This window comes from Sceloporus occidentalis, unplaced genomic scaffold (genome assembly GCF_023333645.1).
Source record: "Sceloporus occidentalis isolate IW3139 unplaced genomic scaffold, rSceOcc1.0.p SCAF_5, whole genome shotgun sequence".
Lineage (NCBI taxonomy): Eukaryota > Metazoa > Chordata > Lepidosauria > Squamata > Phrynosomatidae > Sceloporus > Sceloporus occidentalis.
This window is the reverse complement of record NW_028316985.1, coordinates 27380150-27878768: the sequence shown is the minus strand read 5'-3', so window position 1 is coordinate 27878768 and position 498619 is coordinate 27380150. Positions and strand designations below refer to the sequence as shown.

Genomic DNA, 498619 nt, shown 5'->3' with positions numbered 1-498619 from the left:
GGACCTACAAAGGGCTACACAATTGTTTTCTCTAGTAATCTCTAGATCATCCAGCACAACTCTATGGTCAATTTCCAGCAGAGTTGCACTGGAGGATCTAGAGATTCCTAGAGAGAACATTTTAATCAAAACTGCAAATAATCAAATCCAGCAAAGACAAAGCCACAAATGTGGAGGGCCAGCTGTATATCATATCTAAATATCCAAAGGGATGTTGTATAGATGATGGAATGAGCTTGTTTTCTGCTGTTCTAGAGACTAGAGCACAACACAATAGATTCAAATGTCAAGAAAAGAGATTCCACATAAACATTAGGAAGAACATGTGCAAGAACTGTTGGATAGTAGGAAAGACTGCCAGGGAGGGGAAGGATTTCTTTCTTGGGTGTCTTTTAAACAGAAGTTAAATATATGAGCATCTTTCAGAAATCTCACAGTTATGTATTCCTGCTTGGCAAGGGGTTGGATCAGATAGACCTTGCTGCTTCTTCCAGTTCGAAGATTCTATTATGTTAGTTAAGTTCTTAGCTGTCAGTTGGACAACCTTCAAGGCTAGTCTTTCATTCATAAGTAGATCTAATTTCCCTTTTTCACCCTTGATATAAAAGTTTATGTATAAAGGGAGTGGGGAGGAGACAATCGGATGACAGCTGATGCTGCAGTCCTATGCACAGTGCACACTCACCAGTAAACCCTGTTTGAACTCAGTGGCCTTACTTCTGAGCGGATATGCAGAGGACTACTCACTTCTGCTGTGATATCCTCACCAGTGATACTTTCTGCCTGGGTTCAGGTTCCTGATAAATTCTTTCCTCCCTAATTGATGACACATATTCTAACAAATTAATCCTTTCAAAGAGGATTACTTTAAAGTAAAGCTCTTGGAAATTAATCTTCCCTCTGTCAACAAAATACTTTAAGAACAGACTCTGCAGATGCAAGACCTAACATGTTTACGATTAAACAGGAAAGAATGCAGAAAAATACTAACTTTGTAACACTATACGTACTGTCATGATGGACACTTGGAACAAAATCAAGATAGTTTGATGTTTAGATGTTCTGAAATTTTTTGCTTCTCGCTCCCCACCCTCCCCACCTTGCTGCAACGCACTGACCAAGTGTCATCTGCATCTTTTTCCAGTGGTTTACATTGTCTTCAGATATGGAACAAACATGGTTACAGCAGGCAATTGTGCAAGGAAAGGACAGCAGGAAAGATTTCTTCATGATGCCCATTTCAACAGAGGCTCATTTAGCAATGTGGACAGTATGTTAGAATAGGAGATCTAATATGAACTCAATACACACATCTCTCTCTCTCTCTCTCTCTCTCTCTCTCTCTCTGACACACACACACACAGACACTCTGTTTGCCAATCTCTGACATAGTTCATTTCTTTCTTGGTTTATGTACTACTCCATTTTGCCTGGTTTCCGTTGCGATTTGCCAGTCCAGGACACCTTTTACAGTTTTACATGGTTGGAATCCGGCTAACTGAAATACAGTTTTTATAGAGAAGTTAGGGCAGCTGCTTTGAATACTATTCCAACTATGCCAAGTCTAACCTGCTTGCACAATTAATTGAATTCAGTCTTATGGCATGGTATTTCATGGGTAAATTCTTCCTTCAGGCGAAGAGAGAGGCTGTTCCAATAGTGACATGTTAACCCCTACTCCCATATTTTCCACATCATCAGCCAGTGCTTACTATTCTCATCTCATGGCATGACAGAGGAAAGAAATAAGAATTTTGGCAGACACCAAACTCCCAACAGGATAATATCTAGCCAGACAAAATGTCCAACGTGGTGCCATTACAGATTTCCCCACAAATATCAGCCAGTGAATGCCTGTACTAGGGTGGGCACTGTCCTCCAGATGTTGTTGGACTACAATTTCCAGCAGCCCTAACCAACATAGCCAACAGTTAAAAGAGATGTATAGTTCAACAACATCTTTAGGGCTGCATGACTTCCCTCCTTTGTTTTGTACACAATGCTCTTCAACAAAAAGGTAGTGGCATCCTATTTTTAAATATTCTCCCCCAAGATGCTTACTTGGTGCTTACTTCAGTATCACCAAGTGAAGCCATTTAAATTTCATACAGTTTTTCAACTAACTTTGATCTCTTTCATGAGTGCTAGGTTTTGTTATCCTTCAGTTATCTTAATGGGCTTTGTGAGTTTTACATAGATTTATGTTTTCCATTTTTCATTTGTGTTCATGTGTTTTGAACATTTGGAAGCCACTCTGGCAAATGCTTTGGAGCACAGGCTAAGAATCATGATGTTAACAAGAGCAACATTATTGCCATCACATTCATTATCAGTATGAAATGGAGCTCAGAAATCATGCAGCATTATTATTATGTCACATCATGCATTCCACGAATAGGTTAGTGACTTCTGTGCATGTAACCAGTGTGCAAAAGGAGTTATTCAGTACCTCCTTGCACAACATTCCTCTCTCAAGGCAGCTCCTAAACTCCCAGAGCATGTTGCCATGACAGTTGACTGGATAGAGGAACATGAGACAACTATGTTTTTACTTCCACTTTCACTGGCCCAGAAAATGGCTATGGCAGCACACTTCAGATGATTAGAAGCAATGCCATCACTAAGGTTGGCGTCACCTGGTGCAGTAACTCATGGTGTCCTCCTCCCATACCACACCATATAGAATCCTTAGCAATGGGTTTCTTTGGTACTAAAGTTACTGACTCATAAATCATAATTCCCATATATCAGTGAATGTAATGGTAGCAGTTGTGACATAAACAACTAGCAAAATTAAAATTATACCTTTAAATCACGATATAGTAAGCATAGCTTGAATGTATTTACATGTGCGTAGTTTCATGTGGTTAAACTGAAAATTTGGTAAGATGCAAGGTTTTGAAAGAAAATTTTAAAAGAATTTAAAGAAATAATTTTTTAAAATTAAAATCTTCATTTAATTTTTTTAAAATGAGACTTCTTCTTTCTCCTCCCATTGAGCCTTGGTCCTATCACAGCAAGAGATGTTCAGTGCTTTAAAGGGGCACAGATGAATACCATAGCCTGCTTCCGCCAAAAGGCAGATATTTTGGAGCAATGGTGTCACCTCCCTTAGGGGTCACCTGGTGTGGTCCACACACCCTGCACACCACTACTGATGCTCCTGATCAGAAGTTGCCCTCCAGGGTGGGAAGGAGGTGGAAGTGCATAAGGAGAGACACCCTACTCACATGAGGTAGGATGCCAGCCTATATCACCAGAAGCTACCAGAAAGAAAGAAGAAAGAGGAGCAGACACCATGTTGCAAGTTTTGAAGACAGCAGTATGCCTGATGTAATGTCTAGTTCTGGCCCCAGAATGCAAACCCTACAATGTATTAATTACCACACACACACACACATATATATAAACACTGCCATTTATGATTCATACAGCACTTCCATTTGCAAATGGCTCTACAGTTTTTAATATCTTCTCCCTTCCAAGAAAAAGTTGGAAGGACTTTGGCCCCCAACCAAAGGTCATATTTTCATGAATGCGGAAGTAGAAGTTCGGAAATACAAGTAACAAAGTCACTTTCTGCACCTAATTATATGCAGCTTTCTCCCTTCTCCCCCATCTACTGAATAAAATATGCAACTTTTCACTTTTAAGTAAGACTAGGTGATATTTCAAGCAAAAGGAAGAGTAATGATGAATCACATGAAGCTCCCATGAGACAATGCAAACCCACATTTCTGTAATGAATTTCAGAATCATTTCACACATTGCATCCAGTCAGAAGGACTGCAAAATATTATTCATTAACATGGTGAGTTATATAACCCCTGAGATGGTTCTGGAAATTCTCACATGAGGTTTTTCTTATGAATGGAATCTTCGTTTCTTAATCATGAGCAGAACCAACCCAAGACATTTTGCCGCCTGAGGCAAACTAATAAATGGCTTCCCCATTTCAACAAGTCATAGCACAAAGTACCAAACATCTGCCAAGTTACTTTGTCACATTCTGTGACAAAAGCACCTGTCCACATCTCTAGCAATAAAAAAAAATCAAGATTAATAAACTAATTAATTATCACTTTGCTGCCTTTTCATGAAACCCAAATTATACTGTCGCCTAATCCATGGGTGGTCAACTAAGCCATGGAAAGAGGTCAGTTTTTAATCTCCCACACATTACTCAGTGACTAGTACTGCTACATTTACCTGGAACCAAAAGTGATGGTTCACTTGCTATTTTGGTTCTGACTGGTTTGAGGTTAGTTCAGTGATACAGCAGGATTATGGGATGAGAAGAGTAAAGCCATCAAAGTTTCAGACAGGTGGTTGGTTGGTTGGTTGGTTGGTTGGTTGGTTGGTTGGTTGGTTGGTTGGTTTTTGCAGCTTGGGGCAGTTTTGGAAGAAAAAAATTCTCCATATTAAGTTGAGATGGTGCTCTGTAATTTGGAAAAACAACACAATAAGGCAAACAGATGGAGCCAATGACCCCACAGAGAATAAGGTCCCAGGTTTAGGTGTTATAAAGTCCTCTTCCAGTAGTGTAGGATGTTAGTCTTGAACCATTTAATTTTGTATTCTACAAAACAGTAATGAGCAAAGACTACTGTGTGATCTATGAGTTCATCTAATAATAGTATTTACTTAACATTGCTTTGGACATTTTCTCATAGCCATCATGGATACTATTGCTTTTTGTGGGGTTTTGAGGAGTGTTATTATTTCCTATAAACTGTCTACATGGAACCATCCCTGTGAGATCACAGCATCAAGCCCTGGAGTGCCCAACAGGCAAAATCAATTCAGTCCTAACCAGAAAAAAATGGAAAACAAGCTCAGATTTACTAGCAGTAGCTTTTGCAAGTGGAGGGGCCCAAATTCAAAATCTCTCATCCCCAGTTTAAAGCATGCAGCAGAGTTGTACTTGGGTTCAGCTTTAAATAAATATCTCCTTACTTCCAGGTACCAGCTTCCACTTCTGAGGTCATCAAGGGGAGAAAAAAGAGGACTCAGTTGTATGTAATCCAGCTCTATGACCAGCTGGAACAGCTGTAATTGAGGCTTTGGTGCCCAGGTTTGCTTTTCTCCCTCCTCCTCCCAAAGTCTTTTCCTTGTCTTTACCAGACCCTCCAAATCTACAGTGCTAGATAAATAAAGTTTAATAATAATAATAATAATAATAATAATAATAATAATAATAATAGCAACTGTTCCAATTTGGCATGGATGACCCTGATTAATTCTCTGTTGTCCCATTTTCTCAGCTGCTTTTAAAATGTCCCAGTTTATCTCTCCTCCTTGCCTTTTCCCCATCCTCAGTTTACTTTAAGTGTTACAATCTACATTCAAAGTATTCTGATACAAACTAAGTTCAGAGTCAGTGTGGCATAGTGGTTTGAATGTTGGACTATGGCGGGATACAGACCGCCCAAAAAGGGCGGTCTTCCGGCGCCCTGGTTTGCTCCGTGGGGAAGCCGCAGCCTCCAGACTTGTGGCGTCACAATGACGCTGGGACATGCGGACGCTAGGTGTCCATCATGTCAAAATGGCAGTGCCCACGTGTACAGGGTGCTGCCATTTTGACACCCTCATCACGTGAGGGGCAAGAGGCATCTGAAAGCGCCGCCCCTTGCATGTCACCATGGCGCCTCATAGTGCCCGTCTGGAATGAGCCTATGACTCTGGAGACCAGGGTTTGATTCCCAGCTCAACCATGAAACCCACTGGGTGATCTTAGGTAAGTCACACTCTCTCAGCCTCAGGGAAAAGCAATGGCAAACCTCTTCTGAACAAATGGTTCCAAGAAAACACATGGTAGTGGGGCCTTAGGGTCACCATAAGTCAGAAACAACTTGAAGGCACACAACAACAAGCTCACAGAACAGATGTAGACTGTATTCCATTAACCCAACACAAGAAAGAGAGGAGAAAGGGGGACAGAGTCTTGCCCTTCCTAAACTCAGTAGGAAGTACCTAAATTCCACAGTTTCTTTGCTTTAAATAGGAATTTTGTGGCTTCTTCCTCATTAATAACTTTTGTTTCTTGTAGCCTGGTCACACCCTTTTGACCAGACTCTGCCACATCGCAGAATTAAAGCAGTTTGACACCACTTTAAGTGCCACAACTCTGTCCTACAGAACCCTGGGATTTGTAGTTTGGTGTTCAAAGTGCAAAAGAATTTTGCATTCAATTAACACAACAGGGAGAAAAGATTGGTGGGGGAAGAAGCTTGCCCTTCCCAATAGACCCAGAAAAAAAGCACACTGCTGCAGCCTTTCCTAACTTGTGTGTTTTCCCTCATTCATCACTTTTGCCATCTTGATCACATTGTGTTGTTGCTTGGACACATGTGTCCCAGTTTTTATCTGTCAGATGTCAGAGGGAATGTAAGAGAAGGCAATACTGGGCTAAATGGGCAAAAGTCCTGATCTGGTGCAAGGCAATTTCCCAGATCAATCAAATCTCAGCAAAACATGGCAAAGCAAATGTAACAAGGTGGACAAACCCAGCCTGTTATCTTGCTAAGGAGGGTAAACAGGTTGTCGATCTTTCCTCTGACAGGGCTGTGCCTTTGAGATACTGGTGATTTACAACTCCACTGTAAACATTGAGCTGTGAAAATGATAACAGCGGGTGTTGAATACATTTCTATATGAATAAATAATCAAATACTGCTTTCTAAGAATGAAAGGAAGAAAATAGAAAGAAAACAGCTTTCACTTCAGGGGATGAATCTTCCTCTTCAGATAAAATCAATGCAGGTTGTATGTAGATACACACACACTCAGGTCCTGTGGCTAATCGGCAAAAAGTGATACAGACAAGACTCAAATTTCTGCAGTTCAGCCTCCTCCTGTCTGGATGCCTTTCTACCAATAAAACCTACTATGTAGGATCTCTCTGCCATGAAAGAAATGCATTCTGTACCTGTTCATGTGCTGTTCATACCATGTACAATGGGGACACACAAGCACACTGAAATAAAACAACTTTCCTTGACAAAGGTAAATTTGGGCTGACATAGGTTCTGTTCTCTATTCCAGGATTTCTCAAACAAGGTTCCCTGGAAACCTAGGGGTCCACAAAAGGTCACTAAGAGATCAATATTTTTTGAGCTGTAGAGATAATAAATTTTATGCAGGGGTTTTTTGAGATCCACAAAATTATTTCAAGGGCTCCTCCAGGATAAAAAGGTTGAGCAAGGATGTCTATTCAGTTCCTGAATCCCATTCACACTACACAATTATAGCATTATTGCAGGGTTTTCAGTCTGGTGAAACGCTGGAGTGCTCCAGGTGAGAATTCAGAATGCCCCTCAATGCACTGCCAATCCCGAGATTTTATGGGGTGGAACCATGGCAATTAAAGTGGAATAATAGTGCTATAAATCTGTAGTGTGAATGGACCCCAGAATTCCCTGAGTGTAGCTATGGGGAAGTCAAAATGTGGGTGTTAGCCCCCAAAATAAATTTTTTACCTTGCCAATGAAATTTTCCTTTGGTTCCCAAACTATAATAACACAAGCTGCTTTTTCTATCGAATCCGGCATACTTATAGATCCACTGTTTCTTGCTGTTGTTCATTATTTTTACCTTTTTCTTATTTTAATTCATATTAAACCAATTGTATGTTTCTGCTGTAACATGAACCTTTTATCTAAATATCTCTTTAATAAAGGTTCAGGCTGGAGGGAAACTGCAGTTGAGCATTTAATAATACAATTTAGACATCCAAAGAAAAGGGGGTAGGCAAAATGACCAAGGAAATGTGAACATAGCAAATAGAAGAGTTCTAGGTGTGGACAATTTTCAATGTCTCACTACCTGAAATACATAAAATTTGGGGACTTACAAAAATTTCATAGGGAACACAATTCTTATTTGGGGAGCAATGCCTTCATTTTGACTCCATCCTTTTACATACACCCCTGAGGATTCAATTCTGCAATGCTAGGAATTATTTATTTTGAGGCAGAGACAGAAAAAACTCAAAGCCACACACTAGTTCTTAGTTACAGAAAGAAAAATAATTAAAAAACACAATCCAGCTCTTTTCTGAGATAGAAATTGTATAATGCAACTAACTAATGCCAGATTCCTTTATCTAGAATTAAAATACACTTCCAGAAATAAGAGTCATTGCAGTAGTCTGAGGTTAACGATTCACAGAATTAAAGTCATAAATTTTTTTTCAAAGCTTTGGAACTCTTCCTTTAATGCTTAGGGTTTTCTCCTGCATGTTCAAAGTTGAAAGACAACAGTACCTTTATACCTGAGCAGTTGGCTTCTTAGATAGTTTTGCATCTGACAGAAATCCTAGGAAGTTTTCTTAAGTTGCAACAAGAATGCATGTAGTATAGTTGTTAGTGTGTTAGGAGAGGACTGGGAGACACAGGTCAAATTTCCTTTCTGCCATGAGGTTAACTAGGAGACTTTAGGCCAGATATTCCCTCTCAGCTCCAGCTACCTCTCAAAAGTTGTTGTGAATATAAAGACAGAGAGAACCATTTACCCTAGCCCAAATTTCCTGGACAAAGGAAAGGACATAAATGTATTGAGTCAATCCAGGAGATGCCTTCTGTGAAGAGAACTCCACTTAGCGGAAGTGTTTTTTCACAAGTCTCCTCTACCCTACTTCACAAACTACCCTTTTATAAGGATCCACTCACTCTGTGTAGCATTTTTAAGAAGCTGAAGAAGCTGCCTTGGGGAAGGACAGGCAGGGAAGTCCCATTACCTGGCTAATTTTGAATCCATCCCCATACAACAGATATGGGATTTAGTCCATTACACCAGGGATAGCAAAATGCAACCTTCCAGATGTTATTGTGCTATGACTCCCAGCAGCTCTTGCAAACACAGCTAATGGTGAGGGCTACTAGGTCTAATAACATCTAGAGGATTTCATAATTCCTATCCCTGCCATACACAAATATATGAGGGCAACTCCTATTGAATTTATCAGGGTGAGCTTTGGAGTAAGCAGGATTGCAACTTCAGCCTACTAGAATTTATATACTTTGTTTTAATGTATAAGCCACCTTAAGTACTGGTTTAGAGAGAGAACTTGGGATCTAAATATTAACACTAATAATTCAAGCCTAACTTTCTGTTCTAATATTGGCCAACCCCATTCCTGTCAGAAGCTTACAAGCAAGACATGAGGCCAATAGCAATATCTCACTTTGGTTTCCCAACTGGTATTGAGAGCCATACTGATGAATGTGTATGTATGTATTTTATTGCTTGCTAACTTTATTTATTTATTTATTTCATTTTTATGCTGCCTTTCTCCCAGAAAGGGACCCAAGGTGGCTCACATGACTTATGGCAACCCCATTAATTTAATAGGTTTTCTTAGGTAAGGAATACTCAATGGTTTTGCCAGTTCCTTCCTCTGAAATATAGCCTACAGCACCTGGTATGTATTCATTGGCTGTCTCTCATCCATGTACTAACCTGGGCTGACCCTACATACCTTCCAAGATCAGATGGGATCTGGTGCCTTTAGGCTATTTAGGCACAGTGCCACTGATACTAGGGGAAATATCATGGCTAACAGCCCTTCAAGCCAATTCCTCCATGAAGTTTTCTATTCCCTTTGTAAAGTTATCCATCCCTACATTTCATGATAGTGAATTCTTTAATTTAACTATGCAGGGGGTCCTTCCTTTTCTTCTCAATCAAATTGGACCTTTATCCTGTGGAGACTGGTGGTTCCAATGTCAATGGGATGGTGAATCTCTGGATTTTAATCTGAGCTGTGCTATCCAAGGTACTGAAACATATCTCCAAATAGTTTAGTACCTTGGATAGCTCCTTCAAAATTCAGATTAAACCTGGAGTGATTCAACCTCAACCCCCAATACTTGATCATCCTTCATTGCTATGGGGTGGAGCTGAAGCAGGAGAAGTGGAAGGAAAACCAGATAGGAGAAGTCTTATGGATAGCCAAAAGTAGAGAGGAGAGATGAAAAGAGTATGGCTTACATGTTTATAATTTTTTGACATTTGTTATTATTGTGTGCCTTTTATTGTTGTCTGCCTGTGGTGAGCCTATCACAGAATTTTCTTGACAAGATTCGTTTAGAGGGGATTTGCCTTGATCTTCCTCTGCAACCGAGAGAGTGTGACTTGCCCAGGGTCACCCACTGAGTTTCCATGGCTGAGCAGTCTTCAGTGTCTTAGTTTAATTTATATTCTAGGAGATCCTGCATGATGTATTGGTTTGAACCTCAGGCTACAACCCTGGAGAATTTGAATCTCCACATGGCCATGGAAACCCACATGGCCAAGTCACACTCTCTCAGCTTCAGAGGAAGGCAAAATTAACTAAACAAATCATGCTAAGAAAACCCTGTGATAGGTTTGCCTTAGGCTTGCCATAATTCAGAAACAATTTGAAGACACAGAACAACAATAGTTTCACCTTGTGCACACAATCCTATTCATAATAATTACCAATTTTAAACTAAAATTCAACTGCTCTTCTGGTCAACTTCTGTAGGTGGAATCCTCTGCTTCCAGCAGGATAATATCTCAGATTGGTGCTGAACTGAGGTGGGATCTCCCTGCATCTTCTTGCTTTCTTCTTGGTATTGTATCCGGACCCAGACAAGGAAGAATTCTAAGTTTTAAAAATGCAATGTCACAGTGTTTTTATTTCCTCAGGTTGTGGCTATGTTTCTTTCAGAGACCAGATGACAATTCTCTCTTTTTCTCTCTCTTCCACACAATCCAGACTTCCTGGGGAGATGAGATAACAGACTGCCTCAGGTAGTCATTGTGAGTGACATTTGCTATAATGGTAGGAACAATATGGGTGATTTTTGTGGTAATCTCTGCATCCTGCAAAGGCCAACTCAAGACATATTTTTGCTTCATTCAAAGATGCCAGTTTTATCCAGACAGCTGGGCTGTGTGGATGTTTTAAAGACCTCTCCTACCATTTGAGTGGATATTTTGTTATATTGTCCCCTTTGCTTATTTTTTTCTACATTTTTTCTTTTATTCTCTAAAGCACATTCTTCAGAGAATCTAATATTAGTTGTAGTAATTATGTATAAGTCTGTCTCAAGGTATAAATCAGATCTTGGAAAAAAACATTTTTGGCTTACAGCTCCCAGAATCTCCCAAACAGCATTGCGATTGACTGGCTCTTGAGGGGGTGAATTATGGAAGATGAGTTCAATCTGTAGTGAGTCCCAAGGTGGAAAATTGTCTGCCAGATCCTCCAAGTCATGATGTTGTTGTGTGCCTTCAAGTCACTTCCAAGTTATGGCGACCCTAAGACAAACCAATTATTATTATTATTATTATTATTATTATTATTATTATTATTATTATTATTTATATTCTACTTTTTCACAGAGGAATCAACCTGGATTAAAACGGTCTAACAATAAAAACATCATACAGTTTTTCTTGGCAAGTTTCTTCAGAAGGGGTTTGCCACTGCCATCCTCTGAGGTGAGAAAATGTGACTTGCCCAAGGGCACCTAGTGAGTTCCATGACTGAGCGGGATTTTGAACCCTGGTCTCCAGAGTTGTAGTCCAACCCTCAAACCAGTACACCACACTGGCTAACTTCATACTATATACTAATTGTGCAAAGGTTGCACTTACTCATGCACTGGTTATAACATTTAAATCCCATTGAAAACATGACTGAGCACCATATAAACATCACTAAATGCACTTGGATTTACTTCTTAGTGCAGGATTTCCATGGAAGTTAATGAAATATAATGTAGTGGAATTTGGTCATAACTAGATTTATCTGGATTGTGTTTGTGGTCCATACTGAATTAGGGTGGATACTACCTCTCATTTTCCTAATTAATGGGGATGGTAGTGTGTCATAAAGATTAGTTGTGTCTGGCCTTGCAAGACACAATGTATTGATTATATTCCTTGCATTATCTACTAACGCACAGCCAATAGAGATTCACTTGTCTGCTTTTGTGTTGCCTCTGTGCATGATGATGAACTGCAACTAGCATACATTTAGAGCGCCACCTAATGGAGGCATATGCAATGTACATGCAATAGGAAGATACCAGCTGCAGATGCAGGTGAAACATCAGGAATAAATTATTCCAGGACATGTCACATAGCCCCAAAAACTAACAAAAAAACTATGGATGATGGCTGTGAAAACCTTTGACTTCACAAGTTATATTCTGTTTACATCAGTGTGACGTAGTGGTTTGAGTAATGGACTACAACTCTGGAGACCAAGGTTCGATTCCTAGCTTGGCCACAAAACACAGTGGGTGATCTAGTTTAATTATCTTCAATACTGTTTACAGAACAGCATCTTTCACCACACTTGAAGGCAGAGGGCTAACTTTCAAAGAGCATTAAAGGTCACATAGCACATGAAGAAGAACAGCTGGAGAGCTGCAGCCACCCAGTATCCACTGCCTGAGGCAGTGTGCTCTTCACACTCTGTTTAATGGTCAGGCTGTCTTGTATAGATGAGTATAAGGGACTAGGAGAAAAAGAACACCAAGGGATCATTCAGATGTTGTTATTTAGTGGAACGATGCAAATAATCTAATTCACCCATTCTGGGTTTGTTATTCACACTGTTGAAGTGCATCTTTGTGAGTCTGGTTGCTCACACATGCCAGCACTCAAATAAACATGCAGTCGACAATGTGAATGTATTTGAAACATATTCAAGGCACACAGAATTTAATCCCAGATCTATTCACATCAGTTATTCACACCACCAAAGATGAAAATATTTTTTTAAAACTCAGGAAAAAATGGTATTGATTATCCCAGGTTACATGGGGGTTCTGACAGCCCCTGTCCCCCAAAAAACTTAATCAGCTGCATTTGAGGTATATGTGATCAATGCAGATTCAACCTGGATTATTTTCACCATCTGAATAACTCCCAGGATACAAGCAAAATGCACATCCCAAATCACTCCCAAAAACCAAAGGACAAGTACTAAAAAAAAATAAGAGACAAAGCTGGCATCCTGTATTGCAATTACAGATTTGTTAGCTAGAATTATGGATCCATCACCACTCAATATTCACTAATACTATGCATTCACAATAGTGTCACAATTGTAAATGGCCCCCAAAACCTACCCTAACAGCCACACCAAGCAATCAACATCTGTTCTACTGGTGATCAGGATGCAGCAAGATGACATTTCCAGCCCTCTTTCATCAACAAGGTAAGCTGTGGGGAGGAATTGCAATGGGGCCCTGCTTTGTTCCACAACCCCATTTGCTGCTGGGAAGAGGTGGAAACATCATCCTGTTGCACTTTAGTCACCCGCAGAATTAGACCTTCATCATTTGGTGTAGCTGTTAAAGCAGGTTTTGGAGGTTAGGCCAGGAGACATTACTTACAGTAGTTATGCATTTGTAATTAAGTAAGTGATGTAGAATCTCAGCCAATGACTTTAATAAGTTGAGCCAGTTGGAGAATATTTGAACTTTTTCTAAAGGAACTAGAAGATTATTGCATCGTGTGACAAAGAGATATAAACTGCCTCCCACTCAGATGTGGTGGGGAGGTTTACATCTAATTGTCAAGCAGCATCTGAAATCCAGGCAGAAAGATAGGCTTTTGGAAAACTTCTCTATATTATACTGTGTGGCCAACATGAAAGTGTCTGTTTTGCAGAATCAGGAAACAACGTAGCCAGAAGATTTCAAATCCAGATACAACAGTTATATCACTTAGCTTTATGGTTAGTTTCTGGGAGAAAAGATTTGGAAGGATAACCCATAGTATATCTACACATGTAATCAGCACCAAACAGTCCTCAGGGTTCATATGCACAAAGAACTGATGTTGTTTGTCTGTCCTACGTTCTTCTGCACAATAGAAGAGACCCTTAAAAAGCATTATTAAAGCATGCATTATTGATGTTGTCGTGTGCCTTCAAGCCATTGTTTTACTTACAGTGGTTTTCTTAGCAAGATTTTTTTCAGTATTCCCTTGCCTTCCCCTGAGGTTGAGAGAGTGTGACTTGCCCCAAGTTACCCAGTGAGTTTCATGGCCAAGCTGGGAATCAAACCCTGGTCTTCAGAGTTGTAATCCAATACTCAAAACACTGTCATGTGCTAGCTCTCATGCATTATACACTCAGCTAAGGTAAAGCTTTGAGTGAAATGGGGAAAGCAGCTACTGTTTTCAAGATGCTCAGGTGGCATCTTGAGAAAAAAAAGGTCATAAATTAATATCTTCACCATTGAGAAATTTACATTTTGCTCTCCCCAGAATTTTATTCTACTCAGAATCAAAAGAAAATTGAAATCAACAAAATTTATGAAGTTCAGGGCATTAGCAAATCATACTCCGGAGCCCCAGATATGTCAGATACAGTAAAGGCTGCTGCCACACTGCAGAATGAACACAGTTTGACACCATTTTAACTGCCATGGCTCCACACTATGAAAATTTTCACTGCCATGGCTCCATACTAGTTTGTTGTGGCACTAGAGCTCTCTGACAGAATGGCTAAATGCCTCACAAAACTACAGATCCCAAAATTCAATAGTGTTGTCAAATTATATTAATTCTGCAATGTAGATGCAGCCAAAGATACCATGCTGGAGTCAAAGGCTTTCATGGCTGGCATTCATAGTTTTTTGTGGGGTTTTCAGGCTATGTGGCCATGTTCTAGAAGAGTTTCTTCCTGACATTTCACCTGCATCTGTGTAGCCATGCTGGGTATAATACTTTACAACCACTCCAATTATTCCTCATCTAAACAGCAGAAGAGTTACTGTTTTAGACTATAGCTCCCAGAATCATTGGCTTATAGATATGTTGACCAGGGGATTCTATGAGCAAAGCAAAGCAACTTTTTCAAGCTCTGTCTTCATTATCACAGAACTTCTGATATGGTTCCTTGTTGACCAAAAATTAGAAAGAGGAATTCAGAGCAGTTAAAAGAGACGTTGCATGAACTTCTGAAGCTAAAATAAGAACTCAGGCCAGAATGGTCTGCTTCTGTTAATCCTTTGGAGTCCCAGAAAGGGTAAATTATATATTGAAGGTATCTAGTAAGGCCTTTGGCATTTGAATTAAAATCCAAGCTTGTACAGCATCCCTGCAAAAAAACAAAAAAACAAAAAAATCCCCTGTCAATTGCAATACCAACTGAGGACTTGGGAAATCACAGTAGGTGCCAGAATCGGTATATCTATGACTAGAGAGAATCCTCAGGGGAAACTGACCTAAATACAGGACTGACTGGAATATTAACTTTTCCTAAGATAATGATCAGGGTAACAGATATTGAATGGGTTCTCAAGACATTTGAGCCAGAACCGCAAGACGAGAGATGCCAGAAAGAAATCTCCCATATCTGTCAATGGCACAACAAAATAAGTTAATACTGCTGAAAAATACAGAACACAAGCAATACAATTTGCTAGGTTTTTTACAAGTCCTTTTTCCAGAAGTCTTGCAAAAGTGTAAATCCTGCAGAGACACCATCACTGGATGATTAAGAACAGAAAGTGTAGTCTACCACTGGGATTTCCTGCTGAAGATAATGTTGAAAGACAACACTACATATGTAGTCATGTCACACAGAGAAGCAAAATCAATGCTGACTTTACTCAGATTAAACCCCAGCATTGGAAACAATCTGCTAGGTGATGAGGGGGGCTTCAAAAGGGGAAGAAAATGAAGAAACATGTACAAGTGGTCTAGACTGCTGAAAAACAGCTAAAGGAACAGCTATTTCTTTTAAATGTATGGGGCAGGTTGCCCATGTTTAACTCTGATAAAATAGATTAACGATATTTCTAGTGGGGTGCCCTAATGACATTATTGATTATGCATTATTCAAACTATTAGGCTTTAGTTTGTCCTTAGCACTGTGTCTCTTCCACATTAGTTTTAAGCCTTTTACTCAATGACTCTCAACTTTTGTTTCTCTTATATCTAACATAGGTGATCTTACCTTTCTTCCTCAGTCCACAAATTTGTAACAGTAGAAAAATCAAGACAATGACCTGAACTGAGTTGCATCATTGGTCTGTTGTTCCCACTACTGAGCATTTGGACTGGTTTCTTTTATCATAAAGACATAAGATCATTAGAATAGCCTCTTCTGGACTAAACCAAAGGCCCATCTGGTCCAGGGCTCTGCCTCTCCAGTAGCCTACCAGATTCTTAAGAGAAGCCCACAAGCTCAACATGTATGAAACTGCACCTTCTCACTTTTGATCCCCAGCAGCTGGTGCTGAGATGCATACTGACACCAAGACACAGTGTATATGTTGTAGCTTTATGAATCCATAGCTACATTGCAGAAACACAATTAAAACCCTGTTAGTGAATTGCAAAGATGCATATCCAGGCAAGAGTTTGATGTGCATGAGGAGCTTCTATTATGCTCCAGCACTTCTAGCCAGTGGTCTGATACACATCAAGGAGCATCCCCAATGCACATTGGTGCCTGTTACACATCAGTGTCAGTTGCACATAAGTCCCTCCATTGGCTGCCATTGTGTAATGGACCTCTGTATGTAGTAACATCACAGCCACCCCTGGGTGAACACTGAATACAGACATTACAAAACTATTCAATTCTATTTCCTGCACACACAAGTCAACTTACAAAGACATAAATCCCATACTGAATTCCAACATTTTCTGGATTGCCATGATTGGCTTATTATTTCTGTGTTACCCTATTTCTTTTCTGAATTACATTCTTCCCCTTTCTGGAGACACAGAGATGACCACTACAGTCATCAGAGGCAGCACTACGGCACATGTGTTGCTTGGGGCTTGGAAAAATGGTGCTGGAGACAAAAATCCCTTTGAAAGCTTTTGTGTGGAATGGAATCAGGGGGAAAGGGCTGGCCCTGATTGCATTACCGATAAAGCCTTCCAACACGGAATGCTGCACAGACTCCATTCTGATGTTTGTTTTGTCTTTCTCATATGCCTTAATATTTGTAGAACAGTGAAAAGGCATTATAAACCAATTAGAAAGAAGTCATGGGTGTTAGATGCCTCGTGAGAGACAAAGCAGTTGCATAAATACGTATTTTCCCCCTATCTGTTAATTCCTCCACTAGAGAGTCTTCTCAATAAATACCATGTAAGTGATTACATTGCACAGGGAAGTAGGGAATAGAGTGCCGTAATTGCATAATGCGCTGTCAATAAATTCATGCATAAAAATTAATAAATCTCTCTGGCTTCCGTTATGAAGTAGCTTGGGGAGGTAATAATGTAATAAGGTAACAGATTTGTCTTGTGGCTCTTAGGACAAAACACAAAGGACCCAAATTTGGCTTGTCTGGGAATTGCTTTATTCACTTTCTTCCCAACCAACTGTGCTGTTTGTTTTTTAAATCCAGATATGTTTAATCAGAAAATGTGCACCATTTTGAAAAAGAAAAAACAAATAACTGAAAGTACAGTACTCAGAAATTTCAACTGGCTCAAAGTGCTGCAGTCAGGTTGATAACTGGCATGGCTATAGGAAGCAGATAGCTCTCTTGTCGCAACAGCTCCACTGGCTGCTGGGCACAATTCAGTGCTAGTGATGGCCTATAAAGTACTATATGGCATGGGTCTAGGCTATTTAAAGGATGCTGCTTCCATTTCTGACCCCATTAGAGCACTAAGATCTTCTGGAGAGGCCCTTCTCCCTGTCCCACTACCTTCCCAGGCTCTTTTGGTGAGAACAAGGAAGAAGCTCTTCTCAGTACCTGCTCCCAGACTTTAGAACGTCCTTACAGAGGCCAAGATGGCACTATCTTTGCTTTCCTTCTGCCAACAGATTTAAATATTCTTATGCCACTAGGCTTTCAGAAATCGACTGGGGTGTGCTTTTAATGGTGTGCTGTTCTATTTTATGGTGTGTGTAGTCTTTTATTATTTTTAATGTTTTAACTTCAGAAATTGTTTAACTGCCTTTTTAAAAAGCTTTTACTCGTAGTTTTACTTTTACTGAAATGTTTGCATACTTTCTGTACTCATGGTGATAGAATTCAAAGACATAGCCACGTTAGTCTAGAAAATCAGCATGCAAAGGGATCTTGTAGCACCTTTGAGACTAAATGAAAGAAAGAAGTTTGTAGCATGAGCTTTTAAAGGTCCAAAACATGCATGATTCAATGCAATGGAATTCTGGGAATTGTAGTTTTGTGAAACATTTAGACTTCCCTGTCAGAGAGCTCTGGTGCCACAACAAACTACATTTCCCTGAATTCCATAGCATTAAACCATGACAGTTAATGTGGTGTCACACTGGGTTATTTCTGCAGTGTGGATGCAGCCAGAGATCCAAAACACACTGCAGAAATAATCCAGTTTGAGACCGTTTTAAATGCCCTGGCTCAATGCTAGGGAATCCTGGGGATTGCAGTTTATTTGTGGCAGCAGAGCTCTCTGACAGAGAAGGCTAAGTGTCTCACAAAATTACAGTTCCCACAATTCCCCAGCATTGAGCCAGGGCAGTTAAAGCGGTCACAAACTGGATCATTTCTGTACTGTATTTTGGACTGTAGACTTGAGCCTACTTCCTCAGATGCATGCTATCTGAGGAGGTAGGCTCACATCTATGAAAGGTCATGCTACCAACTTCTCTCTTTCAGTTAGTCTGAAAGGTGTCACAAGATCTTTTTGTATATACTCATGTGAGAGCCAGCATGGTGTAGTCATTTGAGTGTTGGACTACAACTCTGGAGATCATGTTTTGATTCCCTACTTGAGCATAAAAAACCCAAACAAACACTGGGTGACCTTTGGCAAGTCACACTCTCTCAGCCTCAGAGGATGGCAATGGCAAACCCGATCTGAAGAATCCTGCCAAGAAAACCTTATGATAGGGTGGCCTTAGGGTCACCACAAGTTAAAAATTACTTGGAGGCATTCAACAACAATATACTTAGGAGCTACTAGCCATAGCTGCTCTATGGCAGTATGCCTTTGAAGACCAATTGTTGAGGAATAACAGGAGAGGACTTTTGCCTTCACACCTAGCTTGCTGACTTTCCAGAAGCATCTATGATGGACTCTCATGAAGTGTAACTGGTAGTTTATATGAACATATAGTCTGATTCAGCATAGCTTCTCATATGTCCTCCCACTGAGAACCATTCATGCTTCCTGACTCTGATTTTCCCAGAATGAACAAATACCACCACTGGGAAGGGGAGCAGGGAGAGAAATGTGGCAAATATTATATGTGCATCGGCAAAATGCCAAGAACAGGGTCTGCCTCCAGGTATGCCCCATGTGCTCTTTCAAATGGCTAATTGATTTAAATCCTTTTCTTTTTAAACCCAAGAGTGAAAGAATTTATGGAAAGCAGTTTGGTTCGTGGCGTACTTGGGTTGGTGTCCTTGGCTTACAACCAGTCCTTCCCTATGTATAGGGCAAGTATTCAACATGACGAAACAAATTACCTTCTTTAGAAACAAAAATCAATTTCTAGTCACTTGCATCTATATCTAGGGATATGTATGAACGTGTATGCCTTAAAAATAAATAAATACCAGAACACAGAACATCACTTATTGCCCTCATTTGCAAAACACATTTTTTGCTTGACTGGAAAATATACAATCCCAGAACAAAACCGCTGAGCAATTAACTACAGGCTGACAATGTGTCACACACCCTGGATTCTTATAGTCAAAATTAAAACACAAGGGGCAGCCTGGTTTCAACTTTGGATTCCTAATTAGCATATCAGAACACCCATTCTTTATATGTAGCTGTCAGCAGCTATCTGACTAGGAACAGAATTTTTCTCTATGAATAACAACACAGTATTACTTTTTAAAAAAGATTTTGAATACTAATAGGATTTTTTCCCCTTACTGACATTTTGTAAGTCTATGTGTGCCTTCAAAGTTGCCTGTCAACTTATGGTGACCCCATGGATTTTATAGGATTTTTGTAGATAAGGAATCCTCACAGATAGTTTTGCCAATTGCTCCCTCTCAAACAGAGCCAACAGGACCTGGTATTCATTGGCAGTCTCCTACCCAAGTACTAATCAGAGCTAACCCTTCTTAGCATCTATGATCAGAGGGGATCTGATGCCTTTTAAGGTTATTTCACCTTGTTACTTAAAATCAGCTTCCCACAATCTAATATTTTGGACTGCAATACCCATCAATCCTAGCCAATATGGCTAATGGTCAGGGTTGGTGGACTTTTTAGTCCAGCACATCTGGATGAACCCAGATTAGGAAAGGCTCCTTTAAATATATGTCTACCTATAACTGCACTGACCTCCATTGAGGTTTATATTAACTCATTAGTTTCATTTCTTTACTTGATGTACTTAATTTCAGAGCTGATTTGAGTGCTGGACTAGGACTCCTGGAGACCAGGGTTCATGTCCCTGCTTGGCCATGTAAACATACTGGTTGGCAATAAATAAACCACACTCTCTCAACCTTAGAAGAATGCAAAGGCAAATCCCCACTGAGTAAGGAAACAAAGAAAACTCCATGATAGCTTTGCCTTAAGGTTTTTGGAGACAAGTTGAAGGTTTGCAACACCCCATGATAGGTTTGCTTTAAGGTTTTTGGAGACAAGTTGAAGGCTTGCAACAATAAAAACTTAGATATGTTGGTAACGCATCCCATCACAAGGGTTCATCCCATCCCATCACAAGTAATTAACATTTAAAACCAGGCAAATAAAACCAGCATCATTAAAAATATGAAATACTATATGAAAAATTAGGAATATGTCAGTTAACAAAACTGATGCATTTCTGGGCATTACTTTCTTAACAGAAATGTTGGTACCAAAGGTAGAAATAACTTGCAAAGAAAGAATAGGAATCAGTTTTTACAAAGAATTCTTTGTAAGCACAAAACGAAGAGCAGTAACAGTACATACATGTGACATGAAATGAACATGTCAGTTGGGCCTTGCCCAGGTAAACAAAAACCCTTTGAACCTTCTAGAGACCACTTGAAAGCTTCTTCCAAAAGGTATTCAGGAATTGCACAGGCCTGCTAAACTGAGGGTCATCAAAACTTTTTTTAAAAATGTAAGCTGGTTTTAAAGGAATTTGGAATTCTAAATCCAAAAATGACCTCAGGTTTGCTTCATTATGTACAGTTTCTTCACAAGTTCCTTTGACTTGTTTTGTTGTAATATGTGACTGGGTGAAATGATCCTGCAAAGAATGATCTGGCAAAGGGTAAGAAATGGGTTGAAATCTTCTAATAGACTGAAAACGCTGCAATTTGTTGATAAGAAACACAAAAATCTGTCCAAAAGCACTAAGAGAAATCACACTGGAACATCAGCATCCACATTTAATCAAAGCTGTGTAGCAAATGAATGGATAAAAATGATGAATTTGTCAAAGAACTGCATATGATACAATATTTTTATTGTGATTTTTTTAAACTCACCACCAAAAATACATCAAAAACAGCTAGAATATTGAAAAAAGTTTTTTTCATTGCAGATCTGTGTTATTTTTTCTTTCATGAACTTCTCCTTTTGTTATGATTTCCATTTTGTTGTATAGACTTACTGTTCTGTGATTTTTTTTTGACATGGTGGGAATAGCTGGTGAAGCATATTTACGTGCTTTCCCTTTTTCTCTCTGTTTAGCTGTTCATACATTCTTAATAAGGCATTCAGGAGCCAGCTGCTCTTTACTTTGCCTGTTATAAGTAGGCAGCTACAGTAGGATCAACTAGAATAGAAGCCTATTTTTTTCCTAATTCAAACTTTATTGGATTGTTTATTTCAGATACACTGCTACAAACTGGAACTGAAAGTCTGTGGTTCTCCAGCTCTCCTTCACTGTTTTCTCGATGCCACTAAAAAACCTTTTGGCTAGATAGAGGGCAAGGATGAAAAGAGGGGTTGAGTGGGCATAAATAGACTTTATAAAAAGGAGCTTCACTGTCAGAGTTCAGTGTTTGTTAACCAATGTATGTTTAAAGATTTTTAGAAACCTGTGACTGCTTAACTGTGAGTAAATTGAATGTCAGTCCAGGTGTTGACAATAATTCTTAGCATATGTAGGCATTTCACAACTAGGCCTAAGTGCTGATAAGACAAATCATCTTGCAAATTGTACAACAGATATTCTTCAGTATGAATGTTAGTTTGGGATTTAATTAGTATGCTTGTAAAAAGTAAGCAATATAGCAAGAGAGACAAGCCTGTGGTATATGGTCAGTGCCAAGTTGGCTTGTAAATGTTCTGGGAGTTGCCTCTCTGCAAAGTTAGGCTGATTACAAAAAGATCAGGACAGAACTTCTGTACCTTGTACAGAAGAGGGAATTTCAGCAGGTCTGTAGTTTAGGTCTAATATGCACTGCAGAATTAATGCAGTTTCACATCGCTTTAACTGCCATGGTTCAATGCTGTGAAATTTGTAGTTTTTGGAGATATTTAGCCTTCTCTGACAGAGAGCTTTGGTGCCACAGCAAACTACAAATCCCAGAATTCTAGGCATTGAACCATGGCAGTTAAAGCAGTCTGAAACTGCATTATTTCTGCAGTGCAGATAAGACTTCAGTTACAGCTGCTGAAATTCCTTCTTCCACCTAACCATTAAAGGTACAGCATACCCTCCAACTTTTCACAGATATAAAGTTAGACATGTGTGATCAAGGAACATCAGAGTACAGCATCCCCACCAACAAACTATTATGAAATGCATTTCATGAAGTGAGGAGGAATCTATGAAAGTTTATGCCAAAGAATACTGGTTAATCTCTAAAGTACCCTCCAAAAGTGCCACAAGTTTTTTTATTTTTACATTTTTGTAAGCATTTGACAAAACGTAAACTCAGTGAAATCCTAGATGTATCTACACAGAGGTAAACCCTGCCAATTTGTTTAAAAACGTGCAGGTTTTATGCTCCAGTTCACCACCCCACCCCACAATTCAATTCTCCTTGGATGTCTGAAATCAAATGATTTGATCACAGGCACCAATGAGTTGATCCCACATCAAAATGACGTGGCTGCTTTCCATTGACGCATTGTATTTTTATAGCCATCACACTACAGGCTGATGCAACCACCAGTTTTGGGATTCTACTCTTTGGGCAAATTAACCTTATACAGTACATGACAGGGTTCCTGTTATATATCCTTTTCCAGTTTGGCAGGGACCGTACGAGTGAATCCACAGTTGTCCCACCTTTTCAGCTTCTTTTAAAGTGTCCCAGGGGCTGTGCAGACAGCCCCTAAGGCACGGCTGCCAGCCGCCCCTTTTACAGCCAGATCAGGACTGCAGCAACCGCATGCCACAGCCCCAATCTGGCCTTTGCAAGGTGCAAAAAGGAGCCAGAAAAAGCAGCTTCTTTTTGCACCCTGCTAAGGGTGCAATAGCAGCAGTGCCGTGGCTTTATGGTGTTCCTTCAGCACTGTGTTGTGCGTGTCGTGATGCCACATGCCATGTGATGTGGTGCACAGTGTCACGCCAGCCTGGGGGCAGAACCAGGGTGTGCATCAACTCCACCCCCAGTCTGCACAGCCTCCCAGTTTCTCTCTTCTCCTCCCACTTTTGTCCTTTATTCTCAGCTTTCTTCAATTGCTATAAACTGAGAGAGCAGTACAAAAGTTCCCTGGAAAACACCACAAAATGATATGAAATTTAACTGGGGAAAATGATATTTTACCTTCTGGCTTATTCTACCTCCATGCAATATTAATGGCCCTCTCTATCCACAGATTCCTAATCCACAGATTCAACTATCCACAGTTTGGAAATATATATATATCCCCTTAATGTTGCCATTTTGTATAAGGAACACTATTTTACTTCACCATTGTATTTAATGGGATTTGAGCACCCATGGATTTTGGTATCCGGGGGGGGGGGGGGGGGTTCCTGGAACCAAACCCCAGTGGGTTAATGTAGTTCACAAATAATGCAGCAGGGAGGAGCAGAGAGGAGGGAGAGGAATCTTACTATTCACAGTGCTGGTGGTTGTATGCCTTCAAGTCATTTCCAACTTATGGTGACTCAATCATGGAATTTTCTTGGCAAATTTCTTCAGAGTCGGTTTGCCATGGTCATCCTCTGAGGCTGTGTGGCTTGCCCAAGATCACCCAGTGGGTTTCATGGCTCACTGACAGTTCAAACTCTGGTCTCCAGAGTCATAGTCCAACACTGAGACCACTATACCATGCTGGTTCTTACCATTCTCAGTGGCCTTGAGCAAAAGCAAACTCTGCTAGTGTCTCCTAGCTTTTCTGTACTTTCTCCTTAATAATTTTTGCCATCTTGACCACACACTTTGGCAAGATTGCATGTAGGATTGCACTGCAATGTATCATTTCACCGAATGGTTAGAATATTATAAAATAAAAAGGAGACTTGTGGTACCTTTGGAGGGTACTTTAGAGACTAACAAGCATTCTTTGGCATAAGTTTTCATAAATTTCTTCCCATTTAGTGAGATATACCTTATAATTCTTTGTGGGCTGGAGTCTACAAAATCTTATGCCAAATAAAATGTATTAGTCTTTAGTATTCTTTGTTGTTTTTGCTGCAGCAGACTAACACAGCTACCCAGCTTGAATATTTTAGGTGCCATACTATTATTCTGATCATTAGAGAAAGAATAACAAACAGAAGCACATTTAACACCCCCATTTTTGTGCCAAAGATTACATATTGCTCAAGTCCCCACTCTATATAGCAAGTCTGCTATTTGCTGCATTAATTTATTCAGCAATAGCTGGTCTGAATCTGGTTTTAAAAGTATTTGTTCTATAGCTGATGGTAATATAAATCCCAATGAGTCCAACTTCAAACCAGGACCACCGTATTTATTTTCATTATATTAAAATTGCATGGGGGTAAAATAAGCCAGAAGGTAAAATATTATTTTTTCTAAATTAAATTTCATATCATTTTTGGTGTTTTGCAGGGAACAATATCACTACCATCATCACATATCCTTCAAGTGTCCCAGTTTGGCAGGGACATTCCCAATTAATCATGTCATTCCACTTTTTCAGCTGCTTTTAAAATGTCCCAGTTTCCTTCCTCCTCCTCTTTGTCCTTACTTGACTCCAGTTGCTGCAGGCTGAGTTCAAAGTACAGATTACTCAACTAAAGGAGAGGTGGAACTGAATCTTGACCTTCCCAGTAGGCTCAGGCAAAAGCAAACTGCTGCAGCCTCTCCTAGCTTCTGTGTTCTTCCTTATTAATAATTTCCGCCATCTTCACTACACTCTGATGTTGTTTGGCCACATGTGAAATAGTTTTCCCCTGTGAAATGTTGGAGGGTATGTATGTTATTGTCATGATGTACATCCTGCCTCCCCCTCTTCGAAATTTAAAGCACCTTGGAAATGTAAACTAGATGAGAAGTAGCATTTTCATTTGCTCCAGTGCCCTCTCCTTGCCAGAAGGATAGAAGCTGGGGTGTGCTTGTCTTGTGGTGCAGAGACTGTGTAGGAAACTGAAAATGAGAGAGCAAGGGTATAGGGGACACATAAGAGAAGGGGGAAGAGAGGAGGGAAAGCATGTAAAGAAAGACTAGAGAGAATCACATAATAATAATAATAATAAGCTTACTTGCTGTTCACCGCTATGATCTTTGGAATAGCGGTATATAAATAAAACAAATTATTATTATTTATATCCCACCTTCCTTCCAGAACAGGGACTCAAGGAGACATAAGACTAGAGGCACACAGTTAGGTGGAGAGGGTGGGCAGAATAGGGGGAACACAAAACAGAGTGACATGATAAAAAGACATAATAAGATGTTCGATACTGGCTGCATCTGCATAACAGAATTAATTCAGTTTGACACTGCTTTAACTGCCATGGCTCAGTGCTATGGAATTCTGAGATCTGTTGCCAGGATAAATCAATTAAGATTGGAATTTGCATAATCCCTTCACTGATAGCTATGATGGTGAGTGATAAACCTTGGGCTTACACAATATCTTCCTTGACACCTCAGCATTGCTGGATCCACAGGCAGCTGCTGAGCCATTTCACTTCACAGAACCCATTGGCTGAAACCTCTGCTTCTAGAACTGGTAAAGTGTTCCCTTTTACAACCCTAAAAAAATCATTATCTGCCAACACCTTTTAAACTGCTAGTTCTTGTGTATATGTGCGTGTTTGTTTTTGTGTGAAAGTTGATTTCTCCTTTTGTTGTTATCAATAAAACTACATTTGGAACTTGTATTCTGGAAATTGCTTTTTAGAGCCTTTATCGACTGACCCTGGCTTTTTAGTTACCCAAAGCCCTCTTGCATCCTTCATTTGAGCTAACTAAATGTCTCTATTTGAATATGACACAGTACCAAAAGAGTGCATTAAAGCCACAGCTATCACGCCCTTTACAGGGTGCAAAAAGGAGCCACTTTTTGCTGCTCCTTTTTGCACCCTGGAAAAGCAAGATCAAGGTTGCGGCTCTGGTGTAGCTGGAGGCGCTGCAGGCTGCCCTTAGAGGTGGTCTGCACAGCCTCTCAGTCATCCCCAGAATGTGAAGTTTCCTTATATTGAGTCAAACCAGTATCTACAGCCCTGCATGACTTGCTCTAAATGGAAGCATCATTTTGAGGACACAGGTCCCTATCTGTCAAAACAGAAGTGTGGGTAAGCAACATCTATGGCTATGACATTTGCTTGAAGGCCATTTATGGCTGAACACAAAGACCTTTGACTATAATGGCAAATTTGGACATGCAGTCATTCGTGAGGATGGTTCTCGCAGCCATGCCCACCAAGAATGCAGGAGGTTGTGTTATCTCCATCAATAAACCACTTCTAGCAGTTTTGATCTCCACCCAGGAGCAGGGTTTTTGTAAAGTCAATAGGTCTTAATTGTTTATTTGAACAACCCGAAAGGGATAGCTCCAAACACTAGTTTGCTGCTGGGATAATTAATTCTTTACCCTCAGCTACTGTGAGCATCATAGCTAACCTCAGTGGGAGCTGTGGAGCTGAGGAGAGTGGAAGATGGTGACAACCTTCCTGCTAATAAAATAAATCCCAGCGCCTCAACATTGCAGGTCTTGCTTCCAGTACATGACCAGTTTTGGCCTTCACAGATCCCTCCCCTTTTTTAGGTAGTCTCTAGATAGCTTAATAAATTCTGAATGGGAAACAACAAGATCTAGGATGCATGCAATAAATGGCAAAATGCAAGGACATCATTAGGGGTGTGCAGTAAGGACTGCCTGCACTGAGTGATACCTTGGGGGGAGGGTGCTACTGGTTCCCAAATGTTTGCCTTTTGGCAGAAATTGGCTGTGACATTCACCCATGTCCCTTTAAAACTCTGGAGCTCACGAGAAGAGAAGGCATGAGTAGGGCAAGTCTCAGTGGTCAGAGAAAGAAGAGGCCTCTGTGTTTTTTTAAACTACCATTTTAAAATTTTCTTTTTAAGAACATCACAGCTTATCAAATTTTTACTTTTTTCATAAAGTTTCACTTTAATGACATGAAAGTATGCAAATGTAAATATATTTAGGCTGTACTTATGATATTGCAATTTAAAGGTATAGTTTTAATTTTCTAGTTATGTCACAACTGTTGCCATTACATTTAGTTACAATCTATGGGTACATTTGTATAAAAACCCCATTACTAAGGATTCTGTAAAGTGTGATATGAGAAGCGGTAAGGGGGTATGACAGCATGTGTTACTGCACCAAATGACGCCAACCCTAGTGACACCACTGGCAGTCTGTGAATGGGTGGATCATGTAAAAGTGGAGAACAAATAGTCCCAACTTCAAGCATTAGCGAAGGCACACACTGCACAAAAAGCAGTAAGTACACTGAATAATGTATCTATTTGTAAGAGGCTATGTGAATGCTGACATATTAGAGATGACAGTCTTACCTAGTTGCCATTGCAAGTTTCAGATTGCAAAATGGAAAGTCACTGAGTATTTTGATAAAAAAAGAGGAGGGAAGTATGTATCAGGAGCAACAAATCACATTTTAAATAAAGGGAACTGAGTGACCCTAAGAGGTTGTCCTTAGAATAGCACATTATGAATGTGCTTAAAACTAATCTTTCAAAATGTGGCTTTCAGCAGATACCGACAAAGGCTCCCAATTAACACAGAGAGTTTGCTAAAATTGCTGATTCTCTGTAAATGTGGCATGAAATATCTTTGGAAGAATTTGGCTCGCACTTATTGACACTTTTTTTTAAAGAGACATTTAATATCTAATAAAGCCAAGAGCATAGCATGAGATGAATACAGGCTCTAATTTATTGCATTTGATTTGCTATCAAGCCTTTCAGTTGGCAGGCAATAAAACATTGTAAGCTATGTTTATGGAGGACATGCCTTAGCTCACAACATGCATGTGCAGCGGTTCTGAAACAAACCCTGAGGAAAAATCATCTGAAAGTTCCAAATATTTCACTTCTGCTATTTTTTAATGCCAAACTAATATGTTCTGAAAGTATCAGTAGTGGTTTAAAGTTTTTAGTGGAATAAATGTTGAAAATCCACCCAAGTTGTTCTTGCAGTAATAGGCCACAAATAAACTACAAATAGACATAAGGTCAATTCATACAATTGCCATCTACAGGAACTTGTAGTTTTCATAGGGTGAATAAGGCAGAGGAGAACAGGAGTTAGGGTTATTTAATAGACGAGGAGAGTTTAAACAGTACCTTTTATGCGGTAGCTGAAAAATTCACCCAGAAATTACTTTTTGTACATATAAGAACAGTTCTGCTAGGTTAAACTAAGATCTGAAAACCAAAATCTGTGGGATGCTATGGGTTGTAATCCAGAAGATGACATTTCCAAGTTCCCCCCATGATCACACTAAAGACCTATTTGGTTCAGCATCCTTCCTGCTTTCCACATTGTCAACTGGATCCTTATGGGAAACTCAGAAGGACAGAAGTGTTGTGAAGTGTATGTAAGCACTACTATAACGCTTGTAGTAGGGGAAATTGTTTGGTAAACAGATATGGTATGAAACCATTCCTAGAACACAAAGTTTGTTTGAATAGAGATAGGTTTTAGCTGGGCCTTCATAAAGTATAACAGCTCCTGCATATAGAGCTCCTGCAATTCAGCATTGATCACTTCAGTACTAGTTTCAACCTGATAATGCTAGATTTCATTGCATCCCTATTATACTTTATGAAGGCCCAGCTAAAACTTATCTCTATTCAAACAAACTTTGTGTTCTAGGAATGGTTTCATACCATATCTGTTTACCAAACGATTTGCAATGTTGCTCAATATGATCATTTCAGAGTGCATTTAAGGTACTGGAATGATGGAGGTAGGCTTTTTCAGCACATAGCATGGCACCTGTGTCGGAACTGTGCCCAAAGATGGGTTTTGTTTGGTAAGCATACAACTCCAGACACATCCAACAAATTGTTAATTTCAAGTATTTTGAAGCAGAAACTGGAAAAAATACATTTGGGGATGACATCTCCCAGAATTTTCAAGTCAGCCTGATCAGTTCCACTCACTAGCTTTGAGGAGTGTAGCCTTGAGGCACTGTTAATGTGACTCATACCTATCTCATATGGGCTCACCTTCACTGAAGTCTACAGTATGGAGCACCAGTTCCCCCTGTTATCACCACTCCTCTTGCATCAGGGTGTTATCTACTTTTAGCCTCCATTATCACTTTTTTTGCCCCTTCAATTGTGATGGTTCAAGAGACCCTCTTCTATGCATCCACAAAAATAACCCTGCCTGCCCCTTTTCACTGATGATGGACACTATACCTGATGGGTGAGATATCAGAGGACCAAAGAAACATCTATAGACAAACTCTCTTCTTGTCTAGACTAACACATGGCAAAGCAGTCATGTAAGGGAGGAATCTGTGGAGGAAAAATCTCCAAAGCCCTGGCCATAGCAACATCAGTTCTGGATAGACAAGCCCATTTCTTCAGCTGCAGACAACCAGTACATTTGCCAATAAGAGCATAGTTACAAATCTGCCACCGCCTTGTCATGAATCCACATTTTGGAATCCTGGGATCTGTTGTTTGGAGTGGTTCTTAGAATTCCCTTTGAGAGAACACTAAAGCAAAGAAAAGAGAAACATCCTTGCTTGAAGACTGCTTGAAGACCCAGGTATTCTTAGCCATGTTTTCCCTTTTACTCTATTGTTTTCTCAGTGCTACTTCTTATGTTCCATTTTTAGTACTAGGCCTGCCAAGCCTGTGACTCAGCCAGACCAAGCTATTACTGGAAGAAGAAAAAAACTGTTGGGAGTTTCTCAGAATAAAACTGACCCCAATCAACAGTTGTTAAATTGGTTAGGATCTCTATGTAATTAGTAATTTATATGTCTAGGCTTTGTGGCAGCAACTGATAAGCTAACCCTCTTGAAATAGGAAGTTAAGGTTTTGCTTCCTAAAACGGAAAGAGGCATATGTGAGTTTCATGGACTGTGAAACACTGAGCTTACTTCAGGGAGTTTTTAACAGCAATACCTATTATAAAAACACCCAGTTTGTTACCCTAGTCCAGCTACTCATGAGTTTGTCTTTGATCATGTATCAATCACAACACTCTTGAGAGCAGACAGGAGGAAGCAAGAGAAACTAGATCTAGCTGATGAGCTGATTAGCACTATCGCCCAGTTTCCAACTGGGGCTTTGCAGGGCCATGGACTGGAGTTAGTGCCACACAAGAATCCTTTTGCATTCACAAGTCTTCATTCAACTAAGGCAACGGTGTGTGTTGTATGCCTTCAGTTCATTTCTGACATACGGCAACCCTAAGGTGAAGCTACTAGGGTTTTCTTGGCAAGGTCTGTTCAGAGGTTTGCCATTGCCTTGTCTACTGGTGCACAGGAATCTGCCCCCTTCCTTTAGAATTCTACTTCTCTTCAACTCATTCTCTTGGTCACTGTCTTGACTTAGTTCTTGCTGCAAACTGCGCCATTTCTGACTACCTGGCACTTGACTTTCCACTATCTGATCATCATTTAATCTCCTTTGCTCTTACTTATACTCCTCCTCCTCGCCATACTATTCAACGCCATTTTCGTGATCTTCAATCTGTTGACTCTAACCATCTTGGTCTGACCCTGGTTTCATCTCTCTCTTTCCTAAATCTCAGGGATTCTGCTGATTCAGCTATGTCTTTATTTAACTCCACTCTTTCCTCAACTCTTGACCATTTTGCCCCTGTCTCTGTACGCACTTCTTCTTCTAAGACTAAGCCTCAGCCCTGGCTTACCCCCATCATTAAGTTTCTCCGGTCCTGCTCTAGAGCGGCCGAATGTCTTTGGAGAAAGTCCAAAGAGTGGGCTGATTTTATCCATTTCAAATTTGTTCTTTCTTCCTTCTCACGTGCCCTCTCTATGGCAAAACAGAATTATTACAAATCATTGATCTCCGCCAATGAGAGGCACCCGCAGCCTTTGTTCTCCACCTTCAACACTTTGCTTAAACCTCCCTCTCCTCCTGTCTCTTCATCATTCTCTCCTAATGACTTTGCTAATTATTTCATCTCTAAGATTTCCACTATTCGCTCTGAGATAGTCCCCCCCGATTCTTCTTCTGCTCTTAATCTTCTATCGCCCTCGCCTAACAAATTTTCTGTGTTTCCTCCTGCCTCTTTGGATGAACTCTCTACACTTCTGAACTCTTCCAAACCTGCAACCTGTTCTCTTGATCCAATTCCTACTCGTCTTCTAATCTCTATAGCTCCCTCCTTTCTGCCCTCGCTTTTCCATATCTTCAATCTCTCTCTCTCTCTACAGGCTCCTTCCCTTCGGACTTCAAACATGCTCTCATTTCCCCAATTCTGAAGAAACCTTCTCTTGACCCTCCTCTTTGTCTAGCTATCGTCCGATTTCTCTTCTTCCCTTTATTTCTAAGGTTTTGGAATGGGTTGTTTATTCGCGCTGTCTTGAGTTTCTTGAAGCCAACTCCATCCTTGATCCCTTTCAGTCTGGTTTCCGCCCAAGGCATTCTACTGAGACAGCTCTCACAAAGATCTTGAATGACCTTTTACAGGCCAAGGCTAATGGCCTTTACTCTGTACTCATCCTTCTTGATTTGTCTGCTGCCTTTGACACTGTTGATCACTGTCTTCTAGTTGATAAACTTTCTGACCTTGGGTTCTCAGACTCTGTTCTCGACTGGTTTAGATCTTACTTGTTTGGCAGATCTTTTGCAGTAGTTGCAGGGGGCCAGACTTCTTCTCCTGCTCCCTTATCTGTTGGAGTTCCCCAGGGCTCTGTTCTGGGTCCCCTTCTTTTTTCTCTCTACACACTGTCTTTAGGAAAACTCATTAGCTCTCTTGGCTTTTCCTACCATCTGTACACCGATGACACCCAGTTGTATCTTTCCGCCCCTGACCTTTCTCCAAGGCTTGAACAGCAAGTTTCGTCTTGCCTCACAGCTGTCTCACAGTGGATGCACCATCGGCGTTTGAAGCTCAACATGTCCAAGACGGAGCTTCTTGTCTTTCCTCCTAAGCCCACCCTTCAACTCTCCTTTTCTGTCTCTGTGGACAACATTTCTATTCAACCAGTCCAGCAAGCCCGCAGTCTTGGTTTTATCTTTGACTCTTCTCTGTTGTGTATCCCTCAGATCCAGACCACAGCCAAGGCTTGTAGATTATTTTTGTACAATATTGCCAAAATCTGACCATATCTCTCCGCCTCTACTGCCAAGATCCTGGTCCATGCCCTAGTGGTCTCACGACTTGATTACTGTAATGTCCTCCTGGCTGGGCTTCCTCTTTCTCACCTCCGTCCTTTAATCTCTGTTCAGCGTTCAGCTGCATGCATTATCACATCCGCCCACCACTCTGACCACATCTCTCCTGTGTTGGCATCCCTTCACTGGCTCCCCCTCCCTTTCCGCATTCAGTATAAGCTCCTGCTGTCGACATTTAAAGCCCTCCATGGACTGGCCCCTCCTTACTTATCAGACCTTCTTTCTCCTCACCTTCCCACCAGGGCCCTCCGTTCTGGTAGTCAAGGTCTACTGTCTCAGCCCAGGATTTCTTCTGCCCCATCCCGGATTCGCCCCTTTTCACTTGCTGCCCCTCACTCCTGGAACCTTCTTCCCCCACAAGCAAGAGCCATCACTTCTTTAACCAGCTTCAAAACGGAGTTGAAAACCATCCTGTTCAGAGAAGCTTTCCCAGGCATTGCATAATTGTCGCTTACTACTTGATGTTATTTTGGTGCCTGTTTATCAAACCATTTCCTGTATTGCTATGTACTGTATATGCATTATCCTGCTTGAGAGTATGTATTTTCCCTGGAAAATGATTAACCATCCATTATGAAGCCAAGCCCTCCCTCCAGTCCATCTGCCTTGGTCCAGGCCTTGGAGGTAGAGAGGAACTTCTGGACTTCTTACCCTTTCCCTCCACCACTCCCTTCTCCTTCTGTGTCATGTCTTTTTAGATTGTAAGCCCGAGGGCAGGGAACCGTCTAACCAAAAAGATTGCATGTACAGCGCTGTGTAAATTTACAGCGCTTCATAAATAAAGGATGATGATGATGATGATGATGATGATGATGATGATGATGATGATGATGATGATGACAGAAAGACTCAACACCTGGAAGGGAAATGTGAATGCTATTCGGGACAGTAAATCAACTGAGCTGCCATTAAATTAGCTCAGGATGGGGAACCTTCAGGCCCTCCAAAAGTGGAAGAACTACTCCTCCCATCGTCCCATCACATGAGCTGAAGTACCTAGGGCTGATGGAAATTGGAGCTCTCAACATTTGGAGAACCACAGGTATCTTGGCTCAGTTTTAAACTGAACTCACTCCAGCCAAATAGTGTGAGTGCACAAGTCTCTTCCTGTCTTAACAACATAGGTTTTTTTTTTCTTTTTAAGAGGTAGGTAGGCATCTGCTTTTCTCTCCAATTATATTTCTAAATCCCTCTAAGCAACAACAGCAGAAAGCTCTTCCAGGAGTGTGAAATATTATTACCCCCAGATGGTAGCCTATTATGAGGGCTGAACACTGGCGCTTGGTAGGACCAATGTCAAAAGTAAGGCCACCCCTTCATTTTTTGCCAGCCTTTTATTTAATTTAGAGTATTTATACCCCAACCTCAAAAGGCTCCCAGATCCACTTAGGAATCATTACTTTGACAGTACCCTGGCCTCAGACTTACACGCTAATTAAGACAAGACACATAAGGAAAAGAGGATGGCAGTGGGGAGGGGATTAAGTCTAGCATATGCTAGCTGCTCTTCTCTCCTTGAGAGGCTAGAATAATGGCAATTGAAATGATCTCTCCCCAGCTTTTGGGGCTGAGGCACGATGGAGTTGTGCCTGGCTGCCTTTCACTTCCTCAGAGACCAAAGCAATGGCAGTTGGAGTATAAAGGGAGGGCCTCCCAATAGCTGCCAGGCCAAGACATGGAGTAATTGTAATAGGCTATCTTTCTCTCCCTTAGAGGTCAAGGCAAAGGCAGTTGGAACATGGAAGGAGGACCTCTCACCAAGGAGCTGTGCCTACCTGCTCTTCACTCTCTGAGACTAGAGCAATGACAGTTGGAACAAGGAAGGACCACCTCTCAGCAGGTGATGTGCCAACCAAGGCACGATAGAGCTGTTTGGTAACTCTTCTCCACCTCGGGGCCATAACAATGGCTGTTGGAATGGAGTGAGGGATGTTTCCCATTTCTTTTTCTCTTCCTACTCTTATGTTTCTAGGGCGGGATACAGACGGGCAGGGGAAGACATCTTGGAGGTGTATTCTGCTGAATACGGAGCCTCCAGACCGCCCACCCCGGGGGCGTGGCTCAGGAGATGGGGCTTCCACATGGGGGGCAGTGAAGACGCCTCACCTGGGGCCGTTTCTGACCCGCAGTTTCCAAACCGCCGCCTCGGAGGACGCTGCAAAGAGAGAGGCAGCTTCTGCACGGGCGGCCAAAAACGGGGCTTTTTTTTTCCTTTGCCGGCTGGCGGATGCGCAGCTGCGCAGCTGCAGCGCTAAGCAGCGGTGGCAGAAAGCCTATGGGCACATTTAAAGTGCCCAAGCCCCTTTAAAACTTTTCCCCCCGCTCTGCCCAAGAACAATGGTGGTCTCCTGCCAGCTGGTGATCAGCTGGTGTTGGCATCCTTGTCCACTTGCACTTTGCCAGTGTCACCAGCATCATGGATGCCTCCTCTCCTTTGGTCCCCGCGCTCCTGCTGAATCTGCAATGCACAGCCACAGCTGTCGCCGCTGCCACCGCTGTCCCCCTGCCATCCCCCATCACCTACCTTGTACATATGTAAATATTTACAGTTTTAGCGGTGTTTATTGTTAGGTGAAAATGGCACAGGAATGTGTGTAGGGGTTCACTTTAAATTCCAAACTTTCCAAGCAGCACATGCGTACATGTTGCTCTAGGGTTAGGGTTAGGGTTAGGAGTCTTAAAATGCACTGCAGCTGTGCTGCAGCTTCCACACCTGCATGGCAGCTGACGCTGCAATTAAAGCCTGACTGCAAACTGCGCATGTTCCAGGACCCCGACTCATTATGCGATGCAGCAGACACGGAGCTTTTAAATGGGCAACTTAAATTAGCAGCGTAGCAATTCTGGCGTACTGGTGCAGCAGCTTACAGACGGAGCTGCGCAGCTGCGCATCAAACGGAAAAGAAGCGGAGAAAAGCAGCACCTTTTTAATGCCGCTTCTTCCCGCTTGGGGCGTGCGGGGGGCGTGTTCATGGCGGCATTCAGGTAAGGCCCGTCTGAAGGCTCTACCTTCATGACGTCATGAATACACCCCTTTTTGCCCGTCTGTATCCCACCTAGGTTTCCTAAGTTTCTAACCAAGGATTAATCTAAACTGAGTGCTTATGACAAGAATCAAATCAAAATGTTCGAAAGGTATGGCTGCCTGTTTAGGCAACCTGATGTGGGTGGAAATGTGGTGTAATAAATTATAAGAAATTTTACTGAAATAAAAAAGGGAAGAAAGGTTTTACCTGTTTTTATTCAACAGACAATATATACAAAGATGGACTGTATTCAGATAAATGTTTATATAATATTTCAAAATATATATGTAACAATATATATTTTAGCATCTGTTATATAAATAATTCACACAGGGTTACATATAATCAAAGGTGAGGAAGACATTTCACTAGGGGAATGACTCAATGTAGTTAACATCACAGCTGTATGACACCGTTTTAAAAGTGAGCATGGGATATTTGTTCTTTGATTTTTGTGTAGTCTGGGAAGCCACACTGTTAAATTGTTCTGTGTAAAATAAGGAAATTATATGAAAGAGTGTTGTTTCTTGGAACTATCTTAAAAGAACACAAGCACTCCTTCACAAGCTTAGTTGTTTGATTTGGTACAAGATTGAAGATGATATGTAGCTTTTCCCATCAAGGATGTCTTGCCGGTGTTCCATAACAACAAACTGAAAAAGTGAAGACATAATGAAGTGTGAAGAACATCTTCATTCTGAGAGGAGAAAAGGGTGAAGTCTCAAGCTGTGCCAGCAATCCTTCCATCACTGCCTACCAGAAAGTACTGGTTTTAGACTGTGACTTCATGGAAGCATCTTGAAGAATGCCTTGCCAAGCATCATCTTGATATGGGCTTGTCCCGCTGTCGTGCCAGTTGCCATTCCATTGTCACCTGTTAGCTTTCCAGTTCCCAACAATCTGTTTACTTTACTGATGGGGAGGACTTATATTGAACAGAATGGAAATCCACAGATGATATTGCTGTTTCTTGTTTCCTAAGCTGTTTCTCCTCTGACTTTTGGGAGCCAGCCAGCAGTGGTGATGAAAGCTAGTCTCTGGCAAAAGGCAGACAACAGCGGGTGGGCTTAACCTCAGCATCCACTCTGAAGGATATTTGCCCTTGACCGCTTTGTCACAGACAATGTGGTGAATATCTAAAAAAGGAAAGTGGGAAGAGAAGGAGAGAGAACAAAACAACATTAAGATAAAGTCAGGGAGGATTTGTTTAAATGGACAAACCTCAAGATTACTTACTTATACAGCCATCCCACTTTGCTGTACAGGCTAGCTCTGTTGGCTTTTAGTTTACTAGTTGAGAAAAAGGCCTATGTGGGCCTAAGACAGCCAAGGGAGGCTTTACAAATTGTGAAATTAGACCCCCATAGTTGCTAGGGATGTCAGGAAGTCTTTTTAGTGGAAAAAAAAATCCAAGAGTACCAGGATATAATGAGCAAAAGCTTATTAGCAGACAGTCTAGAACAGTGGTTCTCAGCCTTGGGTACTCCAGGCATTTTAGACTTCAGTTCCCAGAATCTCTGATCACTTGGGCAAGCTGGCTGGGATTTCTGGGAGTTAAAATCCAAAACATTAGGAGAGCCAAAGGTTGAGAACCTCTGGTCTAGAAGAAGAGGACTCTCATACAAGGAAATCTTAGGGATAGCTATGGAACTACAAGATCTTCCTGACCTGGAGGTTTTTGAACAGATGCTGGATGGTGGGTTCCTTCTTGGCAGGTGGTTGAACTAGAAGTGCTTTCCAACTCAATGATTCTAATTTTATTAAAAGGGGTAAAAAATGGGATGGGTGATGGGAGACCCTTCAAGATCATATGAGAGGTCAACATGCCCCCTAAACCTCAGAAGTTGCCTACCTCTGTTCTATTTTGCTACGGTCCTGCAGAACCAAAACCATCTGTGATTTTATTTCAAGACCATTTCCAAATGACTATGACAGACCTGTGATTCCAAGAGGATAATCCTCTAGGTTTTATTACGAAGACCAAGGGTGGCGTGGAGAGAGAAAAAAGATAGACCCCCTGCACCCAGCTATTCCTTCACTGTCATCACTGAAAGTACTGTTAAACACATACTAAACACTCTCAAGATGCAGAAAATCCTGCTATCTTGCCTTTTTTTCAGGGTTTCTGATCCAACAAAGGGAAATAATATGGGAAAAATTGTTGCTTTCAAATTTAAGTACTTCTTATCTATAAGCACTATTCCATGAAGGTAGGTGTGCAGGTATGTGGGGATCTGAACATTCACTGTATAACATGCAAGAATTAATGAGCAGCTATTGGTATGTGGATCAGGGATTATTTCCTCCAAGGAAAAATGAAGATTTACCTGAAACAAATGTGAAAAGAAAAGAAGACTTTCTATCTCAGATTCCACTGGAATTAACATGAGCTGTGCCAAGATGACCAGTATGTAGATCAAAGTGAACAATTGTTAGATGCTAGATGGATTTCCCCCCACTGCAAATAAATAAATATGGGGTGTGGGGACAGTTTTCAGACCTCCCCCCCCCCCAGGAATGGCCATTTTTACAATAGAATTTTTTACATTAAGGGTTCTCCTGGTCCTAAAATGGTCTAGGAGGCAAAATGATTCCATGCTACTTAGAGAGAATTTGGCCCCAACAGATCTTTAACCTGTGGAGGGACATTGGGCACCAAAAAACAAAACAAAAACAAAACCCTGGGAGCAGCATGTAGGCTGCATTTTGTCCACCCGAGCACAGACCATCATGTGGGGCCACTGCATACATGTGGGGAATCAGTACCAGCAGTGTTGGGAAGTTTCCACTAGCAGTTAATGGAATAACCACATGTCCAGTGATCATACATGACTAGCTACATGCAGACTGTTAGTTCCTACATGCAAGGGCATTCCAGAGAAAGGCTTACTGCCATGTCTTGGTTTGGCTTTATTGTGGAACTCACCATCCATGGGCTGTCCATCCACAGATCTGGACATCCATGGATGGCAGGTCCCATTGTCCTCAATGGCAGTATATGCACGACTGCATTGTACTTCTGGGCTAAGGGCTATAGTGGGCCCTCCACACTTGCAGATCTACTGTAAAAATTATTTGCTACAGGTGGCCACTTCAGCACATGGTAAGAACAGTATTTTCGTCATTCATACTCTCCATGCCTCTTAAAAATGTTAGAAGCCCTGATGGTCCAATTGTACCTTTGGGCTGAGGGCCCTCTACAATTGCTGGGGTTAGGGGTGCTGGATACCCATGAAAGTTGAAAAACCACAAGTTAAAAAAAATCAATAATTTTGTAACCTATAGGAACACCTCTCCAGAATTCTCTAGGTCTAGGTCTTCCAGTGCAACTCTGGTCAACATCTGCAGGAAGATGACCATACAGTCATGCTGGAGGACCTACAGTTTCCTAGAAAAAACATTTCTCTAGGCATTTTTGGTCTGGCAGAGTTACAGTGGAGGATCTAGAGAGAACATATTATGTAATCAAATCCTGAAAAGTCAATGCCACAAATGTGGAGGTCCAACTGCATTCAGTATCTGCAAAAGCTGACGTGTCTTCAGACGGTAATTTTCCAAGTAGTGAACTGAAAGTATACCCCACCCAGCACAAATGGAAGGCAGCAATTGTTGATCTTGGGAACCTTGGTGGTAAAAAGGCACCATAAGTTGAAGGAATGAATAATATAAATAAATCTTTCTATAGGGCAGCATCAGGCAGGATTAAATTATCTTTACAGGTTTTACCTTTTTACTAGACCCATGACAGCCACGTCTATCTATTATTTCAGTACTTTTATCTTTCACATTCTTCATGTACCGGCTCAATCTCATTTTCCCCACAGGGGCAGGGCAAGAGAAATTTCTGCAGTGTCAGAATTAGAAAGTGTAGTTTCCCCCTGTAACTTCCCACTTGAGTTACTAGAAAAAAGAGTTAAAATAACTGAATGGTAGCAGATTGTCTGTATGCTTTCACAGGGTCACACAAGGTGGGACCCATGAGGTTTACACAACATGAGATGGAGGAGAAATCATCCGGTCCTTTGTCTCAAGTAGCAAAATGTCTTGGGCCAGTCATGGTCTTCCCCTAGCAAAAAGAACCCTAAACCACCAACTATTTATAAAAAACAAAACCTGTTTCTCATATCATTTTAATTGCACTGCTCTCTGCCTCCTTCAATTCTGCTATACACTTTGAAAGACAAGATGCAGGTTGTAAGAATTATACTGTGATTACAGCAAAACCATAGTGGGATATGAACAGGTCATTCAAGAGTGGGATTTAATTTATATGCCAGCAACATCCAAGTCTGAGCTCAGGAGGGAACTGCAAAGAAAACAGCTAGTCTCCACATGACAGTCAGTTGGACTGGGTCAAGTGACGATATCATCATCATCGTAATTTATTATTATTATATTTATATCACATATTTCACCAAAAACTGGGATTCAAAGTTACTCAGAATGTAAAAGAACAATACAATTTAAAACATACAAAAAGTGAGCAGGGATCAATAACCTCTGATTCCTAGAAAACAAGGGTGCGCAAAGCATGACCATTCAGATATTGGGCTGAAATTCCACCAGCTGTAGCCAAGCCAGTACAGCTTGTGATGAGGAACTGCTGGGAACTGTAGTCCAACAACATCTGGAGAGCCACACTTTGTCCATCTCTGTTATAAATAATTGCTCCTGAGTCAGACTGGCTTCACAATTTAAGCAACAATGGCTTTTCTGGCTGGAAATGACCTTCACGGGTGCTGTGTAAGACTTTTGTCCTTGGGGTGCTTTCCAGTTCTAAGCTGAGAGAGCAAATGAAAGAGCAAATTACAGGAAATGTGGGAAGTTGCTTTAGTTAAGGTTTATTGGACAACTGCTAGATTTGTTTTGCAGACATATGAGTATAGGTAGGAGGATTACAGGAAATCAAATCCACTTCAGTCTAAATGGTTCAAAGCTACAGTAATTAGCTGGCATCAAAGTCATCTCTAAGGGAGAATAAATTGAGAGCAGAAAAGAGCATCTGCACATGTTAGCCATGCAAATAAGCCTGAAGCTCATACAGAAAGCAAAGATCTGAACATTTAATAGAGCACATCTTCTCCATATGCAAAAAGCACCATGACTGTATATCCATGTTAAATATTAAAACTCCAGTCACAATCAATTTTTATTTATTTATTTTCTTTAAACTGCAAAATAGAAAGTTTATCCTTTGCAAACTTTTGTCTTTTAAGTTTTGACCTGTTTACTACATTACATTCACATAAAGCTATCTTGGATTTTTTTTTTTTAAAAGCTTCCTAGCAATTTAGATGGATTCAACTTTGTATTTAAGGAAAGATGAATTGCTACGGTCAAGGAAAGATATCAACAATTAATCTCACCTCCTACATCTTTTAAAACATAGATTTGGATTTATATAGGGTGTTACTCACATAAATACTTCTCAAAAATCATGACTAAGCTTTGCCTTCCAAGGTTATGGTAATACAAGTATAGATGGTTTTATTTACCATACATGTAAATATTTCAGAGCCTAATGCCTGCTTGATCTTCTTCAAAGGAAATTAGAATTCTGTACTATGGAATCTGCCAGGATTCTGTGCTATAGAATTTTGGGATTTATAATTTGATGAGATACTTAGAATTCTCTGTTGCACCTCCTGAATGACAGCACTAGAGCACACATTACGTAGAACCTAAAATATTATTTTGAATTTTAACATTTAAAAATAATACAATAATGTTTCTCTGAAAGAAAAGTGCTTGCTGCCATGAGTTACTATTGCTATTTGGAAAGTAACGTCTCATCCATTACCAATAATATAATGCACTGCTGGCAGATTGCTTTTGAAAAAAGAAATCAACTGAAAATACAACAATGGCCAAAACTCCCTCCCCAAAAGTATTGTTTTGAAGTAATGAGTACCATTTATAAAGAAAACTGGAATAAGGACACTGTTGATGCTAAAAAAAAAATAGAAGTAATATCACTTGGCATTTTTGCCTGTCCATACATACAAAATAATAACTAATGAAGTTACTTTTAACAAAGAGGACTCATTGCCTGCTAAGCATGTGGGAAAGCAGTGCTTTGATGGAAATAGAAACCTTGCCCATCCTGCAACAATTGATGCTAATATTATAGTTCTTCTACTGGTACTTCCGGGAAAATAGCATAAGCCCGAGGAACAATGTTCCTCCCTCCTCACAACCTAGCTGATCAGCCAGCTACAGAGAAAAGCCAAGGGGGGCAGTGTCAGCTTTCACATCAATACAGTGGAGAAGCTGCTCCAGGATCTGAACTTTAAAGGATCTATTTAAGGGACTGAAGCTATTTTGGTGACAAGGTTCAATACCTTGGATAGCGCCTTTAACCCTGGAATGGGAACTTGGTGCCTCACTGACATAATAAATAATAGATAATAAATTGTTCATTTATTAACCACTTTTCCAACGATCAAAGCGGTGTACAGAAATTGTTAAAAACAGACAATAAGAACAGTAAAAACCACATCTTAAAAGTAGATAATTAAAATAGATTAAATGCAAGCAAAATTTTAAAACACCCAATGACATTGTTAAAATCAAAAATCATAAATACTATACATCAATAGGGGAATATATTCTTAAACGGAATTAGGAGGGAAGGCTTGAAGGAAGAGATGAGTTTTTAAAGCCTTTTTAAAGGCTTCCACTGATCCACTAAGACGGATCCCTTCAGGTAAGGCATTCCATAGAGAGGGCGCCACGGCCGAAAAGGCCCTTTGTTGAGTGGACGCCAACCTCACCTTAGGTTGGTTAAGAAAGTGTTTTCCAGAAATTCTGAGTGTGCGGGGAGGATTATGCAGGGAGAGGCGTTCCCTCAAGTAACCCGGGCTCAAGCCATTTAGGGCTTTAAAGGTAATAACCAACACTTTGTACTGGGACTGGAAACAAATTGGGAGCCAGTGTAGAGATTTTAAAATAGGTGTTATATGATCAAATCTCGTTGTGCCCGTAATTAGCCTGGCTGCTGCATTTTGGATCAGTTGAAGTTTCTGAACCTGATACAAAGGTAGCCCCATGTAGAGCACATTGCAGAAATCCAAACGAGAGGTTACCAGTGCATGTACTACTTTTTCTAGGTCCCCCTGGTCCAGACAGGGGCGCAGCTGGCGTATCAGCCGAAGCTGATACCAGGTACTCCTGGCCATTGCAATTGCCACTGGGAGAAAGGAGAGCTACCAGCTTTAGGGGTACAGAAAGAGCAGCCAGGCTTATGCATCTGTGGACTCAGACTGCAGACAAACAAAAAGTAAAAGGAGAAATATACTTAATACAATAGGCCCTCCATATCTACGGATTCTTTATCCATGGATGGAATCATCCAAGGCTTGAAAATATTCTGAATAAAATATAAATTCCAAAAAACAAACCTTGATTTTGCCATTTTATATATGGGACAGCAATTTACTATGCCACTGTATTTACTGCGATTTCAGCATCCACATATTTTGGCATCTCTGGGAGTGGGGGGGGGGGGGAGAGTGTTGTGGAACCAAATTCTCAGCTGATACCAAGGGCCTACTGTACTTAATATGCCTCCACTTACTAGATCTATTTTTAACAGCAGGGCTGGAACATGTGAATCAATACACAGAGTATGGATACCTTGGAAACAACTACTCCAGTTTTAGAACACTAGAAATTAAATTGATAAGAACTAGACAACATTTTGCAAACTCATGTCTCATACATACCTCTGCACAGACTGGATGGATTCCTATTGTACTGTCTAATACTTTTTTTGTCACTCCGCATTTTATGGCTGCTGCAAAACCTTGAGTGATTTCTCCAGCATTTGGAGCAAGCACGTGGAAGCCAATAACACGCTCCTAAAGAAGAACAACAAACAAGAACAGCCCTATTCAGACAGTCTGAAATAATTATTTTCTTCAGATTATCTAAGGATTACTTAGTCTTAAAAGAACTGTCACTGATCTCTTTCCAGTCCAATTTTTCTAATTGGATATCTGCACAAGGGACATGTTTTAATTCGACTGGGATAAATTCCAAGGACTGAATGTACAACAAAGAATTGCAAAAGAATAGGCATTTCTTGCCCTAAATACAGAATTTATACGTTAACATTTACATTGTTCTTGTTTTAATTTTACACCTAACAGAATAAAATGGAAATTAAATCAAGTCTGATTAAAAAAAATAACAAAATTATTAAAAATTAGCACATTTAGTTAACCATTCCCTCTGTTATTAAGAAGTACTGTATATACTCAACTATAAATCAACCTCATGTATAAGTCGAGGTCAGTTTTTGAGGCCAAAATTATGGATTTTGCCATGACCCCTGGATAGATTGAGGGTAAAACTTGGAGACTCCTTCAGTGTGTATATGTTGTGCTTATGGCAAGAGAGACTCTCACTGAATCTTTTAGCTTCATCATTTCAGATTTCGTTTCAGCCAGATGGGTGGGAAGGAGATGGACTCTTAAACAAACAGCAATATCAATCAATTACCCAGGACTCTTTCTGCGTGGCTCCAGAGAGAAATAAAGTCCTCTCCCAACCACATGGGGAAATCTGAAAGAGCTGCTATCACATTTCCATAGTGACACGTAAATAAGTCGACCTGGTATTTTGGGGTCAATTTTGGGGCATAAATTTTTAGATTTATAGATGAGTACATACGGTATTCCACACATAAAAATTCTGGTTTCCAAAATTAACTTTGAGGTGTTTTAGGTATAATACCAAACCCTAACTTGCTTCAAATTTTGTCCACAACTTGGACAAAAGTTCTTCCATCAAATGAAGAAAGGTGGGGGGGGGGGGGGGGGCGACTGCTATGCATGAGAGGACCAGGAGAACAGAATATGTGGACCCAGGTTTAAGACCCATAAAGCTAAACTATGGTCTAAAGTTATACTGTCACCACAAAGCCCATCACTGAGATTGAAGTCACTTTGCTTAATACTGTTTTGTGCTTATGGCGCAAAACTATGCTTTTTGTGTAAATAAGCTTCAGAGAGTTAAATGGAACTAGCATATAGAATGTTATTGTATGCAACACTCATAGCATGCTTTCTTGTTTAGTCACTGTAAGATCATTTTACTTAAAACAAAAACACAAGATACTAGGCCAGCTTCACTATTAGGCAGAATGAGGTGTCTGCCCAAGGTACCAAAATAATTTGACCTACTTGCCCTGCACCTTGAAATGAGCTGGGTTGTGTACACATTCTGTTGTTTTGCCTTATTAACGCTAATGGGCATAAACTCTACATCATGGAGCAGAGTCACTCATTTAGGAAACATTCTAATATAATCCAAGTCTCATGCTCACCATCTGCCTCTTTGATGTGATGACCTGTTTCTTGCCCATACACTTCTGACTGCTAATAGGGGCATAAAAGGGTGAATACTCTTCTACATAAAGTATTTTCCTCACACAGAAAATTAATGTTAAAGAGAAAGGATGTAGCCTAGCCTTGTTTTTGGGTATGGCAGGTAGAGAGTTTGGAAAAGTTACTCACCATGTTGACTGGGGATTCAGGGAATATCCAAAACAGTAATTTTTCCAAGCTCTGGCCAGGACCCCCCAATCTCAGATGGTGCTGTTTAGAAACTCGCTGCCTTAGAACTGCCTCTTTTTAGGGTGAATGACTTTGAACAGCAGAGCTGTTTTGAAGCAAAAGGACTACTAGAATTCATCTGTATAGCAGGGAGGATCCAACCACACCCACACAAACTTCCATGTCCCAAGTGTATGGACATTATATTTAGCATAATGTCAATGAGAAAGCAACAGACTAATTCCCCAATGTTGGGAATGCAGATTAAAATGCATGTTCAAATGCTTCCCAAATGTTTACAACCTTATTATTATGGGCTCATGACTCCTATTGTTAACCATTTATACAGTCTAATTCTATAGGAAAGGTTCCTGAGAAAACCTGTAATGCCAAGTTCATTTTAACAGACCTGTGCACATTAATATTACTTAAGCATTTGGCCTTCTGTGTTTAATAACACAGTCTGAAAACAGCCCCTAGGCATAGGACAATGGGCACAGACTAAAGAAACTATTTGTATGGTTCACCACAGCCCATGCTTCTTAGGTATTCAGATTTTGTATAGTTGCATATCCCAGAAGCCAATACTCCCAATTCAGGGGTCTAGATTTGAGACAAATGGTTAAAGAAGGCAATAGCTAATCAAATTTTAATTAAGAAAATAAGCAACATGGAAGCCCTAAACATGATCCAAAGAGATTAAAAAGGGATACTTTACTTTTTCTCTTTAAGCGTTAGATTCTTGTGTCCTGTTTCAAACTGCTGTTGTGAGGCTTCTGGATTTCAAAAACAGTCTGAAATGGGCACAAGTCTGAAATGGGTCTGTCTTTTCCCATAAATTCCAGGCATTATTAGGACATGAAAATGATGGCATCAGTGCCTAGTAAACAGATATTATCTTCATGGAAGTTAAAAGAGAATGCTACTTAAGGACTGTGAAGTCTAGCTAAGGTATTATTATACAGTTGCAAAGACAATGTAATTGAGAATTGAGTTTGTGGGCGGTTTCTAGCTAATATTTCCAAGGTAACATTTGTATCCATTAAAGGAAGAACCTTTATCTAAAATCAAAGTGAAGTTTTACATTGTCATTATCAATTAGATATCTCAAGGTGACACAGCACCCCAGATATTTGAATATATATGCAATGCACCACCCAATACACACACACGGTGTGCATGTGTGGGTGTGTGTACATATGCACACACACACAAAATATATAATCAGTTGGTGTACACAAAATGAAGAACAAAAATATTCTCAAAGATGGGGATGATGCTGGGAAAAACTATATTCAATTCTGGATGCATGTCATAATTACCTTCTCTGGAATAGAGCAGATGATCTTTGCATAGCATTTGTTGTTGTCCCGGGATGGGACAGTCCATTCTAATGGCCAGAAGTAACTGTGGTAAACCTAGGAATGCAATAATGACATGTATCACTACAAAGTGAAGTATCTCAGCTCCTAAAATATATATTTTTTCCACTTTTTAAAAAACCACCCACCAACCAGAGTTTTCTAGCTGGAGTACAGTCTGTCAAAAATACAAACGACAGCTTAGGTTTGATGGTTTGTTTGTTTTTTAGATAATCTCTATTAAAAAGAGAAAATTAAATGAAAATACTAAAGATGCAAACAAGGAAGTAACGAATGTTAGATGAATGGTATAATTCTATGGTTGTTTTGTCTTATTGGTTTATTGGTTTAATGTTTAATTGAGGTCACTAGGGGTGAGGGGGGGCTTATGTGGAGATGTCTTATTGTGAGGATGTGGATTGCACATTGTGGGCTTGATAACGGAGTGCAATCTGGTAAAGAGGTTGCATAATATGTATGGGGGGTTGTGTGTGTGTGTGTGTCCTTTTTGTGTTTTCTTGTGCCTCAATAGAAGTGTGTTATGTATGCTATGTATATTATGTGTCTATCCATTTTATAATTTTTGGAATAAAAATATAATAAAAATGCAAACTCCAATACAATAATGTTGTAAAAAGTAAAATCCTAACTATAAAGTGAGGGAAAGATGCCAAAACTATTCATGAGTTGCACAAACTAGTCCTGAACACTAAAGGACAAGATTTAAAATTAAGTACCACTTTTAACTTTAATTTAGGAACAACGGCAGAGAAGGACTTCTCAGCAGAAGATAGGAACACTTATACCTATTTTATTACATTTCACTTCCAGTTTTCTTTTATAAAAGAACTCAAGGGGGCATTACACAGATCCCCAAGTATTTTCTCATCCAGGTATTCCATAAACCTAAATCTCTTGAGTATCAGCAAGGCTACTGCATCATATACCATAATCCCCACACTCAGGGAAGACATTTAAGATCATCCAGAATAGGCCACTATTCTTATTGAGATGAGATGGTTACCAAGAGGTGGGGATGCATAAAGAATACATCAATGTTTCTCTCAGTCCTGAATTATTGTTTCAAGTTCTTCGGAAAGTACTATAATTTGTTATGTACCTTAGTGAAAAGCAACACATTACCATTAATGACATAAAATCTTGTTTTACTTACTTCTGTAACCCATTTCTTTTTTTATACTCTTATAAAAATAATACATTTTATAAAAAGAAAGAAAGTGCCTTCAAAGTTGAAAAAATATATCCTCAAAATATCCCCAAATATTTTTTTGGAGGGGGGGGGGAACTCACAGAAATGCTGTAAGTAAAAGTAATGGGTAAATGTAACCCACTGAATAAATAGACCACCATGCCGCCTATAATTATGATTTTTGCAAAATAAACTGTTATTCCCTCATTACCACACAACAAAATGTGCTACAGTTAATGCCATTAGCTGTAACATGCTACTTCCAAGCTCTGGATTTTGTTATGTGTTAGAGCAATATTACCAACTGTCTAAGTCTATATAGCAACGTTCAGTCTTAATCACTAAACCAAATATAGTGGTCCAGGGTGCACTGTTTCCTAAGTGCTACAGCACTGGCCAAAGATACAGCTGGCAGTTTAGTTCAACAGAGCTTTATTATTATATTTAGCAAGTATATTATACCTACCCACAATTACACTGATGCCTTCAGCAAACACATAAAGTTTGAATTTCTCTCACTCTCACTCTCACTCTCTCTCTCTCTCTCTCTCACACACACACACACACACACACACTTCTTTTTAGGACTTTCCACCATGTGGCTCTGCAAATCAGGCAGACATGTTTACTGGGAAATATGACAATCATGTGCCCTGTGACTGCAAAACAACCTTTAGTGCAGACTAGGTAGCATTCCTTCCTTTTCCCCCCACCATGGAACTGGAATCTATGATCAAAAATATGAGGCTCTGATAAAGTACCATAAGCCATATTTTGAAAGGAATGCTTTTTAAAAAAAACAAACACCGAAGTACCTCAATATTTTTCTCTCCAAATTTCTCTATTGCTTTTTCTTCAGAATAACCACAAGCACCATATTCCATAGGTGTGAATACTGTGGTGGGAACATTCACATAATCACACTGTCAAGAAAAAAAAAATATAATAATAGTATCAAGCTGACATTTCACAAAAGCTTCTATACAAGAAATTCTTATCCCTTATATACAGGATTCTAAGGTTCTAAATAGCAAGGAAATCCAACAAGAGTAGAGAAAGTTATTGGCTACAGACTGCTGTCCTCCATCTCTTGTGTTCCACTGAGACAAGAATAAGTAGTGATAGTGATAGTAATAGTAATGACAGCAGAGCTGAACATGTTTAATCCATATTCTACACAGGAATACAAAAATACAAGAGAAGCTCTCATAGTCTCAGGTATCCATGGTGTAAACAAGAGTGTGTGGGCTGGAGTGTGGAAGCACTTTACATTATTTTGACTGGGTGGAGATAGTTGGTGTTCTGCCATTAGATCCAACTAAAACTGATTAGAGGATGGGAGTTTGTAAGTTTCCCACCCACTGTTCACTCTGCCTTAGGGAAAGTCCTTTCAGTGCAGCAAGTATCAGAAGCAGGTGCTCTTTCAAATTTAGGGGCCATGACAGCATTTGGTGATAACTATTATTTGGTATTTAATTAACAAAATGGCTGGATAAGATACAACTTTCACTAAAAAAAAACACCCTGTTCCTTTCAATTAATAGGGCAACTATTTTTATGGAAAATACCATATATTTAGTACATTTTGTAATACCTATAAGCAATATAGAGGCAAGCACTAACTCTCTTTCCATATATACTCCTAAGGCAGAGGTGGGTTCAAAATTCAACACAACTACCCCCAACCTCCAGGGGATTATACATAGGTGGGTGTAGAAGGGTGTAAAGCATCTACCGTATATACTCGTGTACAAGTCAACTTCATGTATAAGTTGAAGGGCCAAAACGATGGATTTTGATATGACTCATGGATAAGTCAAGGGTAGAATTTAGGAGACAGAATGTTTTAAGATCACTTTGCAAGTAGAGGGGAAAAGGGGCGTTTGGTGGTCATAAGAAATGTGAGGAGGGGGAGGAGGAGAAGCAAAGGCTTTAAATTCGGATTGAGAAGAGCATCACCACACACGCACACACACTCCTACCTTGCAGCTCTGTTAGCAATCACTGCTGAGGCATGGAGAATGGGACATGGGGACTGCTTTTTTTATAAGCAGTATCACTGTTGTTTTGTTGTTGTTGTTAACTGCCATCCAGTTCAACCCATGGCGACTGTATTGACCCTATATAAGTCAACCCCAGATTTAGGATCAATTTTTGGGCATAAATTCCTCAACTTATAGTTGAGTATATATGGAATATAGCCCTCTACCCCACAATTATTAATCATCCCCTGGGCTAAATCCAGCTTTTCCAACCTGGATCCTTCCAGATATTTCAGGCAACTCCTGTCATCCCTGACCACTGACCACATTGCCGGGGACTGATGGCTAGTTGTAGACCAAAGCACCAGAAGTGACCCAGGTTGGGGAAGAAAGGTCTAAGATAACATTTGTTGCAACACACAAGTGCCTCAACTTAAAACCAGAGCTTAGAAATATTCCATTTTTGGATGACAACTCCCAGAAACCCCCAAACAACATGACTACTTTTTGCGAGTTATAATGCAAACACTGTTTTAAACAAAGTTTGGAGAAGCTAATGATTTTTAATCATTATTATTTTTAGCTTCAGAAGCACTGGTTTAACTGCTGTACAAATATGATTTATCAATTAGCATCCATTAACCAGCAGAAACAATCCCAATGATTATAGCTTCCTTACCTTTGTCTTTCCTCCACCATAAAGTCTCTGTACTAACAGCCTACCCGCTTGAATCGCCACTGGTGTGAGCTCTAGTTTGTCTTCCAACACATCGCCAATGGCATAAATATATGGCACATTAGTTTGTTCCTCATCATTGACAGGGATTTTTCCTGTTCTACAAATTTGCATAACAGAGGTGAAGAGAGAGAGAGAGAGAGAGAGAGATGATATCATATGAATTATAGGTTATGAATTGAAAATATCAAAATATTGTTAAAAATCTGGGGAAGAAACTATGTAATTCCTGTATACACTAGGCTTTGCAATTTAAACTAAGTGAACTATTTGCAGGTTCCTGTAACCTTCTCCTGTTTGCTCCTCTTGCACTTCAGTTTTTGGGTGGGTTTTTGTTTTTGTTTTGTGTGTGTGTGTGTGTGTGTGTGTGTGTGTTTTGTTTTGGGGTTTTTTTTTGGTCATATCAAAAGATAAGGGAGAAATGCACTGGCAGCCTCAATGGCTTGGGAGTGTCTTTCACTGATATACCAATTATGACTCTATCTGGACAAAGACAGTCTTACAGCTCCATTCATGCTTTGATGATCTCCCATTTGGATTATTATAGTGATATCATAGGTACATAGTCTGGACTTTTGCAATGTGTTGTGCATTGGACTACCTCTACACCTAGTTCAGAAACTTCAATTAGTTCAAAACAGGACAGCCAGATTAATTGCTAGTACATATAGGGGTGATCATTATCACACCAACATTAAAATCATTCTGCTGGCTGCCAATCAGCTTCTGGGCAAGGTACAAAGTGTTGGTTATTTCCTTTAAAGCCTCACATGGTCTGGGTCCAAATTACCTACAGGCTCACCTCCTCCCATATATTCCACCCTGTACACTCAGGTCCTCTGGGGGACATTCAAACAGGACTCAGCTGGCAACTGTCACCCAGAGGACTTTTTCTTCAGCCACCACTAGACTGTTGAATGACTTGCTGGGTGACATTTGACAGCTGAACACACTGTTTGAATTTTTAAAAAATAACATTAAAGACTAGTATTTTCCAGCAGGTCAATCCAGATGTTTTTTTTTTAATTGTGAATTTAAATTTAAAAATTAAATATTGATGACTTGTTTAAATATGCATTTATCTTATTTGTTATTTTAATTTGATGTGTGTTGTAACAGATGTTGTGTATTTGTAACTGATGTATGTTGTATATAATTATTATTATTATTTCCCACTTTTTTAAAAGTTGGAATTCAAAGCAGCTTGCAATTAAAAAAATACAACAAACAAAAGTGAACATTAAAACAGAATTAAGCTGATACAGTATTAAAATATATTACTCATTAAAAGAATAAAATGCAGTTGAAACATAAAAGCGCTTAAAAACAATACAGTTCAAACAGTACAAAATCTCCAGCCAGTTCTTTAAAGATTTTATATTAAAAGCTTGTCTATTAATCTGCTGTTGGTCCCCACCTCAATCCACATGGAGATGCAGGCAAGAAATAAATTTATTATTATTATTATTATTATTATTATTATTAGTACTCCTTTTGAAAATAGTCTGGATACTTCAGTCGGTCTAAATATTTATCTGGGTGGGTTATTCAACATACGTTCTGGTCAGAGCTGCATATGGCATGTGCGGGGGGGGGGCGCAGCCTAAAGTAAAGGCTTGGTTTCTGCGCATACTTTCTATGTTTGGCCTATGGGTTTAGGAATACATTTTTGTCACTAATGACCTTGAGTTCTCAAGTTTTGAGCAGTTTTTAATTAAGGCAAAATCCAGGTTTTGAGCTAGGATCACTGCTCTTAGTGGAAGAAAAAACTGCTTATTTTTACCCATTTCGGGCTCAGGTTTGCTTTGAAATCACCCTTGGTAACCCCTGATGGTTGCTTTCATTCAGAAGAGGAACCAAGAGAGTCCCACCCTGTTTCTCTTAGGGCCCGAACAGACAGGCCAAAATAAAGCTGCTTCGGGTCACTTTGGAGGTATGTTTTTTAAACTATGCATGTGTCCTAGGAGGTCGGAAGCCACGCCAAAGCCACATTCCAGTCCTAAGGGGCCCTTACTCTCTTAGTGGTTTTTGATACTATTGACCGTAGTGTCTCCCTGGATCATCTGCATGAGCTGGGTGTTGAAAATCCCATTTTACAATGCTTGCACTCGTATTTGCATCACTTGCAGAGAAGAGAACTGGATTACTATGTGATGGGACCTAAGCAATTCTCCTGCAGAATGCTTCAGACATTACTTTGTCCCTTACATTATTTAACATCCATACAAAGATGCTGGGTTAAAGTCATTAGGATATCTGAGGCATAGTACCACCAGTATACTGATCATTATTTTTTCTCTGTTAAATGTGAGTCAAGAAAGGCTGTGCACAAGCAAAACCAGGACCTTGATGCAGTGGTAGACTCAATGAAAAATAATAATACATTAACAATGAAACCTGGAAAGTCCAAGATATCATTAAGTGAATAGTTCCAGGCCTACAGTTTGGGAACTTTTACTTGTCTTCCTCCTGAAGGAAAACGTATACAAAGTGTGAGTGCTCTTGGAATCATCACTGTCCATGGAGGCCCAAGTTACTTCTCTAGCTAGAAGTGCCCATTATCTTGCATATTTAGCATGTAAGCCAACAGTGGACTTTGCTGGACAAAGATAGTTTCACCACTATGAATTATGTGCCCTGCTGTAACAGGGCTCTATGGAGTTTCCTTTGAAGTTAATCTGGAAGTAGCAGCTGGTATAAAATGCACTAACCCTGGTTGTCACTAGGCACATTATTGAGTGCATAGTATTCTGATCCTGACTAAATTGCATGGACTGTTTATAAGCTACTGAACATTTTCATGATCTTGTTATTAATTCTAGACCAGGTTATCTGAAAGGCCATCTGTCCCTTCCTAAACCTATATGAGCATTAAGATCTTGGGAAATCTTGTTTGTGGTTGTATGGTCAATTGACTATCATCCCACTGTCACTCAAAATTAGTTTCATGTTTCTATCACAGAAACTACATTTTAGAATATCCTCCCTATTGTTTTATAGCCATATGACCACAGGAGCAATCTTCAGACAACGCTGGACCTTTGGCTTAGTAACAGAGATGAGTACCACCCCCTACAGTTGATTACGACTAGACATTCATGTCAGCAGAAACCTTTCCCTTTCCCTTTAGCGTATATTAAAGTTTTAGATCCTTTTTGAAGACATGCATCTTTGATCAGGCTTTTTCATCTTTCTGGGTTTTAAACTTTCTAGATGCCATTTTGTCATTAAGTCTACTTTTGTACAGCACTAAATGTTTTCTGATAGCACTGGAAGGTTTTTGTTTTGTTTTGTTTTCTAAACACATTCATTTATTTGCAAATCAGTCAAGCAGAACTTTGTCTGTCAGGGCACTAGTCCACAAAAGTAAAGTACATATAAAGGGAAGTGCTTATTAGCTTCAGTATGGCAGGATTTCTTTGCCTTTAACAGATGGGTAGAAGGGAGAAGTCTCCAAAGCTTCATCTCTGCAGTGCTATGACAAAAGAAGCCATGTCTTTCCAATTTTCCTCTTTATGTAATTGCTAAACAGATAGGGACCCTCTCCTTCATTAAAACTGGCAAAAGAATGGAACTCAAAGGTTGTTTTTTTTCACAGTAGCAACTAAAGATTTTTTTTCATGCAACAGGCCCAATTAAATAATGCAGACACTTTGAGGGCCAGAATGTTAATCATTACCATTTCAATTATGGCAGAGTTTGCCCTTTTGCCATGTTCAGTAATGGGAAGCTATATATTAAGGCATTCCTCCTTACTACAACAGAAATGTGTTTGAAAGAAAATTTATGCCTCCCTGGCAAATTAAATCTTTTAAGTCTATGAGATTGATGTTGCAAAAAACACAAACCACACAGAAGCAGTAATTAGACAGTCAAGAGATTTAGCCTTACTTTTCATTGATCTTCACTCCAACTTTCTCCAAGCCAATTTTTCTCGTGCAAGCATCCCTTCCTATAGCTAACAACACCTGCAGAACATCAGTATTTTGTGTTAGTCATTTTTCACCTTGGAAATTATAAGGATGCTTTTTGTTTACTTATGATGTTTTGTCAAAATGTTAATTACTTTGCATTGAGATAATTTCAAATAAATCCATCCGAATCCAGAATTCACTGAACTAATTGCTATGTGAAGAGTATATGGGGCAGGTTCACACAGCTTTGACCTAGAGAACTAACCATGTCTGTACACCATGGTGGAAACTGTGTGTTCCACAGGCAATATGCAGGCTATTTTGCAATAATCCTATGAATAAAGATACTGCCCAATTCATGGTGGCCACATATTCTCCACATATCACAAGTGTGTGTGTAGAGAGAGAGAAGATGACAATTTATGTCTCTATAAAGGAAAACTGAGCATGTAAAGTCCTCTGAATCATTGATGCAATTTAACTGAAATAAAAAGGATCAACACAAATTATTTACCGTGTTATATTCCCCTTTAAATACCCCAGAGTCTTCTGTCGAATGAGCTGTGACTCTTAGTAATCCAGGAGTTCCTTGCTTGATCTGTTCAATCTGCAATTTTTTTTAAAAAAAAATGTGAGCATTACTTTCATGTAGGAGAAACAACTACATTTCGTCACATCATCAAAACAGAAGTGTATATTCACTCTTGTGTCACTTAAAATAAAAGCACCTTGATGCAGAACCCTTAAAATCCTCCAAAAGGCATGAAGTTCAGACTCGGGCTCCATCTGCACTGCAGAAATACTGCCATTTGACACAGATTTAACTGCCACGGCTCAATGCTGTAGAACTCTGAGGTGTGAGATAGTCATCTTCTCTGTTAAGAGTGTTCTGGTACCACAACAAACTATAAATCCCAGGATTTAACAGCATTGAGCCATGGCAGTTAAAGTAGTGTCAAGCTGCATTATTTCTGTAGTATAGATGTAGCCTACTCTGGTGGTACAGTGGTTAAATGCCTGTACTGCAGTCACTCACTCACAAACCACAAAGTTGTGAATTCAATACCAGCCAGGGGCTCAGGGTCGACTCAGCCTGGCATCCTTCTGAGGTCATTAAAATGAGTATTCAGCTTGTTGAAAGCAACTAGTTTCCATATTGTAAACTGCTTAGGGAGTGCTTAAGTGCACTGATGAGCGGTATAGAAATGTACTTGCTATTGCTATTCCTGGAATTATAGCAAAGGGTGAAAACACAACAGTTTAAATATGGAGGAAACAAGTGTTCAAGTTATTCATGTTTGGGATCAATACTGATGGTGATCAATGCTGATCCAGTACCATAATAACTATTTACTTGTTTACTAAGTTACCAAATTATCCACTTGAAACCTAAGGAATTGCTCATATGGTCCCCATTTTCAGCACATGGCTATTAAGAACTACACCAGACATGATGGGGGCAACCATGTTCATTGTTAATATGCCTTCCCCAGCTGTGTACAAAGTAGAGTTTGAGGTAGGAGGTATAATATCAACATAAAAATGAATACGGTAGGTTAAAGAAGGCAAATTCTTCTCCACTTTATCTTCCCACAGAGCCAGGCATATAGGCCCAGCTCAAGACATTTTACTGGTGGAGGCAAAGAAGAAAATGGGGCCACTCTCTCATGCAAGTGAGGCAAAATTATTTTTATTACCTTCTAAAGAAAAATCCCCAAATCTGTAGTAGTAAAAACACAATAAAGAAACATCAATTAGATGCCTTTTTACAATGCCCTAAATGTGCTGCCTGAGGTTTGCAACATCACTCTAAAAACAGGGATGCTATAATGAGATACAAACATACCCGCTAAATTTTCAAGGTTTCTTCACCATCCACTTTCTATGTGAATTAGTGAAGCAGACTTTTGATGAAATAAACATGGATGCCCCCAATCATGCTTAGTTTGACCATGATGTCAGTGTGGAATGACTATAAAGGGAAAAGACAAGCCTGCCATGCACCCAGAAGATTTGAACAAAAAGCCCTAAATTGACACCACATGCTTCAATACAATCTCAATGGAAAAATAATAATGAATACATGTGACTTGAGAGATAGAAGGTTCTTCTCTGAGCCAGGAGCAGTTAAACATTCCTCAGTGTTAACTTAATACAGTGTGTGGAAAAGCTTGCTGTTGACAAATCAATAAATCATTTTTATGACAGCTCTATGACAGTACTTCTAGAACATTACTGTGCAAGAAATGAATATAATAAAGTAAGATTGCTACCTCCTCCATCGATTTATACTACAGTATCCAAATTCAAATGCACAGACCAACAGAAAGCAAGAGAAGCCAAGTGTTCAGAAAAATAAGAACATTAAAAATGAAAATACCACTTTAAGAGTACAAACTAGTGTACCTACTGTAATAAAAGGCCTGCAAATTCCACAAAATGCCAAGCCTTAGCCTAAAGAAACGCTTGTATCTTTGTAGGAAAAAAAAGCTTTGGCAAGTATAATTTCTGCTATCATTAAGTTCAGTTAAAGCGTCCTTCCTGGCTGGTATGTCACCCAGCCGTTGCTCCTGCTGACTCCATTTTACAGGGCAGCAATTGCTTTACTTAAACCAACACTGACTGTCTGAAAAAAATCTAACTATAGGTTAAAATCTCCATAAACCCATGGTAAGCCACTGATAAACTTTAAACAGTTCTATTTTACGTGACTTTACTACATGGAGCAGCATTGTGGAAAAGTAGTTGTTCAGCTTTTTGCAGGATAAAGATCACAATATGATCAAGATATACCCAACTCAGCAAAGTCTGTATACATGCTGGTTTGATTATGAGAGACCTCGGCATGGGCTTAATTAGTACCTCAGCTAACAACTACTCTGGACCACAGGGACTGCAAGGGAGAGAAACTCTCTTTCAGCCTTCCTGCTGTAGTGTCCTGTGGAATTAAAGAACTTCCCCCTTTCCCCTCTCTTTCCACTATTAAAATAAAAATTCTCAAGGCAGCTTACAACAGACATTAAAAACAATTAACAAAAGAGATCTTACAATGATTAACGCCAAAAGGAGTAGAACAATGCAAAATCCAGCATTACTGGATAAATATAATTAACAATTGATGCTCAGAGGAGAATGAAAAAAGCTTGGCTTGGTTTGTCCATAATAGTGAAAGCAGTAGAATGGGGGTGGGGGGGTGGGGGACTGTAGTTCTTCATATGTTCTTGAGCTCTAATTCCTATAAAGACTGACCATTGTCCATGCTGGCAACTGGGGCAGGAGTCAAACAACATCTAGATAGCCATGTGTTTCTCATTCCCTAATCTAGTACCTCCATTAATATTATGCACCAACTGAACCATCTTGGAAGAATTCTAAAGTAGCCTCTCCTTGGTTGCCACCTGCAACCACGATCCAGTGAATATGTGAACAGTTCTAGACATCACTTTCCCAAAAAAACATGCAGCACTGATACAGATGGGAATAAGACTGCTAGATTGAAAACAGAAGAAAGTTCCCATATCTTTCATGGCTATGTAGAAGAGGAAATTTCAGCAACTGTTTGTTATGCAGGTTACAAGCAATGCCTGCTGAAATACCCCTCTTCTAAAAAAATAAAAATAAAAATAAAAAATAAAAACATTGTCAATCTGGCAACCTTAGATAAGAAAGTCTAAATTCAGGTCTCCACAACTGAATTCCACCATGCTGGTACATTTGCTAAGCATATTGCATGTTTCAAATCCTATCCCAAATAAGAACTCAAAGGTGTTAATTCTTCGACTACAGGTTCTGGATCCTCCAGAGACTAATGGCTATGCTGGGGAGTCTGGGTAATGTAGTCCAAAAATACCTCTGCCAGTTTTTGAGAATGGTCATGCATATTGGTTATTACATTATCTCATTCCTTCCTTCACCTTCAGCATCAGAGAAAATCCATTCCATTATATCAGACTGTGAAGTCTCTCATGGTATTTTTGAAGCTAGCAGCACATTCCTCCCAAATTTCTGAATATTTTTTTCAAAAATAGTTTTTGGTGCAAAATGCCCCCCATGGCCTTGTGGTGTGGGGAAAATTCCCCCACGTTTTTTGTTCCCCTCCAGTATATACAAGAGTATGTATGTTTCTCCAAAAATAAGATACTTACTTATTTTTCCTCAAGAAGACACACTATGGCTTATTTTCAGGGGATGTCTTATTTTTATTAAGTACGGTATAACAATCTTTCCGCTCCCTTCCCACCCCATTCCATTCTGCACCAGTCCTATCACTATGTCTCATTTTCGGGATATGGCGTATATTGTGCAAATGCTTAGAAATCCTGCTACAGCTTATTTTATGAGTATGCCTTATTTTCAGGGAAGCAGGGTAACAAGAAGTCAACCACAAGTTCACTTCTAGTAGTCTTCCTGTTTAAAATAAGGCCTCTCATGGATAGGGTTGCCATAAGTCAGGACCTCCAAACCGGGACAAATGTAGGACAACATTTTCAAATGTAGGACACATTTTTTATAAAAAAATGGAGGACACACGAAAAAATTTGATGATTTTTTAAAAAAATGTTAACATAAATGCATGTTTCTTAGGCATGATCAAAATGGAGGACATTTGGGCATTATTTCTAGACAGATGGCAGAAATGCACTTCCCTTTCTGGCCAAACACCCCCAACCTGCATTCCAAAACACACACAACAGCACATTTGGGCATTTCACATGGCTTTACTTAACGTGGCCTCTTGCATATTTCAGAGGCTTATTCCATAACCAAACCCCTTGGCTATGCATATTGAACATGTCAAGGTGGTTTCACAGTTCTTGCACCAAGTGTACTTCTCAGAAGTGTGTACTTGGTCAAGGGACTTTGGTTTTTCTTCACTGTGCATGAGTTTGTAAAAATCACAGCAATTTACATTGGCCATGCCTCAGAGGCTTGCTGATATCAATATCACTATTAAAGAACCAAAAACACACAGAAAAGGCACTTTGGAAAGTCACACTCTCTTGGCTTAAGAAACAGTGCCTGCATGCCTCTCAAGCTGACTCATAGCATCATCATCACCACCACCACCACCACCACCATCACACTATCACTGTCAAAACAAGGGAGACTTATTAGCATTAAAAGCACTCAAAACACACTTTGGAAGGTGACACTCTCTCGGCTTCTGAAGCAGTGCCTGCATGCCTCTCAAACTGACTCATATCATCATCATCACCACCACCACCACCACCACCACCACCACTACCACCACCACACTATCACTGTCAAAACAAGGGAGACTTGTTAGCATTAAAAGCACCCCCCCCTAAAAAAACCACCTTGAGGCCTCTGGCCACTCACTCACCACCTCCTTCTCCTCCTTCTTCTCCTCCCCCTCCTCCTTTTCCTCCCATTCCTCCTCCTCCTCCACCTCCTCCTTTTCCTCCTCCTCCTTTTCCCCCTCCTCCATTCACCACGTAGCCTGGGGCGGAAGGGGCAGAGGTGGGTGGCGCAATCGCGCATAAGGTGGGGAGGGTGGCACAGCCACGTGCAGGAGTTGCACCGCCTCCTCCACGCGGCCTGGAACAGAGGGGGCAGAGGAGGAGGTGGGTGGTGCAGGCACACGGGGAGGCGGTGAGGGTGGCGCACCCGCACGCAGGAGGCGCGGCCTCCACCTTTGCCTCTTCCACGTGGCCTGGGACAGAGGGGGTGGAGGAGGAGGTGGGTGGCGCGCCTGCATGGGGAGGGTGGCGTGGGCGCGCGGGGAGGTGCTGCCTCCACCTTCGCCTTCGCCTCTCAAGGAGGTGGAATAACATTTTGGATCCCAGGCCTCGCTGCCCTCCTCTTCCTCCTCGCCTCCCCAAGGAGGAGGAGGGCAGCGAGGCCCCGCGGGCAGCAGCAACCCGGCTGCAACCAGGGTTGTCCTGGTTTTTGGCGGCACCCAGGACGGGAGGGGCCCGAGGCCGCCAAAACCGGGGAAATCCCGGTTGCAGCCGGGTTATAGCAACCCTACTCCTGGGCCTAAAACAAAGTAGAGGGCCCCAAAACACAGTAAAATTGTCCCTCTCAAGGAGGTGGAATAACATTTTGGATCCAATTTATTTCGACAAAAGGAAAAAAAATGGGTGGGCCCTGGAGGATGCAACCCTCCAAGGTCTCCTCAGCCATGGAAGTTTCCTATCCTTTGCACTACAGCAGGTGTTTTCAATCTGTGGTGCCTGCAAGACAGAATTTCAGGGAATGCAATAAAATATGGTTTATATTTTTTTCTGAATACAATGGAATATACTCAATTTAGATGTGCATTTTATGTACTGAGTTAAAAGCTTATTTTTTAAAGTTCAGTTTGTTCACTTGCACTATTGCATATGGTTCAAAAATAAGAAAATACTACTTCATCTTCAAATGTGATAGTACTTTTGTAGGGGGTGCAAATATTAATTAAACATTTTCTGGGGACATGGGGCATTAAAAAAGGTTGGGAACCACTGCACTACAGGAATATACTGCACTTCAGGGAACAAATATAATAAAAGAGCTTCTCTATGCACTCCTTAAATGTAGCTTGATTAAAGAAAGAAATGTTTTCCTCTATCTTTAATTTAGCAATGGATATAATTTATGCAAAGAAAAAGCATGACGTTCTGTGATTTGTATATTGCACCATTCTAATAAATTTTAAATTATTTATTAAGGGAAGGCTCAGCAATGGATAGTTAGACACGCTGAAGGGGCCCTGTCCCCCCACTGCTTGATGTGCTAAGAAAAAGCACAGAAGGAATCTACTTTATTTAATGTTCCGCTCTGTGAATAGCTGAAAATCTATAATGCACCAGCTTAATGCCTCATCAAAACTGAAAAACTATTATCTTTTACTGGAAAATAATTATGTATTAATCATTACATGAAATGCTTCTCCTCCCTCTATGGCGCGCACGCACACACACACACACACATTCTTCCTCTCTCAGGAGGAAACTCCCTACCATTAGCAATGGTCCATGTAAGTGACAAGCGATACAGAAAAGTGGCACCATTTTTTCTTTTAAAAACTACTTTATTATTTATGTGATTTCAATTCGACTGTATGTTGCAAGCTGCCTTTGGGTGCGTAAAAAACAGAAACAGGATAGAAGGTGAAAGAAGTTCTATGTCTTTTGAATTCAGGACAATCAGAATTACGTGTCATTTTCTAGGACTGAGAAAAAACAAATAGACACTCAAAATTCACCACCATGTTAGAAGATGAAGAGCGGAAAGGCGGAGGGGGCATTTTGTCTGTTTTTCCAGGGAAAATGCTGAAAAATGTCTAAAGACTTTTGGGGACTTACCAAAGCAGCTATACCTTTTCAATTGTTTTCCTGCTGGTGGTCACACTGGATTTTTTTAAAATATTTTTTTTATTTTGGTAACAGAAACATCTGTAGTGTAACTGATGTTTCAACTCTAGCCCCATGCAGAATAAAATGACACAACTGCACACTTGTTTAAAAAGAGAGGTGAAGGGGAAGCTGAACAGCAGAATGACTGTCTCTTATCACCATACTAAACTCTCCAGCTTCCTCTTAAAATGTTGTTAGGTGCTCCAAAAATCAAACTGGAATCATTTTATGAGACCTCCTTTTCTGGCAACTCCTTCCTTCAACATGATGGAGAAAAATCAACCCATGGCAGCAATGAAACAGACATGTGATTCATAGGTTATAAATTCTCACATGGTCCAAAGCATGTGATTTATGTTTACTAGTAGAATTCATACTCTGCTGGGATATACAGAGTCTGAATGGCTGCATGATTTCCACTGCATGGTTAGATGCACTGATAATCTGACATAATGTAAGGCCAGTTTCTCATCACTGTCAAGAAGTACTAAACTATGCCTTCTATATGCCTAACCCAGGAGCTTTTTTTGTAAAGATACAGTGAAAGAAGCAAGCATGTTTTCAAAGCCCCAAGGCAACCTCCATTCCTTTAAACATATTTTTGCAAAGGATACAATTAAAAATTATATGTTCATTGGATGCTTACCTTGCTGGGCACGTATTTTCTAATGAACTTGATGCCATGTTCTTCCATGTACTCCCCTACTTTGTTTGCCATATCCTGATCAAAGCCCCTCAGGAGGATGGAGCGCACCATGACTGTCACATCTAAGCCAAGACCTGCAAGAAATCCTGCACACTCAAGAGCCACATAGGAAGCTCCAACCACCAGTGTCTTCCCTGGGCAGTAGGGAAGGGAGAAGAGATCATCACTGAAAAATAAGATATATAAATGAGACTCTGTGGCAAAAATGCAAGAGAAGGAAAAATGTACATTTATGAAATCACTCGTATAACGTATAACACATCACTCTGAGAAGCAAAACAAATCACTTATCAAGGATACCAGATAGCATCATCCACAACTCATTGTAGCTGGCAGACACCATTCACTTTCCTACAATTCCCAGCATGTTTTCATGAACAAGTTATATCCACCATCAAAATTTTAGAGAACTGAAAATGGATTCTGTGCCCAATGTGAAAAGGTGGTAAGTACTGTATTTTATGTGAGGAGCAATTTTACCATGGAAATGGTTTTCAGCAAGAAACACTCAGGCAAAACAGACTGCTCCAAAACAGTCAATATTAGAAGCAGCCCTGTTTATTTCACTCATAACCTCTGGCACATGCTGGGAGTGATAGCAGGCATTCAGAGCCATCGTCGCACTTTCTCTTACCTGGTGATGCAGTATTCTTTGTCTCCAGGGATGCCCAGGTAACGAGGCCTTTCTCCAGTGGCAATCAGAAACCTTTCTGCTATGTAAAATTTCACTTCTCCTTTATTATTTGTTGCCTAAAAATAAAACAAAAAGGAAAAGTACACTTCTGTTTTAACTTTAGTACAGGAACTAATTAGCCTTTACAACACTCCCAATTCTCATTCTGTTTATATATCATAGAAGTTTCAAAGCAAAGTACAGTCACCCCTCCTAATGTCTCAGATCCGCCTTCTTGAATATGCATGGACGGGCGACCTCTGCCAACTGCAATGGTGCCTGCGCTTGGTGCGCACTCTCGTGCTGTGCACCTATGGGGCTTGAATAAGCGCAAGCTCCTGGTTTTGTGGGGGAGTCTGGAACTGATCCCCCACAAGAACGGAGGGCCAACTGTATTTCAATAAAATTTAAAACACACACATATACAAAAACACAGAATACAAATTCTTTCTGAAGTACAAGAAACAGAAGTATGCTTTTAAAATATGTCAAAAACTGAGCACAGTTGGAGCATGCTGAAATTCTGATGGAAGAGCACACAATACAGTGGCCCCACACAGTAGGGACCACTGTACTGAAGCCCCTGCTTCTAATGACTGCCAAGTGGACACTAGGAGCATGTGGCACTGACTGGAGTGCTTCACAGACTAAAGCTTACGAAGAAGAAAATCTCCTAGGCAAACTTTTGTCAAGGGTGGGCATAGGCTAACATCTTGTGCACCTCCAGATGCTGCTGGATTACAAATACAATTATCCCGTACCACTATGGAAGATAGGATTTGTTGTCTAACAAAATTACCACAGAGTCACATGTTCACCACTTTTGCTGTGGGCCCAATATGGTGTTAGGAGGCTGGCTTCAATTATTAAAGCCTAACTTGTAGGATAAAGCCAGTGGGATGCAATGGTTTGAGCGTTGGATTATGACTCTGGAGATCAGGGTTTGATTCTCTGCTGGAGCATAAAAACCCACTGGATTACCTTAGGCAAGTCACACTCTCCCAGCCTCAGAGGATGGCAATGGCAAACCTCCTCTGAGAAAATTTGCCAAGAAAACCCTATGATAGGTTCACCTTAGTGTCACCATAACTCAAAAATGACTTGTAAGCAGAAAACAACAATCTGTAGGTATGAAATGACAGCTGTCCAATGGATACTTCAACAATATTGTTTTCTTATATATTGGGAGTAGAGGGAGAACCTACCACCAATAAAACTAATCTGGCTCAGAAAGGATCCAGGTCCCTCTGTGCTCTCCTGAAACTCAGGGAGAGAAGTGTCCATTAACTCCAATCACTGAACAAAAAAAAGGGAATCCGACTATCCCTGACATTAGCTTCTCCTTCTAGGGCATGGCTGAGAGCCAGCTGAAACATGGTTGGCTCTTGAAAGCACTGTCTCAGAGTGTGTGGGGAAGTAACTGGAATCAAGTCAGTTTCCTAGCCAAAGCAGCAAGTGGAAAAACTTCATCTGACACTTTAGATGGGATCCAAAAACATAAAGGGAGATGGACTTTCCCAGCTGTTTGCAGTGAGCAAACCCACTTTGTTGTTGTTGTTGTGTGCCTTCAACTTGTTTCTGATGGTGAGAGACAACAGAAACTGCACTTCACAAACATCTGAAGGGCCAGATGTTCCCTATTCCTGACCTAGAATGACTTGTTGGGGGCTGATTGCCAAACCTATATATAAATATATGTGGTTTAATTAAATTTTTAATTTTTGTATATTTATGTAATTTTATACTGTTTTTAGCAAATTGACTTTGTTTATTTTTATTTTTAAATTTTTAAATAATTTTATTTGTAAGCTGCCTTGGGTCCCTTTCTGAGAGAAAGGTGGCACAGAAATGAAATGAAATTAAATAAATAAATCTAAGCCATATCTTCTAATTTTCAGTTGATAGGTCTACAACCTCCCAGAAAAAGGAAGTGCAAAAGATGCGACAGAGAAGAGATTCAGTACCTTAATTTTGTGCGGCCCCACAAACTCTGCGTAAGCATTTTCATATGTGACACTATTCTCCCGGAGAGATACCCTATATCCCCAATTCAGAGAGCCGATATAATTCTGAACCGCTTCCGTCATGGTATCCCAGCTGTGCTTTATGGCTGAGCATTAAGAGAGAGAGAGAGAGAGAGAGAGAGAGAGAGAGAATTTAGCAATTTAGCTTTCATCTGTGTCTTCAGTTTCCCAAAGCATTCAGTTTCCATTAGTAGTTGCTTAATAACACACATACACACCTTATGGCTATGACCCTCCCCTTTGTGAAAATTAATTAAAATTCCTCTGAGTTTGTGGAAGTTTGCTGACATGGTGCAAGGATAATGATGTGGAAGAACAAGGTCCAGAGTATTTTGAATACTGTTGTGTCAGCATGTTTTGAAATATCCATGCCAACACTTCCCTTTAAAAAAAAAGAAGATATTGCATATGACAAGTTCATATTAGCTTTGGCCCAGTACAGTTGGGCCTTTTAACACGTACTGAGTACATGCTAGGGTTGCCTGGGAGCGTCCTTTACAGACACTCCCTAACCCTAGCACATACTCCGTACATCAAAATGGTGGTGCCCTGTCTACATGGGCGCTGCCATTTTGACATGACGGTCGTGTGGTGTCCAAATGCTGTGGTGCGGCCATTACATGCTGGCGCTGCTACAGGGCACTTGTGGTGCCCTTTCAGCGGTGCTGAAAGGAGCTCCAAACTGGAGCTCCTTTCGTGGCACGTATTGCTGGTGCAGCCTTTACACAGCTGCGCCAGCAATACAGAAGAGAACCCCTTTCTCTCTTTTCCCGCTGAAGCCCCAAGGACACCCCTTTCCAGACCGTGGGGAAGCTGCATTTTGCCACTTCCCCAAGGCCTGGAAAAAGAGGCAGATTGGGACCTCCAGGCCTGTCGCTGTGGCAGCTCAGGTCCCGATCTGTCAGGGAAAGGGGCAGGTGCAGGCCGCCCGGGGTGGTCTGTATCCCGCCTTTGATACCATTAGAGTTTTGTGTCAATCTCTTTGCTACAGACAAGTATGTTTCATCATGTAATGGCAGTATTCTGATCTCTGGTTATTACAAGGCATTTTAAAAGTAACAATAATAATTTCTTTCTGAATACACACACTTTTTGTACTTTACATTGGAATATCTACAAGCAGGCCTTGAAAGTGCTAAGTCCCACTGACCTTCCTTGTCTCTTTTAACCCCCCTTTTCTCTGGTTTAGCCCTCCAAACAGGAACTATACAATAAATGCATTCTATTCCTCACCTTTCTCATTCAAGTTCCAACCAAACTTGGGTGCATCTCTTATGGCTTGTCCAAGCAAAGCTGTCTGGTGCATTAGCTTTTTAGGTATGCAGCCTACATTCACACAAGTTCCTCCAAGCCCTGAAAAAAAAAAAGGCAACCTATTCAGTTTCATATAAGAACATAAGCCAGGATTACGTAGCTGTTAAACACAAGAAACAAGGACACAATCAGTAGAAACGCTGCTCAGTCCATCTTTGGTAGTAGCTTTCTTCACCAAGATATTTAGCAAGGGAGATGTCTCAAGCTTCCTGCCGAAAGGATGGAAAACATAATTATCTGTACATCAAGAGTAGGAAACCTGTAGTACTCCAGATGTAATTGCACTGCAATGCTCATCAATCTTATTAGCTTAATCTATTAATTTGCTGAGACTGCTATAAATAAACCAGAATCCCAATTTTCCAAAAACAAAAGATATTGTTCTGGGCCTCATCTCTAATATACAGAGAATGAAAGCAACAACCCAAGGCAGCCACAACAAAACCGGAATATTTTAGGCCTGTGTTTGTACAATGAAAGACAGAAAAGCAGTGCATGAATTTTAAAGAAGACATTAGAAGGATGGCATATGGATATGCATACGGATATATCCTTCAAAGTGCTTGGAAATGCTAGTTGAGGGACTCAGGGAGTTGTAATCCAAAAAAGGAACTTTTCCAAGCTCTGATTCTTCATTATGACAAGTGAAAGAAGGGCACTCAAGAATTTCACATAAGAACTGGGGGCTCCTTACCTTACTTTCACCCTGTAGCAATAGCTGAGGTGCTGCAGAATAAAAACATCCAAAAACTGAAGGAAGAGCCATTGCACAAAAGCAGGCCCTAAACTACAAAGTCTCTCCACAAACCATCCATTAAAAAAAAGAAGAAGAAGAAGACAAGTCCAGAGGATGGGGAGCCTTTGACTACAAGATGTTTTAAACTACAACTCCCACCATTCCTTACTGGCTCTGATGAGTGAAGCTAGTAGGAACTAAAGTTCAAAACATCTAGTGGGCCAAAAGTTCACCAAGTCCTGCCAGTTGCTGCACTAAATCCAAAAGCCTCTCCCCCAGTACAGCTCAGTTGCGCTTTGCACTCATCTGTACATCTCTTAATAAGAGTCCTGTGAGACCAGACCAAAGATCCATATGCTGCAGTGTTCTGGTCAACTTGGTGCCTCCAGAAAATACACAAAAAGGGCATGAAATCAATAGTTGTTTTCCTCTGTTGTCAATTTTATAGGAATCTTGTGGCAGTGAATTATGCATTTTACAGAGCACTGTTTCGTATTTTCAGTCCTAAAGGTTGCAAAGGAAGGTCAGACAAGCAGACAAGAGGAAAAAATGAAACATTAAGCAACACAAACCACTGTCTCTAAAGGTAGCAAGAAATTCCATACCTAAGCAGGAGACAGCTTCCCAGAACAACAAGCACTGAGAACCAAATACTTACCCCATTTTGTCCCCAAGGGAGTCGGGACCACAAAATCCAGAACCATGACCTTCTTGCCAAGTTTGGCAGCTTCCTGGAGATGAAATAAAGACAAACTTTTGAAAAGCAGAAGATACCCCAACAGTGGGGATTGAAAATATCAGTCACTGTTGAAAATTTACATTATAGGCAATAAGAGACCTGCAAGAAAATGCAGTCCAGGGCATCTTCTAGTTTAGTCCATCCCGTTTCCCGTTTCCATTAGCTTTCCATTCTCTTCCATTGTCAGTCAGCATTCCATATCTACTGAGTCCACTATGTTGTCACTGAGCTGTTTCATATGCTTTTGTTGTCCCCATAGGAATTTTTTGCCTTAAAGATTGTATCACTACATGCCTTTGGGTTCCCCAAACTTTCCTGTATGGATAGTGCCAACATTTTGATTATTTCCCTCACTGTTCATATATATATGTTGATGGGTGAGTTATAGAAAACAATTGCTTCATTAAATATTTCTGAGATTTATTTCTGTCCTCAGTAAGATGTATCTGTGTGTATTTCTGTGTGTGTACACCTCTAGACTGGCTTAGACAACCTACAGTTTCTGGTCATGTCACAAAACAAAAGTTCATCTGAGCAAATAATAATGCATCGCTTCTTCTCCTAAAGCAGAAATAGAGAACTGTCCCCCCCCCCCTTCGAGGTTCACATTTTTGTAGTAATGATTCTGTCAATGACACAGTGCATGAACAACCCACTATTTCTTTCTCTCTGTCTCCACTCCCTTTCTCTGAAAGCAGTCTGTTGTAGGGGAGAAGCAGACTGCTCATTCTAGAGGTCTAAAGTGAGTGCAAGTGTCAAGAACTCCCTCACACACACAGTTCAGAGAACCAGCCATCTATATTTCAAGCAGCAAAAATGTTATTCCAGTAACCACAGGTGTTAGCAGGAAGGTGTTTGTAGAGAGAACTGCCATCATCCACAAGCACTGGGATAAAATTAACAATGTCCCACCCTAACATTTCACAGACTTCACTCGACTTTGATTCTTTTACCAATTTAAGCAAACCTGCCCTTTCTAAACCTATCTGCCAAGTCTGCCCAATTCCTCATAACTTTCAGTCTTTTCCCTGAGAAAGTTCTGATCAAAGAAAGCCTCTAAATATCTGCACATTCCAGTACCAGGCAACAATCTACCCTCTCCACCACTACTAAGTGTCTAAACCAGCACAATGCCTCCCATCTTTCCCCAACAACAAAAGTGAAACACACACAAAAGCTTCCAAACTACTACACTAACTATTATAACAAATTAACACATACAACTGTATGGCAGATTATGCCAGATTCTGACAGCAAGCAAAAAGTTTTTGAAATTGGACTGAGGGTGTATGCAGTCCTAGGATCAGTGGTTGTCTATGTCCACTTAGGAACTGCAATGGTCCATATCCTTGCTCAGAGGTAAGCCTTATAACACCAGAAAGGTGTGCCATGAACAAGTGAAGATTGCAAACAAATACAGGAATTATTTCCAGAAGAATGGCAGCATGTGTGCGCTGCAGAAAAAATAATCTTGGGTCACCTCAAAAGCTAACACATTCATTACAAATATACTGAGGTAAGTGAATCATTAGGGTTCAGATCTTGGGAGAGCCTGCGGTTCTGCAGCTCTAGACCGTGAAGAAATAATACATTATAATATAAATGCTGGTATCACTACAGCTCAGAGAGTAAATATAATATTTACTGCTAAATTTAGGGAGTGGAAAGCATTCATGCATTTTGCCGTGGGCCCAATGTCAGGTCTCAGCAGCCATGATTACAGTCTAAACTTTCATAGATGATGTCCACCTCATCAGCTACCTTAGGTACCAACACCAAGTTGGCAAATTCATCTCAAGTTGATATACCTCAAATATATATGTATTCTGTTATATACCGTATATAAATCTCCTAACTTGAGGCTAATAAATCATGCACCTGATGAAGTATACATTGTCCACAAAAGCTTATGCCATCATAAACCTGGCCATCTTTAAGGTGCCACAAGATTGTTGTTGCTGTTCCTAGGAAGTAGATGCTGAGCTACTCTTGTTGATGTCAAAGGTTGCTGCCAGAAATCTAAATAGGCAACTGGCCTACTGGTGGTCAGTGAACATGAATCAGGAAGAGAGGGGAAATAGATAGCACACATCACCCACAACAACGTTGATAATTACAGATGTAACACAATGACCCACTCATTACCTAAGTTGGGCAACAACTCATTATCACATAGCAAACAGAACAATAGCAGACAACTGCATTCCAAAAGGCTGTGGTAGCAGCTTAGTAGAGTTCACAGCCAGATCTCATTCCAAATCACTGAAGTACTCTTCTTCCTTTCTATGTTCAGACCAATAAGCTTAGCTTCCCCTTAACCTTCCCATACCAAATAATAGATTATAACTTCCACTGTTCTCAGCTGTATGATAGTTGCTACTATCACAGCACAACTATAGTGCCTCACGAAGAGGATGTTTAGAAGCTGATGTGTGCCTTCAGGTTATTTCTGACTTATGGATAGCCTTAGGTAAACCAGTCATGGGGTTTGCTGGGCAAGATCTGTTTAGAGGGGCCTGCCATTGCTTTCCTCTGAGACTGAGAAAAAGTGACTTGCCCAAGGTCACCCAGTCAGTTTCCACACTCAAGCAAGGATTGAAACCCTGGTCTCCCAAATCCTCATACAACACTCAAACCACTACAGCATGCTGGCTGTCTCCATCTAGAAGACAAAATGTAAACCATGGTCCATATAATGAAAACCATTCCTGCAAAGGTCTGTGATTCAAGAAATGAGAACTCAACTCTTAGTACATATAGGATTAACTAGCCCAGATCAGAGTCAGTGTATCCTATTTAACATAGGTACCAATTTATTCCCTACAAAAGGGCGAGGATGGAATTCTAGGCCAATCCAGTTTTAAACTGAATGACCAGCAGCTGATCAAGTACTGACTGGGAAGGTCAGTCCAAAATGGAAACCCTAGTCACCAGTGTTTCTAAAACAGTATACAAGCTGCATTACAACACATGTAATTCCCCATAATTACTGTCATTATACCTATATTATCCTAAACACCCATGCAGCTGATTTTACAAACTAAAGGATTTTATTTGCGCATAGGTAACCAGACATCACAAAAGGCAATTCTTCCCCCAAGCAGCTTACTAACTGGCATGACAGTCAATTATTGGGAAAACACAGTGTCAAGATGGATCTGTCATTTTGACTTTGCCTGAAGTGTGCATGGAGGTGGGGGGTTGAGGTGAAGAAATCTCAGAGAAATTTCATTCAATTCCCTGTGTCATTTTCTCTTTCAATGAAAAGACAAGATTGGATTTTCATGGCAATTACTTTAATAATGAAATAAAAGCAACAATTAGGTGAATGCCTGGTGGGGGGAAATAAACTGAAACAACATGAACTTAATTAAATGCTGAACGATCGTTTGGTCTCCTGAATTAACCACAAGGTGGTCAAATGATGGGTGTATTCATTACATGAATGGCCCTTAAGACTTTTGGATCATGCGGTATTTATACTTCAAAACACCTTTCTATATTAACTTTATTCTGAGACACAAAGTGATGCACATGGACTCAGTCTTAGCCCCCAAGTCATGGCCTGTATTTTAAGCATTCCAAGAAACATCATTACAAATAAATATACCTCATGCAAGGATAAGTATACAGGTCTCAACTGGCCCTAACTCAGATCAGAGAAACAAGCTACATATTACACTAGTCATACTTTTTAAAAGTGGCACTTAAATGTACCATTTCTTTTGAAGAAAAGACAGCCACAGGAGTTGATACAACAAACAAACAAGTCTCACCCCACATCTATTTTTATTTGCTTCTGGAGGTTCTGTCTTTAAAAAAAGGGTAACTTCAGAAGCAAATAAGAAACACAAGAAGAAAATACTGGCTAAAATCTAAAGTGGTCCTTTGTCTAGATTTGAACCAAAATGCTGATCAAGGCTACATAGCTTTTTGTTGTTAACTGCCCTCGAATAAACCCCGACTCATGGAGATCCTTTGGATGAGACATCTCCAAGACCCCTTGTCCTCTACTGCCTTAGGTGAAGGAAAAATAGGCAGGCTAGGCAAGTTAAGCACATCCCCATTCCAAGCATAAATAATAGGATGTCTGGTTTCCTACCAAAATTGAAAATATCAGAATGTAATGGGGAGGAGTCACTTAAAAAAATTGCCACTCCTGACTTGCAAGTGTTCCCTCAGCATGTGGCATTCCCAGAGACATGTTAGACCACCAGCACCCGTTAGGTCCCAATAGAAGGACCTTTGTTAAATCTTAAAAGAAATGGCCCTCCATGCTAGATAGCTCAGTATGTCCAGCTGCTACCTTCCATTTTGATTTCCCACTGTGGCCCTTGACAAAGAACAACTGAGCAATGAAGATGGCACTGATATCAGCACCACAATACAAAGTATGCCCTCAGTGCAGGATGGCAAAGCAACCTACAAACCTGCTCACTTCCCAATTATGGCTGCTGTAGGCACAGGCCAAGTGTGACAATAAGAGAATGGTAACTTTCAGATATTTCATTTGCCAGAACAGCAGCCATGATAGGTGATACAGCAGAACACAACAGTTTCTGGACAAAGGCTAACAAATGTATCACAGCACAAGATTCTGAGGGCCAGAGCCCACTCAACATGCATTAGCTGTTATCCTCAGTTGATAGTGCATGTGTACATGTGTTTATAAATCCCACATCCAGAGAGGCTTGTACAGCAGCAGCAAATATGGGGGGAATATTATTACAAAGTTAAATCAGGAGGCCCAACAATGCAAGAGACAGGTGTGTCATTTCACCCTGAAATATACAAACACATGAGCCAAGGAATTAAAGATCCAATTATAATGGGTGTGCAACCCATTTCCAGCTGCTAATGAATTGACAAAGGAAAAACAGAGTATATATGAACACCTAAATAGAGACAGTTAATTTTAGGTGTGAGTTGCTCAAGACCAGACTAAGTCTATTGAGCTCAATCATAACTGTTAAATTTGCTTTGCATGTTTGACACTAACTCAGAAGCTTCATGCTGAAGTCCCTTTAAAAGTGTACTCTCCCTGAAATTTAGAAACTTCCAAATGTTGGAGGGGGAAGGACAGTGAAGAGCTTAGATGACTGCTTTTCAAATTTACTGTTCCTAGGATAAACCCATTTTTCTTAATATAATATAGCATTTTAAACATGGGACATTTTACTTTGCCATTATTAAAAAAATAACTGGTTATTTTAAAGGAACATTAGAATGCTACAAGCCATTGGTATGTCATACAAAACACACCTAAGTATTGAAGCTGTATGTTCTACTCTAACTATAAAGGTAACTAGAACAATTACACCATAAAATTGTACTTGTATTGTAAATTCCTTCGTTGTTGGCAAAAAGGGAACTACTGGTAATTACAAGGAACCCATCATCTGCCATGTTAGATGAAAGGTTCTGGGAAAGATAATACTAAAAACATCTGCAGGCCCTGTTCTGGATCAGATACCCGTGATAGTTTTGTGCTGTTTGCATTCATGGACAGCTCTATCCTAGGCTCATCTCTCATCTATTTTGCCAGGGATTATTCACTATCTAAACCACAAAGAGTTTGCATATGTAAAATAAATGCAGGAAATGAGTCCTTCACTCTCCATATACCTGGTCCACTGCTTTCATATACTGCCACTTTCTGGTCCATCAAAAGCCACCTGTCATCTTAATTGCTCAGTTGTGCTGTCAGGTGCCACAGTAGGAATTCAAAATGGCAGCTGTATATATCCTGCCATCTGGCACAGAAGGCCCAGCTCTGGTGTTAATGGTGGACCCATCAAAAAGACCAAGGCTTTAATATCATTTACTTATTTGCAGGGCACAGCCCTTTGGCCACCTTCTTCTGTATCTTCTGTACTTCCTTTATAAAGCTGCTGCTATATGTTAAATCCAGTTTATTTGTCCTTGGAATATCCAGGACTAGTACCCTGTTCTAGAGGCAAATCTGTATTAACGGTACAGATTCAGAGAAATTCCCATCTGTCCAAGCAAAATTAACTGGGTGCATCCTCTGAAAAAGCAGCAAGTCCATACTTAAAAGCAATTATATATCTGACTGTCATAACAAAACACATGCTGTGGGAAAAGCCAATTAAATCTCAGCAGAAGCTATCGAGAAGTGAAATAATTAGTAACAAAATTACCCTGGGGTATTAGATGGAGTATAATAAAAACTTTACCAAGTACCCACACAGCTAAGGGCAAAAACCATTTTTCTCACCTCATCAGTTGAATTTTCAAGCTGATAAAATTGTACACCACAGACAAGAAGATGACCATGTGCTTTGCATCGAATCAATCCCAAATCCAATCAATTTCATCCCCAGGTAAGAGTGGAATAGACTCCTTGAAACTCTGGAAAGTCATGCAGTTCTCCAGAGCTCATGCAACTGTAACTCCTAGAAACCCCAGTCAGCTTAAGCCAATGCCAGATGAGGCAATTCCACAACATTTGGAGGGCCACATGGAATTCCACCCCAGATACAGACAATGCTAAGGTCTGGCTCCTATGGCAGGCTTATGGTTCTATACAACTACCATTGGCCAAGCCAGCTGGATAAATGGGAGCTGCAGTCCAAACCATGTCACAAGCACCAGGTTCCCTAAATCAATAGCCTTTTAGTCTAACTTGCAAAAGTGAACTTTTTTAAAAAAAATGCACCCTACCTACAGTACTTTACTGATACAGAGTATTTCAACTGCCTGAAAGAAAACACATCTTTCAGGCAGTTGAAATACTCTGTATCAGTAAAGTAGGTAGGGTGCATTTTAAAAAAAAAAGTTCACTTTTGCAAGCTAGACTGCCTGAAAGATGTGTTTTCTTTCAGGCAGATAGTGTTTATTAATCCCCTATTTCTATTTTCCCCAACAGCATTCATCAGCACATTTTGCATTTGTGCTCCTTTGAAGCTATTAAAAATCTCTCTCGCTCGCTCGCTCTCATTTTATTTAACAATAAAAGGGCTAAATGGAAAATATGAAAAACAAAGAAGCCTGCATATTTCAGACCCAAAGTTAAAACTTCAGAGAATTATTTATCAGTTGCTTTGTTTTGAATTCTAAAACTAATTTGAGTTTTTTCACTAAAAGTCTTATTAGTAGAGATTCACTTTGTACCATGGCAAGGTTAGGGAAGATGTGGCCCCCTCTAGATGTAGTCGGACTGCAAACCCTATCATCTATTCAGACTAGGCCTCATGGGAGCTGAAATCCTACCATATCTGGAAGCCCATGCACACCCTGTCTGCATATTATGATCCCCATTTCTCAGGAACAGATGCTACAAATAACTGAACGTATCATAATATCAGGACAGAATTTCAAAGTTAATACAAGCAGTTTGAAGTTCAGCATCTCTCTAGGTATTTGAGATGCATTCACTGCTCAGTTAAGGGCAAAGAAGAGGATTTTGTTGGGCCAAACTGGTTTACAGCAGCCTTTAATTGGGCTTTTGTTGGGCCAAAATGGTTTCCAGCAGTCAAAGACACTGCAGTGGTTGTGGGATGCATGGAGGAGAGGGCACACACATACACAGAGAGAAATTTTGGTTGAGTGACTGTTGTAGGCTCTTAGGTCAGTGGAGACAGCAAATCCACTCTGGGTCCTTGTCTGAATATTAAAAAAGCTATTCAAGGTGCTGCAACCTAACCCCATAATAGGTTGGCTCCACACCCTTGGATACTGGCTTGAAAGCTCAGAATAAACCGAGAGTAGATTCATCACCAGCTGTTGTTTTGATGTGTGAGTAAACTTCTATTCAAATGGTTTTGCCTTGTCTGTGCAAGGTCTCTTCATGTGTCCCCTTGATGGATTGCAAAAAACTATCCAGGATGTCCTAGGCCACTACAAAGTTTGCCCAAAGGGGATTCATTAAAGGATCTAAGAAGCACCAGAGCAAAAACCAAGATTCCCACAGGAGTGTTTTCATTAATCCTACCTTGGAAGCTGCAAGCCCACCAGAACCCCCTCCAATGACTATCAGATCATAAGATGGTCCCTCTGCTTGGCCAGTCACTTCAAGCATCTTGTGAAGTGTTCCCTCACGGTGTGCCTAAAGAAAGCAAATCCAGAAAACTGTTAAATAAAGGTGTCCAGCATAGCTGACAGTAGTAGAACAAATATAAGATGAAAGAGAGACATTAGTATAGTAAGAAAACAACTCCATTTTAAGAGGTGAGAATCATACAGCCCTGCAGCTGTCAGTGGACTGCAGCTCCCAGCATTCCATGCTGTTGGCTATGCTGGCTAGAACTGCTGGGATTTGCAGTCCAACAGCATCTGAAGGAATAATAACTATTACCAAGATAATTCTACAAGATTCTAGAACACACTATGCACAAGATTACCCATTTTATGGGTCACAGAGACCATGAAGAATGTAAAATTGTCACATTATAAAGGATTTTTGACTTAACACTCTTGCCAGAATCTTTGCTTTGAACCCAATGAAGCACACATAACAGATCAGAAGTTATAATTTTAATTAGTATTTTTGCTGTCCCCTCTGGCTCCATAACCAATGTTACACTATTCCTCATAAATATCCAAACCTTCAATTAAATAAAAACCTGACTTGCCAGTTTACTTGCTTCAGATTTGTATTTGCAACAAACTTTTCCCAACAGTCACAGATTGATGAGCTCTACATATTACAAGAGTAGCAGGAACATGGATTGCTTAGGACCCCCTATTATTATTATTATTATTATTATTATTATTAATCCCAGAATCCCTCCAGGCAGCCTGTCTATTGATCCAGCCAGCTGGAAGATTCTAGGTGGAGTTCTAGCCCCCCAAAAAACTTGGGTTCTGTTAAGGCACAGAGACCACATAACTACAACAACTCAGATGTGATCTCATGAAAGCCCATTATGGAAGCCCATACTGGAAGAGGTGAGAAGAATATGGCCGGACTCCAAGATGCCTGTTGCAGAGGCAATAATTATATGGAATCAGGTGCCACCAGCTAACAAAGGGGATCATTTTCTGTGGCTTTACAGGAACATTTGCATAAGTAACCATGCAAAAGACTACCCTTTTATAAGCATTCATCTCATTTGCTTGAGTTTTGGCATGTAAGCACAAAATGATGATGGTGCCATACTGTACCACAGGAGAATTTGGCTCATGATCCATGCTTGTAGACTTGCTGCCATTATTTGGGTTTAATGACTGAATTTCACAAATGAATTTTGACAGCTGGGGTCTGGAAAGCGCATCCATTAATCTCCATATTCTGTCAGCTGAAATTTAGTCACTATGTTTGCGTTTAACAAATGCCTGGGCTCATGTACCTGTTTGCCTCCAGGGAAATGACTCTGACACCAGACATAGTAATAGAAGATGGAAACACAAGCAAAGATAAAATGTCAATTAGAGCATATACAGAAGGCCTGAGCTTTTGGCAGTGAGGGTGTTTTGTTTATCTGGATGCAGGGTAGCCATTTTGCCCATGAGACAAATTCTGTAGTCCATATTGTGACCTTTATTAGGCCAACCAAGATGGCATAAAATTAATTTTACTAGCTTTGAAAGCTAGAGCAATGAATGTTGTGCCTTTGGTGTTGGCTTAATAAAGGTAACACCATAATACAGTATATACTTTAACATTAGTTGACCTGGGACACACAGAGAGCTTGGAAAAGTTACTTCTAATCCCAGATAAATACAAAAATCCATCAGTGATACCTTTATTGGCCAACTGAAATGCATAATATACCTGTTGCAAGCTTTCGAATCTCATGGGCTTCTTCATCAGGCAAGATGTTACAAACCAAATAGGAGAGGGGGGGAAATCAATTGGAGATGTTAGCCAAATGCCTGCATGTTGTTTCAGTCATTAGTAAAGATGTTATGATGGAGAGGACATCTTTTGGCGGCCAATCATAACATCTTTACTAAGGACTGAAACAACATGCAGGCATCTGACTAACATCTCCAATTGTTTAGTTTTTTCTCCTGTTTGGTTTGTAACATCTTGCCTGATGAAGAAGGCCATGGCTTGCAACAGGTATATTGTGCATTTCAGTTGGCCAATAAAGGTATCACTGATGGATTTTTGTTTGTATTTGTTAAATGTCCAACACAGCTACCTCTGCATGTTTTCTAATCCCAGAGTCCATGAACCAACCATCATTGGTCTTGCTGAATACAAGAATATAGAAGTTGTATAACTTTTCCAAACTGTGTATAATATGGATCCCAGTACAGTTTACAATGTAAAAACTAGTAGAACACAACACACAAATATGAGAAGTACTAAAAATACTTTAAAACAACAAAAAGAATTTGCTATGGATCTCCAAGTGTTTCTGGTTTCTTGTGATTTGACAACCAACTACTGTACAGCTGGGCCATTTCTTCCTGCCTAAAGCAGGTTGTAATAATGGAAGTGAACCTCAGAGGCTACCAAGGGCCCATTGTACATCCCATTATTTTAACTTAACTTTAAAGTATATTATTTTAATATATTTTAAATATGTACAGATTATATATTTATCTTTGCAAGCTACCAATATACAGGCAATTCCCAAAGCTTTGGAATGAAAATACATTACATATATAAAGGAAGTGATGCTGCAACTGAAGAAATGTCCTTGGCGCTTTGGGAGTCTCTTGCACAACAACAGCAACTCCACATGACATATGTATTGCAACATATGGGCTTTCCAGACTCTTAGTGTGAAAAAAGTCCATAACTGCCTGGACTCAATGCAACTGCGTTCATGCGCAGGAATTAAGAACTGCACCTGCATAGCCCTGACTGAATGAGGATTTTAGACAGAGGTTGGATGGCCATCTGCTTCGGGATGCTTTGATTGTGTATCCCTGCATGGAAGGGGGCTAGACTGGTACCTTCCACCTCTATGAGTCTACTCAATGGATATAACTAGATGTGCTATACTTTTAATTCCTAATGTGCTTTTAATCTGGTTCTTGAGAGCCAGCATGGTGTAGTGGTTTGCGTGTTGGACTAGGACTCTGGAGACCAGGGTTCAAATCCCTGCTCAGACATGGAAGCCCATTAGGTGACATTGAACAAGTCCCACTCTCTCAACCTCAGCAAAAAGCAAAAGTAAACCCTCTCTGAAAAAATCCTGCCAAGAAAACCCCATTTATAGGTTCGCGTTAGGGTTGCCATAATTCGGAAACGACTTGAAGGCCCACACCAGCAACAAATTTGGTTCTTGTTTTATATGAAGCTGCTTGCGTTTCACTGTTGTAACTTTCGTGTTTTTCCATAACTGTGCTGTGACCTGCCTTGGGTTCTTCTACTGATGGAAAGGCTGCTGGATAGTTTATATTCGTGAAAGCCAGTGTGGTGCTTTGAGCGCTGGGCTATGACTCTGGAGACCAGGGTTCGAATTCCATTCAGCCACGAAAAACCACTGGCTGACTTTGGGCAAGTCACACCCTCTCAGCCTCAGAGGATGGCAATGGGGGGAAATCCCTCTGAAGGAACCTGGCCAAGAAAACCCCATTATAGGTTTGCCTTAAGGTTGCCATAAGTTGGAAATGACTTGAAGGCACACAACAACAACAACAACAACAACAACAAGAGTAGCCATTAAGTTTGGCCATGGAACTCCACTGGGGTTAACTTTGGTCAAGTCACACTCTCTCAACCTCAGAGGGAGCCAATGGCAAAAACAACAACTGCACCCTCTCAACAAAACTTACCCAGAAAACGCCAGGATATGGCAAACCCAGCCACTTTGGGGTTGCCATAACTCAGAAACCTCTTGAAGACACACAACCACAACCAGGCGTTGTATTATTTTAAGGGTGCTGTATTTAGTGCTTTTTTTTTTAAACTGTATCCCATTTTGAAACAAATGGTCTCTTTTAACACCGTAAGAGTCTGATGCCATTTTAATGATCACTTTGGTAAGTTTTTAACTGTACAGTATTTTGCTGGTCCAAAACACACTGCAGAAATAATCCAGTTTGACGCCGCTTTTAAGTGCGCTGGCTCAGTGCTAGGGAATTCTGGGAACTCAGTCCTACAGTCTCAGCTCCCCAAAACGCATTGTTTCTTGCAGTGGGGGGGTAGACCTGAGAGACTGTAAGCCGCCTGGAGTCCCATTTTGGGCGGGAAGGCGGGGTACAGAATAACTATTATAACTAAATCTTGTAAGCTAACATGTATCTCTCTCCCTACCTGGGCCGTCTTCTCATAGCCTCCGACCGGGTGCCGTCGGACGAAGACGACGGGCGGCGAGGGCTCCATGGTCAGCTCCCTCAGCGCCTCCTTCAGCTCCTTTTCATTCGCTGAGGAAAAAGAGAGGGAAACGGGGAAAGAGACAGGGAGGGAGGGCCTCCATTTTATGGAGATGGAGGAGGCAGAAACCTCCCCTTCTTCCTCCTCCTCCTCCATCCCTCCAACCTCCGCCCTGTAAGCATGACTTGGCTCTTTTTTTCACACACATACACGCCTTCTTCCCCTGCCTTGGGGCATCTACACTGGAGGAATAAAGCGGTTTGATACCGCTTTGAGCCCTCTGACAAAAAGAGTCCTTGGGTGTGTAGTTTGGCAAGGTTTTATACACATACACAAAAACACACTCATCCCCAAGAGGGATGGGGCCTGGCCAAACTACACATCCCTGGGGTCGGTGTGTGTGAAAACACACACACACACACACATATATGTGTACACACACACATATATCCTGAATATGCATACACACATATATATTCACACACACATACCTATACTGAATATATACACACGCATATACACAGACATACAGATATACATACTGATTTTTTTACACACACATACACAGAGACATATATATATACTGAATACACACACATATATAAACACACATATATACACAGAGATGCACATATATATAAACTGAATATACACATATATACTGAATATACACATACATATATATACACATACACAGATATAAATATATATACATACATAGAGACACACACACACATATATATGCAGTGAATATATAAACATATTCACACATGTATATATACTGAATACACACACACACATATATATATTCACACATATACAGACATACCTCTCTGTTTCTCTCTCTGTACACACACACACACACACATATATATACATCCCACTGTGGGGAAAAAGCAGAATATAAATCCTTGAAATAAATAAAATAAAATTGAATAGACACACATACATACACACAAAATATATACTGTACATACACATGTGTGTGTATATACACACACACGTGTGTGTGTGTACATGCATATGTGTATACTGTACATGCAAACCTAACACCTAGCTAAAGGTGGGTCCACACTGCAGAAATAAAGCAGGTTGACACCACTTTAATGCTGTGCAGCTCCATTCACTGGAATCCTGTAGTCAGGAGTGGGTAGGTTTGCAAGGTTTTTAAACCCTCCTCTGTCCAGGAAGGATGCAGCCTTGGCAAACTACACATCCCAGGATATGGTAGGATGGAGCCGTGGGAGTTAAAGTGGGGTGAAGTGGCATTATTTCTACAAAAGGAAGGCAAAAAGGACACACACGCCCCCCCCCCCCAAAGCCTCCAGGTTGGGTTTAAAAACAACGCACTGAGATCCTTTATTTTATATCTGGACGTGTGTGTGGACGTGCGTGTGTCTGTGTGTAAACCTAACCCATATTGTATATCTCCAAACCCAACTAATGGTGCATCCACACAGCAGAAATAAAACAGGTTGACACCGCTTTAATGCTCTCTAGCTCCATTCTCTGGAATCCTGGGATGTGTAGTTCTGCAAGGTTTTTAACCCCTTCTGCCCAAGAGGGTTGGCGCCTCACCAAACTACACACCCCAGTATTCTGTAGGATGGAGCTGTGGCGGTTGAAATAGTGTCAAAAGTGCGTTATTTCTACAGTGTCATTGCAAAACCCAGCCACCCTTCTCTCTTAGGGTTTATCTATGCTGCAGAACTAATGCAGTTTGACGCCACTTTAAGTGTTTTAGTGCCATCCAGTGGAATATTGGGATTTGTAGTTTTGCAAGACCTTCCCGGCTGGAGAGGTCTAATATCTCATCCAACTACACAGCCCAGGATTTGGTAGGATGGAGCCGTGACATTTAAAGTGGTGTCAAGATGTGTTATTTCTACAAGGAGGGATGAAAAGCCTTCAGGTTTGGGTTTAACAACACACTGAGAACCTACACACACACACACACACACAAACCTAATATATACATCTCTAAGTCCAACTAAGGGTGTAGCCACACTACAGAAATAAAGGCATTTTGATACCACTTTAACTGCCCTGACTTTGTCCTATATAATCCTGGGATTGGTAGTTTGGTGAGGCACCAGAGCTCTCTGACAAACCAAGCTGAAAATACACCAAACTACAAATCCCAGGATTCTACAGGATGGAGTCACAAAAGTTAAAGCAGCGTCAAAATGCTTTATTTCTGCAGCGTGGAAGACTGCTAAATGCAGTGGAATTATACAAGATAATCATGTTTATTACCTGTTTTAGTCAGAAATAAGTCCCACTGAATTCAGTGGAACTTGTTCTTGGATGAAAGAACAAAAAAACATTGCCTCTGTGCAGAATAAAAATGCCTCAGATCGGGTGTGTTTTGGTCAACGTTAAAAGCCATTGTTGACTGAGAAAAACAAGCTTAAATTCATTTCTAAAAGCTAGTATTTCCTGACATGTTTTATATTATCTTTTGCAGAATAAAAAAAGGAAGAAGAAAGGGGAAGTGAAAAAAAAGAAAGAAAAAGAAATGTGGCAGCCCCATTAAGACTTAACTGGTTTTTAATTCTGCACAAACTTTCATGCACACAAAAACCCTCTGGCGACCAAGGTTCAAATTCCACTCAGCCATGAAAACTCACTGAGCGGCCTTGGGCAAGTCACACTGTCTCAGCCTCAGAGGATGGACATGGCAAAAACCCCTCTGAAGAAACATGCCAAGAAAACCCCATTATAGGTTTGCCTTAGGGTCGCAATAAGCTGGAAACTACTTGAAAGCACACAACAACAACAACAACAACAACAACAACAACACCTAAAGATGCAAAAATAAAAACCAGTTGGTTTTAAAGGCACTGACACATTTCTCTTCTCAAAAAGGTTCCTGATTAATCATTCAGCCCTCCAGTTGTTGGACTACAACTCCCATCAGCCCTATCCATCAAAGCCAATGAGGAGGAGAGCTGGAAGTTGCAGTCAACAAAATGTGGAAGGCTATTTAATTCCTGCCTCAGTGAATCTCACCCTTCCCTCTAGAAGGGAATATTAAGGCTATAGTCCTATATACAAAGAGAGCCAGCATGGTTTGAGCATTCACTCTGGAGCTCAGGCCATATAAACACACTGGGTGACCCTGGGCAAGTCACACTCTCTCAGCTTCAGAGGATGGCAATGGCAAACCCCCTGTGAAGAAGCTTAACCCAATGTTAGGTTTACCATAAGTCAAAAATGACTTGGAAGCACACAACAACAACCACCTACATGCAAAACACACCTAGGAGTAGCTTCACAGCACTCAGCGGGACTTACTTCTGAATAGACTTGTACAAGCCTTGCATTATAAGGAATGCAATTATGGTGACACCCCTAGAAGGGAATTTCTGCTTGGCCTCTGCATCTCCCTGCAGGAGAAACGGTAACCTAGATCCTACATCAACCCTTTTCTACTTCATTCAGTATGACAATGGGACATTCTTCATATTTTACCCCAGGTGCATTCCAGATCTCTGGACTCACCCTTGTTCCTGAGAAAGATGTCTGCATCATTAAAAACTCACTTCCCCTATAATAACTCTGGGCAGCTGCTTAGGAAATTATTTTTGGAACACTGACTCCTTCCTTTCCAGCAAACTGCCTCAGGGCAAGGAGGGCTAAGAGATTAATAGGTCAGGCTTCAATTCTCTGCTTCCTCAGAAGGGTCAGGTATTCTTCCTTCCTTGCAACTTGGGGTGCATCATCATCATCATCATATTTATATTTATTTATATCCTGCTTTTTGCCCCCAGAACTGGGACTCCAAGAAGCTTACTATTTAAAAGCACAGTACAATTAAAACATATTAATTAAAATAATACTGTTTTTTAAATTTAATTATACATTTTATTAGTACAAAAACCAAAAACACAAACTTACACATGGACAACACATTCAATAGCCAAGATGATTAAAATCGCAAAAACAAATTAACACTTAAACATGAACAACCTCCCTCAGTATAAACATATATAAATAGTATTAAAATATACTGTTTTAATGATATGATTTTATCTGTGTTAAAATTCTTACTATAAGTTTTTAAAACATTTTTATCTTGTGAGCCAACTCAGGTCCCGTTCTGGGAGAAAGGCGACATAAAAATGAAATAAATAATTAAATACAGAAGTGACCATTAAAATACAATTAAACTGTTACGACATTAAAATAGATCACTTGTTAAACAGAATACACTTTTTTAAAAGATAAAGCACTTACATCTAAACTGTAGAAATAAATGCTATTTGACACTACTTTAACTGGCATGGCTCCAACCTACATAATTCTGGGATTTGCAGCTTGTTGAGGCAACAGCATTCTTAGGCAAAGGCTAAAGACCATATAAAACTACAAATCCCAGGGTTCTAGAGGATGGAGCTACAGCACTTTAAAGTGGTGTCAAACTGCATTATTTCTGCACTGTAGATGGAGCCTTGATCTGTTCAGAGGTAAGACTACGACAAATTGTGGTGTGACGTGGGAGACTGTGGCTATTAATGCCCAGCAAACCTGGTTGAGAGACAGCATGGTGTACTGACTGAGCGTTGGACTATGATTCTGGAGACCAGGGTTTGAATCCCTGCTCCGCTATGGAAACTCACTGAGTAACCTAGGGTACATCACATACTCTCAGCCTGAGAGGAATGCAAAGGCAAACCCCCTCTGAACAAATCTTAACAATAAGACCCCTTAGCAGAGTTGCCTTAGGGTTGCCATAAGTTGAACACACACAACAAGGACATCTTATTGTCTGTGAGATGCTTCAACAGACATCAACTCTGAGGCTTGGTTTAAAAGGCCAAAGAAACAGAAGAGTTTACAGCAAAGGAATCTCATTGGAGCTTAAATAGACAGATTTGTTGGACTACACATTTTGCAGAGAATCTGGAGCTCACTTCACTAGATATATGTATTATTTTAAGTTGGCAAGTACTCTGGAGATCACACTTCGAATCCCGGCTTGGCCATGTAAGCTCACTGGTTGGCCTTGGACAAGTGACACTCTCTCAGCTTCAGAGGATGGCAATGGCAAACTTCCTTTGAACAAATCTTGCCAAGAAAACCCCATGATAGAGTTGCCTTAGGGTCACCATAAATCACTTGAAGGCACACAACAACAACAGCAACAACAACAAGGTACACAATCACACACGTGGCTACAGAGGTGAAAATTGTAAACAGTATGGCCAAAAGTACACTGATAACTTTCATAGTAAGGTAAAATACATACAAAATAAACAATGATCACAGCAGGAGTAACTGGTAGTAACACAATCATACAATCAGCTTTGTTATGCTAACTGAACATCTGCAGTGAAAGTGAGGGAAATTAGCTTATACTCAATTCTAAGTAAATGAAATCAAGCGTGATAAAGTCTGGTTTGATAATATCCTGCTTACATCTTTTTCTTAAAGTCTTTGTTGATAAACAGTGATGCGCAAGCCTGCGACAACATATTCTGTGAGACAGCAATGCTCTCCCACTGGTTTTTGAGGGTTGCAATTTTTGATAGCAAATTTTGATTCATTTAAGTTCCAGAGCGCAAACAAATATACAAACCACAGCACATGTTCCCTCCTTCCTTCCTTGATTTCTCTAGAGGGAGGTTTGTCAAGTGTAGAATGAAAGTTGACTTGTCTTATAGGATTTCTCCTAAGACATTTTAGCTGCCTGTAAGAGGATTTTTCTTAAAGCTCATCTGTTCTCCCTGGCTTTTAAATTAAATATTTTTGTGGTGTTCACTACTGATGGATAATTTAAAATTGTATTTTATTGTAACTCATTTTATTTACAGTTGTCTGTGTAAACAGGTTTATATTTGTTTTGAATTGTACAGATTTTAGGCTGTAGGCTCTCTGGGGAAACCATGGTCTTTAAAGACAGCTATGGAACTGAAAACAAAAAAGAGAAGGAAAAGGAAGAAGACAAGAACAGCCAACAGGGATATCTTCCTGAGAAGACAATGTTCTTCCTGAGAAGAATGTTGCATCAACATTGCAATTTGCCTGGCGCTATGTAACAACATTTTTTGCTTACCTAGGTATTTGGATTTGTTTCAACTGATTTTATCTATTCTAATTATTGTTACTGTATTCTTCTTGTGATGCCCTGAAAGAGGACAAATACTGGTTTTAACAATGTTTCTAATAAACTACTCGGACCACAGTGGATCAATCTTGAATAAGACATACCAGTTATTTGTACTGTGCTATAACTAGTATAGGGCCTAAATACCCTAAAGGCCCTAGATCTCATTTGATCTTGAAAACTAAGCTGGGTCATCTCAGGTTAGTATTTGGATGAGAGACCATCAGGGAACACCAGATGCTATATTCTATATGTCAGAGAAAGGAATTGGCAAACCCACCTCTGAGTATCGGCTTGCCTAGGAAAATCCTATGAACATACTGGGTTGTGAGAAGGTGACAGGTGGCTTGAAGGCACATACACAACTAGTGATCTTAACATTATACTCACTCATTTTCAAGTTTGTGCATAGCCAGTGAAAGGACCAGTGGCTTTCCCTTAACACTTGTGTTTGTGGATCAGTTAATGTGATATCTAAAGTGTCAGTGAAATCCACCTTCTGTTTATTTTGGATCTAGCTAGCTTCACTGAGATAAAAGGGATTATGGTTCAAAACAGACTGCAGAAATAATCCAGACACCACTTTAACTGCCCTGGCTCAATGCTAGGAAATTCTGGTAGCTGTACAAGTTTTGTGAGACATTTAGCCTTCTCTGTCAGAGAGCTCTGGTGCCACAATAAACTACAATTCCCAGGGTTCTCTAAAACTGAGTGTGTTTTGGACCTTACTTTCAAATAACAGTTTAGATCAGGATAAAGGTGATATACTTCATCCATATCTTCCACTGAAGGCCTTATGCTTCTGCGAAAGATCCAGATAAAACACAGCACCTTTATCCTGAATACTTTTCAATATTGTCAAAAATAATAGCCTTATGTAAAGACAATAACCATATAATTTTAAAAAGTGTATAAATGGCTTCTGAAGATGGGCCTGTAAAAGAGTACATGATAAGGTCAGCTCAAACTTAAGGCATAATGACCATATGGATGTATGGGGGGAAAGGTAGTTCAAACATATAAAATTTACTTTGTGCAATAATTTAAAAGAAAACCTATATAAGATGATGCAAAGATGGAATCTAACCCTAACCAAAGTGTTGCAAATGGCCCATAATGTTTCAAATGAATGTTGGGGATGCCAAGATAAAGAGGGCTTCATTTTTCATATGTGGTGGACTTGTAAGAAGGTGAAAAGTTACTGAACTAAGATTTATATGTTAATCCAAAAAAATTTAAAGCTAGATTTTGTAATGTTACCAGAAATGTTTTTGTTGGGCATTATTCATAATAATATGGATCACATCTTTATAGATATATAAGAACAGCAGCAAGAATATTGTTTGGAAACTTGGAAAAGGACTGAAACACTAGCAATGGAAGAATGAACTGTTAAGGTTTCTGAGTTGGCCCAAATGACCAAATTAATGTGGATTCTAAAAGATAAGCAGTTTGAAGACTAAGATATTGGAAACTATTTATAGATTTTTTTTAAAAAAAAGAAATCTAACAATGTAAGAAATGGTGGCTATGGTTATTAGTAATGTTAGTAGAATTATCTGGTTGGCTCTGTAATGGTTTTTCCCTCTGTTTTATTATGGTCAGAATTGAGGGATCAGAAGAACCCTACTAATATTAGTTGTATGACTTTGTCTCCCTTTCTCACACTTTCCTTCCTCCTTCTTTTATTTCCTTTTTCTGCTCTTCTCCCCCTCCAGTTTATCTTTGATTGTATATGTGTTCATTGTAAATTGGATTGTTTGTGTTAAAAATAATTAAAACTTAATCTTTAAAAAAAAGTCTTGAAGTACTTTGTTTTAAATAAACACTTCCATCGTCTGCCACCTCCATCCCAGAAACCACAGGGTACAGTAAGTGCAGACACAAGGAAGGAGTAAAAGACTGTGAAGAGCTGCTTTTAAAGGGCCACTCCCTTTTGTTGTGGGCAAACTGCCAGTCCCAACAGCATGATGAAGCAGAAGAAAAAAGGCTTTGTTCAATATCAAGGTAAAGATCAAAAGAAGTGGGGACTTTCTCTCATGCTGAATGCCTGGTTAGAGGAACCCTTCTATCAGACCAGGAATTTTTTGTACAATTTTTGGACCGCAGCTTCCAGACCCCCTCCCTAACCAGCCAACATGCCACTTGGGGCTTCAGTCAGCCCTCTGTATCCATAGATTCAAACATCCACAGCTTGAAAATATTTTAAGAATATAGTAATTACACAAAGCAAACCATGATTTTGCCATTTTATATAAGGGACACCATTTTCCTATGCCACTGTACTTAATGAGACTTGAGCATCCACATATTTTTTTATGCATAGGAGCAGGGTGACCAGATGTCCTAACCACAAAAGATGGGAAGGCACCACAAAATGTAGGCCATTCAAGAAAAGAGTAGGACATTATCAAATAAAAGCTACAAACACCTAATATAAATGAATTAAAAGATATAGTCGTGATAGTCTGTAGAATCAGCATGTAGAAAGATCTTGTAGAACCTTTGAGACTAACTGAAAGATGTTGGCAGCATGAGCTTTCATAGACTTAAGTCTACTTCCTCAGATGCATTTGGACTAATATAAATGTTCATGCTTCTTGGTCATGCTTAAAGTGGAGGACATTTTGAAATTCCTCCTGGACAGAAGGTTGAAATGTAGGACACATCCTGGAAAAGGAAGATCTTGGATGCTGCTGCATGGGAGGTCCTGGAACCAAACCCCACCAGATATCAAAGGCCCACTGTAGTCCAAAATGGAAACTCTTCCCTGCAGTACTTTGCAGACAGTTTTTAAAAAAATTATGTTCCTCTTTCTCCCTTTGCACATCATCTCATTAGCTCTTAATACAAGTACAGGGTACCTATCTCTAGGCTGGCCAATACTACCTGGTTTGGTTTCTGTTGACTTATTAGTTAGCAAACCAGTCAAAATTAATCTCAAACCTTTGTACTATGAGGGCCATCAGGGATTTCTGCTTTCTTCCCTACAAGTACGTAACATGTTTGAATTATGGATACAGATGGAAGCAATCAACTGCTGGTTTTTATATGTTCAAAGAGAGAGAATTTTGCTTGTCTTTCTTTATGGTCTCATTGGCGTAACTTGATAATCTTTTTAGATTTAGAAGTCTGAGTACCCCTTCTTCAGTTCCATTTAAAGACTAGCACAAAGCCTAGGTTCAAGCTGTCTTGAATGCCCAAAATTCATTCATTTTAAGTACCAGAACTGAACAATGGTCACAGTCCCGCCACACAAAAGTCCACCCCTAGTTTAGGCTCCTCCAGGCGTTCTTCATTTCTGCCTTGCAATTAAAAGTTGAAAAATAATGGGTTTGTTGCCGTGATTATTAAATAATTGGGAATCAAAAATCCTTCTCAGTCTACTGCAAATCACCCAGAGATCTACCATTAAAACCAGACCTGTTTTTCCTTCTTTAGATAACCATGACAACAACATGCTTCCAGCTTGCTGAAGGCTGTGATTAAACAAATTCAAAAAATAAAACTCAAAAAGGAGGAAGATATCTATAAAGCAAGTCTTAGCACGTCATTGGCATCAGTGGACATCAATTTCCCACTATGATTTTATTGTGCAGTATCTTGCCACACCCTGCACCATGTTATAACATTCAGTAAGAAGAAGGAGGAGTGGAAGATATTTGCTGCCACCATCCCAGATGTTTTGGACTTCAAGTCCCAGAGGCCTCAACCACCATGGCCAATGGCCAAGGGAAGTGGAAACTGTAGTCCAAAACATGAGGAGGATTAAAGGTTCCCTATCCCAACTGAAAGCATTTATAACTCATTTTTCCCCATTCACCATGGCTTCCATTGCATAACTAACACTGAAATACAGTATAGACCAGACTGTATTAAAATGTTGCCTAAAAGTAGTTTACACTAACAATGTTGGCAGGCATAGATGACATTGGACTATTCAAACATTATTCTGTGCAAATACAGTGGAATGGAATATGCCATGTCCCTATGCATATTTGGCACAAAGGCAAATGTGTTAAGAATCATACAGGAGAAAATATATATATATAATGCTGATGTTAAATATATTTTCTCAAGCTGTCATTGGTGTACTTCTGAGGCATATCTATGCAAGTTGGTCCCCCCTCCATGTGGCACTGCCACTGTTGGTGAGTATGAAGTACAGAACAGGTTATACAGGAACCCTGGAAGCTTAAACTGAATCAGATCTTCTAGCCAAGTATTCTCAACTGTCTCTGATACAGGCTTTCCAACATTTTGGGCAGAATTCTTTCTGAATTGTAACAAGAGATCTCTAGTAATCTCTGGTTGTTCCCCATACCAAATAGTAACCAGAACCTGCTCTGTTTCCTTCTAAAATGAGGCAACATTGAAAGTGTTCTAGGTGCTATGTTAATGTCACATATAAAGCCATATTAATTCCTCACTCATCAGTATTTTCTGGTTGAGGCTGCTGCCTCACTCTGCGTAATGGCAGATATGGTCCCTGGCCCAACATCTGTTGTAAAGAAGTTTAAACAGTGGCCAGCAGAAGCAGTACTTGCTGGTTAGAACATTTCCCCCCATGAGCAACATCTTTACCCACCAGACACTCCAAAAATAAAATGTTGCCACTGCTCTTGATTATAACCAGGGAAGACTGCATCATCAAAAAGCCAATTCAGGTGGTTCTGAGGTCCCTGCAGCTACACACACACACCATTTCACCTTAAAAATGAGAGACAAATAATGCCGCTATCCATACAGTTGGCCATTCATGAATGACCTTTCCTAAGGGGTCCTTCCATGTTGTTGGACAGGATACCCTGGAAGATTACCTGCGATGTGTTTCAGAACCAGCTATTTGGAGTCTTGGTAGCTCTGGAGAACCAAGGCAGCTGCTTACTGACTTTCTGCATTAAGAGAGCAGTTAACATAGCAGTTGGGGCTCTTTTGGGGAATTAGGGATACAGTTCAATATCCCTCATGGTCCACTGCCTGAGATAGTTTTCTCACTATGCCTAATGAGAACGCCAATCCTATACGTTAGCACAGATGGCCTTCTGGTCTGTTTCAGCAAATGTCCTCCTCAATTGTTAACCGTGGCTATTCTCTTGGGAGGGAATGGAGGGATTAAAAGCTTCAACTGTGTTCTAAGCAGCAAACTGCAGTGAATTCAGTGGGGAAAGATCCAGTAAATCTGCATAGAAAGGAGTTCAGGGCTCCCTGGGGGACCCATTTCAGAGGACAGGAAGAAAAGGAGCAAGGACGGGGGAGAACTCCTATGAAGTTTAGACAGCTGGTTGTGTAAGTTCTCTAAATGCTGCAGGAGAAAATAAACTACCACTTAAATATGAAAATGCCATGGTTAGTAATCTACTTCACCTTGCAACATACAGATCTAAGATTAAAATACGTGTTCTCTCTGAATTACATGGTAATAAGCAGAAGTACCTGTAAACAGCAACATGCATAAGTTATTCTACCAGAGCTTTGGGGAGTTTCTAAGGACAACACAGTTTTTATCTTTGATCAGTTCTAGTCCATGAGAAATAACTAGGATAGTCACTGACTTAAAAAATCTTGACATTTAGAAGTTGAATGTTCCTGCTTCAGTATAATGCAGTATAGTAAGTGAATATGGATCCAATAAAATTATTGTCTGTGTATTTGTCAGCTTCCTTGCTTCCTGCTTCCTTGTCTATTCTCTGGTTCAAAAGTTCAGAATTATGTGCTCATTTCCCTCTCCTGTTGTTTTGTTACAGCTTAATTTTTTTCCTATCTTGGTTCATACTTTACTATAGAGTATTTCCTGGAGACATACGCCCATGCACACATAGGTGGACAGTCACAGAGAGTACATTATGGCTGGCTGGACATGGGAGATGATGTGTGCCGGCCGATATGCTGAGTTAAGAAGAAAAAAGGCCCGTGCTGACCAACTGCTTACCAGGATGGAACAGACTAGCATATATCATGTTTACGACTTTACAACAGATATTAAGCATATGCAAGGCTGATAATAAATAATGTGGTAGCCCAGTGATTGACGTATTTACCTATTACTAATTTGTATAAATAAAGGACCCTGGAGATTCATCTTCTGAGCTCATTGCACCATGCTATGACTCTCTCTTTGTGATTCTGTACCCTTCAGCTGGCACATGAACAGGGATCCTCTGCAGCCCTACTTACCTCGCCTGGCACAGGCTTCAGGTGCACCTCACATTCTACTGAATCCCAGTAAGTATGGGAGACATCTCTCCATAGCTCAGTAAAAGCATGCAGAGGAGTTATTTTGTTACAAAAAGGGGACTACAAAGTGACCTGATCAGAAATTGACTGGCTGGTCTGGGAAATCGGTCACCAATGTCTATAGTACCCAGAAAAGGGATCCCTAAAAGCAGGGGCATAGGATAAGATTGGGCGGACATTACATACGGAGCCCAGGGCACCCGTAGAGGCTCTAAACTTGTGGCATCTTTGTAGACATGAGATAGAAAAGCATAGACCATGAGAGACACCTGCATAAACAAAATGTCAAATTAGCAAAGGGCTGGACGTAGATCTAGCTCCTTCTTATTCTGCCCCCATGATTCACCCCCCATCAGCTCCTTTGGACACTGAACAAAAAATGGGTAAGGGTAAACCCTTTCGCACACCATTTCAGTTGATGGTAGAAAATCAGAGGAAGTCAGAAAATAATGTGGAGGATCTTGGACTTTTGCCTGCATATCCTTACACATTTAATTGCAGATGATGGTACAAATCATTATGAAATTAGACAAGTGGTAAAAGATATTGGAATTAATACTAATTATGTTAAGGGACTATTGGAAGGAATTAAAAATGCATATCTCATGATACCTCAAGACTGGAAGGATACTACAAGAATGGTCTTAACTACCTCTCAGTACATTATATGGGAGAGTGAATATGATTGAATTTTTCAAGCTATGGGGGCAGCTAGTGATGGAACATATACTGCTGATCAGTTAGCAGGTATTGTTCAATTTGCAGGAATAGAACAGCAGTCTCAATTGCCTTGTGTGTATGTGTAGGCTTGCACATAGCAACATGTGTATATATAAGTGTGTGCATAGAACAATATAGCTACTTTCAGTTCCCTCAAATATAGCTTTTTAAGCAAAACCTCTATCATCCATGTGTGTTCATCTTAGTTATTATTTTGACCAAGGTGGGGAAACCACAGGGTTAAGTTTCACTAGAAATGACCTAGTTGATCCTGGGGCAAAATAAAAAGGACACTTAGTATTCAGTAGTTTTGAGGCCCAGAATTCATTTTAAGTACCAGAACTGAACAATGGTCACGGTCCCGCCACACAAAAGTCCACCCCTAGTTTAGGCTGCTCCAGGCATTCTTCATTTCTGCCTTGCAATTAAGAGTTGAAAAATAATGGGTTTGTTGCCGTGATTGTTAAATAATTGGGAATCAAAAATCCTTCTCAGTCTACTGCAAATCACCCAGAGATCTACCATTAAAACCAGACCTGCTTTTCCTTCTTTAGATAACCATGACAACAACATGCCTCCAGCTTGCTGAAGGCTGTGATTAAACAAATTCAAAAAATAAAACCCAAAAAGGAGGAAGATGCCTATAAAGCAAGTCTTAGCACATCATTGGCATCAGTGGACATCAAATTCCCACTATGATTTTATTGTGCAGTATATTAATCTTGCCACACCCTGCACCATGTTATAACATTCAGTAAGAAAAAGCAGGAGTGGAAGATGTTTGCTGCCACCATCCCGGATGTTTTGGACTTCAAGTTCCAGAGGCCTCAACCACCATGGCCAATGGATGTGGAAACTGTAGTCCAAGACATCAGGAGGATTAAAGGTTCCCTATCCCAACTGAAAGCATTTATAACTCATTTTTCCCCATTCACCATGGCTTCCGTTGCATAACTAAAACTGAAACACAGTATAGACCAGACTGTATTAAAATGTTGCCTAAAAGTAGTCCACACTAACAATGTTGGCAGGCATAGATGATGTTGGACTATTCAAACATTATTCTGTGCAAAGACAGTGGAATGGAATGTGCCATATCCCTATGCATATTTGGCACAAAGGCAAATGTGTTAAGAATCATACAGGAGAAAGAAAATATATATATATATATATATATATATGTATTGCTGATGTTAAATACATTTTCTCAAGCTGTCATTGGTGTTCTTCTGAGGCATATCTATGCAAGTGAGTCCCCCTCCTTCTGGCCATGTGGCACTGTACTGTTGGTGAGTATGAAGTACAGAACAGGTTATACAGGAACCCTGGAAGCTTAAACTGAATCAGATCTTCTAGCCAAGTATTCTCAACTGTTTCTGATACAGGCTTTCCAACATTTTGGGCAGAATTCTTTCTGAACTGTAACAAGAGATCTCTAGTAATCTCTGGTTGTTCCCCATACCAAATAGTAACCAGAACCTGCTCTGTTTCCTTCTAAAATGAGGCAACACTGAAAGTGTTCAAGGTGGTATGTTAATGTAAAAAGCCATATTAATTCCTCCCTCATCATTTCAGCTTTTAAAAAGATACCTCAATTGGGCCAACCCCGAAAGAGCTATGCTACCATCAGACAAGGTCCTAATGAGCCACATGGAGATTTTATAAACAGGCTTCAAGCCGCGATCCAACATTAAGCAGACAATACTGAGACAGCAAAGAACTGATGAAAAAACTGGCAAAGGATAATGCTAATAAAGATTGCCAACAGGCACTACAGCCCATGATGGCCACAAATTCTTTGAATTTGACAGATATGATCAGAGTATGCCAGGAACTTCCTGACAGTAAGGGCTGTTCGGCAGTGGAATGCACTTCCTCGGAAGGTGATAGAGTCTCCTTCCTTGGAGGTCTTTAAACAGAGGCTGGATGGCCATCTGTCAGGGATGCTTTGATTTGGATTTCCTGCATGGCAGGGGGTTGGACTGGATGGCCCTAGTGGTCTCTTCCAACTCTACGATTCTATGATTCTATGATTCTAGGATATTGGGACACAGACCCATAAGATGAATTTTTTATCTACAGCCATGAAACAGGGAAATAAACAACAAGTTAAATGTTATAACTTCCGGACTCTTAGGATGCATGCAGCATTTAAACAGCATACCTCCAAAGTGATCCGAAGCAGCTTTATTTTGGCCTGTCTGTTCGGGACCATACTTTTTCACATGAACCACTGAATTTGGTTGTTGATTCTCTTTATGTACATAACCTTATACCTTCCCTGGCCACTGCATAGATTTCCACTTTAATTGACAAAAACTATTGTCTTTATTCCTTACTTTGCAAAGTCTATTACACGACCGCACTACTGAATTTTATGTCACCCACATTCATAATCACGCAAATCTACCAGGGTTTTTAACAGAGGACAATGCAACTGTAGATGCAACATTAAAAGGTAAATTTTACCTATTTTCAGATCCCATTTCAAATCATGCCCTTTTCCATCAACCAGCTTCTTCCCTCATTTAACATTCCCTTGGCATAGGCATGGACTATTGTCCATGCTTGTTCTCAATGTGCTGAAACTTTTATTCCCTTCCCATAGGGTGTTAACCCACATGGCACATAGGCTAATAAAATTTGGCAAATGGATGTCACCCACTACCTGACCACCAGGCTATTTTCTTATCTTCATGTACCAATTGATACACATTCTCATGCCTTATGGGTTACTGCCCATAGGCAAGAGAATACAGCTGCTGCTATTACACATTTGTTAATTGTAATGTCTGTCTTAGGTAAACCATCTCAATCAAAAAATGACAATGGATCTGTCTATCGATCTGTCCAGTTTCAATCTTTTTTACAAACAGTGGTCTATTCAACTTGTCTATGGTCTTCCTTATAATTCAACAGGTCAAGCTATTGTTGAATGAGCACACTGTACTCTTAAAACAATCTTGACCAAACAAAAAGAAAAAGGGGAAGATGGTGTTAGGTCTAGACCGAATAATAGGCAGGCTGTGGACTAGGCTTTAGCCATTGCCAATTTTATTTGGAATCACTTAATAGTGTTATCAGATAATTTATTTCCTATACAGAAACATTTTTATTGCATGTGCCACTGCCACGACCCTTAGTGTGATATAAACAACAACTGGATCCTGCTTGCTACGGACCTGTCCCATTAATTCCGTGGGGTCGTGGAAACGTTGCCGTAGCTACTCCACAAGGAACTCTTCGGATTCCTGCCAAATGTGTGAAACCAGCTCATGGCATGGCACCAGGCTCCGCAGAATCCACTTCCCAACTTCCAATGCCAGCCATGGTTGACAGACAAACAAGCGCGACAGTCGAGAATGAAGAAATCTCATAAAATAACTTGGGGAGGTGAAAAGGCTCTTGTAAATGAAGCTCAAGGTCTGGTGCAACAAGAAACTCCTCCAGAATTTCAAGTTGTGACAGATGATCAAAAGATGTTTGTTGGGATTTGTGCTGTTCTTACTTGTAATTCTATGTTAATATTAATTATTATTTGCTTGTTAGCTGTTCAGGCCAATATGTTTTCACAAAGAAAGTTAAACATGTGGGAGACTTCAGCTAATGTGAATCAGCGCTCACGCTTTTGTTTGTCCAAAGCTACATATGGCCGAGATTTATTATCTTCATGTTTAATTCCAGTATGTAAAGATATCCAAGATATAAAAAGGAAGATTATGTTTTCAGATTTTAATATAAACATATCTTATAGAGACAACCCATCATGGGGTCCAATAAAAAAGCAGCTCCCTAGTTATGCGCTTGCCTTTTATACACCTCAAGTAGCTTATCAACATATTTCTTATTGTGCAAAAGTAGTAAACTGTACAACAGAAAAGGTGCCTACAGGCTGCTTTCGCCCATATGGCAAGTCATTTAATTGTAGGAACATGATAGACATTTCTTTTAACTATGCTCATGTTATGCTCCCATCAGGGTGGTTTTTTACCTGTAACCAACAAACTTTTAGTTATATTCCTGCCAATCTTGCCTCTCAAACGTCATGCTGCCTGAGCAGGCTTGCTAAGGTATTCCTCAAAAGACTATAGTGTCTGTTACACACTGTAGAAGTGCTCCTTAATACCTGATTGTGATAGTAGCATTCATTTGTACAGCCCATCTGAATACTCATCCCTGCCAATTTCTTTAATAGGCCTTCCTGGCCTTGCAGTCCATACAGAAAAAACACTAAATGTGTCTGTTTAGTTATCAAAAATATTAATGCTTCATTATCTGCATTAAGCTTGTTAAATAATGAACAAAAAGACAAATACACTGTGCCATATTAGATAATAAAGCAAAAATTGATTATTTGTTATTATGGATGTGAAGAATTTAAAGGAATGTGTTGTTTTAACCTTAGAGATAATTCAAATACTATTAGTGGAATAATTGCTCAGTTGAAGAATTTGTCTACTCAGTTTCACCAAGATGTGGCGGGGTTTTTTTTTTTTGGCTTATGAGACTGGCTTACTTCTTGGCCTAACAGAATCATCTGCTCTAGCTAATGGCTTAAAAGGCTTGCCTATTATGGAATTATATGTTTAGGAATCATGATTATGTTTTGTTGCTTTTTACAATGTATTCCTTCATTGTTTTCAACTCTCATGGCATCTTGCCAAGTTCCTTCACCTCCCAACCCCAGCCGACCAGCCGTGTTAAAGCTATTGGCCATGGTTCAAAAAGAAAAAGGGGATACGTAGAGTATTTTATGGAGACATATGCCTATGCACAATGGGGCTGACAGTCATAGAGAGTACTCTATGACATGGGATATGATGTGTGCCGGCCAATATGCTGAGTTAAGTAAGAAGAAAAAAGGTTTGTGCTGACCAAATGCTTACCACGATGGAACAGACTAGCATATATCAAATTTATGACTTTACAATAGATATTAAGTACATGCAAGGCAGATAATAAACAATGTGGTAGCCCAGTGATTGACATGTATACTTATTACTTTTTTAGTATTTAAATTTTGACATGTATGCCTATTACTGATTTGTATAAACGAAGGACCCTGCAGATTCATCTTTGGAGCTCATTGCACCATGCTACAACTCTCATTTTGTGATTTTGTACTCCTCACTTTACATAATGCAAATTTTCTGGCCTAACAGAACTATCTGCTCTTGCTAAAAGCCAGAGTGGCTGCATCTCCTTCAATTCTAGCACTGATTGGGACTTTACAAATAATTATGCTAACAAATAGCTTTTGGAGACAATAAAAGTATAGCAACAAACATAGCAAGTGGTAACAGTCTTCTTTCTATAATGAGTCACATTTACTTGTTACTTTCTGTGAGCTAAAATGCTTTCTTGGGACATTCTGATGGTATTTTAAAGAAAATACCATTTCTTTACTTTTTATGCATAGGAGCAGGGTGACCAGATGTCCTAACCACAAAAGATGGGAAGGCACCACAAAATGTAGGCCATTCAAGAAAAGAGTAGGACATTATCAAATAAAAGCTACAAACACCTAATATAAATGAATTAAAAGATATAGTCGTGATAGTCTGTAGAATCAGCATGTAGAAAGATCTTGTAGAACCTTTGAGACTAACTGAAAGATGTTGGCAGCATGAGCTTTCATAGACTTAAGTCTATGACAATTTAGTACTGTTAATACAGATGTATATTGTTTAAGATATGAGACACGTCTCTGTTATAATTATTGAATTATCTACACACAATAATTGCTGTTCCCTTTCCGGTAGGACTACTTTAGTGTAAGCTTGCTGTTCTTTGTTTGTATTTTAAAGAAAATACCATTTCTTTACTTTTTTGGTGGCATTCCATTCCAAAAAGTAAGTCAAGGGGTAGTGAGTAAGATAATTGGGTAATTAATATTTATTGTAACACGGATAAAATATACCCTCCAATATTTCATAGATGAAAATCAGGACATGTATGGCCAAACAAAATCAAACTGTAGTCTTCTTCTCCTATAGCTTTCTACCTTACCAAGCATTATTGTATTTTCTAGTGTATTTTCTCATCACATGTCCAAAGTACAACAGTTTCACTTTAGTCATCTTGGCTTCTAGGGAGAGTTCAGGCTTGATTTGCTCTATGATCGATTTATTTGTCTTTTTGGCAGTCCAGGGTGTCTGCAGAACAGTCCTTCAGCACCACATTTCAAACATTATGATTGTTTTCCTATCAGCTTTCTCCACTGTGCAGCTTTCACAGCAATACAAAGAAATCAGAGATATGATGGCATGAACAATCCTTACTTGGCATTCAGTTATACAGTGGGCCCTTGGTATCTGCTGGGGTTTGGGTCCAAGACTTCCTGTAGATACCAAAATCAGTGTATGCTCAGGTCCCATCACATATAATGACGTAGTAAAATTGTGCCCCTTTTATAAAGTGGCAAATTCAAGGTTTGCATTTTGGAATTTTAAAAAATATTTTCAAGCCATGGATGGTTGCATCCATGGATGCAGAATCCATGGATACAGAGAGTCAACTGTATATCATTCCACTTGAGGATCTTATTTAGTTCTTTCATAGCTGTCTTTCCAAGTCCTAGCCTTCTGATTTCTTGACTGCAGTCTCCATTCTGATTAATGACAGCCAATTTATGGAAAACGTTTAACTAGTTCAATTAATGTTTTCACCATCTGTTTTAAAGTTATGTGCTCATTATTTTTTATTTTCTTAATGTTCAACTGTAACCTACCTTTGCACTTTCTTCCTTGACTTTTCTGATTCTATTTTTTGTTTTCTTTCACTTTCACTTCTCCTCCTTCCTTAAGTGCTTGAAAAGTTTCATCTGTCATCCATTGAAGCTTCTCTTTCCTTTTTGGCTATAGATATATTATCTTTTTGCAATCCTCCCTGACAATGTCCCTTGTTTCAGTCCAGAGGTTTGTTTGGTTTTTTTTGGCTCCTGGTCATTTAAGCTTAACAGTGCAAATCTATTTTTTACTTTATCTTTAAATTCCATAGGAATGTTCTTCAAGTTGTATTTTGGCACAATTATTGATTTTGTATTCCTTTTTTAGCTTTACTTCTATTTTTGATATTAGCAATTCATGGTTTGTGCCACAATCTGCTCCTGGTCTTATTTTTTCAGACAAAAGGGAGCCTCTTCATCTTCTGTTTCCAGTTAAGTAGTCTATTTGATGTCTATATTGGCCACCAGGTGACATCCATGTATACAGTTGTCCCTTTGGTTGTCTGAAGAATGTGTTTGCAATTAACAAATTGTGGATCTCACAAAATTAAAGTAGTTGATGTCCTGCTTCATTTCTTGATTCTAGGCTAATTTTTCCTACAATTTTTGGTTCTGCTCTGTTTTTTACTTTTGCATCCCAACAGCCTATGATTATGTTTTGATGTGGGATTGATTTCCTTCTGGACTCTAGTGCAGAATCTTTCAATTTCTTCTTCTTCTGCTTCTATAGAAGGAGCAAACACTTGGATTATGATATGAATAGTTTCCCCTGAAGTATTATTTGTATTTTTCAGTATATCCCCTGACTGCTTTTGCTACATTTTTCCTCCCTATTAATGTCACTCCATTTCTTAGATGTTCATTTCCTGGATGAACATGTTCCATTCCAGACTTGCTCACTCCAAGTATTGCAATGTCTATATTTCCATTTATTGATTTACAATATCTAGTTTCATGATTCATGCTTCTCACATTCCATGTTTCTTTAATATGTGTTATGGAGTGTCATGTCAGACTTTCCTTTAATCTCTGAGCAGATGAGCAGCTGAATGTCCTTTTGGCTTAGGTCCAGTTTTGTCATTAGCTGCAGCAGTACTTGTACATGTCCTAGATTCTCTCCCAGTAACTTGTGGAGTGCCTTCTGACCTGGGAGTTTCATCTTCTGGCACTATTTCTTGTTACATTTTTGATTGTCTCATCATAGGGTTTTCAGGCTAAAAGACATTTAAATGTCATTTACTGGTGCCTCCTTCTGAGCATTACTAGTAAGTGTTAGCTATGTTGCCACTGCCATTGTTTCTCAGACATACTACTCCAGTCTTACTCTTCACTATTTCTGCTGCCCAGTAGCTGTTTGGCATATTGAGTCTGCCTCCTTAGCAAAAGCCTGTCTGACATGAGAAATTCTACCTGCAGCAGTGCTACCAGCAGCATAAGCTTTTGAGTCTGTGGAGCATCTGATGCACGTATGAAGGTACCTAATTTCAGAAGTCAGCCCACTGTTAAAAGGATGTTCACCACCATATCTATGACAAACAGAGAACTTATTCTTCTGGTTTAAGAAGCAGCTGTATTTGCCTAGCTATGAAAGGACAATTCCTTGTGTCAGCCATAAAGCTATCCTTCCCTTCTTGGTCCCTGGCTGTGCATGGCACAAAATGGTTAGCTCTTTTGTTAATTGGGAAATCACAGTCTACCTATATGGGAACCAAACGAAAGGATCTATGACAGTGAGAACAATAGGATAACCCACTATTACCACAGAGCAAGAAGGAAGGGGTACTCCAGGTGTATTAGAGTGTGTGTGTGTGTGTTAAGAGTGCATACACTCATGAGCAGAATGAGCTTATCAGAACAATTCTGCCCCACTCTATCCTGTGTCCACATTGTCCTATATAGTATTTCCTTAATGGAGATCTTACAGGCTGTACAGCAAACTAGATTTTCAAGGTTCCTTGGAATTAGGGGTCATGATTCTGCAGGGCAGAGTTTCATTCCATTTTCAGATGGTCACTAACCATCTAAAATACAAAATGGAAGGAGTCTTTCATCTTATTAAGTCTGTCTGTTTTGACCAGTTTCTGCAGGAGATAGCCTAAGGGTGAGATCATACGTATTAATTTTTAATAAGCCCCACTGAATATAATGGCCCCTTTAAGTCATACTGAACATAATTAACATGCCTATGTTGTAGGAATATCAGGACTGGTATCCCTTTTATATCAGGCAGACAACAGATACAACAAAAGCATCTCACAAAAAGCTCAGCATGAATTTCACAGCTTGTTAAATATATTTTGAATTTATTTATTTATTTATTTATTTTTATAACAATCCATTCCTTGATCCTAGCCTGGATTTCAGGAGAACCTGAATGTATGCTAGTTTGTCCTAAAGTGTAAATAGCCAGAGGGCATTCTGAGAAGGAGAACAAGGAAGTATTTTGCTGCATGCCAGCAGTGACATTAAAATATGCAATGTTTTTTGGCCTTTTACAACCCGAATACTATGTGTAAATTTACACACTGAAGAGCCCAGTGCACAGAGGCAATTTTGGGTTGCGTTTGGTTCAGCAACCACCATCACCCCGTGGGGTTATGTATTATTTTCTTAGTTAATTTCCTCCTTGTGTCCCAGTAATTGTGATACCAGGGCTCACCTTCCACTCTGCTCTGCACCCATCTCATGGCTAGAAATGAACAGCCTAGAGTAAATGTTTATTATCCCATCCCTAAAGGGGACCTCATCTGATTATGGAAGCTAAGCAAATTCAGTTAGTTCATTGACTGAGAGATCACTAACAAATATCAGGTATTGCAGGCTATATTTCAGAGGAAGGAACTGACAAAACAAACTGAGTATTCCTTGCCGAAGAAAACCCTGTGAAATTCATGGGGTTGCCATAAGTCAGCAGGTAACTTGAAGGCGCACGTATAAACATATATGATCCCCTTAATTCCCTAATAATCCCCTCATTTCATCTTGATGTGAGAACAGCTCCTTTAGCTAAGATTTCTTCCCTAGTTTCCAAACAGGAAAATATGTTCACTCTCTCTGTGTTTCCCAATTATAAAGTGAGAGCAATGGTGATGCGTACTTAATGCACAATACTTAATGACATCATCTTCTAGGACCTCCTCCATGTCTCAGGTTTTGGTTGGGAAACCAGGACAATCTTGAACTCGCTACCCTAGATGATGCACTTCTAACATCACGAACAGGTTCTGAGTTTGACTCCCAGTGGTTTAATCATGTCAACAACCAAAACGCTTCATCTTTCTCCTCCTTATTTAGGCTCCCCTAATGAAGAAAGTCTAAAAGAAAACCAAGCTTAGATTTTGGAGTGTGAAAGCAGTGTTAGCTGATTCTCATTCATTTTTAGGACAGTAACATTTACAGATAAGTCAGACGGGAAACTAACAACTTTATGAGATAAGCTACTTGAAGAAAAGTAATTTTAGGACAGCTCTGAAAGCTGTTATCATTTCCCCTGGATCTACTTAAATATTTTAAATACCTTTGTTCCCATCTGCCCAAACCAACAACAACCACGAATACAAGCTGATATACAGAGAAAGGGATGATAAGATCGTTGTTTAGAGCGTTTAAGTGCCACGCCTTTTGCACTGTGGAAACTGCTAAACACAGCATGATAAAGCAAGATATCAGAAACACAAACACAGCATGACAAAGCAAAAAGAGAAAAAATCCCACAAAATTCCCACATCCCATAACTAGAATATAAAGAAGATATATAGAATCATAGACTTGGAAGGGGCTCTATAGGCACTCCTCAGTACAGAAATCCAGCTAGAGCACCCTTAACAGGTAACTCTCAGCTAGTCTCTTTTTGAAGATATCCAGAGACAGAGGCTTCCACCTCTCTAGGGAATTGGGTCCATTGCTCAACCACTCTTGTCTGTGCTAAATTAGAAAACAAATGGTGATTATGAAGGCAGCATCAACTGGAGGCAATATGAATCCTCTGGATTGGCCAAACTGGACATAAATACTGGGAATCTTATGGGATTAATATAGCACATTCCACCTCTTATTCTTCTGGCTATTGTTGTTGTTGTTGTTGTTGTTGTTGTGTGCCTTCAAGCCATTTCCGACTTAAGGCAATCCTAAGGTGAACCCATCATGGAGTTTTCTTGGCAAGATTTCTTCAGAGGGAGTTAGCCATTGTCTTCCCCTGAGGCTGAGAGAGTGTGGCTTGCTCAACATCATCCAGTGGTTTCCATGGCTGAACACTCAAACCACTACATCACACTGGGCTATTATTCAAGCTAAAGCTTGTCTTGTAAGAATTACTGTTTTGGGATTAAAACTCTCAGAATTTCCCAGCCATTTGGAGACCAAAAAGAAATTTTATTAAATTCTGCTTCAGATTAACTTAAATCCAAACTCTGATTGAATGTTTTTTTATCTGTGAGCAGCCTTGGGTCCCTTCTGGGAGAAAGGTAGCATCCAAATAAATAAATACATAAATAAATAAAACAAATACAAATTGAAATATATACAAAAATACATAAAAGTTATTTTCAAAATGCAATCAAGCAATCTACATAATTAAAATAATTTAAAAATCCAGTAAATGACAGCAGCTGAAAATAAACAAAACAGCACACCATTAAAAATCCCACTGAAAGTATATCCAGACTGACTGAAAAATCCCAGATTTTATTGCTGTGCTTTCCAGTTGTATACTGGGTTAAAATAAGCCCAGGGAGGTGGTATAAAAACAGATTGTATTGGGAGGTGATAGAATTTGGGAACAAAATTGGGGACTTTCTGGTCAGTGCACAGGTAGTTGATTTCACCTGTTAGAACAGAAGTTTTCACTTGCTGGTAGAATTATATCAAGGAAGGGGCCATCCAAGTTGCCCTAGGAAGGAAATTCCACTGAGAAAGCACTGTTGTTGTTGTGTGCCTCCAAGTCATTTTTGACTTATGGGGACCCTAAGGCGAACATATCAAAGGGTTTTCTCAGGACCGGCTCTGGGTATTTGGCCACCCTAGGTGAGAAATATTTTGGCACCCCTGTCACCCCTTATAATTATTTTCACCCCTTGATTTCTGCTGTTTTGCTATTTAATGAATGTTATTTGTATTATTTGATTGTATAGGTTGGAGTGTTTAGTCAATATAAGTAGTTCGTCTCCTTTTGTTAACATTTTAGCCTTCTGCTTGTATTTCTCTGTAGCCTAATTTATTGCCTTTCATAGAACAACATTCTTTTTCTGATTTCTTATTATGTAATGATAAAAGACCTAGGATACAGGGCGGCTGTGTGCCCCTCTATCCCCTAAGATAATGTAATAATAAATAGAGCACTCACCTAAACAACTAAAACTTCCTCTTTACTTAGTTTCAAACTTGTCGTCGGAATGCAACACAGTATTAAATGTACTAGGCAAACATTCAAAATCAAACACAAACACTGAAACACTATTGCATGAACACTACCAAAAATGCAAAACCCAAAAACAGACTAGTTAGTTTGTTGTAAACAGTAGACTCAAGATGACTGGCAACTGGCGTTTCCTGTTGTGGCACCAAGGGTAAGGCGGGTGGGCAGCAAGAGGAGAGGGGGCTGTTGAACTTGAGGTTACATTCAAGGCGCATGCGGAAGGCAGATGATGTACCATGTGACTGTACCACGGACACAAGGGGGCACACATTTATGTTTGGGCCATTGTACAAAGGAACCATCATATGGTACATTGTTTTTACATCGCTTGCTATAATGAGTTTTCACTTTAATATTGTTTAATTATGAAAAAAATATATACAAAAAAGGTACCAAGCCGCCCCTAAATTTTGCCACCCTAGGCAGCTGACTAGTTCGCCTATATGGATGAGCCAGCCCTGGGTTTTCTTGGCAAGTTTCTTCAGAGGGGCCTTGCCATTGCTATCCTCTGGGGCCCAGAGAGTGTAACTTGCCCAAGGTCACTCAATGGGTTTAATGCTCAAGTGGGGAACTGAACCCTGATCTCCAGAATCGTAGTCTAACACTCAAACCATTACACCACACTGGCTCTGAGAAAGCGTTACGCTGTAGAAATATTGCAGATTGACACCACTTTTAAGTACTACATCTCTATCCTATGGAATCCTAGGATTTGTAGTTTTACAAGGTCTTTAGCCTTCTCTGCCAGAGTGCTGGTGCCTCAAAAAAGTACAAATCCCAGGATTGTGTAGGATGAAGCAAAGGCAGTTATAGTGATGTCAAACTGCATTATTTCTACAGTGTAGATGCACCCTCATATAGGAAGGTATGAACCTTCAGATAGCCTAAACTCAAGTCATGTAAGGCTTTATAGATGATAAAGAGCACTTACAATTTTATAGTTGGAGAGGAAGTAAACTTACAGAATAATTGAATGAATTCTTTATAATGTGGCAGGGGGGGTTATTTGCATACAATGTAACTTGACTTACCTGTTTTGTCAAGTTCAATAGTAGTGTAGGAAACATTCATAGATTTGAACAGATCCTTCACCTGTATTATTTTTTAAAAAAGTATACATATTATAACTAGCAGTTTGAAAAGCATATGGAAACTATAACTGGTTCACACTGCAGCCACAAAGTGTTGCGTTTGGTGGAGACTGCATGGAATACATTGCTGATGTAACAGCTACTAACAGTACAAGTTTTGACCTTTAAAGCTATCAACAATCTTGTCCCAGAATACCACAAGCACTACTAATTATAATTACATGTTAATTGAATCACTCAGTTGTTAAGATGAGCCCCTTCTCATAGTGCTTTATGTGTGTGTGTGTTCAAGTCGTTGTTGACTCATGGTAATCCCCATGAATTTCATAGGCAAGGAATTCTCAGAGGTGGTTTTGCCAGTTCCTTCCTCTGAAATGTGGCCTTCAGCACCTGGTATTCCTTGGTGGGCTCCCATGCAAGTACTAACCAGGGCTGACTCTGCTTAGCTTCCAAGATCATACAGGTTCTGATGCCTTTTAGAGTATAGATCAAAGCAGGCAACAGCAAAATAGAAGCTACAGAAATCCTGAGTGATATAAGTATGGCGGTGGGGTCTGTTGGTAGTGTTGTTGTTGTTGAGGAGTGCCTTCAAGTTGTTTCTGGCTTAAGGCAACCCTAAGGCAACCTATCATGAGGTTTTCTTGGCAAGATTTGTTCAGAGGAGGCTTGCCATTGCCTTCCTCTTAACATGGGCTTTCCCTTCTAAGCTGAAGATATCTTCATATTAAAATTTGGAAGCTTATCATATCTATTTATGTAAGCTTTTAGAAAGGAAACTCGTGAGAGAGCTGATTTTCCTATTAGGCATTATTTTCAAGCAGATGGTTCTGGCTGTCACGAAAGGCCAGTGTTGTGTAGTGTGTGTGTGTGTGTGTGTGTGTGTGTATTTTACTGCTCTGGAGCAGGAGATATGCTTTTTGGATTTTCTGCCTCAGGTGCCAAAATATTCCTTGGGTACTATACAGTGTGACATGGGTGTGTCTGCTTCAGGCAGGAAAATGCTTTGGGCACATCCTGATGTTGGCTCTTACTGCTAAAGAAGATTAACCCATGTTGCAGATGACAGGGGAATGGGTTGTGTTGCTGACATTTTGCTGTTTTGGTGCAACATGATTATACAGTTATCACACTAAAAATGCTTATTCCAGTGAAAAACGTATACAGTGGCCCCTCCACATTCTCTGGGGTTTGGGGCACAGGACCCCCATGAAAGTGAGGGGGGAAAACAGACCAAAAAATCCCCCTTTTTTACATAAAAGAACACTTTGCTAAGAATCTCTAGGTCCTCTGTCACAACTCTATGGCAGAAGCTGACCAAAGAATTGCACTGGAGGACCTAGAAAAGGCTAGAGAAATGTTTTCTCTAGGAATCTCTAGGTCAGTGATGGCGAACCTCTGGCACGCGTGCCAGAGGTGGCACTCAGAGTCCTCTCTGTGGGCACACATGCTGTCACCTTAGCACAGAGTTTGCCAGAGTTTCTTACTAGAAAGCCAGAGGGATGTGGCACTTTGCAATAAATAAGTGGGGTCTGGGTTGCAGTTTGGGCACTCAGTCTGTAAAAGGTTCATCATCACTGCTCTAGGTGCTCCAGTGCAATGCTATGGTCAACATCTGGTGGAGTCACACTAGAGGACCTAGAGATTCCTAAAGATAATCAAATCCATGAATAATCAAATCCACAAAAATGGAGGGCTGGCAGTATTCCTTTACCACCACCTCATCTTCCACTTTCAACTGCCTGCTTTCCCTTACTTTTGTTCCCTCTTCAATCATTTTCAGTAGAAATGAAAGTTTTGCTGTGCAGAATACTGTATCATTAATAAACCAAAGCAGACTACCAGCTTGAATATATCTTATCTGAAATGCTTGGACAAGAAGTGTTTTGGGGTTTGGATGATGATGATGATGATGATGATGATTATCATCATTATTATTTTAGAATACCTGTATTTGCATATACATACATAATGAGATATCTTGGAGATGGGACTTAAGTCTAAACGCAGAATTAATTTATGTTTCATATACACCTTATATACATAGCCTGAAGGTAATTTTATATAGTACTTTAAATAATGTTATGCATGAAACAAAGTTTGTATACAATAAACCACCAGAAAGCAAATAATAATAATAATAATAATAATAAGTAGTAGTAGTAGTAGTTGAGGATGCCAGTCTCATTGATCTGATCTCACAACAGACAGCTAGTACAAACAGACAACATGTTTGTTGCAGGAGAGGTGATTAAATAAATAAGAAGTGCAATAAGTGAAGGAGACATGATTGTCTCTAGGGCTTCAAATTGGATATGTTACTATTAATATAGATTTTTAAATGGCAAATTAGTACCATAGTGGAGCTTCTGTGGATCATTATGAAATAGTAATTTTGAATAATTTGAAAGTTCTACCCTTTTTCTAGTTAACCTCCTGGAAAAATCTATAATATCAATGATGGATGTATTTAACTGATAACTCTCATGTTTTTGTTTACCATCGGTAGAACTGCTATTTTTAAAAAATATCGGTTTTTACATAGTACATGGCTGTAAAATGGAATACAAGACCACAAACTGAGAATCTTAATATTAATCATTCCATGGATATTTGCTGTCACAATGCTTGTTGAGGATTAACAAAAGACTAAAGTGATGAATAGGTCAAGGAAGTTAGAGAGATTTTTTTTTTTTTTTGGTGGTTTGTTTTGCTTTGTTTCTTTATTGAACAAATGGACGCTATGAAAGTAAAAGGAACTTTCTTGAATCTGGCTCTCTGATGCAAAGGGTCAGGAGGTGAGATTTGTATAAATGGAGATGGAGAAGAGATATGTAAATAGGCTCAGATCAGGGCTTGGTAATGTTATTTTTATACTACAACTCTCTTGAGTAGAGTTCCCAAAACTTACTCTTCCAAGCTCTAGTTCAGATGTTATGGGAAAGCATAGTTTTCTACCATGAGCCTTGACGTTGTACATTTACAGTGTTGTATGCATACATGTGCCCTGCATTGGCTCTGTCCATTTCTGGCTGTAGGCATAGCCACTGCTGGACAGCAGACCTTCATGGATTCTGACCAGATCAGAAAAAACTATTTAAATAAACCTCTAATGTTCAGTGGCTATGCTAGATGGGAGATTCTGGGAGAGTAGCCCATGCTTTGGATCTGAGCAAAGAAATGTAGATCTCAGCTAAGTTTCTAATGACAGTGGTTATTCAACCCAAGATCAAGCATGGTTTTAAGTCCTGCCTTGCCCGGAAACCAAAGTTTAACCAAATCACTATTTCCAGGTTTCATATACCTCTGAGGATTCTGTCAGTTTAAAATTGATTTCTTGATAGTGTAGCCAAGGCAAATAAAAAATAATTTAAAATAATGATGTATATGCTACATATATGTTAATTAATTTAAAATAGTAAAAACTAAGGCCAAACCCAATTGCTACTTCCAACTAGCATAGATCAATTGAATCAATAGGAATGTGGGAATTCAACAGTTACATAAACACCATTTATTTACTAGGGCCTACTCGATTTGGGATTAACAATCAGAATTAAGCCTAACATATGTACAGTACTTATGAATTGCATCTTAGCTCAAATGTTCATGATTTAAGAAGAGTGACTATATTATGAGAAAACTGTGTATAATAAACTGTGTGGGAAAAAGATTTTATTTTGTATTCATGAATAAAATATTCAGTTTTGTCATTTTCTGGAGCTCTTAAATAACTTTGTCAACATCCACCCACATTTTCAGCTACCAAATTCTGTATCTTTTTGCTCAAAAACTAATGCATTACCTTGGAACAGAAGCTGCAGGTTGTATTGCTGAAAATTACAACATCATTTTCATTTACAAATTTCTGGATTATTAATTTCCAGTCTCCAGGTTTTTTCACTGAATGACCAATTTGCACAAACTTCTGAGTAGAATCTTCTGCTGCTACAAGAAAAATAAATTATATTGTTGTAAGGCTAAGAAAGAAGTTCAAAAGTAAGCAAGTTAAGTATTTATCCTCACACGTTGTTAATACTGGAATCATATCCATGTCTGCATGGAAATAGGCCTCCTTAAATTAAATGATACTTTCAGGTAATTATGCATAGGGCTGTAGCCTAGCTAAACTTGATTCCCTAAACCAGACACTCTCAGCATGGTGTCCTCCAATCAGTGTGATGACTAGTGATGATGGAAACTGTAATCCAATGTACCTGGACTACCCTAGGCTGAGCAATGCTACCTTTAATCTAGAGTCAACCTAGGCTGCCGCCACAATGCAGAATGAATGTAGTTAGACACTGCTTTAATTGGCATAGATTCATCCTGTGGAATCCTGGGATTTTGTTATGGCACCAAAGCTCTCTGACAGAGAAGGCTAAATATCTCACAGTGTAGATGCAGCTCTAGACAAGACAACAGAGATCTGAATTTGGATCTCTTGTCTTCTATGGAAGATATGATTCAAAGTGGAACTGCAGAGTGGGGGTTCATTAAAAACAGTGCAGGAAGAATGGTAAAACCTCCAGGCTAGGTTTCACATCTGCTTTTTTTTAATGAAATAAAAGATGACAGATCTGTTCATCAATCTCCATGTTGCCAGCTGTTCTGACCCTATGCCAGGGACAGGAAAGTTAGTAGAAAGGGGTAATATGAAAATCTAATTTAGTTGGGTTTCCATTAGAAGAGGAAAAAATAACTATTAAGTTAGTGTTAAATTGCTGTTTACAAAGATAGAAGCAAATGAGATTGAGACTCACAAATAATTTCTCAGAATAGATGTTGTGACGTTATGTTGCAGAATAATATGTTAGGCTATGATGTTGTCAAAATGATAGTAGTCTCAGGAAGTTGTCATATTTTCCCCAGGCAAAACACTACCGTGGGAATGATGTGCAAAAGTGCCATTAATCATAACCACCTGAGCAGCGTTGTAAAGCATTTTGCTACCCTTTAATAGCTTTGTGCATGATTACAGCCTATTTTCAGACAGATGTAGAGGGATTCAATTGTGTAGCTCCAATTAAAGTTAATGGAGATGTTTTTGTACAACTAGGTTTTGACCACAAGACATTCTAAGACCATTCAAAATATAAATTACACATGCGTAATTGTCAATTAGGACTTACACACATTATCCTGTATTTCCTGAAAATTATCATCCCCTTTTGGACTTCCATTGACCATGAGCTTGATCGTTTTAAAAATCAGCTGTAAATTCATAATGGATTCAGTTCTCATTTTCTCATGGGAACATTGCAACAATCATAACAGAGGGCAAAACTCAGGAAGCTATTTTATATCAGGTCAAACTATTTGTTGATCTAACCCAGTGGTTCCCAAACTTTGGTCCTCCAGAGTTTTGGACTTCAGGTCCCAGAATTCTTGACTGTTGGCCACATTGGCTGGGGCTTCAGGGGGTTGAAGTCCAAAACACCTTGAGGACCAATTGCCCTGTTGGACCAGCAGCAGTTCTCCAAAATCTCAGGCAGATTTTGCTCCCCAAACCTTCAAATTAGAGTTGGAAAGCCTGTAAAGCATGTGCTCTATCTACCACTAGGCTCCTCTGACCCCCTTCCCAAACCTGCCTACAATCCATCAGTGGATAATTGTTAAATTTCTTGGAAAGAAACAGAAAAGCAGCATGTTTAAGATTAAATGGTTTTTATTTTTGCATGAGCCTTCTTAGTATAAACCCACTTCCTTGTATGCAGTACAGAATTGTAATCTGGAGAAGTTGGTTCATATTCCTGAAAGCTCATGAGAAAATAAAAACCAGTTAGTCTTAAAGGTGCTGCCACATTTCTTTTTCTTTTTTTCTTTTCTCTCCCCACTCTTGCTCATTTTTATGTTGCAAGAGACTTCTTTGAGAAATCAGAATAGATTCTTTAGGACTATGGCTCCTAGAACAACAAATTCTGAATTTGTGATAAAAAAACAAAAAAAACAACACTAAGCTCTGGGAAGGAAAGTGCCTTCAGTTGCTGGAATGTTTCCAAATATCACTAAATCCAGTGGACCTTGGACTAATCTTAAAAGGTATATCTTATCTTCTTAAGCAAAAGGGAATACTTGGGACCACTTAATACAGTTTCTTTATGTACTACCTGTTAGAGAGCATGCATTATAAATGTGAAATACTTTGGACTATGATGGGCTATGGAAAACCTTGTATAAAACATGCATACACATGACAGGTGACCCAACCATAATCAAAAGTGTCACAACACATACTGTATTTGGATATCTTAAAACACTTCAGAGAAAAGAAATAGGACACAAGTGACCAGGGAACATCAGAGTGTGTTCAAGATGGCAAAAATTATTAATGAGGAAGAATACACAAGCTACAAGAAGCTGTGGCATTTTGCTTTTGGCCTATCCTGGTGGCCAGTCTGATAGGACTAGAGACTAGAAACATTACTTTTTCCAAGCTTCAACCAGGACAAGCTAAGCAGAGTTTAGTCATTTTATTCCCCCATCCCTCCCATGGCACACTTTTTGAATAGTTAAGCACCATCGGTTTACATTTGCAATGATATTATCTTTATTAAAATAAAAACCTAAACATTATTTTCATCTGCAACAGCCCTTTCCTCTGGCAAGGGAGCAGAGGCTCAAGCCATTTTTCATTCCTAATTATTCTATGTACACAGCTGTAAGTGATAAGCCCTGAAAAGCACTTGGCTGCCCTCTCCTCTGACTGTTTATAGAAACAAGCAGTTAAAGTTTTAAGAGTGGCTTTGCTATCAAACTTTGGCCTGTTACAGACAGCCAAAATAAAGCTGCTTCGAGTCACAGTGGAGGTTTGGTGTTTCAATGATGCATGCATCCTAAGAGTCCAGAAGTCGCACCAAAGCCACGCTCCAGACCTAAGGACTGGAGTGTGGCTTTGGTGTGGCTTCTGGACTCTTAGGACACATGCATCATTGAAACACCATACCTCCACTGTGACTCGAAGCAGCTTTATTTTGGCTGTCTGTAACAGGCCATTGTAACCAATTTAAACTGTGCTGTGTACATACACACTTCTCCTTATATGGAATATATTGGTCTAGCTATCATCCACAACCTAGTACCCACTGGATGTATTTGACTATAACTCCCATTGTTTCCAAGCAACATGGAAGATGTCAGGTTGAGGTAAGCAGGTCTAAACACTCAACAATTTTAAAGAGAGGCCCCTTTTAACTTATACCTTTTATAAGCTACTTGAGAAAAAATATTTGGTCTTGTGATAACTTAACAACACATTTATGATGGCATTATTCATTCAGAGACTTTTTATACTCGTTCTGTTGTTAGCTGCCTTCAGAGTGACTTTAACCCTCATGAATGAGAGACTTCCAAAGAACCCTATGCCTAGCAGCCCTGCCCAGGTCCTGTAGACTCATGGTTGTATCTTCCCTCATGGGGTCTAGCCATTTAGACTGCAGTCTTCTAGAGAGGTCTTCTTCTCTTCCTACTGCTGTCCACCTTGCCAAGAATTAATGTCTTTTCTAGTAAGTATTATATTCTTATTATACAGCCAAATTATGATAGCCTAAGTTTAGTCATCCTGGCTTCCAGGGAGGGTTCTATCTTGATTTGTTCTAGGACCCTTTGATTTGTCTTTTTAGCAGTCCATGGTATCTGCAGACTCTTCTCCAGTTCCACATCTCAAATGAGTTGATTTTCTTTCTATCAGTTTACTTTACTATCTAGCTTTCACACACATACATAGAGATGGGAAATACAATGGCTTGTACCATCCTAACTGTAGTATTCCATGATATAGCTTTACATTTCATGATCTTGTCTAGTTCCTTCTTAGATACCCTTCTAAGTCCTAGTCCCCTGATTTCATGTCTGCAGTCTCCACTCTGATTAATGATTGAACCAAGGGTTGAAAAATCGTGAACTATTTCAATGTCACTGTCTACTTTAATGTTATTTAAATCCCCTGTGGTCATTTTTTAATGTTAACCTGTAGACCTGCCTTTGCACTTTCTTCCTTGACTTTTTTCAATAATCATTCCAATTCTTTAGTATTTTGTTAGTATCTTCTGAACATCTTAGACTGATGCTCCTTCCTCCAGTTTTTACACCCTCTTCTTCCAACTCTAACTTTACATATGATATATGCTTTGATTGTATACAAATTCAACAAATAGGGCAATATAATGCAGCCTTGACTAACATCACCCCATTTCTCCATATTCTGTCCTGACAGTAGCCTCTTCTTAGTACAAGTTATCACAGGGTTTTCTTGGCACAATTTGTTCAGAGAGAGGTTGCCATTGCCTTCCTCTGAAGCTGTGTGAGTGTGGCTTGCTCAAAGTAAACTAGTGGATTTTCATGACCAAGTGAGAATCCAAAGGTTAAGAGGTGACATGATAGCCATGTGTAAATATTTGAAAGGGTGTCATATTGAAGATTAAGCAAGCTCCAAAAACCAGGACAAGGAGCAATGGATTCAAACTCCAGGAAAAGAGATTCCACCTAAACATTAGGAAGAACTTCCTGACAGTAAGGGCTGTTTGATGGTGGAATACACTGTCTTGGTGTGTGGTGAGATCTTCTCTGGGGGTTTTTAAAGTCTGGATGGTCATCTGTTGGGAGTGTTTCATGTATTATTGTATGGCAGGGTTTTAGAGTGGATGGCCCTGGTGGCCTCTTTCAACTGTATGATTCTACGAAACCCTGATCTCCCAGACTTCTAATCCAACACTCAAATCATTACACCACACTGGCTCTTGTTTAGCTCCAGATACCTGGCTTGAAAGAGGTGGGGAAGTAAGCATTGTGGAGCAAACCTGTGCTGCAAGGACCACATTCAGAGCATTCAGCCCCAAATGGCTCTCTATAGAGAGCCACTCGCTTTCTGTCTTGCTGTAAGAACACTTCTTCCACAATGCCTGGCTCTCAGGAAGGACCTGACCCTGCCAGACATATAGTCAAAATGAGACAGAAACCAGAGCAATGGGAAGGAGGGGTGAGAAGCAGCATTTAAGGGGCATATGTGGTGTAACAGCTCCCACAAGCATTAATGTTGAATAATTACTCTGGTATTTAGTGGGATTACAGTCTTTACCACAGTTTAGATGGCACAATAATATGTATTACTTAATTCAAAATGTGGTAAGGTAGCCTTCTTGCTCATTCTGCAAAAGATCTAGTACCACTGCTCCAAGTAATTCAGTCTCCCAACTACTGCTTTAAAGGAAAAGAAATTAAAGCAGCTTAGGTCCTATCATAGATCTTCCTGAAGCTTAGAAAAGTTGCTTTTTTGGATTATGACTCTCAGAATACCACTCCCACCCACCCCCGACTAACCTGGTCAGGGACTAAGTTTATTAGAGAAGCTGGGAGTTGTAGTCCAAAATGGAAACCTTTCTAAGCTCTGGATCCTCTACTTAGTGATACTCAAATTCTATTTCAACAATCCTTTATCTTCTCCTTTACTGATAACATGGTCAACATGGTCCTTTTATTATCTGCACTCACTTGATTTCTCCGCATAGTGTTGGGAAGGTTGAATACTCTCAGCAGAATGGGTTCCTTGACAGCATCCACACCACATATTGCTGTGTTTTGTACTGGAAGAGAATAATATTTCATGCTTTTTGGCTGCCTTCACTAAGTACATTAACTCTTATTTACCACTTACAAATAGGAGGTTCTGGCTTAAATGCTTATAAATTCTATACATTTCCCAGTAAAATTTGGAAGATTAAGCTTGGTACATTGACATTTTATTCTCAAAGTAGTAATGGCAAAGCACTGACATTTCCAGAGCCTGGAAATATTACTTTTGGGAGCTATAACAGTCCAAATCCACCAGTCATTATTATTGGTGCCATGCTGGGTGGGGAATTTGGACAGCTATAATCCTAAAAAGTAACTTTCCCTAAATGTGGAAATCTCTAAATGTTAACTTTGAGGAAGCAAAAGTTACACATGCATAGAACTTATAGGCCCATTCCACACGGGTGTAAAGTACATCCTGGGGACGTACTAAGGTTAGGCAAAGTGCGTGCCCTATGTACACGGTGCCGCCATTACGACATCACGAACGCGCCGACTCCAAACGGGGCGGCGCAGATGTGATGTCATTGCGCCATGGGAGGGCGCATAGAGCGCCCTTTACGCAGTGCAAGAAGGAGCTCCAAAACAGAGCTCCTTCTGTGGTTTGCGTCGCTGGCGCAGCCTTTAGACGGCTGCGCCAGCGACGCAAGAGAGAAAGGGGCCGAGTGGCCCCTTTCTCCTCCTCCCTGCCACCGTCGGGTGTCCTTGGGGCTTGAAGCCCCAAGGACACCCCTTTCCAGGCCGCGGGGAAGTGGCCTTTTGCCGCTTCCCCGCGGCCTGGAAAGCGGCGGATCGGGGCCTCGGAGGCTGCCGTTGTGGCAGCTGAGGCCCCAATCCAGCGGGGAAAGGGACGGTTACAGGCCGCCCCAAACGGGCGGTCTGCAACCCGCCATATTGTTCATCTGGATTTCAGCAAAACATTTGAGGAAGCTCCACAGAATATTTTGGTTAGCAAAGTGATTTAATATGGAATAGATGAAAACATTGTCAGACAGATCCATGACTGGTTGGAATGCCAATGGATGTGCTAATTATGTCTTGAGTGGAGTGCTGGGGCCATTATTCTTCAACATTTTTATTAATTATTTAGATGATAGGGTAGAGGGAATCCTTATCAAGTTGTAAAAGGAGAAAAGAAGAGGCAGGGGGACATATAAATGTGCCAGCACCTTTCAGACTTATTTGTTTTGATTTACATGAGCTTTTGTGGATACAAACCCACTTCTCCAGATGCAGTACAATAATATTAAACCTCAAGTATAGTTTGTTTCACTGCTTCATACATTGGTAAGCGGTATAGAAATGTACTTGCTATTGCTATTGCTATTATTATTTATTTTACTTATTTCAAAGATTTATATTCCACCTTTCTCCCACAATGGGATTCAATAAAGATATAAATAAATAAAGGTATAAAGCATATTTATACTCTGGTTTAGGCCAGGTTTGTTAGAATCTCCCGGGACCAAGTATAAATAGTCCACCCCAGGTTTTCTAGGGGTTGTTTGGGAAGGCTAGAAATGTTGGCCTGTAGTCTTGGACACAGATGAAACTATTGTTATTGCTGTTGCGTGCCTTTATGTCATTTCTGACTTATGGTGACCCTAAGGAGAACCTATCATGGGGTTAGAGTTACCATATTTTGAAAAGCAAAAAAGAGGACACATTTACTGACTGCCTATGTCAAACTACTGATCACTATGACAACACCCATTTACTTTCAATACTCCTACTATATAAGCCATGATAAATCCTACTAAAAATATGCCTAACCTTCATTGTATTTAAATAACATCAATTTTGTCTTACTTTTCGAATCTATCCAGACAAAAAAAGGACATGTCCAGAAAAAGGAGGATGTATGGTAACCTTAACTTATGTAAATCTCATTCATTCAAATAGACAGAGAGGCCCACTTGTATAATTGGGGCAATTTCATTTTTAATATTTTGAAAACTCAGTTTAATGATCTATAATTCTCTGGGAAGAAATACAATTCTGCAAGAAGAGTTCTGATTTTCAAAAAGCTGTGAAAAAACAGTCCCCTTAAAATATTCCATGCAATTGTTAGTGAAAGGTGAGCATCTCATGGGACCTCTTGAGTTATCCTCCTATTCAGATTTGATGGATTTATACATATTATTCTGTAGAACAATCTAATGTTCTCTACTGAACCAGAAAAGTACTTTCCCCCTAAGATTTGAAGTTTTATTAACTCCTCCAAAGTATCAGAAATTATAACACCTGGATATTCAAAGTGAATTGCATTTTAAAATCACATACATTACAGCTTTAGTAATTTTCCCTATTACCGTTACCTAATAGTTGTGGCACATGCTTTATAGAATAGAAGCAGGGAGTAATAGACTCAAGTTAAAGGTTCTGGGGCTGTACCAGTATATACTGCAGGTGGGGGAATCATAATTTTGAGTTGTCCCCTACTTCCTGGATATAATAGGATAACAAACTGGGAAGAACCTCTCTTTAGTTATATTTTTTACTATATACAATAAACAAGCACTGAAATAAAATGATACTCCTTCGCCTAAAATGGTACAGATCAAACGTCTACCCCGTTGTACAGCATAATGTGCAAAACTAAATCACACCCTTTAATAGCAAATTAACATGGTGAATACCAAAAGGACCAAGCCCAAAATGCTTCTGCCTCCCCATCCTTCCATAAACAATAGGAACTTATCAGCCTCTTAAGTAGAAATCAAAATTAATGTGTTGAAAAAATGTTTGTTTTTTTAAATGGGGAAAAACAGGGGGCAAGTCCCTCCTACCAGCTGGGACCCTAAAAGAAGTACTGCAAAATTTGGTGCAGGCTGGACTTGAGTGTGCTATTTTGAGATACTTAGGTGAAAGAGCACCAGTTCAACAAAATTCTAGGCAAAACCTTAGGCTTGCTCAAAAAGCCTGTGTGGAAGAAAATCAAACTCCAGTACTCCCATATTTGCTATTCCAGATACTGTTTTTCTTCTTCTTTTTTTTTTTTTTTTGGCTCTGGCAGGAACCATAAATCGGATTGGATGGACAGTGGGGAAAGGTGTCTTGTTTCTGTTGTTGGGATGGTGCCCAGCCACAAGGGAGATCTTTCTTGTCTACTGGACTGACTCAACTGAGGAACAGTAGTCTCTCTTGCAACTGGCCAGAACTCATACGTTATTTAAAGTGAGAGTCACCATAGCAACCAGTGATACAAAGTGGTCAATTGGTAAATGTGTCATCTTTTTTGCTTATCAAAATATGGTAAACACCATAACAAAGACCTTTAGATCAGTGGTTCTCAACCTTCCTAATGCCGCAACCCTTTAATAAAGTTCCTCATGTTGTGGTGGTCCCCAACCATACAATTATTTTCATTGCTACTTCATAACTGTAATTTTGCTATGTGTTTTCCAATGGTCTTGGGTGATGCCTGTGAAAGGATCGTTCAACCCCCAAAGGGGACGCAACCCACAGGCTGAGAACCATTGCTCTAGATGTTGATGGATTGCAGCTCTCAGCATTCCAGTACATTAGCTAAGATTTAGGGAAATTTCCATCCAACAACATTTGGAGGATAACATTTGGAGGACGCTGTTATGGCAATGGTTCTCAACTAAAGAAGTTCCAGATGGTGTTGCACTTCAGCTTTCAGAATCCCCCCCCCCCCCCATAACCATGCTGGCTTTGGGGAATTGAAATCCACAATATCTGGAGTTTCTCTAATTAGAAATCGCTGCTGTAGGGGAACTGACTATTAGGTTTCAAACATGCTACATTCACCAACACTAGGGACCGGAAACTATTTTTTTCTCGATCAGATACTGCTGGTGGTTTTTCATTCCCCAAGTGGTACGTGATCCAAAGTATCTCACTTGTCTGAGTCACCTCTGTTTTCATGCATGCTTTTTGGTGTGTTGGTCCCTGGTCCTTCCTGCTTTGTGCTTGCCTCACATACACTATAATCTGGAGAATCACTTAACTACATTCCACTCTTTATATAGGCTAATATGCCAGCTATGTCTGGGCAAGTAGAACCTTCTATCGTCACAAGGGTGTTCAGTTAATATTGCTGCAAGTCTCCTACAGTCTTGCTTTGCTTTTTAGTAATAAAAAAGAAATTCTGATAGAGACTGTCCACAAGTAGGGTGGTAACTCCACACATCATTCCTACTGTTGCTGAATGGGATGTGGATAGGGTTGCCATATCCCGCCGGGGGGCGGGACAATCCCGGTTTGGGCGGTGCCAACCCGGTCCCGGTCCGGTTTGGTGCCCAAACCAGGACGGCCCCGCCCACCGCGGCCACCTCAGCCCCCGCGGCAGCTCCAAGGCCTTGCTGAGGCCTAGGAAGGCTCTCCACGGTTGGAGCTCCAGCCGCGGAGACGCTCCCTCCCGGGCCCCAGCGAGGCCTTCGAGGCGGCTCCGCGGTCGGAGCTCCGGCCGCGGGGTCCTCCAAGGCCTGCGCGAGGCCAGGGAGGAGGAGGAGGCCGCTTCCCACCGTGGCAATTGCCGCGATGAGAGGCGGCCCCCGCCTCCTTCCTGACCTGGGAGCCAGGCCCAGGCTTCCTCCCAGACCGGGAGGAGGAGGAAGACGCTTCCCTCCGCGGCGATCGCAGCGATGAGGAACAGCCTCCGCCTCTTTCCCGGCCTGGGAGCAGGCCTAGGCTTCCTCCCAGGCCGGGAGGAGGAGGAGGAGGAAGCCTGGCACCGCGGCGATCGCCGCGATGCCAAGCTTCCCCCCGCCCTTCCCGGCCTGGGAGCCGGCCTAGGCTCCCTCCCAGGCCGGGAGGAGGAGGAGGAGGAAGCCTGGCACCGCGGCGATCGCCGCAATGCCAAGCTTCCCCCCGCCCTTCCCGGCCTGGGGGCCGGCCTAGGCTCCCTCCCAGGCCGGGAGGAGGAGGAGGAGGACAAGGTTTAAAAATCTAGGACTTTTTTTTTTAATTTCCTAGCCAGGAAATTTAAAAAAAAAAGTCCTACATTTTCAATCCTTGTCCTACATTTGTCCCGGTTTGGAGGTCCTCCATTATGGCAACCCTAGATGTGGACAGCAATTCAAAAGGTTAGTTTTCACCTTTAAAGCTCTAAAATGGTCTGGGCTTTGGCTATCAAAGGAACTGTAGGCCATGCTATGAACCAGCCCAGATGTCAAAAACTTAATGAGAGATCCTTTTAAGAATACTATTGGCCTGGCAGCAGGCACATGGAAGTGAGCTTAATTATTAATAATTTACTCCTAGGCTCCTCATTCTGCAACTAACTACCAATGTCCTGTCAAAATCCTTATCCTGAGACCACTTAGCTTTCTATCACAGAGGCTCATCCCTGAAGCTACTTTCCCTGGTTTCTCATCCAATTGTCTACCTGAGGTCTCTCCAAATTTTAAATAAAGACCATTTTGTCTAAATGAGAATGTTATATATCTATTTTATATTTAATGTTATTTTAATGTGTTGTCTGCCTTATTTTATTGAATGTTAACATGTACTAATATGCATTATATTTAATTATTTTTGTAGAATGTACGCCATAGGCAGGTTTATTTTATCTATTTTAATTGATTGTATGTACAGGCTAGCGCTGTGTAAATTTACAGCACTATATAAATAAAGCTTCATAATAATAATAAATGTGTGCCACTGAGCTTGACTGAAAGGGTACACAAACTGCAGGGGAGAGGGATGTTGATGTATGCTTTCCCATAGAGGCTACAACCTCTATGAAAGAAACTCTTGCACAACACCTAAAATCTACGACTTGAGGCAGCTGCCTCATAGGAGGCCATTGCTCCTCTAGCATACAGGGTATTTATATGCATTATAGATATGCACAGCAGTATTGCCATTTTGCATGGTACTTTGTCAAAAGCTTTGCTGAGTTAGACACCTTCAAGCAAAACACAAATACATCCTTTTAGACCATATTCACAAGAAGGCAGATGAGGCACTGAGCCTACCTCAATAAAGGATGCCAATTATTCACAAGTTAAAAATATCATCCCAAAGTTTATAATAAAGTTGCTCTAAACAAACTTGCAGTGTAATTTTATTTAATGGCCTGTACCATTTTTATTTGCCATCACGTTGGTTTCAACCTATGGCAATCCTATGAAAAAAAGACCTCCAAAAGACACTGTTATCAAGAATCCTGCTCAGGTCTTGCAAACTCAGGGCTTTGGTTTGCAGATTCAGTCCATCTGTAACATGGTCTTCCTCTCTTCCTACTTCCTTCAACTGTACTGAGCACTATCATATTTTTCAGTGAATCAATATGTATTTTTTATCATATACTTTTTAAAAAAAAGGTTTGCTGTGGAAAGCAGGCTTTCTGACTTCATTTTTAAAAAAGTCAGATGATAGCTAGAGAGTCCGGATGCAAACGGCTGATCTACTTGTCAGTATTTGTACATTCATTTTCACAGACTCCTGAATTCTTATGCCATACAATCAAAGTGATTTCCTGCCTATTTATAGAATGTAGCTACAGGTTAATTAGCATTTGTAAGGCTCTTTGAAGAACCATGCTCCAACAACGCTCCTGAAGCCACTTACTCTCCTGTGGTCCTTGGATTTCTCTTTCATTATAGAAAGACTACCCCCCCCCCCCCATAAAGAACTGAACATAAGAGAACTGTAGAGCCAGTGTGGTATAATGATCTGAGTGTTGGACTATGACTCTGGAGACCAGTGCTTGAATCTACACGGAATCACAACATTGAAGCCCACTGGTTGACATTAGCAAAGTCACACTCTCTCAGCCTCAGAGGAAGGCAAAGTCAAACCCCCTCTGAACAAATCTTGCCCAGAAAACCCCATGATAGGGTTTTCTTAGGGTAGCCATAAGTCAGAAAAGACTTGAAGGCACAAACAAAAACATCAATCATCTATTTTCTGGAGTTCTGTAGCAAATCAGACCTCTGAAACAGAAGAAACCCAGGAACTCACTTTGCCAAAAGTGAGTGCATGACTTGCTAATTACAGCAAGGGACCAGTAAGGCCTGGAACATAGCTATAACTCTGGGATGAGTAACACACGGGTCACAGGCCACATGTGGCCCCTGCCACCTTTAGCTTTGAACGTTTAGCCGACCAGCTATTCTGACTACGGAGATTATTGCACTGCTCTTTAATAGAGGGATAGAAGCAGGATGTTCACTCTAATGGTGGGATCCAGAGTTTTCTTTGATTGCCTTAATGCAAGGTGCTCTGCCTAATGCACCAATGAAAGGAGCATTAGACCTGGAAAAGGTGACTACCCATCAAATGTGGACCAAGACATTTTGTCCCGCTCCAAATATTCCAGTTTAAATCCAGATTGGCTGTTGAACCCAACACAGTAGACAGAACCAGTGTGGCATAGTTGTTTGAGCACTGGAGTAGGACATTGGGAGACCAGGGTTCAAATCCCTGCTCAGCCACAGAAACCCACTGAGTGACTTTGGGCACATCACTCTCTCAGACTCAAAAGAAGTCTCTGAAGAAACCTGCCAAGAAAACCCTGTGATGGGATTGCCCCAAGTTGAAAATGACTTGGAGGCACACATCAAGAACAAATGTCATGGGGAGGGGCAGGAAGGTTGTTGGCCATTAAACTGCTTCATCCTCTGGCAAAAGGGAACAGTAGAAGAGTTAATGAGAAATAGCCACAAGACTGCTATGATTGCTGTCCCCCAGCATTTGCTGCCCAAGGCAGCCAATTCATTCTGCCAGACAACACAGGTCTTGCCCTGCAGTAATTCATTGCTGTGTGCCTGCAAGTCATTTTTCACTTGTGGTGACCGTAAGGCAAACCTATCACAAGGTTTTCTTGGCAGGTTTCTTCAAAGGGGAGTTGCCATTGCCATCTTCTGAGGCTGAGAAACTCTGATTTGCCCAGGGTCACCCAGTGGGTTTCATGGCTAAGTAGGGATTCAAACCCTGTTCTCCAGAGTCCTAGTCCAACACTCAAACCACTACACCACTCTGGCTCTCATGCCCTGGTGTAAACATCTCTAAAAACGTCAGTGTAAAATGGCCTTTGCGCCCAAATGTGCTATTAGGGAAGTGACAACCCTCCAACAGTAAAATGTTGCAGCATATCCCCATCATAACAGGAGTATGTCTATTTAGGTGTCCAGACAATCTCAAAGCATAGGAAGATTTCTTTTTTGGAGTCCTGCTTCCAGTATCTCCCAGCTTGTATGCCCAACAAAAAGTAACTTTAGCAAGCTCTGGCCAATCTGTTGCAGAACATACCCTCTAACATTTCACTGATGAAAACTGGAACACACATGGACAGGCAAGTGTGCTCAAGATGGCAAAATTATTAAAGACAAAGAACTGACAAGCTGCAGCAGTTTGCTTTTGCCTGAGCCTCCTGAGAAGGGCAAGATTCCACCTGTCCTCTTCTCACTGCCGAGTTGAGTGAAAAATACTTTTGCACTCTGAACTCAGTTTTCAACAATATAAGTAAGCCAAGAACAAAGTGGGAAAGTGGCAGAAGATGGAAGAATTTGGAACATTTTAAAAGCATTTGAAAAAGTGGGACAACAGAGGAACAACTGGGACTGTCCCTGTCAAATCACTGCAGTTGGAAACTCTGGAAGGGTGTTATTGCCCATAAAAAGCAAGTTTTCATGGAACAAGATTTTCCCCCTTCGCACTCCACACAAGGCGGTGTTTCTTCTGGAAAGCTCAGTGGCACTTGTTGTTAACTGCCCTTGAGTCAACCCTGATTCATGGTGACTCTGTGGATGAGATATCTCCAAGACCCCATGTCCTGCTCAGATCCTGCAGGCTCAAACCTATGGCCTCCTGGATGGAGTAATAACCTGGCATTGGTCTTTCTCTGTTTCTATTGCCCTCCAGTGTGTCACTAGGGTTGGCGTCACCCGGTGCAGTAACTCATGGTGTCAACCCCTCTGCTGACTTCCTCTCATACCACAACCATGTAGAATCCTTAGTAAAAAAAATTGTTCTAATGTTATTCATAAATTGTAAATTCCATAGATCACTTGTAATAGTTGTGACATAAACAACAAGCAAAATTAAAATTATATGTTTAAATTGCAACATCATACACGCAGAATAAATAGGTTTACATATACATAGTTTCGTGTGGTTAAAATTGAAATTTGGTAAAATTGGATTTTTTAAAATAATGTTTAACATATTTAAAAAATAATTTTTGAACCACCTCATTAGACTACTTTAAATCCAAATTAAAGACTGTTCTATTCAGGGAAGCCTTCCAACTTTTGTCCTGATTTTATGACTGCATATTTAATGACATATTATTTGTATTAATTTACACTTTTATAGTATTGTTTTCACTTTGTTACAGTAATATTTTATTAATTTTACAGTCTTGTTTGTGGTTTTATATTGTGCACTATAGGCAGCTTTTTGTTTCTATTTTGGATTGTTGTTTTCTCTCCTTTGTAAAGCACTATGTAAAGCCTATGGCGCTATACAAATAAACGTAATAATAATAATAATAATTTTTAAAATTAAAAATTAAATTTTGAAATTTAAAAATTTAATTTTAAAAGACTGGGGCCTCTCTCTTCTCCCACTGAGCCTCACCCCACTCACATCCTCCCTTCTGTATTTTAAGGTGATACAGGCAAATGCCAGAGCCCATTTCTACCAAGATGCAGACGGTTGAGAAGCAGTGGTGTCTGTACCCCACACACACTCCTAATGACTCCATTGCTGCCCTCTACATTTCCTAGCATCATTGTCTTTTCCAATGATTCTTGCCTTCTCATGATGTGGCCAAAATAGGTTGTTGTTGTTGTTAACTGCCCTCAAGTCAACCTCAACTCATGGTGACCCTGTGTAAGAAACATCTCCACAGACAAGGCCCCATCCTCCACTGCTTCACTTAGGTTCTGCAAACTGATGCCCTTGCCCTCCCTGATTAACAGAAGCATGCCATCTATCTGGCATGGGACCTTCCTCTCTTTCTACTGCCTTCAACTTTTCCTAGCATTATTGCCTTTTCTAATAAGCCAAAGTAAAACAGTCCCAATTAAGTCATCTTGACTTCCAGGGAGAATCCAAGCTTGATCTGTTCTAGAACCCACTTATTTGTCTTTTTGGCTGTCCATGATATCCTCAGCACTCTTCTCCAGCACCACATCTCAAATGAGTTGGGTTTTTTAAAGTAAAAATGGTGTTGGAGCATCAAGTTTATTTAACATTAGCCGACCAGGCTTTTGCGTACAATCATACCACAATCCGATACCATATTAAAACATAAATAAAATGAGACAGTTAAATTGAAGATAAAGCATTCAAAATAACACAATGTTCCAAAACACTGCAGAAATAATCCAGTTTGAGATCGCTTTAGCTGCCCTGGCTCAGTGCTAAGGAATCTTGGGAATTGGAGTTTATTGTGGCCCAAGAGCTCTCTGACAGAGAAGGCTCAACCTCTCAGAAAACTACATTTCCCAAAATTCCCTAGCATTGAGCCAAGGGAATTAAAGCGATCTCAAACTGGATTATTTCTGCAGTGTGTTTTGGACCTAAGATTATATCTCGTCACTAGGCAATTTAATAAAAGTTTCTCTTTTCATCAGCGCTAACTTGATGTACCTTGGCTGTCAGGTAGGACATGTAGTAGTAATCAGTTCCTGTATATATAGAGAGGGGGGGGGGGAATTGTTGGAGCTGTCTAGGCTTTGGGGAGGGATTCTGGGACCAGTAATCCAAGAAGTAACCTTTCCCAGTTCTGAACTGGGAAAGCAAACCATAAAATCTGCTTCCATTCCAAAGGGGCTGGCATTACCCACCTTTTGGGGTGGTGGCTTTGGCTTTCTGCTCATGCTGTTGGGCAGAGATGGGCACTGTCTGTTGGACCACTTTGCCCTTTCCCACTGAAATGCCCATGCCTCCTCTGCGTTGGCCCACAGTCCTGGTCACTCACGGGTGTCGCCCTCTGCTGGTCCCTGGGCAACCAGCAGCTCAAAAACACCAAAAAGAAGAAATAAGTAAGTACTTTACTTTACAAAGGTGAGTTGCTCTTACTCCTTCTCACTTTGTCGATGCAGGAACTGATGCCTTGGCGAGGAGAGAGGGGATCGCGACACCTTCCAGCCCTTCTTTACTTTCGTGCTAATAAAAGAAGCTTTTCCTTTCTGGCCACTCACAGTGGCTTCTCTGCTGGTCGCGATGGCAATCGAACCTAAAACAAACGAATGATGAATGAATGAAATTCCGAACGAGGGAAAGGAAGGTGCGACTCCTAGTGGCCACAATGGATCCTGCAGCTGTGTCATTTTTTTTTACGACAACATAAAAATAATAATAACAAATAAATAAAAATAAAAAATAAAATAAAGCAGAAAGAGAAAGAAAGGGAAAAAAGATCTGTTCAAGATGTGCCTGCTTCTGTTATCTGCTGCAAAGTAGCAATTATATTTGAAGAAGAAAAAAATTGAATTGATTTATTATTATTATTTACTACTACTATAATGATAGTAATAGTAATTTCTTTCCCACCTCTCCTCAATGCTTGAGGCGGGGTACAACATGTTAAAAATACAAAACACAATTAAAAAAGAAAATACATTAAAACCAACCAATTAAACACAATACTATACAATCATTAAAATGTATAGTCTCATCCAAAATCCACAGGACAGTGATACCTTTATGAGGCCACCCAAAATGCACATTATACATGTTTCATGCTTTCGAAGCTCCAATGGCTTTTTCAGGCAAAAGGATTAAACCGGAGAAAGAAAGAAAGATGGTTGATGTTAGTCATAGCCCTGCATTTGGCCAAGATGTTGTGGTTGTTGTCCTCAGTTCAGATAGTATGGAAGGGCATAATACAGGTGGGTCCCTCCTCATTCTGACCATGTGGATGCTGGGAGATTCAGTCCAGGAAACCAACTTTAAATTCCATTTGCAAGGAAAAAAAGTTACCTTTGAGATCCACTCTGTCTCAAATCCTTCCTGAGGCTGCAAACCCTTGTGCTAAGAGAACACTGAATTAATTTTTAACATCTTGGTCTGATACAGATGCCAGTGGAGCTTCAAAAGCTTGCACCATGTATAATGTGCATTTTGGTTGGTCCTATAAAGGTATCCCTGCCTTGTGGATTTTGGATGATACTGTACTTTGCTGTACGGCCAACACAATTACCCTTGGATATAGTTTTGAACAGTTCTTTTGTTATGGGAAGTCGAAGGCTTTCATGGCATCCATAGTTTTTTAGTGGGTTTTTCGGGCTATGTGGCCATGTTCTAGAAGAGTTTCTTCCTGACGTTTCGCCAGCATCTGTGGCTGGCATCTTCAGAGAAGTTCTTTTGTTACTTTGTGAGTTCACAAAGTCTTTTACAACACATACACACATGACACTGGAACTCACAAAGTGTTGAAGATGTGTGTGTCTTTGCTTATAGAGATGGTTTAAAAACACAGAAACTGAGTCTGAAACTTTGTAGGCAAAGGAATCTTGTAGCACCTTTGAGACTAACTGTGAAAGAAAGAAATTGGTAGCATGAGCTTTTGTAGACATAAACCTGCTTCATCAGTTGCACACTTTTTCTTTTCTTTTAGAAACATGCATCTGTGGAAAAGCCTCAAGTCTACAAAAGCTCATGCTGCCAACGTCTTTCTTCCAGTTAGTCTCAAAGGTGCTGCAAGATCCCTTTGCATCCTGATTCTCCAGACTAACACAGCTATACCTTTGAAACTTGGTTTTGAATTACACATCACCACTCACAATGTAACATACAACAGCATCACCTCTTCTTTAAGCTCTCAGGTAGAAAACAGTTTTATTTAACAGGCAGCCTGTGACTAACTGGCTATACAGAAAACTCTTGTAAGGGGGTTTGTGGGGCAGAGAGGTTTCAGGTCCAGACAGAGCTATTAAAACGTATTGTTAATGTGAGATCTTCCTTGAAGACTGAGGTCCAAAACGTACTGCAGAGATAATACAGTCTAAAACCACTTTAACCGCCCTTGTTCAATGATAGGGAATTCTGAGAACTGTAGTTTTTTGAGATATTTAGCCTCTCTGTCAGAGAGCTCTGGTGCCACAATAAACTACAATTCCCAAGATTCCCTAGCACTGAGCCAGGGCAATTAAAGCGGTCTCAAAGTGGATTATTTCTGCAGTGTGTTTTGGACCTGAGATGCAACAGTGAATTTGGATACATATGTTTTCAGCATATTTTCCTGCATACAGTTTGACCACCAGCATAACCTACCAAACCCCACTTTAAAGGGTGAGATATAAAGCAAGGTGTCATGTCAGGGTGAGGAACTTGTGGGTCTCTAGGTTTTCTTGTCTGTAGCTCTTTTTCATTCCTCACCACTAGTCATGCTGGCAAGGACTGTTGGGAGCTGCAGCCCACCAGCACCAACATGTGGATGGTGTCATGTACCCCACCCCTGCTATGTAGCACTTGATAGTGAAATTGCTCCAGGTTGTAGTCCAGACTTTGAAGAAATTATCCAAGGAGCTGAACCTACTTTGAGGATAGGATTCAGCCCCATCAAAGTTCAATTTAAAGATCTACAACTCCTGCTGCAATGTCAAAATATCAGAATGGAAACTTGGTTATCAGCAAAGCTTTGGGGGATGGGGCAGGGTGGGGTGGGGAAACAAGGTAAAAAGTTATGGAACACGTTGTTGTGCGACTTTAGATTGTTTCCGACTTACAGCAACCCTAAGGGGAACTTATTGTGGGGTTTTCTTGGCATTTTTCTTCACAGGGGGCCTGCCATTGCTATCCTTTGAGGCTGAGAGAGAGTGTGAATTGCCCAAGGTCACCTAGTAGGTTTCATGGCTCAGCGGGGATTTGAAACCTGGTCTCCAGAGCCATAGTCCATCATTCAAACCACTATGCTATGCTGGCCCTCATTATGGAACACATTGCAATAAGATATATGAAACATGTTATTCCAAATGCTATATTTCCTTTTCTAGCTTATAAAAACTCACAAGTATTCCCAATAGTGTACCATTTTGTAATGTTTTGTGTACATGTTAATGTTAGACATGGACAGGATTGCACTGAAAGCCAGCATGGTGTAGTGCTTTGAGCGTTGGACTGGTCTGGAGACCAGGTTTTGAATCCCAGCTGGGTCATATAAATCCACTGGGGGACCTTGGGCAAGTCACACTCTTTACATTTCAGAGGATGGCAAAACGCTTGCCAAGAAAACTCCATAATAGTTTTGCCTTAGGGTCTCAGTAAGTCAGAAATGACTTGAAGGAGCATAACAACAACAAGGATTGCACTACTACACAAAAGTACAGCCCATTATGGGGTGGAGTATTATCAGTATGCTGATGACACCCACATCTCCTTCTCCATGTCTCAGATTGCTGCAGTGACTAAGGAAGGCATCTCTCCTCTGAATGAATTTCTTAAGACAGTAATGGTTTGGATGAGGAAAAATAGACTTAAACTGAATCCTAATAAGACGGAGGTACTTGCCATGGGGATCCCTAATCCTGGTATGGAGATATGTCAACCAGTTCTGGACGGGGTCACACTTCACCTAAAGGACTGTGTTTGCAGCTTTGGGGTTTTCCTGGACTCGTCACTTCAGTTGTCATCACAGAAAGATGCGGTGGTCAGGAGTGCCTGCTATCAGCTTAGGTTGATATGCCAGTTGTGACCCTACCTGGAGCTGGGGGACCTAGAAACAGGTATATGTGTGCTGGTAACCTCTCGTCTCGATTTCTGCAATGTTTGGCAGCTTCAACTGGTCCAAAATATGGCAGCCAGATTGGTCATTGGTAAATCCAGATTCACCCAGACAACACCTGTTTTAAAATCCCTCCACTGGCTGCCAATTAGCTTCTGGGCACAGTACAAGGTGTTGGTTATTACCTTTAAAGTTCTACATGGCTTGGATTCAGCCTACTTGCAGGAACGCCTCTTTCCATACAATCCACCCCACACACTCAGGTCCTCTGGGAAGAACTTATTGCAGCCAAAGAAGATCAGGTTGGCTGCAACTTCCCAGCTGCCACTCCAAAAATTTGGAATGACATGCAAGAGGAGATCTGTCATATCACCTCTTTTGACTCCTTTAAAAAGGCAATCAAGATGGATCTCTTCCAACAGACCTTCCTAGACTGAGCTCCCACTAAAAAGAATCACCCCGTCCATCCCAAGTCGTCTCACTCCTATTCGCTATTTTTAAATTGTTTTTAACTATTTCTATTGTTTAATTTGTTATGTTGGGGGTTGGAGGGTTGGGGGATTGGGTAGTGCTGTTGATTGTTGTATTATATATTTAATTTTCATTGTAACCCACCTTGATCCGTACGGAGAGGTGGGATATAAATAAATATATCATCATCATCATCATAATTATGTTTAGCCCGATTTATTTCCAGGAAAATGTGGATCACTCACTTACCTAACAATAAAATCCCACTGAACTCATTGGACCTTACTTCTCAATTGCTATTGATTTATAAATAGGTAAATATTGGAAATATAACTTTTCTAAGCTCTAAATAATGTATCTGTTGTGTTAGACTGGAAAAGAGAGAAAAGGTTTTTCTTGGCAGTGTCAATATCTTGCCATGACTGTTATTGAAAAAGGACTGAACTCTTCAAATATTAATGTCAAAGTACTTAAATCATAATGAAGCCAACACTGTTCATAAAAGCCCTGGAGTTCAACAGCATTGAAACAGCCAGCTCATATGCACTTACCTGCAAGTAAAGCCCGCTGAATTTTAGACTGTCAGTTTGAAACATTTTGCATTGGAGAATCTTAAGAAGATAAAGCACTGTAAGGAACCCAAGACTCTGAAAGAAAAGAAAAATCTGCAGTAAATTCATCTTAGTGGAAATCAAGATTACTTATTTATGAAGCACATGAACGATTAGTATTATGTTGTAATATAAAATAATAGGTATCAACACTTTCATATTTTCAGTCTGAGTCTAAAGTACGTTCTGAGAAGTGTACACAACTAATTCAATTTAAAAAGTAGATATGTTCTTGGGCATTACTTCTATAGCAGAAAAACTGATACTAGTGTTATGGACTAGATGCGATATTTTCTGTGTATTTTGCAAAATTTAAATCCCTGAAGCCTGTATATTGGAAGATGAAATAAGTGTGACAGATGTTTTCATAGAGTAAAATGTAAAATGTCTGGGTGTCAGACAGCAAAGTATAAAAACATACTGTAGGCTTACTGTTTAATTCTGGGTATTCAGCTGCTTAACCCAAAGATAAAATAAACATAAACATATAATAAAGAAAGGGAGAGTCAAGACATGAGAGAAAACAGTGGGAAAACTGAAAAGGCATGCTGCATTGGTATGATATATGCTGAATTATACATGATATAGTCATTGGATGGCAGGTAGCCAGAGTAATGGAGGCCAGTTACACTCTCAGGTGATTGGTTGGTTAATGGACTTGTATAGATGGCCTATAAAATCTCATTTCCAACTGAACTGGAAAATTTTGGTGACAATAAATGGGGTCCAGTTAGACACATCTTTGATTGGACAATTAGATGCTGGAAATTACACAAAAGCTACCTCCCAAGTCCCAAGACGTTAAAGGTAGGTGGCTAATGACAGCTTTCAACAAGGTCATTTAGCTACCTCTGACTGCATCCACACTGCAGAAATAATCCAGGTTGTAAACATTTAGTCATCTCTGTCAGAGAGCTCTGAAGCGACAGCAAACTACAATTCCCAGAATTCCATTACATTGAGCCAGGGCAGTTAAAGTGGTGTCAACCTGGATACTTTCTGCAGAGCAGAGACTTTTTTGCTGCTGATGTTCTTCCTTGTTGGAAAGCACCCTTAAGATCCTAGTAAGAGATACAGAAAGTGAACAGCCTTTTTAAAGGTTATTTAAGCAATTATTGTAATGCCTTGCCTGTTACCAAGATATAACAGTTACCAAGAAATGACAAATGTTGGAATGTTTTGCAGAACCTGTGGAAAGGTATGATTTTTCTCCATGGATGCCCTTTAGAGAGAAAGCATGATATATAGAATTTCTCAACAGATGACTATGTTATAGTACAGTCAGCCCTCCTTATCCACGGATTTTTTTTATCCATGGATTCAAGCATCCACCACTTGAAAATATTCCCAAAAGTATAAATTCCAAATAGCAAACCTTGATTTTTCATTTTATAGAAGGGACACCATTTTTCTATGCCATTGTATTTAATGGGAATTGATCATCCATGGATTTTCTTATCCACTCGGGTTCCTGGAACCAAACCCCAGCAGATAACAAGAGCCCACTGTACTGTATAAGATGTTTGTTGTTGTTGTTGTTGTTTGGTTGTTGTTAACTACCCTCAAGTCAATCTGGACTCATGGCGACCCTGTGGACGAGACATCTCCAAGACTCCATATCCTCCACTATTCTTCTAAATTCTTGCAGATTCATACCTGTGACATGTAATTGACATGTTGCCCTTGTGGAGACTGTGATGCATCCAGAAGAATGCATTATGAAATTTCCTCCACACTGAAATCTTCAAGGGCACAGCTTTGTTATCTTGTATAAATTGTCTTGTTCCACTTAATCTCCACTCATTTGGATGAATGATTATGCTTTAGAAAATTTGAAAAGTATGATTCTTACTATGATTGGGTTGTGATTGTGTGCACTCACTTGTATGTCCCTGTATCTGCAATATTTTATTGATTGAAAGCAGCCTTGATTGTATTTTAACAATCCTTAGAGAAATTATATTTAAATAAATTATTTGATAAATCTCGGATATTTTTATATGTCATGGCTAATTTACCTCATAATCCTCATAAAATGGATAATCTCCTGTGCCAGGCCATACTGCAAGATGTTTATGGCCAGTACTAACATTAGCCTAAAAGTGAGGGCAGTCACCTCTGGTGCTGGGATGCCAGGAACAATGGTGTAGTGCAGTGGTTCTCAGCCTTTGCCTTTCCATATGGTTTCTACTTCAACCCCTAGAAGCTCTAGGCATAACAGTCTATGTTATAATGGGGCAAGAGCTTGCAGAGTCAAAAACCTGGGACTTTTTGATTGTCAGGGACTATGATTTCTTCAGCCACTCCAATTGGACTCCCACATTTCTCCTCTGAATTTAGCCACAATCCAGAGGCATCACTCTTGAGTTGCTAATTCTAACGAATGAATGAATTTATTATTACAGCACTGGGCCAGCACAACTAACTCTAACAAAATCAAGTGGACAGCTTTCAGAGATATAGAAGCCATATCAACTTCCCTAGGACTTTATTTATTTATTTATATACCGCTATTCCAAAGAGCATAGCGGTGAACAGCAAGTAAGCTAATTAGCAAGTAAGCTAATTTGCCCCCAACAGTCTGGGTACTCATTTTAGCGATCTCCTCGGAAGGATGCAAGCCTGAGTCGAGCTTGGGCCCTTTTGCTGGTCTTGAACTCGCAACCTTGTGGTCTTGAGTGAATGGCTGCAGTACAGGCATTTAACCACTGCGCCACCAGGGTAAATGCGACAGTCAGAAGTGCTTGCTATCAGCTTCGGTTGATACGCCAACTGCAACCCTACCTGGGCCGGGGGTACCTTGAAACAGTGGTACATGCTCTGGTGACCTCTCGGTTGGATTTCTGTAACGCGCTCTACATGGGGCAAACCTGGTACCAAACTTGGAAGCTTCAATTGGTTCACAACATGGCAGCTAGACTGGTCACTGGCTCTTCCAGGACCAGCCATATAACACCTGTCTTGAAAGATCTACACTGGCTGCCTATTCGCTTCCAGGCGCAATACAAGGTGTTGGTTATTACCTATAAAGCCCTAAATGGCTTGGGCCCAGGGTACTTGGAGGACCGCCTCTCCCCATACAATCCGCCCCGCGCTCTCAGGTCAGCCGGGAAGCAACTGTTGAGAGTTCCAGACACAAAATATACTGTAACAGCTCAGAGGGCCTATTCCATCTCGGCCTCACAGCTCTGGAACTCTCTTCCTGGCGAGCTCCGCTCAGCCACCTCCCTTGACCAATTTAGGAAGGGGTTAAAAACCTTCCTTTTCAAACAAGCCTTCCCCCAGACAGTGTAATTACCTGTACTCCCCCTAACACATTGTACATGTAAGCTGAATCAGCTAGTTTGTACCTTTTTATCCTGTATTTTAACGTTGTGTATAATTATTTTAAATTCTGCTTTTAACTGTTTTTTATTGATGCTGTTGTTGCAATTGTATATTGCACTCTGCTTGTCACCCGCTTTGATCTATTGGAAAAGCGGGTTAGAAATAAATTATTATTATTATTATTATTATTATTATTATTATATTCATAGACTTAACTCTATGAAAGCTCATGCTGCCAAATTCTTTCTTTAATTTGTTACAATAGATAATACAGGATACATATGTTCTGCACTAAGGAAGAAGTAACAGAGTAGAATCAGAGAAAAAGGTATTAATAGTTTGCCTCTTTCAGGTATACATAGGACAGAAGAAAGAGAGACTGTTGTCTTTTATAACAGGCCCTGCAAGGAGGCAGAGGCCAATGGAAGCCATAAATTCAGAGTGTAAAGAAAAAGAAGCAGGTTTTTTATTATTTAATTCATTATTATTATAGTAGTTTGAGTGTTGAACTATGACTTTGAAGACCCTGGGTTCAATTGAGGCATGAAACCCATTGAGTAAGTTTGAGCAAGTCACATGCTCTCAGCCTCTGGGGAAGGCAATGGCAAACCTCCTCTGAACAACTCTTGCCAAGAAAACTCCATTATATTTTGCATTAGGGTTGGGAAGGACTTGAATGCACACGTCACAGACAGAGCACATATACACACTGTAAAACTGGAGGGGAAATGCACATGCAAGCATCTCAGGAGCAAAAATAAATAGACTGGCCTTGGGTACTAATCTGTTACTCCTTGACTGGTGTGAGGGAATGGGTGCACCTTGCTGCTGGGTTGCCTCAGGCGCAAAATATCTTGTGCCTGCCTTTTTTATATAGCAAGACTATCAATCAGGCCACACCTTTACTTGTTTTTATTGCATGTGGATGTTGCTCCACCACAAGAGTAGCTGAAGCCATCCTGGATCCCATAGGAAGAACCTTTTCACTTTCCTAATGAAATTAAAGTTTCCTGGTCTTTAAAATACTTTGCCTCCCACACACAGCAACAACAACAACAGCAACATGTTTAACACCTTTGCTTTTAAATTTGTTTAATTTTTGTTAAAAAAAAATACAATGTAGCTACATTTTAATGCTTTGTACTGTATTTAATTTGTACTGTTTTAAATTTTGTTTGCTCCCTTTGAGTCCCTATATCAGGAGAAAGATGGGATATAAATAAATGAAATAATAATTTTAATTGCTGTGTTTTATAATAATAATAATTAGTTTTATTTATATACCACTATTCCAAAGACCGTAGCGGTGAACAGCAAGTAAGCTAATTTGCCCCCAACAGTCTGGGTACTCATTTTAGTTTGCTGGTCTTGAACTCGCAACCTTGTGGTTTTGAGTGAATGGCTGCAGCACAGGCATTTAACCACTGCACCACCAGGGCTCCTTATATATGTTAGCCACCTTGGGTCACACTTTGAGAGAAAGGCGGGATAAAAATAAAATAAGTAAATAAATAAATAATTATTAATAATAATAATTTTGGATATTATTGTATTTGACTGGCCTTGGTTACTAATCTATTGCTAAACTCTAATCTCCTATTAAACTGTATTTATAGAGGGTTTTTAAATATTTTGAATAATAATAATAATACATGTGCCTTCAAGTAATTAATAATAATAATAATAATAATAACAATGTGTGCCTTCAAGTCATTTATTATTGCTGTTGTGTTTGTTGTTGTTGACTGGCATGGAGGGGGAAGACATTGTTTTATTTTATTATTATTAAATAATTGTTATTATTTGTTACTGTTATTAAACAATATTATCATCATTGGTCCAAAACACCCTGCAGAAATAATCCAGTTTGAGACTGCTTTAACTACCCTGTAATAATAATAATAATAATAATAATATTACAGAGCAGTTAAAGTGATCTCAAACAGGATTATTTCTGCAATGTGTTTTGGACAAATGATGATAATATACCTGCCTTCAAGTCTAATAATATTAATAATAATAATAATAACAATAATATGTCTGCCTTTAAGCTATATATAATACTTGTTATTATTAATAATAATAATTGCAGTACAGTTAAAGTGGTCTCAAACTGGATTATTTCTGCACTGTGTTTTGGACCAATGGTGATAATACATGAGTGTTCAAGTCATATACGAAGAAGAAGAAGAAGTGTGCTTTCGAGTCATATATAATAATAATAATAATAATAATAATACATTATTCAAATCATATATGTTTATTATTATTATTTTTGTTACAGGCCAGTTAAAGCGGTCACAAACTGGATTATTTCTACATTGTGTTTTGGACCAATGGTGATAATACGTGTGCCTTAAGTTAATAATAATAATAATAATAATAATAATACATGTGCCTTCAAATCATATATGGAGCCATGGTGGCGCAGTGGTTAAATGCCTGTGCTGCAGCCATTCACTCAAAACCACAAGGTTGCGAGTTCAAGACCAGCAAAAGGGCCCAAGCTCGACTCAGGCTTGCATCCTTCCGAGGTCGCTAAAATGAGTACCCAGACTGTTGGGGGCAAATTAGCTTACTTGCTAATTAGCTTACTTGCTGTTCACCACTATGGTCTTTGGAATAGTGGTATATAAATAAAACAAATTATTATTATTATTATTATATATAATTGTTGTTATTATTATACAGTATTATTTATTTATTTATTTATTTCAGGGCTGTTAAAGCAGTCTCAAACTGTTTTTGACCAATTATGATAATACTCGTGCCTTCAAGTCATATATTATAATTGTTGCTGTTGTTGTTGTTACTATTACTATTGCAGTATTCTTATTTATGGCCTGTCACAGAGGTGGGCAAGGCACAGATTGGGGCCGCTGGGTCCCCCAAGTATTGTCTTCTTCTTCCCCTTCCTCTTCCTCTTCTTCTTAAATAATAATAATAATTACAGGGCAGTTAAAGCAGCCTGAAACATGATTACCGTATTGCTGCAGTGTACTTTGGACCAATGATGATAATATGTGTGCCTTTGAGTCATATATTATAATTGTTCTTGTTGTTAGTTCTATTACTATTGCATTATTCTTATTTATGGCCTGTTGCAGAGGTGGGCAAGGCACAGGCCTTGCTGCTGGGCCAGCATTGTTTTCTTCTTCTTCTTAATTAATAATAATAATTATAAGGCAGTTAAAGCGGTCTGAAACATGATTATTTCTGCAGTGTACATTGGACCAAAGATGATAATACGTGTGCCTTCAAGTCATATGTAATAATAATAAAAATATAAGTATACCTTCATCTCATATATAATAATGACAACAATATGTGTGCCTTCAACTCATATATTATTATTATTATTATTATTACAGGGCAATTAAAGTGGTCTCAAACTAGATTATTTCTGCACTGTGTTTTGGACTAATGGTGATAATACATGTGCCTTCAAACCATATAATAATAATAGTAATAATAATAATGTGTGTGCCTTCAAGTCATATATTATTATTATTATTATTATTGGACTGTTCTCATGGTCTCAAATGTTTTTTGACCAATGCACATGCCTTCAAGTCATATAATAGTTGTTGTTACTATTACTATCCAAGTCATATATTATAATTGTTGTTGTTACTGTTATATACTATTCAAGACATATAATTGTTATTGTTTATTATTATTATTATTATTACAGGGCTGTTAAAGCAGTCTCAAACTGGTTTTGACCAATGATAATACATGTGCCTTCAAGTCATATATTATAATTGTTGTTGTTACTATTATTATAAAAGTCATATATTATAATTGTTGTTATAACTGTTCAAGTCATATATTATAATTGTTGTTGTGGTTGTTACTGTATTGTTTCTGCAGTGTACTTTGGACCAATGATACTATGCACGCCTAGAAGTCATATAGTTGTTGTTGTTGTTACAATTCAAGTCATATATTATAATCGTTGTTGTTGTTGCTACTGAAGTCATATAATTGTTGTTGTTATTGTATTGTCTCTGCAGTGTACTTTGGACCAATGATAACATATGTGCCTTGAAGTCACATAGTTGTTGTTGTTACTATTCAAGTCATATCTTATAATTGTTGTTGTTATTGTTACTATTACTATTCAAGTCATATGTTTGTGGTTTACTGTATTGTTTCTTCAATGTACTTTGGACCCATGATGCCTGCGAGTGATATAATTGTTGTTGTTGTTACTGTATTATCTGCTCAGTGTACTTTGGACCCATGACAATACGGGTGCTTTCAAGTCATGTAATAGTTGTTGTTGTTGTTACTATCCAGGCCATATATGATAACTGTTGTTGTGACTATCAGTATGGCCTGTGGCGGGGGCTGGGAAGGCCTGGGCCCCCTCAGGAAGCGAGCCAGCCGTCGGCCAACTACTCCCGCAGCGCCTCGGGGGCGACTAGGCCTCTGCCGGCGGTTGTTCCCTGGAGGCCCGAGGAGGAGGAGGCGGGAGCGGAGGGCGCGCGCGGGGCTGCGGGAAGAGCCCTGGCTGCTGCTCTCTCTCTTTCTCTCTCTGCTGCTCGGGGCGGGCGGGGCCGGGGCCTGGAGGCGTTGCGGAGGGAGGGGAGGCCTAGTGCGGGAAGCGGAGCTCCGCGCTGGGACTGGTTCCTTCGCAGCCATTTTCTGTCCAACCAAACACAGCCGATTTGCGGAGGGAGCCAACCAGGGCCGCAGTGGAGGTTTGTGCCTGGCTCCGGCCAATGATTGGTAACCGGGTTTCACTGCGGGCTCGAATGAAATGTCCGTCTCCCCTCCCCGGGCTCCGCCGATGCCTGCGCCGCCGCCGCCACGCCAAGGACTAGGGCGCCAGGAAGGAGAGGAGAAGGAAGGAAGGCAGGCAGGCAGGGAAGGAAGGAAGGAGCCAGGGCCAGGCCGGCTCGCTTTGTACTATGTCTCCCTGTCTCTATGGAGCACAGAGCGGCAGAGAGAGAGGCAGGCATTCTGGGGCCTCTGCGTTGCGCACAGAGAAGGGATAGAGATAAATATTGTTATTGTTATTGTTAGGAGGAGGGGGGTCGTCGTCCATGATGACAGGGGAGGCTGAGAGAGTGTGACCCCCTCCCCAGGGCGGCCCAGGCACGTCCTCCTTTCTCCCCCCTTCCTTTCCAGAAACGTCCTCCATTTTGAGCCTGGCTCAAAAGAAGCATGACTTTGATACTTAGGTTAGTGGTTTTTATATTTTATATTTGTTTTATATTGTATTTTATACTTTATTTTATATTTTAGGTTATTTTATATCTTATATTTAGGTATATATATATATATATTCTACATTTTATATATATATATATATATATATATATATACACACACATATATATATATTATTTTATATATATTATATATTTTATATTTTTATATTTAGGTTATATATATATATATATATATATAATTTTTATATTTAGGTTTGTGTTTTTTCCCCTTTCCCAAAAATGGCAGGGTGTCCTCCATTTTTCTATAACGCCCTCCATTTTGGGCATGGATAAAGAAGCATGAGTTTGATATTTAGGTTAGTGTTTTTTATATTTCATATTATTTTATATTTATTTTATATTTAGGTTATTTCATAGTTTTTATTTTGTTATTTTATATTTTATATTTTTATATTTAGGTTTTATGTTTTATATTTTTATGTATATATTATTTATTTTATTTATATTATATATTTTATATATTATGTTATATTTGGGTTAGTGTTTTTTGGCATTTCAAGAAAATGTCAGGATGTCCTCCATTTTCCAGAAATGCCCTCCATTTGACTCATGGCTAAAGAAGCATGAGTTTGATATTTAAGTCATTGGGGGGGTTGGCTTTCAAAATGTCCTCCATTTTTTGAGTGTCCTCCGTTTTTTTCTGGGCTGTTGCTAACAAGCATTACTTTATATTTAGGATAGTGGGTTTTGGCCTTTTTAAAAATGTCAGTCGCCTCCATTTTTCTTGAATGTCCTCCATTCTGGGCATGGCTAGGAAGCATGAGTTTGATATTTACCTTAGTGCTTTTGGCTTTTGTTTTGGAGTGTCCTCCATTTTTCTTCAGTGTCCTCTATTTCGGGCATGGCTAAGAAGCATTAATTAGTGTTTTTGGCTTTTATTTCAGAGTGTACTCCATTGTTTTTGAATGTCCTCCATTTTGGGCATGGCTAAAAAGCATTAGTTTATACTTACGTTAATCTTTCTGCTCTTATTTCTGAGTGTCCTCCATTTTTCTCGAATGTCTTCCATTTTGAGCATGACTAAGAAGCACAAACATTTCTATGGGCATTTTTAGCTTTTTTATTTTGGAATGGCCTCTTGTTGTTGTTTTTCTCACACGCCCTCCGTTTTGAGGTGCTTTGTCCTCCTTTGTGGTTAGGACATCTAGTCACCCTGCTCCCAGGCCTCTTAGTCACCTTTTCTCTCCCAAATTTCCTAGCCTGCAATATTTTTTTTTTGGGGGGGATGTGTTAGGCAGGAGATAGCGGGGACCCCATGGAGCCTCCTGGAGATGAGCAGCAGCACCCCTTTTCTTTCCAAGCCTCTTGGTCTGCCTCTCTGTTTTGTTATGCAGGCTAACACAGCTCTGTTTTTGAATTCTCTCTGCTTTGTTGTTGTTGTTGTCAACTCCCTTCTAGTGGACCCCATGAATATGAGAGAGAGAGAGAGACCACCAAGGGTGCGTTGACACTGGAGAAATAAATGCCGTTTAACATTACTTGAACTGCCATGACGCCACTCTACAAAATCCTAGGCATTGTCGTTTGGTGAGTCAGGGGAAGGCAGTGGCAAACCTCTGAACAAATCTTGCCAAGAAGACCCCCTTAGGGTCCTCATAAGTCAGGAACAACTTGAAGGCACACAACAGCAACAACAATGCATGCAAACTCTTTGGCAGAGAAGACTTAAAGGCCTTATGAAATTCCGTAGGGTGATGCTACAGCACTTAAATTGGGGTCAAAGCGCATTATTTCTGCAATGTAGACACGTCCCCATTCGCCCTGTCCTCAACTGCCCTGCTCAGCTCTTGCAGATTCATGGCAGTGGCTTCTCTGAATCTATTCACCTGGAATGTGGTCTTCCTCTTTTCTTAATGCACTCCACTTTACCAAGCATTATACAGTCATCCCTCCATATTTGCGGCTTTGATATTTGCGGATTTGATTATTCATGGATTTGATTAATATCTTCTCTCTAGGAATATCTAGGTCCTCCAGCACAACTCTATGGTTAACTTTAACTAAAAGTTGCCCTGAAAGGCCTAGAGATTCCTAGAGAGAATACTCTATTAGGCATTTTTAGCTTCTCCAGCACAGTTCTATGGTCAGTGTCTGTTGGACATCACAGAATTGACCTAGAGGACCTAGAGATTCCTAGAGAGGGGTCCTCTCAGTAAAAACATGGTGTTTTTGTTATTTGCTGTTTTTCCATATTCATGGGGGTCTTGTGCCCCTAACCCTAGCAAATATGGAGGGACAAGTGTAGTATTTTCTAGCAAGTCCTTTATTCTCATGATGTGGCCAAAATAGGACAATCTCATCTGAGTCATCTTTATTTCCAGGGATAGTGCAGGCCTGATCTGCTCTAGCATCCATCCATTGGTCATTTTAGCAGCCCATTGTATCCTCAGCACTTTTCTCAAATGAACTGATTTTCTTCCTATCGGCTTTCTTCACTTTCTAGCTTTCACAACCATACATAGAAATGGGAAATAGGATGGCATGGACAATCTTAACTTGAGTATTTAATATCTTTATGCTTCAGGATTTTGTCTACTTCCTTCATAGTTGTCCTTCCAAGTTCTAGTCTTCTTCTGATTTCTTGACTGCTCAGCGCTGATTGATGGAAAACCTTGGGCTATTTCAGTCTCTTCATAATTTACTTTTATGTAGATTGTCTTTGGTCATAATTTTTTACTTTCTTGATGTTCACCTGTAAACTTGCCCTAACCTCCTTCAATAATCTTTCCATATCTCCATGCAGAGAGATCTTGACATCTTTGAGACTAACTGAAACAAACTGGTAGCATGAGCTTTCGTAGATTTGAGACTACCTCTTCAGCATCTGAGGAAGTAGGCTCAACTCTATGAAAGCTCATGCTACCAGCTTCTCACTTTCACTTAGTCTCAAAGGTGCTACAAGATCTCTTTGCACACTGGTTTACCAGACTAACACAGCTGTCTTTCCATATCTCAGATATTTTCTGCTAGTTTTATGGTGTCATCTGCATATCTTAGATTGTTGATTGTTCTTCTTCCACTTCTGCCTCTCTATCTCCCCCTCCCCGCCATGAATAAAACCCCTTGCTTTCCCCTCCTCCCATGGTAGAATTGTGTCTATTTCTGTAGATGGGTTTCTGTCTGTTTCTGGGTAATCCCTTTCCATATCTTCCACCCCATCTCACTTTCCTGAAGCCTGGTTGATTCACTAATATTGTGGGAGCGGCCTGCCTAGTCTTTAGAAATCCAGTTGGTTGCGTGGGTGCTGTTCCTCTGTGATCTCCCCTCCTAGACGCCTTTTCTACAAGAATATGTTCAGTGGGTTGGGGAGTGTTTGAAGATTGGCTCGAAGAGTGGCTTCTCTCACCCACCCTCAATTGGAGGAGCTCCTGTTTTTGTCTTGCTTCACCTGATCTGGACACCTAGGAACATGAAAGTGGTTTAATGCTGGATGTCATTTCATGACCATGGGCGAGTGGGTGGTTTTTCTAGGACCTCACTCATTCAGACGTGACCCATTAACTCCTGACTTGTTATGGGTCTTACGTGTGTGGTCTTACTTCTCTGCTCTTCTTCCTAAATTGCATCCACACAACAGAAATAATCCAGTTTGACTCTATTTTAACTGTCTTAGCTCCATTTGATGGAATTCTAAGGATTGTAGTTTTGTGATGCAATTAGCCTTCTCTGTCAGAGAGGTCTGGTGGCACAACAAACTGTAAACCCCAGAATTCCATAACATTGAGCCATGTTCAGTTTTTCCGTGCTAAGTCTCCTTGTTCCTGTATAATAGAACTATCTTGAAGCCATGGGTATAGACAGGGTGTGTGTGGAAATCTTGAGAAAGCTGTCTTACAGGGTATGTACAAAACTGCAGATTGGCATTTTGTTGTAACTGCGGATTTGACCTTCCTCATTGGGAAATGCATGCACACAGTGAGTGGGTTTGTGTGAATCAAAAGTGTGAGGTTCCTAGCTCCCACTGAGGGCTTCTGTAGCTTTTGGAAAGGGAATGCTATTCATCTTGCGTTTGTCACATTTGAGCCACCAGTTGTTTGGTTCAGGCTAGACAAAAAGTATTTTGAGATATTTTTCAAAGCAGTTCAAGTTGTTGTGTGGATTTGCCCATTTAAAAATATTTATTTTGTTTTCTTGGGGAGCAACATGTGTTTCTCCTTTTAGATATATTTACATAAATTGCTTAAACAGTAACCTACAACAAATGAGCATATGCATCTGTTATCTTTTCATATAACTGAAACCGGAGAACATATCTTGTCCTTTATACAAATTTTATTGATCTATTAATTTCCTGAGAATGTCATCAGCTAGGTTGCATTAGTTAGGTTTAAAAGTTATGTGTGTATCTTTTTATTTAGGTAAGGAGGGGTTGTGAATGCCAGATGAATAAAAAACTTATTCAACTGTATTTTATTTTATATGCCACCTTTCTCCCAAACTGGACCCAGGGTGGGTTCAGGGTTTAATTTAAGGAAATATGAGAGTCTAGTGTGGTGTAGTGGTTTGAGCATTGGACTACAACTCTGGAGATCACGATTCAATTCTGATTCAAGCATAAAAACCCACTGGGTGACCTTGGGCAAGTCACACTTTCTCAGCCTCAAAGGATGGCAGTGCCAAACTCCCTCTGAAGAAATCTGCCAAGAAAACTGATACATTCACCTTTAGGGTTGCCGTAAATCAAAAGTGACTTGGAGGCACACAACAACAATTAAGTAGGTGTGCTGATGTTCAAGGTCTTGAAAGTACTTTTTATTTAAGGCTTGGGGCTGACCATGTCACACTTGCTGATTGGTAAATGTACCTATTATCTGACTTGCTGTATATTTCAGTAGTGTAGATGTACACAGTACTATTTGTAGGAACATTGAGTACACAGGACACTGCAAATTCTGTAACAGATATGGCAAGCATAACAAAAATACCAGTCAGTAAAATGCATAAGAAAGAATACATCTGAAGAAATTTTATTTTTTACATACCTAGCGTAGTTCTAGAGTGACTTATTGTGCAATTATATGCATGGCTACTCAGAAGCAAGTCCAATTTAAGTTGAGTTGGTCATGCACTAAGTATAGGATTGCAGCCCAAAAGACTAAATTAGATGAAGGAAATCTGATATGTGTTAGTAATATATGCTGAGTAGCTGTACTGTAACCAATCTAGCTCATTAAAATCTTGCTACAACTGGATGCATTTTCGATCAGATCTAGTCTTTTTTCAGAGCAGTAACCAAAATGAACCAAAAAGTAACAAAAAGGCAAGGAATTGCTGTAATGACTGTGTGTATTTTATAATTTGCATTTATCATGTTTGTTGGCGGTAATACATTGAGTTTGAGGTAAGGATCCAAAATGTCTAGGAAGCTGCTGAATGTAGGCAAACAAAATACTGCTGTATTGGTTACAAGAGATTTGATAGGAATTACCAAGTACAAAATAACATTTCAGCCCCTTCTCATTACCTTAGGTCACTACAGTCCAGCAACAATCCTTCCACTGTCTACAAATGATGTACCTTGATGTTTCTGACATGTGACTCTCAAGGTGAAAATTAGCTGCACAGTTGGTTCTTCGGGTCCACAAATTTGATAATCTGTGGATTGCCATATTATTAAATGAGGGTGACTTGAATGTGGACAGGATGAAGTGTGCATGTTCACATTGTCACTATTTAATAATGTGGGGTATAATCATTAGCATTTTTTGCATTCACAAGGGATCCTGAACAGAACTCCCATGGATCTGAAGGGCCAACTGTATTTTTCCTTTGCATTCTTCACCTGTATCATTTTACTGATGTAGGAATCAAATAGTAGGACTTTGTCTGCTACTTTATCTGATGGCTTTGAGTGGGTGTTTGAAGGTCTTCTGGTTCTCTTTTGGAGATTAAAATAATTGTTTTTTCAGAAAAGACCTGTTATCAGTGAGATCCTGGATTTCTAACAGCTCAGTAATGCAGGTCATTGTCATGTGCTGTATTCTCGAGGAATGTCACATCTGCCCTGTGTTGTTTTTCATGTTGCCTTGTCCGTGTGTGTGTGTGTGCAGAATAATTTTGTTGACACCAGACACTTGCATTAATTTTACCCAGACATATAATTATACATATAATGTGCATTACATAAATTTGGAGGTAATATATGGAATATTAATGCCAGTGTGGTATAGTGGTTTGAGCGTTGGACAGGACTACAACTTAAGGCCAAGGTTTGAATCACTGTTCAGCCATGGAAACTCACTGGGCGACCTAGGCAAGTCACATTCTCTCAGCCTCAGAGGAGAGCAAAGACAAAGTCCCTCTGAACAAATGTTGCCAAGATAGGATCTACAGGGTCGCCGTAATTCTGAAATGACTTAATGGCACACAACAGCAACAAATGTCAAATACCTGCATGATGGTGTTTATGCAAATATTTATAGTTCTAACTTTAGGTGACAGCAGTGCTGTGATTCTTGTAGTCTTAAATGTACATATAGAATTAAATAGCTTGATTGTTTTTTCATCTGTTAAACATGCCTCCTTGCAAGGATTGATCAGTAGGACTCTTGCATAAAACATTACTCCACCTCTTAATGGTTGGAGCTTTTTTTTTCTTTTGGAGTACAAGTTGCTTCTTTCAAAAAGCAGTCTTTGTTCAAGAACATGATGCTCCTAGTTGCCAGGTGTTTTCTTTCTCTTAGATTTTTTCTCTCTTTCCCCCTATTACCTCAACTGGTAACTTTTAATGTCAGAAATATTAGGTGAGTGAATTGTGATTTTTAGCTACATTGTAGTTTTCCAAGTTGAATGTTGCTGATAGCTTTGATCAAATTGTTGCCAGTTATTTATTCATTAACATTTGTATCTAGTCTTTGTGCCAATAAAAGTACTCAAAGCAGTAAGCTGTCTACAGCAAAAGATTTTGGCCGATATAGCTTAGTGTTATAAGAATAAATCTGGGCCGACAACTGGTTTGTGTGTTCACTGTCCTTTTCTAGTGCGATTGAGGAGAACTCCTCGTAGATTAACACCAGTGTAGCATATCATCCATGCTTTAGTATTAAGTTAACTGTGGTTAGTGAAAAGAAGTCAGCATAATAACATGTAGTTCAGTACTGACCTATTTTCACACTCCATAGTTTGACACAGCAAAATCAGAAATGGAAGCAAAAGCTTTTACACTACTAGTGAGAGTGTCAGAAAAAGAAGGCGAAATGTTCAAGCTGGCTGGATGCAAAGTTTGCTGTTGTATTGGGAAAGTTTGTTGTTGCATTTGCATCCAGGCCAACATCACTTGTATAACCATAACTAATTTTTAGAATCTTGGGGCTAGTCTGACAGCTGTAGGTGAGTACCATCATTATACATACATTTCTGAGCTTCCTATACACGCTGTGAACTATCAGAGCACAAATTACAGTATATATAGAGCTTTCTAGATAATGCCATCAAACAAGTAGATACATTGCCATCAAAAATAGCAAGGAGTCTTGTGGTTCCCTTTAAAATCTGGCATAAGCTTTTGTAAGGTACAGAATGGCCTAAATTCCCTAAAGACGCCAGATCCTGCCAGATTTTGGAAACTAAGCACAGTCAGCTCTGATTAATACCTGGATGGGAGCCCACTAATGAATGCCAGTTGCTGGAGGCTGTATTTCAGAGGAACAAACTGGCAAAACCACCTCTGAGGAGTCCTTGCCTAAGAAAACCCAATGAAGTTGTAGGCAACTTGAAGGCATGCACACACACACAAAAGCTACAAGGATTAAAAACAACAACACCTTCTTACCCTTAAAGATGCCACAAGATTTCTTGCTGTTGCAAGACACTTAACTACCCCTGGAAATCTAACAAATGAAGTGAATTGCCAGTAGATTCTCAAAACTTGGTGTTTGCTAGATGGTATCCTGTGTTCACATTTGGATTTTTAAGTACTTTGAAGATGAGATGCAGGCTTATTCTTATTCTTGGAGCTGTGCAAAAGTCAGTGCACTCTTAATTTTTACTAAGATTGTAGTTTTTATATTTAGATATTTTTGTAAAGCAATACCAGAGACACTTGTTACACAGCACCTAACACCACACTATGCACTTAAAAACATAAAAACATGCACCCACATGTATATATTTTTCTTTTCTCTTTACTGACCTTGCTCTGATATAAGTCAGTAGAGAATACCTGACCATGACATTTGAATACAGATGAATACAATGCCTATGGATTTCCCCCCTCCAAAATGGTCTCTTAAATAATAATAATAATAATAATAATAATAATAATACTTTTTATTTATATTTCCTTGCCTCTCCCTGTGTATCAAGGTGGGGTTACAGGCCGATTAAAGTTAAAAGTGAGCCACTATAGAATAGCACCATATAACTGTAGCTATTTGTGATAGGAAAATGGAAAGTTTGACAGTGACTTTTAGAAGGTAAACTTACTCAAAAAGATAATTAAAGGCTTAAAGTTTGGGTAGAATAAATTATTTGAAACACGCTGATCATATAAATCTTAACACTGAAACAGAAATAGAACTTTCCAAATTAAATGTCTGTGGTACAGAGCTCTCAGTGTTGGATTCTAGGATAGGAGTTGTCATACTGCCAGCAATGATACAGGGGAGCAAATTAAAGTTATGGTTTGTAGGACATGAGAACTTGCATGGTGTGGCTGGGTCCTCTTATACCAAATCCCATTTGTTAAACTTCATAACATAATTCAGAACGTGTCACTATTCTTACTTATAAAACTGGCACTACAGATTTTATTTTGACCTGATGCTTATTATGAAGCAGAGCAAAAGCATGAAAGAGATAATCTGAACAAGTCAATATTTAACAGAAATAAACAGAGCATTGTTATTGTGAGGAATTTTTGGTGATTTCATAGAAGCATTATACAGAACATAGTACTCACAGAAGTAGTTCTTTGTGTAATTATTAGGTAGATCATTCCAATCTTACCCCAGATTTAAGTTTAACCTTTGGTGTGTATTTGAACCACCTTTGCATGTGTGATGTGAAGACTTTCATTGCCTTTTTCTTTTGGGGAGAGCTTTAGAAGAAGAAACAAAATAGATTTCTTTTTTTCACAGATAGGAAGTAGCCTTCCCCAAACAGGTATCCACCAGATATCTTGACTGCACTGCCCATCATCTGCCAGCATCACCATCAAATTTGGCAGACATCTGGTTGAATTTGTTATTGTGTCTTCAGGTTGTTTGGTGAACCCTATCACAGGGTTTTCTTGGCAAGATCTGTTCAGACAAGGTTTGCCTTTGCTTTCCTCGAAGGCTGAAGAATGTGACATGCCCAAGGTCACCCTGTTGTTTTCCATGGCCGAGTGGGGATTCAAACCCTGGTCTCCAGAATCATAGTCCACTGCTGAAACCAATTACATCACTCTGGCTCATCTGATTGAATAAGGCTTTATAAAGTAGCATTTCCCAAGCTGGTACCCTCCAGAGATATTGGTCTACTATACCCATCATCTTCAGCCAGCATAGCAAGCACATCTAGAGTTCACAAGATTGAGTAAGACATAAAAAATATTATTTTGGGTGATAAATTGATGTCAGATTTATATTAAATGAATGCATGAACAACAGAAGTTTTTCCCTGAACAGGCTACTTAATGATAGGCAGCCAGGATCAATCAAAGTTTAGGGGTGGGTGGGTTGTAATACTCTTTATGTATTTAAAGCTAATTTAATTACTTGGATCAGAAATAAATATTTACTCAGGTTTTTAGGAATGATGGCAGAGATATTGCACCATCCGCATAGTCAGAATTGACAGCCCCCCCCCCCCCCCCCGTCTTCGCAGACTGGCAGTGCCCTGACGAAAATGTTTCTTCAGCTCTGGAGATGGGCTAATGGAAAATTATGTCCATAGCATGTGTTCAATCACAGGGTGCCTTGAGAACAGGCAGCTGGGGTGACGCCTGGAATCTGCCTCAACTGCTTGTCCCAAGGCAACTCTGTAAACGAGTATTTTGAGGATGTCATTTTCCAGTACAATGATCTCCAGTGCCTCAGAAGTTCTTTGGTTGGGGCCACTGCCAGGCTACACAGATAGGCCTTTAGAGTCATGTTCAGTTCTTTGTGACCATAAACATGAATTCCCAGCAACTCTGATATTGTGACTTCTGAACAGGATGCAGACCAGTATGTAATAAAAAGTGGATTATTTAAAATACCCTTTGTTTATTCCAGATGGATGGTGATAATTCTACAACAGATGCTTCTCAGTTGGGAATAGCTGGAGATTACATTGGTGGTAGTCACTATGTGATACAACCTCATGAGGGTAAGTGCTGGACCAATGAGAGGTCACTCGGGTATATCTGGTGGTGTCCTTTTGCCAGCAGAATTTATATTGCTGGTGGAGCAAAATCCTCCTGTTTCTCTGTCTTATGTTATCATCTGCTCAGGAGATTTGATTTTTGGAAGGAAGCCTTTTTACTACTTTTGATTCATTTCAAAAGCCACATTGACATCTTGGATTTGATGGGATTGACCTAAATTTCCCCTTTCATCTTTTCTCTGGTATTAGCATATGTACACACACAACACAGTGTACTTCTCCAGATACTTGTGGCATGTTCATTTCCCCTCATAGCCCTTTGGCCTATGACCATCTACATCCTACCTTATACTCCTTGCTTGCTTCTGCACCATCTGAGTTTGATTGATCAGAAGCATTTATCCATTTAGGAATGATTCATTTCAGACTGGATGCTCCCCAGCTCCACTCTGTTTATACTTAAAGAATTTTATGAGTTCTTCCATTAAGTATCCATTGCTGGTGTTAAAAGTACTTAGAACAAAAACATTTTTGAACTACCATTTTGTTCAAGTAAACATTTAAATAGATCTGCAGAATTTAATACGTTAAACTAAGTTAGATGCTGTGGTGGTTTTTGATAAATTGCCAGATTTTTGATGTCCCACTTTTGTAGCGGTGCTCTCTGGTTTTGTTGAACTTGAAATGAGCTTAACATTTATGGTTAGAAGCGCTATACTCTTAACTGATTATGGGATTTCTTTAAAATAGAAAGCTGCCTTTCTATAAAACTATGGGCACATGGTGACCTTCCTTATATAGCTGAACTGCAACTCTCATCAGTCATAGCCAGTGGCAAAGGATGATGAGATGTGCAGTCCAACGCCATCTGGAGACCCAGGTGTTTGCCATCCTTGCTATAAAAATGTGCATACTGAATGTTTAAGTAGTTTTAATAGTTATAAATTCTCACAAAGGCACCGGAGGTGATTTGCTATAAAGTGAAAAAACAACAGCAACCCTGAATTATCAGTCTAAAACAACAATACTGTATCTACTCATGTTTAAGTCTAGAAATTTAGGTTAAAAATTGACCCAAAAAACCTGGGTCGACTTATCCATGGGTCAATGTAAGTACTGTATTTTAACTCTCGTGTGTGTGTGTGTGTGGTGAAATGCAAGAGTTTAATCTGCCTTGGAAGCATTGACCCCTGTCTAGTCTCTTATCCATCCAGCCTTTAGTATGAGCAGAAATAGTTATGCCTGCTGGAATTTTGTTAAGTTCTTTGACATTGTTTTCCTTTGGTTCATCTACTTCAGATCCTTTGTTTCATGCCCCTAGGTTTTACCCTTGACTTATCCATATCAAAATCCATAATTTTGGCCCCAAAACTTGCCCACGACTTATATATGAGGTTGACTTATAGTTGAGTATATATGGTAGTCAAAATAATACAGCTGTCTGATAAAATACTTGGTCATATATTGTCATTAGAACTATTACCTCTGGGCCTTGCAGATCTTTAAACAAGCACTGTATCTATGAAAAGAATGTCTTAAACATTCTTTAATATTGGTATCAGGTCGGAGAAATCTGCCTTCATACTTAAAAGAGCTCAAATGTTAAGTATAATTATGAGAGAATTTTTAGGCGTTTTTAATAGCAGTTTTATTATGGTCAAATTCTCGGGGCCTAGATCAGATAGTGTACTGCCATATACAACATCAGCACAATCTAGGATTTTTCTTTCCTGCTGCAGCCTTCATGTGTAAACCCCATGTATTTTTGTGGGATTAAAAATCTGATCCAGGAGGCTATATTTTTATTTTTATTTTTTTAAAATAAAATTTTAGTTGAAATGAAAAAGCAAGAATTACATGCCTCAATTATTTCCTTGATACATAGAAATTACATATACAAAATTAAAAATAAAAGGAGCATAATAACATAAATGAAGCAGAAAATGGGGGAAAGAAGAAAGAGGAAAAAGAAAAGAAAAAAGAGAAGGAAAGAGGGAAAAGGAAAGAAAGAAAGAGAGAAAGAAAGAAAGAGAAAAAGAAAGAAAAAAGAAATAGAAAATAGGTTGTAGATAAAAAGGATAGAGGAGGCTATATTTTTAGAATGCACAGAAGATTGCAGAAGAAAGAGTGTATTACTGGTTGTAGTGAAAGCTGTGAAATACAGCAGAAGTAGACCATTGGCTCCTTGACAGACTTGATAATATAGGAATATAGATATGGCTGTCAAGTGGTTCCAATGTAGGCTGTTAATACTTCTCTCTGTGTGTTCTTAGATACAGAAGACAGCATGAATGACCATGAAGACACAAATGGCTCTAAAGAAAGTTTCAGAGAACAGGATATTTATCTTCCAATTGCAAATGTGGCGAGGATAATGAAAAATGCCATACCTCAAACAGGAAAGGTAATATCATGAAAGAAAGCTTTGCTGACATTCCTCAGTTCATTTACAAGGCCATGAAGCTTGGTGGGTTTTTTTTAGAAGACATGTTTGTATTTTGTTCAAAGGTGTTTTAAAGCCAGATATTGTGAAAATTTCTTCAAATGGTGTCACACTGGAAACAAGAAGTGCACCATGTTCTCTGTTCTTCTGCATCTCTGTATTAACCAAAATATAATGTTTATTTTATTCCTCTCAAGGGAGGTGTACAGGTTTTCAGTGACAAAATGCATGCTGCTCTTAAAATAAGAAGTAGCTTGTTTTGTAAATTGGTAATACGGAGGTGGGGGGACTCCAAACTTTGTGGACTTTATTTATTCAGGTTTTATGAGATTAATTGTCCATAATGTTTAATTGTGTTAAAGTTTAATTAATTTTGTTAATGTTTAATTTTGTTGCCAGTCTTGGTTCTATTTATTTGAGTGTTAATTCAGATTGTATTGAGAAATATTATTGATTTACTACATGTAAATATATTTTAGATTGCTAAAGATGCAAAAGAATGTGTACAGGAGTGTGTAAGCGAATTCATCAGCTTTATAACGTCAGAAGCAAGTGAGAGATGTCACCAAGAAAAGCGAAAGACTATAAATGGGGAGGATATTCTCTTTGCCATGTCTACCTTGGGATTTGACAGCTATGTTGAACCTTTGAAGTTATATCTACAGAAGTTCAGAGAGGTTTGTTATCTCTTTTATCCCTGCAGAATGCCATTTGCAATGATTTGCAGAATTTTATGTTACAGCTGACTTGTAATGTGTCTCTAACACAGTAAGGTGGTTGAATATCCATGAGGTGCAGGATGGGAAGAATAGTTTCAGAACATTATTAATTTTTAGTGTTCTGTAAAAATGGTCATTTGAATTTATCTAACTGGTTACATCCTTTAAGCATCTAACCTTGCCTTTCCCAGCCTGGCCTTCCAGCTGTGTTGGTCTAAAATTCCCATAATCTACAGCCATCATAGCTAATAGCAATGCTGGATAGCATTGATGAGAACTGTAGCACAGCACAGCTGGAAGGCAGTCTGTTGAAGAAAACTGACATGATCTATTTCTCATTTGTAGTAAATAAAAATATTTCTTTGAATGGGATGCAGTGCCTTGAGAAACCAACTTGCATTTACAGTAGACCCTCCCAGGTCATGGGGGATCTGTTCTGGACACACACACACACACACACACACACACACGTGAAAATTGCGACTCGCAAATATTCAAATCCCGTTGAAAATAATGGGGCATGCTCTTGAGGAGCAAGTGTGGGGCTACGTGCCGCCATTTTGTCCCTCCCTGCTTGTCCCTCCCGCAGAGAGCAGGATTGCAGACTCCAAGTCCACAAAAATGGAGGGACAGCTGTACAAACTTTCTGTTCTTACATGTGCCTTGCTTCTATAATAGAGGTATAACATTTGAAATACTGCTTAAATGTTACATGGATACTCCCAATATATACAGTTTGATTTTAGACAGTTGCAAGTGATTGTATTTGCATGAAAATCATTGTGTATTCTTTCTTAAGGCCATGAAAGGAGAAAAGGGTATTGGAGGGACAGTTACCACAGCAGATGGGCTCAGTGAGGAGCTCACAGAAGAAGCATTTAGTAAGTAGTATTAGAATTACTTAACACCTGTGCTTGGAATGAGTTTGTTAATTTATTTGAACCATACCTAGTATTTGTGAGCAGTGGTATCTATCGCTGGAGGAGTGTGGGAGTACAGACCAAACTAGGTGACATCTCAGAGAGTGGAGAATGCCCAGTGGAGTGCACAGTCACTCACTGACTGTCTCAAGACCCCCTCATCCATCTCCCTTCACCAACATGGTGCCTCTTTTGTCCACCCACTGCAGCAGCTGGTGGGGGTGAATGGCTGCTGCTACCCAGTGGCCCCTTGTATGTCTGGCAGGGCTGCTGGGTGGGCTAGGAAAGGGTGGTGGTGGCAGTAGTGGTGGCCACAGACTCCTTTCCTTCTGTGGACCATCACTGCTGCCACCACCTTCAGCACCTCCTTTTCATGGTTTGCCAGGCAGCCTAGCCACACCCAGAGGCCATAGCAGACGGATGGCAGAGGGGGCAGCCAGGGGAGTGCCAGGTAGCTGGTCCAGGACAGAGAGGGCAGGAGTGGGAGGGAAGGATGACGACCACCCTTCTGTACCTGCTGCCACATACAGTATCCTTCTGCTCCCTTCCCTCCTGCTGTCTCCCCAGAGTGGATTATCAAGACTGAAGGAGGGAGAGGGGTAGGACTCAGCATCTGGCATTACCTGCCAGGGAGGGGCATTTGGTGCATCAGGCTGGGTAGAACTGTTGCAAGAGTGCTGGCAGCAGTGGCAGTCTCACCTTTGGCACCCCTTCCTCCCCTCTTCTGCAGGGCCAGGGGGATCAGTGGGGGTCCCAGTTCAGGCGTCCTCTCGTCCCTGTCTTTGCTCTAGGTGGGGAGAGGCAACCAAGACTGGATCCCTCCCTCCACTGGAAACTTCTGCACTGGAGTGACACCAGGCATAGTGATGCCACTGTTTGTGAGACAGGTTTACAACAATACATTTTGAAACCTATACTTTTTTTTCAATATTTTCAAGCTGTGGGTGGTTGAAACCGTGGGTCAAGAATTTGTGGATATGGAGGACCAATTGTATTTGCTTTCTGCATATAGTAAAATGCTTTTCAGTGCCTACAAATAAAAACTGATGGTTTACAGTTAGTGGAGTTGAGAAAAGCAGTACTTGGAGTAGGAATAATCTAAAAAAGCTCAAACTGCTTCAAAGCTGTCTTAGCTGTAACTCAGGCAATACTTAAGAGCATGAAAGAGCCATGTTGGATCAGGCCAAAGGTCTATTGAGTTTGTCAACACAGTGGCCAGTGATTTGTCTGTGGGAAGCTCAACAGCTGGACACAAGTACAAATTGTACTCTTCATTTCCCATTCCCTGGCACATTCGCTCTGATACTGAAAGTGTCACAGCCATGCTGACTAGTCACTCTTGAACCAGTTGGACAGTGTTTTTTTATAGTTGACCTAAAGTAATACTGCATCATGTTAGGTATTTATCTGAAGCATTTAGGATTGGACCCAGATTTAGGTGTATGCAGCTTGGCTTGAGCAGATTTCCCCCTTTTTCCTTTGGCAATCTCATCTCCCTATATTGTACAGAGAATCAAGAGACTGCTGAATGAGTTAACTGCTGAACAGAGAAACATGAGGATTCCTGGAAACTCAGTAGAAACATGTTCTGTGAATGGAGCTCTAATCATGGAAGAGATTCCAGCTCACTTCCCTCTGTGGTACAGCCTGTCCCATTCAATTGGATCTGTGGCCTTCCTATATAGCATTTTCACCAGGTTGGAGGTACTACCTGGGGGAAGAGGGTGTGTAATAGCCAGCCCAGTTATACATATTTGAATCTGGAGCAAATTCATACTACATTTGCTTGGTGAGGACACGAGAGAGAGAGCCTCCTTGGTGGCTGCTCCCACCCTCTGGAATGTACATATTATGTGACAGATTTGTTGTGCTGGACAGGGCTCGTGCAGCTGAACAGGGTGCATGTTTGTGTATCCAAGAGTATTTAGCAAACACAAACACAACTAGTCTGTGAAGGAGCAAGGTCTCTGTTTGCTTACAAGAAAGCATTGGACATGGTGAAACATCTATTCCTGTTGAGGTGAATTTTGTATGGCAAAATAGCTATGCTGTGTAGCAGGCTGAAAATGCTAATTTGTAATGTGAGGTTGAGATCTCAGCAGCGAAAGCAGCTACTGTGATGATTAGTCTTATTCTTAGCTGAAAGCTAAAATGCAAGTTAACTTCATAGTTTTGATTAGATGTGTTACACATTTTCTTATAATCTTTTTGCTTTCTGAATTAGGTGGTGTTCCTGTTTGTTTACTATTGGATCAAAGTTTCTTGTCTTCACATGAGTCTGTTAACTAACATCTGGTATCTCTGTGTTACTTTTTTTAAAATGTGGTGCACAAGAGAATAGATTGATTTGGTGTTATTTAACTGGTGGTGTAATAATCATATGCTGGACATAATTTTTTGTTTAATGTTGAACATGTTAAATGGTATCAGTGTATAATGGGTGCCTTGACTGGATTGTTCTCTTTTCTTTCTTAGCTAACCAGTTGCCAGCAGGTTTAATAACTACAGATGGCCAACAGCAAAATGTTATGGTTTATACAACATCTTATCAACAGGTACAGCAACTATCAATTCTGTTTCAATTAACATTTAAATAGTCCCACTTCCCTCAGCCACAATTCAGAAGTACTGAACTAGAGAAACAGTTCGAAGTCATCATTTTGCTAGTTGGGTGCTCTGTGAAATATGTGTGGATCTGAAGTAATTTATTGAATTGATCTGACTTTATTTTGCATTTCCTAGATCTCTGGAGTTCAGCAGATTCAGTTTTCATGATGGAAGAAAGCTTTGGATCTGAGAACATGAGAAATATGGTCAATGAACTAGCGAATGCTAAAGGAGAGGAAACTTTAGTTTGAAATGACTGGTAAAACAGAGAAAATGTCACTTTGTATATTCAATAGCTGTAATGTAGCTGCCTGAGGCTTGATTAATTGAGATGTGAACTCTGACTCAAATCTTTTTTCATGAATGATTTTAAAAGAAATTCGATTTTAAAGGTATTAAAATATTTTTGTTTTGTACAAGAGTTTGTTGCTCTATATAACTCCTGTATGCATTGTATATTGCAATTTACTACTGTCAGAGATTTGTAGACAGTTTCTTATTTTCATATTGAATCATGTTACTTTTGTAATTCAAGTAAACAGCTGGGTTTAATTCTTGTTTACCCTTTGAATAAAACATAAGGGGTACAGTTCATTTTGAATGCAAGTTGCCTTTATTATAAAAAATTGAGATGACCTTTTGTTTTGTAACTGTCTTGCATGACTAAGTTACGTTAACTATTTATTAATATTTTAACTTGGAAAGGGAATTCCTCAAGCGCCAGCAGTTCAAAAGCTCCCAGTGTTTTTAATGTAAAGATAGAATTCATGTGAACCCAAAAGTAACCAGTCTTTAGAACTTAGAATTAGAATCTTGGGACATAATCTACGAAGAGCTACTTTGCACAGGATAAATAAGAAAGGGGAGTATGACAAACTGACTAGTTGTGTGCAAGGCTAATTCTCTAGATTGTTTGGTGTCCAGTAACAGTGTTAACTGTACTTTGTAGTGCAGACTCTGTTTTGCAACAACCAGAAGTATGTAGTAGCATTTTTGTTGATCCCATTGGCTTAGAGACATTTGCCTCACTGCTTTTGAAATAAAACCCTTTTTATTTATGATCTCTCTTTAAAGAAGCCAGCTTCTCTTTGCTCCTTTTTTTTGGTAAATTCTTTTCATTTGGAATAAGGTCCACTTACATTTAAATAATCATTGTGGATTGACAAATGATGAAAACATCTGCGCAATGGGTGAAAACGTAAACATGTCTGAATGGATCTGAAATGGGAGGCTTGAGTTTTGACATGGCTGTTTCCTGTCTTTGCAATAAACTAATCTACCTAAATAATCATACTTAATTTTGTAGATGGACAGGTTGTTCCAAAGACAATCAATGTCAGTTTATTATTACCTAGGATGAGAGTATTGTGGCAGTACAGAATTGTACTATTGGTTTTCAAATGACAGCTCTTGTCATCATCATCAGATTAGTTCACAGTATTTGCATGACACGAGATGACCTGCTGTAGATAAAAACTGTAGATAAAGATGGTGCTTCTGGCTTCTGAAAAGCCATAATCTGGACATCAAGATTTGGGAAATGAAAAAAACAAACAGATGTGTAACTGTTCTTTGTTTCCCTCCCCTCATGGAAACTTTGATCTGCCATTCTGCTTCTTCATAGTGGCCCTTTAGTAAAAGTAATTGCTAAATTTATATGGCCTTTGTGAGCTATTTATTCAAGTTAAACATGACTTCTGGTCTGATTCCTCAGGCTTGTAGTTGTACATGCTGTCGGCCATGGGTGCTTTAACAGTAGAACTTGTGCTTATAAGTCTCATCACAGGCTTGCTACCACGTCAATAATTTATAGTGCAAAAATGATCAATTATGCATATGAACATTGTCTGCAAGTCAGGTAGTCTGCACATGCCTGTGTCTTTCTGTGCTGGGAACCAGCTTCCACTCTGAACTGTAGCAGCACGAATATCCTTTATCTTGCAATGAGCCAGTAAGTGGAGAGAGACTGCTGCAAATGGACCAAGGCCAGCAGCCAGATGTAATTCATCTCAGACCAGATTTCTGGTTTTCAATGGCTTTTTGCCACGGTAGCTGATGTCAACATACTTATCTCTAAATAATCATTCTCAGTGGTGTATTCCCTAATCTGAAACTGAGTATTTTACTTTTATTCACCCCTTGCCTTAAGCAACCCATGGATAGTCATGAGTGGAATGATGTGTCATGACAGGCTGAAAAGCTGTTTGCCTGGAAACCTGGCAAGCAAACTGCCAACTTAATTACTGAAATAGGTGGTTAAAGTACACTGGCTCTTTGTGCTTTGTTTATCAGAATTGACTCCTGAGGCACCTATGCATGGAACTATCTTGAGTTGTACTTGTTATTCAGGAAGAACTTTCTCAGCTTAACCATTTTAACTCTAGTATACAGTACTTGAAGTTCTCTTAACAATGGGAGTTTTATACTGAGCTACTGCACATAACTTGGTCCAGACCCCAACAGGATGAAATTCAAGCTAGGTGAAAATAATGATCTTGCAACAAAACTATAAAACATCTCCACACAAAACTATTCCATAGCCATGGCCTCCTACAACTTCAGATTTATTTCTGTAGCTGAGCATTACCATCTCATGCTACATGCTATAGCTGCCCCTATTACTCTGCTAGTACTTATTTGTAATGTGACCAGAAGGAATAATACTTTTGACAGGCTCATGTAAAAGTAATTACAGTTGTCCCTCCATATTTGCTAGGGTTAGGGGAACAAGACCCCCATGAATATGGAAAAACCGCAAATAACAAAAACACTGTTTTTACCTGAGAGGACACCTCTCTAGGAATCTCTAGGTCCTCCAGTGCAACTCTGTGGTCAATGTCCAACATACACTGACCATAGAATGGCACTGGAGTAGCTACAAATGGTCTTTCAGTGCAACTTTTAGTTAAAGTTGACCACAGAGTTGCACTGGAGGACCTAGACAGTCCTAGAGAGAACATATTAATGAAATCCGTGAATAATCAGATCTGCAAATATGGAGGGATGACTGTATATCCCAGTCAGTAGAGAGATAGCACTGCCACATGATGCAGTAACCAGATGGTTCTGAAACTATTCCATGTTTGGATGGGATACTGCCTAAAACCTCTTGAGTTTTTGTAATACTTTAGAGTTCCAATAGGGAAGAAAGAAAATACTTCAAAAAGTGAAAGCTTTTTGGGATCAAAACTGAACTCAGACTGAATTATCAATGGACTACAATCCTGAGCAGATTGTAAAAAACTGAACATCTGTCCAAATGTCATAGTTTTAAAACTAATGATTAATGAGCTGACTTGATTTGTAACAGGACTATATTAATTTAATCATTTCAGCTATTGGTTCCTTCTGTTACAACTGCATAACTGCCATGTGTCACTTTGATGGAAGCTTCCAGTTTCCAGCATGGTTGCTCTTCATGTCCAAACACTAGATTATCTTGATTAGAACTGCAAGTGCGTTTTACAGAATGGCATTACATATATTCCCACAATCCATATGGAATCCTAGATGTGCTTTGTAATTGGCTTAATTTTGTAATTAAGACAACCCTATACGCTGGGGGGGGACTCTGAAAGGTAGAGATTGCTTGCTCATTCGTCCCCTCTAGTTGCTGAGATTTCAGAAGGTACAGTGGGCACCTGGTATCTGCTGGGGTTTGGTTTTAGGACCCTGGTAGATACCAAAATCTGGATGCTCAAGTACCATCATATACAATGGCATACCTTACATAAAATGGCAAAATCAAGGTTTCCTTTTGGGATTTATAAAAAAATATTTTCAAGCTGTGGATGATTAAATCAATGGATATGGAGGGTGACTGTATATATAAAGTATAAATTACCTTTTGACACTTTTAAAGCTGAAACTGATTTAAAGGACTTAATTTTTAAAGAAACTGAATTGTCCAAAATCAACAGATACACCATGTGACTGTGATACATGACTGCCTCCTCTAAAGATGGTCACCAGTTTTAAATGTTTCATTGGCGCAACTAGATACAATGCTGTTTTAAAGTACACAGACAAACACCATTAGTAGGACAAATCACTTTATTATTACAAACAATGCTACTTTTATTTTGTACAAAATATTGGATTTCTTTGTAGAGATCACTTCAGTCACAGGTCGTAAAACAATAATGATCAGGCTTTACCTATCTCTACATTCCAGTTTTTGTTAGTCAATGGCTTACCAATGTGCTCTACTTCAAAACTATGTTCAAATATTGCTATAAATCATACACAAAAACGGCTGTGTTCAGATGATTGTGTCTCAGCTTAATAAGCCAAAATATGAATTAGCATTTTGTATCTTTGCTACCCCAGTCATCATCACAGAAAATTCCAATTATTCACAGTTTCAAACTAAACCAAATTCAACACGTGGCTTAACAGACTGGCTTTTCTAACCATGTTCGTATATCCAAATATTAGTCCTGACTAATATGGGCCACTGAATCACTGAAACGTAAGCATTAACTTGTTTCAGTGTGCCTATTCTACTTGGACTAGAGAGTTGGATAAGTGCTGGCTTCCTGGTATGCTTACCTCACAAAGATAGGAGCAAAATCACTTTTGAGCAAGGCCAAAATGGTCTTTCACATTGGCTTTCAAGCTGTGACTTCATTATCTGAATTTGGCTAGTTTCTTATTCACATAGCTAGATGCCCATAGTCACAAAACATTTTCAGTTAAAGTGATGGAGTATGTCATAAACAACATAGACATTTTCTATTTATAATTTTCATACTAAGTCTATTATTCCTTGAAATTACTACAGGGTGGATTCAGATTTATACAAGATGTTACACATATTTTACAAAAGCAAACAAGAGCTTCTACTAGATTCTCATATAGCCAAATTTATATTTTAAAGGAACTTACAGTGGGTCAGATGACAAATATATTGATTAGAGACTAAATAAAATAGGTTTCAAATATAAACTCTGAATTGAGATTTATATATTTTAAGTGCTATTGAGTGAAGCAGGCCACAAAAATAGTTATACAATATAAAAATGGGGAGAGGCAACAACAGAAAACCGGTATACATGGTACTAATTGTTGGCTATAGGAGGGAACAAGACATATGACAAATTATGTAATAGCCTATGGGCATGAGCACATTGACACTGAAAATCATGTCTGGATGAACACCACCATAAATTCACCTTTGGTAGTCATGACATACTTTTAAAAACAAGTGCAGAAATATATGAACTCAAAGTGCAAAAATACAGATATATTCAACAGATCATATTGTTAAGTACTGTATCTACAATCAAAAGTTATTAGTAGCTAAGAAGCCACACAACAAAATTCTAACATTCTGTCACAGCAACCCTCCCTAACAAAAAGTTTTTTAAAAAATCTCACAACTCTTTTAGCCTCCCCTAATTTATAAAGGTATAAATTTTCACTCCATGGTCACTGGCAGATCTGGATCCAATCCAGAATTGGAAGTAGTGTATGGGGAGAATAGAGTGGAGGGAAGCACACTGCTTGTCTATGACAAGTGAGGGAAGAAACTACACATTCTTGGCAATCTTTGTACCTTCTCAAGAAAGGCTCCGTCTTTGAAGACTATGACTGCATACGTTTCCAAATTTTTTCACAGTACTAGTTAGAACAATCTAAGGCAGTCTTTCCCAACTGGTTACCTTCTTAGTGTGTTGAACCTCAACTCCCCACCATCCTCAGCCAGCCACAGCCATTGGAAGGCTAATCAAATTAACTGAATTCAGTATTCACTGAAAACAGGGATGGGAATGGTGTGGTGTTCCAGATGCTGTCAGACTGTAACACTTAGTATTTGTCACCATTGTCTATGCTGGCAAGGGCAGCTGGGAGCTGCTGTTCAGGAAGAGCTGTACTTTGCTCACCTCTGATTGTGTGGTTTTAATTGCTAAGAACAATCAGAATATTACAACTGTTCCAAATGTTGTTTTCTGACATGGGTGTTACACAAAATCCATTAGAAAGGGTATCTGTCAAGGTGAACAAATGAATCTTAATTTCAGTCTGTGCACGTTGTCAGAACCAAAACCTAGATACAATGGCCAAGACATGTAACTCCACACATGCAGTTCCATGTCCTCCTACCACTCAACAGCTCTCAAGCTCCACTGGGGACCTGGCTGCTTTTGTTGCAGTGGGGAGGGGAAGGTAATTCAGACCACACAGAAACAGCTGGTCTCAGCTCAGTTTGGGTGGGGGGAAAAATGAAGGCATGTTCTCAAATGGAGTGCATTCACCTTTTTCTTTCCCCAAGAGCTCAGAGAAGCTGAATCTTCATGGTCTGAATTGTCTTCCCCCTCTGTCCCCTTCCTTCTGGCAAGGAGCACCAGCAACCTTTCTCAGCGCTTGAAGGCTACCAGGCATGGGAGGTTTGGGGCTGAAGGACAAGGGTGATAGAATAGCTCTCTGTACCCTGTAACAAAAAGGGACTTACATATGCATGTCATTAGCAGGATGCCAGTCATCATTAGATAGGCAATATAACTGATACTCCTTTTCCAATAGGTTTTTGAAAATTCATCTCAGAAAAAGTTTAATATGTGAAGTGAAATGTCTATTATGAACTGGATGCATAACTCATTTAACTGAGTGTGCAATGACAACAACAGCTTGGCATATTTGGCTTAATATGCCAAATTCATACAACTGAAGCCACTGCCACACAAAATTGATGCAACTTTTTCCGTTCTTGAGGAACAGCCATTAGAAAGTGCTACTTAGTTTCTTATCAGTTCCAGAAGGCTTTACAGACGTTTCCTGCTTTTTCTTTCGCGGCAGTATAGATTGTGCTGCAGTATTTAAAGCTGCATCAGCAAGACCAGTGTAATACTGGTGTTCTACTGTTGGGAGAGGAGTGGCCACAGTTTATTTTCTGATGCACTGAATCTCTTCATGGTCTTTTGACTGAGTATTTCTCACTGTATTAATCATTTCTAAGGATGAAGCTGAAGGCTCTCAACTGAAAACTTACGTTATTTAAAAACAGACCTTACTGTGTGACTTTCAGCAAGTCACTTTCTCTCAGCATCAATTTTCCTGCCTGAAAAATGGGACTACAAGTGGCCTTCCCCCAAGAAATTTGCAAGTATGAAGAAATGATTGTAAAGCACTAGCATTACTATAATCCACTTTAAAACTGATCTTGTAGATCAAATAATTCCCATCTTACTTTAGGCATTGATGGAAAAACGAAGTGCAAAATAGTCACTTTATTGCACATACGCATCTAACCAGGTTTCAATATAAAACAAACATTTTAAAAATCTTATTTAGATAGGAAAGGGTAAAGTCCACAGGAACCTGCCCAAGAGCCCATTCAAATGAATGTAAGTAGCACTGCCATTTCTAACAAAGTGTTCCTGCTGGATTGTCCCTTTATGCTATATTAATCTAGTATATTGGCATAATTCAGACATTTTACACTGTATTTTGGTAAACAATTATTTTTTTACAATGGCATCCAAATGCCTCTAGTTAGTACACTTGTGTGGTTAGGAACAGATTAACATTCCTATTTAAAAGCTGCTTCCCACGCAACGTTTTTGCTACAAAAGGTGTAGGATAAAAATTTACACTGCCACCTGTGAATACCAACCAGGTGTCTGTTCTGCTGTGTGCAAACAGTTTTCATTCTACACCAAAGCAGGCAAAATGTGAAGGGGGTTGAAGCAGCTGGCACATTAGTGATAAGATGATTAATATTAAACCCCATTATTAGGATTTGAAAGTAAGGCCAAAAACAGCCACTAAGAAAACTCATGAAAAAAGAAAATGTATCCCATAGAAACATGCAAATATGTGCAAATCTGCTTTTACTTTTAGACCAAAACAAAATTTCTGGAAGTAACATAAGATGTTACAAAGTTAAATTCATGTTTAGTGCAAAATAGCATGAATATACCAAAACAAAGCATACAGTTTTCTTTTCCATTTTTCCAAATGAAGCACTCATTAAGGAGGACTTTAACATGTAAAACTCTTGTAAACGTTCAAAATATCTACAAATTTAGCACTTCTATGCCCATGAGAAACTAATAGCAGTGCATTTACACTGAGTTTGCTTTTCATAACGGAAGTGCCTAATTTAACAACTTGCATATCATTGGGATATTTTCAAAGGTTATAATATGTGTTTAAAAACACTAGAAAAATCTTTACAAAAATGAATATATTAAAATATTCTATACATTTTAAGTTACTATAAATGAAAATATTTGACTTCCAATAAAATAGCATGAATATGAAATACAAGCCAGAAGAATAACAAAGCTACATCTAGAGCAAGACTGGAATGAGCAATATCTACACATTTATGATCTTTCAGACTGCATTTAGTGCATCTTCAGACCTATATCTGTTTCCCATGTGATGTCACCATATCTGACTCAGAGTTTGTTGGAAGACTTGCCTCTGGCATCACATCCATTGTAAAGCATGTTACCCTCAGTACTGGGTACTGCCAGCATCACTTGCCACTGGCTATGTTTGATCTGCCTTCTGAGGCTTGCTGTCTAGCATTGTAGGGTCACATGTTTCCTAGCTCTAATCTAAAAAGACCCTGGTTGTAGAATCCTGTGCATGTTTGCTCAGAAGTAATTCCCACTGAGTTCAATCAAATTTAGCTCAGTGTGTACAGGACTTGCATCTCAAGTGGAGAGACACAACAGGCTGACCCTGGTTTCCAAAACGGTGACTGAAAACAGAATCTTTCTGTGAAAGACATTGCTGATCTCTTAACTAACCATCATTTTAAGTAACCATCATTTTTTAATTCCTGTTTAGATAAAATAATCAGTGCAGTAAAGCACAGGACCTGCTGTCAGTGCAGAAACCAATGCTGTTATTCAGATAGTTTGCCCATATAATGTTTTTTACTTGCTACATATCACTCCCACCAATATATCTGAAAACACAGGTGAAATTTGATATGGTTTTCTAGGAAACAGTATTCCAAGAATTATTCACCTTGTCACCACACCTTTTCAGATCTATGGATATATACTTTTGTAAATACCCACATAAATACTTCTGGATTTTTCCAGTTTTCTGGTGTGGGAGATTTGGAATGGAAACCCATGGTGGCAAGTTGTACATTGGAAGCAACCTTATGTCACTATAATAAACTGGGCATAGGGGGCAAAGGATATAAATCATATTGATCTGAAATAAATACAGTTGTAAATTATGATCAGATCAACCAGCAAGAAAGATAAAAAGGCAATTAGTGTGGCTTTTGAAGCCAAATAATTTTACATTCAGCATTTCCGGCTTGCTACAGTATTCAAATAATTTGCTCTGCAATAGTTCCATGAACCATAATCTCCAGTGGAGTGAAAATAACTATCATTCTTGGGAATGCTTTCTTTCAACACCTTCTCAAGCGGCTGTTGAACTAGCTCTCTCTGTTTTTGGTGAAAACAGTTTAAGGAGAAAATCAATGCAACCTTATATGGGTTATTCCATCCCACCATACCTGGGTTTTCTTCCAACATTTTTCATTCCAAATTACCATCTTTCCTTTTTTTTAATTTAGTGAAGTTTAAAATGCAACTGAGCATCTACTCTAGGAACACAATAAGCTTTATAGTGAGCCAAAACATTATCAAGCTAAATGTTGTCTGCTCTGATAATTAGTAACTCTCCAACATTTTGTGCAGGGTCTCATCAGGTCCTAACTGAAAATATACCAGGGATTGAACCTGAGGTCTTTGTGCACCAAAGCATGTGTTCACTGAGCTATGGCACATTCCTATGAGTTGGAAGCTAATGCAATGGTGGCTGGGGGCTATGTATTGGGAGCTACTGGAAGGAAGACTCTCCAAAAATTCAGATATATACATAACCCTCTTGACATGAGCCAGGGCCTCCAAAAAGACCACACTGCATAATGTAGTATAAAAAGTACAGTCAATGTGGGCCCAGTTCTGCATGTCTGTATGGCACTGATGCTGTGAAGTTAAGACATTGTAAAATATGTCTGGAAGATTTACATGATATTATGAGTTGTAACTGCTACTCCACAACTTGCTGTAATAATATGCCACTTCTATTTTGAACCTGATGTTTTCATTTCTGCAAAGAAAGAGAAAATGTTGTTTAAAACTTTCAGCATTCAGAATAGACATGCTCAACTTAGATTTGGTTCAAATATGGTTTAATTCGGGAGTGAGGAATGAACCACTGGGGAAGGGAAAAATTCCAAGTAGCTGTATGAGTGGTGGTAGGGAGGGAACAGGCTGAAGGAGTGGTACTATTAGCCAAATGATTAGCAAGACAGCATTCCAGTTTGAACGATCTAGTGCTTTTATGAAAAAATGTATTAAAAAGTAAAATAAAAACCAAACAATGAGGGGCCTTTGGAGTACAAATAGAAGGAGACTGTGAAGACTACAAACTGTAAACACAACTGGAAACAAAGAGAAATCAGGATTGGGGGACTCTCACATCTCACATCACAACCCACATCATGGGCAGACATTCACAAATGTATTGAAATAGGCTGTTCTTATAAAACACACTAGCTGAGGTTTAAAAGAACCCCAAAAGGAAAATGTCACAAGAAGTGACATTAAACAGAAGAGAATGCTGACACTTCCGCACGCTATTGCCTAGTTAGTACCCTTATTTAATGTTAGAATATAACTTGCTGTGCTAAATAGAGAGAGAGAGAAATCTCAACCAGCTGGCAAAGGAGAAGAAAAACTGAAAGGGAGAGAGGAAAGAGCAAAGGTAGTAACTGTTTAGAACATTGGTCTCTTGCCCTGAACAGCTGACACGAGGGAAAAACCCAATGGTCATGGATTTACCCTTCCTGGCGATGCTGCATTCCAAATTCCTCAGAAAATGATCTGGAAGAACTCTCAGTGGTCCTGACTTAAATATCTAAGATCAATCCTGTGTCTTACAGGAGTCAGGATACTACCTACTTCTTGTTTTCTTTTGGATAAAGCAATTGGAACAGTACAAACAATGTCTTATTTGCCTTCAATATTTACCTCAAGGGCTTTGAGGCAACTGATACTTGTTTATTTCCACCTAAGACCATAGTATAGAACAGTGGTTCCCAAACTTTGGTCCTCCAGCTATTTTTGGCATCAAAGTCCAGAAACCCCAATCAGCTTGGCCAACAGTATGGAAGCTGAAGTGAAAAACATCAGGAAGATCAAAGTTTGGGAATCGTTGCTATATAGGGATTCCCCCAGATGACCCAAGCAAAGGTGGAGCAAAATCTGCATCTCACTGAGTTATGAGGCCTTTGTTTCTATTATGTCTGTGAGGATATCTGCCGATTATATTTGAAGTCCTGCTGTATCTGATGGAACGTTGGCACCAAAGACTCCCCAACAGTTATCTGCAGGACTTGAATATGAAAATCAGTGCCTTTACACAAAGCTATGAATTCAGACACCTTTACCTTAGGCAAGCTCCAGCAGGTGGTATAATTTTTACAGTTATGAACGTACTTTATCTTTTTGGGTACCTCTTTTTTATATCCCATGCAAGCACTTACCATAATGTTTGCTTTCTGAAGGGGACAGAAGATATCCTCTCTTTGCTGAAATGATTGCTGCTCACTGCTGGATTGTTGCTCAAGAGTTATTGATCGACCAGTAGTATACATTTGTAACCCAGGTTACTATTCCATAATATTTCTCTGTTACTTTTTTATGTCAAAGCTTCTACTTCTTGGTTCTTGGGACTCTGGGGGTTGTTTTTACTCCTTGCTTTTGTTCATTTTGCTATAGCACTTCCAAAAATAGAAGAGGATTGTTCCTCCACTAGGGAATGCACTTCAAACATAATTCGCACATTCCTGCCTTATCAGAGCAAATGGGAGGAGCAACCCATCCAAAGGATATTCTCCAGTTGCTGCAGAACATGACTGTATCATGGAAAGTCTACAATCCTACAGCTCCCTCTGAGTTCCATCTTCATTTATTATTTTCAGATATTTTTCTTGTAAGCAAGCAAGATATAAATATTTTTGTAATACAGGGCAAGATATAAATATTTTCATCATCATAATCTCTTCCTCAGCATGATAGTTCCTGCAGGATAAGACTAAAGGCCCATTTAGTCCTGCTGTATCCAATAGTGGTTCTTCCCATTAGTCCCTGAACACCTGGTTTTCAATGGTATACTACCCTGAGGACAAAGGCTCTTTTTTACCTATATTAAAGCCAATTCCCTGAGGATAGAAAATGAAACATAAGGCTGGAGGCACAATTGGCCAACAGCTTTCTGTTTTGCAGACCTGCTGCTTGCAGTGCTTGGACAGAATTGCAGTCCGTCAATGTTACATCATTTAGACTAACAGTAATGACACAAGAAAAGAAAGTGGAAATGGAGCTGGAGAGCAGCGCCTTTTTCCATGCCTTACCATTTGATGTCATAGTGCTTGTTCTCAGGCTGTAAAAGTGCATATTTTTTCTAGTTTCAAAAATCTGTCCAACAAAAGATATGCTTTTACGACCGTCTCCCTCAGGAAGAGATCTGAATTGCTACAATTTCAGTCTGTAAGGCAGAGAAAAAGGCACTACTCTCCAGTTCCACTTTCTTTTTTCATGCAATAAGGCTCAAATTGTTCCTGTGCTTCCAACACTGATCAGTAAACTGTGCCTTGAAATTGTGAGCCAAAAGCCCTTGATGTAAATTTCAATGCTAAATGTGATATTTGTGAAATCAAGTTTTCAAACATTAACTGACACATTACAAAGAAATATGCTGGGCATATTTCGCTTTCTTTACCTTGGAGCCACCGAACTTGCGTGGCTGGTCCATATCCCCTCTCATTCTTGGCTGAGATCCGGAACACGATGGCAGGTTTGGATGTGTGATCAACATGGGCATTTGCAAGCTGTGCAGCAGTCACTGTACATGAGGTCTTAAGGCCACAATAGATTTTCATAAACATAAGCTGGCTAGGATTCTCATGGAGCTGGGTGGTTCTTATAGCCAGGTAGGCTGAATATTCCAAGATATTTCCTGAAGGTGAAACAGGAGGCTCCCATGAAAGGTGAATACAATCAGCACTCTGAAGAGGAGGAAATAACATCCACATCATGTACAATTTCTATTTCACATTCAGTATGTAGAAAAAGAGTATTGTAGGGAGCAAAGCCTAATGTGCTGATCATTTTAGCTCCTAATTTCAGTGATGGATTAGTTAAGGTTCCTCAAGAATGTGCTAAAAACAAAACTTACAAGCTCAGAGGCACTCTTTGTTATTACATTTGATCATTCAAGACTGTGCTTGGATCCGGGGGGGGGTGGTGGTGATACCCATACTGCCAAGGACAGAGGTGGAAAACGTGGCTCTCCAGATACTGTTAGCCTGCAACTTTCACCAGCCCTAGCCAGCAAACCTAACAGTGAGAGAAGTTGGGAGCTGAAGTCCAATAACATCTAAAGAACCAGAAGTTTACCACCCAAGGATAATGGGGACTTAGTATTTGTACCCATCAAACTTCACATGCATCACCTAAGTAATCGCTCTAGAAATCCTGTAAGGAAGACTATAAAATTAGTAACATTATACAGATATATGGGATTGGAGCTGTGAAAAGTATCTTAATACTCAGAATAAGAGCAAACTCCAAAGTTGCCTTTCCAAGCCTGCACAGTACTAAACTTATACATCTGTTTGCCTATTAGATTCTCACCTTGCTAATTTTGACAATGGAAGGTGCTCCAGGAAATCCAGGGATGCAGGTCTTAAATTCACTGATTTTACTGAATGGCCCTACACCACAGCCATTAATGGCAGCAACTCGGAACCTGTATAAAGTGCCAGGAGCAAGATCCTGTTTCTTAAGTAAAGTGTCATTTGGAACATCTACATTGTCTACCTAAGCAAAACAAAACACAGATGAACTAATCATTCATTTATTCCATAATTTTACAACAATCCAAAGAAACCAACTCTAGCATGTTGTTTCTTTGCAGACTGGACATCTAAAACCTGTGCCTGATTTATGTTAATACATGTTGAGTCTCCTTTATCCAGAATTCTGAAATCCAAAATATTCCAAAAACTAAAACTTTTTTTGTAGGTGGCTGAGATAGTGACACATTTGCTTTCTGATGATTCAATGTAAACAATGTAAACAAACTTTGTTTCATGCACAAATTGTATAAAATTACCTTCAATATATATGCATAAAGTGTATATGAAACATAAATAAATTTTGTGTTTAGACTGGGGTACCATTTCCAGGGTATATGTTCATATATGCAAATAAGGGTATTACAAAATTAAAAAAAATATATCCAAAATCCAAAACACGTCTGGTCCCAAGCATTTTGGATAAGGGAGATTCAACCTATAATACAATCCACCCATTAGTGATGTAAAGATATGCCTGTACAGAATGTACTCCCACCAAATGTGAATGCTGTAAAAACCTAGTGATATTGAAAAGATACATTTAAATCTCTCCCATTGTAATGAATAAGATTTAATTGAGCTTAACTCTGAATGTTGGTCATGGACCTGTCACTCTAGGGGACAGAGATCTTAAAATAACTTGAGGTAGGAAGCAACCATGAAGGTGAAACTATTGCAAGACTACAATGGCAATAATCAGAATCACAGAAGACAACAGATATAAGAAAAAAGCAATAGAACTATACTCTGCAAAGACTGATTCTAAATTCTTTTACCTGAATATTCTAAAATGTTTCCCTCTGCCTTTGTAATCATTGCAGGTGTTTTTTTAAAAAAAAATCAGGAGACAAATTCAATAAAAACTTACCTTGCCAGAAATTATGGCCTTTTCTTCTGATAGCAAATAGAATTGGTTCACTAAAGCACTGTTGCTTTGAAAAATGCCAACATCATACCACTTTCTTTCTTGTGTTCTCACTCTTCTATTCTGCTTTGGTGGTGAAGTTTTCTAGGATTCAGAGAACAAGTTTCATTAAAGTATGGGTGGTATACATAACAATAATTTATAATTTAAACACACATACTGCTAAGTTACTTGATATGAAGAACACCTTGTCTTTTTTCACATTGGCAACAGAAGTCCTGCCAATAGCACAGAGAGTATATACTTTATCATAAACAGTGAGCCCTTGGTATCCACTGGAGTTTGGCTCTAGGACCCAGCATGGATACCAAAATCTGAGGATGCTCAAGTCCCATTAAATACAATGTTATAGTAAAATGGTGTCCCTTATATAAAATGACAAAATCAATATTTGCTTTTGTGAATTTATAGAACAATTTTTTAAATATCTTCATACCATGGACAGTTGAATATGAGGATAAAGAATCCGTGGCTAAGGAGGACTGACTGCATGTGCATTGGCATGATATCAGCATAAAACAATCAAACATGTATGCAATGCTTTTCTGGTCTTCAAAGCATACATTTTCTCACCAATTATTACAAGAACTCTCTCATTAAGCTATTATAACATCTCTATGTTGAAGTGGAGCAGAGGCTCAATAATAGCAGCTTCTCAATTTTGATGGCTAGAAATTATTGCCCTTTTCATTGATTTTATGAAAAAATATTTAGAAAATCACATCTCCAATTGTCATATATACTTTTCCACCTTTGAATTGGGACCATACATTTGTTAAGTTATTCTGAAAAATAAAAAAAATGTTTCTGTTTATATGGATTTTTAGTTATTCTTGTACAGCCTTTTTCATTGCATTGTGGTTTATATACGATATTTCTGCAGAACTGAATCAAGAGATTGCAGGACAATATCTGAACTAATGGCATGCAGGCTGCCATCCTATATGTAAATGAGCCTTGTAAATGAGCCTTCACTGCTTACTCATCTGTATATTTTACAAGCTTGATGGATCTGACAGAAGAGGGAGAGTTCTTGTAATCTTGCATCAGACCCTCAGCCTTTTATTCTTTGGCAGAAAGGAGAGACATTGTGTTCTGCCTCTTCTCTGTTGGCCCTCACACTCACCTGTATGAAATTGTTATAGCTATCAAGCTAGTGCTTAAATACAAAACTGATTAGAACAGGGGTGAGCAAGATTTTGCTACATATGTAATCCTACCAGGTTTTGAGCCTGCCCATTTCCCCACTGCCTCCAGCTGCCTCTAAATTGGTTGTTATATCGGCAAAGAAGTGTGCTTTCTCTGTAAAGTGAGGTGCATAATGAGCATCCACCTTGTGTGTGTATGTGGTGGGGGAAGACGTTGCTGCCACTACCAAGACAAATTCAAAGGCGCAGGAGAGTATGTTGCAATTCATAGTGGGATTGAGGGGACACACAGCAATGCAAAAATCACCCCCTCTGCATTAGAGTTAGAGAAAGAGAGAACTTTAAAATAAATTTTTAAAATGATAATCTCTAGACGTTAAATCTTAGGTGAGCAAGTGTGACACATCAATATAATATGCCTTATTATACTAGTACTTACAGGCGACTGTATAGCTGAATCATGTAAGCTAACAGAAGTTGTTGAGGGCACAGTAGTCTCTTTAGCTTGAAGAAAAATCACATTTACATTTCAGTAAACACAGCTTTCAACAATATCCTTTAGATACATTTTAGAGATAATGCTTCATCAGTATAATGTATAACACACTTAGGTTCTTTTCAAAAAGAAATCCTAAAACTGCAACTATGTCAAGAATACACTCAAATACACACTGAGTGGTAGAAACAGGATTGAATGAATACACATCGTTGCTTTTAATAATATTTTAATAATAATAATATTTATTTATATTCTGCTTAATCACTTGGAATCCATGTGGATTACAACAATAAAAGAGGATACAGATAAAATTCTAAAACCCCTATCCTTCCCCCCCAGTATAAAAACATAGTAATACTAAGAAGAGATTAAACCAGACAGATATTAAAACAATAGTATAAAATCACAGTTAGAATAAGTGGAAGATTTGTAAAAAAGAAATGTATAGTGGGGACCAGATAGGATGGAAAAAGGGATGGAGAAAAAGGGAGAGAAGTGGAGGGGGGAGGCAGGAAAATAGAGGTGGACCTAGTTTGGAAAGGCCTGACTTACTTAATGACTTACTTAAAAGCTCTGCACCAGGCGTGGTGTATATATTATAAATGGCAGACACAGTGAATTTTGACACTGAAAAAAGCATACTTAATAAAATATTTTCAGTAAGTGTTCCATGTTAAAAAATTTAAATGAAATTTTTAGATGTAATGACTTTTAAAAATAGTGATAGAACTTCTTCAAACGATGGACAAAACAATTTTATTCAAAATTAAATAAACATGGACAAAACCATGGAAACAAAAAAGCTTCAATAGTATTTGTATGGCAAATACATTGAAACTGAGTGAAAAAATGAAGATATCCAATAAAATAGATTCAATAGAGTCACAATGAAAAAAAACCCCATAAATGTGATATTATGCCTCAAAATATACATTATGTGAAACATGTCAAACCTTCAGGTTTTGAAATGACTGCTGTTAATGAAGTTTCATCTTTCAAAACTGCCCCATTTGTACTCGATGACTCAGTTTTAACAGCCTGTTGGGATGCCATATTTTTTGCAGTAGAGATAATACTGGATACTGAAGTGTCCAGTTTTGAAGTTCTTGAGTCAAAGTCAAGTAATTCATTTATATTGGCTGAGATCTGTGGACCTAAAACAAGGAGAGGAAAAAGCACAACACATACTAAGAGTGACCTCAAAAAAGGCAATGATCGCAAGCTTTGGGCTTGTCAGAAAGAGGTGTGGACCCATGTCTCCTTTAGAACTGGGCCCAGCTTACATGTGCACCAAACTGAAATGACAGAAAACTTTATACCTGTAGAAACCTTCCCTACATTCACTGCAGAACCAACTGCTCTTGTGAAGATACTATTTGCACTCAACTCTACCTTGGTTATTTGATTAAACCGAACACATGTTTTTGTCCTATGTACAATTGCAAGTATACCTCACAGTTCTGATTACATTTTTCTTACCTAAAGTGCTATCAGGCAAACTTAAAGGGGTGCTGGGCTCTTTGGAAATGGAATGTTTTTTCTTTGCATGGTCAGGTTCTGGAACCTTTCCTTTAGTCTCCAAAATGGAAATTTGCACCTAAACACGGGGAAGAAGCAGCAATCAGTTCATGATAATGACCTATTATTTCAGCCTCATAATCAAAGGAGTCATTCCTTACTTTGTATCTAAGCTAGTTATGAAGTGGAGACAAAATCAGAAAGGTCTACTTTTCATAGTGGGCAAACTGCAGCACCTGGACTGAGCCTTTGAAATCCCCCCACCAATACAATCCCCGCCCCCACCTGCCTACCCAGCATTATTTTGGAGCATTTTCCCCCAAATCATGAAGAAAACTGCCAAAATATCTGAAAACACATGAAAGTAACTACACCTGACCTCCATAAGCACCCTGAATACTGTATTTTCTCTAATATCATTGTTTTTCTCTTCTGTTATTCTCAAAATGGTGACAGGATGTGGTGCAACATCACTTCCTATTGCAATTTTTTAGAGAGACTACTGAGGAAATTTGAAGTATTTGAGCTTGCTGTGCATGGGGGTTCAGCCTACAGGGTGGCTTGGAGGATAAATTGGTCCCTGGCCTCTATGCAGTTGCCCAGCTGTTTTTATGAGACAGCTAGCATGGTGTAATGATTTGAATGTTGGACTAGGACTCTAAAGACCAGGGTTTGAATCCCTGCTCAGCCATGGAAAGCCCTGGATGACCTTGAGCAGGTACACTCTCTTAGCCTTAGAGGAAGGGAAAGGCAAACACCATCTGAACAAATCTTGCTAAGAAAATCCTATGATAAGGTCACCATTAGTTGGAAATTACATGAAGGCACAAAACAACAACAACAACAACAACAACATTTCACCCTCAGGAATCAGCAGCCAAGGTACATAAGGGAAAGAACAACCCAAGCCTCTGATAGGGTCCACACTAGGCATGGTCTTTTAAACAGCTTCTGCAGTAATGAGTACTGTATTTTCCAGTGTATAAGACAACCCCCCCAACTTCTCCAGTTAAAATATAGTTTCGTATATACTCGCCGTATAAGACTATCCCTCTTCCAACGTATACCAAATAAAAATTTAAAAAACAACAACAACTTTTAAACTTCAACCCGCTGGGGGAGCTAGCACCTATGTGTGCCAGCTCCCCAGCCTCTGCTGAGGTCTGCAAAGCCTACCTCGCATGCAGGCAAAGCCCTGGCCTACTATAGGCTGAGTTAAGGGGGCCTGATGCCCACATGCACCAGCTTGAGGGTCCTTTGGAGGCCTGGGAAGGCGGCAGCCCGGCTGTGTGTGCACCAGCTTCAGGGTCCTTTGGAGGCCTGGGAAGGCGGCAGCCTGGCTGTGCATGCACCGGCTTCAGGGGCCTCTGGAGGCCTGGGAAGGCGGCAGCCCAGCCATGCGCGTGCTGGCTTCAAGGGGCCTATGGAGGCCTGGGAAGGTGGCAGCCAGCTGTGCGTGCGTCAGCTTCAAGGGGCCTATGGAAGCCTGGAAGGCGAGAGGAGACCGGCGCTGAATGCACCGGGCCACAGGGCTCTTGCAGTCTCTGTGGCTGGGATTAACCTGGCATATAAGACGACCCCGACTTTTGAAACGATTTAAAAGGGTTAAAAAGTCGTCTTATACGCCGAAAAATACGGTATGTGGTCGGAGCCCATGCTGTCTCCACTCTAGCCAATGTTCAAATTAAATTATGGCCCCTCTTACTACATTCTCCCACATTCTGCTGCACAGAGATAGGAATGTCCTTCAATCCCTTTACAAAAATATGTATAAGACTAAGAGGATGAAGTTAAACTTTAGACTAAGGATGGGGGACATGTGGCCCTTCTGATACTGGTCTGCAACTCCTATCAGTGATATCCGGCATAGCCAATTTTGAGAGTTCATGTGAGTTGCAGTCCATAAATTGCCCACCTTAACACAGGTCAATTAATTTTTTCGCTCCAACATATTAGAAATACTTAGAAAATTCCAAGTTTTATCCCACACAAGTATATACTCACATTGTTTGGAGCTTTATTGAGAGTTTGACTGTGAAGATCCAGCTTGATTCCTGGAGGAAAGATGATATTTGTTAGGTTTTACTGCAGACAAGAACCATATTTTATATGAATGTACAACAGAAGATTGCATAAAGCTTTGAGATTCGGTGAGGTCTGTTATCCCTGTTAGGTGTCACACAAAAACTCTTTGTTTTCATATTACTATCGTAAAGACATGAATATCAAAATCTGTTTCTCACTGTAATGTATTCAAAAATGAAAATAAAAGATACAGATGCTGTTGGATTGTAACTCCTGTCAGTACTGACCAGTATAGCCTACAATGAGAGATATGGGAGCTGTAATCCATCTACATTTGTAGGGCATTGGGTCCCTCACCCCTGGCATAAGTAACAGAGGTGTTCCCTCTCTACACAAATTCTCTATTTTAAAAAGAATGGACAGCTTACAGTGGGGCAGGGACATTGCAATTCCAGAAGCTGTTGTAACATTTGCATTAGAAAGTACCTGACTCTACTGAGGGAGGATTCAAATGGGATTCAGTGAAGCTAGGAGGTCAAGTAGAATTGGGACAAAAGCTTCACAATTGAGTTTCTTAACATATATATTAATTTTCTCATGATCTGTCTTCAGACAACATTCTCTAGACCTTTAAATTTATTAGTGAGCAAAAATGAAATTGCAAAAAATCAGAGGTTTTTTGTTTGTTTTTTGTGGAAGGAGAAACCTTTTGTGCCTGTGGAATGTATACGAATTGCTTATGGGACTGCGAGGTGAGATAGTGACATGAAATTATGGAACTCTTTCAACATTGTGGGGAAATGATCCAATTGTGAGATTACTACGGCTTGAATATCTGTGGTCAGGTCACACTTTCTAAGGAAATATATAGTTGGTATACCAGCCAAAGTTGATAAAAAGCATACCTAGTCACTGTTGCTTCCTGTGTGTCAAAAGTAGGACCAGACCAAAAAAGGCTCACCCCAATTGCCTATCTGCGCTTTACGAAGCAATGTGGACTCTGTCCCACAAAAGCTTTTGCACATCTCTTTTCATCAACTGGTACCTTAACCAACTTCTATCTTAGATTAATTAAGGCCAGGATCCTGTAGGCACTTTACATTAGCACAACAACTAGTTTTATTAACTGATGCAATTCTGATAGGCCGGCACACACAGTTTTCTTATACAAGTGCTCCCCTGCAGTTCCTCTACAGTGCAACAATCCACAATACTTTCAGTGAGATGGTCCGGAACAGTTCCCTTTTCCTTTCACTGGTGTGACTGCTGCTGTCTTCTTCACAACCCTGCGGTTATATAGATAGGAGTCTTACACTCCATTTGATCTCAAAAGAATTCTGGCCTATGTAACACATCTCTAAGGCTTGGGTAAAAGGGTCCCTCCCCCTTGGCATTACCTTTTTGTGGTTGTGGGATTGCATGTTCTAGTAAGGTAAAATGCTATACTCATGGTAGAACTGCTATAGGTACCCAAAAGCAGATGGAGAAGGGTAGGAAACTAAGAGAAATGGGATAGAATGGATAATGGGGATGGTATGAAAAATTCTGAGATGCATGCTTGATTACTCAATTAATCTTGGTTGTTTTTTTTAAGCAAATGGAAGGCAAGTTAGTTAAATGTTTGATTTCCAAGTCATTTCCAAATCATTTCCCTTGAATATTAAGGAATGTTTGACAAAAATTCTCAGTTCTGGTTTCTTCTTACATTACTCATAGTAAGAGGAAAGAGAAATTGCTCAAAGTATGTCAGATTTTTTTTAATTATTAAGTTACTATATTAGATTTTCTTGCATCATGAGATGAAATTAGGTCAGGGTGATATGGTGGTGAACCATTCTATTATTGTACACCGAGCTGGCTAACAGCTGTTGTTGGACTATAATTTTGATAATCCTTAGCCAATAAAGCCAATGGTGAGGGATGATGGGGGTAAAAGTCCAACAGCATTTGGAATTCCACAAGTTTTTCACCCTTGTTCTATAGAGTCCTTGAAACATAAATGCACAAGGAAGTAAAGAAATTATTGGAGAACTATCCAGTTATTGCTATTCCCTTGTCCTGCCTGCAGAGTGCTTTTCAGGCATCCCTCCCATGTCACCTCAAAATTAACACAGAACACATACTCCATGTGTTTGGGAAAGAGCCTTACAACTATTTGCCTATATTATTATTTTTAACATCTATATTACCTTGTGCACTTGGTGAAGATGCTTCAGGTACCACAGTAATAGGTATTTCAGCCACAGCAGGTGTTTGGATATCCAAATTTAGCTGAAGAAGATACTCTTCCACAGTAGGTACTTCATCCCATTTAACTTGAAATGAATTAGTAGTAGCTCTGATTAGCTGTACCTGTGATGGTGCTGGTGGTTTCTCTTAAAGAACAATGAGCTCCAGTTACATTTGAATAAAGCTTTATTTAGGACAGTTTAAGATTCCACAAGAAACCCATTACTAATATTACCAGTTATTTAGCAATGAACACACTGGGAAGACTGCATGTGACAAAATAAACAGATCTGAACAAAATGAGAAAACCCAAAAAAGATTATGAGAACGCTTGAGTCACATTGTTGCTCTATACAACCATATATATTAACACTCTCAGGTCTAGTTATTGACTTCTGGGACCACACAGAAAGACTGGTACGTCAGCTTGCAACAAAAAAAAAAGTAACTTCCAAGGCAATTTCCAACAGGAAAAAACTAAACAAGAATTTAATCAACAAGTTTTTAATTCTGTCTCTGACTTACCACATTAACTCACTACACTCTTATAGTGCCGCTATTCCACTTTTACTGCTCTGGCTGCCTCTTGTTGCATTCTGGTTTCTGTAGTTCAGTGAGGCCTAAGAGCTCTCTGACTGAGAATCCTAAATGCCGCTCCCTCAACTGCAAATCCCAGAGTGCAACAGGAGGCAGCCAGAGCAATTAAAGTGGAATATCAGTGTTATAAGAGTGTAGTATGGTAAATCAGTCAATCTCTAAATTTGGATGGTACAAAGCCTTTGCTTTATCATGACACATGGGTGAATGTGCTTATCCATGCTAGGATGGCTTTCTCACTAGTAATTCTTTTTACCTTATTACCATGTTGGGGGGTAGTAAATTTGTTCTGGTTTTTTGATGTTTTTCCCCCTTTTCTAAACATTAAAGACAAAATGCCTATTTTGGTGACAGGGTTCACCACCTTGGGCAGTTCCTGAATGAAAATCTGTTAAAAGCTCACTTCTTTCCCTGATGTGGTAGCTGCCACTGCTTGTCACCTTTCAAAGACTCCTTATTATGTAACTGCTGTAAAAATAATAATCAATGTTGGTATCATTTGTATTTCTGTCCTCTTTCATTCCCTTAGCATCCAAGAACACGTATTAATATCTGTAGTTTACATCCAAATCAATTAGTTTGAAGGAGGCCTCAAACTAACAAAATATGGTTTATGCAACCTCTAGCTTGCCTAGCTTGGATATGATGGCAAATTATGGTTTGTTGAAATGAAAAAATGAGAAGGAAGAATGGTAATACAGAAATATATGATACTCTCCTAGTCCTTCAAACAATATGATGAAGTACTGTGAATATTAGTTAAGCCAGCCCAAAATGCAAAGGTTCAGAACAGATTGGTTTGTTATACACTTGAAATCTGTACAATATTTTTGAATGTTTACAAACATCAGATGCATAGAACATGGGTTATAAATGATCATCTGAAAAGTTACCAAAAATATTATTTGGTCACTCACCAGTATCAAGATACCAAAGATCTTTGCAACAAACTTGATTGTTCCAAGCTTTCCTGTAACCATCTCTGCCACTCCATATATACAAGCGAGTGCCAACTATGACAGCACAATGACCAGCTCTTGGGCCAGGCAACAAGTTATTTTTGTCTTCTTGACAATCTGAGATTAGACTTATCCAATCCATAGAATCTAATAAATGCAATATATGATGGAAATTAGTGCATGAAAACATGATGGTCCCCAACCATAAATTTAAATCTCGCTATATAGAAACTTATCAATTAATCAAATGGATATGAGGAAATTTCTGCTTTGAGCACTGTGTTCATAATCCACAAATCAACCATTTTCTTGACCTGACATTATGAAATTTTGACTAACCAACTGTTTCATAAAGAACCTGTATGGTGTGAACATGCAGTGGATAGACGTGACTAGATTTTGAAGCACTTTGGAGGTTGTGGCTTAACAAAACAGACTGAAGCCTATGACTGATGGCATTATCCCTCCACTAAGACCTTGAGCATCTTTAAGGTGTGACACTATCCTTTAACTTGTACCTTTAAGATGCAACAATTTACTTGAGATTTACTGACAAGCTACAGTGAGGCAGACGCCCCAACAGAATAAAAATTATGCCACTCCCCATAAGACAGTGCAGCATATTTCTCCCCCACCAGCATACAGGATTGCTTTGTAAATTAACAACAAAAGCACGGGGATACTAACCCAAATTTAGATAAGAAAATGAGCCAGTACATTTCCATTCTCCATCTTGAGAGGATAGGTTCTCATCTGTGCTCTGTGGAACCCATCCACCAAAAATGTACATTCTGGAAATATGAAGGAGGGCAGGGAAGACAAGAAGAAAATGGTGCAAGAGATAAGCAAGTTTATTTTCCAATGCTTATTTTGCCATGGTCATTTTTTAAACTGTTCCAAAAAATCTGGCATAAATCCAACTGTTGATCCCAATTAGAGAAGAACCACCGAATCACTGGGAACTTGGTAAGTCAACACCAATGTATGTTCTGTTATTCAAATGGGTCTATTCTTGTTGGATGCAGGTCAATATTTCCTCTTCTTTTATTAACTAGACCTTGAGCTTCATTCTCTTTCCCCCAGTTCTAGCTTTCCATGCCACACTGCAAGCTGTTCTGCAAAAAGGACAATAGATTGCTTGTTTGCTAGATTAGTGGCTGTCCAACTTTGGTTGCTTTATACTCCCACAAGCCTCCAGCCAATAGTGAGGAATTCTGGGGGCTGAAGTTCTAAAGAGCTTGTAGTCTTACTTGTCTCTCCCACAACAAACCCAAATAATAAACTTTAAAAAAACCCAAAACAAAAAACCCTATGCTATTTAACTAGCTTGTCAGGAAAGAGACAAGCAAGGCTATTGGGTTTGGACATCACAATAAACATACCATAAACATACCATGAACTGAAGGTTTTTTAGGCATCTCCATTTGTAGCAGGACATATTAGGAAGCATGCACAACTGCAAAATTTGGACATCACAATACAAAAAAGGGGGAGAGAAGAGCTATGGTTTGTTTGACCATTTCTGCTCTCAGCAAGAATGATCTGACAACATACACCAGGGCTCAGTCATATCTCCCTGAATCCAGAATTCTGGTCCATTGCTTTATCAGTCACTGTGGGAAAGGGGGGGAAAGTTCCCTGTACTTATTTGGACATCTACAACCCAAAGATGAAAAGGTATGCATTTTAAACTGAAGCTCACTTTCCCTCTTTTCTTTCAAGCAGGCAGAAAGATACTCCTTATAATATTGTATAAACGTCCAAGAGAATTGTGTTGTAACACTGGTTGGATGAAAATCAGATTTCACTAACCAGAGGAAAATTTCCACATATCATTCAAAAGTTATGACCTACTAGGATCAAGTTATTCCAAAATTAAAAAGCAGTTGTAGTCACCTATCAGAATTATCTGCAGTTTTTTACAACAGCAGCAGGAGGCCACAGACAATCACTGATCCCATGGTTGGGTCACTGTGGTAAACACTGTATTAATGTTAGAAGTTGATTATTTGTAGGAGCCAGTCAAGCAGCAGGATAACTGAATTTTGGTAACAAAGTACAGCAATGAAGAGGCATGACAGAATGTCTCTCACCAGGTTGCAAGGTGCTACATAGTTTTCCTGGATATACTAACTAAAAAAAATCACACTAACTAAAAAATAAGTGGTATCTGTAGTCACCTGTTATCAAGCAATGAGATGTATCATCACATATACTCCCATATAATAAACCATCAAGCACATTTATTTCTAACAAATCTTTTGAGTCAACAGTAGCAAATCAGGAGAAGGTTGGGATTATATCTAATTGATATATCAAGACAAGGATCCAGTGAATGGTGTGACAGCATCTGGTGCTGTACAAAGCTGAAGTGAAGAGCATGTAGATCCAAAATGTTTGCCTGAGAGACTAGTTGGAGCCCTATATAAAAAGATGATATGCTCATAACAAATAGACAGCTTTTAAAAAAAGATGACACGCACATTTGTGTTCAGAAGATCGTATGGATCCAGACTAAGACCAATCTTACACTAGGCCCAATGAAAGCAATAAGAAGCAAATCAAATGTGATTAAGTTGTCCCACTGCTCTCGAGGAATCTGCTCCAAGCATGACCAACTTTGAATTCTGTTATCTGTCTGTCTGTCTGTCTGTCTATGTGTAACCTCTCAGCCCACAAGGTAATGTAGTTAAAACATTAAATACACTAATAAAAACATTTAAAACAAATCACTCCTTTAAAATGATCTAAATTCAGACAATTAAAACATAATGTATGTAAGTTATTTGTCATCTTACAGAATGCATATGCCAGGTTTCGAGTTATACAACAGGCATTCATAGGAGCTCTCTAGGCAGATATTCAGTCATATGGTATGTGGCGATAGGAATACAGGTTGAGTATCCCTTGCCTGAAATGCTTGGGTCCAAAAGTGTTTTGGATTTTGGAATATTTGCATTATTATTATTATTAACCTTTATTTATAAAGCGCTGTAAATTTATGCATATACATAATGAGTTATTTTTGAGATTAGACCCAAGTCTAAACATTAAATCTGTTTATGTTTCATATACACTTTATTCACCTAGCCTGAAGGTAATTTTAGACATAATATTTTTAATAATTTTGGGCATGAAACAAAGTTGGTGCATATTGAACCAACAGAAAGTAAAGCTGTCACTATCTCAGCCACCAATGTAGACAATTTTGAAATTTGGAGTATTTCAGAATTTGGATTTCTGGATAAGTGAGACCCAACGCATACTGAGGTGCTGACCATCCTGTTTCTGGATTCTTTTGATGTTTACATGTATAAACCTATACACGATATGGACTTCAGATACTGGCATATATAAAAGTGACATTCAGTTTGGGGATGTTGGAGATACAGGAGCAAAGCCCTCTGGCACAAATCCACTCCTTCGTGATGGATTAAACATCTGCATAGGACTGTGACCATATAAGTGTCTGGATAATACTAACAGCACTTGTAGCAAATACACTTAGAGTTCTTACCTGCAATACATAAACCTTCCCACACATCTCAAATCAATTTCTATATGGACCAAAAAATAGCATCTCCTACTATATTTTATTATTGTTTTAAAATACTTCTTAATTTATCATTGGCATACTATACAGGAGGAATTAGGAGCCTCCAACATATAGAACAGATGCCACAGGCTTCTTTTTATCAAGAGGGTATATAGACAACACTTAAATAGCCTGTGCAGAACTGAGCTGTGCTTTGCAGCCAGAAATACTGCTGTACTGACATTTACTCCTGAAAAGCAAGCACAGAATTGATCTATGTTTTGTAGTGGGAAAATGCCCAAATTAAATCCACCTACGCTGTCTTTCAAATTGTGTTATACCCTTTGCTGGAATAAAGGGCATGATCTCCTTCCTAAATTGGAAAGTGACCTGTTCTCAGGATCAAAAAGCATCCCCGCCCCAATATAGAGAGTGAGCTGGAGAGGATTGCAGCCATATACAATATGATCAATTCAAAGGTGAGTGTCCTTTGTTTTCAGAGCTATGGTTCTGCAACTTCTTAAATAAGGGGTGGGCAACACTGGGGAGTTTATCACACAGGAGGAATCTCTCTTAATTCTGAATAAAAAGAAAGTGGGGCCAAAACACAGTCACATGAATTCGCTACTTCAGTGAATTTACGTGAATTCAAATTGCATTTGAACTGACTTCCCATTCCCCAAAAATAGCTTGTCATTGCCTGAAATTGCATGTGGTAGTCTATCATGCAATAATGTGAAACCCACGACTGCGTTCGGACTGACTTCCCATTGCCCGAAAATAGCTTGCGATTGCCCAAAATTGTGTGTGATAGTCTATCATGCAATAATGTGAAACCTCATGATTGCGTTCGGATAGCCATTGAATTATACTTCCAATTTCCCTTGTCTGATAATGTCAGACAAGTGAGAATTTTTTGTAAGGTTGATGCTGTTTGCATTTCACAGAGATAGACACAGGTAGGTTCCCTAAATACAAACACTAGAGTAACGGTCTCCTACTAGGTGTACCTTTCTATAGGTGAGCTTTTAACAACAGACATACTTGTTTCCTATTACACTGGCTGTATGGAGACTACGAGGAAGTGGCACTGTCCCTTTTGTTTCTGATTTCGACCAAGTCATTGATTCTGTTAAGACAAATAAAATCAGAGAGAGAGAAAGAGAGAGAGAGAGAGAGAGAGAGAGGAGAGAGCACAAAGAAGGGATTATCTCTTTGGACATTTATGAAGTACACCATCAAAAGATTCTGAGCATATCATTCCTTGAATTTCAGGGCATTGTGCATGCACAAAAGCTAAATATGTAAAGTTTTAAGAAACAGAAGCCTTCTGAAAGGGACATTTGTAGGCTTTAAATAATATTTATAAAATGTCTGTACTATACAACAGAATGATATACAACATATGTTTCACGTTTGGTAATTGTAGCTACTTAAACACTTTCATGATTCCTTCTCAAAGTTACAAATGCTTTATTCCTTTGTTTTTATGATTCTGGTCAACAAATGTTTTAATATAATGTATGGCTTACATGTTAGCAGAGACTCACTGAATATTGTATATACTCATGTATAAGTCTAGAAATTTAGGTTAAAAAATTTAGGTTAAAAACCTGGGTCGACTTATCCATGGGTCAATGTAAGTACTGTATTTTAACTCATATATATATGGTGAAAGGCAAGAGTTTAATCTGCCTTTGAAGGACTGACTCCCTTCTAGTCTCTCGCTCATCCAGCCTTTAATATGAGCACAAATATATGCCTGTTGGAATTTTGTAAGTTTGCTGGCATTGCTTTCCCTTGCTTCATCCACTTTAGATCCACTGTTACATGTCTCTAGGTTTACCCTTGACTTATCCATGGGTCATACCAAAATCCATAAATTTGGGCCCCAAACCTGCCCTCAACATATACATGAGGTCAACCTATAGTCGAGTATATACGGTATATCAAAACACTCTTGATGAATGACAGCCTGAACGGTGTAGTGGTTTGAGTGGGGGAGTAAGACTCTGGGAGACCAGAATTTGAAATTCTGCTCAGCCACAGAAACCTATTGGGTGACCTTGGGCAAGTTATACTCTGTCAGCCTAAAAGGAAGACAATGACAAACCTCTGAATAAATCTTGCTAAGGAAACCCTATCATAGAATTGCCATTAGCCAGAGTAAACAAGAAGACACATAAATAACTTGACAAATAAATTTAGCCTCCAAAAAGGTAGTAGTTTGTCAGTTTAAGGAGAAAACAGTAAAGAGTCAAGCTTCACATACTCTGAGATGGTCAACTGTTTATTAATTGTTGATTTTTAAATAAAAGCTCAGCCTCTATGAGAAAAGACCTTCTTCAGGGACTAGAAACATACACAAATATAAATATTTTATAGATATTATAAAGACAGAACAACACTAAATTAACTATATTCCATAAAACCACATAGGAATGCATTATTTTCTCATAGAGTCCAGAATTTGCTGGACTTTTTTTAATGAATAAACAGATAACCATAGAGCACATGGAGCTTGTCTCCTTTCTGTATTCTGCTTTTAAAATGCTTGTCAGTTTAAGCCGACCTTCACACATTTTAAGTATGCACCTAAAATATTAAGTGTGAATGGAGCAAAAAGGTATTTTTAAACATATGGTATCATACAGGTACATATGAGAAAGACTAGGACTGGCTGCAGCTCCCTATACAAAATATACAAGGGGATAAAACTGTTTATATTTTGTGTTAAAAGTAGAGGCCACATAATGAGGCCCAATTAAATTACAAATCCTTCAAAACTAGCCATTCTTTGGTATACAAAAAGTATAGAAATGTTTTATTTACAATCTAACTGTACTCACCTATGTCAAGCTCCCAAAGGTCATTAAGTCGACAGCCAGACATCCCTCCAAAAATAAACATCTTTGCATTTCCAGAGTCTTTCCTACTGTATATAATGGCTGTATGAGATTCTCGGGGTGAAGGCAGAACGCCTTTCATTACTGGAATGTTCCAGCCCATAACTCCTGAACCATGCTGTAGCTCCAACTCATAGAAATCATTTAAATATCTAGAGTGTAATGGAGAAATACAGAAAAGAGTCAGTGAAATGTATATGGAACTCCTGTAAGAACCCTCACTCTAACAATATGCTACACATATTTTTACAAGATCTCCTGCTGCCAAAAGTACACCTTCCCACCTTGAATCCCAATACCACCTTGAATCCCACTGTGGGAGAAAGGTGGGATATAAATCCTTGAATTAAAATAAAATAAAAGTACAGATAGTTTTGAAAGGCCAAATAAGTTTAAGAGATATATAATATTACTTTGGAATTATCTTCCTCAGACAGTTTCCAAAGCCCAAGTTTGTAGGTCTTTAAGAAGTGCTGAAAAATATTCTTTTTGAAAGCATCTTTGAGTGACCAGGGACAGGAAGAGATGGTGTAGAATCTCCCCCTTGAGCTTTTGAATAAAGTGAAGTTCTCACTCAATCAATATTTACTGATTAGCCCTTAGGCCATCTCAAAGTACCACAAGATTAAATAAAACTCTGTATCAAACTCTATATCAAACTCTATATATAAGTTATATAAAAGTACGTGAAAATAAAATGTATAAAATAAGAATAAAAATATAATTAGAATATAAGTATGATACACTAGGCAATACAGTGCATACAACAAAACTAGTAAAACACTTTGTAAGACTCTATGTAAAAGGATAAAAAATAAAAATATATGAATAAGTAAAAATATTAATACAAAAGTCAGTAAAACAATAGGCAACTGAAATAAAAGTAAGATCATAGACCAAAATTCTTCATCACCCTTGCAATTTACCCCAATCATCCCCAAATATCTAGATCTCAGGTGTATTACTTTGCTTAAGTACCGAGCTGTAATGAAAGATATTTTTGAATCTTAACTACTCAAAGTACAGTGCGCCCTTGTTTTATGCGGAGGATCCACGTATAAGTGAGCCCCATTACAAGTAATGGGGCTTGTGGCAGCATGCAACGCTCATGGCGTGTGTGCCATTCTTGTGCCGGAAGAAGCAGCACTACTTTCAGCATATGCTGAAAGCAGTGTATAATGCACTCACATATGACGCAGGCACACTGTATGTTATTCTAATATGGGTATCCCAGTACATTGTTTGTTTGATATATCAACCGAGATATAGGTCTCTTTCCTGCTGATACAGTTTGCACTTAAATAATATGTGAGAGGTACCCTCAATTTCATGGTCTTCACAGATACAGGTTCTCTCATTATAAGGGATGCCATTCAATCTCCCATATCTTACCATGGTATCAAGCTGCTCGAATCTAGCTCGGGTGAATGCCACCCTCAGGTGGTGAAGTTGTCAAATTAACCTACTAAATGCTGAAACTGAAATATACCAAAAAAAAAAAAAAACCCCTTTAACTTTGGATGCTGAAGTAATGGGGTTTGAGATTTCACTAACTACATGTGGGAAAGTTTCTATAACATTAAAGTATTTATTCTGTTAATGAGAACATATTAAGTCACATTGCATCACATCATATTCTCATAACAAAGTTTTAACATATCATGGCTGAGATCTTATCTTACAGAGGTAGTTACAAATAACTAACTATAGTGTTAAACAGATGAGCCAAATGAAGCGGCTTCTGGCTACTTTGGAGGTGTGCCAATTAAACAACTGAAGCAAAAAGGAGCTGGGATGGTCCAACTCCTGGCAGTGCCAGTCAACCCCCACATCCATGGCCTGCCTTGAGAGCAGGCCATGCAGACAGCAGGGTTTCGACCCACGTCCGGCCAGAGTGGACTCAGGCTACTCTTTTGTGCCTGTCTGTTCCAGGTCCTTGTGTCTTCTCCTGAGCTGAGTCCCTAAAATTACCTTAACATCCAGCAGCCATTCTGAGAAGCGAAGACCTATTCAATTGGTGCTCAGGACACAGAATTATATTTCTAGTCCTTTCCCACCAATGAACTGTAGTAGGATAAGGAGTTGCAAGGGGTCCTACATCTGATAGTTCCATCACAGAATGATGGCAGGAAGGGACTGGAAACATCATCCTGCAGTACCCTGATCACCAGCAGAACAGATTTCTGTTGCCTGGTGCAGCTGTTGGCTGTAAAGGTAGAATGGATGAGGTATTTGCGATCATGGCCATACGATTGTAAACACTTTATTTATTTCATGAATTTATACCCTGCCTTTCTCCTGAATGAGATCCAAGGTGGCTTACAGAAATATAAAACAAGATTACATTAAATCTTTTAACCATGATTAAAACAGTTAAAAACATATAAAACATAGTTCCTAATAACAGATTAAAACAGAATAAAATATAGCACCACTTCAGGCACTCTACTGCTATATAATTTAAAACTCAAAGGCCTGTCTGAACAAAAAGATCTTTACCTGTTGACAGAGAGAGCAGGGACAGGGGCAACTGGACTTTCTATGGAAGGGAGTTCCACAGCCTGAAAGCAGCCATGGAGTGTATTTGTCCTCATCAAATATGCCAGTGAAGATTTTGGGACTAAGAAAAAGCCCTCCTCTGTTGATCTTAAAGCTTATGCTGACTTAAATAAGACGACTTAGATAGTCTGGATCCATGTTTTTTGTACTTTAAATGTCAAAAATGTCAGCACTTTGAAATGTAACTAGAATTAAACTATTAAAGTTGTTTCAAAGGGTGGGGGAGAGGGGAGGTGTCACATAATCCCTGTCACCAGCCCTAGTCACCAATCTGGCCATAGGATTTTGGACCCAAATACCAAATAATTATGATTGCATAAGTCTATCTTATGCATTCATAACTGCTCAATAGAAAGCCAGACCATGTTCTTAATGCTGATCTAAAATTATTAATTATTACTTAATTAATTAATTAATTTCCCACCTTTCTCCCAGCACTAGACCCAAGGCAGTTCACATGCACATAAAACCAAGCACAGCTAAAAGACCTATTAATACAAAATAATAATAATAATAATATTTTTTTAAAAAAAACAGGCAAACAATTCTACTTAAATGATATTTATTTGGTTTATTATTAAATAGCACACTTATATTTACATTCCACATTTACAGAATTCAGACTGACCAGATTTTAGGAGCTAGCTGACAGTCTTTTTTATTAGTTTTGATAAGAGTAATTATAAATTATCCATTCAGCAAACCTCAAGTAAAATATAGATGTTCTAACTGGTAGCATCGTAAGAAGGTTTTAACATTAGGAGGCTGGAACAACTAATTCTAAGTATTCTGTTCCAATCTCTGCAGCATACCTGGGAATGTTGTTATTTGAGTCTTCACTCTCATTTGCCAATCCTCCAAATAAGTAACACTTGTTACCATACAGTGAAAAGCTGTGGCCAAGGCGAGGGCAAGGAGGCAGGCCTGTTGATGGATGCTGGGGTTTCATTTTCTTCCATAGCCATCGACTTGCCTAGAAAACAGAACATAAGCCTGTTCAGCATTTGATGTTTTCTGCTTATAACCCGCCCATGATTTCCTACCACTGTTTTTAATATTATAAGGGGGGGGGGATCAGAATAGTTACGCAATGTCTTTTGATAGTTAGTGCAAGAAGCCATCAATCTGGAAGCACTCTAAATCACTCAGATGCCAATATGTGCTTGTGAATCAGGGTTGGTGAGTTGGCAAAATGATCCTTTCCTGCTTTCTATGCCCCCTGAGCTTCCCAGACAGTCTTTTTCCTGAGGACCAGGTTTTTAGTTGACAGGAATTGTCCAAAATAAAACAGAGGCACCTTCTGTTAATGGAACATCTGACTTTACAGATCCATGGTTATATGGAAACAAGATTTATTGGTTTACTCAAATATATTCCCACTAAAATGTTTTTGATAATATAGTTTTTTTGTAAATTTACAACACAAAATTACATATTCCAACATTCTCCAGCCAGACACAATCACGCTACTGTAAAAAATATTTTCGATTTCAATTTAATTCTAATTTAAATTATTTTTAATTAAAAACTTTTTAGCAGAAAATACAGCACATCTTGATATTTTAATCTGGGGGTAGGCAAATGTCAGGTTTGCAGGATGTACTCTGTACTTTTGCTAGAAAACTACAGCTGACCAAATTAAACAAATTAAAGACCCATAGGCAAACGAATCAATGTGAAATGAATCAAATAAGAGAGTGTTCTGAACTTAGTCCAGAAATTGATGGTTAGTACCCCACCCAACCTAATAGATATTTTTACACCAAAATCCGCTCTTACTTTTTTCCCAAGCATTCCTTCTTTCAGCAACCTTAATGGGAGAGGTATTTTAATTCTTTCTGTCATTAGACAACTGACAGCTAGAAACCCTTGCTCCAATATATCACCTGCCCATCACCTTTTTAATTCACATGTTACTTATTAAAAACTGATGATGCAGTAACACCTAGTCATGATGCACTTTATTAGTCTGACCTGTTTCAAACCTGCAAATCACACATTTCACCAAACAGGGTTTTCTCATTCATTTTTATGATAAAGTGGGCTTTTGGCATCCCTGGGATTTAGTTCCAGGATCCTCCATGGATACCAAAATCTGTGACTATTCAAGTCCCATTAAATAGATGGCATAGTAATATGGTGTCCCTTACATAAAATGGCAAAATCAAAGTTTGCGTTTTGGAATTTATATATTTTAAAAATATTTTCAAGCCATGGATGCTTGATGAAAGAATCCGTGAATATAGATGGCTGGCTGTACTGTATTAGTATTCTGCTTATATTATTTTCAATAAAATCATAACCAGCACTCAATCTGACCACAGATGAATCTTATGCTATGAATACAAGCTGCTGGGAGGACTTATATATAAATCTGAATCAAGAATATGTTTTGAAGAGATATGTGTTTATTTTTCAGCAGCTTTAATTCTACTTCAATGCACCTTCTATAAACAATATTTTTATTATTAAATAAGCTTATAGCCCATTTTCCAAGGTGAAACCCTCAAAGAGATCTAGTGATTTTTAGCCTACCAGTCAAATGTAACATTGTAATTTATATAGATAGAGAAATGATTGCAGTTGTCACTCATACCTGTAATTCATATAAGTCATTACTGTATCTTCCATATTCAACCATTCCTCCAAATACTAGTATTCTGGTACCATCACAGACAAATCCATGAGCTGCACAGCCTGGTGGGATATCTCCTCGAACAGCAGGAAGAAACCACTGATTTGTAGCTAGATTAAAACACACACACAAAGACATTTCAGATGTGAATGGGCCTAGATCAGAGAATATTTGGCCACAAAATAATCTAAATCATTTAAGCATAGGATAAATTTATAGGCAAAAATAGGTTTTGTGTGTGCCACAAAGGTGCAGTGAAATCAGTGTGATTCTCTGTAGAAGAATATACAATGCAAAGGAAAAACAGATGGTGAAGAATGAAGGTGTAGGTATCTTCTTTCCTGCTGGAGTGACTGCTGATGCCGATCACTTGACATTTGTCTTTTTACTACTTTAGTGGGATGGGAACAAGATGAGAAAATTATTAAGGTTCCCATGGGATATAAGATCATGTAGGAAGGTCTCCTGTGCTTCAATCTCCTATGAGATCTCAAATCTCACATAATCCTGAAACACTTGGAAATCTCATGATGAACCCTCAAACTCTGGGATGAACCCCCACATTTGGGAAGAACTCACAATGGCAGTTGAATGTCCATGAGAGACAAATGGTTCTTGTCCCATTGAACAGGAAGAACAGGTGCCAAATCCAGAATATGGGGCAAGTGGTATGACATACATGTAAGGCTTTCCAGAGCTGGAATATGGGACATGATCCCTTATGATACAACTTAAGGGAATCCATGCTGATGGTTTATGCAGACAGGCATCCTACTAGCACTGAGGCATGAGGAAGGGACTCATTTCAAACCCCTTCCCCAAATACTCTCAAAGAAGATGCCATCCCCCTAATTCAAAAAAGAGGTTCAGAACATTCCCCACTTCTACCTACAAGAGTTGAGGCAGACCTTGTATGGACCTGCCTCATCTGTCCCCCACCAATCTTGTTTGGCTAGCAATAGGTCTGCAGGGGTCTCCTCCCAACCCAGGGTCACACAGAGTGTGTGTGTGTGTGTGTGTGTGTGTGTGTGTGTGTGTGTGGGTTGCCATAATTGTCCACTAAAACCAGGGACAAAATGTGGAACAAATTCTAGACCAAAGTGTAGGGCAACTGCAGAACAAAACTCTGCCCAAAATGTAGGACATTTAAGAAAAATGGAGGACCTTTAATGTCCTACATTTTGGCTGAGTTTTGTCCTGCTGTTGTCCTACACTTTGGCCTCGAATTTGTCCTACATTTTGTCCCTGGTAATAGTGGACAATTATGGCAAGCCACTCATTTCCATGCCAGCATTCTCTAAAGACGGTGGCTTTGCCAGCTCCTTGCTCCATCCTCAACATGACCGTCCTCCAAATACTTACACAGGGCTATCCTATCACCTCTTAGCCCTCCTTAAGCATACATCCTTAAGCTCCTTAAGCCTCTCCTCATCAGGCATGGTTTCCTGTTTACTTATGGCAACCTCATAAATCCCATAGTGCTCTCTCTCTCTCATATCCCCTCTTAACCTTCTCTTCTCCAGGCTAAACATCCCCAGCAGCTCCCTCAGCCTCTCCTCAAAGGCATGGTCTCCAGGCCCTTCACCTTTTGGGTCCCCCTCTTCTCAGCATCCCTCCCTTTGACCCGCGCTGATGCTGCTGCTGCTGCTGCTGCCCAGCGCCATCCCTCCCTCAGGTGAGGCCTGGCCAAGAAGAGCCGCCCCTCCTTAGGGCCTTCCTATCCTTACCGGTGTTGTAGACGTGGAGCTCGTCGGCGATGCCCTCGTTGCCGCCCCCGAAGATGATGACCAGCTCCCGGATGGCCACGGCGCGGTGTCCGTGGCGGGCTCTGGGCACCGGGCCCGTGAAAGACGAGACCCGCCTCCACTTCAGGGCAGCCGCCGCCGCCGCCGCCGCCATCTTGTCCGCCGCTCCCAGAATGCACCGCGGCGGGAGGGAGGCCAAAGGCGGCGGCCCCCTTTATTATTATAGGCCTCGCTGAGGGAAAAGACGAGAGGGGCCCTGGCTGTCATGGATCCGCGCTCGGGAATTAACTCACTAAGGCACTCTTTCCTGCCTCAAGGCTATGGAATTCTGGGAGCTGGAGTTTGCTGTGGGCCCACAACGAAGTCCAACTCCCAGAATTCCATAGCCTTGAGGCAGGAAACAGTGTCAAACTGAGTTAATTCCCCAGGTTCTGACTTATGGCCACCCCCTAAAGGCGAGCCTTTTCTTGGCAAGAAGGGCTTTTTGCCATTGCCTTATCCCTCTGTCTGAGGCAGTGGGTTTCCCTGACTGATTAGGGACTAGAGAGAGAGAGAGAGAGACCAGGGTTTGAAACCCCCCCCCCCTCAGCCAAGGAAACCCACCTGGGTGACCATGGTCAAGCCACACTCTCTCAGCCTCAGGTTTCCATGATGGGAGTCAAGCCCTGATTTCCAGAGCCCATTGTTCAAAGCATTGTGTGTGCCTCCAAGATTGGTTCAGTGGGGGGGGGGGGGGTGCCATTGCCTTCTCTATAGAGACCAGGATTTGAACACCTCACTCAGCCAAGGAAATACACTGGGTGACTTTGGGCAAGTCACACTCTCAGCTTCACTGGAGGTCTCTACACAGAGGCTGGATGGCCATCTGTCGGGGATGCTTTGATTGGGAGTTCCTGCATGGCCCTTGTGGTCTCTTCCAACTCTATGACTATGATTCCATGGCTGAGCTGGGAATGGAGCCCTGGTCTTCAGCGTCACAGTACAACACTCAGTCCATTGTTGTGTGCCTCCAAGCCATTTTTGACTTATGGAGAGCCCAAGACAAACTATCACTCTGAGGCTGAGAGAGTGTAACTCGCCCAAGTTCACCCCGTGGATTTCTCACCTGAGCAGGGAATCGAACTCTGCTCTCCTGAGCCATAGTCTAATGCTCAAACCACTACGCCACTTGTTGTTGTTATAGGTTTGCCATATACAATACTCCTTAACGAATCAAACCCAAATCTCCAGAGTCGCAGTTCAACACTCAAACCGTTTTCAGGTCACCCTGTTATCAATGGCCCTGCTCAGTTCTTGCAGACTCAAGGCTATGGCTTCCTTGATTGAGTCTATCCATCTGAAATGTAGTCTTCTTTTCCTGCTGTCTTCTACCTTACCAAGCATGTTTGTCTTTTCTAGGGAGTTGTTTCTTCTCATGATATGGCCAAAGTACAACAGGGTCAGTTTAGACACTTTGGCTTCTAGGGAGACTTCAGAGTTGATTTGCTGTCATCATAAAAGAGTTGTAACTGGCCTTTTGACAGGCTACCATGCAGGTACATATCTTGAATTGGTCACTGTTATTCTGGCTACCTGCCATCAAGTGACTATATGATATACATAGCTCAGCATTGTTACAGTTACATACGCCTTTATGATGGACTGAATCTTCCTTTCTTCATCTTATATTTATACCTATGCTGGCAGACAATGTTTCTGCTTTAGAACAACTGATCTTAACTCTGTGAAGACACCAGTCACTCTTATTTCCATTATTTTCATTCAATATGCAGGCTTTGGGGGTTTATGTTTTGCAAAATCAACAACAAATATAACATCCAACTTATAACAGTTCATTTTGTACCACAGCCCAGCAGCTTGCATAAGTTCTGACTTTTTAAAAGTAATTAAATATATCTGTTTAGTTACTTTTGAACAGAGTTTGGAAAAGTTACTCTTTGGACTACAGCTACCAGGACGTTCCAGTCAGCATGACTGCTGACTCATACTGGCTAGGGAGCCCTGAGAGTTGTAGTATACAAAGTTACTTTCCCAAACTCTGCTTTTGAATATGAGAATTACAGAGTTACTGTTTTAAAAATAGCAATTATAATAGTGAAAAACTGTTGAAAGCCTTAGAATTCTAATTAACACTAAGTACTTTTAAAAGTAACAGCTGACCACATCTTTGAATGGAGCTTGTATTTCAGAAGCAGCTATCCAATCTGAGAATTACTGCCTAAAGAGCTATTTTGTTGTTGTGCATCTTTGTTTCCAAGTCCACTTATATTGATTCTAAGGTGAACCTGTCATGGATTTTTCTGTGACTGAGAGCGTGTGACTCACTCATACAATCATAGAATTGTAAGAGACCCCAAGGGCCATCCAATCCAACTCACTGCCATGCAGGAACACAGAATCAAAGCATCCCCGACAGATGGCCATCCAGCCTCTGTTTAAAAACTTCAAAAGACGGAGACTCCACCACACTCTGAGGGAGTGGGTTTCCTGGTGGGTTTCCATGGTTGAGGTGGGAATTAAACCTTGGTCTCCAGAGTTGTAGTCAACGCTCAAACTAATACACCATACTGGCTCTCCAAGAGCTTTTTATTGGGACAGATATTACTATATTTAAAGCTCACTGATCCAGCACCTACAATGCCAGACAGAACAGCAAGTATACTCATTTTAATGTGTAGTCGAAGACTTTCATGGCTGGCATCCATAGTTTTTTGTGGGTTTTTCAGGCTATGTGACCATGTTCTAGAAAAGTTTATTCCTGACGTTTCACCAGCATCTGTGGCTGGCTGGCATCTTCAGAGAAAAACGATATTCCTTTTAGTTAAATTAAGGTTTTCCCACCAAAAGAAGAGTAACCCAATTAAAGAGAGGAGCAGTGTTAACCAGTGGTGAATATTGTGGACATTTACATGTTCTGCCTGCCTCCAGTGCTGTCTACCATGCATATTCTGTGTGTGTGTGTGTGTATGAACACTTTTGTGCAGCTGTATACAAGTCTGTATACCATAAATCAGGAGATAACTTCTAGAAAGGCACTGCTGGCATCTGTACCTTTCTTTCTCCCTGAGCACCATATACTTCTTATTTTTTCATAAACAAACTCCACTGTCCTGTAATTGTCCTTTATTCATACATGTAAATTTATAGAAGCTACCCATTTGAGATAAGTAGAAATAAATACTGAGCACAAAAGTAATCTGAGCTCAGAAGCGTTGTGCAAAGATCTTCTCCCTCCGCCTCTGGAATTTTCTTTCTGAGAGGGATCAACCATAGTGGGAGGAGAAAAGTTAGGCAGTTTTGAAGCTGCATCATCCAGCACATCTGGAAGTAGTTTATATGACTCTCTCCCTCCATAAGGGCAGCATCTAAATTCTGTGCAGCTCCGTAGTGGCAGAGAAAACCAGCTTCAAGTAAACCGCAAAAGAATTTTAAAAGATATTTATTCGACTGAGCACTTTTAGAAGAATTACAAAAAGAAAAAAAAAGTTTCAGGTCTCTTGCCTTTTAGTGGGGATCTCAAGAGAGAGGCAGTTCTGGCACGAATGTTTACAACACTAGACCATCCAGTTCCCAAAAGCAGCTGCTTCGCAGTCATTTTCTGGAGAAAGAACTCTCAGTTGTTCTGCTGCCCTTGAAAGGTAAAATATTTAATTCTGTAGAAACAATTGCCTTCACAAATTCCTTTTCTTGCTTTCCCTTCTGCACTCTCTCATTTTATTATATGATCTCGTGATTATCTGTAGACTGTCAGTGTTCATTAACAAATCTGTGTTTGCTTCAGTAAATATTTGCCTAGCAGTGTATGGACATGATCTAATTTTCCAAATATTAAAACTTTGGCTTTTGCTTTTTAAATTTTTTTCCACATATTGAACAAAAACAACAACAACAATTCAGTGTTGTTTTAATGCATATTTCTCAAAGTTTAGTTCAAAGTTCAAAATGGGATGCAAGTTACTCCAATATTAATGTCTATCCTGAAAGCACAAGATACTTATAGGGTTAATGTATTACAGATGGTGAATATTAGCTCATTTCCCCCCATCTGGGGCACTAGTGAATTCCAAGTATTGCACTGAGTTTTCTCTGTTGAAAATGTGTATGTCCTTTGTGTCAGAAAAGAAGCTTAAGATAGATGAAACAGATGTGGTGAAATTGGGTTATCCATGCCATTCTGAGAACAATATGTGTAAAGGTAATATCTCTGCACACTCTGCTTTAGTATGTGTCTTAAATGCTTAGGACTATATGTCTTTACAACAATGATGGATCAGTACAAGACGTTATCTGAGAAACACACACAAAACAGTTAAATGTAGAGTAAAAAAAATTTAAATGAGAATTATGAAATACCATAATGTCAGTAAGGTGCTCTTCTGTTTTCATGATACCAGGCTATTTTCAGCAGAATAATGTTGCTTTCTTCTTATGGTCTATTGCATTTAATGGTGGCTCTATTTTATCCTTGATAGATTATGAAATACAGTTAAAAGCAACACAAGTGAAGAGACGGAGAGGGAGATAATTCCAGAGATCTTCCAGAACCTCCTTTCTCCTTACAAGGTACCAACTAGAGATCCACCATGGATTTAATTGTTATAGGCCTATTTAGTAATATATAACATTGGCTTCTGCTGGTTACTCCCATTTGAGAGTCTATTGTTAAATGGTGAGTAAACACATAGGTAAACCCAGCTGATTCAATGGCTCTACTTCACTCTAAGGGCTAACAGCAGACTTTTGATCATAGTCTGATAATCTTGAGAAAATGTTAATCAGGTTGTCCAAGGGAATTGTTGTGATAATTTTTGGTGAGACAGGAGCAAAAAGACTAAGGTCCTTTCACAATAGATAGTTACACCACTATGATTCCACTTTAACTGTCGTGGCAATAGTCTGAGGAATCCTGGGATTTGTAGTTTAGTGAAGCACTAGCCCTCTCTGGCTGAGAATTCTACATACCCCTCCCTCAGCTGCAAATCCCAGGATTCCACATCCAAATCCAAACTGGATTTCAAGCACTATAATTATGTTATATGAAAGGACCCTTGAAGTGTTGTTCAGAAATGAATGTAGGAGTTGCCCTGAGGGCTTTCCAGGTTGATCTCCAGAGAATCTTCCAATTTACAAGAGCATTTGCAATTAGAGAACAGTAAAGCTGCATCTACACTGCAGAAATAATCCAATTAGACACCATTTTAACTGCCATGGCTCAATGCTATGAAATTTTGGGAACTGTAGTTGTGGCACCACAGCTGTCTGCAGAGGAGAAAAAAATGTCTCAAAAACTGCAATTCCCAGAATTCCATAGCCCTGACCCATGACAGTTAAAGTGGTGTCAAACCAGATTATTTTTCAATGCAGATGCAGCCTAAAATATTGAGGGGGGGAGAGGGGGAATCTGGTATCCATAGCCAACAGTGTGATGTACATCTCTATTTCAAATGGATCAGTTACTATGTTTGTATAACATATGTAAGTAATCAGGAGAAAGCAAAATAGTCCACATACATATTCCTAATTTCCAAAAACACAGAGCAATTATATGATTTTTTCTACTTGTTTTAATTATAACTAAAACTAATTCCACACATCAAAACCAGATAGATCTCTGCAGCATTTGGCATATGTTCAGTTATGTGATTTCTTGAATATATGCCTGGGGCTGAAGGGAGTTGAAGGGTAGGATCTGAAGTTTCTCACCTCTGTCCTAAGAAACCCTATGATGGTATCTCAGGGTCAAATTGTATATGTAGCATACGGTTAAAAGATTTTTTATTTTCATTTTTTACTCTAAGCTAGATATGCATGGCCCAAATTTAGGATTATCATGGGTGGGTAGAGGAGGATTAAATCTTCCTTCCTTCTGCTTTTTTTTTTAAATCACCTTACATATGAGAGTTAAACAGGAGGGAAAACTACCTTGGCATCACTGGAATATTTTCTTATTTTGACTTGTGTGCCTGTGTGTTGTGTGTTTAAATACAGTAGCAGCCTCCTTTAGGCAGGATGGAAACCTCCCTTGTTGCAGTGAGGCATTCACCACTCCCCTTGCCTACTTGGCCAGTCCTGCTTTCAGGAGCCAGGAGGGGCAAGGATCCAGTATACATGTGGTGCCCTTCACTTAGGGTTGCCATAGCTGAGGACCTCCAAACCGGGACAAATGTAGGACAAGGTTCAAAAATGTAGGACTTTTTTTTTTTTTTTAATTTCCTGGCCAGGAATATTAAAAAAAAAAAAAAAGGTCCCACATTTTTTAACCTTGTCCTCCTTCTCCTTCCCTGCTTGGGAGGAAGCCTCAGGCTGCTCCCAGGCCGGGAAGGAGCGTGGGGGCCGCCTGTCATCACGGCCATTGCCGCGGTGGCAAGCGGCCTCCTCCTCGGCCTCTGGGGCTTGGGAGAAGCTCTCCCAGGCCCCTCTGGAGAGGCCTTGGAGGACTGCTCCGCGATCGCGGAGCCTCTTCCAGGGCCTCCAGAGGGGCCTGGGAGAGCTTCTCCCAAGCCCCAGAGGCCTTGGAGGACTGCTCCGCGATCGCGGAGCCGCTTCCAAGGCCTCCAGAGGGGCCTGGGAGAGCTTCTCCCAAGCCCCAGCCTCCATGCCCTCGCTGGGAGGGGGGTGTCCCGGGGGCGGGGCCAAACCGGGGCGGGACTGTGTGGACCCGCCCCAAACCGGGAAAGTCCCGCCCCCAGGCGGGATATGGCAAGCCTACCTTCACTTCTCAAGGATCTTGTCCACATCGTCAGGCTACACAAATTGAAACATGTCCAATAATACTGTACAGGACAAGCATGTGCCTATAGTACCACTGTATAATTGGAGAGGAAAAAATAAGCAAGCATTTATGTCTGCCCTGTATTTCCTCAGAGAAGCTCACCTCATATTTTATTTTTGCCTATGTAAGAACTGGAGCAACTTATTATATTATTTGCAGAGGCAGGGCAGAGAGGTGGCTTAATTGATTGTGGGGTTTTTTTTATGGGATGGTGGATGTTTTTCTATGTCTAATACCTGTTGGATAGATTTGAGATGCTTCCCATTTAAACCCAAAGCAAAATCAAATGGTCAAACAAAAGTCTGGCTCTTTATAATAATAATAATATTTATTTGTATACCGCCCTATGGCAAACCAATCCGGGCGGTTGACAACAGTAAAATATAAAATATAACAATTAAAAACACTTTATCCCTCCCCCCTTAAGACAGTATTAAACAGGATAACATATTAAAAACACAATATCAAAACATAAAAACAACAATTAAAAACTAAAAACCCTGATATCGCTCTGTTGATCCTCAACCATCACTAAGATGGGGCCACGGGAGGAATGAGGGAATCAGGGAACCTGGGCCGGGATGGTTGATCTGGAAAGGCCTGCCGGAAGAGATCCATCTTGACCGCTTTTTTAAAGCTGTCTAATGATGTTATCTGATGGATCTCATTCGGCAGGTTGTTCCAGAGTTTGGGGGCGACAGCAGAGAACACCCTCTGGGAAGTCGCCGCAAGCCTAGATTTTAGAGGCTGCAGTAAGTTCTTCCCAGAGGACCGGAGAGCGCGGGGAGGATTGTACAGGAGGAGGCGGTCCCTGAGATAGAGGGTACATATCTCAGATGAAACACAGAGGATACATATGTGTATATTTTTTCATGTGTGTCAATCTGCAATCTCTTTCTGCAATTTTACCTTTCAGCTGCAGCTTGCAACCAAATGAAAGGATCCCATGGCTCTGTTACGGAAACGTAAGACATCTTCAAAGTTTGTGTCCCAACCAATTAGGCCCCTTGTATGACTGCCAGTGTCAAATGTAGTGTTAATTGCTGAAGATGGAAGGGTGCAGTTGCCCTCATGTCTTGCTGCCAGGTTTTCTAAAGGCAGCTGTGAAAAGAATGTTTCAGACTTCAGCTTCCAGAATTCCTGATTATTAGCAAAACTGACTAGGACTTCTGGGAGTTGAAGTCCCATACACTTGGAGGACCAAAGTTTGGGAGCCAAAATGCAGCACTAGCATGACTATTGTTCCATTTGTATGTTTTGAATTGAAGCCTGTGGAGAAGCTAGTGCCCAGTGATGGCTGGAAAGGGGGAGTTTGTGGAATATGTGCACTTCTGTCCATAGTGGTAGCAGAACTTGTAGATAGGCATTAGTGAAGAGGATGCCTTGGTGAGCTAGAAATGAGACTAGGGCATACCTTTAAGGGACAAACCAAAGAGCAGATACCCCTGATCTGAAAACTAGACAAAGTTAGGACCTTTCCTCCTTGGAGGTGGTGATCTCTTCTTTAAAGATAAATGTGTTGTATCTAAGAGACCTGCATGATTATTAGTGTATTTCTTGTTGACTTTGCAATGGAGTTGGTGCCATAGAATGCCTGCATGTCTAATGCTGAGGGGGCTTCCAGGGAGGAATCATCAATATCTGCGGATGTTGGCAAGGAAGTCTGCTTGGAGGAAACATGGCTGTGTGAGGCTTTTTCTCCATCTATGGAAGAGCAGGTGTCTTGGTGGCTGTTTCCTGAGATGATCAAAGGAGAGAGTCTTCCTCATTCTCTGGAGCCTTGTTGCCCAACACTTCCTTTTTGCATGCAGATTACTAAAATGGTTAAAAAGGTAATTAAGGAACTTGAAAACAAATTACAATAGTACATGAGTAATTTTGTCCCTAGGAATATTAGAAAATAGTTTAATTCTAAAGCAGATTAATAAATACTGATGCCAGCAGGATTGTGAAGAAGTTCTCCTTCACCACAATGGCAAACATGCATTTGGAACTCTGTAGGTGTTTATGTGGGTGTTGAAATGTGAATGTGGGTGAATTGGAATGGGGGAGCAACTGGCTGGGAGAAAGGTTCAGCATAATCTTCTCTGAATAAATCTCTGCTTGCTAAATTAGCCCCTCCCTGCTAATACAATAGTTCCTTCTTATCCATGCATTCAACCATCTATAGTTGGAAAATATTTTTTCAAGTATTAATTCCAAAACAGCAAACCTTGATTTTTATCATTTTCTTTGAGGTAGATCATTTTATTATGCCACTGTACTGAATGGAACTTGAGCATCTACCGATTTTGGTATCCACAGTGGATCCAAAAACCAAATCCCAGATGTTACCAAGGGCCCATTGTATATGCTGGTAAAAAACAGAGATGGGAATATGCATGGTGATTCCTGACAGGCAGTCACCTTATCATTTATGCTAGAATTAATATCTATAAATTATCCTCTTCTCACAAGGAGTAAAAATACAGTTATAATAAATTCAGTAATAATTTTCTGCCTTTTTATGATACCCAGATCAGCTGCCTTAGGTGATATTCTCCCTTTGTTTAATGTCAGGAACTGGCCCTGTTAAATGTGCTCCAGATTGTGCTATTAAATTTATGTAACATTAGTTACTCATCTGTTTTCCTTTCTATTTTAGTTAATCAAATCCTACTGTTTCTTCTGATTTTGACTGTCTGTGTCATTCTGTATAACAAAGTTCACAAGATGCCACCTGTTATTCTGAAGAATGAGTCAGGTAGGCATTCACTGCTACAAACTCTTTTTATTTTTAAAACTAAAACAAAGACTGAATGTTTTATGTTTGTGATAGAAGATGCTGTAAATAGGAATCTCAGGCCAGAGCTTCTTTTGTTTTCCTTCTGCAACCTTTCCAGCTCTTCAGGTGTTTCTGCTGTGTATTCTTATGCTCAAGCTCACATTACTGTACATGTACTCCTTCTGCATGTAAACCAGCATGATCACAAGGGCAGTATCAAGGAATGTGAAAGTCTGTCAGTTGTGTGCATGGGCTGGAGTCCATGATAGTTTATGCAAAATTAAATTATTAGTCTTTAAGGTTCCATAAGACTGTTGCTTTTGCTGACCCCTGAACATTTCTGAATTCTTCAGAATCCTACAGGTATTTCAATCTTGTCCCAATATGATACTGTTTCCCCTCTCACTGCATGGAAATTTGTATTCTGGTACACATTTTCCATAATGTGCACACTTTTGTACAGATTTTCCTCACTGACTAAAGAGTGTTTGTGTGTATTTTCCAAATCTATTCAGCTTCTGTCATGTACATGGTTTTATTTGTATTTTTTGCTTCACTGAATTGTACTACAACCCTTGGAAATGTACCCATGTGAAGATATATACATTTCCAGGTAAAATGCTCCTTGGCCTGTTCCCAGTCTTGCAAGGTGCAGAGCCTATCTTTTCATATGGAAATCTGAAGCAAACAAATTCATTTTCCATTCCTAGTGGCTTCATCAGGAACTATAGAAGTCAGGAACAACAGCGCATATACTGAAAATAGTGATATCTACCAAGCTGTTAAGAGGCAGGAGCAGCACTGACTTTTAGAACTACTGTACTGTCCTTTTTGGGGAGTTTCTGTAAAATGCTAAATAAGACAGAACATACGATATGTGTAATAACATATTTCCCCCTGTTTGTTTCTCCTCTTCCCTTTCTCAGTTGATTTGGAGGGCCCTGAGGAAATGGAAGATGAAATCCCTGTGGTGATATGTGCTGCTGCAGGCAGAATGGGTGCAGCAATAGCAGCAATCAACAGCATTTACAGCAACACCGATTCTAATGTTGTGTTCTATGTAGTTGGGCTAAAGAATGGAATTCCACATATCAGGTAAAATAATGAGGCAAGGTTATTTAAGTTATTTAGTGCACAATTGTACACTTGTGATTCATTTGCTGAGGGGCACCAAGCAAGCTCCACTATCACTATTGAGAAAGTTTGAATTTCATGTGAATGTTATACTAGGAAGCAGAAGTACTCAGATGTATTAGATGAATTTCAATTTGAAGCATAGTATTTGGGAAGACTTAACAATTATACATACTGTAGTATCTTCTTTTTGGGCTTTCTTGACTGTATTGTGCAGAGGAAGATCATAGACAGGAGGGCCAGGAATGGGAGAAGGAATGAGCTGAAAGTAATATAGCAGTACACTCGTTTAAATATGGGCTTCTCAAATATGCTTTTTTCTTTGTTTCAGGAAGTGGATTGAAAATTCTATACTAAAGGATATAAAGTTTAAAATTGTAGAATTCAATCCCATGGTGTTAAAAGGGAAGATGAGGCCAGATGCAGCTCGTCCTGAGTTACTTCAGCCTGTAAGTATACTGGCTCTATGGAGTAGTGAATGAAAAAGCTGTTTTGAAATGGAACCATAGGACAAGAGAACTCAATTAGCATAAGAGACCTTTTATTACCATTATGTCTTTCTTGATTAAAAAAATGTAATCTGCACACATTTATTATCTTAATAAACCTGGATAAACCAAGGATGTTAAAGAAGAGGAAAAATATAGGTCTAAGGTAGCTGAAACTACTAGTAGGCTTCAGGTCTCCCTGTGCTGCTTGATTCCCCCCCCCCCCCCCCACACACATATGAACTGGATATTTTATTGGATTGAATGTTAAATACTTTAAACTATATGTTATTACAATACATTATTCTTTGTTTACACATCTTTATTTTAATTCAACAGCTAAACTTTGTTCGATTTTACCTACCTCTGCTTATCCATGAACATGAAAAAGTGATATATCTTGACGATGATGTAATTGTGCAAGGTAATCTCTCCAGAAAATAATACTGTGAGGGCTGAAGATAAAAAAAAAAAACAATCTGAAATTTTCATGTTATTCATCTTCACCAAATACAGATTTATTTGATAATAGTTTGATTTGCTGAGTGCCAGAATTTGAAAACAGAGGTAGTAGCCTTACACTGGAAGTTCTGAAGACTGTCAGGTTGCATCAGAAGATTGGCTTGTAGAAACAGTTAGAGTACCGTATATACTCAACTATAAATCATGTATAAGTCAAGGACAGATTTTGGGGCCAAAATCAGGAATTTTGATATGGCCCATGAATAAGTTGAGGGTAAAATTTAAGGGCAAAGGATGTAAAGGATGATGCAAAGGAAAACAATGTCAAAGAACATACAAAATTCCAGCAGACATTAACTGTTTGTGTTCATACTAAAGGCTGTATGAATGAGATAATAGAGGGGTAGTCAGTGCAGGACAGATTACAGTATGTTCTTGCCTTTCTACAGGAGATGGTTCCTTGTTAAAATAAGTATTAAAGTATAGTACTTATATTGACCCAGGGATATGTCGTCACAGATTTTTGAAGTCAAGTTTTTGACTAAAATTTCTAGACTTTATACATGAGTATATACAGTACACAGACCAATGAGGCCTTTGGGGGGAAAACATTTCTTTGTTTTTAGGTGACATCCAAGATCTGTATGACACAAAGTTAGCCCGTGGCCATGCTGCAGCTTTTTCAGATGACTGTGATTTGCCTTCAACTCATGAAATGGTTAGAAGTGTAGGAATGCAGGTAAGAAATCCTTACCAAAATCAAAAGTTCCTGTTGCATTTTCCCAGCTCATTCTTGGGCTGTTCATAATTCTTTCCACCATTAGCATAGTAATCTCAGAGAACGAAGGTGGTATTAGCACAGGTGCTAAACTGGTTTTCTGGGGCTCCATTGATGTAATGGAAACTGGTTTGGCAGAGGCCTTGGGACTGCTATGTAAGAGGGCTGGAAAAATGTGGCCCTGCTGTTTGTTTCCTACATATATAGGTAAAAATATACAAAAAGTGGCTAAGATACAATTAGACTATTGAAAGATATAAGAACAGTTTAAACTATTTCAGTTATAATGGCAAAATATAGTACTACACACTATTCAAATTCGTTATGTATCTTCAAGATGATTCTGACCTACGGCAACGTTATATCATTTGTTCATTGGAGCTTTATCATTCCTTCAAGGTTCCATGGCTGAATGGTGATTTTGAACCTTGGATTCCTAGTCCAACACTGAAACCACTACAACATGTTAGAACAATAATTTTTTAAAAGATGTTGGAATGAAAATCTTACCCTGTTAATGGAAAGTGCCAGTCAAATATCTCTGGGAAGTGATTCAGACCCTGAGAATAGCCATTAAGTAGACTTTCTCCCACCTTTGTACCAGATATGAGTGGGAACTTTGAAAGAAGAACCTCCTTGCAATGATCTCAAACTCACACAGGCTTGCATAAGAGGATGTAGTCCTTCAGATAGCCTGGACCCAAGCTGTATAGGATTTTATAGGTCATGATTATCCCTTGAACTGCCCAGAAATAGTGTTGTAGTAGTCAGTGGAGCTGTTGTAACAAAGGAGTTTCTGTGAGTAGCCCTTATGAACAGTCTGGCTGCCCTTCTGTACAGATGTTGTTCAACCATAGTGTTCAGCATTTCTAGCCCACCACAGGATAAGACTGATGGAAACTGTAGTCCACCAACACCTGAAATGCTGAACTTTGTCTGCTCTTGCTATATAAGCAGCTGCAGGATATTTGTGCAATGTTGCACACTCTCAGAAGGACCTAAGATCTAATGCATACCCACAAAGTCAACAGAGATTTTTAACTTCAAGTCCTTATTAGAAGCTTGTCAGGATTTAAGTAAGCTGGCAGTTTTAGATGACATAGCTTTGGTGTCTCTTTATTACTTGTAATGAACAAACAAGAGACAACATGGTATAATGGTTTGAGTGTTGGATTAGGACACTGGGAGCCTAATTCCTATTCATCCATGGAAACCCACTGGTTGTCCTTGGGCAAATCACACTCTCAATCTCAGAGGAATAATAATAATAATAATAATAATACGTTTTATTTATAGACCGCTATTCCGCAATGATCATAGCGGTGTACAGTGAAAATTGAATACAATACAAATACAATGTGACAATTAAAGCAGGGAGAAGTCTCGTCCTTCAGACAGTCCCTGATGTTGCTGGGTCTGCCTGATGGCTCCCTCTGAGGCCGAGATGACAGTTGAGGAGGGAGGGGCCTCTTCCTTCAGGCAGTCCAAGATGTTGCTGGTCTGCCTGATGGCTCCCTCTGAGGCCGAGATGACAGTTGAAGAGGGAGGGGCCTCTTCCTTCAGGCAGTCCAAGATGTTGCTGGTCTGCCTGATGGCTCCCTCTGAGGCCGAGATGTCAGTTGAAGAGGGAGGGGCCTCTTCCTTCAGGCAGTCCCTGATGTTGCTGGGTCTGCCTGATCGCTCCCTCTGAGGCCGAGATGACAGTTGAGGAGGGAGGGGCCTCTTCCTTCAGGCAGTCCCTGATGTTGCTGGTCTGCCTGATGGCTCCCTCTGAGGCCGAGATGACAGTTGAAGAGGGAGGGGCCTCTTCCTTCAGGCAGTCCCTGAAAAGTTCCTGAAGGAAAAGACAAACCCCCTCAGAACAAATATTGTGAAAAGAAATCCTGTGGTAGGTTTGCATTAGGGTTCTTGTGTCAGCAATGATTTGAAGGTACACAACAGCTAAATTCCACACACTAAACACAATGTAGAACACTTCCTTTCTGAAATCCCTGCCTTGTGGATTTTGGACCATTTTGCATGTCCATGTATTCTTGTCAAGAATCCCATCTCTCTCCCAGTGTCCGAGAGATAAGGTATGGGTAAATATCATGAGTGAAACTATTCGCTAAATAAATTCTAGGACTACCTTGACTAACCTAGAATAATCACTTATTTCTTTCCCCTAGAACACCTATATGGGATTTTTGGACTACCGAAAGCAAACAATTCGAGATCTTGGTGTAAGCCCCAGCACCTGTTCTTTTAATCCTGGTGTTATTGTTGCCAATATGACAGAATGGAAGCACCAGCGAATCACAAAGCAATTAGAAAAATGGATGCAGAAAAACGTAGAGTATGTATGACTGGTGTTCTCATTCGTAATACCCTGAACTGATTATGGTGTAGATTGTGTTGTACAGTCCTCCTTCCATTCTTGCGATTTTGGAAACTGCATCCCTCGCTTATATGCAAGGGACAAATGGAGGGGGAAATAATGGGGAGCATGTTTGAGGTGCGCATGCAGCCACACGCCTATATTCAAGCCAATGGGCTTGAATATATGCAAAAATCTGTTTGCACGGGGTGGGTGGGGGGTCCGGAACAGATCCCCTGAAAAAACAGAGGGTCTACTGTATTTTACATTGCTTGGCTATGTTTGCAAACTGTATACTTCCTGTGTGTATTAGTGAACAATACAGGAGTGTTTGATCAAATCATTGAGGGCAACTAACGTGACACTATATAATGCAGAATGGATGATTTACTGACCAATGATTTGATCAAATATATTTTCAAATGAAGACTGGCTCATTTCTGATTTTTTTTTTAAAGTAACAATAAGACCCATGTTTGAGTCCTAATAACTGGGCTAGGATGTACTATATAATACAATGTTTTACCTGCTACTGAAGCTCTTTTTGCTTCAGTAGCATCGTTCAGAGAAGAAATAAATATACTTGGACAGCTGTCAGATGCTCTTCCAAATCTTGCTAACTGAATTGGGCTCGCTGTTGCCATTTACTGCTTTCTCACATTGTTGTTATAAGAGCTACTTACAACACCTTCAGAATATTTGAGAGTTAAAAATATGTTTTTCAGAGAAAATCTGTATAGCAGCACCCTTGCAGGAGGTGTGGCAACTTCCCCAATGCTCATTGTATTCCATGGAAAATATTCAGCAATTAATCCTTTATGGCACATTCGGCACCTAGGTAAGTTTTAGATTCTTGAATGAGTACTTGAAAATGGAAGATTTTTGAGTAACCACTTAGAATGATGTCATGCGTATTTTTGTTTTATTACTGCAACCTGTAATTTGGCAGAATGTAAGCCAGAAGCATATAATTAACCTTCTTTGGATAACATGCAACACTAGCAAGATAAATAAATCATGTTGCATTTTTACAAATGTATACATCCCAGAAACCACAAAACTAACCAGATATTCAGCATTCAGTCATCTTATGCTGAGGCAAAGCATACTGCAGAATTAATATTTAGAATCATAGAATCAGAGCTAACGGACACCCCTAAGGGCCATCCAGTCCAGCCCTGTTCTGTCATGCAGAACTCACAAAGCACCCCCAATTTAAGTCACCAACTGGACAGCCTCCAAGTGCAGGGCTTGTACTTTCCTTAGGTGTAGGGTTGTGAATGCAAACAGTTGAACCCCACTCCAATGTTCCATTTAAGTATCACTGAAATCAGTGGGACAAGATCATTGCAACTAGTCCCCTCCCCATTACTTGCTACTGAATTTAACTAAATTGGACTCCCTCTGGATTATGGCTTTGATCTCAAGCTGTCTGTAAAAAATGTCTCAGAACTGTAGTTTTTTTTAAAGCCAGTTTCACCCACTGGTTCATAAAGACCAAAATGCATACTTTGTAACATTAGTTGAATAAAATCTTAAGATGAAATCCACCCATAGTTAAATATTCATGGTTGCAAGCTTCTATACATTTAACTAAGAACTGAATCCCACTGAATTAAGTAAGATTTATTTCTGAGCTGATATACATATTGTGTATACCACATTTCAGAGACAGAGTTGAAGAAGGGATTAAATTGAGTGGTACCCAAGCTTATTTATTTTACCTGTAAAGAAGAAATAGTTTTCTAGTAAGGACTGTATACAAGGACCTTTCTTTTTTAAACGCCATAGGCTGGAGTCCTGATACCAGGTACTCAGAACATTTTCTTCATGACGCCAAGTTACTTCACTGGAATGGAAGATACAAGCCTTGGGATTACCCTAGTGTTCACACTGACTTATGGGAAAAGTGGTTTGTTCCTGACCCTTCAGGGACTTTTAAACTGATTCGTCCCAATAGCTGATGTCATTTACATTTTGAAGGCACAAAGATTAGTCTTAAGTACATAACAAGGTATATAATATTTTCTAATGTAGTTTACCATCTTTGTTGTACATACAGCTATTGTATGAGACCAATACTTTAATAAAAGCTAAACTGTTTGAGTGATGTCTCAAAATGAAACTGAGTGAAGGGTTCAATGGACCCTTGATGAAGCACAGTTCAGAGAAACTTCAGTTTCAAGTGTTATTAATGAGACTACAATGTTTTGAGACACTATTCTTTATAAAACACAGATCACTATTTTATGTCATACTGTGTAAATAATACTGTTTCTTACTGATGAGCCATTTATAACACTTTTGAATAAAAAAGTTTGTATTGTTTATTTTCTGTGGTCAATATTAAACTGAAACAATAATTAAACATCAATTCTTTTATTCATTTCAAATAATTTATCACTGCTTCTTTTGAACAGCAAAAAGCAATCCAGCATCAAGACTTCTAAACAATGTCACAATTAAGCACCAGAAATTCCTGTTAGGGTTTTTGCAAGAAACTGGCAGACCAAAATTATTAGAGTTTCAAAGCACCATGTTTGAGAAGAGTGTATTCACATTTCATTAACCTCTTGTGCACATTATTTCTCAGTAATTTAATGGATGCCTCTTTCAAACCAAGATGTTCCCTTTTCACATTTACAATAGTTACTACTGAGATATCTGGGATAATATAGGTTTGTTAAAAAATAAAAATTGTTCCAGGTCCCTGATGCAAGGCACTTCAAGCACTTGCTAAAAAGTGTCCATGTAAACAGCGATGCATATAAAATAAAAATAAGGCTGTGATCCTAGACATACCTACTGCCAAGTTAGATCCCACTGAACACAGGAGATCTTGCTTCTGAGTAAATAAGCAGAGGATTATGCTGCAAGTGAATCATTTTTATAGACTATTGACCAGACAATGACCAATTGCTTACAGGGGCTAACCAACATGATCAGTTGAATATACACCTGAATCTTAATTTTAAAAGATACCATATTTTAGGATTAAAGTACATGATTTTGAAGGGAGTCCACAGACATGCTTACCTCTTAATAAGCAGCAAGTCAAAATATTGTGAAAATGTTCCAAAGTTGCCAATAGGCTATGGACATATTTTACTTTCCAATTTATCCACTCAGCTACTCGCTCCTAAGGCCATTACAGACAATGCATTTATAAACCTAACTGTATGTGCTGCAGTTATATAGTGATCTGAACTATGTATACACTATGGAGACACAGTTCCTGTGCATCATTCAAGTATCCAAAGCACCTGATTGATAGTAACTTGCTTAATCCACTTATTGCTTTTTCTTTAAGTATATCCTACCCCTTTTAATGAAAAGGGGGTTGAGGAGGATAGAAGGAAACTAAATGTTAGATAAAAGGACAACTGTTCTTAATCCCAGTCAAATGAACAAAAGCAGGAATAATCCACTTGCACTGTGGGTTCAGCACCAACATGCAGTTTTCCAATCTGGGTTAATTTCACTAATACATGCAAGCAGTGCGTTGGTATATTAGGAGCCAGCACCTCTTTTATTCATATCTAACATTTTTTCACCTAATTGCAAGGCATGGGGAAAGAGGGTGTAAGGTAGCACACAGACGCCCCCCTCCCCCAATTGCTCAGTATGCTATTGCACCTGCAATGAAAGTGAATAATGCCTTGCACCCTATGGAAATGTTGCATAAATGATTAGCTATGTCTAATCCCTAGAACATGCTAGTAAATGCCTAACACTTGAGCTGCTTGCCAGCTATATATATGATGCAGAATTCCCTATTGCCTTCCTGAGATAAAGTGGAATGTCAGACTCTTGCTCAGAAACATACATATGCATGGGAACTCTTGCCTTCTGAACTATAAAGACTGGTTCAAGTAGTCTCTTCATCACATGATAACTGCAATATCAAAAGGAAGAGCCACCACAGATACTACATCAAAGATAGTATCTTTCCCCCCACAAGCAACACATCTTAAGGCTGAGCCAAAAAGTGGGGGAGAGAGAAATAAGACGTTTTGAAAAAACCTGTCAGAATTTAAAGATGCCCCCTCTTCTCACTTTCAGTGATTTTTCATGTATTGTAGTGAAAAGATGTGAAGTATTCATTTTGTAATCCCTCCAGGTACAAGTGGGCCACTTGTGAACCTCCTGCTATTGTTTAACTGCAACTCCTATAAACCTTCATTACTAAGACAAGACAATTTGGAAGTCCACAGTTGCCCATCTCTATTTTAATGGCTACAAACCATGTTATCTGATATGAGAAGCACTGCCCTTATTCTAGGTGGGCTCCACTTGATCTTCATGTACCAGCAACAGACAGCACCATATAATTTCAAACAATTTGCCAGTATTCAGATACTTTAAATGGTGTGTTGCTAAAGAGACAGAAGAAAATGGCAGCTGAAGCAAGCAAAGGTGGGGCAAGACGAAGGTGGAATGAAGGTGTTTGGCTCTAGCAAAATAATTACTTTACATGTGAAGCTAGAAAACACGTGCTTCAGTCCTAATGCATTTTCATTGAGACAGCTGACATATTAAACAGCTAGTAAGTAAATGATGCAAACAAACAGATGTGTGATCCAAGACTGAGTTAAGAATCTGAGTTAAGAAAAAAACCCTCCTGGTGTTTCTTCCTGTGACAAAGCAGCTCTCTATTAAGTAGGTCTGAATGTCTATTATTGTGTAACAGATGTAGTGGACAATTGCATGTTGTGTCAATGTCCAGTAACAATGTTAAATCTAAAAGCTTCTCACCTTTTCAGATGTACTAAACTACCTATGAAATATCCCTACATATGAAGGGACTGATAAAAATATAAGTTCACAGACTTCATTACAAAATACAGATTTAAAACAAGAAATGGGTTGTCACAAATGAGCCAGTTTGCTAAAACTGCAACTATGGAACAATTGAAATATAAAAGTCTCATGGGGAAAAAGGGGGATTTTTTATCTTAAAAAAAATTTGGACACTTCTTTAAAGTGACATAATTCATAGGCCTAAAGCTACCAACACAAATGGTTATCATAAGAAAATTAAGAGGTAAAATGCTATTAAAATGCTTCAGTTGGGAAACTGAGGTACCATTCTTCACAAATTTGTTAAAAACCCTGCAGCACTTAGGCTTGATTTTTAAAGGCAGACTTTAAGCATCACTTGCTTCCTCTTGTGGTCTAGAGTTGCTGAACTCTGGAATCTGGTCAGTGAAAGACTGTGTCATCCATTGTCCATTGATGACTTCTCCAAAGGAAGACCCACTGCTATACTCTGCTGTGGCTGCTGCATAAAAACAAAACAGGTGTAATAGTTTAAGTTGGCATTATTCCACTGTTTACATCTTTAGACAGTCCTGGGCTAAGAAAAGACAAAGCATTTCTTTTTAAGATGCTGTTACACATTTTGGCTGTTATTTAGAGCAACTTTAGAAAAGGTAATGAAAAGGCAATTGCCAGGGACTGTGGAGCTGAAGTGGCCTCTATTGGGGACCTTGGAGGATCACACCCTCCCATTTTTTAAAAAAAATTCCCCTAATTTTTTAAAAGTAAAAATACATCCCATCCTCCCTTGAAGGGAGCAATTTTGTCAACTCCCAACTATTTTAGGCCCAGGAGAGGCTTTTATTCCAAAAGGCAGGACATACATGTAATAATAACCACTACCATCAGGAAGCAAATAAGTTGACCAAATATGTTTCTTGGCTTTAAAAGGCCTATCCCGGGCCTAAAACAGCATACGTTGCCTCAGATATGTAACAAAATTGGGTGTGTGGGGGATGGAGGGTATTAAGCGAAACAAGACATGTCAACTTTCGCTTAGCCCATCCTCAGCACCATCTGATTAACAGGACGGGATGGCAAAGGGAGAAGACTGTTGAAACATAGTCCATATGTTTGTGGCATCGGATAGGCTAGCGTTTAAACACCCACCCATCCCTACATCAGCCTGGGAACCAATCTGGGTTGGAACTATGTCCAGACCTGTGCTATACAAGTTGGTCTGCTCAGGGCCAAGGTGAGTGCTGATCTAGGCAACTGTGCTAGCCATTGGGTATATATGAGCAGGCCTTCCTCAAGGCCCACAGTCCAACACCTATTGTGCAGAAAATCCGGCTCCCTATTGGCTGAAGGATGGTAAGAGGACATCTGTGTCCGTATACCATATTTTGATGATCATGTAAGATGGGTGCAGAAAAGTTCAACCCACCAGGTTGCATGAGGCTCTAAGCACTTGTTTTACAGTCCCACAAGTCCTTACAGATCTCCCCAGAAATGTTTTTTAAAATCTGGGATAAAAAAAATTCCACTCCTTGAGGTTTCCAGGAACAGTAGATCATTTCATTGAACCTCTCTATCCTGAAAATCCACCAAATGCCACCACTTCCTGCCATAAGCCCAGAAACTGCAACTAGAAATTATTTCTAGACATTTTGGGGTTGGGAAATGTCAAGTGCTGAAGTCTGGACAATATGGATGGCATCTGGCTCCTTCCACAATTCCTCATTTTAGGCATTAAGACACAGGAGTCATATCTCCTCTGAGGTCAGACTGTCATCTCAGATCACACAGAGGGATTTTTTAATTCCTTCCTATGGCCAATAGAATACTGCCCTAGGATCACAGGATTGCAACTGACCTGAAATAATCCCAGCATACTCTACATGAATGAAAATGGACTTAAAATACACTGAAACAAACAAACAAACATGCCCCTTACTCTACCTGCTCCATTTGATGGGAAGTTACATGAATCACTCTCTGCCACTGTTTTTTCACCGTAAACACCTCCATAGGCTGCTTCATATCCTGGATCGTATTTTTCTTCTTTGACAGCCATCTTCTTTGCCTCCTCTGGGTAAACAAACCCACAAAGTCAAGTCAAGTACCTTACAAAGAGTTTTACAATAGAGTAACATTACTGTGTTACCTCAAGAGATAACCCCAAACTGTGCAAACTTTCAAATTAATTAGTGATAATTTCTGAAGCACAACATAACAAGATCAAAATATTTAACATCTACAATCTTAGTTTATGACACTGAGCAGTGACTTAGGCCTATTTTATTTACTATTTATTATTTGTTATAGTTTGTTATTATTACTTTTTGTACGTGTACTGGATATTATTAAAATCATGTCTATTCTAACTTCATATACTGTACCTTGTGCAAGCTGCAAGTCAAATGTGTATTGCACTTCCTGAATTTCAGTGTTTGATGTAACACCTTTCAGTTGATCCCTCAATTCTTTGAGCTTTATGTAATAGTGAACTTTATCTTGTGCACGAGGAAACTGAGCACATCTTGCGCTAGACGATGGCATAACATAGCAAAGCTGTACAAAAACATCACAAACACAAGCTGTAGGCAATGTTAAGTGAAAAATCATTAAGCTGGTATGCATTCTTACACATTAAGCCCTAAATCGTGAATAGGTGGCATTTACATAAGTACTGACTTATTCAACAAGTCTATTCTAGCTGGGACTAGCAACTGAATTTAGATCTATTTGCATGAAAGCTTCATAGTCTCTATCGCTGGTGTTGAAATTTCAAACTCTTAAGTGAATAACTATAATTTTGAACAAACATCTATACAGTCATCCCCAACATTTGTAGCAAAAGGCCACTGGCACATGCAAGGAGGGGAAAAGCCCAGGAGGGAGAAGCTGGGAAGGGTGTGCACACCAATCCCATCCCTTTCCAGGACGGAGCACTGCCTCTTTCTCCAAGCAGCTCTTTGCCTTGGGAAGGGGTTTGGGGAAAATAATCCTTCAGCCTTTTCCAGGACAGGGAGCTGCCTGGGGAAAGACAGCTCTCTTGCCTTGGGAAGGGGTTTGGGGATAATAATCCTTCAGCCTTTTCCAGGACAGGGAGCTGCCTGGGGAAAGACAGCTCTCTTGCCTTGGGAAGGGGTTTGGGGAAAATAATCCTTCAGCCTTTTCCAGGACAGGGAGCTGCCTGGGGAAAGACAGCTCTCTTGCCTTGGGAAGGGGTTTGGGGAAAATAATCCTTCAGCCTTTTCCAGGACAGGGAGCTGCCTGGGGAAAGACAGCTCTCTTGCCTTGGGAAGGGGTTTGGGGAAAATGAATACAGCCTCCTTCCTGTCGTTCCAAGGCTTGAGAGAACTTCCCAGAGGGAAGGGAGGGGGGAAGCCACGAATGCACGCCCCCTTGCCCCTCCAGTACCTTAGAGCGCTTACTAGAGCTGTTTGAGGCTTTGGAAGGGAGATGGGGGCACGCAGGTGTGCACTGCTCTTGACCCTCCCCCACTTTAATTGTGATTTTTGACTTTTGCAGGGGGTCTTGTGCCTCTAACCCCTGTGAATGTCAAGGATTTATAGTACTCAGAATAGCAAGGTAGATTCTTGCCCAATGCATAAATAAAACATGATTGCACTCTAATAAATGCTTATTTCTATAAATGTGAAGCCACTGTGGTTACATTTCTAAAACTTATAGGAACTTACTGTTTCTGTATCTGGGACTTTATGTGGCTGTAGACCAAATTCCAACTTTTTAACCTTGACTCCAAAAACCTCTTTACTAAAAATATCATAAATACCTACAGTGAAACAGATAAAGCAATTGTTAGTCCCAAGACAAAATTAGTGGAATCAAAATGCAGAAACCCTGCAGTTTAAATAAACTCACATTTTCCATTAAAAACTGCTATTTTAGGTTGATACTTCTGCAATTTCTGCACCAGAATTCGTCCTCCTTCACGAAACTCTTTGCTAAAAGAGACACAAATAAAAATAGGACCACAGCTAGCAGTGATCTACTGTATGGTATTTGAACTTTACTGTACCTGGAAAGATCCTTGCTACCTGGTGTTGTCCTTTCCACCATGTTTGTAAATCCAATTCCATATTTATGTGGTAAAGTATGGTCATCCATATGATTCAACTGTTCTTCACTTAGCCCAGACAAAAAAAGACACTTCCCTGTGGAGCAAGGAAATACATCTTCCATAGTCTTAGAAATGTACATGTCACACCACCCCAATTTATTTTCAAAAAGATGCTTCTTTCTCAAATTTTAACAGTACAGTCCGTCCTCGCCTTACGCGGGGGATCCGTTTCGGATCCCTCCGCGTAAGGCAAATTCCGCCTATGCTCGAGCCCCATTGGAAACAATGGGGCTTGTGCGTGGCGGCGCGCAACGGGCACGCGCGCCCATTCAATTGAATGGGACGCGCCGCCCCTTCCGCCCTGCACGTGTGCCGCGGCTTGAGCGCATATGCTCAAGGCCGCGTATGGCGCGGGCGCACTATAACAGTATACTGCATGGTATTCCATGTTTAGGAATAACATTTATTTTCTCATCATTTTATCTATGTATTTTTCTCTATTTTTTCTAGCCAGTCAAATCTTGGCTGTGGCCTATCCCAAAGAAATATTACCCACCCACCCAACCACTCCACACACTGCTTCTACAATCAGAGAAATCTGAAGTAGAACTGACCTCTTGAATTTCAACAGATTATGAACCAAGACACTTACAGAAGTGGTTTCCAGGTCCTGGATAATGATGCCCTTTATAGGCTGCCATTAAACCTGGGTTTATACCAATCTAGACAAAAACATAAAGGAATCACAGTTGTTATCTGCTGGAATAAGGCAACATATTAATCTAAAATTTGGACAAGAAACTCAGGAAATAAGTGACTGTTAATCTGAAACAAATAGGAATTTAATTACTTGCCTCATAACAGGCTTATTCGTTGCATGAGGGAAAACCTCTAACTACTTCTAAGCAGCAAAGAAAAAGCAAAAATAGGAACAGACCATAACTCCTTTCCTAGGCATAAGGAAAGTTTAGAAGATGGTCACTTGTAGTTCCCAAAGCATTAAATTCTGGAACAATAAGGCAATGATATACAAGAGAAAACAGCTGGTCTTTTGACTTCTCTATGCAGAGGCCAAGTTGTATACTAAATTAAAAACAGAGTGCTTTTGCTGCAATGTACTAATACAGATGCAGCTCTGGAATTTATTATCAAGTTGCTACCCGACGGGTTACAAAATGTTTATAGGAAAAAGATTCTGAACTTACAATTACAATGTCTAAGTTGAAGGTGAGTATATCGGGAAGAGTTTTGGTCAACAATTCAGCTTCAGATACACCATTAAAACGATTGACTTTCCTTTTGACTTTGAAGGTATCTGTGATTTTCTCCTGCTTGCCTTTTGATTTGGCAGCTTTAGAAACTTTAGGGACTTTAGCAGTAGTTTTTTTGGGTTCAGAAGATTTAGTTCTTCTTTTTCTTCCTTTAACTGCTGCTGGAAAATAGAATGGGACTTTTAACAGTCTTTTTAATGACGATAACATAAAAACCCTTGAACAGTATGGTCTGTTAAACCTAAGATTGATAAAAAGTATTACATTAACAAAATATTTATCAGCTAAGTAATATCTAGCAAGTCCTCAAAAGTTGAGGGGGCGCACTTCCCAACTCCACATTGTGCCATTTTATGTTTCCTGTGCATGAGGAAAATGCTATTTGCTACAACTGAGTCAGACTACTCTTGCCTTGTCCCTGAAGAAAACTTAAAATGAAAGAAATTTTATCCCAGATACTGGTTCTTACAAAATAAATCCAGCTTGCTATAAATGACAAGTCTTCAAGAACAGATTGTCTGGTCTAAATTAAAATACTATGGGGTAGATCCAATGTGATGCTAGCAACTCTCCACTAGCAAACAATGCTGCCAATATAATTGCACTGGGTTTAACTGTTCTGCATCTAACAGCGCATAAAACAGTGAACACAAGTGGCCTGCACAAGATAAAACTGAGCTGGACCCTTCTTTTACACTAACTCTAGGAAATCACTTCAGCTGGTACAGAAATAACTTTGAACATTTTTGTGGATTGTCCTAGCAATAGCTCCCTAAGTGTATGGCAGGAAGTTTTCAGAAACCAATCAAGAAGTCTTGTCCATCCCAAAACACCCCTAAAATCAGCTCCACTGGGTTGGGAATCTTTCCAGAGTCAATTTTCCAGAGGCTCTTGGGCTACAGAAAGAAGGAGAAATGAAGGAAACTCCATGAATCTAGTGTAATATCAGATTTGTGCTTATGAATTGCCTAGATGGGTTATATGCCTAGAAAAGTTATCTGAGCTGTTTAGATAAGAATTTTTATTCTTATCATACACTGCAGAAATGCACCAACTATGATTTCAAATTAACAACCATACAAACTGTTGCTTTGCCAAGTGTTCAGAAGTATATAAAAATAAGCTGCCTACTCATGTCTCACCGATGATACTATTCAAATAGTATAAAGCAGAAGTACTTTAGTACAATAAGAATATCTAGTTCAAGGCAAAAATATCACTGAAGCAGTTCCACTGAAACCACATAGTTGACTGAGATACTTCAAGGAAAAATAAAAAGATACCTTGAATAGGTTCCTGAACCACATTTGGCTCCAAAATTCCCTGAGGAGTTTCCTGATCGTTTATCATATCCATGTCTGTGGCTGGAGTCATCATTTGGTGGAAGGAAAAAGGATAAAATGCCGGCTGAAGAGGAGTGTAGTATCTTTTTCGAAAAAGGGAAAAGGCCATTATTAATGTTGAAACTGCCAAGTCAGGACAACATTTTAGAAATAGCTGCATACAATTTTCATGGCTGATCTGGTAAATTTCTTGCCACCAAGCATCCCTCCTTTCTCCTGATACACAGCTGCTACACAGTTAGGTTCTTGATGCGATTGATTACTGTATGCCAAACAGAGGAAAACAAACCTCTTTGTCATTGAGGCTGTGTCCACACTGCGGAAATAACGAAGTCTGACACCATTTTCTATGTCATGGCTCAATGTTTCAGAATCCTGGGATTTGTAGTTTTGTGAGACATTTAGTCTTCCCTGTCAAACAGCTCTGCTGCTGCAACAAACTACAGATCCCAGAATCCTTTAGCACAGAGCACGGCAGTTAAAGTGGATGCAGCCTCATTTACATACTGTATATGTAAATGAAAGTTACACACACACACACACACACACACACATATATATGAAAAAGTAATCAACACTGATACACACATATTTAAATGAAAAAATAACACACACACAAATACATGTATATATATATATATAAATGAAAACATATAGACACAGATATATAAAATGAAAAATAACACACACCTATAAATGAAAACACACAGCAGATATATGTATATATAAATGAAAAAATACACTGATACACACATATACAATATAGATAGATAGATAGATAGATATGAAAAACTACACCCACACACACATATATATATTAAAAAATTACACAGACGCACAGCAGATACATGTGTAATTAGAGCCGTCTAATTAACCGTTTTGTAAGCCGCCCTGAGAGCCTTTGCGGCTGAAGTGCGGAGTATAAATGCTCTGAATCAATGAATGAATGAATGAATGAATGGTTCCATTGATCGCGGGAGCTTCTTTCGGTGCAGCTGCACTAGGGCCCCTTGCAGGCTGCTGCCCACTAAAGGAGAAGAAGCCTTTTGTACTCGACGAAGAGGAGATCAAGGCAGGCCGAGAGACCCAGCTCCAGAGCCCCCTTCCCTTCCCTTCCCTTCCCTCCTTCCGGGAAAAGATACCTGGGACCCGGTTCCTCTGCTTCCATGGCTTTCAACGCTGAGCGAGTGAATGAGGCCTAGAGAGAAGTTCTTCTTCTCACTCAGTCAGGCCCCGCCAAGCCCCGCCCACAAGCCCCTCACAAGGAGACCGACGGACCAATCGGAGCAAAGCGTGTGCGCGCGCGCCCCCTCCTCCCCTCCCCTCCCCCCTTTCTCTATACCTCCTTCTGCGGCCTCGCGCTTCCCGGCTTCCCAATCCCTTCCTCAGTCACTTCCTTCTTTCCTTCCTTCTTTCCCTCAGAGGCCGCTGGACCATAGAGGTATGAAAAGTTAGAGTGACACACGCACGCCGCATGAAATTACACTGGGCCTTCTCTCTGTAGCCACCATTATCATTATTATTACTATTACTATTTATTCTTTCTCCACAGATTCTACTACCATTTAAAAAAACAACATCCAGGAGTAGCTCTGTTGGCCCTAGAGCAAGTTAAAAAAATCTACCAAGCAGTGATACTTTTACTGGGATACAATAGCTTTGGAAGTACAGTATTATATATATGGAGTGGTCGTAAGTCGGGAACGGCTTGAGGGCACACAACAACAACAACAACAACATATATATATATATATAGGGCAAGTCACACTCTCTCAGCCTCAGAGGATGGCAATGGCAAACGTTCTCTGCACAGAATATATATATATAAATTTTTATTAACAGCATATATATATATATATATAGAGAGAGAGAGAGAGAGAGAGAGACAGAGAACGGCTGTGGGCTAGACAAAGGAACTGTTAAATGGATCTGTAATTGATTGACCGACCGAACGCAAAGGGTGCTCAACAATGGCTCCTTTTCATCCTGGAGAGAAGTGACCAGTGGGGTCCCACAGGGGTCTGTCCTGGGCCCAGTGTTATTCAACATCTTTATCAGTGACCTGGATGACAGAATTGGGAGCATACTTATCAAATTTGCAGATGACACCAAATTAGGGGGAATAGCTAATACCCCAGAGGACAGGATCAAGATTCAAAATGACCTGAATAGACTAGAAAGCTGGGCCAAAGCTAACAAAATGAAATTCAACACAGAGAAATGTAAGGTATTGCACTTAAGGCGGAAAAATAAAATGCACAGATATAGGATGGGTGACACCTGGCTGAATGAAACTACGTGTGAAAGGGATCTAGGAGTCCAAGTAGACCACAAGTTGAACATGAGTCAACAGTGTGATGCGGCAGCTAAAAAGGCCAATGCTATTTTGGGCTGCATCAATAGAAGTATAGTGTCTAGATCAAGAGAAGTAATAGTGCCACTGTATTCTGCTTTGGTCAGGCCCCACCTAGAATATTGTGTCCAGTTCTGGGCGCCACAATTCAGAAAGGACATTGAGAAACTGGAGCGTGTCCAAAGGAGGGCGACAAAAATGGTGAAGGGTCTGGAAACCATGCCCTATGAGGAACGACTTAGGGAGCTGGGGATGTTTAGCCTGGAGAAAAGAAGGTTAAGAGGTGATATGATAGCCCTGTTTAAATATTTGAAAGGATGTCATATTGAGGAGGGAGCAAGCTTGTTTTCTGCTGCTCCAGAGAACAGGACCCGGAACAATGGATGCAAGCTACAGGAGAAGAGATTCCACCTGAACATTAGGAGGGACTTCCTGACAGTAAGGGCTGTTCGACAGTGGAATGCACTTCCTCGGAAGGTGATAGAGTCTCCTTCCTTGGAGGTCTTTAAACAGAGGCTGGATGGCCATCTGTCAGGGATGCTTTGATTTGGATTTCCTGCATGGCAGGGGGTTGGACTGGATGGCCCTAGTGGTCTCTTCCAACTCTACGATTCTATGATTCTATGACACAGAGTCTCATGAGAGAGCCAGTGTGGTGTAGTGGTTTGAACATTGGGTTATCGCTCTCTCTCTCTCTCTCTCTCTCTCTCTCTCTCTATATATATATATATATACGCGCACGCGAACACACACACACACACATAAAGACACACATATATATTTATACATATACACACATATAGACACACACACATATATATACACATATATACATACATATATACTGTATACATATATATATGTATATGCATATATGTATGCATATACATATGCATATGTATGCAGTATATATATGTGTGTGTGTGTGTATGCATATATATGCAGACGATTCTCACTTGTAAAGCAGTCATTCTATATTTCAATCTCTATGGTGGGGTTTTGAACGTAATGACGTCATCGCGCGTAGCTGCGCGAGCGCATTCCCCATCGCTATTGGTCCTTCCCTGGCCAATGAGGACCCGCCTCTCTTGCCCTTGGTCTTACGTCTTACTCCAAGCTCAAACCCAGTAGGGACTGGGGCAGGTGAGTCGGGGGCAGAGAGCAGAGCAGGCGAGGTTAGTAACCAGCTTCAGTGAAGAATCCGTTTCGGACATTCATTTTTGTCCAGCCAAGAAAGAACTTGCCTCGTTCCTTCTGGAGTTATGCAGAGACCCGCAGACACATGTTTACTGGACTCTTTTGAGCCTCATTGGCCGCATCCGCACTGCAGAAATAATCCAGTTTGGGACCGCTTTAAATAGCCCTGGCTCAATGTCAATGAATTCTGGAAACTCTAGTTTTGGGAGACATTTAGGTCCAAAACACACTGCAGAAATAATCCAGTTTGAGACCACTTTGACTGCCCTGGCTCAATGCGAGGGAATTCTGGGAGCTGTAGTTTTGGGAGACATTTAAGCCTTCTCTGTCAGAGAGCTCTGGTGCCACAACAAACTACAATTCCCAGGATTCCCTAGCACTGAGCCAGGACAGTTAAAGCAATCTCAAACTGCAGTGTGTTTTGGCCCAGAGGCTGGATGGCCTTCTGTTGGGAGTGCTTTGGTTGTGTGTTCCTGCATGGCAGGGGCTTCAGTTTTTACTCTTTTTGTTCAGCTCTCCATCATTCATGAGTGAAAGGTGGCTTACAAATGGGATAATTAATTTCAAATAGAAATACAACTTTGTGATTCCCAGTTTCTAACAAGTAGATCTGAGGTGATGCTTTTTCAAATTCTTGCTTCAAGCACAGCAGTCTGTGGCAGGATAAAGAAGGCTTATCACACGATTGTGGCAGGAGCTTTTGTGGGCTGGCCTACTTTATTTATTTTTTCCTTTTATTTTTTATTAAGATTTTTTTTTATATGCAAAAGATTAAAACCACAACTCTTCATTAGAGCATGATAAGGGTATGGGCCCTTTCTTGGTGTCCAAAAATACATTGAAACGTTTAAACAAAGACTTCCATAGTTACTTTGAGATCAGCTCTCAACTCTGTACATAGAATTTTCCTACTTCTCTTTTCCCTTTCCCCTTTCTAGCTATTTACATGTTACCTCAAAGTAGAATACTAACCGATGACCAATAAACCATAATTATTTCTTAAGTTGCGTTTATCTTATCGTATCTGCATCCTATTATTGCCTATACCTGCAATTTGCCATTATGTTTTATACATTTTGGGTATTTTATTAGGGGCCAGATGCCACCTATGCTCCATTTCCCAGAAATTTTCATGGAGATTTTGGGATTTTGAAAATGTCTTTGTTTTTCCCCGAGATACTTTCCAAGTGTCCATTTCTACTTTATCGGATGAGCATCTTTTGTGATTCAGCATCTCAAACTTTCTAATGTCAAAAAACTCCAAAATCTTTGCAGTGTGATTTTGCTTGAACCATTCTTGCCGCAATATAATGCCATGACAAATGAAGTAAATATGATAACTTCTTCATACCCGATTGTCTATTTGCCAAAGCCTGCCCATACTTTGCTTTTGGTATCTCTTGTTGTTCCATATTATCAGAAGGCTGTCACATCTTTTTTTAAAATAACAATTATTTTTTTAAAATTATACATCTTACCTTTCTTTAAATACGGAGCCCAACTCTTGGCATTTCCCCCCACCCCACATTTCTTAACTACAGACTCTTTTCTTCCTCTCCAGTTTGAATTCTAGCTCCCGACTCCTTTTTCGCCATGCCTGCAGGAGTACCTTGGCCTCGCTACCTGAAAGCGCTGACTGCAAGTATATTGGCCATGTTTGCTGGTGCAGAGGTTGTCCATAGATATTACCGGCCTGATCTTGTAAGTGATGTTTCCCCCATTTTTTTTTTTTTTTTTTTGGCTTGGGACACTGATTTTTTTTCCGGGGGGGGGGGTAGATTTGATTTTTAAATTTTACCTATACATTGATTATAATTACCTATCAACCCAGCCCTTCCATTTACAATAAGGTTCAGTGATCAGTGACCATGTACAGAACCGAGTCACAGTTCATACTTTGTTATTTGGATGCGATGATGGTGGACCTTGTATAGAGATGATCCAGTGTAATTGATGAATAGGGATCAGATTTCCACAACAGAGTCCTGTTCTGCTGAGCATGAGAAGTTAACTTTTCTAAGGCAGCCCTCCAGGAATCTATCTAACCACCTCCTGATAGATTCTCTGCTGATTCCCATACTTTTGGCATCTCAGTTTAAGCAACAGCTAACATTACAAAGGCCTGTTACAGACTGCCAAAATAAAGCTGCTTCGGGTCTCTTTGGCGGTATGCTATTTAAATGATGCATGGGTCCTAAGAGTCCGAGGGTCACGCCAAAGCCACACTCTATTCCTAAGCACTGGAGTGCAGCTTTGGTGCAGCTTCCGGATTCTTAGGATGCATGCATCATTTAAACAGCATACCTCCAAAGAGACCTGAAGCAGCTTTTATTTTGGCAATCTGTAACAGGCCAAAGATTCATTTCTAATGTGGTAAATCTGTATTGTCCATGTCAAACGGTAGAATAAAGTATCTCAAAACAGTCTATATTGCCTTATCATCCCAAAATTGGTGGACTTTGTAACAATGAATCCATATACTGTATGTACCAGAGACCCTTTCCTCACACATCTACCAAACAGGGCATCATTTATACGGTAGAATTTTAACTAAAGATGCCACGTGTGCAATTATATAATACTTTCCTTAAAGGGCAGAAATTAATCTGTATGGAGACGTTGATCAAATGGTGTGGCAAGCTTTATCTAAGATCTGTTAATTTGTCTTCCAAGCTACTTTCAAACCTTCAGTTTGCCCAAATATTTCCCCAATTAAGTTTGTAGATAGATACTAATTTACATCCCAGTTTTTTTGCTTCTGAGCTGCTGAGGAACATCAGATGGATTACCTTTTAGTTGGATGTTCATGTGAGATAAGGTTTTTCGGTTTTGTTTTACAGACAATACCCGAAGTTCCTCCCAAACCTGGAGAACTCAGAACAGAACTCTTGGGTCTCAAGGAAAGAAACCAGCAGGTTCAGCCTTCGCAACAGTGACAGTGCCAAGGGCCATTGCATCTCTCCATAAGCTGCACTTTTATTTAAAACTGAATGTGTACAACTGGACAGTGGTTTCTGGTAACAAGTACAGTTATTTGGTGCCTATGGTTTTTTTAAAGAGTTCAGTTATTGTGACCTTTATTTGGACTGAGATCTTCAGATAATGTAATCACTGCAATGGTTTAATTAAATGTGAATATATTTTCTGATTATTTTCTCAAAAGAAGTTGCCCATAAAGGCCCTGTATTCATTATAGGTGTTGGTACCAATGACATCCTTTCCTGTGGAGTATGGTGAGTCACTGCTATCCATCATGGTTCAGAATCAACAGCTGATATGTTTGTTACATGACAATACAGCATACATCTGTAGTTTCCATTGGTAGCTGGTTAGGTTTGCATACAATTCATCATGTATGTGTTTAATACCTAACAGTCGTAAGCACTTTAGGTTCAATATAGCCTATAACACCCTCCCAGATACTGGACTTCATCACCATCTATCCTTTTTACATAGGAAAGGGATGGCTGCCTTGGAAACTGGCTTCTTAAATCCTGCACATACATTAAGCACAAGGGATATTGATCAACAGGTACCATCTACAGAGCAAGGCATTCCTCTGCTTGCATCTGTGGCAAAGCTTCCTTGGAAGAGTTCTAAGCCTTTCTGTAACCAGAGGCTGAGGGCATGATTTGTTTATCGGATGGGGCTCTGTTAAAAGTGTGAAAGTAAATGTGCTTAAAAAAATGTGTCCAAGCTTAAGGGTAGCAAATTCACTGGCATCAGACCATATCCATGGCAAGCCACAAGGGGTTAAGTTTAATCAAGCCCAGCTTTCAGTTTCCCCCTCTATACATTACTCTAAGTATTGTGGATTTAATGAACACAGACTATCTCCACAGAATCAGGGAAGTATTTTCCAGTTACAAATAGTATGTAGAACCTCTGGACAAAGGGATGTCTTGTTCACGAAGTCGCTATCCATCCTGTGTCTTTGGAGAGTGATGTAAAATATACAAAAGTTTCTATGTATTTCTTGACTCCTAACAGCTTGCTGTAAGGATGATGAAAGTGCAGCAACTCTTGGTAACACTGTTGTAGTTCTTTTATTTCTTCATGAGCCAATGTAGTAAGGTGGGATTAAGCATGCAGGTGTGACCCAGTCACAGAAAAGCATTGTACAATGTCCAATTGCTGTATCAGAAGAAACCTAAATCAAAAGGAAAGGCCGTTCTGCTTTTGAGGCAGCATGAGGAATGCTGTACAACTTGCCCATTGTTCCATGCGCAAGTCTGGTAAGCTTTCTGCGCTTTCTCCAGAAAGCTCAGGCCAGTGTAAAGGCTTTCATGGCTGGCATCCATAGTTTGTGGGTTTTTCGGGCTATGTGGCCATGTTCTAGCACAGTTTCTTTCTGACGTTTCGCCAGCATCTATGGCTGGCATCTTCTCTTCATCTTCAGAGAAGATGCCAGACACAGATGCTGGTGAAACGTCAGAAACTCTGCTAGAACATGGCCACATAGCCCAAAAAACCCACAAAAAACTAAGCTCAGGCCAGTTTTCCCTCCCTCATTTTATGACAATTCCTTCAGTACATTACTGTGAGGGTACAGGGACAACAACGATAGTGACTGGCCTATCATTATCCAATTAATTGGAGGAAATCTGAAGCCAAGACTTTATCATGTATTCGGCATCTATCCTGGAATCTAGCGTACTTTAATGCAACAGGTCCTGTCAGGAAGGCAAAATATGTAAGCTCCCTTGCAAATGAAAGGACACTATGCAAGAAACCTCTTATCAGTAAGGGTGGTTAATTTTTATAGTGAGATGATAGGTTTCCCTCAAAACTACTGCCACAGGACAGGTACCATGAACATCACACTTATATCAAATTCTCCTCAGCCCAGTGCAGCATACCTTATGCTGCCGACATTATGTATTTTTTCATATCTACCACTAACAAATAGAAACAAAAGGAAACTGATGGCATTAGGACAGTGTTAAGCTTAGCTCTGCCCTTACTAAATTCAGTATTTCTCTTTATATGCAGAGAACCAGGAGCAAGTCAATAATCTATTAAATGAACCAGAAACATATTCTCAGTAAGCAACTGGCTCTACTGAACACAAGCTTTAAAAGTCCCACTTTATTTATATGGTGAATGACTAATGGAAGTAGGATGGTGTTACCTTAACCAGATGTGCAAATACTTCCCAGCCTTCTCATTTTAATTTTCTTGAAGAGAACCCAAAGATGTTAAGAACGTTAAACATAAAAGTTACCTCATTCAAGTATATAAACTATTTAACATTACCATCTTCTGTAAGACCATGCTTGTTTCAAGAGTTTCCCTTCCAATGACCCCTGCTGCAGAAAACAGATTGTTTTCAAATAAATAAGTACTTCAATGTCTCATTCAGCTAATGGTGTGAACATTTTAATTTTGTACACAACAAGATTTTACACCAAGTAGTCAGTTAAATAGTACAAATTTACATTGTGAGGAATGTTTAAAAAATGCAACTTAAAAAATCCTTTTCTGTCCATAACCCTAAGCCTCCCCCCAAAAAACATTTTACAGTGAAAAAGAAACAAATTTAGTTCACATTCCTGCTTCATCCAAGACACAGGATACTATTTGTGAGAGTGCATTTTACAATTCATCTTTTGTATCTGTGGGTTCCTGCAAAAGATTAAAAAAAAGAATTGAGTCACATGCTTCAAGGCTCTAGTACTTACTATCTACAAAGGAGTGTTAGGCATGCTTCCCAAGAGAGGGTTAACTGCTACTAATCTGTAATAGTCTGCCAAATTTTTATTCTATTTGCCCGCTGCACTTAACTACTTGAGCAAAAACTTCATTTTAGTCTAATTAATAATGCTAAGAGGACAAAATACGATACCAAGGTCTCCAGGAAAAACATAGGGATAAATTCAAAGCTGTATATGGTTGTATGTGTGGGAGAGGGAATGTTTTGTTCTTGAGAAAAAGGGCATGATCTTTCTACTTTTAATAATATTAAACCTGCACCACCATTGCAGTCTTGTTTAACATCTCCAAAGGTAACAAAAATTTGGCTCACTGGCTCATAATCTTCATTCTACTGACATTTTTCTGATGATTTTTATAAAGCAAATCCTTCATGACTGACATAAGCTTTTTAACTGTAGATCAAAATTAAATTTAGACAGCCTCTTGTTTTCAGTATGATGTTCACACAAATATTGGAAATTTAAAAACTTTTTCATTTAATCTGAGGCCTAGTCTATGTAATATTTTTATCATACTTTTCCATGTGGGAAATTATGCCAATAGTTTGTGTTGAAAGAACCTCATCAACTAGCTCCATTACTCTTCTTAAATACACTAACCTTTTTCTCTGTTTCACTGTCTTCTGCATCTTCAGCATCTTCATCAGCATCAATATCTTCCTCTTGCTCTACCTCTTCAGCAGCCTCTTCTGGTTCTTCTGGTTCCTCTTCCACCTTTCAAAGATAGAATTGTTAGTTTAAATCACCCACCAAAACAAAAACAGCCCCATACCAATCTATTCAAAATATTTCCTAGCATTTGGGATTTTTCAGCTCTTAGGTAATAGTGCTTTTAGAAAAGATGGCAATTAAGCTATGGATTGAACTGCAAAACTGAAGAGATCGACCAACCTTTTCCTCTGGGTCAATGTTCAGACTCAGACGAAGCATTCTTTCTATCCTTTCTCCATATTCCTTTGTATCTGGCAGGAGATAGCCTGACCTTAGTGTAGCAGTTTCAAATAAAACCACAGCAAGATCCGCAACTGTTTGATCATCCTCATTTTCCTGATAAAAAAAAAAGACCCCACATTTAACGTAACAAAAATGAACTTTATGTAGGACTCCCTAGATTTCTAATGGATCTGTATTTAAGTAGCACAATAAGGCTGTGATAGTATATTACCTAAATATTCCATTCTATTAACATTCCTTTGATACAGTTTCACATTTTTATGCTTTGAAGCATTTAACAGTTGAACTCAGTACCAGTAACAGAACACCAGTGCCTCAAATATTTCTTACCTGAACACGCCTGAGCATATCTTTTATGACAGGATGTCTAGGGTTGATTTCAAATGTCTTCTTTTGACTTGCATAATAACTGATGGAAGAAAATATTTAAGAATATATTAATGGGATTGCATTTAAGTCAAGTCAAAGAATTTCATAGTTAAGAGGAGGTAGTTTTGCAGTACAACAGTCTAATGCATATACAGAAGCACATCCTACCATGTTTAAGGGGGCTTATTCACAGGATTGCAGCCCAAGTGCAAAACCAAAGACAGTATTCAGACATTACAACATCCAACTATGACCATCTGCCAGTGGGAAGGATACCCCTTACCCAGCATGTTCTCAAAATACATTCCTAAGGGTTGATGTGAATCCTCCCTGAGACCACTTTTGATGAGTGCAGGGGCTGTTGGTGGCATATAACTCACATTATGTAAGTACTATAAATTGAGTTAGTATAAGTTGAGCCAAGCAGATGAAGATTGGAGTATGGAGATTCAGTACACAGAGAGGTGGTCTTTAAGACATTAGTCCTGTACTAGACTAACAGACTGAAATCCATGACTTACTGTATTTGAATATATTTCCTCTCATTTTAGATGAACTTTTAAAAATAGTTCAAAAGTGACTTCAAATATTCTGTACCCCCATAGATCTAACACACACCAAGAGCCCAACATGGGATAAAATGGCCAGCAGCACCTCCCCAAGACAGGGGCTATGATTTGGTTAAACAATTGTTCTGGGAAACAATGTGGAGTGGGGTGGAGACAATGGGAAATGGAGGGGGATCACAATTGTCCACTTCCATCTAGATGCTGTTAAAATACAGTACTTTGTATAAAGACCACTAGCAGGTACAGAATTAGTTAGCCATTAACAAGTAACCAACACCCACTGTCTAGGAAGCATTGTAATACATATATGTATATATTAAAACTTTACTTTGTAGAGATGTCTTTGCCGGTCTGGTAAGCCTGAGCCTTCATGATTCTTTCCATGTTGCCAGACCATCCATACTGACTAGCTACAAGAGCGCATGGTGATTGAGTTAGCCTCTGAGACAATACAGCTTTTTCAATCTAAAGAAAGAAAAGTTTGGCTATGTTAACTCAAGCACAGCACAAAATATTACTGGAAGAACACCCAACTTTTCAAAATGTACATACCTTATCCTTTAGAGCTTTATCTTTCATCCAGTTTAAAAGGGGTTCATATTCTTTTTCCAAAGCTTCACGGGCTTCTTTTGATTTTTCACTTTCTTCGAACTTTACTCCTTCCTTAGCAACATTCTGGAACCTTTTATTATCAAACTCTGGGAGAGCCTGAATGCAATATTCATCTACTGGCTCAGTCAAATAGATTACTTCATAACCCTTCCTCAGAAGTCGTTCCACAAATGGTGAAGATTCAGCCTACAAAGTAAGTTCAAACTGTGAGTAGAATACAGGGCAAGATTCCAAAAACAAGCTATTTAATTTATGCTAACATGTTTATTCTGCATCATTATTTTTCATTCTGAAGACAGATTTGCTAACGTCTTTCTGAATAGGAAAAAGTACTATAGCAATGGAAGGGCTGTAATGGATAAACATTTTAATATTTTTTACCTCCTTTCTGCTTGAGCCAGCCATGAAATAGATTTTGTCCTGTTTCTCCTTCATTCTTTCTACATACTGGTCTAGACTAGTAAGATTGCTGTCATGATGAGAAGACTGGAAACGAAGCAATTTAGCTAGACGAGTACGATTTGAATGGTCTTCAATTACTCCAAGTTTGATATTTGTGCCAAATTCTTTCCAGAATGTGTCATTGTATTTTTCTTCAGCAATCTTTTTAATCATATCAAGTGTTTTGCGGACAAGTTTCTTTCTGATAACCTAAAATACATAAAAATAAATGAGGGTAAGGAGTACAGTCTGTTGACATTTAGAGCATCAATAGTATTCAGAAAATGTAGGAACCAACTGTAAAATATAACTTTAGTCACATGATGCTTCTTGACTGTATATTCCTCTGCATACTTCTTGCTTAACATATGGCAAGAGACCAGCTCCTAGAACAAACTATTTCCTGCATCCTCAATCCCACACTGTTAAAACTGGGAAGAAGTTGGTAGTTGGACTACTGGAGGGGATGAGAACTAAAACTCAACTTCGTTGAAAGAGAGACGGATGCTTTGAGTTGATAACTCCACCTTTCAGATAAAGGAAATAAATTCTAGCCCTGCCCCTCGACAAAGATGAAAAATTCCACTCCCTGTCGTTTAAATGTTGTCTGTTGTGCAATCCATGTTGTAATGTCATAGTATAACTCTCAGAAAGACCTAATTAAAATTGTGCTGAAACACACACATACCTTTAGCAGTTTGTGCTGCTGTAGAGTCTCACGAGAAACGTTCAAAGGAAGATCATCTGAGTCTACCTGTAATTTAAAAAGGAAACATTTAAAGAGGTTTACCAAGAAAATGTAATCTAAACAGGGCACTGCATACTGCAGATACTTACAACACCCTTGATGAAATTAAGATATTTGGGCATCATATCATGGAAGTCATCTGTGATGAATACTCTCCGGACGTAAAGCTACAAAAGAACAAATTTGTCAAGTTTATTCCTGCAAGTTTTCTTCCGAGATAAAAGTTCACACCTTTCTTTTCTTTTTTTTACCTTTATGAAGTCACTCTTTTTTGATCCATATTCATCAAATAAGCCACGTGGTGCAGTGGTGGGAACAAACAAAATGGACTTGAATGTCACTTCTCCCTCAGCAGTAAAGTGAATGTAACTCATAGGATCATCAGGCTCCTGCACAGACAAAAAAGACAAATTCAATTTCATATCCATGCTTTCTTTATTCCTGCCAGGACTGTATCTTCGAAATATTCAAGATACCCAATGTATGCCAACTAATGTAAAAGTTTCAGACTCAAAGATTTTCCTTAAGTCTGTATAGCTTCTGTGAAGTTAAGCTCATCACAGCTTTTGTATTTTATGAAATACTTTAGTCTCTCCATCCCTGAAACTATGGGCTTTAACTGCAGCGTGTTTATACCAGTCTCAAGATGTAAGGAGAAGCATACCTTAGAAAATGATTTGTAGAAAGCTTTGTATTCATCTTCTTCCACTTCTTTAGATGGCCTCTGCCAAATTGGCTTGATATCATTCATGAGCTCCCAATCCCAGACAGTTTTCTCAACCTGTAAAGAATTTCCAGAATCATATATTTCATAGAATATTCAGTGTTTCCACATTCAATTCAAACAACTGAAATTCAATACTTCCAGGCAACTGAAATGGTAGCAGCTTCCCACATATGCTGATCGTACAACATCTTTAGTTGAGATGTTACATAATAGCATATCTCTGTTACGTTTATATCCCACTTTACTTGCAAGGTTGATGCTAACATTACAACAGAAAACCAAAGCAGGCAAATCATTAAGTCAACATGAGGATTGGGAAACACATAGATCATGGCTTATTTTATTTAGATTTTCTGCCAGTTCCAGCTGACAGCTGCTCTGAAATAAAAAAATATATATATTTCTTGCCTTTTTAGTTTTTGGCTTTTTCTCCTCCTCCTCTTCCTCCACTGCAGCTTCATCATCTGCATCATCTTTTTCTTTTACTTCTTCATCATCAACAGGTTCTTCTACAGTTTCAGTCTGCAACATTTCAAGTTGTGCTCACATATTTTTTCAGAGCAAACTAGATACATACATCCTTACTAGAGTCCATTATGAAAATGTTACAGGGCTGAACATCAACTAAACCTGTCTGGCTGTATCTCAGCAAATACAGCTAAACCATTCTATACACTAGAAGAATCACATACTAAGTTATACTATTCAGTAGTGAATGTGTTACAACCAAAACTAATTTCCCAATTGTCTGGCAAGCATGATATTAAAGTTTGAATCTCTATGAAAGATGTAGGGTTCCTATACATATTAAGAATAAGAGGTGTCTTATAAAAACAGTAGTATACAAGTGAAACAGAGTCCCTATATAGACCTGGTTGAGTCTACTACCAGTGAAACTATCCTATTTCAAGTCTTCAAGTTAAGATGCAGATGACTAAAAAATCCTCTTGTTCTGTAGCCTCATTAGCTCAAGCAGAGCTTTGTTTTTCCTATCATACTTATGTAGGTAGTTTGTCCTTGTGCTTAACTACTGATAAGAGCAATTTTTTCTTCAAGTTCTCTTCTATGAAAAGGCTTGCAACTGATACAATTGAGACTTTAACTATTTTTCTTATTATCTGTATTTAAAGAGTTTATTACCTTGCTACTCCAAACATATATAGGGAAGTTTATGAACTGTGAGTATTTCTTGACCAAGTTTTTAATTGTATCCAGCTCAAGGTAGTCCGATGCTTCCTCTTTTAGAACAAGGCTGTGGAACAGAACAAGTCATTCATTGTTGCATTTAATAATTTAAATTTCAACTGAAAAATCAGGACTTCTAAGTTACTCAAAGTAAAACACCATTTAAAAATACTGCATCACAAACTATGTTGTGTAGTAATATTCAGTTGGTAAATACTAACCCAGTCTGGATACTTGGCATTTCAAGTTCAATCTACCTCCTGTGGTACTAGCCTCTTTATAGTGATAACATAATGGAAATAACAATTTTATGTTAGCATTAGCAATAGTATATTGCTAAGGAGGATGCTGTAGATTATATAATGAATTTAGTATTCCCATAACCATGGTAGCCAGTATTTTAAACATTTAATCTCTAATCTAATCAGAGTGAGGACTCTTCTCTTCATGGAATGCTCGCTTCCATATGGTAAGTTATGATTTTAGTCTTTGTTGTGAGCTTCTCCAGGAAATAAACCGAAGAGCAAGAGCAACTAGTTTTTCCAATACCCCCACAGCCTCCCACAGTGAGTTTTGAGCCCAAGAGAGGTCTTTTTACAAGAGGAAGTCAACTGGAACTCTCCTGGGGTTAAAAATGGAGGGGGGGATGGATGGACAGAAACCAATCATATTTGCTTTAAAAAACAGATACTTTCCTATAGAATACTTGGAATACTTACGTTATTGTAGTGCCTCGTCCCAAGGTGTCTCCTCGAGGATCATCAATTACAGAAAACTCATTTGAATCAGATTCCCAGATGTGTTGAGTATCATTATTGTGCTTTGATGTGACAATAACCCTGTCTGCCACAAGGAAGGCTGAGTAGAATCCAACACCAAACTGACCAATCAACTCAGAAGTTGACTGATTTTCTTCCTGCATCTCAGTTATCTTACTCAAAAATTCACTTGTACCAGACTTGGCAATGGTGCCCAAGTTTTTGATCAGTTCTTCCTTGGTCATGCCAATGCCAGTGTCTGTAACATGAAGCATATTCTTCTCTTTATCACACTGCAAAAACAAACAAACAAACAAACAAAACAAAACAAAAAACCCCAAAATTAGTTGAGTAACATATCAGTTCAATACAAGCCTGCTATGATGACCATTAAGAAATGCACTAAATTAAGCAAGACCTCGAAATCAACTTCAATCAAGTGAATATTCCTTCAACTGGCTTGTTCACTTCCTTTTTCCCTGGTGCACTAAGAAAATAGTGAGCCACATCTCAATTCTATTAAGTCTGCCTGAAACAGCTTACAACAATACTATAAAAGCTGCCTCTAAAGACTGCATCAAAAGAAACCAGTGCCATCTTACCTTAATTTTTATTGTGAGCTCTTCATTACCAGAAAGAGCATTTTCATCAGTCAGCGAGATCAGGCGTATTTTATCCAGAGCATCAGATGCATTTGAAATCAGTTCCCTCAGGAAAATCTGGAACGATAAAGACAAGTTAGTCACCCGCATGCAGAAACATTTATACCAGTGCAGTCCCTGCAATGAATATATAGTTTACCTCTTTGTTTTTGTAAAGTGAGTTGATGATGAGCTTCATCATTCGGTTCACTTCAGCCTGGAATGCAAATTTTTCTGACTTCTCTCTAATTTGTTTTATTTGAGATGCATTTAATCCATCCAATTGAATAGACTCCTCTTCCCTGTAAACAGTAAGTATCATACTATGTGTTAAGAGTTTAAATTCAATTTTTAAGAACATATGCTTTTACTGTGAAAGATGCAAATGCAAATTACACCTGTCCCAATCTACATCTGGAGAGGCAATTCAACAAACAGCATTTTCTGTCTCAAGTGGAGCTTCCCTTGCCAAATTTGGAATTTATTTTTCAAGCTCAAGATTTGTATGTAGGTGAATGCTGGCCCATCCTCATTGGTGTTCACACATTTAGTATTCAAAATCCCATCAGCAATACATTTGTCAGATCTGGATTTACCTGTCCCAAAGACTTCTAATCACTCCAAGCTCCCTTGTTCAAACTTGGAGCAGTGGTGAAGAGAGGTAATGCTGTATTTTTAGTATGAGTATATACTCATAAGTCTACAAATTTTAGTCAAAAAATCGACCCCCAAAACCTGGATCGACTTAGTTGCAGGTCAAAGTCCTGTACTTTAACTCTTATAAAAAAGGAAACAATGTTTTGATGAAGGGCAAGAGCATAATCTGTCCTGGAAGCACTAATTTCCTTTTATTCTGTCATCCATTCAGGCTTTAGTGTGAGCACAAGCAGTTATGTCTGCTGGAATTTGTACGTTCTTTGGCACTGCTTTCTTTTGCTTCAACCTTTAGATCAGTGGTTCCCAACCTGTGGGTCGGGACCCCTTTGGGGGTCAAATGACCCTTTCACAGGGGTCGCCTAAGTCCATCGGAAAACACATATTTGCATGTACCAATGAAAATAATAGTATGGTTGGGGGTCGCCACAACATGAAGAACTGTATTAAAGGGTCACGGCATTAGAAAGGTTGGGAATCACTGCTTTAGATCTTTTGTTACATGCTCCTAGGTTTTATTCTCGACTTACCTATAGATCGTATCTAAAGCTATAATTTTGGCCCCAAGCCTGCCCTCAACTTATACATGAGGTTGACTTATAGTAGAGTATACATGGTATTTTAATAATCATGTTGTTTAAGCTTTAGGTCTCATGGCCTTTTTAGCAAGTTTGCCATCTTCATTAATAATTAGTTTCAAAGTATTGTTGAATAAAAAAAGGCTTGCACATTTCTTACCATATCTTGTTCTAGAAATAGTGCCCTGGGCGCTTTACAGAGGGAACTGCAGCGGACAAACTGTGCGATTCCCTGGCACAGCAAAAAGAACCCGCAAAAAGCGGGTTCTTTTTGTGGTGCTGTTATGTCGCAAGGTGCCAATGGCGCACTTGCGGCATCATAGCAGCGCTGCGCCATGCAGGCGCTAAGCGTCCGCAACGCCAAAATGGCGGCGCCCATGTGTACAGCTTGTTTTCTGCTGCTCCAGAGAACAGGACCTGGAACAATGAATGCAAGCTAAAGGAAAAGAGATTCCACCTGAACATTAGGAGGAACTTCCTGACAGTAAGGGCTGTTCGACAGGGGAATGCACTCTCTCGGAGGGTGATAGAGTCTCCTTCCTTGGAGGTCTTTAAACAGAGGCTGGATGGCCATCTGTCAGGGATGCTTTTATTTGGATTTCCTGCATGGCAGGGGGTTGGACTGGATGGCCCTTGTGGTCTCTTCCAACTCTACGATTCTATGATTTTTATGTACCCAGTATGTCCTAGGGGTGAGGCCTGACTGGACGCTGCATCCTGTCAACCCCTAGTACATACTGGGGGCATGGCAAAGGCCCGTGTAGAACGGGCCTTAGACTCTATAGCTCCTCCTCTTCACCACTTGCTGATAAGTTTCTATTTTCTTCCCTATCAGTAGTGAAAGCTCAAGCATTAACATGCTAATCCCTCCTAGTATCTTACTCTTGGGTCAAGATGAGACCTATTACTGATTAATTGTAAGGAAATACAGTATTCATACTCAATTCCCAAACACTATTTTCTAGCAAGAATTCCTAGGTGTTCCCAATGCTGTCCTTACTCCTCATCTTCACTCACAAGATTTTTCCTTCAGCATAGTTTCCTTTCCTGATACAGGAAAGAGCATGAGATATGTCTCTCATGCAGTATGTGGCTGCAATCACCCAAGGAGACTTTCTGCAACTGGACTTGTTTATCTCGAATTGGCTTTTTTAGTCATCAACGTGCTTGTAGAAAGCGCGGGATGAGTCCTTCCTGAATCTTCGTTTGCAAAGTAAAGCCAAAGAGAGATGTGGCTGCAATTATCACTGTAACTAAATTATGTAGTATAAATGTAAACACTCTGTTTGGAAAAATTTCGTAATTTCCCAAAAAGCTGTGAATCTGGAAAAAAAAGTATGATTAGTCTAAGACTTCAGTTAACAATAGTAGACCTAACAAAGCACTTATGTTCCTCATTAGATGATGACCTAAAACCCTTTGTTCAAAGTGCTCTCTTGTATGTTTGATCAAAGTTAACTATTCTTGCCAAGTTTTTCCAGTCTCTATTGGAAAACATTCTACAGGAAAGATTCCATTAGCATTACAATTCAGCTATAAGCTCCATGCCAACATGGAACCCAGCAAATTGGTTATTTTAATAGAAGAGATTAGACTGTATTTTAACTACCTTTCATTTAATCCCATTTGGGTGACATTTGTTTCACATGTGTGTTTTAAATCAGGTTTATAGATTTTTGAAAAACAAACAAACCTTTGAACAACTTCATCATCTGTTCGAGATCCTTCCCTGCTTTTACCCAAATCATCTTCAACAGTGCCATCCACATCAAGCTCATCAGCCTGGGCTGAGACTGTAAAAAGAGAATAATCTGGATTATTTAGTCTCACATCAGTCAAGGTACAACTGTGAATCTCTCCATACTTGAAACACAGAAGAAATAGGCAACACTTTATGATAAAGGACTTTGTCATGCAGAAACCCATCATACAAGCTAAGGTTTATTCTGGTATGGTCAAGTGTGGGGGTACCAGATAGTATGTACAGAACAATATAAGAGGCATTTCTATCAATTAAATATTTAGCATAGCAAAATACATTGGAAACTGATGAGGCAATCTTTCAAACCATATTCTATTACCGTGAGAGATTAGCCAAAAGAGCCACCAAAACACTGGCTGGGATGAACATTTTTTCAGGTTCCAAGCACATGGTGAATAGAGGCTACAATCCAATGTTGCTCCCAGGAGAAGATGATGAAATAACCTATTTCCTAAGCACTCCCTGTTTTACACGAGGCAATATGACTTAACACATACTGCAAAGTATCACACACGGCTGTTGCACCTCATCAGCAGACCTCCCTGCCTGAAGGTAATTCTTAATCTTCATGCCTATTATTGATAAACAGTAACTTATTTCATAGGAGTATCATGGGAGAAGTGCAACCACTTGCCTAAGGCATAACTATTACTTTACCCTAATACCAGGATACCTACCCAGCCCCATAAAGAAAGAAAAATATTTCAATTTAAATGATTCCCTGGTGCAATCCCTCCTCCATTTGTCTGTCTCCCAAGCTAAAAACAGCAAACCTGTCAGAAACATCCCACAGACTCCTCATCCACAAAAAGAGGGGCATGTGACAGCTGAGTCAGACGCAAGGCCCACACTGAACCCAAGGGGACTTTCAAATGAAGCAGGGAGAGGTTAAGGCAAGGACTAAGGCATGTTTTACTCATAAGGAAACCTGACAAGACAGCAAGGAAGGGGCCATCCTGGCCTCTGTAGTGAGGGAGCTCCAAAGTCTGGGAGCAGCTACTGAGAAGACCCTCTTCCTTGTTCCAATCAGGCCTCTCCAGATGAGCTTAAAAATACTAATGGGCTGTAATGTTGTTAAGTGCCCTCCAGCTGACCATGGGGACCCTGTGGAGGGGACATCTTCACGATCCCCCTTTCCTCCACTGCTCTGATCAGGTCTTGCAAATTCAACCCTGTGGCCTCCCTGACTGGGTCTATTCATCTGGCTTGGGTTCTTCTTCTCTTTCTGTTGCCTTCTACCTTCCCTAGCATTACTGTTTTTTCAGATGATTCGTTTTCCCTCATGATGTGGCTTCCAAAGGGAGTTCAGGCTTAGTCTGTTCTAGGACCCATTTCTTTTGTCTTTTTGGCCCTCCGCGGCATCCTCTATACTCTTCTCTAGAACCACATCCCAAATGAGTTTTAGCTTCTTCCTATTCACTTTCTTCACTGTCCAGCTCTCACATCCAAAGATAGTGATGGGGAATACAACGGCTTGGACTATCCTTACTTTAGTGTTCACTTCTATATCTTTGCACTTTAGGGTTTTGCCTACTTCTTTCACAGCTTCGTCTTCTTTGTATGGTGATGGAGAATCTTATGGCTTGGATGATTCTGACATCAATTGTCTATTGTATATCTTTACTTTCTTTCTATTGTATATCTTTACTTTATCTTTCATGGCTGCCCTTCCCATTCCTAGTATTCCTCTGATTTCTTGACTATAGTCCCCATTCTGATCGATGTCATGGCTTAGTTATCACAAAAGGGAATAGGGACAATTGCAACTTGTGCGTCCCTTTGTATACCCTGGGCATACAGAGCTTCACAGCCCTTACTACAGACTCCCCTCTGCCTTTCAAGTGCTTTGCAAGCAAGGCACAAACAGGATGGAAACACCTCCCCCCTGAAGTTAGGAAATGAGGGCTGCTGTCAAGAGACATGAAAAGGGGAATTCAAAATTAAAGCTTTTCTTTAAAAAAAAAGAGGGGGCAGGGATAAACTACAACCTTTCTAACTCCAGGTAGAATTTTATTCTCTTTGATTCTCTGAATGGTTATCATAATTCACAGTTGCCTTACAAAGCAGGGAGGGGCTTAGCTTTCTATCTTGTTTGAGACACGTAAATCAATGCTGAATTATAGACATAAAAAATTAAAACCTCAAACATCGTCCTTTTTACCTGAGAGGAAACCTTTCTAGGCAACTCCAGGTCCTCCAGTGCAACTCTGTGGTCAGCATCTGCCAGAAGTTGATCACAAATGATGCTGGAGGACCTTACAAACCCCTAGATAAGTGTTTTCTCTAGGAGCCTCTAGGTTCTCCAGCACAACTCCATGGCCGCCTTCTGGCAGAGCTGCTCTGGAGGACCTAGAGAGCCCTAGAGAGAAGATATTAACCAAAGCTGCAAATAATCAAATGCGCAAAAGGCAAAGCTGTAAATGGGAAGCAAGGCCTCTGAGTCGGGAAGTATGTCTCTACTAGGCCTTTGCAGCTCCTCCAGGGCAACTCTGAAAGTTGTGCCGAAAGACCTAGAGATCCCTAGAGAGAATCCTCCACTAGGCCTTTGTAGCCCCTCCAGGGCAGTTCTATATAGGGTCAGTGTCTGTCGGACGTTGGCCACAGAGTTTCAGTGGAGGAGCTAGAGACTCCTAGAGAGGTGCCCTCTCAGCTAACAAAAACGTGGGTCCTGTGGCCCCAGCCCCTGCGAATATGGAGGGAGGGCAAGAGTCTTTGTCCAGAGAGAAACCACACTTGCCCACAGAGACTGATGGGAGAAGACTTACCTAGAGGGAGGAGACATTGGGCCCATAGAGAGTCATAGAGAAAGAGAGAATAAGGGCCAGGGAAATGCTTTTAAAGGGGGTTAAAAGGGAGTCTTTCCTCGAGTCCTTTTCCTGCCATGAAGCGGGGCCTATCATTCTTGGCGAGTGTCTCCAGAGGAGGAGAGCCTGCCTCTGCCGTCCTGAGAGGCCGAGAGAGCGCGACTTGAACCCTGGCCTCCAGGCAGAGTCCAACTTCGCTCTTGTGGGTCGTTTGCCCAGCCCTGAGGAGGCCCCTCATCGCAGGGGGTTCTCGGCAAATCTCCACAGAGAGGCAGAGAGAGAGTGACCCGCCGAGGCCTTGAGTCAGTCAGTGGCCCACAAGAGGCCTTTCCCCGAACCAACCGCCCTCCATAGAAGGTTCCAGAAGCCCCCTTCCCCCAACGGCAGCGCTTACCGGCCAAGAGGAGGACGGCGAGCAGGAGCCCGAGTCCCCGCAGCGGCTTCATGGCGGAAGGGCCTGGCAGTGACTCCGAACCGTGGCCGCCGAAAGCGTGAGAGGACCGAGAACCCTGCTCCCCTCAGAAGCCACTAAATCAAAATCCTGCCCGACCGCCTCCTCGCTCCCTCCTCCACAACCTTATCACTAAGACACGCCGGCAGGAGGGGGTCGAGGCCCTCCCGTCGCAGCCAATCGCAGCGCACCACGCCAAACACAGAGCCAATCAGGAGCTCCGGAGGGAGGGGCGGACCTCCCTACCCACCAATCGTCGGTTTCCAGGTGAGGCGTCTCTGCGCCAGAGCGTGGCCGAGTCCGATTGGTTGCCGTCGCGTGAGCCGGCCAATCAGAGGCAAGGGCGGGAGAAGCAGGCCTTGGTTTGGTTTCTCTTCCCTCCCTATTTAAATTTTGGGTTTTTTAAATAGGGTTCTCTCTCTGTGACTCTGTGTCAATCAAATGTGGAAGCATAGCCCAGTCAATGAGTCATAATGAAAATAGATATGCATTCTGACATACGTTTAAGCTTCCCACTCAGACACATGGCTCAATGCTGTGGAATTCTGGGAACTGTAGTTTTGTGGGACATTTAACCTTCTCTGTCAGAGAGCTTTGGTGCCACAATAAGCTACAATTCCCAGGATTCCAGAATGCCATGGCTCAATGCTGTGGATGCTGGGAATTGTGGTTTGTTGTGGCAACAGAGCTCTCTGACAGAGAAGACTAAATGTCTCACAGGACTACAGTTCCCAGAATTCCACAGCGTTGAGCCAAGGCAGTTAAGGTGGTCTCAAACTGGATTACAGTACTTCTGAAGTGTGGATGGAGCATATGACAACCTTGTTTCTGACTTTTGGCAACCCTAAGGTGACCTTATCATGGGGTTTCCTTGGCAAGGTTTTCTCAGATCATGTTTGCCATTGCCACCCTCCGAGGCTGAGAGAATGTGACTTGCCCAAGGTCACCCAGTGGGCTTCCATGGCTGCGCCAGGATTTGAACCCTGGTCTCCAGAGTCCTAGTTCAAAGCTCATGTCACTACACCACCACAACCTTACAGTCCAGGTCCTGTCCCTCTCATGGGAACAGATGCGAAGAAAGTCAGCAGGATAGTCTTCCTTCAGCAGTTAGGCCTCATTCGCACTGAAGAAATAATGCAGTTTGATGCTGCTTTAACCGCCATGTCGCAATGCTATGGAATTCTGGGATTTGTAGTTTTCTGAGATATTTAGCCTTCTCTGTCAAAGAGCTCTGCTGCCAGCCTGCCACTCACACCATAAATCCCAGGATTCCATAGCATTGAGGCATGGCAGTTAAAGTAGTCTCAAACTGCATTATTTCTGCAGTGCAGATGAGGCCAATGTCTCCCTTCCTGTTGCGACAGAAACGTGTTTGCTAGCCTCTAAGCCTACATTTCAGAATTATCTTAAGTGCATTTTAAAATGCAGCCTGCAAACAAAACCCCAGCATGCAATACCCCAGAAACTGCTCTGGATCGTCCTTGGTGTTCTCACTCCTGACATCAATACTGCTTTGCATGCAGGAACCGCCTTCTAATACAGCACAGTGGGAACTGTTATCCTTGAAAGCAAAAGGCATTGGTTTTTCTGTAATTGCTGCAGAGATTTCCAGTGCTTTATGAGTGAGCCAGAGATGTGTGGCATATGAGGAGTGTCTATTCTCACTTTAAAGGTTGCTCTGCATTTCAAAGATAACTAGCAGTGGTTGACAATTGGACAAAAGCTCAAACCTATTAATAAAAGTTTGAACAATTGTAAAAGTGATGTATATTGGAATAATATGTATTTTACGTGTCGATGGAGTCTGTGCTATTAATGAGAAAGTGACAGGCCTTTTTCTTGAAAATGATTGCCTACTTGAGTCTACAACAGTTTACTCTGTATATCTGGATGATGATGATGATGATGATGATGATGATGATGATTAGCTATACTGTTTTGCAATGTTCAAGCGTTCATGCGCACCAAAGAACTGGTTTGGGTTCAAGTGTGCAGATGCAAATAATAGAGCTCTGACATCTGCGACACTTGTGCAGAAGAGGACATTTTAGTTTCACTTCCTAATATTATCCATTCCACACATTTTTTAAAAAGTGCATGAGCTTTAGTTTTTTTGTGGCTTTTTCAGGCTCTGTGGCCATGTTCTAGAAGAGTTTATTCCTGATGTTTCACCAGCATCTGTGGCTGGCATCTTCAGAGAATGCTTGCTTGGAAAGGAGCTGGGTAAATATATACTGTGTGACCCTGGGAAGGCAGGAGTAATCAAGCAGACACTAATCCTCTTTTGCATACCCTCCCACCCTGAGGCCTGCCATTAGCAACAGAACAAGACACATGCAAATCACTTATCCAGGTTTCAAACTCTCAATTGCTTTCTCTCACAGCTGGTCAATGAGCTTTTGTCCCTTGAAATACAAGGGCAGCAGTTGGGTGAAAAATGGACATATGATGCCCATTTCGTGGATTATTATTTTTTAAAAAACAATGAATTGCAATAACTATTTTCACTAGTGCATGGATGAAATGGGATTTTACTACCAGTACAAGACTCCATTCAAAGATTTAAGTTCATTAGCTATTTCTGTACGCTAGGCAATCTTTCTGTTTCCATTCAAAATTTTAGAGCAAGGAGATCTGATACGGGAGTGAAGTGGAAAATATAAGTACAGTAACTGAGTGTTGAGCTGTGTAACATATGTGCTAATCCTTAGTTATCATTTGATGTGCTGGCATACTGTTAAGAATTTATTTTATTCTGATTAGATTATTTGCCTTTTGATGTTCCATTTAGTTCAGTTTCATACAGTTGTACGTACTGATATGACTAGTAGTAAATAGCATTTGATGCCTTTTAAAAAAAGCTTAACAAAACCTGGAATTAGTTTTGCCACCTTCCACCAAGTATCAGCTGTTGTGGGGATTATACAATGTCATATAATGTCATATAGCTCCCTGCTCTCTTTTCACTGGTAGGTGAAGACATTCTTGGATAGGTTTTTGAAATGTGAATTTTGCTCGTGTTGTGTGCGCATGTGTGCAGTTGGTGTGCTTTAATGTTTTTAATGATTTTTGAAATGGTTTTAACTATGTTATGTTTTTAACTGTTATGTTTTAATACTGGTATTCTTAATTTAAAAAAACTTTTGTAATTAATGTGTTAGTTTTATTCTTTTTAAATTATTATTGTAAGCCAACTTGAATCCCATTTTGGGAGAAAGGTGGGATGTAAGCCCAAATCAATCAATCAATCAATCAATCACGCTGTCAGAATAAACAGTAGCTCACTTGTTAAAAAGAGCATTAGAAGTTTCTCCTGTCTCAGTTTTCTCAGTGGCTTGTAGCCTTGAACAGGACGGAGAAATCCCCATTTCTGAGAAGGAGATACTTTGTTGCTGCCAATGGAAAGTGGAATTTTGTTGCATTTCTTTTCCTGCCTTTGTTTTCCTTGTCCTCTTGTGACATGGCGGTGTGTGGCCCGCATCTGTTTTGACACTTCCTCAAGATCACTTTTAAGTAAACACCTTAAGCATGATGAAGAACTGGGACACTGACAATCACTTTTCTTATCTGCATCATTAAAAAAAAAATTTTTTTTTTTTTTTGCCTGATTAAGAATCCCTTAGGCTTCTAATGCTAGTGTGACGTATTTTGTGCCTTTTGGTCAGCCTAATAAAAGGTGCCACTGAAATGTGTATTTTTAAAAATTGTATGCTGAACATTAATGCATAGATCATTTTATGTATGTTTAAAAAGTTCAGAAAGTTTAGATAGCCTTGGTTCAAAACACACTGGAGAAATAATCCAATCTGAGACCTCTTTAATTGTCCTGGCTCAATGCTAGGGAATTGTAGTTTGTTGTGGCACCAGAAGGCTAAATGTCTCACAAAACTAGAGTTCCCAGAATTCCCTAGCATTGAGTCAGGGTTGTTAAAGCAGTCTCAGACGGGATTATTTCTGCAGTGTGTTTTGGACCCTTGTTGCATCACATGAATGTACATTGCTGGCTTCTGGTATATATTGCTTCCTATTATTTGTCTTCACTTAATTTTTGTAAACCTGATGTGTATACAGACATCTCTTACTCTCTTTTAGCTGTTCATACGAACTGGGGCAACACAAGCTAGATGTTACAATCTTTGATCAAGGCCAGCCCATGAACTCTGCTACCAGAGGCAAAGTACAAGATAGCACTTCCTCTCATTTCTGTTCAAGAAAGTTACTAGAGAAGGGGTTGAATGTCACTTCAGCAGCTGCAAAAGGACATCAACTTCTATTATCCCCCAAACCAGGTCATATAGAGCACATAATGTTCTGTCCTCCAACACCTTCCTACTCCATCCTCTAGCATATGTTGCCTTGAGGAAGCCACCTCATTCTGCCTATCAGTAGGGATGCTTCTGTAAATTTATGCTGTTCATTTCATTGAAACTGACTCATGTATGTATTTTTCCATTTTTATAAACTTTATTCCATTTCTCTTCAGCTGATGAGCCCTGATCCACTATTGGAAGGTCCCCCAGTATGTTAGATTTAAACATGGACTCTAGGTCTAGAATGCCAGAAATTTATTCTACAATATGTGCAAATAACACCACCACTTCTGCTTACTGTGTGCCTTCAAGTAATTTCCAACTTATTGTGATCTTAAGGTAAACCTATCATGGAGTTTTCTTGTCTATGATTTGTTCAGAGGAGGTTTGCTTTCACCTTCCCCTGAGGCTGAGAGAGTGTGACTTGCCCAAGGTCATCCAGTGGGTTTCATGGCTGAGTCGGGAATCGAACCCTGGTCTCCAGAGTCACAGTCCAACACACAGACAACCATGCCAGGAGTATGCCTTTTACTTCCGGTGTTTTTTCCCCATCTGATAACCTCCATAGTCCATCACTCAAACCACTATGCCAGTGATGGCAAACCTTTTAGAGACTGAGTGACCAAACTCAAAGGTGTTCCCTCACCGGGTATCACCCGGTGCCATGGGGCGGGACTTCTGGGGGGACAGGATGTCTTGGGGCAGGACTTCCAACTTCTGGGGGCGGGACTTCCAGGAGTGGGACTTTCTCAGAGACAGCTGAAAGCCTGGGATGGCAGGGAAGAGACACATGCCTGTTCCTCTTCACCTCCATCCTCATTGGCCTTCAGATGCCTCTCCTCTTCCTTGCCCTCTGCATGCCCTCAAAAATGGCTTCATGTGCCATCTCTGGCATGCATGCCATAGGTTCGTCACCACAACACTATGCCACCCATGTAATTCGCTATTTGAATTTCAACAGCAGGAATAGAGACAACATTTTTAAGTTACTGGATGATGACTGCAACTTTAGCACACTATCCTATGAGTAAGTTTCATTTAAATCAATTGGACTTTCTCCTCTGTAGGCAGGAACATTTTCCAAAGGATATTCCCATTTAGGTTCCTTGTTATGAGGAATTACAAAACAAACATGCATGCAGTAAATGTGGTATAAAGAAAGTCCTGTGACATCTTGGACCTGTACCAAACATGAGGATGTATATGGCTACTATATTTTAGAAAGAAACCAACATCTGAATTTTTGAAAGGAATACAGAAAACTCCACTTGCTTTGCTAGTTCTTCTGAAGCATAAGTTGGATTGTAGTGCACCCTAGTGGAAAACAAGTTTACTTTTCCCAGAGAAAAATAATGTGTGTATTTTTACTGAGGCCTGTTACAGACTGCCAAAATAAAGCTGCTTCGGGTCTCTTTGGAGGTATGCTGTTTAAATGATGCATGCATCCTAAGAATCCGGAAGCTGCACCAAAGCTGCACTCCAGTGCTTAGGAATGGAGTGTGGCTTTGGCCCGACCAATAAAATTATCAAGAAGATATGCCAAAGCCTTGCAAAGAATTCTTAATGTGGAATATATGTTGATTTTTTTTTTTTTTGCAGATGCATTTAATAACACCCTCAAGGTTTTAGACAAAAATACTGGCATTATTCCAGGTTGTTTTAAACCACATTTTCTCACAAAAATACTCAGTCAAAGACATGATGTGAAACAGTGATACACTATGAGAGAATTTGTAACCAGAAACAAAAAAGTAGCCATAATACCTGGAGAAAGCAGCCACAACAGCTATTAGAGGTAGCACAGTGTGGCTTACTTCTGAATACATATACTGTATATAGGACTGTGCTACAATTCTCTGGTAATAGTGAGCTGTTGTTTGGTCACAGAGGGGGAGAGAAAACAGGAATGTTTTCAGCTTTCTTCAGCTGAGTTGGTATGACTGTAAAGAACCAGGCAAGGGTGGTCCATGGCCCCCGTGGCTAAAGTGTCATGCTGTGGCACTGTAATAGCTCCCTTCTAGACCACAAGCCACTATTGGAGTCCTGGCAGATATTTGTATCAAATGTAATACACACAGACAAAAACTGGGACACGTGTGGCCAAGCAACTTCAGAATGTGGTCAAGATGGCAAATGTTATGAATGAGAAAGAACACACCAACTAGGAAAGGCTGCAGCAGTTTGCTTTTGCCTAGGTCTACTGTGAGGGGCAAAATACCTCACCTTTGTTCATTTTCTCCTGCTGAGTTGAGTGGAAACTATATTTGCAGTTTGAGGACAAACGGGGGGAGGAGGAGGAGGAGAGAGAAACTGGAACATTTTAAAAGCAGCTGAAAAAGTGGAATGCCAGATGATTAATCAGAACTGTCCCTGACAAATCAGGACTATTGGAGGATATGGTGTAGTATTACAGCAAGGCTGAGGAAGCTGTAGCCTTCCATGTGTTTTCAACTACATCTCCCATCAGCTCCACCCAACATGATGTACAGTGGCAGTTTCATCATTTGATAGCCTATTTATTAGCCTGTCACAGCTAGAATAAATAAAAGCTGCCACAAGTTTGGAGGTGGCTGGCTTTAGAACAGAAGTTTCTATCTCTACCTTCTTTTTGTGACCAGGGGCAGGTGGTACCAAAGTCATGCAGATTTGTTTATGTAGTACTGAGTCTGAAATGGAATGAATCCATAAAAAGGAGACAGGAAGGCATTTGAAAAAAATATTTCAGTGCTTTTACGCCTTTGCACTGCTATCCTGCTGCTGGTTTTAATTTTGTTTTATGGTGATATATTTTATTCTCCTCTGCTGGTTTTATCTCTGTTCCTGAGTCATTGTTTTTATGTTTGCTTTTAAGTGACTGTACAATGCACAGAGAACTTGGGTTAGTGGGCAGTTTATATGTGAGTCATCTCATTGATTAAATTTGAAGCAGCAGATCCATAGGGACTGAGTACACAGGGTCTTGAGAAATAAGGCAGCACTTTTGGGGGAAATGAGGCACTTCTCACATAATTCTCCAAAACCCTTCCACATCAGGGAGATATGTTGTGTACTTAGACCTTCCAACCATTTACATGTTTACATGTGACCCATCTCATTAAATAAATTTGAAGCACCAGATCCATAGGGACTGAGAATACAGGGAAGAACCATAAGAGAATCATGGTGGGACAGAAAGCAGCAGAGAGAGAAAAGGCTGGAATGTTGTTCTGAAATAACCTGTCAAGTCATTAGCTGAAAGCTCTAGTGCTTTTTGAAAACTGAAAAATATATAATCTTCCATGTGCCACATAGACCACCTAGGAAATTGCTAACAATACAGATGTTTTAAACAGATAAGCATGAAACAAATAAGAATGTATTTAAAGGTTTTGTGGAGTAAATGATCCAGGAAGGGGCTGAAACGCTGGCCCATTTTACATTAAAACAAGAGACACTAGATTTCATCAATCCTGTTTATAGAATTATAGAATTAATCGAGCACTTCTTAGCTCCACTGCTTTCAAACAAGATCCAAGCTTTAAAGTTATATATATCTGGGTGTTTAGAGGGATTTGCTTCTGAATAGACATAGCTGGAATTACACTCTTGGTGTGAAGTTACTGAAGGGAAGGTGAAAACCAGGCAGCTTTCCCTCCTGGAAAGGGGCATGGGGTGGGGGTCGACCCTCCACCCTTTTCCAGGCTGTGTGGGAGTATGGAGCAGTCCTTTCTTTTGTTGGGGGGCTTGAAGTAGTCGTATGGCACTGAGAGGCAAACATGCCCACAGAAAGAGCTCAACATGCTGGCTCTGGCATATGTATCATCATGGGTTTGCCATGGCTGACCTATAGCTATGCCAAAAGATTGTGAGAGAGATTGTGAGAAGGCAAACCTCTTCTCCAGGACTAGCCTAGATGCTGTGTTGCCTGAAGCAAAGAATAAGATGGTACTTCTGTATACCTTAAAGTTTTTTTATGCTTGAAGATACCACCCTCTTGATATATTTTGTTGTTGTTTTTTTCTGGAGAGGAGACAATATAACAATGCAGGCTCAGAGAATCTGCTTGCTGGGAAAATGTAGAATGCCAGTTTCCAGCTATACTGTTTCTGGTCCTTAACAGGGAATACACAGCAATACCTTCTTGTTGGTCTAGTGGTATTGTCCTGATGATAATAATAATAATAATAATAATAATAATAATAATAATAAAATTTATTTATATACCGCTATTCCATAGATCATAGTGGTTCACAACAATAATAAAACCAGTTAAAAACAACAATGTACAACAACAATCACAGTAAAACGTAACATCAACATTTATACAAAAGGCTAAAAGGTGGAATACATCACAATTTCAGGGGAGAAGATACAGGGACCCTTATGTGGAATTTTACATGGTCTGCATTCCCTCTTCCAGAAGAACGGATCTGGAACAGTTATGCATAACTGTTTTTTTCCTTTTGTTGTTTCTTTTGGCTGTCTTAAGCTCTGTTGATCCCACTGTGAACAGGCAGTTCTAAACAGCTGTATGTTTTAAGAACTTTCACAGTGTTCCTGAGCCATTCACTTTGTTCAACAAAAGAACAATGGACAATTGAATTTACACTCTTTGCCAAAGAATTTAAAATAGAACACAAGCCAGATTTTCTTTTAAGCAAAGAAGACATTTGGTACCACAATTGTGAAGATCTGTGACTCTAGGATTCCTGATTGGGTATCTTGCTTTTTGTATTAGAATCATAGAATCAGAGTTGCATATGTTTATTTAAATATTTAAATATGTTTGATATCTTTTCTTCTGCATGTGTTTTCTTGGCAAGTGGGAAAACTGTACTCCAATGGAAGAATTGCAAAAGAAAATCAGGGGTAGGGAAGGGTTAAGCAACCAGCTTGCTATTTCAACCTCACAAATGCCCCCCCCCCTTTTCTGATTTTTTGCAATAAATCTTATATTGGTTGACAAATTTCTAGTTTTGCTCTTAAGCCACTGAATTTGGCCCCCTCCTTTTCTTCATGAAGAAAAAAGCATCTTGGGGGAGAGGGTGACATAAGACAGGCTAAGCAAAGCTTGGGAAAGTTACATTTTCAAAGCTTGGGGAAGTTACTTTATGGACTACAACTCCACAAATTCCTGTAACTAGCTGGGTGATTCTGAGAGTTACTGTTAACCCCTCCTCCCCAAACTTCTTCAGGTCTTCACTATTTGTCTGCAGCTGACTGCATCCTCAAAGAAAGGTGGCACAGAATGCCATGCAGTATATAGTTTAAGCCTCAAATGCTTTAAGACTGCAATACAGAGTATACAATGTAATGATGGTGTAGAGACACAAGCATATAAAGGCCAGAGTAGCAGGTGTTTGCAGGATCCAGGTAACATATCGCATTAAAGGTGCTGTGTTTAATCCTTTGATGTTAGTAGATATGCTTAACAGCCTCAGAATTTGCAAATCGATTGGAATGGCATTTTCTGTTTCTAGAACAGACTGCAGTTTGGCTCCACAGGAGGGCTTTTAGCTGTGAAAGTGAAAGATCGTTCCACATTATGGCTCTCCACTTCCCACGCTTGCTTCCAGTGAGTTGCTATTAAAAAAACTGAACAAATCTATATTAATGACTGCAATAGCGCATTCAATTGAGGCTGAAAGTCTAGGCACACTTGTCTTGAACACAGTGGGACTATTTTCTGAGTGAAAATGTATAAGATGGCTCTGGATACTGGTCGAATACCACATGTGTGTGAATGTGTATATTCAAGTCACCTGTTGACTTATGGCAACCCCATGAATTTCACAGGGTGTTCTTAGGAAAGGAGTACTCAGAGGTGGTTTTGACATATAGTCTGCAGCACCTGGTATTTGTTGGTGGTCTCTCATCGAAGTACTAAACAGAGCTGACCCTGGGTAGCTTCCATGATTGGATAGGATCTGGTGCAGCAATGACCCTAAGTAATATGGGGCACACCATAAATCAGGCTGGCTCTATCACATCAAGCAGCGTGACATTACTGCCTCAGGCAGCAAGTTCTGGAAAGCAGTAATGGCAGGTTCCTGTTTTATTCCACAAACTATCTAGCCATTCCCTCTATTAGAAAACACAATGAAGCATCATATCTTCCAACATTTCACAGATAAATACTGAGACACATGTGGGCAAGCAACATCAGAGTGTGGTGAAGGTGGCAAAAGAACACACAAATAGGAGATGGTGCAGCAGCTTACATTTGTCTGAGAAGGGCAAGACTGTGCCCTCTCCTATCCCTCCACTGAGTTTTGCACAAATTACTTTTTCACTTGGAGCTCAGTTTGAAGCAATTGAATTAAGCTAGGACAAAGGCAAAAAATGGGAAGTGGAGGGAGAAACTAAGACATTTTTAAAGCACCTGAAACAAAAGTGAGATGACAGATGATTAAGTGAGATGGTTTCTGTCAAATTGGGACAATTGGCAAGGATGAAGTATGCCAGATAGGTTCATGGATTCCATGATTTCTCTTGGGTACCATAATCTAGCTGCTGCTTTTGGTGTATGAGGGGCCAACTACCCCACTTCCCACAACTCTTGCTAACAACATTCCATGATAGGTTTGCCTCAGGCTTGTCATAAGTGCCAAACAACATGAAGGCACATGACGACATAAGTTTGCCTTAGAGCTGCCATAAGTTCCGAATGACTTGAAGACACATGGCAACAAAGGTTTGCCTTATGGTTTCCATAAGTTCCAAACAACCTGAAAGCACACGACAACAAAGGCTTGCCTTAGGGTTGCCATATTTCAAGTTATTTGGGACTTATGGCAATAGTTGAGATGCCAACTATATATGCAGTTGGAGTATATAGCTGGGATGTTCATACATTGCCATCAGTCCCAAATTCTTAATTTTTTAAAAATTAATTTTTAATTTTTATTTGTTTTTAATTCAGTGGTTTATATGGGAATGAGGAGTGACCTGAGGGCCAAAGAGAGCATGCCTAAGGGTTCTGCCTGGTGTGTGAAATGGGAGGAGGAGGAGGAGGAGGTCAATGGGGTGTGTGTGTGTGTGTGTGTGTGACTCCAGCCCTAAGGGAGGATGAGGGCACTCTAGGGGCCAGCTCTGACGTCTGCTGTGCAGTAACCCCGCCTCTTTTTGGTGGGAGGAGTTTGCACATGCTCCCCCCTTCTGCCCCTTTGATCTTCTCCCAAAGAAAGAAAGAGAGAGAGGCGTGCTGCTTTGAGGAAGTGACTTCAGTTGCTTGCAGCAGCCTTGCAATTGCAAGCCAGAGAGGAGCAGCCGCCGCCTTGGCTGCAGGAGGAGAGCAGAGAGGCTGCTTGGTGGAGTCTCCTTCTCCTTCTGCCCTGGTTCCCCCGCAAAGGAGCCCTCCTTCTGCTCCTGATGGCAGCCCCGGGGGCCGCTTGGAGCTCCCGGGTCTTGCTGCTGGGGGCAGCGGGGAAAGGCAAGACCTCCTGCTCCTGCTGGGGCTTCAGGAGGGCGGCTGATCCCTTTTGCACGCTGGCCCCGCACCAGCCCCGGCCCCAGCAGCAGCCCCCCATGAAGGACTACCTGTGGAAGCGCCACAGCGAGGCCAAAAAGGTGACCAAAGGTGAGGCTGGGCTCCCGGGGACGGAGGGGAAGAAGGGGTCTCCCCAGAGGTCCCTGGGCAACTCCTGGCTTCTCCTTCCCGCCCTCCAGCTTGACCCCCCCCCCCACGCTTCCTTTCGGCTTCTTGTATACACATATACATACACTCACAAACACACACATATACACCTACACATACATATACATATAGAGTACATATACACATACACACGTATGTATATACACACATGTGAATACATACATATACACATATGCATACATACATACACATGCACACAGGCACACACACACGCATATACACACATACACATGTACATACATACACGCACACATATATATATATACAGACATGCATATATATATATACACACACACACACACACACACACACACACACAAGATTTGTTCAGAGGTTTGCCTTGTATGTCTGAATAGCTGTATATATCTGTATATATTTGTTGTTGTTGTTGTGTGCCTTGAAGTCATTTCCAATTCATGGCAACCCTGAAGCAAACCTCTCATGAGGCTTTCTTGGTAAAGATTTGTTCAGAGGAGGTTTGCCCTTGCTTCCTCTGAGGCTGAGAGAGCATAACTTGCCCAAGGCCACCCCAGTGGGTTTCATGGCTGAGCTGGCTCTCTCTCTCATGTGTGTGTCTATGTCTATGGCAAACTTGAAGGCACACAGCAACAACAAATATATACCTGGGCATTTGGGCTGGTTCCTTAAAATGCCTCCTGAGTAGACGTTTTGGAGTGATGCGATCCTACTCTTGGAACACGGGAGTCCTCCTCAGCCAAGGTCACTGCAGGAGTAGCTTCATCATTGGGCACCAAAATTGAACCCAGAGCTGATGTGTTATGAGGAATTCAAGACAAAAGTGTATGGGGGCTGTGGAGGCTCTGAGTTCAAAATGCAGTGGCTTGCCTGGCTGACAATATTCCATTAGTGACCTTGTGCACATGATCCTTTTTCTCCTGGGGCTGCTGCTGGGGAAGACTGACTGTGATAAACTGCATGCTCTTGAGGAAACAAACCTCTGTCAACCAGCAGTCGGCTGCCTGGTTGAACAGTGAGTTCTCCTGGGGCATCTCTTAGCGCCTAGCACTGCCATTTAAAAGTCACACCTGTCTTTTATTCCTAAAGGATCTTTTTTTATTTCAGGCAATGAAAAAGAAGGGAGAACCAGTGGGAAAACAAAAGAAGGCTTCCAATTACAGATGTTGTCTTTTGACCACTGGTGACTTGAACAGAATCTAGGGAATTGCAAAGCAAGGTGCAAACATGTGAAGTCGAAGGCGTTCACGGCTGGCATCCATAGTTTTTTTGTGGGTTTTTCGGGCTATGAGGCCATATCCTAGAAGAGTTTTTTCCTGATGTTTCAGAGAAGATGCCAGCCACAGTTCTGGCGAAAGATCAGGGAAAACGTCTTCTAGTACACGGCCTCATAGCTCGAAAAAAACACAAAAAACTAAGGTGGAAACAATTATGATACCTATAATTGATAACATTACATACTGTTGTATTTCCTACATGTCTTGGATGAAGTTGTTAGTTGTTGGATAAAATGGACAAATACTGCTCAGTTCAAGCTAATTTTCTGAACGGGGAACTCCAAAGGGCAGAACTCAGCGGAAGGAATATTCAATTGGGTGATTTTCTTGAGGCCTTTTAATGCACAGTGATGTTAGTCAAGGAGAGTGTGTCTGTTTGATGAGCCTTATATTGATGCATAGTTGTAGGCTCTGCTGAACAGAGTAGTACATCTCCAACATTGAGAACGATGAAAGTGCTTGTAAGACCTTTCAAAGGGATGATTGTTAAAAAAAAAAAAGAAGAAGCTTGAAGACTTATGAAAGCACCACAAAAATCTACATTGGCCATCCTCAAATCCAGATACCTCCAGGATAAAATGTGGTTGAACTTTCTATTTAAAAATCAGAATTTATCAACCTTACTGACAGTAGCTTTCCAAACTATTGTACTTCCTAGATTAGGTTTCCTGAACCCTTGAGATGAATATACTTTACTACTCTCATTTTTCTAGCTGGGGAAGATGAGAATTGTGATGCGGTGCATTTGGTGGGCACCAGGCTGGGGGATAGTAATGGTGATATAAGGCTGGCATTGTATTCCTTTCTATGAAAGCTGAATATAAAACCAACAATTCATCAATAATGCAGAAATGATCCACGGAGCACTGGTTGAAGACAGTACAACAGTAGTGTATATTGCAGGTACTTCTTTCTGTATGCTAATATACAGAAACTAAAATGCATCTCCTAGTGTATAGTGATTTTTTTTAAAGTGCTATTTTGCCTCCTCCTTTGCATTTTCAAGCTCTTGCCCAGGATAGTTGTTCTGGGTAGTGAAGAATTTGTTAGCTCAGGATTGTTTACCTGCTGTGATAAATTTGTTAGGTTCTCTGAGGAGAAAGTCATTCACTTGGGACATGATGCAACAGCTATAGCAGTATCTATGACAGTGACCAGAGTACTATTTGAGATCAGTTCCAGTTACTGTGTCCTGGTAACATATTCAAGACTCTTGAATCAGTCCATGCCACTATGTGCAAACTTAGTTCTTTCTCATTTTGGTTGGTAAAATCCAGCAGAGGTGGACCTTCAGTGAGTCTGTGCAGCAATCCTGCTGCCTTGAAAGGGCAATCGTGCATCCTTTTATTTACGGTATTTATACCCCGCTTTTCAGTGCTAAAGGCTCTCAGAGTGGCTTACAGATAGTTATCATCAAAGAGGACTTCTCTCTTCTAGAGGTTTGTGAGAACTACTGTCCTACTGCATAATATTCCTTTTGGGAGGCAAGGTGCTTGAGAGACTGGGGGCTAGAACACATCACCTATTCTTGGAGGCAACACATATTCTAGAACCGTTTCAGGAGGAGTTTGAGGACTGAAACAGTCTTGATCACCCTAGAAGATAACCTTCTCCTGGGAGAAGCTGGGGGAGTGCTACCCTGTTAATATTTCTGGATACTAGGCTGCTTTTGATATCATTGACCAATTGATTGGCAATTGAGATGGGAGTAGGAAGTATGTCTTAAGGTGATTTTGTTCCTAGCTGCAGGGCTGGTTAAAGAAAGTGGCATTAAGGGACTTCATTTCAGTCTCATAGTTATTGTGGAGTGGTACAGATTCTGTTATGTTCCCTTGATGTTAAAGGCATATGAACTCGCTGGCTGAGATCATTAGGTCAAGAGCTTTAAAACCAGGCACAACCAGTATGCTGGTGACACCCAGCTCTGTTTCTTCATGTCAAGTGAAGCTATGACAGTGCCAGACTAGTGTGTGGATTTTGGAAACAGTGGTGTATGATCCCATAAACTGAAAATTAATTTTGATCATACAGAGAGTCTTATGCTTTGCTGCATTTTTGCTATTGTTGTAACCCGCCTGGATTCTACGTGATTGGGTGGGCTATAAATAAATTATTATTATTATTATTCCCTAGTGTGGAAATAGAGTAAGCAAGCTGATGGCTTAATGGCCAGGGATATTGGCCATTTTTTAGCACCAAATTAAAATCTAGTTGTTCAACCAAGCATTAGAAGCTTAGTATTTTTGGCTGGAGGTTTGATCCTTACTAGGAAATGGAAACTGTTAGGTCTGTGACAGATTTCTTGTTCATACTTGTCCTGAGCAGCTGGTTTCTCTCTTGCTCTCAGTTCACTTATGAACACAAGATCCTCAATTGTAAGTAATGCTCAATCTTAAGTAATTGTTTCCATTAAATGAGGTGTAATCTACACCATAATACTGGTTTCCAAAGCTGGATGGTGAAGAAGGCTGACAGGAAGAACATCAACTACAGTCGGCCCTCCTTATCCACAGATTTTTTTATCCACAGATTCAAGCATCTATTTGAAAATATTCCAAAAGAGTATAAATTCCAAATAGCAATATATGAGACTGCCCAAAAGACAAATAAATGGGTTTAAAGATCAAATTAATCCCTAACTCCCCCTAGAAGTCAAAATGAATAAACAGTGGCTGTCATTCTTTGGACATGTTGTCAGACAACATGATTCATTGTGAAAAGAGATAATGTGAAAAAACTGGAAGGCAGGAAGAAGAAGAAGAAGAAGAAGAAGAAGAAGAAGAAGAAAGGAAAACTGCATTACAGATGTAAAAGAAACCATGGCCCAGAGTTTGCAAGACCTGACCAGGAATGTTAACCATAGTGTCTCTTGGAAGTCTCTCATTATAGGGTTGCCATAAGTCAAAGCTGACAACAGAAAATAACAGCTGTTTTATCTACTTCAGTGGTTAATTGGCAGTATCAAAGGAAATGTGTCCTTGTGGTGTTCTGGAATACAATACTGTAATACAATTTATGAAGTCAGATTCTTATTTTTCTTTTAAAAATGTATCTATAGATTTGAGTGACAACTCTTGTTCCATAAGACATGCATTGCCCTGCAAATTTACCATTGAGCATTATCAAGTAGTAAGCTGTGGATGGATTTACTAAGAGAGCAAAATCAGATTGAATGAATGGGTGTCTTCACAGGAAGTACAAAGCTGTCTTGTAGTAGTATGTAGCCAAGGGATTGCTTACACAATTCAGTGAAGTACATCCAATGATTATTTTTTCCCTTTACAAGATGTCCGCAAATATTCCTCATACTCTAATTCCAGTTTATGCCCATCAGCAAACTGAACAGTAAACTGTGGTGAAAGGAGAGTAAGGTTTTGTTTTGTTTTATCTAAAGCAGTGGATTTAAATTGATAAGGTTACTAGGTTTTTCTTCTTTCTTTTTAAGAAAGATATGTCTGCTGCATGATGTTCTTTATAAACCACTACATAAAAGAGGCCAGGGACATGGTAAGCACATTGAAGAGGCTATATGAGAGATTGGTACTATAAGGGGAGATCTAGAGATCTCTGTATAAAAAACAATAAACTAGTTCTCCCCATTAATTCCTTTGATCCCCATTTACATCTTGTACTCAAAACAAAGGTAGCTGCATTAGCCCTAAGGGCAAAAAAAAATCCAAAATGCATGTTAGATTTTATGCGGGCAAGTCAGAATAGAAATAGTGTGTTAGCTTTTGAGTTCATTAAACTAGGTGGTAAACAAAGGAAGAAGTGGAGAAAATAGACTGTTGAAGCCATGGAGTTTGCATTTATACATGGCCTTCAGCTCAGCTGGAATGTGGAAGGAGGTTGCAAACATTCAAATTTTGTTTTAGCAGGTGCTGCTTAAGGTTGCAGTTCTAGAAATAATGGTTGTGATATCCAAGATGGCATGTAGAAGTATGGTTTAAGGAGCTATTTGTATTCCTAATAGCTGTGAATTCCTTGCATGAAAAAGTAATAACGTGTAAGGGAGCAAACAGAAGGAATGATTAACTAGATACTATGCAAAAATAGTCTGCTTTTCACAGCTACAGAATATTGTGATGAGGAAATGTGAGGGAGGAGGAACTTGCATTGAGTCTTAGTGACAGTGTGATTTTGTGTTTGTGTGTGTATGTGCTGTATTTTAAAAATACTTGTGGCATTTATTTATTCGTTGCGATGTTGTACTGTTCCCACCAGTTTTCAAGGAGGTGTAGTTCATTCCCACAAATAAAATACCTTTCAGAGAAATTGAGTACAGTTTTAATTACAGCAGTATTGGGAAGAAAAGACATCAAACCTGAAATGGATAATTAAATCTGCTTTATTTTTCTTCTTCTCTCTCTCTCTGTCTATTTGCTTACTAGTGTGTCCTTTGTAGATAGGTCTTTTTCAAGAGTCAAATTAATTTCTGCTGTAACCTTGACAATATTCTATTGGAGTTTCTTCCTTGTTGGTAAAATAGCCTTAGGTATTAGAATAAGAGAACTAAAGCTGCATTCAGTAACTTCATCATCATTGCATAACAATTTAATCATTTAAGCAGTTGTGAATCTGAAGGTCAGTGTTTTTATGACTGCTGCAATTTTGCATGGTTTAAAAATGGAAACTGCATACAACAAAGATTGATAATAATTTCATATTTCAGCAACACAACTAATGTAAAGGTGTACTGCAGTTATAGGGCAATCCATGCATTCCTGAGTTGACTGGCCTGTAGTGTATTACCCCAATATTTGTTTGTTTTCTCTATTTTTGTCAAACAAATGGGATGGGATGGGGTTGGATCTTGGGGCAGAATTGGATCATGCCAAGTATCTTTGACTTTGTTGTTGTGTGGCTTCAAGTTGTTTCTGACTTATGGCTACCCTATCACAGGCTTTTCTGGGGGTGAGAATTTGTGACTCACCAAGGTCACCCAGTGAGTCAAGCAGAAATTGAACTCTGATCTCTGAAGTCATAGTCTTTAGCTCAGACAACTACATATGTTGGTTCCTTGCTTAAATACAGTTTCTCCTGGTGTTCAATGAAAGTTATATATACTGGGCTTTAACAATGTCTTTCAACTCAGATACTTGCATTATAATCACAACAGAGAACTAGAAAAATGCGTGCTCTCTCTTTCTCAGTACTTTAGCGAAGATTAGGATTAGAGGTTGTGCATATACTTGTAAAATTGAACTTCAGAAACTTTTGAAGTAGGACAGGATTGGGTTAAAAAGAGTGGGGGAGAGATGGATGTGCATGTATAAATGTGGAACATTCACAAGGGGCAAGGGACAGAGAAGACATCTATGGTCCAATCCATAATCCAGTCTGACTTGCTTAAACTGCCCTGGCTCAATGCTAGGGAATCCTGGGTGGCACCAGAGCTCTCTGATAGAGCAGGCTAAATATCTCACAAAGCTAGATTTCCTAGAATTTCCTAGCATTGAGCCAGGGCAGTTAAAGCTGTGTTAAACTGGATTATTTCTGCAGCATGTTTTGGCCCTATGATTCCAGCCTTAAATGTACATGGACTAAGAAAAAATTCCTAAGCATGTGCAGATTGCATTCTCTCACAAAGTCCTTCACAACTGGTCTTATTAGAAGGCTGATTGGAGATGGGGATGGATTTCTTGTCATGTATCTTCTAACTGAAAGTGAACTACAGTTAATAGCTGTTCTCATGTTATCCACCTCCACAGCATCTTCTCCCACTTGCTGCTGGGTTTTAACTGTAGAGAAAGGAGGGAGAAGTACATGGTACTCTATGGCAAAGCCACCAGTTGTTGACTATGGGAGATGATAGCCATTTTTATGCAGATTTAATACACATTTGTAAATCAGTGAGCATGTTTGGATACTTGATTGCTCAGCAGGATTTTATACACTGTTTAGTTTAGCTATGTTTCAGTGGTTACAGGTTTAGGATTAGTTAAATATGTTAAGCCATCTGTGTTCCACTCACAGAAGTATACATTTTGTTCTCACTTTGTCTGAGTGAGGTAGATTGTTCCTCGATTAAGTTAGGAATGTTTCCAAACACTGCCTTCCTGGTATGCATTTAAAATAATAATAATAATAATAATGTGGATTTAGGTTTTCAGTGCTGCTCTTATATCTTTCCATCTACCTTATTGAGTAAGGATTTTTGAGCAGTGATTTTGGTTGAACTAGATATTTGCAAATCACTCTAAACAACCTGGAAGAGAAGATTTAATGCTGTATAGTGTAGCTACGACAAAAGATACGAATTAAGATCTTTGTTTTTATACTATTTTAATACCATGCCAAAATATATTTGTCTGTTTTTCCCCAAAGCACATTATTTAGATAACAATTTAAATATTTATTTATTTATTTATTTCCAAGATTTATAGAATAGAAAATAGAAATTTAAAAAAGCTATTAAATCAGAAATAGCATAAATACAGCACCTGAAACAAAAACACAAGTTACCTCAGAATTTAAACACAGACCTGTAAAACTGAGAGGCTTAAACTACATGAATTATTAGAAAGGTAAACCAAAATGTTTTTAGTAAACACTGAAAAGGCCAAAAAGGCACCAGGTAAAGGTTTTGAGATGGCTGGTCTCTAAATGGGATGCCTCCTAACCTGTCTTGTTTTAGTAGGCAGGAGCACGTGTTCATGTCAGACTTTTAGGTAATTGGTCCCAATCTATTGGCTTTAAATGTTTAAACATTTGACCCAGTAATTAACTAGAAACCATTGCAGAAAGCAGGAAGAAAATGGTAAAACTGCCTATTCACAGTGAATATTCTTGCAGCACAGGTAACTGTGGCAGATCTATTACAGTCAGCATATCAGCTGAAGCTGAGAAAAGGCACTTTAAGCAACTGTGATCTCTTGAGTGTCTAACTTCCAGCAGCAGCCAGTTCCAGGTAAAGGTGGAAGAATCACTAACAAAGCTATCCTTCTGGATAAGCTGCTTAAGTCTGTTTTGGGAAGCTCTGCAAATTATACTTTTCCTTTTTCTTGATTTGTCTGAACCTTAGTATAACCACCTAATGGAAGCACTCCCATCCCCTCCCAGACTAAAACATCCAGGCACATAATTAAAAAAAATATGGGCGGGATACAAACCGCCATATAGTACGTATTCTATACGTACTAGGGTTAGGAAGGGGCGGTGCTTCCGCACCCCCCTAACCCTAGTACATATAGAATACGTACAACATGGCGGCGCCCCTTCCACATGGGGGCCGCCATGTTTACGTACTGGACGCATAGCGTCCAGACGTATCGCGGCGCCTATGACGTCGCGAATGCGCCAGTGGCGCCTTGCGACGTCATAAAGGCGCTGCAAAAAGAAGCTCCGAAATGGAGCTTCTTTTTTGCTCCGCGCGGGCGCCGCGCGGTTTGGCTGCTGCAGCTCCTGCGCGGAGCAAATGGCGCCGGCGGGAGACCGTCGCAAAGCGGAGGTCTGTATCCCGCCATAGTAAAGCAAAATAGTGTATTTGGCTTTTAAAGGTGATGATCTTCAAAACAAGCTCCTGAGCCAAACAGCTGATACAGTTTGGATTCAGAAGGCTGTTGAAAATGCCTGGGTCAGGGCTGGATCCCTCTAGAAGGCAAAACTTTCTAGACACTGAGCACCTCAAGCAAAGAGCCAGAGATAAACAGGCAGAAGATGGTAAAACATACCAATACTTGTGTTTATGTGGGCAGATAACCAGACCTCCCTTCCTTCTCTTCCTCCCTGGATGGGGATTGCTAATTCTGATTTCTCATTTCCAAAAGAGTCATTGGCCTGTTACAGACAGCCAAAATAAAGCTGCTTCGAGTCACAGTGGAGGTATGGTGTTTCAATGATGCATGCATCCTAATAGTCCAGAAGTCACACCAAAGCCACGCTCCAGCCCTAAGGACTGGAGCGTGGCTTTGGTGTGGCTTCTGGACTCTTAGGACGTATGCATCATTGAAACACCATACCTTCACTGTGACTCGAAGCAGCTTTATTTTGGCTGTCTGTAACAGGCCATTAAATGGCTTTAGAAAAGGTACTCCTTCAGCCTGCTAGCCCCATCCCCATTTGTAATGTGCAGGACAATAACACTGCTTCATCTTTACAGGTTTATTGTAAGTATTACAGCCAGAGAATCCATATGATGTACACTTCAAGTGTTTGTGAAAGCACTGCATAAATGTTAAGTATCCTATATGTTATATGTTATAATGGTAAAATCCTTCTCACATGTGATTATCCTTAAGTAGCTCTGATAGCATTACCAACACATAAAAAGAATTTATCCAGAAATTTAGGGGACTGAATATACCCATAGTCAGTGAATGAGAAATGACTATCCAGGATAGTGAAATATCTTGGAGCTCTTTGGTTGAGAATTCTAAATACTCCTCCCTAAATTGAAACATTCCATAGGATGGAACCATGGCTATTTAAGTGAAATAATGGCCCTATAAATGTATACCGTAGAACAACCCCTACAAAACGGAATCACTTCCTTGAACAGGAGGTTTCTATACTGAAAAATTCTTATTTTTTGCAGGTGGTTCTTGGTGGTAGTGGTACTGACTTAAAGAATCTTTAATTTATCTTTCAGGTAGTTAGGCTCTGTCTTAAGGCTGGACCAGTTAGTTTCCTATTCCATCTGTTGTCTCAAAAAGCATTGCAGATTTCTAAACATAAATACCAAACATGTTTATGTATTTATGTTACAAGCAAACTATTGTTTATCTGCGTACCAGAGTTCTGGTTTATTTTAAATCTCACTTTAAATTTCCCTTGTTAAAGGCTGTAAGCAAAGTAAATTATGTTTACGTGTGCATTAGACAACAGTTAATGATTAGATACAGGGATGGGGAGTCTATGAAACAAATGAAACATTTAAAATTCCTTAAATTAGAAGGAACAGGAAACTGATCAGAATGACAATAAAGGGAATATTTCAAAAAGGCCATAAAAATATTTTAACCGCTAAATAAGAGTTTAGGTTTCTCGTATTACAGTACAACAATAACTACATTTTGCCTTTCCTTCAATCAGCCAACATCTGACTTTCAGCTCATATTTCTACATTGATGCATTGCTTGTGATATCACATTTAAAATGCTTTCCCAGTTCTGAAGTCTGTCTTGGATGAAAAGAAGATGGAAATCTCTTTATTCAGCGTCTGAGTCATGAATGCTCAGTATAATAAGTGCATGACAAGATGTTATATTGGCAGTGAGGTTCATTTAAAACAACCTTGTTTCATCTCTGTAACAATTTTCCATCTTAATAAATATTTATAGCATGTGTGTGCCCCCTGACTCATGGCTCTCTGAGGTATAATGTGCTTCTATTACTCAACACTAGAATTGTTTCAGTCCTTTCTGCTTTAGAGAAACATCAGTAGTTCACCTTCTGAAATGTGTGGCTTACGAATTGCCACTGGAAGCCTGCACCATTATTGAGCAGAGTGTATTGTTAATGAAAGGTACTAACAGTAAAGTTCCACTTTGCATGGTTGTGTCTTCTTTTTTGTACACTATTGGAGCAATCTTTATTGGCTTGAAACTAGGTGTTCAGCTGAAGTCTAACCCTGCCCATTCAACCGACTATGTAGCTGGCAAGTAGCTTTCCATTCATAGGGGATAAGTAACCTTCCAGTGTTCTACTTATCTCTCCCATTTTTATGCAATTTACACTGATCTCTCTTTGTGCTTCTGAAGGGATCTTGTAGTATCTTTGTGCTTGTCTGTTGCATCTATATCCCACTCTTCACTGGAAGCTAAACACAGGCATTATCCCAGCCTAGTACTGAATACGGTAGGTTGAGACTTGCCTTACATTTACAGTGAAACTACATCAAGCTTCCTCACTTTGTCAGTGCATATAATTTTGCCATTATCAGTATTTTCTTCTTGTAAAGTTTGCAATCTTATTTTCTTTTTTGGGGTTTGTTTCTTCCACAGATTTAGTCCCTTCAATCATGAGTAATTTACTGAACCCAGATGCTATCTTTTCCAACAATGAAATGAGTCTTTCAGATGTAGAAATCTACGGCTTTGATTATGACTACACATTGGTCTTCTATTCCAAACATTTGCACACGTTGATCTTTAATGCTGCACGGGATCTTTTAATTAATGAACATCGGGTAAGTTTTTTTTTGTTACTTGTTTTAAATATAAAGGGAATTGAAAAGTGCGTAGAGCTTCAGAATAAGCTGGGCTGGAATGACTTGCTCTAAGTAAGGGCTGGTGTTTACAAAGCAAAATAGTATTTCTTCACGAGATGGAACACAGTTGTCCATGAGATTGTAAAGATCCATAATATGGGAACAGAGCACGTTACAAAGGTCAGCTTGTTGGAGAGTATAAAATGAGAATACAAGAAACATATTTTTAAGGATAAGATTTTTGTATGATAAGATCACTAAGGCGGGTTACAGACCGCCCGTTTGGGGCGGGCTGCACCCTCCCCTTTCCCCACTGTATCGGGGCCTCAGTGTCCAGAGTGGCAGCCACTGAGGCCCTGATCCGCCGCTTTTCAGGCTGCGGGGAAGCGGCAAAAGGCCCCTTTCCCGCAGCCTGGAAAGGGGTGTCCTTGGGGCTTCAAGCCCCAAGGACACTCCTTTGGTCCGCTGGGCACAGCCATGTGAAGGCTGCACCCAGCGGACTAAACCAGGAAGGAGCTCCAAAATGGAGCTCCTTCCTGCTCCGCGCTAAGGGCGCACTAAGTGCCCTGGCACGGAGCGAGGATGTCACATCCGCTCTGCCCCGTATAGAGGCGGCGCGGTCGTGACGTCCTCATGGCGGCGGCCATGTGGAACGACTGCTGCCATTTTGTGCATGTGGAGCATGCACTAGGGTTAGGGGGGTGCAGAAGCACCGCCCCTTTCTAACCCTAGTACGCGCTCTGGCGTACTTTCCTGCCCATTTGTAACGGGCCTAAGATTCTACTTACTGGTTTGGTGACGATCCTGTTGTGATATTGTGAAGTTGTGAAGGCACCTTAAATCCTGTTTTGGGAGAAAGGCAGGATATAAGTCAGCTAAATAAAATAAATACTGAATGGTGTTTACAGGATTCTGGTAGTCACTAGATCCAGTAGGGAATTTACAGTAATGAATACATAAACAATGACATATGTTACTTACCTCTGAAATCAGAGGATTTTTTTACATGTTTCTCTTTTACAGGGAAAGTAGTGGTTTCAATAAATAGTTGAGATTTTTTTATTCTGTCTAGCAATAAATAATATAAATTGAGTGAGGCAAACTCTGCAATTGAAATTTAAAACTTAACTTTTGAAAAACATATTGCTGTCACTTGGGTAGGAAGAAATGATTGGGGGTTGGGAAATGCAATATATGTCCTTGACACAATCTTGGGCCTCTGCAGAATTGTTAAAAATCCTACCTTAACAACTGATTTTTGATTAGCCTTAGACAGAATAGATTTATTTGGATGTCACAGTCAACCAGAATACTAAAGAATTCCAGTATCCTGATGCACACTTTGCAGATGTCCTCACTGCAGGCATGGGCAGCCAAAGAAACTGCAAAATGTTTAATCTTTCGTTTGGTTAATATGACTTTGGAAACTATCAGTTTAGTATATCTGTCCCCCAGCAAGCCAGAGTCATAAATCAGAGTTTGGGTTTTTATGTCATAGTGAACATACTATGGATGGAAGGCTTGTTTTTCAGCTGCTCCCATTTTCAGCGGGAATGATTAAGTAGTGCATACAAGCACACTACTCTCACATGCAGAAACCTGGGTTATTGTGACATGTGAATCAGATGTGTGTGCTAAATTGTTTATTCTTCATCATGAGGTTGTATGGTCTGTACTGTGCCCCTATTAAATCCAGATTATTTTAGCCAGAATTTTAAATGAAATTATTCTTGGTGATGAACACAAATTGAAGAATTGTATAAAAATGCATAAATAGTATGTTTACCTATTGTGTGTCTTGTTTAGCAGTAGGTAACATACAAAATACCAGTTAATATATTGCATTACAGTGGTGAAAAAAAAATAGTTTGGTTTGATAAAAGCAGATGTCATCTTTGCTGCCTAGAATACATTTGAGCCAAAGTTGCCCTACTCCATTGACAGAGATGCAGATATTAGCCCCTTGATGTAACTTCAGCAGGAATATTCCTTTAATCACTCCCTCTGGAAAGGGTTCTCAGTGTATGTTAGATACTTTCGATACTACATTTTAGTCTAAAGGTCAGTTGCTATATATACACATGTTTATAAATATATCTGCAGTAGTAAATAGAAACTAGATCTTTGTGCATAGTTGGGTGTGTTGCATTACTTCAAAATACTTGCTTTTGTTCCGCAAAATATTGGTTTTGTACCCATTTATGTATTTAGAAGAGGTCTGTGAACTCATTTTAAGGCACAGAATAATAGAAAATTACCCCCAAAGTACCTATAATTTGGCCCTCCCTGAGGAAACAAACCTGTGTTTATAATGTAATGGAATGTTCATAAACACACTACATTTTAGGGGAGCAGAGATGGGACTGCTTGTTATTGCAAGAGACATGTGGAGGAGAATATTCTCTTTTGCAGAGTCACTGGTATGATATTTTGGCAGAGAGCATTTTTTAATATGGTGGGGGTGCAAAGGGGTGAAGCGTGAAAGCCAACCTAGAACTAATCTTTCCACACTTTCATGAACTTCATAGCATTATTCAGAGGCATAGTCATGTTTGTCTGGAATATCTGTATGCAAAGGGATCTTGTAGCATGAACTGTGCAAAAGACATTGTAGCATACTCTACAATAGCTTATGCTATAATTTCTTTTGCACAGTTAGTTTCAAAGGTGCTACAAGATACCTTTGCATATGTATAGCATTATGTTGATGATGACTGGTGGAAGTCCTGCTTTTTTTCTGTTCGTATTTTCTTTTGGAAGCTATAATATGACAAGAAGTCGTCATTATTAAGCCATCTGTTAAAATAAAAAGACAAGACATTTCGTTGGTTGAGACATTATGAAAATGAGAAGAAAAATTTGAGTGCCTTAAAATAAACACCACTAGTGAAGAGCCCTGACACCATAATCTGGTGGTACTGTAGTGTCTTGGAAGAAGTGTTTAAGAGATATTGGCAGGATTATTTTTCTAGAAAAAAACAAACCTCCACATAAAGATAAAAGAGGAAGCCTGGAAATATAGATAATAGGTCACTGTATCCACATTTTCTTACAATACAAGCTGGTAATTTTAAAAGTGAGGACATTCTCAATTTCCTTGTGTGATGAATTATGAAAAAAAGTCATACAGACTAATGCAGAATTCCTGTCTATGGTAGTTCTTGTGCTCTACTTTATGGGACCACCAGAATAGTATGCCTAGATAGTATGATGTACCTCACCAGTTGAAACAGTGAACAGTTCAGATTTATCTATTGACATCCTTGGAATTTTTCTGTGTTATGTGTGACACATGACTCTCTTGCTGCTGTTGTTGTGATGTGCCTTCAAGTTAACTCTGAGTTACGGTAACTATTATACATTTTCCTTGGCAAGATTTATTCAGAGGAGGTTTGCCGTTGCCTTCCTCTTAGGCTAAGACAGTGTGAGTTGCAAAGATCACCCAGTTGTTTTCCAGGGCTCAGTAAAGATTCAAATCCTGACCTCCCAGAGTCCTAATCCAGAACTCATACCACTATACCATACTGACTATCTCCATGGATTCATAGCTAGATAAAACCACTATCATAAGATTTTGATAGAATTTTTACAAAAACAGCATTAACCTGTGTCTTATAGGAATTTTTATGTAGAGTATGGTGGACTAATTCTATAAAGGAAAAATAGTGGTACTTCATCTGGATAAGAAAGCTATTGACATATAATTGTTTATATGCCTTTTTTTATTCTCCCAGTATCCTGCAGAAATCCGGAAATATGACTATGATCCAAACTTTGCAATAAGAGGGCTTCATTATGATGTACATCGGGTAGGTACAGCTTATTTCATCCCTGTGTGTAATCAGTTTCATCCAAGAACCCCTGGAGCTGGGAGGCCAACACGTTCCAACACCTTGGACAAAAAGGTATATTTGAGACTGGCCGATAGTTTTCCAATCTGGCGGGATCTAGGGACGATTTCTTCAGTAGTGAGCAGACCATCTTTATTGGCTCCCCAGCACTGCAGAGGCTTTGAGTTCCCTGAGTCTAAACCCCACAAGGTAATGATCTGCCCATGACAACGGAACTACTGAAAGCTCTTCCACACCCAAATCATGAGCATTCTGACTTGCACAGAAAACTAGGTCTAGAGTGTGTCCAGCAACATGGGTGGCACCAGAAACTACTTGGGACAACCCCATGGTTGTCATGGCAGACATGAAGTTCTGAGCCGCTCCTGACAGAACAGTCTCTGGATGGATGCTGAAGTCTCCCAGCACAACCAGCCGTGGAGACTCCAACACCACTGCTAAGACCAACTCAGCCAGCTCAGGAAAGGAGACTGTTGAGCAGCAGAGTGGACGATACACCAACAAAATCCCTATTCTGTTCCTGCCACCCACCTTTAAATAGACACACTCATACCAGTAGATTTTGGGACAGGAAGGACACCTTGTGAGGGAGATGAAATCCTGATAGAGCACTGCAACTCCACCTCCCCGCCCCCTGCTGCTGTACAGAGAACCCTGGTGGGCAAAGCTAGGAGAAAATAGTTCCCCCCCCCCCAGCTTCATTTGTTTTAAATGGTCCTTCAAGCTGGGGTATAGGAATCCTGACATTTTAAAAATAATAATTTGAGCTATTTATTCCCATTGAATGGTTCCAATTAATAAGGCTACAAGTGTGTTCTTAATACTATTGCTTACATGCATGCTGGAGAAGAAAAAATAAGAGTTGATTCCAGTGAAATCTATGTGATTCAACTCCTGGGTTTTCCCACACCCCATGCATTTTACAGTCCTGTACCATATGGAAATGACTGCCATAACATGTAATGAAGACTGCTTGTTTGGATAGCTTTAAAAGAAGTTAGATATTTGGTGTAGGGTAAGCCACTGTATGGCTACTAGTTAGGATGACTGTTTCATTATACAGCCAACCCTCCTTATACACGGATTTTTTATCCACAGATTCAAGTATCCATGGCTTGAAAATATTCAAAAAAATGATAAATTCCAAATAGCAAACCTTGATTTTCCATTTTATATAAGGGACACCATTTACTATGCCATTGTATTTAATGGGACTTGAGCACTGATGTATGCGGATAACAAGGGATCACAAATAGGACTTCCCATTCAGTAAATTTTGTCCATGATGATTTTTATTTAGCTTAGTCGGTTTTAATGTGTAGTTTTTAATCTTACATTGTTTAATCTTGTTTTAAGGGGGGTATTATGTATATATGGATGTATTTTAACCTGTTGTACGCCGCTTTGATTGCCTGGCAAAAAGCGGGATAGAAATAAAATTTTTATTATTTATTTATTTATTACCAACATTGGAGTTAGGGTGCCTCTTTATATGTGTTTCTAGGGAATGTGAGTTGAAGAGTTCTACTGTACCTGTGTCCTGATCTATGGGCTTCTCAAAGATCAGCCACTGTAGAAACAGGATGCTGCATGAGAACAGCTTTTGGTTTGATTCAGTAGGGCTATTGGGTTCTTTTCCCAATCTATACTTCTTTCTTGAGAGTTAGGGGACCCTTCAGAGTGAGATCAAATAGTGGATATCTTTTGCAAATGTCCTCAAAATGGTGTGTCTCTTGAGAGAGACTACAGAAGATGTGTCTCTTCCTGTCACCATTTTGAGAGAAACTGCAGAAGAAAACAGGTATTTGGGGTAGTATGGAATTCCAGGGTACTTGTTAGGATGGGATGGGGACATTTTTAAATGCTTTTGTGTGCTTGAAGGGGGTTCTGCATAATTGTAGGGCATAAATTATCCCAAAATTACACTATTTTTCAAAAAATGGGTGGTTGGGGGGCTTTTAGGGGGGAGGTGGTGGGAGGGTTTCATAGTTGGCTGTAATTGCATTAGAACTGTCAGGTACAGATTTTAAATTTCACTTGGAATTTCTTTTGTTTTAAAGGCAGTGTTAATGAAGATTGATGCTTTTCATTACATTCAGTTAGGAACAGTATACAGGTAAGTTTCATTTGCTTGATTTATGCTAATTTGTTGTGAGGAGTTTAGGGTGGGCTGGGGCTCTGAACCTTAACACATCACAGTGCTAACAGTATAATATGATGGAACCAACATCTGTTGTGGCCAGATGATCAAATCCTAGCTTGTATTGCATTGTACTCTACGGCCCGTTCCGCACGGGCATAAAGTACGCGCTCTGCGCGTACTAGGGTTAGAAAGGGGCGTCACTTCCTGACGCCCTTAACCCTAATACGGACCGAGTCCGTACAAAATGGCGGCGCCTGTTCCCCACAGGTGCCGCTATTTTGATGTAGTGAACGCATTGCGTCCGCATGTCGCACAGCACATATGATGCTGCGAGTGCGCCATTGGCACCTCGTGACGTCATAAGCACGCCGCAAAGAGAAGCATCATTTTGGGGCTTGTTTTTGCTTCGTGAGGGAGTTGCGCCGTTTGGCTGCTGCGGCTCCCTCGCGGAGCAACTGGCAGCGCCGGCAGACCACCGCTTTTAGGCGGTCTGTAATGCTCCTACATCTTCTTGGCATCTGGTTTCCTCTTCCCTTTGTACAAGTAATGAAACACAGGAATCTGCAGTTAATAATAACTCCCTGTGCAAATAGCAAGCTATGGTAAATTATATCCAAATCAGCCAGGATTTGGAAGCTAACTTTAAACTATAATTTAAATCCTGACTAGTTCAGTGGCAGGAGCAGCAAAGTCTCTTATAGGGCCCTGTTAGTATCCCAGCTTGTTAATCAATCCCTATGCCATATTGAAATTATAATGTTAACATTGGTTGAACTATTAAAATCTGCTCTGTAGCTTTTGTGCTGCGAAGAGAGTTGGCTGTTCACATGGCACTGACTAATGATCTTGCTTCCAGCTGCTAAATTGCACTAGTGGGATGCTAAAAATACCTTCACTCTTGAGAACTGAGTTTTATGAAAAGCTACGCAGGCTACTGGTAAAGGCCCCCTCATGCTTGATGAAACACAGTGGTGAATACTATACTAATTCACATGCAGTCTTGTTCAAATCTGTGTAAATATTTAAGGATGCTAATCAGTGTTAAATTGTAATTCTGAATTTTTTACAGAATGAGAAAATTTCTACCACTTTGGCTATCTTTTCAAAAATCTTAAAGAAACAGTACTTTGCTATATAAAGTTGTATTCTACACCCAGAGCATTTCTTTCCTGTAAAATAGTTCATTTAAAGCAGCTGACAGCCAGTGTGTTGTAATGGTTTGAGCACTGGTCTACGACCCTGGACTTTAACTAGGGTTTGAATCTTGGCTCAGCCATTTACGTTCACTGGGTGATCTAAGGCAAGTCGCACTCTCTCAGCTTCAGAGGATGGAAATGGCAAACTTGCCAAGAAAACCCATGATAGGTTCATCATAAGTCAGAAATGACTTGAAGACAAACAACAGCAACAGCACAGTTTATACCAAGAATCTACAACATTTCAAATGCTTTCTTATCATTTAAGAAAGCACATCAGGATTGGAACCCTCTCCTCACTTACCTTGGAACAAGCCCCATTGTACTGTGTGCAATTTGCTTCTGAGTAGAGATGTTTTTTATTGCACTGCATTTGTGATCTTTTGGAAGTGACTTATAGGAGTGTAGGAGGGCAATGAAATAGATGTGACATATGACTTGTTGGGGAGCATAAAATAATTACCCTCCAAGTTATAATGTTCCTGGGAAATCTCATGTTGTGAACTGTGATTATAATTAATTTTGAGCTTTCTGTCTTCTGCTCAGCTTTTCATCTAGGGCAGTGATGGCGAACCTATGGCACGCGTGCCAGAGGTGGCACTCAGAGCCCTCTCTGTGGGCACATGTGCCGTCAGCACAGAGTTTGCCAGAGTTTGTTACTAGAAAGCCAGAGGGATATGGCACCTTGCAATAAATAAGTGGGTTTTGGGTTGCAATTTGGGCACTTGGCCTCTAAAAGGTTCACCATCACTGATCTAGGGGGTAGTTGTGCAGGTTTTCCAGCCTGCAGTGTAACATTATGGATCACAGAGTAGTGTTCCACTGCTAAGCATGAGTCTGGTCAGTCTGACCCCTTTTCTCTAACCAGAAAGGTGGCTTGAAATGGAAGATAAAACAAATCCTTCTAACTAGTAAATCAGGGGAGATGTCATTTGCATCAGCTTTCTGGTGTTTTTGCTTTGAATGTGCCAGCTTCAATCAGGATAATACAGTCTTACAAATCTTTACAGTAAAGTAATTGAGGCCAAATTCTAGTGAGATTGAAAAAATGTTGGCCATAATCCGGTTTTAAATACAGTTGCTCACCTCTGCTTTACAAAATAATGTCTGAAAAAGCATTTCTGGGTGAGGGAGGTTCTCTCTATGGAGATGCTTAATACTCTTAATGGCTTAACCTGCCCATAAGAACAGGGACTAATGGAAAGGAATGATTGTTTAAGATTTACACTTTATCCCTTATATGTTAGTCTAGTACCAGTTAGCTTACTTTCATTTCATTTATATGCTGACTTTATCCCACCGTGAGACCCAAGGGGCTTCCAGGAATGGTAAATTAAAAACGTTTACAATAACATTTAAAAACAATTAAAATCACCTCATAAATCACCTTAAAAAACAACCAAAAGTTTAAAAGATAAATAAAACATCCCAAATAAAAAGCCCCCATACTCATACATTAAAAGCCCTGGTGGCACTGTGGTTAAATGCCAGTACTGCAGCCACAACATCATGAGTTCGATCCCAGAGGGCTCCAGGTTGATTCAGCCTTCCATTCTTTGTATGTTGGTAAAATAAATACCCAGCTTGTTGAGGGCAATTGGCTTATAGATTGTAAACTTCTTAGAGAGTGCTGACTTCACTATGAAGCAGTTTAAAAATGTAAATGTTATTGCTATTGTTTTTTGTAGGTTTTTCGGGCTATGTGGCCATTTTCGGGCTATGTGGCTATTGCTTAAATAGATTATTGCTGGTGAAAGGAAAGCAGGGAGGGGGCCAGCCTAGCCTCCCATGGAAGGGAATTCCAGAGGGTAGGAGTAGCCACCAAGAAGGCTCTCTCTTATGTCCTCACCAAGTGAGCCTGGGATGGTGATGGGACCAAGAGAAAGCTTCCCCTGAAGATCTTAGAGCTCTGGCCAGTTTGTTTTGGGAAATACAGTCTTGCAAATAGTCTGAACCCAAGCTGTATAGGACTTTATAAGTCATGATCAACATTTTGAATTGTGACCAGTAGCCAGTGAAGCTATTTTCACAAAGGAGGTATATGCTGCCTATAACTGACACCGGTCAGCATTCTGATGGCAGCATTTTGAGCCTGCTGAGGTTTCTGAATAGTTTCCAAAGGCAGGCCCATGTAGAAAGCATTACAGTAGTCAAAAAGGGATTTAACCAAGACATGTGTTACCGTTGCCAATCTGATATTCAAGGAATGAGAGTGGCAGGCTCACTAGTTTGAACTGTGGAAATCCATTCCTGTCCACTGCTGAAACCTGGGCACCCAGGTTCAGAGCTGAGTCCCAAGCTGTGAGCCTGTGATTTCAGGAGGAGTGTAACCCCATCCAGCACAGACTGAATCAGCATTCCCTGACCTGTCTTTTGACCAACAATGAACACCTCTGTCATGTCCAGGTTAAGTTTCAATATGCTTTCATCCAGCCAATTATTGACAACAAACATTGGTTCAGTACTGAGACAGATTCCATGGAAACAGATGGGAAACTGTACCCCAAAACTCCAGATAACTCTTCCCAGTGGTTCCATATAGATGTTAAACAGCATTTGGGGGGGAGGGGGGAGACAGAACCCTGTGCAGCCCCATATGCCACAGTTCAAACTAGCCTCCCCCATAGGCCAGGGAGTCATAGTCCAATAACCACGGAGTCCCCCAGCACCACCTTCTGAGTCTAAGAATGATTGGGGCAACTACATAACAGTCCCATCCCAGAGAGATGGTGCAAAACGATACCATGGTTGGTGATACTGAAAGCCACTGAGAGGTCCAGCAGACCCAACACACACTCCCCCATCTAGGTCCCTGTGTAGCTCATCCAGCAAGGTGACGAAAACTGTCTCCACCCCACAACCAGGCCTGAATCTAGATTGAAATGGATCTAAATGATCCATCCCATCCAGAAACCCCTGGAGCTTGGAGGCCACTACACAGTCCAGGACCTTGCCCAAGAATGGAATGATAGAAACTGATGAATAATTACTCAGAATGTGGGATCTAGGGGGGCTTTTTTTAGAAGGGGCCTCACCACAGCCTCCTTTAGGCAGGATTGAAACCTCTCTTGCTGCAGTGATGCATCCATCACTGCTTTTACCCACTTGGCCAGTCCCCCTCTAGCTGCTTTCAGGAGTCAGGAAGGGCAAGGGTCCAGTGAACATGAGGTGGCTCTAATTTCTCCAAGGATCCTGCACAAATTGAAACATATCCAATATAGGACAGAGAGACACCAAGATTACATCTACTGGATTTGTCTCAACTACAGCATCCATGTCAGAGTAGATCTGAGTGGTTTTGTCTGCAAGGTGTCTTGCAAATTCATCACAGGGGGCGGGGGCTGTCAAGTGGTCTTGTTTACTCTGTTGATTTAGGGCTTTCAGTCACTTTGCAGTGAATGGTGTTCCTGGCAGAATCCATGATGTTGGATAATGACTAAAATATTACAGATAGTTAGGGCTGCTCCATTGCTTCTGTAAGAATGGAGGACCCAAGGGTTTCTTGCATAGTATCTCCATATTGCTGTTTGAAAACTGCTTGGCTTTTGCATTGAAGCTGTTCTTGCTCTCATCAGAGGGTTGAGTGTTGTCCCAGATGATGAGGTCATTGCCATGTACGATGGATCCCATGTCCCCTTGGAACAAATGAGTGACTTCTATGGAAAGGTAAAGTTCAAACCATTATATGCCAGTATAAATGTAAATGATGTGATTGGATTTATGTTTTTATATTCACATCTTGCTATGTGAGAATCTGTTGTTGCGGTCTCAGTACCTCTCAAACTACTATATAACCTTGTTATCTAGAAGTGCATAAATACCTGGGTCATGGAAATAATATTTATTATTAGTTAGATTTATATATCCTGCCTTTCCTCCATTGAGCCCAAAGGAGCATACATGGGCCTTCACTTCATCACTATCCTCACAAAACCCAGTAAAATCAGAGTGAGGCAGAGGTACCTACTGATTTCCATAGTTCAGTGGGAAGTAGAATCTGGATATTTCTAGTTGAGCACTCTAATCACTAAATCACACTGACTCTTGCCAGTCTAAGAAACAAGTGATTGCCTCTTTAAATGTATTTGTGCTCTCTGCTCTTTTAGACTGCTATTCCTTCTGGTTTTTTTTTAAAATATCATCTCTTTCTAAAACAATTGAGTGCAGAAACACAAACAAAAAAGTTTATTCTGAACTGTATCATTTCTCAAATTTGACATGGCTTTAATAAGATCTACCGATACGTGGCATGAGTCACCACTTGCAGTTCAGCTGAAAAACAGTGAAAAATGGAGGAAGATTTAATGAAGTGCCAGTGATTTAGGAAGGTAGATTATTCAGTAATATTGCAGCTAATATGAATGTTACTAGTAAGAGGCAGAATCACAATAGTCCATTTATTATGCCACACTGAGTCCCAGCTTTGGGAAAAGAGTGAAATATAAATAATTATGATAATTTATTATGCCAATGCTAGGCAATCTCTGGCTTGCACAGCTTTCTTTCACCAGCATTCTTTCTCTTTTCTGCCTGTGTTTCTAGAATATGTTTAAGGTAAATCTGATTAGTGAGGTAAATGGCACAGAAATGACATTGCTGGACACATTAGTGTGTGTATTTCTATGGGAGAAAGTCCTTTGGATTGTATCCTTGGTGTGTCATTGCTAAGCTAGCATTCTTTGGGTGCAAGATGACAGATGTTCATGGCAAGATTACTCTTCTTGAATGGATATGCTGTCATTCTTGCTTTTTTAGAGAACGTAGAAACTGATTCTGCAAGGGGAGTGAATATCATTCTCTAACAACTTATTTAATTACTGCAGATACTTTTATATCTTCATAGAGCATAACACCTTTCCAAGTAGATTTGCATATAAAATTATAACATAAAATACAAATGCAAATCAGTTAATTGAAGAGTACAAACTGAAAAACAGCACTCTAAAACACTTTCTAATCTGTATAGCAGTCTACTAAAACAATTTGAAATGGAAAGACCAGAAGTGTAGACAGTTGGAAATACAGTTGAGAGCACTTTTACCTAAAAGCAACACAAATTTCTGAGAGCCTGTCTAAAGGAGGGAGGCAATGGTATATCCCCTGAAACAGCATTTTGAAAGTAGGGAGCTATTGCCAAAAAAGCTCCATTCTTGTGCCTGCCAGTCTAGTTCAGTCTAAAATGTTTAATTCTCAGTTTAAGAGACCAGATTATTTTATGTCTCTTTTTCTTTTGCTCCTATAGATTTAATGGGGATAATAACTTCTAAATATTTAATAAAAGCTAAAAAAAGTATGTAAATGTTTTTATGTGTAACAAAGGTTTGAATCACATATGCTTTTTGCAGAGTTCACAAGGTAACACCATGAAGCAGTTCATGGATATCTTCTCCTTGCCTGAGATGACACTCCTTTCTTGCGTGAATGAGTACTTCCTGAAAAATAACATAGACTATGAACCAGTTCATCTCTACAAAGATGTGAAGGTACTGGGCTGTTCCAGCATAAAAGTAATCAATGCAGCTTTTCTGTTTCTGGAATATATGTAGCTATTTTATCTCATTTCTGGATTTGTGCTTCAGCAGGCTAACTTCCTTCATTGCTACACACTATATGCCTACATTTCTAGAATCATAAAATTGAAGTGTGTCATGAAATCTTAGAAACTTGGGAGAAGGGATGGGACTTCTAGTGATTACCTGTTTTGGCCTGCAGGTGTAGATCTGAAAGAGCCCCCCTCCCCCCTCAAGCCCTGATCTTAACAGAAAACTACATTTAAAAGAAATTAATCTGAGCATTTCTGGTATTGGCACTTGAGCCAGGCTTGTTAGCAGTAAGTAGTAAACACCATTGCTTTAGTTATTGACTTCATGTGTGTGTCACTCTGGATGGGTGGGTGGGTAGCTGTGTGGTACAAAGAGAGCAAATTGCTTTCCAACATGAATCTTCTAATTTTTATGTGGTACCTTTATTGCTCTGAGTGTAGAAATATTTTCAGGCCTTCAAAAGCAAATAGAACTCTGTTTTATCTGATAACAAAAGTACAACAGCAAAATTCACAGTTTTGCTATTTGAAGAAACCATTTTGAGTTCCCCATATTTTCTTGTTTCCCGCTCTTTCCTGAAGTCCCTTTTTTTAGTGATTGGGAGTTTTCCTTGCCAGTGTCTTGTACTGCAGTTCTTGGTCTCATTCCGTTCTTGGTGTCTAATAATAACAGATTAGAAAAGTTGCTTTTTAACTACATTTCCTCAGAGCCCAAGCTTTCAGAGCCAATCTTGCAAATCACATCATTAGCTGGTGTGTGGAAGGTGCCTTTTGTTAATATCCTTATTATCTGTTAACTGAGTTTAAGCATGGAGAAGAATTTTGCTGTTAACTTCACTTTAATTTGCCTGACAGGATTCAATCAGAGATGTCCACATCAAGGGAATAATGTACCGTGCAATTGAAGCAGATATTGGTAAGCATTGATGAGGTTTTCTAAAAAAGAGAGCTCTCACATTTAATGCTTTACGATTGTTAGTTCCAGCAGGTGGTGTCTCTTGTTGTTTCACAAGCATATATCATCATGTAATTGCAGAAATTATGTAGGATGTAGAAAGATTGCCTCCTTAAAGTTACTCAGCTCATTTCTGTTCTTGGTATGAATTGCAGTAAGAGTTGTTGGGTGGTAACTTAAATATAATGGGAAGTTGGTATCTTTTGAACAATAAGTGGCTTCAAAAGGGCTAGTCTAGATGTTCCTTGGAGGATATTCATGTCACTCCATACGCATCTTATCATATCACACTTCTGAAGTAATTGGTAAGCAAGAAGCTGTGGATGTCCCCCCAAGAGGAACAATACAAGTTCCAGATGCAATTGCCATGTCCAACATTGCATAAGATCCAGATAGGGGAGGTGCAGCCCATAGGCTACACATGGCCCTGGAAACCAACAGCCAGTTCTTCAAAGCCCACAACTCCCTTTTTGTTTCCTGGCATGATTGTATCACAGTCTTCACCATTTTCACCGTGCCAAAAGTCCACTAGATGCATACAAAGGTGCCAAAAAAGGGCCCCCTCATCCTCCCAAAACTACACCAGAACCCCCTCCATCGCCCTTAATTGCTCCTATTTTCTCTCTATGTCCTTTCCAAAATGGTGAAAGGAAGTGATGCGACATAACTCTCAGTCACCATTTTGGGTGAAGGGGAAGGGAACAGAGACATTTTGTAATGCTGGTATGTATATGTGTGTAGCCCAAAGAGGGTAGTTGACCCTTGGCCGTCACGCAGTTGCCTACCTCTGTATTAGATGGAGAAAATGAAGAGGCACAAGTTCCTCTTGCATCTCTGTTTTGCTATGTCAGCAACATCTGACACCATCCTCAGCTGGACCATTACAGCTTATCATGGCCAAGGTAGGTATGCTGATGTATGTGATCTGAACTCTTAAATTTCTTTTGGCTGAACCTCTGCTATTGGATATGTCTTCAATTCAGTGATCTGATGAAGACACAGAGGTGTGACCCTAAACCCTAACTGAAAGTGGCAGAACAAAAAGGTCTAGGGAAAAAAAGGAGCAATGATCAAAAAATAGCAAAAGTTTTATTGGAAGCAAACTAGAAGAGTTGGATAAAAAAATGGGAGGGATAGGTAAAATATAGTCAATCCTGCAGACAGACAGAAATGCTGTGGTCTGTGTGCAGAGCCCAAAGATAAAATCAAAAGCTTATGAGACAAATGAGTAAAAGAGCCGATGTAACCAGTATGTACTAGGCTATGAAACTATAAATCCCAACCAATAAATTGAGTATATGGAGATGTCATACATGTAAAATACAAATACAAATGAAGTTTTCAACACCTCCAAGGAATCAGATGGGAGGGATAACATAGCGATCCCATTACAAGTGATGAATTGATAAAATAGGACCAAATGTGTTTCGACAGAAAGTCTTCGTCAGTGGTCAGGATTGGCAGGATTGGCATAGAAGATATAGCAATATATGTGGATACATCCAGTGAAAGTAAGTAGTTAATTGTACAATATGGACAGTAACCTGGATGTCCCACAGATGAATAGAACTCACAGATAAGGTTCAGTAATAAGCATGTTGCTTAATGTGCCTTGGAATAATAGTACTTAATTGCAGGTGAAAACTTGGAAAAACAAATGGCTTTTATCAGATGTGTTGTAACTCACATTTAGGAACAGATTCTTCTAGCAGACATGCTATGGTGGATTCAGGTACTTGTCTGCCTCCCTCCCTTCCTTATTCAAAATCTACGATGAGTAACAGAGATTCAGTGAACCAAATTGTCTGAAGTCCTCTATATGATGGATTCTGAGACTATTGCTTTTCTTTATTTTGTTTTGTTTTAAGCAAGGTAGCATTTTTCTTTATACAGGACTTGCTGACTACACAGCGTGTTGCACCCAGATCCCAGCTTATTTTCTTAAACTCTGCCCTCCTTGATAGTGAGAAATGGCAGGAACTGGAACAAACTTCCCTTCTAGGTGTCATTTAAAGATGATTTCCCCAGACCTTTGAGGTTCAACTTGCACACTTAGGATTACTAACAGTACAGATTCTTGAGATGCTTTAGAATTTTTAATGTCTTGGTATATGCTACATTCTTAAAATGTTTAGACAATTCAAAAATGTTCTGCACCATATAAAGACTTTAGAATGCCAGAGTGTCTATAGAGACACTGGATTTGTAGTCTAGTGTAGTTATAAACTTTTGGTTTCCACTAGCAACTCCTCTTAAAATGCTTTATAAGTTTACTTTTACTCAGACTGAAAGGGGTAGAGTTTTTTTGGTTTTTTTTTTTTTGTGTGAACCCAGCCTTTTGTTTTGGAACCACTTTTCTATGCCGGCTCAAAGCCTGAGAAGCACTCCTATGGGAAGAACATTGTTCAGTAATGATTAACTATAGCGCATAGGCTAGTGCTTTTCATTTGAATTGTTCTACATGCAGTTTGAATTCTACCATTACTGCTGTAATTTGGATGTATGGTCGTATGTTTTAGATTTAGACAAGTTTGAAGACATTTCTGTGTTACATTTATTAATGTAGTCAGGTATCTTAGTAGTGGAAATTTATTCACTGCATCTGGTAGATTTATTTGTTTTTATATTCTGTTTCTTTAGTCACTATTATATTGTGTATTATATTTTTAATGGACTGTACATTACCCAGAAAACCTTAGTCAGCGGTGGCTTAAATGTGCAACGAATAAACCAATAACTTCTTTTCCTTCTCTTCCCACCTTCCATTCCAGAGAAATATGTTTGTTACGCCGATCAAACACGTGCTGTACTAGCAAAGCTAGCAGATCATGGCAAAAAGATGTTCCTCATCACAAACAGTCCTAGCAGCTTTGTGTAGGTTGCTTACTTTGTACATACCAAAAAACGGCCTCTACGTAGTAAATATTACTTGTCATTTCTTAAAATGCAAGCTGATTTACACTTGTTTTTTAATAGTTCATCTATTCCTTACAGGGACAGAGGCATGAAGTTCATTGTTGGGAAAGACTGGAGGGATCTCTTTGATGTTGTCATTGTCCAGGCTGACAAACCAAACTTCTTTAATGATAAGAGAAGGTGAGTACCAGTAGCTTTTCTTAATGTGTGGGTAAGCAACTGCAGCATAGTTGTTTCAAGTTCCCTATATTGTGGAAGTGTGACACAACTGAATAGTATCGGGAAGGCTATATAGACAAGAAAATGACAAAATCCTTTATGCCACTCATGAGATCTAGTGTAACCATCGTATCTTGTAGCATTGATTTCCCTGTGTCTCCTAAAATAAATATCCTCTTTCTCAGGCAGAAATTAAAATGCATTTACTTACATTCTGGAGAAAAGGAACCAATTTTCAAGGGGGACTTTCATCCTTTATTATTATTATTTTTTTTGCTGGTGGCCTGTTTCCACTTGGTGCTCTTGAGGTACTGATCTTGGCTTTTTTGTTTTTGCTTTTAGACCTTTCCGTAAGGTAAATGAAAGAGGTGTTTTGCTTTGGGACAAAATCCATGAATTGCAGAAAGGCCAGATTTATAAACAGGTATGTTTTATTGCTTAAAATATTTATATTTTTAAGCCATGGGCCTGTCCCAGCTGATACAGGGTCCTACGCAATGTGCGGGTAATACTCTCGATTTGGTCTTCTGTTCGGATGCGGAAAATCCGTGGGTGGAAATAGCTAATGTTTCCCCCCTGCCATGGACGGATCACTTCCTGGTAGAGGTGAAAATCAAGGCCTCTACCCAGATCCCCCCCGGGGGTGGTGGACCAGTTAGGATGGTCCACCCTCGAAGGCTGATGGAACCTGAGAGGTTCCAAGAAGCCTTAGAGAGGCTCACGGTTGGAAATGACGGCGACTCTGTTGATGCCCTCACCGGTATTTGGAATATCGGTCTTTCTAGGGCTATACACAGTATCGCTCTCAAGCGCCCTTTCAGGCCTGCTTCTAAACGTAAGCCCTGGTATACGGAAGATCTCCGGGCAAGGAAGCGGGTTCTGCGACGGCTAGAGTACCGTTGGCGGAAACACCTTTGCTTAGACGACAAGGCTCTCCTAGACCAACTGTTAAAGGACTACGGAGAGGCAATACGAGCAACAAAGAACTCGTTCTATGGTGCTCGTATTGCGTCCGCTGAGTCGCGTCCGGCAGAGTTGTTCAGGGTGGTGAGGGAGCTAACTCAGCTCCCTCCCGCCCTGAACCAGATCCTTGAACCTACTAAGGCCTGCTGTGACCAATTTAATGACTTTTTTGCGGATAAAACCTCTCGCATAAGCGAAGGTCTGAACGCTGACATTATAGCAGAACCTAGGGTAGAAGTGTCCAGAGCCTCTGTGGACTATGTTAAACTGGATCAGTTTGAGTTGGTGAGTACCGAGGATGTGGACAAGATCCTCGGAAGTGTTCGGAAAACAACCTGCTCTCTTGATCCCTGTCCCTCGTGGTTAGCGGCCCAGGGGGGACCGGCGGTAACACTATTGTTACGCCGGATAATTAATACATCTTTGAGGGATGGGCAATTTCCATCGGATCTTAAATTGGCCATTGTAAAACCGATCCTAAAAAAGCCCTCCCTCGACCCCCTGGTTCATAATAATTATCGGCCTGTCTCGCTGCTACCATTTTTGGGTAAGGTGATCGAGAGGGCGGTTGCGATCCAGCTTCAGGCGGTCTTGGATGAAACGGATTATCTGGACCCATTTCAAACTGGCTTCCGGGCGGGTTACGGGGTTGAGACGGCCATGGTCGCCTTGGTCGATGATCTCCGTCTGGGCATCGACAGGGGAAGCGTGTCCCTGTTGGTGCTCTTGGACATCTCAGCGGCTTTCGATACCATAGACCATGGTATCCTTCTGGGGCGCCTGGCAGAGGTGGGGATCGGGGGCACTGCGCTCCAGTGGTTCCGGTCCTACCTCTCCGGAAGGTCCCAGATGGTGCAGCTGGGAGACGTGTGCTCTGACGAGAGGCCCCTTAAAACTGGGGTTCCTCAAGGAGCCATTCTGTCTCCCATGCTATTTAACATTTACATGAAACCGCTGGGAGAGATCATCCGGAGACATGGGGCGCGGGGTTATCAGTACGCTGATGACACCCAAATCATTTTCTCTATGTCTCCGACTGATGCAGTGACTGGGGATGGCGTCTCTCCTCTCGTGGCCTGTCTAGAGTCAGTAATGGGCTGGATGAGGGAAAACCGACTCAAATTGAATCCAGAGAAAACGGAGGTACTAGTGATAGGTTGTCCGGGTCCAGGAATGGCGGTGGTTCCACCTGTCCTGAACGGGGTCACGCTCCCTGTGAAGGACTCCGTGCGCAGTTTGGGGGTGCTTCTTGACTCGTCGCTTCACCTGACAGCTCAGGTGAATGCGACGGTCAAGAGCACCTGTTATCAGCTTCGGCTTATTCGCCAGCTGCGCCCATACCTGGCCCAGAGGGACCTAGAAACTGTTGTACATGCTCTGGTAACTTCGAGACTGGATTTCTGCAATGTACTCTACATGGGGCAACCCTTATACCAAACTCGGAAGCTGCAAATGGTGCAGAATATGGCAGCCCGGCTGGTCACTGGTGCTCCCAGGACCAGCCATATAACACCGGTTTTGAAAGACCTCCATTGGCTGCCTATCCGCTTCCGAGCTCAATATAAGGTGTTGGTGATCACCTATAAAGCCCTAAATGGCTTGGGCCCAGGATACCTAAAGGACCGCCTCTCCCCGTACATTCCGCCTCGCACCCTCAGAACGTCTGGGCAGCAATTACTGAAGGTGCCTGGGGCTAGGTTAGCCTCCACCACACGGAGGACATTCTCCACGGCTGCCCCAGCCCTTTGGAATACGCTGCCCACTGAGCTCCGCTCGACTACCACCCTGGCCCAATTCAGGAAGGACCTGAAAACCTTCCTGTTCCAACAGGCATTCCCCGACTAAAATCCTGTGGGCCTCCCTCCTCTTCCGTGGCCAAGAGGTTGGGCTATGGGGCTTTTATGCCTGTTATTTTAAATGGAGGGCTGATGTATTTGTATTTTAATCTTTTGTATTGTATGGATTGTTTTAATCTCTGTTGTAAGCCGCCCTGATCGCAGGAAGGGCGGGATATAAATAAAAATTTTATTATTATTATTATTATATTCTCCTTTTCTTCCTTGATGAGGACCTTTAGACAACTAACAGGGGCAATAAGAAAAATACATAGATGTAAGTCAAAACCAGAAAAAAATTAAAAAAGCAGGAAAGATGTGTGTATGTTTGCTGTTTGTATGTACATTTTATGCTTTCTGTTTGTATGTACATTTTATCATAAGTCCTTTATATTTCTCATATGGTTACTATGGTGTAAATCCAATTTCTAGTTCCAACCAGAGTAGACCCATTGAATCAACTGCTAATTTAAAGTCAATATTCATGTGAATTTGTTGATTCAGTGTGTCTTCTTTAGTTGGGACTACAATTAGGGTTAGACCAAAAAATATAGGTAGGACTGTTTTGGTTGGATAGGTGTTTAAGTTTAAACTGTTGTCTGTCTCAGCAGACAATGGATCACTCATTAAATAGACACCCTGATGCCTTGCCCTTCAACAACAGAGAAACACAAAGATTAACATGTAAATCACCTCCTCTCAACCAAGGGTTACACAGTGTATATATATCCCACTCATTTCCATGACAGCATTATCTGAAGATGCCAGCCGCAGATGCTGGCGAAACGTCAGGAATAAACTGTTCCAGAATACAGCCACATAGCTGGAAAACTCCACAAAAATTATTAAACTATTGTATCAGAGTTTTTTTTAATATGTTGTGATTTTAAAATGTTGTACACTGTCTTGGATTGTGTGCTGGGAGAAAGGCTAGGAAAAATATATATAAAACAGATACTTGCAGAGCTTTTAGTTTAAAGATGCAGTATATCAAGTTGACATTATTTTTTAAATAATTTTTATTAACCAAGTTGACATTATTCATACTGTATCAAATTAGACAGTAGCAGTAGATATAAAGCAGTTCCACAGATTTTATATGATTATAACATGGATAGTTTTGTTCATATTAGATTGGATCTCATACAGCACAGATCAGCATAGAATCCCAAACCTGTTATTATTAGGCTATACTTCCCCTCTCCTCTCCCCACCCACATAATATTTTAACTCTAAATAAATTCATTTCAAAGAGAAAAGTGAACCAGTCATCCAGATAGACAACAACAAAGAATATATAAACAGAGAACAAAAAAACAAACATTTTGTCTTGGTAATGGAGATAGAATGTAAGGCCAGGGGGAAAATTGGTATAAGTGAGAGAATTATAATTGGGTTTTCACATGTGAAGAAAAGCTTTACTCCTTCTCATTGCCAAATTTTATTAACGGTTCATAACTTCTGGCTTTACCTCTGGCTTTGTAGGGTAACTTATATGAGTTCCTGAAACTGACTGGTTGGAGGGGTTCCAAAGTCTTGTATTTTGGTGATCATATTTACAGTGATCTTGCAGTAAGTAGTCTTTTCCCTTTTGATTCAAAAAAACGGGTACTGTCTACAGGAATGAACTAATTACTTTTTTAAGTCAGCAAGACTTATGAAAATAAAACGAGTGCCATGTTTCTGTCATAAAAGTGGGAAAATCCCTGATAGGATTACTTTTCAGTTCAGCAAAACCTAAGCTTATTATTCCACTTGCCATATAGTTTTGTATTTGTATACTGATTATTAAGAACAAGGCCATAGAACAAATACTTTTCTGCTGTATATAAAATACGAGTTGTAGGTGGATTGAAATAGAAATAATTGTTGTTTAAAAAGCATTTGCTGCCCACTGTTATAAACATTTAAATGGAAAATAGAAAACAGAAATCGTACTACATGATTCTGCATTGCTTGAAATGTGGCAGAACAGCAGCTTTCCACATCTGTGCATATCAGCAGGACAAGTTTCTGGGTATTGAGCCTGTGGTGCAGACAATTGGATTGTCTTCTTTTTTGCCATTTGGAAATACTGCTCAGCTTGTAGAATAGCATTAGAGTGAAGCCTGTAGATGTTCCCACCTTTGAGAAGTAGTTCTTCATATTTTAACGAACACATTATGTTGTCATGGATCTCCACAATAGCTAATTCTAATTTTTAAAAGTATAAATTGCTGAACATCTTCCCTTTTTTGAATCTTATTAAAGCAGTAACTTGGTGATAGTAGCTTCACAACTGAAACTGGTGAATCCTTGTATAACTTTGACATTCATTGGCACCATATTGACACAAGGAATTTTGTGATGGTTTGGATTAACATTAAAATCAGTACCTATGACAGATAAACCATTTTATAGTGACAGTATAATGGTCTGAGTGCCATCTTGAAAGAGTGGAGGTGTAATAAACTAAAGGCCTGAATATAATTGGTCCTCGAAGAGGACCAGCCCTCCCTTCAGCCACCATCTGGGAGAGAGAGGCAGGCGAGCTCCACCAGGCCTGCCTGGAAGAAGCAGAGCCCTCCCTCCGGTCCATCTGCCTTGGTCCAGGCCTCAGAGGGAGAGAAGAATGCTGGACCTGATCCCCTCCCCCCTCACCATTCCCTTCTCCTTTTGTGTCATGTCTTTTAGATTGTAAGCCTGCGGGCAGGGAACTGTCTGGTTAAAAATAATAATAAATGTAAGCCGCCCTGATAGCCATTAGGGCTGAAGGGCGGGATATAAATACCTAAATAAAATAAAAAAATAAAAATAATTGTTAATCCTCACTGGAGTAGACCCATTGAATAAATGGGAACTTGGTATTTTATTGCATCTAATGTTACAATACTTCCATAATTTGTTTACCTCTCTGTTCTTCTGAAACAAAAACATCCTTCCTGTTCAGCTATATTTTGTTTTCCCCCTGGCTCTAAGATCTGGTTTTAAAATGGATTTTAAAAAAACTACCCTTGCTCTCTCTTATCTTAACACTAATGCTTTTGTGTTTTGCAATCCTGGTTTCCCAAATAGGATTTGACCCTAAAGCATGGCTGGCGAACAGGTGCAATTATTCCAGAGTTACGAACAGAGATTAAGATCATGAACACAGAGCGGTATATTCAGACCATGACCTGGCTGCAAACTCTCACTGGATTACTGGAACACATGCAGGTTTGTTCTTTTTCTCCCTTACCTCCCCCCACCGCTGCATTATTCCTCCCCTTCCAAAATGGTATTAGTCACCATTTAAGTAGGTGAGTTTATTAGGTGGCACTAACATTGAATTTAGCTCATTGTGACTGTATGGAATTGCTTCAATCTCAATAAAAAACTTTTATTCTTTTTGTCCTTGCAGTAAAAGAAATTGTAGTGGTGCTGTTAGAAATAAGTAACATAAATTTAGCCCTCTCATACTGCATTCAATTTGTGTGCTGCTATTGTTTTTTAAAATGCTCTTGTTAATTCAATATTTCTATGGCTGTCGTATTTTTAATAGCATACAAACATTTTGTGTAGGCATGCGGACACTAAGGCTGTTGTCACACTGCAAGAATTAAAGCAGTGTGATACCATTTTTAATGCCATGACTCAGTGCTGTGGAATTCTGGTATTTGTAGTTTTGTGAGATATTTAGCCTTCCTTGTCAGCACGCTCTGGTGTTTCACCAAACTACAAATCCCAGAATTCCATAATATTGAGTTATGGTAGTTAAAGTGGTATCAAACTGCTTTATTTCTGCAGTGGGGCAGCAAGCCAAGATGGGCTTTGTGCCCTTTTTCTTTAATAAATTGCAATTATGCCCTTGGTTTCTGTCATTTCAGGTTCACAAGGATCCTGACTCTCAGCTGATTTTACAGGAGTGGAAGAAGGAAAGAAAGGAAATGAGGTAAACATTGATGTGCTTCTTTCAAGGTTTTAAAATAATAAATCCAGATTTTAGCTTTTAGTAAAAATGGGATGGTTCCTATTGGCTGTATTTTCCTCTCTACCTCTATTAATATTATTATCAGCAGTAGCAGAAGAAAAATTGCAGCAGAGAACCCGTTGGATTCCAAATATGACTACTGGAAAAATCAAGTAAATTTCTTAAGGTGGCTCTTGTCCTGAAAAATCTAGGAGGTTATTGCATGGACAAATAACCCAATTGCTCTCTAATGGGATGCAGCCGGGTTATGGGATACTGGCGGGTATTATCGCTCATAATTTGCTGCTGATTCCACCAGGTAATTGATCCCAGCTGCATCCCAGTCCCAGGTGCACTTTGGAGTCTGTGTTTCAAAGTTGGGAGCCTTCTGTATTTGAAAAGCGGCCTCCAAAGTGCGCCTGGGGCCTGGGATGCAGCCAGGATGCAATCGCCTGTGGAATTGGTGGCAAATTACAAGCTATAGTACCCAACTGCATCCTGCAACCCAGCTGCATCTCATTAGAGAGCAATTGGGTAATTTGTCCATGTGATAATTCCCTTAGCCACGGTCTGAATTTTAATCACTCTAGAAGCAATAGATAGAAATGGGGGGGGGGGGATAGTGTATTATTCAAATTGCAATAATATTTTAAATGCAACTGATAATTGTCTAAACAATGTTGCATCTTCATGATCAAGGACAATGCTCACTGTTTGGGGAGGAAAGGGTAATTAAGATGTTTGACTGAAAATAAATTTGCTTCAAGAATAAGGGTTTGTTTAATTGACAGTTCAAGACCAATCCATCCCCAAATAATCTGCACTGGAGTAGGGATAACCCACAACAGCCCAGTGTTGCTGATAGAGAGATGGCTGAGAGATGGCTATCCAACCCCTGTTTAAATTTTTTTCCATAGGAGAGTCTACTACCTTCTGAGGTAGTCTGTTGTACTGTTGAACAGCTTTTACCATAATGAAATTCTTTCTAATGTTTAGACAAAATCTCTCTTCTAATTTGTATCTATTGTCTTGTGCCCTAGTCTCTGGAGTGGCAGAAGACAAACTTGCTCTCTCTTCTACATGAGATCCCCTCAGATATTTAGAGATGACTGTCTTATTACCTCCCAGTTTTTTTTTTTCTCCCAGCTAATAGGGGCAGATAAGGAGTAGATTGGAAATCCTAAAATATCACTTCCCCCCTCTCTCCAGGGAAATGACCAGGAACTTCTTCAACTCTCAGTTTGGAAGCTTATTCAGGACTGACCAGAACCCAACCTATTTCTTAAGACGCTTGTCACGCTTTGCTGATATTTACATGGCATCCCTGAGCTGCCTTTTGAACTATGACCATGATTACACCTTTTATCCAAGGAGGACTCCTTTGCAGCATGAACTCCCGACTTGGTCAGACCAACTGTGCACTGGTACATTCAGAATACCTTTTCTGCAAGAGATGATTCAGATTAAATAATTTTTCTTCTTCTCAGTCTCACCTCACTTTCTGCAATGTCAAACTTCTACCATTCCCTTTCCCCAGTGGTTCAGTAGGTTAAAGTATATTTATCATAATATGAATGTATCTTTAAAAGCAATAATCTCTTTAATAATAGTTGTAGCAGTTCTTACTGCTGTATATGGGTATAGAGTAAATATCAGTTTATCAAAAAGAAATATCTGTTTAGCTCAGGGGTTGCAATCATGTAGTTCTGTAGATATTTTGGATTTCAACTCCCAACAGCCCCAGCTAGCATATCACATGGTGAGGAATTGTGGTATAGGGTGAGGAAATCTGGGAGATATCTGGAGGGCCACATGATTCCCACCTCTGGTTTAGTTATTCTGTCTTATTCTTGAATTTAGTGAGAATTGATGGGAGATATGATTGCACTGAGAGAGAATAGTTCTCATCCCCCAGCTGAGTATTTGCTGGAAGGGAAGATTATATGAACATAAATCAAATTCTAAATATGTCTTTTAACTATGTCTTACAAAACCTGATTATCTTGTATCTTCTTATTGGAAGACTTTTCATTTGGATTTGGTGCTTATTTTGAATCCTGATTCAGTTAGCTAAAAGTATAACCAGTTTTCTGCTAGCTATGGTGTTTTAAAAGCGGTTAAGGGGAATTGCTTATATTGGCTCATGTTTTAGACACCAGGGGAGATAGGTATATGTAACATTTGCAACATCTAAAAATTATTGTAGCTTTTTAAGAATGTAAAATGGTTTTTCTAAAGATGTACACCAGCATGGGCATTCATAATATGCTGATTTGGGCCCTATTAATTTAGAGTCTAGATTCAGATGAAGTATATAACTCCATCTATGGATACTAGTTCCTGTGCAGTTAACAATGCATAAGCTAATTGGGGTCCAAACATCCAAAGCAGCATGTTTGGTGCAGTTATAAAATGAAACTTATATTTTTAGTTTGATTAAACTTATTGTTATTTGAATACAATGTGGGAAAGAGAACTGCAGTTTGCTATATTATGAAATACATAAACAAGTTTTATGAGTTTGCAAAAAGGAAGTAAAGCATCAAATGAATAGACATAGTCATTTACAAAAAAATAAATATATATTATTACACAATAAAATACATTTTTCAGCATGAGCTAAAAATGAATATCCTTGAAGTATCCATCATATTTATAGTATTACACATACTATAGCAATACCTATGGATATTACACACAGAAAAATAGCACTGTGTACTTTACCTGTATATCACCATTGTGCACTGCAGTCAAGGGCTGTAATGCACTATAATAATAATAATATGTTTTATTTTTATACCGCTTTATAGAGTTAAGTCTATGGTATACAGGTATTGTTATTAATAATGTGCTATAGACAATTACCTTGGAGCAAGCCCAACCAAATTCAGTGGGACTGGACTGGGATCTGTATATAAAAGATTGCATTGTATGTATTCTTAAAGTGCCTTCATATGAAATATGTATTAGGAAGGGCAGCAGTCAAACATGTAAAGCAAATGTTAGGAAACATTGCATCTATCACTGCAGAACAGAAAATATTTTCTAAAGGTTTTCCTGAAATTGTCAACCTCATGCCCAACTCAGAATTCCAATTTGCACATGGATGCAGTCCATTTGCTTTTATGTTGTGTAGTATATAATTCAATCTTATACACGTTTACTCAGAAATGAGCCCCATTGTGATCAGTTCAGTTTACTACCCAGTAAGGTTGCTTAGAACACAGGTTAATTCCCACTAGCTTTTTTCTTGATGGTGCCAATTATATTCACTTGTTGAATGCAGTAGGTATTGCATGTCAGCCTTTTGGCTAAATGCAGTAGGCTGAACCTATTGTTCCCTAGACTCTCCTCCATAATAAGTTATGAATTAGCTTAGCAATTTGTTAATGCATGTAAGACAGCTTTTATTAAGAAAGGTAGGTATTATATAGTACAGTATACAGAAAATGAAACTAGGATATAGTTGCTCCAATGATGCCCTTCTATGAGCAAAAAGCTTCTTCCACTCACAGAAGTGTTGGGTGAGAAGATTAATCCAAAACCCTTTGAGATCTTCTGTCTTGTGAAAGAATTTGGCATAGGGTTTTCTTCAGATCATTTTAGTTGTCCATTATAAACTAGAGTCTTCATCTTCCTTATCCACAACTGTATTTTTCATAACTCAACATTTTATTTAATAAAGTCATATTCCCCAACAAAAGGCCTATGAAAAATCCACAAGCAGGGCATGAGCACACTAGCCCTCTTGAACCAGCAATAGGTAATATATAGCCATCAGAAGTAAGTAGCCATTGATAACGTTATCCTCCATCAACTTGTGTAATGCTGTGATTACAATATAAGACCTTGGTATTGTATATGTGAGTTCCAGGGTTACATTTTAAAATGTCCTTAAAAGTAATACATTTTTAGGCCAAATTCCACTGTTACGTAGTCCTTTTTGATGAACTGGGATTTCAGTGGAAGAGTTGCTTGGAAGATTGCGCTTCTGATTGATAGCTTTGCTTCCTCTGTTGTTAATTAATCTTTAATTCCTCTATTATTAGCTAGGCAGACATCAAGGAACTGCTCTCAATAACTATATTTTAAAGGTGGGAGGTTCATAATCCAATTTAAATAGAGGACAGTAGTGATAGTTAATTATGGAATGACTTAAATACCAATACTCTTCTTGTAATCTAAAATTCCAGTTCTCTCCAAGAGGGAAGGAGCTTACATAGTGATGCATATCAAACGTATGTTGCAGAAGTTTCTAAAATATTTAAAATTAAAGGACTAACTAAAGTCACAGCTATAAGACTGTGAGTTGTAAGGCTTTTAATAATAGTCTATTGGAGGCCTCTCTCACCAGAAGTCAAAATTGACTTGGTAGCACAACAAAAAAGACAACAGCATTTTAAAAAATGAGTATCCCAATTCAGTTACTCTGTGAATCTGGAAACATAACATTCCTTAAAATATTTTAATTTTTTCATGTATTTCTTTTGAACCTTTTAAAAAATATTAAGAATTAATCTCATTTTATTTTTAGGAAATAATTTGGTCCCTCAAATGCTGGTCAGGTAAATGTGTGTTTCAAGTTTGTTAGCATTTCTGTGTATGTGAAAGTTTGCAGTTGCATTGATAGATTTCTGAATTGTGTGTTGCATAATTTAAGAACAGCCTGCTGGCATGGCTCTATTTTGTCAAGGATTTCATCTCCTTGGAACAGACTTCTGAGGAGGGCTGAGATGAAGTTTCACTTGGAGGCTTAAATATCCTTAAGAAATATATTTTAATTCAACTATTGATTTCCCTGCACTGGCTGCCATTTTGACATTATTATCCTGTTTGACATATTCTTGATTTGATCCTGACCAGTGGGGATCATGTGATAAATGTTTTGTTGCAATACTTTCTACCAGTTGGATTGCTCTATATGTGTTTATCATAAAGGACAAATAAAGCCCATTTGGTGTGGGGGGTAGCACTTTCTATGCCAGTCACATGGGAAAGCCTATTCACTTATTCAAATATGAAATACTTTAGGCAGCCCTTTGTGTAGACCCCGGCTCACACCATGCTCTTGGAATGTCCTACCTTATTTGACTCAGCCCTTCTTTTGAATTCTCTGAAATGCTGGCCATAGGGCACAATGGCGATTCTTGTCTTTCAGTGTTGCTGGCCTGTTAAGCATTGTATGCTTATAAATATCGTACTTGACATGCAGTGCATGACTTTTACTGACTACCATAATGCTCTTTGCTAGAGAGAAAGAAACCCTGCTGACTCATAGGCCAAGCTGTGTCAAAATAATTTAACATCTATTTTGTTGCTTTCAAAACAAAGGAGGAGGAGGAGGAAACCTAGGGGGAGGGGCAATGAAAATTAAAACAGGACCTGATTGAACTGCATCAATCACTCCTCATGGCACCTTTGAAGATCTATTTATCTAAACAAGAAAGGAGTATACAGTTAGCCCTCTATATCCATGGATTCAACCATCCACAGCTTGTAAATATTTAAAAAAAATGTATAAATTCCAAAAAGCAAATCTTGAGTTTTCCATTTTATATAAAAGACACTATTTTACTATTCTGTATTTAATGGAACTTCAGCATCCATGGATTTTGGTATCCATGGGGGTGGATTAACCCCCTCCAGGACCCATGCTGGGGTGTGTGTGTGTGTCTTGGAACCAAACCCCAGCAGATACCAATGGCCCATTTTACTACTATACTTAAACATGATGTAAAATCTTCCAGCATTTATCAGAACCTCTATAGACTGTGCAATGATGTGAATGTAGTTGAGTTTGTGTTTGTTCCAGATTGGTAAATTGACAATATTGACACTTGCTTTGGAAAAAAGCTCTTCTGTTTTAGATTGAATACTTTATTTCATAATATACAATACATTTATTACTTGGTGCTGATTGCTGCTACATATATTAGCTTATTATGTTGTAAAACATTTTGCATGAAGACAATTGGGCCATCGTCATATAGCTGTGAACTAACCTTCACGCAAACACTGGTGTTACTGCTGTGATGTAAAATGTATGACCCTTTGAGTTTTGAAACCTGTTACCTATAAGCACTTTGATATTGTGCCATGTGGACTTTTATCAGTATACTTGATTGAAATATCAAACATGAAGAAGTTGGGCCTCTAATTTGTTGAGAAATAAACCAAAGTGAGAATGTGATGCACAGGATGGAGCTTCTCATCAAGCCACCCATTTTGTACCGGGAAAAAAAAACATTTTAAATGTTGTAGTACTGTTAATTTGTATACCAATAAATGTTGTGTCACATTCCTCCAGATTTTAATTAGTGTAAAATCATAATGCAAGTCTTTTCAGCAGAAAGACACAATGTGTATGTTTAAAGGGATATGATGGAAAATATATAGCCCAAACATAGACTTTGTGACTTTGGTATAGGAACTGTTTGCAACAGAAATGAAAATGGCATTCAAGAAGATCAGCAACACTAAATACTTTTGTGGAGTGGAAAAAGGGTAGGTTATAAGAGGAAAACCTGTAGTAGTAGAGGGGACACATGCCTCTCTGAATTGTAGCCATATACCCTAAAAGACTTAATATTATGAAACATTGATAGCACTGTTATTAGTTTAGCCCTAAGTAATTGGCATAACATGGTGGAGCCTAAGCAACCCCTGAAAGCTTTTGAAGACCCATTATTGGTATGAGTTCAGTTGGTGCCTGCTGGAATACACAGTTGTTAGCTTTGTAGGACCAGTATCTGTTGCTGACCTTTGGATTTATTATTGTAAACTCTTATTTCAAAACTCACATTTTATACTCTTGTAAACAGAGCTGTATGATACTAGCTTAAGTATTATGCCACCACTTTACATCTCTTAATTGTTTGAACAGGCTGATATTTTAAAATTTTAATTGCAATTTTATTTGTTTTGGAGTCCTTTTAAAAAACAATAATATGTATGTAAAGTAATGTGTGTGTATGCATATATGTAGAATTCGAAAGTTGCAATGCTGTTATCTGAACTGTTCATACATATTATTTTAACATAAATTTCATGAGGATCCTTACAATATTATGTGTGGATCAGCACTGCCATACTAAAACTGTATTGTTGTTTTTGTGTGCATTCAAGTTATTTCCAATATATGATGACCCTAAGGTTTTCTTGGCCAGATTTGTTCCATGACAGTTTGCCTTGAGACTGAGATAGGATTACTTGCGCAAGGTCACCTGGTGGGTTTCCAAAGCTGAGCACAGATTTGAACTCTATATTAAGTACTGTTAAAATATGTAACATAAGCTACTTCTGCAGTGAATGAGAGATTGAGAAAGGAACATTCACATCCTCCTGGAGCAAAATTATGAGGTAAGAATGAAGCACAAAGATGAGACCAAAAGTTTCCCTAGTCCAGCACTCTGTTCATACAGTAGCCAAACATATTCCTATGGGAAGCCTACAAACAGGATATCAGCACCACATTTTCCACTTATTTGACGTTGGAAAAACATACTGTACAATCAGGATTCTAAGGGATCCAATCTGCCTTCACTATTGAGAATTTTCTATAATATTCAAAGATCCATCCCTAAAACTATAAATGCTTTTGTACACTTCCTTGTATCTTTAGGTTATATTCTTGCTGAAAATTTGGCAACGTTGTAAATCAGAACCCCTCAGGGGTGCTACTGTTCACCAGCTGTTGTTCGTCAGAGACCTGTGTTTTAAAAAATAGATAATACTCAGTACGTTTATGTGGCTTTTTGATGTTACTTATAAAACAGTTACCAACATAGAAAACAATTTTTCCAAGCAATTGTAGCACTACCTTTGCTTTAAAACGGACGTTTTCTACCCTAAAGGTTTGATAAATTACTTATAGTTTTGTTTGTGTCTAAAACTGATGGCACCACATGCAGTATTGCCTGGGGCAGAGGAAACCACAGAAAAGTCCTTGATTCTGGTAGATCAAACTTACAGAAAATGGATCGAAAGAAGAATCCGGTGGAGAAGTTGTTGAGTGTTCATAGTTAGGGTTGGAGATGCTTGAGGACTGTGCCTTGTCCAGTGTTACATCAGTGTCATCTTTTTCCTGCTTTATAAAAGGAAGTTATTTACAATTTGCATATACACTTTAAGGAATAAAAAATACTGCTATTGCCAAAATGTAATTGCTAGTCCAACGTAGACTACACCGATATAACAACAATAATTTCTTACCCTCCTCCCCCCATGGATTGAGGCAGGGAACAACAACAGATTGAAACAGAAGTATCACTATAAAACAGGTATCAGGGTGACTTAGCATTCAGCAATTGATTAGTACTATAATTTGGGTTAACAACTGAAGTTGAGCTCTAATTTTAAAACTATAGTTTGGTCATAATAAATGGACACAAGCATTCTGATTCCTTCCTTTACTACCTGATTTGCATTAACGATCTCCAAATTGGGCAAACGTAGCTCACCACAAGCCATATCTTCATTCTCAACCTAGGCGGGGGTTTGAAGACATACTTCAAACTGTAGTTTCCAAACCTGAACTGAAGATAAGACATGGCTTGTGGTGAATGTAGTATGCTCAATGTGAACACAGAAAAATATAGTTCCCATTAAACTAGGAATACGGACTAGGATCTTTTCACTCCTATATGAACTGCATGAAGAATGCAAAGATTATTTATGAATATTGATCCATGCTTTTATAACAATAGGAGACAACAGAGTCCATAAGAAAATATGTTAAGCCACTGGATAGAGGATGAGATGTTTAGATTACTCCTGAGAATGACTAGAATATATATATTAAGCTGTAACATGTTGAGCTTTCATAAATAAGCACTTAACAGTATCTTGGATACTGGACTCTGAAAAGGACTGTTCCACTCACCTTTTGGGCTGCCTTTCCCTTGCATGATTGAAGCTGCAATGTTTACAGTAGATCCCCTACCCAGATATCTAAGTCTCTGGCATCCATTTAGGAACATGGCTAGAAAGAAGCACATGCATGGTGGCAAACTAAGAACTTGGAACATATGTCTCCATCTGCTTCTTACCTTGAAATGCTGGAAGCGAATGGTTCCCCGCTTAAATCTGAAGAACGAATATCCAACAAGAGCAACAATTCCAATCACAAGAAGAACTACAAAGAATATTCCAGTTCCAACTCCAGGATGTAAAGTCTGCATGAAGATGGTAAAGTCAATTAATTCCAAAGAAAAGGCCCTGTTAGTATGACATGGGGGGGGGGGGGAGCGTGTCTTGTGGGACATTAAATACAGTATAACCAGCTATATTATGGCCCTAGATTTTTGAAGTGAGTAGAAGAAATAAGGAAAGAAGCATTTGGCTTGATGTACCTTTTTAAATTGTACAGACCTAATTCACACTTCCTGGACTAATATGTAGATAAGAACAGTGGTCCCCCCCCCCCCCCCCCACAACCTACACACTTCTTTGAATTTGGCAGTATAGTATTAGATCCAGAAAGGGTATGAAAATGCAGATATTAGATAAAATTGTAATATAAAACTTCATGTACTACCGTATATACTTGACTATAAGTCGACTTCATGTATAAGTTGAGGGCAAGATTTGGGGCCAAAATTATGGATTTTGATATGATGTAGATAGGTCGAGGGTAAAATGCAGGGGTATATAGCAAAGGATTTAAAGGATGAAGCAAAGCAAAACAATGTTAAAGAACTTATAAAATTCCAGCACACATAACTCTTTGTGCTTACTCTTAAGACTGGGATGGATGAGAGAGTAGAGGGGTCAGTGCTTCATATATTATACTCTTGCTTTTCACCAGGAGATGGCTCTTTCTTTTAAATACAGTACTTACCCGTGGATAAGTCGAGTCAGGTTTTTGGGATCAAATTTTAACCTAAATTTCTAGACTTATACATGAGTATATATAGTAGTTGCAATACAAAACTACATATATTAGGGAAATAAATGCATATGGAAATAAATGAATTTTCATGTCACTGTATTTAAACTGATGTGTGTTTTGAACTGATGTGTGCCTTGAAGTTGTTTCTGATGTATGGTGACTGTAAGGTGAACCTATTATATGCTTTTCTTGGCTTGCTCAAGTAGGTTTTCCATGGCTGAGCAGGGATTTGAATCCTGGTGTCCAGACTCATAGTCCAACCTCAAATCGCCATGCTAGTTCACTGTTTTAAATTATGTACATTATATATATGTAAATTATATAAATTATGGTTGGAATTCAATTGTTACTCTAAAGTAAATCCATTCAGTCTATGGGATTTACCTGTATATTGTCTCACCACTAAACAATTGATTCAGTCAGTCTACTCCAGTTGGGATTAACCAATAGGATTCAGTCCTGTATAAATTAAATCGTAGACGTAAGAAGTAGAACAAACTTACATCATATGAAACTGACATGATCTGTAAGAAGGCTGATTCTTCCATCTGTAGTTACAGTTTGGGCAAAGACCATGAAATAAGAGACTATTTCATAGTTGGTGGTTTAAGTTCATATTAGAACAGAGGAAAAGAGGTTTTATACATTCCAAGAGGCCAAAAATGTGTGAAAGATGTATAACGTTTTTATACAAAGCACAAATACATATAATGTACTCTAACAGTGAAAGGGATTCTATTCCAATTACCTACCATTGATCTTAATTAATTAACCATCAGTGATGTAGCTGAAATAGGGATACACTTTGTTTTTATTTGCTCTTAAATGTCAACTCAACTGAAACAGCCATCCAAATAAGGGGGAGGTACTATTATTACTGACCCAAATAGCAGCCAGCCAGTGTTGTGCACAGCCCTAATCTACACAGGAAAGAACTGGATTTGTGACTCACACAATGGTCACTCAAGGACCAAAGGCTGAATCTAGCTATTGCTGTCAACTCAACAGTTTAAGTGTTCCCTTGAGTGTGAAGAAGATGGTACCTGTGCCTCAAATGTAGAGAATGTGTTTTGATAGCTGGATGCTTATTTGTATCTAAGTTATAAAATGGCATCACTAGAAGAATGGAAAAGTTAGTGTTTGGACTACAGCTCCAAGAATCCATGGACCATGCTGACTGGGAAATTAGGGAAGTTGTAGTCCCAGAAGTAATTTTCTCAAACTCTGCTGAACCTACAGCAGGTATACACTTACAGCAGGTATAGCAGGTGCCTTCAGAGGTGCTGTGATGACATGGATGACCCCATTAGAAGCAATTATGTCCCATCCCAAGATAGCTTTTCCATCAACATACTTTGTTTTCGTCTAAAAAGAAAGAAAACAACACAAAGAGCTGTAGCATGATGAATACCTTATATGACCTTTCTAAGAAAGCTGGGGTTTATTTCTCAGTGCTTAGATCCTTCTCATATGATCCGCTCTTGGCTAAAGAACTCAACTTTTTCTGTGTTGTTGGACGTCCGCCTAAAAAAGATTCATGTTTTCCTTGGCTGGAATAACTGGATGTAGCTGGCTAGAGAAGGAAGCTAATCTCTCATGCAAGTAAACTCACTTGAGTCACATTTTAGTTTTAAACAGATGTAATCACCTGTTGAACTAATGCTACATTCTTTCCATCTCACTGAGTATCTATCCTACCCAGATATGGTAAATTTTCTGCTATTGTAATTTATACATTATATACTGCAGAATTTCCAACATGTTAAAGGAATGTGCGAGAACTCAGGGGTGGTCTTGCACATATTGGATGCTACTCAGAACTGAAAATGCCGTGTTTTATTTGCTTTTTTATTTTTATATCTATGCAAAACAGTATGTCTGAACTAATACAGTGTATTCCAGTTCAAGCAAGTAACAATTTATTGAGCATGGCAGTGGTAGCCAAGGTGTTGTTGTTCTTGTTGCGTGCCTCCAAGTTGTTTCTGACTTATGATGACCCTAATGTGACCCTATCATGGGTTTTTTTTTTTGGCAAGTTTCTTCAGAGGGGGTTTGCTTTGCCATCCCCCAAGGCTGAGAGAGTCACCCAGTGGGTTTCCTTGGCCAAGCCGGTATTCAAGCCCTGGTGTCCATAGTCATAGTCCAGCACTCAAACCACTTCACCATGTTGGCTCTCAAGGAAACCTTAGTGCAAACCTAGGAGATGGTTTGAAGTCAGCACAGGGCCTAGATGATCACAAAAATCTTTGTACAAATCACACACCTTTTTAGCAGCAGAAATCTGATACTCCTGGTCTTCTTTGTGTGTAATTAACAGCATTTTCCCTATTCTAGTTTGCAGCGTAGTTCCGTTGGTCAAATCTTCATAATACAGTGTGCCAGTGTTGGATAAATGATATTCAATGTCTCTTCCAGAAAGTGTCTGAAGAGAGCAAGCAATACACAGGAATGTTAATTCACAAGATGGCCACATTGCATGCAATCTACAAAATCTGTCCAATGATATTCGTACTATACACACCAGTTTTTAAAAGTTCATCTTAAAAGATTTCTTTGATTTTAGAGTTTTTCCACTAATGCATAGCAGTTATCACCATGCTAAATAGGGGGGAGGTGGGTGGGTCTTAACATTAAGACTTGATCCTTGTTAAAAGACTACATCCTTAAATGTAACCCCATTTTAGAAAAATTCCATCAGGTGCATGAATGGAGGGTGTTGAAGAATTTGCACATAAAAAATAAATAAATACTTAGATTAGCAAGTATTGAGTCTCTGTACCCAGTTTAAAATAAACTAAAATGTAACTAGAAAATTCTAGTCATTACAGTACAAAACATGATGTTATTCTCACCCATTCCATTCCATTTGCAATGTAACTTCAAACTATCTGTGTTACAAAGAGGAAGAGGGGCAAGACATTTAAGTAATTAGGGTACTTTTAACTGAGTACTTCCAACTTCTGCTTTCAAAATTATAAAAAAAGAACATTACATTATTTTTTTACCTCATTTTCCTTCAGTCCATCATTGTTTGGTACAAATAATGTTGCTTTAATGGACAAATTGCTGAGGTATTTTAGGAATTCTTGGCCTTTCCTTGAGGCATTTGAATAAGTCAGAACTTTCTGTGAAGAGATTTATTGTGAATACAGAATATAGTGGAATGCAGTTTCTCTCTCACAAGAGTCTGGCAAAGATATGCAAATGATTCTATGAAAGAAAACAATTTATATGCACACATCTATTTGGGAAAATGTGCTTTTAGTCCAAAAAGGCACATAAAAGCACAAGCAGTGGAATGAATGATGTAAAATTATGATTTCATAACTTGGAAAATACCTTTCCGTTTTTTTAGCTGGAATGCTGCTCCAGATATATTTATCTTTACTTAGGTAAATGGCAAGGGGATACATGTTGCTTTTGTGAGACTGTTGTGAAACCCACATGGTGTAATCCTAAGGGTTAAACTCCATGGTGGTTGGTGAATCTACTCTGTGTTTTAGTCTGAATGCTATCCAAGGTGCCAAACTTACTTGAGGATAGGCAACAGAAGCCTGGATAACTCCTTTAGACTAAAAGCCAGAGCTGACATGTTAACCACTGGTTGGTACTTGCCAAATGACATGTGATGTTAGTAAATAGATTTAAACAAGCATGAATAACCTCTCTGCTTTTATTTTGGACAATTTCTCCCAACTGGTTATGTAAAAGATGCTCATTGATGTTAAACTTGTTTAAAATTAGTGTCGTCATCGAGGTTGGTGTCACCAAACTGCCTTGCCCTCTCCTCACTCACCAGCCCACTCAGACCTCTGCCAAGGCAGCTGCCCCACAAAGACCTTAAGGGCCTGGTATGGCTTCAGCCATGCTGGACCCTGAAGGTACAACTTCCCCCAGCAGCAGCCACTACTAAGGGAGGTTAATGGTCTAGTGTGGCTGCTGGGTGAGCAGGAAAGCATCCTTTCTCACTTGCCCAGTGGCTGTGCCCCATCAGATGACACCCTCCTTTGGGATGTCACCCAGTGCGGCCCATATCCCCCCACTCCCATTTGATGCCACTGTTTAAAGTTTCTAATACAGCCAGCCCTCCGTATCCATGGATTTTTTCATCCACAGATTCAAGCATCAATAACAACAACAACAACAATAATAATTTATAGCCTGCCCAATCACTAGGAATCCGGGTAAGTTACAACAGTAAAAATGCACTAGAAATACAATAAAATACTAATTGATCCCTTCTCAACCCCATCCCCAATATTAAAACTACAATTAAACAATCAAAGTTTAAAAACAATAAATTGCTATACAGCATTAGGTTAAAGTTAAAAAAAAATTTGGCGGACAGAGAGACATCACAAAATTGAGATCATATTCGTAAACATACACAAAGGGAGGAAGCTAGTATTTATTAGCTAGGTTGGGAAGGCCTGCCAGAAGAGATCCATTTTAAGAGCCTTTTTGAAGGCTGTAAGAGAGGGGGTATGGTGGATCTCTTCTGGCTGGTTGCTCCACAACTTTGCCGCAACAGTAGAGAAGGCCCTTTGAGTGACAGAAGTTAGCCTAGCTCTTTTTGGCTGAAATAGGTTCTTACTTGAGGACCTTAATGTGCAGGACGAACAGTACAGAAGAAGGTGTTCCCTTAAGTATTCTGGGCCCAAGCCATGTAGGGCTTTAAAGGTAATCACCAACGCTTTGTACATTGCCCAGAAACTGATTGGCAGCCAATGAAGGGACTTCAGAACAGGTGTTATCTGATCGTTCCGGAAAGTATTTTAAAAACGTATAAATTCCCAAAAGCAAACCTTTATTTTGCCATTTTATATAAGGGATATCATTTTTCTATGCCATTGTATTTAATGGGATTTGACTATCCACAGATTTTGTTATCCATGGGGGGTTCTGGAACCAAACCACAGCAGATAATAAGGGCACACTGTATTCAAGAAGGCAATTAAAAAGTCCAGAATTACCCTAAATGGACTAGAATTTAAAATTGGGTGATTTTGACACTGATACTATGAGTTGTGGATGTCTCAGCCTGGTAGCATCAGATATTCTGTTTACTATAACTGACTGAACATTTTAGTTATATCGAACATTGGCAATGGAATATAGTTCAAAATATAAAGATCAAAATATATCGGTGCAGATTTTTTTTCCTGGTAAAGTAATATAAATAAACTGGACAGAGGCTGTTGTTGGACAAGTTCTTGATCAAAATGTGTTTCAGAGAATAAGGATCTGCTTCTGGTACTTACTGACACAAAGTTTGTAAAGGTTGGGAAAGAAACAAGGACCTGAAGCAGGTTTCCACTACATGCAAATCCATCACCCACATAACCTGTTTTACAGGTGCAGTTGACATCTATAAAATAAATTTATAAAAAGAGATGAGTTTTAGACAGCAAAATGATGCACTATATTGATATTTGCAAAAACATCTGCAACTGTAAAAAAAAAAGAAACAGTATTTTTGAAATAAAAATGGTTTATTCAGAAAGGCTCTTGGGTTAGTGATAACCACATAGCTTCAGATACTGCAAATTCCTGATCACTGGACATGTTGGCTCAGGCTTCTGGGAGACATAGGCCTGTTACAGACTGCCAAAATAAAGCTGCTTCGGGTCTCTTTGGAGGTATGCTATTTAAATGATGCATGGGTCCTAAGAGTCCGGAGGTCGCACCAAAGCCACACTCCATTCCTAAGCACCAGATTGCAGCTTTTGGTGCAGCTTCTGGATTCTTGGGATGCATGCATCATTTAAATAGCATACCTCCAAAGAGACCCGAAGCAGCTTTATTTTGGTAGTCTGTAACAGGCCATAGTCAAGCAATATCTGGAGATCCAATTTTAGAAACCACTGATGTATTCGCTTGTATATGCATGATCAGCCTATCATGAAGTCTTGAGCACATGCTCAGTGCAGTGCTAGATTGACAGAATCCTTATCCAAGTATGTCAGTCTAGTAGTCCATGCCAACATCCTTGTCTCCTCAGCTATGGTTAAGGATGAGTTATGCACAGGAATCTGGCACAGAGATTGATGAACCAGTCAATTTTTGCTAATATACATATTTTTCTGTTTATTTTGCCCCAATATATAATTTTTTATGTGCATATTTTTATCGGAAAACTCAGCTGCAAAATTTTAAGACATATGATTTCAAAAGATAACTTATGTTTAGGTTCACACACAGTTTCAGATTAGATACATTTGCATTCAAATGTTGTCCAAATTACTCCCCTATCCATGGTCTGAAGTGAACTAGGATCTTTGGGGTCAGTAAGAATAAGAAAGAATACAGAAACACAGGTGGTTTACAGACCACCCAAAAAGGGCGGCCTGCTGCCTCCTCCTTTTCTGCCGCTGGGAAGCCTCAGCCTCCAAACGGGGAGGCTTCCCAGCGGCAGAAAAAGAAGCCACAAAAAGCGGCTTCTTTTTCTGGTGCTCTTGTGACGCCGCAAGGCACCAATGGCACACTTGCGGTGTCACAAGTGCGCCGGGACGTGCGGACGCTAGGCGTCCATCACGTCAAAATGGCAGCACCCATGTAGAATGGACGCCGCCATTTTGTATGTACTGTGTATGTACTAGGGTTGGGGGCGTCTGGAAAGGGCCATAGTTTAGTTCAAGAGGAACTCATATCTCTCCCTCTCCTGGAAGATCCAATACCGAACCTGATGGCATTGAGTGGATCAATCTAAAGCAAAGGGAACAGTTAGGGAACTAGGAGGGAGCAAAGGCCATTTCCCATACATGGGCAATAGGAGAGACTGCAGAAGTTTAATTTTGCTTGAACCTACTGAACATTTCCCCCCATTTTCCAGCCATTTTCCAACTGATTTTTTTTTAAAAATTAGATGTAGTTTGATGGCTCCAGGGATCTTTAGAGAAGCTTTGATGGCCACAAAATGGGGCTCAGGGGCCACATGCAGCATATGGACTGGATTTTTCCCATTCCTGATTTAGACACCAAAGATAATTAGAGGCTACTGCTGCAATCCAGTAGTTCATCACAGTAGCTATCATATCCCCAAGTGTCCCTATTTGGCAGGGACAGTCTCAATTAATCTTCTGTCATCTCAGTTTTTAATGCTTTTTAAAATGCTCCAGTTTCTCTCTCCTCCTCCCACTTTTCCACTTTGTTGCAAATTTAGTTCAGTATACAAAAGTTTGTGCTCAGTTAACTCAGTAAGAGGGAAGAAGATTGATGGGCAGGGAATGTTGCCTTTCCCAGCAGGCTCGGGCAAAATCAAAACTGTTGCAAAATCTCCTTGGTTTCTGTGCTCTTCCTCATTAATAACTTTTGACATCTTGGACACATTCTGATGCTTATTGGACACATGTGCCTCAGTTTCCATCTGCACAATGTTGCAGGATATGTATCCATCAGCTCATGACCATTGCTAGTAGCAACACAGATAATTTGAGACACTTCTCCATAATGCATCCTCAGCCATCTGAATTTGGGAAAGTAGGCAATCTGTCAGCATGAAGAAATAAAGTCCTATTCTATTCAAATGGTGGCATTTTCTGCTGTGTTAAAAACTTTCTGAGAATATATAAAATCAAGCCTGGAGCCTGCTGCCAAGAGAATAAAATACTATGAGAACTCAAGACTACTTGCATTTCTGGAAATGAGCTGAGTTTTCAGTAGGCAGTATTGGGTAAAGACACTCTTACCCTTGACTCTGTAGCAGAAGCCATCCCAGGTTTCACTTTTGTTGTATCGAGGCCCATAGTCAATAATTCCAACGACTCCCCCACCACATTTTGGGGCAGAGAAGGCTGTTGGATATGCTACCCTGCCATCAGCCAGCCAGCCAGCAGCACAAAAATGGTAGTTTGCCTGTCATTAGCAGATGAACAATAAGATGATAAAACAAAATGGGTAGTTATTGTAGGCCAAGTCAGGTGTGGCCCAATACATTTTGCTGCCCATGGTAGATCATGAAATACGAGAACACAGAAAGATCTCTTAATGAAAGTCGCTAACCAAAAGATAGGGAATATCAATCTCCAAAATAAAAATGTAATACAAAGTGCAATACTGAGTGGAAAAATATTTACTGACAAAATATGTTAACAACAATGAAAAACATTTCAACTATATAAAAGATGAGGCGAGGGGCTTCACAGTACGAGCAACAGTGCTGAAACATAAGGAGCACGTGTGGGCCAGTTGCAGTGCCAGAGTTTGCTACAGAGTTTCCAGGATCCTCTGCAGCAAATCAGAGGTCAAATTGATGCAAGGTAAGGGCTATTTATCCTGGAATCGGGCCAGATCCCGTGAATCCACATTCAGTTTACTAGGATCAAGCCCAATCCCAGGGTTTTGGCTCATGTTGTCCAAACAGGACTACAAGGCCAGTAGGATAAGGGGCTTTTGGCCTGTGCAGATAGCCCCTAACTCTGCCTTATTTGTCAAATCCTGCAGCATCTTATGCCCAATTATGGCATGGTCTGATGCACTGATTGTGCCATTACATTGTTTGTGGATCAATAAAATCTTTGAGAGAGGCCCCTTTCTTTGTCCCACTACCTTCCCAGACCTGGGAATTCTTGCACATTCAGGTACAGAATGGCTCAGACAACACGAGCCAAAACCCTGGGATTGTTCTGCAACTTGAAAGAGTGAAGGAATGTATGCACAGAAATGTGAAGTCAAAGGCTTTCATGGCCGGCATCCATAGTTTTTTGTGGGTTTTTCGGGCTATGTGGCCATGTTTTAGAAGATTTTTTTCCTCGGAAGGAAATCTTCTAGAACATGGCCACATAGCCCGAAAAACCCACAAAAAACTATGCACAGAAAATTCAATCAATACAGGCCTTTGCATTCATTGCAGTGGTTTCTACTGATTCATTGCTGATCTTGACTGGTCAAAATGCAATGCACTTATTACACTACTGGCTGTAATGTACATATAATATATTGAAAGGAAGAGGCTAAAATATATGGGCAGGTATATGAATTGTCTTTGGTGGTTTGTATAAAAGCTTGCAGCAATAGACAATGGTCATACATTTTAACTTTCATCACTTGAATTTCTTTTTTCTTTGGACCAAACAAATTGTGTACCTACTGTATCTGCTCTTTAGAATGAATCCTTCAAGCAGCCAGGTTTCACTGTTCAATACTGAGCATAATATTATTTACAATGCACAGCTGCCCTGTGTGCAATGTGAAATGAGCATCATTACCTTCTGAGCATATAAAAGCTGAGTGTATGTAGCTACTGTTGCTCCTTCATCTGCACAGGTCTTATTTACTTGACTGAAAGTCAGCTTATACTGTCCCTTTGGAGAACGTACATGAAAAACTCCAACAGTAGCATCTGCAAGGAAGAAAGAGGCAAAAATAAAATCAAGGAATGATGCTGGTGGTGAGTGGGCATCAGTTTTAAACAATATGCTTTTTTAAAGGTAAGAAAACTCAAATCAAATATGTCCACTGCACAGTTTTATAGTCAACACCCACATTTTACAGTATGTCCAGCTCCACATGCGACAATTGCTTCAGCTGGCAGAAATTGTGAGATGACAACAAGGTATTGGAGGAGAGAGTCTGCCCTGGACCCCCTAATATAGTTTATTGTATTCAGGTGTAGTGAAGAATTCGGATGCATTACCACTGGGAAAGGATGATTTAACTCTCAGTCCAGTCTAGTTCTTTGCTTCCAGTTCTTTGACTCAGGTAGTAAAATCTTTTTTTCCAGAGAACAGAACACTCTCTGGGGTAGCCAGTTTCCCATGCAAACTGAATACATATGTTTTGAAAGAATTATAGGATTATGTAATCCCAAAATATCTTGATACATGGTTGTTAAAGGAAGATCCAAACTTTTGACCAATTCTGTGCTTATTTCTGTAGTACTTACCTTGGAAATGAAGATCAGCACAATTAGCATCTGCATGGCACTGTCCATTATCTTGTAAACATCTGTCCACTGGTAATTTTTTCACTTCACAACTCAGTCCATCACCAATGTAGTTATCCTGGCATTCACACTTATATTTATCCTGGAAGGAAAAAAAATTAATTGCTACTAAATATCAAAAGTACACAAGGATGTGATGTGAATATTGAACTGCAACTCATTTGAATTCTGAACATTTTCCATGCAAGAGAAAAACAAAATTTTTAGCCTTTCCAATTATTGGGAAGCCCTCATAAAATGACTGTTACAAGTGTGCCCTAAATATGTTCTACAGACCGAGTCCTGTGGAACATATTCAGGACAGAATATACATTTTTAGATCAACTATCAATTCTATTACTTTTCACTGAAGTCAAACATCTACATGTTGTTTACTTAGGGGATAGCTGTATAATTGTTCCATTTCTATTTTGTGCACTACATATGTACAGTACTTCCATGTATAATGATCCTGTTAAGAAAAATGCAACATGGGACATACAGTAGAAGAAATAAAACATGTATGTGAAAGTCACAATGACTAAGCAAGAGCAATTAAGAAGCCACACAGGTGAAAAAGCTAATGTAATTTAGAAGTCCTGAATGTCAAGGACAGAATTATAGAATGTACAATGGAAAACACCTGAGATTCATTAAGTGTACAAGGTGAAATGATGAAATTCTTAAGTATGGGTTGAACTATGTGAACCAATCAAAATGAGTGTACACGCCCACTGGGTGGAAACTGACTAGTGGGTGGTGATTAACAATGGCTATAATAATTGCTATGTTTGCCAATGTATTTTGTGGAGTAGAGTGGGTAGTTGGAGTAGTTTGGAGTATTGGAGATTGTGATTTGTAGGGCATATAGTATTTGTATATAGTAGAATAAAGTAGATCTTTTATATAAGACTACTGAGTTGTCTGGTGTATTGAGGGAAGATACAAGAGCCAGCAGGATCCTGGAGAAGTTTGGAGACATCTCAGGAAGAAGAGTGAGAAGGCTTGGAGAGTTTGTCAGGGTCTTCAGCCTATTCTCTGAAACTCTGCTGCTTTGGAAGAAAAGCATTAACCTCTGACCAAAGCTGGTCAGCTCCGCTGCATAACAAGGTGGTGAGTTAGAGCCAGAGGTGAAGAGCTACAACTCCCATCATCCCTGACAGATCCAGCTCCCTATCAACACCAGAATGGAATACTAGCTGTATGTTATTACATTTTTGACTGTTCTATATAATATAATATTAATTCTGTAAACCTTCTTCTAGACTAGGACTGGGGAACTTTGGCTCCACAGATGTTGCTCCACTGATGTCACATACTATTGCTACAGCCAGTGGGCTTCTATGTCTGAGCGGGATTTGAATCCAGGTCTCCAGAGTTATTGTCCAATGCTCAAAACACCGCACCACACTGGGTCTCAGGGTTAAAATACTTAAATAAAATATAGGATGTACAAGTCAATATAGCTGGCCAAAATAGCTAAGGGGTGTCTGTCTTTTTTTGGCAAGCTTGTTATGCTCCCTTTTATACTAAAAGTATTCAACTCCAAGTAGGGGCAGATGCTGTCTGAAGAAGCAGCTTAATACAGAAGAGAGAAACAACCTCTGTCCATGATGTAATTTAAAAAAGCTACAACACTTACAGGACCTGTCATTGTACAAGTAGCATGTTCATCACATCCACCATTGAGTCCATCTGTGCAAGGGTTGATAGCAATGCAGGTGTAGCCATCTCCTTTGTAACCTTTCTGACATGTGCAATTGACCATCACACCAATTTGTATACATTTTGCATTCTTATGGCAGCCACCATTGGCTTTCTTACAGAGGTTCTCAGCTGTAGAGTGAAAAGAAAAAATTCCACAAACAAATGATGTCTTTAGCTCCTATATTTTTAATGTATTGGGCTACAGTATTTTATAATTCTATCTGAGTTTTATACTGTGTTGAGACCTGTAGTTTAGTGTTGGATCTTATTTTAAAACTATGTTCTTATTCATTCTCTTAATTGCCTAGAAAATCTTTGGTTTGTTTATTAATACTGTATATAAACTATCAATGCATTTACTACTATTACTAGCCTTAAGTAGAAAAAAATTTCATGAGTTACTTTACTCCTTTTTTGGAAAAATTATAAATGGTCCCTAAAGAATAGGAAAATGCATTTTTTTAAAGTATGAACAGCTTCAGGCAACACAGGAACATGGCACTACCTCCTGTGCTATATGAATGACAACAGAAAACAGTGCAAATATCTTTAACAATGAAGGGTATTATTGATATTTTGGTTCATTGCAAAAGAGTGTTGTAAGGCAGACAGAAATTCTGCCTGAAATGGAGGAAGAAGCAAATGCTTACTTGGCTCTCTACATCAGCTCAACTCTTCATCTCTGTCTGGATTTGCCCCCCCCCCCCCACCACAAATGGGCCAGCTTTGTAGAGGAGAGCTTTAATGATCACATGCTTCTTTAAGCTGAAGGTTAGAACCGAAAGGTCAGAGCTAAAATGGACAGCTGGATTTGGCCCAACTTGCTAGGTTAATTATCTCATCAAAACTTGGTGCCACAATAAGAAAGGGAGAAAGGAAGAAAAAAACACACTGTAAACACTATAAATGTGGCCTGACTTAGAGATGTTTTTGAAAGTGACAGAAGGCTGTTAGTCCAATGCTGCAACTGAGCATATTGTACCTGGAGATTTTCTCCCACTCTATTCCATTCCAGTGCCAAAGAAAGGAGCAGCACTGCCAGATCTGAGCGTGATGCCCATTCCTAGTTAGATGAGCCTCTGAAATTCAGACATCCCAAAGATGTACAAGACTACAAATTCCACTATCCACAGGCAATAGGATTGCCTAAGGCAACAGCAGTTGCAGTCCAGTACAACTGCAGCACAGCTGTTCAGGGAAAGCTGTGTGGTTTATGCTTTTGAATTAATTATTGGATTGTTGGTGTACTTTACAAAGAAGGGTAGATGTGCTTCCACTTCCCTTTTTGCACTCTTTGGGATATGATATTTACAAGCAGAACTTTATATTTCAGCTTATGGATCCCTTTAGCAAGATAAAGTGCAATTATGGTGCAAATGTAAATATATATCCACTGTGAATAACTTATTCTTAAGTGCAAAATGTGAATTGCCTTTGTGCAAAGTGGCTTCAGCTCTATTTACCTCATATTGATCTCACAATAACTTATGTCTCTGAGGTGTAAGCATATACCTATCTTCATATTTTAGTGTGCAACATGGGAATTGTATGAGGGTTGAGGAATAAGAGTGCTTTTGTTTGAAGGACAGAAATGTGTGCATGTCTGCATACATGAATGTTAGAGGGGAAAGGGGGAAAATAAATCAATCTGAGTCTGTCTGAGCTCTAAAATCTTTGGGAGTGGCCCCTTTCCCTGTCTCACTACCTTCCCAGGCGTATTTAGTAGGAACAAGGGTATTCTTGGTGGCTGTTCCCAGACTTTGGAACTCCTGTTCTGTGGAAGCTAGTTTGACTCCTTCCTTGCTCTCCTTCCATTGGCAAATAAAAACTTTCCTATTCTGTTAGGTTTTTAGGAATTGACTGCAAAGGGTTTTAATCGTGTGTTTTGTTGATTTTATATCCTTTTAAATCTTAATTTTAAATTGTTTCAACTCATAGATTGTTTAATTTTTTTGAAAAACCTGCCCTATATATTTTTACTACTTTTTTTGGTATGTTTTAAATCTATACTGGTTTTAATAATTTTAAAACAACATTGAGTCATAGTATTGAAAAAAGGCAGGAGTTAAATGACTAAAATAACAATATATCAAAAATGCTTAAACTGCATTGGCAGTTGATTTTCTCATTATCTCCAAGGAGAGTTTACCTGTACAGGTGATTCCATCGCCACTGTAATAGGGTTTGCATTGGCAGGTATTACGTTCTTTACACACAGCATTTACGGAACAGCTGGGAGAACACACTGGGGATGAAGCTGTCAAGAAGATTCAGAACTACAATTTATATTCAAACCTTTCTAGCTTCTCAGAATGATATAAATAAACCCAATTTGAAATTTTAAAAAAATGTGAGGTTATGGCCTAACTGGTGTTCTTGAACATACCCTCCAATATCTCACAGATGAAAACTGGGACACATCTGACCAACTAGTGTTAGAGTGTGGTCAAGATGACAAAAGTTATTAATGAGGAAGAACACATACTGTAATTTAGGAGACACTGCACTAATTTCTCTAATTTATTCTAATTTTTTGCCTTCAGGTGTATTCGGATAGAGCTTACATCACCAGTATAAAGCATGGGCATCTTAACTGGAGATGACAAAGGCTGTAATCCAACACATGTGGGAAGGCAAAATGTTGGAGAAATCTGTGCTAATCCTTTCCCAGCCCAGATTTGAAAATATTATTTTAAGTCAATTCACAGTGGTTTCAAGTTTTACACTGAGTTATTGTCTTAGGACACCAATGCTGTTCACATAACAATTTGCACATTTGCTTTACAGATATGCCCTCACAACAACCCTGAGACTGGTGACTAATTATTTTGCTTAATTAAACGTTGGCAACATTAAGCATATTTACTTGGAAGTAGGGCCCACTAGGATCAGCAGGAATTCCTTCTGATTGGGCATTCATACTATCTCAGTATACAGATGAATGAGATAACTGATTTCTGTATGATCCTGAGAAAAATTAGTTTCACTAGGTGGCAACTCTAAAAAGTAATGACAAGGTGAAATCTGCTTTACAGAGAAGAACAGTGACAGCACTAATTTATGAGACTATTTATTCCTACTGTTAAATAACCTGACCAAGTTTGGTCTCACAGAGCCGTCCAGTCCATCCGGTCTCACAGAAACATTGACCTGATCCAGTAATCCCTTCATCACACTGTCCGTTTGCTGTGCATTCACAGGCTGAAAACAGAATATGTTTGGATTATTCAAATAATCATAAAGAAAATTCTGTCTAACTCAAAAGTTCCCATACTGCATTATGAACATTAACCACCTGAAAAGCATTTCCCTAGAGCCCTTGATAATAATAAAAAAGTAAACTGAAGCCATTGAATAGGAGATAGGTGTGACAAAAGATCTGCACTTTTTTTTCAGGCTTGCACAAGTATGTTATGTTAACTATAGTATATATTGTTGTCTGCCAAGCACATACCTTCCATCATTTAACAAAGAACATGAGGGTATGGTTATGATGGGAAAGGTTATTAATCAGGAAAAACAGATAAGTTTGGAGAAGCTGCAGCAGTTTACTTTGCCTGAGCATAAAGGAAAGGACAGGATTCTGCTTCTCTCTGCTGAATTAACTGAGCCCAAACTACTTTTAAACTTTGAATTCAGTTTGAAGCTAAGCCAAGACTTAAAGAAGAAAGTGAGAGGAGGAGAGACAAACTGGGACATTGTAAAAGCAGCTGAAAAAGTGGGATATCAAAGGATTAATCAAGACTTTCCAATTAAATTGGGACAGTTGGAAGGAATACAAATGCTACATGTATAATATCATGTTGCCTTACAAAAGTGGCATACAGACTTAGGGTTGAAGGACAGTTTCCCATCTAGGTACTGACCAGACCCAAAGCTACATATCTACTGCAGAGCAAGTGTATCCTATACTTCTTGTCATGCTCCAGAACTAAGGCTCTTGCTTAGCAAGTAAGTTTGAAGTCAGCCTTTTCAGGTTCAGCTAAGGAATTTGGGATACAGTTACTTAATATGAACATGAAACATGAACAATAAACATACACTTGCAATCCAAGCCATATCTTCCAGGCAGACAGAGTTCACATGAAGTACCGTTGAAACCACTGTTACATGAACATTCTCCTGTACGAGCATATCCTTCATCACAGGTACCACGGTTATTACAAGAACCTTCTGGCCCTCCTGGGCAGGCTGGAAAATAGTGAACAGCACAGATTCAATCTTGCATGAATTGTTTCTAGAGTGACTATTTTGCAACTAATCTCTACAGAAAAGGACCTATTTTACATAATCAAAAAGCTATGGCACTAATCTTCCAGGGCAGAAGAACCCTAGTAATGTCAAAGGCTACCATGCACAGATTCAGAAATGATCCATCAGAAATGAATCATTTTGTGTGATTTGACAAGAAGAGTGGACCTTGTTCCTTTCTGAGCCATTTTCTAGATCAGAATTGCTGTCTTTTCCAAAGCAGTAGTTTTATCACTACTGGGGTGGGGTTGGGGAGGGGATACAGAAAAGTAGGATAGGGAAGTCTCACCTTGACACTCATTCCCAAAATATCCCTTGCAACACTGTGGTACCCTGACCACCATAGAGCAAGCCTTCCGACAGCCTGACAGGATTCGATGAGCGATAGTGTAAGTGCATGACTCTGTTTCTCCCTGAAGATTTCAAATTTGTAGATGGGGAAAACCAAAACCAAAAATTAAAAACAAGACATTAACAGTCTTTACATGTAATACAGTACTGGGCCCGTATCCTACTGATTAGTTCTAAGCAGAGTGAGCTGCTGTACAGTAGATCAACACATAAGTACATTTCATGGATTAAATGAGTATGCTGTACTTGGGAGTAATTGTAGAATTCAGACCTGTGAATGCATGAATACCTTTCAGCTTGCCACTGAAAAGCTTGGTCTTTTTATGCAGTGCTTCTGAGTTGTTGTGTACAGTGCAGTCATGGGTGCCTGAGTGATGTTTGCCACTCACTGCCCAGCAGTCTAATAACTCTCCCATTTTACCTACAGCAGGACCAGAACATCCTCCACTTCTTGCTACTGCTCATTGTGGTGCGATAATGTGGGCTGGACACAATTTCATGGGATAACAAAGATGGCCACAACTTTATGACATAACACATATGTCATAAATAAATCATAATTCAATCATAAATCAGTCATAATCAGGTTGTAAATAAAAATCATAATGCCATCATAAATCAATCATAATGACATCATAAATCTCTCATAATGCTATTACAAATCAATCATAAAGCCATCATAAATCAATCACTGCCAAAGACAAATAATCATTTATGACAAGTTGCATGTGCATTCAGGTTGAGGGGACATGGGGCCCAAAAGTTCCATACTTAGCCAATTGTTGAGCAGAGCTTCCTTTTGCTCCTGTGCATTAAATCTCCGAGTAAGGGTTGTACCCAGTCCAGTCAGTGTGATTTAGCTTTAAAGGGCATGTGGAGGGGTGTTCTACATTTGATCCAGCTGCAGGTTACCCCTCCTTTTCATCAGCTGTGCTATTCCCCATAGGTCTCCACCGCCACTTTATATCATGCCCTATGTGCCCTCTTCCTTCCGATAACTGTCTATTGATTAGTTCCAAGTGAGGTAGACCCATAGCATGAACTGCTTTAAGATAAATCAACATATATGTACATCTCTTGGATTTAATAGGTATGCTCTACTTGGGACTAACAGTAGAATTTAGATCTATGCATCTTTCAGCTTGCCTCTGAAAGGGCTTGGTCTTTTTTATGCGTTGCTTCTGAGTTGTTGTGTACAGTGCAGTCATGGGTGTCTGAGTGTCTTAGTGATGTCTGTCACTCACTGCCCAGCAGTCTAATAACTCTCTCATTTCACCCACAACATGACCAGAAAACCCTCTATTTCTTGCTACTGCTTATTCCATCTTTTTGTCTTACTATGAAAAGCCTATTCAGTAGAAAAAGATGGAATAGTGCCTTCTAATTGCTAGCATGGGGAGTGCTTTGCCAATAAGTGCTCAAAAATTGTTTGGTATCTTAAAAACTATTATGGCACAGGTTTTCAAGGACTAGAGTGTACATGATTCAATGCAAAAATATTTACATCATTTTGATGCTTTCCTTTATGTACCAACGTATTTACAGCTTGTCTGTTTGCCATTTTCTTTTCAATTAGAATGTTTAATTTAGAATCAAAAGTATAGAGCTATAATTACCACTACTTTGCTCCCCAAAGGACACTGAAAGGTTCTGTAGCAACTAATGCAGTCTCCCTGTTGAGAAAGAGAGTTACATATTTTAAATTAGAAGACTTAATAAAAAGTTTGCTAACACAGCAGTAAAAAAATAATTAAAATTCAAAATCATTATCCATCCAGCTACATCAGCTGAAACCCTAATCACAATTTCCATATTTACAACTATTTTCTTTCCAAAACCATATTTCATTCTCTTTCTCTCCCTCTTTGTATATGTTTTGATATTTCTCACAAGATCAAAACTCCTTGTTACCGTAGAAGCCCTGCCCATATTAAACACAGGATATACTTAATGGATGTGTGGGAGACAACAATAAGAACAAGTTCATACTAATGAACAATATGGAGGATAAATGGGAGCTGGAACATATTCTTACATAGAGCTGGAAATCATGCAGCACATCAGATGTTACTAATTCAATGGGCCATTCATCTGAGTAGCCAACTATAGGGTTTTCCTGTAATCGGCTATAGAAATCTGTAAATCTATTACTCTTACTTGAACTATAGAATTCAAATCCAAAAGGATCTTGCAGCACCTTTGAGATTTTAGTCTCAAAGAGCCCTTTCCATTCTGCAAGAGCCCTTTCCATACTGATTTTCCAGACTAACATTGCTATGTCTTTGAATTCTGTAGAGTTCAGTGGAACATATCTGAATTGGCATTGCAAGACTCTAATCTAACATTTCACATGCAACAATTCCCATGTACATGCAGGGGTACCCACATACGAAAAATGCACTGTATCAGCCTAAAACTGAGAAGGGTAAGAAGACTGACCGGTAACTGAGAAGTGATGAAAGTGTCACAACGACCTCCAAGAACAGGATCTGTTAACACGCAGTCAATACCATAAGCAATACCACCATCAAACTCCAAGTGCCTTTGTACTATCTTGCACATCTTTTCACTGAGGAACAATTCTCCCTTAACAAGAAAAGTTGTATCTGTTTTAGAAGATCACCGAGTATAGGAAAATTTCGAAAGCACAATCAAAGGAATGCTAGCTGACTCACTGGTTCTGTTTGCAAAGAAAGATTAGACCAACATATGAATTAAAAACAAAACAAAACAAAAAACTAAAGCCAATATTTCCTGTATAATATTTTTATTCAATATGTCTAGTGATGTTGTATATTCATATTGCTTTTGTTATTTTTATGTTTTATTTTATTGTTATATTAACTGGTGATAAATTATTATTGTACCATAAGAATTTATTGTTGTAAATTTACAGCGCTTCATAAATAAAGGTTAATAATAATAATAAATCCCTCTGTGGACACTGCTATTGGATGTCAAGAAATTACTGGAAATAAGTACTTACATATGACTAAAACACTCATTCTTAAATGAACAGTCATTTCTTTAACCCTAGTCAATTTTATGTGTTCTTTAATGAAGCCAAAGCTTCTGCACCCATGTCAATATGGCTTCTGTTGGGGTTTGGAGAGTGAAACTCCCTTGAACACTTAACCAATGACCTATGCTGGCAGAACTATAGAGGTAGTCTAATTTTGCCGACACTTTGAACTTCTACATTGCTTTCAGTATCATTGGTCATACTCATTATATCCTTCTGGATTGCTTTCTGGGTTGTGGATTTGGGAGATTCTGCATTATTTCTATTCCTTTAAAAAGTTGCAGGTTCTACAGTCCTGCTCCTTTCTAGAGGACAGGTTTACAGAGGTTGTAGTTGGGAGACTACTTTTTCTCCCCTTTGGAACATACAGAGTTCCTTGGGATTCAGTTTTGCTTCCCATGTTCCCTTCCAGTCTCCCTCAAACTAGTGCCCTCCAAACATCTGAGACTATATTGTCTAAAATTTCTGACTAGAACTGGTCATTCTGGCTGAAACTGAGTGTTCAAATGCAAGGGCATCAAGATAAATAAGATAAAAACAATGGAAGAAATGTTTGATATTCAGTATCATCTACAGGCCACAGTGTCATTTATACATACTAAGAGGAATGACAATAGCATTCAGTGATACATCATAACCTCTGCATGTAGGAAGCCCAAAATTCAATGCTTGGCAAATCCAGCTAAAACTAAAAAAATATCCTAGCTGAAAATCTGGACAGCCTCTGACGTACTCACAATATTTGTGTCATCATCACCACATGTCACAGTGAGATCAGAGCCTTGAAGTGTCTTCAGTGAATCAGAGTTAGGGAGTGCATAAGCAAAAATCTAGAAGATACCAGGAAAATGTAGGACAGGGAGAGAAAAGAAAGGAGGGATGGAGGAACAGAGAATTCAGAATTACACAACAGAAAATGTCAATTGTTTCTGTTTCAGAAGTTATTCAGAAATGCTGAACACCCACCTTAGCACCTCCAATAACATGGAATTTCAAGTACTGCAGTAGTTTTTCCTTGTCAGACATTTTAAACAGTAAATCCTGCTGGTCCTTGGAGAGACCCCTGACTACTTTATCTGAGGGCCAGAACAAGGTGACTGGTTGATGAAGAGGGTCATTAATAAGACTAATCAATCCTGAACTCTGAAATAAGAAAGAAAGGAAATGAGGACTGCCACAATGGTATTTTAAGCTATATTTAAGTTACTGAGTATGGGTAAGGAGGATGGGTAAGTCTCTTTCAATCGGACTTGTGGACCCAAATGCTGTGTTAAAGACTTGCAAACCCAAATCATCTTACCTCTATGATGTTGTAGAAGAGGATGTACCCATTTTTTGCTGCAACCATTTTGAGGTTTTCCTAAGGAGGTAAATTGTTTGCTAAGTTTATTTCTCTGCCCAGGAAACATAACAGCAAAAGCAGTGTGGTTCAGAAATTAGTGATGTGTTAATTGCTTATATGCTAACTATAAAAAAATGTTTGTTGCCTTCAGAAACATCTTATAACTGAAGCGTCCAGGTAGCTGAAAGCATTGTGAGAATGAATTGAGAAGTATGGAAACTAAAATCTCTTGGCTCAGAAGGAGAATCATGCCCACTCATGTCATGTGACTGACAGAATAGTGGAACTGCACTGGAAGGGACATATAGCATCAGATACAGTGGCAGAAAAGTAGCAATATTGGGAGCCATTGATGTTTTTTCCCATTAGTGAAAAGGTACTGACCACCAATGATTGGAATGCAAAGCAGCAACATGAGAGACATGACATTGTGTGAGATTTACCCACTACCAACCAGGCTATTATCCTGCTGTAATTGTGATTTGCCAGCCTTGTGTGATAAGGCTTAAAGCAGGGGTTGGCAACCCCCTGATTGCTGATTGCTGCAGGCAGTACTGCGGCGGCGGCACCGGCGCCGAGGAGGGTGGGCCGCAGACAGTGTGCCACCGCCGCCATCCCCGCCCGCACCTTCCTGTAGCCCTGCGTGCGCCTGCACGGCTGCACGCAGGGCTAAATAGGAGTTTCTCCTCCTGGAGTTGGCTGGCCAATGGCTGCTGGCAGGGGGAGGGTTGTTGGAGCTCCAGCCTGCCCCCATTGGCCAGCCAGCCTCAAGAGGAGGGGCTGCTCCTTGGACAGGGCAGGAAGGGGGCGGGGGTCCTCTTTCTCCTTCCCGCCCCTCCCGTGGCTGCCTGACAGCCGCAGGGAGGGCAGGAAGGGGGCGGGGGTCGCCTCCTGCCCTTTCCCTCCCTTCCCACGGCTGCATGACAGGCATGGGGAGGGAAGGAAGGGGGCGGGGGTCGCCTCCTCCTCCTTCCCTCCCTTCCCACGGCTGCCTGACAGGCATGGGGAGGGAAGGAAGGGGGCGGGGGTCGCCTTCTCCTCCTCCCCTCCCTTCCCACGGCTGCCTGACAGCCGTGGGGAGGGAAGGAAGGGGGCGGGGGTCGCCTCCTGCCCTTTCCCTCCCTTCCCACGGCTGCCTGACAGCCGCGTGGAGGGAAGGAAGGGGCGGGGGTCCCCTCCTCCTCCTTCCCTCCCTTCCCACGGCTGCCTGACAGCTGTGTGGAGGGAAGGAAGGGGGCGGGGGAAGAGGAGGAGGAAGAGGAGGAGGGGGGAGGAAGGAAGGAGCAGGAGGAGGAAGGAGGAAGGAAGGAGGAGGAAGAGGAGGAGAGAGGAGGAAGAAGGAGGAGGAGGAGGGAGGAAGGAAGGAGCAGGTGGAGGAGGAGGAAGAAGAAGAAGAAGAAGATTAGCAGGAGGAGGATTTCCATTCCATTTGTACAGGTCTGCTTTGTTTTAATAATAATACACCGCTATGATCTAAAAAAGGAATAGCGGTATATAAATAAAATTATTATTATTATTATTGCTTTGTTTTAACAATGATAGTGGTGATGATGATGATATCAGTCAGTTTCTGAGACATGCACTCACTCTTTCTGAACGTGAGACAGTGTGACTTTCCAATAATAATGATAATAATAATTTTTATTTCTACCCCGCCTTTCCATAAAAAATGATCAAGGCGGCTTACAAAAGTTAAAAACATACAATGCTAGATAAAACAAAACAATATGGAGTTAAAAAAGTGTATTTCTGTGTATTTTCGGTGCTTTTAATGCTAAAAGTCTGCTTTAACATTGATAGTGATGATGATGATGATGATGATGATGATGATGATGATGATGGTGGTGATATTGATATCAGCCAGCTTCTGAGGCCCAAATGTCCTCCATTTTGATCATGCCTAAGAAACATGCATTTATATTAACATTTTTAAAAAATCATCAATTTTTTTCGCATGTCCTCCATTTTAAAAAATGTGTCCTCCATTTGAAAATATTGTCCTCGATTATTTAATTAATTATTTATCCCCCCCCCCCCCCCCCGTGGTCTGGGGGACACCTGGCTCAAAAAGGTTGCCTACCCCTGTCCTAAAGCTATCAGTAGTATCACAGTGGTTATGTTATTTCCTGGATTAGAAATTGCATGCTGTGGAACAAGGCTCATTCTTGCTTCCTGTTGTGGGCTCCCTATGGACACCTGACTGGCTACTGTGGAAAACAGGCTGCTGAGTTCAATAAGCCTTTGGTCTCATCCAACATTTTTTTAGTGTGACTGCACCCAAATTGCACCCACATGGGTAAATGTGTTCACAAAAACATGCCATCTTGCTCTCTTAAAACAGGGTTTTAAGTTCTAACAGACCTTGTCTAACCAAAGGAACAGTACAAAAAAAAAGGCCAAATTAGACATGATGCTACTCAAGTCACTTAAACTATCATGGCTACTTAAAAAAAAAATACCCCCAACAACTTGTTAATAGGTGCCAAAGGCCCTACTCCTTCAGTTTTCATCAGGATTTTAGTGAAACAGGAAGATGTTCACCCATACCCATATTCCAAAGGAAGGTTTCTCTGCCTGCAGCAGCTGTTAATACCACTTTCAAAAGAGTGGCATTTGAAGTGATACATATAGCATCAAGGCTAATTTGGACTTAAGGAAGAAGTAACACTAGGCTAGGACATTTGTTTTGCTATAGGGGCAGGAAACAGTTTGAAGAGTTACAAGTCCTCCTTCCATCTGTCCTTATTCCCTTTCAGATAATTTAAATCTTCTTCCACACATATGTTTGAAGAAGGAAAACAACATCATGTCAGATGTGCAGGCTGTAACATACAGTAATTACTTGAAGCACTGAGGCAAATAATCAAACTGCAGCTCTTGAATAAAACAAAGCATGTTTCCAAAAACTGCAAAAAGAATGATTTTGGTATTTCAGCAAAAAGAAAGAATCCTTAACATATCATATAATTAACATATTGCAACCTTATTTTGACCAGTTAAATAGCTAATTAATCACTTGAAGGAAAACAGGGTACAGTAATAAAAACTCACTGAGCAACTTTCAAATAGATATCATTCCCAATATAAAGGTTATTCACCTTTACAGGAGTTGGCTGCCCACGTGGGAAGTCTTGAATCCTCTGTGGAATTAGGACCTTGTCTATGATGTGTATTACTCCATTTGTGCAGATCAGATCACTAGTTAGAATCTTAGCTTTGCCATTCAAAAAAACTGAATTCTGAAAGCATAAAACATAAAGGACCACATTATTTTCATGGACCCATGGCCATGATGTTTTAATATGACAAAACAGAACAAGAGAAACAAATCTGCCCCTGGTGGCAGTAGATGACAAAAAACATTCCCTTTCAATAGTGTTTATATAAATCTTAAGAAGATTTACATACAAATAAAAGTATGTATGCACAGGATTATTATAGCTTTAAAAATAGTTTGAGATATATATATATATATATAATGTATATATATGTTGTTATCTGCCATGAGGCCCTATGCTGGGAGAAAGGCAAGAGATAAATAAATATAATAAGTTAATATTCAACAGTGTTGAACAGATTACCTGTTTGGGTAAGCTTTTTTCAAGTGAAAGAAACCTTCATAGAAAGCTACACAAATCCCTCAGACAATATATTATGCTGAAGCAGAGTCATTACTGGGGTCATGGTGGTGAGGGCCACATCAGGTGACACTTTAAAGGGGGGATGTGTGTGACACCACTGCTCTCCAGTTGTCTGCCTTTGGGCAGAAATGAGCTGTGGTGTTCAATGTGCCCCATTAAAGTGCTGAAGAGATGGTGTGGGTGGGGCAAGTCTCAGTGGGAGGAGAAAGAAGGGCTCCCCATCTTTTTCTATTTTTTAAAAATAAAATTTAAATAAAAATTTAAGATGTTTAAATTTTAATTATTTTAATTTCAAAAATTATTTTAAAATCTTCTTTAAAACCTTACATCTTTGTATGGAAACTAAAATCTCTTGACTCAGAAGGAGAATGATGCCCACCCATGCCATGTGACTGATGGAGTTCCAAAGTCTGGGAGTTCCAAAGTCTGGGACTGGACCTGCATATATAGCACCAGATACAGTAGTGGAAATGTAGCAATATTGGGAGCACATGAAGCCATGTACAAATAAATATATTTCTGCTGGGTGTATGATATTGTAATTTAAAGGCATAAATTTAATTTTTCTAGCTCTTTATGTCACAACTATTGCTATTACATTCAGTGATATATAGGAATTATGATTGATGAGTAACATCAGTACAAAACTACTATTAAGGATTCTGTATGATGTGGTTTGGGAGAAGGTAAATGGATGTGCGTGTGTGACACCATGAGTTTCCTCACCAGATGACTCTGGGGCGAATAATTAATCTGAGCAAGGTCTTGCTTTCTTATCTGACCATCACTCTGACTGTGGAAATACCATAGATTTCTGGCCATTACCCACCACTACTTGTGAGACAACTACGGGACTCTCAAGGTGTAGACAGATCTGACAGATGGGAAGCTGGATTTCTAATGTTAAACAATTCCTTACACGTAATACTGTGAACTAGCACTCTTCTGCCAAAGCATACATAAGGCTTTGGGCAGAACGATGATATTTTGAAGTAAAGCAAGAAGAGGTATTACTTAGAAAGTTGTCAATCATCTTCTGGCCAATTTAGTTTTACATTTGGGAAAACAATACTTGGAGAATTTACTCTTTAAATCTGTGACTTCCAGAATATTTCTGTCATCATACTGTAGCCAGTGAAGGAATATTTTCCTCAAGCTCTGGGGAGAACAGAGAGTCTTTTGTCCCATTTGCTTTTGACTTGATTATATGTTACTTGCAACAATGCAAGTTGTATTTGCAAAGCATTAGGTGTTCCATAAGTTTGTACTATGAGAAGAAAATTTAAAGCCCAGGAACATTAAGTCAAAGAAACTGCCGTTCTAGATCAGACAATATCCAGTGCAGTAGCATGTCACAACTTGAACACAATTCTGCATTTTTTAAAGTAAAACATATTAACACTTTGAAGAATTAAACAATTCAGTGCTATTTCTTGGCTCGACATTTTGCCACTGACAGCAATGGGCAAGATGATTCCTACACCTCCATCTCATGCACAAAAATAAACTAGACCAGCGACTTAACCACAGGGGACCTACCCAAGAGCTTCCTAGGGGATGAAGGACAAGCTATGTAGCACATGCAGCTTGCAAAATCCTGAGGCTTCTGGTCAATTGGGATGAGCCCTTGGCTAACTAGATAACAGAATCTAAGGATTTCTTATGCACAAGCTTCACTAGAAAACATGAAAATTGCAAGAAGAATGTAGCTAATGGACTGTTCTCTTTCATATCTGTCATTAATCATTTAAATTAGTTTTCTTTTGGCTCCTATTTATTATGTCAGCTATTGCTACATCACAGAGTGCTGCATCAATTTTCTGACAAGACAAATAAATAATAATAAATAAATATTTTATTTGTATACCGCCCTTCCTGTGATCAGGGCGGTGCATAGCAAATCAAAACAATACAATACATCAACACAGCAAATCAAAATAACAACAGTACAAATACAATAAAACTGTTAAAACCAATATTAAAACCCCGTCAACCAGCCATCACTGCTGTCAGAGGGGGGAAAGACTAGCTGGAGCTTGTGTCGGGGAATGCTAGTCGGAACAGGAAGGTTTTTAATTCCTTCCTGAACTGGGCCAGGGAGGTGGCCGAGTGGAGCTCTATGGGCAGCGTATTCCAGAGGGTCGGGGCGAAGATGGAATATGACCTCCTTGCTGTGAAGGCTAATCTAGCCCCTGGGACCCTCAGTAGTTGCTGCCCAGATGTTCTGAGGGTGCGGGGTGGAATATATGGGGAGAGGCGGTCCTCAAGGTATCCTGGGCCCAAGCCATATAGGGCTTTATAGGTTATAACCTATATCGGCCCTCTTATCGGAGCACACGTCTCCCAGCTGCACCATCTGGAACCTCCCGAGAGGTAGGACCGGAACCACTAGAGTGCAGTGCCCCCGATTCCCACCTCTGCCAGGCGCTCCAGAAGGATACCATGGTCTATGGTATCGAAAGCCGCTGAGATGTCCAAGAGCACCAACAGGGACACGCTTCCCCTATCGATGCCCAGACGGAGATCATCGACCAAGGCGACCATGGCCGTCTCAACCCCATAACCCGCCTGAAAGCCAGTTTGAAATGGGTCTAGATAATCCGTTTCATCCAAGATCGATTGAAGCTGGATTGCAACCGCCCTCTCGATCACCTTCCCCAGAAATGGCAGCAGCGAGACTGGCCAATAATTACTATGTATCAGGGGGTCGAGGGAGGGCTTTTTTAACAGCGGTTTTATAGTGGCCAATTTCAAGCTGGATGGAAATTGCCCGTCCCTCAAAGATGTATTAATAATCCGGTGTAACATCGAGGTTACCACCGGTCCCCCCTGAGCCGCTAGCCATGAGGGACAGGGATCGAGAGAGCAGGTTGTCTTCCGAACGCTTCCAATGAAGATATAATTATAGCCATATCCTCCCAAGCTTGGTTACCTGTGAAAATGTGATCTTAAGCTGCTCTCCTTGAAGAGTGGTGACAGTTTTATCTGATGTCAGGTCATTAAAGAGCAGTCCTGCACACGATACAACGTGGTAACGAAGAATCTGGGGCATGACACCTTTGGAAAACCAGTCATTAACCTTGGAAGAGAATAAGAAAACAGCTAAAGAGGGGAAATGGCAAATAATGTACACTACACATATTGTCATGGTTATAAACATGACAAGACATTAGTTTGAGTAAAATAGAACAGTGGAAGATACACAGCCAGTTTGTCTGTTCATCTCTCACTCTCTGACGCAGGTCAGCAGATTTGCTGCCTTATAGAAGAGCATCTTTGCCTCCATTTATGTTCTGCTGTATATTTCCAAATAAGAGCCAGCATGGTGTAGTGGTTTGAACATTGGACTATGCCTCTGGGAGACCAAGGTTTGAAATCCTGCATGGCCATGTAAGTCACACTCATTCAATCTCAGAAGAAGGCAAATGAAACCCCCCTCTGAACAAATCTTGCTCAGAAAATCCCATGATAGGATTGCCTTAGACTGAGTCATCATAATTCAGAAACTACTTGAATGGCACAGGGTGGAAAAATGAAATGCACAGGTATAGGATGGGGGACACCTGGCTGAATGAGACTACATGTGAAAGGGATCTAGGAGTCCAAGTAGACCACAAGTTGAACATGAGTCAACAGTGTGATGTAGCAGCTAAAAAGGCCAATGTGATTTTAGGCTGCCTCAATAGAAGTATAGTGTCTAGATCAAGGGAAGTAATAGTCCCACTCTATTCTGCTCTGGTCAGGCCCCAACCTGGAATATTGTGTCCAGTTCTGGGCACCACAATTAAAAAAGGATATTGAGATACTGGAACGTGTCCAAAGGAAGGTGACTAAAATGGTGAAGGCTCTGGAAACCATGCCCTATGAGGAACAACTTAGGGAGCTGGGGATGTTTAACCTGGAGAAGAGAAGGTTAAGAGGTGATATGATAGCCCTGTTTAAATACTTGAAGGGATGTCATATTGAGGAGGGAGCAAGCTTGTTTTCTGTTGCTCCAGAGAACAGGACTCGGAACAATGGATGCAAGCTACAGGAAAAGAGATTCCACTTCAACATTAGGAGGAACTTCCTGACAGTAAAAGCTGTTCGACAGTGGAACACACTCCCTCAGAGGGTAGTGTCATCTCCTTCCTTGGAGATCTTTATACAGAGGCTGAATGGCCATCTGTCGGGGATGCTTTGATTCAGAATTCCTGCATGGCAGGGGGTTGGACTGGATAGCCCTTGTGGTCTCTTCCAACTCTATGATTCTATGAAGGCACATAACAGCAATATTTCCAAAGAAACCAAATATTTGAAGTCTGAGGACTCCTGAGGTTTCCAGTGTTCTCTTATCCTGCAGAAAATTAAACTCAGTAGCCCTGAAACTTCTCATTATTTGGGAAAATAACATAATAAATTGTTCAGCATTAAAGTCTTTTTGCTTACTTTTAGTTCAGTTATAAATGCTTCCCTACTTGGTGCAAAGACAGTAAAAGGGCCTGTTCCAGCCATGTCTCTAACACCAGCATCCTACAAGAAAAGAATGCAAAATGTTAAATTTGATTTCTACCATTGTTAGATTCAAGCAGTGGCACTTTCCAAATTATCATGTCAATCAACAGGAAGGACATTTTCCTTTGTTAAACATTCAGTACATATGCAATAACACTTACCAAGAGAAATCAGGACTTGAGAAAACATGACATGCAGCCTCCTTACCATTAAATATCCATTAAATCGAGTAGTATTGAAATCCATTGAAAGCTCCTGCAATGATAATAAGAACAACAAAATAAATTGTGGTAATCATAATTGCAACTCTTTTAATAATCCCATGTAACATACAGCACTAGAATATGCACAGGATTGTATACTTCATTGGATAAGCAGCTGATGATTTTGCCAGGGTTGGAACTCTGCAGATCTGTCTAAAGAGACCAGACTGTTCTAGGCTGGTGGTATATGTAGTAAATGGTATATATGCATAACAGTAGTAGATCAGCTGCTAATAAGATTTCCAGCCATTTTGAAATCAATTGCTTCTTTTAAAAATATCTCTTAACACCAGGTGTTTAATGTTCTCGTTCCAGGGTGGACCAAGTGCACTTCTTCTAATTTATTGAATTACAATTCTTATTAGCTATAGCCAGCAACAGTGTTGAGGAATGCTGGGAGTTACAGTTTGACAATGTCTAGAAGGCTGCACTTTGGTCAGCCCCACCTTAGAGGCCAGCTTTCTAAACATTTCAGTATGCAGAGATGGTAGCATCAAAACTAAAAAAAAAAAAAAAAGATGCATGCCTCTCAAAGAATCCTTGGAGATTTATCTACATGAGGAGAGGTTTTCTTCACTTCAAAGACAACGCTGCAAATTTATTTCAAAAGAAATAATGTCTAAGCAATTAAAGTGTATTTTAATGATAACTCACGTCTCTTTTAGACGCCCCCAACCCTTGTACGTACAGAGTATGTACAAAATGGCAGCACCCTGTCCACATGGGCGCCACCATTACGACGTCACGGCCGTGCCACCTTCAAATGGAGTGGCGTGGATGTGATGTCCTAGCACTGTGGAAGGGCACCTGTGGTGCCCTTTCCGCGGCACCGGAAGGAGCTCCATTTTGGAGCTCCTTCCTGGGTTTGTGTCGCTGGCGCAGCATTTACAAGGCTGTGCCAGTGACACAAAGGAGAAAGGGGCTGAGTGACCCCAAGGACACCCCTTTCCAGCCTGCATGAAGCAGCCTTTTGCTGCTTCCCCGCGGCCTGGAAAAGCAGTGGATTGGGGCCTCAGGGCTGCCACTGTGGCAGCTGAGGCCCCGATCCATTGGAGAAAGGGGCGGGTGCAAGCGGCCCCAAAGGGGTGGTCTGTAAACCACCTCAGTTTGTACTAGACAGAACTTGGAAATACTATTTTTTTTAAAAAAACAACAAAACACACACAAAACTCAACAGTAGCTCCAAGAATTCCTTAACCACTATGAGAAGCAATCATGCTAGCTAGAGGATTCTGGGAATTGCAGCCAAAAAGTAACACCTCCAGGTTCTTGCACCAGATTAGATATTCAACAGAAGAGTGTTGGAACCTAGGTTTCTGCAGAACAGTTGAAAAACTGCAGGATGAGGAGACTTTCAGGGGGAAGAGAAAAGGACAGAGAGTTGTAGAATGGGATGTAAGTCTTTGTGCTGTTGACCAGATAAGCAAGAGCAAATAAATACCATAGCTTTCTCTCTGCTGTGAGGAGGCTTTTCGTTAAGTGTGCACAGTTCCCCCATCCCCAGAAAGTCTTCTTAGAATTTCATTTAGTGCAGAAATATAGAAAACATATTTTCTGTTTGGCAATTCATGGATTTTTTTTTGCAGGAAAAACAAGTGTATTCTTGTGCAAATGAACTGGCCTCAAAGGCTTTACAAAGTGCAAAAAACCTCGCTGTTTCTCTGTTATTCCCAATGATATTTTGTAATTTTGAGAAGTGCTTTTTTTCCACCTAGGACATGAAGTGAATATTCTTTCCACTCCTAGATCTACATGTGATTGTTGCTTTACAATGAAAAGTAGTGGCGGGTGGGAGATTATGTCAGGTGAACAGGATATGATGGAAATGGTAAGCACCTTTCTCTCAACATTGACTTACTTCTGCAAATAGTCCTCCCTTCCCCTCACTTCACTGTAGCTGACTTGATTTTAAAGAGCATTAAATTATCTAATAAGTATTCAGTAAAAAAGGGGAAATGTTTCACCATGAAGATGCTCCCTCTACAAGTAAATCCATCTCCAATATAATTCGGTCTGCATGTACAGGTTATTTCTGTCTGTGCTGTATCATTGCAGTATGCATTTTCCCCACAGCCACCATTGTTCTGTGAAAAGAGAATCAACATTAAACAAAATCTCCTTTGTCAACATGCATTTCATTTAAAAGAATAAATCAACAGGAAAAGAAGGTAGGTAAAAGTGGAACACTTTTAACTTTGGCCCGTTACACACGGGCAGCTAGTACGTCCTGGGGACGTACTAGCTTTAGGGTAAGTGCGTGGCTTATGCACGCACTTACCCCTATTACGGACTGAGTCCATACAAGATGGTGGCGGCCGTTCCACACGGCCACCATCTTGACGTAGCAGACACTCTGCGTACGCACGTTGCACCCCAGAAGTGACGCTGCAAGTGAGCACTTTGGCACTTGCGGCGTCTCTTCCGGGTTGCCGGAAGGAGTGCGATTTTCACACTCTTTCATTGCAGCGTGGAGGAGTCGCGCGGTTTGGCTGCTGCGACTCCTCCATGCTGCAACTGGAAGCGGCCCAAGACCGCCCCTTTTGGGTGGTCTGTAACGGGCCTTTCACTTTTAAGTTTAGGTTTCACTTATTTCAATGAGACGTGACTCTTGTCTTCTGTGACTCGAAGCACTGGAGAGGAATGAACAAACACTGAAATATTGTGTGACTTTTTGGCTCCTCTTTAATGTTACAAGAACCCAGTGTAAAAGAGAGATGAGAAAGTGACTGATAGCCTCATCTTTCATGAATATCTCTAATCCCTTTGGAAGCCATGCAAGTTATTGGCTACCAGCACATTCTGTGATTTTAAATATGGATTGTCTGGAAAACTGCTTCCTGTTGTCTGTTCGGAACCTCATGGACATGTATTGGATGCTCTGACTTTTGGTATTATGAAAACAGGAGAAAAACCCTATCTCTGTCCAATTTCTCCACACTAGGTATAATTTTATAAATCTGCTCTTCTAAGCAAAGTAGAGCTGGAAGGATATGATATACAGAGGAGTAGTTTAGGGCTAGAGATAAGTGCTTAATCCTTTTCCTGCCTGCTTTCCCAACCCACAGACTGATTACTAGCTAGTTTTCCTTCAAGAAATGCAATAGAAATGCATGAAAACATGGTTCTGAAACATGGGGAAAAGCCAAATCAAAGCAAGAAGCTTTTAGGAAGAACTTGTGGGAGGAAACCACAATGGAGACCTGGTCTTCTTCTCAAGGCTGCACCACTGTTAATTATGCTCTCATGTGGCACTACAGAAGAAAATGTTGCTTTTGACTCAGTGAACAGGTTAACATCTTTAGTACAGTGTTGTACTGTAGATGGATAAAGATAAAGGGGACACTGGGGCCTTCCTTAAAAATGTTTTGACCTGAGTTCCTTTTCCTAATTTGTTTGATGGCCTGTAATCACCCAACAGTCGGGGGAAATGCAGCCGACTGATCTGAGTGAAGTTTAATCCTCACTCAAATTAAGTCTAGAGCAAAATCAACAGAGAGGTTGAATAATCACATGCAGCTGATATATAAGTAAATGGCAACAGGTACAGAGGTCAGTTTTACATCAGTTTGTGGGAGGTATTACAAGATATACTTTGGCAGTACCTTTGGATTTCTATTTGACAACAAGAGGCACACATTAAAAATATTATGCCAATCAAAAACTGTACTGATATGAATGTACTCACAAATGAACATGGACTGATGTAGGTGCACGATTTGCCATCCCCGGAGTATCCTTTTAAGCAATTACAGGTTGCCTGCCAGAATAAGGAAATAAGCCATGTCAAGTGATACAGTATAATGGCAGTTTTACAGACTATTAATTTAATTGGCTACATTTATGGGTATAGAAAAATAAATAAATAAATGTTCACACACACACACACACACACACACACAAACACACACACACACAAGGCAGGGAATAGCAACAGATTAAAATGCAAAACATAACATCAGATGAAGCACATAAATAGTTTAAAACACATATCAGCTTAAAAGGACATATGAGACTAACACATATTCAAACAATCACCCCATATTTTAAAAATCATACTTTAAAATTTATAATTTTAAAATAATCTGGATAAGAAATAGAATAATTGAAGCCTATTCTGAATTCATATCTCTTTTGAAGTTCCTTTTCGTATATGCGGGGCACATAAGTTGTGTATTCTGCCCCACTTTCTTTCTAGGTGCTAGAGCTTCTTGTCAGATAAAACAGTTCAAAGAGTCTGCAAACTATTTGAAATCATCATTTAAAATAATAACAAAAATGTTTCAAAAATAGCTTTTCAAGTTAGATCTTTATTTGTTATTTCAATTTATCTCATATATCTCACTGGAAATACAAATACTCAGAGATCTGGTTACTTAGGCAACTAACTTCCATTCAGGTTATACAGGTTAAATTGCAGCATTCTCACAATATAGGCTTCTGGCTCTTTTCTTTTTTAATGTAAGATTTTGGACATTATAGTATAATAATCCTTTTCTTTCCCGTCTTTGAACTTTGTGATGAAAGGTATAGGTACAGTATGATCTCCAATGTAGAATCAAATAATTAATTGAGAAACCACTTTAAAATTGATCAAACCATTTCACATACAGCCAACAAACTTGAGGTTTGTGTGATTTTTAAAAATAACAAGATTCTTCAATAGCTGCCAAGGGGCATAGGAGATAGCTGACCGGGGCCAGCACACTCTTGGAAGTAAACAAGAACAAAGTTTATCTCTGAGCATGTGCTTGGATAGGGTATTTGTTTGTGATACCACAACTGAATTCAACCTTTTCACACAATGTGTTCCTACTTACCTAGCACTTTTCTAAAGCTTTTCTTTGTTTCTTCAACTAACCAAAGAGAATATGTAGTTGTTGCTATTAAATAGTTGGAAGTCAGTGCCCTTGTCAGTCTACTGGAAGCCTCCAAGTAGTAAGTCCTGATCTATTTTTTGCCCACCCCAAAACACATTATTTCAATAATTTTCACAAGGGAAGATAACATTGGAATCCCCATATTACAGCTAAGATCCTGAAGCACAGGATTATCTAACCTCCTTCAGTAAATTCATTGCTAAACTGAGATTTATCTTCCTGGCTATATCAAAACTTTGCAGTTAGAACAGGATATGAGGAAGGACCTCTGCTCAGAGTCAGAGAATATATGAAGGACACTTTGTCTTTTATCACTGAAAAAAAAATCTCAGGCCAGTAGGTGATGGAAAAAACTTTACATGTTAAAGAACTACTGTCAGCCAGAGCATAGAGCTCTAGGCCTAAAGGACCAATGACCTGACTCTGTTCAAAGCACCTTCTTATGATTATAGGTTATCATTTTATAGCCTTTGTTGTTGTTGTTGTTATATGCCTTCAAGTTGACTCAGACCCATGGAGAGCCACCCAAGCATAGCATTTTCTTGGCAGGATTTATCCACAGGAGATTTTCCATTGCTTTCATTTTTGCCTGGGAGAGTAGGAGTTGGACAATCCATGACTCACCAGAAATAATTGCTTACTGTGTGTATTAATACAAGAGGAGAACATTACTTACCTGATTAGGTCCTGTGTGAGTACACTCTGCATTTGTATCACAGCCACCGTTCTTCTCTAAGCAGGGGTTAATCTCTTTATATGAGCAAACAACAAAAGATAAAAGTGAATACTTTTTCACGTCTTCTAAAGCTCATTTTAAGAAACACAGTCAGTAAAAATCTGCTTATTTGAAGTAATCCTTGTTGTTCCCTTTGTTTTGCAATGAGTGTAAAACAAAATGATAATATTTGTTGCAGCTTGAGGTGGCAATGCTATACATTCCCTTTTGAAATATGTAAAACAGGCTAATCAAAAGCCAATTCAAAATAGTCTCCTGGATGTGGTAGCATGCAGATTCTGGAATGGAACACTGAAAAAACAAACAAACAAAAACACTTTCCATGTGAGTTATGAAATAGTTCTGTGTTTCAACTCAACATTTTCTCTTTTTGGACATGAGAGTCACATGAAAAACTTGATGATGACTGTATAACTTCATTGCCAATGGGCAAAAACTTGACCCCCCAGACATAGTTCAGACAAACTGCAATCTCCAGTGAGGTTGTGTCCTGTAGCACCCCATCTGGGTAACCAAATGGGGGTAACTAACTAGTTCTAAGTGACTAATCAACATCAGATATTTTTGGATGAAACATTATCTGGATCCATTTCCATCTGGTTTTAATACAAGCACAGTTGCTCTGACCAAGAACTTTTCCCAGGTAATGGGATGGATTGATTAATAAACTAAAGGTGAATTAACATATGAGTGTGGTTCTCTGAATTGGTGGTTCCTATGTCTAGGAAGTAGTGTGTTCTGGATGGAAATGAATTTCCTCTGCAAGCTATGCTTTTCCTGGAAATGGATAACCTGGCCACAACAAGTCATGTGCTGGTAATTTCTTGATGTGCTGGTTTGAATTGAAGATGCTGGTGATGCCATTCTAAATGGCCTACAGTGTCACTAATTGAAGGAATGCCTTTTCCTAGCTATGCCTGCATGAGGGCTGAGGTATGCTGAAGGGGCTTTTCCCTGTATACCACCAGTGGAGCAATAAAGTATGGGAGGATATGGGAGAGGACCTTGTCTACTGTGGTGCCCTGCCCTTGGAAGCCCAATTCATTCATGCCAATGCTGGTTTTAATCTGGTGCCAAATTAAAGCACAGCTTTTCCTTAAAGCCACTGGCATATAATGATATGTCCAAATCCGTACAGGACAGGGGCATGTTTTTAAACTTATAATTTGTTTTCATTAGCTAAATTGTTTAATATGCTTTTAGATTGTTAACTTGTTCCTTACTATTTTAAATTTAAATTGGTTTAAATTGATTTTATGAGAATGCCACCTTGACATCTTGTGATATATTTAAATAACTAAGTAACCTTGTGAGCCTATGTACTTCTTTTTTAAAAAGGAATAAATGGTTTATACTTTCATGTACTAATAGAAACAAAACTCACAGTGTGTAGACTATAGACATTACTACGTTAACATCACTACCCATTTCTTTACTTCATAATGGCCATATAAATATTATTAGCACTTACCAAAGCAGACTATTCCATCTCCAGTGTACCCTGCTTTGCAGACACACACTCTGTTTCCTGGGGTGGTACGTTTACACTCTGCTTTGGTAGAGCAACCACCATTACTTGTTTCACATGCATTGATAGCTACAAAGACATTCAAAATATAAGCTATGAAAGCAGTTCTTGAATTGCAATATAAGCTATGACTGCAGCCCCCATACAGTAGCACACCTTGGTTTGCCCTAAATACATTTGACAGAGAAATGTAACACAAGCTCGCTGACAAGTATTTGTTGTTGTTGTTGTTTGTCTCAAGCCATTTTCTAATTATGGCAATCCAAAGGCTAATCAATGAAGGGTTTTGTTGGCAATATTTGTTCAGAGGGGATTTGCCTTTGCCTTCCTTTGCAGATAAAGGGTGTCTTGCCCAACGTCACCTTGAGTTCATTTAGAGAACTCAGTGCCTTCTCTGAAGGAAAATACTCCCTGAAACTCCTTAAGAAAGATGAGAACACACAGCACTAGTAATGAATAAAGCAGCTCTATGATAGGCTACCACATGGGGACTAGTTCCCTTCTGTGATCAAGGAAATGTGAAGCAATGAAGTAATCCCCATGTAAACCAGGGATGGGAATGATTTAGCCCTCCAGATGTTAATGTGTTGTAACTACCATCATTCTTAACCATTGGCAATGCTAGCTAAGAACTTGGAGCTTGCAGTCCAAGAAGAACTGGAAGGCTGCATGATTCCCACCACAGGTGAAAACATAAAGAGATGCCCCTGTGCACTGGACTTATGCAAAAAGAGAAGAGCCTGAGGGGATAATCACATTCAGGGAGTATTGAACTGGTCCCTGAGCTGTGTGGTGACTGTCACTGTGAGGCAGAGGGCTTCTTGTTGGCCCCCATGAAAGGAGACCAGGTGCCTATGGGCTATGTGTAGAGGGAAAGGAGGTCATGTGTAGAGGGAATTTGTAGAGGGAATGTGTAGAGGGAAAGGAAGGGCCTGTCACCTCCTCATGTGCCCCCTGATCAACACAACCCACCACCAGCCCTCAGCGCAGTATGAGCATCACTGGTAATCGTGAGGCCAGGTAGAAATTTATCCTTTATCTGGTGTTTTTCACCTACCCCATACTGTAGCTTTGACAATTGGCACATGGTGGTGTCATTAAATAGGCCTCCATCTAGTAGGTAGTGTGGGGGGGAGATGATATTTGATTGGTGCACACCTTGGCACTCTGCTCTGGTGGAGCATTGGGCTCTGGATCTGCCACAGGACCTAGGACTGGCTGGGGTGGGGTGGGGTTTGTGAAAGAGTCTGCCCTTCAGGCTGATCTGGGGGCTTACCCTCTTATAAAGTCACGGGGCTTGGGAAGCAGCCCTCCAGGTTGGCCTTCCAAAATGACCACCCAAGATAGCAGTCAGTCTCTCTGGGTTGCCCTTGAGGTCTGGTGTATCACACAAGGGTGCCTGGGGAGGTGTCATAGATTGACATCTGGACCTCAGTTAAACCCACACTAGGTTGCTCCCCACTTCATTTGCTCAGCCCCAGGCCTCAAACTTTTAAACAGGTTTTAGGTCAATAAAATGGTCCTTGTTTAACCCAAATACTGTGTCTGGTCTCATTATTTCATAGTTGGTCAACAAAAGGCTGATGTGAGAAGGTCTCCTTGGACAAGTGGCCTGCTTTCTCTAGACTCTGTCCAAGGTCCTGAAAGACTGCATGGGTGTCTTCAGGTGGATGAATTTTGCTAAAACTCTGCCGGTCATTCTCCCTCCCTCTTCTTGAGCCAGTTGAGTTCTTCGTTGGTTTTCATCCCTCTCTGACTTGCTCACATAGAATACTCATTACCTGCAAAATTCCACTGTTCTAATCCTGTAAACCTGTATCCTAGTTATTGTGTTTCAAATTATACTGTTTTGGGTCCCATATTGAAAGAAGAGCATGATATAAATCAAATATATCAAATAAATCATAAGAAATACATTTACAAACTTCATTATAAAAAATACGAATAAACTGGGAACTCTTCATTTCAAATAAATAAATAAATAAATAAATGGAATGATTTTACCTTTTAATTTAACACATTCAGTTTTATGGACCCTGTTACATCAGACCAATTGCTTGCAAAAATCAACACAAATTTTTAAAAAGAAGAGAATAAAGTCCACTTGCCTGTACAATATGTCCCATTCCCTTTAAACCCAGCTGCACATTGGCAATACGCTGTGCCTCCAGGATTGAGAAAGCAGCTAAAAGAGGAATTGGGTGAAAGAGGAAAGCAACATGTATAAACCTAATTAATCTCTATAGCATCTCCACTGCTCTTTCAAGCTATATTCTTCCAAACAGTTTGCATATTTCCCTCTTTCCTTCCCTTTATTGTTGTTGTCATGTACCTTAAAGTTATTTCCAGCTTACAATGATTCAAAGGTGAATCTGCTGCCTAAATAGCATCAAGGTACCAAGTTCCATCTGATCTTGGAAGCTAAGTAGAGCCAGTTCCTGATTAGTACTTGGATGGGAGACCACCAATGAATACCAGGTGCTGAAGGCTATATTTTAGAGGAAGGAACTAGCAAAACTACCTGTGAGCATTCTTTGCTTAAGAAAACCCTAAGAAAGTTATGGGGTCACCATAAGTCAACAGGTGACAAGCACACAGACATATATAAAAGGCAAACCTATCATAGGGTTTTCTTGGAAAGCTTTGTTTTTCTGAGGCTGAGAGACTATGTCTTGCCTAAGGTCACCCAGTAAGTTTCCATGGCCATGAGGGGATTTGAATCTGGTCTCCAGAGTCATAGCCCAGCAGAGGGACTGCAATACCATGCTGGCCCTCCATCCTGCTCCCCCCCCCCCCAAACTGGGATTCATGATGATGTGCAAAACAGAGAAAAATGCAAATAAAAACACAAGTTGTGATTAAATCAGCATCTGTGTCTCAAAGCAGGTTGATGGAACACACAAAAACTTTTCATCTGTCATTTAGCTCAGCAGGGCTGTGCAAATAGCAGTAGCAGCCAAGACAAAAATAAAGCTTAGAACCCATTTGGGTGGTTTCACTTCATTTCAAAACTTCAGTGTGACACCGCACTTCAGTTCAGATTTGAGGTGACTGATTTTGGTTTATTATTCATGTTACTTGATTTGTTTGCTTGTTTTTTCTTTTTCTTTTTAAAACATATACTGCTATTCTGTTGTAGTCTGATTGTTGGTTTTAAACTGAATAATATATATTTAAAAATTTATATGAGAACCACCATAGCATAATGGAATACAAGAGAGTAAACAAAGTAGGTTTTAAATATATTTCCTCCCCAGCTCCAAGTTCAAATTTGATACTGCCTGAATGCTATCTGAATTCTGTCTCAGGCTTATGAGCTAGTTTGAGATAATACATACTTGGCACTACTATGGCAGGTACCATTGCATTCATCATCTTTGATTTCTGGGAGATGAAAGAAAGAAAGAAAGAAAGAAAGAAAGAAAGAAAGAAAGAATAAATGTTTTTGTTGTTCAAAGTAGTCTACAATGATATCCATTGTTCCTCTTTTATCCCATTGCCTAATAGCTGATCTACACATTTTTCTGGATTATACCACTTCAGCTTGAGAAATGTTTGAATGCTTCTTCATCTCTGCATGGAAGCCCAGAATAAAATGATAAGAAAAACAATGAGAGTACATGTGAGGGTTACAAGATGAAGACATTTTCAATGAAGTAGGAAGAGTGCCTGACAAAATCCTCATTTGGAACCTCCCTAAATTTGTTCCTCCCATCACGGATGTTTTGTTTCATTTGCATTATTGTTATTTAATACTAATAAGTGGAAGTTACTTTCTCTTAATCAGCTGTAAGATGTAACAGCAATAAATCTGCCCTTATGATTCTTTGTGTACGATAAAAACACAGGCAAGGCTATTGTCAGGAACTCCACAGAAGTTAGTTGGTATTAAAAACGAGTTTTGTGTGTGTGTGTGTACAGGTTTCAGTACAATACCATAACAATCTTTCTGTCAGAACAGAACCAATAGCTGAGAGACAATTCAAATGATACATCAGAAGATATAAACATGTTGTTAGAACCATGGGAATATAGTAACTGAGATGAAGATTGGGACCTTAATGAACTAGAATGTGCAGTAGTAATGAGAAGTACTACTTCTCACAAGTAGTAAGAAGCTGAAAAGCACTCAAGTTGTTTTTGGTTACTATACACACACACACATTGTTGCTGTGTGCCTGCAAATCATTTCTGACTTATGGCAAACCCAAAGTGAACCTACCATTGGGGTTTCCTGGCAAACTTGCATCTTCAAATACTAAGACAGAGAAATGAACAGCAGTTGCACTTACCATTCTCACACTTCACACCTCTCCAGCCAACATCACACTCACAAGTGCCATCTCCTTTAATACCACTGTTACATCTCCCATGGACGCAGGTACAATCTAAATGCAAAGAGGGAGATTTAAGCTTCAAAAATTTGCACACAACAGTAATATTGGTTGTTTTATGATGACATCTACCTTAATGTGTTCCAGCTGCATATTCTTCATTTTTCATAACATTGAAATTGAATTAATCCTTTTAATGGGCAGTTTACATATTACATTTTCCAGATATATTACATTTTCCAGACTATGGGAGCCACAACGAAGTCTATTTAACTGGAAAACATTATTGCCCAAATATACAGCATTTTGAGTGTAACTTATACAGTGGGCCCTCTCCTTACACGGGGGATCCATTCCAGACCCCCCCCCCCCATAAGTGAAAATCCGCATATGCTCATGCTCCATAGGAAACAATGAGGCACGTGCACACGGCAGTCATTGTTTAGATTGTGGTGTGGCTTCCATGTAAGCAGGAAGCTGTGTATAGTGCGCCCGCATATGGCATGGGTGCACTATATAACTTTCTGTATTATATTTCAAATGTAACTTATATAACTTTCTATATTATAACTTTTATGTTATGAATGTTATATATTTCTGTCTCCTCCCACTTTTCACTACAGAGCAAGCTCTGATGACAGAGAGAAGTAAGCCCTGTAGCGTGTCATCTTGACCCAATGATCTGTTTTTGCATGCAGTACTACACTCCTGATGTTTTGAGCTACAACTCCCATCACCCCCAACTAGCCTGGGAAATCTTCAAGCATACTGGTAATTCCCGCTCAAAATTTCTGGAAAACATCAGTCTGAGGAAGGCTGTAGGAGTGACAGTGATCACACAACCTCATTATGAAGAACCTTCTACAGAACTTCATTGTCCACATATGACAAGTCTAGATCCACTATTTTGAATTTCACAGATTATATTATGTTAACAAAAGTTTCCTATAAAGATGGAAGAATAGGCCTGCAGATCTCCTCCCATGACCAGTTCTTCCATGAGTATAAATGTGCACTGGATCTAGCTGCCTAGAACAAAATAGAGCACACGATTGGTATAGAATAATTTGCCACAGCAGTGACTACAAATGCCTGGCAGTCATTTTGAAAACTCCACTAGTCAGAAACCTGAAGTACCTTGATCACAGTTGGTGCCATATTTGCCTTTGATGCATCTATTGCAGGCGACTCCCTCAAATCCAGTTTCACACTCACAAGAACCTGTGCCATTGATGCCATCCAAGCAAATTCCATTGCCAAAGCAAGTATTTCCAACCAATCCTGGACAAGGCTCACATTGTGTGCCAAAAAATCCTGCACAACATTCTCTGATCTGAAAAGAAACAAATGATGTAAGGCAAAACCAGAATTACATGTGAAGAGAAGAAAGATAGAAGGAAGATGTGTCAGGAAAGCCACCCAGAGCACAGAGCCTGGTAAAGTTACTTTTTTGGACTATAAATCCAAATTCCTCATGATGTTGGGAAATTCTGGGTGTTGTAGTTCACAAATGTTATTTCTCCAAGCTTTGCTTGGGCTGCTATGCTAAAAGCACACATTAATCTCTCTATATATTTTACTTTGTTTCTCATGTTCAGGGTATGAGTGCTGTTGCTTATCTAGCACAAACACTATTATCCATATGGAAAAAGGAATTAACTGGAATTTGAGCCTGCTCTTCTTTTCAATAAGGCAAAAAACTTTTAGAAGATATGATTATTTATTTTTGTATAAAGAACAACAGCCCTTCATTGTCCTCCTCTTTGGTGTTCTTCTTTTTGACTACAACATCCATCACTCAGGAAGAAAACCTAACTCCCACTTATAGATATAGCAGCCAATTCTCAGTATTCTTTCTCTTTATTATGCTCTAACAGTGGAACAATGGTTGAGAAATAAAAATATTGGCTTGGGTTGGGAATCAGTACTCACAATTATGGTTTTAACACATTTTGGCTGGCATCCAGAACGAAAAGACATCCTATAATAGTGGAGATAAAAACAGATTTCCCTCTTTCCTGGCTGCAGAAAAATAAAAAGAACAGAACATTATCAGACAAATGATTTTTATGCATGTATTACATCAGGGTCAGAATAGCTTTCTTTTATACTTCCATTAATGAATATGTTCTGAAATCGAAGGCTTTCATGGCCAGCATCCATTTTTTTTGGTGAGTTTTTCGGCCTATGTGGTCATGTTCTAGAAGATTTTCTTCCTGATGTTTCACCAGCATCTGTGGCTGGCATCTTCAGAGAATGCTTTGCCTGGAAAAAAGTGGGTTTGTGTACACACACACACACACTCTGTGTGCACCTGGGAATGCAGGAGTGATTTGCATGTGTATTGTTCTGTGTTGATGGCAGTCCTCAGGCTGGGAGGCTAATGCAAAAGAGGATTAATGTCTGCTAATTGGTGATCATTATCTGCTGGGAAAGTCCCTGACTCTGAATGGTTTCCCATTTGCATTTACTGAGTCCTTATTTTGCTATTCCTCAGGACTGGTAGCCAAATTTTGTTCACTTTAACGGTTTCTTCTTTCTTGTTGAAATTGTCCAGGTGTTTGTGGATTTCAATGCCTTCCCTGTGCATCCTGACATGGTAGTGGTTGGCATGGTCCAGAATTTCAATGTTTTCAAACAGTATTTTATGCCCAGGATGGTTTGTGGCATGTTCTGCTACTGCTGATTTTTCTGGCTGGCCCAGTCTGCAGTGCCTCTCGTGTTCCTTGATTCTTGCGGATTCTTGCGCCATTACCACCGGAGATCATGAGTTCAACCCCCTGCTTGCCCATAGACATCCACTGGGTGATCTTGACAAGTCACATTGGCCTGATACAAACGGGTGGAAAGCACCATCCTGGCACTGATTCTAGGGTTCAAGAGCGGACAGTGTCTGCATGCTCCCAAACCCTATCAAGTAATTGCGGTGCCATAATGGTGGCCTCCCATCCACACGGGGGCTGCCATCATGACATACGCATGGTGCAGCTTCTGCACATCGTGGCGCCATGCTTGTGTCATCGACATGCACCCCAGAACCAATGGTGCAGTCATGGTGCCCGGCGTGCACAATAATAAGAACCTGCTTTTAGCAGGTTCTTTTTAGTGTGGAGGGATGCTGTGTGGTTTGGCTGCTGCAGCGTCCCTCGGGAGCAAAGACAGGCGGCTCCAGGCCACCCTTTTGGGGTGGTCTGTTGAGCCCCATTCTTTCAGTCTATGAGGAACACAATGGAAAACTTCCTCTAAATAAATCTTGCCAAGAAAACTGTAGGACAGGATTGCTGTAAGTTACATGTCAACTTACGCATACAGTCAGCTCTTCTTATACACTGATTTTTTAATACACGGATTCAAACATACATGGTTTGAAAATGTTCAAAATAAATATAAATTTCAAATATTAAACCTTAATTTTCCATTTTTTATAAGGGACACCATTTTTCTATGTCATTATATTTAATGGTACTTGAGCATCCATGGAATTTGTTATCCACGGGGCATCTTGGAACCAAACTCCAGCATATAACAAGGGTCCACTGTAATAGCAAATCAGTTAATAAATACCTGCCCCTCCATATTCACAGATTCCTTATCTATAGATTCAACCATCTATGCCATCATACAGTATACATATATATTCCAAAAAGCAAACCTTGATTTTGCCATTTTTATTACACCATTGTATTTTGGTATCCTGGAACCAAACTCGAGGGGATATCACGGCCTTATTATACAAAAACAAAATTTTATATATATGAAAAAATGCATCTATTTACACCAATCTAATTCCAAGATATTTACCACTGGTGTAGTCCCAGGAGGGCATCCAGGTGGGTATGAACAGTGCAAACATTTCCCCTTAAAAACAAAATAAACACACATTCACTTTTATGTAAAAGCATGTAGAAAAGATTACTAGCAGCTCCTCTGTACAAACCTTAGAAAGGCATTGCAAATGCAGAAAGAGACATTTTTACTTTTCATCTGAATGAAACTTTTGATTACTGTCCTGACAATTCTCCTGATCAGATGGCTACACTGACCCCCCCCCCACTGTCCACTAGAGTTATTTCTTTCTGCTTTAATAAAACAGAATGTTGCAAAATTTAACTTTCTATTCCCTTCATGTTGTTACTATTTTCATTTGTTTAATTTTCAGAAATGAGGAATAAGGGCCACACTAATAAACAAAATGTGCCTCTTCCATTCCTGCTTAGTGAAAACATTCATCAGGTAACCTCGGTACAATCATTGCTTCTGTGCCTGATCTACCTGACAGGACTGTTGTGTGGATAAATGAGAGGAAAGAGAATGATATGTGCTATTCCAAGCTCCTTTCAAGTAGGGAGAGGATTTTTTATAAAATGTATAAAAATATTAAGGTGAAGCTTTGGCATATTTGTAAGACAGTTTTATTGAGAGCCAGCATGGTATAGTGGTTTGAGCACTGGATGATGACTTTAGAAATTGGCTTGGCCATGGAAACACATTAGGTGACCTTGGGCAAGTCACAGTCTCTCAGCCTCAGAGGAAGGCTTAGGAAAAAGCCCTCTAAATGCATCTTGCTAAGAAAACCCTGCGACAGGTTCACTCAAGGGTCACCATAAGTCAGAAACCATTTGAACGAAACTGAATCCACAACTAAAATGGAAAAGTAGAAAGCCTACTTTCAAGAAAGTATTCTTATTTCTTGTTTCAAATGGTAAGAAGGAAGGTCTTCTGTTTGTGTTGTCTGCAGTTCCTATTGAACGTGATCCAAAGCAACCTTAAAAATAAGTAACATATAAGTGTCTGTGCCAGGGGTGGGAAATATATCACCCTCATAAATATTGAACTGCAGTTCCCAGTATTCCTCTCCATTTACTACATTGTCCAGTGATGCTGGGTATTTTAGTTCAGCAATGTCCAGAGGGCCTAACAATTCCCATCCCTGATCAATGCATAGGTTTTGGTTCTTTGTTTCAGTCAGATTCAACAACTCATGGTCTAAGCAGGGGAAGCTCCCCTTCTCATAACTTCAGATTTAGGCTTGATTTTATTGCAAATATTCTAAGAAGACAACCAGACAATCAGAAAACAATCAGAATTTTCACACTAAACCAGCCGAAACTGGTTCCAGTGGTATATAATTCAGTTATAACTATATTCATTAAAACACACACACACACACACACACACACACATACACACACACACAGAGTACACACACAGAAGGGCATAACTTACATTTATGATCTCAGTATCATTGTAATCACATCTGTTCTTCTCAATTTCCATTACTTTTCCCACTCCATGGATTATTCCTTTATCAGTTGCAACATTTGGGTAATTTATAGGTGCCTCATTTACATAGAGCTACACACAAAATATCAGTTTAGAAGATGTTAGGGAGACAAGTTTAAATAAATTTATTATTATTATTATTATTATTATTATTATTATTAAACTTTATTTCTAAAGTGCTGTAATTATACACAGCGCTGTACAAAGTCAAAATAAATATTTGTTGTATAATTATTACAAAGTGAGTGCATCTGACTCTGCATGAAAACAATAAAAATGCATATAAAAGCACTGAACACAGCCCTGGAAAAATAGCTCATTACTCAAAATGCTGTATTTTAGACCATTCTAAGCAATTTTAGTCCTTTCTATAAAGTTCTTCAAGCCTATAATTAAACCCCATGTAAGACTTGGAGTATTTTGCATATCATAATATGTCCCAGTCTTAATAATGCTCTGGTCTGGCTGGTTGCAGGTCTATAGTCCTAGTGTTACTCCTTTCCTTCTTCTAATTTCTCCAGCTTGATTTATGCAACCAACCAATCATTCCACAAATATCAACTATTTTATTATTAAACTTTATTTCTAAAGCGCTGTAATTATACACAGAGCTGTACAAAATCAGTAAAATTAAGGGATATATAAAAGCCTGCCCGAGGCGTACACTCTAAAAGTAATAACAGATAGAGGAATAGATAAAATTACAATGTAGGAAAGAAAAGACAAATTAAAAAAACATCAGATATCAGATAACTATCTGATATAGATCTATTACATTTATCTTCTCCTCACTTTGAGGAGATTTTGGCTGTCTTAAAAAAAAATCACCAACCCATTCAATATGACTGCCTTTGAAACAATCAGAGGTACAGTACATTGAAATAGATGACCTCTAGTTAAGGCCAGACATTAATACTGATTCATTAACTCTCAGTTCTACTTTCTATCTCAAGTTAAGTTCACCACTTAATGCACATGCTTAATGTTTACATATAATGGGTGGCTTCATTAGCTGGGAATGTAAATATACTTATGCCAGTCAAGCTCACAGATGAGTTTGACTTAAGATCTTGGTTTCAGTAGAATCTTTCCCTAATACCGTCAGTAAGGCAAATATAAATCTTTTTCCTGAAGCAAGTATTTAAATAAATAAGGCACAGCAAGATCTATCGACTGATTTTAGATGTACTGTAGCACCTGGGCATCATGAATGAAAAATCCCACTCTAAATGAAAATCCAAGCATGGTTTCCTTGAACATCCCATCGTGCATGTTGTTCTTCAAGAGCTTCTCCTCCAGAATAATATGGTACCGGATCTGGTTTTCATCCTGTAGATTAAATTAATTATGGATACTAAACACTTCAGGAAGATGTAGATTTCCTTGCAAATGCTGGCACACAGCTTGATTCATTTAGCTCTTCCTTCCTATTTTTGATAAAGGGAAAAGTGAATAGGAATGAAGTGCTGACTCAGTTTTGAGAGGAGCTCTCAGCTGCCACCCGCAAAAGCTGGCTGAAAGCAAGGCCGGTTTCTCTGTCCCCTGATGCACTTCCCTTGTGGAAAAGGGCAAAGAGGGACAAAGTACTATCTGGAATTATTTATTGAAACCATCTGCATCCTGATGAGAGTCCTGGGTTTGCAACTGCAGTTGAGAATGCAGAGGGGATTCCTTGATATTCTTCACTCCCTAGTGAGGAAGATTCAGGGGATGGATTAGGGCAGTGCTTGGAGATTTACCTTCCCAGTTTTAAACAATGGACTATGACTGGAACTTGGAAGTAATGCATTACAAATAACAACTATTCTTGTAATGTAAGGGAGATAAATAGTAATACTGGAAACATTTGTTAATATTTGTGCTACTTTTTCTCATTACTTTGAGGTCTAAAAGCGGTTTCTTGGAACATTTTTGAAGTCCCCCCTTGCAATTTTTAGAGTATTTTCTTACCTTTCTAGACTTTAAAAAAAGAATTCAAAAGCAACATCTGATACGATAAAACAAGTTACAAAACAGGTTTTTTACAGTAGCAACTGTAGCAAGTCACTTCTGGGTTTTCATAATGAGTTACATGACAATCTGTCTTTACAAAGTAACTTTTCAGACTCTGGCTGTACTTTGATTTACAAGAGCTTTTCCAATGGTTTGTAGACTGTTGATACCTAAACTGATGCCCTGCACCAAAAGGGACCAAGGAAGTGTCATGTTTTGGGGTTACAGTCCAAAATAAAATAAAATTCCATTGCTAGTCCTGTGGAAAGGTGGTTCAGTTGTGCCATTTTAGTTCATTGGAACCTTTCATGGTAACCAATTCAGCAACTATGCCAATCCCTACTGTGTTAGAATCACAGAAATGAAGCAAAGAAATTAGTATTTCTCTACAGCACTTTATAAAATAACAACAACAACAACAACAGTATGAATGCATAAACATTTCCTTATGAGTGCACTACACATTGTAGCTTCCTAACACTTCCTTTCAGTGAGCAATTTCTAGTTTTCAATTTCCAGTTTTGCTCTAAAGCACCAAACAAGCAGCAAACAAATTCTATTGCAAAAATGCCCTATTGAAAAGTAAAAACCGATACATACCAAAGAAACTGACTGTCTAGTTTTGAGATAATTTTCAATAGCATCGTTGGTTGGAGCAAAAATGGTGTAGGTGCTAGCTGCTTCAATTTTACTTGCCAAGTTGTATTGCTGTTGCAGAGACACAAATGGATGATTGTAAAATGTGCATGACTGTTCTCAAAGCTCAAAAGAATCACTTTTTGGTATACCAGCTGCCAGATTCCTGAGCTACCATGACCATTTGCTATGCTACCTAGGGCAGTGCTTTTCAAAATAGTGGTCCTGGGACTTGCAGTGGTCTCCAAGCCATTGGCTGATGGTCCCTGGTAAGTTTCCAGGAAGGAAAGAAATAATTGCACTCAAAGTATACATATATGGTGTGAATCCCTGACACTTTGGAAAACATAAATGCCAGTTCTCCATATCATATAGCCTGAGAAATACTGGCCTAGGGGATTCTTGAACTTTTAATAAAACTTCAATTTTTCCAAGCTCTGACTATTAAAGCATATATACTTACAATTATATAGCCTCTGAAAATGGAGTAATCTGGCATCTGTTCTAAGCGGGGGAGCAATTTTGGCAATGTACCACTCACTCCTCTTATGGGTGTCAAAACCTGAAACAAACAAACAAACCAGAAGACAAGTTTGAAACAATTTTTCACTGTTCTTATAACGTTCATATGGTGAAATAAAATATCAAATAAAATAATTCTGGGGGGGAAAAGGCAATGCTTTTTACTTGATAGTTATCCAAAAGGCAGAGAAAATAACATGCACCACTTCAGCAAAAGTGTGAGATTAAACCTATACCAGGATTTTCATAGCAAGCGAGAGTTGTTTAGATGTATTTAACCACAAATTGAAAGGACTCTTTAGATCATTTCTGGTTACTTGTTCTTATGAGACAGCATGGTAGGACAGACACTATTTTCAGTGGAAGAATATTGTATAATTTTAATAATGTACATACTTTAGTTCACAAAAAGGAAAGGTAGTTGAGCTTTTCCATAAGGAAAAATCCAAAATACTTTTATTAGGGCCAATCAATATTACAAAGTGATTAACATGCTTTTGAAATCTTTACTAGGCAGGACATTTAGCAAGGTAAAGATGTGGAAGAGGAATAAAAACTAGCTTGGTTTTTTAAGAAGTTCTTTTAAAATCCTAGCTATTTATCATAAAGATTCAAATACCTTATCCACTACGTGTATAATCCCATTTGTTGCTGCAATATCACTAGCTACAATGTTTGCACCATCAACTGAAAGATCCTAGAAAAGAAGGCATAGAAATACAGTTTATTTTGGTAGTATAATTTTACCAGCTTCCTGCCCATGCATATGGAGAGATAGAATGGATGCTGTTTTATACCAAAGCCACTTCCAGGTGAGGTTACTACTCCATGCTTTATTCATAGAAATGTCAAGAGGAGGGGTAGATCAAGTTATCTTGCAAGGTAGCTCAGTATTTTCTACCTTGATTCTTGTGGTTCTCCAAGGCTCCAGTGAATTCTAGGGAAGTGTGTGTGTATGTAACATTATCAAGGAGTACTGGTAAACTTACTCCACTTCTCTTGGACAATGACAAGAAGTTGCCATGCAAAGACGTTGCCACCCCCTCCAACGACGACAAATGCTGGAGATCAGCCACTGTGTATGCTCCCTTTAATATGTGATGTCTAATGGAAAAGAAACACAGTTAAGTTCAAATGTGATACAACTCTTGGAAATGAAGCACTACAATGTCATGTGGTAAAACCCAGAAAAAGCTGCTGCTATTAGGCTCTGTTTCCACTTGGTTTTCTTGTGAAATAAGGCTCTGTGGGTAAATTGCAACCTTGAGAATGTTCTGGCTGACAATGTTTGTTTAAAGAATTAAGGAAAGAGTGTTTGCAATATACAAAGAACTTTGCAAAACCATTACCAAACAGAGCCACGTTAGTCTGGAACATTAGTATGTATAGCAGCTTTGACATTAAATGAGTGAAAAATGTTGTAGCATAAGCCTTCATAGACTTCATCTACTTCCTCAGATGCATGGAGTGAACAGATGCCCAGTAAGGACCTTTCTGATCAGACTGTATGAATAGCCATAGAAATGCAAAGCTTGTGGGTATGATGACAAGGTGACAAAATTAGTTTTAATGATGTTGAGGGACAAAGTCTTGTACATTATGAACAGAACAATGATGATGACGATGATGATGACAATGACAAAGAAATACTCAGCATACTTTATTAGGGTTAGAATATTGTCTTTTGACATCCAAAAATCTTTCTCATCTTGGTCCATATTCTGAATTGCTTGGTGAGATGGCACAAGGATTGTTAGATTTGTTGCATCTGTCAGCAGCATCTTCGTTGCAGCTATCTGAACGAATCACAGGATAAAATGCATTAATATTCTACAGGTCCTGTTTCAGGTCTACCTGTTAGGTTAAAGAGTCAAGAGCATGGTTTTCTTTTATTTTCTATGAAAAAAAAACTTCACACAGTAGAATCTTCTGCCAAGGTAAAAACATGCTTGGCCATCTCACTAGCAACATGATCTTATTTATTGATTATTTAGAAATAAATTCCATTGTATTCAATAAGATTGCTCTCAGGTACATGTAGTTAGGTTCATCATCTATATCACATTCTTTCAGAGGAAACAGGATGATACTCTGCTGCTGTTATTGTCTATTGCTGAGTTTTTATTGTGCCTACGTTTATCATTTGTCTTTTGCCTTGTTGGTGTTAAATGCTTTCAAGTCAACTCTGCCTCATTGCATTTCTGTCACAGACTTTTTGTGGAAAGATTATGCAGAGGAGATTTGGCACTGCCTTCCTTTTAGTGTGAGAGTGTAACTTTCTTATGGTCACTGAATGGGATTTCCATAGCTGCGCAAGGATTCAAACTCTGGTGTTCAGGTGCCCTACTTCAGCACTCAAAACACTACACCACATTGTGTCTAAATTCCAGGAATATCTCAGTTAACAAAACAGATGAGTTCCTTGACATTAGTTTAACAGAAAATTTTGTAGCAGAGGTAGAAATAACATGGAAAGAATAGGGATAGGTTACTATACCGCAAAAAAGGAAGAAAAGTTTGATATGTATCACTGGAGTTTTTAGTCAAAATGACCAGTATGAACATGTGAAACAAAGCCACCATGCCTTGGATAAGTAAACAAAAGCATTTTGAATCTTCTAGAGATCACTCTAAAATGTATTTTGGGGTTGCTTTTTCTTTCACTAACCTCGATTTTTCTTATGATTTCCATTTTGGTGGCCAAACTCAGATACATTAATTTGTCACATGCTGGGGGTAGCTAGTAAGGGTAGGCTGCAATTTAAACATTATTATAGTACTCATTTTAATGTGCATTACAGATTATTTTATCACTGATCTTTGTCACTCCTATTCATTCGTTATGTATAGGTTTTTATATTTTAGTATTTTAATTTAACTTAACTACAGTCCCTAGTCCCAGCTAGAGTTGATCCTTTGAATCAGTGAGATACATATTAGTGCTGATTTTATCATTCAGCAATTGATTCAGTAGGTCTACTTCATTGGAGCTAGTAACTGGATTCAGAACAATGTGATTTAATATTTCAACAATTCAGAATCAAACATTTGTTCCCTTTCTGAATATGTTTTGCAAGAGATACTCACATCAACCCACTCATTAAATCCAGCAGCTTCTGACAGAGAAGACAATTCCTGAGCAAAGAGAAAAAAATAATTTCAGGGAGTATTCAAGGCATAGAGGCTGAGCCCATGCTTTAGAAAATCCCAATTGAGTTCTTGACATCTCCAGTTAAAATAAAGAAATCTCAGCCATTAACATTTTGCACCTCATTGAAAAAACATGTTAGGCATTGCAGGTAGTATGATGCTCTATCTGGAATATTCTTTTCTATAATTATTAATTCCTAACATAAATGGGGTAATCTCAGGTACATACATAAGCATATTCTTGGAGTAGTTATATCCCTATTACTACATACCAGTGCTACAAATAGCCAGTGGTGTGTAATGATGGGAGATTCAGTACAATGATGTCTTGAAGGTCCTATTTTTCCCATTCCTGATTTAGGATTTTCCTGCTTACCTCTGCTGCATTTCCATAACACATACTTCCATCTCCTTCATAACCTTTTGAACACACACATTCCCATACTCCAGAAGATATGAGCTGACAAACTGCCTGTGAAAGAGAAAGCTGTTCAGATTTGTGATAACTGTGCAATCTTTCTGATAAGGCATACTGCATAAAAGATTGTAGTGTTCACATACAGGAAAGCCTTTCTGGTAGGTTCTGTTTGATGGAAACATTGCTATTCATTGAAATCAAGCATTTTCTTGAGGCCTTCTAAATATCCTTAAATGCACTATATCTTGTCTAATCTTGGCAGCTAAGCAGGACAGCCTGAGTTATTACTTGGATGGGAGACCGCCCATGAATCCCGGTGGAGGGTATAGGCAAAACCACCTCGGATATTCCTTGCCTAAGTAAACCCTACAAAATTCATGGGTTTAGCATAAGTTGATAGGCAACTTGAAGGTGTGTGTACGCACGCGCACACACACAGAGTGAGATGAACTACGGTAAGATGTCAGCGTACTGCTAGCCACAAGGCTTGGTGAACCAAGGCAATGGCAAAATATAGCCTTCTAATTCAAATACTGTACATTAATTAATGCACTAGCTGCAAAGACTAGACAGCTAAATTTAAAAAATTTCCCCTAGGCAATATTAACTTCTGCCATGAAAACCATTATTCTATTTTATATCCATGAAGTCTGCATGAAGGATACAATCCATGAATTTTTTTGGTCTGCATAGCTCCATTGTTAACAGTTGTTAATTCAGAGTTTCTGTAAAGCTGTTATTAATCTTACATAGATAAAATTGCACAATATGCCAGTAGGGAGGGAAGCGCCTCAGAGAGGTCTCCATTTATGGTTTCTTACCATTGCAAGGTAAATAAGAAAATAAGGGAAGTGAAAAGAGTGCTGGAGCAGGGTTTAGAACTCTGTGAGAGACTTATAGAGTTAGAAGAGGATTTTGAGGAGGCATTTGGACCCTGACCCAGTGTGGTATACTGATCTCAGTGTTGGGCGAGGACTTTGGGAAACCAAAGTTCAACTGCTCACTCAACCATGGAAACCCACTACATGACTTTAGGAAGTCACACAGCCTCAGAGAAAGGCAACTTCCTTCTGAATAAATATAATCAAGAAAACCCTGGTTACCATAGTCATACTCCAATGTCAACCCACTACATTATGTTGGCTCTCAAACTTGTCATATTCACTGATAGGTGTAAGTAGACAATGGGACATGTCAACCAAAGAGCTGTCCAGCATGCAACAACAGATGCCAGAATCTGAGAAGGGGCATTTAGAGCTGTTTGCTTGGCATTATGAATATTAAAAAATGTACTATACTAGCCACAGTTAAGGGGGAAGGGCTAAAGAGCTTAGAAATGTAATACCTAAGTAGTAAATGGTTATTTTTTCACTTTCTCATGTGATTTTTAAAAAATGATAATCCAATTTCAAGAAGGCACATCATTGGGATATATAGTAAACTTTTTAAAATTGACAGCTCACCAGTGGGTGGCACTTCTCACTTTGTTCCAGACAAGATTTTATTGGTTCACATTCATATCCATTGCCCCAAAATCCTGCTTTACATTCACAGTCATTCTGCATCATATGAGAAACAATGAATAATGTTATTAGACTGAAGGATGTTGGATCACTTGTATGAGTTACTATCAAGAAAAGCTTAAAAAGAAGTGCAAAGCAGACTAATATATTTGCTTAACAGACTGACACTAGGAGCTGACTAAGAATGTCATACTGATAAATTAGAAGACTATTACAGATGTGTAAATTAGACTCTGGAAACACTATTTTTGGGCCACATCTCCCAGAATCCCCTTGCTAGCATGGCCACTGGTTAGCTAGGGTATCTGGGAGTTGTAATCCATAAAATAACTTTTCCAAACATTGGTGAACATACACACAGAAATTCAGTTCATGCCCACTTTTCCAAACAAGTTTTACTTAGCTACACTTTAACTAATCCCCATCCCTTATTTTCTATCTTCTATGACATTGTAGTTGTCTTTGTTTATTTAATTTATACCCTGCCTTTCTTTTAGGAAAGGAACTCAAGATGCACAGCAACACTAAAAGACAAAATCAAAACAGAAGCTTAATTAAAACACAGAGTTATATTTATTTTACCACCACCCCACCCTGAAATCTTGTTCCAGGGTCAGGCCTAGTTAGTACATGTATGGAGAGTCGCAAGGAAATACCAGGGATCTCCAGGTAGGGCTGGGAACAAATCCTGACTGAAATCTCAAAGAGCTGCTGCCAGTCAGAAATGAAAATACTGGGATTCAGGACCAATGGTCTGACTTGACATGAAGCAGCTTCCTATGTTTCAAATTCAAAAAAAACATTAAGAAAGGAAGATTTAGCTGCCAAGCAGATACACCTTCTTCAACAACTGAATGGACCATGGGATCCACCAATACTGAAGATGTTTTTTTAAAAACCCAACAACTCACTACCACCAGTCCAGAAGTGGCAAAACCTTACTTGAAAAATTGGAAAAGCATATTACCATTTTATTGCAAAACTGCTGCCTCTGGAAACTTACTTTTTTTTTGCCAAACATATTTAGCGTGTGGAGAGAATTTGGGGGGGGGGGGGTGCTGGGAGATTTCAGGGACCCAAAAGCGACCTTGCAGGGCACATGTGGCCTTTAAGTTACACTTGGCACACAATTGCACACCTTACTGAATTTGATAGGATGGCATTTTCTTTATTACCATATGTGAGTGCTGGTTTGCATAATACAGGCTACATAAGAGCTTAATATAGTGTAGATGTTAATAATAATAATAATAATAATAATAATAATAATAATAATAATAAAAAAAGTTTTATTTATATACCGCCCTTCTTACAATCAGGGCGGTGCACAACAAATCAAATACAAATTACAAATGCAAATACAAATACAATATAAATTCAAATACAGATACAATAAGACTATTAAAACCCGTATTAAAACCCCATTCTAGCCAGCTACCACTGCTGTCAGAGGGGGGAAAGACTAGTTGGAACTTGTGTCTGGGAATGCTAGCTGGAACAGGAAGGTTTTTAATTCCTTCCTGAACTGGGCCAGGGAGGTGGCCGAGCGGAGCTCTATGGGCAGCGTGTTCCAGAGAGTCGGGGCAATGATGGTATATGACCTCCTTGATGTGGAGGCTAGTCTAGCCCCTGGGACCCTCAGTAGTTGCTGCCCAGATGTTCTGAGGGTGCGGGGCGGAATGTATGGGGAGAGGCGGTCCTCTAGATATCCTGGGCCCAAGCCATGTAGGGCTTTATAGGTTATAACCAACACCTTGTATTGCGCCCGGAAGTGAATGGGCAGCCAGTGCAGATCTTTAAGTACAGGTGTAATATGACTGGCCCTGGATGTACCAGTGACCAGTCTGGCTGCCATGTTCTGTACCATCTGTAGCTTCCGGGTATGGTACAAGGGTTGCCCCATGTAGAGCGCATTGCAGAAATCCAATCGAGAGGTTACCAGAGCATGTACTACCGTTTCAAGGTCCCTCTGGGCCAGGTATGGGCGCAGCTGGCGGATAAGCTGAAGCTGATAACAGGTGCTCCTGACCGTCGCATCCACCTGAGATGTAAGGTGAAGCGACGAATCAAGAAGCACCCCCAGACTGCGCACGGAGTCCTTCACAGGAAGCGTGATCCCGTTTAGGACAGGTGGAACCACCGCCATTCCCGGACCACGGGAACCTATCACAAGTACCTCCGTTTTCTCTGGATTCAGACTGAGTCTGTTTTCCCTCATTAAGGACTCAACTGAGTGCACTTACCTGACCTGGACCTATATACAGGCAAGTAGCATTACTATGACACTCTCCAAAGTTTGGCAGCAGGCAGTTGTTGATTTCTGAACAGTCTCTTCCATTTCCTGTCCATCCTGGCTGACATACACATTCATGGGTTCCAGGGCCAGTCTTGATACATTCTGCCTGCAGATATGTTAGAATAAGTAGAATGTTATATAGACACTTCTGGAGTAAGCATAAACATTTTATCACCACTTCACCTTATGATTTAGCTCAGAATGGGTTGGATCTTGCCTAGTCTAGTCATACATGAACATCTGTTATGTCTACAGCTGTGTTTCTGTATTCTGTTACAGCAAATAAAAATAGTAAGGAATTGTATACATACGTTATCACTGCAACTATGTGGAATTAAGTTAGCACAAGGATTTGCTTCACTGCAAATTATTCCATCTCCTTCATATCCAGGTTTGCAAATACAGCTAAAAATGCACATCAAAGTATGTGAAATTAGAAGTCATAAAAATGGAAAAAAATGAAACCAAACATACATTTCAATCTCAATGGGCTGCAATTCTATAAGTTTTCATACACTCTTTCCTACACTTGCTGTCTAAAATCATTTTTGACCACAGGTTTTGAGAATTGAACCCTGGTAACCTGCAAGCAGTAGTACTGATCAATAATTTTAGTTCTCTGGACTTAATGTTTTTAGAAGGAGGTGATGGTGGCTTGGGCATCTTACATAGTAATAAACATTAGGCTATCCCTTCTGGAAGCAATTTCCTGCTCATTCTGCAGAGTGAGCCATTTGATTTCTACCCCCAGATTTCATCTGGATGTACAAAACATGTTCTGTTGCTGAGCAAGGACCCAGTATAAATGGATTTGGGATTTTGATCTACTGCCTTGACCAGCTGGTGCAAGGGAATATCTCAATTATTATGAATTGCTTCTTCAGCACTTCTGAAAAAAGACAATACTGAATCAGCTAGACCAATGGCCTGCTTTGGGATAAGGTTCCATTTATATCTTATCCTCTTGAGATGTTTTCCATCCTTGCAGTTTGGTCTAATAAGCACTGAGAAGTGCATGTTCATACACCCAAATTGTCTCAGTTTTGTAGAGGCAAACCTGCTTAAATCTCTGTTGTCCCACTTTTTTTTTAGCAGCTTTTAAAATGTCCCCACTTTTCTTCTCCCAGTTTGTTATCAGCTTACGGTAATTGCTGGAAAATGAGTTAATAATGCAAACCTAGCGTACACTCACTTAACTCAGGGCGTATCTACACTGTAGAAATATTGCACCTTGACACCACTTTAAATGCCATGGCTACCAAATCTTGGGATTGGTAGTTTTGTGAGGCACTCACACTCTTTGCCAGAAAAGGCTAAAGACTTTTTAAAACTTCAAATCCCAAGATTCCATAGGATGGAGCTACAACACTTAAAGTAGTATCTGTATAATTTCTACAGTGTACATGCAATCTCGGTATCACAGAGAAAAGGAAGGGTAGAATCTTGCCTTTCCCAAGAGGCTCAGTTTAAATGAGATGAAGAGGGAAAAATAAAATTAGGTTGTAATGAGGGACCATGGAAATGAAGTGGACTATGGAAAGTCATGTCTTCTTTGATAGCAACTGTGGTGGAGTGGGGGGGGGGGGAATTAGGAATATTACTATACTGCTTCTACAGCCAACAGTATTTTGATATGTAAGGATAAGGATAACACGGTGTCCCCATATCACCTAGAGAAAAAAGTGCACTGATAGTTGAATATTGTGTCAATAGTCACAATTGGACAGTGTTTTTCACTACACCTGAGAGTAGATTGGTTAGTTTACAAGGTGGAGGGCAGGCTATGTGGAAACACTTCTCTACCCTACATTAGGACTCAGAAAGAATGATGGTAGTGATGGTAGTGGGCTACAACAGCTGTCTCCTAGCATCTTCCATTTGAGATAACTGACTAATGTTGTCAAATGGCAGGGCCAGACCTGTGCAACCCTAAATATTCCCCTCAAACAAGTGGCCACTATCGCCTCTATGGAATTAAGGGTCAATTGATGTGCATGATGATGGTCATTGTGTTTGTATGTGTTTATGTCTATCTGCATGTTGTTATACCTTAGAAGAACTGCATATAAGGTGCAAGATCTGAATGTCCCCATACCTCCCAAAGCAAGGAGATAGGGCAGAGGAATAGCATCAGATAACCAACCTTTTCCTCCCTTCCATCTGGCAATCAACTGGAGCAGTCAGGAAGACAAAGGCCTTTAAGGAAAGGTAGAATTTGCCCCATCTTCACAGTAGCATATGAATGCTCACAAAGGATATCAGCTGGAAAGATGACTATGTTAACATAGTATCTCACAACTGAACTACTTAAGTAGTGTACACACATACACATACAGATACAATCTAACATACATTATGATCCTACCTCATGGCACCATTGGCAAACATGCAATCAGCATGTGCGTGACAGAACTGAAGGAACGTCCCACATGGAAACACCTGTGTGTCACAGAATTTTCCAGCATAACCATTTTTGCATGAACCAGCCAGGCAGATTCCATCACTCTCTATTTGATTGTCACATTTTCCATAAACACACTTACATTCTGTGAAAAATAAATGGCAGTGAAACATCTGAAATAAAGACATAACTTTAAATCCTATTATTTAAAATATTACAGTACACTTATTGAACTATATACTTTTATTTTAAATAAAATATTTCCTAGATGTTAGGATGTTCTCTAATATTTTTTTTTACAGGAATGAATCTCTTACAGCAGCGGCTGTAAGAAAATCTCTATGCTTGAGGATTTTGTCTGGCATATATTTTAAAGCAAACTGACTTGATTCTTACTTTCTGGACTAAAATGTAGATTAAATGCACTTATCCTATGTGGTTGTTGCTTTTATCGTTTTTGTTGTGGCTCTCAAGTCATTTCCAACTTAATGTGATCTTATCATGGACTTTTCTTGGCAAGATTTGTTCAGTGGGGATTTGTCATTGCCTTCCTCTGAGGATGACAGAGCATGACTTGCTCAGGGTCAACCAGTTAGTTTCTATGGCTTAGTGCGGAGCCAAATCCTGGTTTTCTGGAGTCCTAGCCCAACACTTAAACCACTAAACCACACTAGTTTATCCTTGGCCAATGAATTTTTCAATAAAGTTCTTAGCATAAAAAAAGTATAAAAATGTGCATAAAAAGGAATATCATATAATATAATACAATACAACCCCTGTATTCACAAGGGATACATTCCTGGACTCATTGTGGAAACAGAAAACTGTGGAAAATAGCAAAACCTATTAAAATGAATGACTTCCAGGGGAAGTTGACCATACAGTAACACTGGGGGACCTAGAGATTCCTAGAGATAACCACCTCTAGGCATTTCTAGGTCTTTCAGCTCAATTCTATAGTTAACTTCCATAAGAAGTATAGAATCTGAGGGCCAAGAAAACGACTACAGAGAATAGGTTTTTTCAGACATGGTAAGTGAAACCATGAGTACTAGTCCCATGGATACAGGGGTCATAATGTATGTATAAAAGTACATATTTTGCTATTTAAAGTGAATTTAAAAGGGAATTTTATGCATTTTTAAAAGAATAAACAAGATGAAATAGTATTATGAATTAACACACATAAAACTCACATGGCCCAGAAAAAGAAACTCCTCTGTCTATTTCAATCTCAGAACAATTTCTTCCTTTAAAGGTAAATGAACAAGAGACTGGATCCTACAGCCAGGACCCCACAGCCAGCATGGCACGTGGATATACTGGCTGGGGGATTCTGGGAACCGTAGTCCAAAAGTGCTGTTTCCAAGCTCAGAGCAAACCACCAACATATCCTGATATAGCATCTGGAGGTGGGGTCACCAAGATCACCATCCAGCTTTCAAGTAATGGCTTGCCAGTATAAGTATATTTTATTTTTAATTTAATTTAAATGTCAGGAATGTGTTTGCCAACAGACATGTGGCAAATTGGCATGGTCTAGCAAGCCACTGTTGCTCACCCACATTTCCAAGTTCATAACTTTTTTGGGGGGTGAAGTTGCTTTTGGACATCACAAAGTAGTCTCCCATGAAAGCTCATCAAGTTATTTCTCCTGTAATATGAGTAAGGGTTAAAATATTCAATGAAGGACGAAACGTCAGTGCTTACTTTGGTCACACTGTGGCCCATATTTATTGGGATCTGAACAGAACTGGCAATGTGATCCTTTGAATCCAGTGTTGCAAATACAAGTTCCATTTCCTTTCATCCCATCCACACACTGCAATGTGAAGGAAACAGATGTGAAACTTGTGCAGTGAGATTCACATGCAACAGTATTTGAAACATTTTCTTCCTAGGAAAAAATATTGCTGAGATGACAGTTCCTCTCTTTAAAAATAGAAAACCTAGAAGCAACTGGTAAAGAATAATATTCACATTCCCCTGGATCCTTTGATATTATTTTGATATTATTTTACAATGAGACTTTGGTATCCATGAAGGATCTGTTCCGAACCCCCGATACCAAAATCTGCAGGACCTCAAGTCCCGTTGCCCCCAATGGCAGTGCATGCATGTGGTCATGCTGCCATTAAGGATAATGGGACATTGGGTGAAATCCCATGGTCCCTAATGGTGATGCGGCTGCATGCATGCACCAGCACTGGGGACAACAAGGACTGTCTCTAATGGTAGTGAGGCTATGTGCATTAGTGACAACAGAGGCTTGCCATCCACAGATGCTTAAAATCCATGGATGGCAAGTCCACGGATATTGAGCTCCACTGTATTTATGAAAACATTTCTATCCCACTCTTTATCACAAGATCTCAGGGCAGTGTAAAATACAAATAATTTAAAACATTTTGAGAAGAAAAGAATAATTAGCAATATAAAAGCATACTAAACACCACAACAATTAAAACAGCTGTTAAAAACACTTTAAAACCCACAACAATTTAAAACTATATATGCAAAGGGATCTGGTAGCAACTTTGAGACCAACTGAAAGAAAGAAGCTGGTAGCATGGGCTTTTGTGGACTTGAGTCTACTTCTTCAGATCCATGGAATGGAGGGTCCAGAGACAGATCTATATAAGCAATCTGTGTGTGATAATATCACTAGAAATGCAAAACTTGTGGGTATGGAAATGATGTGACAAGTTCAATTTTGACAGTTCCATGAGTGAAGGCAATATGAAGTGGGAGGACATGGGAGAGAGCCTTCCTGGCTGTGGCACCACAATTGTGGAATGCCCTCCCCTTTGATTTCATTCTGGCACCAAGCCAAAAACGGACTCTTGTGTTCTAATTTATTTCAAGGGTACTTGTACATAGTTTTAAAGTCAGAGACTTAACCATGTTAGAATATATTCACAAACTCCACTCCATCAACAGTGGGTTGAACAGAGACAATGGTACACTAGTTAGCACACACACACATATAACAGGCTTCTTTCTGGTTTCCACACTACATTCCAATACTCATTCATATGGTTATTTACACACCTGTTGTCTAAAGCCAGAATGGTGCCAGAATGAAATTAAAATTGGTGCCAGCTGGGAAGGCTGTCTCTCATGTTCTCCCACTTCATATTGCCTTCGCTCATGGAACACAGAGGAAGGCCCCTTTTGCAGATTTCAGTTCTTGGTCAAGTATATATGTGCTGAGATGGCAGTTCCCTCTTTAAATATATATTTTAAAAACCTAGAAGCAGCTGGTAAAGAATAATGTTTACATTCCCTGCCCCTAGTCAGGCCTGGTAGTCTCCATGTCACTGGGGCAGGAAATCTGCTCATGATTTAGTCCGAAATATAAAGGAGCTATTTAAGGTGCTGAACTTATCTGGAGACAGGTTAAAGTTCAAATTGAAACCCAGAGCAGATTCACTGCCCATTGACATGGGAACCACCAACAGCTGATGCCTCATCCCAAATTTCAGTATAAAGTTTCAGTACTTGGCTATTTGAACAGTGGTTCAGGCTAGAGCTTGGAAAAGTTACTTAATAGGCTTCATTTCCTAGAGCTACCAGCCAGCTTGGCAAGTGGAAGTTGTAGACCAGAAATGTAACTTTTGAAGGTTCTGGTCCCAGGCAGGATTCCTATAGGCCTGCTTGATTGTAATGTGGTGTTGACTTAGGAGCATAGCATAGATGGCAACATTTTCTCTAGTTTGCTCTGTTGTGTATTCATTATTTAAGAAGTAAGGGCGGTCTCTTCCAACTCTATGATTCTAAATCATGGAAAATTTTCTGCAGTTATTCTACAGTCACTCAAGTTCTTGTGCACCAAAACAAAGTGAGCTGGTGATGATGAATAAAGAAGGCATGCTGACTCTGTCAAAATCAATCATCACACCATCTCACTAAAAGAGCTCTACCAAGGACATAGATTCCAGTTTACTCTAAATAGATCAATTTCATTTACCTGACCATTTCCTGAACAGGGATTGGAAAAGCCACCAGGGCATTGATTGCAATCTGGGCCAAAGAATCCTCTGCAACAGTTAGGCTCCTGTGAAATAAGCAAACAAGCTTCATGGCAATGCAAAATACACAGTAACCAAATTTGTTACAGTGTGTGTACACTTTCTGCAAATTTTGATTCAACTGAAAAGATTGTAACAGGGGGTAGAAATCTGGATTTAAAAGATCAAAAAGGGAATACCAAATCATGTTTGCAGCATTTGCTCCCCTTATTCTGTACTGCCAGTGCTTTCTTTTCCTTGGGCCCATTCACATTGTATAGTTATAGCACTATTATTCCACCTGAACTGCCATGGCACATCTTATGGAATCACGGGGTCTATAGTTTGGAGAGACACTTGAGAACTCTGGCTGAGAATTCTAAATGTACCTTCCTAAACTCCAAATCCCACATGATGGAGGCATGACTATGGAGCCTTCAAGTTAAAATGGAATTATAATGCTATCACTGTGTATGTAGTGTGAGTGGTCTATACTTGCTCTATATTGTTTTTAGCACCCAGGTACCTTACACTTGGCTTGCCATCAGTGCTTCTATTTGATTATCATCACTTGTTGAAATGGATGCTTTTGTAAATAAACTCCACATTATCATATGAACTTAAAAGAAGCTATCCAAGATATTGAACCTATTTGTGAGATAGGGCTCAACAAATTTGGGCTAGGTTCTGTTGTGGATTCATTGCCCCACTCGCATGGAAACTACTGGCCCCAGCATCATGTGACTTGAGCACTAAGATTGGCTTATTCCACCAATGCAGGATGAAGCATTTTCTTCCCTGTACACACCACAGGCTACCAGCATGTGGGCACTAGTTTTGTTTTGTGCCTTCAGGTCATTTCCAATTTAGGGTGACCTTAAAGCAAACCTATCATGGGGGTTTCTTGGCAAGATTTGTTCAGCGGGGTGGGTTGCCTTTGCTTTTCTCTGAGATGAAGAGAGTGTGAGTTGGCCAAGGTTACCCACTGAGTTTCCATGTCCAAACAAGTCTCCAGAGTCAGTCTAATGCTCGAATCACTATACCATGCTGGCTCTCACCAGCGTATACATTCCTCAAAAATTCAATACCAAAGATTTAATTGATGTTATTTTTATTTGTTCCCGAGCCAGTGTTGTGTAGTGGTTTGAGCATTGGACTATGACTCTGGAGACCAGGGTTCAAATCCCCGCTCTGCCATGGAAACCCACTGGGTGATCCTGGGAAAGTTACATTCTCTCAGTCTCAGAAGATGGCTATGGCAACTTCCTCTGAAGAAACTTGCCAAGAAAACTCCATGATAGGGTTGCTTTAGGGTCTCCATAAGTTGACTTGGAGACACAACAGTAAGAACAACAACAACATTTTTTTAAATGCAGCAACCTCTGGATGCAGTGTCCCTGCTCAGGCTGCTTGCCACCAGTGGCTATGCATAACAAATATGATATTTTTTATTATGACAAATATGATAGTTTTGCTGTGTCTGGAGATAACTTTTGTTTTAAATAGCTAGTACATTTAAAGAGTAGAATGTAGGGTGAGAGAACTACATTAGTGAAGACAATACTACAAACACAAAGATCTATTATAAAGTCGAAGGCTTTCATGGCCGGCATCCATAGTTTTTTGTGTTTTTTGGGGCTATGTGGCCATGTTTTAACAGAGTTTCTTTCTGACTTTTCACCAGCATCTGTGGCTGGCATCTTCAGAGATCTATTATATTGCTCACCTTTTTTGTTATATTGCAGTACTTAGCACACCCGTATCTTAGATGGGTCTGGTCATGGTAAATGCATTTAGTCCCCGTGGAAGCCTATAGTATTTAAAAACAACAATGTCATCATTCAGATAAACCATACATAACCATCAGAGTTAATCAGTGTTAGAAATGATGGAACCATGCTAATGTCTCTGAAGAAGAGTTCACATTGCTGTCATAATATGGTGCTTGTGTTTATTTTTTTCCTATCACAAGCAAATGCTATCTATATGGTTGTTAGATAACTGGCATGCAGGCAGAAAGAAATATATTTTTTTCTTGATATTTGCAATGATTTGTTTACTTACAACAGGTATTGAATCTTCTGGACAACTGTTCTTGTGGGATACTTGGCATTTTACACAGGCACCCTGAAACAAACAGTACATTTATTGTTTAGGAGAACCTAATTGCCCTGAGAACATAATGTTAGGTACACTTAGAGCTGTGATTTCTAACTATAGTATTTCTTAAAGGTTTCATGAGCCTTTTAATGATCATTGAGGATTCCGATGTTTGTAGAAAGAGCTGGCCTGCATCCATAAGGGAATGGCCATGTGGAATAATAGTATGGACTAAGAGAGTCTTATGTCCAGGGGAAGTTTGTACATGCCCTGGAACTATACAGAGAACACTTACTGGAAATTGCCTCTTACATTATGGTTCTAAGGGACCTTACCATCCTAATCTCAGTTGTTTCTTCATCACACCTCTGTGGCAGAATTGGGATTATGGATGGAGGTATAAGAATGCCAGAAAGTGTGTAAATTTGTCCATTTTTTGCAGTGATATCTGTTTCTTCTATTGGTACACCATTGACCAGGATTTGTCCCTAGGGGAAAAAATAATAGGGAGGAGGAGAAAGAAATTAAATTCCCTTTTGAAATTACTTATTATTACTTCAAAATGTTTTAATTGTACTGTTTTATACTGCAAGCTGTTCTTGCTTCTGTATTTATTTCCAGTGTCATTCTTCATTTACACTCTTTATAAAATCTCACTTTTCTAAAAAATAAGAAATCTATTGGACATCTAAAAAGGTTGCAGAAATAACAGAGACTAGTTGGAATACAGTAAAAAGTAGCATTATTAATATAACATCTATATACCACTGCTCACAGAGAAATTAAATAGAGAAAGTACTAATAGTGACAATTGCATTTAAGTGGGGCTTATTGTAGTACACAAGACTCATGCTGTGATACATGTGATAGACTTTATGGTGTGCAGGACTCTTGGTTGTTTTTTTACAGAGTAACAGGAATGAGTATTGTGAGTATAACCACTCCTCATCCACGTAGCTGGGTAGACAAGAACAGGGGAAGAGATACTTGCAATAGGATGGCTGATTGACATGAGTTAGGACCTGAAACCCTTTCATACTACACAATTATATTGTGATTCCACTTTAACTGTCATGTTGCCATCCTATGCAATTCTAGGATTTGCATTTTAGGGAAGAGTATGTAGAATTCTCAGCCAGAGAGCCCTATTATCTCAGCAAATGACAAGCCATGACAGTTAAAGTGGAACCATAATGCTGCAATTGTCTAGGGTGAATGCGCCACTGTTGAGCACTGTAGCAGAGCTTTAACAGAGGCATGTTTTCTCCTACTCATAGACACACACTCATCACTTGATGAGCATCTAGTGGTGAGTATGTGCATAGGTCCTTCTCAGCTGGTCAATTATCATGAGCAAAATCTCAAACACAACCCTTTTCAATAGAATCAGTATGCAGAGAGATCTTGTAGCACCTTTGAGACTAATTGAAATAAAGAAGTTGGCAACATGAGCTTTTGTAGACTTAAGTCTATATGCATATGAGAAAGTAGACTGAAGACCAGGAAAGCTCATGCTGCGCACTTCTTTATTTCAGTTAGTCTCAAAGGTGCTACAAAAACTCTCTACATACTGATTCTACAGACTAACATGGCTATATCTTTGAATTCTATCTCTATGGAAAGCACCATTTCAATAGACATAAACAGTCCAGAGTTCACACAGTTAGTTTTAAAAGGTAATTAGTTATAATTCTTAGTAGCAGCAAAGGTAGTTAGTTGCTGTTATATTTACAAGCAACTTGTAACTTTACTTTCTTGTTATTCGAAAGTAACTAAAATGGCTACAAGCTGTTGGACTGAGTGAGTCTACAGGCCTATAACAGCTAAAGGATTTGATTGCAATTCCCATCATTCTTAACTGGCATGACTGGGAATCATGGGAGCTGCTGTCCAGTGCATCTGGAGGGCACTAAACTGCTTCCTGAAACAAAGGAGGGAAAGCAAAAATATGTGACTGCTGTTGTTCAAAGTAAATTGACAAGAAGAGAAAAATAAATAAGAATTTATTTTCTTGGACGTACACTTTCAGTGATGTTAAAATATATGAATTGTTGAGCCATAGTCTTGATGTGTCCTATGGAGATAAGGCTGGCAACCTCCAGCTGTATGGAAGAATCAAATATTATAAAATTATTATTTAATTTAAAAGCAATGGTGCATTTCCCCCCTACTCCTGCACTACAAAAGGAAAACAAAGAAATGCTCTACTGAAAGTGCTAGGAATTTATTTACCGCAGGCATTTTTAAAGATAAACCCTCACAAAGTAGTGTACAACTAAATTTAAGTCACGAACATAATAACCCAGTAAGATCAGTGGTGTTATTTAATAACAAATAAAACAAGTGACCATCTATCTGCACATGGAGCTTTGTCTCCTCTTTTGCTTTTGGTTCATATGCATTTTTATCAGCTCTCTCCTTACTCAGCGAGTAAGGGCAATAATAAAATCAAACTTCACAGTGAAACCCCCAAAGCACCATACATACAATAGCCCCAACAGTATGCTAATTCAATGATGGGACAAACCAGGTGAGTCTTTGAGGCACCCTTGAAGGTTTATAATGATATGGTGCCCAGCAGATATAAATCAGAACAGAATTCAACCAATATGGAGTCACTGCTTAGCATGTGACAGTTTCAACTGTACTAGTTAAGTTTCTGAGCCAGCTTAGAAGGCAGCCCTATCTAAAGTGCACTACAACAGGAACTGACACCAGTGTTTTTTGAGATACTGTTGGTTTGCAATTCCCATTAAAATCAGCCTTGACTACGTGAAGAATCATGAGAGATGTTGAAAAATGTCTGTAATGTCTACCTCTGCATAACCAAGCCTAGATGTCACTAAAACATGGGTATCTCTGGCCATATTCTTGTATAAATATAAATATACATATGTATATTTGTTGTTGTTGTGTGCCTTCAAGTCATTTCTGACTTATGGTAACCCTAAGGTGAACCCATCATGGGGTTTTCTTGGCAAGATTTGTTCAGAGGAGCTTTGCCTTCCCCTGAGGCTGAGAGTATGGGACTTGCCCAAGGTCACCCAGTAGGTTTCCATGGCCAAGCTGGGATTCGAAGCCTGGTCTCCATAGTGCTAGTCCAGTGCTCAGACCACTACTCCATGCTTGCTCTCCCACAAATGTATATAAATATGTATAAATATAAAAGTAAACCCCGCACAATTAAACAGTTTTAAAAGTGAAAACAATTATGCATTGAAATTTAGAATGTATTAAGAACTCTGTACAACCTTTGCGCAACAAGATACCAGCTGGTGATTGTGTGAGCATACTCAATGTAGCACAGATATCACTTGCACTAACCTGGGTGTGAGAAACAATGTGATATTGAACTAGCTCTTGAAGCTTTCGGGAACCCTGTATAAATAAAGAATGAACTTTTTTTTATCTGCATAGGAATAATATGATATATCTTTTTACGTGTTACCCACACAGAAATATCTCTTTAACAGAGGTGTTAAAACATGTTTATTGCAACATTGCTTTGGATCTACTGGGAATTATGTCAGCTATCATCATCATCATCATCATCATCATCATCATCATCATCATCATCATCATCCTAGACACCTTGGAGAAGTTATTTTCTGGATTTACAACTTTAGCCATTCTCACTGGAGGATGCTGGGAGTTGTAGTCCAATCAATAATGTTTTCAAGCAGAGGTCAGAGCCCTTTACTCAACAAGCATCACCTACTCCTCTCCCTTTCTTTCTGAGTTGGAGAAGTGTATATCAATGCAGTAATGGGGCTAGTAACATGGAATATAGCACATTATTCTCACACAACAGAACTACACCAGTTGTATTATAGGTTACTTTGAACGGCTGCTCATATAGTTCCTCCATCCTAAGTTGATATTGCTGCATATTACTTCACAGGCTGAGTGCCTGTACACATTATTGAAAGACTTATACCTTACTTGACAACAGGTAGTCCAGAGTTCCATCCCTCAAGTTATCGAAAGCATCATTGGCTGGAATGAAAACTGTATTAGGTCCAGGATGTGTATCTAACATTGGTCCCACAACAGTGTTCTGTTTAAAAATGACAACAACAACAACACCACACAGGGAAAACACAGTGGTTAAAATGTATCTTTTTAAAAAAATATCTGTAAAGTTGACTTTATGTATAAGCCTTACCTCCACCATGGATCTAAATCTGCTGTATCTTGTTTGGTCTTGAAGCACTGCCATTATAGATCTCTTAAGAAAACACAAATAGATTTATTAATCTGAGCATTACAAACACTGATGGTAATGGAGGCTCTAAATCTATTTGTACTGTAGACACTTTTGTACGACTTTGTATTCCCAGAAACTCAACATGAGTAAAGGTCTGTGATTCAGGGTAGAATATGAAATCTCATATTCAGTCCTGTGTTCTCCAGATAGGGCTAGAAAAGAACTCTGCCTAAGCTAAATGGAATAAATGCCTTGATGTAAGATAGCACTCTCACTCTTGAAGCCTGCCACTTGACTGCTGTGTTTACTCACACTAGATTCCAGTGCTTTATAAATATGAATATTATTCCCTTACTCTCTTGTGTGTTAGGAGTCTGTCACAATAAATATCTGAATTTATTCACAACTTGAACTGTAAGCTCTACAATTAACCATACTACTCCTCACCTCTTTGTCACTTGCAAAAGTGGGTTCCATATTGTCCAGGGCTTTGTCGATAATGTGCACAATTCCATTGGAGGCAACAATATCTCCTTGTAAGATCTTCCCTTTCCTCTTACCTCCATGTATTCTAATTCTTAACAAATTGTCCTAGAAGGCCCAAGAGAAGGAATATGCAATATTTTATACAATAATGAATTTATGTTTATTTCATTCACAAAAGTCCTGAAATATTATATAAAGTGATGATATTCAGCACCCAGATCATCAAAAAGCTGCCTGAAATGAAGGAAAGAGAACATATAGAAATTCAGTACTGTCCGTAGTCCATACATTTCTTATAGTGCTCATAGAAATCACTAGAGGAGTGTCTTCAAAGATCATGGCTGAAGTGGTGACATTACTTATATGGGTCACCCAGAAATAAGAAACTTAGTGGGAATGTATCATTGTGTTACTAAAAACTATGGGCCCTAACAGACAGGCCAAAATAAAGCTGCTTTGGATCACTTTGGAGGTATGCTGTTTAAATGCTGCATGCATCCTAAGTGGCCGGAAACCTCTTAAGATGCATGTGTCATTTAAACAGCATACTTCCAAAGTGACCCAAAGCAGCTTTATTTTGGCCTGTCTGTTCGGGCCCTAAAATATGTATTTACTCCTCCCACCAATCCCTTTTCTGAGCTTGGGAAACCACTACATGAAGTTTTGCAACTTGATTTCTCACATACCCAGACACACTGATAGGGAGAATTGAAGTTAAAAATAGCTAGATATGCACAGAGAGGAAGGGAAAAACAAAAGTTTCATGGGATGCTCAATGACAACAATGAAAGAAATAGCAAGAGAGATTAAATAAACTGGGATAAATGCCAACACAACACTCCTGCCATCAAACAATGGACAATATATAATCACAATAACTAAAAATTGTCAGCTCATGCTCCAAACAACCTGAAGAAGAACCAGCAGTCCTAGTCACCGTGATCTGACTCGCGTCTCAATTTAATACTTGTGGAGCCCTGCAAGGAGGGCACCTCATTCTGACCTCTGCAGGAGTGCCAGGTGATGGACAGAGACTGTGTGAAGAGACAGCTGCCTGTCATTCACTACAAGAACCAAAAACCAGCAGCAAAAGAGAGTAGGTAAGGGAGTGAATTTGTTGGAAATTAGGGGCTAGAATACACCGGGGACACCCCAGAGTATTCTGGAAAGTGAAGACAAATTCCAAGCTCGCTGAGCTTCTCCCTTCACACTGCTGTTATGACATGACTGAAAGATCCAGTTTGACACTACTTTAAATGCTATGACTAAATGCTAAGGAATCCTAGGAATGGTAGTTCTGTGGGACATTTAGCCTTCTCTGTCAGAGAGCTCTGGTGCTACAACAAACTGCAGTGCCCAGGATTCAATAGGATTGAGCCATGGCAGTTAAAGTGGTGTCAAATTGGATTATTTCTGCAGTGTAGACGCAGTCTATGATAGTGCTATTGTAATGAAAAAAGTATTAAAAGATACTGTACCTTTTCATCATTTAATATATCTGCCGGCTTGCCAGTCAGTGTATAAACCATACTTTCATTATTCAGACTATTCAGTTCTAGCTGTCCAGGAAAGATATGGAGTTTCATAAAATATTGGGCATGCTCCTTATTAGAAAGAAGATCCTTAATCTGTAAAATTAAATGTATGAATTATGTAGCATATCATGCTGCGGTACACTTGGAATATGAACAATTTTCAAAATAATGTGAAAGGCTGACACTATTGAAACAATGTAGTGGGGGGATTGCTATGGACAGCTTGCAATTTTCAAAGGGTAAGGGGAGGTTACTATCTGAGCAGCAGTGCTTTCAGATTTTGGAGAACTCTTAGGTGTAATGCACTCCATGTGTCTGCTTTTTCATTAGCACTGGTGCTAGTTGCTTCGCTGCCCCATCTCCTTCCCATTGCTAGTACATTATTTTAATGGCTTCAACTGGTTTTATATTGTCTTATTTAAAGTATTGTACAGTTTAATGAGAATTATATGGCTTTATTAGAGCCAGCATGGTGCTGTGGTTTGCATCTTGGATTGAACTCTGAGAAACCAGGGTTCTAATTCTTGCTTGGCTTTGGAGACCCATTAAGTGACCCTGAGCAAGTCACACACAGGAAGGCTGAGAAAGGCAAACCCTTTCTGAAAAAAAAAATCTTGCCTAGAAAACTCTGTGATAGGGTCACCTTGGAGGTCACCATAAATTAGAAGCACACAGTAACATGAATAAGGTTTAACAGTCGTTCACTCTTAACAATACTCGCATTGTTGTAAACTGTTGTAAACTGATTTTATTGTATGATGCCCTGAGATCCTCAGACAAACAGCAAGATATAAATAATAAAATAAAACAAAACACCAGTGTGCTTGAGAGAGAATATCTGAGCATATAGTCAGGGACTGCTATTTTTCCTTTATACCATAAACATTGTCTGGACCAAGAGATGGGTTTATAATCAGATTGTCATCACTTGTATAGTCGAAAATGTTGATATACAAGTGTTGATCATTATACCTCTCCATAGCCACACTTCCAATGAGTCAAAAAAAAAAAAATGTAGGCAGCTGTATTGACTCTGACCAACAAAGAAGTTCTACCAGTATCTTTTGTAAAGCTAATGTGTTTTAAATGTCACTGAAGACCAAACCACCCAATATGCTTTCTGTAATAACAAGAATAGCTCACAACAATACATTGTGGGAAAATCCATTTCCTCCACAGTTACAGTGAAGAATGTTAACTAAACCTAAACACAGGCAATTCAAATGTTATCAGCCCAGGGACACGAGCAGCAGGATTTAGTTGCTAATCTGTCTCAATATCAATTGTCTTCACCAGAAAAACAGATGTTATGGTCCTCCTTTTGTACCTATGCCAGGTTATAATCCTTTTCAGACATAAGTAGACATATTTAAAGTAATTAATTAGATTAATAAAAATACAATTTTTGGATCAAAGGATTATTAATCAGGTCATAGATGAGATCATAGCTCATAGGTGAGATCTTGTTTCACTCTCTGAAACATCCTTGGCATAATTTATCCTTACAGCAATATTGTGCCCTTAATTGTCTTATTTCTAAAACCAGATGATAAGGGTGGGGCAATTATTATTCTTAACAAACCAGGGCCTGTTACAAACGGGCAGGAAAGTACGTGCGGAGCGTGTACTAGGGTCAGAAAGGGGTGTTGCTTCCGCACCCCCTAACCCTAGTGCGCGCTCTGCGTGCACAAAATGGCGGCGGCCTTTCCACACGGCTGCCTCCATGAGGACGTCACAACCACGCCACCTCTATATGGGGTGGCACGGACGTGACGTACTCACTCCGCGCCAGGGCTCTTAGTGCGCTCTTAGCGTGGAGCAGGAAGGAGCTCCGTTTCGGAGCTCCTTCCTGGTTTGGTCTGCTGGGCGCAGCCTTCACATGGCTGCGCCCAGTGGACCAAAGGAGAAAGGGGCCAAGCGGCCCCTTTCTCCTCCTCCCCGCTGCCGTGGGGTGTCCTTAGGGCTTGAAGCCCCAAGGACATCCCTTTCCACGCTGCGGGGAAGGGGCCTTTTGCCACTTCCCCGCAGCCTGGAAAGCGGCGGATCGGGGCCTCAGCGGCTGCCGCTCTGGACACTGAGGCCCTGATACCCCGGGGAAAGGGGCGGGTGCAGCCTGCCCCAAACAGATGGTCTGTAACCCACCATAATTATCTTTTTGAGGTTTGTAGACAGTTACAGAATACTCAGAATTATTGCAGGCTTCTTAAGGATCCTACTTCTACCATTCAGTTCACAATTCTCATTGTAATATAAGAAACTAAACATAAAAAGGATGGGGAATCCTGAGGAGGAGGGCAGATCATGCCATTGTTGCTGCTAATCAAAAAGTCCTTGGTCTCTGACTCATTGAGCCTTGAGCCCATTACACTACTGAATGCCATGGAAAAGAGGAGGCACAGATCCAAAGGACTCTTGCTAGTAGGCTCCCTGCTGGCGTGGACCTTTTAGCAGCTGCCCAGTTGGCTCACACTGAATAAGTTAAACCCCTAAAAAAACTAATATCCTGAAGAGAACTGTATTTCATTTTGGATATATGCATGAAGCTCTAAGTTTGATGTCATGTCAGTTTTGTAACAAAACCAGGAAAAAAGGGAAAGTACATGATATCCAAAAGAAAGTGCACAAGCTAATTTTCCTCCAAGATAAATATCTATTTGGCATTCCATTGTTTTTGTATTTGTATGAGAGTCTGGTTCAAGTTGCTAGGGGAGTAGATTTTAGTGAGTTTAATCTTGAATGACACACAAAATCCCAAAGAAGGAGCTGTATTTTTGAAATGATTGGAGAACTGTTTCTTCTTTTTCTAGTGCTTGGAGAACTGTTCCTTTCTAGCTTTTGGAGGTGTGGTTTTTCATAGAGCTAAACAAATCCATCCTTTAAAATGTCATACCATTTCTGAACACTGCACTTACTTTAATTCCTTTGAATCCCGTATTTGTTGGTACAAGCACTGTGAAAGGTCCCAAACTAGTCAGTGGCCATTCATAAGTACTTTCTTGAGAGGAAAGAAAGAAAGAAAGAAAGAAAAAGAACACAAAAGACAAATCTGAAAATTATGGAAGAGTTTCTTTCTAAGTGTATAAAATAACATTTGTTAGTTTTAACAAATGTATTGGAACAAAACAAATAGAAATAAATGATGTGGCCCAACTAATCCCTAAAAGTGGGATTACACTTGAGGTTCCTGGGTAACCTTCTTGCTTGCACCATCTCTGTTGACCATTGCTGCTTTGACCATTTCTTTGTTGTTCAAAGCATGAGGAAGGTGGAGCTCTCCAGATGTTCTTGAACTGCAATACCGATCGTGTTCCTTACTATTGCCTGGCTAGGACTGATGAGACTGGCAATGTGGCAGCATCTGGAGGGCTACATTTGCTAGCCTCTCTTTTGACCTCATAGATAGAGAAATGCTGCATCACTTTTATGCCTTAAAAATGACTCATTCATTAAATGCCCATATCTATGGGGTTTTTTTTAAATCAGGGGTTCAGCGCTTCAACACTGACATGTTATTGGCACGTTGTAATATTTGTGTTTATTTACAAAGATATAAAATGATCTGGAGGATCTCACAACTCCAACAGATAGCTAGCTGAAATCCACTGCTCCTGCAACAGATCTCTAAGGAGACAGCTGGCATTTGTAAGGTGCTTTTACATAGTCCAAATTCAACTTCCTTTGTCTTTCCTCAAGTCCAGCGTATGCAGTGGCAGATGATGTCTCCCATATCAGTGGGACAATGAATCCACTGGGTTTTAGTTTGAATGGTAAAAGAACTAACTAATGTGCTGAATACAGCCTGAGGATAAGATTCAGTACCTTGGAGAGTTCTTTCAAAAATAAGATTAAAACTCTGTGGGCAGATTCATCATCCTATCAACCTGGACACTAACAGCCACTACTGATGTAATGTAGCAATAGCAATAGCAAGTACATTTTTATACAGTTTATCAGTGCACTTAAGCACTCCCTAAGTGGTTTACAAAGTGTAAGCTAATTGCCCCCAACAATCTGGGTACTCATTTTAGTGACCATGGAAGGATGCAAGCCTGAGTCGACCCTGAGCTGGTATTGAACTCACAACCTTATGGTTTGTGAGTGAGTGGCTGCAGAACAGGCATTCAACCACTGCGCCACCAGTGTGTTACAGTAGGTCCTTCTTATACACGGATTTGCCATCCGCGGATTTGAGCATCCGTGGATGGCAAACCGGGAAGTTGTCCCCAATGGCAGCACTTGTGCCATTGGGGATAATTTCCTTCTCCTCCCCTCCTCTCCTTGCTTCCCTCCTCCCTTCCCTCCCTGCCTCCCTCCCGATGGCGATGTTGGAGGCCAAGAGGCCTCCAGAGCCAGCACTCGGCCTCCTCCATGCGTCCGCCTCCTCCATACCTCCACCTTCGCAGAAGGACCGGATACCGGTGTTGGAGGCCAAGAGGCCCCCAGCACTGACACCCGGCCCTTCCGTGGTGGCGGAGGCGATGACGATGGTGCGGGAGGCCTTGAAGGCCTCTGGCGCTGCTGCGCTCCACTTTTTTTCCTTGCCGCCGCCAGGCCTTTTTTGTGGTGGTGGTGAGGAGGCAGAGCACAGCAGCGCCAGAGGCCTTCAAGGCCTTCCGCACTGCCATGCAGCCTTCTCGTCACCGCTGCAGAAAGGCCAGGTGTTGGTGCTGGGGGCCTCTTGGCCTCCAACACCGCCATTGGCCCTTCCGTGGTGGCAGCAAGGAGGCCGAGACTTGGCCTCCACTGCCGCCACCGCCACCTGGCTTTTCCTGTGGTGGCGGTGGCAGCAGCAAAGAGGCCAAGCAGCTGCATTGGAGGCCTCCCAGGCCCGAAAGGTAAGTAAGAGGGAGGGAAGGGAGGGAGGGGAGGAGGGGAGGCCAGGGACTTTTGTTTCCAATCGCGGTTCGCATTCACACGAGCTGCCATTGGGAACAAATGGGACTTGAGCATAGGCGGATTATGGTATATGCGGGGGGGTTCCAGAACAGATCCCTCACATATACCAAGGGCCCACTGTATAATGTATATAATATCAAACATCCTTTGAAGATCATTTCGAAGTTTCAGCTGCTACAAAATACTTCTGTTGGTGTCACGACCAGCCAAGTGGGGGACTCGGAGGACTCAGGGGAAGCTGTGGCTCCTCAGGTGCAAGGGGAGAGTGAGACTGTACCAGGTCCCAGTTCTGCCCTGTCAGACCCCAGCCTTGCTCTTCCAGCCCCAATGGTTGAGGCTCAGCCAGGCTCTAGCTCTGGGGAGCCCCCTCCAGAGACTCAGCAGTTGAGTGTGGCTCCTGAGGAAGAACCAAGCATGCAGGTCCCTTCCTTTAAGCAGAGAAGAGCTGAGAGTGCTTGTGTGCATTGGTCCAGGAGGCTGGCAAAGAGGCAAATTACAAACAAGCCACAGCTGGCACCAGGGAGAGCATCTCGTATTTAACCAGCTGGGAGACACTAACTCAGTGCCAGAGTTTATTGCAAGATCCTTTGGTGTGATTGCTGCTGGCACTGGCTCCACGTTTCTTGAACCCTTGTTGCCTTGACCCTTTCACTTTGGAACAGACTGGACTACTGCTACCTTCTGGCTGCCCTGACCTTGGACCGAACTGACTACCGTGACCTCTGGTATCCTGACTCTGGCTTTGGCTTGTGGCTTGCTCTCTCTGCAAGGTCTGTAGATTGATTTTCAGTTGCATAGCTGGCTTCCTTGCTGAGCCATTCTTATCGGCGTTTGTTTGTGTGTGCTGGCCGCAGTCCAGGACAGTTGGCTGCCAAGAAGATTTAGGTGTAGGACTCATATTATACCCATTATGGCTGGCCTATAATGGGTACCAATCACTATCAGGCTTGATGTAAGGCCCTGATAAAATATTTCTTCGTAAATGATTGTTTGAACCTATATTTTAAAATGTAACCTGTAGCACAAGCTGTGATAATAGCTTAATAAATTTTCCTTACACTTGTAATTTGAATCAAATACAGAAAATCAGAACTATTGTTATAAATTAATATCATCCATGAGTTATTCTAGTTTACTATTAGAAACATAGCAGCTGGAAAGTACAGAGTTAGGAAATGGAAATGATACAGTGGAATGATGGCCTATCTATGGAAAAAAGCTGTGTCTTGGTGACAGAACATATGCTTTGTGATGAGAAGATGCTAGGTTCAGTCTCCTGGGACAGGTAGTTTGGCGTGAGTTCAATGGGGCCTCAGTAAATATTGAGGTCCAGCTGTGCATCCAGATCTGTTGATTATGAAAATGACCTATCTTGTGGTATTTGTTGTCCTGAGTTTGGAAAATTACTTTAAAAGATTACTACTGTTACTTGTAACAATATTTATTAGGTAATTAACTGCATTGCTTCTCTACATTACTAAGAGCTTTTAAACATACCTGAACTCTGTTTGGGGACAAAGGTAATTGATTGTTGCTGTTGTTGTTTAAGTGAGTTTACACAAGTCTTCCCAAATGAAAACATCTCTTGTGCAACAAAATGCAGTCCTCTTCAGTTCTAGGCCATCATTTTTGTCTCTTTGAAAATACTAGACTAAATTATCATTTTCATTTGGATTACTGCCATACATTTCTATTGTAGGTTTTCATTTTATTGCTACACGAGGAATGGGAGGAAGAGTTTTGTTAACTTGGGAAGGAAACAGCATGAAGAAGTTGGAAGTGGAAACTGATAATGGGAGATAGCAGGGAATCTTTAGAATATAATTAGCTGCAGTTTCCAGTGCTGTTTCAGAGGGGAAAAAAATAAATGTTTCAGATGTTTCAGAGTTTAAGAAAACCCCTCTTGAGGCCTATAAACAGAAAGTGGCTGCAATCCTATAGGGCTCAGTACCACAGTAGGTCCACTTGCAGGCCTACACCAGGTTAAGTGAAATGCCACCCACCAGAACACCCTCTGAACCTCTCCTGCATGGCCATTGCAAAAGTGTTTGGCTACACACCCATAGGCAGAAGTAAAATGATGACTGCAGTACTTGAGACCCCTGTAGGATGTTGGCAGATCTCAATATTAGTCATCATTTTGTGTCTGGACACAGGGAGATGCCTCTACAGTCTTGCCTGTTCCCTGTAAACTGAGGAATCTATCTCTCTCTGTATGTGTGCATGTGTGTGTGTTAGGGAGAGAAAGAGAGAGAGAGATGTGATTCAGAGGCTGTTCAGTAAGTAGGGTAGCATTGGGTACTGTGGAGAAAGGGAGGGAGGGAGGGAGGGAATACCAACTCCCCAGAACCTAAAAATGGACATATGCACACACAAGGGAAACTAACAGGGTGCTAGCTTAAATATATGAAAAGATAGATAATACTAGTAACAACACTATATAATACTAGTAAACAAAGCTTGCATTCTTGAAATATGGATGTGTCCTAGTACTTTGTCTCAGCCACTCCCACCTTAACTTAGAATCAACACTCCTCCCAAAGACTAGGGGCTTCTTTTCACATTGCATAACCACAGCACTATAATTCCACTTTAACTGCCATTCCTCAATCCTGTGGAATCCTGGGATTTACAGTTTAGCAAGGAGTGTTTATAATTCTTTGTCAGTGACCAATAGTGCCTCACCTAACTACAAACCAAGCAACAAACTTCACAGTTGCATAGGATGGTTTGGCGTCCTCCACTTGTCCCATCACTATGGCACCAAAATTACCACCAACATTGAACAACTGCTGCAATCACAGACTTAGTCTCTAGTATTCCCAGGGGCATGTGTGTATATTGCCAGAATAATATATTACACAGAAATTCAACATATACAGTTGGAAGTTACCTGGTATACTTAGAAATCTCACAATGGCTTCCTGGAACACAACATGTAATGCTGTCTAACACCCCAGCTTCACAAGGACACAGTCTTAGCCAGTTTATCATATCTCCTTTGTGGTTCCCAGCCTGCACCAATACATTCCAAAACTGCCTCCATCATTCATATGGTCATCCACCCACCCTGACCTTGGGCAACATCTTTCCTCCTACCTTTGTCCCTCAACAACCAAAATTAAAACTGAACTTGTCACCTCATAGAATCATACAATCATAGAGTTGGAAGAGACCACAAGGGACATCCAGTCCATCACCTTACCCATAATTTTTGCATCTCTATGGCTATTCATACAGTCTGATTAGAAAGATTCTTCCTAGGTACAGGTTAACTCCACACTTTTACTCACTAACATTTTCTCCATCTCTTTATGATCCTAACTGAACCTGTCCTAACTGTCCTCAAAGACAAACACTTTTTTTCACTATCTCATCTCTCACTTCACACTGCGCCATCTTTTCTGTAACTAAATCTAAGAAGTAGCCACATAGTCTGGAAAATTATATGCAAAGGGATCTTGTAGCACCTTTGAGACTAACTGAAAGATAGATGTTGGTAGCATGAGCTTTCAAGATTTGAGCCTACTTCCACAGATACATTTGATGGAGTGGAAAGCCCAGAGACAAATCTATATAGCAGTCTGTGGGTGTGAGAGTGTCCATAGGAATGCAAGAGTCTGTGGAGTTTTTGGTGTGGATATGAGGTGACATGCTCAGTTTTAATGATGGTTGTTGGGGATCGAGGCTGTTCACTCCACCAAAGGCATGTGAGGAAGTAGGCTCAAGTATATGAAAGCTCATGCTACTCACTCCTATATTTCAGTTTGTCTCAAAAGTGCTGTAAGATCACTTTGCACACTAAATAACTCCAACAAACTCTACATCATATTGCTAACTAATTCCTAGCTCTGAAATTAAAAATCCCTTCAAACATTCAGCCAGTCACCAGTTACCCTCAATGTTCCATGCTCTCTCCCTCTCCCAACTTATCACCTGCCTTATACATCATGCACATAATCACACTTTACCTTAATTTATCTAATAAGCATGTCAACATTTTTACAAAAGACCACAGATGGAACTACAGCACTTAAAGTAGAATCATAGTGCTTATTTGTTTACTCTGAAAAGATGCCAGAAAGGAACAACTTGCTAGAACTCTTCAAGTTCATTGTTCTATTTTAAATACTAAAAAAACCCTGAAAAGTGCAGGCTTTGGCATCTAGGATTAGAATTTAGGAGACAAATAGTTCTAAATTGCTATGCTTCAGTCAGTTGTAATGTAGATTACAAGCAGTTACTCATCTAGTTCTACCTTTTTGATTGAGCACATCTACTTACCAAAGAGTTCTATTGCAGATATTAGTTTTCCTTGCCATTGTCCTCCAGGTTTGGCATCTATGTCTCTAATTTGGTCCATGATATTTCCATAGCATATAAAACCATCACCTACATATCCCTTTTGGCAGGTACATCTATGCAAAAAAACAAGTATTACTGGTTTGCTAGATAATAAACAAACATACATAGTAATATGTAAAATGTCCCATACTAAATGTTTATTATTTGTAATTTATAATGTCTATTATCCAAAGAGCTATTTTAGATCATGGAGGGGAGAGGCTTGAGGCATATTTGGTTTTTATTAAGTCTTATACAATAACATAGACTGCTATTGCTACCCTCTTCATTTTCAAAAATGTTTTTGTTGCTCTTGCTGTTCTTGAGCATGGGGCCACTGGCTCTTTGGATCTTGCTTAATATGTACATATTTTATTTCTGATATGGACCTATATCCCAATTACATTAAAATGCATTTCTTTGGAGTTAATAAATTTATTTCAACAGAACTCAGAAGCATTACATTCACATTACGAGGACTTTACTTGTATTAGTTCAGCAGACATTTAGTAAGTGTTTAATTCATTCTGTATTTGTAACTGAAAAGAGCTGTCATCACATGATGCATTTAGATAATACAATATGGGAATTTAATCCACATGTCCTACACATTTATTTCATTTGAGCCCTCTTTGTTAGCACTGCTGGCAGAACCCCTTTGAGTTGCTCAAAAAGGGAGCCCAGAACCTTCTTCTTCCAACTATGCACTGCCTGACACCCTTTTCTCAAGACAGAATTATTTTTGCTATGTTTTGGCATAACTAGAGGTGGTTGTCATGGCTGAACACCAGAGTTCACTTTCTTCAACATTCTCCAGGCCACAGTTCTGGCACCAGGAATGAGATAATAATATGTATTAAGGAAACATTTGGCAGGTGCAGTTCTTCCTCTTCCAAATAAGCACTCTTAGTTGGTCCAGTTTATTTCAGTCATGGACCAGCAGATCAAAAAAAATACAGCATGTTAGAACATTGTGATTGGAAAAGATATGCTTGTTTAAGAAACCTTTTAAAGCTGCAGAAACCCACTGAAAGTGGAACCTGGCAACTCTAAATAGCAGAAATTAGTTCAACACAACGTTGAAAAATATGAAGAAGAAGAAGAAGAAGAAGAAGAAGAAGAAGAAGAAGAAGAAGAAGAAGAGGGCCAGTTTAGATGCAGTGCTCCCAGTTTTGTTGACTGTGTTTGACAAAGCTGGAAATCAGTATCAGATTCATATATTCCTCCTTCATAGTCAGTGAAAGCTGATATATGTGCGGTTGTTAATCTGTTCTTGCTCTGAACCAGTCTGAGGGATAATGCCCAATACTTTGGGTAAGTCATTTAAAGCTCAAACCTGGAGCAGATGTACCACCCTGCTGAATGAGAGGTACCAGCTTCCACTGCTTAGATTTTACTTGTATCTCCCCTCCTTCCATCAAATTCTGCATGGATATCTTGGATTCTTTCAGCCAGAGTTCCCTGTTTCATCCCTCTTATATCTACAACTGGAATCTTTGGGTTAACATTGATCTCCTAACTAGAATACTGAGCCAGGATCTGATTGCTGTGTCTGTTATGAACAAATGACCAAGACCTAGTACAGATATGCATTTGGAAATACACACATGGAAATGCATATTCTGAATGTGTTTTCTCACAAAAGATATAATAGCCATTTTGCTGTTCTGTTCTATCGCTTTGGATCTTATACTTGGAGAAAGGTGGGAAATACATAAATAAATAAATAGTATTTATTTTTAAATGAAAGATTACCTTTGGACCATTCCTATAGTTATAAACAACTTAATGAATTAACAGTGTACACTTCCCCCAAAGATGCTAGAAGATAAAGGACTTACAGAGTTTGTCCTGGTGCAACCATTGTGCATTCAGCATATTTATGACAGGGGTTGTTATTTACACAGAGGTTTGTCATGCTGCATCCTAGTCCAGGCACAAACTTCGTGAAATGTTCTTTACATTCACAGTGGGACTTACATTGGGAAGAAAAGAAAGGAAGTTTAATTGGAGGAAATATAAAACTCTTCTCTAACTCAAACAATGCCATGAAAGCAGAAAGCTGGTATAGCAGGGAGCATTAAGTATGTAAGATTCTTTCAGTTACACAGTACCAATGAAATAGTTATAAGAGTTTTTGAGTTGGTTTAATACTTTGAATACCAAAGCATTTGTCTGTCTATGTGAATGTGTGTGTGTGTTTAACCCTTTCAGGCTAGCATTTGTTTCACATACCTTTCCAGGTCCATCATATTTACAAACTGTAGATTCTACAGGGCAATTCCCAAATTTTTCTTGGCAAGGATCTATTGGCATACAAACTTGGCCATCTCCTTTGTAACCATATTTACACATGCATTTATGACGATTGGGTCCCAGATAGAGGCAATCAGCGTGAGGATCACAGACTAGTTTTGCACATGGATTGATGGCTGGGTAGAGGTGGAGAGGAGAAGAGTAAAACACATAAGTGAAAGAACAAACAATTATTGTTTCTTTTTTCACATCAAACAAGGGTGTGTCACTTCTATCATTTTTTCTAGTGATAAACATAATCTCACCATATCAAAAACTGAAGGGAACAAGAGAGTGATATGTTTTTCTTTGCCTCTTGGCAGAATGGTAGAATGACCATTATAAGTAGTTCAATTAGATGGTGACCAAAAAACTGTCTAGCACTGGCTATTGCAAGAAGTCAGTTGAAAGTAGATGAGAAAAGTTATTTTTGACTTTGAGATTGGCCCAATATATTTTGCTACCTGAGGTAAAGGATAAACTGGTGCTCCACTCAGTGTAAAGGTAGGGCTAGGTCTGCTTCCTACTAACTTCAGAAACTGGTGATGATGATAACTCGCTTAGTACTGCCCAAACAGGGTGCTGTTGTTGATATGCTAATAGTTTTAGCACTGGACTAGGATTTTGGCAACCAAGGTTTGAATCCCCACTCAGACATGGAAACACACTGGGTGACCTTGGGCAAATCACACCTTCTCAGCCTTAGAGGAAGGCAATGGCAAACTTACTATGAACAAATCTTGTCAAGAAAACACTGTGGAGTTTATCAGATGGGAAGAATTTATCTTAATTTCAAATGAAAAGAAAGTGGGGCCAGAATGCATTCACTTGAATTCGCTAGTTCAGCGAATTTATGTGAATTCAATTACGTTTGAACTGACTTTCCATTGCCTGAAAATAGCTTGCCATTGCCTGAAATTGTGTGTGATCATCTCTCACGCAATAATGTGAAACCCTATGATTGCATTCAGACTGACTTCCCATTGCCCGAAATTGCGTGTGGTAGTCTATCATGCAATAACGTTAAACCCCAGGATTGCGTTCAGATTGCCATTGGATTATACTTCCAATTTCGCTTGTCTGATAACGTCTTGTGATAGGTTTGCCTTAGGGTTTCCATAAGCCAAAAAACAAACAAACACCCCCCCCCCCAAACTTGCAAGCACACAACAGCATGTACCCTCATTCAGCTCTAATATGGTTAAACGCATAATGGTTCAAAGTCAAATTTTTATGAATTAAACACTCAAAGCCCTGGGCTTGTGTGGGCAAATGTGTTCTAACGTTTTTGGAAAAATAAAGTTGTTTCTGTTCCAAATATGACAATATATTGGGAATTTTGAAAAAAGATTTATTTTAAAAAAATGTTAAAACTCCTCATTTTCTCATGTTCATGTGCATGAAAACAGTGTTTCACATGTTCTGAAATTAAAATGGATTCACTTTTATGTATTTTATCTGTTTATTAAAATATTTATATCCCACCCCATATCATAGGATCTCAGGGTGGCATGTAATCAAATCTGTTTAACAGATTTAAACAATGAAAATCTGTAAAAATAATTTAAATAGACCAAAAGCACATTAAACAAATTAACAAGTTAAAATAAGGCAGTTAAAACCACAACAGCTTAATGTATATGCAGGTTTGGTCTTTGCTGTGTTAATTTTTTAAAAATTTAGATAAAACCTAGTTACTTACGCTCACATTGTCTGCCATCCCCTTCATAGTTGGGAAGGCATCTGCACTCCAGTTGGTTTCCGCTGGCAGCAGATATGGAGCACCTGGAGGTTTCTGGGCACTGCAGCTCCTGGCATTCAGGTATTGCTAGGGCAAAAAGAAGTTCTATAGAATCATGGGTTACCACACTAACCACTCTGAGTAAACAAACAAAAATCTCCCAAATGTCATCTATAACAAAGACAAATGGATGAATCTGGGATGCTCACACATGCTGAGTGTATAATCAATATGTTAGAAGACTCTCCTTCCAAAGGTATTAATGTAGCAAGAATAAAAAGGATCAACCATTCAAAACAGTGATAGGTATCTTTAACTCTCCAGATGTGTTGAACTACCACATTCTCTTATCCGTGGCTATGGGGGCTGGGATTTCTGGGCAATTAATTCTAAAACATCAGGACGGCTGAAGATTCTCCACCACTGCTTAACAATGACCGTTGAACCATGAAGTGCACACAGTTTCATGCATACTAACAGAGGAATATTACTTAAGTACTCTGAGGGATGATACCAAGGCCTAAATTCATGTGTAAATCCCAAGTACATTAGTACTGATTTAGCAAATTCCCATTGATTGCATGGGTCTACTCTAGCTGTGATTTTGGATTAGCTAGGACTTGAATTTAGGATTTAGGGAGCAAAAATGGAGGGTATCAGCAGTGTTTATCAAATTAGAATTGATCTGGAATTGGAAACACTGTGGGAAGGGTTGGTATATAGTCAGGGCAAAGCATGGTAGCCAATAATGTAATCTATTTGTTTAGACAAGCCTGGACCAGGATTTTTTATTTGTTGCTGCTTCATTGTACTGGTAGTTTCTGAAAAATAAGAATTTTTTGAGGTTTGTAAGAATGCCCTATGGTTAAAAATGTGCACTATGTATATACATGAGTAGCTATGTACACACCTAAAACTAAAGTGCTACACTTCAGAAAGCTGAGTGGAAATCTAAAATAAGCTGAAAAAGGGAGTGAATAGATGTCCTTGCAATCTGACCACATATACAAGTTCTCTGAAATGTCAGGTTAAAAACACACAGAAACTGTAACACAAGTTGGTGATACTTTGTGCAATGAGATTCATTGTGTGATATTTCTTCTTTCCCAATAATGTACCTACATTGCACATGCTACAATTCTTCTTACCCCGTAACATACCATATGCTACCATTGCTATACTAGTAAAAAAATGGCTGGTCTACATAGACCTTTGAGAAATAAAATCTATTTCAAGAAGGAACTCAGAAAAGGCAAGAGGAGAGGGCAGCTAGAAGGTAACTAAAGATATTGCTTAATATGAATCTTCAAATTCTTGGTAAGTAAATGCAAATAATTATGAAGGAAAGATAAAGGCTGGCATTCAGTGTTGCTATTCCAGATTCATAACACAAAGTTACAGTTCTGTAACTGCTCCATATTAAAAAAGACAATATACTCTTCCTACAAGTTTATGTAAATGCCCCTCAGCCCACCTTAACAAGTAGCCAGATCAGGTGAAGGAATTCTGTTCATGTGCTGATTGTGGCACAAAGAGGATGGTCCTATCAGTGAATGAGGCTGGGACAATCAGAAGCAATAGTTTAGTTGGATTTGAGAAAGTGAAATATGGCAGATGTACCTTGATACACCCACTGCAACTTAGCCTTTTGAATGGCTTGCTATACATTGCCACTATATGATGATTTGGTTGTTAACCCTGTGACATTCCAGCTCTTGTATATATCCATGAATATAAACATTAACATTTACTTACGTTGATCACATCTAGGACCTTTATATCCAGATAAACATGTGCACTTGCCATCTCCAGTTATTCCACTGTTGCATATTCCATGAACACAGTTGCATGCTATGGATAAGAGTGAAGTCTTTAAGATAGCCAATGATATTTAAACTATATACATAGTTCCAGAAATACTTTAATAAGTAAAATATTAAAAGCTCAATGGTATATGCTAATGAGTCTCCATGTGGAATACATGCTAGTCCATATCAGCCACTTCACCTCCAGCCTGCCTATAGCTGCTTATAGTACACAACTTTGTGAGAAGGCCCATCATAGGAGAGAGATTAGTTGAATGTACAGTTGTTCACTTATTCTTAAACTTGTTGTGGTGATGTATCGAGGAACTTCCTAATCCTGTGTCAGCAAAATGCAGTTATGATTGCCAGAAAAACAATCTCACGTTAAGGCACATTCTGAATGACTTACCCTTAAGTAAATGTATATTGCTTAAAAGTTCACACTTATTAATCATGCTGATACCATTATTGTTGAACTGTTATATTTATATATTTTCCTCTACAAATGATTATACTATTCAACTTTAAGAGACAGATGTATTTAAAGGCAACAGAGACTGATTACATTTAAAGGTGTATTTAAACATTGGGGATAGTAACCTAAATGGTTTTCCCCATGTCCATTTGGCTGAAGTTTGGGTTTGAACCTCAATTCTAAATTGAACATATTGTCCCCTGGCACACATCAGTTTCCATATACCAGAACTGATCTACTTAGAAACAGTTCACAGAAAACATCAGCTGCATTGCATAGGAAATAACTGTAGGAAATGTCTACAGTACATTCTCAGTGTGTCAGCAGCACCCACTAACCTTGACCTTTGCAGTTTTATTCTATACATAGATCATAGCTATCTACAGGAAACATACTTGTATCCAAGAACTTGAAAGAAGACTGGTGCACAGAGGGCTGCAGTTGGTTAAATGTTGCAGAACGTCCTGTATGTTACAGGACCATAGGTACAGCACAGTTGTTTTCTGCTGCTTAAGAGGGTAGGGTCCAAATTAATGAATTCGAACTATAAGGAAGGAGACATGAACTGAACATGAAGAAGAACTTTCTGATGGTAAGAACTCTTGATATAGATCAGCTTAGAAGATGGAGGACCCTCCTTCTTTGGACATTTACAAACAGAAGCTCAGTGGTCACCTGCCAGGGATGTTTTAGCTGTGGATTTCTTACATTGGCAGGGATCAGATCAGATGACACACGGGGTCCCTTATACTTTTGTAATTCCATGATTACAGATAGCTTTTGGCATCATGGCAATTGCTGTAGGCTGTGATAGCCAGAATTCAAGCTTGTGGGGTTTACTTTGCTAGAACTAGTCCAACAAAATGGAAATTCAGGAGACTGAGCTGATTACCTGTTTGTTTGTTTGTTTTTTTGCCTCCCATACACTAGGTATGAGAGCAACTGGTATAGACTACAAATCTATATCTGGGTTATGACAGCAATCAATGATTTGAACACTAAAATTCATTAAATCATTAAAGCCTGAAAACTGGCTGATGGAGGGGTATGAATACTTGCTCAAAGGCATTTGGTTTATTGTTTTTTTACAAGAGAGCTAACAAGACAAAAATGTGGCTTACAGATGAGGCTGACAAGCAATTAGCTCAAGGCCAGCTATGGCTGGGAAAAGAAAAGTAACTTGTAACTTGGTGCACTATTGTTAAAATAGTGGCAGTAAGAAGGGCTCACTGATCTACCAGTTAATTCTGAACTTCCTTCTACCCCTTTTCTGGGTAAACATGAACCTTGGAGATAGCATGACTACATAACTGAATTGTCAAGAAGTAGCTGCAGGTGAGCATTCATTTGGAAGGAATTCCTTCATTTGGAAGGAATTGGAAACAACTGCATTTCTCAGGTATATCTTGTTGCAAGAAACAATCCACAGACAGCTTTTCTAATAAATAATAATAATAATTTGTTTTATTTATATACCGCTATTCCAAAGATCATAGCGGTGAACAGCAAGTAAGCTAATTAGCAAGTAAGCTAATTTGCCCCCAACAGTCTGGGTACTCATTTTAGCGACCTCGGAAGGATGCAAGCCTGAGTCGAGCTTGGGCCCTTTTGCTGGTCTTGAACTCGCAACCTTGTGGTTTCGAGTGAATGGTTGCAGTACAGGCATTTAACCACTGCGCCACCAGGGCAGTTCTACCACACAGCGGTCACAGTTCTTCATTCCTTTGGACAGCAGTACACTAGATTTCTCAGATCATGGATCTTGCTCATGGGAGTCATGATTTGATAATAACAACAGGTTTTCTTTGAAGTTTTGAATGCTGCAATAATGCATGTAGTAACTTATCTGGGCAGTATATTAAGCAGTAATAGTGATACAACTTTAATTTGCGATCTATTTCATTTAGTTTCTAAAATCCAAAGCAGTCACACCTGATGTACAGTTTGGTCCATAAAGATTGTCTTCTGCACATTTTTCACAGGCAGTTCCACCAAATTCTTTCTGTAAAAGTAAGAATACGTGTAGTTGTGAAGAAGTAACATCAAGGGGGGGGGCACAATAAACTGCTATCCTTACCAAACTGGCTAAGGGTGAAAACTTACTGAATCTCAGAGATAATTCAAGTGTCTGGTGGTAGAATTCTATAGGGATGCTGCCACAGCTGATTGCCTGCAGCAAGGATTTAGACCTTATGACCACTGAGGTTCCTTCCACCTCTTTCTCTTTTTGAATAAACTCACTATAGGCATTACTCTTCCTTCAGTGCCTTTCCCCAGTTCTAATAATGTTAATATTTCTGATGGTATTTACATAATGATGATGACAACAATCACATTAAATACACAAACACATACCTGGCATGTGCAGGTTCCATTCCCGAAAACACCTTGAAAGCAATGCCCTTTGTTATTACATGGTGACACTGCTCCACCTGGACATTCTGGAAATGAACAATAAACAAAATGCCAATGAGTTTTACAGTAGGCTAGTGAGCTGCTTAAAATCTACTCAGATGTGTATGCTTTTCCCTTATATATAGTTTTATGTTTTAACATTTTTGGGTTCAATAGAAATATATGTATAATGAAATATATATATATATATATATATATATATATATAAAAAATGAAGTGTGTGTGTGTGTGTGTGTATATATATATATATATATATATAGAGAGAGAGAGAGAGTATATAATGAAAACCACTATATCATTCCCATTCAGCCCAAACCAGCCAGATCATCCAGAAGGACAACATGGTTGATGATACCAAAAGATATTGACAAGTCAAAGGTGGGTTACAGACCGCCTATTTGGGGCGGGCTGTACCTGCCCCTTTCCCCGGTGTATCGGGGCCTCAGCTGCCAGAACGGCAGCTGCTGAGGCCCCGATCCGCCGCTTTTCAGGCTGCGGGGGAAGCGGCAAAACGCCGCTTCCCCGCAGCCTGAAAAGGGGTGTCCTTGGGGCTTCAAGCCCCAAGGACACCCCGCGGCAGCGGGGAGGGGGAGAAAGGGGCCGCTTGGCCCCTTTTTCCCTTGCTTCACTGGGCGCAGCCGTCTGAAGGCTGCGCCCAGCGAAGCAAAGCGGCGCCTCAAACCAGGAAGGAGCTCTGAAACGGAGCTCCTTCCTGGTTCGCGCAAAGGGCGCCCTAGGAGCCCTGGCGCGGAGCAAGGACGTCACGTCCGCGCCGCCCCGTGTAGAGGCAGCGCGGCCGTGACGTCCTCATGACGGCGGCTGTCTGGAACGGCCGCCGTCATTTTTTACGGGCAGAGCGCGTATTAGGGTTAGGGAGGTGTGGAAGCACCGCACCTCCCTAACCCTAGTACGCGCTCTGCGCGTACTTTAGTGGCGGTCAGTAACCCGCCTAGGAGAACCTAAAAGGGTTGCATTCTCCTCCTCTTATCTTCATGCTTTCAAGGCTTCTTTAGTCCTCAGACCAAGTTAAACAGATACAGATCATCAGTATCATCCAACTAAATATTAAAAATAAGCAGCCAATTGAAAACTGCTGACAATTCCATTCCATTCCCCTGTTGTTTCTTGTTTTGAAACTACAATAGCTGGTGCTCAATCAGCTCACATTATTACTGCATTGTTCTCCAGTTATACCTTGGCAAAGAAAGTACTTCCTATTACATTTCAGAATGTTCTAGGCTTTATTATCTCCTTTGTGACACTCGTCTATCCAGATATAACCCCCACCAGCATGGTGTAGTGGTTTGAGCACTGGACTCTGATTATGGAGACTATGGAAACTGGACGACCTTGGGCAAGTCACACTCTCAGTCTCAGAGGATGGCAATGGAAAAACCCCTCTGAAGAGAATTGCAAAGAAAACCCCATAATAGGTTTGGCTTAGGGTTGCTATAAGTCAGAAAACACACAGCAATAATAACAAAGTTCATTGGGACCTAACCCCCAGTTCAACATTACATTATAGGACTGCAAGCTAAGGCTGCAGCCTTTAGTACAATGCAAGGGCATAAATTCCATTCATTTCCATGATACTTGCTTCCAGATTAACATGTGTAGAATAGCATCTATTAAAGGCTTCCTTTGTTTCATCCCACCACCCAGTAATCACTACTTTCTGGTCTAGTCCTGATTGAATGCCAGTCATAGGTACCCCCCCCCCCCCCCAAAAAAAAACAAACAACTTCAGTGTAATTATGTAATGATGCAAAGTGATTACAAAATAAATTTATGAAATGAACCTTTCAAAGTTCTCTTTAAAAATCCATGAACAAGGTAGTTGTAACCATTTTAAAAGACAAGGTATTGTTTTATAGTATTCTAGAGCAGTGGTTCTCAAACCGTGGGTCAGCATGAGAGTTGCTCAAGGTTGGGTGTGAGACTTGGAGGCACTGTTCCTTCTCCTCCTCCTCAAACTTTTTTTGTGTTGAGTTAAATATTGAATTTATGTAAATAAAACTGTTCTAATTTGAATGTTTTTCTTACAAAATATTAAAATACAAATATACATGACTGAATGAATGCGTGTGTGAAAACATGCACACTAAATAAAATATTTTTATTCATATGTCAAGTGGGGGGTGGTGACATCCACATGCAGATGTAAAGGGCGATCCCAAGGGTAAAACATTTGAGTACCACTGTGCTATAGTATGGAAAGTGGTAGACTAGACATTAGGGTTGCCAGGTTTTTATAAAGGATCTACCTAGTTTGAGGGTTGGAAAGCCTGTATTTTTATATAGACTGAATGAGAATTCACAAATTCAGTAGTTGGGAATGTGGGCATTTTGAGGAAAGAGAAGACCAAGTTGCGGAAGCTTACTGCCAATATAGATAGATATGGATTTTAATAAAGACAGAAAATTGTCAATTCCACATGTCATGATGTTGGATGGTCCAATTATTTAGAAAACCTGGCAACTCCAGTGGAAACAAAAGAAAGGGCCTTCTTTTTTTGCTGCCCCCAGGGTCTGGAGCTCCCTTCTAAGAGAGGCTATCCTTTTGGAATGAAGAGAAGACCTTTTCCTTTTGTCAGTCCTCTGAGGACAAATTGCTCATTGGAAAGGGCCTTTAGTATTTTGTCTTTATTTACAGTTTTACTTTCTTTAATGAACATGCTTTTAATTGCTTTTATTTTGATTAATAGTTTAATCTATTAGTTGTATCTGCTTTAACCTTTCTAAGCGTCAGGCCATTGCTCAGTATTATTTAAAACACCCCTCCTCCCCCTGGTGCCCTCCAGATACATAGGACCACAACCGCTGCTAACTAACCAAGAATGGCTGATGGCTGTACAATCCAGGTATGATGATAGTTTAGTCCTACACATTTGGAAGGTGCCAAATAAAAAGAGACTGGTCTGTACAATGAGTTGTCACTTGGCAGTAGCTGTCCAGGATTTTAGACAGGGAGGGAGGGTTGGGCCGGGGTCTTGTGGGTCTTGTTGTTTTTGTTGTACATTGTATTAACTCTGCTGTTACCCGCCTTGATCCTCAAAGCAGAAGAGGCGGGATATAAATTATTATTATTATTATTATTATTATTATTATTATTATTATTAGACAGGTGGTTTTCCTAACCTGTCCTAGGGATTGAATGTGAGACCTTTTATACACAGAGAACATATTATATGCCTTACCTAAATAATTCAAAAGTGTGTTCTTAATGTGCTTTTTCTTGATAAATCTCTAACAAGGCATAGCTGGTGTTTAATAATTATTAAATAATAACTAAATAAGAGGCAGTGTTGTATAGTGGTTTGAGTGTTGGACTACAACTCTGAAGACCTGGGTTCTAACCCCTGCTCGGCCATGGAAATCCACCGGGTGACCCTGGGCAAGTCACACTCTTTTAGCCTCAAAGGATAGCAAATGCAAACCTCCTCTAAATAAATATTGCCAAGAAAAGCTAGTGGTACATTTGCCTTAGGATCTCCATTAAAGTTCAGAACTACTTGAAGGCACACAACAATAACTGCAAATATACCTAAATAATTTTCAGATATCTGGGATTAAAGAAAGATTAAACTGCAGTTTTGGATTTCTGAAAGAAAGACAAGAAAAAAGAACGTTCTCATTGTTGTTTTTTTTTTGACACATGAATATATGCCATTAAAGTGCTTTTTACCTAAGCAGTCTGGTCCCCAATATCCTTGGCAACATCGAGGCTGCAGGAACTCCCTCACACATATATGTCGACATCCTGAGAGAGTGAGAGTGAAAGCCCTGATTTCAAGATCATATCTGCAAGTAAAGGATTGAAGGCTTGTTAAACTTTTTAGTGCCTTTACATGAGCCCTGTTAGGGATCTTATTTACATCAATTAACAATTTGTAGGCTACTCTGAGAGCATTTCTAAAGACTGGGGTATAAATATAATCACTCACTCACTCAATCATATTCCCAGAATGCATGAAAGGAGCACCATTTACACTAGGTTCTCATCCTATATTTTGTGAGTTGGATGTCTGAAGTGATAATTTCCATACGTTCATAATAACAAATTTGGGATCTTTGCAATTTTCTCCAATACGCCAGCACTCTCATGGGAAGTATTGCATCTGTGAGGCTTACCTTTTCTCCCTCAGAGCTCTAACTGGCCATTAGAAGTCATGTTCTTCTTTTGGAACTTAGTTACTAATTATACATTTCTTTTAACATGTTCTGTAAATGAACATATTTCCCCCCTATAATTTTATATTTTTTATATTTTTATCTGCATTCAAAAGGGAACTCAGTTACCCACAATAACATTCTGGTACAGCAAAAGGCAGGAAAATAAAAACACAAAAGGAGGAAAAATAACCACATAGTTGTCCATTTCTATAGAAGCTGGCTAAATATAAGTCCAGTTGTAAATTTCATTTAAAACATCACTTTTTCAAGTGTTGCAAACATTATTAGATCTGTCCATTGGATCACAGGTGGGAAAAAAAATCTTTCCAGTAACCAAGTATCAGTCTTTTAGCAGTCAAAAGGGCACAGGAAATGTAGATTAGAAATGTACTTCTATGTGCAAATATCACAAGATGAATGAAAGGCTGAGGGCAGTTGTGCATGCTGCTTATTTAACCTGTGGTCCTCTACTAACCATTTTTCTGGGGTCCCTAATTACAGACATAGGGTTTATGCATGTTGGGCCAGCCCAAGACATTTTGCTGGTAAAGATAAGGTAAAAGGTGGTGCCTTCTCTATGCTATGGACAGAACCTGATTGGATAGCTGGCTGAACTTTTCAATATTGGTAATGGGGTAGGGGCCACACCTGTGGTAAACATCAGTCTCAGTGGATTGAAGACAAGCTGTGTGATCCAGCTCTGACCTTCAAAGGAAAGGGGGAAAAAAAAGCTAGGGGACTCAGGAAGAACAGATATGGGAGAAACCTCATTCTGCCCAATAGGAAGGCCAATCCTGTATGTATGCATATGTTTATCATTAGCCATTCCTGACATTTAAATGCATACAGTGAGCACCCACTGTTGAGATGGTGGCGATGTGGCTTCCATTGGCAATGCCCTTTCTTGCTCACTCAGCACCACACTAGTCCTACCAGGTGTACCCTCCTCCTGGGTTGTCACCCAGTGTAGTCTGCACCCCTTGCAACCCCTAGTGACACACCTACCTAGAGTTCTCCTCCACATGCATCCTGGCAAATACAGTTGTATACGTGGAGATCGTTTCAGTCCATACACCAAGATATATATATATATATATATATATATATATATATATATATGGGGACAGATTCAACTATTTTGATACCTTCTTTGGAGACTTTGCTGCCTGGCATGGAACAACAAATGCCAACCCCCCACAAGTCAAGTTACATTGTATTCAATGCCAACTAGGTTATTTTGGCACATGTGGTAGAAAATTTCATGATCACCTATCCTCACCCCACCTTGCAGTAAAAATACAGTAATACCCAAATTAACAAAATATTGCCCTTTCAAAGAATAAAAAATCTGCTCCTTTAGGTGGCTGGTCCTGGTCCTGATAGCTACCATTGTACATGTTCATTGAAGGTGTATAAAATATCACAAATGGAGCAGCTTCTGACTGAGAAATAAGTCCACCCTCCACATGAACTTCAAATCCACAGATATTGTGTAGCCCATTCAGATGGAAAACATCTCTTTCAGAATAGGGGGAAGTCAAATTAACAAAAGAATTACCTGCAGTCATGTATCCCAGAGTTATTGGTAATTTTGGTATAACCTTCAGGACACTGTATTTCATAGTTGAGAGAGCAAGATCTGCATTTGGTTTTGGTGGTAATAAGTGTCTTCTTATCACAAATGTTCTTCCTCTAAAGGAGGGAAGAAGACAAGTTGAAGAGTATAGGGTTGCCAACTTTTTAGTGAGGCATTATCACTACTCCTTTAAAAGCAGTTTCAGTTACAGAAATTAACAGTGGTTTCTAGACTGTTTTGCGTATCATTAACTTTGTCACTAATTTTATTTAACAGATGTGTGATAGTCTGGATGTCTTCCCTCATGAGGCAGCTAATAGCATAACTGGTGATGAATAACTATATATTAACATCCCACAGTATTAAAACAGTACAATAATAGTAACAATAGAAGAACAGCAACAGAAGCAATAGATTAAAACACAGCATCATAAAATTATTCAAAGATGGGAGGATCTGTATTTCTCTGTTCCAATTTGACTTATGGCTGAGCTGTTTCTTTTGGTTTAGGCAGCTATATTTAGTTGGATAGATAAGTTCATAGCTATTTTATCTGTTTTCATTGAGATACATACACTGAAAAGTATGTCCTAATGTATTTAGTAAGATTTATTCACAACTGAATATATTACCCCGAAATATATCATTTTAACAAAATATTTGGTATCAGCCAAGAAATACTGAGCTCTAGAATTAACTTCAGAATTCATCACAAAATCTCAGATTTTTTTTTATTGGCTGGTTTGGACTAATAAAATAAAGGTAAAGATAAAGGTTTTCCCTTGAAAAGGTTGTCTAATTGTGCTCAACTGTATTTACTCATAAATCATAATGTCCATATATCACTGAATCTAATGGTAATGGTTGTGACATAAACAACTGGCAAAATTAAAATTACCTTTAAATTACAATATCATATGTATAGAATAAATGCTTTTATGTATATACATAGTTTCACGTGACTGAAGTGAAAGTTTGGTAAAATGTAATTTTTCAAAATTTATTAAAATTTATTTTTTTAAAAAAATAAAAATATTTTTTTTTCAAATTTGACATATTAATTTTTTTTAAAAAAAGCCTAGGGCCTCTCTTTTCTCCTCCCACTGATCCTCACCCCACTCACACCATCTCTTCAGCATTTTAAAGAAATACAGGCAAATGCCACAGCCTGTTTTGGCGAAAATACAGATGTTTGAGGAGCAATGGTGTTACCCCCCTTTAGTGTGTTGCCTGGTGTGCTCCACACCCCTAGTGACACCACTGATGGAGAGAGTCTATGCAGGAAAGTAGATCTTGAAACATTTACTTTTTTGGACTGCAGGTCTTAGAATCCTCCAAAGGTCTGGGGATTCTAGAAGTTATAGTTCCCCCTCTCTGCCAAAAAAGAAATTTCCCAAGAGATTGTGATCCCATTTCTCCTCTATATGTCAAGTAAATAAGAATTCAAAATGACTGCTGCTTTTAACAAGTATAAAACTAAATTTGACAAGGCAAATCTTCACCTGTAGGTACATCTTCTTTCTGTGAAGGCCGATAGTAAGGCAGTCCCACTGTAAGCCTCATATAAAAAAAAAAACCCACTTCTTACCTGCTCAGCAATTCCCATTAAACTGAAGGTATTTGCAGTCAAGGATGTTAGAAAGAAGAAGACTATCAAATGCTTCCTCATGATGAAAAAAAGAGCTGGTTATCACAGCTATCAGTGTTATAGCAACAAAACTTCTCTCAAATGCTGCTATGCTTAGTTCATCCACATTATTAGACAAATATCCATGTAGTTCCAATAACACAGCTTTTCTTTCTCTTTCTCCTGAAACAAGCTAAGATTGAGGAGCATGTGAAATATGACCAGAGACAGGAAAGGCTATTCAAAGGCAAAGGGCTGGTGATGAGAATGCTCACAGCAAATGTAGTTAACACTTCATAACAGGCATCCTGCCAGACATTACTGTGTGGTCCCTTTTCTGCTAATTCCCTCATTTCCAGTTTCTAGCACTGGTGACAGCACAGTTCCAAGGACACTGACTGGTAACAGAAGATAACATTCTGGACATGAGTGACCTAAATTCAAAAAGGGGCTGCTAAACACAGTGGATTGTGTCCTAATCTTTCTTAAATGAACTATAATCTGATATAACTGGGTTTGTCGTCTTTGAAAAGATGTGCACAAAAGAGTGGTGTAGTGGTTTGACTATGACTCTGGAGATGGGGGTTTGAATCCCTGCTCAACTATGCAGGGACGTAGCCAGGGGGGGGTTCTAGGGGTCTGCCCCCCCTTCCATTAGAAAAATGAATGGTGTGTGCTGCTGTGCCGCCGCACCCAAGCCCCATTATAATGGTGGCACTTAGTCTGGACCCCCCCCTTCCTAAAATCCTAGCTACGTCCCTGAACTATGGAAACCTACTGGATGACTCTCTTTCAACCTCAGAGGAAAGCAAAGGCTTTGACAATCCTCCTCTGAACAAATCTTGCCAAGAAAACCCTGTGATAGGTTCATCTTAGGGCCACCATAAGTTAGAAACAACTTGAAGGCACCCAACAACATGTAAGAACTGAGCTTCCACTTATTGCTGAATAACAGGCCATCAGAGATAAATCAGGCAATATTGTTAACTGTTCAGTTAGTTACTGAAAGTTGTTTTCTTCTGGATCAGTCATAGTACTGGCCTTACCATTAGGCAGAATACAACGTTGCCGGAGGCAGTACATTCTGAGTCCCACAAATGTTAGGAAATAGGTATTGTTAATTTTTTTCCTGCCAGAGAGAGCCACCAAAATAACATGGCTAGCCTTGAACATTCTGCATCTTGACTAAGGAAAAGATGTAAGAACTAAGCTGGCTGTCAGCACTACATTGATATGTGCATTAATATGTACAACATGTATTATAATGTAATGGTTCATTTGGCACTGTCATATTTTATTTCCTTTTTTAGTCACATCGAAGCTCCATTTGCAATCATATATAAGAGCCCATCCTGCTCCTATTTACTGACTTGTGTCAGACCCATTTGTCTGAAAATGGAAAGGACACTGAAAAAAATGGAGTGTGGCTTAAGTGGCTGCTAATCAGTGTCCTTATTAGTACATAGCTATTTCCTTGTAATATTGTCAGCTTTTGCTGTGATAATAATAATGAAAAATAAAAACAACATTTCTCTTTAATTTGGCAAAGATGTCCTCAGCCTTGTAGTTGCAGAAATTGTATTCTATTACAGCTTTTCCCAACTGCCTTTTTACCTCTTTCATTAAATCTGTTTGCAGTATCACAATGAATTAATAATAATAATAATAATAATAATAATAATAAAAACTTTATGTATACCCCGCTTTTCTGTTGCCAAACAATCAAAGCGGCTTACATCTAAAAATCATTCCAATATACAATACATTGTACATATAAAAGTCCCATCCCTCCTAAAAAAGAATTAAACACATTAAAATTAAAATTTATCAGTTAAAATAAACTGTTAATAATAATGAATAGGTGAAATATCAGAAGTGCCTTTGATGTGTTAGGACCAAGTTGGTTGGCAATCATATAGACTAACACACTGAAAATTATCCAAAGCTCTTGTCTAATTTCACTGAAAATGGTACAACGTAAGGCAAATTTTGGTCCAGCAGTGACATTCATGCCCCCATTGAATACATTTTGTACTACAAGAGAAATTTGCATGTGCCTATATTTGTAGTCATGTCTGGCTTCTGTCACATCATCCAAAGCTCATCAATGACTGCAACGTGATTGTTAAGAAAATACACCAGTGTCAAGATGATGCTGATGTCATTGTCAATAAAATGTATTATTATTTTCCTATACCTGGAAAATGAAGAAGGTGAGATCTGTAGGCCAATTATGGTCCCTCATCCCATTTTTGCAGCCCTCCCTGAATCCCCCAGGAACAACCTTCTAAACCAGTTTTACCCTAAAACATTCCTGAATGGTGCTAGACTATCTGAAAACACATTTGTTTTGAATTATTCTGCTCCATGAGCACACGTCACTCCTCTTAAACAGCCAAAAATGAAACCATTTTTGGCTGGTTTGATGGAAATGTCTCCCTGAGGGCCACCACAGGGTTTCAAGAGCAAAAATGGTTTTCCCCATCCCCAAATATTACAGTACCTAGGAAGGGGCATACAATTTCCTCAGCAAAGTAGATGGTTGTGAGCTATCCCTGCTTTAATGCAAACAATTTTAGGGGTGTAGATTGAAGTGGAAAACAAGACCTATTTATACAATGACATAAGTGGTTAGGATTCCTAAATTGTACCTCATAGAGATACAAATGGTTAAAACTTGGAATCCTCCTCTGGAAAAGACTGTGGGGGGCACCTGGCTGAACGAGACTACGTGTGAAAGGGATCTGGGAGTCCAAGTAGACCACAAATTGAACATGAGTCAACAGTGCCATGTGGCAGCTAACAAGGCCAATGCGATTTTAGGCTGCATCAATAGAAATATATTGTCCAAATCAAGAGACGTAATAGTGCCACTTTATTCTGCTTTGGTCAGGCCCCACCTAGAATACTGTGTTCAGTTCTGGGCATCACAATTCAAAAAGGACACTGAGAACTGGAGCGTGTCCAAAGGAGGGCGACCAAAATGGTGAAGGGTCTGGAAACCATGTACTATGAGGAACAACTTCGGGAGCTGGGGATGTTTAGCCTGGAGAAGAGAAGGTTAAGAGGTGATATGATAGCCCTGTTTAAATACTTGAAAGGATGTCATATTGAGGAGGGAGCTAGCTTGTTTTTTGCTGCTCCAGAGACTAGGACCCAGAGCAATGGATGCAAGCACCAGGAAAAGAGATTCCACCTCAACATTAGGAGGAACTTCCTGACAGTAAGGGCTGTTCAACAGTGGAACACACTCTTTCCTCAGAATGTAGTGGAGTCTCTTTCCTTAGAGGTCTTTAAACAGAAGCTGGATGGCCATCTGTTGGGGATGCTTTAAGATTTCCTGCATGGCAGGGGGTTGGACTCGATGGCCCTTGCGGTCTCTTCCAACTCTATGATTTTATGAGGGCTGTCAGGATGAGTGCATTCACTCCACAATTTATCTCCACATCACTGCTTTGAGGTTGAATTATCCCCCCCCCCCCCCCAATATACTACTTTTATTTGTCGTTCTTCTTCTTGGCTGCTATTTATGAGAAATCTTTGACCAGACTCAATTTAATTCTGTTTTATTTTCATTAGTACATAGGATTAACTACCTGGGATACATATGGATATATCAATCCTTCTGCAAAATCTTTCATCTCTTTTAATCCTCATTAATAAATGTAGAATGATGGATCATAAAAGCATTCTTGGAAAGTCCCTTGAGTTGATCGATTCTCCGTCTCTGCTTCATGTTCATGTCATCTCTTTCATCTTATATTGTATGGCAGTCTGTACATGATCAAATGTAAAATAAATACATCCCAAGATTTTAATAAATAATACGCATACTGATGCCTATATGAGAAGAACATGGTTTCCATTGCTTTTGACAATGTCTTAATATACTGCAAGTACAGTGTGAAATTCTTTGTGAGGGAATCTAGTGGGGCAGCTATTTTTAAAATGTATGGAAATGATCATAATTGATTGTGGTTTCATGTCAGATTTGTTTCATGATATCTAGAATAACACTGTAATGCAGAGATTGATTCTTAGACACATCTAACATTTTACACATGGAAACAAATGCACCATTCCTTCCCATTTAGCGCATTTGAGAGCCTCTTTCAGTTTATCTTGATACTCCCCTGTATGTGCCCTACGCAGGGAAACATCCACTATTAATCAGCCTCCCCTCACTGGCATATGCATGAATTCCTCTGAGGCTGAAAGAGTGCGACTTGCCCAAGGTCGCCCAATGGGTTTTCATGACTGAGTAGGGATTCGAACCCTAGTCTTCCAGTGTCCTAGTCTAAAACCTTTAAACCACTATACCACACAGTGGTGCATCCCTCTCCCCCATGAATATTATCCATTTATGAATATTAGTAACCACCAATAGTTAGCACCTGGATAGTAGAATGAGCTATCTTACAGATGATATTTGACACCGAAATGAAAAAAGCACCATCAAAGCAAAGCAAAGAAAAAAGAAGTAAGATTTGAATATGCTAATTTATATGCATAGGTACACATTTACAAAGAATTATAATTTTAAATGTAAAAGCAATGCCACATAGCAGGGGAAAACTGTGATCTTGTAGCCACTTAGTTTACTGTTCAGTTGCTGTTGGTGGACAATTTCAAGGTACATAGTCTCCTTTCTGATGGTTCTTTATGCTCAAACTGACCCTGGAGACCAGGGTTTGAATCCTGTCTCAGTCAGGCAAACCCATTGGGTGACCTTGTGCAAGTCACACTCTTTCAGCCTCAGAGGATGGCAATGGCAACCCCCTCTGATGAAACTTGCCAAGAAAACTCCATGATAGGTTTGCCTTACAGCTGTCATAAATTGGAAATTATTTGAAGGCAAACAACCACAAGAAGGCTGAAGAGCCTTTCAGCTAGAGTACATGTTCAAGTAGATGACTGCCTGCAGAAACGCACATGGTCATCCTAACTAAACTTCTGTTTTTTTAAAAAAATAAAAATAATGTTGATGTGTAGGTCCACAATGATAGGCTCAGGGGCAGAACAAACAATGTGTCTGTGGCTGTTAAAGGTCCTGTGTGAAATTTGGAAAATGCCATTCCTTGAAGTTATTTTTAATGGCTGCCATCTTGAAGAAGCAATACTGGACTATATGGACAAGTCTTCCAATGTGGTATACAGCAGATTTTAAAACATTAAAAACGATAGGGTGCTAACATAATCCAGTGGCAGGAGATTCCTTGCATGCAGAATTTCCTGGGTTCAGTCATTGGCAAATTCTACTAAAATGCTTTTGCAGGAGGTAATATCAAAGAGTTTGGTAAATAACTGGGAAATCTGCTATTGGTCAGAGTAGATATTCATACTGGGTTATATGGATATGGACTGACCTAGTGAAGGGCAATTTTGAGTGCTACTGAACAAGAATGCATGCATTATTTTAGACTATATGTGGTTACCTAGAACATTTTCTATCACTTACATACCATGTGCAAGTAGCATTTTACATATCTGCTTTACATAGTACCTAGAGCATTTTGATTGCATAAGTAACTATAACTAACTAAATTTCATATTCATTTATTGAGTTCTCTCTTGCCAGTGCCGTATCATCTCAGTTGTTGTCTCCAAACAGACTTTATCTTGGTGGATAACATTAAACACTTCACATGCACCAAACAAATCAATCTCCAAATGGTAACCTGTCATTGTGATGATCTATTCTTCTTTTCAAATGTTTTAAGTTAAGACAAGGATTTTAAAATTCTAAAAATTATACACAGGAAGTAACAAGTCAGAGAAATTTCCTGCATGCTCATCAGTCCATTATGTGATGAGGGAAGTAAACCATTTCCAGAGCCTGCAATGTATACATTTCAGTAGACTCAGCACACCAAAAATGTATACATTGAAGTTATCCTGTCGACCATTGCTTTTCCTTTGTTTTCAACAAGTCTATCTTCTCTCCTTGGCTTTTGTACACAATGCATGATTCATGGGCAGATTGATTTGCCCATAAATGAGTGGAAAACAAAATCCCTTTATTTTCAGCTTGTTGTTGCATGCAACCTCCACCCCACAAAACAAACACCCACAAAAATTAGTACTTAGTATGTTAGTATGTTATCCTGGGGTTTTCTTGGTAGGAATTATTCAGAGGATGTTTGCCATTGCCTTACTTTAAGGGGGACAGAGTGTGATTTGTCCAAAGTCAACCAGCTGGGTGTATATGGTTGAGCAGAGACTCAAACCCTGGTTTTCTGGAGTCTTACTTCAATATTCAAACCACTACACCCTGCTGGATCTCAGGAGTGATATCCTGAAGTAAAAGACAGAATAAACCAGTCACTGAGAGGAGAAGAGAAGAAGCCAGATGTTTTACTTCTGTTCATATAATAAGTAGCTTTCTAAAATTGTTCCTCATTGGGGTGAGCTTACGTTAGGCAGGGATGTAGCCAAGGGGGGGTGTTCTTGGGGTCTGGACCCCCCCTTCCATTAGAAAAATGAATGGTGTGCTGCTGCGCCACGGCACCCAAGCACCATTATAATGGTGGCACTTCGCCTGGAAACCCCCCCCCCCCTTCCTAAAATCCTAGCTACGTCCCTGTGTTAGGACAGAGAGCGTCTTGATGCACAGAGCAGGCAAGGAAAACTAAAGGGAAGAACAGAAACATAAAAATGTGAGAGAAAGTTGCTTTTTCTTTTTTAAAGTAATGTTCACATCATATTTCCTGAGTTGCACTAAAAGAAGGAAAGAGAGGAAAACCTAGGAACTCATGTTTCACAAAATATGTTTGCTTTTCTTGTGCCCCTGTTCCTGTTCAGAGCTCACAGATATTTGGGGTCATTGTGACTTCTTTCCTGTTATCCTGTGTCAACCAAAACAGCTTCCAGAAAGGCTAGAAATCATACACTTCCCTTTCCTGTGCAATAACTAAGTTAAAAACAAACAAACCCCAAACAGTTATCATCTAGTCTTCCATTAACTCTCCCATATCCTACTCCCACTGGCTGTAAATATTGTATTAGAATACAAATAGGTGATTTCTTGAGGACTTGGGTGCATTGTTAACTCAACTCAGAGAAGCTGCCTTTTGGACTATTAGTCCCACAGGTCTCCCTCCCATTCTGGCTGCTATGCTGGGGAGGGGATTCTGGAAGCTTGTCATCCCCCAAAATCTCATTTTCAAATTCTTCAACATGGCAGACATTTAGGAACTAATTACTTACAGATGTAGTTCCAAGCCCCTGATATTAGTACTCTACTATTATACAGTTTGCCCTTGCCTTATGCAGGGGATCTGTTCCGGCCCCCCCCCCCCCCCCGTGTAAGGCAAATAGTGCGTATGCTCGAGTCCCATTGGATATAATGGGGCTTGTGCAGGATGCTCCATGTGCTGCACATGCCACGGGCACCCGCCGCATTCATTCTCCCATCTCATGGCTTTCAGAGTAAGCCGAAAGCTGTGTATGATGCGGACACACTGTACTTACAGCTTTTATTATTATTATTATTAAGCTTTATTTATAAAGCACTGTAAATTTACACAGTGCTGTACATACAATAAATTAAAATAGATAAAATAAGCTTTCCTACAGTGTACTTTCTATGAAAATAATTAAACATAATACATATTAATACATCTTAACATTCAAATGATAAAACATAGCAGAGAACAAATTAAAATAATGTTGGATAACAATTATGTAACTTTAAAAAAAGCAACTCTTTCATTGCACATTTCACAAAATAAAAAAAAGATGCTTTTTACTTGTCTTGGAAAAAAGTAACCTTTCAACCTCTGAAAAAAAATGTGAATGGAACAACATGAGACACAGCACAAGTCAGTACTTGAATGACTTGATATTATTCCACCACTTGTGAGGCCAAACTTCTATAACAAGAAAAAACAATAATTGAAACTACACAGTGAAAGGAAGAATGTTTGTCAATGACATATCAGGAAAAGGAATCACTTCCAAGCAACTTGTTGTTTGTAACTAGTTATGTCTAGGTTTTGGCCAATGAAGTGCATTTTATGTAGCTGATGGGCTCTTGTACCATAGCAGAATCCACCAATGATTCTTGGCCTGCTCTTTAGCCATTTACCAATGTTTTCCTGCCTCCAAATGCTGAGTACTTGTATCTGGGAGCTGATATTAACTTTTCCCATATGCCCTATTCTGATGCTAAATCAAGGGCATCGGGGAAATTTTAAAATGATGTGTTCAGCCTGCTCTGAGTTCTTTTGTGTACAGTTAAGTTTGAATGAGGGTCCATTCAGGCTTAACTGAGGATAAAGGGTGGGTATGAATTTTGTTTCAGTTCATTTTTGATAAGAATTTGTCAAAATTGGAATTTTGGAGAAAGCAAAACGGATACTTACTCATCCCTAGCAATGAACTTTTCACACTTAGAACCAATATGCCCAGACACCCAGTTTTGTTTTTCTTTTCATTACTGAATTAGGTTTGAGAACTTTCTCTTTAAATAGCTTCCTGTAATGGACCAGAGCACCACTGTATGTGCCATGCCAACATCCAGTGGTATCCTGGCATTGCAGCTTAGGGAAGGATATTTAAAATAGGCAGTGTGGTGTAGTGATTTGAGCAATGGTCTATGACTCTGAGAGACCAGGTTTGAATCCCTGCTCAGACATGGAAACCTACTGAGTCACCTTGGGCAAGTCACACTCAGATGTTGTCTTTTTTTAGCATGATGATACAAATAATTTCACTCATGCATTCTGGGTTTTGTTATTCACAGTATGGACATCTCTATGAGTTTGGTTGCTCACACATGCAAACAGTAGAATAAAGATGGAGTTGACAATGTGAATGTATTCGAAACATATTCAAGGCATGCAGAGTTTTAACCCAGATCTACTTGCATTGGTTATTCACACTGCTGATGATGTAAATCTTAAAAAAAACCCTCAAGACCCCCCCCCCCCGATATCAATTATCCTGGATTAAGTGGGCTTTTGGATAAAAAACTTAATTGGGTGCATTCATAATGCATGTGAACAACAAGGGTTCAACCTGGATTCATCCTGGATTATTTCACCATCTGAATTAGCTCTCAGAGGGAGGTAAATGTGAACCCCCTCTGAATCATTGCTTTTTTTCCCTTGTATTTTTTTTTATTGTAATGTGTTTTTAAAAATATCTGTTAAGATGGAAAGACCTAACGTCTGCACAGTGCTAATAGAGGTAGGAGCTTTCCAGGATACATACATACTACTACTACTACTACTACTACTATTAGTATGTAATCTTGCAGCATCTTTGAGACTAACTGAAAGATAGAATTTGGTAGCATGAGCTTTCGTAGACATGAGCCTAGTTCCTCAGATGCAAAATGCCTAAGTAGTCCAATGCTCAAATGTGCTGCAAGATCCCCTTGCTTACTGATTTTTTAGACTACTGAATACTATTAATATTGTTTCTTTCAGATTCTGTCCCACTTCTCCCCTCTGGAAAGCAGAAAAAGAGAAATAATTTATTTAGCAACAAGAATAAGAACTTTAGCTGAACAAAGTAATTGTGAAATATTTTGAGAAAGACTGTTCTTATATGGGTTTTAGTTTTCTCTCTCTCTCCACCCCCCCCCCCCGGCCCCATAACCAATCGAGCTATTTCTGCTTTCTGGGAATCTGAAGTATTAGCATCAGACTGGCCTTGATTTAGAATCCTCTCCCTTCTGTGTAATTTTAAATCCTGGTGTCAGTCACAATGGCAGCCATTTTGTGTGTATGCATTACTGACAGAACAAATGGATTCTGAAAAGCCCAACGGAAGCCTTAGGTCTGAGGAGCTGCAGATGGTATGCCAAGGAATGCTGCGTCTGTTGGAGCCGGCTGCTTTTCATCAGCATTAATGAGGGAAAAGGCAAAGACAGCTGATGGAGAAGAGAATGTGTTTGTGGGGCCTACAGCTGATGATGGCACACACTGTCAATCAAGAGGTAGCCTTATCCACAGATTAGATCCATCTAGCCGCTCCAGCTTGCTTGCTCCCCTTTGTTCTTAAAAGACTCTCTCAGCTGGGGAAATTGCAGACAAAAGCCCCATCTATCTGAGGCAATAGTGCAGAAGGCTTTGCTGAGGAGGAACATTAAGAGAAGCCATATCAGTGAGGCAAGCGACGCTTAGATAATGAGGAGGCCAGAGGACCACCGGCTGCCTTGTATTAGATCTCAAGGGAGTCTGATAATAACTCTTCGAGGCCTCCATTCCTTTCCTTTTACCTAAAGGCTGTGGATGAAATAATAATAATAATAATAATAATAATAATAATAATAGGACCAGAGATACATGTATCTATCTCTTGGGGAATGCAGTGTCAAGTAGTAACTTCCCTGCACAAAGGGTCACCCACAATCCAGTTTAATCTTTAATCTGTTGATAATTTTCCTAAACAACACCAAGAGTGCAAAGTGACTGGATACTATCGATATGGTTCTTCATGGTCTTTAAGCACCCATTCTTCTCACAGTAATGCAGCAGCATTGTCTCCTGCCACTCTATGCTTTTGGTTACTTTGGTCTTGCTTGCCTCCAAACCTGAGGTGGAAAAAGTAACTTTGGGGACTACATAGATCTGTTTCAAAGAGAACATTTGACCTTATGGATGAACTAGACCTAGACATCATGAAAATAAGTTTGAGACACTTGTTAATCAAAAACATTCCTTTTTGTCCTGAGTGATAGCTTGGAGAAGCCTGGTTTTGCTAGGTTAGTAGACTCCAGCCTCATCAGTGATTTCCCATAAAGCATGGATTTTTGACAAATCCTTGCCTTAATGGAAGGAAGGTCAGTTTCCAGACTTCTCAGGGAAGTGCCAACATTTCCTTCAAAAACCTGTTCTGGATGATTTCAGATGCTGCAGCATGGCCCAGTTTAAAAACAGTTTTTAAAAGGCAGCTAAAATATAACCACAATGATAAAAATATAATAATGATGATGATGTTGAAAAATAGAAAATCATCCATCGGTGTACCCGGCTCTTTCTTCCAACTCCAAGAAAAAGTGAGAAGGGGGGGGGGGAGAGAACAAACCTTGGGTAACTATGACTACTACATGCCCCAAATATACCCACCTCACCTTTAAACTGGAATACATGTGAAATGGAACTTTTCTACCAGTAAAAAACAAAACAAAAAACAGAACAGTACTGTAACCCAGGCTGACAAATAGATATTTTTTGGTTGCAGGAAATACAGGGATTACACCAGGAGAAAAATGGAACATCAGCAATGATGTGTGAAAGGACTTTCAGCTTTCTGATGCTAACCCTTTCCCTGTATAAAAGCCTTGTATAAAAGTGACCTCTGACTAGACAAGTTCATTTCCATTCTAAGATCTCTTTCCTATCCTTCCAGTCACCTATGTTGCAAACCTACACCTCTCTTCATTGGCTGTGTGAAAGCTTTTCTTCATGATAATAGTAACTGAGGGACCTCTTTCCCTTGAATACAACCAAGCATTTAAATTTAAAAAGAGAAACAAGCAAACAAACAAAACCTGGATCTCAGCTGCCTGTTGGCCTCCTCCCAACCATTTTTCTCCTTACCAAAGTTAAGCAAACATGTATTCTATTTTAAACTCTTAAAAACAAACAAACCAGGAATTGGGAAATTGATAATTGGAATGAAGAAAGTTTGAAAAGATGCTATATAATCCACATTATTCTGCAGCAAAGCTTGGAATGTTACTTTTAAAGCAACATGTTATTTAACTTGTTATAAAGTCCAAAGAAGTGATCTATTAGTGTTGTGTTACAACTGTCGGCTTATTGCATTATATTACTAATTTCTTTTGCTTACCTTTTCTTCATCTTAAATCATAAATGATTAGAGAATGGCTTTTTTTTTGGCTGTATTTGCTGTAATTTAGGGTAATGAACCTTTTAACTATTTTTATGGCTAATCCAGTACCTCCTACAAATCACCCAGACCACAGATTGACTTGGAAATTCTAATCTATCTGTTCCCCATCCCTGCTCTAAATCATATCCCATATGCTCCTTGCCCCTTGTGTCTTCCTTCTTTCCTACTACTCCTAATGTCACACACTGAACAAGAGTTCTCATTCTGCTGCTGCAGTGGCTTGACCAATGTTGCTCTGAAGATGGCACTGCAATCTGGGCATTTTCAACAGTTGCAGTGAAAATTCCTCCCCTTGGAGAACATAGTCCTCCTTTGGGAAAGCAAGAAGGTATAGGGTAGAGGAGGCATGACAATATCCCCCTATCCTTTGGGAATCCTGCCCTTTATGTCTTTTCTGCAGCAGCAGTTGAATCCCCCTGAGGCTGGTGGGGCAGAGGGCAACTTCCCTAGGGGCAAAGCTAAAGGGCTAGGAGACAGAGGCAACTAAATCTATTTTCCTAGACTATCTCCTTCCTTGAAGTGTCCAAATACCTCCCGTGTTGTTTTGTAGGGGTGCTGACAATTAGGTGGATGGTCCTCAGTTTGTCCAAATATCGCAGGACCAAACCTGCATGCCAGGTTTTCAAGTATATAGAGCCAGACTGGAATAGTAGTTTGAATGTTGTACTATGACTCTGAAGATCATAAACACCCATTGGGTGACCCTGGGAAAGTCACACTCTCTCAGCCTCTGAGGATGGCAGTGTCAACTTCCCTCTGAAGAAACCTGCCAAGAAAACTCTATGATAGGTCCTCCTTAGGGTTGCCATTAGTTAAAAAAAAATGACTTGGCGGCACACAATAACAAAGTGTTGAGTAAAGGAAAGGAAGGCCCATTTCCTTTCACTGTTACCATCCTCCCCCTCCAGCTTATGAAACTGCACACTCATTTCAGCGTGTGAGTAGAAAAGAAAGAGATTTTGCAACTTGACATGGACAAGCTCTCCCCCTGCTCCACTCCGAAATTGTGAGAAAAGGGCTCTGTTCTTTTGTTTGTTATCAGGTGTGCTGGTTCAGTTGCTCTTTAGAGAGACCAATGTTAAGAGCATTGCAAGATCTAAAAGTGGTTTGGATAGAACAGTTGATATGCCTAGAAACGTTCTTTCACCCATCAGTTGCATGTCCTGTTGTTGAAAGCAATTTTAAGATACTGCCACCAGGTGGCAGCAGAATAAAAGAAATTGCATCAGAATGCAGCAACTTTACCAACTTTTTGCTTCCTCTTCTTCCCTCCTACAGTATTAGCATCAGTTGTTAACAGACACATTCACCATATGTTTCTCTACCCTATATTTTAGGTGAGCATATATTACATTATTCATCACGTTGAACGTGATGAAGATACCTAGAAACTTAGTGGGAATCCTCCCTATACTGTTGTCTCATACACAGTCATAGCGAGGTTTGGGGAGCAATTGAAAAGAAATCATGAAATTAGATATTTTATAGTGAGTCCTCGGAAAAATTCTCACTTAGCAATGAAGTGTCAGCCATTATCTCCTAATTGCCAGCCTGGCCACAGTACAGCTGTACATAGACACAGAAGGTTTTCTGTACAGTCATCAGTTTCCTTATGCACCAAAGGAAGTCAAGCTCTTCTCCTAAGGCTGTAATGTAGCTCACACACACTTCCAGTAGACAGGGTATACTGACTATGTTCAAGTTATCCTGTTGGCCACAGTTTTTCTTTTGTTTTCAACAAGTGTGTCCAGCATCTTGGGTTTTGGGTTCTGTGTGCAATTCATGGGTAGGTCAATCTGTTTGTACTTGGAGGCCACATTATGCATAGAGGTGCATAGATACAGCACTGGGCTAATTCTATGAGTCACTGATGTACTGCAGCAGCTTCTTGAATTCTCACATCCAAAGTGGCATTTCCTAACAATTTCCAATGTAGATCTAAGAGACCATCCAGACTTACTTTTAAGGCTGTTGTTGTTGTTGTTGTTGTTGTTGTATGCATTCAAACCCTTTCTGACTTATGGCAACCCTAAGGTGAACTTATCATGGGGTTTTCTTTGCATGTTTTTCAAAGGGGTTTGCCATTGCTTTCCTTTGAGGCTGAGAGATTATGACTTGGACAAGGTCACCATGGTTGAGGCAGGATTCGAACCCTGGTCTCCAGAGTCATAGTCAAATGTTCAAACCACTACACCACACTGGCTCTCACTTTTAAGACTACGCTCCCAGAATTCCCCAGCTAGCCTGGGTACCCAAGCTGTCTGGGAGATTATGGAATTTCATAGCTGTCAAACTAACTTTTTCAATATTTGGAGGCTTCTACTGTGATAGAGTCTATTACCCCCAATATGCTTCTCTTTAACATTTCCATATTGCCCTTAGGTGAAAGTCACCACTCTGAAATCTTCAGTATAAGAATTATCTTATACCACCAGAGTTAAAATATGTTTTGTCGAAGGAACTGCTGAATCTAACTGAGGAGCATAGCAGTAAAAATAGCAGTGCAAGCCCTCACCAGGACATCTGTATAGGCTCCCCACTCTGAGACTCCAAAAGTGCAGGTGTTGTTGAGCAAAAACTGTTTCTAGTGGTTTTCACCTCTGCCCGGAACAAATCTTTTCTCAAGGCACTCCCCAGATACTTAAGATTACAACTGGGTTATCACATACATAGTTATACATAAGAATACATAAATGCTGGTAAAATTCATGTCCCCTTTAGTTACTGTCCCAATTGTTGCTATACTCAAAGGGAGAGAACAGGAGAGTCCAAGAAGGATGGAAGGTGATATCCTAGGGCTAGATTACATGTACATGTATAGTGAATTGCTGTGGATTTTTGCACTTTCACATCAACCCTTATTTTTCTTCACTTTCCTGTGTATATTTGCATCTATTTGGCCTCCCTCTCTCAAAAATGCACAGCCATGAGAAACCATGTGAATCCATGTGAAGCAGTCAGAAAGTCACATGTTCCACAGTGTGCATTCTCACAGATACTTGTGGATACTCTGGTAAAAACTGCAAATCCTTTTTCAGTGGAGTTTATGGTGTCTCCATTCCCTGAATTCCTTTGAACTGAGTGTGGCTGGATTGCAGCCTATTCTATTAGAATGAGGTGTATTTAAACCATATAGGCAAGCCCTGGATCCATTACATCACTGGGCTGCACACAGAGATAATATCCATGTAAACACGATTCAATATATACACACCTCATTTATATGCCCATTCACCAGATTTTTGAAACATTACATTTTTGGACTATATCTCCCAGGACACTCCACTGCCATCATGGCTGTGGGATTCTGGGAGCTGTAATTTAAAAAGTAACTTTCCTAAGTTCTGCTGTTATTCCACTCTCATATGTGTGTGTATGTGCCTTCAAGTCACGTGTCAACATATGGTGACCCTATGAATTTTATAGGGTTTTCTTAGGTAAGGAATATTCAGAAGTGGTTTCACCAGATCCTTCTGAAAGATAGTAGACAGCACCTGGTATTCATTGGTGGTCTCCCAAACCAAGTACTAACCAGGGCTGACCTTGCTTAGCTTCCAAGATCAGATGGGACTGGGTTCCTTTAGGGTATTAAGGCAGACGGTGTCATAAATACAAATGCAAATAAAGTCCAGACAATAGTTGCATTACTTGAAATAGAATGCATTACTGCCACCTAGTGCCACCATCAGGAACCACAGCATATCCCTTTTCATCATTTTGCAAAGGCAAGGAAATGTAAAATGTTGTAGGTTACAATCCCCCAGCAAAGCCATCCAGCAAAATTCAGAGTCTCAGTCTTTTTGTTAGACTTCTGACAGTGAGGACTGATGCAAACAGGCTCTGAGACATTCTTGCCTATTATAGGAGCAGCCATACAGTTAGATATATGAAGGCCTAAAACAAACTAGAAAAATTAGAGGAAAAAACACTCCCCCGAGCCTTTTCTCAGGGAAGAAGGGGGGGGGGGAGAAACACCTTGTAGAAAAAAATCATTTAGAATGATGAATATCATGTTTCAGACAAGGTATTCACATATTTACTTCTCCCAAAATCCTTTCTAAAATCTATGTAAGAGGAAGAGTTTTGTGTAAGACTATGTGCATCACATATCAAATCATTACAGTGTCTAGCCTTGGCTTTCTGATATCAGGGTTTTTATTTTTTATTTTTATGGGAATGACTGCATTATATCTGCTTGATACTATGGAGAACGAGTGATGACAAACTAATTTTCTCTCTTTTACTAATGTTGATGGTTTCTTCTGTTTTTATTGGGATGTTTCACCTTCACCTCAAACTGACAAAACCAAGGAGGTTCCTTATAGTTCAGGTGCTCCTTATATTTCAGTGCCTTGGCACTCCAATTGTATCAAAATGAAAAATAAAATAAGAACAAATAATTTAAGGAAGACGTAACATAAAGTTCTTCCATGTGGAACTATGTGATGTCTTCTTCACTCCCCAAAACTCTTTCAGCTGCTGCACCCGCTTATATAGCCATTTACTGGCTGGAGGGAGATGGAGGAGAAACATCCAGCTATATTTCTCTATTGCAAGACACATAGCACTGAATAATGATCTAAGAATACAGTATAGCTAAGCATTTTACTGCTGCATTCCCACTAGTAAATGGCTGTGTTGGGGAGATACAGCAGCTGAAAGGTGGAGAGTTTGGGGGACAGAAGAGAGAAGACAAGTACCCCTCAGGAACTTGCTATGCAATGTCTTTCCTTTCCCTGTATTTGCTAAACTGTTAAAAGTTAAACTACTAAACTATTAAACTATTAAAGAGCCAGCATGGTGTAGTGATTTGAACATTGCATTGGGAGATCAGAGTTTGTATCCCAGCTCAGCCATATAAACCCATTGGGTGACCTTGGGCAAGTCACACTCTCTCAGCCTCAGAGGATGGCAATGGGAAGCCCCCTCTGAAGAAACTTGCTAAGAAAACCTTATGATAGGTTCACGTTAGGGTCACCATAAGTCAAAAATGACTTGAAGGCGCACAACAACAACAACAAATTAAAGGCAGGGGAGTTACTGTCCCATATTCAGCCTGGCAACCCTATTTCTCCTATTTAAATACTTTGAAACTCAACTTTCCCCATCCCAAATATGAAGTTTATGAAGTCTTCCAAAGCCTTCAAAAACAAAGTAAATTTCTCCCATATTTGCACCAAATTCAATAGGTGCTACCATTCCCAGCATGGGCTGCTGCCACACTGCAGAATTAATGAAGTTTGACACCATCATATAGTTATTAAAGATGAGAAGTCTCTAAAAGGAGGGGGGGGGGGGAGAGAGAGAGAGAGAGAGAGAGAGAGGTGGCAACCCTAATGCAGCATTTGTTTTGTTGTTAACTGCCTTTCAATTGACTCCAACTCATGATGTCCCTGTGGATGAGACGTTTCCAAGACATTTCCTCCATTGCTCTGCTTAGATCCAGCATTTAGCTTATGTTTATGTGGCACAGAAAATATGTGAACAAGCTGTAGATACAGGTATTAATGCTTTGATACCAATGGCTTAAATCATATTCTGACTAGAGATGAACTATTAAATGAACTGGATTTATCTGTGTATTGACTCCCCATTCAACAATGGACTCAATGGGTCTGGCCTGGTTAGGGTTAGCCAACAGGACTCTTGCCAATCTGTCAATGTTTTTAGGCTAATATTGTTGCATGAAGGATCATGCATAATAGAAGCAATGGCTCTGATCCAGCAACAGTTGTAACTAAGTGCCACCAATGGAATGGAATGGATTGATCACAATTAGTACCATTTCACAGTACAGAATTTTGTGATACACATCTCTGAACAAACAAAAATGCATACCAAAATTCTTATATTTGGCAGAGATTTGCACAAAAACAGTGCATATTAATGGGGGAAACAAACAAAAAACCTTATGGCAGGAAAAATTACTTGCAAAAAAACATACCCATTTGTACACATATAACTTAGTGCACCTTAAACGTTCACTACCTAGAAGTACTTTTTTTTTTTTTTTGTATTTTCAAAAACAGCAACACAGGTACACAGGATAACTAGATTTCTTTCTCTGTCGGGAACGTAAAAGTGCTGGCAAGTTCCTTAACGCAAAGTGCCCTGGCCCCTTGCCCTACGCTTGTGTAAAGACAAAAAAAAAAAAAGGCTTCGAAGCCATTCAAAAGAAACAGGGGCAGCACATGGCACTTTCCCACTCCACACAAATGGTGGCTGCTGTGCTCATCCACCTTTCCTAGGGCTCAAGTGGTGAATGCTGCAGAGCAAGGGAGAGAGTTCAATGGAATAAAAGGCCTCCAAAGCTCAGAACTCCCAAGAGCAGACAAATGGCATCTTTCTTAAAGGAAACTAAGTGTGTGTCCACTCCCTCTCTGTTTTTCACTCTCTCTTGTGTTGAATATTTGGTACATCTGCCCTTCATTCATGCAGTTGGGACAGTTCAGGATTCCAAACTTAGAACAGCTCTGCTTTATACTCAAAATGAAGAAGATGGTGATAACAAATATTCACCCAGATATGTTTGCACAAGCATGTTTGCTGTGGGTTCATGGTAGGAATAGAAAGAATATTTGAAAATAGTAAATAAATACATAAATAAATAGTGGTTGAAAAATGTCTTTCTTGCATGTCACGAAACCTCGATGAAGAGAATCCTGGGAAGACAAGAATCTTTGCAGTTGGGAACTTATTATGCATAAAATTTTCATGTGCTTCATTTGCACATAAAACAGTGTTTCCTGCACAGGAAACAGCATTTCTGTGAAGAAAATAATATTTGTGTGTGGAAAGTGCTGTCTTCTGCACAATAAACACATGTGAATTTTGTGCAGAATAACTTCTCAACTATTGTATAGCACTGTCTGCAAAAGAACAGTGCTATAAATACAAAACCACAACATTTGCTACACAGCAAATAGTATTTATGCAAACAATTTTTATTTTCTGCCTAGAAAATGATGGTTTTATTTGCAGGAAATGTTCTTCTTTGTGTACGAACATGTGTGAATGTTGCACAGAATAAGTCCTGAGCTGCAAATAGTTTTCCACTATTTCAAAGATTTTCTTGCAGCAGGAAGAAATTTACTAAAATTACTCATTGCTTCCATTAAGGAAAAAAATTAGTACGGTGGTCCCTTGGCTTATGCAGGGGATCTATTCTGGACCCCCCCTCCCCCCCCGTGTAAGCCAAAAAGCATGCATGCTCAAGTCCTATTCAATTGAATGGAGCTTGTGATCGTGGCACGGGAGAGAGCGCACACGCTGTGGGTGCACACACCATTCTTTCTCCCGTCACCTGGCTTCTGTGTAAGCAAGAAGCTGCGTATGTGGTGCCCGCCTATAGAGCGGGCACACTGTATAAAGAATTATATAGTTCATGGTCATTCCAAGGTATTTTGCTGCATGAGGTAGAGCAGCAAGTAATGCTCCCCTTCTTGTAAGTCAAAGGGCATTGTATAGATGGTTGGACAAGTTGTTTATGCACCTGAATCCACCAGCAACCTTTGGTCTGAGCACAGAAGGAGGGTTGCCTGATCCTACAGTGGTCCTCTACTCAAAACATAGCATAACTAGTTCTGAGGCAGAAGATCCCTAGGTGTAAAAAAGAGACTAATAATAAAATAAAGATGTAGCATTCTGCTGCTTTTTTCATTATACACCAATTCTGCCACTTGAGGGAGGTGCCTTGCTCTGCTTAATGGTACAAACCTACCTTTACAGTCAACTTGTCAGGTGAGCATACTTATAAATGCAACATATGCACACTCCTGTCTTCTCCAGCTAACTGGGAATGGTGGAAGCATACCCTCCAACTGTCCCAATTTGGCAGAAACACTCCCGATTAATTCTCAGTCATCCCATTTTTTCTGTTGCTTTTAAAATATCCCAATTTCTCTCTCATTTCCCCACAGTGGCATGTGTAAACTGTCTTCCCATTGAAAAGAATAGTATTTGTACTAATACTGGTGAAATAATAGTTCTGGCCCTATTGAGTGACTGCTGTGGGCCAGAATATGAACAGATCTGTGTGAGACCCTTTGTGCTTGCTTCTTTTTATTTTTCTTTCATTTATTAATTACATTTATGCTCCAGCTTTCCTTCAACAAACTCAAGCTCTCCACTTCCCCACATCATCCTCAGAAGAACCCTTTGGGGTAGGACAGGCTAAGAGAAAGTCATTGACTCAGTCACCAAGTGAATGAGTATCATGGATTGTTGGAAACTAGAATCCAAATCTTTCATGTTCCAGTCCTTTGCTTTTGCCACTGGACTACTCTGGGTTTTTTGTTTGTTTGTTTATCATGATGCATTGCCCCTCAGGCAGGCTTCTGCAATTTTCTCAAGATCATATATTTTATGGACTGCTGAGGGACTGCCTCTTGAAACTCTCAGTTCCTCCAGTCTTCAATACATTTTAATTCACTAAAATCACCCTACATTCCATTGTTGTTTGTGGTCTGGGGGCTTGAAGATGTTTCAGGGGCCACATATTGGTGCCCAGTGCACTCCTCAATCCCTATCCTAGGAAACTGAATACTGAAGGTCTTAACTCTGTGACTTCTGCTGTAAATTATGTAGGATGTAATAAGCTAAAAAAGGTGCATGGGTAAGGAGGTGAGATTTTAATGGAGGGAGACAAGGAAATCAAGAGAAGGGTTTTTGATGTGGTAGATGATATATGGGATTTTCAAAACTTGATGGAGTTGTTTCCTTCTCTCTTATGCACAAACCATGACCAAGGTATGTGTGTGTGTAAAAGAATGGATGACATTTTTCAGCATCATATGGCTTTTTAAGCTATCATTGTACTCCTCCTCTCTCTTCATCATTCTCTCCCAATGACTTCGCTAATTACTTCATCTCAAAGATTACCACTATTCGCTCTGAGATAGTCTCTCCCGATTCTTCTTCTGCTCATAATCTTCTATCGCCCTTGCCTAAAAATTTTTCTGTGTTTCCTCCTGCTTCTTTGGATGAACTCTCTACACTTCTGAACTCTTCCAAACCTGCAACCTGTTCTCTTGACCCAATTCCTACTCGTCTTCTAATCTCTATAGCTCCCTCTTTTCTGCCCTCGCTTCTGCATATCTTCAATCTCTCTCTCTCTACAGGCTCCTTCCCGTCGGACTTCAAACATGCTCTCATCTTCCCAATTCTGAAAAAAAACTTCTCTTGACCCTTCCTCTTTGTCTAGCTATCGTCCAATTTCTCTTCCTTTTCTTTCTAAAGTGTTGGAACGGGTTGTTTATTCTCGCTGTCTTGAGTTTCTTGAAACCAACTCCATCCTTGATCCCTTTCAGTCTGGTTTCCGCCCACGGCATTCTACAGAGACAGCTGTCACTAAGATCTCAAATGACCTTTTACAGGCCAAGGCTAATGGTCTTTACTCTGTTCTCATCCTTCTTGATTTGTCTGCAGCCTTTGACACTGTTGATCACGGTCTTCTAATTGATATACTTTCTGACCTTGGGTTCTCAGACTCTGTTCTCAACTGGTTTAGATCTTATTTGTCAGGCAGATCTTTTGCAGTGGTAACAGGTGGTCAGACTTCATTCTCTGTTCCCTTATCTGCTGGAGTTCCCCAGGGCTTTGTTCTGGGTCCCCTTCTGTTTTCTCTCTACACACTGTCCTTAGGTAAACTCATTATCTCTTTTGGTTTTTCCTACCATCTGTACGCCGATGACACTCGGTTGTATCTTTCCACCCCTGACCTTTCTCCAAGGCTTGAACAGGAATTTTTGTCTTGTCTCACGGCTGTCTCGCAGTGAATGCGCCATCGGCGTTTGAAGCTCAACATGTCCAAGACGGAGCTTCTTGTCTTTCCTCCTAAGTCCACCTTTCAACACTCCTTTTCTGTCTGTGTGGACAACATTTCTATACAACCAGTCCAGCAAGCCCGCAGTCTTGGTTTTATCTTTGATTCTTCTCTGTCATGTATCCCTCAGATCCAGACCACAGCCAAGGCTTGTAGATTCTTTTTGTATAATATTGCCAAAATCCGACCATATCTCTCCGTCTCCACTGCCAAGATCCTGATCCATGCCCTAGTGGTCTCACAATTTAATTACTGTAACGTCCTCCTGGCTGGGCTTCCTCTTTCTCACCTCTGTCCTTTAATCTCTGTGCAGCATTCAGCTGTACGCATTATCACATCCGCCCACCGCTCTGACCACATCTCTCCTTTGTTGGCATCCCTTCACTGGCTCCCACTCTCTTTCCGCATTCAGTACAAGCTCTTGCTGTCGACGTTTAAAGCCCTCCATGGGCTGGCCCCTCCTTACTTATCAGACCTTATTTCTCCTCACCTTCTCACTAGGGCCCTCCGTTCTGGTAGTCAAGGTCTGCTGTCCCAGCCCAGGATTTCCTCTGCCCCATCTCGGATTCGCCCCTTTTCACTTGTTGCCCCTCACTCCTGGAACCTTCTTCCCCCGCGAACAAGAGCCATCACTTCTTTAACCAGTTTCAAAATGGAGTTGAAGACCATCCTGTTCAGATAAGCGTTCCCAGGAATTGGATAATTGTCATTTGCTATTTGATGCTCTTTTGTTGCCTGTTTTATTGAATCATTTCCTGCATTGCTATGTATTTTATATGTATTATCCTACTAGAGAGGCAGGCTAGCTCCAACAGGCCTCCCTGGAAGAAGATTACCCATCCATTAAGAAGCCAAGCCCTCCCTCCAGTCCATCTCCCCTGATCCAGGCCTTGGAGGTAGAGAAGAACTGTTGGACCTCATTCCCTTCCCCAACCCCACTCCCTTCTCCTTTTGTATTGTGTCTTTTTGGATTGTAAGCCTGAGGGCAGGGAACCATCTAATTAAAAGATTGTATGTACAGCACTGTGTAAATTTACAGTGCTTTATAAATAAAGGTTAATAATAATAATAATAATAATAATAATAATAATAAAATTTAAACGACAGTTTACATAAAACTGTTATATTTCTCTTTTAATGCAAAGGCAATTGATTTAGATTTTTTAAATCTTATTAATAATATGCTAATTTTTCTACCTCTGGCAGATGTGCACCAAAAAATAAAACACCCAACTCTTCTGTGAAACAGGAAGAAAATACACACCCACCCACATCACAGTACAGTTGAATGAACAGGGAATTTGCTTGTCCTCTTGATGTACATTAGTTTACATGCCTTATTGCTCGTGTGAAAAGAATTGTTCCAAAGCATGTCTTTTTAAACTATGAAAAGATCATTTAGAGGTAGACTCTCATATTAAAATGATATCTTCTTCTAGCAGTTTACATGTTTTGACAGCCTCTTGAGAAACAGCAATGATTAACTTGAAGCCATGTGTTGTCTTTCAGTGATGCATAGTGGATGCTTTTAGAAAGTCCTCCTTGAGCGCCACATCATCATGCTCAAACTAAGCTTCAGTGTGCCAGAAAACATAACAATATTCAGTGTTGCCACTTAATTGTCTTTTTTTTGTGTGGTAAGAGGGGATTATTTTGCAGTCCTAGGTTCATGCCAAATAGTTCTGTTTAACACATGTTGGCAGTTTGTTCTTTATGAAACTGATTTATTTTGCAAACTCTTTGTTTTATTCATGAAAGCTGATTTAGTATATGAGAATTCTCTTGTACAGTGAGCAAACGTCCTTAAGAGCAATAGTACCTTCACAGTAATAAACATACTATAGTAAAATTTTGTGTCTTTTTAAAAAAGCAGTGCGAGCATATTGCTCATTATTTCTATAAGCTCTGACTATTACTGCCATTATTATGTGAATGACACATTAGATAGTGTAAGAAGACAGGTCTTTACCACTGAAGAGGATACAATCTGAAATTTGAAACTGAAATGACAACAGGGAAAGGGCAGTGAAATGGAAAAGGCTCCTATCAGTATACATACTGTTCTAAAGTGTAACGAAAACAACAAAAGAAGTTGGTTCTCTGCTCCTAGGAATTCACAGCCTATATGTTGAAAGGAGGAGAGATATCAGAGGAAACAAAAGGAAGCCGGAAAGGGAAAGAAAGGGATAAAATGGGATGGATATATGTAAATATATCTTTGGCCTGGTACATACTGCCAGAAAGTGGCATCATGGTGGCAATTCTAGGGTTAGGGAGTGCGCATCAACTGCATGCTTCCTAACCTTAGCACATCACAGTGGTGGCATAATGGTAGCCTCACTTCCACACATGGCCACCATTGTGACATAAGAAACACACAGCGTATAGACATCTCAGCATGTCACTTACATCACTGGTGCTCCACAGTGAACTAATGGCACACTTGTGACATCCGCACGGCATCCCAAGAAGAACCTGGTTTTTCCAGGTTCTTTTTGGGGTGGAGGGACGCCATGCGGTTTGGCTGATGTGGTGTCCCTCTGGAGGAAAACTGGATGCCTCCAGACTACCCTTTTGGGCCGGTCTGGAGAGCCCCTTACACTCCAGCTTTTAAAAGATGAAAATTCATACACATGTGGCCAAGCAACATCAGAATGTGATCAAGATGGCAAAAGGAAGTATACAGAAGCTGTTTGCTTTTGGTTGACACTCCTGGGAAGAGTAAGTCTCTTCATACACTTCTTCTCTTTTGTAGTTGAATTGAATACACATTTTTGCACTTTGAACTCAGTTTGCAGCAATTTCAGTAAGCTGAGGACAAAGCAGGAAAGTGAGAGGAAGATAGAGAAACTTTGACATTTTAATAACAGCTGAGAAAGGGGGACAACAGAGGATTAATTGGAACTGTTTCCAAATCAGAGCAGGAGTGTTTGGGATACTTACATAAGGTTGTTGTTGTTGTTATGTGCCTTCAAGTATTTTCCAACATATGGCAACCCAAAGGTGACCCTATCTTGAGGTTTTCTTGGGAAGATTTGTTTAGAAGAAGCAACTGTCTTTGCTTTCCTCTGAGGATGAGAGAGTGACTTACCCAAGGTCATCCAGTGACTTTCCATGGCTTAATGGTGATTTCAATATGAGTCTCCACAGTTATAGTCCAACACTCAAACTACTACACCACACTGGCTCTCATATTTACACATACTCATGCTCAATTTTGGATTGGGCTGGTGAAGGATAGATGTGCTCCCTCCCCTGATTCTCTGTCCCATTTGTAGGCTGTGAATTTGCAAAAAGCATTTTGGTAATTTGACTCCTTGGTGGCTTTGTGGGATGATGTGCTACAAGGGGGAGGGTAGGGGAGTAAAATTGTGTTGAACATGAGCAAATAGCTAATGTCTCATGTCTCCTTATGGATTTTCCAAAGGCATCTTATTGGCCACTGTGGAAACAGAATGCTGAACTAGACAGACATTTAATTTTTTCCAATATAAATTTTAAATGTGTTGGTTTTCTTACATGGCTGTTTTAATTGATCTTAGGTTTTACATTATTTTATTATATTAATGTGCTTTATATTTTTTACTTTGGTTTTATGAACTGCCCTGAAAACTTTAATATGACACTGCTGGGGAAATACATAATCTCCAGATGTTGTTGGACTGCAACTCCCAGAATCCTTTATTCATTGTGTATAGTTGCTAGGACTGATATGAGTTGTAGCCCAACATTATATGGAAGGCCATATGCTCTTTAGCATGATTGGTAAGTATAGAAATGCACCTAATAAAGCCCAATTCAGATAGGCTCATGCATGTTCATTTTATTTTGCTCTAATGTCATTCTACTCACATGAAGAGCAAGAATTTGAGGCAGTGATCTTCTTATTGTTCAGCCTCTGGGAGAAGAGAGAGCAGCCAGGCACAGTTCACCCCCCCCCCCCCCACAGTACCTGTGAGAAGAGGCCCTTCCTCCATGTTCCAACTGCAATTGCTCTGATCTCTGAAGGAGAGAAGATCAGCCAAGTACAGCTGATCAGAGCTTGGCCCCAGTGACTATGAATGACCCTCCCTCCATATTCTAACTACCATTGCTCCAGCCTCTGAGGGATGAGATTATCACATGAGGATGGGGCGTCATTGTCCTGTCCCTGTCCTGTCCTTCCTGTCCGATTGCAGGAAGGACGTTCACATGTGACCTGGCAGGGAAGCGCCAGTGAAAGCGATTGTGCAAATCACTTTCACTAGCAAGTGTGCTGAACCCATCATTCAGCTGCCCAGGATGCACGAGTGAAAGTAATAGCAAATCACTTTCACATGAAACCAGGCTGAAAGCAGTTTCTACTGTCATTTCCAGTCTTTTGTAATAATGGAAGAACCCATTTTAGCTGATGGCTGAAAGTGCTTTTCAGCCCGATTTCATGTGAAAGTAATTTGCGCTATCACTTTCACTTGGGTCATGGATGGGATAAGAATGGAGGAGGGATCACATCCCTATCCTATCCCCATGTGATAATCTCCAGAGAGAAGAGCGTCTAGCATCAGCTGAACCTAATACTTTCACCCAATGTCAACCCCTTTTCTTGTGTGTTCCTTTCTTTTTAGAATGTAAGACTGAAGGCAGGGAAATGTCAAATTAAATGATTTATAAACCACTCCAGAAGACTTTTTGGTTGAAGGGTGAGATATAAATTCTCTAAACAGATAAATAATAGGTTTGCAGTGGAATACCATGTTATTTAAACAGTGTTTTACAGATTTACAGTGTTTTAAACAGTGTTTCACAGTTGACAAACAATGTTTTTTATTCTGGTGTTAGACAGAGCCTGTCTCAGGTTCTTGTAGTTCAGTTCTAAACAGGTTTATCTGGAAGTCAACAGAGTTCAGTTATGTAATGTAAAAATATGTTACATTAAAAAAATATATAACAGAAAGCAAAACAATAAGGTCCTTATGCAATGCTTCTGAAACCACAGCAAATAGTTCTCATCATAACTTTTTATATTGTTAACAGACACAGTGAGGATGTGTGTGCACACTATTATGAGCTCACTTGGACTCAGTCTACTAACAGCTTCCAAGGTGTAAATCATACTGATTTGTTGTGGCAGATTAAAGTACTGTATGGCATATAGAAATCCAACAAATCATGAACTGAAGTGCAGGTAGGACACCACCGTTAGACAGGACAGGGTCACATTCTGGCTATCATGAAAGGACAGCAACTTGTTAACTATTTAATTTGTAATTCTTGTATTTTTCCTGCTAAGCGGATTGGTTGTGGGATGAGTGTGCAATTTCTTTTGACCCAGGTGCTGTAAAAATATAGCTGACTTAGTCTTGCCAGAGTTAAAACTAGAGATGGCTCCTGTACCTTTAATGTGTGCATAGAAGAGGAAATTTTAGCAACTATTACTTGTTACTTGGTTGTATGACAAACATCACCTGTTGAAATCCCTGCATCTATACAACCATTAAAGATACAGGATATGTCTCTGACAATCCTACTTTGTACCTTTGTCACAGTGTCAGACAGAAAAGTGTCCCTCATTTTAGGCCTCCAAAGCTTTCAGTTTATGCTAAGAATACATGTTTTTTTGTTTTCAGTTTTTAATGTGCCACATGCCTCTGACCTGTACTGGTAAATATGTTTAGGACTGTCACCCTAAAGTCCAGTCCCAGAAAAACTTACTTGTGAGTAAATCCCTTAATATTGTAAGCTGCCCTGAGTCCCTGTTTTGGGAGAAGGGAGGGATAATAATAATAATAATAATAATAATAATAATAATAATAATAATTTATTGGAAGTGAATACTGAGTAAATATGCATTGGATGAAGCAAGCCTAAATTTGTCTTAGGTTTTATTTCCAAAATTTTCACATACCTCCTGCAACAACTCTGTGTTTGCTTACTCAGGCAATTATCTTGTTCTTAATGATAGGGAAGCCTCACATTTTTTAAAATAAAAAAGTGCCTTCCGGGCACAGCACATGAATATCGGAAAGTGTGAAGTCCGCTGCTTTCCTTTGTTCAGCCATTTGCCCCCTTCCCCAAACCAAGCTCGCAGTGACCAAAATTTTGACACTGTGTGCATTGTCATCCTTGTCATAGTAGGGCCTTTCTCCACCCCAGGAGGGAGAAGAGTTTAGCATTTCAGCAGAAGCTATGGAAGGGGTGTGGTTGACCCTTGGCAGCATCTCTGAGAAATGTGAGCAATTCCTCACACACCCGTCGCATGGGGCCCTGTGGCCTAGCGGCCTTTATGAGAAGACACAAGTTAAGAGCCCATCAAGTGAGCTTTGCGCAGTTGCTCTATCTGCCCCCCTTTGCCTTCCAGCTCTGCTCTTCGGCCTTCAGGCCTGCCAGTCCCCTCCCTCCCCCTCCCATTTATTTTTCCAGCAATGTGCAAGAACAAAACAGGCTCTTTCCCCACAGCCTGCTGCAAAGGCTTGCTCCTTCTCCTTAATCCCTCCACCCACTGGTTGCCCAGCCAACAAGCCAGACAAGCAGGTGATCCATTGACAGGGAGCAGATGGTCTCCCGCCGAGGTAAGCGAGGCCCAACAAAGAAACCATATTGATCATATTGCTCCTTTTCTCTTCTTCGGATGCAGTGTCAGTCTTCAAGTTTTCTTACTTGGGCTCTTTCCCCCCTCCACCCTTGCCTAGCTAGCCTAATGTTACCCAGCATGTTCTCTTCTCTCACTTATCCCAATAGGGAATAGTAATACAAGGGGAGAGGGAGGAAGCAATAAACTTGAAAGCATCTCTCTCTCCCTCTCTCCGCATTTCTGCATAAACAACCTACTTGCAAAAGAAGAGGGAGGAAGCTTAGGCAGGGGTTTAAGACATTGTGATACATACTCCAGAACAGCACATGGTGTACCCACCTCACCCTTCTCAATCCAAAAGAAGGTGCCTGGTAAGTGGTGTCACCAAGAATGAAGAGACCTATACTAAGGTGAATAATATCTTCCATGTCAGTGTGGTGGTGAGCCTGCGCTGGCTTTTGATCTGAACTGTAAGGAAGCTAGCCAAAGTGCTGGACCTATTTTGGACTGATTTCTTTTTTTTTTAAGTCATCATTAAAAAAAGGATTCACAAATTTAAAAGGGGAGAGGGGTTAATAATAATAATAATAATAATAATAATAATAATAGGATTTATTTATATACCGCCCAATCACTGGGAATCCGGGCGGTTTACAACAGAGGGGATAATAGACAGTTCCCTGCCCTCAGGCTTACATTCTAAAAGGCACGACACAAAAGGAGAAGGGACGTCAGGGCTGGCACAATATTTGGCAGTTTGAGGCAGAGTAGCAACTGATGTCTTCTTCCTCACTCCACCCCAATTTTGCCACAAGTCAAGATGGACAATATCTAGTTCTGATCAAATTACCCTTGTATCTGAGACAGAAAATCCCTTTAGTGTTTCTCTTTTCTCCTGACAACAGTACCACAAGTAATGCAAGTAAATAACAAGTTGCTATTCTTTTATGACAGACAAACCAGCTATCTGAGGATGGCCTTTCACATCCAATTTTTCTTTCACCCCATGCTGTTTTTTTAATCACCTAGCCTAGGCCATTGCTTTGCCCTAAAATATGCTCTCTAAATGTCTGGCTCATGACCAACCCAAAGCATTTTGCAATTCCAAGCCTACATGGCACAGCTGGAAGCCCTTGCAATATCTCCATAAGTAGCAAAGGATTCCTAGGGTTGGTAGAGTAGACTGATCTATGAATTTTATTCATTATAGGAATTTATACTCTATCCTTCAAATAAATTCCCAGGGCAGCTCCCCATATGCAACTTCCATTTTACTCCCAGTGTACTTATTCCTTCCTTCTTTTAATTCCTGTACTTCCAATTTTTGTTGTAATGAATGTATAGCCGTTACCTTTGTTGACACAAATAAGTTCTAATACTAATTAGATGATAATAATGGACTCTAATAATGGACAAATTATTTCATCCAACTTGCATACAATTAAAGGATTATCTGTGCCTTATTAGGTTGCTGTCACTGTTATAATAATAATAAATAAATAATAAAATTTTTATTTATATCCCGCCCTTCTAGAAATCAGGGCGGCTTACAACATGGATTAAAATACAATCAATATACACATTAAGAGTTAAAATGCAATACAATAATTATACAGAAAAGTAACCAACAAAAGCCCCATAGCCCAACCTCTTGGCCACGGAAGAGGAGGGAGGCCCACAGGATTTTATTCGGGGAATGCCTGTTGGAACAGGAAGGTCTTTAAATCCTTCCTGAATTGGGCCAGGGTGGTAGACGAGCGGAGCTCGGTGGGCAGCATATTCCAAAGGGCTGGGGCAGCTGTGGAGAATGACCTCCGTGTAGTGGAGGCCAACCTAGCCCCAGGCACCTTCAGTAATTGCTGCCCAGACGTTCTGAGGGTGCGAGGCGGAATGTTGAGTTCCTTTAAGCCACTTCTGACTTATGGAGACACTAAGTAGATCTATCATGAGGTCTTCTTGGCAAGATTTGTTCAAAGGTGTTTTGCCTTTGCATTCCTTTGAAGGTGAGGGAGTGCGACTTGCCCAAGGTCATTTAGTGGGTTTCCATGGCCAGTCAGGAACTTGAACTCTGGTTTCCAGAGTAATACAGTTGGACCTTCTTATACACAGATTTTTTTTATACACGGATTCAAGCATCCACAGTTTGAAAATGCCCCCAAAAGTATAAATTTCAAATATCAAACCTTGATTTTCCATTTTTTATAAGAGACACCATTTTGCTATGTCATTATATTTAATGGGACTTGAACATCCACGGATTTTGTTATCCACGGGGGATCTTGGAACCAAACCCCAGCATATAACAAGGGTCCACTGTAGTCCAGTGTTGAAACCATTATACCACACTGGCTCTCAACCTCAGTAGGTTGCTGTCTACCTACAGCTTTTAAAAGGAATTATGCTGCACAGTGTTGGTGAACTAGAGTCAATAATTCAGTTTCATAGCTGGGATTTCCATTGACCTAGATTTGAAACTTACACCTCCCTTGATAACAGTACACGTGAAAATCATCTAGGGGTATTAGTAGATCACCAGTATATCGACATAAATAAACAGTGTGGTGTGGCATCCAAAAGAGCCGGGGCAATTCTAGGCTACATCAGCAGGACTCTAGTGTTCAGATCAAGAGATGAAATAGTTCCTCTCTGCACTGCTTTAGCCTGATTGTATCTGGGATACTATGTCCACTTCTGGGGACCAGAGTGCAAAGCAGATATTGGCAGAGTGGAATATGTTTAAAAGAGGCCAATCAAAATAGTTAAAGATCTAGAAACCAAGCCCTATGAGGAACAACTTAAGGAGCTGGGTATGTTTAGCTTGGAGAAGAGATGAGCCAGGGTACATCTACACTGTAGAAATAATACAGTTTGACACCACTTTAAGTGCTATAGCTCCATCCTATGGAATCCTGGGATTTATAGTTTTACAAAGTTTTTAGGCTCCTGTGCCAAAGAGTGCTAGTGCTTCACAAAACTACAAACCCCAGGATTCTATAAAATGGAGCCATGACAGTTAAAGTGGGGTCAAACTGCATTATTTCTACAGTGTAGGTGCATCCCGAGTGGTGATAGATAGCCATAATTTAAATTCCCAAAGGTATGTTATGTAGAATTTGGAGTCAATTAGTTTTCTGCTGCTCCACAGACCAGAAAACAAACTAGTGCATTCAAATTACAAGGAAAGAGATTCCACCTATACACTGGAAATAATGTCTAGACTGTAAGAGCTGTTTGACCATGGAAAAGACTGCATCAGAGGGTGACTCTTTTTTTTTTTTTTTTGGAAGTCTTAAAAAAGGTGTTGGGTGTGCTTTAGTTGTGTATTTGGACTGGATGGCCCTTGCAGTCCCATGCAACCCTATAATTTTATGAAATCAATGATCACTGCTGCCACACTATTCCTACTGAGGCTTGTAGATGGGAGAGATTGTGTGATTGATCTGGAACAGTAAATATCAAGAGCCAAATGGAATAAAACAGCCTGTGTTTAAGAGACTAAAACTGAAAATTTGTACACAAGATGTTGCTGTGCCACAGTTAGCATCATCCTTGGTCAGTGATCTCACTGGCCAAAGCTACTGGAAAATGTCTTCTTGGATGACAGAGGCAGCTGGTGATTTCCATGTCAGTGAAGTGGTGAATCTGCCCCAGGTTTTAGGCTCTGAAGGAGCTATCCAAGGTACTGAACCCCCTTTCCCTAAATAAGTTCAGTGCCTTGGGCAGATCCTTTAAAGTTTAGCCTAAGACCCGGGCAGATTCACCACCTCCTGACATGATAATTCCAGCAGCCACTACTGCATTTTGGGGGGGGGGGGGGGTGGTGGCTGTTGTGTATGCATATGCTTAATTGAAATTAGTGAATACTACTTATGAGTAGACTTATATGAAATAGTACTGTTAGCAGCAGTTGCATCTCAGTGAATGCACCAAGAATGCAAAAGTTAAGCTGCCTTTTCAAGTAACAGATCAGTTCCCTAACCGTCCTCCTTGGCTGGAGTGCATGGATTTCAAAGGTAAAGGCTTGTTCCAATACCTCTGGGTGTCCCAATGAGGCAGGATTGGTGGCTGGGTCAGGTGTCAGCCATGTAATTTTAGTCTAAAATTTAAATTAGCTGAATCCTGTCCCCTTAAATAGGTCCATTATTCTGGATAGCTCCTTTTAAGTTCAGAATAATATTGGAGTGGAGTCACAAGCCCACAGATATCATAGCCAACTACTTCTCATGCAAGGAGGACTGGGGATGTAATACACAAGGAAGATACAACCCTTTCCCTCTTCTCTGTGGTCCTGATGAAAATCATACCCCACAAATATGCCAGTGAGAGATTCCAGTGATCGCTTTCCTCTCACGGGCTGATAGAAGGTTTGTTAAGTTTGTATGTATAGGAAAAATATTCTCATGGGCAGGAAAAGTTATCCTATCAGCCCCACATGGCACTTTCTTGAAAAAAAAACGGTGGAGGGAATGGGCCTCATTGCTTCATTTTTGTTCAAAAACTGGCTGCAATTTTTAAGTTTATTAAAGGCTTTGGGAGTATTATTATTATTATTATTATTAACCTTTATTTATAAAGCGCTGTAAATTTACACAGCGCTGTACATACAATCTTTTTAATTGGACGGTTCCCTGCCCTCAGGCTTACAATCTAAAAAGACATGACACAAAAGGAGAAGCGAGTGGTGGAGGGGAAGGGGATGAGGTCCAGCAGTTCCTCTCTACCTCTAAGGCCCAGACCAAGGCAGTTCAAAGAGTACTTTGAACAAATGCATCATTCCTGGAGGCCTCTAGAAGTAGTGAATGAGCATTGTGAAAAATGATTTGTTGTGTATACATGTGTGGAAGATTTGGAGGATGGGGCCTGTGAGCATCTACAAAAAGATGTTGGGAGGCGGCATGAAGCTGATGAGCCTACTCCTGGTTTTAAAGCATTGTTGAATTTAACTACATTTTTGAACCTGATTTTAAAAAACCTTCTTGAGACTACTAGAAAAATGGCATGGAGGAAAGTGTTAACCCTTGTTCCTCTCACATTGTGAAAATAGTCCAGACAGGGATCTCCAATGGCTTCTATTGCAACATTTTAAAGAGTCAAGATTCATTCAGATGCCCCTGGCGCATCTAGCTTGGTCTTCAGAGTCTAACCCCCTCCATTCAACCCAACATTCCTTTGTTAAAACACAGCCTCCTAGAGATAGAAGAAAATAAAGGAAAGTGGAGTCTTTTTTGGCATCACTTTCTTCCAATCTAAACACTCATGGGCTAGGAAATGAAGGAAATCTGGACAGCTCTCAGACTGTAAAGTCTCCCCCCACCACCGCCCCCACCGCCCATTCATCAGGTCTGGCTCAGTATTCAATGCTGGGTAGCAAATTGTAACTACTGTATATCAAATGGGAAGGCTTGAAAATGATTTGCTCTTACTCACAATTTGTATCCTACCTTCATAGCTGTCACATAAATTGTTTGCTAGTCTTGTGCCAATGAAAGAGAGTGAAAAAAGTTGAAAAGAGATATTCTATACAGTAGCAACAGCAGCAACAACAAAACCCCAAGAGGCACCATTTGCTATGGCCCTATCTTCACTTGTTTGCAGGTGGTTCTGGAAACCATAACTACAGTGTTTTCTCAAGTAGTCGTTCCATAGCTTTTGAAGATAAATTCTCTCTCCCTCCCCCTGCCCTGTCTATTTTACAGTAGAGAAAAATATCCTGATGCTCCTTTATTCCCCTAAAAGGGTGAAATGCATGCATGCACACACAAACACATGCGAGGGGAAAAAATGAAAAGAAACAGGTTCTATGCATAAAGGCTGCACAATAGAGGGTCACAAAGCTGTCTTAACTCATGTCATACTGGAGCTGCTGGGCCAGCTTACAGAGAGCTACTTGTTTCTTGATTTTTTATGGAGATCGGTGGAACACATGCAGCATTCTGCAAGTAGTTTTAGGACAAGTGGAAAGGAAAAAGAAAAGCTTTTCACATTACCCTCTTTTTGGATGCACTTGAAGCATTGTATAGTCCTAAACACCTGTGGCTGACAAAGAAGGAGCTGGGTGAGACAAACATAAATAAATAAATACAAGGAACAAGTAATTTTTTTCGGTTTACGCAGCCTTTCTTGGCTGAGAACAACAGAGCTTTTTCAGCTTCAAGTTCACATTTTATATACCACAAATGGAGGAGCAGCATGAGAAGAAGGAGTAATACAAAGTAAAAGTGAAAGGAACTCCCCCACTCCTACTACAAAGGTAGTTGAAAACATAGGATTTTTGTGGCATCTGAGAACATTTTATAGATTGTGTTTGTTTTATTATTTATCACCTCAAGGATACACCAACCTTTGTAGATATTGCAGCATATAATCCACAAACACAAGGCTACCACATGGAAAATACTAATTATTTTTTAAAAAAACAACTATGCACACACACATACACAGTTGCATATACATACAGTGCAACCTTAAGCACACTTACAAGGAAGTAAATCCCATTGTGCTCAGTGGGAATTACTTCTGAGTAAAGAGGCATAAGATATGGCAATATACATAGGCCTAAATTCCTAAAGATATCTACTTTGAAATATACTCAGTTAAGAAATCAGTGGGAATCAGTGTTCTCATGGTTAAGACTGGAACATACACAAACCTATATGAAATTATGCCACCACTGCCTTTAATGGAAACATTCACATACAACCCAGTGTCTTCCAGGTATGATTCCCAGACAGCTAGTTGTCCAGATCAGCCTACCCCAAGTTAGTGCCTTTCAGGTGTGCTGGACCTCAGCTCACATGGATTATCTTCATTGGTCATGTTGGCGGAGGCTGTTGGTCCAAGCTGCAATTTAGTCTGAAGGGCACCAGATTGTGGAAGACTACTTTAGAATCGGAAGTTAAGACCAATAATGAATTGAGCGTCATTCACATCAGCATAGTAGTAACTGTCCATCATATGTGAAGGATAAATATCAGGAATTTAATCCACCATTTGTATCTTTTGAAACATAATCAGATTATGAGGTAACTCTTGTACAATTGTAATAAACAAGAATTGATGCTGCTTCGTGTATAAACTGTTGAGGAAAAACATCTATAACTGTAGTTACAATGCAGACTGCTATAATGGTTTCCCATAAAATAAGATTTGTGTTTGCTAACCCACCTCATGTTAAAATATTGTTTTTATCTGCCTTGTATTGCTGAGAACACTGACATCAGAAATAAAATGAAAATAAAACAAGGCTTAGTATGGAAACTGATATTGTAATTTAGCATAGTATGGGGTCTAGCTGGGACTATTACATGGGCTTTTAAAGCTGCAGTTCAGGACACTGGCTTTCAAAGTAAAAATCCTGCTGTTTTAGGATTGTCTTGAAGAAGAATCTTCACTTTATGAAGGTCATACAGGAGAGGATTATACAGACAGGTTTTCACAAAAGATCTAATCTGAAGCTCATTGAAACCAGCAGGCGTCTTTATGCCAGCTTTGTGCACACAATGAATCATATTATTATATGATTAGTAATTATTAGTAATAAAGTAAATTGTTCTGAATCAATAAGTAGATTCTGCCTTGTAGCCTCTTCTCAAAGCCTCTCAAAATTGCAGGAAACACTAAACATATTTATTTGGGATATCAAAGTACAATCCAGCAACTTCCATACAAGAGGCAGAAAAGGTATAATTTCATTTGCTTCCATTTTCATACTTTCAGAAAAACTTTAATGGTGCAATCATTATCTCAAACAAGGAATTTTATAAAGGTTCTGAACATAATCATCTTCCTCTATCCTTCCCTCTTTTTTTTAAATCAGGGGAAAAAATCTGTTAATGAGGAAAAGGTAGGATTCGAAACAAGGCCTTTTGGTTTCTAGCACTATGTACTGTGAATTGGTAAAGAAGTACCTTAAATTAGTAGACTAAACTACTTATCCTTTTAACTATGTCACTGAGTAGAGGCTTTCTGCATGCAATGCACATACTTTGACACTGAGTTACTGTGACTGATGTCAAAGATAGGGAGAAGACAACATTTGGGGTTAAGGGAACCCTGTTGCTCAAAGGAGCAAGTTAAATAAGAATACAGTGTAGATTACCTGCCAGTTCCTCTTGGGTCTCCATTTTCATTTGAGTCTGAAAACTGATGAGCTACTGTCCATCAGTGCATAGACCAGTTTTTTGACAATTTCAGTAGGTTTGGAGGTCAATGGAGCTATGCAGGCAGCCCCCTTTTCAGCCAGATCAGGGCCGCGGCAACCTCATGCTGCAGCCCCGATTTGGCCTTTCCAGTGCTGTGACTCTCCTGGGGCGGAGCTGGGGCATGCATTGTGGAGATGCTATGCCCCAACTCTGCCCCCCAGCTAGCCCAAAGTGCCTGTCTGAAGGGCCCCAAGATCTAGATCGTGGAATTTTGCTGGGGATATCATCCCCCTGTTGCTACAGCTGACATTGGCAGTGGGAACCCACATTCAACTATGAAATAGGTTAAAGTGGGGGAAATGCACATTGTTTTCAAAGAGACTCACACTTCAAGGAGGCTTTCAAGGTGTACACTTCATACATGCTTTCTTTTAAAATGAAAGCAAAATGCTTCCTCTCCCTTACTATGCTAATTTTAAGCAATGCATTGCTTAATTCACCAGCAGTAGTAATGTTGTGAGAGAACCAGCATGGTATAGTGGTTTGAGCATAGAACTACAATTCTGGAAATTAGACTTTGATTCCTGCCCAGCCATGGAAACCTACTTGGCAAGTTAGCCCTAGAAAACCCTGTAGCCTTAAGGTCACCATAATTTGGAAACAACGTGAAGGCACACAACAACAACAAAATGATATTATGAAGAGATCTGTGGTACTGCAAAAAGGGTCCAGGGACATCCTGCAATCTAATATAAACAAACTCTGGTGTAGACAATATTGAGATGAAGTCAACTCAATGTAAGCAGCTTCTTATTTTTAATTTTAATTTTTAATTATTTTATTTTATTTATATCATGCCTTTCTCCTTATATATGACCAAAGGCTGCTTCTAAAATAGGTTAAAACAGAATCAGTTAAAACAAGTCCTCATATAAAGTTCAAAAACTATTGAATAAACAGCTATTTTAATAACATTCATCTACAAGAAGTTGTTATCATAGGGATGATAAAAAGTACAACACACCCCAGTTAAGAGATCTGCATGACCACTTAATGGCCAAATCCTGGATAAACAAAAAAGCATTTGCCTATTGGAGGAAAGAGAACAGAAAGGACCCCCAAACTAGCTTCATGAGAGAAGGAATTACACTGCTTGGAAGCAGCCACCAAGAAGGCTCACTTTCTCCAAGAAGGCTCACTTTGGCAGGGGGTTGGACTGGATGGCCCTTGCAGTCTCTATGATTCTATGATTCATATTGTCACTAAATGTGCTTGCGATGGTTGTGGAGCTGAGAGAAGCCGCCCCCCCCCCCCCCCCGCCGGAAGAATCTTAAAATGTGGCCAAGCTCAAATTGGGAGACACAGACTTTCAGATAGATTGGAACTAAGCTTTATATGTCACAAAATTGTTACAAGAAAAGAATATAGCAAGTAATAGCAAGTACATTTCTATACTACTGCTTATTAGTGCACTTAAGCACTCCTTAAGCAGTTTACAATGTGTAAGCTAATTGGCCCCAACAAACTGGGTACTAATTTTAGTGACCTACAGAAGGATGATAATAATAATAATAATAATAATAATAATAATAATAAAACTTTATTTATATACTGCTTTTCCAATGATCAAAGCAGTGTACATCAAGAATATAATTACATTCAGTTTTAAAAAAATCTTCAAATATTAAAATACATAAAAACAAAGTAAAAAAACTATCAGTCAATAAAATGCAATTCTATTAAGAATAGTGACTACAGAGAGTCAGACGAGTATGCTAATTGAAATAATTAACTCCTTAACTGTCATCTCGGCCTCAGAGGGAGCGATCAGGCAGACCCAGCAACATCAGAGACTGCCTGAAGGAAGAGGCTCCTCCCTCTTTCAACTGTCATCTTGGCCTCAGAGGGAGCGATCAGGCAGACCCAGCAACATCAGGGACTGCCTGAAGGAAGAGGCCCCTCTCTCCTTAACTGTCATCTCGGCCTCAGAGGGAGCGATCAGGCAGACCCAGCAACATCAGGGACTGCCTGAAGGAAGAGGCCCCTCTCTCCTTAACTGTCACCTTGGCCTCAGAGGGAGCGATCAGGCAGACCCAGCAACATCAGGGACTGCCTGAAGGAAGAGGCCCCTCCCTCCTTAACTGTCATCTCGGCCTCAGAGGGAGCGATCAGGCAGACCCAGCAACATCAGGGACTGCCTGAAGGACGAGACTTCTCCCTCCTTTAACTGTCACATTGTATTTTGTATTGTATTGCAGTTTTTTACTGTACACTGCTATGATCATTGCGGAATAGCGGTCTATAAATAAAATGTATTATTATTATTATTGTTGTTATTATTATTATTATTATTATTATTATTATTATTATTATTATTCAGAGCCTTCTTGAAGGCATCCAAAGTAGGGCAGACTCGAATTTCATCAGGAAGATTGTTCCAGAGAGTCAGTGCTGTCAATGTATATGATCTCTTGTGAGTTATTGACAATCTCACTCTTGGACATTCTAATATATGTTTTCCTGATGTTCTGAGAGTGCAGGGCGGATTGTGTGGGAGGAGGCGCTCCTTCAAGTAGCTCGGGCCCAAGCCATGTAGGGCTTTATAGGTAATAGCCGACACTTTGTATTGAGCCCAGAAGCTGATGGGCAGCCAGTGAAGAGATTTTAATACTGGGGTTATATGTCCTGCCCTGGATGTTCCGGCGACCAGCCTGGCTGCAGCATTTTGAACTAACTGAAGCTTCCGAACCTGGTACAAAGGTAGCCCCATGCAGAGCGCATTGCAGAAATCTAAACGAGAGGTTACCAGTGCGTGTACTACTGTTTCAAGGTCCTTTTGGTCCAAACAGGGACGCAGCTGGCGTATCAGCCGGAGCTGGTACCAAGCACTCTTGGCCATCATGTCCACCTGTGATGACAAATGTAGGGATGAATCCAAGAGTACTCCCAGACTGCGAACTTTGTCCTTTAGGGGGAGCGTAACCCCATCTAGGACAGGATGACAAATTTCCCTGCCTGGACTTGGGGTACCTATCACAAATACCTCTGTTTTCTCTGGATTCAGCTTGAGTTTGTTTTCCCTCATCCAGCCCATTACTGACTCCTGGCAGGCATCCAGAGGAGAGATGCCTTCCTTAGTCACTGTATCAGTCGGAGGCATGGAGAGATAGATCTGGGTGTCATCAGTGTACTGATAACACTGTGCTCCATGTTTCCGGATGATCTGTCCCAGTGGTTTCATGTAAATGTTAAACAGCATGGGGGATAAAATGGCGCCCTGTGGGACGCCTGATGTTAGCTCCCTTTTACGGAAGCAACAATCTCCCAGCCTCACCATCTGGAACCTTCCCGAGAGATAGGATCGGAACCACTGGAGCACAGTGCCTCCGATACCTAAATCCCTCAGGCGTTCCAGAAGGATACCATGGTCGATGGTATCGAAAGCCACTGAGAGGTCCAAGAGCACCAACAAGGTCACGTCTCCCCTGTCAATGCCCAGACGAAGATCATCGACTAAGGCGACCATAACAGTCTCAACTCCGTATCCTGCCCTGAAGCCAGTTTGAAATGGGTCTAGATAATCGGTTTCCTCCAAGACAGCTTGGAGTTGGGAGGCAACCGCCCTCTCAATCACCTTGCCCAAGAATGGTAAAAGGGATACTGGTCTATAATTGTTTCTCAACAGGGGATCAAGGGAGGTTTTTTCAAAATCGGTTTTACTATTGCCTGCTTCAAGGCAGTTGGAAATATACCCTCCCGGAGAGATGCATTAATAATAAGATGTAGCGGTGTTTTCATTGCATCTCCTCCCTGAACAATCAACCAAGAAGGGCATGGGTCGAGAGGGCATGTTGTCTCCTTACGCTTCCAAGGAGCTTGTCCACTTCATCGGTACTTACAAACTCAAAGCGATCCAGAATAACCTTGTTTCCAGAGTCACTGGGTACCTCTCTTATTGATTCTGCCAAAAGACCAGCATCAAGATCAGCCCTTATCTGAGAGATTTTATCGGCAAAGAAATAGTTAAAAGCATCACAGCAGGCTGTAGTCGGTTCTAATAAGGGGTTCAGGGTGGTCAGTACTTGAGTTAATTCCCTGACCACCCTGAACAGCTCTGCTGGACGAGACTCTGCCGACGCAATCCGTGCAGCATTGAATGAATTCTTTGCTGCACTGATTGCCACTCCGTAGGACGCAAGGTGGAGTGGACCCTGGAGCCCTGCCTGCCATCGAACTCACAACCTTGTGGCTGTGAATGGCTACATTACCGGCATATACCCACTGCACCACCAGGGCTCCTTAAGAACTGCTAGCCAGTTAAGCTATTTAAATAGGGTAGTTGTATGTTTCCTGTAACTAGAGCTGGTCAATATCTGGTCAACAGTCCTAGTCTGGCCCAACATTTTGACCATACTATAGTTTCCAAACATTTTTCAAAGGCTGTACCATATGCTGCAGTAATTCAAATGTGATGTGATCTAGGTATGTATCACCATGGTTTGATCTGATATCTCAGTTTATTTGCACTAGCTTATTTTACATTTTGAAGCTGCTCAGGTATATAGTCAGCCATCAATATCCATGAATTCTGCATCTTCAGATTCTACCATACATGGCTTGAAAATGGATATTTTTAAATCCAAAAAGCAAACCCTGATTTTGCCATTTTATATAACAGACACTTTTTTTTTTACTTTATTGTATATAATGGGACTTGAGCATCGGCAGATTTTGGTATCCACCAGGGAGGGGGATCCTGGAACCAAACCCCAGTGGAGACCAAGGGCCCACTATATTGTGAGTTAGTTTTTTCAAAGTATGTAACTGATCAATAGATTAAACACACATTGGCTGTAAATCAGTAACAGTTTCAGAGTTAAACTGAATAACAGCATGCAGAAGGTGGAAATGCTATGGTTAGATAGGGCCCTCATGTGAGATTTGGACAGTTACAGACACAGTTCCATTTCTCCCCATGAAACATCAGAGGATATGCATCGATCTCCTATCTGAGAAAGTACATCCAGCATTTTAGATGAAAGAAAAACTACTGGTTTCTGCCATTTCTAATTTGACAGGCAAGTAAGTGAACAAACATTTCATATCTCAGAATACTGCGTTGTACTATGTGGGATGGTTTTCTCCTCTTTCGTGTTTCCTTTCAGTTACTTAGCAATGGCTAATCAAGATATGCACACACCATATTGTTTTACGTGTTTGACTAGGACCCTGACAGATTAATAGGAAGGGTAAATAGCAGGCCTCTCTGTGGTGGCTCAGTGTGGGCTGGCAGGATTGACTGCTGCCAGACTTTGTTGTAGCTGTTCAGAGGAAGCTTCAGCAAAAGCCTGCTGGGGCAAAGTGACCTGGGTCATGGGTATTTGTTTCTCATCTCTATAGAAAACAATTGTCCCCTCAATGGAAGACGGCTTTCTAAAATGATGTGGTTCCACAGGAGAGGAAGCAAGTACTCTTCCACAGGAATATAAAGACATGGACACACACACAAAAGCTTTCTACACTGCTCAATAGTATGCAAAGAGTTTGGGTTTGGGGATAGCAATGTTGGAAATTATTTTATCTGGTTTCAAGCTTGCTCCCTCACAACAGAGAATATAATGATTAATGCTTCTACATGCTTTGTAGAAGTTCTGCAAAATGTCTTCCTTACTCTGGACAGGTCTTTAACCTGATCTCTTTGTGTCACAGGACTCATTCCCATTAGCAGTTTAAATCACTTCCTGATTCTCTCTTGCTCCATTTTGGAAAGTGATTCCAAAAGGTCCCTTGCTCCCACTATGAAAGGGGATTTTTTTCTTACCCCATGTAATCTTTTATTTTTGCCACGATTGTTGTCCCCACTGGTAGCGCCGCTTCCATATTCGCCTGTCAGTCATATGTGACGTCAGCAGCAGCCTGGGCAGCCCAGCTTGGAAATTTTTTTTGGGGGGGTGTTGGAGGCTGAGAGAGTATAACCTGAGGCTGAGAGATTGTGAGGCTCAAAGAGCAAGGCCTAGAAGGATGCAGGCAAGGGCGGGGAGGTTGGAGAGAAGGCCAGGAGGGGCAGAGAGAAGGCTGGGGAGGATGGAGAGAAGGTCGGGGGGGGGGGGAAGAGAGAAGGCTGGGAGGATGGAGAGAAGGTCAGGGGGGCAGAGAGAAGGCCAGGGAGGACTGAGACAAGGCTAGAGGGGGCAGAGAGAAGGCCAGGGAGGATGGAGAGAAGGCTGGGGAGGGCACAGAGAAGGCCAGGAAGGATGAAGAGAAGTCTGGGGCGGGCACAGAGAAGGCCGGGGAGGGCAGAGAGAAGGATGGGGACAATTTTTTTAAAATAAAATAAAATTAATTGCAAAATTGATAGATTGCTCAAGCAACTACTTCTATTGATTTTGTGATTAATTTAATTAAATTAATTTTAAATCCCATAAGGCAGCACTGGGTATATGTGTGACATCTCTGGGGAGGGATGCTACACACCCCTCTGCCATTTGTCCCTCCCCTGAGAAAAAATCGATTCTGATCTGGCGTTCCCACTTATTGGACACACTTCAAAATTGATTCTTCTGAAAAGGACCTCTTTCAAACTACTCTCTGCAAAACCTTTTTTTTTTTTTTTTTGCATTTGCCCTGCTTTATCCCAACTGAAATCGATCCAATAAGGATCGGAATCAGTGTCAAGTGGGGACAAGGGTCATTTACCCCAATCTACGATTTGGTCCAAATTGTAGTGGAAATGAGCCCACAGAAACATTGAGCTTTCTAAAACAGGACAACAGCATTTCTTCACTGCATTTTGGTGTAAAGAGTCCTTCTGGTTAATCTCCTAAGTGTGCTAACATGGAAAATAACACATGTGTGTTCATATTTGTGTGTGTGTGTGTAGGAGCATTGTTATCCCCAAACCCTAAACCCAGGAATAGAAGCATAGTGTCTAGATCAGTGGTTCTCAACCTTTCTAATGCCGTGACCTTTTAGTACAGTTCCTTATGTTGTAGTGATCCCAACCATACAATTATTTTCATTACTACATGCAAATATGTGTTTTCCAGTGGTCTTAGGCGACCCCTGTGAAAGGATCTTTCTTCCCCCAAAGGGGTCCCGACCCACAGGTTGGGAACCACTGGTCTAGATTGAAGGAAGTAATAGTACTGTACATACTATTCTGTTTTGGTGAGGCCTTACCTGGAACACGGGGCAGCACAATTCAAAAAAGGATGCTGAGAAGCTGGAGAAGGGTGACCAAAATGGTGAAAGGTCTGGAAACCATGGCTTATGAGAAGAGACTTAGGGAGCTGGGTATGTTTAGTCTGGAGAAGAAAAGGTTAAGATGTGATATGATAGTCCTGTTTAAATATCTGAAGGGATGTCATGTTGAGGATGGAACAGGCTTGTTTTCTGCTGTTCCATAGACTAGGGAGCTTATTGCACTGCTTTAAAAAGCAACTTACCACTCCTGAATTGAATTCTAATTCAGGCTGCATCCTTGTTCTCTTGCATGGCTTTTGTCTCCCAATCCGCCATCTGAGTACAGCCCGATTGGACCAAAGGTCCCTTAATGCTCTTTGGCAGCTATTTTTCAAAGTCAGAAAGCTCCCAACTTTGAAAAAATTGCTGCCGAAGCATGTTAAGGAATGCGGATGCAGTTGGGCTGTACTCGGATGGCAGACTGGGAGACAAAATCCATGCTATAGGGCCAGGATGCAGCCCGAATTATGCTTCAGTTCAGGAGTGGTAAGTCACATTATAAAGCTGTGCAACAAGTTCCTAGGACACAGAGCAATGGATGCAAAGTAGAGGAAATGAGATTCCACCTCAACATTAGGAAGACTTTCCTAACAGTAAAAGCTGTTTGACCATGGAACACACTCCTTTGGAGTGTGGTAGAGTCTGCTTCTTAGGAGGTTGTCAAGCAGAGGCTGGTTGGCCAGCTGTCATAGGGAGTGCTTTGATTGTGTCTTTCTGTATGGCAGGGGGTTGGACTGGATGGCCCTTGAGGTCTCTTCCAATTCTATGATTCCAACAAGGCTACCCCAAATTTTATTGCCTGCAGCAGAGGCACTAGAAGTCAAGGTGCATACTGCTTAAGACAAGTTATTTCAAAGTTGGGGAAAGTGGTATCTCTGGTCTTGCCTCCCAAATCCCTGAGCAAACATGTCCAGTAACCATGCTGGTAAGCAGTTCTGATAAAGGTTTGTCAGAGTGAAAAATGGAGAGGGCTTCTGCACCACTGATGGTTGTGTGATTATTGTTGTTGTGTGCCTTCAAGTTGTTTCCGACTTATGCTGACCCTACAGTGAATCTAGCATGGGGTTTTCTTGGCAAGTTTCTTCAGAGGGGGTTTGCCATTTCCATCCTCTCAGGCTGAGAGGGTGTGACTTGCCCATGGTCACCCAGTGGTTAGCATGGCTGAGCTGGGGATTTGAACCCTGATCTCCAGAGTCACAGTTGAAGACTCAGACCACTGCAACACACTACCTTATTTATTTATTTATTAAATTTGTATTCTACTTTTCTCCCATAGGGGATCCATAGTGACTTACATCTTTAAAATGTAGAACTTCTTATATATTTCAATAATGATTTCAAGATTTTCTTTGGGAAGCAGCAAAGGAAAAAGAATTGGAGAGATAAAAAAGGAAGTACTGCAAAGATGATTAAAGTAGCTAGGAGGAGTGAGGGTAAAACATGAGATATATGAGGGTGAGGAAGGGAAAATGGCATAAACAGGAGATTTGGTGGGGTGAAAAAGTAGAATCAGGATGAGACAGAGAGATTAGGAAGGGAGGGAAAAGATGGAGGTAATGTGCAGTGTGGGAGAAGGAGAAATAAAGAAAGGAAGGAGAAGATGATTAGTCGGGAGTTGTGAATGGGTGGAGGGTAGAGAGGAGAAAAGAAAGAAAGGGAACTGGGGAATGAAGGAGAAGTTTAATGTAGGCAAAAGTTGCCAAGGGAGACGTGCAGTTGCCCCCCCTGGAGAACAGATGAAAGAAGACATTTATGCCACACTTCTTACTAACAATGTACAACCCACATGTGCATCGGACCAAGAAAGAAAATTGTATTCCACCTTCAAACTTTTTAGAGTAGGGTGAGAAAGGTGGAAGCAGAACTGGGAAGATTAACAATAAGAAAGGAATGCTGTATTCAGTCTTGTATTCAGTTCTATATTCAAAGCAGCAATCCTGTATTCAATTCTATATTCTTACTCCTGAGGCAGTAAATATTCAGGCAGCTGACCTCTCCCTCCTGCTGTGCCCTAGTATTGCCCCCGATTTGGAATTGTTGAGAGGGGAAAGAGGGAAAGGTGGAGGGAGGCAAAGGACTTGGAAGTTCTGCAACTGCCATTCCTAAGCAGTGGGCAGCAGTAGCCACCAGCAGCACACCGTTTAAAAACACAACACTTTTGCAAGGCAACAATATAATGTTAATTACCCTGAGGCCTAGAGAAGAACGGCCAAGGCCTGGGATTTGGGAACTCTGCTTAGAAGGGGTGGCCATGTGATCTGCTTTATAGAGGACAATAATCTTCCTAAAGGCTGTTCAGTCCAAGTCTGGTTTAAAGACAGGAGAAGGAAGAGTAGGAGCCTTGAAGTTGCTCCTTGACAGAAATGAGACAGCAGACTGAGTGGAGACCACAGGAAGAGTGACTGTTTTGGTGTTGTTTAACATTTTTATAAATGACTTAGGCTGCATCAGCACTGCAGAAATAATTCAGGTTGACACCAATTTAACTGTCGTTGCTCCAGGAATTTGTACTTTGTTGTTGTTAGAAAAATGATTTTGGTTATTTGTGGTTAAGAAATTTAGCAGCAGCACAGCAATAAAGGTGTATTCCACAGGTATTTGGTAAAAACAACTGGATCTGAGCTTCTGGTAAATAAACAGGATACATTGGTAGGTAAAAAGAAACTTATTTTATTGCTACATCTAGGTTTTACAAAAATAACTAATCAGTAGAGAAAACTATATTTGGTAGAAGAGTCCCTAGAGCTGACTCTCATAGAATCATAGAGTTGGAAGAGACCGCAAGGGCTATCCAGTCCAACCCCGTGCCATGCAGGAAATCCAAATCAAAGCATCCCCGACAGATGGCCATCTAGCCTCTGCTTAAACACCTCCAAGGAAGGAGACTCCACTACACTCCGAGGGAGTAATGTCTGTAAGAAAGAAGAAAACATCTTTAGTATCACAGTGTGGTTTCTGCGGCCATGCTTGGTGAAAGCAGAGAGAGGAAGAGAATAATCAACCCCAAGAAAGTGAGGGGTATGGGAAGTGACATCTTCCAACAGTCACCCTGAGCAAATGACCATATACAGTCGCTATGCATCTGTGTATGGAAGATATAGCCCCTTCTCAAGGAAACATAGAAGTACACACAAGCACTGATGTTAACACTCCAACAGTTGTGGCCCCAGAGCTTTCTGACAGAGAAGGCTAAATATCTCACAAAACTACAATCCACAGAATTTCATAGCATTGAGCCATGGCAGTTAAAGTGGTGTCAACCTGGATTATTTCTGAAGCTCAGATACAGCTTTAGATGACAGAATAGAAGGCATGTTTATCAAATTTCAACATGACCCCAAATAGAGCAGTGGGGTAGATAATTCCCCAGATGAGAGGAATAGAAATAATAAAAAAAGAACCTTGAAATTGGATAGCTGGGCCAAAACGAATAAAAGGAATTTAAAAAGGAATAAAGGTAAGGTACTACATATATGCAGGGAAGAAAGTGCACAAATATAAAATGGGTGACACCTGCCTTGAAAGCAGTACATGTGAAAAGGATCTAGGGGTCTTAGTACACCCAAGCTAAAGATGATTCAACAGTGATGCAGCAATCAAAAAGCCTATACAGTTCTGGACTGCATCAACAAGAGCATAGGAAATTATCACATGGGGGATGGGACATCAGCATCCCTATTCTGTCCTTCCCACACAATAGCGGGAAGGACTTTCACATGATGTCATGTTTATCTGGACATTATCATCTTGTTCAGAAAGTGCAAGCAACGTCAATTGCCCGAAAGCCTTTAAAATGGTGTTGTGCTGATCCTGTCATTATCCTGTCATTGAAGTGGCATGGCCTGGTAGTTTGCATTAATGGGAGTTCAGGATCAGTGCTATGTTATGAAAGGCTTTCACGTGATTGCTATCACGGACGGGATAAGGACAGGGGAACGATCCCGTCTTTATCTCATCTATGTATGATAATCTCCATAATATCTAGACTGTGGGGAGTCTACTTTGGTCAGACCTCATTTTGAATACTGTGACCAATCCTGGGCATCACAGTTCAACAGGGATATTGACAAATTGGAATGTTGCCAGAGAAGGGAAAACAAGATGATCAAAAGTTTGGAAATCAAGCATTATAAGAAATAATTTGGGGAGGTGAGTATGTTTAGCTTGGAGAAAATAAGACTGAGAGGTGGCATGTTTTGTTTGTTTTCTGCTATTCCAGAGACTAGAGCCTGAACCTATGGATTCAAATTACAGGAAAAGAGATTCCACCTAAAAATTGGGAAAAACTTTTCCTTCCTTCCTTCCTTCCTTCCTTCCTTCCTTCCTTCCTTCCTTCCTTCCTTCCGTCCGTCTGTCCGTCAGAGCTGTTCAAAAGTAAAATAGGTTGCCTGCTTGAAGCCTGGTGGATTCTCTTTAACTGGAAGTTTTTAATTAGAGGTTGGATGGTCAATTTTCAGGAGTTCTAGAGAGAATAATGGTAATAAGAAAGGCAGGCATATATTGACACAACTTTCATCCACCAACAGCTTTGATGATGGAGAGACATGCTGAAGCCTACAACTGCTTTACATCCAGGTGTGCATAGAGGCAGGATTTTTGTTTTATGTTGTTAAATGACTTCCCTTAAGTTGTATAATTACCTGAATTGTTCCTATTCCTTCCTTCCCTCCCATCACATCCTTATAAAGTACATTCTTATCAGCCCTTTTCAATTTTTGTTAGCACTTCTATTCAATTGTAGAAATTTCATATTGGCGTTTTTGAAGAACAAGGTACTTAATTGGTCTGTTTGTATTTATAATGGTTTTTGTTGATGTAGTAATGTTTCCAGTCTCTTCTTTGCTATGTAAGTCTCACTGAACACACCAGTGTGTGTGTGTGTGTGTGTGTGTGTGTGTGTATGTGTGTATATATATATATATGTGTGTGTGTATATATATATAATAATTAATAATAATAATTTGTTTTATTTATATACCGCTATTCCAAAGATCATAGCGGTGAACAGCAAGTAAGCTAATTAGCAAGTAAGCTAATTTGCCCCCAACATTCTGGGTACTCATTTTAGCGACCTTGGAAGGATGCAAGCCTGAGTCGAGCTTGGGCCCTTTTTTGCTGGTCTTGTGGTGTATTGGTTTCAGAGTTTGATTAGTACTCTGGATTCAAACCCCGAGTCAACCACAGAAACTTGCTAGGTGATCTTTGGCAGGTTACATTCTCTCAGTCTTAGAGGAAGATAACAGTAAACCTTGTCTGAATAAATCTTGCCAGGAAATGCCTATGAAAGGGTTGCCTTAAGTCAGTTGACTTGATGGCATGTAACAGCAACAACAAACTCAGCTGCTGATTTGTTTGGGTTTTTGTCCCTCCACCCCCCCCCCATCTACGACAACAAACATAGTATTGATAAACTTTCTTTTCCAAAAAAATTCAACGATCTTGCAACAAGACTGTAGCTAAGGCTGTTGCAAGTTCCCTCAAGTTCTACAAAGGCAGGAAATTGGAAACTAAGGCTGATTACTTGGCAAACTGAACCCTGATCATTCAGAAGTGGTACAGGTAATTTCACAAAGGGTCTCCCGCCGGCGCCATTTGCTCTGTGAGGGAGCTGCAGCAGCCACACTGTGCGGCTCCCACGCGGAGCAAAAAAGAAGCTCCATTTTGGAGCTTCTTTTTGCGGCACCTCTATGACGTCGCGAGGCGCCTGGGGCGGACTCGCGACGTCATAGACGCCGCGCGATGTCCGGACGCACAGCGTCCGATACATAAAGATGGAAGCGCCCGTATGAACAGGGCGCTGCCATCTTGTACGTATTCTATACGTACTAGGGTTAGGGGGGTGCGGAAGCACCGCCCCTTCCTAACCCTAGTACGTATAGAATACGTACTAAATGGCGGTGTGTAACCCGCCAAAGTTTCTTTCCTTTGCCCTATATCAGGATGGGCAATTGTGGATGGGCCAATCTTCTGCTTCTGAGACCCACTGGGGGGCCACATGAAAATGAAATGGGTGCCAGGGGAGGGGGAGTGAGAATGAAGAAGGAAAGCACGCGCGCACACACACACGGAAAATAAAAGGAAAAACTGGAAGTTGTTTAACACCCCACTGGAAAAGGAGGGGTCCAGAAGCCTTACAAGATGTCACTTATCCGCTTACACCCTTTCCATATACTCAAATAACACGTGAATAGGGTCAGTTCCCACATGTGGTTTTCTGCCTTTCCACATACTTAGAATTCACTAGCAGGCTGCTACACATTCTTGGGCAGGAATTTTCATTAAAATACCCAAAAACCTATGCTATGTATATTGGCATTCATACACACTCCTGGTTTCATCTTCTCTCTCCCTATACTTTTTTATTCTACTAGCCTAAAAGAATACTGTTTAATTTATGAGAACTGCTAATTGATCTTTTAAAAAAGGTTTTGGCTGAGTTTTGCATCTGAGGCTACAATGCATTACTTTAGGACAATAAACTACATCGTCAACATGATACATTTACTTGCTAGTGGATTGTAATAATGCACAATAGGACATTGCACAAGATATCCCAATCTACAACATGTTCCATTGCATTGTGTGTCCCAATGTGCAAAGTATCCTGATGTACAAATGTCTCATTGTTCATCAGATCACATTGTATATTGGGAATGTTGGGCTGCATTGTAGATCAGGATAAATTGTGTCCAGTGTGACATAATGGTTTGAGTATTGGACTATGACTCTGGAGACCAGGGCTTGATTCGCAGCTCAGCCATGAAACTCACTGAGTGACACACTCTCAGCCTCAGGGGAAGGCAATGTGAAACATTCTCTGAACACATCTTGCCAGGAAAACCCCATGATAGGTTCCCCTTAGGATTGCCTAAGACAGAAATGATTTGAAGGTACACAACAACTCCGGGTCCTGTTATGCCCTGTTCTACATTAGAATGCATTGTGCATTGGGGGACAAGTTGTGCATCAGGACCATTGTGCAGTGGCCACACTGCTGGCATTGTTTGTGCAGTGGTCCTGAAGATGTAGCTAAATCTCCACTCTCCTCTTGAGAACACAAGCATTACATAATGTGTCAATTCACCTATACATGATGGTAAGTCAGTGTATAATGATGTAAATACCCAACAGGATGCCAGCCAGTGCCTTATATTTATAAATAAATGTTGATTTTCAAGACTAAAGAACTGTTTCCTTCACCTTGGATTTTCTCCTGGCCTTCCCCCCTGACCCCACTCTACTCTCTCAAAGTTTAGTTGCAGATTTCAGCAGATAGGCTTGTAAGACTAGTTTACAGTAAAAAGATTGAATTTGCATGAGATAATACTAAGATTTTTACATGGAATGCTCAGATACTCTGTATATGTGTGTGTGTGTGTTTTCAACAAATGTATTAATAATAATAATAATAATAATAATAATAATAATATAATGAAAATAAAATGTAAATTGATTTAAAACTTCTGCATTATAAAAAAATAATATTAATCCCAGAAATTAAAACAACAACAACACTCAATTAAAATAAAAGTAGACATTATGTTCATTTCAATCATCTAAATAAATGGCAATTGTTTATTTATTTAACACATTTAGCATTGTACATTTTTTTTATTTTTTATTTTTGGTCTTCATTTTCACATTATCAGAACATCGGGGTAACCAAAAGTTAAACAATATATATCAGCTTGGCAGGTGTTAGTTTTTAAATTTATTTTCAAAATAGTTTTTATAAGAAAGGAAGGAAGGAAAAGGAAAGGGGAAAAAATAGAGAAACTGGTCTGTAGGGATGGGAGTGTTCTTCAGATGCAGCTCAGAAAATCTGGTACTACTAAAAGACCCTTAATTTCTTTACCGATGGGTAAATGTTCTTTGTAATGAGAAGAACTCTTTCTCTTCTAATTTCTGTGTGGCTTTTTTGGATATATAATAAAGTAATCAGTTTAAATTTCTTACATGTATGGTTTTTGGTGGATAGAAATGTGAAATGAATGCATGCATCCAAGGAGAAGTTTCTTTTTTAAAAAAAGTCTGACCTTCCAAAGCTGCCTGAAAATTTCTCATCTAGCCGTTGCTTACTGAGAGCCAGCAAAATGCTTATTTTAAAGATTCATGATTGGAGCGCCTGATAGAATCTGCCGTCTCCATAGAGCCGGGACCTAGATTCCCCTTTAATGTAATTAAGCCTCAAGATTTATGAATACAAGAGGCCAGAACTTGATCCATGTTCATTTTCAATTACTGCACTGAAAGGCCTCCATCCAGATGTCTCTATTTACAGCATTCAAACAGACGGGACCAGGGGCCTTAGGGGGAGGGATCGCAAATTGTCACACTTGTTAATTCTTCACTGAGGATACTCAGCAGAGGTCTTGGCTTTGACCCAGTTACAAAAGACAGGGGTCTGCTGGAGCAAGTGCATCAATGATTAGAGGACTGACCTCATGACCTGAAAGGGTCCCTCCCTCTGCTTTGTAGGTATTTGTGTAATAATGGGAAGGAGTGTGTGTGCTCGTATATGTGTAAGGGGGGGCTTCATTCCTTCCTTTTTTATTTCTGTTACAGTGCTAGGGTACAGAAAGAAAGCAGCTAGCTCTGATGTGAAAGACAAACATACATAATGAGAAGATCAACCCTCCCTTGGCAACAGTAGCTACTATGAAATGCTACAGGGGAAATACAGAGAATTTAGTGACCCAGATAATCCGGCCTATTTTAGTCACATTGTTTTAAAGGATTTTTGCCACCCTCCCCCTACCTCATGTTCCCAGAATGTGTAATTCTGCTTGGAATATTGAGAACATACTGTCTTGTCTTTTCTTAGCAGACAAAACTCAGAGCTTTAGGTATAATTTTAGTCACCCATACACGGATTTCTGGTGAATCAACAGCATAATCTTTCTGCTTTTGGGGTCTGTATCTACTCACTGTTTTGTTTTTGTTTTTTGCTAAGCACAGGTTGAGGACTGCCATCATTAAAGTACTGGCTTAAAAAAAATCCTATATGAAATATTCATTTATAAGGGGGGGGGGGGAGCCAAAATGTTTAGAAATCGCTTCATGTCTCCTTTACTTTTTTAAAAAGGTGCTAGGAGAACATACTACATTTCCACTATCTTCTAACAATTCAGGAGCTACAAATGTTACTTGTCTGTCTTGTGCCCTAAGGAAATTTCTGTTAAACAGTACTGTCTGTTTCTGCTAAGTGTGATTTTATATATAGGTCCCTTGGATAATTGTTGGCAGAGATTTCTCTATGACACATTCTCTGCACATTTGTGAGCTAGTTTGTATGGCCAGAGTAGTGTTTTGAGGACATGGACTGAGTATTTTCAATATAAAGTTTATGCACTGTGGCTATGCATGCATTTTTCAGCAACTGTATACATACATCTGTGCGCTAATCAGAGTTGACACCCCATTGCCATACAACCGGCATATACCTTGCTTTGGTGAAGTTGTTACAATTTTCACAAAGATGAAATAAGGAGGTATATATGTTTCTGGCCTATACCACTTTAGAATACAGGTGATCTGTTTATTTAAATTATAGCTTGTCTTTCCCCCTTTATGGGACACAAGGCAGCTCTCAGTGGCTGATATTCTGTTAGTGACATACACATACATAAGCTTCCCTTATATCTCTTGTTTGTTCCCTCTTCAGCACCCCAAGCACTCCTCACCATGCAGCTTCTGAAGGCTTTCTGAACAGTTACTCTATGCCTCATGGACAACAGACAGGCTCATAGTCAGATGCAAAAATCATTACATCAGTGCTGAGACCCACTGAGATTCTCCTGAAATCTCAGTGCTACCTACTGTAATCATTTTGCATCTGACTACAGGGACACAGCCAGATGCTGTTCTGATCCTGCCCACTCTCCATAAGGTGCATAATAACAATGGGGGGCTGCTGTACAGTAAGTCCAGGGGTTGTATAAGACTAAGACCAGCATAGGTCTACATGTGGAATTACTACCAATATGAGGTTTTTTTTTAAACAACAACCATTAAAACAAGGGATAGTACAAAAGTTAAAAACAATTAAACAATCATATTAAAACATTAATTTTAAACAGTTTTAAAAGATCATTAAAATAATTAAAAATGCAGCGAGCCCTTAGTATCCACTGGGGTATGGTTCCAGGACAACCCCGTGGATACCAAAAGCTGTGGGTGCCCAAGTCCCATTAAATATAGTGGTATAGTGAAATGATGTCCCTTATATAAAATGACAAAACCAAGTGTTGCTTTCTGGTATTTATATATTTTTTACATATTTTCAGACTGTGGATGCTTGAATCCATTGACAGAAAATCCATAGATATGGAGGGCTGACTGTACAATGCACCCCAGTTAAAAGACTTAAATAAATAAAGGTTAATAATAATAATAATAATAATAATAAGACTTATTACATTCAACACTATATTCTGGCTAACCTGAAAGGTCATCATTTGCTATTGGAAAGAGAGCAGAGAGGGGTGAACTAGCTTCCTGTGGCAGGGAATTTCACAGTCTGACTGCAGCCACTGAGAAGACTCTTTCCAGTGTTCTCACAAAATGTGCCCGTGATGGGACTGAGGATCTTAAAACTCTGGTAGGCTCATTTTGGGAGAGACAGAATTTTAGACTGCTTATAAGCAGTGGTGTTACTAGGGTTGGTGTTACCTGATGTGGCAACTCATGATGTCACCCTCCCAATTAACCTTTTCCCATACCACGCCATACAGAGTCCTTAGTAATGTTTTTCTACTAACATTACCCATAAATCATTCATTCCCATATAACACTGAATGTAATGGTAATAATTACTCCGGTTTTGAGGTCCCTACACTGGCTGCCTATCAGCTTCCGGGCCCAGTACAAGGTGTTGGTTATCACCTTTAAAGCCCTAAATGGCTTGGGTCCAAGCTATCTCAGGGACCGCCTCCTCCCGTACAATCCTCCCCGCGCTCTCCGGTCCTCTGGGAAGAACTTACTGCAGCCTCTAAAATCTAGGCTTGCAGCGACTTCCCAGAGGGCATTCTCTGCTGTCGCCCCCAAACTCTGGAATGACCTGCCGGATGAGATCCGTCAGTTGACATCATTAGACAGCTTTAAAAAAGCTGTCAAGACGGATCTCTTCTGGCAGGCCTTTCCAGATTAACCATCCCGGCCCAGGTTCCCTGATTCCCTCATTCCTCCCGTGGCCCCATCTTAGTGATGGTTGAGGATCAACAGAGGGATATCAGGGGTTTTAGTTTTTAATTGTTTTTATGCTTTGATATTGTGTTTTTAATATGTTATACTGTTTAATACTGTCTTAAGGGGGGGAGGGATAAAGTGTTTTTAATTGTTGTATTTTATATTTTACTGTTGTCAACCGCCCAGATTGGTTTCCCATAGGGCGGTATACAAATAATAATAATAATAATAATAATAATAATAATAATAATAATTTGTTACATAAACAACTAGCAAAATTGAAATTATATGTTTAAACTACAATATTATATACACTGCCTAAATGTATTTAGAAATACATACTTTGATGTGGTTAAACTGAAAATTTGGTAAAATGTGTTGTTTTTAAAGAAAAAAATTAAAGAATAAAAATTTTAAATTGAAAAAATGTTTTCTTAAAAAACTGGCACCTCTCCTTTCTCCACCCACTGAGCCTCATCCCACTCACACCTTGTCTTCAGTGTTTTAAAGGGACACAGGTGAATGCCACAGCCCATTTCTGCCAAAAAGCAGATGTTTGAAGAGCAGTTGTGTCACCCCACCATGGATGTCACCTGGTGCGGTGTGCACCCCCATGCCCCCTTGTGATGCTACAGTCTAGAACCAAGCTATATAGGGCTTCATAGGTCATAAGCAGCACTTTGACCTGCTCCTGGAAATGAACCAGTAGCCAGTGAAGCTGTTTCAAAAGGTAGCTTATATGCTCCCTGTTACCATCCCCAGCATTTTGGGCCTGCTGAGGTTCTCCAAATAGTTTCCAAAGTACCCCATGTAGAATGCATTACAGCAACTGGATGCAATCAGGGCATGTGTCACCTTGATATGATGGCTCATATAATTAAAATATATGATCTGCAAACACTATAATAAAACAAAATCCTATGAAACTAGCATATTAGTGAGTGAGAAATGGTGCTAGGACAAAGCTCTTCTTCCCAACGATTGGTTTTCTCTATTCATGGAACCATTTTGTATAAAGATACATGCATCTGCTGAGGTCTGATGGGGTGCACTGCAGTAACATGATGACTATCTTATCTGTTTTTTTACCAATAGTAGGTTGATGTAATAGTACATATGCATACTGAGTATGTGCATGATTTCTTTCTTTCTTTCTTTCTTTCTTTCTTTCTTTCTTTCTTATTTTTTTACATAGACTATGTGCCTTTTAAGCAAAGTTTGAAAAAGTTACTGTTTGGGACTATTTTGGGAAGCATGGTCATGTTGGGTGGAGATTCTGGGACCCATAGTCCAAAAGGTTATTTTTTAAATGTTTGCTTTTAAGATTAGCAGTGTGTGCCCTTATCTGCAGCGATATGGATAAGAGTGACTAATTTTTTAAACCAGTATTTAAATTCCTTTTTAAACCAGAGTTTAATTCTGCGGTTGCTTAATTTTGTTTATTATTTTACAGTTTGCTGTTTCCTGTCACTTTTAACAATTTATTATATCCATTTTTAAATTTTAAATGCTAGCCTGGTGTAAATAATATAGCATTTTCTAGCAGAGAAGTAAAATATAAAATCCTTTGCAAGAACAGGAAAAATACCTGCCTTCCTTTTCCCCAGGAACATAGCTAGTCAATCTATTAGGAAAAATTTGAAGGCTGTCATATGTACTTAAAGTCAAATGCCAATTTCTTCGACTGGAGGCCTAAAAGTATAAAATTCAACAAACAAGGCAGCCAGGAGACACAATTGTTGTCTACCCAGAAAAATGAGTTTGTGTCAATAATGCAAAAGAATTCAGCTTCATAGGAAGTGAGCATGAAGCCTACTTATGCTTGCTTTTTTACAGTTCAAGAATCCAAGAAACAAAGATTTAAAAATAAGAAATCTAGAGGTCCTAAAACCAAGCTGGTGCTGAGTAAAAAACAAACAAACAAACAAAAACTTTCAGTATAAACTCTTCAATATACAGAATAATTAGGATTTTAGTTACATGTATTTGTAAAATTGTTTTTTATTCTATACTGAGGTGGGAAAGTATATCCCACAGGGCTGTTTGTGTGGCCCCCCCAGGATCTCATCCTGGGGGGCCACACATTTTGTTTGTTCCCAAATGCTTTCGAGGTGATGTGATTGTACAGCACATTTTGAGCTTATAGATCTGGGTAGGCAAGATACTGGGTCATTTTTTTTTTTTGCTTCAAAATGACCTTTAGACATGCAAAGGGCATTTCCACCACATTTGGAGGCCCTCTGAAACAAAACAGGGTCAAAACAAAATTTTATTTTTTTTTGTTCAGAATTTGTTTGGTCTCAAAATGACCCCAAATGCCCTTTAGAGAACCAGGGAGGCCCCAAACATGATGGGAATCCCCATTTCCTCTAGAGGTTATTGGGGGCAAAGAGGTGCAGTGGGGCTGCAGCCCTCCAAGGTCTCCTGGGAAGGGCTAATGTGGCCCTTCAGCCTTCCACACTTGCTCTCCTCTGTTATATGTCATTCCTTCATGTTTGTCATTTGACCATCCTAATATATTCTTTATAGGTGAGACTGTTAAGTCCTACTACACAGCAACATTTTTGGTTGTTCTGACACATAAGAACATTCACTCCTTATTTGCAACTATGGTAATAAGTGATAGCAAGTACAGAGTAGTCCACCCTTAAAATAAATTTAAATTAAAATGGGTCCTTCTCATGTGCTCCAGATTCTAGCCAAGGTACCAGAAAATTCATTAATCTTTCCAAAACTGCATGCTTTGCTTCCAGGAAAGGCTACCTTGATTGCTGCCAAGACAACTCATACAGATGTAGGATCTATTTCTCTGAATAATGTGGAGCAAACAGAGAGAGCACACAGTCAAATGCTGCCAGTATCCCAGCATGATGCTATGGAAAACACAAATAACATGCTCCTTCCTGCCATTTGATTTGGCTAGAAGCAAAAGCCAGAAACATGGCTTTTAGGTATATAATGAGAGACGGTATACTAGCCATTCTTTTTAGTTGAACTAAGATTATCTTTGTTCAGAAAGTAATTTCCTTTTTGTACTGATTATAATTATGATTTCTTCATAGGAAAGAAACTGGAATATAAGTCTGTGCAATGATTACACCTATGCACTGTCACTGTTCTTTCTATTTATTTAATTAATATTCTATCTTTCTTCCAAAGTGGGAGCCAAGGTGGCACACAATATGAATTAAAATTTGTGCAACTATAACTAAATGTTGTTACACACATGTTGTATTCTTTAATGGTGTATTTAGTGCTGCATGCAAATTTTGATACAGTTGGCAAACAGTTGACAAACTGTTGCATGACATAGGGCCCATTCAGACTACCTTTTAATCTGGAGGAGAAATCGATTCTTCCATGTGAAGTTCATATTGGGCTCGATTCTGTCGCAATCCATTTCGAGGCATGCACAAGCAAATGTTCCTTAGCGTGGGGTATCCAGATTCGGGGTAAAACCTGTCTTTTCTGAAAAAACCCAGGTTCTACGAAATATGAACTTGCCCCTGATCATGATCGGGGCAAATTCAGAGAGGGATTAAGGTCGGAGGAAGGGTAGAGGACAGAACATTCCCTCCACTCATCAGAGGAGGAGGAGGAGGAGGAGGAGGAGGAGGAAAGAGCCTGGATGCCAAAAGAGGAATCTGACAGGAAGCAAAGGGTGAGAGGAGGCTAAAAGGGGAAATCAGGGTGACTGACAGGGGCTGCAAAGGACTGTCAGAGGGAGGGGGGGGACTGGAGAAAGGGACGGAAGAGGAGGAGGAGGATCATGAAGGAGCCGCGGGAAGAAGGGAGCCATGGAGGGCATTCTATAACGGAGCAGGAGGAGGAGGATGAAGGAGCCAGGGCAGCTCAGAGGGAGGGGAGGGTCAGAAGGAAAGAGGAGGAGGAGGATTGCCAAGGAAAATTGGGCTGTGGGGCCAAGCCGGAGGAGGGATGTAGGGAAATCAGGCTGCAGAAGGAGCCTCTTTTATTTTTGACAATCTATGTGCATGATTTTTTGGGTGACATGTCTGTGTGCTTGCTTGTGCTACTTTCATTTCCTCTTGCTCCAGGATTATTATTATTATTTGTGTTATATGGAGATACTACAGTCAGAATGCCTGCGCTGCATTTCCCTTTTATTCCCAATTAATTACATGGATCTACTTTAGTTGGAACTGACAGGTCACTCTCTCTCAGCCTCAATGGAAGGCAATGGCAAACCTCCTCTGAAGAGAATGTAAGCAGGAGGAAAAGGGTCAGTTCAGTTCAGGTCAAAGGCAGGGCATGAACGGAGCTCCCATCAGACACCTCCCCCCCTTTTTATTTTTTAAAATTATTTTTGACAAAAAATGTGCATGGATAGAATGTGGCTAGCTGCTTGTCCACTTTCCCTTTCATTTGCTTGCTTCCAGCAAAGGGGAAATGTTGCAAAGGGCATGACGTTTTTTTCCTTTGCAAATGAATGCTACAATTCGAATATTACAAAGTTGCTCTTGTCAATTTGGCAAATTGGGAAATTGATACATGCTTTTGCTACTGTCTCTAAGGAATTCAGAGGTAGCCCTGAATTGCTTTTGAAAGCAAAAAAGAATGCATGGCAATCGCATCCTTTTCTGGCATTTCCAAGGTAAGGAATTTATTATTATTATTATTATTATTATTATTATTATTATTATTACATGTGTAAGAGGCATTCTAGGGTGGCAAGGAGCTGGGGATACAGGATGCATTAGCTTGCATTTTGGGGTTGAAAATGGGCCCAAGGGAAGATCATAACCTGCACTGACCCAAATGCCCACAACACACACACACACACACACACACACACACACACACACACGAGGTTTTTAAATCTGACAAAATGTGCGCATTTTGGTGCATTTTGTGCCTGGCTCTTTAAAAAAAAAGGAGGGGGGAAAGCATACTTCCAATGCCCCAATGAGTGTTGCAAACATTACCTATAACGATTGCTTGATTGACAGCAGGCGCCTTCATGTTAAACCCAGATTTCCCCAAGAGGGCATTTGGGTTAAAATGCCCCTGATTTGTAGTGAGCACTTGCTTACAGAGGGATTCAGGAGCGCCCCCCCCCCCCCCCCGAATCTGCCCAGTTCCTTGCAGAGCAAAACCACCAGTGGAAATGGGGCCTAACTCAATTGCCAAATGAACAATATGTTTGAAAGCCATGAGCCATCAGGGAACTGCATTTTTATAATGAACAATGGCCATACTACACAAGGTTTATCAGATCTTGACCCCACCTTCACAAGCACTGCAGACCTGCTACTGCTCCCAAATATCTCAATTTTCCTCTCAAAATGGGGATAGGATAGACAGGAAGGGGCTGCAGGGGGAAATTGAGTAATTTGGGCTTCATGTGGTGGCGGTGGTGGTGGTGGGAGTTGAGGCCTGGGGTGGAAATTGGCCCCCATGAAGTTACCTATTCCTGCACCACTGGTTTCTTGTACAGAATTCCTCACCAAATTACAAGTCCCAGGACTCACATGCATCTAAATCCAATTTCCATTAGCACAGGATTGTTGTTATTGTCGTGTGCCTTCAAGTTGTTTCTCACATATGATGAACCTATCATGGGGTTTTCTTCAGAGCTGGTTTGCCATTGTCATCCTCCAAGGCTGAGAGAGTGAGGCTTGCCCAAGTTCACCCAGGAGGTTTTTACAAGGCTGAGCTGGATTCAAACCCTGATCTCCATAGTCATAGTCCAACACTCAAACCACTCTACCATGCAATTTGGAATTCCTGACCAAATTGTATGTGGCAGGAATCACATGCATCTTAAGTCCAACTTCCATTAGCACAGGATTGAGCAGCCCTTTTTCTGTTTCTGTTCATTTGAAGGTAAGCTACTGGAGCTGCATGTTGGGAATTTCAGGGCTGAAACCAAAGCTAATTCCCCCAAACAAACTTTTATCTCTCGCAATCTCTTTCTACCAGCTCCATCTTTATAAAACTCCTTTTAATCTCCTACCTTTCTTCCTCCTGAATCCTAATAGTCCTGTCAGGAGAAAGTCTAATAGTTCACATGAGAGAACTGAATTATCTATAAAGGTTTTGAAATGAGGCCTAGGGCTGCATGAGCCCCAGGGTGAGTTGTGCCCCCTCCTCCTGCACCATATCCCCCAACTGTCCCAGTTTGGCATGGACCATCCTGATTAATGCTTGGTCAACCCAATTTCAGCTACTTTTAAATGTTCCAGTTTTCCTCTCCTCCTCCTCCCTTGTCCCCAATTTACGATAGTTACTGCAAACTAAGTTCAACGTGATGAAGTAGTTTGTACTCCATTAACTCAGCAAGGGTGACAGGAGAGGAAGGGGGCAGAATCTTACCCTTCCCAGTAAGTTCAGACAAAAGCAAACTGCTGTAGCCTCTCCTTTCTTGCATGCTGTTCCTCAATAATAACTTGTGTCGCCTTTCCTAAGCTGATAAGAACCAACAAACACACATTTACTCTTTCAATATATCAGGGACTTGTACCACTCAAAATTTTGTGATGGGAGTTCTATTTAAAAAAAAATAAAACATGTAAACATACATTCTAAAATGTGTGTAGCAGAGAAGTTACTGTATAAACTCATGTATACTCTAGAAATTTTAGTCAAAAAATTGACCCCATGACTTATCCATGGGTTAGTGTAAGTACTGTACTTTAACTCTTATATACAGTATATTAAAAAGGAGCTATCCCCATTCCCTGAATAAAAGGCAAGAGCTCAGTCCATCCTGGGAGCACAAAAAAGAAGCATGGATCCCCTCTACTCTCTCATCCATCCAGCCTTTAGGATGAGCACAGACAGTTATGCCTGCCAGAATTTTCTAAGTTCTTTGGTATTATTTTCCTCTGCATCATCCTTTACATCCTTTGTTACATGCCTCTAAGTTTTACCCTTGACTTATCCATGGGTCATATCAAAATCCATAATTTTGGCCCCCAAACCTGCTCTTGACTTATACATGAGGTCAACCTACAGTTGAGTATATATGGTACACATAAAAATGTGTATGCTATTTGAAATATTTTTAGAAATGCTGTATCTACACTGTAGAAATATTATAGTTTGACAACACTTTAACTGTCAAAGTTCCATGCTATGGATTCCTGAGAGTTGTAGTTTGTATGGCTCCAGAGCTCTCTGAGGACTTAACTGGAAGCTTGAACTAACCTCAGTCCAGGGGCATCGAATGGGTTGAGCGTTATTTTGCATGAGATTATCAAACAAGGCTGGAGAGAATGCAAACCCAATCTGAATGCAATCACTAGTCATCCCAGCATTAGGCAAATTCGGTGAACAATCAAATTTACAAATCCTGTTCCCCTCCAAATCCACAGTCAGTTCACAACTGCCACGTGTGGAATGCATTTGTAGATCGCCATGGGATTGCATTCGATAGAAATACACTACAATCCCCATGATGCTTTGCTGCTATTTCCTCTCCTTGCCTGCCAAGGAAAAACCAGCTGTTGTGGAGGAAAGATGGGGGGGGGGGAGGGAGAGTGCAGGCAGGCCCCCTCTGCAGAAATCTTGTCCAAAAAACCCCATGTTAGGGTCTGGCATGAGTCTTAAACGACTTGAAGGCACACAACAACATTACAGCTCAATATAACGCTCTGCCCGGAAGTGCTAGACACAGACTACAACTCCCACAATCCTTTGCTGAGACTTCCCGAGACACGATCTTGTCCTTTCTGTGTAGGTGCAAACACGTCAATTCACAATAGAAAGCCAATCGGTAAGTACTCATGTGATCAATTCTTTCATATTGGCACTGCATTCTCTTTTGTATGGATGCTGTTCTCATCTTGTGTGTGATGAGATGGCACATAATTATGTGCATTTCTGAATTGGCCCCACTTTAGTCTTCTTTCATAATAGTGATGCATTCCTCCATGTGAAAAAGTCCTTAGAGCGAACACTCAATATCTCACAAAACTACAAATTCCAGGATTCTGAGCCACAACAAAGCAGTGTCAAACTGCATTATTTCTCCAGGGCAGAGTAAGCCAAAGAGTTATATAATGGAAATTGCTTGCAAAATGTGTGCATTGGGCAAAATCACATACGTGCACACATATTTCCATAGGGACTTTAAAAAAGTTGCAATAAAGTAGAAAAAGAGATGTGAGCAGATGCAGAATTGGAATGGAAAAATGAAAAACTGAAATTATGGATTTTCCATGTGTGGTTTTCCCTAGAAATTTTGGTGCAGCTCCTAAAGTAATGATAGAGATTGATTTTGGGGACTAGAGGTGCTGACACTGTACTTTCTTTTATAGTAGTTTTTGAAAATAAATAAATACAAAAATAACTCATTGGCTACATGTAATATATGCAACACGTACTTTGTGCTATCTGAGTTGTGAAGTAGTATTTTTTTCCTTGAATTGTGAAACAGTGAATGATATACATGAAAAAAATCAAAGACATCTCCTAAATTTTAAGTTATGCACATCTGTCAGCTTTTGACAACAACGAATCTTAAGTAGATTTGCAAGTTATTTATGGGTATCAAAGTGATGTCCCCTTTGTCAGTGGAGAGTCACAGGGAGCTTTCCCTTGTTTTCTTACTTCCTTCTTGCAGAGCTGTAAATCTAACTTCTGCCCATCCCATTGTTAGGAGAAAAGCAGCCATATTGTGCTGATTGCTATTAAATTAAAGCTGAAAGAGTGAGAAACAAATGAGGAAGCCCATCTTACCAGCAGGGGTGCTGCTACCTTTTATTTGACCTTTCAGAGGTCACAAAGTCATTGCAGGGATGTGACCTCTGATAACCTCCTTTGCTGGAACAGCATGCAGTTTCTCTCTGGGAGAACTTAATTAAACACAATTGAATTTCCTTGCTAACATTTGTAGCTCAAAAGCCTCTTCTTGGATTGCTCAGTGTTTGCTGGTTAGGAGAAAACCAAAATGCAGCTTTTGTTCCTGGAAGAAAAGTTGGCATATGTTAGTTCAGGATTCATGCTTTCTTTTTGCTATAGTCCCAGTTCCCTTTACATTTCCCACTGCAGGGGGTGAAAATATTGTGGAGCAGAAAGGATGGACATTTTTTTAAAATGTTGTTCTTCCCACAAAATAAAAAATAAAAACATTCAAGATGTTGGCCAATACAAGTGTGTGGCTTGCTTGGTTTTGTTATATTGAAACTACTCAAATAAGTGGGACTGTGCATTTGGAATGGTCTTTGATACACATTATTATGCCAGTCATCAAAAGTGTAACTTTTAATTACCTCAAAATGCAGGTAATTGGGGAATGTACATAAATAAGGATTTTTTAAAAAAGTGTGATCTTACATGAGTGCAGAGTCTGTATGGAAGTGGCAAGTTGGAGGCAGAACACATTTAAGTGATATGCAGTGCAACTCTATACATGTCTATTCAGAAGTAAATGTCATTGTAAATGTCATTGCTTTTAGTCAAGCTTAGTGTCAGGTATTAATTATGTCTATGTGCAATAATACCTTTCTGGACATTGCAGCAGCAAAAAAAGAAAAAAAGAAAAAAAGAAAAAAGCAGAGCCATACCCCCCAAATGAATCTGTGATGCACATCGTCATGTTTATCTAGATTAGACGAAAATCCTGCTAGTGAGTCAGTGTGGAGTAGTGATTTGAATGCTGGACTATGACTCTGGGAGACCAGGGTTCAAATCCTCACTTAGACATAGAATTCCACTGAGTGGCCTTAGGCAAGTAATACTCAGCTTCAGAGGGAGACAAAGGCAACCCACCAACAAATCTTGCCAAGAAAATGCCACAATAAGTTCACTTTAGCATCACAATAAGTCTGAAATGACTTGAAGGCACACAACAACAACAAAGTCCTGCTGAGGTCACTGTTGTTTAGTAGCTGTCCCTGACACTTTAGGCCTAATGGTATCTAATAGTCTATGGTGTTTTATGAGTCCTTTAGTCAACAGGACTTCCTGTCATGTAAATGTGGAAAATGTTGCACACAGTTAGCCCAACTGAATGCTGATGTACTTAGACATAAGTCCCTCTATGATAAAAGAGGGCTTCTTCTTTGTAGTCTTTGTGACTATTCCTATGTGGAGCTGCTCATAAACTTCTAGAATTGAGTGAGAAATGTAGGGGTGGGAACCATGACCTCATTCCCATCCCAGTGTCCACTTCTGCCTTTCTCCTCTGTTCATCTGCTACACTTGATTCACAATCTGCAATTTGATTTTTCTTTCACATTCTTCAGTCTTCTTGATCATTCAGGTGCCCTTTTTATCCTTGCATTTTGCAAATGTTTCCCTCTTAGACTGAGGGGCTCTACAGACCAGCCATTAAGGTTAGCCTTGGGGTGGAGTCAAGGCATGGCATCCACATGATGCCCCCAGCATGGTGTGGTGCAGCCCACCACACCACATGGTGGGTAGCATCATGGCGCTTCTCTGGCAGCACCAAAGGAGTGCAGAAAAGCCACATGTTGGGAGCCATGGCATCCTTTCTGGCACGCAAAAAGGAGACACTTTTTTGTGGCTCCTTCTTGCGCTGTGTAAAGGTGAGATTGGAGCTGCAGCATGTAGTTGCTGTGGCCCCAATCTGGTGCTCAAAGGGGCAGCTACAAGCTGCACCTTAGGGGTTATCTGTACAGCCTCTGACTTTCTTTTCTCCCTTATGGTACTGAGATGCCTTTTCAAGAAGTGTGCTGACAAAATTCTTGAGTTTGGTGACCATTCTCTCTGACTCAACAAAGATTTCCACACCAGCTCAAAAGTGCTGGTAAAATGTTGGATCATTCAGAAAGCGCACGTGTGAAAGCCTGGCATACTTCCTGAACGTCGGTGAATCCCTCTAGCTTTAGTGAATCGTTCCAGGAGAGGGGATTTCCTCTGAATGCAAAGTTTCCATTGCCATTGCTAGGCTTTCACACACACACACTTCCTGAACAATCCAGCAATGTTTTACCAGCATTTGAGCTGGTGTGGAAATCTTGTATGGCATATTGTTGAAAAGAGCTGACATTGCATTGGCAATCATCTTTACTACTTGAAGGTATCTGGTGTGGAGAACTCTTTGAGAGTTCCAGTCCTGGAGGACATTTGACCCATCAATTTTTTTTTTCATGGGACAGCTTTAGATATTGCGGCTCCTGATATCTTTAGCTTTATTACTTTTGACTTCAGTTACTTCAATCTTAGTTTTGACTGTCTCAGTAGTGTCCCTGACATCAGTAATGAAAACACTTTTGACCTTGGAAATACTGTTTATGTCATGTCAGGTGTGGGCATTCACTGTAGACATTCCAGGTCTCCATCTGGCAGGAAGAAAAGAAGGATATGGACATTAAATTTTGTCAGAAACATGGTAGGTTGAGATCCAAAATACCTTTAGCTATGGTTATTGTGGTAACTCTGGCTTTGAATCCTTTGTTGTCATCATCCCCACCAGTATCAATTGTCATTGATAGAAATGCAGTGGTTACAGAACACTTTCAATATCCTTGCAGATTCTGAAGCCAAGCAAGGATTGTCATTGCTGGCTATGTCAATAGCAATCCTCACTTGGCTTCCCTGCTCCTCCTACTGGCAAATGATGGCAGTCTCCATATGGCTGTGTTTTGGTGGTGGTGGGGGGATAGGAAAAATTTGAGTCAGGAGAGAGTCCCCCTCCATGAAAATTGCATAGTTGTTGAAGATGTTCCTGCAGTTCAATTGATCTGTGGATTGAGAAGGGAGGGAGAAAATTGATCAAATTATTCATTCCCTCCTGTGAGGATGGATAATTTAAACAAGCACATCTCTAGTTTTGGCATTGATTCAAAGTCAATGGCTTTATTACCCCAAAGAAATTACAAGTTGCTCATGCCTATTCTTATGGTTTGGGCACTTGGAGAGATAGAAATCTCACCCCTAGGCTACTAATATAAGTGATTCATTTTTTTTTATTTATAAAATGTTTATACCATACCGTCATAAAATATTGCCAGGGTGTCCTCAGTAAAATGCACCATTAGTATAAAAACCGTTAAATCATGATAAAAATTATAAATAATTATAATTATAAAAATAAATAATCAGTCAGGGTCAAATTCAATATACATCATCTTTCAACTATTACACTCCTATCTGTTTGCTTCAGGTGTGTACCTTCCTTTTTATCTTACATGGGACAGTACAAATGGTATGTTAGCAACAAGATGGGTACAAATTGATTGACTTACATTTGGGGAAGGGGGCTAGGTTAAATGGCCCTTTCACCTTCAGAGATTATAATTCTAAATGAGAAGAATCCCTTCTTATTCTATAAAATATACTGGACAAAACCTTGTATCAGCTCTAAATCAGTGCTTGAAAACACATGCAGTACTACAAGATTTGATCTGATGCCCATGTTTGGTGGAAGCAGTGAGTAAACACACATGCATCTGACTCTAAGAGAGATGCTCTTACTAGCTCATAATGAAAAATAGCATCTTTATAACTGTAAATGGAGCTTCACCCCTTTTGTCCCTCCCGCATTTTGCACATTTAATTTGGTAGGTAGTTTCATTTATTAGTGTAGATTCAAGCAGGCAGACTCTTGTGCTGGGCCTTCTTCGTGAAACAAAAACATTAACCCTCTAACACACCACCTGTTTGCACTCCATTGTTAACTCAAAGGCTTCTCTCTTTCTTTTTCTCTCTTTTTTGATGGCCAAAGTTGTTTAGCTATTTTTTTTCATTAGCTTGGTTCTTTATTATCACACAAGCTGGAACCTGTTCCTTTTAAAACGCCCACACACCCACGCTCAGAGAAATGTACTCATTTTGCCATTAATACCACACTTGTGTCTGCCTTTCTCTGTATTGAGAATGGTCACAAAGCTCTTTGTATTCATTTTAGGACTGTGTACCTTTAGTTTTCTTCCTCACTCCTCATGCTTTTCCCCAAAAGCACTTGATTAGGTAACAATATGTAATTACCGACAAACTAGTTAAATTGTTTTATAAGTGTCCAAAATTCCCTCATTTCACTGCTTTCATTTATCAGCCCCTATTGTACAGCCACAGTCCCATATAAACACAAATGATTGTTAATGAATGCCTAATGCCATATTCATTAGAAAATTGGGTTAATGGTTAGCAATGAATATCTGAAGTCCTTGGTAGCTTCAAGTATGTTTTTTCTACCAAAGTGGTTACAATACCTTATTTTCTTTCTGGTGATTTACCTGTCTTTTATTCTCAGTGGGTCTAACCTAAAAATTTGGAAATTAAGCCTTAATTCCTACCCTGCAACTGCTTGACCATTGCAAATACTTGAGAAGTGCATCGCTATTATTAAATGCACAAAGAATCATTTATGATTAGTAAATATTTTGCAGAACAAGAGACTGGTTAAAGTCAAAAGTCATTAAAAAAACATTCTTATATTATGACTCAAAAGGCACTATAAAAGACCAGACAATATACTAAAAGAAGAGAACTGACAGTCTGAATTCTACTTGGAAAATATTTTTCTGTATCTACTGTTCATATTTCTAATGAAATCCCATGTATTAAATTACAAATGTAAGACAACACTCTCTGGTGTGTGTCATCTGTTGGTGACAGAAAAGAATGAAGAAATTTTTTGCTGAAATATGAAGTATATTCCTTACACAGGAGGATAATGTCATGGGCAGAAGATTACAGACTGGGATACACTGTTACATGCTAAGATCACACAAATGTCCAGAGGCCATTTTTACATCACAAAGAGATAACCTCCTCCAACCACAGAGAAAGATAATATGAAAAATTTTACCAGAAGAAAGACTGAACTAGTAGAAGCAAGCAGAAATGCAACTCAAAGAAGACTTCTGTGACATTTGGGGTTTTTAAAATTCAAAATGTAAACCAAATAAATAATGTTTATCAAATAAAAATCTTAAAATTTACAAGACTATAAAACTGAGACAGTTTCTTATCACTTTTCCTTTTAAATATTTCACAAATGTTATTTGATGTGTTGTTATCTTTATTATTTGCTTCTGTTTCAGAAAATTCTTTAAACTGAAATGAAAACACAATTTTAAAAAGATAAACAGAGCCAAATACAATGTAAATGATTTGTGGCTGGTGTGAACAGTAACATGATATAGTTTGTATATGACATCTGTTTCTTCAGGGTGGTACTAGCCAGGGGAAGCTTGCAGTCCAGGCATAGGAGTGTGTGTGTATGCGCATGTGCCTCACTCCAGACTGGAGGGATGTGGCACCCTCTGCTGCCATGTGTCCAAGGCCAACCAAAATTTTCCAACAAGATTTCTCCCAGCTTGGCAAAGGCAAATCAGTGTTAGTGTAAAGTGATGAACAAAATCAGGACTTCATCTTATGCGGTCTAAACTTGTTATGGTCTGTGATGCCAGAAGTGTTTTTCAGCTGGAGGAACAGATTCAAGAGGTGATAAATGTTGCTTACTTTTTAGGTGCATTTTTGCATTGTGTTAAGCAGACAAGTCATAAAGTTATAAGTAATATTCTTCAATAATGTTTTAAAATGTATCACAACTAACCTGGAATAAAACAAAAACAAAATACAAGAGCAAGCCATATGCCAAAGTAAAAATTATACAACACTTATATAGAACATAAGACAACAGCCACTTCATTCATTTAGCTCTCATTGTCTGAAAGAGATATGTATTCCCCTGAATTGTTTTTTAGGTAGGAAAGTAGGCTTAACATTGGTAGGCAGACTGTATTTACTTATTTACCATGAGAGCAATAGCAAAATTATTATTGTTTTGTATACTTCTGATTGATAATTCCTGAGGGGGTTCAATCATATTGGAGTCTTGGTCGTCCAACTTTGTCTTACCATTTTTTAGGGGACTCAGCTCCTCCCAGCCTAGTTTTAGGGGAGAGCTTGTCTCGTTGCAACTCCTACTGTACTGTATGTTTTCCCTCCTTCTACTGTAGTGTATATCTTTTTTGAGAAAATACCAAATGTCTGAGTGAAAAGGTAGACAAGGTACATGTGAACACTGTACAGTGGCCCCTTATTATCCACTGGCATTTGGTTCCTGGACCATCTGTGGATAACAAAATCTGTGGATGCTCAAGTCCCATTAACTACAATGGCATAGCAAAATGGTGTCCCTTATATAAAACAGAAAAATCAAGGTTTGCTATTTGGAATTTATACTTTTTTGGGAATATTTTCAAGCTGTGGATGTTTGAATCAGTGGATAAATAATCCGTGGATAAGGAGGCCTGACTGTACAATGAAGACATACATTTTGCAAAACCTTACAGTGGTGATAAGAACAGCACAGCAGACATGACACCAAGCTACAGAAATGAACCTTGGTTTTTAGAATGACAAAGTTACAGCTGAGCCAACCTGCTGTATATTCACAGTGAAACAGCTGTGTATTTTTACCCCTCCCCAGGTGATTTTTCAGTACCTTGTACAATAGTCTTAAGATGAGTAGCTTTAACATGTCAATGCAGAACAGCATTAAGTGAGCAAGGGTGGACAACATATATCCTCCAGACCAAGGATGTCACTATAGGGTGTAGAGATCCTGGACCACACTGGGTGACAGTGCAGAGAGGGATGTCACCCAGTGTGATGCGATCAATGGGGTGGATGGTAGTGATGAGGGTTGGAAATCCAAGGGCCTCCCAGAATGAAAACCCCAGTAAAATTAGCCTTCTTCCTCGTGCCCTAGGTGGTGTTTGAGCTGGTAGAGCTGTGGATAAATGAGACCTCTTTGTTGCTCATTGATTTCTTACCCCAGACCCTCAAGATTTCTCTGCCTTAATCCAATACTTACTTGGGAGTAATTCCCATGAGACTCAGATGGGCTGATTTTAGAGTAGACAGGTATAAAACTTTCTTTAAACCTTCATGAGTGCTTAGCCTTCCTGTACCAAATTCTTTGCCACTCCTTGCTGAAATCAAAAGGTGCTCTGAGTGAGGAGCCTTTTTATGTTCAGGATCGTTCAGTGGTGAGAATAAGTCTTGAACCATTATATCCATAATGGCAAATATCCTGCATGATAATTCTGCAGACTTTTGGCCCATTTGGAATCAGGATCTAGGTGGAATTTACACAGGAGCAGCCAGAATATTCTGGTCCTGGACCTGCCCTGGCATCTCTTTGTTACCCAGGATCCTCCATAGTGATGGAAAGAAGCTCTTCACAAGTGTATGCTGCTATGCTATGCCGCAGTGAGTTGCTCACTCTGAGGTCAAAACAAGACATCTGGTCTTGAACACATGGCTGAGCACCTCAGAACAAGTGATTTGCTCCAGCGGTGGCAGTGCCAGGTGGCACAGTGGGGTGCATTATAGACACCGTGCATCACAATGGAGTGTTCTAAATCTTTTGGGAAGGTCTGGAGAAAAAGGTAAATTAAACAAAAATGTAAAAGGGGGGTATACTACAGGTTTGGTGCTGAACTGGCTGGATGTTGCCCAGACAGTTTGCACCAGAACTGAGGACTGGATCCTGTGTTGTCTGAAATCATTGCTGTGGGAATGCAGGGAAGGACATTTTACTTGGCCCATGCAGACAAGGCCCTAAATTTACAAATTCCATCATGTCTTTTCTTGTCACTTTCACCAACCAATGGTGTAGTGGTTTAAGAGCTGTGGTAAAAACATATGCCAAACAGAAAGAAAGACAATTTATTTTGAAAAGTACAGGATACTACCAACTATTGGGTATTGTTTGGGAAATGATTCTTCCCTAGGTACAAAATACACATGTTCAAAAAAATAAAATGAGAGAAAATTGTAGCACAGGGTTAAAAGTGGTTACTTACATATGATCCAAGAGAAAATTGGTTACAAGGAATGAGATACAAGACAAAAAAGGGGCATAATCTTCCCACCAGGTATAAGTGCATGAAATTCACTTATATAACAGGAAAGCACTTTGAAGCACTTCTTTTCCACAAATTGTTCTTTCTCTTAGTCAAGATAAGACGATAACTCCCCTACTAGGAGAGGTTATAGGATTTGGAGATTTATAGATTTGGGCAGGGGGAGGCAAGAAGGGCTGATACCGGTTTATTGAATTATACATGGAGTGAAAAAAAATGAATGGTGAGAAGCTTCTCTCATACTAGAATCCAGACTCATCCTGTCTTCAGGACAGACTACAGGAAGTCCTTCACATAGTACTGAATTAATTTTTGGGATCTGCCATCACATGTCAGGGCCAGTTCTAGCATTTCTTTGGAAATCTTACAAACTTTGTAATAAATAGATTATGTTTGCTCAAATTGTTAATGATCCCAGTAGTAAAGTTTTGATAAAGATAGTTTTGGTGGTATGATGTTATTAGAAAATATTGAAACCCCTTAAGTGTATTAATCAATTACCTGTAGTGAATTAATTTGAAACAAAGCACACTCTTTGCCCCAATCAAATTGAATTTTCTTTCATATAAATTCATGTTTTGCCTATTTGACAATGCATTCAGCTCATGATACTTAACATGTCACACTTTTTTTTCTCAATCTCTGCAATCAGCCAGCAGGTGTCACTCACTTGTAATTCCATGGCCTTCAATCTTACCTGCAAAATTAGTTAACCAATTTTCTTAACTGTTGTATGTGCCTATGGAATTCTCAAGGGGCATTTAACAGATAACCAATTTGAATTTGCATGCAAAAACCACAGGAAACATACTGTATTTTTTTTAAAAAAGAAAACACCTCCAGAACAAACATAAAGCACTTTCATTTGAATTTATATCAGCAGTGAGCTCAATGCAGATATCTACAATCATATATACAAACTGCTGCTGCAGAAGTTTTGTAGTATGAAATGGTTCAGCAACTGAGCACCTGCTTTCCATTCAGGAGGTTTCCATATTAAATCCCTGGCATTTCTAGTTAAAGGGGAAAAGCAGTAGACTTTTGAAAATTCACAGAGCCAAAGATAGTTTCCAAAGCATAACTCTCCTTCTACTCCCTGCACAACAAGCCTCTGTCAACACTTATATAGAGCTAGTCTACTAGCTCCGCCCACAGTGACTCACATAAACCCCAACCCCTCAGGAACAGACACACCCACCCAAGGAGGTGGGGCTTCTGTGAGTCACTGGGGTGGAGCTAGCAGCCTAGTGCTATATAATTGCTGCCAAATAGTCAAGAAACATTCAGAGTAGAGGTTGTGTTTGAAGGGTTCTGCTTTACTTTTTCACTGATGGGTTTGTGGTGGGCTTTTGCTCAGAAAGTGAGTCTGAGACTCTCCTGGTGAAGGATCCAGCAGCCAGTAGTTCTCTCTGTAGTTATAGCTCCAGTCTCTTGAGTTCAGTGACAGAGCTTGGTGAATAGGTGAGGCTGATAGGATGTTTTACATAGGTGTTTAATGGGGGACTTTTTGAGGGGGAAGCCCACAGTCCTGTTCCAGTGTCTACTTAAGACTTCTGACAGTGAGGGAGATGTTGCAGCTTGGTAGATGAAGGGAATGCTATGGATATAGCTTATCTTGATTTCAGTAAGGAATTTGACAAGGTGTCCCAAGATATCCTATATTTATTCAAGTAGAATATGATAGGCTACACAGACAAATAGAGGAATATTGTGTCCAGTTCTGGGCACCACAATTAAAAAAGGACATTGAGAAACTGGAGCGTGTCCAAAGGAGGGCAACTAAAATGGTGAAAGGTCTGGAAACTATGCCCTATGAGGAACGACTTAGGGAGCTGGGGATATTTAGCCTGGAGAAGAGAAGGCTTGTTTTCTGCTGCTCCAGAGACTAGGACCTGGAACAATGGATGCAAGCTCCAGGAAAAGAGATTCCACCTCAACATTAGGAGGAACTTTGTGACAGTAAGGGCTGTTCAACAGTGGAACAAACTTCCTTGGAGGTATTTAAACAGAGGCTGGATGGCCATCTGTTGGGGATGCTTTGATTTAGATTTCCTGCATGGCAGGGGGTTGGACTCGATGGCCCTTGCAGTCTCTTCCAACTCTATGATTCTATAATACTGTAATAATAAAAAAGATTTATTTCTAGCCCGCCCAATCACGAAGAATCTGAGTGGGTTACAACAATAAAATACATCAGATTACAGTAGAGTTAAAAAATCAAACCCTAGACCTACCCCCCCCCCCTATTCCCAGTACTAAAACAGAATTAAACAGTAATAGTATAAAAACATTAAAAACATTAAACAACCAAAAAATAGACAGAAACATAGGCGGGGAAGAATAGGCAGGTGAGGGGACAAATATCTCTATATCTGGAAGGCAGCTTCTTATCTTCATATGAAAGGACTTTCTTTTTTATTATTATTGTTTTTTAAGAGTTTCTTACAAACAAAACATACCAGTCCCACGTTGACACTTGACATTACATATAAAGACATAACATAACATAACATAACGTAACATTAAACCATACAACACCTAGACATCCTATTACATGACTAAAATGACAAAATATAACATAGAGCGCACTTCCCATTGCTCGGTTAACTCTACATTCGAGAATTATTATCTTATGTTATGTCTTAAATTTGTTTCTTTCTTAACAACTAGTCCTTCAATCATAGCATATAAGAGTGTTCCCTAAAGGTTTATTACAAAAAAAGAAGAAAAAGAATTTTTTTTTTACTTCCTCCTATTCTCTCATATGAAAGGACTTTCAACCAGCATGAATAGCATTGTTTTGTTAGTACTTACTAGGGGAAGAGGGATGCAGTGGCTCAGTGGTTAGGATGCTGACTCTGACGATTGCAAGATCAGCAGGCTGGCAGGTCAAGATCCTAGTGTCATGTGAAGGAGTAAGCTCCCGTCACTAGTCCCAGCTTCTTCCAATCTAGCAGTTCAAAAGGATGTAAAAGTGCAAGTAGATAAATAAGTACTACTGTACTTTGGTGGGAAGGAAACAGCATTCTATGCAGTCATGCTGGCCACACAACTATGGCGTAGTCTCTGAAAGGGTTGTTTCTTCTTAGTAACGGAGATGAGCACCATACTCTATAGTCGGACATGACTTCACAACCTTGTCAAAGGGGAAACCTTTACCTTCATTTAAAAAAACCTACATACTAAGGGAAGGCCATTGCAAATAAATTACAAGCAAACAAACATCTGGTTACTCATATTTATCCAAGCCATTTTGGCACATATATACCTCAACAGAAGAAAAGAAAGAAAGAAGGCCAACTGTTCTAGTTTGTAAAAGTTTCTCATGGGTTACCCAGAGACCAAACTTCTGGATATTGGCATTATGTGATTGTTTTTTGGATATGTGCATTTAGAAAGAAAGAAAGAAAGAAAGAAAGAAAGAAAGAAAGAAAACAAACTAGAGCTGGAAGGTATGCAGGAGAAGAAGTTAATGCTCCCCCCATGCTGTGAACCTGAAAAAAATGGCTTCCACTTTTCTTTTAGGTGGTAATGAAAGTTTTGGGAGGGTAACGTTTGCTGAGATTGTATCCAGGGGAAAATTGCCTCTTTTCCTTGAGAATGATGGTTGCAATTACAAAGATCAAGTTTTTTCTTATTCTTATTATGCTTTATTAAATATATACATATTTAAAAAAGACATATACATAAAACAACACACAGAACATTTAACATAAAAAATTAAAAGCATATAACAAAGGCATAACATTTGCTTCCTTTCTTTTTAAATTTGTCTGATATTTATTTATATAAACCCATCTCTAGTAAAATAGAAATCAAATAGAAAATAGAAATCAAAGAATTTTACCACATAATTTTTACATCAACAAAAAAGATGAAAAATATTTAATTGGGTGTTATTACTCTCTTCACCTTTGATTTTTCCCTTTATGCTTTTTCATTCCAAACCTATAACCCAATTTTGTCATAGAATCATAGAGTTGGAAGAGACCGCAAGGGCCATCCAGTCCAACCCCCTGCCATGCAGGAAATCTAAATCAAAGGATCCCCGACAGATGTCCATCCAGTTGTCGCCATTCTTTTTTTAAATAACTAATCAGGGGATTCCAATCTCTCTTGAAACTTTCAAGAGAAAAGATCATTTTTTTTAAAAGAGAGATAAAGATATATGATTTTGCATTTTACATATTGTATAGTCCTCTACTCATTCATTTCCCAAGCTCAACTAGACAAAAGCTTTTTCCGAAGCTTGAGACGATAGACACATTAGTAGAGTAATCATTAGTTTGAATGTCTTGCTTATTCTAACATTCTTTGCTTTGGTCCATGTTCCCCTTCTGTTTTGTTATCATTCCTGTCATATGACATGCCCTCCAATGGTTCCACAGGGACAGTTCGAAACAGTTCCTTGTCATCAAACCTTTTCAGTTATTATTAAATTTTATTATTTTTATTTATTATTATTTTATTTCCTTATATCCCTTTCTTCCAACTTAGGGACTCAAGGCAGCATACAGCAAATTTAAAACAATGCAATTTAACAATGGTACAAAAATGTATAAATATAAATTTTAAAAACAATTAAACTATTTTAAAAGTTAAAACAGTTATGCATTTCAATTGTCAGTTTCTCTCTCCTCCTTCCACTTTCCCTCTTTGTCATCTATTTACTCCAATTGCTGCAAACTGAGCTTAAAATGTAAGAGTTGTTTGCACCCAATTAACTCAGTGGGAGTACAGGATAGAAGGATGCAGAATCTTACACTTCCCTGTAGACTCAGGCAAAAGCAAACTGCTGCAGTCTCACATAGTTTGTCTTTTCCTCCTCATTAATTAATCTTTACCATTTTGCTCATACTCTGATGTTGCTTGGCCACACGTATCCCAGTTTTCAACTGTGAAATGTTAAAGTGTATGATACAGCAGCAGGTGTCTTACAACCTATAGCCTGCAACAGTTATACAAGTGTGGCAGTGCCAATACATCACTTAAAAAGCACTGTTTATGTGTGGAGGAGAGTTGAACCAACATACTTGTGTTATCTGGCACTCACCCACACCATGATATATTACTGGAAACATTTCTGTTAAATTTATATTCCCTCTCCAGTGGCAAGTTCCATAGATCCTGTCTGATTCACTTGTGACATTAGCACAAATACATTTTGAGACAAATTACAGTATTTTGGATTCATTACTCATCAGTAAAGCATAATTACTGATGAAAAGGAGCAGGTGTTCAAACATGTAGAGAAAGTAGCTTTGACACAGCATTTAATTCCCTTTATTTGTACTTTTTTGAGAGCTCGACTGAAGAAGTGCAAACAATAAACCATGCAACAATAGGAAGTGTTCGATAAAAACATATGGGGGCATGAATGCATTTTTAAAGATCAAGGCTCTTTTTGTTGCATTACTAAGGACGTTGCTTTTACTAAGAATAGCTATTGATAATTATTATGCCAAAAGCATCTGTTTTCAAAAGTACAAATGCCCAACATTGACTCTTTCATCTCACGTTAGAATGTAGCACTTTTAAAATGTCTTCTCTTATTCTGTTGTACTAAAATTTAACCTAGTTACTAAGGTGCATGAAGGATATGTTTTAGCTTTCTTTTGTTTTTGTTGAACAATGTTCTAATATTTGTTTAAATCAGCAGGATTGTTAGGGTTGATGGGAACTGTAGTCTGATATATTCGAGATTGCCCATGTTGGGGGAGATTGTCTTAAATTTAATGAGGGGCTACAATATGGGATAGAGATCATACCCTCTTGGCTTTTCTGACAGATGCAATTCCATCAGTGGTATAATGCAACTAGACCTCACATTTAATATTTATTTCTGAGCCTATAAGCCATTCCAGAAACACACAGGTAGAGCAATGGTGTTTAAGATTCTGGTATTTTAGAGTTCAGCTCCCAGAATCCCTGATTATTGACCATGACAGTTGAGGCTTCTGGAATTTGAAATCTAAAACATCTGGAAGAGCAAAGACTGAGAACTCTTGCTTTAAAAATCCATTCAGTTTGTCTCTATGAATGCACTAAATGCACAGAGTGGAGACTCTGTTGCTGCAACATATTATTATTATTATTATTATTATTATTATTATTATTATTATTATTATTTTCTTATATCCTGCCTTTCTCCAAATACAGGGACTCATCAGTAAAGCATAATTCTTGGTGGCACATGTGATATCAAGAACACATGATCTTGATATCACATGTACTATTGGCCCAGCACTCTTGATGTGTGAAAACATATGTCCCTGCAAAGGGTGCCAGATTGCATGAAGCTGGGCAAATCTAGAAATACCATGCAAGCTATACCTTAGTCACATAGGGGTCCTGCTCATGTAGAGTACCACTGCAAATATTGTGGCAGGTGATGATTTGCAGGGTGGGATAGGGAAATGGGTGGCATGCAAGTCAGGGGAGATGATCACATGGGAGCAAACCATCGTTATCCCATCATTAAATTGTGTTATTCGCGTGATCAGATGGAAGATTATCATTCCCATTAATACCAAATGACACAATCATTATTGTTTACGGATGGGATTAGAATGGGGTAAGCATAATCTTTCCTGTGATCATGCAAATAACATGGTTAAATGATGGGATAATGACACTTTGCTCATTCATTTGATAATCTCCATAGTCTCAAAACTCCCCAAGCACCTGGATCTAAGTTAGACTTTCTACATAGGACACAAAGGTCCAAAAAGGGCTAGGAAATCATGCTTGCTTGAAGTTGGTAACAAAGTTTTGTAACCCATCTCTTTGGAGTTCTTGTTTGTGGAAGCTTGCTTTATTTATTTATTTATTTGGAGTTCTGCTCTTCAGCCACAAAGGCTCTCAGAGTGGCTTACAATTTTTTTTTAATTAGACAGTTCCCTGACCCCTGACTTACAGTCTAAAAAGACATGACACAAAAGGAGAAGGGAACGGTGGTGGGGAAGGGATCAAATTCATTGATTCTTCCCTCCCTCTGGGGCCATGGCCATGGCAGATGGGCTGGAGGGAGGGCTCTTCATTTTACTTGGGCTAGGCCCAATGGAGCTGGTCTCCTTCTAAGGCCAGATGATGGTGGATGGGCTGGAGGTAGGATTCTTCATCTTACTGGCCTGCCTCTTTCTCCCTCTGAGGCTGGCTTCATCTTACTTTGGGCTAGACCTGATGGAGCTCTATAACTACATTCAGCAGCACTCAGTTAAAGCGGCTTCTTCAGATCTTTGTGCTTAATGAACAAAAGTCTAACTTACTTCTGGATGCTCAGGATCATTGAAGGGTAGGGTTAGGAGTGTGCTCACATTCTGGCTTCATGTTTTATTCCTATACATGTTTGGGTGAATACCTTAACGGGGATTTGGGTGTATCCTAAATCCATACTACTCAAAATGGTAGTCCATGGATTGGTGCCAGTCACTGAGCCATCAGCTGCCACTTTGTGGATAGTTATCTGGAAAGAAAGCAACAATTGTAGCCAATGGGCACAAATATGACACTACAGTAGATCTAAATACATTGATGGCCCCAGATCCTGTCTGATCTAGAAAGCTAAGCAGGATAAGATCTTATTAGTACTTGGATAGGAGACTGCAAAGAAATACCACGTGCTGATCTGTTGCCCACCTCTAAAAGATTCTTTGCATCTGCACTGCAGAAATAATTCAGGTTGACACCACTTTAACTGTCATGGCATGGAAACTGTAGTTTTGTGAAACATTTAGCCTTCTCTATCAGAGAGTTGCAGCCGCCAAACCACGTGGTTTCCTTCTGGAAAACTGTGTTCTTTTTGTGCCACAGGGCAGATGTCATGAGTGTGCCAATGGCACACTTGTGACGTAAGCGACTTGTGGCACCGTGTGGACGCCGTGCAGTGCTTACGTCAGAATGGCAGCACCTGTGTACATGGGATGCTGCCATTGTGACATCGCCACTCTGTACTAGGGTTAGGGACCATGTGGTTGCTGCACAGTCCATTACCCTAGTATCGCTGCCACCATGCCACAAAGGGCCCGTCTGTATTGGGCCTGAGATAATGAAAATTGTTCACACTTAAAACTCTTATATTTGCTATGTTGCATTTCCTTAGCATTATTTCCTGCCCCTTTTCTTTAGATGCCTAAATTGTATTTCTAAGCGGTCAACTGAAGTGTTCATTTACTGCAATGGTAGAAATTTGAGGTCTCAAGGAACATTGCATTGGGAGGAGCAGAATTATCATGGGAGATAATGCTTTTATTTCCCTTCCTTATAGCCACACCATAGTCCCTGTATGATTCTCTAGGATTTATCTACAAGAGCTAATAGCAGTTTATAAGACTTATTATTCTCCACTAAAGGCAGGGAATAAGTAGATGATTAATGATATATTGCTGTTATTACCAAAAATTACTATTTGCTAGGTAGTAAATATAAGGAGAGCGAGCATACTATAATGGTTAGAGTATCAGACTATGACTCTGGAGATTGGGTTCAAATCCTGCTTGACCATAGAAATCCACCGGGTGACTTTGGGGAAGTCACATACTCTCAGCTGCAGAAAATCCCATGATAGGTTCTCTTTAGGGTCACCATAAGTAAAAAATGACTTGAAGACACGCAACAACAACAACAATAACAACAAATATAAGGAAGTCAATTCCATGAAGCAGTTCAGCATACTAAATTTTCAGCATACTAAATTTTCTCATCTGAAAAGCAGTTTCTGATCAGTTGCAGCAATCATTGTAGTCTAAGGATAGTGTTCCTGTCCAGCTGTATTCTAAGATGGCATTTAGAGTATAACTTTTTCAGAGTGATAAAAATGCCGTTTTTGATACAGTATGTTGCATGTGAATTTGACATGTTTAACTTCTTGGCCTTTTACAAAATTATGCTTTGACATAAAGTTTAACTTTTTCTGCTAATGCAATTACCAGGAAGGAACAACCCATGTAAATAACAAATCCCATAATTCTCCTTTGCCCATTGTGTTCTTATTACTATTCATAGTGTTGAAGCCCATAGATACTAGATACACTTACGTAAGACTTAACGAACAGTAATTATCTTTTGGCGAAAAGAGAAAGCCCAAACAAATGCTAAACTGCATTATCATTTGGCTTCTGACATGAGCTGATAATCAGATTTTCTTGCTTAAATCCATGGTGCTTGAACAATGCTATCCACTGTCTGTCCTTCCCGATATTACCCTTAATTAGAAAGAACAGAAACACAAATCTGAATTATTTGAAAATCTGGTTTCCATGGTCAGTAGTTTGATGGGCTTAACTTTATTATGAATAAACCTGGTTTTATAGGCTAATGAAATCTGAAATGCTAGAGAAAGGAGAGAAGCTAGTATAGCAGTATGGTGTTTACATACTCAACAGTCTGCTGCGTTCAAAGTATTTTGGAACAAATAATGAAGTATCGGATTTATACTGATTTACCCCAGCCCTACATAAACAGAAGATTACGAGGATCATCTGAAACTTCTAGCTCTAGTTTGAAAGCAAAAGGATGTTATAGCAATAATCATTGTGCCAGTAAGGTTTAATATCTATTGCTCTTTTTTCATAGAAGTCAGTGTTACTCCTATTATATTTTTAATATTTATTTGCCCCATATTCAGTCTTGGTCTGATTTTAGATATTCATTGTTATTTTTTACTGGTTATTGTGGTAGATTCATTCTTGACTATAAATCACAAAAGGACAAATGCTTATCCAAACCAGAATACATATATTTAAAAGTATTTCTAATATAAAGTAGTTTTTTGGAAATGGAATGGGGAACAGCTGAATAAAAATGCCTTCCTCAGTGTTTCTACAAAAGTGTAGCATTTGTGTTGGTTGGAGGTTGGTTTCAATCAATATTTTCCATAGGAGAGGCAGAATTCTGAAGTGTGTTCATGTGTATATATGAAAAATAATAAATTATTTTGTCAGAAATTTTGGTTCAGTTAATGGTGAATGAAATCATATTGTTAATTCATAATTTGGATGGAGGAAGCAGGATGGAAAGAGGAAGAGCAAACCCCACTGCTTTTTTTCAACTGTAGTTTGAAACAATTAGTGAACCGTATTGAACTGTATTGCAAGCATGGAAGGTTACTTTTTAAAAGGAGCTTTGATTGAGATTTCCTGCATGGCAGGGGGTTGGACTGGATGGCCCTTGTGGTCTCTTCCGATTCTATGATTCTAACTGGATATGTTACACATAATTCAGATCAGCCAACAGGTCATTCTTTTTTTTTTTTTACTGTTACTATAGTCCAGAAAAATAAAACACTGAGTTGCTTGTTATTTGATATATTACTATTACTATTGTGCCATTGAAGGAAAAGGCTCTCTGATCCACTCTCTCTGATAATTCTGAATTACTTCAGGACTGTCCCCACTCACCCGCACAGGCACAATGCATGCAGCTACCATATGCACTGCACATAGATGGTTTGGGTCCTTATAGAAGGAGGCATTCTCACATTCCGTTTTTCTTTGCTATCTCCTTCTCTCCTAAACATTTGCTGTAACTCTTGTGCCTAAGACAACATCAGGCCAGCATGGAGAAAGCCAAGTTGTTGGCCTTGGTCTCTAGTGCAGCTCAAGTTTTCACTATGTCATCTCCTTCTTCCCCCCATTGCTGGCTCTGCTGGTTCTTGTTAGCTGCACAACAGCCACAAAGAAAGATATATTTGACCATTCCTCTCTCCTTTTCCATTTGGCTGAATCAGAACAAGTCAGTAACAACAAAGAGACAAATGTTTAAAAAGACTAGAAGCACAGATAATCTCTCATGCCAAATTATGGCTCATTTGTCTATAGGTCACTCTCTGACCCTTCCCTATAGCTGATGTGTTAGCAACTTTATCTACTCTGGAGCATAATTTTCATTCCTAAATTTCTGTTTATTAAACTGTTTGTTCCAAGCGGTGGGTAACCTATGAGGTTCAACAGAGGAACTATTTTATTTTGTATATTTATACTGTGTTCTTCAGCAGTCATTTTTCTCCCCACAACTCTTGTGAGAATTGAATCTGCAACTCATACTCTCCCACTGTCCTCATTAGGCAGGGGAAGTCCTGTTTAATTTTCTGTCATCCCACTTTTTCAGCTGCCTTTAAAATGTCCTAGTTTCTTTCTTCTCCTCCCACTTTCCTCCTTTATCCTTGGCGTGCTTCAGTTTCTGCATATTGAATTCAAAGTGGAAATGCTGTTTGTGCTCAATTAACTCAGCAGGAAGGAGAGGAGAAGAGAAGGTGGAATCTTGCTCTTCTCAGTAGGCTCAGGCAAAAGCAAACTTCTACAGGCTGTCCTAGTCCACTGATAAGTTTTGCCATCTTGATAACACAGTTGCTAGGCCACATCTGCGTCAGTGTTCATTGGTGATGGTATGATTACTGCCTTTTTGTGAATGTACCCAATAAGCATAGTCTCAGATCTATTACTGATCCTTTTCAGGGAATTAGAGATTTATAGTGACCTATCTTCTCCAAGTTCCTAGGTAAAGGTTGCAGAACTGCCTACAGACAGTACAAAGCCATAGGGGTAAAGTGTAGGCATGGTGGAAATGCAACTAAACAATGTATGCAAAGCTGGGTGAAAAACTGCTACTGCACTGTAATAGCAGTGCTAGCAATGGGCTTGACATGGAAATACTATGTAAAATGGGAAAGTATGGGGCTGGACAGATGTTGTTGTTGTTGATGATGATGGGGAGAAAGGGGCGGCCAGAGGCCACCTCTTCCTCCCCCAGAATATTTCCATTGCAACTGCACGGTGTGGCAATGATCCACTCTAAAAAGGAGCCGCAAAATGCAGCTCCTTTCTCTGCCACTGCTGAGGCGCCATTAGCAGCGCAGTGATGTCCCTTGTGTACTGTGCCATTTGGACACAGTGCACAAGGCATGTCATCATCGCATGTGCCATCTGAATGGGCGTGCACCAAGATGGCGCTCAGACAGCGCAGTAGGGTTCAGGAGCATGGGGATGCTCCACTCTCCCGAGCCCTAAAATCAGGCCCAGGCTGGTGCAAGGCACCAGTCTGTACTGGGCCTTACTTTTCTGGACTGTGGTTTCCAGATTCCTGGATGTGGGGAACTGGAATTTGGCAAACCTGAATGAGTCATAATCTCTAGGCTGAGCAGGCCTTCCCTATGAAACCTGGTCACAGATATTATCTCTTCCTTTATTTATTTCTACTAAATGTGGAGTGGGTAAGCAGGCTTATCAGAGAAGGCAGTAGTAAAAGTGATGGCACTCTATGCCTCAGTCCCAGTTTCCAGGGAGATTTCCTATGGCAGAGTCTGTACAATTCCCAGGCTGAAGGTTCTGAGAGGCTACTCAGTCTCAGGACTTTATCACACAGGAAAAATTGGGGGTTTAAACAGTCATTTTCCCAGGAAAGCCACATGATCACAGTGAAGATTTTCACACAACATCATGATTAAAGAGAACTTATCTTGGGAATAACCAGGGAATAACAAGCAACAAATCATTCACAGGGAAATTAGTTCTGAACAGAAAGTTCTGAAGCAAAGTAAAAAGGGAAAGACAATCTGATATTGCAAATAATATTTCAGTTGACTGTTCTGCCATTTATGACCTTGGATTGTGAACAAAATGCAGTCTGAGATCATCAATAGCAGAATAGTCAACAGAAATCAGAGACGAGAAATGCAGAATTTGGTTGGCCCAAGCCCAGGATAGATTAGGTGGTTGTTCTTAGCAACTTCAATGTGCCACCTCTGAGGTTTGTATAGCTAGGGTACCTTAAATTCCATTCAGTATCAGCTATCTATGTGAAAAGGTATCCAACTCACAAAGATCCCTTTTCCATTCTACAAGTAAATGGGTGAATTTTCTTGGAGCTGAAAACTTCTTCTGAGCCCTTGCCTTCCTTTGTTGTCACTCCTGTGGATTGTAGGAGGTCCAGCTAAATCTGAGGCCAAGTTGCCTCCCTTTGGGTACAGCCTCCTGTACCCCTGAGGGTCCTAGGTCTACAAGGATAGCCTGCTCTTTACCATGCCCACTCTTGAGGGGCTCAAACTCCTTCTCACTGGGCTTACTGGAGGAATATTTTGGCAGGGGCATGCTACTAAGTGGCATCCATGTAATTTCCCAGAGTGCTTAGGAATAATGTTGAGTGATGTACAAGTTAAATTGTAGTTATTCAGTGGTCACTGAAGCATTTGGAAATGGGATCTAGGGCAGTGCCATCAACAACAGTGGACCTCGGGTGGTTGCACAAATTTGCCATTCTTTTAAACATATGCTCTCCTTTAGGCCTTTCCCCAGACTACATCTTCACTGCAGAAATAATTCAGGTTGACACCATTTTAACTATCATGGCACATTGCTATGGAATTCTGGGAACTATAGTTCTGTGACATTTAGCCTTCTCTGTCAGAGGGCTCTGGTGTCACAACAAATTCCAGAATTCCATAGTACTGAGTCATGGCAGTTAAAGTGGTGTTAGACTGGATTATTTCTGCAGTTTGGATGCAGCCCAAGACTTCATGTCCTGTTTTTCATCTGTAAAATGTTGGAGGGTATAAAGGAATCACAGCTGCTTCATCTTCTACTTTTTAAAGAAACTGAGATTTTCTTCTGTTTGTTATAACTTTGCGTTCTTTATTAGAGTTGGCTACTTTACATACATAGATTTGAAGAATAAGAATGCTTTTCACAAACTCTTACCACGTCACTTGAGCCTACATGTAATTAATTGTAGTAATCTTCTTAAAAAAGAAGAAAAAAGTGGAAGATGCAGTAAGTTGGGCAAATGCAAAACTGAAAAGTACAGGTGCTCGGAGTGTGCCTAGGTGAAAAGTAAACACAACTTCAGAAAAGAGATATAGCAGAAAGAAGCAACATTTCAAGCTGAGAAATGTATTTCTTTTAAATATTTACAAAGCAAAACTGATACCACACAATGCCACTTGGCTTTATTTCCTGACAAAAGGGAGTAGCTTGTGGGAACAAGCCAAAGCTTGAGCTACCAATACAGCATGAAATGTACCATTGGTCAAGAAGATCAATATTTACTGTTCTAGTGGAAATCAGTCTTTTAAAACAGGAGACAGTGCCTATCATACAAGACTTTGCTTTTAGTTCATCTGTAGTAGGGCATGTAACTCTTTTTGTAGTGTCTGAGAGAAGGGCAGCAAGAGTAACAGGCTTGAGGCTAGCCACATACAGAATTGGGAATGCTTCAGACAAAAATTAGCAGTGATATCCTTCCCTCATTATTTATCCATTCCTCTTCCCCTCATGTTTCATACTCGGTGAAAAATTCCAGGACTGTAACTATACGTTAGTCCATTGCAGCAAACAGGTAGAGCTTAAGCACTAGTAAGTTTTCTTTAGTATAAACTTTTGTAGACTTCAATTCCCTGGAGCCTTGCCTCCTCCATGATATCAAAACATCAAATGTTTATTTTTGTCATGTTTTGCTTCATTTGTGCAAAAAATAAAAATAAAAAAATAAATAAAATAAAATTTAAAAAAGTTCAGGGGGGAGGGAGAAAAAATGAGCTGTCTGATTGTTTACAAAGAGACAAACAACCCATCCAATGCATCTGCTCTTTAATAATCCATAAAGCAATTCCACAGTTTTAGTAGTGTTAATTTGCACATTTACAGAGATGTACAAAACATGATCCTGTAAATGCACAAATTGTTTCTAAGGCTGATTAGGAGAAGTATTGAGAAAATACTTAGGGTGCGAGGAAAAGGTAATTCTTAATTTACACCCCTAATTTTGGTTGTCAAGGTTGCATGGTCTTAGCGTTATGGCCAAAATACACATTCATTGTTGTTATTTCATTGTTGTAGGTGGTGAAGAGTTTTCCTGAAAACTCAAAACATGGTGATGATTTTTTCATTTTTGTAGTGGCAGAAGGATTCCACCACACCCAGTAAACATTTGATGGGGGAAAATGCAGATTCTCTTGAATACCACAGCTTGTGCTTACTTACAAAAAGACATGATGGCCCCTTACCAAGACTCTCACTTTAGCCTCTTAGTGGGAGGTGCTGCAGGCAGCTGCTTTATACAGTTTCAAATCATTGGTACATTGTACTTAGAGTTGTCTGCACTGACTGGCAGTGGTGCTCCAGGGTTTCAGACATCTTCTCAGTCCTAGCTAGAGATGCTGAGGACTGAACCTGGGACCTTAGACCATGCACGGCTGAGCTATTAACAATCTCTGAAAAGCAGAACACTCACTTTCTTCATTGCTTCCAATCTGAGGTCAAACATTTACTCAGCAAGAAGTAAGACATTTTTCGCTACTATTTTCAGCTTCAGAGGAGGATCTTTGCCAGGCCAAAAGCAAAGTACAATAGGAATTTCTTCTTGTACACTAAAGGCTATAGGTTATCTCAAAATGGTTGCTGAGAAGAGAGTGTCATTCCTTGTAGGGAGCTTTTTTGTGTACGAAGTTTTTGTTAAAGAAAACATCCATAGGCTGCAAACTGTGGCCGGCATGGACCTAAAAAAGTAAATGGTATATACAATCTTTCTCCAATTTAGCCCTAACCGTACTCATTGGACTACAAATCCAATCAATTCTGAGCTTGATCCAACACAACTGGAGGTTAACAGGCTGGATGGAAAACTGATACATGCCTTAAGAATATTAACATTTTTATCTGGCAAAACAGTAGATAACTAGGAACACACATTGGCTGCATCTACACTGCAGAAATAATCCTGGAAGCCAGGTGGAGAGCATCTGAATAAACATTAAAGGGGAAGGAAACAACAAGGACAGTATTTGCACCCAAAAATGTCCAGATTCAATGCTTACATCTCCTCATAAAGGGCACTGGGCAGAATGGTTGGGAAAAACCTTGGGATAATTTGCTGGAGGGATGCTGTGTCATGCTGCTAGGTCTGATTTGGAGTTAGGAAATTTATATATATATATATACACACACACACACACACAGTTGCTTAATATTTATGCATGGTTATATTGTTTTCCACACAAGCAACATTGCAGTTCAGTACAAGCTCATTGGGGCAAGGCCTTGTTCTATATTGATTTTACATGGAAGGAACAAAATGAATAATAGCATTAAGTGTAGCACTCTGACTGAAATTAAGAGACTGATCATCCATCTAATACAGTTAAGTATGTGTTTTGCAGTTTTCTCAATACGGATGACTTAATCATGCTCTTAAAGTTTCATTCATGTTTAAGGGCTTTGTTGTGTGATAAAGTAGTGAAAATAATACTTTGTTCAACTTCCTTTTACTGCCAAAGATACATCCATTGGGAACATTCATATGTATCTTTTTCCTTCTTTGTTCCTATTTCCATGGTTACTTGGGTGGTAATGGCTTTCCTTCTGTTGCATCCTTATGCACAATTGGGTTTTGCAACTTTTGTCTTCTCCTGATGCTCACTTCATACTTACAAAACTGATCTGCATTTTCCAGAACTAGGACTATATATTTTACATTATATTTCCATTACAGATCCATGTGGATATCAAGACTCCACCTACCAAGAATATAATGAATTTTTTTCCTGTAGTGTACAGACCTGTCCAAGCAGGGAACAAAATTATTTATCTCTTTATATGTCGGTTTTCACTGGCCAATCAGCATTCCCTATTGCTATTATGATAGATTAATCACTGTCCACCAGGCCTAGGCCTTTTCACTGCTGGAGGAGTGTGTGCAATGTTTCAACTTGGATTCTACAGTGATCAGCTTCAGAGTTTTAAACTTTCAAGCATGACTTTGACTTGAAGGAGGACAGGGAAATGCATTGTGAAATGCAGGCTTCCCTTTTCTGAAATGTATGAACCATTTTGAGTTGACTGGGCTTGACTTGAAATGAGTTTTGCATCTTTGAAACAGGCAGACATACACACACAGACACCTCTACAAGCTCCATGATTACTAGCAGAAATAGTCACTTTGTGCATTGTTTGCAAAGAAGAGCACCAGAGTCTTGTAACACCTGAAAAACTATCCTTATCTTTCATCTTCCTCATCCACCTTCCTATTTACTAGGTAGTACATAAAACTATATCATAAGTTTGCCTTAGGGTTGCCATAAGGAAAAAAAATGACTTGGAGGCACACAACAAGAAGAAACCTAATGAGTGAGAAAGATTTAAGGATTATTGATATTCCTAAAATGCAAACCAAAAATTGCATATCCTTTGTGCATTGTTGTCATCTTATTAAGGCAAATGTACTTAAAAAAAACCCACAACACTTTTAATTGTTTTCAAATCTATTCCAAATCCATTACGACATACTAAAGAAGTATACAGATTGCTTTTTTTACACTCTTCTTATTCAAACAATAGGGATATTTGAACAGAGAAAGACGGAACACAAAACAAAACAAAACCAAACAGCTTCATTTATATACTGCTTCATACCAAACTAGCAGTGTCTAAGCAGTTTACAATGTGTAAGCTAATTGCCCCCAACAATCTGGGTCCTCATTTTAGTGACAACCTCAGAAGGATACAAGCCTGAGTCGAGCTTGAGTCCTTTTGCTGGCATTAAACTCACAACCTTATGGTTTTGAGTGAGTGGCTGCAGTACCACCAGGGCTCCTAAACAAATTTATTATGGCCACAAATTTATTATGGCATGAAATTTTTATGGACTGTATAGCCCACTTCATCAGATGTGTGAAGTGGTTTAAATGTCAAAGGTCTGGTTGTTGTTGCTGTTGTATACCTTCAAGTCATTTCTGGCCTATAGCAACCCTGAGGCCAACCTATCATGGGGTTTTCTGGGATTGGGTGTGTGACTCACTCAAGGTCACCCAGTGGGCCTCTGCGGTCCAACAAAGACATAGTCCACGGTGGATCAAAAGATATTTGGAAAGTCAACACTTATGCAAGTCCCACTGATACAATTAGTCTACTCAAGGTAAAAGAAGTGATTGGACATTGGCCAGTAAAATTAGAGGAAATCTACTTTGTGAAAGTGGGCCCTTCTTGTTACATGTTAACTGTTGGATTGTGGTAGTTTCTTAGGATGTGAGCCCCTTTTTGGGAAGGACAGAGACTGGCTTAGTTTAGAGGCAGTCTCCTTTAGAAGAGTTTGCAGAGAAATGTGCTGGATTGCTTGCGTATTCTTCTGAAATTAGTTCAGTAAAACCAAGGCATAGAAACAGCATTCAAGATATATAGTTGAAAAGTTTACAAGCTACATTTAAATATACATTTTGAAGTTAGTTTGTTTAGTTCTTCACTAACTAAGAAAAAGTATCAGGTGGAGAAAGAATGGAACAGAGTTGTGACTCATGACATTGGAAGGACAGAAGGAAGAGAGGAAGGAATTTTATTTAACTGAAGACACCTGGGAATTACAAGGGATCAATGTTTTGGTTGCCTTGATACATGGATTATTAATGACCATGTATTACAATCTATGGTTGAACATATGGGGAAAACCTGAGAGTCTGTAAATCTTGTCACACTACACTATTATAATGTTGTATTTCACCTTAACTACCATGGCAACATCCTGTGAAATTCTGGAGTTTGTAGTTTAGTGATGTCCAAGAGCTGAGAATTCTAAAATTCTCTCCTTAAACTGCAAATCCCAGGATTCTATAGGATGTTGCCAAAGCAGTTAAAGTGCTATAGAACTATAACAGTAGGATAGGACCCACAGTGAAATAGAATAGATGCATGCAGGAAAGCCTTGAACTGCTTGAAGCCCACATTGTTCTAGATAGGAAACATGAGAGGGTGTGTAAAAGGAATGTTTGATTGGAGCAGTATCTTTCAAGCTTTATTATTCTCTCTTTCCTTGAGATAAGAGAAACTGTTATTTGGGGAGTCTGGGAAGATTTATAGGGAAAGGATGCCAATATGCTCGCCATTTCAGCAATCTGCAGGGACGCTTGTCCAGTTGGTTTCCAAGGCAATTGAAAGGGACCTCCTCACCTCTAGTTGGAAATGAGTGGCAATTCATTGTCATACAAACTGCTTTGGTTGTATGGTAAGCGCATTACTTATGGATATATGATAATTCGGTTAATGTATGTTTTCAATGAGTTTTCAAATTAATATTAACATTGCTACTTACCATTGGTATCAGTAGGCTAAATGTGAGGACATACTCACTATTCAAATTAATGGAACATAAAAGAGCTTAATGTTGGCCAGATTATGCCCTTAAATGTCTCTCCATTTTTCATCCTTTACAAATGGGCATGTCCATCCGATGGAGCAATGACATTACTCATTTGCTCTCTTTAGTGGCCTTTGAAAAGCACACATTCAGTTTTGCCTCACATGAACCTGAACAATGTTCATATGTAGAATATTCTTGGCACTTTCATTGATGGAAGAAAGGAAGGACCTTGAAGGCTTAAAAAGGTAGGTTTCCACTTTTAGCAGTCTGAGAACCACTTGCAGATATTTCTCTTTGCTATTTAGATCTTTTATCCCCTGACACAAAATACAGGTTGGCTAAGTAGAGGAAACAATGTTGCCACCCCCACATCTATGACCATTGTTCCATGCAGTGCAGCAGCTGAAGGATGTTGCAATGTGATATAACTACATCCTTCATGACAACTTCTGTGCATGCAGGAGTTGGAGGGATAGCTGATCCCATGGCTCTATTACCTGGCTGTATCCAAAAAGACAAATGAGTCCTTGAAGAGATCGAGCCTCAAATATTCCTAGAAGCCAAGATGATCCAGTTGAGGCTGTTGTACTTTGGCCACATCATGAGAAGGCACAACTCATTAGAATAAACTATAATTCTAGGAAAGATAGAGGGTGTAAGAAAGAGAGGAAGACCGCACACCAAATGTATAGACTCTATTAGGGAGGTCATGGCTATGAATTTGCAGGAGCTAAGCAGAACAGTGTAGAATAAGGAGTCTTGGAGATGTCTCACCCATAGGGTAGCTAAGAGTCAGGATCAATGTGCGGATGGTTGACAACAACAACAGGAGTAAACAACCACAGTGTCCTCCTGCCACAGAAGTTTAATATAATGAAGTTGACACTGTGATGTATTGTGAATAAGAGTTGGATTGCTGTGGGAAGGAAATGGAGATTGCTGTGATTGCTTTTTCACAGTGCTTTTTCACAAGGAAAGCCAAAAGAAGCCCACGGGGATTGACTCGTGGATTACTAAAACAGTACACCCCCCCCACTACACAAAGTATCCTTCAAAGTTATAAGAATGTACCAAAAGTGCCACCTCACCTTTGCCATCCAAGAATGGGGTCACAAAGGTGCTGCTGGGGGTACAATTCTGATCAGCCTTATATTTCTCAACACTTTTTAAAGCTAACTTGTGAGGCATAATTATTGTTGGGCAACTTTGCAAAGTCTGACTGATGCTTTGTGTGCACAGAGAAGGACCAACAATAGTTTCTCTTAATCCTTTTGTTTTCTTATACTATAGTTCTTAGGGAATGATGCAAAATGCAAGCGGCAGGCTTGAATCTCTGCATAAAATTCTGGATGCGTCCTATCTATGCATGGAGAGAAGGAGGAGGGTGGTTATCAAAGTCCCCATGCTGCTGTACTGCTATAAATGCTCTCTCTTTTGTCCTTGCAAGTTTCTAAAGAATAAAACCAAAGCACAAAGCAGAGGAGGCACAGCGGAATGAATGCAACAGTATTTCCTTAATCCATGTGGATCAAAAACATGAACGTTTTGATTCTGTAAAGAATCTTCCTCAGCATGCTGGATTAATCACATGGATTAATAAAACACTGTTGCATTCACTCCCTGGTGCCTCCCTTGCTTTGTGTTTATCTTCTTCTTTTATTATTGTTCTTTAGAGCTGGACTGGAACAAAAGCGAGGGCATTTATAACAGTATCGTTGTCACTGAGACCGACAGAATTCCCCTCCTGTAAGGTATGCATCCCAAATTTTTCATCACTTTTTAGACTTAGATTTTTCTGTAGTGCATTTGAAAGACTCTACATTGTCTCAAATCAATGCTTTTGATGTTTCAAAACTTGTGGGCAGAACTTACAGTTAAAAATACACTTGGAGTTTTTTTGGCCAATGTTCAAACTTTGTTTAGATGGTTACGTCAGGTACATGCTTCAGTTAAAGTTGCATAGTTCAACAAGTGTTGAATGCTTTGCTATGGTTATTTTCCCAATATTGCCTCAAATTTCTACCCTTTACCTTGTTCCTTTCTTTACAACATTGGCATAACATAATCCATATTTTGAATAGCAACTTTGTTTATATTTGTCTCCACTTTATTGCCATGATGAGAACTGAAACCAGTGTGGTTTAGTGGTTGAGCAGTGGACTATAACTTTGGAGCCCAGGATTCAAGTCCCAGCTGAGCAATGGAAACCTACTGAGTGACCCTGAACAAGTGACAGTCTCTCAGCCTCAGAGAATGGCAATGGCAACCCACCCCTGAAGAAACCTGCCAAAGAAAAACGCCATGATACATTCAGCTTAGGGTCACCATAACTTGGAAAGGATTGAAGGCACACAACAACAACAACAACAACAAGGAATCCCACCCTGGTCAGGAGATTTGGGAGGGAAGTATACATTATATTTAATAGCTGCATGTATTTATTGCATACTAGAAAGCAGCATGAACCATACTTCTAAGAGCTCAGCTGTTATAACAATACATTTGGGAAAACCAAGAACATGTACTTGTATCAGGACCATAGAATTTTAAATGCATTAAACCTCACTTTTGACTTGAAATGATGACTGTATTACAGTTTGTACATTGCTTCAGGAAGTTTGAATTTGGTAAAAAAAGAGAACCAAGTGAAATTCTCCCTTATGACAAGTATAAGGGCAGAGGATCCTAATGGGGCTCATCTTTTAGCAGACCCTATCAAGTCATCCTGTAGTCCCATTTTTCCTTATACTGTGGTTTGACAGAATGAATTACCACCATCAGCTCTTTTCCTGCCCCTTCCTACCATTTTTCTTATTGCTTTTAGCATTTTGGGAAGTCTAGTCTGAGGGACAGGCTGCAGAAACAATGAAGACAGATTACTGTACAGGTCTACATGGTGCTACTCTTGGAAAGTGTCTGAAAGCTACACCTAGTATAAAGTGGTCAGATGTTTGTTAGGCAAGCATTTTAGAGACCATATAACACCAGTCTTATGGGTACTACCCTGGCTTTCAGTATATTTTAAAGCTCAGTTCAAGGATCTGCTTTTGACCTGCAAATCCCTGAATGGCTTGGGGCCAGGATATCTGAAAGATTGTTTCTTTCCGTATAGCAAGAGCAATAGCAAGTACATTTCTATACCGCTTATCAGTGCACTTAAGCACTCCCTAAGCGGTTTACAGATGTAAGCTAATTGCCCCCTACAAGTTGAGCACTCATTTTAGTGACCTTGGAAGCATGCAAGTCTGAGTTGAGCTTGAGCCCATTTGCTGGTATTGAACTCACAACCTTATGGCTTGTGAGTGAGTGGCTGCAGTACAGGCATTTAACCACTGCGCCACCAGGGCTCCATATGAGCCTGCTCCGTAACAGTGGAGACCCTGTTGTGCATACCACCACCTTGTGAGGTTAGGCTGGAGGGTATAAGTGACAAGATTTTCTCTGTAGGAGTACCCTGACTAGAATTCTCTCATAAGGGAAGTCAGGTTTGGGCGGCCAAAATTGTGTAATTGTAATTAATGACATTACATCCTTAAAATTACATCCATAAAACTGGGGCTGGTTGCTCTGGCTGTTTTGAACTGGTTTTAATAGTTTGCAATTTTTTAACTATGTGAAAGAGTAGTTTTAAAGCTGGCTCTTAAATGCTTTCAAACATCATAAATTTCCTCTTTTAAATATTTGTATTCATGTATATTGATGGGCCAAGAGAGTGATAAACAAATGCCATAAAATAAAATAAATCCACAAGCAAGGGAATGAATTGCAACTACCACAAATAGTTTTGGGGACTGAACCACTGGAGTTTTTCCAGAGGTCTCATGATGTAGTGGTCTGAGCATTGAAGTATGACTCTGGAGAACAGGGTTTGAATCCCTGCTACACTGTGGAAAACCAATGGGTGATCTTCAGCAATTACATTCTCTCAGTCTCAAGGGCCAGTAGTGGCAAACCCCCTCTGAAGAAATCTTGCTGAGAACCTCATGATTGGTTCACCTTAGGATCACCATAAATCAGAAATGACTTGAAGACACACAACAAGGACAACAACAATGTACCGTATGTGTATATTTTAAAATAAAATGGAAGAACTCTTACCTGTTTTATTCATTTCAGTTGTACAGTACTGATAAATAGATCATTCAATTAAATTAATTCCAAATTAATATCTCTTTATTTTTCATTTGTTTCATCTATTTGCGGCTATTGGAACCCTACTGGAACAGATCAAAGAAAGGATATACAGAAAGAAGGAAAGAGTGAGTACAATTTATCTGCATGCCTTTTTAGCTTGTCTATAAAGTGTAACATCTGGGTTTAAAGCAACGGGAAGCCTGTAAGTCGTATGACTTTTTAATTAGCTATAAAACTGAGAGTTTTTATTTGGTTGAAATGTATAATCTTTTGGAAGGTGCCTGAAGAGTAGATGCCATTTGAAAGGAAAACACCAAAGTTTCAGGCAGCAGAAGATTGTAAGTTTCTCACTGAAAAAAATGGGAAAAAAGGAAACAAATGGGAAGTAATGAAAATGAATTAAATCAGCTGTGAAAATGAATGGGAATGCAAATGGAAGAGCAATGAAATAAATGAAAGTGGACATGAAATGAGTAACTAAATGATTTTCAGACCTTTCAAACATCCATTGTGATAATAAGTGGATACTAAAATCTTGGCATTGCAGTGGACTTGATATGATTGTCCATAAAGCATTTTTCTGAAGTCTTTGGATCTAACCAGCAAGGGATTGCTTTCCTATCACTTGACTTCATTTTTAATAAGGGTGACATATCAGTTATTGAAATCTTACATCTAATGTCTTGCCTACACCGTCCTAGGGATGAGGACAGCAGTTGCAATTTCCTCCTCCCCATGCAAATTAGCAACAGCCCTGAAATCCCTGGCAGAATGCCAGCATTGCTTTCTTTGGCATTTGTATTTCAGCCCTTTTTTCCCCCTTCAAAGACTCCTTTGTCCCATTAATCAAATGCATTTCAACTTTTTACAGGGAAAGATGAGATCTTGATTTGTATTGAAGGCAATGTCTAAACTCACAGAGACATCAGCAAAAGATAAGGTCCTCCCAACTGCTTTATTATTATTTTTTAAAATAACCCACCAAATTGTAGTTTTGAGTATCTAGAGAAAGCTCTCAACCAGAGTACAATAAACTCCAGTAAAAATGGAATGAAATATTCCTGTTGTTCCGAGTGGATCATTATGACTTTACAAGTGCTATTACTATGCAGGTCAAGAAATACTCTATGCTTGTCCTTGTGCTGCCTTTTAATATCGTTCAACAGCAAAATGAGGTTTACAAGTATTTTTCTTGTAGTAAAAATATTTTCATGGTTTATTTAAAAAATATTTAGAATTTTTCCACTATCAGTGTTAGAAATGTTGTATAATTGTTTGTAAAAAGAAGAGTCTTGTGGCACCTTAAAGACTAACAATATTTTATTATTTTATTGTATTTTAAAAATATATTTTATTTAATTTTTTTGGCCCACGATTTTCAGGTTTGCAGACTACAAAAGCTTATGCAAAATAAATTAAGAGCCATAAAGGTTCTACAAGTTTCTCTTTTTAGATTAGCATGGTTTCCTTTTTGATTTTTTTTTAAAAATTCTTTACTATTTTATTTTATTTATATCCCATCTGTCTCCCAATATGGGACCCAAAGCTGCCTACAGTAAAAGTACCCAAAGTAAATGTACCTAAAACAATATACAGTACAAAAGCTAAAAAAAAATAATACAAATACTCAAACAATGCAATTGAAACATTATTGTTTATACTTGAATATAAGTTGACCTCATGGATAAGTAGAGGGCAGGTTTTGGAGTCAGATTTACAGATTTTGATATGGCCCACGGCTAAGTTGAGGGCAAATGTTGGGCTGTAAAAGGATGTACAGTATAAGGTAAAGCAAAGGAAACAATGCCAAAGAGCTGCTGCTGCTGCCAAGAATCAAGAACCAAAGAGCTGCAACTACTACCATTTTCCTGATCTAGCATTCAAAAAGCTCTGAAGCAGAAAATGGTCAAAAGGTCTAAAAATAGAGGGGGTCATTGTTCTTTTTAGGTGTTCCCAGGGTGGACTAAGTTCTTTCACCATTCTACTCAGAGAAGGGGATGCCCCCCCCCCCCATAAAAGTACAGTACTTACATTGACTAGTGGATAAGCTGACCCAGTTTTTGTGTTGTTTTTTTTGACTAAAATGCCTAGACTTATACATGAATATCTAGAGTAATTTCTACTCCTTCCCCATCTCCATCTTTCTTCCTTGTCCTTTGTGTAGTATAGCTTGAAGAGTTTGGGAGGGATGGGAGGATGGCGAAGGGAGGCTAGTGAAACATAGAGTCTCACTTAGTGTCCACAACAGGCAAGTTAAATAGCAGTTGCATCCAGTATCCCTTACTGAGCATGCATGCAAAACAGAATGAAAATGGGGAAAGAGATTAATCCCCTTCACCAGCTCCCTCTAGCATGTAAAAAACAACAAGCCAACATTAATTTCATGATTCCTTCTCTTTTCTTGTTATTTCCATCTCTGGTACCAAATTTTCTCTTAAAGAACTAATGTGTGGGAACTAAGGATATGATGAAAGGAAGTTGTTCATAAAACATAAAAAAATACTTTGGGTACTTTTACTGTAGGCAGTTTTGGGTCCCATATTTGGAGACAGATGGGATATAAATAAAATAAAATAGTAAAGAAGTTTTTAAAAAAATCAAAAAAGCAACCATGCTAATCTAAAAAGAGATTTTTGGTTTTCTTGGAGGTTGGCTTAACTATTTATGAGCTCTGAAGTTTGGCACCTACTCGACCAAGGTGTGAGAATTTGCAGATAATCTATTTGCAAAAGAAATAATGGGGTGGGCACCTCGTGAGAAATTTGATGTTCAGGGTTTTGTAGGTTTCTTTGCTTAAATCATAAAAGTAACAGTGCTTTAGCCATTTATTTTAATTATGTCAGTCTCAGGCAATTTGAATTACTCCACTTGGCTGCAAGTGGGGAGAGGGATAGGATGAATTAAATTCTAAAGTCCATCCTTCCTTGCTAGACACTGTGGAAAGGAAAGACAGCTGAATGTTTTATAGATCTCTCCAGTTACAGTAAAAAATCCATTATAGCTTCAAATCATAAACGTATAGTGCTGGCATGCACCTGATATTGTACATAAGTATAAATATCTACACTAGGATAACCTAGATAACTTGATATTCCCCATTTTACTTCTGTTAGTCTCACTCTGCATTGGGCTGCAGGAGGGAAGGGGAGAGTGAATTCCATTGTAAAGCTAAACACAGACTCTCCTTCTTTATTTGAGTTTTAGAGCACTCGTTCTTAGGGAATTTGTGAAGAATGGTTCTCTGTGAAGGGCAACCAAGTTGAAATATCTTGCTTTCCACAGAGGAGCAAGAATAATAATAAAATTTCCCAACTCCTTTCAGGGTTGGGAATAATAAAGAGATAAGTTTACATCACTAGTTTAAAAGTTGCTCACATAACCAAAATGGCATCATACATATAGGGGGAAGCATTTGCAGATTTGAAGAAGTCCTAAGGTTAGCAAAAGTACCCTCCACAGGAAACTTCCTTAAAAACCTTAGGAAAAATTCCTCCAAACAGCCCAACAATAACTGTACATGCTCAGTTGTCCGAGAATGATGACCAATTTGGCTGTGTACATGGAAAATGGAGTGGAATATCCAGTAAGACTTCAGTAGCTGATTTACTGGAATAGTGAATAGTAGCATACTACACTTCAACATGTTGTTGGTAATCTAAGTGTTCCTGATGCAAAAACACGAAGACTTCTTGAGGAATCAATTGTTTCTGCCTACAAAGAGGCCTGTGACCTCACTGGAATGGAGACAGATTGGACTGCAAAAGAGGGGTCCCTGTTGAGATGCAAATGGACTATAAATTTCCTGGACTTTGAAAATCTCCCTGTTGCCCCATGGCCAGAAGGAGAAGGAGCCTGCCTGCAAAAGATATCCTCCCCAGCATACCATCTTTACTAAGGACTGAAACAACATGCAGGCATCTGACTAACATCTCCATTTTTTTCCTTCTCTTATTTGGTTTGTAACATTTTGCCTGATGAAGAAGCCCATGGAGCTTTGAAAGCTTGCAACAAGTATACTGTGCATTTCAGTTGGCCAGTAAAGGTATCACTGATGGATTTTTGTTTGTATTCGTTAAATCGCCAACACAACTACCCCTGCATTATATTCCATAGACACTAATGGCGGGATACAGACCGCCGCTTTGCGGCGGTCTCCCGCCGGCGCCATTTGCTCCGCGAGGGAGCCGCAGCAGCCAAACCGCGCGGCTCCCGCGCGGAGCAAAAAAGAAGCTCCATTTCGGAGCTTCTTCTTGCGGCGCCTTTATGACGTCGCGAGGCGCCTGGCGCAGACTCGCGACGTCATAGGCGCCGCGACACGTCTGGACGCTATGCGTCTAGTACGTAAAGATGGCGGCGCCCATGTGGAAGGGGCGCCGCCATCTTGTACGTATTCTATACGTACTAGGGTTATGGGGGTGCGGAAGCACCGCCCCTTCCTAACCCTAGTACGTATAGAAGACGTACTATATGGCGGTATGTATCCCACCAATGTGAGTTAAACATAAAAGCTCTGTGGTTTTATAAAGCTGCCTTATGCCCTTTATGAAATTACATTAAGGGTAAATGGAAGCTGGAATCTTATACATGCTTATCTGGGAGTAAGTCCAATGGAAGACAGTGGGATTATTTTCTAAGTAAATAAGAATAGAATGGCACTGTAAGAGTCACCTCTTCCTATATAGATAGAGCTAAACATTTTTTACACTACTTGCTGAGTGTCGGTTGGGGACCTGAGAAGATACTTTTCTGGTGTACTGTCTATAAAGAACAGTTTAGCCCTATTTCTATTTGCTGGCATGTTTTTTCTCCAACTAATTTTGGCTAATTCCCAAAGTCACTCGGAAGTTCATCTCAGTGGATCTGAAGAAGGTAGCCACTGGGAACAGAAGATTTTAGGGAGAAAGGGAAAATAAAATTTGTTTGTGTGCACTCCTCTTTTGTTTATAGGACCATTGGATATAATCCTTTGAATGTCATTTTAAGTGAAAATTCAGTAGGAACTCTATTCCGCTAGTAGCCCGTTACAGACTGCCAGAAAGCGGCAGTCTGGGGCTGATTTTAGGGCTTGGGATTGTGGAGCAACCGCATGCTCCAGAGCCCTACCACATGGCAGTGGCACCATCATGGTGCAGCCCCGTCCACATGGGGGCTGCCATGATGATGCAAGCATGGCACAGTGTCTAAACATCATGGCACCACACATGCATCATTGATGTACATGAGTGCGCCATTGACACACTCATGGCGCCCACTGCGCAGACTAAAAAGAACCCGCTTTATCGGGTTCTTTTTAGTCCTGACAGAGGCCGTGCTGTTTGTTTGCTGCAGCTTCCACCAGGAGTAAAAACGAGCAGCTCCAGCCTGGGGGCGGTCTGTTGAGCTTCTTTGATTCAGTTTCAGAAGCATCTCATTGAAACTGGAATTCCACAGTGTGCTGGTGTTCTCCATCCCTTTGGCTCCAACCACAACCAGAATGAATGTGTCCTCCCACAACTGATAAGATTCCTTTTTGTACTGCTATATGATGGTGCAAATATTGCTCTGATGGGATTGTTAAAGACTCAGGATTCAACACCTTTTCTTGGTGAGCAACAATAAGACAATTCTGCCTCCTTTGTCAGAAGCCCCACTGGATGTCCTACAAGTAGATGGAGTGGGCAATGGTGTCAGGCAGCAGCTCTCTTTATTAGATCACAAGTATCTTTCTACTTCCCTCTACCTTTCCTAGCATTACTGTTTTTTCCAATGATTCATGTCTTCTCATTATGTGTCCAAAGTACAACAACCTGAATTTTGTCATTTTTCTTGGCTTCTGGGAAGATTTCTGGTTTGATCTGCTCCAGTAGCCACTTGTTTGTCTTTTTAGCTGTCCATGGAATCCTTAGCACTCTTCTCTAGCACCACATTTTGAGGGGGACAGCATTTTGTACACACTCTCTCTCTCTCTGTGGTGTCTAAAGGTTCTTCTACTTCTGGGCAGCAAATCCAATCTGTATTTTACTGCCACATCCCTCACAGCTGGTCTGAAGTGAATAGGAACTCCATCAGTGCTGAACTGGGGTCCTGGCCTGGCAGAGCTCAGCTAGGAGCAGACTCAGGAGGAGTGGTGGTAGTATCCAGAGTGGATTCTCTGGAGCATTGGAAGCATATCTATCAGTTGCACCATCCCAAAGTCTCCCCTGAGTTGCCTAAACTAGCTGTCTCCCTCAGGTGTAGTGAAGGAAACAAAGCCATCATTTGCACTGAGGTAAAATTTAGCTTCCATTCAGGCTAGCTTCTTTTTGTGAAAAGGGGAGGGAATGAAACCTTATTCTTTCCCTGAAGTGATAAAACACTTTGGGATAATCCTACATTTTGGTATCCTGTTTGTTGACTTTCCAAAGGCATCTAGTTGGTCAATATGCTGACGCAGAAGTTAAAATTATTTCTTTTTCATACTATAATTTCCAGAATTATCATGGTGTCTCACAGATTCTAGGTATGGTAATCTAGAATGCCTGCACTCAGTGAGTCTGAGTTTTCAGCATTATCCAGTAAAGTTCTTCCTGTATTTAGATACATGCATAGGAAGTTTACAAACTGAAACCCAGAAATTAGTGGTTTGTGAATTTAGCATTGTTAATATCCCTCCTTTTTTGACATAAAAACATTAACAAATGTAGCAAGCAGATAGATAAAGCCTCACACCTATTATGTATTACTTTTAAAAGAATGGGGTTAATGTCTGATTCTTTAAGGAAAAAACAGTTTTCAAAATGAAAATACAATGCAGTTTGTTAGCCCTCTGGGATGATTGACCAGGAGAGAAGCTGCTGCAGAATTTTTTTTCTAACCCAAACTTTTGTTAATGTACAGGCATTTATCTGCTCTTCATTAATGCATATAGGCTTGGCAATGGCATGAACTTTTTCCCCCCTGGAATGGGGTCGAAAAACTAATTATTCACCATATGGTGGCCAGCTCAGCAACAATTGCTGAAGCCATGGAAGCAAAAGGAAGTTGGCTGGTTGATTTCTTTGAGCAGTTTGCACAGCAATGACTCTCTTGACACATGCCATTCATTGGGCTTCTGAATAACAGATGGACTAAGGCTGGGAATTGTGGAAAAATCATGGGCAGAGATCTGGTGGCTGCCCCTGCCTTTTCATCCTTCAGAATGACTTTGGGTCACATGGTTGGTGAAAAATAACAAGAAGGGGATTGTGCACCCAGGATTTCCCTTGCTTCTTTCATAAAACAGGGCGCAATTTTGACTGCCTTTTTCAAATTTTGTTTATTAAAGGGATCAGGGGTTTTAGATGAAA

The 498619-nt window shown here is 39.8% G+C and overlaps 9 protein-coding genes across 34 annotated transcripts; 4 read left to right on the top strand and 5 right to left on the bottom strand.

Annotated features, from left to right (window-relative positions):
• Positions 1–35879: 35879 nt before the first annotated feature.
• Positions 35880–127186, bottom strand: TXNRD1 (thioredoxin reductase 1). 5 transcript variants are annotated; one of them, XM_089528008.1, is made up of 18 exons: positions 127076–127186; positions 116018–116109; positions 110334–110476; positions 106472–106532; positions 80175–80284; positions 75951–76064; positions 67916–67988; positions 66441–66560; positions 65148–65293; positions 63145–63260; positions 62451–62676; positions 54958–55050; positions 54421–54497; positions 50473–50629; positions 48627–48734; positions 46563–46658; positions 43408–43542; positions 35880–36819 (listed from the first exon to the last, which is right to left on the bottom strand). In XM_089528008.1, the coding sequence occupies exons 2-18, from the start codon at positions 116091–116093 to the stop codon at positions 36751–36753; spliced, it is 1920 nt and encodes a 639-aa protein (XP_089384134.1). In that variant the 5' UTR covers positions 116094–116109; positions 127076–127186; the 3' UTR covers positions 35880–36750. The 5 variants fall into 5 exon arrangements, with proteins under 5 accessions (XP_089384134.1, XP_089384133.1, XP_089384135.1 ...); XM_089528007.1 differs by lacking the exon at positions 127076–127186 and adding an exon at positions 119965–120217; XM_089528009.1 differs by lacking the exon at positions 127076–127186 and adding an exon at positions 118417–118477.
• A 12555-nt stretch (positions 127187–139741) lies between these two features.
• NFYB (nuclear transcription factor Y subunit beta) lies at positions 139742–157630 on the top strand. Of its 6 annotated transcripts, none has more exons than XM_089528002.1 (8): positions 139742–139860; positions 145864–145940; positions 150591–150684; positions 152955–153085; positions 153604–153801; positions 154643–154724; positions 157239–157318; positions 157506–157630. In XM_089528002.1, exons 3-8 carry the CDS (start codon positions 150591–150593, stop codon positions 157536–157538), a joined length of 618 nt encoding a protein of 205 aa, XP_089384128.1. In that variant the 5' UTR covers positions 139742–139860; positions 145864–145940; the 3' UTR covers positions 157539–157630. The 6 variants fall into 6 exon arrangements, with proteins under 6 accessions (XP_089384128.1, XP_089384125.1, XP_089384127.1 ...); XM_089528001.1 differs by lacking the exon at positions 139742–139860 and adding an exon at positions 140186–140343; XM_089527999.1 differs by lacking the exon at positions 145864–145940.
• A 3715-nt stretch (positions 157631–161345) lies between these two features.
• Positions 161346–194824, bottom strand: HCFC2 (host cell factor C2). 4 transcript variants are annotated; one of them, XM_089527995.1, is made up of 16 exons: positions 194539–194824; positions 192773–192921; positions 190989–191149; positions 187561–187769; positions 185756–185840; positions 181864–181967; positions 181135–181323; positions 179581–179766; positions 177371–177420; positions 175328–175445; positions 174802–175002; positions 173789–173853; positions 172145–172285; positions 171053–171238; positions 170139–170424; positions 161346–167462 (listed from the first exon to the last, which is right to left on the bottom strand). In XM_089527995.1, the coding sequence occupies exons 1-16, from the start codon at positions 194708–194710 to the stop codon at positions 167437–167439; spliced, it is 2328 nt and encodes a 775-aa protein (XP_089384121.1). In that variant the 5' UTR covers positions 194711–194824; the 3' UTR covers positions 161346–167436. The 4 variants fall into 4 exon arrangements, with proteins under 4 accessions (XP_089384121.1, XP_089384122.1, XP_089384123.1 ...); XM_089527996.1 differs by lacking the exon at positions 171053–171238; XM_089527997.1 differs by lacking the exon at positions 161346–167462 and having other exon boundaries at positions 170264–170375.
• Positions 194825–197511: 2687 nt separating this feature from the next.
• Positions 197512–213543, top strand: GLT8D2 (glycosyltransferase 8 domain containing 2). Of its 7 annotated transcripts, XM_089527991.1 has the most exons (13): positions 197512–198194; positions 199029–199119; positions 202245–202293; positions 202953–203160; positions 203973–204071; positions 205019–205187; positions 205558–205675; positions 206054–206138; positions 206803–206915; positions 209123–209289; positions 210036–210148; positions 211102–211324; positions 213431–213510. In XM_089527991.1, exons 5-12 carry the CDS (start codon positions 204041–204043, stop codon positions 211272–211274), a joined length of 969 nt encoding a protein of 322 aa, XP_089384117.1. In that variant the 5' UTR covers positions 197512–198194; positions 199029–199119; positions 202245–202293; positions 202953–203160; positions 203973–204040; the 3' UTR covers positions 211275–211324; positions 213431–213510. The 7 variants fall into 7 exon arrangements, with proteins under 7 accessions (XP_089384117.1, XP_089384115.1, XP_089384114.1 ...); XM_089527989.1 differs by lacking the exon at positions 202953–203160 and having other exon boundaries at positions 204033–204071; XM_089527988.1 differs by lacking the exon at positions 202953–203160.
• Positions 213544–213993: 450 nt separating this feature from the next.
• On the bottom strand, positions 213994–222204 carry TDG (thymine DNA glycosylase). 3 transcript variants are annotated; one of them, XM_089527987.1, is made up of 10 exons: positions 222115–222204; positions 220713–220855; positions 219364–219590; positions 218811–218880; positions 218117–218252; positions 217960–218042; positions 217776–217870; positions 216471–216642; positions 216031–216159; positions 213994–214591 (listed from the first exon to the last, which is right to left on the bottom strand). In XM_089527987.1, the coding sequence occupies exons 2-10, from the start codon at positions 220804–220806 to the stop codon at positions 214458–214460; spliced, it is 1140 nt and encodes a 379-aa protein (XP_089384113.1). In that variant the 5' UTR covers positions 220807–220855; positions 222115–222204; the 3' UTR covers positions 213994–214457. The 3 variants fall into 3 exon arrangements, with proteins under 3 accessions (XP_089384113.1, XP_089384111.1, XP_089384112.1); XM_089527985.1 differs by lacking the exon at positions 222115–222204 and adding an exon at positions 221915–222004; XM_089527986.1 differs by lacking the exon at positions 222115–222204 and adding an exon at positions 221915–222004 and having other exon boundaries at positions 219364–219587.
• Positions 222205–224192: 1988 nt separating this feature from the next.
• Positions 224193–229860, top strand: UQCC6 (ubiquinol-cytochrome c reductase complex assembly factor 6). 3 transcript variants are annotated; one of them, XM_089527983.1, is made up of 3 exons: positions 224193–224268; positions 225884–226023; positions 227163–229860. In XM_089527983.1, exons 2-3 carry the CDS (start codon positions 225916–225918, stop codon positions 227256–227258), a joined length of 204 nt encoding a protein of 67 aa, XP_089384109.1. In that variant the 5' UTR covers positions 224193–224268; positions 225884–225915; the 3' UTR covers positions 227259–229860. The 3 variants fall into 3 exon arrangements, with proteins under 3 accessions (XP_089384109.1, XP_089384108.1, XP_089384110.1); XM_089527982.1 differs by having other exon boundaries at positions 224215–224300; XM_089527984.1 differs by lacking the exon at positions 224193–224268 and having other exon boundaries at positions 225575–226023.
• On the bottom strand, positions 229686–243410 carry HSP90B1 (heat shock protein 90 beta family member 1). Its single transcript, XM_089527981.1, has 18 exons — positions 243233–243410; positions 239966–240065; positions 237201–237342; positions 237002–237118; positions 236361–236692; positions 235597–235708; positions 234865–234978; positions 234394–234510; positions 233981–234118; positions 233819–233896; positions 233670–233735; positions 232922–233191; positions 232481–232726; positions 232257–232393; positions 231321–231399; positions 230928–231083; positions 230637–230750; positions 229686–229947 (listed from the first exon to the last, which is right to left on the bottom strand). The coding sequence occupies exons 1-18, from the start codon at positions 243282–243284 to the stop codon at positions 229918–229920; spliced, it is 2400 nt and encodes a 799-aa protein (XP_089384107.1). The 5' UTR covers positions 243285–243410; the 3' UTR covers positions 229686–229917.
• An 11439-nt stretch (positions 243411–254849) lies between these two features.
• On the top strand, positions 254850–297253 carry LOC149311818 (5'-nucleotidase domain-containing protein 3-like). 4 transcript variants are annotated; one of them, XR_016281505.1, is made up of 15 exons: positions 254850–255157; positions 266433–266617; positions 270373–270447; positions 272550–272605; positions 277404–277494; positions 279174–279311; positions 280226–280286; positions 283097–283199; positions 283320–283421; positions 283803–283884; positions 287744–287830; positions 289313–289453; positions 290104–290168; positions 291396–291730; positions 294721–297253. XR_016281505.1 is itself a non-coding variant. In XM_089527978.1 (15 exons), the coding sequence occupies exons 1-15, from the start codon at positions 254950–254952 to the stop codon at positions 294753–294755; spliced, it is 1644 nt and encodes a 547-aa protein (XP_089384104.1). In that variant the 5' UTR covers positions 254850–254949; the 3' UTR covers positions 294756–297253. The 4 variants fall into 4 exon arrangements, 3 of the variants coding, with proteins under 3 accessions (XP_089384104.1, XP_089384105.1, XP_089384103.1); XM_089527978.1 differs by having other exon boundaries at positions 291396–291610; XM_089527979.1 differs by lacking the exon at positions 291396–291730.
• A 557-nt stretch (positions 297254–297810) lies between these two features.
• Positions 297811–396497, bottom strand: STAB2 (stabilin 2). Its single transcript, XM_089527976.1, has 69 exons — positions 396411–396497; positions 394805–394938; positions 392759–392874; positions 389014–389099; positions 388591–388660; positions 386134–386229; positions 384340–384465; positions 382578–382774; positions 382184–382317; positions 380283–380416; positions 374015–374097; positions 371046–371195; positions 369529–369672; positions 369040–369102; positions 368812–368931; positions 368199–368252; positions 366896–366976; positions 365210–365362; positions 364839–364901; positions 364501–364584; positions 362735–362821; positions 360475–360586; positions 358729–358909; positions 356675–356768; positions 356311–356469; positions 354008–354103; positions 352503–352598; positions 352064–352111; positions 350636–350772; positions 349966–350080; positions 349596–349673; positions 348918–349016; positions 348419–348526; positions 347024–347155; positions 345770–345898; positions 344345–344401; positions 342476–342565; positions 341681–341876; positions 340502–340597; positions 339548–339593; positions 338318–338394; positions 336153–336278; positions 334622–334695; positions 332754–332825; positions 331033–331152; positions 329013–329060; positions 328740–328823; positions 327244–327390; positions 323769–323909; positions 320629–320688; positions 320295–320471; positions 320066–320158; positions 318746–318892; positions 317923–317979; positions 316245–316368; positions 315746–315895; positions 314801–314905; positions 313854–313961; positions 311640–311833; positions 309959–310100; positions 309282–309415; positions 307764–307929; positions 305337–305443; positions 303081–303200; positions 302339–302497; positions 301330–301440; positions 299234–299359; positions 298156–298269; positions 297811–297894 (listed from the first exon to the last, which is right to left on the bottom strand). The coding sequence occupies exons 1-69, from the start codon at positions 396489–396491 to the stop codon at positions 297844–297846; spliced, it is 7659 nt and encodes a 2552-aa protein (XP_089384102.1). The 5' UTR covers positions 396492–396497; the 3' UTR covers positions 297811–297843.
• Between the last annotated feature and the right edge of the window lie 102122 nt (positions 396498–498619).

Bases quoted from the DNA above. Each gene is read 5' to 3' on its own strand.
- TDG (XM_089527985.1), bottom strand. From the start codon at position 221,940: ATGGAAGCAGAGGAACCGGGTCCCAG. The intron at 218,881-219,363 runs GTAAGTTCAGAA...GTTTTTGTCTAG, and splicing joins TCAACTTAGACATTGTAATT to ATTGGTATAAACCCAGGTTT. The intron at 216,643-217,775 runs GTAAGTTCCTAT...GTTTTTGTACAG, and splicing joins AAGTCCCAGATACAGAAACA to CTTTGCTATGTTATGCCATC.
- UQCC6 (XM_089527983.1), top strand. From the start codon at position 225,916: ATGCCTGCAGGAGTACCTTGGCCTCGCTACCTGAAAGCGCTGACTGCA. The intron at 226,024-227,162 runs GTAAGTGATGTT...TTTGTTTTACAG, and splicing joins GATATTACCGGCCTGATCTT to ACAATACCCGAAGTTCCTCC.
- LOC149311818 (XM_089527977.1), top strand. From the start codon at position 254,950: ATGGCAGCCCCGGGGGCCGCTTGGAGCTCCCGGGTCTTGCTGCTGGGG. The intron at 280,287-283,096 runs GTAAGCATTGAT...CTTCCATTCCAG, and splicing joins TGCAATTGAAGCAGATATTG to AGAAATATGTTTGTTACGCC. The intron at 287,831-289,312 runs GTAAGTAGTCTT...TTTCCCAAATAG, and splicing joins ATATTTACAGTGATCTTGCA to GATTTGACCCTAAAGCATGG.
- HCFC2 (XM_089527995.1), bottom strand. From the start codon at position 194,710: ATGGCGGCGGCGGCGGCGGCGGCTGCCCTGAAGTGGAGGCGGGTCTCG. The intron at 187,770-190,988 runs GTATGCTGCAGA...ATTACACTCTAG, and splicing joins TCAAATAACAACATTCCCAG to ATATTTAAATGATTTCTATG. The intron at 167,463-170,138 runs GTAAAGAAAGCG...CTTTCTTTGCAG, and splicing joins GCAAGTTCGGTGGCTCCAAG to AAATGAAAACATCAGGTTCA.
- GLT8D2 (XM_089527988.1), top strand. The intron at 205,676-206,053 runs GTAAGTATACTG...TTAATTCAACAG, and splicing joins GTCCTGAGTTACTTCAGCCT to CTAAACTTTGTTCGATTTTA. The intron at 206,139-206,802 runs GTAATCTCTCCA...CTTTGTTTTTAG, and splicing joins CGATGATGTAATTGTGCAAG to GTGACATCCAAGATCTGTAT.
- STAB2 (XM_089527976.1), bottom strand. From the start codon at position 396,491: ATGAGGAAGCATTTGATAGTCTTCTTCTTTCTAACATCCTTGACTGCA. The intron at 368,253-368,811 runs GTATAAGTCTTT...TTATTTATACAG, and splicing joins ACTACCTGTTGTCAAGTAAG to GGTTCCCGAAAGCTTCAAGA. The intron at 352,599-354,007 runs GTGAGCTGTCAA...TCTCTTTCACAG, and splicing joins GTGAGAAGTGCCACCCACTG to GCAGTTTGTCAGCTCATATC.
- HSP90B1 (XM_089527981.1), bottom strand. From the start codon at position 243,284: ATGAAGCCGCTGCGGGGACTCGGGCTCCTGCTCGCCGTCCTCCTCTTG. The intron at 240,066-243,232 runs GTAAGCGCTGCC...CTCTTTTTACAG, and splicing joins CGCCGTCCTCCTCTTGGCCG to TCTCAGCCCAGGCTGATGAG. The intron at 237,119-237,200 runs GTAAACTATATA...TTATCGTTCCAG, and splicing joins CACTTTACAAAAACAAAGAG to ATTTTCCTGAGGGAACTGAT.
- NFYB (XM_089527999.1), top strand. From the start codon at position 150,591: ATGGATGGTGATAATTCTACAACAGATGCTTCTCAGTTGGGAATAGCT. The intron at 150,685-152,954 runs GTAAGTGCTGGA...GTGTGTTCTTAG, and splicing joins TGTGATACAACCTCATGAGG to ATACAGAAGACAGCATGAAT. The intron at 157,319-157,505 runs GTACAGCAACTA...TGCATTTCCTAG, and splicing joins ATACAACATCTTATCAACAG to ATCTCTGGAGTTCAGCAGAT.